General features: G+C 43.4%; 2 protein-coding genes, 1 long non-coding RNA gene and 2 pseudogenes across 3 annotated transcripts; 2 read left to right on the top strand and 3 right to left on the bottom strand.

Annotated features, from left to right (window-relative positions):
- Nucleotides 1–794: 794 nt before the first annotated feature.
- LOC125396223 (large ribosomal subunit protein eL8-like) lies at nucleotides 795–4,831 on the bottom strand (annotated as a pseudogene).
- A 7,450-nt stretch (nucleotides 4,832–12,281) lies between these two features.
- On the bottom strand, nucleotides 12,282–12,854 carry LOC148121093 (small ribosomal subunit protein uS17 pseudogene; annotated as a pseudogene).
- Nucleotides 12,855–90,951: 78,097 nt separating this feature from the next.
- On the top strand, nucleotides 90,952–500,500 carry Fras1 (Fraser extracellular matrix complex subunit 1). Its single transcript, XM_087908851.1, has 74 exons — nucleotides 90,952–91,625; nucleotides 101,696–101,727; nucleotides 247,511–247,618; nucleotides 255,738–255,830; nucleotides 263,504–263,663; nucleotides 266,302–266,435; nucleotides 273,701–273,784; nucleotides 275,498–275,599; nucleotides 275,898–276,089; nucleotides 280,585–280,674; nucleotides 283,164–283,199; nucleotides 284,577–284,724; nucleotides 286,504–286,647; nucleotides 287,836–287,970; nucleotides 300,791–300,934; nucleotides 308,204–308,344; nucleotides 310,151–310,291; nucleotides 311,878–312,054; nucleotides 324,728–324,868; nucleotides 328,491–328,634; nucleotides 350,443–350,595; nucleotides 351,163–351,309; nucleotides 358,524–358,670; nucleotides 360,767–360,907; nucleotides 361,539–361,679; nucleotides 363,171–363,311; nucleotides 366,182–366,452; nucleotides 370,259–370,343; nucleotides 373,102–373,428; nucleotides 383,571–383,724; nucleotides 388,903–389,090; nucleotides 392,822–392,938; nucleotides 399,570–399,684; nucleotides 401,467–401,604; nucleotides 403,823–403,855; nucleotides 406,737–406,868; nucleotides 407,913–408,038; nucleotides 410,299–410,546; nucleotides 415,757–415,905; nucleotides 416,097–416,259; nucleotides 417,806–417,941; nucleotides 422,873–423,063; nucleotides 424,042–424,195; nucleotides 425,271–425,534; nucleotides 427,707–427,895; nucleotides 431,904–432,023; nucleotides 432,261–432,440; nucleotides 442,958–443,082; nucleotides 443,337–443,477; nucleotides 444,768–444,995; nucleotides 447,639–447,752; nucleotides 449,667–449,817; nucleotides 450,779–450,938; nucleotides 452,802–452,970; nucleotides 454,981–455,227; nucleotides 456,458–456,802; nucleotides 458,544–458,704; nucleotides 459,798–459,945; nucleotides 464,743–464,948; nucleotides 467,582–467,738; nucleotides 470,113–470,313; nucleotides 472,366–472,553; nucleotides 473,593–473,868; nucleotides 476,526–476,758; nucleotides 478,652–478,812; nucleotides 482,308–482,522; nucleotides 484,768–484,918; nucleotides 485,944–486,051; nucleotides 486,945–487,104; nucleotides 487,936–488,052; nucleotides 492,428–492,594; nucleotides 493,835–494,040; nucleotides 495,788–495,934; nucleotides 496,947–500,500. Exons 1-74 carry the CDS (start codon nucleotides 91,553–91,555, stop codon nucleotides 497,538–497,540), a joined length of 12,045 nt encoding a protein of 4,014 aa, XP_087764977.1. The 5' UTR covers nucleotides 90,952–91,552; the 3' UTR covers nucleotides 497,541–500,500.
- Nucleotides 315,682–318,731, bottom strand: LOC125395014 (uncharacterized). Its single transcript, XR_007230410.3, has 3 exons — nucleotides 318,618–318,731; nucleotides 317,245–317,574; nucleotides 315,682–315,871 (listed from the first exon to the last, which is right to left on the bottom strand). It is a non-coding gene; the product is annotated as an uncharacterized LOC125395014 (long non-coding RNA).
- Nucleotides 500,501–510,586: 10,086 nt separating the features above from the next.
- On the top strand, nucleotides 510,587–566,503 carry Anxa3 (annexin A3). Its single transcript, XM_048426209.3, has 13 exons — nucleotides 510,587–510,728; nucleotides 514,090–514,141; nucleotides 532,742–532,829; nucleotides 535,699–535,793; nucleotides 539,065–539,178; nucleotides 545,465–545,555; nucleotides 550,590–550,669; nucleotides 554,176–554,232; nucleotides 554,576–554,669; nucleotides 556,323–556,418; nucleotides 559,322–559,380; nucleotides 561,744–561,866; nucleotides 566,139–566,503. The coding sequence occupies exons 2-13, from the start codon at nucleotides 514,127–514,129 to the stop codon at nucleotides 566,196–566,198; spliced, it is 972 nt and encodes a 323-aa protein (XP_048282166.3). The 5' UTR covers nucleotides 510,587–510,728; nucleotides 514,090–514,126; the 3' UTR covers nucleotides 566,199–566,503.
- Nucleotides 566,504–576,716: the final 10,213 nt, after the last annotated feature.

Here is a 576,716-nt window from a genome sequence, read left to right as displayed (position 1 = left end):
ATGATGGTCACATAAAATGCTGATTGTTATTTCAATTTTCATGTATTTGTGGACAAGTATGTGGAGCTTTCCATGAGCTGCTGAGAAGAATGCGTATTCTTTTATGTTTGGGTTAAAGTTCTATAAATATCAGGTAGCCCCAGCGTTTCTCTGTTTAATTTTTGTTAAACAGATGACCTGACTACTGGAAAGTGGAATATTGAAGCCATCCACTATCACAGTGTGAGGGTCATTATGTGCTTTTAGACATAGTAATGTTGCTTTTTTGAAGCTGGGTGTCCTTGTGTTTGGTGCATCAACATTTAGATTTGCAATGTCCTCTTGGTGGATTTTTCCATGTATGAATATATAGTGTCCTTCTCTATCTCTTCAGATTGTTTTTGGTTTGAAGTCTATTTTGTCAGATATTAAAATGGTTACACTGGCTTGTTTCTTGGGTCCATTTGCTTGGAATATCTTTTTCCATCCTTTTACCTTGAGATGATGTCTATCCTTTGTGTTAAAGTGTGTTTTTTGGATACAGCAGGAATATGGATCCTGTTTTTGTATCCATTCTGTTAGTCTATGTCTTTTTTGTTGAGAAATTGGGACAATTGATATTCAGAGTTATTAATGAGCACTGTTGGTTGATGTTATTTTGTTATTTTTGTGTAAGCTCCCCTCCCATTTTGATTGTTTGGTCTGGTATTATTTATTCTTTGTGTTTTCTTGGGTCTTCAAGTAGAAGTTTTTCTTTCTTTTTTTTTTTGGAAGGTTTGTAATTATATTTATGTACAGGAAACTCAACAGTACATTTAACCCCGTTTAGTGGCGAGTTCTTTGGCCTTTGCCTTTTCCAGCTTGGCAATTTGAGCCACAGATTTAGGACCCAGGACGTTGCCTCCCTAGTGGAGGCTTATCTGTCGTTGTAATTGGTCCTAATAGTTTCCACCAGCTTAGCCAGAGCACTCTTGTCTTCCGAGTTAACCTGCATGAAGGCAACAATGGTGCACGTCTTCCTATGGACCAGCCACCCCAGCCTGGCCTTTCCCTTGATGATGCAGTAGGGGACCCCCATCTTCTGACATAAGGCAGGCAGGAAGACCACCAGCTCAACGGGGTCTATGTCGTGGGCAATCACCACCAGCTGAGCCTTCTTGTTCTCTACCATAGTGGTGACTGTATTGACGCCCGCTCTAAGGACAGGTGGTCTCTTAGTTGGGACATCCCCTTTGCCAGCAGCTTTCTTCTCAGCACGGGCCAGCAGCCTTTGCTTCTTCTCCTGCTGTGTCTCTGGGCTGTACTTGTGTGCAAGTTTAAGCAACTGGGTAGCCGTTTGCCGGTCCAGGGCCTGGGTGAACTGGTTAATGGCAGGAGGTACTTTGAGGCGCTTATAGAGGATGGTCCTCTGCCGCTGCAGCCGAATGTCGCGGGGCCATTTGACGAAGCGTGTGAGATCTCTTTCGGGCTGGATGTCCTGCCTGATGCTGAAGTTCTTAGGCCTTTTCTTAAACAAAGGATTCACCATCTTCTTTGCCTCCTGTTTCTTCCCAGCAGCGGATGCTGTGGCCACCTTTTCCCCCTTGGCCTTCTTTCCCTTGGGTATCTTGCTTGGTTGGAGGAGAGAGCAGAAGTTTTTCTTTTAGCACCTTCTGTAGAGTTAGATTTGTAGACAGATACTTCATAAATTTGGTTTTATCATGGAATGACTTTCTTTCTCCATCTATTATGATTACAAGTTGATGGGGAATCTCAGCCAATCACATTCTGCTTAAGGTGTGTCCCCTTCAGACTACACAAAACAAATAAAATCGAAGTGCCTTGCAACTTCCTCTTTTGTGGTTCCTGGCTCGTTTGGTATTCGTGGGATCTCTGGTCTTGTAAGTTTTTTCCCTTTTATTAAAAGCTAAATCTTTTGTATTGAATTGGTCTGGTTAATTATCGATCGACCACGCCCTCCACAACAAGTTTTGCTAGATATAGTAGTCTGTGCTGGCTGGCATCTATGGTCTCGTTGAGTCTGTAGAATGATATCGTTCAGGTTCTTTTTGCTTTTAGAGTCTCCACTGAAAAATCAAATGTTATTATAAGAGACTTGCATCTATATGTTACTTAGTTTGTTGCCCTTGAGGCTTTTAAAAGTCTTTCTTTGCTCTGTATGTTTAGTGTTTTGATTATTATATTATCAGGAATTTCTTTTCCAGTCTACTCTATTTGATGTTCTGTATACTTCTTGTACCTGATAGGCACACCCTTCTTTAGTTAAGGAAATTTTCTTCTATGATTTTGTTGAAAATATTTTCTATGCCTTTGACCTGTGTTTCTTCTTCCTCTATTCCTACTAGTTGTAGATTTGTATTTCTTTTCATAGTACAAGATTTCCTAGTGTTATGTATCTTGGTCTTTTAGATTTAACATTTTCTTTGTCTAATGTATCATTCCTTCTGTCTTGACTTCAGTGTCTGAGATTTCTGAGATTCTTTCTGTCTTCTCTTGTATTCTGTTGGTGAGGTTTTTGTTAAAGTTCCTAAAACTTTCCAGTTTTCCCTCAGTCTAGGTTTTCTCTATTGATTCTATTTCTATTTTTATATCTTGAAACAGTTTTCTTCATTTTATTGTTTGTGTTTTCATAGATTTCATTAATGAATTTATTCATATCCTTAATAAGTCCTTGATCATATTCATAATAGCTTTTTTGAGGTCCTTATCTTGTGCTCCAGCTACAGCATTTCTCAGTCAGTGTCTGTTGTTCCAGGGTTCCTGGACTCTAGGGAAGACATTTTCCTGGCTGTTATTGATCGTGTTTTTAGGCTGTTGTCTAGGCATTTGGGTTTTGGATGATTGTAATTCTTAGTGTTAGTATCTGATATAGTTTTATCAGGTGGGTTTTCCATTCCTTGGTTTTTACTTCCCTCTCTAGATTTTATGAGCATGTGGTGGCTCTGGGTTGCCTTGTAGGGGTGCTTCTAAGTCCCTGCTATATATGACCATTGAGGGTCTGGGTAGAATTTGTTTCTAGATATTGAGAGCTGGTCCACTAGAATTGGGATGAACTAGAAGGGCAGAGGATGAGAGGGTTCACAGGAGAGGTGGATCTTCCAGAGGGATCTGATTCTCTGGTGACCATGACCAGCAAGTTTCCAGTAAGAGAGTGTCTCCAGTGTTAGAAATAAAACAAAGGTATGGGATGAGAAAGAAAGGCTACAGGAAAAGATTTGTTTAATCCATAGGAGTGGGGACAGAAAGGGAAGAGGGGTGCAGCAGGTGGTTGGCCACAAAGCCAGGTATAAGAATGCGGGATTGGAGCTGGAGGGTGGGAAGGAGAGTAAAGATCAATTACCTGATTCACTGACCACTATGGCCAGCTGGTTTCCAGGGAGACACTTCCTTGGGTGATGTAGGTGAGACAAGGGGATGGGATGAGGAAGCAAGGCTGTAGGATTTGCTTAATTCCCTGAGAGTGCTTTGTTGACAATTTAAATGGAATTGTTTCTCAATTTAATTTTTTATTTGTCCATTAATAGTGTATAGAACTGTAGTTGACTGAACCAGATTATATATCTTTAATAGTTGTGTGTGTGTTCTTTAGCATTTGCCATATACAAAGTTACATAAACTCTAATAGGTCATTTTACTTATTCCTTTGTAAACTGTATGTCTTTTTGAATTGTCTTTAAAATATTTTAAAAATTTATTTTTGAGATAATAATAGAGCTACATCATTTTCCCTTTCCTTCCTTCAGACCCTGCCATAAATCCCTCCCTGTTCTCTTTCAAATTCATGTTCTCTTTTCTTGGTAATTGTTGTTACATGCTACTCTCCTGAACACCTCCTCTCTGAGTACTAGCTTTCAGGCACCAGAAGGTAAATACAAGCTTCCAAAGATGGGAAGCAACTGGTAATCCTGCACAATTATGAGCCTATGAGCCACAGCAACAACCAGCATGGTATGACAGCCCTAAGGGTGCAGTAGTGGAATACAAAACTTGGTTTGCTAAGGATGTATGCACATATGTTTGTTGAGAAGCGATTTTGACTTTTTAAGAAATGCTCATTCTGCACCTCTGGAGATGGTATGGACTTTATTATTTATTCTATTGACATGAAATACATTCATTAATTATTAGATGTTAAATCAACCTTGTATTTCTAGGATAACTTCTACATAGTTACATTGTATAACCCTTTTTATGCACGGGCTAATTCAGTTTGTTAATATTTTGTTGAGGATATAATTTTTATTTTTAACATATTTTTTGGTGAAATTTTGGGGTTTGGCAATACTGATGCCATAGGCTGGATTAGGGAACTTGACCCTATTTTAGAAGAGCTCACAAATAATTACTATTAATTCCTTCTAAAAGGTTTTGGTAAAATTTTGTAGGAAAACAATTTGGGCTTTAGCTCCTTTTCTGGGTAGTTTTTGATTATTCAGTGTGCTTTAGTAGTCTGTGTGTAATGGAAGAACTCATTAATTTTCTATTTTCATTCATATCAAAGTGTTTTCCAATTTCCCTTTTGTTTTTTTGTTCCATTATTTATCTAACAACCCATCATTTAATTTGTGTTAAAATTTGAAATTTAAGCTAATGGGATTATAATTCACTTAACTGTGGCAGCTGGAGAATATACCTTGTATAATTTCAGTCCTTTCAAATTATTTGTTTAAGGTTGGGCAACCACAGGGTCTGTCCTAATGAATGTCCCATGTAGAATGTGTGTTCTGCAGTTGGTGGCCAGAGTATTAGAGGTTTGTTCTAGCTGTCCAAGTATGTCATCCTTTCATCAGGTAACATAAGAAAATATATTGTTAATCTATCAATGAAATAATTATTACTCCCCTTACCCCATAGTTCTCCTTAATTTTTTAAAAAATATTTATTTATTTTATTTATTTATTATGTATACAATATTCTGCCTGCATGTATGCACGAAGGCCAGAAGAGGGCACCAGACCTCATTACAGATGGTTGTGAGCCACCATGTGGTTGCTGGGAATTGAACTCAGGACCTTTGGAAGAGCAGGCAGTGCTCTTAACCTCTGAGCCATCTCTCCAGCCCTCCTTAATTTTTTTTTATTGAGAGGATTTACATAGTGTTGTGCCTTTTAGGAATACATATACAAGTTGTACAAATTCTTGTGTTCTTCGAGGGGACACGTTTTCTTTCTTTGGCCCTGGGCTTCAAACCCAGGAATTCATATACATGAAATACACCCTGCACACTGAGGTGCAAATGCACTCCCATGAACTCTTTTTTCTTATAAAATTAATGATTTGGGCCTGTCAAGATCATTCATAAGGAAAGGATGCTTCCCACCAAGTCTGAGGACTTGAATCCACTAAACCTTGTTATGGAATACTTAACTATATAAAGATGCCTTACTTTTGTTTATGCTGTGGAATACTACTTTAACTGTGCAAAGTTGTGTTACATTTGTTTCTGCTGCTGCCTTTGTTAACAATGTAAAGATGTGTTTCATTTGTTTAATTATGTAAAGATGTGTTACATTTGTTTCACCTTGCCTGCCTAAGGCACCTGATTGGTCTAAAAAAGAGCTGAATGGCCAATAGCTAAGCAGAGAAAGAGATACGAGAGGATGGTGGGCAGAGAGAATAAATAGGAGAAGAAATCTAGGCTGGAGAAGAGAGAAAAGAAGAACTAAGAGAATGAGGGAGAAAGAGAGGAGCATGCCACAGTGCCAGAAGTCAGACAACCGCTAGCCAGACATGGAGATAGCAGGAAAGTAAGATATACAGAGAGAGAGAGAGAGAGAGAGAGAGAGAGAGAGAGAGAGAGAGAGAGAGGAAAGAGAAAGGTAAAAAGCCCCAAGGCACAATGTATATAAAGAGAAACAGATTAAAATAAGAGCTAAGATAAGTCCAAGCATTCATAACCAATAAGAAGTCTCCCTGTTGTGATCTGGAAACAGTTGGTGGCACCAAAGAAAAAGCCTGCTATAGAACTTGTATGGTAGAAGGAGAGAACCAGCTTCTGTAATTTGCCCATGGCCCTCTGATTTACACACACACACACACACACACACACACGCACATACACACACACACACACATACACACATGCAAAAAAATTAAAAACGAAAATTGAAAAGGATCCTAGGGGAAAGAGTTAGACAGCAAATTAGATAATGAATTAAAGTGTTTGAAAGCTAACCCCTTAAGAACCCATTACATATTTTTCTAACATGTTTAAATTCATATTTCTACTTCATTTCCTCTTGCCATGTGAATACAATTTTTTCCTCCTTAGTTCTCTCTCTCTCTCTCTCTCTCTCTCTCTCTCTCTCTCTGTCTTTCTCTCTCTCTGTGTTTGCATGGATATGGGTGCACATATGTGTATGAACATACATACACATATTTGAATGTGCGTGTGGTGGCCAGAGGTCGATGGTAAGTGTCTTCTTTCATTCTCCACTTCGTTCACGGAGGCAGGGACTCTGGCTGAACACGCAGCTTCCTGACTGCATTAGTCCAGCTGGTCAATGTGTGTATGGATCCTGGTTCCACCTCCTGAGTGCTGGGATTATGGGTGAGCCACCACATCCACGTGGCTTCTGTGTGAGTACTGGACATCTGAACTCTGGTTGTCATGCTAGTGTGGCAACTGATCTATCCACTGAACCACCTTCCCAGTCCTAATTTCTTCAACGATTAATTTCTTCTCCCATTAATTTTTCAGGTTTTAAAGAGCTATCGATTAGGAATATCTGGCCTTTGAAATTCTAGCTGTCAGCCACATCAGACAAAAATAGCATATTTACCAACACTGTTTTAAATTCTAAAACACAGTTTTCTCTTTCTTTATGCTGATTTGAAAAGAAAAGCTTTGACTTTAACTCTTGGGTTTTTCCCTCAATATTGTCTGCAAGGTAGAAAGCAATTCTGCGTAGACTTAAAGCCATTAATCAACCATTAAAAGTAGATGAATTAGCTTCTGAATGAATGTATGAATTCATTCAGAATTTTAAAAAATAACAAATGATAGCTTTTATTATGTTTTTATAACTTCAAAAAAGAATCTATTTTCAATGAGAAAACTAATCATTTAACAGATGTGTATTGCTTTGGGAAAGCAATGTTTACATATATCATAGTCATAACCTTCAATATTCTTTTTTAATTTAAATTTATTTATTTAGTTTTCAAAATAATATTTTCTCATTTCACATACCAATCCCTCCCCTCCTCCCACACTCTCCAACTTCCTCCCACCACACCCCCCATCTACTCCTTAGAGAGGATAAGACTTCCCATGCATGGGGAGTCAACAAAGTCTGGCACATCACTTTGAGGCACGACCAAGCCCCCCCCCCCCCCCCCCCCCCCCATCTAGGCTGAGCAAAGTATCCCTCCAAAGGCCAAAAAGCCAGTACAAGCACTAGGGACAAATCCCATCAACTGTTGGAGCCCTAGATAGGCATGGGACTTCATGCCCACCTTCCCTCTCCATGCTGGGACTTAGCAGGCCTTAGTTCACGCAGTCTAGTTTATGCTGTCCTAACCGCTGAGAATTCCCATGTGCGACCGCCCTGCTGTGTTCGGGAAACATGGCTTCCTCGCAGTTACCCAAGACTGGCCTCCCAGTCTTTCTGCCGTCCCTTTACTACAATCCCTGAAGCTTGGGAGGAGGGGGCGCCATATAGATGTCCCCATCTAGGGCCATCAGCTCCCGTTTTGTTTTTCTCATCTGAAGTTCTTCTAATTTTGTCGATTTTATTATTGTTTGTGTTTATTCATGTGTTCATTTGTTTAACATGCATTTCACATGTTTAACTACCGTGTGTTTATGGCTCTAGTTGGGGGTATGAACCTGGGAGAGTGAGGCCTAAAACTGAGGTGAACGAAAGCCTCATGCAATAGACAACTTTATTCAGAGCATGAGACAATTTATACTTTGGGGATTAAGAAGAGCCACCTGAGTAAACTATACTGTCACAAGACAAGCCATACATGCCAAAAACATATTTTTCCATAGAGGCATATTAACAAATGACAATAGCCATCTGTAATGAGTAATCTGAATTTAGCGCATTCCTATCTGCTACACCTGGAAAGAACACGAAAATACATTCCGAGGACATTCTGTATTTTGAAGAAACTGAAGTCACAAGACTCTTGTTTTGGAATTTTCTCACACAACTCCATCCTGTATATGTTCCAACATCCATGTATATTTTTAGCGCTATATATCTATCACCCAGTGCCACCCTGGCATATCGTATGAGCCCTCAGATGGTCAAATAAATATCAAAAGATTAACCTCTAAATCTGGTCTTAATGCAAATCACTTACATTCTGTCTTGGTTGGCTGCCTTGGTCGAGGTAATAATGACATCTTGCTTATATCCATTGAGTCTCTGTAGTATTCAAAGCACTTCCACAGGGCTCATTGAAGGACTACTGTGGTCCAGCGACTCCCCCAAGTATTAAAGACATATCTGTGAAGCCCAAAGATAAAAGCCACTACTTCTAATCTTTCTCCTTCTGCCCCAGAAGATGAGGCTCTCTTGTGGGTAAGCAGCAAGGACCTGGCCTTGGCTTCAGCAAGTATCAGGTCAACAGAAGCAGCTCAAGGCCAGCACCTCCCTGGAACTCAACTGTGGGAGTTGAACATCCCGGGGCTGCTGTCAAAATGGGAAAGCTATCATAATTTTGTTGCTCTTGACTGAAATCTGAAATTCCAAGTCTTGCTTATAAGGAACCAGAGAAACAGTCCAGTTGAAGCACGCAGTCTATATTGTTCAGAAGAGAGCTCTGCCTAAGTCAACTCCCAGAAGCCTGGGAAAGCTACCCTGGGGACTCTGTCCTGAGAGAGATGGTGGACAGGAGCATCGGCTGAGCGTGGATGACAGCAACTCTGGACAAAGCCCAGCCCAGCACAGTGGAGCCCAGGATCAGACCTTCTCAAACTGTCTCTAGGAAGCTCATGTACAAAAATGCTCATTTTTGAATTCCCAGGATTTCAGTTTAATTAAAAATGACTGAAGAATAATTCATAGCTTTAGAAAGCTCCCTGCTCTCATGGAGATGATATTGTGTGACTAGTGTTGCTTTTCTTTTCACAACATCTCTCCGTTGAGCTGAGAAATGTTTTTATTTATTTACTAACAGAACTGGAATGAGTTAGGTGTCTGTTCGAGCTAAACTAGTCAATGAGACGCAGCACCAGATGCATCACGCTCCCCTTGACCTTCCTGCTTCCACAGGTTCCTCTCTATTAGGTCACAGGTTTGTAAAGAATTATAAGGTCTATTTTATTTAATGTCTATAAAATAAATGGCATCAATACAAATTGATGGCATGTTTCTGATTTTAAGATCATACCACTTTAAGATACCTTAAATTAAAAGAAGGGGAAACAACACTAAGTTCGAATTGCTTTGTTTAGATCGGGCTTGCCATTTATTTAACACCTGGCTTACAGGTAATCCTGTAGGTGTTGGGCTTCCTGTTGCTAAATGTTCAAACACTGTACATTAGCATGGAACTCCAGACAGTACCTACCCCAGATAACATATTAGTTGCTAAGTAAGGGAAATTCTTCTGCCATCTGCTGCCTCTTGCACGGTGTGTTATCACCCGGCTCATTTTCTAAGTCAACACACCAAAGTAAATTATGGTGTTTTGCACATTTTTCAACTGAATAAGCGTTTTATAGGGGAAAACCTCCTTTGTGCCAGTTCTCAATTTAATGGGTGCCTTAGAAGACATTTTTCCTTTGAACTTCGTTTCTGTGAGATAACCCTTTATTAGCTCAAATTACCTAACATTCAAATGTAGATTTTTGTCTTTGTTATGTATGTATAGATCTTCTTCACTGCTGATAGTAAGCCACTTCTCAAAAAAAATCAGGTATTTTTATTAGTCTAAGTATGCCAGCTTCTAGAACAAATTGAAATGATCAAAAATATGCTTAGTCTTGCATAGAATAAGCCAGATATGGAAAATATATCTACTTGACAGAAATGACAAAGTAATTTCTTTATAAATCTGCCGTACCAGCCAGGCATTTGATATAAATCTACTTGACCTTTTGTCCCACTACAGAATTGTATTATGGTTTGAATGTAAAGTTTCTGCTGAAGGTTCAGGTGTGGAAGGCTTGGTACCCAAAGCAACACTGTTTAGAAGTGGTGCTCAGAGAAGTGATTGGATCATGAGGGGTACACCTTCATCAATGGATGAGTCTACCCACAAGTTCATATTTTCATGGCATGGTTGGGAGTAGCACGCAGATGGTTGGTTGTTTTTTCTTTTTTAGCTCTTTTTACTCTTTGGGGGGCTATCACTCAGCTCCCAAATAAATCACACAGAGTCTTATTCTTTCTTATAAATGCCTAGCCTTAGCTTGACTTTTTTCTTGCCAGCTTTTCTTAAATTATCCCATCTACTTTTGCCTCTAGACTTTTATCTTTCTCTATTTCAGTATATCTTTCTTTCCTTCTTACTCTGTGGCTTGCTGTGCAGCTGGGTGGCTGGCCCTGAGGTCCTACTTCTTTACTTGCTCTTTGACCTTTCCCCAAATTTCTCCTCCTATTTATTCTCTCTGCCTGCCAGCCCCGCCTATCCTTTCTTCTGCCTTGTTATTGGCCATTCAGCTCTTTATCAGACCGTCAGGTGTTTCAGACAGGCAAAGTAAGACAGCTTCATGGATTTAAACAAATGCAACATAAAAGAATACGACACATCTTTGCATCATTACACAAATGTTCCACAGCATAAACAAATATAACACATCTTCAAATAGTATTTCACAACAGTGGTAAGACTAGGAGAGGGCATGTAGCTGAAGAACGTAGATCGCTAGGGGTGTACTATTGGTCATTATGTCCTGTTCCCTGATTCTTCCCCCTCTTGTTTCTGCTTCCTGAAGGTGATGAGCTGGGTGGTTCTATTCCACCATGCCTTCTCTGCCATGACTAGTCACTGTACCATGGGCCCGAGTGACCATGGACTGAGACTTCTCAAACCATGAGCCCAAAGTATCTTTCCCCTTTCAATCGTTTATTTCAGGAACTCTGTCATAGCGGTTCTCTTAGTTTTTTCCCATTGCTGCCATAAAAAAGTACCGAGCAATGAGCTGGAGAGATGGCTGAGCCATTAAGAGCTCCTATTGTTCTCGAGAAGGACTTAGGTTCAATTCCCAACACACACATCATGGCCCACCCACTCACCATAGTGGTCGGTGACTCCAGCACCAGGGGATGCAATGCCCTCTTCTGACCTCTGTGGACACCAGGTATGCACACGGTGTACAGTCATACATGCAACTAAAACACTCATACACATAGAAATGAAATAAATCTAACAAAACGAAGCTAAAAACAAAAGACCTAGCAAGGACTGACAAGTTGGCCCAGCTACGAAAGACACTTGCCGCTGACTCTGATGGCTTGGGCTTGACCCCCCTAGGACTCATGGGTGGAAAGAGAACTCTCGCCTGAGAGTTGCCCTTGGGCCACCACGTGTACTCCACGGCATTCCTTCAACCCCCACCCTGAGTGACGACAGACATGTAAAGAACAGCAGAAGGGACTTGACGGAGCAAGGATTGATTTGGGTTCCAGGTTGAGGAACCTCGCCCCGTCAAGGCAAGGAAGCCAAGGCATAAGGAAAAGAAGTTGCTGAGCACATTTTGTTCATAGTTAGGGAGAACAAGGAACGCGGAATCCTCAGCTAGTGTTCCCCTTTCTATGCAGTCCAGAGTTTCGGCCCACGTCTAGGGTGTGTCTTCTCACCTCAGCTAACCTAATCAAGACAATTCCTCACAGGCGAGCTCAGAGCTTTGCCTCCTATGTGATCCTGGAACTTGCCAAACTGACCACTACCATTAGGCATCCTGACAATAAAAGATCGGCAAAGACCGATGGGATTAACATGTACAAGCATTTCTTAGAGTGTGTCTACTCAAGTGTTTAATTGGCATGTGTCCGTACAGGACCGTGTATGTGCAGCACACACACGCGTGGAGCCAGAGGATGACCTTTGGTGCTGTCACTGGGGATCCGTTGACTATGTTTTCTGAGAAACAGTCTTTCACTGGCCTACACCTTACCAAAACAGACTAGGCTGGCTGGCCAGGGAGTCCAGGGACCCCCATGTCTCTGACTCTGTAGTTCTGGTTGAACAAATAGTAGGGACCTATCATGTCAGATACTCCTAGACGTCAGTATGGAAACAGTCATGGGTAGATAATATAGACATCGGGACTAGCTTCACAGAAGGTTGAGCAAGCGTGAATATTAATTTGCCAGATCAAAAGGAATTCTTTTTTTTTTTATAGCCAGAAAATAACTTTATTTGTTCTAGGGAGCTGGTCAAAGTGCTCTCAGAACTTCTGAAACTGTTTCTTGGTGCCAACTGCCTTAGTGACTTTGAGCACATTGAAGCGCACCGTCTTGCTCAGGGGCCTGCACTCTCCCACAGTGACAATGTCACCGATCTGTACATCCCTGAAACAGGGGGACAGGTGCACAGACATGTTCTTGTGACGCTTCTCAAAGCGATTGTACTTTCGGATGTAATGAAGATAGTCCCGGCGGATGACAACGGTCCTCTGCATCTTCATCTTGGTCACGACACCGGACAGGATCCGACCTCGGATGGAGACGTTGCCAGTGAACGGGCATTTCTTGTCAATGTAGGTGCCCTCGATGGCCTCCTTGGGCGTCTTGAAGCCTAGACCGATGTTTTTGTAGTACCGAGGGAGTTTTTCCTTGCCAGTTTCTCCAAGCAGAACACGCTTCTTGTTTTGGAAGAGTGTGGGCTGCTTTTGGTAAGCACGTTCGGTCTGAATGTCCGCCATCTTCCCGGCAGCCTGAGGAAAAGAGAGGTGGGCTGACTCCCGGGTTTCCTTCTTCCCAGAAGGAATTCTTCCTTCCTGCTAAAGGGAATGGCAGACATGCAGTTGCCCAAAGAGAAGAGATGGACGTCTTTTCAAGAACTACACAGTCCAAAGGTCTGAGGCTATAATATATCCTATATAGTGGGAGAGGTAGGAGATAGAGGTGAGACTCACTGTACAGGCAAAGAGAGACCAGACTGGGACTGACCCAGGGATGTCCACATTACCTTTTGTACAGGGATGGAGGGCTTGAGCAAGGGACTGAGGGGGGCATTCTTTTTTTTTGTCATGCTGGGGTTTACACCTGTGGCTTCACACAGGCCAGGCTAGCTCTACTACTGTCTAGTCTCCTACTAGAATTACCATTTATGGGTTTAGTTATAAAACTTTAATGCAGACTCCCTTATTTGTTTGATTCCGTTATAAGGCATTAAACCGAGCAAGGTAGCAGTTAGGAATGCCCTACTCAGCTCCAAGGGAAACCAAAAAAGAAATCTTTACTGTATATTTGGTGTGGGAGATCCTTCTGTCTATGTGTTGCTTTTATTGGTTAATGAATAAAGAACTGCTTTGAGTCTATGGCAGGGAAACAGAACTAGGCAGGGAAAGCTAGGCTGTATGCTAGGAGAAAGAAAGGTAGAGTGAGGGAGAAGCCATGGAGCCGCCACCAGAGACAAAAGCTGGGAACATTACCTGGTAAACTACTGCCACATGGCAATACACAGATTAATAGAGATGGGTTAAATTAGTATGTAAGAGTTAGCCAATGAGAAACTAGAGCTAATGGGCCAAGCAGTGATTTAAATAATATGGTTTCTGTGCGATTATTTTGGGTCTAAGATAGCCAGGTGTTCAGGAAGAACAAGTGGCCTCCTACAACATATACCGAAGCACAATTAATAAAAACTCAGAGAGAAAAATTGTGGTTCAACTTGAAGACCCGAAAAGGAAAGCAGCCAGCCACTGGCTCTTACTTCTGCTCAGTCCGAAATGGCCATCCTGCCTCCAGGATTCTCAGAATGAAACTGTGTCTGAGAGCTGTCTCCTCCCATTTTATAATTCTCTCTAGGGCTGGGATTAAAGGTGTGCAACACTGGGATTAAAGTCATGTACTGCCCAGTTTCTATGACAAACTAGTGAGGCTACTGGTGTTAAAGGTGTGTGTTACCACTGCCTGGTCAGTAAGGCTGACCAGTGGGGCTGTTTCACTCTCTGATCTTCAGGCAAACTTTATTTATTAAAATACAACCGAAATGCCACTACAGTATAGAAGCCACCGAAGGGGCCCATAATGTGAACCACTGTTCAGTTGGGGAAAGCTGAAGTTTCCCTAAGTGGTTATTTAGAAATCTTTCTCTATGCCCTCCCCAACCCTGATTTGGGGAGTGTTTTATCTTTGTGTGTTTTCCCACATTCTAAACTACATGACAGCAAAGATTTATTATAAAGTCAGAGTTCAACAATGCCAGAGAAAGCAAATGAAGTGGGATCTGGAGGCACAGGTACAGACAATGTGGAGGTGAGAGTTTTGCGTTCTTGGGTGGATCTCCCATCACCACGCAGTGAATGGCTCCCGGGGCTAGAGATGAGCCCTAGAGTCACGATTGCCAGTGTTCCTGGCAATCAGCCAGTAAGCCACATGATTCACTCTTTGATTAAGCACTGTAAGAACCATTTTCATGAAGGAGTCAAAGGTCCGCTTAAAAATGAACATCTCATCCTGGCGCAGCGAGAGCTGTTTCGAATGGCTAGGTGATTCCAAATTGCTGAGCTCATTTCTTCAACTGCTGGTGGCATTGGAAAGATGATGAGTGAAAATTGATCTACCATTAAAAGTAGATGACGCAGCCGGAGCGGAAGGCTTCTCAATGGTGGGAGCGCGGCTGGATGTGCGTCGGCCTCAGATGCCAGCCTTGGCAGCAGTCAGGGACGAGTGCGATGTGATGTCTATCGATCCTGTGAGCATCTCTATTCAATGAACATGACTCATTCCTTAACACTTACTTCCTGATAAATAGAATCAAAGTCGGAATGGTGGGCTCTGTAAAGGGCCAGTGTCTCTAGCTTCAGGATTTGTTTCTCATCAGTAGATTTGCTTCAGCTGTTATACAGCAGCTGGGCGAAAGTTATAGCGCGAGCCCGTTTGGCCGCAGAGACATCCATTCACGTTCCTAAAGCTGCAGTGGGCCCCAGACTGTCTGGACCCCCTATGAAAATAGAAGACAAACAGCTTGCGAATGAGTAGTGTTTAGACACTTACATTTTTGGAAGACACAAGCTTATGGATATTTAACTCCGGCAATATCTAATTAGCTTTCTTCAGGTAAAAACGAGTTGGAAGGAGCATGCCAATTACCGTTTCTAAGCATCATACCATTGCATACTTCAGCACTGTCTCCTAGCAAACCCTTTTGTCAGAACTACCACTGAATTCATGTTGGATGCTTGCCCTTCCCGCGTGGCTGCTGTTTTACAGGCCCAGGTGGAAGCAGTAAATAGCAAACAGGGAAGTGTCCAGCAACCCCAGGAAAAAAGAGAGGGAGGAAAATTGTCTAAACAACCCTCCAGCCCTTCAGCCCATCACCGAATTGCCCAGTGTTGGTTGTTTCCCTAAGGCAGCTACAGTGGTAAACAGAGCTGCTCATTTAAATCTGTCTTTCTTGGATCAGCATCATGTGTGATGTAACATTCTCCTATTATGCAAACAAAGACAGTGATTTTAATTACGTGGAAATTGCCGCTCACTGTGAGGTTTTACAAAGAGTAATCATTTCACTGGGAAGGGATGTAAAGAGGACGAACTCATCTTCACAAGCTTTGGACTGGGTACACATGTGTCTGATCACCGGCGTTCAAAAGAGAGGAGGAATCTGTGCGTTCGATTTCCGTTCACATAATTTTCCCAGAGAAGAGATTACGTCATCATTTGCAGCGATTGCTTCCCAGTCGCTGGCTCCAAGGCTTGCGAGCTCACTCCCCCACTGATTACTGACTTTGCTGCACTCTAAGTGTGCTGGGACAGCAGCCTTTGCTTCTCTGGGTGGGCTGCCTTCCCTCCAGGTCGGAACATCTGTCTTTACTCCCTTTGCAAATCAGTACAGCACAGTTCATAGGAAGCATTCAAATAAAAGCTAAAGATAATGAATTGCGCACAGATGACTTCCGGCAAAGGAAGTAGTCTGTCTGCTTTGACATCACCGGTGTTTTGACTTGCATCATAGGTATACGCCCAGGAGCATTGTGCAATGGTAGGAGAATAATCACACGAGGTGGTTATCATAGACAATTCAAAGAAAAAAAAATCCTCTTCTGGTTCTGCCTGTGATGTGTCTGCATAAAATCTCGCTCTGTTTTGCTGACGGCGCGTGTACCTGAGCTATCTGCTGCCACCCCAGTTCTGCGATCTATATAGCACTAATGCTTTACAGATTGCTAATGTCCATTCAATAGCTGCTCTTCAGAGTTAGTATAACCTTAAAATTTAACTAGGAATCAGAGCAAAGGTCAATGACCCCTCACTGCCTGGGCCGAGGTGGGTTGAAATGATTACATTTTTGCGACGTCTGTTGCTCGTTTTCAAGGAGAACTAGAAGCCGTAATCGTGTGAGGCCAGGTGCGCTTCTCCATCTGCCGCCCCTGATAGCTAGAGCTACTTTATCCACACTGATTAGCATCCTCTAGCAGGGGCAGGTCTCGTTAGAACTTACCTGAAACGGTTGAAGGCCTGGCTGAAGAGTTTCTAGAACCCACCTCAGCTTGACTTCCGCCCTCTGTCAGGGAACCGTGAGTGCCTTGACAATCGTCTTGTAGCTCTCTACTCCTTCTGGGATCTGAATTTTTCATTTAGAGTCTTATCCCACCTTTAATGTATTTTTATCCTTTGAGTCAGTAAGCCCACCTTCAAAAATTTAACAAAATGAAGTTTCCAGAGATATATTCAGTTACCTGTGTGTGAATCACTTATTATAGCCTGATTGCAATACCATAAACCTGGGCGTGGCCAATAGTCTTACAGAAGATGGGTAAATAACGACACAACTACAGTGGAATCTTTTGCAATCACATTTATTTAATCAGATTAGGAAATACACATGTATTATGTGTAATATAAGGTTATAAGATTTTATATATGTAATATAAGGTTAAAAGTAGAATAAAATGTTTATGAGCTTTTTAATTTTGTAAACTATGCTTAGAAAATGTGTTTATGTTTAGTTGGTGGGTCATAGATGCCTACACATACACATCCTATTTAAACCTATCTACATTTTCCGGATGTCTACAATTAGATGAAGAGTCAAATAACAACCATAAATTAACTCAACTGCTTTTTCTAACAGACAATCAAAAGACAGAGATTCCCATGCAGAAAACCGTGGGAACACCCTTATGAGGAAGGGAACGTTCGTGTGAGAGGCTCAGCAAATGTCAACGCACCAGTTGTGGATAAAAGGAGTGCCCACAGATTGGAGCCATCTTGGCCCCGAGAAAGGAGTGATAATTCCATGTCAAGTCAAGCAGATACAGAGCTCAGTACTGAGCAAAAACAACAGGGTACCAATTCATCATCCTCATCTCCCCCCCCCCCCCCGCCTCCCCTCCCCTCACTGAGACAAGGTTTCCCTGTGTAGCTTTGGCTGTCCTGGAACTTGCTTTGTAGACCAAGCTGGTCTCGAACTCACAGAGATCCACCAGCCTCCGCCTTTCATCTTCAATGTTGTAAGGAGTCGGTGTGCTTGATTCTGACCACTGGAGCAGAGGAGACAGGAAGAGAGCTGCTTGGTCAGCAGGTGGAGCCAACTGATAGAGGGAGGGAATGGAAGCTGGGATGGAAGTGCAGCTCTGGAGGCATGGAGCCTGCTGCAGATGGTGAGGGAGGGGAAGCAAACCAGCAGACAGAGGAAGGATAAAGTTTACTTTAGGAACACTCACAACAATGAGAAATGTAGGTATGAGTACTACTCGAAACTCAAGCCCAGAAACCAATCATATGTATTTATTTATTTTGTGTGATTGTCTATGTATATGTACACGTGTCTGAGTGAAGACCAAAGAACAATGTGGGGTGCCCCCACCTCAAAAGCCCTTGTTTGTTGAGGTAGGGTCTCCTGTTGGCCTGGAGCTTGGCTTTTCGGCTAGCCAGAAGCCTGAGAGACCCTGCTATCTGTGCCTCCCTGGCGCTGGCATTGTAGGCGTGGGCTGCTTGCCTTGCTTTCTCCTGCAGGTGCTAGAGACGTGATGCAGGTTCTTACACTTGTATGGTTAGTACTTTACCAACTAAGCCATCCCTCTAGCCCCCAGAGGAACTTTAAAAGCTAAGTCCAGGGGCTGGAGAGATGACTCAGAGGTTAAGAACACTGACTGCCTTTGAGGACCCAGGTTTGATTCCCAGCACCAAATAGCAGCTCACAACTGTCTGTAATGCCAAGATCACACATACACACATACATGCAGGCAAAACACCAATGCACATATAATTAAAAAAAACAAATATAGTATTTTTAAAAAGCGAATTCCAATTGGTTCTGCTTGGTAATTCTCCAGCGGCAACTCATTTCACATAGTGTAAAAGCTGTAGTCATGAAATCTAACTTTGAAAGTTGTGCCCATGAAAATTGGCTACAGGTACCATTTTGTTCTTGGATCCTATAAAAATGACACTGTCCCTGACACTTCTGGCCACACTGCTTCCCTAGGGCTTCCAAGAGCTCTGACAACAAACCTGGAATCTTGGGACAGACAGCAGACTTCATCCAGAGGTGGCCTTGATAAACAGCTGCAGTTGGATCTCACTCTAAGGAACGCGGAATGCCGTAAACCCAGGACTTGGGTCTGGCAAGTGTCCTCGCGTCAAAAATCTGTTTCAAATGAAGAACACCATCAATGTGATTGGCTGCTTTCATCAGGTTATGTAATGATACCGTGTCGGAGACTTCGCCACCTGCATTTACTTACCCTCTTAAGATCCGAAAAAACACTACGGCCATGCTTGCTGCTAATTAATTGGTTAAGTCTGTACCTGAGAAACATCCGCTGTGCAAGAGTAGAGTGAGGAGAAGCTTGTGGGAGACAAGAAATGAAGAAGGCTGATTCTCAGGTGATGTCAGAGGGTGGTCCCTGGGAAGCCCCAGGAACCTGTCAACATGGTTTTGTGGCTGAACTCCAACTGTGATGCTGTGAAAATCTCACGAGGAGGCACAAAGCCCAGAGCACACACCGTACAGACTATGTGATCAGGAGCCTGTGTCTAAATCTACCTCAACCTTCATGAGGTCAGAGTCTGAGTCAGCGGGAAAGTTGAGAATAGAACTCTGGCACCTGAGAGAGCTGAGAATAGAGGCCCTGCACCTGCTCGCCTTTGACCTACTTGCTAAACCACCCGGAACAAGGTGCATGCAGGCAAAGTGTGTTTAATTTTAGTGACGTGAAACCAGAGGTTTCATCTTTGTCACCTAAACAGTGACAGTCACGTGAAACGCCTATTCCTTTTCCTTCTTAGGAAAGGGACATGTTCAAATAATAAAGGATTTAAAGATACTTTCATAGATGCAGAAGGCTCTTTTAAAGCAGACATTTTTGCCTCATTTAGATGGAAATGAACGTGAACAGGCTGGATTAGAAACTGTCTCATGCATTTTCAGACACAGCCTCCACTGCTCCCTAAACCAACCCAAAGAAAAACAGCAGTAAGAATGTGTGCTTAGAGTGCATCAAAAACACACATCACGGAAACCACACTACGAATAACGTTCTGGTTCCACCTGCTTGTTGTTCTCAGCCTTAACTCTGATAAGTAAAACAGATTAAGGAGATAAAATGAAGAGTAGGCATAGAGCCTGGCGTGGGGTTGTCCTAAGCCAGTGGCTCTCAACCTTTCTAATGCTGCAACCCTTTAATACAGCTCCTTATGCTGTGCTGAGCCCAACCATAAAATTATATTTGTTGCTACTTCATAATTGCAATTTTGCTATTGTTGTAAATAATAATGTAAATATTTGATATGCAGGATATCTGATATATCACCCCAAAGGTTGTGATTCACAGGTTGAGAACCACGACTCTAAGTTCCTTCTATCCAGGCAGACTAATAGTTTTCTGTATCTGCAATCTGTTACTAAATAGCTACTTCAGCTGGACATGACAAAGAATAGGGACTTTTGTGGGAGCAACTGCCGTTTCACTGTCCTGTATGTCAGCTACTGGACAATTCTGCTTTTTGCATTTAAGTGCAAATTAGCTCAAATACATTTCCGTTGAGTTGCTCACACCAGCTATATTCCTAATGTTCAGTATCTATGCATGGATCCGACAAAACCCAAGTTGAGCCTTTCCATCATCTGGACAGTACTGTCAGGTCCTAAGAAATTCAGGGTGTGGTGATCAGCCCCCATCCTGTTCCAGACAAGTTTGCCTTTTACCATGTAGCAAGGGCCTGGGTAGTCCATGTTCTGACAGAAGAGTTTCATTCAATACTGGTGTCACTCATCCAACAAGGATTTGTTGAGCAGCTACTACATTTCCTGGCTTTTTCAGGTGAGTTTAACATTTCAAAGAAGACCCTGAGACGGAAGCCCAAAAGATTAGGGCGCTGTTTGAGCTGAGGTGGTCTTTATGCATATATAAAAGTTGCATTGCTTTTATCTCAGCCGTCATACGCTCACCACTTTGCTTCTGCTTTCATACATCCGGGTGCTTTCTGCTACAGAGAGTTGCTGGATTCTCGGCAACCGGGTATCTTGCAGTTGGCTTTTTTCCGAGACTAACCATAGATAGTGCCAGTTCCCTCAGGTAAGGGAGCAGTCTCAGAAGACTTCTGTTCCCTTGCAATCACCAGGCCAGGTTGTCATTTGTGCTTCTGAGCAACTGGCCATCTATAATTCAGCTTCTGCCACCCTCCTCCTTGGGGCTGTCATTGACTAGACTGGCTCTGATGACTTCTAACAGTTCACTTGCTGGATGGCTTGCTGTACACAGTAGTCTAGGAATCCCGGGCTGAGGGGTTGCATGTGGCGAGGGCCAGGATGGCCAGTGAGCTCTCACACCCTCTCTGTTGTGCCCACCTCCCCCGGAGCTGTCAGACTCTGTGGGATTTAACCCATATTTTATGAAGACTGACCACATAGGCACAATGGATTGTTAATTCAATCTCCAAAGGGTGAGAGGTGAGGATAATGTCCCAGACTTCTAGTCTTGGTCTTTCTGGTGACCATCCTCTGTTGTGGGAGGTCCTTCTTTCTCTGTGTTGCTTTTATTGGTTAATGAATAAAGAAAACTGTCTTGGCCTGTAGCATGAGAGGAGGGAGGAGGAGTCAGAGAGACACCATGGAGCCGCTACTGAAGATAGACATGCTGAAACTTTGCTGGTAGGCCACAACCTTGTGGTGGTGCACAGATTACTAGAAATGGGTTAAATTAAGATGTAAGAGTTAGCCAATAAGAAGTTAGAGCTAATGGGCCAAGCAGTGATTTAAATAATATGGTTTCTGTGTGATTATTTCGGCTCTAAGCTAGCCGGGCAGCCGAGAAGAACAAGCGGTCTTCTCCAACAATCCTCTACTGAGGGGGCCACCAAGAGTCATTTCACTGGAACAAAAAACATTCCTGTCACCCAGGGCATTCCAAGAGATCAAGAGCTTTTTTGTGTGATTTTTGTTTTGTTTTGCTTAGGAACCAGGGTCAAAGATCAAATAGCACAACAAAATATACTCTAATCTTTGTGCATTTCAAAGAGTTCTAAAGGTTTTAGGAGTGGGTTGGGAGCCAGAAGCAAAGACCAAACCTATTATTTTCTTTTACGTTACACTGTGACCATCACTAGTGGTTAGAAATGAGTTTAGGGGATGTCACCAGGGCACCTAAAGTGCCTTACGTAGGCACTCTGTAATTACGGCTCTTTTGCTTTTACATTCACTGTTATGATTTGAAATATGCTTAGCATCCAATAGTCATCTGGTCAGAGCTTTCACTGGAAGGTGGTCCAAATGATAGCGCTAATAAAATGGGCCTAAATTCAGTGTGTTTGGAATAGCAATTAGACATGCTAAAATAAGGCCGAATACCTTCACATTGTGCTAGTCCTTCTGGAGAAAGCATGCTAGGAAATAAGAAATAATCTTGAGAAACTGTAAAGCAGACGTTAAAATAAAATGAGGCAATAACGGCAATAGATTTGTGTATTGAAGGAATTCATCTCTCCCTCGTTCCCATTTATTCCTGTGGGAAAATGACTATGGAGTTATGCCAGGCTTCAGGATGACGGCTCTCACATGAGGTGGCTCTGCATAACTTTCTCCAAATGTACTTAGAGGGAAAAGCCCATTTTCACCCAAAACTCCCACAGTTTGGCCCCAGGGCGCTCTGCACAGTTCAGTTCCAGCCCAGCTCACAGAAATAAGGTCCATGATGGCTTCTCTCGCAGCATCCATTTCACCCTGACTCTAGGTAGGAACTCTGTGGATGAAGGGATCATTTACTTTTCACCTCCTCAGGAAGCAGATTCTCATTAGTGTAGACTTCCTCATGTTATTGAACCAGGCATGGATTGTTTATTCCAGCCGGAAATAAGCATTGCCTGTGATCTCTTTGGCCAGAGTAAGCTTAATTTTTATTTTATTTTTTTTTTAAAGAAATGGGCAAGTCTAGTCAGTGTAAAACTGGATTTGGTTTTATAGTTGAAAGAAAGAGAAGACCATCTTGCCCCTGATGTAAATGAGAATACATTTAGTCTTTCTACTTTGCTACTCTAAGAAGAGTTGGCCAGGGGCTGGAGAGATGGCTCAGAGGTTAAGAACACTGGCTGCTCTTCCAGAGGTCATGAGTTCAATTCCCAGCAACCACATGGTGTGTCACAACCCTCTGTAATGAGATCTGGCGCCCTCTTCTGGCATGTGGGCATACATGGAGGCAGACTATTGTATACATAATAAATAAATCTTTTCTTTTTTTAAAGAATTGGCCAATACAAGAAACACTGAAGAAATTGGGATGAAACAAAGCAAAACAAACAACAGAGGACTGGAGAAATGGCTCAGAGGTTAAGAGGCACTGACTGTTCTTCAAGAGAACTTGGGTTCGATTCCCAACACCCACATGGCAACTCATAACCATCTGTAACTTCAGTTTCAGGGAATCTGGTGCCCTTTCCTGGTTCTGTGGACACTACACATGCATGTGGTGCACATACATGCAGGCAAAATAACCAGATGCATAGAACAGTAATAATTTAATAGAGGCAAAGGCCCTGGTTATCTTACAAACCTTTGAGTCAACTCTCTATGAAGTTTTCCCTCTGGCCTTCCTAGTAATGCGAGTCACCGAATCCCCTCTTTCTCTGAGCCCAGTTCAGGTTAAATCCTGTAGATGCTGCAGAAAACCTTGTAGCTGATATATTAACAGATGCTGAGAAATAAATGCCCGCTTCCTTTTCCCTCCATCAGTGCTGTCTTTAAAGTGATCAAGACTTAATCCAGGGCATTCGTGATCGATCTTGGTGACAGAAAACCAGCCTCATGCATGTGAGGTCCTGGATCATTCAGCCCCCTGCAAGATGAGAATGGGTTGGGTGGTGGTGTTAAAATGCAGAGTCAATACATGAAGCCAATAGAATATTGTGCTTTTCTCATGACCAATAGTGAGTGTTATTTATTTCCATTCAGTTTTTTTTAAAAAAAAATAACCCTATTATTTTATTATCAGTACCCAGTCACTGGCAACTCACTTCTAAATTGATTCACATTGCATATAAAGTGAAGCACCACTCTGCCCAGTTTAATTACTAAGTTCTGATTGCTCACATAAATCAAAAGCTCTCTACACACGGCAGGGTGGGCACTGCTGACCTCAGATTGGTGGACACACTTGCAGTCCCACTGGTAACCAGTGATGTGCACGTGAAGAGCTTCTGATTGCAATAATGTTCTCAAGCAGGGCGGAGATGTTGCAGAGTCTCATAGTTTACAAAGTCCATCCTTGCTCCCATTTGTCCCAGATATATATATCAACAAGGTCTAGCTCAACAGAACCTGCAAGTCTTCTCTCGATAGAAGAGGCAGAAAGTATGACCTAATTCATATTTATAGCTGACACAAAAGCATTCATAGAAACGAAATGTGTATCAGTTTGAACTCTTTCTGTTGTCAGTGGTGGAATATATAATTCATTTTTTTTTAAACCAGAGATGGGGAATTCCTTGCTCATGAAGGAAACTCTAGAAACTTCTTTTGGAGTAGGTTTTGTAGCCCAAGCAGTGCTGGCAGAACTGAGAAACCCTCTGTACTCAGCTCCTCTCCAAGGAGAGGGCTCTATCCTGAGACTCTACAAGCTGTTCTATGGGCAGCTACAGCATCCCACAGGAGTCCAACTAAAGGGGGTTCAGATCCCAGCATCACTGGTGTTGATCACCTGAGCCAGCCATTGTGACCAAGGGACAGAATGAACAGGTTGGCTTGGACTAGGTATGTACCTCAACCCTTGCGTTCAGCGGTAGAGCCAGCTCAATGGGACGTATCCATGCTCATAGAAGGTAAAGGTGATCCTAAATATGTAGGTGTCGTAATCCCCATTTCAGAAAAGAGTGGTGGAGAGTAGGGAGTGAGAAGTCATGATGCACGATGAAGAGAGGCCATCTTCCATTCTTGTTCCTGACTCAGTCTGCGGGGTCTACCACACTCTTCACATGCTCTACTTGTTAACATCCAGTTTCTTACAGTTGCCAAGCTTGCCCTTCAGTGCGATTTCTTTGTCCTTCTTCTATCCCCACACATATTCCTTTCGTAAGCTCTGTTCCTGTCAGGCCAAGTTCATGTTTGCCAGCTTGTCAGCCGTCTCCTCTTGCTCATTCTTTCTTTTCTGTCTTCCTCCTTCTTTCCATTTCATTGGCCTTACAGTATAATTTATGTAAACCAGCAATGGCTAGGCAAAACAGAAATATTAGAAATATTCTATGGAAAAGATTCTGAGGCATCTGGTTAACTAATTTTAATTCGCTAGAAAACAGCCAGCCTAGAAACTCACAAATTTTGAAAATAGAAAAGAAGTGAGCTAAGGAGAGCAAGGAGAGAGCCTGGGACAGCCGGCGTGAAGAGAAGGCTTGCCTTTTCAGAACATGGGGGATCGGTTTGGATATATTTGGAAGTCTTAGGCTGCTTCTGAATGACCTGCCTTTGACCAGTGTCCTGAAAACGGGGTGAGTTCAGTTTTGAAGTTGGGGATGGGAATGTAAGGACATTTTTGGAATATTAAATTTGCCAAGTATGAAATTTGTCAAGCTTGTGATTTGGCTTTTAATCAAATGGCTTAAAAATAAAGGACGCTTTAAATAAAAGAGCAAAATAAATCACTCACAGAAAGTGCCATATCAGTCCCTGTCCAGGAGCCCAGCTCCACAACCAGAACACTCACTGATTCCCGTTAGAGCTAACGTGGGGCTGCGCTTCTTCTCCTTGGCTACCAGGAGCCTCCTTTCTCATTTGTGAAAAAATAGACTTCCTCTTTTTTTTTTTTTTGCCAAGAAAGAACATTTTTTTCCCTTTTTATTCTTCCCTCCTTCCTTCCCTTTCATTTGAAAGGTAAATGTTACATGGGATAAACTCATTCAGCCCAGGGAAGAAGCTGAAACTCTATGAGGTAACTGGGACATGTTAAGAAAAGCGTTGAACCTGGATTTTAAATTTAGGCCGGCCATTGCCTATGACTTTAATCTTTCCTAGCACAATTTTCTGAAGAAACTAGAGAAGGGTCAAAGGGACGGAGTGATCAGAGCCTTCCCAAGCCTTTGTAGCTGCTCTCCACAGCTCCAGCCATTCTGTGGACATGGGTGCTTCTCCAAACTTACAAACACGTTGACTTACAGGACCTTAACTTCCAAAAAAGTTTGCTAAATCAAGAATTATTTGTTCTAAAATATTTGATAGGATCAGAATGGAACTTGTTTATGGCAGCCAGTGTTTCGTTATTCCAATGTCCCAGTGATAAACAGCGAGCTCCGAGAACTGCGTGTAGACCGAAGACGGCAAAGATCAGGAATCCTCACAGATCCAAGTCCAGATCTAGCTGGGAAATGTCCGAAAGCTGTGCCTTCCGGCCTCCTTAGTCCGGAGACAGATGACGGAGTGTGATGGACTCGGGAGGAGAAAGCGTTCCATGTGCCAAGTTGGGATGTTTTACATTCCAGCCCCCTTTTAAGAACTGCCTTTTTATTTTAAAGAGAGACAGGCCTCTTCTGGCTTTCTTTTCTTTTCATAGTTTTCCCTCATCTCCTATTTATGAAGTTTTACATATCATACAATGGAATTTGCTTGAAAGAATATGCTATTTGACAAAACTCTTATTCTCCCAAAGATAATATTTTTAACCTTGTCAATCTTTCTCCTTTTGTCCCCCTTGTACATGGGCTCAAACCCAGATCCTTGGCTGTGCTGTGCAGTACACTGTTTCCCCAGCCCAGCCCTCATCATATTTAATATCTATACTGAGGCGCTCCTAAGAGTAGAGAGACTATTACCAGAAAGGTCCTCTGTCAAAACAGCCAGAACCTTCTATTGGTTAGCCCAGATGTAAAGCAATACAAGGAAAACGGAGTGTGTCCCCCACGACTTCATTTCTTTCTGGGTGAATGTGTCCTTGTGTCCAGCATCCTACTGCTGCTGCCATTCTCCAAGGACATCAAATTCCAGCATTTTCTGTCTCCAATGTGGCTGCCCACAGAAGCTCTCCAGTTATCTTCTAGGCCTTCAGTCTCCATTGGGGCTCCTAAGGAATGCAGCGTGGTGGGCTGAGTGGCTAAAAGGTTCTTGGCTTCTCCAGCATGTGGTTAGCCACTGTTGGACAACCCAGCTCATATGTGTAAGCCACATACAGATAGATAGAATCACAGTTGAACTATGGAGGCCCAAAAATGTGAGCCTATTTCTACCTTGACCAAATGTCAGAGAGTTGGAACTTACTTCTGTTCCTTCAAGGCTATTGTGTTTCTACCTCAAACAAAGGTCCCACCTAGATGTTGAACAAAGAGTTCTGTTCATCTCAAAAATATTGTCAACAGGTGTGGCTAATGGCCAGACCTTGTATTTCAGGAATAGAGAAGTAGATCTGTTCCTACCTCAAACAAAAGTCTAAGAATCCAACTAAGAATCCAGTTCCTTTATGGAATCCTTTTTGGATTCCACCCAGGGAGTGGTTTGCCTATAGAGTGTTTTGGTCTAGGGTGTGAACATGACTTGTTTTGTTCTAGCAACAGAATGTTTAACTATGAATGTAGCCTGAAACCTTCAACTGGTCTGTTCATTTCCTTGTATCATGTTAATACAGTCTTTTATCTTACTCCTACCTTTTGTAGTCAGGGGTATTTTAAGCAATTGGAAATTAAACATGGGCAAATTTCAGTGCTCACTGGAATGCCCTCCCAATACTAACCTATATATGTTTCTCCATTTTATTATTTTCTTTCATGTCTTCATATTCTTTACTAATATTTTCTAAATCCTCATGCCTCTACCCTGGCAAGAAGTGTTTTTGTCGAGGCTGGTTCCCAACATTGAACTACCAAGTTTGTATGTGTGAGTCACATAAAGTAGCTAGAATCATGGTTGAACTACCAACTCATATGTGCAAGCCACTTGAATAAATCCCTTTATAATTTACGTATTTCATCAGGTTTTGTTCCTGTAGAGAATCCTGCCTCACACAACATGTTCCCTTCTCTTGGCTACAAAGCTAGAGGAATTGATGGTCCACAGGCTCAACCATTTAGGGAATTGCCATCTGTTTTTTGAAGTGGTCTACCTTTTTATATTCTCACCAGTATCTGAGTGCTCCAATTTCTCTATCCTTGCCAAAATTGTTTGTTTTTATTATTGAAATCATAGTCATCTTAGTAGGTGGTAAGTGGTATCTCATAAGGGTTTTGATGTATATATTTTACATAAGTTGGTTGGAATGATTTCTACAGAGTTTTATGTTGTACTTTACAATTTAAAGAGTCACAGTTATAATTACAGAACACTTTTGAAGCAGTATCTTTCTGTTCTTATTCTGATGTAGGCACCTGAAAGGGATAGTTGATTATATTATCTTCTTCAAAATCATTTGAAAACAGAAAGTCTTACACTAAGGTAGGAATAAACCCAAGACTTGCCAGGAAAGTCGGAAGTCTGGAAGCTTTACTGTGCCTTCTATGACTTCTTCTCTTTCCAATTACCTTGATGCATTATCTTTCTAGGATTTATATTGTCTGACTATTCTTTAAATAAAAGCAGTACAGTCTGCCCATTTTTCTCTCAATTATTTATCCCACTTACCCATGTAGAATGTTTATCTGAGTAATATAGGCACATGACTAGGAGTAATATTTCCTTCCCCTTCCCATCTCTTCCTTTCATGGGATCAACCACGCCTAAAGCTTTCCTGGCATTACTTTCACTCTGTCATTGTCTCACTTGTCACTTTAAGGCATTAACTAAAGTTTCTCCTATAGTAAGTGAGACGTGGGATGCTCACTGACACCATCTACCACTTGCTAACAAATTTTTTTCCTTCCTTCCTCCCTCCCTTCCTTCCTTCCTTCCTTCCTTTCTTTTTTTTGACAGGATTTCTCTGTATAGCAGCTTTAGTGGTCCTGGAACTCTAGCTCTTGTAGACACGGTTGGCCTCAAACTCACAGAGATTTACCTACTGTTGGCAGAGGTTTCTGTCCCGCCAGGTCCTGAAGCCATTAAATCCCAAAGAAATACACAAAGGTCTACATTAATTATAAACTGGTTGACCTATTAGCTCAGGCTTCTTATTAACTCATAACTTATGTTAGCCCATAATTCTTGTCTCTGTTAACCACATGCCTTGGTACCTTTTATCAGTGAAGTTATCTCATCCTGCTTGCTCTGTGTCTGGCTTCCTCTGTGCCCACTTCAAACTGACTCTTCCTCTTCCCAGAATTCTCCTGTTCTGGTTGTCCCACCTCTACTTCCTGCCTGGCTACTGGCCAATCAGCATTTTATTAAATTAATACAAGTGACAGGATACAAGACCATTGTCTCACAGCAACCTACCTCTGCCTCCTGAGTGCTGGGATTAAAGGCGTGTACCACCTCCACCTGGCTACTTTGCTAATACATTTAAAAGCCATTATTACACCTTTAGTTTTTGTTTTATTAACCAGAGACATCATTGTTGATTATCCATCTTATATGGTGAGAATATTAATGCCTCCATTTTTCTATTACGTCCACTCCATTCCTTTCTGTTTAAAAAATTCCTGATACCTACAGTTTTGCATTTGCATTGTCAAGATTGGTAACATTTATGGTCTATTCTATAACCGAAATACAAACTTTCATGTATTGTCTAAAGATTGCATTTAACACTAGAAAAGCAGTAAGTATGTTAATATTTTAACTTCATAAAAATTAAAATGACTATTCTGGCCAATTCACAAATGAGGAGACATTGCTTTCATGTTTCTCTTCATTTATATCATCTTTATTTTCTCTCATCTATGTTTTATGGTGTTTGATGTAGAGATTTTTGCCTCCTTAAATTTATTCCCAGTATTTTTGTACCTATTGTAAATGGAATTTTTTCTTGATTTTTTTATATGGAGATTAATTACTATTAGCAAAAAATATTAGCAGTTTTTGTGCATAAACTTAATGAATTTGTTTATTTTGATGTGTGTGTGTGTGTGTGTTTGTTTTGGTACAATGCACTCTTTAATATTTTCTTTCCTTTTGCTTTTTTGAGACAGGGTCTCACTATTTAATTCTGGATGGACTAGAATTTACTATGTAACCAGGCTGGCCTCAAATTCACGAAGATCTCTCTGTCTCTGTCTCTTGAGTGCTGGGATTAAACTTGTATGTTACCACATCTGGCCCAGTTTTCTATATTATGATCAATGCATCTTTAGACGACAATGGTTTGATTTCCTGCTTCTCCATTTGGATGTCTCTTCTTTGTCTTGTGTAGTTCCTTTAGGCAGAATTTACAGTACTGCTGTAAGCAGAAATGTTGAAAGTAGTCATCCTTTACTAGTTCCAAATCTTAGGGGAAAATAATTCATCTTTTCTCCCTCCAGTATGGGGTTAAACAGTGTGTGTCAGCTTGAAAGAAAATGGCACTGTTAGGAGACGTGGTCTTGTTGGAGGAAGTGTGTCACTGTGGAGGCAGGCTTTGAGGTCTCATATGCTCAAGCAGTACCCAGTGTGCAGTTTACTTCCTGTTGCCTACACAAGATATAGAACTCTCAGTTCCTTTTCCAGCACCATATCTGCCTTCATGTCACCATGTCCCACCATGATGATAATGGACTAAACCTCTGAACTGTAAGTCACTCAGTTAAGTGATTTTCCTTTAAGAATTGCCCTGGTCATGGTGTTTCTTCAGAGCAATAGAAACCCCAACACACTGTGGGGTTGTTAGATATAGCCATTGCTGCATGTAACATGGTCTTCAGCACAACGCCACTAGAATGACCCCGTAATCTCTGCTTTCGTAATCCTGGGGTTTCTCTAGCCTATTGCTTGCTCCTGACTTTCCACACTCCCTTGGAAATCCAGTTCTAACAGCCTATAAATGACTCTCTTTTCTTGTACATCAAAGACCGCTTTAGCACCCATTTTCTGTATTTGTTCTTTTCCTTATTGCTGTGACAGCATACTTGATGCAATGGCTGGTAGAAAGAAGGGTTTATTCTACATCATGTTTTGGGGGACACAGACTGTCATAGGGAGAAGACAGAGTTGGGAACACTTCATGCCTGAAACAATAGGAACATGGTTGGTTGGTTGCATGGTGGTGGGAGTACAGAAACAGAGAGTTTTGACCAGAGTCTTTGTACAGCCATACAGCTGCTTCTACCAGCTGGGCCGCATGTCCAGAAGGCTTCAAAAGATTCTCAGTCAGCACCACTAGTCAAGAACCAACTGTTCAAACATGTGAGCCTGCATGGGACATTTTACATTGAAATCATAGCCTATACGGTAAGGAATTAGAGCTATCATGTGTGTGGAAAAACATTGTTTTAAACAAGCTGTGAGTTAGCTGACATAGCTATGGAAAATAATCTGGGGAGTCTTCAGAAAATTAGAAGTAGAACTCTTGGGGATGGAGATCTATCCATGAGGCCCTGGTTCAACCCCTAACAGCTATGCATCTGAAGGAAATGAAAGGCCCATGCAGAAGAGACACACATCAACCCCCACACTTACTCCATTACTTTCACAAATTGAGTCAGCCTAAATGCCCATCATGGCTAAAAATGGCTAAAAAACATAAACACATACTATTCAGCCGTGGAATTCTGTCCTTTGCAACATGGACCCTTAAAAAATCATTATAGTATATAAATTAAGCCAGGCACAGAAAGACAAATAACCCATGTTCTCACTAACATGTAACCTAAAAACACTAACTTCGTGGAATTAGAATGTTAGTTACTTTTCTGTTGCTGTGATGAAACGCCAAGACCATGGCAACTTGAGGAAGGAAGGGTTACCTGAGCTTATGAGTGCATCATAGTAGGAAGTATGGCAGCAAACTCACACCTTCTACTGCAAGCATGAAGGGGAGAGTGCAGACTGAACTGGGAGGAGAGGTCTCTACCCCTCAAAGCCCCTACTTCTCCCGGCAAACCAGCAAAGCTGCACCACCTAAGCCTCCCAAATAGAGCCACCAGCCCAGGAGCCAAGTGTTCAAATGCCAGAGACTCTGGGGGAAATTTCTCATTCAAACAACACAATTAGTGAGTTTATAATAGTTATTACCAAAGACCATGGGAAGAAGTCGGGGGCAGATGGGGACTCAGATTGTCTAATAGGTACAAAATTACAATTAAATGTTAGATTAGCTTTTGATGTTCTATTACTCTGTAGGGTGACTATAGTTAACAGAAATACAGTGTATGTTTCAAAATACTTAAACAAAGAAAATTGAACAAATCAAACATATTTAAGAAAAATGACTGAAAGAGTTTTTAAATGTTTCTGCTACAAAGAAATGATGAATGTATGGAGTGAAGGACATGTTGGTTATCCTGTTTTAATCATTACACAGTATGTACATTTATTGCATCATACTTCACAAGCATGTACATTTACATTTTGCTAAATAAAATGAAACAAAACAGAGGGCTGTGGGGTGACTCAGTGAGTAAGGTCCTCGCTGTGCAACCATGAGGACCCGAGTTCCAGCCCCCAGTGTCCATATAACAGCTTTAAGTCTATAACCCCAGCATTAGGGTGGTGCAGACAGGCGTATCCTGAGGGCTTCCTTGAAACCTTGTCTCAAAAGCAAGGTAGTGATGAAGAAGACAGTGGACATTGACTGTTGGCTTCTACAAGTGTATACGCAGGTGGGCACAGTTGCACACCTCCACACACACATTTGTACACCCATATACACATTTGCAAACCTCACATACATGCTCACATATCTTACATACATGCTCACGTGTGCATACACTGACACACACATAGACACAAACACCCAATGCAAAGAATTCTTTAAGAGAGCCGGGGAGATGGGCTCTCCTGAACCCACAGTTCTGTCCTCTGTTAGCAAAGCTGCAGCTCAGCGCCACTGTTCATCCTTGTTTGCTCTGTTCTCTTTGCTCCTCCTGCACTTTCCAGACCATTTGTTTCCTTGGTTGTCTTCCCTGCTTGTCCCCAGTTCTTACAGGCATGCACATACTCTCTTGCCATTCTAGATGGAGGCTTCTTCCTTCATCATAGACAGCAAGAAGGCATGAACATGGGAGTGAGGGTGATCATTCTGACTAGGTACCTCATCTCTGGCCCCTGGGTGCTGGACTCTTTTGCCTCTGAAATCATGAGAAATAGTCTGATGCTCCCCCTCTCAGAACTATGAGGAATAGCCTGATGTTCCCCCTCTCAGAACTATGAGGAATAGCCTGATGCTACCTCTCTCTGATTTGTCACAGCAATCTGACCTCTCAAATAAATCAAGCTCTCTGTCAAAATCTCTCCCCTGCTCAGGTCCTGGCCACTCTGTCACGAACTCAGCTTCCTTCGGTGTCTGATTTTGCTCATGTGTGATCCGTTATCAAGAGTCAGCTGCTCAGCGTTGCCATTGTTCTTGGTACAGAGCAGTTCTTTGATGTATGTGAAACAGATCTGGGCATCACTCTCCAGGATTTAGGATTGCTGGTTTTTCTTACAATAAACTGTAATCCAAATAGTAAATACATTGTTTCCCTTATTTTCTTGAAGGGTTGACAGTGGTAAAGAAATTAGCCCTGGGCCTGGGTTGGGAGTGTGAGCATGAGGAGGGAAGCAGAGGGCCCAGCTGTAACTTGGTCAAGAGTGGTATCTAGAAGGTCACTAAGGAAGACATGATGGTGTTCTCTATCTCCATAAGAGGTGCTCAAGAAGAAATGGTTTGAGCTGAATACGAGAAGTTTCCAGAAAGTCTAGAGGACTCTTTTGGGTGAAAAAGACTTGCTATGGGCAATCACAGTCTCTCCTATGGGCAATCACAGTCTCTCCTATGGGCAATCACAGTCTCCTATGGGCAATCACAGTCTCTACTATGCCTCTGTATTGTGGAAAATAGGAGAGGAACTCATGTTGTCTTCTGCTAGTATTTAAATGTGACCCAGTTCGGACCAATGCCTTACAGTGTGGTGCTTGATTACTATGTTGACTTCAGGGGGCTAAGGGATGCCTAGAGAACTTGCATGTAAGACATTATTTCTGGATATCCCAGAAAGAGTTAGCATTTGGAACAGTGAGCGGTAAAGAAGATCATTCTTGCCCATGAGTGAGCACCATCCTATCTACTGAGGGCCTGAAGAGAACACAAAGCTGGGATGATTGCTACAAGACTTGGGGTGGGTCACAGCCTGTTCCCCAAGCCAGGTTCAGTTACTGACTCCAATTAGGAGAGTCAAAATAGCGGAAAGAAGAAACTGGAGATTTATTCACTGTAACCACTTTGGAAAGAGGGACAAAAAACCCAGAGACTCCCCTGAGTTTGTCTTGGGGCCCTGAAATGCCAAGATAAAGAGGGAAGACCTGGGATATCTGTGCACATCTCTCAGTTCAGGGGAAGGTGTGGTGCCCCTGCCCTAATCTGTACTTATCCAGGCTTCAATCTCATTCTGTAAGGGGCTTCGACAAGTTGCGAGAACTGTGTAAAACCTCTCTGGGGGAGAAAAGGTCCCCTCTGGATGGTGCCTTTTCCTGCTCCCATCATGAGATTCTGGGAAAAAATTCTCACGGCAGGTGTATTGTGTCAATAGTCGAATAGTCAGATAGAGAGACACAAATGTCGCTGTAGACTGGGTTCATTTCAACCAGGCTGGTTATACGGCAGCACATTTACCTTGTCCTTTGAGCTGTAATATCCATCTTCCTTTGGACCACACCAACTGTCTTGGTTCTCCAGCTTGTGGACAGATGATGATAGGGTTTCTTGGCTTCCATAATTGTGCGAACCAATTGTTATGCTAAATCTCATCTACTATACTCACAATATTCTGTTTTTCATGAAGAACACTAATATACAGAGTCGGTAGAGTGTACTTCACATATACAAGGCTCAGCTGTGTGTTTTTACCCATTCTTGTTGAGTTTATTGTCCATTTGACCTTTCCCTATCTGTTCATCTCAGTGAATTGAAGGTATATACTTACTTTATCAAAGACACAAAACCAATAGTAACAAAAATAGAAAGGAGAAGGGGAGAATGATTTGATCCTTCTTGCCACATTTATGAAGAAAATCCCAGTTGCAGCAGGTCCCGATTACAGCACAGAGCCTTAATTACACCCTAGGTGAAATCGCAGCAACTAAAGCACATTTCCAGAGTTGCAGCTAGCTAGAGAGGGTGCTGATAGGAAGGAATTCTGAAGTTCTTTCAAGCCCTTGAACCTCTTCTTCTTCCTTAGTAGTGTTTATTCTGGGGACGACCAAGTAGGAATCTTCTAGCATTGCTGGCTGGCATTCTACTGCCTATCATTGGCTCTGCCATTTCCACTCCCTTCCTCCCTACTCCAGAACTCATATTAGCCAGAGTTATTGAAAATTTCGTCTCAGAGGCAACAGAGGCCACCAAGCAAGTCTTGCTCACGATTCTTTTCTCATGCCCTTTTCTGTCCATATGACCATCGTCTTCCCCTGAGAATAGACAGAGCCTCTGGCCGCACAACTCACTATAAAATATTGCTTCACATTGCCACAGGAATACACCGCTCCTGGTTACAAAATGCTACAGTTATGTTCTGCATCATAAACCCTTAGGTTACTCCGCAACTCAAAACAGACAAAGCTGGCAGGCTCCTATGCACGCTAAAGAGGTCATTCTGATTACATTTGTATGGTGTTTCAAGCAGCTCTGCTTTACAAATTAGCCTTTCCCCTTTATAGGGCGACTTTATGAGATTCTCGGTATTATTATCTCCGCTAGCCTCAGCAAGAGCGGCTTTCCAATCTTTGGACAGTAAGAGAAAGATGAAGTGACCCTGCACAGGCACAGTCTAAAGTGCCATAGCTGCATTTTGGAAAAAGGAAAGGAGGCTAGAAAGTTTATTGATTGAGACTCAACATAGCAAAGATTAAAACCGATAATAAAGCTACAGTCAGTTAGCAAGTACAGAGTACAGCAGAAACAGAAACTCACAGGACAGGAAGAGGATCCAGCATCTATAAAATTTTCATGGCTGATGCTGGAAGACACGACAAACCAATTAGAGAGGTTAAGATTGCCCGCTAAATGGTCTGGAGAGATGTGGTAAGAGAAAATTATTCAATTTAGACTTCCAGCTTATGATATGATATCCCAAAGGACTATAAACTTTAACAAATAAAGGGAGTCTGTAATTGACCAGTCTCTGGAAGAGAGTGTGTCTCCTTGGCATCAGAGTAGAGATGAAATGGAAAAGCTCTCCATTGCCATCTGCTTAAGCAGCAGTGTAGACCCTCAGGACATGAAAAACCAGCTAAGCCCAGTGGGCTAACGCCGTTCCTATACAAACAGCTGATACAAATGGACAAGGAAACCACTAATACCCCTGCAGGAAAATGCTTAGAGAACATGAGTTCTCAAGGGAGTCTATTTCAGACACTAAGGAAAACATGAAATAAATGTTCAACCTCATCTCCACGCAAAGAGCCATAATTAAAATGATGTAACAACATCCCCCCCATGTCAAATCAGCAAAATCTTTGTGTCGATTACATCTTTCTGAAAGGTAGGAAGAATACTAAGATTTATTTGGTATTTGGGTCCATGAAAGATAAAGGAGAGATGAAGCACTTTCCGTCAAGGATAGAGATAGGTTATAGATGTCCTATCATACATCATGGTCGTTTATCAAGAAAAATCGGTGGACAGTGCTAATAACATTCACATATGTCCCAGTTAATTGTCACGATAATCCTGTATAATATACATTGAAAACAAATTTATTTATATACACAGCATAATTTATTGATTCTTTTTGTTTGTTTGGTTTTGGTTTTTTGAGATAGCTTTTCACTATGTAACAGCCCTGAATATCCTGGAACAAGCTGTGTAGACCAGGTTGACCTCTAACTCACAGAGATTCACCTACCTCTGCCTCCCAAGTGCTGGGATTAAAGACATGCACCACCACCGCCCAGCAATTTATGGATTTTTATATTGGAGAGATGGAAACCAAGGCACAGAAAAGACAAAGTATCTGCAGCAAAGTGGAACTTGAACCCACGGGCTGCTCCAGGGCATAAAACCTTAAATCTTATATTATGTTACTTCTGAAGTTTGATGTTGAATATGAAGCAACTTAAGCAATATTTTCATGATGTTGGAAAGCTCTTATGAAATAGAATCGGAAATGACTGAATTTAAAATTGTCTATTTGTTGACATTTGGGGGGAGGGGCTAGAGAGATGGCTCAGCAGTTAAGAACATTGATTGTGTTTCCGGAAGACCAGGGTTTGGTTCCTAGTACTTACGTGGAGGCTTACAATCATTAGTAACTTCAGTTGCTGAGGATGGACACCGAATTCTGGCCCAGTGGTTAAGAGCAGTTGCTGCTCATGTAGAAGACCTGGATTTGGGTTCCTAGCACCCACATCAGACAGTTCACAACCACCTCTAACTCCAGTTTCAGAGGATGCAGGGCCCTTTTCTGGCCTCTGTGGGCACCTGCACACATGTGGTGCACATATACATACTCAGTCACACAAACATAAAATAAATAATTTTTGAAAAGAAATAAAATTCTCAAAATTTAAAAATAATCTGTCTATGTGAAAGAAGTCTCACCTATGCATTATATATGTGCATGCATGCAATGTAATTACATATAAAATACTAGAAGAAAGCAGACTAAATCATTGGTGGTAGCTATAGTGTGAGAGGTGAGATGTAGGGAAAACACCTCACCCTGGCCTTTTCTGGGTTTGGCTCTCAAACCCTATTTCCTGGATCCCCTCTCCCATGTTGAGCAAACCAGAATGATTAATCACACCAAGCAGTTTTTCCTTTCATTTTTTCAATAATATGAATCAAACCTAGAGCCTTGCGCTTGTGAGGCAAAGAAAGTGCGTCACCTCTACCCCACTTAGGTTGATGTGTGCTCCTAAGCAGATGGTGTGTATGTGTGGGGGGTGAACTTGGAGCATCATACATGGTAAGCAAGTGCTCTACCACTGAGCTATATCACCAGGCTCCAATTTTATTCTTACGTAGCTTAACTTCTTCTCCAAATGATCATTGCTGTGGAACAATGGTCTGTACTCTGTCAATTGTATTTTAATAAAATGCTGATTGGCCAGTGGCCAGGTAGGAAGTATAGGCAGAGCAACCAGGCAGGAAGTATAGGCAGAGCCACGAGAACAGGAGAATTCTGGGAAGAGGAAAGACTGAGTCTGCAGTTGACACCCAGACACAGAGGAAGCCAGACACAGAGCAAGTAAGATGTGAATGCCTTGCTGAAAAAGGTACCAAGCCATGTGTCTAACATTGACAAGAACAATGGGCTAAAATAAGATGTAAGAATTAGTTAATAAGAAAAACCTGATCTACTAGGCCAACCAGTTTATAATTAATGTAGGCCTCTGTGTCTTTCTTTGGGACTGAATGATTGGAGGACTAGGTGGGACAGAAACCTCAGTCAACAGAACATGGATTAATTGTTAATAATTCAGAGGAAACAACCCACATACCTAAAACATGGATGGGGAGAAGGCTTTGTTGGTGGTATGCCTGCCCCACAAGCATGAATGCCTGAGTTGGAGCTCCAGACCTGACATTAAAATGGGGGGATAGGGGAATGGAGAAGCTGGGATAGCAGCTTCTTAGACCCATCATTCTGGTGCCGGGGAAACAGAGCAGCCAAACCAAATCAGGGAACTCCAGGGTCTGTGAGAGACCCTGTCTAGATGATCATAGTGAAGCTGAGAAAAACACCCGATGTTGACATCAACCTCTTGCTTCTATATGCACATGCACCCACACACAAACGTGTGCACACACTCCCACAAATAAAGGTTAAAATTAAAAAACCCTCAAATAGCAAACAAGCTTTTGGAAGAAGGAAGCAGATTTACTGCATTTCGGAAGAAGAGAGTTGTGGAATAAAAGATGACGTCTATACAGTGATCCAGATCAAAGGAAGTGAGCAGGAGGCAGGACATTTTCCCATTTCTTTTTTATTCAACCCAATAACATGCAAATATGAACTTATTTAATCCTCATAGAAATGGCCCTGGAGACACAGAAATGGAGAAGGTGACGACTGACTTGCTCTCAGGAACTTGCACTCTAATAGATTTAGACAGTCAATAAACATCTTAAAACACCTACACGTCGTGATGAATGCTCTGCATGAGAGAACTGGGGTGATAAGATAGAAAACAATGCGACAAGGATGCTCTAGAGAGCAGGGTTAGGGGAAGCCTATGTGGAGCGCTGTCATTGCATGTGGACTTATAAACGCTACTGATGCAAGCATAAAGCCCTGCCATGGGGTACAGAAAACAGTCCCAGGACCCCATGTCTTCCCCGACCTGGAATGAAGACACGGATCTCTGGAGATTGAATTCCTTTGCACTGTGCTCGCTACTCAAATGAATTATAACTAGAAGATTATGTCCACATTATTGCAGCCTGTAAGAAACTGGACAGGGTTGCAGAAATAGAACTTTTTAATGAGAGATTTTGCATATTTGCTAGCAGATCCTTTTCTTTAATATATTCTGAAGATTTTACACCTTCAATCTAATCATCACCAAAATAGAGGTGTTTAAAATCTAGACTGTTGGGTTTTTATTAGAAGGGTTTCATTTTAGCATCATGCTGTCTAAGAGCCACATATGTCTTGAATTAATAAACAACCTAAGAGATTTTTGAACTCCATCGAGTAATTGTCTATGCCCACATCTGGGCTGTAGGGGCTGGAGAGATTGCTTAGATGCTAGCACACTTGCTGATCTTGCCAAGGACCCTGGTTTAATCCCCAGCATTCACACAAGGGCTTACAACTGAATACCTAAAGATACTCAGAAACTATCTCCAACTCCAGGAGATCTGATACACTTTTCTGACCTCTATGGGTGCCATGTGTGCGTGTGGTGCACATTCATACATGCAGGCAAAACATTCGTGCATGTAATTTAAAAATAAACAAATCTTTATTTTTAAAAGGTACAGTGCCTCAGCCAAAATCAATAGAATGTTGCTGACGCCCCCCCCCCCCCGGGGGGCACATCAGTAGCGCCACCACCTATACCTTCCTTACACCTTGATAGTCTGTCTGGTAAATATGTTAATAAGGGCTAATGGGATCACAGGTCCTTGTCTCCTCATCAAAGTAGGATGGTAATTAGCAAAAGGAATTATTCAATAAAGCAAAGAAGGGTTGACCTGGTTCTGGGAGGGAATTGGTAGGGACATTTTCTTGGGTCTTGTTTTCCAGCTAGAAGAGATCAATGTATTCCCAAGGTCTTCCAGGTGAAAATGTGGGCCATGTGTCGGGATAGGGTAGTTGAGGTCGCTGGGGTATGGGACTCGTCCTAAGAAGAAGGAATATCCCATTTGTATCTGTGGCTTCCACATGTACTGATTCAACCAACAGGTTAAATATTTTAAAATTACTTAAATTGCACAATATAATAACCTCTTGCATCGCATTTACTTTACATTATGCATTTTAAGGAAAGGTGGCTGAAAAGATTTAGCGTAGGAAGGGCACCGAGGAGGGATGACTACATAGTGGGCTAGAACCGGATCGGAGCAGTCATGTCTAGGGTTCTAGAGCTCAGTAGAGCAACTGCGGTTGCCATAATGAACAGCTTCATTTCAAAAACAGCTCATAGGAAGGATTCACAACTTATCCAAAACAAAGAAATGGCAACTGTCTGACTAACAAATATGCCTGTTACCTTGATCTAGTTATCGAATATGTATATGGATTGAAATGCTATAATGGGTCTCATGAACAAATGTTGATTAAAAATAAAAGTATATTTTAAAAGTCTTTGGGAAGACTTGAGGAGGCTGCAGCCAAGCGCTCCTTTCTGTGTTGGAGGGTGAGGTACCTTTGCCTGTGAAGGCTGGGGCTTTACTGGCACCCGTCCGCATGAACGGAATGACGACTGCGGTTTCACCCTTCCACGCTTTTCCTTGTTCCTGCCCTTTCCCTTCTGAAAATCTCTTTAGGGAAAAAAAAATGTTATAGATGCTTATTAAGCAATTTTTAGGCTGCTTGTGAATTTGGACTTTAAGACAGGAAATAAGCAGTAAAAGAGGTTTTGTTTTTTGTTTTGTTTTTTTTTTCTCAGAAAAATTTTCTGTGCCAAAGCTGCTACTTGGGGTGGCCGCTCGGATGGGTATCGGTGTCTGCGGGTAGACTTATCGTAACTCAGAACACTGAGCTTTTCTTTAAAAAATAATTCCTCGGCTGAGATGAATAATTGAAAATGCGGAGCCATTAGGACTTCAAAGATTAATTTCTCTGTTAATGGCACAAGGTGATAGAGAGAAACAATCAAGCTACAGAAACGTAATCAAGCCGACCCAACTGGGGCAATTCACTTGATATTCAAAGTCGCTGCGCCAAAACTTTGATCCCTTTTAGCTTTGTTGGAGGGAGTTTTAGGTTATTTAAAACTACAGGAATCTCGCAGCTCCAACTCCGAACTATGTTCTGATCTATAGCTTTACCCTAATCCCTGCAGGTAATAAGATACAAAGTGCTATTTCTGGACACCGCTAGCTGCATCTACTTAAGGACCAGCGTTGGATATTCCCAGAAGGCCATGGGTATATTTTTAATGTGCTTACTTGATAGCCACAAGTCCATTCGGTTATATTAAACTTGGAGGCAGACTATCTTCCTTTACTAAAAGAGAACAAAGACGCAACACAAAGTCTCAGCAAAGATGAGGTCCCAAATAAATAAGGCAGAGCCCTTGCCGGTCCTCATTTGATAGCAGTTAGGGGAGAAGCGGATTAAACTAAAATGCCACTTTTGGGTATAATTCTGGCAGGAACAGACACTGTTCTAGGTTCACAGTTAAAATACAGAGCTCAGCCGAATTGTGTTTTCTTTGCCAGTGGAATTTTCATACCATTAAAGTGTTTTTGGATTTTTGGTTTTGTTTGGTTTCACGTAGGCTAGGTTGGCCTTGAATCTGCTGTGTAGCCAAGGATATCTCAAACTGCTCATTCTACCTCTGCCTCCCAGCTGGGGTTGTAGGTATGAAGAAGCATGCCAGGTATTACTGTATGAGTTTAATTTATAAAACATCTGCATTAACACTCATCGGGATTATTCCGTCATTGTGAGAGTTTTGTGCAGGGTCTGTAGATGGGGTCATTGCTGCTTTTTTCAATAGTTGTTCATAAAACCATGACTTACATATTTTAGAGAGTTAAATAACTTCCTGCAGATATTCAGTTCCCACTCTGTTTGGGCAATATTTTGTGTTTTGTTTTGTTTTATCAGGGAGCTCGAGACAGAATCTCTCTGTATAGCTCTGGATGTCCTGGAACTCGCTCTGTAGACCAGGCTGCACTCGAACTCACAGAGATCTGCCTGTCCCTGCCTCCCAAGTGCTTGTATTAAAGGCGTGCATCACCACTGCTGTTTGGAACATTGTTTTAGCCTCACTTATATTAGTATTCCTTCCCCTTGACTCTGAAAATAGGAATTATCTTTCAACCTTAACACCTGAGAAAACAGTTTAAGTAATTCAGTCATAATTTACCTATGTCTCAGTAGTAGAGTCAAATTCTAGGAGAAGCTTCCTTGACCCGTAATCCCACCACTAAGACAGTCATACTTACCCAGTTTGTACACTGCCTTAGCTGGACATTGATGGACAAGGTCATGCACCTTGTTAATGTAACTCCAAAGCAAATTTCCTGCAGGTCTTTTTCAGTATTTACCAAATATTCGTTATTTTTATTATAGATTTTTTTGTTTTTTATTATGTGAGTGCGTGTGCACACATGTGTGTATGTGTGTGTGTGTGTGTGTGTGTGTGTGTGTGTGTGTGTGTGCATGTACACGCAAATGGCCACAAATTCCAGGTGTTTGTCAGGTGATGTGGACCTTTCCCGAGAGCAACAAGCGCTGGTAATCATGGTACCATCTCTTCAGTCCACTACTGAATATTCTCTAGTCCTCCAGGTATAAAGGAAAAGAAAAAGCACAAGAAGGACCTTACAGGTCCTTACCTATCAGAGAAAACACCACACACCATACCTTTGACCTTACAACGCCAGCTCCGAGGCCCTACATGTTGACCATCTTATCAACCCAGCAAGTCGCGTTGCCGTTACCATCTGTTCTAAAGTAGGTGATTTAATCAATGTCCTTCATCCCTTCATTATGGGAATAGGCTTAGACCTCTGGTCTCAGACATCTGAGTCCTGTACTTACTTGTGCGATACTCAGTAATGCTTTAAGGGAGTTCTCTCAAGTGTTAGACACTGTAATACACTGTAATTAGTAAATGTCCTAAGTAATTTTAAGTAAAATAAACAAGAGAATTAATGTTTCCAACAAAATTGCTTTTATAAAAATGGAGAAAGTTTATGAATTTTAAGATATTTGTACTGATTTTTCATCACATAGAGAATGTGTATTGTATATTGTATGTGTAAGTATGTGTCCAGCACAACATACATGTGGAGGCCAGAGGAGGATACCTGGTGCTTTTCTCCACTGCTTCCCACTTTCTTCCCTTGAAATCAGGTTTCTCATTGAACCTAAAACTTGACACTTAGGCTGCAAAATCCCTAGGATCTTCCCAGTTCTGACCTATAATTCTGGGGTTGCAGGGCCATGCAATCATGCCCAGCTTCTCACAAGGGTAGTGAGGATTTGAACTCAATTCCTTATTCATGGACAGCAAGCAGTGAGCCATCTCTCGCACAATCCTTGGTTTCCTCTAAATGCTGACTACTTTCTGCTCTTTGCCTTCAACTGTGCCTTCTTTCATATGAGAAACATGTGTGAGGGGCTGGAGAGATGGCTCATCCAGCAGTGTTGACCACACAAGCATGAGGACCCGAGTTCGGCTCACTAGCACCCACAGAAAAACCGTGCGTCAGTATGGGTCTGTAACCACAGTGCTGTGGGGGCAGAGAGAGGCAGATCCCTAGAGTTCATTGGCTGGCCAGCTGGGCCAAATCAGAAACTCCAGGTTCTGCCTCAAACATAGTGTACAGTGCAATCAAGGAGAATACCTGAAATGGAGCTCTGGCCTACACACACACACACACACACACACACACACACACACACACACACACACGAGAGGGAGAGAGAGAACACACACACAGAACTTTCTCTCTCTCTATCACACAAACACACATTCTACACACATATACATTCATACACACCCACTCACACACGAAGGTGTGAATCATAACCAATATCTAGTAAACTAAACACTGTTGGCTGTAGACTGGACTATGTTATCTGTTTCTTGTTTTTTGGATGATGACCCATCTTGGTCTTTTACAAACAATCTAGAGACATCCTACAGTTTAAAGACCCTGGCATGAGCCTGTCTAGAGAAGAGCACGCCAGTTCCTGCTGAGAGCATGGCTTGAACACATGGTTGTTCCCACATTGCAAGGGTGAGGCAGGTCACCACCAGTTACCAGCTCCGCAATGCTGAGCAGGCTGTTTTCCCTCCCTAAGTCTCAGTTTCCTCACTATATAAATAGAGCAATAATAATAGCACCCAGCTCATAGCATTGTTGCGACAATTGCCCAAGATAAAACAGAAGTGTTTAGCACAGCGACTGGCGTGCAAGCCATGCTCAATGTTATTTGATACCATCTGTAATTCTAAAAATGTTCTTTCTCCACCCTAACTCATAAAGTCTAGTTAGATAGTAACCAAACAAAATCAGGGACTGTATCTTTGCTTTCATGGCGAGCTAAGTAAAACTGGGACCTAGGACTATAAATGGATGTGTAACTCTTGATTTATTTTATTTGCAATACCATGTAATTATAAGGGGAGGAGGGAGAAGACAGTCAATAAGTAATTCTGGTAACCTTAATAAAGTATTTATTCTTTTCCATATGACCTTGTAAAGCAGTGAGTGCCACTTTTATATCTTGTTAACAGGGACATTACCTCCAAGATGTTCAAGAAATTGCATGAGGGACTCCTTTAGCAATTGCCTGCCTGTTGTTGATGTTTAGAAACCAATTATTAACCAAACAGAAGGCAGTACATTTTCAATTCTTGTGAAACTTTTCTCCTTAGTGTGACTTGAAAATGGCTTAAGCGATCTACATTGAGAGTTAAGGAAAAACATATGCCTGTGAGCATGTCTGCCTATGCTAACACTCCAAAAAGGAACTGTACATGCACGGTGGGAGGCACCAGGACAAGGGCAAGGCCCTCCTTCTGAGGGAGCTGTTTGGGAAGTTGTTACTTGTGGGACGCTGCAACATTCAATCGCATTCCAAGTCCCAGCTTCTGAGTGGGCCATGAGCGTAGCGTGTCTGATCATGTTCTACATATCTTCTTACCCTGCCTCCTTCCTTCCTTTTTCCTACCAGTGCTGTGATCAAACCCAGTTAAGTAAGAGCTCTACAATCACCAGCCTTATCCAAGGAATTCTTGAGAATCTCATAGATGTATAAAATGTGTCTCAGTAATACCTATTCTGCACCCACCCCTCCAATTCCTTCTGCCTCTTTCTTTTATTTACTTATTTATTTCCCTTTTAGCCCCTTCTTCTTTAAATAACCCAGAGTCCAATTACTGCTGTCCATATGTGCACTGGTGTATGGGATCTTCAACGGGGCAGTTGAACACCCCCTTAAAGGAAAGGGGTTTTCCTCCCCCAGGAGCCACCGGCTGTGAGTAGCTCCTCAGCTAGGGTGAGGCTTCAGGAGTCCCTCCCAATTCTGTGCTGGAAATTTTTTTTGAAATTTTTTTCATACAATGTATTTTGATCTTATTTTTCTACTTCAGCTCATCCTGGATCCTCCCTAACTCCCAACCCACCCAACTCAATATTCTTTCTCTCTCTCTTTCAAAACAAAATAATCAAAAAGCAAAATAACAATGAAACAAAAAGAAAAACAATAATAGCAACCCCCTACACAAAAACAAAAATCATAATAAGCAAAAGACTAACACACACACACACACACACACACACACACACACACACACACACACATCAACCAAACCACAAAAACTTTGTAAATATACCAGAGTTAATTTTGTATTGGTCAACTACTCCTAGGCATGGGGCCTGCCCTAGAGCCTGGTTGATACCCAGGTTTTTCCATTGGAGAAAACGGATTTTTCTTTTGCTAGTTATCAGTTGCAGATGGTTTCTTGGTTAGGGGTGGGACCCTTGGTTCTCTACCTTCTCTCAGTGCTGGGATGCATCTGGCTGGATCCTAGAAAGGTCTCGTGTGTGTTACCATGGTCTCTGAGCTCATGTTATGCTGGAATTTTAAAGGGTTTAACCTCCTTGGGATATTATTTAAAAAAAAACAAAACAAAACCACAGCTCCCATGCTATGTGCATGCAGTGTGCAGTAGCTGGGTCATATCTAGTAGTCAGAATCTCATATCTCCTCTCCCATCTGCCAATCTTGCATTCTTTCTGCCCCTTCTACCATGTTCTCCCCTGAGCCTTGGGAATTCAGGTATTTCTTTTTTGACTCAGAGTCAAATCCCTGCCGTAGAGGAACAGCGAGGATTTTTGGTCTCACGTAAATGGTTATTTTCATAGCGTGCCCAACATATTTTCTGCGTTCTGCATGATTGCCCACTTTCATTTTGTTTTGTTTTGTTTATTTAGTTTTGTCTTTTCTGAAATAGGGTCTCACTGGGTATTCCCGGCTGACCTCAAACTGTGACGATCTTTCAGCCTCAGGCTCCCATGCACTGGGAATACAGTTGTGAGTTATCCCTCTTGGCTCCCCAATTTCTTTTGTGCTTTCTTTGCCATCTGGCAGAATTGTTTTGTACTATCTGTGCTTATTTTTCTATCCAGCAGGGGGAGTACTATGATTTAGCTGCTATCAGATTTTGATTGATTTATGAAACAGTAAAAAAAAAAAGAAGTTTTAGCATTAATAAAAAAAAACTTTTCAAAAAATGAAGAGTGTTAGAGAAGTATTTATTTTTGAAGCACAGTCTCTCTGTGTGCTCCACCTTGGCCTTCAGGTCACAATCCTCAAACTTCAGTCCCTATGTATAGAGTTTGCATGTGTGCCACCATGACTGGCTGGCAGTTGTCCTGAATCTTATTAAGCAAACAAATGAGAAGAATTGTTATATGCATATAACATATACATATATTATTTTCTCCAAAGATGCATCCTGTTCCTCCACTCCTCCCAGCTGTCCTCCACCTCCTCTTGCCCCTGATCCACTTCCCCTCCGTCTCCCATCAGAAAAGAGCAGACCTCCAAGAGACAACAGCCAAACAGGACAAAGCAAAAATACAATAAGACAAGTCAAAATCCCTCACAGCAAAGCTGAACAAGATAGCCCAATAGAAGGCAAAGAGTCCCAAGCACAGGCAGAGTCAGAGACAAACCCACTCCCACAGTTAGAAGTTCTACAAAAACACCAAGCTAACAGCCACAACATATATGCAGAGAACCTGGTTTAGACCCATGCAGGCTCCATTGTTGCTGCTTTAGTCTCTGCGGAGCCCATGTGAGCCCTGCTTAGTTGATTCAGGCGACTGTGTTCTCCTGGTGCCCTCCATTCCCTCTGATTCCTTCAAAGAATGATTTTTTTTAAATGCCATTTCTGAGGGCGGTGGTGCTTTAATCCTAGCATTCAGGAGGCAGAGGCAGGAGGATCTTTGTGAGTTTGAGGCCAGGTTGGTTATAAGAGCTAGTTTCAGGACAGCCAGCGTTGTTACATAGAAAATCCATGTCTCAGGAAAAAAATGTCATTTCTGATAAAAGAGTCAACACAAAGTAAAATAAGTGTGCTAACAAAACAAAAACAAATTAAGGTGGAAAAATGTGGTCCTAATCGTACTGAGCAGTTACTGGATAATTTGAGGTAAATTACTGAACCTTTGTAGCCCACAATATCCTTGTGAGTAAAATTAAGGGACTGTGATAGATATTCTGAAAGGTCTCTCATGACTCTAGGTTGATACTCTTAAGATTAACAAAGCCGACCTCCCTTGTGGCCAATTTCTGAAGAGGCGATCATGAAACTATCATTGTGATTCAATGCTATAGTATTAAAAATGGTCTAATTCTACCCAGAGGATTTTAAGATGAGGAGAAGTGAGATAAGCGGAGGTATTTCAGGACGGAAAAAGGCAATAGTGGGTTTGAAATGAGAATAAAATCCAGATGAGTCACCAAAGTACCCGGCAAACAGGACAAAATAAAAACTACAGAATAAACATTAAAAATACAAAATCCAAAGAACCGGTAGCAAACTTAGAGAATTTATTATATAAAATTTAATACCAGAAGCTTTTCTCTGTAGTACATCATGCAGACTTCTATTTCTGGACTTGAGGGAATAATGGAGAGCCATGCATTCCCACTTAAACCACTGAAACTCTCAACAAATTCACAGGAGTGTAGTCAGACATTGTACAACAGTGTATAGCCGAGAGAAGGAACCAGACAAATGGGACCTATAATCACCAGAAATTTCTACTTGGGAACCACTGGTAGAGTTTGCTATAGACCTGGAGAATGCAGAGAGAGCTCTGATCTGAATCCAAGAGTTGGAGGCAACTGAGGTGTCTGGAATTTGTAGTACAACAGTAGGCAAATGAGAGCTACTTAACCAAAATCGCTACCAATGTGAATAGACTCTTCTTGAGTTAGCTGATGAATAGTCAATTATATGTTAATGAGCGATGCCTCCTTGAGGGCAGATGAAGAACTAGAAGGATGTGGTAAACACCAGGACATCCACTTTAACATCAACTTGGGAGGAAATGGAATTCACATTATCTGAATGAAGAAGCCTTGATGCCTGGATATGTGATGATACATGTATATAATCCCAGAACTTGAGAGGCTGATACAGGAGAGTCACAAGTTTGAGGCCAGTCTGGGCTACACCGTATATCAGTTATTATTCTCATTGTTGTGACAGAATATCTGAGCCAATGCAAGTTAAGGATCAGGGGTATTTTGGCTTACAGTTCAGAAGAACGCAGTCTATCATTGCCAGGGAAGGCAAGAAGGTGGGAGCAGCTTGGTCTTTGGTGCCAAAAATGAAGCATATAATCAAGGGGAAATGTCAGGCTCAGGCCATGGTTTTCTTTTTCTCTTTTTATTCAGTATAGTAACCCACCCCATGGCATGTACTTTCTTCTATCCTCTGTGAAACCTCTCTGGAAATGTCTTCAAAGATATACCTATTTCCATCCATTTGCATGCAAAATTCAAGATGTCATTTTTTTAACTGCTGAGTAGTACTCTAATGCATATATATTCCACACTTGTTTTCAAGTGCTCCAAATCCAGTCAAAATGAATTCCATTTAGGATGAAATAAAATGTGGCCCATGTTGTAAAGACAAGTTAGTCAGAAGAAACAAACTATAAAATGATAAAGACAATGGAATTTCTAGACAGAAGTCATAACACAAAATAGTATCAATATATTCAAAAGTCTGAAGGCAAATATGAACACAATGAAGAAGGAAATAGAATGTATGTTTTAAAAGCTCAGTCAGAAACCAGAAGTTGGAAAATTAAAAATACACAGCTGGGACTAATAGCAGTTTAGAAACTTGCATAAGCAGTTGGGGAAAATGGACTTCTAACAGCAGGTGACACTCCAAATAAAACACCAAGAATAGAAAAAGATGACAAAACAGGACAGGTCCTCACTGTGAAAGAAAACCACTAGTGTCAGTGTATATATAATTTTATCCCCAGAAGTAGAAAAAGAAAACAAAATCCAAAGAAGAACGTTCAGGCATCTCCCAAAGAAACCTATATACCCAATTAAAACAAACAAACAAACAAAAAAAGCAAAGAGCCCCTATGGCTTAAAAAAGTAGACAGTTAAAGCTATATTTCTAAATAAATGATAATATGAACTCTTACAAATGTCCAGAGCAGAACAGTGGTTTATATGTGAGGAAAAGACAGCATACAGAGGTCTTGTTAAAGGCAAAACAACTCATAAATTTTCAAAAATTATTATTATATGTCACTGCTTCACAGACTCATGGAACTCCATGAAACTCAAACAGGAGCTTTGTTTTGTTTATTTGGTTTTTTCATATAATAGGCTGTCTACTGAAACCAATGGCATAAAATAAAAATGTTAAAAGCAGAAAATATTGATGATGGCAGCCAGCTTCCCCACGTGGACAGTGGAAACCGGAAGTCCATTACACATCCAGGGTGTTCTGAAAAGCTATAAAGGAAAAATGAAGTACTGAGTTTGGGAATGCACTGAATTCACATAGTTTAGAAAAACAAGACCTCCTCTCCCACAAATATACACCTGTAAGAAAACAAGCAAATGGAACTGGTGTGGTTGCATGGAAAAGCAATGTCATAAATCCCCACATACAAGAAAACTAAACCTGTACAGGAACTTCCATCTACAGGAAGGAATGAAAACACTGAGCATGGTGGGGAAACACCTGTGAAAACACTCCTTCAGAGAGTATCCTGTTTAGGCCACTTAGGACTAGAGAGATGGCTCAGCAAACTGCTCGCTGTCCAAGCTTAAGGTCTGGGATTCCATCTCCAGTATCCACATAGCTGGGCAAGTTGGCAAGCACTGGTCATCCCAGACCTGGGCACAAAAGCAGCAGATTCTCAGAGCCCACTTGCCAGCTGGTGTGGCTGAATAGGTGAGGTCCAAGTTTGGTTAGGAGCCATATCTCAAAAAAATTAGGTTAAGGGACTGGAGAGATAAATCAGTGACTAAGAGCTTTGCTTGCTCTTGCGAAAGACCTGGATTCATTTCCTAGCATCAACATTGTGGCTCACAAGCATCTGTAACTCCAATTCCAGGGCCCTCTTCTGGTCTCTGAGAGTATCAGGCACACATGTGATGCACAAACATATGTGTAAGCAAAACAAATATACCATATAGATTGGTAAATAGAGATAGATGGTAGATAGATAGAGATAGATGATACATAGAGATAGATGATACATAGGTACATAGATGTATACATAGATACAGAGATAGATAGACGATAGAGAGAGATGATAGGTAGGTAGGTAGGTAGATAGATAGGTAGATAGATGATACATAGATACATAGATAGATGTATACATAGATACAGAGATAGATAGACAGTTAGAGATAGATAGATAGATAGACAGAAAGATAGATAGATAGATAGATAGATAGATAGATAGATAGATGATAAATAGATAGGTAGGTAGATGATGATGATGATGATAGATAGATAGATAGATCGATCGATAGATAGATAGATAGATAGAAGATAGGTAGGTAGGTATGTAGATGATAGATAGATATGATAGATAGATAGATAGATAGATAGATAGATAGATAGATAGATGTTTACTTGGTTAAAAGAGCTTTCACATTTGTAAGATTTCAGAGTGTGGGGAAGGAGAGAAGACTGGATTGAAGTCAATTTTCTTGGTTCTCACTTCTTATATTGCTACTGCTCAAACAGCTTAGATCTGAGATGATCCGCTGAACTACACACTTGCTCTTTGGTCTAAAGAAGTATAGAGAATAAAACCAAGAAGGCATTTTGCAAAACTATTGTCTGCAAGATATGGACTAGTAGTATTTAAAAGTATCAATACTGGACCAAGCAGGATATATACAAACACATATATACATACACGTATGCATGCATGCATTATATATATCCATACACATATATAAATATTATGTAACAAATACAATGAAAGAAAATAAGGCTATCAGTATGGGGGCAGATGAGGGGTGTGAGGAAGAACAGCTAGAGGACCTGGAGGGAGAGAAGGGAGGAAGGAAGTGATGTAATTCCACTTCAATTAAAATATTTTTAAAAATTATGTGAAGAGCAACTGAGGAAGATATAAAAATGATATTTGATCTCTGTACACACAGGGAAATGACTATATACATCTAATTTTTTGTTTGTTTTTGTTTTCTGAGACAAGGTTTCTCTGTGTAATAGTTCTGGCTGTCATAGAACTCACTTTGTAGACTAGGCTGTCCTTTTAACTCATGAAGTTCCTCCTGCTTCTGCCTCCTGAGTGTTGAGCCACCTCTGCCTGGCTATACATAATTTTTAAAAGGGTTTTTTCTCTTTCTTTTGCCAGTATGAATATCTATGAACCATGGGCACACAGTGTCTGCAGAGGCTGTAAGAGGACATCAGATCCTATAGTCACCTATGGACTTTTTATTAATTATGAAAGCTTCGCTTTAGCTTGTTTCCAACTAGCTCTTAAAACTTAAATTGACCCATTTATATTAATCCACATACTGCCACATGGCTCATTACCTCTCCTCAGAACCATACATTTGACTTCCTCCATGTCTGGCTGAATCTTTCTGCACCTCTGATGAAGTCTGGATTAACCTCTCCTGTCTAGCTATTGGCCATTCAGTTCTTTATTAAACCAGTCAGAAGGAGTCTTAGGCAGGTGAGGTAAAGCAGAGACACATCTTCACACAGTGTACAAAAAGATTATCCCGACAAGATCCCCTGGAGGTGGAGTTACAGACAGCTGTGAGTTGCCTTTCAGGTGCAAGGAATCGAACCCAGGTCCTCAGCTAGAGCAGCCAGTGCTCGTAACTGCTGAGCCATCTCTCCAACCCAGCGTCTTAAACATTAACCACTTTTAGTTTTTGAATAAATATCTTATTGAAATATTTTGACATCAAGATTATCCACTATTTTTAATATAAATTCCTCATGATTTAAGATTTTTTTGTTTCTCACCTAAATACTATCTCCTTCCTCACATACTAAGTTATGTTTAAATATTCCATCAAAATCCTCCTTTCTATAGCTGATGTCACTCATTGGACACAGACTTGTCTATCGTGTAAGACCCTGGGTTTGAGCCCATGTCCTGAAAAGGAACAACAACAAAACCAACCAAATAAACATGCTTTCTCCCCACAAAGAACTATATAAATATCATCAAAATTGTTTTTTCTACAATTTTTTTAGGAAACAGGAAAGAAGATTATCAATAACACTTAACCTCACGCTGTAGTCACACTGCTCTGTTTGAGAGAATGTGCTGCATAGATACGGAGTAGCAAACTCCCCAGAGACTAGATGTGGCTTCACAGATTTCTTCAAAAGGTAGCATTTACCAAATAGCTATCATGTTGGTGCATGCCGTAATACACCATTTCCTGATAATTTGACACTTGCTCTTGTTATTCTATTCATTTTGAGTGCTTAACAAATAAAAATACTTAATTTGGCATGACTTGGTTTTATGTTAGAATTCCTTTTCTGTTCATGCGTAATAGCAATCATTCTGAGATATTTTTGCCTTTATTGTAATCTACATGTACAATGATGCCCATGTGCCATCAACATTTTGCACATGATCATGTTTTGGGAGCTCTGAAACAGATGCACATTGCAGTAGGTTACAATCTTTTCGTAGCTGAAACCAAGAGGCTAGCTGGAAAGGCTCATTTTCAGTTTACTTCCAATTATGTTTCCTTGATACCTCTGGAAAGTTGAGACCTGCATGACACAGATGATAAACCTACTTTAAACTTAGCTCACTGAGTATTTTCCTGTCAATTTTTTGCTTTTTGAGACAGGCTCTCCCCATGTTGAGCTGGCATGCCTGGAATTTACTATGTAGACCAGGCTAACCTCAAACTTGGAACACTTCCTCCAACCCTGGTTTCCAGGTAGTGTACCACAATGCCTAACATGTTCACCCCCACCCCCACCATCTGTATTACATGCAGATGGAGCACTCACTTGGTATTGGTCTGTTATAGTTACGTTAGGTCAATTTATGTAAGAAGGAACCAACAGCAACAAAACCACAGACATTCATGTGTTAAAACCACGGGAGAACCGAGGATGAAATTGGTTCTTCTATATTTCATTCTATTCTCTCAATAATCTAATCACTGTCCAATATATAGTCTTTACATTTTGACTTTGTGAGTTTTGTTTGCTTTCGAAAGGGGAAATGCCAGACAGCATAGCCGAGTGGTAACAAGTAGGAGAAATCCAGTGTGAGTTTTTTGACTCTGCTTCTCTCTCTCCATCTCTGCACCAAGAACCAAATCTTTCCATTATAATAGAGTTGGTCAACTAGGTTAAGGTTGACTTAAACAAGTACTATGCCATTTCTAATGTTTTCTTTACCACTTCGGGGTCTGCTAGTTCTTGTTTATTTCCGTATCAAGCTTCCTAAGTTCTGCTAAACTTTCTTAATTATTTAACCCTTCATCCTTGTAGGAATATCTTAGGTGCTTGCCCAAAGCCATTTTGTACACAGTCAATGGTTGTCTTTGCTAGGATGTCTGTTGCTGTGAAGAGACATCATGACCACAGAAACTCTTACCAAGGAAAGCATTTTGATTGGGGTGACTTACAGTTTCAGAGGTTTAGTCTGTTATCAACACGGTGGGGCATGGTGACAGGCAGACAGGCATGGTTTTGGAGAAGAAGCTGAGACTTCTACAGGAAGTGAACTGAGACAATGAACGTGGCTTGAGCACATATGAGACCTCAAAGTCTGCCTGCACAGTGACACACTTCCACCAACAAGTCCATACCTCCTCCAACAAGGCCACACCTCGTAATAGTGCCACTCCCTGTGAGTTCGTGGGGGCAATTACATTCAGACTACCACAATGATCATTACTAGACTTACCACACGTCCTTCCTTCCATCATCACAGCCTCCCTGCTTCAGAGACTGACCACCTCCCTCCTCATCATCCCCCTTGCTATGTTTGCACTTCCTTTGCTTCTGGAGAAATGTCATTTTCACCTGCCCATATTTTCGCCAGCCTCAGCGGGACAAGCTGCTGATGGCAGACTCTATCAAACTCGCGGGTTGTTAAACAAGAGTGGGGCACTGTGTTTGGACGGGAACTGCCTGAAGATAAGATAAGATATTGTAGTTATTTCACTATTATTTTTGTAGAGCCGGGAATTAAGCCTAAGACCTTGAACACTTTCAGGAGGTGCTCTGTCATTGAAATGCATCCCAAGCCCATGTCATTTCACTGTGAAGAGGATGTATGCCACCATTTGTGAGCTGTGTCTGAAGTTCTCTGTATGGTGTCGCTTTTACATCTGAGTCGGCCCTGTCTTCACAGCACTGTTGTGCTGTGTCTAAACCACACCGGTGCTCTGAATGCAAGAGGTGAGCACAAATCCTAATGCTGCTGAAGGTTCCCATGGTGAGAACATGCCTCCTTTCATGATCAAGTCTCCTATTTCATTTCTCTGTAGTGATCCTCTGTAACATGAGGGGCTGGCTTGTTGGGGTTTCTGTCCCGCCCAGTACCCCACAGCCGGCAAGCACAAAGAAAATCACTCACAAGACTCCATAAGATTATAAACTGATTAGCCCATTAGGTCAGGCTTCTTGTTAACTCTTATAACTTATGTTACCCCATTATCCTTATCTACATTAGCCACATGGCTCCGTTCCTTTCTCAGCTGGGCAAGTTACATGCTGCCTCTTCGGTGGTCTGTGCAGGAGTGATGGAGGGAGCTTCCTGCTTCCCAGAATACTCCCAGTCTCTTTGCTCCACCCCTACTTCCTGTCTGGCTTTCCCGCCTATACTGCCTGCCTGGCCAATCAGCGTTTTATTAAAATATTATTGGCAGAATACAGACAATTCTCCCACACCAGTCCTCCTCATTACATACAATATTTCCAAGGCCCTCGGGAGATCCCTGAAAACACCAGCAATACTCCATCCAGATACATATCACATTATTTTGGTATATGCATAGATACAGTAAAATGTATTTCATGACTCTAATCTGTTACTTTTCCTAAACAGTAAGAGATTACTGACTGTAATAAAGCAAAACAATTATAAGAATATGCTGTAATAGAAATTAGGTGACTCTCTCTATATATAATTGCAACCAGGGAAGTGAAATTATGGATATTACATTTATTAATATGTGTGACTTGTAAAGCAAGTCTTTAAGGCTCACAGAATCAATCTGGGTTCATATTTATTTATTCAGAATGTTAATTTTACTCAGAGTCAAATTTTTAGAGTGAATTTTAAGAGAGTTTGTAAGGAAGAGTTGAGCGTACAGGTTTATGTGGATTGATACTGGTCCTGAACCTTTCCCTCATACTTAGATTAGATATAAAAATATGAAATAATTATTTTTGGATTGAATCTCAATGTTCAATAAACTGTCTGTCTACCTACTTACTGTTTACCTGGCACCTGTTTGTAAGGTGTAAGCACTCCTCACAGTATTAGCTAAAAGCCATGTGACTGAAGATAAAGAGAGAGACATAAACCTCATGAATTCTTCTGTTTGTACGTCTTCTCTGTACGCTTATACAACTTATACATGGCTCTTCAGTCAGGTCCTATTTTCACTTTTAATTTTACCCAACTAATAAATGTTTTTAGATTCGTTTTATTGTTTATTCATATGGACATGTATGTGTGTTTGTGTGCCTGTGTACGCACATGCATCTTTGTGGCTGAGGAGGCCAGAAGAGGGCGTTGGGTCCTCTGCAGCTGGAGTTACAGGCAATTGTAATTTGGCCAACATGTATCCTGGGAACTGAATTCAGGTCTGCAAGAGCAGCAAACTCTCTTAACACTGAGCTATCTCTCTAGTTCCAAATTCCTTATTTGTGAGCAATAGCATGAATTTAATTAGTTTCAAATTCCATTTTAATGATTATGATGAGCACACATTTTAGGTGCACATATCTTAATAAATAAATACAATATCTTCCTCTTTTCACTTGGGTCAGTCTTATCTAACAGAATTATAATGAAGTCACCCAAAACCACATGGTTTGTTCTATTTTTTGAGTATTTACACTTCTTTTTTCCTTTAAGCATTTGATGTTATGTTGCTTGACCAGCTCAAAGCTGGATAGATATGTCTTTCATAGTAATGTTTATCAGCATAAATTATTCCTTTTGTCGGGCTAACATTTTGTCCTTTAAATATTGTGTTATTACCACTCCAAACAAGGAATTTCCTTGCTCTGTCTATTTATTATTTATTTTTTATTGCGTACTTTTTGGGGTCGTTTCATACTAGCTATAACTCATATGTAGAATACAGCCAAATGCCATTTCTTAAAAAGAAACGCTGTCTATTTGTACCTATTGTGATTTTTTTTCACTGTTAGGAATCAAACCTAAGGCTTTAATTAATGTCTTGACTTTATTCTGACCATTTCCTTCTGTGCTTTCTATACACTTAATCTTGGCAAAGAAGGGATTGTGCCTTATATGTGTCCATTTATTTGTTTCTGTTACCTTTTCTAATATTTGCTGATTTTATTTTTTTGTCTTTTGCTGTTAGTGACTTAGTCCCATTCGTGGTAGTCTGGGATACTTACATATTTTGGTTTCTTGACCTGATTGCTTTCCTCCTTTCCTTCCTTCTTTCCTCCCTCCCTTTCTCCCTCACTCTCCTCCTTCCCTCCCACCCTTCCTCTTTTCCTCCCTCTCCTCCCCTCCTCCCCTCCCCTCCTCCTTTCCTCTCTCCCTTCCTTCCTTCTTTTCTATATTTGTATTTAGCAAACTTCTTTTCTTATTCCATGTGTGGTTTGCACAGTGCCCAGCCCACATATCTACCATGAAAGAAATAGACAGGTTGGTCAGATCAAGCTCGCTGCTCAGAGCACTCAACTGTCTGATCAAGAAGGGTGACTGAGGGGGAGCTGGTTCCTGACCAGGCTCTTCTGTCCTGTCAGAGTGGCCATGACTTCCTCCAGTATGACATCATCCTCATAGTGTGCTGACTCTCCTAAACTCAGCTGTTTCCCTGGAACAAGTTTATTTTAGCTTTTATTTTAACATTTATTTTTGTCAGATACCAATTGTTCATCTTTATGGGACACAGTCTGTGATTTTTTGTTACTCTGTGCATTATATAATGAGCTATTAATCATATAATGATATTTAGGTTATCATTCATCTCAAACATTTATCAGTTCCTTAGTTTTAATTACATTGTAAGTTTTTTATGTTGTACTTATTTTATTTCCTTGATTCTCTAGCCTTATTCATATTAGCATTTCTTTACATTTCTCATTAGCGAGTTTACTGATTTTTTCTCGATGCTTTGGATAATCAATAGGAATGTAACTTGGAGATTTTGAAAAAGATTGAATAAGAAGTAAAATTTCTGCATATTCAGTTGAATAAAAATACCTTAACTTATATTATAGTTTGATGAATATATGTATTTGTATGAAATTTGTGTGGAATTTTAGGTTCAAAATCACTTTCCTTTATAAGTTTGGAGAAAATAATTCATTGCCTTTCTGCAGTGAAGATGGAAAATCTAAATCTGAGATGTGATTATTTGGAATCTTTAAAAGAGTAAATTTCTAAAGCTGTAAATCCTTATCAGAACGTTCTTTTTAAAACTCATTTTATCTTAATTTGTTATTATTGTTATTTTGTGTGTGCTAATCCATGAATTAGCCACAACAGGTATGTAGAGGTCAGAGGTCAGCTTTCTACGGTAGCTCCCAGGGACCACACTAGGTTGCCATGCTTGTATCAGGTTGCAAGCACCTTTACCCTCTGAGCTATTTGCTGACTCATTTCCAGAATATTCTTAACTATATTTTCTGTCACTAATTTTGCTTAGAACAGCATTTAAAGATTCTGTGATTTCTTGGCCTGAAGAAACGTCTTTGTTGTTTTTTTCCCTTTTATTATTTTATAAATTAAAGTCATTCAAGTGACACATGAATTCATTCTCTAACTGTTCAGTACAGTAGCACACAGAGTTGGCGTGTCTGGAGTCACTTGCGGTCCTTGGGTGTATTATGTACAAAAGAGGCCGTGGGGAACACAGGTGTGCCCCTTGAGGAGTGTATACACGTAAGTCTAGGAGTTCCCTAGAGAATCACGTTCCTCGGGGGCAACCCAGGACCCTTCACCCGCCAAGGCTTCAGAGAGCATGCGGGGTCAGGTGAGAGATTACCAACTGTACAGAAGAATGTAGCGGTGCCTCTATTGCACAAGGCAGGATGGGAGGCAGTGGGGGCTGTTACAGGCTGATAGGTACCCAGGAGCAGAGGCCAGGTGGCAGCACTTAACTTCTAGAAGCCAGGTGGATGCAATTATTGTAACGAGCGATGAGTCTGGAATGACAGCCAAGGGGACTTGACCTGAAGAGGGTTATCTAGATGGCTAATTGAGCAGGTGACCCCAGGGGCAAAACAGCTGAAAGCAGACATGGGAACTACTCAGTTTGTGCAGTCTTAGCAAATTGACAATGAGTGGCCAGAAGGCTGTGAGCAAACACTGTAACGAAAGGCAAAAATCCTTCGTCCAATCCAGCTCAAACCAGCTTGTGGACTTGCATCACACGGGCCTGAGATGAGGCTGGACCTACAGGAAGATGGCCTCTGCCTCTTCGTGACATTGACTATGTCAGTAACCCTCCCCACCCTTCTTGGAAAGGATTCCAGGTATTCGAGAGGCCAACTCTTGGAAAAGAGGGGTTCCTGTGTGCAGAGTGACAGTCCTGAGCCATAACTGTGCTCTATTACAGTCTGAGTCTTCGTCCGTTCCTGCTGTACTAGCAAAATACTACAAACTGGGTTGTTTATCTATATAAACTATGAGAATTTATTTATCATAGTTGTGGCAGCTGGGAATTCCAAGACTAATATGACAACAGATTTGGGATTTGGTGAAATCCGCTGTCTGTTCTGGAGATGGTGCTGTCTGCCTGTATTCCTGTAGCAGAGGGGACAAACGGAGGCCTGCTGTGGCTTCACCTGGCATAAAGGCTGAAAGGGCAAAGGTGATCCAGGTGCTCTCTTCAACCTCCTTTACAAGGTTGCTGATCCCATTCATGAGGGCTCTGACCACGGGACTTAATCAGCTTTAAAGACCTTTCCTCTTATCTACCATCTATCTATCTGTCTGTCGGTCTATTTATCTATCTATCTATCTGTCTATCTATCTATCTATATCTGTAATCTATTGATTATCTGTCTTGTATGTGTACTCATATGCATGTTGTATGTGCACACATGTGTGGTTATGGATGTGTTCCTCAGATACTATTCACATTTTTGTGTGTTTTTGCTTTTAATAAGACATGATTTCCTGTAGGTGGAAGCTGCTTGTTCGTTCCCAGCTGCCCAGACCACGAAGTAGTCACTCAAAAACTATATTGTTTGCAATACTGTCTGGCCAATAGCTTAAATGTATTTCTGGCTAACTCTTATTTCCTAAACTAATGCATTTTTTGTTTATCTGTGTATTGCCACATGGCTGTGGCTTACTGGCAAGGTTCCAGCTGGCAGTTTATGTCTTTCCCCTCTGGTGGCTACATGGCATCTCACTGACTCCACCTTCTTTCTCCCAGCATTCAGTTTAGTTTTCCCTGCCTAGCTCTACTCTGCCCTATCATAGGCCAATGAACTTCTGTATTCATTAACCAATAAAAGCGACACATATACAAAAGGACTTCCTACACCAATTTCCCATTGTAAATTCACCAAATAGTCTATTCACCAAATAGTCAGAGCTACATGGCATTGAGCCTCAGGGAATCTACCTACTTGGCATCTCCCGCACCGGGGTCATAAAATACACCACCACAATCAGCTTTCTTTTCTTATTTTTTTAAAAAAGATTTCTTTATTATGTATACAGTATTCTGCCTACATGTATGCTATGCCTGCATGCCAGAAGAGGGTACCAGATCTCATTATAAATGGTTGTGAGTTTTCAGTGGTTGCTGGGAATTAAACTCAGGTCCTCTGGAAGAGCAGCCAGTGTTCTTAACCATTGAGCCATGGCTCCAGTCCACTTTCACCCTCAGATTTTGTTTCTTCACATGGGTTCTGAGCATAGAACTGAGCTCCTAGACTTTGTAAAGAAAATACTGAATCTCTCCTAGCCTTCACCCTTCTGTTGTATAATAGACTTTCCTGGAGAGAAGCAACACACACCCACACAACATACAACACACAGAGCACACACCCACACAGCACACACCCAGCGCACGCACACCACACACACACACACAGCACACACACACACGCACCACACACATACCACACACACCACACAGCGCACACCCACCCACACAGCACACACACCACACCGTACACACACCACACAGAACACACACAATACACCACCACCACACAGCATACACATACACCACACAAACACACCACACACACACACAGACCACATACACCCTATGCCCCCCCCAGCACTAGTCACCCCAGAAAGAGAACATAAGAAAGAAAGTAACAATCATACCAATGTTCAACTTGGTGAACCAATGGGTTTTTATTGGGGTCACTAACAGAATCTGGATGAGGGGTTACTTAAAAGGAGCAGGGATGATTCAGGAGCAGTGGGATGACCAAGAGTCCACCTGCACACGGATGACAACTCAAGAAAGCCTCGCTCCAGAGCTCTCTGCACAGCCTACAGGCAGCTCCTCAGCTCACAGTTCCCGAGTTCTCTCGGCAGAGCCCCGCCCCCAGCAGATAGTACTCCTTTTTGGTACTGCTGGGTATTACTGGGAAGGGTCCTGAGAAACTTCCAAGTTTTTGTTCTCCCGGTCTCATTCCATTCTGTTTCCCTCCAAAGGCTCTAGAACCTTTCCTTCCTCCTGGAGGGAAGGTTTTAATTCAGAGGAATCTGCCAGGCACCTTCCTCTTAATACAATCACACTGGTGATTAAGTTTCAGGGTATAAATTTGGGAGGTCACATTCAGACTGTAGGAGCTTGTTAATCTTAAACTTTAATTTTTAAAACATAAAATCTTAAATAAGTTAAGAAAACTTTAAAATGCAGAGTTGAGTGGCTGAGGTTGGTGGTTCAGACCTGTAGCCTCAACACTTGGAAGGTGGGGTCAGACGGATCAGTTGAAGGTTAATCTCAGCTACATTCCAAGTTTGAGGCTAGCCTGGACTACTCATGGCCTCATCCCAAAACAAAACAAAAACAAAAACAAAACAAAACAAAAGATTAGTTTGGATTGGGTCCAGGGTCGAAGGATTCTCCAAAAGAAGAAAATCAGTGTGTTAGCCTTGGACAGTATCAGGAGACTTGACCAACTCATGCTGGCTTCTAGGACAGAAGCAGACAATGAACCAAAAAAAAATGTGGGCAGTGTCAAGTAGCTAGAGAAGGCAAGGAGATGGGTCCTTCCCAGAAACACTGACCTTGCTCTTGGCCAGGTGAAGTCTGTTTTAGATGGCAACTTCTGGACTATAAAATGACATGTTTGTGCTATGGATGCCACCAAGTTTCCGTGAATTTGTTATAGAAGCAGTAGGAAGTACAATAATCCTCATCCACTTAATTTGCAAATCTGACCACCAAAGTAACCAGATGGCTCCTAGAGGGTCCAATAGACTCAGGCAAACCCCACCAGATAAGAGCCCCTGCTGCAGTTTACCGAGCCAAATGTGGTATCGCTGGCAAATTAGCATGGTCTCACAATGTGGAACTTGTCACTGTCTTGCTAAACCTATTCTCTGTTATTCCAACTGTAGAAAAGCAAGGATCTGAGAACTTTCATGTGGAATATGAAAATATGTTTACAGTTTTTACCTAGGGGTACTTAAAATCTATTGGGTTCTTTTATAGTATGATATATCATAATATGGTGAAGGAGACAGGATTGTGCGGCTATCCTCCAGAATAATGCAGTGACTTACCACGTGAAAAATACTACCCACCGATGAGTGACAGGAGTGAGCATACAAGGGACCTTGACAAAGAATCCACGTGCCTGACGGCCAAAGACAAACCTCAACCAATCTCAATGGTCTAGTATGTTGGAAACAATTTTCAGATACTCAACAGTCAGGATGTGCAAAAATATCCCTTCAAAATAAAAAAAAAACAAACTACGGAGTCTTCCACCTTTCATCGTGGGGAAGGAGATTCAATATCTGGGGTACAGGGGATCGCATATTCCATACCTGGGAAAGCTACTCTTCAAACTGCCATCATTGCGTAGGTCCCTGCTGCAGTGGGAGCATCTCTGTTGCTAAGGCTGAGTGATCTGGCACGTCCCTGTGCCAGAGTGGGGGAAATAGAGGCTGAGTGTGGCTTCTGGCAAACCCCTTGTGGTGGAATAAATTCTGGGTAAGTATGGAGAGTGGAATTTGTAGGTCATATGTTAAGTAAAAACTTGTAAAACATTTTCAAAGAGGTGGAAGGGCTTGTGGCTCTAATCAGTACTGTGTGCGGATTCTGGAGGCTCCACATTCTCTTTGGCAATTGGCATGTCCAGGCTTTATTTTGAGCAGTTCTAGTCAGTGCATATTATATTTTGTTATAGCTTATCATGTATTTTCTCAGTGATGAATATTGTTAAATACCTATTTATGAAATTATAAGTCAAATAATCTTTAAAGTATCCATTCTAATATTTTGTTCATTTTAAAATTATGTCTATTTTTCATTGTTTAGTTATAAGATTTCTTCATATATTCTAGATATCACTTCTTTTTTTGGTTGTTCTTTTTTGTTGTTTTGTTTTGTTTTTTGAGACGAGGTTTCTCTGTAGCTTTTGGAACCTATCCTGGAACTTGCTCTGTAGACCAGGCTGGCCTTGAACTCACAGAGATCTGCCTGCCTCTGCCTCCTGTAAGCATTTTCCCAATCTGTAATTTTATTTTTATAAACAACTTCTTTCAAAAGGTATATTGTGAATCCTGCTCAACTTTAAAATGGCTCATGGGGTCTGGAGAGGTTGCTAAATGGTTAAGGAGCACTGGCTGTTCTTCCCGAAGACCTGGGTTCAATCCCCAGCATCCACATGATGACTCACAACCAGCTGTAACGCAGTTTTAGGAGACTCAATGCCCTTTTGAACCCTCTGCCAGCACCAGGCTCTCACAGTGTGCCAACATACATGCAAGCAAAAAGTCCACACATAGAAAGTAAACTAAACTAAAAATTGAAATAACTTGTGCCTTTTGTGATTTAGCTGAAAACTGCCTAGCTTAATATCACAAAATTTTAATATGCCGCATTTAGAATGTTATGACACTTTTAATATTGTATCTATGATTTATTTCTAGATAATTTCTGCATCTGGTATGAAGTGAGGATCAAGAGTTGTTATTTTTACATTCAGATATCTATGTGTTCAACCAATAGTTGTTTCAAAGATTATCATTTCTGCTGCAGGAGTACCTTCTGCTCCTTCAGCCAATAGTCGCTGAAGTACGAGCCCACAGTGCTGCGGGGCGCCTTCCACTCCGTCAGCCAATAGCCACTGAAATACCAGCCCACTGGGGTGTGGTATATTTCTCTTTAAAAAAGAGCGGCAAGCCTCGGCTTGGCCTCTTGGTTCTGGCGCTTGGTTCTGGCTCCTGCTCCAGCGACTAGGCTCCTTTCCTGATGGTTTGTGTGTATGTAAGTTTTACCCCCCAACATAAATACCCCCTTTAAAACCTAACTGGTGTGGGATTGATTGGCCATTACATTTCACCTTAATTTCGGAAGATAAGCAATTGGCCATATTTCTGTCTGTTTTCTGAACTCTGCCACTCCAGAGGTTTGTATATCTTTCCCTACCCAAATATCAGTATCTTGATGGCAAAGTGATTATAAGGCTTGAAGCCAGGTAGTATTGTGAGCCCTCAAACATTCTTTTTCAAAAACATTTTGCTTTGCTAGTGTCTCTGTATTATTACATAGATTTTATAAACTTCTACTTCTGGCAAAGATGAACTAACAGGGACCTGATTTACCCTCATACCCAAAAACATCTAGAAAATTGAATAAAATATATGAAACTATAGTTTTTAGACATTGGATGCAAGGCAATCCAATCGGTCATCGGTGAGAGATAAGACATAAATGAGATAAGCTATTTAGTTGCACATTTTCTTGCCTGGAAGGAATTTCCAGGCCACAGAACAGGGAAAGAGCACTCAGCAGCAGCTAACATCTCCCTGCTGTGACAGAAAGACTGGAGAATCTTGAGAGGACAATCAAGACAGTTCCTGGAGCAGCCTACTAAGGAGGAGAGAGCTGTCACGGAAGTTCTATGGCTCTGCAGAGGGTCCTACTGCAAGCTCTCTCTCTCTCTCCCCACCTCTTTCTCTCTCTTTCTTTGTATGTAGAGTTGTGTCTATGACTATAGAGAGAAAGAATCCCACCTAAATACAGTAGAGGAAAAAGCTTTATGTTTTTATCATTGAGAGTAAAAAGCCTCATAGTTCATGGAGCACTGGGTAGCAAACCCAAAAGGATGTTGGAATCAGACATGGATAAAGATTGTTTGAATTCCTACCTACTGGAGTATCAAAGCAAGCCTGGAATCAACCTGTTTCCAATAACTAAACTGCATTAAAGAACACAGCCCCAAAACTCTCTTCAAAAAACACAAGACTATCTAGCACTGAACAAGGAAGATTTCACAGTTTCGTGCCTTCTCCTCTGACAACAAGCACATGGCTTGAGGGGCTGGATGCTAGCCCAAGGCCATGGCCACCCCAACCCTGAGGACTTCTAAGTGTTACTTTATGTGATAAAAGGGACGCTGCAGATGTGATGGCTAAAAGAGCATGAGGTGAAGAGACTGTCCTTGATTATTCAAGTGGGCTCCAGCTGTAATTACATGTTTCCTGAGAAGAAAGAGGAGCGATGTGTGATTACAAAACAGAAGGCCACGGGGCTCTCAAGCAGGATGCTGTGCTGCTGGCTTTGAAGGAAGTTGGAGGCCAGGAGCTCAGGAATGCGCAGCACACTATTCTAGAATGGGGGGGGGCAGTGATCCTCCTCTGAGCCCACAGAATGAGCACAGCTGTGAGGACCCTTTGCTTTCAGGCCAGTGAACTGGACTTAGGATTATCAACCTCTAGGACCAGAAGACAATAAATCTATGTTATTTACACTGCCAAGTGGTAGTTATTGGAGTCCCTGTAGGGAATTAATAAGAATTCCAATACCCAGAGTGGGAGGATGCTTAATAAGCACCTAAAATTGTAGGTGCTGTTTTGGGTCAGGTTGGAAGGGTCAGACTGGAAGAAGGTAGAGCTGCAGGAGGAAAGGCACGGGTTACCTTTCAACAGATTCTTGGGAGAAGTGAGGATGTTCCGTGCTCTCCAAGGGAGAACTCAGGAGGCCAGAAACACATTTTCAAAAACTAGAATGTAAGAAAGATTGTTATGGTTCATCCCCACAGAGGTGCACTTAGAGTTCATGGGAGACACAGAGAGGCAGGGTGCCCTAGGCACCCTCCTTTAGTGGCTAGCAAGGGCTTGTCTCAGGACTCTGAGAGGCAGGAGGCTACAGGGTGTGACAGAGACTGCCTGCTGGATCAGGCAGGGTGGGGCAAGCCTGAAGTTCCGGAGTATTCACTGGATGGCGCGTGTGTCCCAGTCAGTGTGGTGGGGACTTTGGCACAAGTCCTGACTTAGAAGAGAACACAAATTTCCTTGTGATCTGAGATTTTAAAAACCACTGTCTTGGGCCAAATCCGTCAGCTAGCTGTTTTTACTGTGTACTGGCATCCCGTTCTTCAGAACTGTATAGTAAAACTGCGCTGTTTTCAGCCTCTTGAATGTGTTATTATCTTATTCCCAGCAGGAGGAAAAAGAATCCTCATTGTACAGTGGCAGGCATTTACCTAAATTGTGTCTGGAAGTTGTGTGGAAAAGTGTTTATAAGTAATGTATTTGGTCCTCTAGCTGAGCAGATTTCAAAGAAAATGTATCGAAGGTACAGCATTGCTTCTTCTTGGTGATCATAGTCAAATGAGAAATGGAGAGAGAGAAATTAAGGGAAGAACTTTTAAGAAAAATGTAGTGAGGTCTATTGATTTGGAACAATTTTTATCTTAAATTGCAAAACATGGTACGATTCAGACCTTACTGCTAAGAAATCATGTCATGTTCAGACTATGACTGGACAGCCTTTGTTGAAAAAACCGAGAGACAATCTCTGTCTCTCTGACTCTGTCTTTGTTTCTGTCTCTCTCACACACAGAGAGACATACACAGAGGCATAGACACACATACACAGACACACACAGACACACACACACACACACACACACACACACACACACACACACACACACGTACGCATGTACGCATGCATGCATGCACCTTGCTATGTAACCCAGGCTGGCCTCCAGCTCATGATCCTCCTGCCCCAGCCTTTCCAGGGCTTGGCTTACAGTATGTGCGAGCACAGCATGGTATAGTGAGGTCTCTTTGGGGAAATGACGTACATTAGATTGGAGTGCATAGGCACCCTTAACTCTCCAGCAGAAGACAGAAAGCACTTTCTTTTTTCTTTGTGTGGTGCTGGGTAGAGCACGGCATTCACCATTTTATTTCCCTTCCTCCTTTCCCTTCTCTCCATTCCTTTTATTTATTTATTTTGCTTTATTATGATTCTGATTATTATTTGGAGACAGGATCTCACTATGTAGCTCTGAACATCCTGAAACTTACTATGTAGAGCAGGCTGGCCTTGAACTCACAGAGATCCACCTGCCTCTACCTCCCATGAACTGATATTAAAGACATGCACCAAGCCCATTCCTTTTATTCTTAATCCTCTTCTTCGACCATAATTTCTGGGGTTGTCTTTTTTCAGATTATAATTCTAAATTATCATTTATTATCAAGTTCTCTTTTTATAAGTTTTACTTCAAAATTATGTTGGAGTTTGATTTTAACAAACACTTTTTGTTTTAAAAAAAACTAGCGCTTGCCTTTGTCATCCTTACTTTTCTGTGTGCACAAGCTTTACTGGCCTGAGATACTTGTTCTGAGTTACTTCTCTCTTTGCTACTTGACCTTTTCAGCAATAGCCTATGTCAGTTATATACCATGTGATTGTGTGTATTTTTGTTTGCCCTTTCACAGATATGGCTCTAGGCTGGTAAAGAATTCTTGACTGTTATTCTGAGTCTTTGGAAAGCATGTAAACATATTTTCCATTTTATTCCCAGTGTTTTTTATTTCCACTCCCTCTGCCTGCACAGTATTTTCCTTTTATTTCCATGTGAGAAACTCAATGTGACTTTCTTTTATATGCTAAGCTCCCCTGTCCACACATTAATGCCCAGAAGAATGTGATTTTGCTAATAATTTTATTCAATTTTGTAAAAACGTGTATCATTTTAGAAAGTAATTATGCCTAGCATATTTATTCGACTCTCTCATTTATTAAACCTCTCATTTGTATGTTTTCTTTTTAGCAATTTTAGTCTTCTTTTTTGTTTGTCCCCACCCCCACCCCTGAAGCAGAAGAACAAGCCCAGGGTCTTGGGTTTGCTAGGCAAGCGCCCTACCTCTGAGCTGAATCCCCAGTTCTGCATAATGATTCTATGTCTTTAAACTTGTGGCTTTTGACTTTCACTTGAGGGGGTTTCTATATTCTACATTTTGAATTTTGTTTGCGGGAGTACCCCTGCTATTTAGACATTTCCATAATGAAGTTAGAACTTTTTTCAAATAAATAATTTTGTTTTTTCTGATCTTTTATTTACCAATATTTTCTTGTATGCCATTGATTTCCATATATTTAAAAATTATCTGTGTTAAGAGATGGCCATTCTGGTTTTTGCATTGGTTTTCCTTGTTCAAATATTTAATTCATTTAAAAAAATAATAGCTTGAGACCCCTTTTTGCTCTTCAACACGCAATACTGGTATGTCCAGCGGGCTGACGGATCTTCCGGGTGGTGATAGATAGGCAGGTTCTTCTGAGAAAGCCTCACGATGGTGGAGGTAGAGCATTTGCCAGCGCTGGGAACAGCCTTCAGGTCCAAACAGCCTGCTGTTGTTCTAGCTGATGCAAAACCAATGCACGTCACTTCCGCTTCCGCTATGGCGCTTCACCTTCTCCTTTCTGACTGCTCTTGATCTTTTCAGCTTTGTAAATGATCAGAAACTACCCAAACCAGGCTAAGCAAACTGTCTCCCTCAGATGCCAAATCTGAAATAGGCTATACCATCTTTATTCTCCTTTCAAACTTTTCCACATTCGCTGTTTGCCCTACAGAATCAGCTGAAAAACCAAGCGGCTGTGAGCTCAGCGCCACCTTCCCAGCCGGCAACACTAGCTGTCTCTGTGTTCTTCCCTCATGAGAACTCTGGGTGCAGACGCTGGCCTCTAGTGGTTCTGAGTCGTGAAAATGTCCTCAGTTTTATCTCCAGGCTACTGCATGGTCTCCAGCTATTTATGTTTTATAAATTTAGAGCTTCTATTCCTTTTTTGGGGGGCAAGCGTATCTTTATTTTCTAAAAGGTTCTTTATGTGTCTGGTTGCTTTTTGTTCCCCCTCCAAAATCATAGTAGCTAGCTTGCTTTACAGATATGCTGCCCATTCAAAAAAAGAAAAAAAAAAAAACCTCTGAGGATAAAAGTTCAACTTAAAAAAAAATTCTTGTTTCTTCTATGAAGACTTTTTTTTTAAACTTCAAGATCCCGTATGCCATTTGATTATTTTTGCATTTTTTCAAGCTGTGTTCCTTTTTTCAAATGTTTCTATTCATGTTTAAGAAAGGACTACGCTGGCCAGTGTGGCAGCTGCTATGCATGTCTGCACAGCTGTGACCTCAGGGCATCGTTTGTGTGTGTGTGTGTGTGTGTGTGTGTGTGTGTGTGTGTGTGTGTGTGTGTTTGGGGATGCCGAGGTGAGCTAAGTGGAATTATCTAGGTAAACACACAAAGGCAGGGCAGGCAGAAAAGCTGCTGACCCCCTGCTGACCAAGGTAGAGAGTTATCTTTGGGGTTCTGTTTAAAATTCTATTTTTAATCGTTATAATAGAACCACACATATTTACAGAGTATATTTTAATATGTCTGTCCATGTGTGGTACTAAGTCAGGCTTACTATTATTTTCATCAGTGTAAACATTTACATTTTTGGGTATTAAGATTATTCTTTTACTTTGAAATATATAATAAATTACCGTTATGTAGGTGTATCACACCCCTCTTCTACAGAGCATTGGAATTCACATCTCTTCTCTAAAATGCAATTTTGTACCTGTAAACCAACCTCTCTCTCTCTCTGATACCTTTCAAACCCTGCAAAGAACCCCAGGTGACCACTGTTGTATTCTACAAACTTCAAGATCACCTCTTTTTTAGTTAGTTTTGGCTATAGTGTGTGTGTGTGTGTGTGTGTGTGTGTGTGTGTGTGTGTGTGTGTGTGCATACACACAGCACGTGCACACTTATGTGGTAAGGAACGTGGAGGTCAGAGGACAGCTGTTATTACTCCTAAGGTGCTGCCATTTTTGATTTTTTTTTTTTTGGTTTTTGTTTTTTTTGTGGTAGAGTCTCTTGCTGATACCTGAGCTTACTGATTAGGCTAGGCTGGCTGGCCTATGGACTCTAGGGATTCGCCTGTCTTCACCTCCACAGTGCTGGATTTAGCAGTGTGTTCCACTGCGCCAAGCTTTATATGTGGGTGGTGGGGATTGAACTCAGGACCTTATGCATGGCGACACCTTGTCAACTGAGCCATCTCTGCAGCCCTTTAGTTAGCAGGCTGAATACCCTAAGTGCAGCTAATTAAGATGTCTGTTGCTCAGGGTTATTTTATCTTGTTTTCATATGAGGCAGGTAGGCAATTAGGGAATCCCCACTCTTTCTTATACTGGAAATAAAAAGACCCGAGGCTGTTGATGGTGATTACGAAAAGTAGCATTGCGTATTACAAACAAGTCCCAATTCAATTCAAACTTTAACTTAAGTATTTTAGTAACCTCAAACTGTCAGATGATTATAAGCTCAGATGTCAATGGAAATAACTGCCTTTCTTCTTTAAATAAAGAAATATAGTTAAACCACAGTCTCCATTTTTCTACATTATTCCAGTGGAGAACAGAGTGGCCATGCTGAAGTCTAGAGATCCATAAGCTTTGTCCTTTCCTTAGGTGCCCGTGGAATTAATTACACAGTCTTAGCGCTCTTTGCTTTTCTTATTGGGGTGGGATCTTTCTCTATTGAAAAGTCTTTATGTAAACCAAAATGGTACTTCACGTTTTATGAGCAGCTTTGGCCCGGCTTTATTGAAACTGAACTTCCCAAGCTTCTGCCATAGCTGCTCTAGCTCTGATTCAAACCCAGGCTGGCTGTGCTGGTGAGAAGCACACCAGCAGATGTTGAGGGAGGATGTTGAGTTGACCAGAGGGTGCCGGCTTCGGAGGCAAACATCTTTCCATCTCTAAAGCACCAAACTTTCCAATTTTGTATATTTTATGGTGCTAAAAGGTGGACAGGGACACACGTCGTGCCTCCTCTTTGCCATTGTTCCTGCCTTCCTTTTGTCTTCTGCCCACAGGGGAAACAATTTCTCAACTCTATAACCTCCTAAAAATGACAGCAGGCTTAGGGCCGTCTGTCTGCCAGGAGAGTCCCAGGAGGAGCTGAAGCCGGTGTTTTCCCTGTCATTTCAGAGTCCACAGTTCTTTAAGATTGACTGACTCTAGAGGGTCTGAAGCCAGACTCACTGCAACTAGGCTGTTACTAGACATTCATAGAATGAGAGAGAAAATAGAGAAATTAGAGGCCGGTGTACAGAAACATACCAGACACACTCTGACCGTGGATGAGTTCTCATTCTGTCTATGTGCTTCCTGAAAGTCCCTAAAGCAAATGGAACAACTAAGGGCTACTAAATCTTCTTGCATTGATGGAAACAGGAGATCATTTGTCTGTCTTTCTATTTTTCATTCATAGGTAGAGAAAATACCTCCACCATCATCATCAGTTTTGATTTATCTGAAGAGCTGGCTGAAATAGACCTCTGGGAGCATTTACATATCCAATTACAACAGGGTGATTATTTATATCCTTAAGACTGCCTTGCACAGGAAACTGCCTGACCGAGCTGAAATTTTGTAATAATGCTACAGTTGTGAAAGTGCTCTCAATGTTTAAAAAGATTTTCATGTCCATTTTCTTAAATTGAGTCTCACTAGAACCCAGTTTGATAAGTGAGTCTCAAATATTATTATCTCCCCTTTACAGACAACAATTTAGAGGCTCTATTAATGACTTATCTGAAGTCAGTTAACCAGCTAGCCCTAGAACTTAAATTGCATTCTGGGTGTTTCTCCCTAGACTCCTAAGATAATGCTGCCTTTCTTCCTCTATTTGTGGAGATTGATATCAGTGAATCACAGTGAAAATAATCTCCAAGTCTGTAGTTTGCTTATGAGAGGGTGGAAGCTTTTACTTTTGGGCACGTCTGCTCTGAGGTACTTAGGACGCCTTTGTGATGGAAGATGGAGACCCAAGCTACACTGGGACAGTTACATTCCCTACAGTCGATTCCCAGTTGTATTTCCTTGGAAAGAATACCTTGTTAAAAAAAAAAAAAAGTGGGAGGAACACGCTTTACAGTCCACTGACTTTTCCATTATAGACAATTTATTTTGTAGCTCTCTCATGTGAAGTTCTTATTTTCTTGAAGGTATGTGATTCAAAATCTTCTTGTCTGTTCACTGTGGTTGTCTATCAATACCCATTAATCTCAATACCTTTTCTTTCTAATGGTCAGATTGTTCTGGTGCCTTCTCCAGGAAGCCGAGTCTTTCAGGGAACCTTGATTTGCGTTTTTGCTATTCTGGTGTTATTTATTAGTATCAGGATTTTTTGCTCTTAAAAGTGTCTTGAGTCGGGCAATAAATTAATCAACCTAATTTGTGGGGATGTTAACTCTATTCACTCTTGGAATACGACACATCATAAAGGTCAAGTCCTAGCTAATTTGGTGAAATTGAAAATTCTGTCAGCTGTGTCGGTTCGGGAATGTGTAGGGAGTCAGTTTGGTATAATGAAACAGAAGACAAAGTTTGCTGTAGGCTCACAAATTTCCTCCTAGACCTGGATTAGACCTTGTTGACTTGACCTGTGGGAGGCTATTTTGAATGTAAAAGTAAGACCCAAGCAGAAGGTAAAGGAGACAGGAGGAAAGCATGGTTTGTCAGAATGGGCTCGGTTCTGTGGAAGTAGCAAGCTTCCCATACTAAGGGAAACAAAGCTTGTCTTTCACGCTGACTCATTCTTGAGTGTTGGCGTGGGGCTTTGCTCCATGTTGCTGGTGGAAACTGGCTCGTTGAAGATTGGCCATTTTGGAACGCTATCACTCCTTTATCTGTGTGGTGGTAGAGCTTTGTGGCAGGGCACCAGCTTTGTCATTTTAATTGACTTTATTATTATCATTATCGCCAGTCTGAGGGTGGTGCTTGTTTCCTAAGATTTCTTTGGTTATTTTAATATAGGGGTGAGCTTGCATGTAGTAAAGTTAAAATTTATCTTTTTTTTTTTTTTTTTTTTTTTGAGACAGCTCCCTCTTGTCTTCTTAAGTAGCTGTGTTTCTCACCTCTTGCTTTGAGAGGCTGGGACGTGAGTGGAATCAGGGTGTATAGGCTTCTGAGTCTGGCTTCTTCACTTAGTGCATTGCACTTGCTGTTCATTGACGCCATAATGTGTGCCGGTGGTTAGGTTCGTTTACTAATAAGTCAGTTTGTCTATTTTGCTTTGTTTTTTGAGACAGAGCTTCTTTGTGTTTCTTTGGCTGTCCTAGAATTTGCTTTGTAGACCAGACTCAGAGATCTGTCTCTCTCTGCCTCCTGAGTGGCAGGACCAAAAGCATGCATCATCATGCCCAGGTAAGTCAGAGTCTTAAATGGACATTTAACTGTCTTAAATGGACAGTTCATTTCCTTTCTAGTTGAGGGATTTATGTTGTTTACTAGTTTTGGTGACTAAGAAAACCAGTTTAAACAGTCATCTATAGAATTTTGTATGAATATAACAGACTTTAATTTCTCTTGGGTAAATATTTAGGAGTAAGGCAGCTAAGTCATCTGGTAAGTTTATGTTTGACTTCATAAGAAACTATTAAACTGTCTTCCAAATTGGCTCTCATTTTCCATGAACAAACCAGTATTTATGGGAGCTTAAGTTGTTTCATCTCCTTGCCAATGTTTGATATTATCGGTTTATTTTTTAAAAAACTACTTCATAGGTCTATAGTGAACACATTAACCTAGGTTTCTAGTAACTGCCTTTTTATTAAAAACAAAACAAAACAAAGAAAAATGGGCAAATGAAGGTATTTTATTTTGGAGACAGGTTCTTACTATAGAACCTATACTGTCCTCAGACTCCTGACTTCCTACCTTTGCCTCCTGAGTGGGGTATTATTTACAGGTATGTACCATCACACCCAATTAATATCAATGTTAATGACACAATGTGCTTAAAACAACCCAAAATGTTATGATTTTGATATGCAATTTCCTTTTACCAAGTGCTTGGGGCATAACTCTATTTTATCGGTTTGCGCTTCTCAGTGTGAACAAAACTCCTTTTAAGACTCAGGAGCCATTTGTGAACACGGCTGTTGTCCTGGATGCTGTGGGGGATAGATTTTATCACGAGGCTCAATCCATTTGTGGGTGACCTGGTAAAAATGTAATATCCCAAGTGTCCATAAAATGATGGTGAGCACTGTCCTGTCTTCTGGAAGCAGAGTATAGCAAATAACCGTCATTAAGCTGCGAAGGCGAGCAAACCCTGAATAACTTCTAATATACAAGCTTCTACCTTCCATAGACAGAAATTAAATGTATAAAGCAAGTTGAACTGGCTCCTTTGTTGTTTGAAAAAAATCTCTGTGATACCATTTTTCATAGTAAAAGTAAATATGTGTTCAGTATAGAAGAATAAAAACCCGGGTAAGCTCGAGAGAGGAATGAAAATTCATCTGGAATCTCAGAAATAATATTTTGATGTATTATTTTCAAAGATGTTTGTAGTGGGGAGCTGCGGGCAGGCCTGCTTTTCATCCCAACCGGCTCCCGCATGGCTAGCTTAGCCCCAGAAATAACAACACACAAATTGTATTCATTCAAACACTGCCTGACCCATTATCTCTAGAGAGTTAGTTACTGGCTAACTCTCACATCTTGATTAACCCATTTCTAATAATTTGAGTTACCAGAAAAGATTCAGCATGTCTGACCTGGTGGCTGGCTCCATGGCGTCTGCCTCATTGCCCTCTTCCCAGCATTCTGTTCTATTTACTCTGCCTACCTAATTTTCTGTCCTCTCAAAGGGCCAAGGCAGTCTCTTTATTAACCAATGAAAATAACAGACAGAAGGCCCACCTACATCATTTCCCCTTTTTCTATTTAAACAAAAAAGATTTCACTTTAACATAGTAAAATTACATACAACAAAACAGTTATCGAGTAAGAATTACAGCTAAAATATTTATATCTATTTTATCTTTATCATAATAATGGAAAACTATAACTAACCATTCTTCAACTCCATCAAAGACTCCAGAAGGATATACTATTACCTAAGTAAACAAGAAGCAAGCAACTTCCAAAACTCTAGAAATGACAGAGACATCTTGCTGCCTGGACAGTCACCCAAAGTTCTTTTGTAATGTTGGGGCATCCATCTTCAGCCTACAGGCCCATAGTATCCAGAGACATTTCCATGAAGTAGGAAATTTCAAAGGCAGTTCAGTCACTATCTGCTGTGTCCTGCAAAATGTCTCGCAGACTTTTTCATGAATCAAGAACACAGAAAGATCATCTCACCTTTAGGCAAGTTCAGCAGTCCTCTCTCTGCAGGTTCTCTGTGTCCAGTTTATACAACAGTCCAGGCAAGAGCAGTTTCTTGCCCAAAATGGCTAACCAACTCCATAAGGAGCCTCTTCGATGCCCATCTTCCTCTTAAAGGAGATTGGTGCTGCCAGGAGCAGACATGTCTCATTGTCATGAAAAGCTCTAAGTTATTAAAACATTAAATGCCATGTTCTGTAGTCTTTGAAAGACATGAAGAATGCCTATCTGAAATATATCTACGCACATCTAGAAAATCATACTAACATTACTATAAGCTTGACTATTATCGATGATTATCCTTTAACAACCTATATTTCTTAATTATACATTACATTTTTAAATGAACTACACAATCACAATACCTTAATCAAGATCAGAAATATATATACATATAACAAAATTGACCTTAAAATCCATACCAATGTAAATTATTCATATCTATATCATATCCCCCTTTAAATGTAAAAGAACATTTATAAGCAATATTTGGGAATATGGACATAGTTGTTTCTCTCCAAACTTCTTCCTGCTGTATAGGGGTGCTGTTAATCACGCCCCTTTCATGGTATAAACTGTGTGTTAGAGTCATCTCAGACGGCAGTTGAGCAAAGTAATTTCTTGAGGGTATTCATAGCAACCTTTCAGGAGGATGGGGTCTATCATACCATATTGGGATAGAAGCAATCCACAGGGTCTCATCCTCTGTGAAAACAAAAGAAGAACTTTTCCAAAGCATCATAACCTTAGATCCAAATTTTGAAGTCAAGGTATTTTCAAAATATCTATCTTGGATTAGTTCAGCAGCATTTATAAACAAATATCTTTTAGTAGCTGTTGCTCCTTCCTCAGCATTCAAACAATTCAAAGAGAGCATAATAGCATACAGTATCAAGATTCTCTGTGTATTTTCCATCTTTATGTGGCTTTATTTTAACCTCTATTTCTTATATTTTTACTTTTACTTTTTGAGACAAATTCTCTATATATCTTTGTCCTGGAATAACTCTGTAGACCAGGCTGTCCTTGAACTCACAGAGATCTAGCTGTCTCTGCCTCCCCAGTGCTGGGATTAAAGGTGTGTGCTACAATACCTTGAACTCAAAGAAATCTGTCTGTCTCTGCCTCCCAGGCATTGGGATTGAAAGTGTGTGCTACCACACCTTGAAGTCACAGAGGTCAATCTACTTCTGCCCCTTGAAGTCACAGAGGTCAACCTACCTCTGCCTCCCAGGCATTTGGATTAAAGGTGTGTACTACCACACCCAATTACTCTCTTTCTTTCTTTTTACTGTTAAGAACTTTAACTTTTAGCCTGCATAATTTTTAATACACTGTAAACCATTTAGAGGTTTTCTTTGTCTTTGAATCTCTTTTTACTGTATCTCTCTCTTTTTCTGACCACATGAGTCTAAAACCGTGGCTTTGACGGCTGGATCCAGCCCATTCCTTAGCTTTCCAGCCTCATGACAGAGTTACAGCTGGGGCCATTTTTATTGCCACAACTCTGTGGTGTTTCAAGGTCCCTGCCAGCAAGCAAGCCGCAGCATTCTGCTTACAGACCACATTCAAATCCTCCATAGTCGAACTGCCTGCTTGAAAGAGGCAGAGTTTGCCCTGGCAGGATGGTCCAGAAAGCCAGCATTTTAAAACGGCACAGCTTTTTTCCTGCTATGGCTGAAAACCTGAAAAGCATGCATTCAGCTTTTCATCAACACCGTTTAAGTGTTTCGTGGCAGTACCTCTTAAAGAACTGCAGGGTTTTGCAGCTAAAGCTGAGTCAGGAAGCCTCTCTTAGATGAGAACGCTTGCTTGCCTCTAGCAAGCAGAGCAGACCCGAGAGATTGCTGCCACCAAGAAAACATGTTAACATGCTTTACTCTATTCTTTCCCAAACTTTCTCAAGCTTTCTGTGGATTCAGTTATCCACGTGGGCGCCATCTGTAGAAGGAGCGGCGGGCAGGCCTGCTTTTCATCTCACCCGACTCCTGCACGGCTATCTTAGCCCCAGAAATAACAACACACAAATTGTATTCATTCAAACACTGCCTGACCCATTATCTCTAGAGAGTTAGTTACTGGCTAACTCTCACATCTTGATTAACCCATTTCTAATAATTTGAGTAGCACCACAAGGTGGTGGCTTACCAGAAAAGATTCAGCATGTCTGACCTGGTGGCTGGCTCCATGGCGTCTGCCTCATTGCCCTCTTCCCAGCATTCTGTTCTATTTACTCTGCCTACCTAATTTTCTGTCCTCTCAAAGGGCCAAGGCAGTCTCTTTATTAATCAATGAAAATAACACAGACAGAAGGCCCACCTACATCAGATGTTTGTATGGATTTGTGCTTGCATGTGTGTGTAAGAGTATATGCATATGAACAAAATGCAGGAACTTCTGCGTACTGAATTGTGTGCCTCCAATACAAAACATGCTTAAGATGCCGATTTTAATTATTGTATAATACAAATTGAATATCCCTTATATGCAATTCTTAGGCTCAGAAATGTTGGGGAGTTCAGATTTTATATTTGAAAATTTTTGCATGTTTGAATATATGTAATGTGATATCTTGGGTTAAGACTGAAGTCTAAACACAAAATTCATTTCTTTTGTACACACTTTATAATTTTAACCTGAAGATCATTTTAGCTTTGTGGTATGCTTGCAGCCACAAACAAAATGAATATAAGGTGTAGCACTAATAATAAAAACCCAGAGACAGATAATGGGCTTCAAGCTGAAGATCAGAAAATCAAACAAGCCAGGCCACTGGAGAGTTCTTACCTCTACCAAGGCTTAGACAAAGAGGTAATCCTGTCCTTAGAATAACTGTAGACTGCAATGTTCTCCATCACACCTCAGACTACAGACTGAGCTTCTGTTGCCTCCTGTCTTACATTGCTCTGTAGTGCTGGGATTAAAGGCACCACCACTGGCTGGCCTCTATGGCTGACTAGTGTGGCTGCTGGGATTAAAGGTGTGTGCCACCACTGCCTGGTTTGTATGTCTGACAAGTATGGCTAGCTTTACACTCTGATCTTCAGGCAAACCTTGTTAAAACACACATAAAATATCACTATATTTCCCCCTTTTGTCTAAAATAAAAAAGAATGCTATAATCAATATAAGAAAAATTATATACAAAAAGTATATACCATGTATACAGGTAATAAGTACATCACCAATGTCTAGTCCATTTGCATTTGTCAAATTCAGAGAAAATATACCATTATCTATCCTATCTCGGTGAGCCCAAAGTCTTGTACTTAATTTACTATCTATCATAACTTTCATTGCCATCCAAGACTATCTTTTGATATCTCTCAGCCTTATACACTTTATACCTCTTCAGTGAATTTCTTTTCTGAGGTTTTATAAACAAGGAAAACTATAACTATTTAGTCTTCAAATACCTCAGAGACCTAAGAAAGAAATAATATTAACTGAGTAAGCAGGAAGAACAAGCAAGAGACTTCCAAAATATGTGAAAAATGACAGAACCAGCGGGTTGCTTGGACAGCCACTCAAAGTTCCTTAGTGTTGAGGCATCCATCATCAGCCTAAAGGCCTAGACTATTTGACAGACTTTTCTATGAAGCAGGCTTTTTGAAGGACTGTCTAACCTTGTCTTGACAAGGTTTAGCAGACACTTTCTTTTGTGTCCTGCTTGTCCGATTAGGACAGCATACTGTCAGCAGTCGAGGCAGGGGAATTTTCTTGTCCAGTGACTCAATTTTGCCACAAAGAAAGTAAACATCATGTGGAGTTTTTTCGATGCCATTATCTTTTCTGAAGTAGATTGGTGCTTCCACGAGTCCACATGTCTCATTGCCATAAAAAGAACATATTACTAAAACATCTTAAGTGTTATATTCTGTAGATCTCTGAAGTGTTTGAAGATGACCTATCTAAAATATATCTTTGCTTGACCTAGAAAGCATACCTAATGTGACTATAAGTTCAATTATAATAGGTGACTAATTACTAACCTGCATTTCCTTATTATCCTAAACAGTTGGAAATAATAACTCTCAAGAACTAGAAATTTGCATTATATTGTTAAATGAGCTGTATAAATACAATACCTTGAACAAGATTAGAAACGTATATAAAGTATATTTTAACATAGTTAATTTCACAAATATCAAATCCAGTGTAAAATACTTAAAACTAGTAGTTGCTTTTTAAAGTAGGTTCAATAATCTATCTTTTTATGTTATCATATCTATAGCCTCCATTTTTTTTAGAGTAGATTCCATAACCTACTCTTTTATCTTATCACATTTGTATCCTTTTTTTCTTTTCAAATCTCCTTTGTTCACCTTTCCTACTGACAGTAACCAATAACAATTTACAACAAATCCCTCTAAACAATGGCAAATATCCATAACCCATTGCATGGCAAAATACTGCCCACTGCACCCCTTGGGAATGTGGGCATCCTGTTCTTAAATCTACTTCCTGCTTTCTGGGGGAAATGGCATCTTTAAGAGATCCTGAAAAGAAAACTTTGGGCTAAATATCAAGCTTCTCATTTGTTGTTTAATCTCAACATAATGGAAAAATGCAGGGCTTATTTCCAGTCCTGGCTAGAGTAATCTGTTGGGTTGGATCATTTCAGTTAGCCACCTTGAAATTGTTCTGAGTAGTTTGTAATCCAAAGCTGGTGTTATTCAGCTTAGTGGTATTATTATAGTCCTGAAGGAATTGTCTTTATAGGGCCCCATTGTAGTGATATTTCGTTTGTATTTTAATAAATAAAGTGTGACTAAAGTTCAGAGAGTTAAACTGCTACACTGATCAGCCTTACAGACCAGGCAGTGGTGACACACACCTTTAATCCCAGGAATCACACTACTTTGCTATAGAAACCGTGCAATATTGGTGCATGCCTTTGATCCCTGCCCTAAGAGAAATATAAGATGGGAGGAGACATCTCTCAGACGCAGTCTCATCCTGAGATTCCTGAAGGCAAGATCGCTATTTTGGACTGAGGTAGAGGTAAGAACCAGAGGCTAGCTATTTTGCTTCTCTCACCTTCAGGTTAAATGCCAATTTCTGTCTCTGGGTTTTTATTAATCATGCTATACCCCATCATCCTTTTGGAGACTTCAAAAGTCATTAGGTATACTCATGGTTCACTGTAGAAAACTGATAGAAACTCAAACCCGAAATCATGTACAGGAAGGTAGATTAAATCTTTTTCTAGAATTTGTTAGTACTCTATATGACCATTAATATCCTGACAAAAAGTTTAAAATATATATTAGATTATATTTAAAAGATTATTATACATATTAATCTTATAAATTCTGAGATGATATTTATGCCTTAAGAAAAGCTGTTATAAAGTCAATATAAAAGAAAAGATTTTGAGATTATTGGCAATGAAACAGTCCTTAAATATTTGTTTTTCTTCTGTCTGATATCAACTGCTCTTCCAACATGAGTCAGATGTTTTAGATTTTACTTTAGTAAGCATGTTTGGGTTTAGAGAAGGAGAAGGTCACACTCTAACTCCAAAGCCAGCTTTAATCTTTAGCTGGGTTGGGATTTTTACAAAAAGACCATTTGTATTATATGTCTGTAGGGAATAGCGGAAACAAACATTTGGGAAAATTTATGAAATTTTATCTGGTTGAAAATGTGATATACCAATAGGCCAATTTACTTTTTTTCTTGAGATATTTTTTCTTAATGATTTGTCCTTTTTCTTTAGATGTCTCTTTTGTCCAGTGGTCTTGGATTCCTTAGCCAGATGCCTTTATTCTCCTGAAAAGACAGAAACAAAACTCTTCCCCAATCCTAATTTTAGGGAGTTCTCTTTTGACAAGTTATATCTGATCAAATGAAAAACATTTGTTAGTAGTTTAGATTAAATGGCCATAATGTTTGATGAACTATCATCTCTTCTAATTAAGAGGTGTCTCTTGTTTAAATTGAATCTTTATCAATTTTGATGGTATCCATAGCTTTTCTTCTCCTGTAGAAACAAAAGCAAAACCCCTTCCCTAAAGTCACACATGTCATGTTTTCTATTCTGAGGTCAGTACATCTTTAAAGTATACTAACTGATTTAATTCTGTAGTTTTTTCCCTACTATTCAGTGTTTCTCTGCAGCTGTTGTTCCTTTCTCATTAGCATTTAGAAAATTCAAAGTTAATAAAGCATTTTGTAATCTACTTCTGGGTGTATTTATCATCCCTTTCTGTTTATTTAACATATCCTTTAGAGTTCAATTTGATCTTTCTATAACTGCCTGTCCTGTAGGATTGAGTGTTATACCTATAATATGCTTTATATTATGATAAGCAAAGCCTGTTTCCTTTTCTTAGAGATATATGTTGGAACATTATCTGTTTTTATTTGTGCAGGTATACCCATGATGGCCATAACTTCTAGCAAATGTGTGATTACCCAATCAGCCTTTCTAAACACAAAGTTGTTGCCCATTGAAAACTTGAATAGGTATCAGTGATAAGGTGTACATATTGTATTCTCCAAACTCTACAAAATGGAACACATCCATCTGCCAGATTTTATTCCTTTGAATACCCTTTAGGTTATTTGCTACAGGTAGTGCTGTTTGGTTTTATAAAGAACAGGTAAAACATTTCCTTATAATTTCCTTGGCTTGTTGCCACATGATGGAAAAAAACTTTTCTTAACCTTTTCAATTGACGTGATGTTTATTATATTCTGGGACCTCCATCACATTTTCAATCAATAACTGATCAATTTCTGCATTACCTTATGATAGAGGACCTGGAAGATCCATATGGGATCAGATGTATATTATGTATATAGGATTATTCCTATTCCTGATTATATCTTGTAACTGAATGAATAATGAAGTCAATTCTGTATCATCTGGTATAAATTCAGCAGTTTAATATGCAAAACAACTCTTTCTGCACATGGTGAATCAGTAACTATGTTGAGAGATTCCTTAAAATCTTTTGGAGAGAATCATGAGGGCTTTTTTCCACTTTACTTAAATTTTCTTATTTGTAACCTGCCTTTCCCAATTTATTTGCATCAGTATAGGATGTAGTGACTCCAGTTTTTGGTGTGTCCCATACAATGTGAGAAAGAATCCAGTTAGTTTTCTTTATAAGGTGAATTTCTTGTTTTGGGGATATTTGTTGTTAATCTTTCCCAAAAAAAAATCACTACAGGCTTTTTGAGAGATTTTACTTTCTGTCCATAATTTGTCAGTTTCATCATTAGTGAATGGTACTACAATTTTTGCTTTGTTTATTCCTACTGAATAACAAAGTCTCAATTTTCCTTTTAGAGTTAACTCAGAGAATTTTCCACATAAGTTTTTAGCTTTTTACTTGGTTTATATAATAAAAAGATACATTCTAAGACAAAATCTTCCTTCTGCATTAAAATTCCTATAGGGGAATGCATGGATGGTAATATGACCAGAATACTGTCAAAATTTGGATCTATATGATCCACATGTGCCTTCTGTAATTTCTCTTCAATCAAAGCCAATTCTATTTCAGTTATAGTAGGTAATTTCCTGGACCACTTAAGTCCTTGTCACCATCTATGGTTTTGTTTAAATTAATTGGTTCACCAGGTTTTATCCCAATAGTGGGCCATAGATGAGAAATATCTCCTAGCAATCTTTGAAAGACATTAAGAGTCTGCCCTTGATCTTTCCTAATTTGCACTTTTTGGGGACTAATTTTTTGTAAACCTGTTTTATATCCTATATAATTAATAAAAACTCCTCTTTGTATTTTTTTCAGGAGCAATTTGTAATCCCCAGCAAGAAAACATTTTCTTTACTTCTTCAAACATACTATCTATATTTGAATCAGCTAATAAGATGTCATCCATGTAGTGGTAAACTATAGATTGAGGATATTGCTAACATATTATTTCCAATGACTAACAAACTATTGGCACAGGGTAAGGCTATTTAACATCCCTTGTGGGAGAATCTTCCATTGATATCTTTTAGCCGGCTGAGAATTAATATAAATAGCATTGTGAGGCAAATTTTTCTGTCTTTTTCTTGTAAACAAAACACAATAGTGAAGACACAATCTTTTAGATCAATAACTATAAGAGACAATTCTTTAGGCAATAGAGAAGACATATTGTAGAGATCCCATTGGCTGAATCACCTTTTAATAGCTCTTAAATCTCTTACCATTCTCTACTTTCCAGATTTATTTTTAACAATGAATGCAGGAGAATTCCAATGGCTGATTGATTCTTCAACTTTCTGAGCATTTTTTTGCTCCTGTAAGAGCTGTTCTAAAGCCTGTAGCTTCTCTGTTGTTAAAAACAATTGCCCAACCCACACACATTTGTCTGTCAAACATTTTAAAGGCACAGCTGCTGATGCCTTTGGAAGACGAGCAGCTCCTGGGCCCTGTTCTTGTACAAACTATGTGGTCGGTGATTGTTTTTTATGATACCTTCTATTAATTTTCCCAGAAACATGTTAATTTATGGGTTGTTTCTAAGATTGGGGGAGATGTTAACCTGAATATTCTATTGCTGTAACAAATCACATTTCCACAAATTCATTGCTAAGTTAACCACATATGGTTTAAATATTTTCTCTGTCCTTCTAGACCTATACATTCAACCCATCTTGCACTCTGTTTTAACTGAGATAAAGTTACAATCCCTAAAAGCTGAACATTTGCCTCCTGAAAATTCCAATTTGGATGCCAAGATTCTGGTGAAATTATTGTTACATCCACACATGTGTCTACCAGACCTTCAATGACAATGTCATTTATTCGCATTCTTTGTTCATTTACAGAAATTTGCCAAAATACTTGCTTTATGGTTTCTCCTGAAATTTTTGTTCTCTCTTCTACAGATGTTCTTTTATCCAGAGCAATGTGGTTTCTTGCAATAGGCATTAGGTTCTTTAATTGCTCTGGGAAGGAGTTTCCTGTATGATGGCTGGAAATGACTGAACTGGATTTGGCACAGGGGCCTGTGAGAGGCCTCTGCAGGAGTTTTCCAATGGTAAAGGGTTACCTTAAATAGCTCTTGTTGATCTACATTCACTAGTCCAATACCCGCCTTTGACACACCTTCTGCGTAATCCAGAGGGCAGGGTATTCTGAATGGATTATTTTTAGAAAAAAAAAATTGTTTCTAGGAATACTCTGTTTTCAATCCCTTTTAAGGTGACCTTTTTGATACAATTTTAACACTTGACATTTTGATTTTTCCTCAAACTTCTGGAAGTTACTTCTCCTATCCAAGCATCATTGTGGTCATGAGATTCAATATTGATTGTATCTCGGATTCATTCCTCCAATGTGCTGCTGACCTTGTCTTTAAAAGTCTAATTATCCTTTTGCATTGAGGATTAGCATTTTCAAAAGCCACAGATTCAATTATTATATATCTAGCTTCTGAATTTGTTATCATTCTGTTTACTGCCATAGTCAATCTTCGTATGAAATCCGTGAAAACTTCCTTTGGGTCCTCTATAACTTTTGTAAATAATTCAATTTTCTTTTCAACTTTTTCAGTTATGTCCCAAGCACTTAAAGCAGCTGTGTGGCATAGATCCAGGGTGTGATCATCATATAAAGATTGCCTTTCTAAGGTAGCATTGTCTCATTCTTCAAGAAGTTGATCTTGGGAGATTTCCATACCTCCAGCTTTACTATGTTGTTCAATAGTCTTAGCCACTTCTCTGAACCAGGTACTCCAAGGTAATTGTGGGCCAGGCTCTAAAACAGCTTTAACCAAGTCTCTCCAGTCTTTAGGGATAATTCTATTACAAACTGACGGCAAGTTTAGCATTTGCTTCACAAAAGGTGAATGCGTGCCATATGGGACTATGGCTTCCTTGAATCTCCTTAAAGCTAACATTGGCTCAGGAGTGCAACTAGCTCCTACAGAGCCTCTATCTTTGGCAATTCCTGCAAGGTTATTGGATATATTAAGGCTGGTTGTTTAAACCTTAGGCTGTGCTTCTCTAACCTTATAATGCAATGCTGAAAGTGGTTCTCCATTAAATTCCTCTGTCTGGATCTGAAGAACTCTATGATCTGTTTTATTAAGTTCTTCTAAGGCCTGTATCTTGGCAGTAAAACCAAACAATGTTTTAAGAGATAACCCAAGAATTATCAAAATGATAATTAATAGTACGCCAATCCTGGTAAAGTTGACTATCCCTTCATTTAGTTGCTATGTTTTAAAATCATGCATTACATAATCATGCAGACTCAACTTTTCTATTGTAATCGTGTTTCTCATTTTTTTTAACACGGGAAAAACTCTCCCTGTTAACTTATTCCTCACTTAAAGAATTCCCAATTTTCTCACCAAATCTGTCACCAATGATGAGGAAGATGTGAGGCTGATTGCTGCTGTGTAGAGCAGTAAAAGCCTCACTGGGTTTGAAGGCAGCTACCTAGGTTGGCAGCAGTCCAGGAAGGAGGTTAAGGGAGAGCTGGCCAGGAGAGAAAAAAAAAAAGAAAGAAAAACCTAGCCAGTAGGGCAGTGGCTCTGGCTTATCCCAGTGGCTGCAAAGCCACAGAGAAATGCCTTATTCAGATTTTTACACCAAACATTGGGTGCCAGATGTAGTATTAATAAAGCTTCAGAGACAGAGAGTGGGGTTCAAGCTGAAGATTAGAAAAGCAAAGCAGCCAAGCCACTGGCCAGTTCTTACCTCTGCGAAGGCTCAGACAAACAAAGGGGCGATCTTGTCCTTAGCGTGATTGTGGACGGCAGTCAGATATGGAATTTTCACATGGGATATCATATTATAACATATAGGTTTTATATTTGGGAACATTTCATATTTGGGGTTTTACATCAGGGAGCTTTGTGCCTTCATCTGGAGGTCTCACAATTTGCTCAACCCGTTCTATATTACAGGCCATTGAGAATAATTCTCTGTCTAACTTGGGATGGGGCAGGTGTAGTGTCTATTTTTGAATAGGGTCCTTTCATGGCCCTAGAACAGAGTGTTTGAAAATCCTGTTGCATTAGTTTTCTGTCTCTGGGGGTCAGGGCAGGGGGGCTGAGGAAATCAACTTCAATGATGACAGGTTGATTTTGACTTCTGATTTCTGAGGTGTCGGTTCTTGGTTGCGTGGCTGCATTGTTTGGGGCCTGTGCTGAGGTAGGGCACCAGGCAGGGAGCACCTCTTGGAGGAAAGTTATTGAGGTCACAGCAGCCAGGAAGCACAGAGTGAAAGGATGGGCTTGGACCTCAGAAAACCCTTCAAGGACACGAACCGAGAACCTAACTTGCTCCAGTTAGGAGCAAACTTCAGCTCTCAGGGTTCTATCATGTCCCAACAGCACCATCAGACCAGGCCATCCCCTGGGGAATGTTCAAGAACTTATCACAGTGTATTGCCTCTGACAAAGGCTCATTCCATCTCCAATGCGTGGGTATGGTGGTACATGCTTGTGATCCCACTACCAGGGAGGAAGAAGCAGACGGACCATGAGTCTCACACCTTCCCGGCACACACTGTTAACCTTTATCTCAGAAGACAAATAAAGGAGAGGGAAAAAAAAGCTCTCAACCAACCCCAAAGGATCCTTACAGTTTTACTAGTTAACAACATCCCTCAAATGTCCAAGTTCAATGTCTGCTCTGAAACTTGAGGCAAATTCCTTGCTGTAAAAATAAAACACTCGGATACAATAAACACCACAAGGTGAACATTTCCATTCCAAGGGAGAGGAATAGGGGCTGTAAAGGAAGAACCAGACCAGAGCCAGATAAGAGCCACGCAGGGCAACCATTCAGTCCTTTCTTGGCTGTTCTGTACTGGTGACACAGGTTGGACACAGGAGGCGCTGTGCCCATAGTCACGCTCTATATTTTCCTCTCCTGCTGTGTTCTTTCTCCCCGTTTCTTGCTATATCTGTTCTTTTCTGAGGTCTTGCAGTGGAAACAGCCACAAATGGGAATATTCAGCTCAGCAAAGGAACTAAGCAGTTAGTAAAGGGAAACCTGAATTTCCTGTAGAGCTGTAGGTCATTTTGTCTTATTTCCATGACTGTCACGCATTCGTAACCAACAAGTGTTAGGCCGTGGCTATTCAGCGTATTCTAGGTGGAAGAAGGGGGTACCCAGGTATCTAGAGAAGAAAAGAAGACATCTGAAAAACCAGGACAGAAATATGTCATAGGAAAGGACGGCTTTGTTATAAAAACCCAAAGCCAGTGTAACCCACACAAGAAAGAAACTGATGAGCTGTGTTAAGATGTTCTTGTGCTTTCCTGTTATTGGCTGTGGCCATTTGGCCTTTTCAGCGACCTCCAGTGCCTGGCTTTCTGCTGCGGTAGGCACAGAAGGTGTATTAAAAATGTTTCACAACTGCTAAGGCAGGAAATTCAACCAATGAGAAGCGAACCTTGCTCAAGACAATTGCTACGGTCTAAACACATGCAAGAATTGGGTAGCTACCTGGAGCGAGGGAAATAAAACAGAGAAATGCATTTTAAACCTTGGAGGGTTTGCCTGCTTTATCCCAGTGAAATCGTCCTAGGTTTGAAGCCTTTTTTCTTGGTTTTAACCTTGCGTGCATTTCGAATGATACTGATAAGGAAATGTATTTCCCACAAAGCCGGGAATTGCCTCTTCCTTTCTCTAAAGCAGTATCTGAAGTCCTAGAGAATGATTAATATACTGACTGTATGAGAAATGCAAGATTTCTACATAGAAATAAAGAGAAGGAAGTAGAAGCAGACCACTCAGAAGAAAGAGATCCAGAAAGATAAGCAAAGGTGCCCACCAACCCCAGAGCAAAGGAATACAGATTCGTAAAACACTTGTCCCAGGAGGAAATCTCATGTTCTCCCTGAGCACTTTCCACTTTATTTTCTCATCGAACCTGAAACTTACCAGTTTGGTTAGAATGGCCTGGGCCAGAAGACCCTAGGGAAATTCTCGTCTCTACCTCTCCAGTAGTAGGCTCAGAGCCTCCCCCATCCCTGGTTTTTAGTGTGGATGCTGGGAATTTAAACTCAGGACTTATGTTTCCACAGCAGGTACCTTACTGACTAAAACACCTCTCCAGCCCCTGAACTCTAAAGGATACAAAGCAGAGTAAATACTGTCACTTCCTGCAGCTGACAAATTGGGACAAAGGCACTAAAATTGCAAAACCTCCCAAAGCAGGACAAGACCCGAGGAGAGACTTCCAGAAGAGAGAGGGGAGGAGGGTGTTTGTGTAGAAGGAAGCTAGCGGGAGGGGGGATGGAGATGAAGGGGTCAGTGAAGCAGAGTCTGGAAGCAGAAGAACAGTAGAAGACAAAGAGTTGACTCTGTGACAAGGGTCAGCCAAGCCCTTGTGACAGCAGAGAAGGTCCTGCTTTAGTGTTGCTGACAGTGTTAAGGGAAGCTAAGCTAGGTAAGAGCAGGGGCTCTGTTAGAAGCAGTACAGAGAGAACATAACTTCCCACGTTCCCCTATGTATCCTTGGCCTAGTCTCTCCGGTAGCTGGTAGGTGGGTGAGGGCAAGCAGCTCATTCTTGGACGACAAGAGGAACAGTGGTAGTGCTTCCTTTGTCTCCCCTGTACAGTAGTGAGTTTTATATAAGCCATGCTGGTCTGGTGACAGGAAGGAGTCCCTAATGTCCAGGGCACAATGTGCAGAGTCCACCCGTGTCCAGGGGTCAAGATAGACAGACAAATTGTGTTAAGATTCTGACTCTTCGAAGCAGGTAGGGTTGTTTGCTCTAGAGTGTTGTCCTAATTAACTGCCTGACTGGGGCCATCAGTCACGGCACCTGTCAATAAGAAGAACAACGGTACCCATCTCCCAGGGTCACAAGCAGATTACATAGCCAAGTGTCCCTCCCGAGACACAAAGTACTCAGGGTGTATTATCTACCAGTTGAGCTGCGTCAAGACTCAGTAGATGTGAGGACAGGACTCATCTAAGAAGATACTGTGGGCCATAGTACCAAACGTTATGTGCCGTGGGCATAGGAAGAAAGAGCACTGAGGATATAGATTCATCTGTAGCAGAGACTGTAGTGACCTTGGAGTGGGCCCCCTGGGACTGTTTGCTACTTGGGTAGAGAGAAGCCCACAGGAGCTGGTGAAGGGTTGGAGAGAAGCGGGATGTGTGATAAATACAGCACATGTCCTATCTGACTGTAGGACTCGGGAATGCTATGCTCCTGCTTCGTCCTTCACCTCTTTTTCTGAAAAAAAAAAAAAAAAGATTGTCTTCATTTAGTAGGTATAAGAGATGTTTTGAGACCCTTTTGAGTGCCATAATTGGTACTTCCCACTGTCCTGAGGAAAATATCCCTTTTCTAAATGAAAAGAGGGAGGAGGGAAGGAGCTCAGATCCCACCCGAGCCGTGGCTGCACGCTGAGGGCCATGACTACTGTCTTAATTTAGTCTGTTCTCCCCAAACATGTTTACAGAGCCCCTGTATGCGCTTCAGATATTAAAAAACGCCACTGTCCCCAGGCCCACACAGCTCAGGAGAGCGCCGAGGGAGAGCTGGACAATTCCTAAGTCCTCTGAATACTCAACAGTCACACCTAGGTTATCTCATGGCTTCTCACTCTGTGGCTAAGTGGTGACAGTCCCAGGACCCTCTGGTTCCATTTCATTCGGTTACTCTAAAAAGCCAGGAGTTCAGGTAGTATCAGTGTGCTCTAGAACACGGGCCTGCCCTATGGTGGTCAGGAGTGTCCACCACAAACTGCACGAAGGATAACACACGGATCCCTGTGTGACTTCAAGTTTCTTTCCGGACGGTCTAGCCATCACAGCTCTGCCAAGATAACCCCGGCATCTTTTCTGCCAGGCTATTGGAACTCAGCCTGCATCTCACCCATGCAGTCATCCCCAGCTCAAAATGATTAAACCTGGACCAGCTATTTTTATTTAGTCCTCCAAAAATAGCTATCACTCAGTCCTGGCTGGAAGTCACCCCCCCCCCCCCCCCCCCCCCGCCGCTGCTCTTCAAGTGTGCCTACCAGAGGCTTTTGCCCTGACTTTGGCTTCCCAATCTTTGGTATTTGGGGGCTCAGCTGGAACCACCCAGGCTCTGCGATGTTTTCAGACTGAGCCTTTTAGCGAGCTCTAAAGGTGCATTCACTGTGGAATTCTCAACCTAGAACACACGTGCCCAAAGACTTCTGAGGGCCCTAAAGCGAGACCACCAGGTCTGCCTCCTGCTCCGCGTTCAGCAGGAGCGGGCGAACTGAGAGGTGGAGCGGTAGCAGTTAGGACTTGGGTGGGAGCACCCTGTCCCTATCAGGCTTCTTCTGGCGGGAGGGGAGCGGACTTGGCTTGAGGACCCTCCAACAGAGTCTGAATGGAGACCTCACCTCCTATTTCCACCCGGCCCTCCGGTGTGACCACTTTTGATCCCGCCCCAGACAAAGCCAATCTAACTCCTGCCGGATGAATAAGGGGTATCAGGTTGCTCTCTCGGCTTCCCCCACCCCCTCACCGCGGCTCCCCTTCCCCACGTGACTCTCTGGAATCTTTGCCAAAGCTCGGAATCTCTGAGTCCATTTTCACGCCCAGCAAAGGAAAGAGGAAGGAGGCGAGAGAGGCGGAGGAAGGCAGAGCGTGTGTGCTTTAAATGCTGGGATCCACTCGGGGACTTATTCTGTGCGTTTCCAGGTCCCTCAGCCGAAGAGCATTGAGTTCGGGGTCTTCTCCAGCCTCTCTTTCCTGGGTGCATCCACAATTATGGCTCCACCTTCACTTGGGTAATCGCACCTCCGCCCAGCAGCGCAGCTCGGGGTTGCACGGTGCGGAGGTGGGCGTCGGTGTGGAGTAAGCCGCGCCCCTCTGCCCTCCTCCTCCCGGCGAGGGGCGGAGGAGAGAAAGTGGCAGCAGCGCCCCCCACGCCTTCTCTGTGGAGCTCTGGCCTGCAGCAGTCCGGCGGCGCGGTGCAGCTGCAGCGCCCGGGAGTCCCGGAGCTCCCGCAGGGCCGCACAAAGTTTGCAGCCAGCGGCCCTGCGCGGTCCAGCTCCCTGCGCGCTGCAGTGGCCCAGCCCCGCGTGTTCGCGGCGACCCCCTCGGACGACAGCTCGCCCACAGACGGGGGGCGTGCCGAGAGAACTTTGAAAAGCTGCTGAGGAGGAACCTGCGCCTTCCCCTCGCCTGTCGGGAACCTCTGGAGGACCGGGTCTAGCCCGAGGGAATGCTGCGAGATCCCAGCAGCCGCTGACCCGCAACTTTCCAGCTAGACTTGGCGGCGGGCTGAGCTTTGCCTCATTCCTGCAGCCGCAGCTCCCGTAGGTGACTGAACTGCTTGCTGGGGAGGCGGGTGAGCCTCGGGGCTGAGTGTTGCTCACGGCGGCATCCTTCTCGGGGCCACCTCCCCTCCACCTCCTCCAGCTCAGCTCTCGGCGGAGCAGCCCGCGTTTCCCGTGTCTGCGCGTCCCGGCTCCCGGCGCCGCAGCCTGGGGTTTGGCCGAGAGCAGGTTCTTGGATGCTGAAGGCTGGACTCCTCCTGCAAGAGTGCCGCGGCGGCGATGAGTGTCCTCAAAACGTGGCTCGGGGTGGCCCTAGCGCTGGCGGAATTTGCAGTATTGCCTCATTGCGAAGGTAAGGTAAAAAGCGCGGCGGGAGTGTGTGTTCCTTCGTGCAGTTTAAAACACGCAGCAGCCTTTCTAGTGTTGTGGGTTGGGTGGAAGTTTTCTGATTTGGGGCGAGAGATGGACATTGAGTGGGTTTTCCTCCTGAAATCTCCATTGCTGGTTTCTCTTGAGGTCAAATCACAGCCTGTTACGGCCTCCTCTCTGCTTTTTGGGAGTGGGTGGGGGTCCTCTTGATGTGATATTTCTGAAAGTGGATCTTCTTTCCACTTCTACCCTAACCCCTGAAGGAGAAGCAACTACACGGAGCCTAGGTGAGAAGTGAGCAGTTGCTCACTCCTGTGAAATCCTCAACCCAAACTCCATCGTTCTTTTTGCCCTCCTCACTCAATAAGTCTCTCCACTTAAAGACCACTTAGGATTTTCCAAGTAGTGGGTTAGAGTATTTTGTCTGGAGACGATTCAGTTGTTCTGAAATAAATCTTCCCCAGCACCGAGAGCACGAGGTTGCCTGCTTCTCCAGGAAAAAAAAAATAGTGGTTGATAAGAGTACAGGCTCTTCTTTTCTTCCTGGGTTCTCATTGGGGGGCTTCAACCCACTTCCCCAAGACTACGGTAGTGTATGCAATCTCGGATTAGATAATAAATCGGTTAGTAAATCAAGATTTGGGGTGGGTGGGTGACATGCTGAGTCTGGCTCCGCTGCTCCCCCCCCAACACTCCCCCCCCCCCGCCCCTCAGGCGCGTGGCGAGCTCTCACCTGCTCAGAGCGGCGGAGACTGTGTCAGGGTTAGCACTTATGAAGGGGGAAGGGAGTGGCGGGGCTGGGAGGGGGGACGATTTTCATCCACGGCTGGACTCTCCGTTTCCTCTCCCGGCTCCATTCATTATTCATCCAGCTACAGGAAGAGTTCACCTGCCCAGTTGCAAATCATATAGGCGGTGTTGTGCACGTGGTGGGGAGTGGGGACGGCTGGAGGTCGCGGGAGGACAAAACCTCAGGTGGGCTTCCAGCCTCCAAAGCAGTGGCGCCTCTCGGCTAGCCTTGGGAATTCACGCGCAGACTGTCCCCACAGGTTAAGGCGCCCCCTTCTCACATGGTCGTGGAAATTATATCAAAAGGGTACTATTCCCAGGAAAAGCACGCCTGGGGGCTGTACAGCCCTTTTTAAACTGGGAGCAACCTGTTTTTTGTTGTTGTTGTTTTTTAAAGAATTGTGTATATACATGTGTATGCATACTTATAAAAAAACTTGGAAAATTTAATTATAGTAATTAACCAAATGGGAGAGTCCGCCAAGGTTCCCCAAACTTCAACTTAGGACTTAGAAAAATTACAGTTTCACTTGGTGGCAGTTTCTTATTTAAAAATTATATCTCAACAACACAGAAAACATGCTATCACTCCTGGATTGCTCACCAGGGGGCAGTTGGAACAATGCTGTTTCTCGGAAGCAAATCTCTTGAAATGACAAAAGCCATTATTATTAAGAGGCTGTGGGGTATGCTCTTTGGAGGATTGGTAGATGTAGCTGGCAAAGTTTATGAACTGCCAAGTTGAATGTGTGTGTGTGTCTGTGTGTCTGTGTGTGTGTGTGTGTGTGTGTGTTAGTCCTCCAAGGATTCTAGGGGAACTTTGCATCTGATTTCTTAACCCACCTTCAGAACATTCTGCCAGAGCTCACAAACTAGATCCTAGATTGCAAGATGTCTGCGAGTTCTCAGTCAACCCATGCTTAGCTCAGATGAGTGAACACAGACATCTTCAGCACATTATTTCCTTGCACTATGCTAAGTATTTTACACACTTTAGCTCATATAATTTGATCATTTGTGTGATAAGGGTTTCACACTCACAAATCAGCAGTTGTCTTGGTAAGGCCTTTGTGTTGGGCCGGTTAAAGCTTTCTTTTTCTTTAAAACTAAGAGACTGCCTCCAGGCACCTTTAATCCCTGCACTCCAGAGGCAGAGGCAGGTGGATCCCCATGAGTTCCAGACCAGCCTGGTCTTCAAAGCAAGTTCCTGGGCAGCCAGGACTACACAGAGAAACGTTGTCTTGAAAAACCAAAACCAACCAACCAAAAACAAAAAACCAAACCAAACCAAACAAACAAAACCCAAATCAACCCAACCCAACCCCAACCCCAACCAAAAAAACCTAAGACGCTGAAATGGCAAGCATTTGTCCTCAGAGATTTCCTCAAGTGATAATTGTGATATTGACCCAGGGGACGATTTTTAAAAACAGGCATCTATTAGCCGGGCGGTGACGAAGCATGCCTTTAATCCAGCACTCGGGATGCAGAGGCAGGCAGATCTCTGTGAGTTCGAGGCCAGCCTGGTCTACAAGCGCTAGTTCTAGGACAGACTCCAAAGCTACAGAGAAACCCTGTCTCGGAAAAAAAAAAAACAAAAACAAACCAACAAAACAAAACCAGGCATCTACATATGCCTTGCTGGATGGGCCATATAGTCACAAATCAACCTGCCCACTCATGGAAGAATCTATTGTTTACTTCTCAGCCAGCAACAGAGAATGCTTGTGTGGTCCAGTTAATTCTTCCCACAGTTGTGGTTGTCATGGCGAGTCCTCCTCACCGGCCTGTGATCTTAGGGCAGCTCCAGGGATTCCTGAGCCTCCAGCTTGACGCAGTGAGTTCCCAAGCTCCAGTCAGAAGAGGGATTGCCAAATAACATTCTTTTCAATTAACTTAAATAGATCAGCCTCCATGATTAAGTGACTGACCTTGAATGAACTCCTTAACTAAATGAGGAAGGTACTCTGCGGCGGTAGCTTTAAATATGTTTTCTAATTATAAATAAAGAGATCAAGGGTCAGGGCTATAGGTCAGTGATAGAGCTTTTGCTCAAGGCCCTGGTTCAATACCCAACATGACAATAACACAAAAAAGAGGGTTTTCTGAGATTTTCAGTTTCTAAATTTTTATCTTAAGTATCAAGAGAAAGATGGATTTTTATAACCGAGTTGTTGGCAGTGTTATTGTACATGGCCTCAAGATTGCTAAACTGATAAACTATGATTTGAAGGATTAATAAAACCAAGAAGTCACAGGCGGCTTCGAACGTGGCTGCTTCCCGAATCAAAGAAACTGCAGCATCATTTTCTGGAGACTCATCCTGAGTTGTGCTCCCATACGGAAATTATGAGAGTTTAAACTAGATAAACAGTTGGCATTTAATTGGGAAATACTGTTGGAGACCTGGCCTCTAGTTCGTGTCCCAATACCAGGCCCCACCCGGTGACTTTAGCTAATCCCCCAAGCTCCCTAGTAACAGATTACATTGTAAAGGACCATATGATTGAGATTTTGTCTTATTTACAGGTAGATCAGCAGTTTTGATTCTGTGTTTGGTCAGAAAGTTCCTTTGATGAGGCATTTGGTGCTTAAGACTTAGTACTGGAGACGGACTGTGCTGGCTTCTTCACTGACACAAACAGCCTCCCTCCGTCTTTCATTCTGCAAACCTTTGTGGAGAGCTTTTATGTCCTCTTAGGTTTGGTGGGAGTTGGAAATTCTGACATCACAGGGAACCAGCCAAATAGCCCTTGTATGTAGAACGTACCTTCCAAGAAGTTTACATATCCTTCAGTTTATAATATTGGTAAAATAGCAGTAGTGCTCTGAGCACGTGTGGCCCTTCTCGGCTTTCTCAGGACTGAGGTTTTACAGGCTCTAGGTGATTGATACTGACTCTAACTCTGCAGCCTCTGGTTTTCATCACTACCTGTGAGTAGATATAGGTATATGATGTATTACCGTAGGTTCTTGTTTCTAATATATTGCATTTCCATTCCCCTGTGGGATTAGATTTTGAGTGTCACCTTCCCCATAGACATTCTGGAGTGGGGACACAGCCATCTAGATTCACTGTTATGGACTTGGGTGGCAACCTCACTCAATTTTACTCAGGCACAAGTAGTCATAAAACACTCTCCCCCACAAGGCTCAGAAGAGGGGAGAGACCACCACACGGCAGAGCTGTGGTCTTGTGCCAAATCGTCTCGTAGTCCAGAGGCAGTTGGCCTATTTCTGTTTTAGTGCTCTATTAATTGATCTGAATCCTAGCTGAGAGCAATCAGGGCATGAGTCATCCTGCCAGTCCAGAAATGATTCTATTTTAACTATTCCACCGCGTGCCCAGCCATATGCCAAATTATAGCACAACACCAAGCATGAACATTTAAATGCCAACTTGTGGCTGCTTGATCCTAACGAGTCATCTTTTTGTGATACCCTAGCGTGCTGGCCCATTTTACGTCAACTTGAAACAAATCTAGAATTATCTGAAAGGAGGGAACCCCAACTGAGAAAATGCCTCCATAAGATCTGGCAGTAAGTCATTTTCTCAATTAGCAATCAGTGAAGGAGGGCCCAGCCCATTGTGGGTGGTGCCACCTCTGGGCTAGCGGTACTGGGTTCAATAAGAAAACAGGTTGAGCAAGCCATGAAGAGTAAGTCAGTAAGCAGCACCCTCCATGGCCTCTGCATCAGCTCCTGCCTCCAGGCTCCTGCCCTGTTTTGAGTTCCTGTCCTGGCTTCCCTCAGTGATGGACTGTTTTCTGGCAGTGTAAGCCAAGTAAACCCTTTCCTCCTAAAGCTGCTTTGGTTGTGGTGTTTCCTCACAGCAAGAGTCACCCTGACTAGGGCATCCTGCTCTCCTAATCTCTCATCTTAATGGCTCTACGTGCCTCGGTGTCTTTTGACCTGTGTGTCTGTGTTGTGTGGCAGATCTTTCCCAGAAGACACAACCAGACACTCTACTGCTGCTTACTCCAAACAGGGAGTCCATGACAGATCAAAACGGGACACCACTGAAGTGTAACTTTGTAGCGTTTTATTGGGGTTTGTTGCAGGAAGATAGGTGAGGGGTTACTTACAGGAGGAAGTGACTCAAGGACAGCTGCGTGACCAAAGCCCACCTGGGTGACAGCTCACAAAGCTGGGAACCTGGCACACACTGCACTGTCTGCAAGCAGCTCAACAGGTTGCCAAGTGTCCTTTCCAGGTGGCTCAGTTGAGTCCTTTTTAGGCAAATTCAGCAGGTTTTTGCTTCTTTTAGGCAGTTTTTGCCTCTGCTTCTCTCAGGCTCCTTGGTGGGTCTCAGCTTCTCCTTTATAACTTGGTTTCTCTGGAAACGATTCAGAAGTCTTTACTCTTTATACACTAGTGGGAAGAATGGGACCTAGTGAATCCGTCAGCTTCAGGGACTTCCTGAACCTATGTTGAGTTTACTTCCGGTCTTAAGAAGTGTCCCTTGCAGTATTTTACTTCTTCTTGGGCCATTCTGATGTTTCACCTTCCTCTAAGAATCCCGTCTAAGAATTTCCCTACAAGTTGCAAAGTCTTCATCAAGGATGAAACTGGTACACAAAGTCTGACACGCTTTTGGTTTTACTTAATTGACTTAGTTACCAGCCGCTATCTTTGTGGCTGATAGGTTTTAGATGAAAGCATCTTAAAATTTTTTTATCTCAAAATCTCCCTAACAATATTAAGTTAAATTATTATACATTATAATTTCCAAGAGACTCTGCTTTTCTTGTGCCAGGAGATGCACCCAGCACCCACTGCCAGAAAACATTCCAGCCTCATCTGGTGGTGGGTGTGCAGCCTGCCACAGTGTAGGAGAAATACGCTTGCTCTGGATGGCCTCGTCTGGCTTTGGGAGATGATGAACGTTTGATGGCACTGGGCATCACACTGTAATGTTTTATTTTCTCCGGAGAGTAGAAATGAGGTTTTGGGAAGTGTGTTAATGGAGACTCATGCAGGCGGCTGCCTTCCGGGTAGCACTGTTCGTTTTAGGGAAGCCTCGGAGGGCAAAGCTAATTTCTGTTGGAATTGCACATTGTGGAGTAACCCACATTGAGTTGCTTCGTTTTCTAATGATAGAATTTATCAGCTACATATTGTTTGACTTGGGTCTGTCCCAGATGTTTGGCTTGAACAAGTCTAAATGTAGGGCCATTCTCAAGGCTGCTGAGTGTTTTCCTGTTGCGGTGAGTCTATAGGGTCCATCCTGACTATCGGAAATGGGCTTTGTAATGGATCTTTGCTTAGTTCTCACGGTGCTGGATTTCTTTACAAGCCTTGGAAAGAAGCTGATTTTGCAAGACAACATGACGGAGATCAGAACTAACATTGCAGTCACATATCGTGTAAAGATGTGTTGGTCACTGGGGGCCAGCGTGTGCACTGGCTCTGGAGGTTATGCCGCCGAGGCGTGACTTGTGCTTTAGTCTGCGTCAGTACCCTCTGTGATGTCCACATGACAATGACACTACCTAGTGATGCACTTCTTGGAAAGTTGCCTTATATGACTGTATGGGAGAATGGTTTATTCTAAAGGGTAAATAGTGTCTCTCCCCCCCCAACTTGAAATTTATAAGATAATCTTAAAGGTTACATACAGTTGGAAACATCGTAATGCACATGATAAGTGCATATAATTTTGTCTGTCAAGTAGTCAAAGAAAACCTGGATATGTCACAGATATTTAATTGTTTAACCATTAAGAGATTAATAGTCTGAAAAAAATGATTCAATTTTGTTAAATTGTACCTAAGTGGTGATTATCTCCATTATAATTTTAAAAACATCATTGTGCATTTTGAGCATCAGACATAAGTAAATGTGTGTTTAAATAACTTCGGAAGTGATGGTAGGCATGAAAAGGAAAGGGGTCATTTGGGAAGAAAATGGGACCAGTGGGAGGAGGGAGGGCGGGAGCGGGTAGTAGGAGCGACTAGGATCAAGGCATGGAATGCGCACACGTAGAAATACCATCGTGAAGCCATTCTTGTGAATCCTGAATATGGTGCTGATAAAATTTTAAAAGTGTATTGTTAGCCAGGTGGTGGTGGTGCACGCCTTTAATCCCAGCACTCGAGAGGCAGAGGCAGGTGGATCTCTGTGAGTTCTAGGCCATCGTGGTCTACAAGAGCTGGTTCCAGGACAGGCTCCAAAGCTACAGAGAGACCTTGTCTCACACTCCCCTCCCCACATGCATTGTTTGTTAGGGAAACAGCTCAGTTGGTAAAGTGTTTGTGGTGCCAACATGAGGACCTGAGTTCAATACCCAGGGCCCATGTTTGCAATCCCAGTGCTATGGAGGTGGAGTTAGTCACCCAGCCATGCCTGCTTGCAAGTCCCTGTCAGTGAGAGACCCTGTTTTAAAACACATGATAGAAAGCATCCACCTAATGACAACTGCACCTGAGGGTGACCTGTGACCTCCACATGCACACATGTGCACCGCATTGCACACACTTACATATACACACACAAACACAAATGATTCAAAAACTGAATTGTTGAGCTATATATTTCTTCCAGATACACATGATTGTTTAATATTTATACATACATATATCTCTGTTCTTATAACATATTATAGATTGAAATACTATCTTCAGGACAAAATTTCTTAGAAATAGGTCAGTTAAGATGAATTTTCCCTCAAGGTTTTATCTCAAGTTTTTCTTATTTGAATGTCAAGGATATAAAAGTCATCTCAGCAAATATACCTATAGAGATCTTTCTTCCAAACCCAAGTGTAAACAGTCAGCTCATTTCCTTTAAAGATTGTTAGTTCCGTGATTGTCAGGAAAGGCAGGCCAGCTCTCTACTGAGAAGTTAGCCTTCTTAGGATCTATGGGGATGTGTCCTGTAGTAAACCTGTCCATCCCTCCTTGGAAACTGACCATGCCCTGTTACGGTGTGCCTCTACCATATTGAGTCTGTATGTGTTTCCTCTGTGTTGTATCTGTGCTTTCACCGTGTAGTGTCTGCACGTGTTTCCATCATGTGTGTCTGCATGTGCTTCCATCATGTGTGTCTGCACGTGTTTCCACCATGTGTGTCTGCACGTGTTTCCACCATGTGTGTCTGCACGTGTTTCCACCATGTGTGTCTGCATGTGTTTCCACCATGTGTGTCTGCACGTGTTTCTACTATGTGTGTCTGCACGTGTTTCCACCATGTGTGTCTGCACGTGCTTCCATCATGTGTGTCTGCACGTGCTTCCATCATGTGTGTCTGCACGTGCTTCCACCATGTGTGTCTGCACGTGTTTCCACCGTGTGTGTCTGCACGTGTTTCTACCGTGTGTGTCTGCGTGTGCTTCCACCGTGTTGTGTCTGCGCGTGTTTCTACCATGTGTGTCTGCACGTGTTTCCACCATGTTGTGTCTGCACGTGTTTCCACCGTGTGTGTCTGCACGTGTTTCCACTGTGTGTGTCTACACATGTTTCCACCATGTTGTGTCTGCACATACTTCTACTGTGTTTCTACTGTGTGTGTCTGCGCATGTTTCCACCGCGTGTGTCTGCACATGTTTCCACTGCGTGTGTCTGCACATGTTTCCACTGCGTGTGTCTGCACGTGTTTCTACTGTGTTCTGTCTGCACTCTTGTTCTCTGTTTTCTGCCTCAGTTGCTGTGAGGCTAGCTGGGAGTGTGCTGCACGCTGCTCGCAGGTTAAAGGACGCCTGTTGTGTTGTTCAGAAATCACCGGAGAATGTGTGAAAATTAGGATTGTGATTTCATATTGTCCTAAAACATAGACTCATTTTCTGTTGTGCTAGCTGTTCAGAATGTGAGCACCCTGAATCCAGTTCTCCCCTCTTCTGCGTTTAGAACAGATTATCTTTTTCTTCTTTCATTTGGTATCTAATGACTGGAAAATACAAAGATGTATCGGTTCATAAGCGCCCATCAAGGAAAAACAAGAACGAGAAGAGTTTGAGAGGTCAGGGGCTCAGTAGGAGAGTGCTTTGCAAATAGCTTCCATCTGTGCTGCCCTACACCGTGGCTTAACCTCCCCACTCAAGAACATGCTGTATGAAAGGCGTGAAATAGGTGTTTTTGTGTTTATATAGTCACCCAGCGAATGCCTATTATGTGGACAGGTGGGAATGAAGTTCAAAGACATAGAAGCAGCTCCTTTCCTGAGCGCGTGTGCTGAGGTGGTGAGGCAGAGGCACCATCTCTGTCGCGTTGACGGGTGGATATGGTCAGAGGCCTACAATCCCAGCTCTCCAGAAGCTGAGGCCAATGTGGGCTACATAGGGAAATCTTGTCTCAAAACAAACAAACCTAAAGCAATCAAGCAGACAGTAGCAACAAAGACAAATAGGATGCCCCAGGAAAGAATCAAGAATGGATTTGCACAAAATAGTTCGGGCACGAAGGGCTATGAGTTCAAAGGAGAAGGATGGGACCCAGTACACGAACCCCCAAGAGACCAAACGCATCACCAAAGGAACTGAAACTGAAAGAAACCTTGAGATGTGAAAATTACTATGGAATAAATTGGCTCCTTGAGTTGATCTGGAGAATTTATGTAGCAAAGAATGAAAAAATGGCTTAGATAGATAAATTCAGAGTGGATTATGGGAGCTTTTGTGGCAGAGCACATAGATAATAACATTGTATTTATACTGTGCCACTATACGTGCATTTATTTTTATTAAAATATAGTCATAACTTCCCTCCATTCCCTTTTCTTCCTCTACCAGTTCTCTGCACTCCCTCAAATTCCTGGTCTCTTCTTTACTAATTATTGTTTTACACACACACACACACACACACACACACATACTCACACACAAGCTACATCATCATTGATGCATGCATGAACATAATTTCAGGATTGACCATTTGGTATTGGATAACCAACTTCTCCCTCCCCGAGGGAAGACTACCTCTCCTACTCTGAGCATCCCTTTGATGCCTACAGCCTTTGTCAAACCCGTGTTGGGATGTCTATTGATGTGTTCCTTGTTCAGATCTTTAGGCAGTCATATTGTTGAGGTTTAAAGACATTTCTTTGAAAATCCAAATAATATGCTTTAATTGTGCACTTTGTCACATGTCTGCAAGAGTCGTTGATCTGATGGAAGGGGTTATTTTCCCACGGTAAGAATGTTCGAGCCTTTAAAACAAAGTCCTTAGCTAGGTCTGATAGTGGTGGAGCTAAGAAGTAAGCATGCCGGGTACTGACTATTGGTTTGTTACGCATTGTTTTGTAATTCTTGTTTTTTTTTTCCTCCCCCAGGTGCTTGCCTCTATCAGGGTTCCTTGCTTGCGGTAGGTCATTCTTAAATCTATTTCATTTGGATTAAGAGAGCAGCTTAACTGAGATGACAGAGTGAGGGAGGGGATTATGTCACTGTAAAATATGCTTATTTTCTTCTCCATGGGTTAAGGATTCCTCCTCAACTGGTACCCGTACCATCGCGCTCAATTACTTAATAACCCCTCGAGAGTGAATTAGTTCCATTTGTATACTCAAGTACTGAATGAGAAGTTTGCCCCCAACCCATCTGCATTCCATGGGTGTCCTTTGTGTTCTTGCAGTCAGGGATAATTGGGTCCCATCCTCTCGTCACATGCAAACCGGGGTGTGATGTGTTTATATTCCTGTTACATTTGCCTCCTGCTTTGATCCCTTCTTTAAAGATGCTCTTATTCAATTCAGTACAGCAGAAGAGATTCTCGATGATTTCTCTGAGTGATAAGCTTAAGTTTTTGGTAAACAACAAACAAATTAGCATTTTTATCTCTGACCCTATGCCACGCTGGGTAGGCAGAATTGATTTTGAATTTAATGTCAGAATGACTTGGGGGAAAAGCTGATGCAAGTCTCGTGCGTTCCTTTTCATTAATAATGTACTGTGGTGCATAACAGTGTGTTAAAGCCTTATTGAAAAGACTGTCTACACTCCATCAACTCTAATAAATGGTATGACAAGCCATTCTTCACCGCTTTTTCAGTTGGGGCTTAACACATGCTGCAGTAAAGCAGACTCTGAGGGTTGGGAGGGATGTGCTCATTTCGTCCCAGTCTGCTATTGATACGTGGTGTGATTTTACTTTGTCATCTTCCATTATCCTTGTGCTGAAATAGATGTGGAGTAGCCGAAGTCTTCAGGAGTTTAGATAACTATAGATATTTGAAGTAATATTAGTAATATTTTCCAATCCGGTCTTTATTTGTTATAGTTGTTGTTCTGCAGATACACACACACACACACACACACACACACACACACACACACACACACATCCCTCTTGATAGTTTTCTATTAAAGAACTGGAAAAAACTATTTTTTTCCTCTTTCTCATTCCATGCCCTAAAAACAGAATTTTCTTTCTGTTTCTTCTTTAATACATTTTAGAAATCATTCTGAAATCAAAGTCTGTCATCAGTTTTGGGGAGTAATGGCATATAGTTTAGACAAGTCAATCAACTATATTAATACAATTCATACTTTTTCAATATATTTTCATAGCTATTGATTTATCTGGTACTGAGGCCAGTGTAGTAGGCAGGTCGTGTACCCCCATCCCCCACCCTTTACAGGGTCTTATTATATTATGGAGCCTACTGTGGCATTGAATCCATGTTCTTGACTGTTGGGAGTTATTCACCAAGCCCAGAAGCCCTCTTTTTCTAGTGGAGAATTGAAGAAGAGAGAGGGAGATGAAGAGACTGACTGGAGGTCTTTGGCCATTGAGGAGTGGGCGACATTAATCAACTTGTCTGCTTTCTCCTTTTTACTGCTATCTGGAGATGTATCTAGACCATCTCCCCCACTCACCTTGGTTGCTGTGTGTACTTTAATAAAAAGAAAAAAATGTCATAAGATAATTCAAGGGGTCAGTTCTAACCAGTTTAAAAAAGAAACCCCAGTTGCCTTGAGTGGATAACCTTGATTCCCGTCTGTCCATGCCCTGTGGGTCATGCCTAGTAGAGTGGCTTCCTGTTTCATCTAACTCACTCAGAGCGCCCTCCAGACACCATCTTTGCTCCAAGACATCGCTATCTTTGTTCCTCACCCTCCTCCAGCCCAAAGTACTTGAAGTACTTAGTATTGTATTTATGCAGTTCAGGCGCAGATGTTACTTACCACAACAAAGACTATTTGCTTACCCAATGGTGACAATGAACCTGCTGGGTTAGGTCTTGGTGAATATCAATGAACAAATGAATCTCCACCATCTTGAAGTTCAAATCATACGTCAGATATGCTTTCAAGAACTGGAAGAAGTCACAAAAATAACGAAGTGTAGAATGGGAAGATAGGAACGACTCAGCTGGGGCTTATCACTTTAACTAGGATGAAAAGGTGACCTTTGCAGCAGCAAGACCTGGAGAAGGCTCTTCTAGGACTGAACCTGTAGACATCAAGGAGGACATGTTTGAGGGGTGAAAGGTGAATGTCAAGTGTGAGTCAGAATTCCCTTGGCCATTTGTTGGGTACCTGGAGGTCAAACAACTGATGCAGATACCCAAGGAAGGAAGCAGCTGGAGAGGAAGCCAGGAGGGTGGGCAGGGGACGGAGTGTTCAGCCTGGGCCTGGATTTTGCTTATCCTTTAAGCAGAGGTGGGTGAACCATTAGAAGAGCAAGGGAAGAGAAATGACAAAGCCTGACTTATCGCTTAATTAAACTGTTGGACTAGGAATGGAAAAGGAAATAGCACTCTTGTTTCTAGGGAAACAGTGTTGAATACTTTAAAAAGACTGTAGAGGTGAGTCACTAAGAGTTGCTGTCAAATCAGGTGTGGGAGCAGCAGACACAAAAGACTGAAGAAAGCTGAAAATCTATAGACTCTGCATTTTGATTTATCTGTAACCACCTTTTGTTTTAATGATATTAAAATTAATAGTAGCTTCTGGAATGTACTTCAGAGGTTGGTTATTTGTCTGGAATGCACTAGGTCCTGGGTTTGATCTCCAACATCATGGAAGGAGTTTGGGGGTTGGGAAGCAAAGAAGGAAGGGAAGAGATAATGTGGCGGAGGGGCGGAGAAATGTCAGATAATCTACTGTGGTAGTAGTTAATTACATGCTTTGTTATGAGTCCCTCTTCATATGACCTAATGAAGACAGACGTGGCTCTTCCGCCAATGAGATTCCAGAACGAATATTCATGAATATATTTTGAATTTCAAGAATCCAAGAACAGTGCGCTAGTGTAGCCGTGTCGTATACAATTCTAGGAATCCCTAGTTCAACAGCTCTTCACTGCTGTGGGTGAGAAGGCTCGTCTTGTAAAGCACACCCCACTCCAGAGCTAGTCCTGCGTGGGGCGGCTTAGCACCATCTTAGAATTCTACCCACAAGCTCCTTGTTTCAGAGCTAGAAATGACGTCAGAGACCCGGATGTCTGAGGTTCTTGCTTTATACCCGAGGAAAATAGAACAGGAATATAAAGTTCTTGTGTTTCATTCAGTTGTCAAGGGGACAACCAGAAGGAGGCCTGGACAGCTTAAAAAAGGGCAAGTGTCAGCTTTCGCAAAAGACCTCCATACAACGGAGCTGGAGAGGTAGCTCAGTGCTTAAGAACATGGACTGCCCTTCCAGAGGACTGGGTTTGTTTCCTGGCGACCACACAATGGCTTACAACTGTCTGTAACTCCAGTTCTAGTGGATCCAGTGACTGTTCTGGCCTCTGAAGGAATTCTATACATGTGATAAACAGGCTACATGCAGGCCAAACACTCATATATATATAAAATAAATAAAGTTTTAAAAAATAACTTTATTTAATAAGACATCAAGTACTTGGCAACATGAGTTTTAGGCAGTTTTTAGTGGCTAGTTGTTGCCCCAACTGTGTCTTGTGAAGTCACCTCTCACTGATAGCCCCTTTGGCTCTCCTCACTGCTTAAGAGGTTGCCAAAGAGCAGAACACTCATGGCCCTGGTGTGGAGCGCTGACCTGGTGTAGATCCTTCCTCCTCTGCTGCAGAGCGGCTCTGTGACCTTGGGCACAGCTAGCAACTCTGTTGCCTGCTGTGTGAAATAGGGACAAATGAGGCCCCTCCAGAAGAATTTTTAATAGAAGAATAAAGACAGTGTGTGTGTGTGTGTGTGCGGCTTTGTGCTAACACAATACCCAAGACATGCTTTTTTGCCATTGCAAAATTCCCTTTCTTAATAAAGAAGAGAAGAGAAAAGGATGGTGGTGAGCGAGCATTTGCTGGTATTGAAAAACTTCTAGCAACTCAAGAAATAAGTGTTGGTTTTGTAGCCAAGGAAGCTGAGGTTCAGAAAGTATCCGTCGCTTGCCCTGAGTCTCACGGTCTGTAAGTGCCAGAGGAAAGAGAGGTCAACAAACCTGGTTCTGACTCTAAACCATCTCGTCCGCATTCTGCTTCTCCAGCCAAGCTTGCCTCTGAGCATGCTTAGCTTATCTTCTACCCCCAGTCCTGCCTTCCCAGCCCCCTCCCTGTGGCACCTGCCATGCAGTTGTCTCTGCCAGTCTTCATCCCTGACTGCTGGAGAAGCCAGCTGTCCCTGGCTAACCTCCTCCCATTTGACTGCCGCTGTCCCATGCTAGTGCATGTACACTAACTTTGTGACGTGATGCTAAAGGCGTTTAGGGACTCAGTGCATCTTAATAGACGTACTATACTGTTTTGAAGTATTGTGTGTGTGTGTGTTTGCGCGTGTGTGTATTTACTCAATCTGGGTTGTGTCCAACTTCTGGAAACCAACCACGCGGCCTTGCAGTGGCATTCGAGGATGGCTTGGTCCCGAGCCACATGGAAGGCATCTCTCAGATGTATTGAGTTCAGCTGTTCCCTTTCTTTCTTTGATTCTCTCTCCTCTATTTTTATATTCTTTCATTTGTCAAGTCAGAGATTGCCAGAAGGGAGAAGAAGGAACACCAGAGGAAACAGTGAACCCTGTGTTTGGGTCTGTTTTATGTCCCACCCTCTACTCTCCTACATTTTCAGATCCAGACTTCCGTCAAGGTCAGACCCTGTAGGAAAGGGTTCACTAGAGGGAAGCAGTTATGACACATCGTCACTGCATGCAGAAGAAGAGGAGTTTCCCATTTTAGTGTTTATGCGTCTTTATCTTCTGCCCTTTCTCGAGTAAACTGAATACCAAGAATTTAACTGTCCCAGGTTTTGCGTCACTGCCTTCGAACCCCTCTCCTTTGTGAATTCTGGGGATGGGTGGTCTGATGGCTACTCCAGCCATTTCACTCTGTAAAGCGAATCTGAACTGCGTCTGTCACAGAGTTGCAGGCAAGGCGAAAGGTTAACATGACTGCTCAGCCCAAGAAAGCTTGTTGGGATAATATGTCTCAGCCATCGCCGTAAAACAGTTCTGATTCGCAGAGGTGAGCAACACTGCTCTTCTTCCCCAGAGCAGATGTGCCAAATGTTGAGATCCTCTTCAGGCAGCTGCTGCCAAAGTGAATCATAAACCATCAACTTTTGACAAATTTGAAGAAAGATATTGAGGACAATAAAAGCATGACATGTTTGCTACATCTGATAAAATACGGTACAAAGACCTGAGTTTTGGAGATAGAACTGTAGATGGAGACTTCGCTTACGTTTCCCAGCTGCCCAGACCCAAGTAATCACACAGAAACTATATTAGTTACAACACTGTTTGGTCAATGACTCAGGCATGTTTCTAGCTAGCTCTCACATCTTGAATTAACCATTTCTATTAATCTGTGTATTGCCGCGAGGCTGTGACTTACCACAAAGTTTCCGGATCCTTCTTGTTCAGCAGCTGCATGGCATCTGTCTCCTTTGGCAGCTACATGGCGTCTCTCTGACTCTGCCTACTCTCTCTCTCTATATCTCTTACAGCCTGGCTATATTCTGCTCTTCTGTAGGCCAAAGCAGATTTGTTTATTAACCAATAAAAGCAACACATATACAGAAGGACATCCCATACCATTGGACCTTGGGACTATAGCATACACGCTGAATGACCTCAGATATGACTGTCTATTGTGCCTCAGCTTTGCCATATGTAAGGGGTGACCCACCTCATGGATTAATAGGAAGTCAGCCGAGTGAGTGCCTGCGGTAGAACCTCAGACTGCCCCGACAAAGAGCAGCTGTTGGCATCTTCCGGATGGCGGCAGGGTCTGGAATGGATGTGACTTAGCGATAGGGGCCGGCGGCTCTTGGCTCAGGTCCTTTCGCTAGAGGAGCAGCTGTGGAGCCTGGAGTGAGCTGTCGGGAGGACACCAAGCCTCAGTTTCTGAATTTGTGGTTGAGAGTTAGAGAGACTCTCCAAGATAATGCAGGGTTGAACTGATGGGGGCGTCCTTGGCTGTAGCCTCCACTGAGGAACCTCAGAGCCACACGTGGTTACTGAGTAGACACCATGTGGCTAGCAAACCCCAGAAACTGAGGTATAAGTTTTGATTTTTCTTTTCTTTTCTTTTTTTTTTTTTGAGGCAGGCCTTTTCTGTATAGCCCTGGCTGTCTTGGAACTTGTTTGTAGACCAGGCTGGCCTCGATCTTACTGACATCCGTCTGCCTTTACCTTCTGACTGCTGATTGATTTTAATAAAAGGTTTATTTTAAATTTTTATTACATTCTTATTTGTTTATCTGTTTGCTTTGCATGTGTGTGTGTGTGTACGTAGGTACATGTACACTTGTGTACTTGTGTGAGTTCTCGAGCACATACCATGTATGTAGAAGTCAAAGTACAACAAAGACCTCCCATATAAGTATTTGGAATTAAACTCAGGTGGTCAGGCTTAGTGGCAAGTGTTTTTAGCTACTGAGCCATCCCACTGGCCCAGAAGTTTAAATTTAAGTAGCCACTGTGCTAGTGGCTATTGACTATATATTAGACAGATCACATTTATTTATTTGTTTGTTTACTTTTGAGACAGGCTCTCTCTTTATAGCCCGGCTGGCCTGGAACTTGCTGTGAAAACTCAGCTGCCCTCAAACTATAACTCAGCAGAGATCTGCTGGCCTCTGCCTCTGAGTTCTGGGATTAAGATAACGCACAGCCCACCCGGCTAGAGCGGCTTTACAGACGTAAAGTTCTCAGTGTACTCTGGAGTACTTAAAGTTAGCAGGTGGTTTCATGGGTGGGTGTGGCCCAGGGGAGATGGTAATGTTCTGTAGCCCTTGTAGGAACTGAAAGCAAGGTGGTAAGAGGTCTGCTGTAAGGCCCTTGCTTGCTGTTTTCATATATTTTGAGCAGTTTTGAGGCTACCTCTATTGTCCTTCTCTGCTCCTGCTGTGCAGTAGATCTGAGCCATCCCCTGCATCTGTGTCGTGCACATTTCCTGAACACTTCTACATCTGTTTGGTCAAAGTCTAGTCTACCCGTGGGAGTGTTTTCCATTGAACATAGCGAAGAAGAATCTTCTGAACGAAAGACATTTCGTTCCGCTCTGGAGGCCCAAGCGAACCTACGAGAGACAGCGTTCTTGGGGGCTGCAGTCTTTCTTGAGATGTTCTCTGAAGCACAGCTTGCTTTTATTTGGAACTGTAGCAGTGGAGGTGACCCTGCAGGCTTGAAGTTCCCCATTTCATCTGTGTTGGTATTCATCAACATGCTCAGAGATTCTCTCAAGAAGAGAAATGAAGAAAGCTACAGGACTTCCCCTAGCCAGTGCTCCAAGTTCCTCTAACCAGAGAAATCTTGCTTTGTGGCTGCAGCTAAGACATCTCGGGCTCTGCGACATGGGGGTGAGTATGTGGCTTCCTAGGATTTATTCAGAAAGGAAACAAGTTAGCCAAGTTAGCCATTCCTCAGATCCTTAATTTCCTGTAAGTATGTTAGATAATTTGTTAGATAATTTCCCAATACTTTTCTGCTGGGTATTATAGGATATCTTTTTTTTCCCCACAAGTTAAGGTCATCTGGGAAGAGAAACCTCATTTTAGAAAGTGCCATCATCAGATTGACCCGTGGACAAGTCTGTGGAGCATTTTCTTGCCAAGCCTACTATGGGCAATGAAATCCCTGGGCAGATGGTCTTGGGCTGTGTCAAAAACCAAGCTGAGTGAAGCCATGGGGAACAAAGTAGTAAGTGTATCCTCTGTAGTCTTCTGCCTCCAGATTCTGCCTTCCTTGGGTTCCTGCCTTGGCTTTCCTCAATGATGAACTGTGCTCAGAATAGATTAAACCCTTTCCTTCCTAAGTTGCATTGGTCATGGTGTTTACCACAGCAATAAAAAGCAAACTAAGACACCCTTTCCTATTTATTTTTTAATACAGAGCACTATGCTCTGAAGCCGGGAGGCTGGTCTTTATTAAGATGCATCTGTTTTATGACAGAAATTGAATTCCTCTGCGATGCAATATCACTGTGCTAGGTCCTGACGTATATGTAAGGACTGGTTAGCTTCCGGATTCTTGTTGGGGGTATTTGGGTTGAGACTAGACAAAATCAGGACTGAGGAGGGGATCTCTTTTAGCTGATTTCCAAAGGCTGCTCTGGGTTTTCATTGTGCAGACTGAAGGTTAGAGCTGTGTTTTTCCTACTAAGGATTAGAGGGTGAGAAAGCACCTGACCTAAACATGCAATATATGCAAAATCGCAATATCTATCATCTGTCTGTCTATCTATCTATCTATCTATCTATCTATCTATCTATCTATCGTCTATCTATCTATCTATCTATCTATCTATCTATCTATCTATCTATCATCTACCTACCTACCTACCTACCTACCTACCTACCTACCTATCTGTATTTTGAGATAGGGTCTCAGTATGTAGCCCTGGATAGCCTGGAACTCACATAGATTCTCCTGGCTCATTCCAAGTGTTGAGATTAGAGGCATGCACCACCGTGCTAGCTGGTATGCAATTCTCCTAAGAGAATGTACTGCTGAGTTTGTACCCTTGAGAGCCAGATGGTGAGGAGTGGCCAGTCAGTGCTGCAGATGATGCTCTGTTCTTGCTGGGGCTTTGCATGTTATACATCTTCATCAGAGGCACTAGCTTCTTATTTGGGAATTGATATCTTCTCAGAATAATTGTGTGTGAGAGGAATAATACAAGAAATTCTGTACTTTTATTGACGAATAATCCATATGCATTTTCATTCTTACTCATATTCTTGTTGGAGGAGCAGATGTTTTAAATTAACAAACACATTTCTTATGCTTTGTTTGGAATGTAGAGGACGCAACTGAGTTTGGCAACCATATTTATTTGCTCCAACTGTGTTATGTGTAATCATATATCTCAATTTTTCTGGCTAGTCCATACGTGCCCACCACCCATTTTTCTTTATTTTTCGATGTTTGTGCCATTTTTCTCCTCAAAATGGCAGTCTAGTAGTTTGTTTTATTTCGTCTACATTTCTTTGTATGACTGTAAAATATTTACATATGCATGTTTATTTTATACATGGTATGTTTATGCGTGCATATGTATATATATATATATATATATATATATATATATATATATATGGATAATCCCTAGAAGAGAACTGCCAGTCATCTGTGACAACTTGGGATACTATTTTATTATAGTTTATTTGCTCTTTCAAGCCTTTTGCTTATTAAGGAAAAGCTACTATGTAAATATCAAATGACAGTTGAGTTTAACAAGTGAGCTTCTATTTTCTTGGGATTTGAATTGCAAATGTCTAAAGAAAAGTTGTCTTGAAATTTTTGAATGGAAAGAGTTTTGTTTCTGTGACAGGAGGGAGATTTATATATGACATTGGCACAAAATAACTGAAAAAAAAGTCCTTGAGCAGTTCCGTGTGAAGTAAGTGCTTAGCTTCTCGTGCCCCCGCTATGTTCTTTCAGCGATGAGGCTTTCGGCTGCTGGTATTCCTAAGCTGGAGTGAAGGAAGAAGGAAAAGACCCCTCAAGTAAGAAACAGCTTATTGTTAGTGTCCAGAAAACCCTTGTGTGTGGGTGCTTCCCCAACAGCTTTTGCGATTGGCGATTAAGTAACTTTAATGCTCTCCCTCTCCTCCGAAGGGAAATTGCATGGGCAGGAGAGGATTCATGGGCAGGAGAGGGTTGCGTGGAAGGGCAGATTTCATTGTTCTTTGTTTGTCACGCTCTTCACATGATCTGCACATAGAGAACATGAGAGAATTATTAACAGAAATATAATATTCTTCGGTATGCTTCCAGGGTCAACTCCTTGGAGGGACCTTTGCTTAAAGGATGAAAAATCAGGGCTAGAAGGAACTTGACGGAAGCGCTAAGCAGGAACCTGTAGTTATGCTTGCTGAGGGTATAGATGGTAGTGGAGCCGTGCCACAGTTCAAAGCTGTCAACTTCCTTGCGGTGGCCTTTGTGACTGGACCTAGGAAGACTATATACCACATGAATTAAACCGTTATATGTACCAACAGACTCTGGGCCAACTACCCAACATCTCCTTTCTCTCTCTTCTGCTCACGCAACTCTGATTTTTAAAAACCCAATCCCTTCACTCCTTTGCTTGTTTGTATTCTAGTTGTGTATTTCCTTGCCAGGGATTAGTTAAAAGCCTGTGTGTGAATGTCTGACTGAGTTGTGGCCAATGAGATGTACAAAGAGGTCAGCTAAGACTGTTGGGTGTTGAGAAAGAGACCCATACATAGGTTCCCGTTTCCTAGGTCTGAACAGATTGAGAAATAAAATAAAGAGTAAATGCAGAAATCAAAATATTACCCTAAGGGCTTGGGGCAGTGGTAGACGCCTTGCCTAGCACGAACAAATTCCTGGGTTCGAATCCCAAACACTGCTATTAAATAAACATTGCCATTTATTTTTAACTAATATATCTCAGCTGCAGCGTAGAGCTTTAGTTCTCTTAGCCAGACACAGGCATTCATAGGGGAGCTCTGATGGGAATTTTTCCTTGTAGAAGGACCGTGTGGACGAGAATCACTGTTTGGAGAAGCAAGAAAAAGATTTTGGTTGATAGATTTGCCTTCTGGGACAGCAAGCAGGGCAGTGAGGGCAGTGAACACAGTGAACAGTGATGTTGCTGAACACATCAAGGTTTTTTTGTTTTTTCATGGACCTGTTAGATAAATCATGCTATCTTCCTCTGAAGGTAAGAAAGGCCAGGATCTACATTTTCTTCCCTGGGGGAGGGGGGAGAAAAATCCTCAAGAGTAGGAAAGCATAAATGTTTACTGATGGGAAGTTTTGAAGGTTGGATTTTGAATGTTGGCACGTGAAGACGTGATCTCCAGAGCTGCTGCTTCCCTTTTATAACTGAGCTACCACCCAAAGCTTGGTGGAAGAGAATAGGGAAGAGCTTGGTTTCTCTAAGAGATTGGATATGAATCTGAAAACTTAACTAGCATAGGGGCATACTTTCCTGGGTCATTCTTGGATGGGTGGATAAGTTCTCTCATTGTTTGAGCTAATACAAATTGACTTTTCTGTTTCTTCAGTTCTTGAACCAATACCCTGGAATCAGATAGTGGATGTAGTCTACATTTGGAATAAGTGTCAGTAAATAACAATATAATATCATGTTTAAGATGGGGAGTGTGAGCTTTTCTCTACTATTTGACCTTGGACCTTTGACTGTGGATCTATAGTACAGAGCTGTTGCAAAGATAAATGAGATAACGCTTGAAAGTACCTGGGATATAGTCAGTACATGCTAGCTCCTAAACATACTAGTCTTAGGAGAAAACCACTTTTGATGTTGATCTTGAAATGTCGGCCTTTGTTGACTTGGAAGAGGTGGGGGGGTCTCCTAAGACAGAGGATCAGCGTGAGTGCTCACCGAGGTGACTGAGGGAGTCAGTTTGATTGTAGTGTGAGAAGGAATGGATAAAACACCGAGAAGGGGCCTTTAAACTCCAGCTCACGTAGGCTTGGAATAAGGCATTTGAAGTGGAATTATGAATTCAGACTCTGTCTGACAAACTGATGAGATGCATTGCCCGCTGCTGTGTTCATTCTCTCTCATTTCCACCTGTGACCAGATGTTGTCGCTCCGTAGAGCGTTGGAGAGTGTGTAGATGGCTCTGTGTAGCTAATCAGCACCATGTCCAAGTGAGATCGATGTGCAACATTGGTCAGTGCTGCTAAGGCCACTGTCAGCTCATCACAAGTAGGCTCCCCTGCTAATGGGCACTGCTGCCCTCTGTAGTTTTGCTGTCTATCATGATGTCCCTTAATAAAGGGGCCTTATAACCATTTTCATTCTTCTTTAATCTAGTTTCATTTCTCATTTCTTTTTCACAATTGGCAAAGATTAAATTATGTTCTGGACAGTATTAAGATAAAGTACATGTTGTTTTATTCAAATTTCTTATGAAATTAGATGGCTGATTCCATTCTATGAACTACCCCAGAGACTAAGGAGTGTGGTTTTTCTCTCATCCTGGACAGCTGAAATAAGTGTGCAATGGTAGCTTCTAGAATTTTCTCCAATTTTTCAAATCCTACTAAATGTTTTTTTCTTAGATGAAAGATCAGGTATCATCAGAAGCTTTAGGGATAGGAGGACCACTTGAAAAATGTGTCCTGCTGGAAAAGATTCTTAATAGCCTGGGGACCTGGGAGAATTTCAAGGAGATTTCATAGGCAGAGACAGCGCAAGTGCATATGAAAAGGAGGGACGCATACTAAATGGCCATTTTGGCAGCCACTTTAAAAGAATCAAACACTCTATTGAAGAAAAGACATCTTTTCTTAGTTCTTACTTGGGTTCATTGATGATTCTGGAGAAAAAAAATCAATAATTCCATTCAAGATATAAATATAAGCTATAAGGAAAGAAGTAGTGTAAGCACCTAAGCCTGGGTATTCCTAAGAGATGTCCCATACATTTGTACAGGCGTCAGAATATGGGAGACTGTCTTTGAGATCGGGATTTTCTTTTGTATTGTTAGTGTATTACTGTTAAAGAAAATAAAACTTAGATTATTAATAACGGCTTTGTTTGCTGTCATTGAGGGCGGCTTTGGCCTTCTGACCCTCTATTGCCTCCGAGACCTCCCAAGTGCTAAGACATAGGCATGGACTATCATGTTCATTTCTTTGTGTGCTTCTGATGGAACTCAGACTTTCTACACGCTAGTGAAACACTCCACCGACCATATTCCTGGTTAACCTTAATAATAGTGTTCTTTAAAAACTAAACCACAGAGGCCAGGGAGATGCTCAGTGGATAAGAGTTCTTGCAGAGGACCTAAGTCCAGTTTACAGCATCCACATTTGACAGCTCACAACCATCTGGTACCTGCATGCACATGGTATGCATAAAAGCATTACACACAAGTAAAAAAATAACTAAATTTTATAAAAGACCCAAACCATAAAATCCAGAGTACCAACTTTGAGAGATGAAAGTTTCTTGACTGTTTTTGTAAGTGGAGTAGTCTCTTGTATTATTTATTATATTAAAGTAATGCAGGCTTTTCCTAAAAGAATGTACACTACACTGAAGAAAAGGAAAATCCCATTAATCTCAGTGATTTCACAAATAAAAGTAATTGTTATTGAATATTAGATGACAATATTTTAGAACCTTTTCTTTGAATATGTGTGCTTTGTATACTAAACAAAAAATAAGGATCATAATACATGTACTTTTCGTGCCTGCTTTTAGATTTAATGTGATATAATGGATTTCTTTTTAAAGACGTGCCTCTTTTTTTAGTATGTGTTTATTTGTACTGTGATCTTTCATCGATAGGCTGTAAGATACCAGTTTTCATTGACTGGTATCATAGTAGCCCATTGATTTAGGATTGTAAGTAACTCATGATAAAGGCTCTTAATGCTTCCTTATTATTGTTTGAGTCTGCATTCCTTAGGGATGTGACATTTGAGGCACGTGGAATATGTTTTTGAAAAGCACATCTGTGTACACATTTAATACATAATTGTCAGCTTACCCTTTAGGAAGACCTGATGATTCTCATTGCCACTGATTTCTGTATCCTTTAATGTAAAGATAAAACCAACATTCAGTTTTAGAATAATTGACTTTAAAGGGTGGAATATAAGATAATATTGACAAATTAGTCAACATTTAAAAATATCAAACAGTACAAAACTAAATAAGACCAAGAGAGTTCAAGTTTCTGAAAGATGTAGTCTTACAAAGAATCACATAGTACCTAGAATTCATGCAACTATTTAAGAACATCAAACTTTAGAAACTAAACTGAGAATAGAGGGTGCACACCAGTGAAAACACTGGTAACTAAGGGCCAGGTTTGATGGCACATGCCTAGAATCCCAGTACTCAGGAGACTGAAGCAGGAAGATTGTGAGTTCTAGGCCAGTGTGTGGTACAGAGTACATTCTGAAAAAATAAGCCATTATCATTCTTGTTAATGATTAAATTAAAACTAAACTCACGATGAGATATTACCTTACACCTATTAGAAAACAGTTCAGTGATCAAACTCAGTTTGGCTGTGACTCCTAAGAATTTGCTCGAAGGAATTAAGAACAGTTATGTGTAAAGAAGTTCTTTTGGTATTAATTACATTATAAAGTAAGGAGTATCCAAATAGAAGGGTAGTTAAGTAAATCAATATGTTAGCTTGAAACAGGAGATTATGCAGTTGTTAAAACGATAGCTGTAGACAGCATGTGGTCATTCAGACACATTTATGTTAAATAAGAGTGCTGGGTTCACATTTTGTGATTAAACCTTTAGAAAAAAAAAGTCTTTTCTATGATTTGAGGTTGCCGGGGGGAGAAACAAGATTGGTCAACAGGACAGAGAAGAGCTACAAGTAGTGAATGGAGCCAGTGATAAGAGGAGGCAAGGAGATAGTGGATGAAGTCTAGAAAGGGGCAGGATGGGCAGGAAGGGGTCAGCCCCCTAGTTACAGAGAACACATAGGCAAGGGGCTCTCTTCAAAGGAGCCGAGCATGAGAAAGAGTATGAAAATTAAATCATTAAGATTTTTAGCATAAGTAATGGGTCCTCAACCCAAAGGCTGTGATCCATTGCTCCCTTAGCCTGAAGTCCAAGGATATGGAGTCAGTGGCAGAGATAGCTGTATCTGTGTATTGATATGGTGTCTCTCATGACTGTATGCTTTATTTGGGTTGGCATCGTTTGTAGACAACTTTTTTATGATAGGTTTGTTTTACATACCTTAGGTAGCTTTTATTTCCAATTAAGAGAGGGCTCTTTTTTGTGGGGGGGATGGCATCTCCAGAAACAGCTCCAGGGGAAGTTTTGGTTGCTGTGGCTTCCGTCAAAGATCTCATCCCAGCTGTAATGGTCCCCTGTGGCGAAGGAGAAACCTCGTGACCGATCCCATCACCAAGTGGAAGCGGGGGGGGGGGGGGGGGGGGGGGGGGGGGGGGGGGGGGGGGGGGGGGGAGTGCTCTGAAAATGAAAGCAGCCTGGCCAAAGAGAAAGGAGCAGATGTTCTCTTCAAGGACAAACAGACATTTGGAAGCCACTTGGTTTGTTTACTGAGCCTTAAGTGAAATCTGCCATCTGCCTGATTAGCCTCCTCACTGTTGGTGAAGCCACTGGAACCCAGTCTCCTGTCATCCCTCTCGGCCGGAAGCTGGGCCTTGCCCTTTCGACTTTGGACTTCAGACTCTTCTGTGGAATGGCTCTACCAGCCTGCGACCAAGGACGTCTGTTTCTTTCGCTGCACTGGGTCATAGTTCAGATGTTCCCGCTTCAGCTCTACCCCCGCGATTAGGGTCCGTGTTCACTTGTTTTCTTCTGAAAACCTGAAAGATGTTATTGGATATATTTCTCCCTACAATAAACCTTCCCTTATCTGAAAAGAGAACGTCTGGGCCTATTGATGAATTGGGGCCCCTGACATCTTCCCTGGTGGGGCAGTGAAGTAAATGGGTGGCAGGTGAGATGTTAATACGTTTTGAAATGGGATGCTTTATTGCTTTGCGATATGCTCGTGTGGAGCATTTCTCAGGCACTTAGTTCTTTGTTTCATTTATTTTCCTTTGATAAATGACCAGCAGAAAGGGAAGGGAGTCTATAATGGAGTCGGAAAACGTGTTGACGGGAATGATAAGTTCAGAGTGATGGCCTAGGCTTTTCTGCTGGTCCTCCGAAATGAGCGGAAGTCTTGATGCGGTTTTCGTGGCAAAACCTTGCCCCATGGTGAGGGTACAGAGGAGTAACTTAAACCCTTGCACTTGGCATGTAGGAGCTGTGGAGAATTGGCTGAAGGACCTCCCATCAGTTCCAGCCTTGCTGCAGTACAGCCCCACCTCTTCTCCTGTGACACTGGGTGTAGGTTAAGTCTCTCCATCCCCCATTGCTAATGAACACCCATCAGTGCCTGTAAACGTCCCTCCTACCACTGTACTGAAAGTCTTGTTTGGGACGTTTTATATATACTTCTTTCTCTTTGTTGAGAATTGTTTTTAAGAGCGAGCAAAACCAAGACTCCGTTTCTTTGGCTTTAGCAGATAGAATGTCAGCATCTCCAATTTGAGATGTGAACAAGTAGCCTGCGCTGGTTAGTTTTTGACAATCTAGAACTACCTGGAACAACAGTCTCAGTGAGCAATAGTCTGGGGTGTGCTGCCCTGAGGGTTGGCCCATGAGGGATTTTCTAAACTGAGCTGTGGTGGGAAGACCCACTCCCGACGTGGGAAGCACCATGTTATGGACCAGACCCTAGACTGGATGAAAAGGGGAGCACTCCCTGAACACGGGCAAGCATACATGCACGCTCTCTGCTCTTGACTGGATCCCTTCTCTCTCTGCTTATAGCTATAGGAGCTTCAAGTTTCATGAGATGACCTGACCCGACCCTAGAACTGTGAGCTACAGTTAACCATTTCCTGCCCAAGTTGCTTTGATGAAAATGTTTTATCAGTCACAGAAATGAGGGCCTCACCTTCCACTGTGATGTGGATATTCCTGGGAGAGGCATTCTCTAGGTTATGCTAGTCCATGTGGCCCAGAGAGTTCATACCCCCCCCCAACCCCACACAAGGGGAGCTGATGGCTCAGACTGTAGAGCACTTGCCACAGAAATCTGAAGACCTCAGTCTGATGTTCAGAACCTACGTTAAAAAGCTGGGTGTGGTGGCATGTGCTTGAAATCCCTGTGCTGGGGAGGTAGAGACTGGCAGATTCCTGGGCCTTCCTGGACAGCCAGCCTAGCTTATTTGGTAAGCCATGTCTCAAGCCAACAACAACACACCTGAGGAACTACATACGCATCCGGAAACACATGAAGCCCCCCACATGGCTTCTCCTATCTCCACAAAAGTTGCAAAGAAAATGGGAGTGAATGAATCTGTATACATCAGGCAAGGCGTGGGTGGAGCTTGGTCAAGCAAGAATGTCTTGGTGTCCTGGGTAAAAGGCCCATGCAGCTTCTGTCAGTGTTAGCTAAACTGTGAACATAGAGAAATAGGAGGCTTTTATGGGAACTATATATTATATTCCCTGGGGTAGGCAGGGAATAGGGTGCTAGGAAACAGAAGTAAAGAGCGTTTGTGGCTCCTGCCATCGCGTGTTTGTGTAGGAGCTGAGGAGGTGTGACCTAGTGGGCTGCGCCATGTCTTGCTTTAGTGCACCTTAAAGATGTTGCAGGTCGATGTGGGGAGCAGCTGGAACGGCTTCAGTGTTAGCACAGAAGTCCCTGCGTACTTCTGCCCCCTTTCTCTTGAGCACAGGCCTGGCTGTGTTACCCTGGCTGACCTCTAGTTTGTAGACTCTGGAGATTCTTCTGCCTGGACCTCTCAGGTAGCTGGGGCTACAGGCATCCACCCCCATGTATGGCTCTGCTTTTAAAAAGGCTTCTTTGAACTCAGTATTTTCCAGTGTCTATTTCTGCTTCAGCTTTTACCCACATGTCTCCGTCCTAATGCCTCAGTTTTTACTCAGACGAAAAAATATATGGAAGAACATGAATTAGATGGAAGTTGCTTTCATTATTAGCCACCTTGCTTTCTTTTCTTTCTTTTTTTTACTGTATTCTGACTATGATTTGTGTGTGTTAGTGTGTGTGTGTATGTTTGTGTATGTGTGTGTATGTGCATGTATGTGTGTGTATGTGTGTGTTTGTGTGTGTATGTGTGTATGTGTGTGTATGTTTATGTATGTGTGTGTGTATGTGTGTGTATATGTGTGTGTACGTAATGCTTCTACCATTGGTTCTGTCTTAGATTTTGCTGCCTTCTGGATGTCAGAGTGGGCCCAAGCCTCAGTAATAGGTGTGATATTATGTGCAGCTTACCCCGTGCAAATGCAGATATCTCACCTTTCGTTAGCTCAGCTCTCGGGCAATCTCCCCTGTTTGGAATACAGCTAAGAAACAGGAACTAACAACAAAAGACGTGTGAAAGAGCCAAAATAGATACGGCATTGTCTATGCCTAGAAGGGCTGATTGATTTATTCCCCTGGGGCCTCTGGCTGTCAGTGTACCTGGGCTGGAGGAAAGGACTGCCTCATTGCAGGCTCAGCAGTATTGAGCTTCCTGGAGGCTGGGGCTCTCTGCCAGGACTTGGGAAGTGTGGAATGTATAGCTGGGAACTTCAGCCAAAGATTTGGGGCTCTTGTTTCGTTGTAATTATACACTCAAAAATCACTTTTATCTGCCGTAAAAAAGTGCATCTTTCCCTGGTGGAATGGGGCATTACAGTAAGACACATTCCATTGTCGGGGGTCCCTGGGCATCTGGCCCGGGGCTGCTTTAGGAAGCACCAATGAAATAATTTTGTCCGCTCGGTTTGCCTTCATGTGAGCACGTGCTTGGGAGTGCACACATGTCCTGCACAAGCAGGTACCTGTCAGCATTCTGCAGGTGCATGCTGGGTGCATCAATTCTGGCTCAGAAATACTTTCTCGTCTGACATTGCTTTATAGTTGGGGAATATTTATTTTACCTCTAAATCTTTCATTTGTGTGGCACGATGTTTTTTCGTTCCTTTAAATCCTTCCTTGTTCCAGTACCTTTTAAATCTGTCCTGGGACTTTGGTTGGGTCTGAACCTGGTCTGTGCAGACATGGAAATGGGATCTCCTATGCTAACCCCCGCCCTGATTCATGTATTGGAGAAATGCATCTTTCTGATACTGGTAGCATCATAGTAAATACCGGATCCGGGTGTAAATCCATACCCTGGTTTGATTGAGATGTGTGGTCCCCCTGGGAAAGAGCTTCGACCCTGAGAACAATTGTCACTCAGGTATTTAGTGTCGTCATGTGCTGTGATGATGGGGTGACGTGAGACTGACTGCAGGCAGGAAGGCTGTACCGCCTGTGAGCGAGGATACTGGCGTGGTGTTGGGCGTGACCAGTTCCTTCCAATAGAACTTGATGCAATAATCAAACATCCTGTGTCTGTGCTGGCCGCCACTCAACACGTGTGGCTAGGAAGCACTTGGAATGTGCCTAGTGCCAAAGAGGAAGTGCATGGTTTATTTATTTTGGATGAAGTAGAAATGGCCAGCTTTCGCCGGGAGCTTCCGTGTGGACAGTTTTTACATCGACTTATTCTCAAAGATGTGATGTGCACAGAAAGCGTCCACTCTAGGTATTTTTGACGAGCATGTGAATGACCCCTACTCAGGCTCTGTGGGAATTTACAATGGAATGGTTGAAGACTGGGAGCCACAGGGTCAGGAGACGCCCGGAGTGCCAGGCTTCATAGCTACCTCAGCTTCGTGGGCAGAGGATGACGGACAGACACTTTGATCTAAGAGACCTCAGTTCTCTTCCCCTCCCCCCCTCTTTAAAAGTGCCCATTTTCTTTCAAGGACCTTTTCTTGTAGGCGTATCTTTTAAGAGATGTGGGCCTCTTCCTTAGGCTCAGAGATGAATTTTCTTTGGTTTAAGTCGGAGCTCTCCTGAGTCAAGGAGGTTATCTTGTTTTCAATCCCCCTACCCCATTTTCACTATTACAACCTTAAAAAAAAAACTCAAACAATACCACAAACTAAAGCTCCTTCGTGGTTTTGAAAGCCATATACCCCTCCTTCTACCTTAAAAATACTGTGTCAATGCTGGATATAGTGACACACTTTTAATCCTTGAGAGTCAAAGGCAGGCAGGTCTCTCCTCATTCCAGGTCATCCAGGACTATATAGAGAGACCTTGTCTCAAACAGCAACAGCAACAACAAGAAGATCAATGAAACACCCCACCAGACAAACAAATTGGCCTGCTAAGACGTGCCCACTGGTGCAATAGTGGCACGAGCACCATGGGACTATCCAACCACTTTCTGATTGGATTTAAGTCCTCATCCACAAGATGGAGCACATACTGAACACCATTACTGTGCGTGAATCTATGGCCAGACAGCTTCTAGGCCCGACGGGAGAACCCAATACTATCATACTCTAAACAGATGTGGTATTAAACTGACTCCTAATGACTTATTGTTTTAGTTGTAGATCAATGCATCTGTCAGCCTTCATCTGAGAAGCTTATATTTGTAGCAGTGCTTAGCACATAGACCACAATTGACAAAGGTACAAAGAATAAGACCGAAGAATGCTCATCTCTGAAGGGAATCAATCGCTCTCCCCACCTCCCGCTCTCCCCATTCATCCCCCACCCTAAGGCTCATTGATGAAGATGGGGTGGAGAGTATCAGAGTCAGAGGTGATGGGTGTCTACAGGGAAACATCTAGATACAGCAGGGCAGCTCCAATATGAATTCACAGTGTTTGTACCAGCAAGCACAAAACCCAGGTAGGTCTGGACCAAACTCCAGCTTGGAGAGGGAAGGTTGATACATGATCCTACCTCTATGGAGGGATTGTCAATTGTTAGCTATTGGAAAAAAGGGTTCATTTGATAAAAATTAAAAATAAACCCAAATGAGGAAACAAACAAAATAAAAAATCAACAGCAACAAGATATCCTATCAACAGTTTTTGTAAAGGCCTGGGGTCCCCCCCCCCCCCATACATGTGCATGCATGAATGCAGAGACTACCCAGGTTACAATGCATATAATGGCTTGATTATGAGAAACTCTGGAGTATTAGGAAGGAAATGTTAAACCTCTCTTTATAAAGTGCATTCGACAGAATCTGAAGACTGTAGCAATTGGATCCTGCTAGCATCCACAATCAACCATTCAAACTCATCCCTAACTATAGGAAACATATTTTTCATGAAACTTTCATCTCTGGTGCGCAGAACTTATCCAGATGTGATTTATTTTTGTGACTGTTAAGTCTTTTATTGATCACCTTCTGATACTTCTCTGCAACAAAGTAAGTCTATAAATATAAAGCAAAAACATTTGTAATGTTTCTTGTGAACATAAGGCTTCACGCGTTAAGTGATTTCTCTTGGATTGAATTATCACGGTTGAGCAAAACAACATAAATATATTAAAGTTTTTGATAAATACATGTTAGATATTCGAAACCACAGCTCTGTTGGAACTGCATCTCTTAATGAGATCGATGGGACTTTCTCTTCTTCAATTAGTCCATGCAGGATTATAGTGTTTCTTGCTAGAGGAGACAGGACTCGGCATCAATTTCATTCCTATTTTTCACTAGTCTGAATGTAAACATTGTAAAATTTGTCCACCTTATAAGTAACTGGGAAAGAAAAAGAGTATGTTCTGGTCTTTTCAGACATCTTTTGAATTATAAGCCAAAAATCAATGATGATGGGTGATTAAAAATGATCTTTAATAATCAACTGAAAGATTGATCTAGGTCTTTCTTCAGTTTTGTTAAAGAGCAAAGCATTGGCTATCATCTGATTTGCAGAAGGATTGGTTATGAGTTATTAGAGTAATTTTCTTTCTTAATACACTGATATTTCAAAATGTCCTTGCATTTGACATCCCAGAATACTGTATTATATTAAGGTTCAGGGGAGATGTGACGAATGTTTTCCTCTGTAGTGGAAGGTAGTGAGCAAACCTGCCTAGTCTTAGGAAAGAACAAATAGAGCCATGGGGTGTGGAAAGTGCTTTAGATCATGTATTCTCTTTAATCATTCATTCATTCTCTCTGTGTCCTTCGGGAGATGTCAGGGCCCCCGGGCAAGAAGTCCCCCAGCACTCGTAGTTTGATGTCAGGTTCTGTGGTTTCCCTCAGAATGCTGATTGGTCGAATCGTGGCATGCACTATAGGTCCTAACAAGAACCACGAGGGCTTCTGGAACATCTTTTCTTGTGCTTCAAAAGGGACCCAGGGAAGTGTTCATCTCTTGTTCCTCTGGCTCGGATGAGGTGGTGGTGTGGTAGAACAGCAGGGATGCGTGGAGCCTTGAGTGACCTGGCTTAAGACGCAATGCTGTCCTCGGCAGGTCAGGATAGAAAGGAAGGACAGAGAGAAAGTGTTTCCCCTCCCCACTTCTTTCTGTGGCACAGGGGTGGTTGCAGGGCTTTGGACATGCTTGGCAGGTGCTCTACCACCGACCCTTACCTCACAACCCCAGAATTAGAGTTTTAAGTGGTGGTGTTCTCTAAACTGACCAGAGTAGTCCCAATTCAATTGAAATTTAAAGCTGGCTCTGGAGTTGGAGTGTGGCGCTCTCCTTCTCTAGACCCAAGTGTGCTTTGTTAGAGCAAAATACAAGGCCTTTGTCTCATGTCAGAAGAGTCATCTGGTATGGGACAGAAGAAAACCAATATTAAGGGACTATTTTATTGTCACTAATCTCATAATTCATTGGTTTTATTTTGGCTCTTTAAGATGTTTCTAAAGGTCTAAATATTATCTCAAAATTTATAAGATTACACAGGTGGTTAGGAATTAAGCTTATGTACCCAAGAAGTATTTAATAGATTATGGTCCTACAACCTCACCAAGATCGGCTGCATATGACATTTAAAATGTTTAAGTTTTCTGTAGTGAACTATGACAACTCCTAACAGTGACCTTTGAGGTCTCCAAAAGGATGTTTGGGCCTCAGGACAATACATTCGCCTGGATTGTGAAGCTCCACCAAGTTGGCAAACACCACCCAAGGATCAGCTTTGGACTGCAGACTGCTCAGGACGAGTTCAAAGCAGTTAGCTAAGATGCTCCAGCCTCATAGACTACTCCAGCCAGGCCTTCAGATAAGCCCTGCACTTTCCGATCACCCTGAGACTGGACAACATTTAGCTCTCCCAGGACTTGAAAAAAAATCTCAGTTTGTTTTAGGGTCCCATAAAGGTGCCATCTCTCCCAGACAGCAGGAAGTAATTTTAAGAACATGATGCCCACATTCCCAAGAGGTGGGCTGGTGACTTTTGTTTGTCCAATAGATGTTTGTCATTGTTCAAGGGGAATTGATTACAAATTGCTACTGGTTATGGTCAGGGAGGAAACTAAGCAAAAGAGATTAGATTCAGGAATTGCATTCTGAAAAGAAAAAGGGGAGATATAGAAATGATTGGATGAAAAGATAGATTATTAAATTTGCTTTCAAACTAAAAAAGCAACTACCAATCTGAAATAGTTTACATTGGTATGAATTTTTGTATATTGATACAAATTTAGGTTTATTTTTATACTATATTTATGTTTCTCTTCTTATTTAAGGTATTGTACCTATGCGCTCATTTAAAAAATGTTAAGTTCTAGTCCTTGAAAGCTATTAAGTGTAATAAAGAAAGACAGATTAATAGTTAGTCATCTATAACAAACTTAATGCAGAACTAGCCACGCTAGTTAGCTATAGAGGCCAGGCAGTGCTGTCACACACCTTTAATCCCAGCACTCAGGAGACAGAGGCAGACTGAATCAATCTGAAAGAGAAACAGAGCCAAGCGGTGGTGGCTCATACTTTTAATCCCAGCACTAGAGAGACGAAGGAGGAAAGTGATATGGCTGGGCAGAGAGAGGAATATAAAGTGGGAGGAGACAGGAGCTCAGATTCAGGCTGAGGTTTCATAGATGATGGCATTCAGTCTGAAGACTTGTGGAGAGAGGATGCCCCATTCAGTCTGAGGATTTCTTTTCTTTTCTTTTTTTTTTAAAATATTTATTTATTTATTTATTTATTTATTATGTATACAATATTCTGTCTGTGTGTATTCCTGCAGGCCAGAAGAGGGCACCAGACCTAATTATGGATGGTTGTGAGCCACCATGTGGTTGCCGGAAATTGAACTCAGGACCTTTGGAAGAGCAGACAATGCTCTTAACCGCTGAGCCATCTCTCCAGCCCCAGTCTGAGGATTTCTATAGATAAGAACTAGTGACTGACTGCTCTGCTTCTCTGAGCTTTTAACTTTCACCCCCTAATATCTAACTTCTGGTTTTTATTATTAAGACCAATTAGAATTCACACCACACTTGTAGTTATGTTAGTTATATTTCCAAGGTCAAATAGATATATTGATAGATGGTCTTCAAACACTTCAGAGACCTACAGAATATGGTGTTTAAAATGTTTTAATAATATAAGACTTTTCATGACAATGAGACGTGTCTGCTTCTGACAACACTAACTTACTTCAAAAGAAGATAATGGTCATTAAAGAACATCCACATAAAGTTTGCTTACATTTGTGGCCAAAGTTAGTCGCTGGGCAAAGAAACTGCCCTTGCTTTGACTGCTGACAGTATGCTGTCCAAATTGGACAAGCAGGTCACAAAAGGAGGAAACTGCTGAACTTTTGACAAGACAAGGTAGTAGAACAATTCTTCAAAATTCACAGAAAAGTTTGTCAGATATTTTAGGTATATAGGTCAATGGTGCCTGACCCAACGTTACAGAGACAGCTTGGGTGACTGTCCTGGTAGCCAGATATCTTTGTCGTTCTTAGTTTTGGAAGTTGCTTGCTCTGCATTTCCTGTTTAACCACGTAAAATTATATCCTTCTTAGGTCTCTGATGGGGCTGAAGATTAGATAGTTATAGTTACAGTTTTCCATAGTTTTGATAGAAAATAAATCAGGTGAAAACTTTGAACCCACCCGAGATAGGATAGATAGCGGAGCATTTTCTTTGAACTTGCTGAACACTAATGGATTGCACTTAGAGAAGGTGTTTCTTGATAATTGTTCTTATCACATATCGTTTTACTATGTTAGGGTTAAAACCCTTCCCATTTTAGACAAAAAAGGGAAGATGTTGCGGGAGATTTGTTTGTGCTGCCGTTGCTACACTACCAGTGGAACTGGACCTTGGTTCCAAGGGCAGACTCTGCACTAAGCTGGTCAGAGTGGACCATAGAGTTTTCTGGTTGCCTGAGAGGAAGCTAGAGAAACACACAGGAGGAAGGAGGAGAGGCCTAAAGAGATACATGGGCCTTTTTGAGTGGGGAAAGATGAAGAGAGTGGGTGTTTGTTTCTCTGTGGCGCCCTGGATCTGTTAAGTTTATTTTCCTAATATTTAACTCCTAAGTTTTACTTTTTAATAAAACTCTAAAAAAGTCACAATTGACAAGTTGTTTATATAAATACACAATTTCATAGTGGTTCCTAAAACATAAGTGTTCTAGTTTTTTTTTTTCACATCCTTTCAATTTGGTTCTTTTCCTGTTGACTGTAGCCATCTTAGAAGGCCTAACATAGAATCACATTCTTTGCATTTCACTTTGTATTTCACTGAAGTATAGTGATATTGTTGTTTTCTGTATTTAATTGGTCATCCGTATAATTTGTTTGGATATTGCACTCTATAGACATACTTCTTTAAGGGGCTGTGGAACATATGCTGTGCTTTCAGAGAACACAAGTTTGATTGACAACATCCGAATTAAGTATCTCATAGTTGCCTATAATTCCAGCTCCTGCGTTATCTAGTACCTCTGGTTTCTGAGGACACTGGCATTCAGGTCTGTGACCACAAGTGCACTCATAATTAAAAATCATTTTGAAAAATGAAAGATGTGTTCTACCAACTGTCCTAGCCTGGGATTTTAATAATCTTTGTGGTTGTTGTAAATTTTAGAAATTGATTGAAAACATATACAAAGAAAGAAGATGAATAATAAACCTCTATGTGTTTATAAACTATTTTGAGTAATTAATAACTCATAGCCACATTTGCCTCACCTCCCTTGATTTTGTTCACTTCTCCAATGACAATACCATGATTATACATGTACACTGGGTTCCTACATGTGTGTGGATAAAACTGAATGCCAAATTTACCCATGACTCCTGGCATGTACACTGGGTTCCCACATGTGTGTGAGAATTTTGGGTTGATAAAATTGAATGCCAAATTTACCCATGACTCCTGGCATGTGCTCTGGGTTCCTCCATGTGTGTGAGAGTTTCAGGTGGATAAAACTGAACGCTAGTTTCACCCATGACTCCTGGCGGCAGAACTGGAAGTGCTTTCAACCATCTTTGGTCTATAGAGTGTCCTCGGCCTGAAGAAAGAGTCAAAATTTAGTGCTTCAAGCAGCCACTTGAAATGATACTGTGTGTGTAATCGCACAATATGTGGTCATTGTGAATTGTCAATATGAATTTGATATGTATGTTGATAGGGATGTTGTCAGTGTGAATTTGGTATGTATGTTGATAGGTATGTTGTTTGTGTGACTTAGATATGTTTGTTGTCAGTGTGAATCTGATAAACAAGGAGTGTATCTTAACATGGTTTCATCTGGGTCCGTATTGGGGCTCAGAAACGGGAGCCCCATGAATGGCACCTGTCGTGCCATGGACTGTGAATGGAAGGACACTGGGTGGGTGGGGACTTCAGTAAAGATGCTTGCTGACCTGCTTCTGCTCTTTCCTCCAGCAGCAACCCCTCCCACTCCAGGGCAAGACATAGAAAACAAGAATTCCAGTTACCTCATGTAGGTTGCAGAAGCCTTGGTCTCCAAAACCAGTCACAAGATCTTGAACCGCTTTCCCAGTCCTGTGTTGTCTGATGATAGATCTCAAGACCCTCATTCCATGAGGCCATGCAACATACTCTATACTGTTGCCATGGAGGAAGGAGGGGATGCTATGCCGAGAGGGCAAGAAGAATCTGGAGGGACAGGCTCTGCTGGATTTCTCTCCTTTATCTGGTACATTAGCTCATACTTTTTCTATCCAGTCTCGTTTCTTTATGGCTGATCATTCTTGGCACCACAACGTATAAATGGGCAGTTTTCCTCCTTTCTTCAGTTCTATATTCTGAAGGCTCTGGAATGCAATGAAATATTCTGTTTATTAAATAGATATATTTCTCTCGCTACTTTGTCTGTGGTTACAGGGCTGGTAGTTGGGTTGTGAACGGACTCACTGCACTGAAGTTTAAGAACCATTTACATCTCCTGTTGGAGCCGTCTGTTCATGCGTCTGCCTCGTCTCCGTTTCTTAGCAAAGTCTGAATCACTTTGACTTGACTGTCTTAGTTCCCTCTGATGACATCTTGGTCAACAGGTTGAAAGCCCCGACTCACAGGCTCTTAAGCAATCGGCAGGAGCATTGCCAGTCAATCATAGGAGGTGGGCAGCCAGGGAGAACAGAAGTGGAGGTATCAGCTTTGGACATTTGCAAGATCTGCCCCTGTGTCCCTGTCCTGCTTCTGGGAGTCTCTCCCCACAGAAGGGCAAGGGACTCACTTGGGAAGAGGTGGTGGAGGCTGGGGCAGTTGGTTGTGTGTGCTTGCTGGGTGACACTATTAGCAAACACACATGGAGGTAGAGTCCAGATGACTTCCGTGTGCTTGGATTGATTGTGATTTCTGTGTTTTGATGACTTTTCGTTTTTTCTTTTCCCAGATTCCAAGTTCTTCTCTCTATCTGGCATTTTAAACTTCAAGTAATCCTAGGCACGCATCCTGTCTCCCTGAAAAACATGTAATGCCAAAACCCTTCATTGTCTAGACTTCTAGATAGAAAGGACTAGAAAGAAATAGGAGGAAATAGCTTTTCGAAATAGTTCTTTAAACTTTGCTTTTCAGTTCGCCATCAGTGAAGTTGGAGATTTATGGCAGCTGTCAGCGAAGACCCAAGTGTACAGACTTGTGTCTAGACTCTCCAGGAATCTACTGGCGTTGAAGTTGCTTCTTTGCTGTTTGAGTTTTGTGAGTGTACACTATCTGGATGACTCCAGCAAAGCCCCAAGTAGTGCATTTATGATCATACAAGGGGCACGGGCCATTAAGTTTCAAATGGGAAGGATGCTGTTTTACTTAGATAAGGGACAGATTACATGCATTGAATACAGTTCCTTTTACTGAACTGATCTGGCCATGTGGGAAGTTGCAAACACCTCTGGGCTTCAGAGCCAATGGGTTAAGATGCCTAGGAAGATAAAAATTACTTGAAATAACACTAAGGTCTAAAGCTCTTCCATCTCCCATTGAAAAATTTCCTATTTATTTTTAAAACCTGCTATATAAATTTTGATGGTAGACAGATTCAGTTAACTAAAAAACGGGGAGCTGTAGACCAGAAAGGCCTTTCTAAACTTTCTAAACTTTTAAGCTCCATCTTTGCATTTGCCACTTGCTGTTTCCATGACCTCCAAATTATTAATTCTTCTTTGCTCAAGATCATCAAAGATTAGTGAGTCTGCACTGCCCGGAAAATGCATCTGTGTCTCCCGAGATGACTTTCTTCTTGTCATTAGGAGAACAAATACCCCAGGGATTGCTTTCTGGCGCACAACCCTAACAACCTAGGCAAGGCCTTTCCCCTTCTGTGATTTACAGGCTGCTGTTGTAGTGAACGGTCTCCACTATCCTTCTCGGCATTGACTGAGCAGAATTTTCAAATGTAAAAGTTCCGAAAGGAGCGTAATTCTGGAGCTGCAGCGCTGCAATTATGTGTGGCATGAAGGATAAATTTGTAGTTTATAAATCAGCGACATTAATATTCAACAGCAGCTCAATTCTCAGTAAAACCTGAAGTAACTACATTGTTAAAAATAATTGAATTTGGGTTTAGAAGGAATTTCAGCAGTTGGGGAGGCTTTCGGTATCTGGGATTGAAATTTGTGCTTACGTGAGGTAAATTTCATTGTGCTTTGAGACAATGGCATACATTAAAATCAGTGCAGATTAATTTTCCTCCTTCCTGTGACCTCCACGCCCGCATCTAGTCTGTCATAACTGCTTGTTTAACTTTCCACATCTTTATGAATCTCTCTTGGTATTCCTACCACCGTCTTTTGATTTTTTAGCTCAATTTCTAGAGTGGCCACAAACACATTCCCTTTATTTAGTCTCATGCCCCTCAATTCCATGTTACTTGGTATCAAGTGCAGTTGGGATAGTGGATGAATGTCACATTGTTTCTCTGTGTACAATTTCCCCATGCCTTCTTTCTGTCCACACAAGTGCACTCACCACGCTCAGAAGGTCAAGGATTGCTCTGGTGCATAATGAACGGGCCCAACACTTTTCTTCACTCCTGAAGAAAGCTGAACGTTTTCATGGACTTAGGTCATTGCTGCTTTTCAAAAGGCATTCCTTCTAGATGATTCTTGGTGTCTATCTGTGTAAGTGTAGGCAGGTGTACATGTGTGTGGGTGCCCATGCATGTGTGTACACATGCATATGACAGCCAGAGGACAAATTCAGGTGTCCTTTTTTGGATGTCTGCATATGCTCTGTTTTTTGAGAGAGGGTCTCTTAGTGGTATGGACCTCACTGATTAGGTTAGGCTGGCTATGCAGATGTGTATACATATATGTTGTATATGTACACATGCATGTATACACACATATGCATATGTATGTGTATATTTGTATATAGCACACACACATAGAGGGGGTTAAATGTACATGACGCATATGAATGTGTACGCATGTACCTGTGAGTGCACAACAGTATACCTTTCTGTGTCTTCATCATCTCTCTTCACCTTAGGTTTTGAGTCTGAGTCTCTCACTGAACTTGGAGTTGACTGATTTGGCTTGACTGCTGGCCAGGCAGCCCCAGGAATCCTCCTGTCTCCATATGCTCCCTAGCACTGGGACTACGGGCAAGCTCGGCTGTGCCCAGCTCTTTCCACGGCTTCTGGAGACCTGAACTCAGGTGTTCATGCTCGCTTGGCAGGCACTGTATCATCCAAGCTCCAAATGCAGGTTTTAAAAATAGAAATTGCTTCAGTTTTAAGGGCCCGAAAATGATGTGGCTTGAAAGCAAGAACTTCTCAGGTTGGTATTATTTCTGGAGTTTTTGGGTCTTGGCCTGGAGCTCACCAATTAATCTATTCTAGCTGAGCAGTGAGCCCAGGCATCCTCCTCAGCCTCTTCCCTGTGCTGGAATTACAAGTGCAGGGCATTTTCACTGCCAGGGTTTGAACTCCGTTCTACTGTGCCATTCCTGGGAACTGAGCCATTCCTGGGAACAGGGGAAGTTCATGTAGACCTTAGTTCAAAACTCACTCTGCTTCTTTCTTCTTTTTACACGCACTGGGTAAGCGGCGTGCCGTCCCAGTTCTCATTCTGGGTTCTTGTGATGATGGGAGGGATGTGGGAGGGGCTTCCTGCATGGGAGAGGCTGTTCTTGGAGCCCATCAGTGGTCCTGGGAAGTGAGTTCTGTGGTAGAGATCCTCACAGGGTATATCGTTTCTTGGAGTTAAGTTTGACGCTTTTACCACTCCCAGAGGCAGGGACAGAACACAGGTTTCGGGACAGGTACTTCCTGCAGATCTCCCAAAGGCAGCAGAGAGCCTTCATCGACAGCTCCGGTGACCTGTGGCAGAGCAGGAGCTGCTCACGGTTTATTCTGAGTGATGGGTTGACGGGGAGAAAGCCCAGTGGGTTTTGCCTTTTCTTTTCTCATTCAGTTGTCGCTGCTGATCGCGAGAGGCAGGTATGACTTTCAATCACCGTCACCTCTTGTTTGAAAAGATCAGTTCACCCTGGGAAAATTCTGTGGCCAGGCCTGTGGTTACATTCCTGTCTTGATTCAAGAGCAGCCACAGGGAAGGAACCTCTACCTCACTGAGATCATTAACTATGCATAGAAGTGCTTTCAGATAGGATAAAGGTATCTCTAAGGAAAAATACAAGTACCTGCATAAAAATGCCTGTGCAGGAGCCATGAAAAAATAAACACTGCAGTTATGGAGGGGAGCGCCAAGTGTAAGCGAAGAGAGTCTCTTTCTACAGCTGTTACGGCTGACACTGCGTTCATAGAGACAAAACAGCATTCATACCTCTACGACAACTGATTATATTTAATATTGACTCCCCCAAAGTCCTTATTAATATTTCAAAAGGGTAGGAGATTAAGCGACTAGGATCAGAATTATTTTTATCTGAACAAGAATAACAGGTATTTAAAATCTGAGCTGCCAGATCTGCTATATGTGGCCAGCTGCTCTCCAAGTTTTTATTTGTACATATATTATTTTTCCTAAGGAACCATCTGCTCTAAGTGGAGGTTCTTATTAACTTTTCTAGGAGCAAAAGAAATTAGCATCTGAGGACACAAAGCCAAGCGGATTGTACAAGAACACAGTTATGAAGATAAAATTAAAAAATCCTCTGACGCCCCATGGACCAATTTGAAAGTGTTCTATTTAGAGGGGTTCTGTTGACAAAGCATACATTTTCAGTTGTTTCTGTTACGGTTACTACAAGCAACAATTTCCGAATTATGTTTTAATAGATGCCACATTATGTTACAGCTAATGAGAGTGAGCTCTGGGTTGCAGTGCATGTGTTTAAGGAACCAACATCCCTGCCCTGCTCACATCTCCCAGGTCCTGATGGACCCTGGAGTATCACAGCAGGCTACCCTGAATACACTGTGAAGTTAGACATATACTGTCAGTTTGAAAGCGGTAGGTCAAATCATTTATGATGTTCCAAATGGCTTTTTTTTAAAGTGTAAAGCTGGAATTAGGAAGGATGTATTATTCTATCTGTACGTTATCTGTGCATTTCCAACAAATTCTAGGTCACACAGGATGGGAATTTGTATAAATTTTTAAAAATGGAAAAGTTGGAACATGCTCTAATTTAAATATTTAGATTTTTTTCTTGAGGCAAACTGAGTTAAAACCATGTGCAACATTCTTCTTCACTCTCTACATTGCATTAAATATATCTTTCAATCTTTATTTTTAAATTGTTTTTTTTTGACTTTTGTCTATAATAGAATCTTAATAGTATAGTGTGTTCTAATAAACACTATGTCAGAGAAACCTCCCCTTTTTTCTCCCCCCACCCCGTATGTGTATGTAAAGTTTGCTAAGTTTAGAATTGATCTTGTGTTAAGAAAAAAAAATATGATTGGATCATTATGAAGTGCGTACTTAACCGACCAAACCCGATCATTGTTAGAAACTTCAACAGCATCTGTTTCTAGACTGAGAAAAACATCATAGGAAATTGGACACAGGACCAGCTCCTAGTAGCTTTTCCTGGAGCTGGGTGGTCTGGATTCAGATCTTGGCTCTTCTGCTGAGCAGCTTATAAATCCGGGACAAGTCCTAGAATGGACATGCCTTTTCTCACCTGTAAAGTGGGCACTAATAATACCTGTGAGGTCATTGTTGGACATCCAATGAGTTGATATCTTTACTTACAGTGTTTGCTACAGAATAAGCAGCTAACAGGTTATTCTGCAGTCTCTTTGGAGTTACTATGAAGATTGGAAAGAAGGGAGACTGATGTAAAAGATAATATGTTCTAGATAATTTATTCCCTAATTCTTTTGGAAGCCATCAGTTAGTACTTAAATCTTAATGTCCATTTATGAGTCTACATTGATGTTAGAATATCAGTGAGAATATAGAAAGTTATTAACCTTAATCTTTTTCATGTTTTCAAATTAAATACTTTTATTCTGATCAAATACTGTTTCTGAGAATTTTCTACTAGTTCTGGAAGAGCATACTGAACAGTATTTTTGTGTTGTATTTACTTTTGTTTAAAAAGTTTGCTTTCCATTTGTTAGTGACAGTAATTAAATATCCCAGGCAACACAGCTGTTCTTTTGGTTTATTCATTTTTTTTTTACATTTTATTTTCAATTAAAATGTAATCACATCATTTCTCTCTCCCCTCATTCCCTCAACTGAGAAGGGCTTACCAGTCTGCGTTGGTGCTGGTTCATATCTGGTAGGAGCCATGAGTAGTTGACAACGGTGCTTGGGCCAGTTGCTACTGAAGCAAACAGGTGACCACTGAGGATCCCAGTGGGGAAGCAATTGTGGCTGATGAGGTGGATACACGAGAGGCCGGTTTATTGCTGGTTCATTATGAAAGCATTTCACCAGTACTGGTCAAAAGAGGTTCCTGACAGCGCCCCTGGAGACTGGAGGGGGCTCTTAGTGATCGTTTGAGGTTAGAGGAATGATGACTTCCTCTAAGCCTCAGTTTTCTGCTTATTAAAGTACACACCATGAGAGGCCCGCTTGCGGACGGGTGGCAATGACTTTCCCCGGGTTTCTTTGCCAGGCCAAGAGTCACACCTGGCTTGGCCTGACAGCTGCTTTCCTCTGCAGCCTTTACAAACTTTCAAGTGCCGGGGAAAGTTGATTGCTACAGTCTAGCATTTCAGACACTAAGTGTAGGCAGTAAAAAGAACATATGAATTAACATAATGCCTCATTTATTGTATGGTTTTGTAATTTGTATCTTATTTTGTAGCAAGGTCCTATGCTTCCATTGTGTTTTTCCTTGAAAGATAGAGCAATTTTTTTATAATCAAGAACACTTAAGAAAAAAAGGAGAAATAACCAAGAATTGTAAAGAAGCTACAGAGAGATTTCTAGTTAATAAACTTGAAAGCACCCAGTATGACTGTGGCCATACTTAGTTAGTTGTCCTACTGAGGACATTGTCCTCTCTGAGGGCAGAGCATCTTGTGAACTTTCTAGTTGTCCTATGAAACTGGTTTGATTAAAGCTATGGTTTAGATTTGCCTGGTCTTGCTTTTAGTTAAACATCTTCCGATGGGTCAGTGAAGCAAGGAAGCATGAAGCACGCACTCTGGTTGGAGTTCAGCAGGAATAAACACCCGTGACCATCCTTACCACCTCCCGAGGACTTACCGCTTTACTGTGGAACAGTTTTAGCCACCACAGTCAGAAAGTAATACAGTGTCAGCAAATAAAGAATACTTAAAGGCTTCTTGTTGCTCAGAGGCAGCTTTATTCTGAATCTTAAAATGCTGAAACTTGCCCCAGAGGAGAGACTTGGTGTCCAAGCTGTTAGACCTTGCTTGGTTAGGTTTCATTCAAGCAATGAAAGCCACACTACAAGGAAGAAGAGATTACTTCTAGATGGCCTATAATATTCATGGTGATAAATGAATATTCTTAGTTGTTTACTTGGTAGTTGGAGCATGCCTCCCTCCCATGAAATAGTTTGTAAGTAGTAGTGGGATCTATTTCATGCTTGGTCAGCTCTCACTATTATGTTATTTGGTTCCAATCTTGATAGTAGAAGGTTGTTGCAGACTGAATTTTATTCTTCCCAAGTTCACATAGAAAAGCCCCAACCCTGGGACCTCAGAATGGGGTCGTATGGGGACAAGCATTTTAAAGATACATTAATGTAAAACAAGGGCAGGTGGGTGAACCCTAATCCAAGATGACTGTTGGCTTCCTTAGAAGAGGAGGTTAAGACAGTAACATGAAAAGGGAAGACCACATGGCAATATTAGAAGGTAAGCATCCTCCATACACCAAAGAAAGGTCACCTCAGGGGAAACGAACCCTGAGACACATTTACTGTGGATGTTCAGCCTTCAGAATCTCCAAGGTAGCTTCCCTTGGTTTAAGCCATTCGGTGTGTGGCTCACAGTAAGGCAGTTCTGGTGAACAGGAACTAGGGTTGTAGTGTAGACAGTTGCCGTGGCTCTCTTTGCCCCACTCCAGGCTGAAGTGAGGTCTCAGGAAAGGCTGGGGTGCATATAAATGGGTCCAAGTCTTCTAGGCCATCAAGATAGGACATTCAGATCTTCCTCGAACTTAGTTGTTCAAGATGGTCTGCCATCCTCATTTTCCCAAGAGAGCTGCTCTTAACTCTTGTTAAACAGTATAGAAGTGGGACTTGCCTTCTTGCTGCCCTGGGCTCTGCTGTAGCTCTCTGGAACTGACTGGGTGTGGCTGGGTTTAGATATATTTTTTTCCCAGAGTGCTCTCTGTTGTGCACGCTCCAGATAAAGCCAGGGACTGGGTCGTTTGGTGACTCTGGCTTCTGTTTCCTGCAGGGATCTTCATGAATGTCTGGACTCAGGGGTCGAATCGAATGAAGCAATGTGCTTTCAAGCCAGAAACATTGAGTCTGCTTTTAGCCATTACTTCAGAAAATGCTCTCCTTTAAAAGCCAGAGTGTCCCCTAAAGATTGACTCCTGTGGAGCTTTAGACAGCGAGGGAGAGGAGGGGGACGCTAACACCGAGAAGGCCTGTTTTTAAGGCTCGCGGCTGTGTGAAGCAGGAACAGCGGAGCTGGGAGAGTTTGCTGTGGAGAGCAATCAGTTCTGCTTTCATTCTTGTTTCCCCTCCTTCCGATCCAGCGTCTACAGGTGTAAGAAAAAAAAAAAAGAACAAGACGATGAAAGCTACTTGCTTTAATTTAAAAAGACTCCAGTGGCATTGCCAGTCTCGCTGTCCTCTTTGGGGATGCTGAGGAGGCTGCAGGGTAATGGTGTGTGTGTGTGTGGGGGGGGAGGGACGGGATGGCCTCTAGGTCTTGGGTTCATTTGTAAGCTGAGTGCGGCCTCTGTCTAGTATGTGATGACATGCTCGCGTTGTCTTTGAAACGGAGGCTGTGAAATGTGAGGCAGGAACATTTGGGACGCTTCTTCACCGACTCTTCCAGATAGGAATAATGGCTGAGCTGGGAGGCATGCTGGTCTCCCTGCTGCCTCTTGTTCAGTCAGCACACTTGGTTCACTCACAGCTTTCATCATAGTCCTGTGAGAAGAGTCTTGCTGCAGGCCGCACAACCACCACAGTGGCTCTTCAGGCACAGCGAGTTGTCGCCCTGACTGAGTGGAAGAGACCAAAGGAAAGGAGTTCTGGTGGGCACAGTTTGTGTAGAAATGAGGGGAAAACCGCTTATTCTCACGCTGACCTGGCCTTGAATTCATCGTGTGTCCCTCTTCCGCGGTGGTGACAATGACGATCTGAGAGGTTGCTGGGCTGCTTGAGGAACCAGAAAAGCAATGTTTTCCCAGGGAATGCCCTGGAGGGAAGACAGCCTTCCTAGAAGGAACCTGGAGTCGGGTGGGGTGAGGAGAGCAGGTCTGCTTAGGAGCGCGTCTGTAGGGAGGTGCTGCCCCATCTGCAGGCTCAGGTGCTGCTATCTCTCCTACTGACACGATTGTCGTGGAAACCAAACAAGAAATAGAGCAGAGATCTTAAGATTAAAACACAGCAAAACCTACAAGTCCAGTGCTTTTCTTTTTAATGGTTACTTTTTAGTCAGGGTCTCAAAAAAGTTCCAGGCAGGCCTAAAATTTGCTATGTAGACCAGGTTAGTCTTGAACTCAGAGAGATACCCTTGCCTCTGTCTCCTGTGTGCCTGGTAGTTTTCACTTAATTTCATGTATCTCCTCCCCACCTCAAATGAGGTTAAGGAACCAAATAGTTTCTCTATTCATTTCGGAGTGACCAGCCAGTCCAGCATGTCATGCTGTCCTTTCTGGACTTTGAGGCACTCCAAGGATTTGTCAGATGTTTTGTTAGAAATGTGGTTCTTTGTTTTCAATGACCAGAGAGCAGGCCTGGGCTATAAAATTTCAGGCATACGCTGTTATAGCCCACTTCCTCCAGGGAGACTGTAACCTTAGGGGTTCCACAGCCTCGCAAACAGTGCTATCAGCTGGAACCAAGTCCTCAAACACATGAGCCTATGTGGGGGCAGGGGTTCACACTGAAATCACAATGCTTCTGTGTGCACACATATCAATTATATAGCTAATATTCATATTGAAGTATGGATTGTTATCCCTGTTGTTCAGTCAAGGATAATAAGGCTAAGTCAATTTCTTGAGGATCATGTAGAGAGGGAAAGAGAGAGAGAGAGGGAGGGAGGGAGAGAGAGAGAGAGAGAGAGAGAGAGAGAGAGAATACAGGCACTCCCACTATCTCCACCTGTCTAGAGAATCCTGGAGTGCTCAGCCTGGCTGCTGGCAGCCATTTAACCCGTAGAAGCACCCCCTTTGTTTTTAGAGATAGCCAACTTGATCTGGCTTTTATGGAGACTTTAGCATAGACTCAGTTATGTAAGGTCTGCCTTCTGTGGATATGGTAGTTGACTCAACAAGTGTGACTCAGTTTACCATAGAGAAGCAATGAAGCTCTCCTCCGTGCTGTGAGCTGGAGACATGTCTAAGATTAGTACTGCCCCTTCAGGCCCTCTCCTGCTTCCGTAGCCCATTCGCGCGGCCCATTTGTACGTTTCTTTAGCTTCTCACCTATGATCACTAAACCATACAGTGTTTGGCATCTTCCCTCCTCCGCCTCTTGCTTTCTACATCCTTCCAGTGAAGAGAGTACGATGCTAAACTTTTTCCCTTTGGTCCACGCATTTGTTGGTGAATTTTCTTGTCACCTAAGATGGAGAACAATTTCATATAAGAAAATTCTTAAAGACATGAGACCTTTGAGGCTAATGATCATGATTCCCATGATGGTGTAAGTGCTAGTAGCATCTGTTTGAGCCAGGCTGCGCCCTGGAACATATTTTCACAGTTGTTATCGAAGGAAGGAGTTGAGGGGAGGAAGGATGGTGCCCTGGTGGTCTGCAGGCTTGGGAGAACACTGGCATTCTTGAGTAAGAAGCAAGCAGAGTGAATGTTTGATCAGGAGCCTGGCGCACAGAGCTGAGGGGCGGGGCTCTTTGTTCTGCTGGTGTCTGGTGTCCTTTGTCCTGCAAATGCTCACTGAGACTTCAGAGAGTAGATTGCAGCAGGCCCTCAGTCATCTTAAGTGGCAGTTTGTGTCTGAGTACTATTTTCTAATTTGAGTGACACACTTCTAGAATGTTCTAACCAATTGGGCTTTCTTGATCAAGGTTGAATTGGTGATTTTGTTTTTTCAGAAGGAAAATTGAACGCATGTCTTCTGCACTCTAAAGTGTTGTATTGTTGTCCCTCGAGGACACAGAGTCTCAGGACAGAAGCTGTTTCCAAAGAACCAGCAGAAACTGCAGGGGAAACAAGAGCCCAGCATGGCCTGGAGCCCCAAACCTCACCTAAGTCCTTGAAAACTCAATTAGTGAAGTGCTTGCCCAGAATCTGTCAGACAGGTTGTAACCGGAGACTGCTAATGGCTCAATTCTTTAGTTATCAAAATGTCACTTCATATTAAATGAATGAACTCCAAGTACCCATATGCTAATTGGATTTATTCCGTCCATGTTGGCTGTGATCAGGATCACACCGAGTATGCACTTTACTGAATGACTCTACAGATTTCTCTGCTTTTCTCCCAGTTAAGGACGGCATTGAAACCACTCTTTGTAGAGCAGCGAAACTTGTCGCTGCAGAGGACAGTTGGAAGGGAGCTGCCAAGTTGAAGAGCGTGTCTGAGCCACCTGTGTAAAGTGGGGAGGGTTACCACGAACTTCATTACATCCAGACTGAAGCTGCTGAATAGGTTTATCTCTGTCAGATGTAGCTAAATTGGCTGCGGTACAAATGAGTTCCCCGATCTCGGTTTTGAGGCTGAGGAAGGCTGGTGAAGCAGCTTCATCTAATGCAGAGACACGATCAGAAAGTTGGTCTCTGAGGAGTGCTCCTCTCTTCTGAACTGGTTGAAAGCACAGCTCCTCATTTGATGGCTGTTTCCAGAACTCTAAAACCCTTTGGAAGGGTGGGGGGTGTGGCTTTCCCTTTCACCTCTGGGATGGACCAGTATCCCTGTTCACTGGGAGCAGAAAGGGAGACCAAGGAAGCAGATTCTTAAGAGCCAAGGAACTGTTCTCTCCGCCTTCCCACTCAGACACAGAAAGGGCTCAGGAGATGCTTGGCCTGCAGGCAGCTTTAGAGGAGTCGTAAAGCAAACCCCAGAACCCAGCTTCCAAACCATGAAGGTCTTGTTCTTAGATTTATGATATTGTCCCTGGTATCCATTACCTGGAGGATACCCTTTTGTTATTTGAAAAAAATATTTTTTTGTGGAACAATTTTAATTGTTAAAACATTTGTTATTCTTAGATGAAAAATTCAGCTTTTTAATATTTATAAAATTTGTTTTATAAGCTTTTGTACATGCGTATATTGCGATGCGTGTATTGAACATATTCCCTTCACACCGCCCTTTTCCCTCCCCTCTAAGTACCTTTCCCCTCAGACAGTTTTCTTCTACTGTTACGTCATATCCTATAAACTTGCATGATTTTATGTTTCTCTATAAAATCTAGGAGCCACAAGTGAGAGATACACCTGGAGTTTCCAAAGCCAAAGTGGTTCGATTTTTCTCTTGCCTTCTGAGGAACCCTTGATGGGCTTTCCAAGTCTTTACAAATATTTTGAGACAGCAGTTTCTTAAGCTTACTGTGTAGCCAAGGACGTCCTTGAGCTTCTGTCCCTCCTGCCTCTGCCTCCTGAGTACAGGATGACAATGTTGAGCCTGGAAACTCAGCTGGATGCACTGCTGGGGATGGGACCCAGGGGTCTGTGCACATCCAGCGAGCACGGAGCTCCACCCCAGTCCTCTTTTTTTGTTTCTTTTTCTTCTTCCAGACAGAGTTTCTCTATGTAGCTCTGGCTGTCCTGGAAGTCACTCTGTAGAACAGGCTGGCCTCGAACTCACAGAGATCCACCTGCCTCTGCCTCTCATGTAAAAGAGACCACAAAAAAATTAGTCATCCCCTTCTTCTGTGCGAGGACGCACTGAAGTGCTGTCTCTGAGAAAGCAGACGTCGCCTGGTGCCATGAGTTTCCAGCTGCCCAGCAGCTAGAACTCTGAGCAGTGAACTTCTGCTTTGCGTAAGCTACCCTGTTTAAGCTATTTTGACATAACGTCTTCACCTTGGCTTTGCAGATCAGGAGAGGGGGTGGAACTAAGCTCTATGCATCAGGCCATAGCCAGCTAGGACCGTTGTCCTGGAGCCAGCCTCATGGACCAGTTAGAACAGAGGTCCCACCTTTGGAGGTCCCACCCCTGCCAACTCAGAGCTCACTTGGCTCAGTGTGCTCAGAGAGCACCCCGTGTTTCACCAAGGAGCTGGGACTGCACTCTCTTGTATATTTTACCACAGCATATTCCAGGCTTGCTGGTGGCAGCCTTGACGTTATGTCCAAAGCTAAAGTAAGATGTTTAATCTGAACAGAAAGTCTAATTTCTAATGAATCCACTAATTTCACATGAACCGGGTTACCACCAGACTCCTTAGAGGTCGCTTATCCAGTTTCGTGTTAATATATTTGCTGCACACTGCACAGACATTCCTAAGAACATCTTATAGGAGTCTGTTCAAGGTGCCAGGTAATGAGAAACTAGGCATTGAGGCATGGCAGAGGTGGGGCGGAGGGGGAGGTGAAGCACAGAGGGGGATGTGGGGCTTTTCTTCCTTTGAACTCCTGGGCACGGACAAAGGCGATCTTATCTCTTTAAGACCTTCACCATCATCTTCAGTTATTCCAAGAAATGGTTCTGGTGAGAGAGCGGGATTTAGCGACTCTCCAAATGCACTTTTTGGCTGACTTTCATGTTTGCTTTCATTTCATTCATTTCAGAGAGAAGTATATATTCATTTCTTCATTCAATTAATTCAGCAGAAATTTAATGCACAGACAGTTGGTCTTCCATGGTGGATGCTGTGTGTGGGGGGGGGCAAAGATGAAAGACCAAACACTGTCTCCAGGAGTGTACCATCAACCGGAGGACCTCTTTACTGAATGGAGAGAACAATGGATCGCTTCATGATCCATTAAAATATTAGCCTCATCAAAAACCTTGCTTTTCAGGCTCTGCAACATTCTAAAAATTTAGAATTATGGCATGTTTTATATTTGTCATAGTTTTGTAATGAAATTTGTCTAATCCTGCTCTTTGGACAAGGTGTTTGGCCTAATCTTTCTTACTGGCTTTCTCCAGTGGGCTGTTTTAGTAATTTAATTGGATCACATTCATTTATTTTCTCAGCAGTGGGTTGGTCCAGATTATCTCGCTTGTCTCCCACTTGCCCACCCTGGCACCAGGTAGCTTTCTGTAGGCCGCTCTCACTGGTCTGAAAGAATCCTAACCACAAGGTAAGCTTGCCTTGCATAGCCCTCCGAGTAATAACTAATGGAAATGCCTGCCTTTCTTATCTGCTCTGGACTGTCGGCTTCCCCTGATGTGTTACATTTCTATAGAGTTACATGAGGGTCACTCACAGTCCTCATTTTGGGGAAGACAACAAGATTGCTGTGGTTGAGAGTCGTTCTTTTGGTCAAGTCGGATATTCTAGATGCACTGATGCAGTCTGTCTTAGTACACGTAAAGGCAGCTTCCCAGCTCCATAGTTTATTTTTTATTTTTAAACTTGTTTCTTCTCTCATGTATTACATCTTGACCACAGTTTCTGCTCCTTTTACTCCTCTCAGCCCCTCTCCCCACCTCCTCTCTCCCTCAGCTCCCTCAGATTCCTCTTCAGCTTCCCTTAAAGAAATAAAAAACAGCAGGTTTCCCAGGGATAGCCATCAAATATGACCTAAGAAGATGCAATATGACTGGGCACAATCTCTCATATCATGGCTGGATGTAGTAACCCAATAGTAGGAACAGAATCCCAAGTACAGGCAAGCAAAAGAGTCTTTACTTGCCCTTCTCAGAGGATCAGAGGGACATGTAAGGAAATACAACTTGAGAAGGACTCCTAGGTACCGCTAAAGACAGCGGAAATTCAGGTGTATGTGTTTGACTGTAGACGGTGAGGGAGACTCATGGCTAGCACTTGACACTACAGAAGGGGAAACTCAGTGTTTGGAAATAGACTAAACTAGGAAGCATGATGGGGCATGAATCAATAAATATACTGTGAAGTGCAAGGTTAGCTCTTTCCCTCTTGGCAGTCATGTAAGGCATGAATAGTTCATTAAGAAAGAATCTGAGCGCAGTGGACGACAGGGGAGCAGGAGGATAGGCAGGCTGGGGTTGCTACTTGCCTTCCCGGTAGCTTTGCTTCTGAATGATGATATGAATTAGTCAAGCTTTTAAGGAGGTTATTCTTAGAAAGTGTAAGCTTTTATAATACCCAACACGTGATAAGAATGAAGTTTTGAACTGTTGGAGATCCCAATTGCTTAACTTTGCCAGCAATTTCTTTCTAATTCCCTATAATGAACAGACTGACCTTTCTAGTGGATTTTTTTTTTTTGTTTTGTTGTGTTGTTTTAAAACTAAATTTTAGCTGAACTAAGCGTTCTGCAAACCAGGAAGGAAACATGTCTAATTGTATGTGGTCAGCATATTTTGTTTTCAGTTACAATTATGACATCTCTGTACAGCCCTTGCTATCACAACCTTGCGGAGATAGGGTACTCTGCAAAGAAAGCAAGTTTCCCGCACAGGTCTGGAGATTCAAGAGCATCATACTAGTGTCTGTCCCTGGTGACAGTCTAGTAGTCTCATGGCTTCCTTACAACATGGAGACACAACACTGGAGGTGGATGTCACTTGATGGTAGGAAACCAGAGGGCCTGGCCTGTTCCTCCCACCTTTCCCCTGCTTTGAAAAAACAACTTATAGTTGTAGAAGCTAACCACGGTCCTGCGAGAACTGCATTATTCCCTTCTTTTGAATTAAATTATTATTCTAACGTGTCCGAGGTGACGTGGGTGTGCTCATGCCGTGGTGTGTATGTGGAAATCAGAAAATAACTTTGTGGAGTTGGTTCTCTTCTCCCACCTTTGTATGGGTTCCAGGGCTTGAACTCAGGTCGTGAGGATTTTGCAGCAAACACTCTGCCTGGCCTGCTCTATAGTAATCCCTTCCAAGGAATGTTCCTCGTCATCTAACCAGTGACCTCCAGGCACCTCCTCACTGAGGACTTAACTTCCAGGACACGGGGCTTGTGGGACATGATGGAGCCATAGCCAGGCTCTGGCAAACAGAATTTTAAAATTAAATGCCAGAATGAAACTTAATGCTTTGTAAGCTCATTGGAAAAATAACATTTTTAAAACAGGCGTGGAAAGCCAGCTCTCTCCCTCCCCGTTCAAGAATCTGACTTTTAATATTATTTTTAAAGGATCTGCCGCCAGTTCGTTTGCTGATTCACAGAGGTGGAGAGCACTGATAATTAGTTCATTTTACAGTGTTTCTTGAAGTCTTTTACTTATTGGTGGGATTTGAAAACACTAATATGCTATCCAGATGGTTAGGGTTCAACTCATTAATATTTTGTACTGCAGAAATGGCTTGTGCAATACTTAGATGAATAAATTACTAAGTGCCAGGCATGGTGGCACACAACTTTAATGCCAAACACTTGGCATTGGGAGGCATTGGGAGGCATTGGGAGGCATTGGGAGGCAGAGGCAGTTGAATCTCTGTGTGCTTGAGGTCAGTATACCGGTCTATGTAGTGAGTTTCAGGTCAGTCTACATAGTGAGACTCTGCCTCAAAACAACCCTTCCCCCCAAGTTGCCCTTACCAAATACATACTACGACATGGCAAAACCAAAATAACCAAATGGCTACACTCAATAGCTTTTTTTTTTTTTGTTTGTTTGTTTGTTTGTTTTTTTAACTTTGATTCTGATTTGCTGGGCTGGGGTTTGACCGAATGCTCTCCCACTGAAATACACCTCCAGCCCTTTTTATTCCATTTTCAATAGGTTCTCACCGAGTTGTGTTATGAAGGTAAGGTGACATTTTTGTAAAGTAGTACTTCTTAAACCTGACTTTGTATTATAGTCAGAGACGTTTTTAAAAATTTCAGAAAATCCTATTCTGAGGATTTTAAAACCTCAAGCATGGCGGAGCCCCAGCTCTCCTCAGCCTTTAATGAGTTCCCTAGCTGGTTCTGATCCTTGGCATGGGCCATGTGTGGGAAACTTGAGAGTGTCTTGTTAAACCAGCACACGGCTGGAGGAGTATTTGGTGGCTGTGGTAGACACTCTAGGAGCCATTAATACGTGGAAAATAGAAGAAGCCTGTCACTGGTCTGTTCTTCCAACTTTTCCACTCAAATAAAAACAATGTTAAAGTACACCCCCCATCCCTGGCCGTCCCTTTGCTTAAGTCAGATATTTTTTTCTCTCCCAGTGAAGGCACAAACATATCTTATGGGTTGTAAGAACTCTATTCCAGATTGCCCATTAAGCCCAGTTCCCGGGCTTCTCAACTGAACTGAAATCTTGCATGGAGGTCGGAAAGCAGGTTTGGTATGAAGCGGTGTTGCAGGTGAAGAGGATGAACGAGGCTACGGTGCTCCTGGTCTGCTGGTGACTCTTGTTGCTTTGCAGAAACCGAAGCTCCACCCGCTGAGTCCAAACACAGACCAAGGAAGAGAGCAATGGAGGAAGCTAGGGATCTTTAGACATCATCACCCACGTGGGCCTCAGCACTTCGGTTCTGGGGTGCCAGGTACTGAGAGTGCAATCAGCATTGTCTCAGTATTCTGTTAGAGTGGCCCCAGGGGGTGCCTGATATGCCGTTCTCCTTGGAGCAATTGGCCACAGATGAAAATTTTGACGTAATTTGGTAGGATAGGAAGAGGCCAGGTTAGAATTCTTCTTCAAAGATTTACAAGACAATTCAGGGGGACAGGAGATTTTTATACAAACCGTCAGCCTAAAGTCTGCCCCGGGATCCATGGAGATACAGGGAGAGAACTGACTCCACAAAGTTATTCTATGACCTTCATATGAGTGCACATATACCATGGCACACACACATGGGTGCACACACATGTACTTATAATAATAAATGGTAGTAAGATAAAAAACTAAAAAAAAAATTCTTATTTAAAGTAGTCAGCTAAAATAAGACAGGTTATTTGGACAGCTCTAAATGGCACCTGGCTAGTTGTGTATGCCTAGTCCTGTCCAGTGTTTAAAGTTTTTATGAAGAACTTTATGTGTATGAAGTTCACTTATCTCGGGTGTCTTGCAGTGCAGAGGGAGCCCTGATGAGGGTACGGTGCTTTGGCAGAGAGCTGGACTGCATTCCTTCCCTTCGGGGAGTGTATGGAGCCTTAGTCCACAAGGAATGTAATCAAGCATACTCTACCTCCTGTGCCTCTTGGCACACCCTGGGAAGGCACTTGATACAGTTCAGGAATGAGGGAGCCCGGCCTTGGGGCTTTCCCCTTGCTGGGTAAAGGCTGGGGTTATCAGTCTCTCTGCTCCCCTTCAGATTTATTATACAAACAAAAGCTCCCCTGGCTGTGTTAGAACTGTATCAGATTGGCCTGTGTGTGGTGCAGAGAGTTGCTGTGTTCACATGGTGGATTTTATTTTGAGTAGTCACTGACTGGTAATTGTGATGCGAATAGCTTTTATTAGATAAACCTCAGGCTGGTGCAAAAGTCGAGATGGTGCAGGGGCCTAGGCTGTTCTCTACCTTAGGCTGTTCACTGTAGATACAGAAGATCTCTGTCTTTGTGTATCAGCTCTCAGGCGTGCAACAGGTGTGTGTGTGTGTGTGTGTGTGTGTGTGTGTGAGAGAGAGAGAGAGAGAGAGAGATAAGAATCAGTTGACATTTCTTCTAGTTTCTTACTTTTTTTTTGTTCTTGCTTTGACCAAATACCTGCTAAGGACACAGAAAACAGGAAGGAAGGAGGTAGTAGTGTATCACAGCGGGGAAGGCACAGCATAAGCCCTAGTCATGACGTGGGGCGTTGGGTCACTCTGTGCCTGCAGTCTGAGAACGAAGAGAGATGAATGCTGGCGTTCAGCCTGCTTTCTGAAGGTGAATCCTCCCTGCTCGGCTAAACCTTCCTAGCAACACCCTCAAAGACACACTCAGAAGTGTGTTTCCATGGTGATTCTAAATCTAGTCAGGCTGACAGTAAAGATTAACCACTGCAATATACCATGTATTGGAAATTATTGATTTTTGTCTATCTGCTGCACCAACCCCTTCCCTCTCAAATCTCTTCGTACTCCTCTGCTTTGTTTTTGAATCTAGCACATTACAAAAGTTTGGGACATGTACAAAATCTATACTTCATATATATATATATATATATATATATATATATATATATATATGTTTTGATAAACAGTTTTAACTTATGTTGTCTAGGCTGGCCCTGGGCTCTCTACGTAACCAACTACCTTCAAACTTCTGATCCTTTCAAATGCTAGGATTTTATCTATGTACTCCATGTTTGGTGACAATTTATATATCACTTTATCCTATTACAGGGTTAATATTAGGTCACAGGCAATGGATAAGAGGGAAATGGGTGAATGTTCTCAATACCGAGTGCAGCTTACCACCTTTGTGTGCACAATGCTACATCTAGAATATATTTTATCTTAGTCAAAGCCTTTGTTCCAATTAGAAGTATGTTAATGAAACCTTGAAGTTATAGGCAGAGGATAATTAAAAGTTACTCAGAGAGAAACCCAACCGTTCATTTGTTCGCTAATTTAAAAACTGTTTGTGCGCGGGCACCAGGATACAATGAAATCGGTATGTGCAATCCCGTGTTCACAGAAACACGAGCCTTAATGATTGAGAGCGGTTTAAAAAACAGTTATTACAGAGAACACGCAAAGGATGTGCTAGAGGTTTGGGCAGAGAACTGTGTTGGGAGGCTGTCTTAGTTAGGGTTTCCATTGCTGTGAGGAGACACCATGACCACGGCAACTCTTGTAAAGAAAAACTTTTAATTGGGTGTCTTACAGTTCAGAGGTTCGGTCCATTGTCATCATGGTGGGACACGCAGTATGCAGAGAGACATGGTGCTGGACCGTTAGCTGAGAGTGCAGCATCTTGCACAGGCAACAGGAAGTGAACTGAGACACTGGGTGGTATCTTGAGCATCTATGAGACCGCAAAGTCCACTTCCACAGTGACACACTTCCTCCAACAAGACCACGCCTACTCCAACAAGGTCACATCTCCTAATAGTGCCACTTCCTTTGGGGGCCATTTTTTTTCACAGCACCACAAAGGCTTTGGTGGTATGGAGAGAAGAATGAAGAGCGTATCGGAGGACCTGCAAGGGGTCGGGATGGTCCCAGGGTATGTTGGGTGGAGATGAGGTTAGATGGATAACCCTGGGCTGGCCAAGCAGACTGGGAAGCTCTTTAATCCGGTAGGAATTGTTACAGGAGCTTCATCTGGAGAGAGATGTGTTTGGATGGCGGTTTTATAAAGAGGTTGATGCTTTGGCCCTGACCTGGAGGACAGATTGGATGATGGTGCCTCTCATCAGGGCCACAGCACTGCACAGCAGGGGGTAGGGGTTCAGAGTCATTTAGGGAGTGTGATCATAAGGGCAAAGGAATTGAGGTGGACTTCAGGGGTAAAGGAATCATCCCGTGGGTTTGTCTACGTCTATGGCTTTAATGGTGCTGAACAGACTCAGCACTGCATATTTGCTAGGGATAATAGTGTCTATGGAGCCTAGGCAAGTCGAATGCGTACAAATTTTTGGATCCTACCATTCCCAGAATTAATTAATTAATCAATTAAGCAATTAATTATTTTCTCCCTCCCTTCCCTTGCTCCTTCCCTCCTTTCACCTTCCTTCCCTCTTTCCTCTCTCTCCATCCTTCCCTTTCTCCCTGTCTTTTCTGTTCCTACTTCCCTTTTCTCTCTCTTCTTCCCTCTTCCCTTCACTCCCTTTTTAACCACTACATTTTTTTTTTTTTTGACAGTGCTGGGTGGAACCTGGGATTTCGCCATGATAGGCCAGCTGCTACCACAGGGCTCCCCTAGCAGTCCATAACCATTTTGATTGAAACTTTAGCTTTTCCATGTCAAAAGGTTGAATGGCGGGAATTGTATGCGAGTCTCAGTGCCTTTTCTTCTCCACATTGCAGCATTTACTAGGTCCTGTGTACGCTGGCATTTTTGCCCACTGTGGTCCAGGCAATAGGTAAATGGTACCGCCATATCTTATCTTCAGGAAGCATCCAGCAATGGGTGCTTGCTAGTGACTTGGGTATTACTAGCTAGACAAATCCAGTTTCAAGCTCAGATCATTTTCTGACTTTTTTGAGGTATTAACACATATGCCAGAATTTTTATTTTTCTTAAAAAGAAGAAAATCTTGCAACTTGTTGTATTTGATATGCGTTCTCTGTACCGTAGGTGAAAACACCTCCGACTCCTGTGGAGCAATTCTTTTTGGCATTAGAATTTGGATTCTGACATTTATATATGTATGTGTGCGTCTATCAGGCTTAGGTCTGAATACGGCGATCTAAGTTTGTAGGAACCGTCTTGAATACCTTTAAGAAAGATGAGCGAAACTTGTTTGATTGGTTTTTCCTTTCAGCATAGCTTCCTTGAAGCTTCCCTGTTTCACCCAGACTCAATATTTTTTTACTTCTCTCTCCCATTCCCACCCAAACCTGTAGGGCTACATTATTTCTTTTGATAGTAAGTAAAGAGTGCATTAACAATGTCACGATTATAGAGGAATTATGGAATCTACTGGGAGAAAATGACTCTTGTGTTAAAAATATCTCCACAATAAAAGCAGAATAGGCGGCTGCCCAGACTGCTCAATGTTCCTAAAACCCAAGCGTGTGCCACTTGGAGACAATGATGCGTTAGTTAGTGTTCGAGGACCGTGTGTCGCTGCAGCCTCATGGGGCTGGAATCTTTTGCAGTGTCAAGAACCGCAGAACCTTTGAACGTTGTGTCAAGGTGGCCTAATGGTGTTCTAGAATGAGTGGTGGCGTTGACTCGAGGAGGGAGAAAAAAGAAGCCAGTTGTTAATTACTTACTGAGGCATGCATCCTACCTGAGTGCGGAAATCTGAAATTATTTTGTCAGCATTAAGTTGAGTTTTAAATCAAAGACTATGTAATCACGCCAGCATGGAATTAAGTCGTTGCTGATAAGTAGGTACCTGGGACCAGTTCCATGGGGATAGTTTATTTTACTAAATGAACCCACTAAATGGGCTGTTACAGCTCCTCATTATTTCATTGTGATGCCATCCCTGGGCTCTAAATGTTGAAGGGATCTCCTGCTCTCTCTTATGCTTCCTTCCAGCTGCAAGGCTGGAGCCCCATGAGGGCTGGCTTGGTACTTGGTAATTGGCCCCTTATCTCCCAGTACAGAGGCTGTCCCTCCCCTGATGAGGACACAGCCCTCGTAGTGGCCAAGAATGACCTCGACTTTTGGCTTGTCTGGAATAACAATTCCTTTCTTACTTTAATTGAGAATTACTGTCTGTGAAAGATAGCAGGTCTTTGCAAGCTGGTGGCATTGCATGTCCTTTGTTAGAACAAACTAACAAAAGTTGGGTTGGTAGATGGCCCAGTGGGTAAGACCCTCGCTGTGTGTGAAGACCATAGTTCTCACCCTCAGAACTTGTGTTATAACTGGGCAGGTAACCCACCTGTGTTGCCAGCACTCAGGAGGCTGAGGCTAAGGAGTCCTAAGATGCTTCATGTCTACCTCTGACCTCCACACTCACACAAACATGTGAACATCTCCCCACACACGCGCGCGCGCGCACACACACACACACACACACACACACACACCACAGCATGTCATTGCCTGGGGGACCAGCCTCCAGCAGTGCAGGGCTCAAAAGGAATCCACAGAGTCAGAGCATACTATAACCTTTTTTATCTGAGGGGTTTAGGCAAAAGACACTCACACACTCTCTTGATGGTTTCCTTCGGATCTTTTCTTTATTATTGTTTTGTATTTGCTGTTCTTTATTTTCTTGGTGATTTCCTTTTCTCATTCTTGATGTTCCTTCTGACACTTTCTAACTCTGTCTTTTATCTTTATTCTTTCTTATTGCTAATTCTTGATGTTTTTCTTCTCCTGTTATCCTTTTTCTTGATGTTTTCCTTCTAACTCATGTTAACTCTGTTTTTCTTTCCCTTCCAGCTTATATACCCGAGCAAAATCTTTCAGGCAATACAAAAATTGCAATGTGGTTACATTCTGTTTTTCAGGTGAATGATTACAATGAACACAAGTTTAAAAAACAACATGTTTTCCATATTCCTCACACGATTAAATATTTTACATATTATAGGTGAAAAACAAATTATCCCAAGAACCTCCAAGCAACTTGTTATAGATTAACAGAGTGTAAGTGAGCAAGTGCTTTTCACTTTATTACCTATCTCAAAAGGTAATCTTATAAGAAATCTTAAGGAAATCACAAACCTAAACTTTTATACATGAAAAGGAATAAGTCATCTCTTTTTAAATCTTTAGGGTGCAAACCCACTTATCAATGGTTTTTTATATCAGGAGATTGAGGGCAGAAATGGGCACAAGGAATTAATTATCATCTTTGATCATCAACGAATCATTGTAAGAAAGACACATCAGCCAATGATAATTGGGCTGCTTTGTTCTTGTTCCCCGACTTAAAGAGTTCCTCATTTAACTCTGTGCCTCTCTAAACTTTTTAGATTATCTTCTTGGGGTTTTCACCTCAAAGCCATTTAACAAAAACATCTGAGTCCAACTTTAAGTTATTTTCAAAGTTTGTTTCAGTTATGATGCACCCCAAAACCTGTGAATACATTTCCCAACATTAAGGTTAAAAGAATTTAGTCTAGCGGGGCTACCATGACCCAATTATTTTTCTTATTCAGTAAGCTAAGCCACAGTCTGTATGATTCCTCGATATAAACTCACGTGTTTCAGCTGTGTGACACTCCTTGTTTTATTTTTTAATCATTAAAACTCTATTTAAGCTAACATTATTATTATTGTCAGTTAGACAGTACAGCTTAGGAAAAATTATTATCTTCATAACAATCCACAGGTAAAAATGCCCAGTAGAGCAGGATGTTTCCATGAGATAGACTCACAGGCAGTGGGGATCTTCCGACACCCATTCACACCATGCCAGATACCAGAGAAAGATGGCAGCATATATGTGAAGGCACAGCAGAAGCAAAAGACATTCTGGACTCTGTGCTCCCAGGGCCTTTCTGATTCCAGATTCACCCATCAGGGATTTTCCTCCTGGTGGGCTGACACTGAACTTCAGTTGCCATCTGCTGCTCCTCTGACGTGGCCACCAGCTTCATCATGCATGCAATAAGCATGCACTCCATAAACATGAACATGCAAAAGTAAGGTTAAGAGCTTCCATCAAGAAACGGACAAGAAGTGCCTCTCATCTGCAGTCTTAGCAGTAGAGGTCGTCTGATGGTTCCTTTCATTGTTGACTTCAGAGGACTTTGGGTCTCCATGGAAACACCCTGGTGGATATGTCTCCAAGGGTATGTTCGGATTGTTTTAATGGGGGAAGGAAGACCCAACCTTGAATGTGGGTGACACCATTTATGGGCTGTGTACAAAAGAGAACGGGAGTTGGATACCAGTATCTGTCACGGGTTTCTCTCTGACTGTGGCTACGGTATGACCGGTTGCCTTGTTTCTCTCCCTTGACTTCCCTGCCTTGAACTGTGCACTAGAGTAAACCCCCTCTTCCCTTCAGTTACTTTCTCAGGTACCCTGTCATAGCAGTGAGAAAAGTAGCCGATACAGGGGGATTCGGAGCTTTAATGTGTCAGTGCGGCACGTACAGAGCCCTCACTAACGGTCTTGGGATGTACCAAAGAATGACAGTGCTATAAATATTACAGAATTGCAGATGAGCTTCCCTGGCTGAGAGACAGGAGATGTGTACCAAGCAGTGGCAGGGCACTTTGCCTGGGACAGAAGGAGAAGGGCCCTTTCCAGGGATGAAGAAAGAGTAATGGCCTTAGGGTGAGATTAATAGGGTGCTCACACAAATTGGGAAGATTTGTAGAAAAGTTGTGGAATGTAGAAAGAACCCCTGCGGGTTTGGAGTAGCACACGGGGTTGTGGGGAAGGACAATGGAGGCTAGTACACAATGAATGGGCCTGCTGGATGCATGGCTGTAGGTCTGGGTTTGGGATTCTGCCGGTGCTACACCCTGCCTTGTGCTCTCTAACTCCTTCATTTCTGATTCTCCAGTCTGGTTTCATGCATCAGCCACATCATTGAAGCTGGGCATGCAACCAGCTTCTTTGTTTTCTGAGCCTTGGAATGATTCTGCATGTTTGTGATCCTTGAACTTTAGGGGTAGAGGCAGGAGGATATCAAGTTTGAGAACAATCTAAACCACAGAGTAAGACCCTTTTCTCAAAACAAACATAAAAGCAATGGAAACCCACACTTCTTTTACCTTTGGATAGGCAGGCAGCCCTCTCTTTTACCTTGTGTATCTTTGCAGATAGAGGGGGGAGAACAGGGCTAGAAGGATTAGAGGCTTGGAATGAGGAGCCACCTCGAGCAGATGCCAGGCGAGTCCTGTCCTGTACAACAGCCAAGAGACTGGAATTTTGGGCTGATCCAGATAGCGAGTGACTTGCAGGAGCTGTTTGCAAGATACCTGGGCAAGACAGTTATTGGTGCCGGTGGCAGGAATGTCATTGAAGTAGCTAGCATTCCATGGGTTCTATGAGTCCTGAGGAGAGATGACAGCAACAGATAGACCGAGAGGCCGAGGGAGAGCAGAGGAGGCGTCAGGCTGCCAAAATGGGAGGAAGTATATTGGGAGCCTTAGACTCATTTTCTGCTTTTGTAGACTACCCATTCAGTTTTTTCTTCTTTAATGTTGCTGAGAATGAAACCCAGGACATACTAGGCAGAGCTCCCTGTTACAGAGCTGCATTTCAGTTCTGTCTGCTCTTACTCTGTCCCAATTCCACTAATGGTCTTGAAAGCACAGGACTCATACTTATTGCAGAAGATTGGACAGGAGGCCCTGAAAGATTGTTATGGAGGCCCAAGATTTCATTTCAGTCCAAAGGGGAAGGAAAGAACAAAGGCAAGGGCAGATTTAAGCAGACCTTGTGACGAATGATGACAACCACAGTCGGTCTTTAGACTTTTTTTTTTTTTTTGCCAACTTTGCAAGTACATTTTCATTATCAGATCTGGGAGATTTGGAACTGTGCTGGTGGGAGAGTAAGGCATTCATTGCATGCCGATGCAAATATTTATTAGCTTTTTTGCATTTCATTTTATTAGTGAAATATTTTAATAAATCCTTTTTCAGAAATAATTAACTTTATGTCAAGCTTCTGCTGTGGTTTTTCATACAGGAGGACTATGTGACCTTCATGCAGGAGGACCACACGACTTCCATACAAGAGGACCGCACAGCCTCCATTGAGGAGGACTGCATGGCCTCCATACAGGAGGGCTATATAGCCATTCCTACTTTTCCTTGCAGAAGCTGTCTTGGTAGGTGAAGGAGCTTGCAGATGGATGTTCTCCCCTCTCTCTGGGCTGGAGGCTTCAGGAATAGCTTCACTCTGTCTCCTAGAGTGTTTCGTTTCGGTCGTAGCTCTTTGTGGTGGGTGATGACTAGTGAGAAGTGTTTTTTGCTTTTGTTCTTTTATCCCTGCTACTCAATCATTTACAGTTAACTTCCTGACGCTTGCCCCTCCTTCTCATCAATGGTATAACACTGTGCCTCCTAAGAGTCTGAATCTTTCTCCTATCAAATCGCTCCTTTCATGGTTCACAACTCTACACTCTAAAAGTGGTTCTGAGACACGCTTCCAGTGCTCTGGAGTCATGTTCGCTCTTAACATCCCATATGTGATACTTGGTGTTTGGTTTGCATTATGTTTCCCACTGTTATGCTGATACCATCTTGGTGTAGACAGCTGACCTCATGTTCACGCTGCACTTCGGCCTCCAGGAGCTGGAATTGCAGGAGGGTGCTACCACTCTCTGCTCCCTCATTTAACGTTTTGTTGGGTGTAACATGAGGGCCGGCTTGTTGGGGTTTGAGGGCCGGCTTGTTGGGGTTTCTGTCCCGCCTGGAACCCCACAGCTGGCAAGTCCCAAAGAAAATCACACAGAGTCTACATTAGGTTATAAACTGATTGGCCCATTAGCTCAGTCTTCTTATTAACTAATTCTTACATCTTATGGTAACCCATAATTCTTGTCTGTGTTAGCTATGTGGCTCAGTACCTTTTCCAGCGGGGCAGGTTGCATCTTGCTTTTCTGTGGTCTGGGCAGGAATAGAGGAATGGGCTTCCTCCTTCCTAGCTTTCTCCTGTTCTCATTGCCCCACCTCTACTTCCTGTCTGGTTGACCCGCCTATACTTCCTGCCTGGTCAATCAGCGTTTTATTTTACATGATTGACAGAATACAGGTTATTCTCCCGCACCAGTTGGGGGGTTGAATACTGAAGATTGAGCTCAGAATACTATACATGTTAAGGCCATACTCTGCCACTGACATACACTTCGGGCTTTCTAATAGTCTTAGTTTTATTTTTTACTGACTTTTTGCGTGTGTGTATTCACTTGCGCATTCCTAAGCATTTGCTGCCCATGCCGGAGCACACATGTGATGGTCACGAGACAGCCTTTTGAGAGCTGGGGTGGGTCTTTTCCTGTCACATTGTTTTGAGGCAGGGTTTTGCACTTTGGACTGCAGGTTGACTGGCCAAGGAGCTTTCGGCTGAATTTCCTGTCTCTACGTTCAGTTTCCACATGAGGGCTGGAGTTCCAAATGGATGCCATTGCATCCTGTCTTTTATGTGGGTCTCGGGGCTCGAACACAGCCATTAGATTTGCATGACAGATTCCTTTAGCCATTGGGCTTTCTCCCTGGTCCTTTATTTATTTTAAAACAACCCTGTGTGGTAGGTGTAGCAAGAATTTTTTTTTTTATTTCAATGTGGAACTTGAGATTTAAAAGTTAAGCCTTTAGTGACTGCCATTTAGCTGAGCCATGTGGGTGAGGTTTAGAGTACAGGACAATGCTCCTTTTCAGTCTGGACAACCTCAGGGCACAGCTGAGAGTTAGCAGGGGTCTGAGGTTTGCAATCCCTGTAGCACCTGAGATGCAGCTGGCCTGACCTTATTGGGGACACACAGTAGCAAGCCCTATGGTTAAAGAAAAGGAGCCAACAACCACCCCACCTTGACATTTTATATAAACCGCGACCTTCTCTTGCTGACGCCCGTTAAAAGCAGTGGTTATTCCCTGATCTCTTTCTGTGATAGTCAATTTTTGTCTTTTATTCTTGGCTCTTTCCTTTTCCTTTTTCCTGTACATCTCTCTTAGGTTTCTCCTTTTCTGGCTCCTGTGTTCTTTTCAAAATGCTCCAGTGCATCTCCCTGGGAAGAGTTTCAGGTGTGTGCTTGAATTATTTATTGCACTGCCCTGCTTTTAGCAGTGGCTTCCCCATGAGGGTGTCATCCACAATTAAAACCAGTCACAACAGTTACTAACTGATCTGAGCAGAAAGCTTACAAACATTTTGGATATTTCTTTCAAAATGCAAGATCCCCCCGCCCCTGTTTTTTCAAGACAGGGTTTCTCTGTGTAACAACAGCCCTGGCTGACTTGGAACTTACTCTCTAGGCCAGGCTGGCCTTGAACTCACAAAGATCCATTGCCTCTGCCTCTTGAGTTCTGGCATTAAAGAGATGAGCCACCATTGCCTGACTTCAAAGTGCAAGATATTTATGTAAACATAGATATCCATGTGGGTGTACCTCTTTCAGGACCCCAGGCCACCCAAAATAATTTTTGTCATGAGCCACAGAAAAACTGTTGGTTTTATTGATTTACTTATAATTTTTGGTATGCTGGAGGAGGGAGAGATGACTCAGTGGACAGAGTATCTGCTGGGCAAGCATTAGGACTTGAGTTTGGATCCCCAGCACCCCTGGAAATCTAATTACAGTGGCATGCTCCTGTAATCTTAGCAGTGGGATGGTGGAGAGGAGAGAGGGGTGCATCCTTGGAGCTCACTGGTCAGCCATTAACCCAAATTAGTGAGCTGCTGGTTCAGTAAGAGACCCTGCCTCAAAAAATAGAGGAACCCAATAGAGGAAGACACTCATGCCAGCCTATGACCGCTGTGACTCACATACACTGCCTGCACGGACACACACAACTTGTATGTGTGCATGTGTGTGCATGTGTGTGTTCATTTTGTAGGCATATGTGGTTGGGAGGTCATACACTCTACAACTCCAGAGTACCACTTAATATTTTGTCCATCTGTATGGGGCAGTCTGTATACTCTGTGCTAATGATACACAGTTGATTCTCATGTGCAGTAGCAAATAATTATCAGACACTGAACTGATGTTATCAGGAGAAATGCAGTCTTGGACCTGTGTTTCTTCCTGGCCTGGGGTGGCCTCTGATCTCATACTTGTAGCTGATCAATACCCAGCCTCGTTTTACGTATTTTTCCTAAAAACACCTTGTTTGCTATTCGTTGCTATTCATTATCACTGAATGTATGGCCGACAGCACACTCCAGTTCATGCCTGAATGAAGCTGTCTAACACGCGTGCTTTCTCTAGAAGACACACACGGCCTCTTGTCCTTGGGAGCACGAAACAGCTCTTCACTGCTGTGTCTGGGCTGGGACCACTTCAGAGTGAAGTCATCAACAACAACAGCCACAAAAGAGGAGAATGTGACATCCCAAAGACTGCAAACAAGTCACATGCATCCAGCACACGGGCTGAAACAAGAAACCAGCGTGTTACCTGGTTTGACTTCCGTTTGGGAACATATGTGAATTTGGGAGACTCAGTTTTCCCTGTTTTTCCGTATAAGCACGCCAATGTCACAGAAAGGGTTATAAGTATTGAGTTTAGTCTCCAAGTACATTTTAGTTTATAGGTGAATCCATAAATATGGAATCAATGAGTAATGAGGATCGGCTGTCCTTTTTTAAGATGAGAACTGGGTGTACCCAGAGGCGGTGTGGGCTGAGACTTAGTGGAATAAGATTGTAGTGCTCCAGAGCCGGCAGTCCCTTGATGTTGAGTCAATTCCTCTCATCACTCCGACTCTGCTGAGGAAGAAAGGGATGCCATGGCTTGGTGACGGCCACGAGGAGTTAGTGGCAGCAGGCAGCTAGAACTGGGAAGCGGTCGGACACTGTCCTGCCCTCTCTGTGTGTCACTGGGAGAATTGACACAGGACCAGCTGGAACTGTTGCACTGAATTCACTAGCTACCCTTGGCAGGATTTCTTACCCTGTCTGCCCAACTCCTGAACCAGGAAGCTTTCTTTGTGTCTGACAGGAAGCCTTTGGTCTTCTTATGGTGCTGGGATCAAATGCAAGGCCTGGGGCTTACTAGTCCAGAGGAATTGCTTTTTGCTTTTCTCTTGGATGCCAGCTCTGGGCGGGTTACTGGCATATGGAGTGACAGACCTCCACAGGGACGGTCACCGAGGCCTGGGTGCCAGTGTACACAGGTGGAACAGGCTTCTGAGCCAGAACAGAGAAGCGGTCATGGAAGCCCTCTTCACAGTTCGGTCTCGAAGCTTCTCATGTCAGCCACCTATATGGAAATTTTTGGGCCCAAAAGGGCTCGACTGTGCTGATGTGGCTTTTATCATTCTATGATTCATTGTCTCCTCCTCATGACAGTCTAATGCCACCTCTTACCTGGCAGAAGTAGTGTCCAGTGGCTCTCTATAGGGTCTGCTGTTTACAGGGGGTCATATTGAATCAATTCTTACTTATCAAATGTTAGGTGAGATACCCTCTTTAATTATATATTGATATCTATATGTGCACATTAGTAATTGCATAGGTATGTATTTCTTTTAAACATAAAGAAAAGGTATTTGACTGTATAGCTTTTCTTGTTGGAGAGTATAGATTTTTTTAATTGCTGATTGTTTCCGCTGATGGCCAATACTGTTTCTCCTCCTCTTGACTCTTCATCCCCAAGTAGTGCAAATGTCCTCTCTTAGACATGGCGGTGACTGTAAAGCGGGCTGCAGGCGCTGTCTGAGGAATCTGGACTGTGCCCCAGGGAGTTGCTTTATGATTGGCATAGGTCATCCTGGCCTTGATGGATGTCTACACTCTCACATTGTTCATGAGATTAGCATAAGTACCCGGATGCGGGGTGTGTGTGTGTGTGTGTGTGTGTGTGTGTGTGTGAGATGTGTGTAGTAGTTACTAGAGGTTACTTTGTGGTTCGTGGGTCTGGGTACTAATGTTGTCTTGCTGCCACCTTGGGCACACCTGAGGCTTCCCATTCCAGTGGAGCAGGTATTAGAAAATAAACCTCAGTTGGTGGTTTAGAGAGTTAATACTGACAATAGAATCAAGTGCCCAGTGGCAGTGCTTGGTATAAGCAGAAGGTCTGTGAGTGTTTTTATTGGTAGTGTAGCCAGTGGCTAGTAGGCTCCTGATGTCATCGGTAACACATATGATTCGAGCAAGGTGGTGCTCTTTAAGGCAGGACCCTCCAGGCTTGCCCTGGCCAATTACCACCACTCCTTCCTTCTACGGGTGTTGTCAGATGGCCTGGCCACTTCACCTCCAGGGTCACTGGAGGTGCTGACGTCACAGTGCTGTTCCCTAACCTACATAGTCTCGTCCTGGGCAGCAACAGTGGTCATCACATCCAGTGAGCACCACTCTGGTTGGACTTTTTATTTCGCCCACATGGAGAGCTTAGCTGAAAAAAATAACTGCCACAGGGAGCAGTTGAGGTCCAGGGCCCAGAACTGTGAACTGCGTCTAAAGGGCTCCCTGCCGGTATCTGGTGAGGATGTGGTCAGAGGATCAGAGAGAACTAACCCGGGGTCAGCAATAGCACAGATAAGCCAGACTTTCATCCAGGATGTGTACAGAGGAATATCCAGTGGGTGAGGCAATGCCTTTGGACCAAATAATCTTTTATAGTCTGCTTTCATAATCAGGATTGATTTGTTTCTGCCTGGATAAAAAGATCACAGTTGTTATGTAATAATTCCCTGTGGCCTGCCACCCCGATCTCCTGGATGAATGACTTAATCTCTCTGAGCCTCGATTGCTCTTCTTATAAAGGGAGAATATTTTTGGTCCTCATTTCCTAGGGCCATTCCGAGGCTTAAATGAGATAGCTATGGGAAAATGAATGCATGTATGATGATGTTCGTTCACAACTTAGCACAGTGCCTACCTAGTATCGCAGTAAACATGTGACGGTTGTTAGTTGTTATTTAAGCTGCCATTGCCCTGTAGTTGTAATGCAGTTGTTGGCAGGAGAAGGCCTCCTTTGCCTTAAGTAAGCACCAAATGCTGAGGCTCTCTCCACTCCTGATTCCTGTGGTTTTTAAGCGCTCGCACATGTGCACGTGTGTGCATGTAGGCCTGTGCATGTATGTGCCGTAGACTGATCATGTTTGGCAGGGCTTGCAGAAAGTTCCAACTGAGAAAAGTTCTCCAGCGTTCTTTGGAGGTAAGTGCCCATCTACGTTCTAAGACAAAGTGCTGCCTTGCATGTGTTGCCACGGTGATGGCAGAAGGCAGCAGGCAGGCCTTGGTCCCTTGGACTGGGGATGTGATGCAATGACAAGCAAATGCAGGGACTTCTAGAAAGAACTTGGGTCACAGCCAAAAATGGAATTGCTGTTGCTTGGACAGGGAAATCCGAAGGTGCATATGATACGATCGATTTTTAAAGGATTTCTCCTGTTTGTGTTTGGACTTCCCCTCCTACAGGTTATGATTTTTAAAAGGCCCATTTAGGTGTACAAAAGCAATTGCGACCTGTGACAACCTTAATTTGATTTTGCCCTTTAGCTTCTGCTTTCACTGGTTTACCCTTTTCTGTCTAATAACATTGCTTTGGATTCTGAAATACCAAAGTCTGTTCCACAGTGGGGTGCTGTGTTGGCGGAGAAGACTCTGGGGTGTGGAATCGTGAGCGGGTGCTGAGCCCTGAGTGCTTCATTAGCATAAATGAAACAATTCTTTCTAGTTTCGAAGAGGTCTGTGAACATCCTTCGCACTTGCATAACAAAATATCTAAGAGGAGGTTGAATTATGGTAACCTATATCTTCGCCCTTGTGCCTGCTTTACCGAGTTGACAGCAGGTATTTAAAGCACATGGGGCACTGGCTGAGATTTGTTATTTGGAGATATTAGATGATATATATCCATAGCTATAGCTGTCTGTCTATCTATCACCTATCTGTCTGTCTGTCTGTCTATCTATCTATCATCTATCTGTCTATCTACCTATCTATCTCTATCTATCTATCTATCTATCTATCTATCTATCTATCTATCTATCTATCTATCTATCTATCTATCTATCTATGGTTTTTCATACAGGTTTGGGTTTTCATGCAGGATCTCTATGTGTAGCCCTGATAGTACTGGAACTTGCTTTGTAGATCAGGCTGTCCTTGAACGCAAGGAAATCTGTTGGACTTAAAGGTAGATGCCATCACCCGTGGTTTGCATATGACCTACAGCCCCTTTGATTCATTGATTTGGTGTTTTTTTTTTAATTGTCAACAAAACCTCAGCAGAGTTGAGCTTTTTGTATAACTCTTCTCCAGTTTTATTTTTACCTTTTGTCCCCTGAAACTGCAAACCGATATAAGAGAACGGTTTAATGACTCCCAATGTATTAATGCTATCCATTAATTCATAGCCTGTTTATTTAATCTCTATCTTACCCACTTCTTCTTACCTTATATTAAAGTATTTTCAAGTAAATTATGATGACATAGCATACATTATCAGTAGATATTTTAATGTACTCATATAGATGGTTATTTAAAAATCTAGCCAAGATGATGCTCTCATAACAATTCCTTAATAACCTTAGATATTTATTATGCTAAAATTTTTAATTGTGGTTTTTTTTTAAGGATCTGTTACAGGTCCAGCTATTCTGATTGTGCTATTCTATGTCATTTATCTCTTTAATGAAAGTTCTATTTTCATTTAATTGTGTGTTTCCCATGCCCTCTGTGAGAACTGGGCTACATTCCTAACCTCTTCAGCCACGTTTTCACACAGAGTTCCACTTTCCTCCTTTGTAAGTTTATAATGTTGAGCTAGATTGTCTTAAAGGTCACTTTTGGTGGTCAAGTTTTGGAGAGAGATGGGTAGGGAAAGAAACATTTTGACCTTTTTCTGTGAGAAAGAAAGTATTTTTTTTTGTTGGTTTTTAGAATGGACAAAACTTAGAGCTGGAGATTAAATGTTGGGTGATGGGTTGGGAGGTCCTTTTAGAGATGATTTTAGAGAAAATTGTACTCTCAGAGAAGTTGGAGTTGGACTTTTAACCTATTGATCACATAAGCTATTCTTGTTACCTTTGTGGAGTGAGTGTGGTCCGGTGATGAAATGAAGTGAGTTCTGGAGGGGAAAAAAACCCACTTTTATTTCAAATTTCAGTTAGAAACCAACGAAGAAATTAGATTGCTATTTTAGATCAACTCTCCCATTAAAAAAATTTGAAAAGCTGGAGAGATGGTACAGTGGTCGTTAACAGTGCTTGCTGTTCTTCCACAGGATGTGAGCACAGTTCCCAGGACGCTCACTGGATGACTATCTACCTACAACTCCAGATCCAGGGGATCCAATGCCTCTTCTGATCTCCAAGGGCATCCATACACACGAAGCATGTGTACATGTATGTGCACACACACAATTAAAAATAAAATGAATATTAAAAAGCAGCTTCAGTTTAAAGACATGTATGGCCTGTTAAGAGAAGTTAGAGACCCAAGATGTAGGAGAGAAAGGACCCAAAATCAGTAGTTGGGAGAAGAACCAAGCACACACACACACACACACATTTTCCTCCCCTTTGGAGGGCAATTTAAAAATGACATTGATGTGCAGAAGACTTAGCAGTATACCTTTTGGCTCAGTTTAGTGGTGAGTGCTTTGGCCTTTGCCTTTTCCAACTTGGCAGTGTGAACCACAGATTTTGGATCCAGGACTGTACCTCTCCAGGGGCTAGCAGATCTCATCATATCTGTTACTGTACATGGTCCTGTCGGCCTCCCCTGAGTTCACTAGAGAGCCTTTGTCTTCCAGATTAACCTGCTTGAGGGTAATCATGGTGCATGTTTTTCTGTGGACATCTTGATGATGTAGTGGCGACCTCCATCTTGGCCTTCTTGATGATGTAGTAGGGACCTCCATCTTGCCACACAGGGCAGGCAGGAAACCCACCAGCTTGATAAGGTCTCCATTATGTATCATCAGCACAAGCTGAGCCTTGTTCTCTACCAAGGTAGTGACCGTGTTGACCCTGGCTAGAAAGACAGGGGTCTCTTAGTATGGACGGCCCCTTCTGCCATCAGCTTTTCTTCTCAGCATGGGCCAGCAGTATTGCCTTCTTTTGCTTTGCCTCTCACTTGTGGGTAAGTCTAAGCGGCTGCTTGGTGGCTTGGTGGTCCATGGCCTAGGTGAACTTGTTAGTAATGGAAGAAGGTACTTTGGGCTCTTTTTTGGGGGGATAATCCTTTGCTACAGCAGCAGAATGTGGTGGGGTCTGTTTCTGGTTGCATGGTCTGTCCAGGGCCACAGTGCTCAAGCTTTTTCTCAAGCAGAGGATTTGCCGCCATTTTGACCCTCTCTTTGCTCACACAGCAGGGCCTGGGCCACTCTCCTCCTCTTGTCCTGCTTTCCTTCTGCAGTCTAGACCAGCTGTGTGGGGGAGGGGAGAGGCCAGTACAGAGCTTTAGGATAGCGGAGGTCAGTGGAATGGGATCGATCCTTCCTGGAAAGAAGACAAGTAAAATGCCCCAGATTTCAATGTGAGAACCTGCAGGGCTGTCCTTTTAGATGTAAGAGTGAGCAGAGAAGGGATTTGTTCCTCAAAAACTGAGCTGAATCTCAGTCTGGTCAGGAGTGGTTCTCAACCTGTGGGTCATGATACCCCTGGGGCTTATATATCAAATATCCTACATTACAGTTCATAACAGTAGCAAGACTACAGTTATGAAGTAGCAGAGAAATAACTTCATGGTTGTGGCCAACCCTACACCAGGAGGAACTGTAGGAAAGGGTCACAGCATTAGGGAGGTTGAGAATCACAGGTCTAGAGGGATTAGGACTGTCCACTGGAAGCAGAGTTACTTTTCTCTGGGGAAGATGACACCATCCAGGATGCTGTCGGGTTAAATAACTCAGGTACCTTCTTAAAATTTCCTGTACTTCAGCAAAAATAGCCAGGCACCATGAGAGGACAGTATATGTATGTGAAAAACAAATGGAAAAATACGGTAGAAGACCCAGCGGGCTTACAGATAACAAAACCAATCATCAACTGTACTTTTATAATTATTAAAATTAGTATATTTTTATTGCTACATTTTATTTTATGCTTTTCTCATTGCTCTAACAAAATATCATCGAGAAACTGCTCCAGGAAGGAGGAAGGATTCACGTCGCCTCATTGTTGGAGAGGATAGCAGTCAGGGGTTTTAGGTAGCTGGTCATGCTTATTGTATCTGCAGACGCAAAGTAGAGCCGAGTGCTTGCGCTCTGACCAGCTTTTCTCTGTGTTGTTTTGTCTAGCACTCCAGCCCATAGGTTGATGCTGCACACGTTCAAGCTGGGTTTCCTTCCTCAGTGAATCCTGTCGGAAACACTCTTCACAGATACTTCCAGAGGTGTGCATGTCTCCTGGGTAAACCTGAGTCCATTCAGGTTGACAATAAAGATTAACCGTTACGACAGTGAAACATTTAGAAAAGCAGAAATTGAGATGACTGGAAATGAAAAACTCAATGAAATGATCTAACTGGGCAAAAAAGCAGCTAAAGTTAAAGATTCAGTGAAGAGTTTTATGGTAGATTTAACACATCTGAAGAGAAAAGTCATGAACTTTCTCTTTCTCCCAGTCAGTATGTTTATAAAAAGAACTTTAAATTATGGAATATTAAATACTAAAGAGTGCAGAGAATAGCAGAGTAGGCCTCTGTGTTCCCACGGGCTAGTGTCAATAACTTCTAAGCCGTGGTTGAACTGTCTTTGTCCACATGCGCCACCTCCCGCTGAGCTCTGACGCCACCATCACAAGCCACATCCTCTCGTCTCTAATTTGTACAGTGTTGTCGTCACAATATTTGTTGATTTCCAGTGTTGACTTTATTATTGTGAGCATGTGAATGTTGAACAGGGGTTTGTTGATTTATTGTGTAACTTTTTTTGGACTTAATAATTCTATCCTGATTGTTTAACTTCCTACATTTATTATGCTATAATTTATTCCTCATCCTCTGACCAAATTCTTATGTTGATATCAGTATGGTTCCAAACCTCAGATGTTCTCATGGTCCTATTTTTCTCTAATTGTTCTGTGAGATCCCCCAACCCCCAGTGTCTCAGTTTTTTTTTCTTTTCTGGGACTGTAAGATAACTGTTTTCCACGGCTCTTTCCTCATGTGCCCTCCTGCACTGAATGCCAAGTGTGGGATCTGTGACTTTCCACTTTCCTAGTGCACTTACCAAGCTCAGAAGAGCCACTACTTTCATGTGTCTTGGAGGGAAGGTGAGTTAGTTAGACTTTATGCTCACCAACCATCTTGGTCTACCTTTAGTCTTAATTAATAGGAAGGATATGAAGGCTGATTTAGCCTTCCAGGTTATGATTTCTGTGAAGCCGTTGAAGATTTTTCCATTGTGTTCTTCCTCCCACTGTTAGTCGGAGGGAGTATACTATTGTGATTAACAATTTAAAACCTTCTGGAATATTCAGGACTTTTATCTTTAGTTCTCTGAAATTTCGTAATGTTATACTGTGGTGTATTTTTATCTACCATGCAAAGAACATTAGAGCCTCTCAGTTGTCCCCTTCAGTCTGGAAATATGTTACAACTGTGATCTGTCTCTTCCCTCCATCTTCTTTGGTCCACTCTTCAGGAGGAAAATCTATCTTGGCTTCTTTTTCTTCCTCGTCTTCCCTCTCGTGCGGCATTGTTGATTCCTTTGAATCAAAATTAGAATAAGACATGCTTTTTAATGGTTTAAACAGTTCATGGATTTGTAAAATTCTGACCTCAATTTTAGGGAAAGAAAGGCCTTATGAACTGATAAAATAGTTTTGCGTGGACAGTGGATGAACAGGTATAGAGTAGGACTTGAGTATGAATTGTTTTGTCAATGCATGAAGGTAAATCAAACGACTTCGGGGGACAGCGCAATGGCTCAGTGGGTAGAGGCACTTGCATGTTAGTCTGCTAGCCTGTGTTCAGCTCCTGGAACTCACAGTGGAAGGAAGGTAAGAGCAGGAATTCCCAAAGGTTGTCTCCTGACCTACACACAGATGCACATACACACAGACGCAGAAACACCCAACACACACACACACACACACACACACACACACACACACCATGGCATGTGCACACCTACATTTGCACACAAAACAGTAATAAATAAAATATATAGAAATTGCCTTCATTATCACGTAAACTTGGTTTTAATTCTGACTTTGACATCTCTGGTCTCTAAGGGAAAATCTTATGTCCTCTGCAAGTCTCTGTTTCTCCAACTATAAAGTGGACACAACAATCACATTCATCAGATACTATTTTAAATATGATAGCATGTGTCTATAGCCTTTGACCTTGAAGTTGGCCTAGATGAAGAGACCATCTAACTGACAAGAAATTGCTTAGGGGAAATGGAATGTCAAAACAATTCTTGAAGTCTTACCCTGGTTCTGCCTCTTCCTGTCTCTGTGATGTTTAAGATACTTTTCTTCAGGTTTGGCTTTCTTTAAGTTTAAAACTGAGATACCATCTCTCTCTTGGGTACCTGCTGTAAGCACTGTGCTCCACAGGATGCTATGAGCAGCTCCTCCCTCTGTAAGCGTTTGGCTAAGTGTAATTAAGATGAAGGAATACTGCAGCTCATCAGTCACTGGACCTTTTCTTCTTCCCAGCCTGCACCTTATGGTACTTTTCTGGGCTGGCCTTTTCTTGACAGCTTCTATCTAATTGCCTATCGTGATAATTTCCATGTGCTCATGGAGTGAAGTCTGGAGGTGACCTTGGAAGAATTAAGAATTAGAATGAGCTGCCTTGTCTAAAACACCATATAAAGAAAATGTTGCTTCATTCCAAATCCCAAGATATCCTCTCCTGCCAGACAGGATAGCGGGTAAAAACTTAGCTATTGGGGAATATTTGGTTTATTTCTTTATAACAGCATAGAAATTACTTCTTTTTTACATTGGTGAGCAATATGGTGATGGAGCCTCACATGCTTTTGGAACTGAAAGTAGCTTAGGGACTATGTGATTAAATTTTTTTAATTTTATTGATGAAGAAATTAAGCTAGAGAAAGGCTGATACTTGTCCAAGACACAGCTGTGAACTAGTGAAGCCAAAGAGAATAGCTGTGTCTCTTAAATTTCAACTGAAGCACTACTGTGTTGAGATATATGCATGTGTATGTGTAGATATGTGTATGTACTGCCAGTGACAAATCAGACTAGATCAATAGAATCCATCCAAAGGGCTTTCTAAACAAGTTATCTGAATTATGCAAGAAAATTAAAAAAAAAATCATCAGTGCGTTGGGATTTGGTAAGCATTTTTGAGTTTCTAAATTAACACCCTAATTTTCATATGCTACAGGGCTATTAATTATGTATTTCTTTTTAATTATTTAACTCAAAATGTATCTAAAGCATCATTTTCTCCCATTTTGAGAATTTCGGTGCTCACCGCTGTTAGTTTATAGAACATGGTCACTGTAGATATTCAGTAGCTTGCCCAGTTAACTGACCTCTTTTGGCAGGTACCTTCTTCAGGAGACTCCACCCACTTCCCGAAATTCGTTGTTACAAATCATTGTGACTGTGAATGAAAACACAGGGTTTTGTAAAGTCCTGTGAAATTCAAGGAAGCCACACACTGGTAAATCCAGGAGACATTCCTCTGATTGGCTGCAGAAGGCCCCAGCTCCTCACCCCCCCCTTTTTTATTTTGAAATAATAGGTTTGAGGAATAGTTTTCTTTTAAAAACTCGCAGTCCAAGAAAGCAATCCATACTCTTTGGTGGTGGGGCATTTTTCAGTATTATGCACTTCCTTATGTGCTGAATCAAAGTCCAGATTTGGAATTCCATTGCTTTCTTTGTGCGCTAGCATCCTGCAGAAGTTTGGTAACTGCTTGATCCTGGAAGTGGCAGAATTGGGGCAGTGCCCACAGAGCAGAAGGTCTCACAGTGAGCACTATGCTTTAACTAATTGGCCCAAGGGCCCCAGCATCCTTAGCTGCAGATGTGCAGGGATGTGCAAGGAGAGTTTGAGACTTTGAGTTTGTGCTTGCTTCTTCTCCATTTAGGTTGTTTCCGAGGTGTTTGCATTTCTTTGTCCTCTATAACCCCATGTGCTGCTACCAGAGTGCAGAAGTCCAGCGGTGAAGGATGAACAGAACCTTCTAAACAGCTCCTTCCACACCCTTTCTTCTCTCCCTTTAGAGGGAAGCCAGCCCAGGTCTCCCTCTAGGTTGTGTCTATGTACAGACGTACATTTTGCTCCTTGAGTAGGAACATGATATAGAAACAGCTGTGAGATTTGACGTTTCATGTAATATTTCTTATCATGACATATAGCTAATTCATTTTTTACAGATGTCTAGGTGTTCCATCTTAGAGACGGGTGTCTCATTTTTATTCGGTTTCCTTACACATTTTCCTCTCTTCCTCAGGCAGCATCTTTGCTGAAAGGCATCTCCGTACGCACTGCCTAGAGAGCTGCTTTTTCTAACCTAGGAAGGGCTATAGCTAACTGTCACTACCTGCTTCTCCCTGTATCCTCTCAGCATATGAGAGGTGGTGTGTGTTTGCCAAAGTCAGAGCTGCCGTGGAGGCTCCAGGAAGCAGTGGAGCGTGGCCAAATGAGTGGGTGGTTGGGTACTGTCAGTGGCGAACCCTTAGACTCGACATAATGAAGCAGAAAATCAAGAGGCTTCACTGTCAGAATTTTCAAGGTCAGTGCTGCTGCTGCTCACTTGCTTTTCAAGTCAGGTTAGCACAGGCCCTCCTCCTAGCAGCCTCGTGTGCCTTCCTGGGCAGGAGGAAGGTCCCAGAGCTTCTCCAGCCCATCTCGGAAAGAGGGCACACACTCCCAAAGGAAACTGAAATGGCAGCTTTCGCTTGCCCTCAAGGAAGCGGGCTAAACTTTAGGTAAGTAGTTTTCAAGCTTCTCATAGAAGAGGGACTTGTTTTTCAAAAGAACTGCCTCTATTGTCTCAAGTACGGTGAAGGGAGAAAGCCACAAGGGAGCTTAGGTTTCTGGGGTGTTGGGATCTGGCTGGTTTTTCTCAACAATTCTAGCGGTTTAGCATCCTCTAAGAACACAGACTTGAGAGATAGTTGACTAGATGGCATTTCTTTTCAACCAAAGCATGTGCCTTTAGAATTGAGGTTCCCTGAAGAGCCCCTGTTTTACACATAACCTCAAACAGGAAACGCCTTCCTCCTGGGCCCCCCTTTTTTAAATGGGCTTGCTTTTGCTTTGTTAAGTGGAAGGGTCTTTCTGTTGGCTGAAGATAAGGTGTATCATTTCAGTTAACTTTTAGCTACTAAAGGAAAAGTTAAAAGCATTTGGACTGGAGAAACTAGCTTGTAAGGGCAGCCAACATTTCTAGAAATTCCAAAGCCCGTGAGATTGATTGCTTTAGTGTTTGCTACAGCCAAATGATTAACCGGAGCCCTTCGATGCGGCCTCTGAGGAGTGATTTATGTTCTGAGTCCTGGGAGGATGTTTGCATATAACCAGAAGGTTTTTTTGAGGCCCTTTAAACTTTGTTTATCTTGGTGATAGTCACTAAGTCCATCATTTTTCTTTCTTTTTGTATTCCGCCAGAGGCCCAAGCCAGCCTCTTTATATTTATGGGGTTCGGCGGATCAAGGCTTTCTAGGGAGTCCTACTGAGTCTGTGGCACAGACGTGTGCTTCAGGTCTTCCCAAGATTTTTTTTTGCCACCACCAGTGAGGGAGTAGATTTTATGATTAATCAGTAAGAACTAAAGAAAGGTAGTTCTTACAAACATATATATCCTGTATATTTGGGATTTTATATATCATAATTATTTGAGATTTCAAAATAAAATATATGCTGATCAAAACTGGGATTGGTCTTTATGGAGTTTTCTTTCTCATATTTCTCCTACATTGAAATAGGATGTTTCGTTTAATTAATTAATTAATTAATTAATTTATTTTTTACACACTAATCCCAGTTCCCACTCCCTCCCCTCATCCCATTCCCTCCACCTCCCTTCCCCCTTAAAGAAAATCTCGATGAGGACTAGGCAGGGTGGCACAAACCTTTAATCTCAGCTCATAGGAGGCAGAGTTAGGTGGATCTCTGTGAGGTTAAGGCCAGCCTGGGCTACATAGTGAGATCTTGCCTTAAAAAAAAAAAAGCAAAACAGCAATAACAAAAGTCAAAGAACCAACCAAACAGCCAAACAAAAGCAGCGAATGCTTAGTGAGCACCCACCGTGTCCCACTGGGATTGCAGGTCACTGAGATCCAAAAGGCAACAGCCTGGGCCCAGGGCCTGCCTTCAGTGGAGCCCCATCCCTGTCTTTAAGTAACTAGCTCTAAAGACCTTTGCTGAGAAGACCTTTGCCCCACTCTTCCCCAAAGGCATTGTTGGAGAGAGTCAGTATGCTGCAGGGGGCAGAATCTGTCGTGTTGGTGGAGCTCCTATTTTCTGTGTCTTCAGAGCAGGGCTAACGGGAGATGAAGAACACAGTCCTGTTCTGGGCACAGTGGCAAAGGTTCTTCAAACATGCTGCCACTCACAGGCAGGCACAGGAAGAAGATGATATCTTTAAAACATATGTCCCCTTAGGTGTAGTGTAGACCTTAAAAGCAATATTCCATGGTAATTCTCTGACAACAAGCACCAAAATATCTAAGACCCGCCTGTGTGGAGATGCTGTTCTTGCTGACCAGAGAGGTGATTTTCCAAACCTTTCTCCTCTCCTCCCCCCTCCCTTCCCCTCCCCTCCCCTCCCCTCCCCTCCCCTCCCCTCCCCTCCCCTCCCCTCCCCTCCTGTCTTCTTTTCTTTCTTCCGGTTTCCTATCAGGAGTACAAAGGCTGAGCAGCTGACCTGTACCTTCAGGAATTCTTACCTGTTGTTTGAATGATGTGTTGAATTTAAGGCTAGTGAACACCTTCGTTCACTTGGGCAATACATATTTTCATCTTTGGGTGGACGAATGGAATCGCACTTGGTCAATACTGCTCTGAAAAGGACCAATTCTAAGCTTCAGCTCGGATGCTCAGTCCATCTGTTCTGCCACACCACCATAAAATCTGTTGCTCCATGCAATGTCTTGGGATTGATGCCTTTTCTGGTGAATCTATGTATGTTTGGAGAACTGTCTTTTGCATAGCCTTTTGCAGGATGAGGTGTGTCTGAAGGCAGTTTTGTCCAGCTCCCAGGAAGACCATGATGTAAACAGGGGACTGAACTATATGGAATCAGGTAGTTTCTTGTCTTCGTACCTTTGTGAAAGGTTACTTAGCCCAGACACCCAGGGAGAATAACGCATCTGACAGTTTAAAATAGGGCTCATGTTTATTTCAGAAATGATCTTTTAAGTCATGTCCTGTATTTCCTCCAAGATGAAAGCAAGCATTTTGAGTTTAAGAAGTGCCCCTGCCAAGCTTGTGACATGCACCTTTAATCCCAGGAGAGGTAGAGGCAGGGAAATTTAATTTTGAGGCTAGCCTGGTCTACATAGAGTTCTAGATCAGCCAGTGCTACGTAGTGAGGCCTCGTCTCTCTAAACCAAACCAACAACAACCAAAAACAAAACACCCGTATTTTGCACATTTTGTCTTTTTATTTTTTTTAAGTATAAACATTTTTTCAAATAGGTCCACAGCCAGCAACTCTCAGAGAATGCCTGATTCTGTTTTGGTGAGTCTGTAGGTTAATTATGTAGGCATTTATGATGGTCTCTCTGTGTGTGGAAGGGCAGTGGGTATGTAGATATGCTCTGCTTCTTGGCTTGGATTTAAACCAGGTTCTTGGCGGTTCTGTTCCTGGTATGATAGAACTGTCAATTGATGAACATTTCTCCAGGAAACTGATCTCATCACCTGTAGCCATGCTCCGTCTACCCTCCAGGCCCGCGCTCTTCACTGCCTAGATAGGGACCAGTTCTCTCCACTGCCTTCAGTCAACGTCATGAGCTTGAACTTTCATCACTGCTTGCCGGTCGTGACTGTAGTTTATTGCTCCACGCTTTCCATCCGTGTTGCACTTCCCTTCATATTCATCCAGGCTCCTCTACACTGAGTCTCCATACCCGGAGACTGGTTATGTCCCTAGATGGTTTTCGTCGTTGTTTTGTTTTACTAGCTTGCAGAGCCTTCTGGTGCTATTCTGGCCTACGGTCAGCTCCTCCACCTGCACGCCGTGGTCGGGAATGCTCAGGGACACTCTTCAGCTGTGAGTTCTATGCAGGCACATCTCTCTTGGAATCTGCCTTCCAGAATGGGACAGAAGTTAGTTAGGGTTGTGTAAGCTTTTCCAGGACTGAATTATGTTCAGCCTCTGAACCTTGCCAAGCTTGAGCTTGTTAGCAAGTCAAGCTGTATGTATGGCCTTTTGTATAATCCCACAAATGATTGCTTGGTAGATTCAGCAATGTTTGTCAGGACATTTTGAGACTTTCCTCTTATTAGTAACTCAACTCTCTCTCTCTCTCTCTCTCTCTCTCCACACACACACACACACACACACACACACACACACACACACACACACGTATGTGTATATATATCTCATTTAGCACTCGGAGAGTGTTAAAGACTGCATGTTTCATAAGGTTGTCCTCTCTCTCATCTGATATGCGGAGGTGTTATTAATTTCTAAAATGACAGTGGGGGAAGCAGAGCAATTGTCAAGATTCTCCCATACTGAGTTCTCCCCAGTTTTTCTTGCCTTTCTGTTGTCTTGAGTAGAGGCCACTTAAAACAACTTTCATTGTGACATCACTTTTAGCATGTACGCAGTTACATCTAACCAAAGTTTATGAGCCTCATGTTATTTTGGGACCTCTCTTGCCCAACTTCATCAAATGTTTTACTTTAGAAATCTTTTACAATTCTTCAGATTATTTTGTTGAGTTCAAAAAAGTTATAGTGTATTAAATTAGGATCGTTGATATTATTCCTTGTGATTTTTCTTCTTCATAGCTGCTTGTAATTTATGAGTTATTTTTTCTTCTTTCTGTTTCATAAGTCTAAGAGATTACATAAATACACATACAGCTAATACATGACATGGCCTTCCTTCTCAGAATGGCTCCACTCACCGTGGGGTTGGTGTTTTGAGCTGTGTTTTATGGAAACACATAGTATTTCACCCAGGCTCTCCTTTGTCTTCTCATATTCTTGTGATGAGTGGCATGTACGTTAGACGTATTTGTAGAGACTGGAGTTATAACTCAGAGGTTAAGCACTGGCTACTCTTCTAGCATGCCTGGGCAGGAGTCCTAGCACCCACAGTCACAACTGTCTGTGACTCAGGTTCTAGGGGCCCAACACCCCAACATCCTCTTCTTGGCTTTACATTTTGTATGCACTAGATACCCAGTAATATGTGTAGGCAAAAACACTAATAAACATAAAAACCAACCAAACAAATCTGGATAATAAAAGAAGTGACTGTATTAACTTTGTGTAAAGTAGTGGAGACTGTGTATTCAAATAGCTTGATTTAGATAATTTTGGTCTTCATCTAAACACATGTATCTTTTTTTTTCAGCAAAAGATTTTATAAAAAAGATCTTAAAAGGAGAAAGTAAAATTATATGGAGCTATCCGGTACTCCCACTCAGCTGTGGAGTGTACCAACACCTGCCTATCTGGATGCCCTTTCTCCAGTATTGTGCTTGCTTTGTACCTTTTAAGTTCCAAAGACATTTGCCCGACATTAGGAAGATCAGAAAGTATTAAAAATTTTAGCTCAATTTAATTGCATTTATGTAATTATTCTCATAAATACTTGAAATGATTCTTCGTGGTATTATTTAAAAACACATACAAAACTAGGGAAATCCATTTTTAATCTCTGTAAAGTGAAACAAAAATAAGCAAATTGGAAACCTTAGCAGATGGGTAATTAAAAGCAAACAAAGCTAAGTTGCCTGAGAACTGGCATGCCGGTCCAGGCTCCTGAGAGTGTGGATTCTATGTGGAACCATTACCTGAGCGCTGGTGTGCACGGTCCAGGCTCCTGAGAGTGTGTGTTCTGTTTGGAGATGAAATGTCCTTGAACATTGGATGATTGGCTTGACCCCAGCACTTCTCCCTTCTGAGGTCCAGTGTGCTTCCTTCACCATTTTCCTGGTCCACGAGGAAGAGAGGGAGTAAGGTTAGACATTGTGAAGATACGGTGTTAGGTCTGTTCAATGCATCACTTCTCTCCTGGCTTTGTCAGATATTAAGCTTGAATGTTGTTGCTTTAAGCTACAAGGTCTTTGAGACTATGGTGCCTTTCTATTTTTAGTGTGGTAGTTTGAAAGAAAGTGGTTACCATAGTGAGCGGCACTATTAGGAGGTTTGGCCTTGTTGGAGGAAGTTTGTCATGGTGGGCAGCGGTTTTGGGGTCTCCTATGCTCAAGCTACACCCAGCATGATGCATACTTCTGTTCTCTGAAGATCAGGATGTAGTACTCTGAGCTCCTTCTCCAGCACCATGTCTGCCTTCACACCATCATGCCCCACCATGGAGGTATTGAACTGAACCTTTCAAACTCTAAGCTACCCCCCAATTAATTGTTTTTTTTTTTTTTTTAAGTGACCACAGTCTCTCTTCGCAGCAATAGAAACCCTAAGACACCTAACACTCAGGATAGACTAGTTTCTGGTAGGTTCTCGGTGGCTAAGGCAGAGCCTGTACAAGGCAAGGTGACTTTGGTTAAGAACCCACATGTGGACTGCTTAATTTCAAAGTAAACAAATACAATCTAAACAAAAACATGTTTGGCATGTGTTTAATACGAGAAAAGTACTGTTTCTGGGCATGGTGGCACAAGCCTTTAATCCCAGCACTTGGCAGACAGAGGGAGGTGAGATTTTGATGATGTAGGAAGGTCTTCTGTCTATTTGTTACTTTCATTGGTCAAATAAAGAAACTGCCTTGGCCTTTTGATAGGCCAGCCCTTAGGTGGGTGGAGTAGACAGAACAGAATTCTGGGAGAAAGAAAGCAGAGTCAGGCAGATGCCATGATTCTCCTGCCCGAGACGAACGTAGGTTAGAATCTTGCTGGTAAGTCACAGTCTCGTGGTGCTACACAGGTTATTAAAAATGGGTTAATCAAGATGTGAGAGTTAGCCAATAAGAGGTTAGAACTAATGGGCCAGGCAGTGTTTAAATGAATACAGTTTGTGTGTTGTTATTTTGGGGTATAAGCTAGCTAGCCAGGTGGCTGGGAGCTGGACTGCAGGAAGTGGCCTGCCGTTCCATTAACATTTTGAGTTTGAGACCAGCCCATTCTATAGAGCAAGTTTCAGAGCATCCAGGACTACATAAAAAACAAAAACCAAAACCAAAAAAAAAAAAAACAAAAAAAACAAAAAAAAACTACTGTTATAGTTTTGGAAACAAACTGAAGGAGAAAATTAACTTAATTTTCCTCCCAAGTACATTTGCAAAGAGTAAAGTAAACAGTGCTATTTGTAATGAAAAGCAAGTAAGCAAAGAAAATCTAAGACAGGGTGAGATCATAGCAAGAAAGTCAAGTTATTTCTCAAAATGATTATTTCTGGTATGACCTTCTCTTCAGCTAACTGATGAGACAATCAGTTGCTTCCTCTAGTACAGAAGCACACAGCCTTCCAGGGCTTATTTATAACCTTCCTGTGAAGAACCAGCAGTGAAGAAGAAAGCTTAATTATGCTTTTTCCACCCAGTGCTTCTATGTGGCCAGGATGAATGTTATTCCACTTGTATAACGGTATCTTTCACATCTTAGCCAACATACCTGGCTTAAGTACCCTGCCCTACGGGAAGTCAATTTGGTCGTTTCTTGTGTAGGGTGAAACCTATGACCTCTTGCAGAGTTGGTCAGTGGACCATCAATGGAATCTCTGATAGCTCATTTTGCATCAGAGAGATGCATTATGTTTCCAAAACTGTGATCTAGGAGAATTGCCAAGCAGCTAGAGTTAACAAAAAACGGAGTACACAAAATGCAGCAAACAACATAATTCTTTCATGTGGCCACCTCTCCCTTTGGGCTCTTCAGGGCAACTGCTGGCTGACTACTTCTGAAATAGGGTCCATGAATGAGTTCCTTTGCCTTAGGTTGTTTGTTAGCTCTTGGAATCTTGGTCAAAGCTTGATATCAAGTCGCTGGCCACACACAACCCTTCAAAGCATGGGTGTGCACAATGGAATTGAGAAACTCTAGAAAGTGACTAAAAGGATTTTCAGGTTGACATTTGTAAGCTTCCCGCACACAAAGCATTTGCCGATGCTCTGTGCCCCTCGCAGAAAAGACCTCGGTGAATCCTCGTGCTCCAGAGCGGTGTCTGCCTCTTTGACAGAATCTGTAGCAGTGGTGGAAAACTCTTCATGGATTGTCTTTAGTAGAACTTGGTGTCCCTTTTCTTTACTCTGTCTCTTAGAGTGAGCACAGTTTCCCCTGACCAGCACAAATAATGGCGCCTACATAGACAATGAAGGTCATTTTTCTTTTATATTGCTGTGAGAGCTTGAATTTGAGTTGTGTGTTAGCATTCCCAAAGAAGCAATTGTTTTGGTTTTTTTATTACCGAAACGAGACACTGTCCCCAGGTAGCGTTGGTAGTCTACAAACTGCCCTTTGTGTCACTGAGGCCTTTGCGATGATTGAATTGAGTTGACTGATTCTAAGTGTTGCGTTGTTAGTGCAAAGTGTCCAAGAATCACTTTGTGGACCTGGAGAAATTATGGTTTAATCTCAGTTGTTTGCCCATCATGTTGCTGCTGTGGTGACTGTCCCATGGCATTGACTCTAGGGGGAAAAGCTGCTGCTGGGGTCAACAATGCAATGTCCATCTCTTTCCTGCTGCATTTCCCCTCTGCTGCTGCTGCCCTTGGCTGAGGGGCTGCATGCGTCCATGTCTGACCTCTGTGTCTCAGCAGCTCCTTTTCACCTAATCTTTGCAATCTTCTCATCAGCTGTATGCTGAAGAAGCAGTCAATGAGTTAAGTGCCAGTAACTATGTCAGAATCTCCTTTACACTTTGAAATTATAGCACGTTATGATTTTAGGTTTGTGCCATGAATAAACCCAAGGCAGATGGGTCTTTTGATTTTATTTCTTTGTAGCAAAAGTACGTTTGGTTTACAGTATTGATTCATATGTGGACTCCTTTCCCAGAGTTAAGTTCATCCTTGGCACCTCATGTCCAATTAACTATGCCACTATTGCTTTAGCCTTTAAAGATCTTACTAGGCGATAAAGGCCCGGTTGATACAGAATCTAAATTATGATCCCTACTCTGGCCATGGTGATGAAGAGTCGTTTGATATTTACTGGAAGAGTTCTGTTGTAACCATTCATGAGAGAGCAACTGAAGCTCCAACACTGAGGATAGGCCTTCTCAGTCAAATATCAGCAGAGCAGGGGTGTGGCACCATGCACAATGCTAGTGTTTGGGGGCAAAGCAGACTGAGATGTGGGCACTCACCGTTTCTTCATCCTTGCACTCCCTGAAGAAAGCACAATATCACCTATCAGGTTCTTCGTCAGAAAGCTGCCAAGTTAGCAAAGCAAAGCTCTTCCTCTGATGCTATATTTCAGAGGAGAGTGAGGTACATATCGTTGTTGAGTGGATAAAGGAGGTGGAGAGAGGGGCATGCCCAACGAAAGCAGTTAGACAAGTGTGGGTGGAGGTTTGCGGAGCAGGATGTGAGTAGCTCCACTATATTGCACAGGACTTGAGGATATTATAAGATGGGCTTTTGGTTAATGGACTCTCTACTGGGATGCTTCTGTGTAGTCATAGAAGTGGTGGGAGAAAGAGAAATTCTTATTTGGGCTGGAACATTTTATCGTGACTTTGTTTCAGACTGTGTGAATCAGAACTCAGAAATCCGTAGCAGTGATTAGCAGTCTGGAAGTTGGGTATGATTTACCTTTAAAAATAATTTGGAGCTAGTTTCATAATTCTTCATAGGGTATTATTGCTCTCATTCATAATCATTGAGGATGTTTTTCTCTCATGGGAGAGAGTCTCTATATTATGAATAATTTTCACTTCATCTTATCTATCCCATAGCTCAGAATAGGTGCCTGTCAGTATTAATCAGTGTGGCAATTACCACTTATTAATTGTGCCTGTGATTTGTGCTTTTATAGTTTTTAATTTACCCCAACCAAATTTTTCATAAGCAAGAAAGCAAGTGTAGACAAATGAAGCCGATGTAATGTCTCTATGTATACTGAATATAACAGACAACGTGCTTTAAGTGGTTCTCAGTGTACAGTTCCAGGGGTCATAAGCCAGAGGACTGCCAGTCACAAGTGTCACCAACAGTCTGCAGACATTTGTCCTCCAAAGTGTTCACAAACAATTGTCTCTTGCCTGCATGCCAGCTATGGAGACTTGACGGAAAAATCTGACTGCCTGGCTTACTCTGAACACTTGGAAGGCTTGGGGCATCAGTTCCACAGCCCACGACAGCTGATGTTCTCTGATGTGCTTCTCAGTTTTGCTCATTAGAGGAGCAGGCTCTTCCACACAGCTGTTCCGCACGCACTGGAAGCTTGCTTTCTGTTTGTGTTGGGGCTGCTGTTTCCAACGAGGTAGACAACGTGATGGACCCTGTTATTATTCGTGTTATATATCCGCATGCTCTGTACACGGTAATGTAAAATATGAGATGCATTGCTTTTAATTTGAATATTTCCTTTCATTTCTGAGGTATCTTGACATCTTCCTATGGAATGCACTGTTATTATATTTGCCCCTTACTGCCTTCTTTCCCTCCGAACCCCTCTTCCTTCCCACCTATACCATCAGAGATCATGACGACCCCTCCTGTAGCAACCATTAACAGCCAACGGTCCCTCAGGAAGGGCTGGGCCTCATGGACTTCTCCTCTATCAGGGTGGAAGGTTGGAAGGCCCAATCTTGGGCAGGCATGCAAGCTGCTGTGATCATGGGTACACTGGTCATGCCATAGCTAAATGGCAGTGTTTCATGACACCCTTTCCCATCGTCTAGACTCTGAGATATTTCCATTCTTCTTTTGTGGTAGAGATGTTGAATCTAAGTCTTATGTTTTTTTTTTTTAAGTCTTAAAAATTGTCTGACAAGAAAGGGAAAGAAATAGGATGGTTTAATTAGAAGTAGTTTTTCTTTTTGATAAATGTTTATCTTTCCAGGCTCCTAGCTACCATCTGTGTTGCTAAGGTGAGCGGAGACTCATGTCTCGTCTCTGGTGGTTTCCCCTGTGTGCACAGAACATAGACACTCGGCAAAGGCTGCTTTGATGGGAATACTGACTGCCACATGCAGTAGTGGTAGACACGTCCGAGCTTCTCCACGCCTTAATTCTGATCTTCTCATCAATGATATAGTGATCGTTATAGCAACCACCTTGGAAGATTGTATTGATAATAAAATGGGATAATCTAGATAGGGCGGTTGGCTCAGAATGAATTGTAAAAAACAAACTAGCTATTCTTCCTTTGTAAACAGTTTGACGTGTTATCTCATTTTAGTGCAAATTAAATTCTTTTTCACAGTGCCAGGGATGAAACTCAGGGTCCCACACATGCGAAGAAACAACTCTGTTATTGAGGTGCTACTCAGATACTGGGACCTGGTGTCCCTAACAACTTAGGCTCAACCTAGAATATCTTGGCTTTTGTCAGGGTGGTTATGGGGTTACAACTTTAGTGGGAGGGGCCCTTCTTAACAGTTTCTAAGGAAGGGACACTGAGGCCTTTTCTGATGCCCAGATAGCAGGAAAAAGAGTTGCTGGATATGTGTGCAAGTGTTAGTGTGTGTGTGGTGTCTTGCAATGTAGGGACAGAACATGTGACCTTGAAGATGGGGCAGTGGAGAGGAGAGGTTTTGCTGTGAGTGTGTAGAGAGACTGCGGGTCTCTGGGATGGGCTCCGGCCCCGTCAGCAGCCGGCTTGCAGCACTCTGCCTCAGCAGGTGCTTTCACCACCAGCCTAGAGCCTAACATTTCATTGTGGGTCTTCAGCCCGTCTCCGGTAGACAAAGGAAGTTCTCTCTGCAGATACGAGTACGGCGGTGGTGAGTGAGCCCTGTGGCAGAGGGCTGTCTTCAAGGAGTGCTTCTTTCAGAAGTGAGTTTAATGAAGACAGATGCAAGCTTCCAATTCCTAATTCCATGACATCTTGGAATGGAATTCCAAGTAACCAGCTCTAGAGCTGTGGCCAAAAGGCACACAAAGCACTGATTGATTAATATAAGAATGTACTTTGTCTTTGATATGTGCCGTGTTTTATAATTTGAGCATTCTTTTTTTAAAGTTTTTTTTTTTTTCTGATGGGGAGTGTTGATGTTGACTTGTTTGGAAGACAGAAATGCAAGTTTACTCCTATGCCTTAAAACAATTCCATAAGCAAATGCCTTTGACCATCGTCCACTAGATGAAGCATTAAGTTGGGAAGATGTTTTCGACAAAGATCATGTCCTTTCATCTTCCTGTTTATTTTTTCCAGAAAAAAAAAATGTTTCCAAGTGGAAAGGCATAGAACTGATGTCACGAGAACTATGTCTTGGATTTGAATTCCAGTTTCTTGAATACAAGGGATCCCATATTGCTGAGCAACCTCTGTCCATGTGAGGAAGTAGGAGGCGGCTCGGTGTTGTAAATGAAGATGGAGGGTGGTGTGCCACATGCCAGGAAAATGTCCTTTTAAATGATTGCAGAAACACAAATCTATCTCAGCTCTCGACTTTTCCATGTGGACAATCTTGTAAATTGTGCCTGGCTGCAATTGTTATTGCTGTTGCATTCATCCCCTCCCTGTCACTGCCAGCTAGGTGAGTGCTTTTCATCCATCTGATCGCTATAGAAACCCAAGTTATTTCTCCCGAGGCTAGAAGTGGTCTCAGGGCCCGCTTCATCCCGAAGTGCCCAGCAGTCTTTTCTGAAAAGAAGGGCTGTTGTTAGTCACGGTTTCAGGGCCCTGTTGTGTTGGTGCAAGCTGGCCTGAACTGACGACAGTAGTGTGTGATCACCAAAGGAAGGGACCTCAGAGGAGCGGGTACCCAGACTGTTTCAATTCCTAAGTGATAGTTTGTCTAATGACTCTTTCCTCTCCTCCAGCCTGTCCCAGAAGGGCTGTTCTGTCAACTGTGATTAAATGAGAAGCAACAGGCAAATGACAGACAGTTGTCACCACCTCTGCATGGCTCCAGAAAAACAAATGCAAATCACAGCTGACAGAGAGACTTTGAAGCCGCTGTTCTTTTAGTTGAGGCTGTTAGAAAATGCCTCATATGAGAGGAAGTACTGTATGCCATGATTTTCTTATTCGGTCTTTATTTACCCTTTTTTTTGAGTAAACTTTCTTACACAGACCAGAGACATAGAAAATACCTCATATTAGAGAAAGTAGTGCATGCCATAATTTTCTCATTTGATCTTTATTTACCCCTTTTTTTGAGTAAACTTTCTTACACAGACCAGAGACATATACTTTCTTTTCTTACATTGGAAAAGTCTATACAGTATTTATCACTATTTTTTAAAAAAACCTGCTTTAATTAAGTTTTAGGGTCAAAGATTTCAGATATTCCTGGGGCCAGTTAATTGAGTTAGCTAATTATTGTAAAAGTTGGTAGGATTTATAATGGTTTTGTTATCAAGGGTCATAATTTAGAAATTGGTTTCTTCGTCCATTGGTAGGCACTTATGAAGAACTGTTTGGCATAATTCTTTACCTTGCCACACAAAGAGAACATTTCAAATTACCAACGTTAGGTTTCCAGTCTGACCCACAAATCTTTGCAATCTGTAATGGGATGGCTTATTCTTATAAAATTCTATAATTATAATAAGGCTGTAACGTTTTCTTTCTTTGGAAAGACTAATTCCAAGTCGTGATACCACGTGCAGCTTCCTACACAGCTCCAGTACTGACAGAAAGAACGATGCTTTTCCCTTTGTGTGTGAACTGCGAGGAGAGGCTTGCTGCTTTCCCACCAATCAGAGCAGATGCGGCCGTTCTAATTCCTTTTCCTCTTGCTTGTGGTGACATGAGAGGGCTTGTGGGGGATCTCATCTGACAGAGATGACATCGGGAATCAGCTTGTGATGGCTGGTGTCCCGTGTCACCATCTCTGCACTGGTCACCTGGCTAGGACAGAAATTGGGTTCCAGCAGGCGAAGACAAATGGAGGTTCCTGCGCTGGACAGAGGGCTGCGAAGACAGTCAGTTAGAGACCCTGAGTCAGCTGACCCATGGCTGGATGGTAAACAGCATGATAACAGTGTTAGGCAGAGGTGGTAGGAAGACCAAAACCCCTAAGAGATGGCTAACTAAAAAGTGGTAAACATACACCCTTGTGCTATTACAGGCTTTACTCAGAGAGACTGCGACTTCCCCACTTTGTGTAGGTTAGCTTGTCTCACAGATGGCTTTTAGTATGTTGAGGAACAGTTCTTAATTTATTCAGAGTTTTATTATATGGAGATGTTTATTATAGAAATAGCAGAAATTTTAAAAAGAAAAAACTTCTGCTTGTAAACTCGTACCCACATTTGGAGTTTATTTTTTTCCATATCTATTTTATATTCCTTTGTATTGCCTATCACTTAACATCTTAACTTAGCTATTTTTTGTTTTATTATTTATTGTATACATATTTACATTTAGGTGTGTGGGTGTGGTGTGGGTGTGTGCATGTGTGTATGTTCACACGTGTGTGAAGGTGCATGTGTGTATGTGGGTGTCTGCATGTGGAGGCCTGAAGTTGACCTCAGTCATTCCTTCTTTAGGTAGGGTCTCTTGATGAACCAGAAAGTCCCTGTTGGCTAACCAATGTTCTTCAGTGAATCTGTTGTCCCCATGGGCCTGATACTTGCAGAATGAACCTCCCTGTGTCTGCAAGTCAGAACCTGCCATTTCTTCAGGGAGACCCTATCCCGTGCTACCGTCTCGCCCACAAGAATGACGCTGGACACTTAGGATCCTTCTGCAGAAAAGCTTTAATGTGTCTTGAGAGAGAGAGCATAAGCTTACATGGCGGAGACCCAGAATGAGGGGAACCCAGCCCTTATAAAGGAAACAGTCCTTGCTTCTGACGTGTCACTCTTGGATTGGTCCGCTGCCCATTATCCCAGATGATGCCTGGGACACAGGCAGGGACGCAGCAGTAGTAAGTTACCAAGCACATGCGCTGGGATTAAAGGCGTGTGCTACAACACCTTGAACCTACAGAGATCTGCCTGTCTCTGCCTCCCAGGCATTGGGACCAAAGGCGTGTACTACCACACCTTGAGGTCACAGAGGTCAATCTCTACCTTTGTCCCTTGAAGCAATGGAGAATGTGGTTGCGGCCCTCCACAAGACCCAACTTCTATGTGGGTGCTGGGATCCAAACTCTGGCCTTCACATTTGAGTGGCAAGGACTTTGTGTTCTGAACTGTAGCCACAGTACAGATACAAATGGTTTAGATCCTTGTGTCCAGCTGAGGCAGTCAGAATTCTGTGACTGATTTAAGCATAAATGGCACAGTTGTTTTTATTCTAAAATGCTTTATAATAATTTCCTCATCCCCTTTATCGTCTTTTGTGTACACGTGTGTGTGTGTGTGCTTGTTTACGTGTGTCTGTGTGTATGTGTGTAGCATGTTTAAAAAGTAGCATGACCTTTCTGCCTTCATCCGTGAAAACTGTGTTTGTGAGTGTGTGTGTGTGTGTGTGTGTGTGTTTAAAAATTAGCATCGCCTTTCTGCCTTTATCCATGTAAACTCTGTGTGTGTGTGTGTGTGTGTGTGTGTGTGTGTATGGAGGGTGTTTAAAAAGTAAAATCGCCTTTCTGCCCTCATCTGTGTACAACCAGTCAAAGGTCCTTCCCAAAACTTATGCTCTCTTCAATCGATTCTTAAAACTTTCTGGAAGATCAGACAGACTCTGCTTAGGATTCGGTCATCTATTATTTCATTCTTGTTCAAGTCTAGGCTGTGGGAATGTGTAATCATTAAAAAACGTCAGGTTTTCTGCCCTTCTCGCCTTTAGTTCTTTAAGTCAGAATACAAATTAAAAAGACAAATTCTAGGACAGTTCTCTTGATGCCCTAAAAATTCATGAGCATTAATCATGTTGGACTCCTTCCCCTGCTCCCCTCCCTTCCCCTTTCTCATTTACATCTGGGCAACAGTTAGTCTTCTGAGCTAAAAGACGGTAAAGGTGAAGGGTGGTTTTTCTCTGACGAGGCAATCGTCTGTAACTTTCCTCATTGCCCCAGTGTGCAGTGAGCAGTGTTCCTCCTCGTAGGACTGTATGATGGTGGGTGTGCTGCTGTCTCATTTAGGAAAACGTTCTAGCAATCCTGCGCTCAGCATCCATCAGTGGCTAACTTTTACTGTACCTGTGTGTTTATGTTTACTCAAGAAACCCAAATATCTTGCTGGTGAAATAAGATGATTTAGTGTAGATAGCATATCAAATAGATAGGTTAGAAAACTCTAAGTCCAAATCTATTTTTTATTGGTACTGACTTTTATTTATTTATCTATTTATTTTTACTGTTGAAGCCTTCTGTTTACTCATCTGCCAATGACTAACTATGGTGGACAGCAGTTAAATTTCTCACTGTGAGGTAATTATTGTGTAACAGACCATACCAAGTACTAGCACACAGATCTAATAAGCATTTGTGATCTCCAGGAGGCATCTATGGGTCATCTGGGTCCTTTACCTGATGTGGGTCAGGCCTTTCTGGTTGTGATTGGCTGTGCTTTGTCTCCTGCAGTCAGCTAATGGGATGTCTAGGGCTCGCTGCTGCACATGATCTCACACTCTCGGCTAGCAGATGGCTTGTTACTGATGGAATAAGGTAACATGGTGCATTTCTTTCTGTTCAGCAGGGTCACTCGGGCTCATCCCCATGGCCCTTACACACGTGTCAAAGAGAAAGCAGATATACAGAGGACCTCTCAAAGTCTGCCAGTACCACCACATTCTGTTGGCTGAAAAAAAAAATCTCCAGGCTAGATCAGACTCAAAAGATGCAGAAATTGACTTCAAATCTAACAGCAAGATGTAGAGACTCTGAAGGGTGTGACTGTGAACCATTTTGCAGTCAACTTACTGTTGACTCTTTTGGATTTTAACTTTTCTTTCAATCTGAGATCCTGACTGGTTCTCTGAATATCTACCATGGAATTTGGTATGGAAAGAAACACAAATGAGAAATATAACTTGTGATTATATTGAAGACACTTTACCTAGTAGAAAACCATTTTTGTTTTTCAAACAAACACAAGATAACAGTACCCCCAAAGAGTTAGAAATGTTATTAAATAGATAAGCCTCATCTGTTAAAAAATTGAAAATATTTCAGAGTAATTTCTTTTGGGGAAGTTGGAGACTTTGAGTTACAGTATAGAGAGAAGTAAGCATGGACGGGAATTTTCTGCTTAACCTCGAAGGCTTTGTTGTCAGTGTGGAGATCAACACTAACCAGGCACTTTTTTCTTTCTAAATCTCTACTATTTATATACAGAAAGAGGGTAAAAGTTATTTTTATTAAGAAAGGGAAAGAAGCAATTTGCTGTTAAATAATTAATCTTAAAACTTAACTTTGGCTGGGCGTTGAGATACGTGTCTGAAATCGTAACATTCTGGTATCAGAGGCAAGAGCATCACTGCAAATTTGAGGCTACCTTAGTGTATATAGTGCGATCCTAGTCGTCTAGGGCCATATACCATGAACTAACCTTAAAAGAAAAACAAAACCAACCAGCCAACAACCTAAACAAACAAATGAAAACCTTTTCATTTTGCTTAAGGGAGCAGCTTTATCTTGGATATGGACTCTCCATTAATTAAATTAGTCTCACAAGAATGCTTTAATTTTTCAAGAGCTTCTGCATATTTCAGGCAAATATTCCTTTGAATAAACAGGATTATTTTCAGCCACCAGAAAAGACGCCTTAGCTGTTCATCGAATGCTATTTCCCTGTTTTAGTTTCTAGCTTTTCTTGCAGCTCAAGGTGATATGTGAGTTCCCTGTAATGGGGTGTGAGTGTTTCCTAGCGCATTGGGTTGGCCATAGTGGGACTTTGGAAGCACCTGCATTCTTAAGTGAGTGCCCGCAATAGACCCTCTGTCATATAGAACATCTGCCCTTGAACGTTAACCAAATGAGACATATCCCCTTACATGGGAAATCTGCGTGTTTCACAAGTAAACATTGCCCTAACGAATGTAGCAAACAGCACATTAGCTTGAAAAATCAAGGCAGGAAAGTCTAATTGCTTTCCTAGGTTGTTGTCTCTGTCCACTACCGTGCGAAGTTGGCTGTCTCTCGTGTGTGAAAGGCTAAGCTCACTGCTGATATTTCTGCTTCAGAGCGCTCAGGATTTGCTAGGAAAAACAGACTTCTAAGCAGATGACTGTTCCACAGTGTACAAAGTTAAGGAAAGTACCACAGAAAACTCATTATGCAGGAATTCAAACAAGATAAAATTCTTTTTCTATGGCAGTTCAGAGGTAGCTAGGCAATTTAGAAGTGAGCCAAGCAGCTGGCTCTCTGAAGATGGTTTAATAGCGTGGATAAGTGGTTGGTATCGAAAACTGCTATTATAGATCACATTAATTGGCAGTACTCTGTACTAGGCTCAGTCTCTATCTTTAACTTTAGTAACTACATTTACAAAATACACATAGTATTTTTCAAGATAAAGAAACTGAGGCATACATTAGGTAAGCAACATCGGTTCCCGTAACTAGGATATGACTCACCTGGGCTTTGAGACCAGATAACCAGAGTCTAGGTTGCTACCTGCCTAGACCAGTAGGTTGATTATATACTTGACTTTGTTGACCAGAACAGACACTGGCTTACAGATCTTGGTGGATCTAAACATTTGATGTTTAGAGTGTGTTTTTTCAGCTCATAGGCTGAGGTGGTGACCTTGCACTCTGACTGATACTTTGTATGCTTCTTATACCATTGTATGGTACTGTAATATCAGTGGTCAGTCAAAGAGTTCTCTGGCATCTTGTGAATTTCTGTGATCACTGAAAGGTGGGACCAGTCCAAGAGACTGAGAGATGGGCTGGCATGATGACTCGATGAGTGGGATGCTTATTACCATGACAACCTAAGTGTCTGCGTCATGATCTCCAGGCCTCCCATGAGAAGCTACGTGTAGTGGCACACATCTGTAATTCTAACACCAAGTTACCTGGGGATGGAGTCATGGATCCCTGGAGCTTGCTATCCACCTAGTCTTGCAAAATCACTGAGCTCCAGTTTCAGTAGGAGACCCTTTCTTAAAAAGGAAGGTAGAAACTGGCAGTGGTGGTGCATGCCTTTAATCCCAGCACTCGGGAGACAGAGGCAGGTGGATCTCTGTGAGTTCGAGGCCAACACACACTCACTTACAACACGTGTCAGAGGTAACAACTGCCATGTGTTTTCTTCCCAAGATGATTTTGATGAGTTTTCAAGTATTTAGAACGTGTAGTATTGACCCTTGTCTGTACTAATGGCTTCCTTGCCCAGTGACCTTCTACTGAAGATAGACACAGTAATGCCCTGTGTAAAGTCTGTGCCTTTGGACCTCTTCCATCAGAAGCACAGGCCTTGTTCTCTGCATCTACCCTGTGTGCTTCCTCAGACAGAATCTTTAAATTCCTCTCTCTCTCCAGTGCTCGAGAGGGTGGGTTTCCCAGAGAGGGCCACCAATGTTTTGACACTGAGTTCGTTTTGCTTTTCTCCTCTGTAGTGTTCACACAGTGTGATTTGCTTTAGTAAACCCTAATCTAATCTAAACTTCACATTTCTCTCCTTCTTGTTGGGCTCAATTGGGATGTGGGCAGTGCCATTTTCATTACTGTCAGCTAGATTTCTATTTCATTTTTCTTGGTGTTGGACCCTTTGTCTGAGCCTTAGAACATATGGAGTTTCTAGTGGAGATAATTTTAGTTTTCCTTAAAATATTGTGATGGCGGCTCCACTTTTCCCCTTTGCCTGTTCTTAATTTTCTGTTACAGAGAAAGGTGGCTGTTAGATCCTGCATACCCACCCCATCAGCCGCCTGCTGTATACCTCTGACTTTTGAGTCAGGAAGTTAAGCACTGAAATATTCGTGGAAATCCTTTCTCCCTGGGGCCATTTCGTCTGGCTAATTCTGCACACTGTTGACTCCATGAGGAGGTGCTGAGTGTATACTCTCTGGCACAAAAGAATAAAAGCAGGAAGCGGGCAGTGTCTGCTTACTGACGTTGGCAGCTCTTCAGTGGGAAATTTAGATGTAAATTATAATCCACGTCGGATCTGCTGCATGCACTACAAGAAGGGGCTTGGAAGTGCAGTGAGGCTGACAAGGGAGAATTGTAAATCACAGGCTGCCCCTTTGTTCCTTGAACACAATCACCTCGAGCCTTCAAGGATGAATTCAGCAAATTATTTTCAATCATCACACATTCATTATATTTGTCCAATGATGTTTCTGAGGTCAGATGGTGAACGAAGAGCCAGAGGTTTTCATTTCCATGACGGGGTCTACTTTTCTCTAGCCCTGCTGTCTTTGGAAAGCTATTCTGCCTCTGTTCTCTGTGACAACGCCAGTTAGGGCTCCTGGAAGTCTTGAGTTGGTGCAGGGGATGGACACCGTTCATGTCCTAGGACAGCGCTTGCATCTTGACTCTCCCATTTATCCAGTGAAGCCCTCATGATTTACTTAATCTCTTGACTTCTGATGTTGCGTCCGAAGTGTGGACAGGGCCCTGTGCCGTACAGGGCTGTTCCAGGATTAAATAACATGGCGAGTGGATGAAGTCCTATATGGTTGTGCATTGCTGACATGAGCACAGCTTTGTCAAGGACTCTCATGCATCAGGCACATAGAGATGGCAAAACTGTGCCCGAACGAGGCTCAGAGGGATAGCAAAGCCTTCCTTTAGTTCAAGTTTAAGTGCTTATTAATGATTGATCAGCAAGTGCAAACAATTGATCAGGGTGTACAAACCCCAGCAACTGTTGCTCCCTCCTCTGGGATCACTGCCTCCTGAGCTTGCTCCCCTACAGAGACCGCCCACTGACCTTCTCCTCCTGATGCACATAATAGCTTTTCTGCATTGCAGACTAAGTGCCATCCGTTGGAGTGGATCCACCCCACCCCATCTGAGCTTTTCTCTGTGTGTCTGTTGTTTCCAAGTGTCTGCTATTTCTTCATTCCCTCATTGACCCCAGTCAGATTTCTGGAAGCAAGTCCTGCAGCAGGATTTGGCAAAACAAGGCAGTATCTGGACATCATTAAGGCCATGTCTAGAACATAATAGCTGCCCATTAAATTTTTGTTATGACTGTATGCATGTTACCTGTAAATCGAGCCTCAGGACTGGATGATGATGGCAAAATACCTCAAAAGCACAAAGATGTGCTTTTGTGAAAAGATTGATTAATGACACCATTTCATTAATTATATATATTAAATTACCATTGAAGCATTTTTCTTCTTACTATTATTTCCATGAATCAACGTCAGCAATTCTGGGCCCCACCTGAATTGATAGTGTGTGTGGCATAGTTGGAAGAGTGAGCTTCAGAGGTGGAGCAGTATCTGGCTTTGCATTCTGGCCCTGCCATTTATTAGTCTTGACCTTGGAAAGATTTAGTTTACTTATTCCTAGGCTAAGAGGAGACGGTAATGTTAATGTAAGTAAAACTCATTACTTACCCCTAAAGTGGAGGCAAGAGATGACAAAATGCTTCTGTATACTTTTTAAGGTGCTCTCAAATGTCATCTTGAACTCCCACAATCTCCCAACAAGGTCTCCTGTTTCTCTAAGCATTCCCCTGTGCCCCCCCCCCCCATGTTTAGTTCAGTTGGTATTCATGTGTTTATCTGTTTGTTTGTGTGCCAGGTCTCTCTTTCCAGTGGCTTGGTGTTTGCTTTATTCTCCGGCATGCTGTTGGTGCTCAATAAATCTTGGCTAAATGACCAGATGAGAGATGGGACAGCAAGACGGGATGGCAGCCAGCAGCGCTGGCTCTGCTCCGGACACCCGTTTCATTTATTTGTTGCTTCATTTCATATTGCTTTTTTCACATCACCTGTTGTCTTGTTAATTAACTCTTGTAAAATGGCTAATTATTTTCATATCCTTTCCAATAGGTAGTGAGGCCCTTAAGTGCCCATGCCATAGATGAGAGCTCACAGATTGTACAGTGCTTTGCGTAGTAATTATTTGTTGAATAAATGAACCAGGAAAAGAAGAAGATTCTTTCTGGGGGTTTCACTAAAGATTATAACTTTGGGAACATGTCACGAGGTCAGAATGTATTTAGGATGGCCTCTTTGTTGTTTCTGTCTAGTTCTATCTATTCTACTGATTACAATGTTATCGTGATCATTGACATGTAAAAGACGAGATCAAGGGACAGACAGATGGCTCAGTAAATAAAGATGTTTGCTGCTAAGCCTGGTGACCTGGAGTTTGACCCCCCAGGACATGCCTGCTGGAAGGAGAGAACTGACTCTCTCAAGTTATCCTCTAACCTCCACTAGAACACCATGGGCAGATTTGCACATGCGTGCGTGCACACAATACACCAAACAAACAAGTGTAATAATTTTTTTTTTTTAAAAGAAGGATGAAGCCAGATTGACCCTCTGTCCTTGTCATTCCTTGTGTACTTCTCTCAGTGGCCCATTGTGGTCCCACTCTGTACATACTTCATCCAATTATGAAGTAGCTGTGCATCTCAATTCCTTTCTCAGGTCCCTGTCTTTGGGAACTGCCCTTCACCTTCCTTTTGGATTTCAGTATCGTGGTCCCTTTCTCTCTGTTAGTTCTCTCTTCTGTTTTTAACACTGTCTTTACTTTCCCGGTCTGTACCGTTAGCTTCACTCAGGTTCACAATGGATCAGCTCTTTTGGGTTTACACTCTCTTTATGGATAGCTTGAATCTACTTGGTGCTGTTTCTGCCATGTTTTAGAATTTTGAAAGTCATGGCCTTCAACCTCAGCTGGACTTCACTGCTGGGACCAATTTTTTTATTGATTCTTAAAATATTCCCTATACAATTCTGCTTTCCTGACCACTCCTTCCAGGGAGACTAAGTAGTTTAAGGTATTTTTTCCCCTGTGGCCACAGAGCTTACGATTGTCATAGTGAGGGTTTGAACTCAGAGACTCTGGCTCTCGTGCCATCCACACTTCATTACTGTCTCTTGTGTTTTGTATGTGACCACCACAAACACGTGGGATGTCATTTTGATGATGTTTTCTCTTCCTACTAAGAAAGTTGCTGTGATGTTTGATAAAATATGAAACCTGGTCATTATGGTTTGGGTAAGAAACATTCTCTCAAAAGCCTCGGTCTCAGATGACAGTGCCATCTATCAGGGTTCTGGTAACTCCAGTAGGCACCAGCTGCCTTGGCTTCCTTCAGTGATGAACTACAATGTGGAAGTTTAAGCCCAATAAACCCTTTCCTCCCCAACTTGCTTTTTGGTCACAGTGATTCATTGCAACAGTAGAATGACTAAGACACCATCTAACTGGAAGAAGTCAGAGAATTTTGGTCTTGATCTCTTGGTGTTTTGTCAACTGTTTCCTGTCTATCAGGAAGTGAAGAATAGCCTTTACCGTGCCTACTGTCACTGTGATGCTCAGCCCACGTGCATGTGACCAAGTGCCACAGACTAAGCCTGGAGCTAGACTAAAACTCACCTGGTTATTTCTGTCAGAATACATCTGACAAGAGGGGGTGGTGGTGTTGAAGAATAGCTTCAGGTGAAGGCCTGTATGCATAGTGTAATGTTTTTATCAGATGTGTCTATTTGATCTTCTGCCATATTTTCTTTTCTTGAGACCATTGCTGTTCACGAACTGTTTTTTTTTTATTATTATTGCCTGGTTGGAAAACAAAAAGTTAATATGTAGCCATGAAACTGTCCCCTGCAGTCCTCCACAGAGGAACTCTCCAGCGCATCTGGGCAGCCCCTATGTTTGTCCTGCCCCTTCCTTCTTTAGAGACTTCTAATGGCACCCTGTTTCCTGTCAGATTGAATAACGACTCTTCCACCTGGCCTCAGTGTCCTCCACCCTGTCTCTTTATCTGCATTTCTCCTGTGAAGTTTGCCATGCTTTCTTATGCCCACTCCTCTTCTCATTTTACTTCCCAGGCCTATAATAGCCTTGGTTCATTTTTCCCAGGTGAAGCCCACTGAGTCTTAATTCTTTTTTTTAATTAATTAATTTATTTGTTTATAAAAATTTCCACTTCCTCCCTTCCTCCCCATACCTTCCCATTCCCCCCACTCTCTCTCCTTCCCCCCCACCTCTACTCCTCCCTCTCCAGTCCTAAGAGCAGTCAGGGTTTCCGGCCCTGTGGAAAGTTCAAGTTCCTCCCCTCTCCCTCCAGGTCTAGGAAGGTGGGCATCCAAATAGACTAGGATCCCAGAAAGCCAGTACATGCAGACAAAACAAGACCCAGTGCCATTGTCAATGGCTTCTCAGTCAGCCTCCATGTCAGTCACATTTAGAGACTCCAGGCTCCTCCCGTAGCCTTTGCTGGCCTTGACTCCTGGCTTGCTCTGTAGGTGTCCTCTTCTCTTCTAGCCTCCTGTCTCCCATTGTGTTTCCCTCCTCCCTGTGAGTCTCTTCTCTGCCTCTTTGTCTACATGGTGGAGTTTGACTTCCACACATTTCTTGACCTTCTAGCTGCTGTTGCCATAACTGGGCTTATTGCATCAACAATTGTAAACGTCTTACACTGAGTAAATGGTTTTAATCAAATAGAATCACCCAAGATAAGCTTTTATAGCCAGTACATGTTATTTACAACACAGAGGAAAAAAGGCACTTTAGAAACATTTTCAGTAGATCTGATATAAACACTGTTCTTGCTTAACCAAATAATTTAATTATGAAAACAACACATCCTTCACAATTTCTAATTAATTCATTGATAGCACTTTCTCTGACCTAGTTATAGCTGTTAAAAGGAAAACAAGTGTAAATGCTTTGGAAATTTGGCTATATTTAGCTTGGGAGATAAACTGAATTTTGAGAACACAACTTTACTGAGGTATATCAATGGGTTAGGATCCAAAGAAAATGACTTAGCTCCACTCTGACATTGAAAGTCCAATTTAAAAAAATAGAATCTTTTTCTTCTTTTTCTTTAGTTAAAGGATGCATGTAGTTTTAAGTTGGGTTGTTTTTTATTGTTTTAAATAGTGTTTTGGTAATGCTTTACTTCTCTTTTTAAAGGCAATCTCCACGGAAATCTTCCCATCTTCCCATTCATTTTCTCTCTCATCGTCTCCCATCTCCAAGAGGCTGTGCATCTTTAAACAGGAAGGAACTTGCAACTAAAACTGTACAGCAAAATATCTCTTGAAATTATTTAGTAAGGACATGTAGTTGTCATTTGTTTGTTTATTTTTAATTATTTTTTAGAAGAGTCCAGTATATAGCTCAAGTTGACAGCAGACTTGTTGTCCTCCTGCCTCTGCTCTAAGCATTGAAACTGTTGGCAGTGTTAAGAATCGTTTGACCCAGTCTACTTCCTTTTTATTCAACACGTGTCTTCGTATAAAGTACATAAAGTTAGAGCTGTGTTTATTGATTAGTGATGGGAACAGATCCTAATAGCGAGAGCTGTTAGCTTTCCCAAGCCGTTCTCATTTTGTACTGAGTACCTATTGAAAATGTTATTTTGGAGAACCATCTTGGGCAGAAGTGACAGGCTGACTGAAGCAATAAAAACAGTTCTATTTGTGCTGTACTGTTTCTGCATGTGCTAATAATTCTTACTAATGTTGCTGGCTGGCGACTATGCCTTCTCGGCTTTCACTGTACAGATGGTATGGCTGGGCTCTACGTGACTAACTCTTGATCACCATGTCCTTTAGTGTCTCCAGTGGCCCCAGTGTTTCACAGAGCAGGCAATTACATCTGTGAGATCAGCATAGCAGCTTCTTCTATATTTTTAGGACCAGTCTCTGGTGCTTAGCTTCTCTGAGCGAGCTTTGTGTTTTCCAGGACCTCCCTGTAAACTGAATTTTCCTTCATTTACTGTTTCAATTTAGAAATGTGTTGGTTCACATTCTCAACTACAGGAAATCACTGTCCACTCAGGTCACATAAATTGCCTTACTGTTTATTTAGGGCCTTCACACATACTTATATCAATGCTTCTTTCCCACATTTGGTGTGATTTTTGGGTCTCGCTTAATGAAGACTTAAATACCACTTGAATATACAAGAGGATTATGTATGTAAGCCGAATATAATGATGTGGCAGCAGTATGGGTGGCAGTACTTCTTGCCAAAGATGGTAGAATGTGCTACGGTCCCATGCCATCCCTACCCCATGCCACAAGATTCTCTGTGTTCTGATAGGGTGACTATCTATCCTGGATAGAGCCAATATAGAAGGGAGGGAAAGAGAAGGAGTTTTCTCACCTAGCCGTCTCACAAATGCTGAGGATACCAGTTGTCTCGCTATCCACATAAGCCAAGTGCTTGGCTGAGTACTCCTGGTCTTCTTCATGTAGCCTGGAGTATCATTTGTCTTGAAGATAACATGGCAGGATCATAAATCTTTAACTAGACTCCTTTAAGTCCAGTAGGATGGAAAGCTGCATTGGGTCAGGCATTTCAGGCAAGAGGAGAAGTCTAAATTGTGAGCCGTTTGCTTGAAGTAAGACTACCTGGGCAGGGATTGTTGGGATGGATGCTTTTGATCGGAAGCAAAACACAAACCCTAAATGTAAATCACTGATTCTTCCCTTGTACCTTCAAAATAATGCATCATGTTCATGCGCAGGCTGCGATATTACTGAGGCAGAAAGGCATTACTATATGTAGTAATGTGCTGTGAAGATTTCATTATTGCCTCTCAGCAGGCTTGGGTTTAGGCAGAATGATGAAGTAGGGGAAGTGAGCCTTGGTTACCCACTCCTTCCTGCAGCACAGCCGCTTCTCCCTGCGGGCTCCATCTTCACAGTGTCCGGAGACTTAGCTCTTTATCACATCAATTGGGGGCTATCTGTGTGGTTGTTGGGACATGATGGTAGGGTCTCCCTTTGATCATTTTATTACTTAATACTCATGACTCTTTTTAGTGACTGCTTGATCTGTCCCTGCCTTTGGGTGTGTGTTCTACACATACTCCCTTCTTATGAACACACACACACACTCCTCCATTGCCCTGGCCATGAGTTCCACCCTCTGTGTTCTTCCCTCTTTGCTGTCACACTTTCCTCCTCCCTCATTTGATGCGTACCCTTGAACAAATTAGCTACACAGGTGCTAGCATCCCGTAACTTACAGCTGTTAGAGTCTTTAAGAAGACAGGGAAGTTGAACAATCTAGCCATGGTAACACTCAGTCCTACCTCCGCGAAATTCCTACCACATTTATCCCTGACCACAGCTTCTCAATGGGGTGGATGATGGTCTCGAGTTTATGAATGAGAAGGCTGAAGGGGGAGAGAATGAGTAAACGTCTCTAAGGTCGTTGGCCAGTAGTTGCTAGAACTGGGGTTTGAGCCTGGAGCAGGCTGTGCCCTTCTCTACTCTCTGCTTTCATGGAGAGGGACCAAAGAGGACAGAAAAGGGATGGAAGGAGAGAGGGATGAGGTGGCTGACGTGGAGGGGTGAGGCCTTTTCTTTAGCCTTCATTTTGTCTGACTTCTGCATGGTGAGCTCAGGAAGTCACGTTGGTCTTGGTTGTGCATCGCAGAGGACGTTTAGGATAACGAGGTGATGGTAGATTGGTTACTGGATGCATCAAACTAGGAAGCAGGTCTCTGTAACGTAAAGCCTAGCTGGTTAAATCCTAAGATGGATGTATCTTTGTATTGGGCAGAAAGTAGTGCTGTTACCACATCTTTTTCATGCCATGTACACTTCACTAGATGAAATATGGATTTCCTTCCCATTTAAACAAACAAACAAACAAACGCTTTTATCTCTCGGTTCACTTAAAGGTTAAACTTATTTTCTTTGGAGTTGAGTGTATTCTCTCAGCTTTCTGATTGCACTTCACATTCTTTCTACTTTAGACCAGCTTATTGGAGAGACTCCCAGGAGGCTCTCGGGATGTCAGCTTCTCCGGCTGGGTGACCTGTCAGGGATGGACACACTCCCCTGCCACTGGATGTGCTCTTCAGAATGCTGGCCTTGACTGTGTGTGTCAGGCTGTCACTGTCAGGACTCTGGCACAAAACTCCTAAATTGGCGAACTTGAGGGAGTTTAGCAAAGAAATTCTTTCAAACGTGATCTTGAAGTATTCTGTAGGGAAATGGCCAGAATGGTGCATTTCCCTAGTGCTAGTGACTGTGGAGAGCCAATACTGACCTTTCATCTGAAAGGACAAGGGGCGGGGGTAATGATCCAAACCTGGTGGTTGAGAGGTTTGCTCTGTTGGAGCTGTGACCTCCTGGGCAGAACTTAGTGCATGGCAGAGAGGGAGCAAGTGGGTAAGCCAGGCTCACTGACTGCCCTCCCTCTCATCTGCACTTTTCTCTTTTGGCTCAGACCTCCTGCTTGGCTGCTCATAAGGTCCACATGGGACAGTGATGAATGGGGGAGCAAGGCTCTCTCACTCACTTGCTGCAGCCACACCCCTGCCAGATGCTAGACGGTTGTCTCTTGGCGACTGTCATTTTCCAAATCAATAGCATTGAGACTTCAGCCACTCAGACATCAGTGAGTTGAATGTCAAGTGCTGTATTGACTCTCGGGAGGATTTTTATGTTGACTTTGACCAGATTAAAAACTCTGACTTGGTTTTATGTAATTTTAGAAATAAAGGGGTTCTCCTCACCCCCTGGTACCTTACTGTTATTTGTGAAACTACTTTTTAAATATCATACCAATTATTATAAAAATTGGCAGTGTCAGTTAAAGTACTGAGAACTGAGACATCTACAGTGTTACAGAATCCTGAACCCGGAAGGAGTTTCCATTCTGTCCCATGCTCTCTTCTCTCCTCCTCTCCGTCTCCTTTCCCTCTTTCCTTCCCCACTCCCACCACCGTGTGTGTGTATGTGTGTGCATGTGTGTGTACGTGTGCATATGTGTATGTGCGTGTGTGTGTGCGTGCATGTGTGTGTGTGTGTGTGTGTCTATTTTCCTTTGAAGAGTGGGGAGTCTCTTTCTAAAGTCCTAGCAGAAATCACCAGAAGGAAGATTTGCTTCTCAGCCTACCCCCTTTCCCTTCGGGTGTAATTGTTGGAAAGAAATTCTTTACATGGGATAGATTTCAACTTGCCGTGGTTTTAACAGTTGCTCCAATTCTCCTCTCAAATGCTACACATCTTAAACTTCATCTTCTTCATGGGAAGACGTGTAAGGAAAGCCATCCCTTCACGTGACAGCGCCTCATTTCTGGACTGAACATTGCCACTTTCTCCCCCATCCTCAAATGGTAAAGTTAATTTCAAGAATCATTTGCTGTGCCCTCAACTGTAGGAAGAGAACTTGGTCCTTTCCAGGAGGGCACACCTGCAGTTTACGGCATGTCGGGGAGAGAAATGTAAATACCATAGTACAAGTGAGAAGGCTGTATGTTGAGTAGATGTTTAACTTACATACTTAAGGCCTCATACAAATCACATCTGGAAATGTTGAATAGGAGAAGGACAAGGAAAGGACGCTGGGGAACCAATAGTGAACCTTCCCCAGGTGGAGCCTGACTCATCAGTTAGCCCATATCAGTGAGTATAGTTGTTCAACCTGTTCTTTGTTCTGGCTAACTTGCCATCACATCAGCACTTCAGGAAGGACCTTTGCGGAAGCCAACCTCCATTATGTCTAGTCCAACAGATATCATTCTGATGTGGGATGTCCTTCTGTATATGTGTTGCTTTTCTTAGATAGTGAATAAAGCGCTTTTGGCCAATGACTTAGCAGAGTAAAGCCAGGTGGGAAATCTGAACAGAGATAGAGAGAGAGAGAGAGAGTAGGTGGAGTCAGAGAGATGCTATGTAGCTACCGAAGGATAAAGATGCCGAACCCTGGAACCTTAGGTAAGCCACAGCCTTGTGGTGATACATGGATGAATAGAAATGGATTAATTTAAGATGTAAGAGTTAGTTAATAAGAAGCCTGAGCTAATAGGTCAAACAGTGTTGTAATTAATATAGTTTCTGTGTGATTATTTGGGTCTGGGTGGCTGGGAAATGAATGAAAAATCTCTGGTTACACCATTCATGCACCACACACCTCTAGTGAAGGTGAATCACTGTGCCAACGCATGGGACTGGCAGGGTTAAAGTGATGTGATTTTTTCTTTTTTAAATATGAAACCACCCTCTTTGAGACAGAGTCTTGCCTTGTAGCACCGATTGGCTTCAATGTCTGCTGCAGAGTCCCCTTGAAATAAGCTACTGCTTGCCTTTCAAGATATTTTTCAGGACTTGACTATTCCCATCTATCAAATGCACCAATGTCACTGAAGTCCTGAAGCAGGAAGAAACAGGGAGAAAGGTGAAGTGATCATGTTTCATTCCAAGTCTTGTTCTGGTGTTCCACTTAAGTTCACAACAAAGGCAAACTTCTTGAGAAGGTTGCTTGGAACCAGGAAACTGAACCAAGCTGGGGAAGTACTGTTGTCCTCGCTGGCACTGAGTTATCAGTTCAGGCCTCTTAGGATTATTTATTTACATTCTTTCCATCTCTCAACCTTAGGGGCTTTTTTTGATGTCTGATTCTGCACAGAGGAGCACCTGTGGTGTCCTCTTCCTTTTACTGCCCAATGCCAGCAAGTAGGGAGGTGGGTTATCCTGAGACAGACATTTCTTACAGTCTCCTCAGGCTCTGGATGAAAGAAAATGGAATTCCCCTGGATGAGTGGGAAGCATTTCATTAATAACTTGAGTTGCAGAAAACTCTCTGTAAAGGAGAGCTTTGAAGAACCATCCTTTCCCCCACCTCAGAATAATATACTTTGAATCATATCTCTGTAACCTTTGAATGTGTTGTGTATTCAACATTCCAAAGACGGTAAATGAAGGAGAGATTGCAGATGGCCATTTAGCCTGAATAATTTATCTCAGGGAGTTTACTTTCATCTGGAGGCAGAATTGAAGATTAATGCTATCTAGACACTTGTTGTATGTCTTTAGGTCTAACTGGCGGTCACTGTGAGACAAATGGACATAGCTGTCATTTTTGACGGCTCTGTAAATAGTAGCAAACCCATGGACATGCAGTGAGCGAGGCAGCTAGTGGAGGGTACCGTGACCCTCAGCAGGATCCATGGATAGATGTGACTGCAAAGGTCTGAGTAAAGAATACCTCAGTATAGATGAAGTTTGCTCCCTGACTCCTACTGACATCATTCTGTTTATATTAAACTATTCAGCCAACCAACAGGTATCAAACCCTTACTATGTAAACACTCAGCCTGTAGAAATAGAAATTATTTCTACCATCTGTAGTGTTTCTACTTTGGTGGAAGAGGCACAAAGTTAAACATGTGTCCACTTAACTGCTAATTGAGCGCATACAACTCCCTGGCACTGGACATGTTGGGTTGTTTGAACGGATGAGATCTTCAGTCTTGTGAGGCACTCAGAGAGTTAATGATCATACAAATCAAATAACCTATGAATTATATGAGCAAGAAATTCTGTATAACAGGACCCCGGCTAGTTGTGAGACTAGAAGGGCAGAGTCACCGTGCTCAACGTCTTTTTTTTTAGTTATTCCATGGAATAATTGCTGATGTAGAAACACACACAGCCATACATGTTGAGGAGAGCTTTGCTCAGCTGAGGTGGGTTATAGAAGGGCCTTTGGGAGAGGCAGTGTACAGATCTTGGGAGACAAATAAGCAGTGGGCGTGTAGGTCTCCAGCCTTCTCCTCAGGGTGGGTGTTCATTCCATTCAGCAAAGCAGATTGCAGGAGAATAGTATTTGAGAGAGTGACAGGGAGTTTGATCTGCCTCACTCTGAGTCTGAGATACTTCCTGCTATTTGGTTAAGATTGATGGAAGGTAGAGAGACACCTGGATCTGGAGTCTAGCATGAAGATCACTTAGAATTCCTCGGCAATACTTAGAGATGAAAACAGAAGGGGAAGGAGGGAAGTGGGAACAGAGCTGGAAATAGAGATAGGAGCAGCAGCCAGAGAAGTAGACAAGTGTGGCAGAATGATGATGTCACAGGAGACACCCAGGTGTGGTTGGGTCAGTCATGTCCAGTTGTAGATGAGTCAAGCTGACTGGGTTCACTGGGAGCTGGGTTTGGGTTTGGCACAGTTGTCTGCATCACCAGCAGGTGCAGTGTCAAGAACCAACAAGAGAGAGGGTGGATGAAAATGCAGACATTCTGCAGAAATAATAATCGCCATCTCTCAAGGTTTTGTCTTAACACACTCAACCAAAGCAAGCAATCAGCCAATCAACCAACCAACCATACACCTAATAAACCTGCTAGTCAACCCAACCAACCAACCAACCAACCAACCAACCAACCAACCAACCAACCAACCACCAACCAACCAAACAGGAAAAGCTTTAAGCTACAAAACAGAGCTATTATTATAGAATATGACTAATCACTGGCAAGGAAGCAAGGGGCGTATTAATTTCCACAGAGGGTTGTTTGATCATCCTTGAAGTCACATTACCTATACAAATAAGTGGTCACTGTGCTTAGAAAAATTACTCCATTATTTCTTTGCTGACATTTGACTTTGCCTTGTGTTGGATTCAATATAATAGTCTTGCCTTCCTCTGATGTTGAGTGATCCCTTTGGGAATTGGTGTGAGTGTGTATCTTCTCCTAGTTGGATTATAAGAAGCATAAATTTGACCTTGGTTTTGGACATGGGGTATCAGAAGGCATTATTTATTATTTGTTTCTGTACCCCTTTCCTTTTTAAAAAGATTCTCCTTACGGCTTTATTTTAAATTTTTATCACATTTTTCCACAGCTCTAAAAGGTGGCCACTGTGTTGTAGGTACTTCTAATGCACTAATTATCTAATTAATTAATTAATTTATTAATTGAAAGATCCAACATCATCAACAGAAACCTGAAGATGGCCAGAGTACAGGGTATCAGGTGGAGAGGGAGATCAGCATCGACTTAGTGATATTATGATCTAGGATGACTCTTGCTAATCAAACTTCTTGCAGTGACAGGATGTGGAAGTCAAGTGAGGATATCTTAGAAATGCAGAGTTCACTCCCCAGAACCCTTTCTCAAGTCAGCCTCACATGGAATTTGAGTCACAGCGGAGTTTGAGGAGCATTTCTCTAGGTGCTTTTTAAAATCATCATATTTACTCCTCAGTCACCAAGCTCTGTGGGGCACATGGAAGTCTTCTGTGTCAGTTGGTACTCTCAGGAGAAAGAGACCCAGGAGGACTTACCTTTATGATTTTTTCCATCAGAATTGACTTATCAAAATGTGTGATTCAGTAAGCAAGACCCTACCTGTAGGACAGTACTCAGTAAGGTATGTTGGTAGATAGCCTGGAACCCCTGAGCATGAGCCAAAGTTATTTTCCAGAAATAGGGATGAAGAACAATTTTGGGCCCAGATACTCGTTGCAGTCTTGTGTGACTGGAAGAGCCCAGTTCTTTTTAAGTACTCACTTGATTAGATTAGGCATGGGAAGATGGAATCAACTGATTAGGGCCTGCAGTACACATCCAAACTCCTCGCAGAGCAGCACCTAGATTCCTCCTTGATTAAATAACAAGGAAAGGTTTATGCATGCTTCCTATGACTCTCTCCTCTATCCTGTAGCCCCGCCAAGTTGGCATGAAAATTGCATCTTCATTTCTCAGCAAACAGAAGCCAGGTAATTTATCTTGGTTAATAACAGCTGGAGAATGGTACCCTGACATTCCATCTAGAACTGTGTCACCTTGGGTCTCTGGAAAGAAGAACAGTCTTCACAATGCGTTGATGAGTTCAGGCAGGTCAGTGCGGCGGTGACTCGTGGCTCTTGTGTCTTGTGTAGGAGCGTTACACAATGAGGGCACAGGTAAAGGGAAGCCCGGGTCAGTGGCCTGACGTGGTTTACAGCAGGTAGCTGTCTTGTTGGCTTGAGCTTTGTTAAAGGAAACTTGATTTATCATGATTATTGCTTTGCAGAATCTAGATGGAATGTGTTTGTGCTGGGCTTTATAGATTGAGTTAGTTGCTGGCCTTTCTAATCCAGTGGCAGATGGTGTTTGATGCCTTATGTGCATGGTGCTTTTTTGTTTGTTTGTTTTTCCCTGTTTCCTTTAGAGATCTTTTAAAGGGACAGGTGAGTGTGTGCTTTCCTAATCCAGAAAAGTTATTTGCTTGTCTTCGTTGTTGGAATGCATGTAATAACAAGATGCAACTGGGCACCTGTATCTCATACAATTTTAATATAAGAACATATGTTATTTTGGTAAGGATGTAAACATTTCTGCACCTGATGCAGATCAAGGCAACAAAAATCTTTTTGAAGCTTAGTGTAATTTGCCTAATTCTCCAGAGTTATCAAACCTTATCTTCTTATTCCATCTCCACTGTTCTGTCCTGATGAGTCATGTTTCAATCAAGGTTTAATTTCTTTTTAGAATGTTTGGTGGTTGCTTTTTGGGTTCCCCTGATTACTGTCCTCTCCTCTAAACCTGCAGCTTATCATTGCTGTCACAGGCTTCATGGCTCCCAGAAGGACTCAGCCCCGACGCTGAGCATCCTACAGTTGTCGTGGGAAAGGGGATGTGTGTAAGGTGTCTGACTCTTTCATAACATCAGAAAGGTGGGAATTCCAAAGTAAATAGGTTAGGAAAATGATGTGCAATGGCTCAGCTTATAGAAGATCCCTATTTGCTTTTCCCTTCCTCCCAAACAGCATTGATGAATGGCTTTATTTACTTATTGAGGTCTATCTGAAGCCGCTGTTGGGCAGGCTGTTCAGGGAATTAAGATCTTATGCATACTTTCCTTTTTCCTCCTAGAACTGTGAAGCCCTGAGCCTGGCCTGAGGATATTAAACGGTGATCAGTTATCAGCAGTTTCTGTTATAAATGCCATCTGTCCCAGGCGTCACACGCCTTTAATGGCTTTCTTACAGAAGCTCTCTATTCATCATAAAGCTTGTCACTTGTGAACTAGGTGGAAGGAAGTCTATAGTAATTTGAAGCTGGCATGCTAAACTTTTGTCACATAGGGCTTAATAACATTTGCGAGGTCAGGACAGGCTTGAGTTCTTTCCCTGTCTCTGTAAAAATAGTTTTCTTTTTAAACAAACAAATTGTGTGTTATCCAGAGCCTGTCAGCTAGACCACAGCCGAGATCTGCAAAGGGACACAAATCTCTGCACAGATCATGTTGTAGCCTTGTTCTTTGGTGATTTCCCCGCAGACAGCATCACATTTGTGTTCTGATTAATTACTTTTCTGTTCCAACTCAATATATAAATAGCAAGAGGACCATTTTTTTGGTGGCAGTTTCCCAAGGGTAAATGCCCTGAATATATCACGCATTATTTCCTGTCTTTCTGCTCATTTTTTCATTTTCTTACTCTATGATACTAAGATGTGTCTAAATTCTTTTGTGATTTTTGTATATTTTATGTCAATTTGTATTATGCTAACATAGATTCTTAGTTTCTCCAAATCAGGCAGCCTAAAGTCTTCTCATCTGATTTATTTTCCTTTTTCTAGCACACAAAATATATATATTTGAGCAGCTGAGCACACACAAGGAGAGTGTCCTCAGCTCTGTGTATAAGAAGTGGGAGGAAGACAGAGTCTCCCTCCTCCCTGGTGTTTGGAGGCCCAGGCAGAGCTGAGAAGCTTCATGAATTCTCTTTGCGACTCTGCTTCTAGAAACAAATCCTGTAACAGGGTGATGCCTTCGAAAGCACGGTCACAGACTAATGTGAGATGGCTGGGCCTGCCGCTGTCTTGGTTACCTGGGTACCCAGAAGGATGGTGTGAGCCTCATACCTGTTCCTCTCAGTGGGAGGGATGGTGATTCATAGGCCTCATTTATAGCAGTGAGGAGGTCATCAGGCCGAGCACCAAACTGGCTCACTGCTGGTCTTGTTGGAAAGAATTACTCAATCAAACTTTGCCCTGATAGTTTGCAGCCCCAGATGTCCCTCCGCCTGCTGGGTTTTCTTTATTTAGTTGCCTGGTTATTTACTATTATTACCATTTGCTAGCATGTACTGTTGTAAAGACAGGTTCTTTCCCTCTCTCTCCTCCATCCTCCCCCCCCCCCCCCCGTTCCTCTTCCTTTCCTCCTCCTCTTTCTTCCTTCTGTACAAGATAGTTTTCAACACAGAGTACTGGCTTAATAAGTGTTAATTGAATGGTTGAAGAAGGAGTTCTCATTTTATTATGCCTTTGGCTGATAGCCTCAGGAGATGCTGCGTGCTCAGCTGGATCCCTTAAAATTTGTATTTTGAAGAACCAGCTTTCTGTGGGACTATATTAGAGGAGGAAGAACTCGGAGATCAAGTTTCTGCTCTCTGTCTCTTGTTCTTTGTGTCTTTGCCTCACTCTCTGTCTGTGTCTGACTGTTCTCTCTCTCTCTCTCTCTCTCTCTCTCTCTCTCTCTATATATATATATATATATATATATATATATATATATATATATGCATCTCCAATAAAAATTTTTGTAAGCACACATTGAGAGGGAAGTCAGACCCATACCATAGTCTGGGTCTTTGACATCTTCTCTTCTAAAATTGTGGTGAATCCATTTCTGTTGTTCGCGTCACTCAATCTGTGATACATAATTATGCTAGGCAGCACAGATTAAGGCAAAGCTTGAGCCATGGTGACAATGTCGTAGGCATTTTTTCTTTCCATTTTTCCTTTTCGACAGGGCCTGGCTATGTGACCCAGACTGTCCTGGAACTTCCACCCTCCTCCTGCCTCAGCCTCCACAGTGCTGAGATCACAGTCCTGGACCACCATTATCTGACTGCTTTTGTCATCCTTAACATGTTTGAATCTTACCACATATAATTTGGGTTTAATTTCCTTAAATGTTCTACATTTTTGCCTCATTAGTTCTTGTCTACTAATTTTGTCTGCCCTGTCATCTTCTTTTGAGAGCTGACATTTTATTACTCATAGGAGTTAGCTCTGTCTGATAAATTTGAAAATTCATAAATACTTTAAAATGTTAAAGTAACATTAAAGAACATTGAAAGATTTTCCACTATCAGGCCTTGGAGGGTGTGTTTGCATCATTTTTATATAGAAATGTGCTCATTTATTCTCACTAATCTCTAATCTGATCTAATCTAATCTAATCTAATCAGTTCTTTCCTTACAAAGATCATGTCTCATTAATTGTGGTATCTTTAGCATCTACTGCAATGGAGTGTCTACTGTGGAATTCAGTATCAACTCAAAAATTTACTGAAGAAATAATGAATGCTTTCTGGATCCATGATGATTTCCCGCCTCCCCCACCCCCCAGTTTTTAATGTAAAAACTTAGAAGTCATTAGATAGTTTAAGTGAGCTAAGGATTTCTAGAATAGTCAGCATTTCCTCTTGGTTATTTTGCATGGTTCTCCTTGATCAAGATGTTCAAAATGAAAGCTTAGAGCTAAATTGATATGATCTCTCTTCCTTTCTGAATTGGTTTTTACAGCTTTATCTTAATGGCTTCTGTAGACAGATATTCACCACCATTATTGAGAACGACTTGTTTTGCTTTCATTCCAGATTTTAGTATTTCCCTAGCTCTCAGAAATGCTGTATGTTGGGGTGGGGGCGGGGTGTATGTGAAGAAGTCAGGGTAATGGTTTCCTTATCACAGAGGAGGCTGCACACAAGTCATTTGAGCTTGAATGATAATTTTTATCTCTCTGTAGTGTATAAATAACAAATGACAAGATTGCATATGTGTCGATGCTTATGGACCTTCTGAAACAGAACTTGGGAGTTATCAAAAACTGGTTCTGGTGTAGAGAAGTCTGAGGAACAGAACAGGGCCAACGAAAAATTGAAACAAAGAGCATTGATATCTGTGTGAGAGTCCAGGACTCGCATGTGTCAGGTACTTAAAATGACGCTTCAGTGAAGACTACAAAAATTTCTCTTATCCCCTTTTTTCTCCAGACAACTCATTGAGTTTACCTCAGTACCATACCTTTTGCCTAGCTGACTTATTACTATTACGTATGCCCATTTTCCCTTTTTAAGTCCTGGGTTTGCAGTCTGAGTCCTACATTTGACACATGGGTGACCTTGGGCAAGTACCTGAATCTTTCTGTGCCCCAAGGCAACAAAAACACACTGGGAAATTGTGTTTAAGAGTTATCCTGCACATTGAATGAGCTATATATGTGTAGGGCTGTCATACAGTCAGACCTCTGAGCTGTTACACTGTAGACTGTCATACAGCCAGACCTCTGAACTGTTACACTGTAGACTGTCATACAGTCAGACCTCTGAGCTGTTACACTGTAGACTGTCATACAGTCAGACCTCTGAGCTCTTACACTGTAGACTGTCATACAGTCAGACCTCTGAGCTGTTACACTCTAGGCTGTCATACAGTCAGACCTCTGAGCTGTTACAATGTAGACTCATACAGTCAGACCTCTGAGCTGTTACACTGTAGGCTGTCATACAGTCAGACCTCTGAGCTGTTACACTGTAGGCTGTCATACAGTCAGACCTCCGAGCTCTTACATTGTAGGCTGTCATACAGTCAGACCTCCGAGCTCTTACATTGTAGGCCTGTCCAGATTGTCTTACAGTCAGACCTCCATAGTTTACTGCTTTTACTCTCATCCTCACCCACATAATTTTCCTTTCTATGAAGAAGCCATTGCTTTGATTAATAGGTGATAATTTTTTTCTAGTGATAAAGATTAATATTGTAAAAAAAATTAAAGTGTGAAGCATCAGAAAGCAAGCAGTTTGCTGGAGAGATAATGTAGCTTATTTCTGGAGCATAAAGACGGGATAATAACAATATAGACCAAAAGCTGAAAGAGAAACCTTTTAGGGTGGGACTGAGTATCAGGTGATGTTGCTGTCTCTAGTGCATCCCCACAGGTCACCTCGAATTGCAGCACTTTCCACTGGGGACAGTGAGAGGGTGACTATCCCATGGGTGCTCAGACTCGCTTGACATTTTCACCTTGGCCATAGTTCAGTCTTATTTTACTTCTCCATTTCAGGACCTGACAGGAGCTAGCATGGCAGTAGGCAAGTCCAGACCACCACAACAGGGTTGTTTATATTCCCATTACTTTACCACCCTACCACCTCACCACCCCATCATCCCATCACCCCCACCCCACAACCCTACCACACCATCACCCCAGTACCCCAGCACTCAAGCACCCCACTGCCCCACTACCCCAGCACCCCACCTCCCCAATACCTCAGCACCCCAGCACCTCACCAACTCAGAACCCCACTACTCCAGCACCTCACTGCCCCAGCACCCCAGTACCTCACCAACTCAACACCCACTACCCCTGTATCCCAGAACCCCACCTCCCCAATACCTCAGTACCCCAACACCCCGCCGCCCCACCGCCCTAGCAGCCCAGCACTTCACCACCCCAGCTGTAACTGCAGCATCCTGTACATGGACAATCCGGACACACTCCTCCTCCTCTTAGAGTCCTAAAGCTAGCAGCCCTTGGTGACTGTGATCTTTGCAACACACCCTGAGGTTGGCTTATTCTGCAGTTTGATCTCATCTTTTCCCTCCAGAGCACTTATTCATGCTGTCTACCATGTCCTTTCAAATGAGTGATCTGATTTTACGTCCTTGACCTGCTCTCAGCTTCTGATTTGGGAGGAACAAAACAGAAAGGAAAATGAAAAAAAGTGCATAGACACCCAGGAGGTTGGCCTGCGTTTGGGATGCTGTGGCTGTTCTCGGTGGCACATAGCTGCTGCCAAGACACCTTAGAAATCTTATAAATGTCTTAACTTGTTTCAACTGCATTAAAACTTTTTGAGGGCAGGGCAATTGAAACCTGTGTTTTGTGCTCTCCAATTCCTATCACTTGGGAGTGGGCACACTTGTTGATGGATTGGCTCTCTAGTTGAATCTCACATGTCCTCTTGGGGCTGTCAGTCAGAGTAATCTGGTTTTCACAGTGAGGAGCCCATGGCAAATGACAAATGAGTTCTATTAGTTTGGGGATTTTAGTTTTTAAGAGGGCTGGCTCAGGTGATCTTTGTAGCTGAAGAACCACTGGTTTCTGTAAGTAATATATCCTTCCACGGACTGTCACGTCTGAGGTCTGCCCTCTTAGCTTGATAACCGATTATGTAACGGTAAAGTTTCTTGGCTTTCTGTTTTTGATCTGTTCTTATGATAAAGAAATTAGTTCCTTAGGGAGGACACGCCAGCCAATCTGTAGACAACCATTTGTCTACAGATCGTGGAAGTATTTTTTTCCACACAGTGACTGAACAAATCAGTAAAAAATGGTCAAAATAAAGTAGCATCCATCAATGTTTTGAAACATTTAGTATTTTGAAATGTCAATTTATCTCTCTTGACTTTAACTCATTTCTTTATAGGAGAAATGTGGGAAGAACTGTGGGTAGCTAAAGTTTTCAGACTTCTGCCTCCTAGATACATGTTCTGGCGTTGACTCTCTGTCTCTGTCTCTGTGGCTCCATAACATGCAGGCAGCTGCAAGAAACACTCCCACCTGAGCTTAGATACCTATTCAGTGTGAAGAAACTGGAACCAGGCCTTGCCTTCCGACTAGAGGGATTCGGGTTCCCCTGGAGCAGTGAAATGGGACTGTCAACAGGATTCTAGTCCCTGCCAGAACCTTCTTTTTGCTTTGGGTTGTTAGTTCTGTAAATAGATATAAACTTAACCCAATATGAAAAGAACTGTTTCCTGACACAGCAAGCGTTCAGCCGCGAATAGTTCCCTCCAGGCTCCTGGGAAGCCTGAGTCTGTGCCTGCTATTTCTGGGCTGGCAAATAGGCCACACCTCCGTCGACTGTTCCTGCTGGCACATTCCCCTGGAGCAGCCCTGATGATTATGAATTCTGGGCAGGTTGGAGTAGAGAAAAGATATACTTCAGCTGAAAGAAAATAGAGAGCAACTGCTAACACATACCTCCAGCCTATCTTTCAACGTCGCCCCTATGTTATTTTGAAGCTGGTAAAAGGATTGCAGCAGTACTGATGGGATCCTTCCATGCAAGAAAGTAGCAGACCCATGGTTCCCCCAGCCCCATGAATCACGGTTTTTTTTTTTGTTGTTTTTTTTTTTCTTTTGGTTCAGATAAAGTGGTTGCCAAAGACTTAGTGAAGCCTCGGTTTGATGAAGCACCTTCCCGCAAATTGCCATTTCTAATTACTCCGTGCATCTACCTCCATAGGTCTCAGCACTCAGAGGAGCCATCCTTCAAGGGGAGAGGACTCCTCTTCTGCAGAAAGTGATGAGAACATTGTCACTCGGAAGTTTCTGACCTGCCCTGAGTTTATGTTTGTCTTGATTGGCTTCAGGTCTGGAAGGGGAAGTGAAAATCTTTTTTTTTTTTTCTTCATTCCCAATGTTTCTGTTTTCATCCATACCCTCCTCTCAAACAGAACGAGTTCTCAGCAGGGACTTGAGCTTGTCCTTAACTTCTCCTAATCCCAGATGATTCTTACTGCAGCTGTACAGAGGGCCTGTGTCACGACTTTTATTATTTACCTCCGCGTGGGGGTCACAAACCATGTTTTATCCATTCTGGTGTTGCTGGGAAAAGCTGTGTTTTTATAAAATAGACAAATACTGTTGCATGAATGAAATGTTTATTTCATTCGACAATATCGAAATACTGGTGTTACTTTATTAGGTATCAATGCCCACAGCATGAAGAGTTTAGAAAGAACTCTAGACCTGAGGCCAACTTTTTTTTCCCCCGCGGGTTGGGACTGTTGGCTGGCTTGGGATTGGAATCCCTCTGAGTTATCTTTTCTATCCTTTTGGTGTTTTGACTGGAGAACTGGAGAACTGCTCTTTAAAGGCCTGTTGTCAAATAAATTCTAATAACATCGTAAGGTTCCCAGCTATCATCCTGTGTGTGATACACATAAAGTCTGAAGTTAAGACCTGGCCAATTGCTTTTGAAAATTTCTGAAATGACTAACCGAATCACATTAACCTCACAGACCAGTGTCTATCAACAAAGGCAGCATTTAAGGTTTTACTGGTGAGAAACAAAGGAGACATCTAAAGAAGGACAGCATTGAGGGTGTTACTAAAAGCTGTCGGAGGTTTCTTCCGGAGGGTCAAGTTTGAGTTGGGAGAGAAAACAAAGAAGGAAAGAAAGAACCATTTGGGGAATAACACATTCCTTGCTGCCCCCTGTAATAGGTCCAATAATACTTCACACCAATGGGTCTCAAGTAGGGACTTTACCCTTTCCAATGCCCTCTTCCTACTTCTGAGAATCTGGGCAATATCTGGAAATAGTTTTGATCACTACAATTGGGGCGTTGCTAGAATCACCTAATGGGTAAGCTACGGATGCTGCTGCTGCCGCCAAATGCATGACGTCACATAGAATAGCCCCCACCTCAAAGGTACTCACTGTAAAATGTCAGTAGTGTTCTGGTAGAGAAACCTCGTAAATTAAGTATTATGTTTACAGACGGGAGAACAGAGATTCAGTGTTTCTGGCTTGGGCTTTTGAACTTAGATATTCTGATTTAGGTGTAACGGTGTCTCTATCACACCAGCTTGCTCGTGGATCAGGGAATATTAAACCTGAACCGTGACTTTGGTAACATGTACCTCTTCAACACACCCAGCAGCTAATGGGTCACTGACGATCAAATATGAATTTGGATGAGTAATTGGGGAGAGAGCTTTCTAGTTCTACTTCAAGGTTTTGTCTGGTTTGGAACACAAGGTGTTCATATTTCATCCAGCACTCAACACCCCCGAGCTGCCCTGAGAACATAGATCAGGTGAGGGTGTTAGCAGGTTACCCCGTGATGAGTTCCTTGTTCCTGGGGCTGAGGTCTAGGCACCGGCCTGTTTCTGATCTGCTGTGCGTTGCTCACCCTGTACTGCTACTCTGTCTCCCCGTGGGTAATGACGGGTGAGACATATCCAGGTACGCATGTTCATGCTGGCACTTGTGACCAGATGTGTTGGAGAAAGCCATTTTCTTCCTTCACTCAGGGTACCCTTTCTTCGTATTGTTAGTGCTGTCTGGAATGTCTGTACTGAAGTCTTCTAAATCTGACTTAAATTATTAAAACTTTCTTTGGTGGTAAACCAGTTTCATTTATTTTTGTGCCATCTAAGAGTTTTATCAATGCTGTTCCAAGGCATATGGCAGAACTGTGTAAAGTCAGGTGGGCCTTAAGAACTGGGACCTAAAGTGGACTTAGAGACAGGTAACATCTAGTTAGATGTGAACTTCATACCACAAAAGAGACCTTGAAGATGTGCTGACATTAACAATCTTGAAAGAGGAGCAAGAAACCTGGGCTGTCCCAGTGGGTCCACTCACAAGATCCTTTAAATAGGAAGGCTTGTAATCGTCAACTTTCCAGTGTGTGAACCCTATCAACTATAGTAGTGACTGGCCTGGCAGCACCTGGCCCCTGGTTCATTAGTGGCAAGAATATCATGGGAGTAGCCAAGTACTTTTAGTTGTATTTAAGGCCTGATTCACACACTGAAACCCATGCCTGTCACCATCATTAGGGCCAAGAACTGTGGCTAGACAAGTCATAGGTTCTAGGGGACAATCTGCTACTATTATTCTGATAAGTGGGCATAGTATCAAACTGACTACAAATGGCTTTCCTGTTTTACCCATAGGTATAACCTTGGCATAATAATAATATTAGTATACACACTGTGTATCACTCAACTGTCATCCAAGAGATTTATTTTTGTAGTGAGCGGTGATGAACACAGAAGCTCACAATTGATCGAGATTCAGAGAATAGAACTGCACACAATCCTTCCACCCTAGACTGGAGATCTCCACATGCCCCTCCCCCAAAGGCTGAGGGATCAGCGTGGAAGACAGGGCAGAACTGGAGGAGCCAGAGGCAGAGAGTGGGTAGAGGTCGCCTACCAGCAGGGAATTGTTCATGTAGCTCATAGTAGCAGTGCTAACCCTTCCAAGCCCTGTATAAGCTCGACCCCCACAAAACCCCACCACAGAGAAGGGAGGTGGGTATGAAGTCCCGGCCCTAGCTGAGAGGCTATTGGCAGATAATGGCAGGGGGGAGTCAGTTTTTTGTTAAGGATGTGGACCCTGGCAGGTGACTAGTAGAAAGCCACACATCAAAGGGCACATGGGCAGCACAAATTGCATGTTATAGGTTTGCTTTTTTTTTTTTTTTTGGATCCAGAATTGGGTGGGCAGGGAAGGGGTGAATCTGAGAAGAGGGAGGGGAGGGAGGAAAGACGTTCAAAATACATTATGTGATATTGTTGATGAACCAACGAAAAACAAGAAAACCTTCTGATAAAGATGTGGTGACAGAAACTGCAGCTGACATAATGTCTATCAAAGATGGAGCGAGGGCTGTAGGTCAAGGAGCAGGCAGGCAGCCCCTGGATGCTGAGAGAAGGAAACACATTCTTGCTTGAGAGCTTTAATAAAGCACCAACTAGCCAAGACCTTGAGACTTCACCGCAGGGAAATGTCAGGATTCTGACTTCTGTAACTGCAATAACATTTCTTAGAGGTGTTTAAAGCCACTAAGTTTCTGACAACTTATGATAACAGTGAAAGGACACTAATGGATGACTGTGTTAGCAACCCTCAAGTGTAGCAAATACGTGAGGTAGCCATCTTATAAAGAGAGAATCGGGATTCTCTCCCACCCCAGTCACCGTGGCTGTCATCAGGAAAACACGTGCTGGAGAGGGTATGTGGAGCAAGAGACACTCTTACTGCTCATGGGAATTTAAGTATGTGTGGCAATTGTGGACATCAGCACAGCCATTCTTCAAACAATTGAAAATAGAGCTGCCATATGACCCAGTGGAACTACATGCGAGTGCACACCTGAAGGACTTTGCATACCCATGGTTATTGTTGCATGCTACATAAAAGCCAGGAAATAGAGCCAGCCTAGATGTCCATCAATTGATAAAGAAAATGTAACATATATGACAATTTATGCAGCCATTAAGAAAGATAGAATCATGACATCAGAATGTAAATGGATGGCACTGAAAATCATTGTGGTAAGCCAGATAAGGTGGGGTCACAAAGACAAATGCAATCTCTATTTAAAATCATGTGTGCATGTGTGTGTGTGTGTGTGCGTGTGTGTGTGTGTGTTTGAGTGTGCATGTATGTGAGTGTGTATGTGTATGTTTATAGGTCATGAAACTAGGATGGGACAATGAGAGGAGGAAAAAGACATTAAGGGAGGCGAGAAATACAGGGGCCGATGGGATACATGTCAACAGAAGGGCAAACTAATTGATGGACTAAAGAGAACTAACTAGTTGGCATGGAGAGGAAGCATAGTGGACGGCAGAGCAGGAGGAAAATGAACGAGACAAGTGTTTGAAGAGGCCATGATGAGGCCCATTATTTGGTAACCTATCAAACAAAACAGATATAGGAAGTCCTTCCGCCTATGTGTTGCTTTTATTGGTTAATAAATAAAGAAATTGCCTTGGCCTGCGATAGGGCAGAATAGAGCTAGGTGGGAAAACTAAACTGAATGCTGGGAGAATGAAGGCGGAGTCAAGAGATGCCATGTAGCTGCTAGAGGAGAAAGACACAAGCTGTTCGCTGGAACCTTGCTGGTAGGCCTTGAACCTCGTAGTAAAATATAAAATAATAGAAATGGGTTAACCAAAGATATAAATGCTCTCTAGCAATACACTTAAGTGATTGGTCAAGCAGTGATTTAAATAATATAGTTTCTGTGTGAATATTTCCTTCTCTGGGCAGCCTGGAATGAACAAGCAGTCTCCAACACAAACCCACAATAAAAAAGTGAGAAGTTTCAGTTTTCTTCAAGGCTCTGGAGGTGTCAGTCACTGGCTGGAGAAGCCTTGATTGGGAGTCAGAGGGGAGCCGAGAATCATGGAAGGGGTATATGGTGGAGCCAGCTCTTCCCTCATGGCATCTGCATAGTCAGGAGAGAGATGGGAAGAAGCGAGCGTCCCTGTTCACAGTTCTCGGGCATCCCTAAAGACTAGACCACTCACCATAAGGTTGCATCTCCTAAGAGCACAGTGGACTGGGAACCACACCCTTTAACGGGTACTTAAACAAAGCACAGCAGTGTCAAAGGGTATTTTTATGACATTGCTGTGATATTATTTCCATTATATACCATATTATATTTGTATTAATAAACCTTTGTGTGGATATTCCCTTGCATTTAACGTCTTCTTTATTTTGTGACTTAATGAATTTAAGCATGCTTAGAGGAATGACCAGAGACAATCATGAAATGACACCATTCAAGACCGTCTAGGGAAGATTTGACTGTCCTGGTCTACTTATAAGGTACTGAACCCTTCTCTTCTGGTAGAATGGTAGAAACCGAGTTGCGTTTCCACTGACCAGTAGTTTCTTGGGAATTCCCATTTCCTTAGTTAGTGTAAAAGCTTCCACTCTGAAAGGTGCCACCATGTTGATTGTGATGGTGTGGAAATTTGTGGACATCTTGAGCTACACCCACCTACAGCTCCAATAGAGTTAGGAGTAGAGATGTGACTGTAGAGAAATCTATGGCAGTTGGAATAAGCAAGTTTAAAAGGTACCAAATATACAGTGTCTATTCAAGGACTACAAAGTTGTATTCAGAGGTTTTAGGCCTTCATTGAGAAAAAAGAGGATTGCTTTTTGGCTCACCCAGCACGCCTTGCCATTCAGCTCTTGTGTGTCTGAGAATGAAATGGAATGTCATAAGCTACCCCAGTGAAAAGTGTTTCTTTCCTTTCGTTGCTTCTTTGGAGACTAATCTAGGGCACATAGGAATGCAGCTGAACTCAGGCTTGATTATAATACTCTCAAACTTGAGAGTAATTGGGACCCCTGCTTTCTTTTAAACTCTAGTCTCAGATAAAGTGAGGTTAGCATGGAATATTTACAGCCACAATTAGAAGAAAGCTTTTAGAACAGAGTTTTGATTTCTCTCCCATTTAGATAGGGAAAATGTGATATAATTTAAGCTGCATATTTCAGAAATATTGTAGAAATACTGGTTTAAAGTGTTTTATGTTCATAAAGGAGAGAAGGAAGATAAAGTAATGTTTGATCCTTGCTTCTGGCAGTTTTTATAATCCTCTCAACAATCTTATGAAGCAAATAATGTTATTTTATTTTACTTGTCAGAAACTATAGATTAATGAGCTAAAGTGATTAGCAGAATTACTGTGAACAATCAGAGAAGAGTTCCGGTCCCTGAGACTCTAAATCGATGGTTGTCAACCTGTGGGTCACAACCCCTGGGGTTTAATGGCCGTTTCACAGGGGTTGCCTAAGAAATAGGTATTTATATTGCAATTCCTAACAGTATCAAAATTATAATTATGAAGTAACACCAGAATAATTTTGATACAACATGAGGAACTTTTACTAAAGAGTCCCTGTAACATGAAGGGGCCTGCTTGTTGGGGTTTATGTCTTGCCCAGTTCCCCACAACCAGCAAGCCCCAAAGAAAATCACACAGAGAGCTCCATAAGTTATAAAACTGATTGGTCCATTGGCTCAGGCTACTTATTAGCTCTTGTAGCTTATATTAACCCATTATTCTTATCTATGTTAGCCACATGGCTTGGTACCTTTCTTAGAGGGCAACTCACATCTTGCTTCTTTGGTGATCTGGGCAGAACTGAGGAGGGAGCTTCCTGCTTCCCAGAATACTCCTGTTCTCTTTACTCCACTTCTACTTCCTGTCTGGTTGAACCACCTATACTTACTGCCTGGCCAATCAGCATTTATTTAAAACATGATTGGCAGAATACAATTCTCCCGCACCAAGTCTCCACATTAGAAAGGTTGAGAATCATTGCTGTAAGTTAAGTTAAGATCAGGCCTTACTGCTTCTTCCAACCCGATGCCCTTTTACCGTCTGTGATCTGTGCAGGGTGTGTGAATGCCCCAGGTACGTGTAATCAGCCTTCCCGACTGATGCCTCTCGTATAGTGAAAGCACACCCACATCGGTAATGATTTTTATTTGTAGCACTATCTTTAAGAAAATTATATGCTTACATTGAACTTCTCTGCATTAGAGCTTGCTATAGAATAATCCATACTTATTATAAGAGGCCTTCAATGCATTCAAGGGTCTAAAGTGTGGGTTCAAACAATGTTCTAATATTGTAGAACTTTTAAGGACATGTGATGCTCTGTTTCAGACCTGTGACCTGAGAGGAATAAACTGTAATTTGCAGGCCATTAGTCATACACTACCTCTGGCACTGCCTACAGTTTGTTCACTTCAAGGCTTACACTTTACTCTGAAATCAAAGAGATGACTCAGTGGGTAAAAGCCTGGCAACCCAAGTATGATCCTCCAAACCCGTGTTCAAAGACAGATGTGGTAACCTGTGTCTGTAATCCCAGCTCTCTTAGTACACAGAAATATGGAGACAGGAGAATAACCTAGAAGTTCACGGGTGAACTAGCCTGGTTTCTGCAGTGCTCCACACAAAGACTGTGTCAGTAAGGTGGTGGGTTCACGGCCTCTCCTGAAAGCTGTCCTGGTCTCCACACACATTCTGTTGTCAGTGTACACACACACACACACACACACACACACACACACACACACACCACCTATCATATGCATTCAAATAACCAGCACAGACCACAGAGGTAGAAAAAGAGTGCCAGGTTAGAAGTGATGAGGCTTTATCTTCTCAATTTAGAGTCTTGTGGTGTAGGAGTTACTTCTGTTTGTGTGTTGTTTTCATTGGTTAATGAATAAAGAAACTGCCTTGGCCTGTTGATAGGGCAGAACTTAGGTAGGTGGAGAAGATAGAACTGAATGCTGGGAGGACAAAGGGCAGAGTGAGAGAAGCCATGGTTCCTCCATCAGAGATGGACACCAGTTAGAATCTCTGGTAAGCCACTGCCACGTGGCGATACATAGATTAATAGAAATGGGCTAAATCAAGATGTAAGAGTTAAACAGAGTTAGTCAATAAGAAGTTAGAGCTAATGAGTCAGGTAGTATTTAAATTAATACAGTTTCTGTATGGTTATTTCGGGTCTAAGCTAGCTGGGTAGCCAGGACAAACAAGGGACCCTCTTCTACTACAGTCTTGTGATCTGAATTCTTCTCCAGTTACTCACTATAACCCCCTCCCCGCCACACACCCCTTAAAATACTTATCTGCAGTTTTTTCATCTTCAATGTAGTTTTGGTTACCTCAATTTCTACCTATGTTACTCATGGACAAATTATGAGGTGGTCCCATGTTAATGGTTTTGTTGATCACACATCTGGGTTTTTATTTGTAATTCCAAGAACTAAGTATGTATTTAAGTCTCTTGGACCAGAGTCCCAATGGAAGGAGCTGCCTGAACACATCAGTAGATGCCTTAAAGTGACTTCAAGACTCTTTGTGAATAAGAAACTTTTTTTCTATACTTGGCTCTAGAGCAGTTCCCAGGTGTCCATGGGGATGTCCCCAGCTAGGACCCTGGGCAGTGCAGGAGAGGGTGCCTGAGCTGGCCTTGTCCTGTAGTCAGATTGAGGACTATCTTGAACATCACCACAGAACCTTTGTCCGGCGATGAATGGAGATAGAGACAGAGACCCACATTGGAGCACTAGACTGAGCTCCCAAGGTCCAGTTGAAGAGAAGGAGGGAGAATATGAGCAAGGAAGTCAGGACCAAGAGGGGTTGGTCCACCCACTGAGACAGTGTGCCTGATCTAATGGGAGCTCACCAAATCCAGCTGGATTGGGACTCAACGAGCATGTGATCAAACTGGGCCCTCTGAATGTGGCTGACAATTGGGGCTGACTGAGAAGCCAATGATAATGACACTGGGATTTGTCTCTACTTCATGTACTGGCTTTTTGGGATCCTAGTCTATTTGGATGCACACCTTCCTAAGCCTGGATGGAGAGGGGAGGGCCTTGGACTTCCCACAGGGCAGGGTACCCTGCCCTCTCTTAGGACTTGAGGGGGAGGGAAGAGGGTGAGTCTGGGAGTGGGAGAGAAATGGGAGGAGGGGAGGAAGTGGAAATTTTGAATGGTATTACTTATAAAGCAATAAAAAAGAAAATAAACTATCTTTTTTCATTATGCGTACCAATCCAAGTTCCCATTCCCTCCGCTTCTTCTATTCCTTCCTCTGATCCTCCTATGCCACTCCTCACCCACTTCTCAGAGAGGGTAAGGCACATTGCTTTGGGAAAAGCAAATGCTACTATAATGTAGTCTGAGCAAAGTATCCATCCAAAGAGATTGGGTTCCCCCAAAGCCAGTACAATCAGTAGGGATAAATCCAGGTGCCACTGCCAATGGCCCCGCAGTTTGCCCCAGCCATACTACTGTTAACCACATTCAGAGGGACTAGTTTGGTCCTATGCTTGTTCCTTCTGAGTCCCACTGGAGTTGGTGAGCTCCCATTAGCTCAAGTGAACTGTTTCTGTGGGTGTCCCCATCATGGTCTTGACCTCTTTGCTCATATTCTCCCTCCTCCTACTCTTTGCTGGACTTTGGCAGTTCAGCCCAATGTTCCACTGCAGGTCTCTGCCTCTGTTTCCATCAGTTGCTGGATGAAGTTTCTATGATGACTTTTAAGGTATTCATCAATCTGACTACAGAGCAAAGCCAGTTTGGGCCCCCTCTCCTCTATTGTTTAGCTGGGGTCATCCTTGTGGATTCCTGGGAGTTTCTCTAGTGTCAGGTTTCTTGCTAGTCCTATAATGTCTTCTTCAATAAAAATATCTCTTTCCTTGCTTTCATCTTATCTCCATCTTTGCTATCCCATTCCCTCAAGTTCTCCTCTCCCCTCTCCCCTCTCCTTCTCCTCCCCTCTTCCCCTTCTGCCCTCTTTTCTCCCCCCACCTCATGCTTCCAATTTTGTCAGGCAATCTTGTCTATTTCCCCCTTTCAGGTGAATCTATATATGTTTCTCTTAGGGTTCACCTCGTTATTCAACTTCTCTAAGGTGATGGAGTATAGGCATGTTTTCCTTTGCTTTACAGCTAGTATCCACTTAGGAGTGAGTACATACCGTATTCATCGGAGAAAGGAACTTCTGACCCACAGAAGCCCATTGGAACTTGCTTTCCAAAATTTATCTTAGGTAATACCCACCTTCTCAAGTGGTTCGTGGTTTGCCTCTTCAAACTTTGGTCTTCAAGAAACTTGTCTGTAAAAAATTTTCTGTAAGGGACAAGTTCACTCTTACTTCAGCCTTGCCATGAGCGACTCAGCTTGTTCCCCCCTTACCCCAGTGCTGCTCCCTTCTGAAGAAGGTAGGTGATCGCCTGCCCATCATTGTTATGTGTCCCCTTTGCCTGTTTAAGAGTGGGGCCCTTGAAACCAAACTATGCAGAAAACAAAATGTTTTGACTCTTTCTTATGCTTGCCTCTCTGAACCTGTTACTTATGCTGTTCTACAAGGTGGAAGACTGGTGTGTTTCTTAGCCTCTTTCCCTCCGGCTTACTGTTAGCTGTAAACAGTGGGAAATGCTGGCAGGAGATCAGAGAGCTGAGGGAGCAGAATACTTGTCCTCCCAGATCTCACCTGTGAGGTTCCTCTGCTGGGCTGGGTCCCTCTTCTTCCTAAAGGCACAACTCTTCTGTGTTCTGGGGACCATGCTCCCTCATGTCCTTTTCCTGTCTAGTGGTGTTAATGGCACCTTCTCTTTGCCTGGGGCTCTCTTTTCACCGCCCACATGTTCGTCAATGGTCTCTGCTTACATTTTCCTCAATTTCTTTATTATGGCAAGCCATCTGTTTTCTGTCTGGACAGGAACCTTGGCTTCTTCCTCTTTGGGCCATCCTCACTCTGTTGCTCATGGGTACGGGCTTCTATTTTCTCTTCTTATAATAGCATCAAAATCACCTTGCCTCCCTCCCAGTTTCCACTGTCTGTCATTACAAATTTCAACTTAGTGGGAATTATCTCTGAAAGGGGTATTAGACACTATCCAGGATAGCATGTGATGTGGCCCATTTGGTATTGTTTTTATTATCTGTCTATCTATCTATCTATCTATCTATCTATCTATCTATCTATCTATCTATCTATCATCTATCTGTCTGTATATCTCTATCTGTCTATCTATGTATCTGTCTGTCTATAGTGGAGAATATGAATTGAGAAGAAATTTATCTTGTCTGAAGTTCAGCATAAACCTAACCAAGTGGCTAATCAATTCTCATTGCTTCCGTATAATACAGAACCAGGTGATAAATGTTCCCAAAAAGAGAAGTTTCCAAAATAAAGTACAAAGGATGTTATCTCCTGAAATTGAAATCAGTAAGATCTAACATCAAATTAAGGGAATTATCACTGTGCAGAAATAATACATCCTGAGAGAAAAAATTGGTTTTGGAAAGTGAATTGCTGCAAAGCGAAACATGCTTTAACGTCTTTGGGAAGCTGGGAGTTTACCAAGATGCTGAGATGGATTTAATCCAGAGGGTTTAGCAGCACAAAGGAATGCATCATCACAGGGGAAGGATTATTTTTTTGGAGAAGAGAAAAACCATGTAAGATTTATTTATACATCTCTGATGCTGATTAATTAACTCAAATGTCATCCTACTCAACCAACCTAAATATTCTGTTCTGACTGAATCACAGGCATATCCCTCTCATGACACCAAGTCTGTTCAATTCAACACATGCTGAGCTGAAAATGATGTCATTACAGACCCTAGCTGAGAAAGTAAACAATGATAGAGACCCGCGGAACAGGACACATTGTAGTGTGACAACACTAGGCTTCCCTGGTTTGCGCGCACATAGACTCTTTCGATGGAAACTAGACCAAAGGGAATTGCAGAGTGGTTAGATTCAGTGTGGTCGCCTCTGGAATGGTTCAAGAGAATGCCCAGAGGAACCACGTGATTCAACTACTGGGTGATACTATTCCATAAGAGAGATGTGCCTTCCCAGGGCTAGCACACAGCATATACCCAGTAGTGTAATGGATTCAATAGACACTTTATGCAAACCTTGTAAGTGCTAGGGACTGGCCTTGGAGATACAGGAATCACTAAGTATGAGTCTTTAACTCCCAGGACCATATATCCTAGGGCATACCTAAAAGAATAGAGCAGTAGCTGAAGCAGAGGCTCAGTCCGGGGGCAGAAGTGGAAGCGGTGGGCACCGGGGCGTTAATGTGGGCTGGAGATGGCAAGAAAAGACCTATTAAGACCTGGAAGCCGGTGGAGCTGGGTAAAAAGATAATTAGAGTGAACAGGGTCCAAAACTGAATTCAAGTCCATGACCACCACTTGGTTATCGTCCTTGTGGTTTGTGTATTTCCATGGACAGGAGGACAAGAAGCTTATCCTGTTAGTATGTTGAAACTGATCTTTCAAAGTAACTGGTCTTATAAGGAAGGGTTGATTCTCAGTGAGTCAGTGAGAGGGCTGAGTTCCTTTATATTCTTGTCTCGTGACCTCCTCTCAGCAAGTCGGCCAATTCGACTGAAGCCCATGTTGTCTAGAACAGGTCACCAAGTCTGACCCCTTGGCTTCCTGTGACTCTTTTCCAGGCCTCTGCTAGTCTACCTGTCTCTAGCTCAGTATGTCTTTTGCAACACATTGCTGTTCTACTGGCCATGAGCTCCTGACTCCCTAGTCCCTATGACTCCATTGGATTTAATCTATATTCTCGCTTCCAAGACTTAGTCTAGGCATTGACACTTCCTAGGAGTCTCGTCCCTCTCCGCACTCTGTCTGTCTTTTCCGTCTTCCCTCCCTTCCTCTCCCCCTCTCTTTCTCTCCAGTGCTGTTGATGGAACTCAGGGCCTTGTATGTGCCAGGCAAGTGCCCTACCACTGAGCACCAGCCACAGTCATAACCCAGAGTGCTTTTCTGCTCTTGAGAAACGGTTCCCACTCCAAGTGCCTCAGTTAGAGCACTGAAAAATCCTGTGTGTAAACTAGCCAAGTGATAAGCTTTGTAGCTAACTGTTCTGTTTCTCCAGCGGGCTTCATCGATCTAGATCTAGATCGCTTTGGAGCATAGCAGCAAATGCCAGGCTTTGAAGGCAGTAAGTAGATCTAGCACACCTTGGGGGAAGATGCTAGGACTTGTAAGAAACAATCTTATTTTAGAGTTTTTCTGACCTTTATTGGGCCTGTCTGCCTTTTCCTTTGTGTTCCCCTGTAGCAAACTCTCCCTATCTCAGGGGCGCTTGTGTATGCTCAGAAATTGGGGCTATTGATGTGGTTCATGGGCCATTATTAAGCCCTTACCTCTCAGAAGAGTGATTCCATTTTGGGAAATCGGTTTGCTTAGTGTGGCAGCCTGCGCGACAGAGAGAAGGGAAGTGAATCCCTGTGTCCACTGCCATCTTGTCACGGAGCAAGGGCATCATGGTTGTCAGATCTCTTGGCAAAAATCAATGGCAGTTAACTGATAAAATCAGAGGGTCTGTTAGGTGGCAGTGCCTCAAGAGAAGCAGAGAGCTGCTTCATTCCGAGGTGTGTGGTGTGGATGGAGCCTTTAGGCAGCCAATGCCTGCCTACTGAGGCTTCAAACACTCAGGGCAGTCCTCACTGAGATTGACATATTCTCATAGTGTGTATAGTAGTGGACATTGTGGGCACTCTAAGGTAGGATGGCCATTGGTAGCAAAAGAGAGGCAGCTCGGTGTTCAGGTGTCTAAAATTACACTGAGAGATTTCATCCCATAATTACCTGACACTACTCATTGATGTTTATGGCGACTGGAATGGAAGTTTCCAGAAATTGTAGGTTGTTGATGGGTAGGACATAGAGGATCTTCTGGTGTGCAGGAAGGGTAGTGTGTGGAAAAACGTGTGCTGGTCTTTTATACACAGCTGTTTGTTGTGTAAAAAACACCATCGAACCATAAGCTGAAGACAAATATACTTCATGTCCCTTGTGCGTGAATGCCACCATTCAGCAAACTTTAAAAACGAAGTCACTTTGGAAGAGCCATGAAGACAGGGAGTCGATTCTAACACTCAAAATAGCTCTGTGACTTAAAGGCCACCTTCAAGTGTGCCTGCTTGTCAGGCGTCCATATGGTGTGTGTAAAACAGTGAACTGCAGAATGTGAGGTTCCCTTTCCTCTTCCTTCCGGGTTCTCCCCACCCTTCCCACTCACTCTGCACAGAGTCTCCAGGGTTGACTCTCTTCATTGAACTGTCTCTTGTACTGACATAAAGTACAATCTGTCCCCACTTTCATATCCACAAAGTTGACCAGGGAGAGATTAAAAGTCGTTATAGAGAGTGTGCCTAGACTGGGTACAGTCAAGTTTTTGTCCTTGTCATTTTCTGAAAAATATGGAATTGCATCTAGTCACATTGCTGTAGGTGTCCTACATAATTTAGAGTTCATTTAAATAATGTGTGCAGGAATGGGTAGGTGATACTGTGCCATTTTATGTCGGGAATCTGGAGCACATGTATTTGGTGTTTGGGGGCTAGAGTAGAACCTGTCCGCCGTGGATCCCCCAAGACACCTATTTGATTTGGAAATTGTCATAAAATATGTACATGGTTTGCCTCTTTGACTACTGTGGAACGTCCATTTTGGTAGCATTGATTGTATTCACAGTGCTATATGACCAGAACCACTATTGGTTTCCCAAACATGAATAAAATCCCTCTAAATAAAATCTTTATGAGAACAATAACTCCCCACTCTTACCTCCATTGGCCCCTGCTGACCTCTCCGCTATGTTCTCTCTCTGAATTTGCCTGTACTGGATAGTTCACAGAAATGAAATCACACAATATTTGCTGTCCTTTGTCAGGCTGATGCCATTGGCATAATGTCCTCAAGGTTTATCCACATTGCTGCATACATCAACATCACTCCTTTTAATGACTGGCTAATTTTCTGCTCTGCATAGTCATCTACTACATTTTGCTTATCCATCTATCTGGTAAAAACATGAGGTCAATTTTTTGTCAACCTGACACACACTAGAGTCAGTTGGGAAGAGGGAAGCTCAGTTGAGGAATTGGCTCCATCCGAGGGTATTGTGGGCTTATCTCTGGGAGCATTTCCTTGAGTACTTACTGAGGGCCCAATTTACTGTGGGCAATGCCACCACTACGCATGACATCCTGGATTGTATAAGAAAGCTGATCAAGCCATGGAGGGCAAGCCAGTGAGCACCGTTCCTCTATGGTCTCTGCTACAGTGCCTTCTTCAGGGTCCTGCTTGAGGTCCTGCCTTGAGGTCTTCTTGGGCTTCCCTTTGTGATGCACTGCTATATCCTGGAAGCTAAAATAAATCTTTTTTCCCGACGTTATTTCTGATCAGCATATGTCATGGTAGCAGAGAAGCTACTGGAACAGGTTATGTACACATTTGGGCTATTATGAATAAGTTTGCAATGGATATTAACTAAGTAAAGCCTTTCAAAATTATGTGAAAATTGAAAACTGTTAACCATGGCGAATTATCTGATCTTTAAGCCTTAACTAACTGTTACCTCCTCTGTGGAGCCTCTTGGGTTGCCTCTCTGTACCTAGTGAATTGTCTTCTTCCTTCTTGAGTACCCCCGGTACTGCCTCTTGTCCGGACCAAGGGAGATCAGGTCAAGGCAGCTGGAGAAAGGGCAAGGCTGGTAAATGAAAAAAGTAAGTATAAGTAGATGATCTTGATAGAAGAGTTGACGGTCTGTCTTAAGGGAAGCAGAGAATTAGAGTGTAAATGTGTTGAGACACGGAAACAAAATGACCATTTCTTCCTTGGATGTGGTGCTGGGCAGACATAATAGCTTTTATGAGTCCATGCCCAGTGAGTTTTCCTGCCAATATATTTAGTCCTTGCTTGCATGTCCCCCACTGTAGCATGTTCAATACATAAAGTCAAGGCTGTGATGTCTAACTTAGAATTTTTAGCACTGAGGTCGGCACGTGACAGGTACTTGAATTAGTTGCAATAGATCTGCTTGCTCTGACAGAGCAAAGATAGTGACTTACTGCCTAAGACTGGGTTCCCAAGAAAGAGGCTTTGGGTGCATGTCAGTGTGCAGAGGGGGTGCTTTATTGATTCTTGGGGAGAACACGGCAAGTTATGCACAGCACAGTAACAGCAGTCTCAGGAGATCCCATGGAGTTCTGGATCCGTATGCTCATTTAGAGTTGGCTGTGCATATCAGCAAAGGACCAGGACTTTGTTCCTCTCTGAGAATCAATAACTGGGCGCAAGTTAATTCCCAGAAGGGGAAATGATGTTGTCGAAGAAACTTGTCTTCAGAAAAGGCCAGCATTCCTGGCAGTTAAAAAGTCAGAAAAGAATTGCTTTCATCCTACATAGAGAGAGTTGAGGGTCCTACCGTGCCAAGAGTGTGATGCCAGTTTTGAAGAACCAAGGTCCTTGCTTGCTGCTGTCCCTCAGGCATTACATGGTCAAGAAAGCTTATTACATCTGCGTGCCAAAAGAAAGGAAAGACCTTGGCATGTTTTTCTTTTTCCTGTTTTACAGTTGGCAAAGCCTCACGGGTCCCTTCTATTGATTTGTTATTGGTTCAAATAGCCAGGGACACATGTTTTTTTTTTTTTTTTTTTTTTTTTTTTGTCAGTGAGGTTGGGATCTTAGTTCTTTTTGGTTTGTCCCTATAAAGTATTCTGAGAGGAAAGAAAAATAGGAAGAGTGGTTCTTGGCACTTTTTCATGTACTACTGTTCAGGTTTTCTAGAATAAGTTCATTGAACTTTTGTAACCAAGATAAATATCATTAAAAGATACAGACTATAGATAATATAAATAATGGAAGGAAATGAACTTTCAACCTTCTTTTTGGCTTTTGTATCAAATATGTAAACCCCAGAGAAGAAAAAATAGGTAGACACACACTTAGTAAATATTCTTCTTGACCTAGGGAAATTTTGCCCCTAGTTTTGGTCAGTTTTTACAGGTCATTGTTCCTGTCCCTAGTTCATTTTTTTTTTTCATTTTTCTAAGATAGGGTTTCTCTGTAACTTTGGAGCCTGTCTTAGAACTAGCTCTTATAGACCAGGTTGTCCTCGAACTCACAGAGTTTCGCCTGCCTTTGCCTCCCGAGTGCTGGGATTAAAGGCATGAGCCACCACTCCCTGGCCCTAGTTCAAAATTTAGTCTCACTTTGTAGGTGCTTTTTCAGGTAGGAGACCCTTTTATGAATAGTTCTTAAGAGTCCCCATGGGTTTTACCCAGACCGGAACCTAACAATAAATATTGTCAGAAAAATCATTGGCTTTGAGGAGTAGTCAGGATTGAGTCTGTTTTCTGCTGTGTTTTCCTTTGTAGACAAGATTAATTTAGTTGAAAAAGCAGAGGAATGCAAGGCTAAAGATATTTTCTTTATTAAATTTAGCTCTCTTTCCTCACCTGTTCACTGTGCTCTTAGATTTGTTTAGGCAAAGACACTGTCACATTCTATTGGTAATAAATCTTGCTTAATTTTATGGTCTCTTGATAGGTTCGGAGTAATCTAAATTCTGTGACTGTCTCGAAGTCATCCACAAGCCTGTCATAAATTGTTTTGCTACATGGACAAATTTTAAATCACTGATTGTTTATTATAGAAAATTTCAAGCACCCACAAAACCGAGAGAATAATATAATGAACCTCATGTACCCTTCAACTTACTTCAGACATTATTAACGTTTGCCAGTCTCCTTTCATCTAACCCCCTCCTCCCACTTCCTTCTGGTGCTGAGGACCAAACTCAAAGCCTTAGTGCCTATCAGACCAATGCTGTACTACCACCAGTACGTATCTCTGCTAACTCCATCCTCCCCACTAAAACTGCTGGACAACCTGGAAGTGAATCCGTCTTCGTACACGTCCCTCCACACACACTAATAAAAATAGTGCCCCTTGTGGGTACCTCACAAGGACCTCTGGTGGAAAAAAATGGGTTTGATTTTACAGCAGGAAATTTCGTTGAGCCAATAGGTTGCTTGTGCCAAGAGCAATTATTTTTTCCATTCACAACCTTGGAAGCAATCTTATACTGTATGCTAGTGCTGACTCTATTTTAATCCATCTGCCCTCACCCAGCAGACATTGCTAGCCCTCGAATGAACTGAGAAGCCTTTGCCATGGAATTAGGGGACGAAGACTTTCCTCCTGGCCATTATGACATACAGTCATAGCCATGTTCCTTAAGATTGGTGATGGTGTGACAAGTGTGTCCCCTCTCCCATTTTCCAAGCAGTGAATTGAAGTTCGCAGTGCCTTTCTGAATGCTAAACCTCCAGGGATAGGCAACAGAGGTCTGGGATGCTCCTTGTCACTGTCTTAGCTGGGCTTAATTTTAAATTTTACCCTGGTCTCTATATTTGAAAGTTTTCCTTGGATAGCAATATGTATAACATCGTATTAATTTTTCTTAATCATGAATTTTCGTCTTGCAGACCGACATTCCACATCCACTGAATGATTCCCCCCCTCCAAAGCCTGGAAGCCCCCTTCCTTTTTACCCCCCTGTTCTTTATGGTATTTCATATAAGTGGAATTCCACAATATTCGACTTTTTGTGAACAGCTTATTTTAGTGATTTTTATACTCTCAAGATCTTTCAATACTATGACGTATGTCGGAGTTTCTTTCCGCTGTAAGGCAGTGATGCTGTTCCATTGTTGGTACAGACCCAGTTCGTTTGCCTGTTATCAGTGGCACGTGGGTTGCTCACACAGTTTGAGTGTGGGGGATAATGCTGCTATGAACATGGGTGTGTGTAAAATGTTTCTTTTTAGGTGAGCCCCTTTACTTTGTCTGGAATTTGGTTGCTTTAAGTTCCCCCTCACTTCATCCCTCCTAGCCTAGGACCTACAATAGCACATCATCACTGATGTCTTAGGTTTTCCTTTTCTTGCCCTGCTATGAGACTTGCCGTCACTATGACTACCTAAGACACAGTGTGTGCTCGGCAGGTACTTATTAAGCAAGTGGATGATTAAATGTCGTAAAATTAAGTTGAAGGGAATAAAACGTGGTTCTTTTCCCTAAAATCCTTGACATTCCAGAATATATTCCCATCTTTGGAGGTATCTATTGCGTCATCACACTGAGGTTAATAAAAACCCGACTCATTAAGGGTTTGCCGTGGGAACAACCCACACATACAGAGGAGACACCATGCTCATTCTGCACTGTCTCTCCGCTGTCCTGGGGCTTCCCTCGTGCTAAGTGAGAGCCAGAGCAAGAGCGTGAGCGTGCTCTCTCCTGCAGCTTATCAGTGGACACATAGCACCTCAGACCATGACCGGAGGCCCGGTTCCCCAAAAGCTAATTGGCTGATTGGATTCTCACAGACACCTGGTTCACGTCCCTACAAAAGTTAACAACAGATTGAAGTAGCTGTCCTTCTCTGTATGTGTAGTCAGCATGCAGAAGGGCAGCCTATCCCTCATTACCTGCATTCTTCTCCAAGGTTTGAACATAGTAGTATCCTTAATATATGCTCACAGTTTATCACCAGATGGGTGAATAGATGGATACATAAGGGAACAATTTTACAAATGAGCCAACAAATGTGCACTTTGGTGAATGATACAGCTCTTGAAAGCCTTCACTGAGACAGGAAAGAGAAGTTGATGAAAAGGGAGAGGAATGTAGATCATTCTCTCATTGACCAAATAGGTCTGGTTGTGGACGCTGCAGCTCATCAATAGGCATAGCAGGCCTGGTTCCTGATCTGTGGATTTTCCTATTGGGGCAATCAGACATAAGCAGTTGCTTTTTGTGACATGAAGGCAACCTGGAAGCCATAATGGTGATGATAGGAGCCTATGTCTAGCAGGGAAGTTGGAAGACACAGAAGAGAGAATGAAATCATAGGCACAAGAGGACCGAGTCTGATGAATACGGAAACTGTATCAGAGCAAGGAAATAGCTGTGGCCAGGGGAGACCAGTCATGGTGGGAGCTAATGGAAGTCCATTGTGGCTGGATGTGATGGAGAAAGCATTCAGCCTGGGGCTGGAACAGTGGTCGTGGGCATGGGAGACCTAGAGGAAGACTTTCAACCTTTCAGATCATCAAAAATTCATTGCCATTCAACACAATGTATTCAGGGTTCTTCAGAGAAACCGAGCCTGCGGGGTAAAAGAGTTATGGTGGAATTCTCAAGGGCGGGGCAGGATGGATGTCCTATTCTATGAAGGGGGCTGGGAGGATAGAGATAGGCTGAGGGGAAGTGAGAAAGAATCGGAGTTACTTTCAGAAGAGGGCTCCCCGGAGAGCAGCCGCTGAATATACGCCCAGGAGGCAGTGGGGGCAAGGGGCCAGGGTCACCTGAGAGACATGGTGACGAGAGGGTCTTTTCTTCATCATCGCCCTCGCCTTGCCTGCCTGCGCTCTGTTTGTTACCTCTGTAGACGGTTTCTCGGTGTCTTCAGAATCTATTGCCACTGTCAACACAGTCATTTTCTTGAGGAATTTTACCAGGTTCTGTGTCAGGTGATCAGCCCCAGTTCAGGAGACAAAAGCTGTTGTCAGCCGCTGTCTCCCTTCAGGAGTGAACCAAAGCAGTTGTGTACAAATACATATTTTGCTGGAGGAAATGTCATGACTCTGTCCATTGTGGGCGCTCTCCTGTTGATGTCTGAAAAACTTTATACTGGAGATACAGGAACAAGGGGGCGGTTACAGAAGGGTGGTTTTTGTTTTTGTCTATAGTTCATGGCATTGCTCCAAGTCCTACTTTTCTTCACAGAAGAATTTATAGTCATATGTGCTCTTTTCTAAGATGTATTCTTTTAGATGAGTAGCTGACATTTTCGCAGACATTGTGTTGTTCTTGATGTGACTGTTGTACTATGAAGTCAGAGTGGCCGGAACCAGAAGTGACTCACCTCCAAGTGAGTGTGAGCATTGTAGCTCTGATTCAGGGTGACAGGAACTGGAAGTGACTCACCTCCAAGTGAGTGTGAGCATTGCAGCACTGATTCAGGGTGGCAGGAACCAGAAGTGACTCACCTCCACACGAGTGTGAGCATTGCAGCACTGAGCCAGGGTGGCAGGAACGAGAAGTGACTCACCTCCACACGAGTGTGAGCATTGCAGCACTGAGCCAGGGTGGCAGGAACGAGAAGTGACTCACCTCCACACGAGTGTGAGCATTGCAGCACTAAGTCAGGGTGGCAGGAACCAGAAGTGACTCACCTCCACACGAGTGTGAGCATTGCACCACTAAGTCAGGGTGGCAGGAACCAGAAGTGACTCACCTCCACACGAGTGTGAGCATTGCAGCACTAAGTCAGGGTGGCAGGAACCAGAAGTGACTCACCTCCACACGAGTGTGAGCATTGCAGCACTGAGCCAGGGTGGCAGGAACCAGAAGTGACTCACCTCCAGGTGAGTGTTGTCTGCTGTATGGCGCCTGGCTGACCTCGCTCTTAGAATGAGTCTAAGTGCTGGTCTGCCCTGACGGTATAGAATTGCTAAGCCGCTGTCATTTAGTCGTGCTGTTGAAATTACAGTTAGCTGAGGATTTGTCAAACCAGCCTTCCATGAGATTTTGAAGCCAGTGGTGATGTTGCACCTCTCCAAGCCCAGAGTCACTCATTTGTGTGTGTGTGGGAAGTGATAGGATTGGGTATCTTTGGAGGACCAATGAGAAGGTGATAGAGGTTTCCTGGCTCAAAATATTCTGAACTGTGTCTTCTCTCTATGAAATTTTCAACATGCAAATGATGAAAATTCCATAGAAATGATTGTTCAAATAAACTCTGTATCTGCCCTTTCGATTCACAGAAATGTGAATTTAGAATTGTACCGTGCATTACTCTCATCTGTTCAGAAGAAGCACCGTGTTTTGGGTTCCTTTTCCTAACTGTGGGCTTTGTGTCCAGATAGAATTCAGGAGGATCTTATAATTACATTCCTTTGCCGAGTTTCCCCTTTGACACTCTGAAGATGATTTTACTTTTCCCTGTGCTTTAAACATCAGTTAACACATCCACTACGTCCACGCCTAGTTACACATCTGTTATCTCTGTAAATTGCGCACTTGCCCCAGAATGAAGTTCTCTCTCATTTAAGGCCATTTCTTTCTATTAGTAAATGAATTCGACTTGAAACTCTGCAAGTATGTTTTACTTCACACCAGAGATCCATTATTTTAGAAAATCAAAACATTAGACTTTAAAAAAAAAGAAAAAGAAATCATCTGGAATGAATAATGAGAATATAATCAGAGGCAATATATCTTCCTGCTCCCTTTCTTTTCAACGTAGCAACAGCTTGTCATAGGTGACGCTGATGTCAGCAGAGGAGGCTCTCCTAAAGTGAGTGGGGGAGTCTCAGGGGTAAGGTACTCGCTGTGCAAGCAGGAAGGCCCGAGCGAGGGTCTCGGGAACCAGCGTACAGCCGGATGTCACAGCTCCAATCCCAGCTTTCCTGTGCCGAGATGGAAGCTTGTGGTCCAGATGCTCATCCATGCAGCAGTGAACAAGATCCTGTTGCAACTAGGATGGAAGGCAAGGACCGACATCCTAGGCTGTCCTCTGGCCTCCTCTTGAGCTCTGTGGCATGTATACATACAGAGAGACACAGACATGCCAAAGGGAGGGAGGGAGAGAGAGGCTGAGAGAAACACACAGAGGGACACACAGTTACACACAGAGACAGACGTATGAACACAGACAGACAGACCTACAAACATAGAGACACACAGATTTAATTAAAAAGAAAACAAAGCAAGAAAAAAAATTCATAAGACCAGCCTGCTGGTTAAATTGATTAGGCATCTAAATCACAAGCTGGAGTCACATGATATCTGTGTGTCACTTGCTTTGTCTTGGAGGAGCCATCATCTTTGAGCGGGCTGACCCTCCTCTGGGGCTTGCTTGAGGTGTCAGGTTTGAGTCATTGCCTTGCTATCACCAACTTGGTGTTTAGCATTTTGTTGAGCCTGTTTTTGCCGCCCGTCCATTGACAGTAAATTTCACCATTGATCTTTGCATTGGCAAAAGTTCAGCCCTTTTGTTTCCTCTGCAGAAAACGAATTGCTTTGCTGTGTGATAGGCAGGTAGCCACTCGCTAAGACTTTCCTTTTTGGTCTGGAATCAGGTAATGGTGGCCCATCATTCTTGCTGACAGTGGGGATGACAGTTGGCTTGTCCCAGATCTTTTAGAACATCTCAAGGACAGGAAGAGTGGCTGCAATTTTATCAGCAGGCAAGAGCTGGGGGCAGGAGCAGTGTGGATGAGAATAGATAATTAATTCCTGAAGCTCCTGTCCTGTTATCGACAAGTCAATAACAGGGGGCCTTTCCTGCCTTTTCTTATCCCTTTGGAGTGCCACAATGGCATTTTGTTTCCTTTTTTTTTTTTTTTTGGTAGATTTACAGATTCTCATTCTTTTCGATGCAGAATGGCTTTGTGAGTCAAATTCAGGGTTCAGGAGCTGAAGGTGGGTTTTATATTTTTAGATGACTAGAGAATAGGAGCAGATGGTTTCATGACACATGAAAACGGTATGTCAGTGCTCGAGTAAAGGTTGATTGGAGCACAGACGTGCGGATTTATTTACATGCTCCTTGCGGCTTTTTCTCTGCAATCTTGACAAAGTTAGCGTTGAAGTTGAGTGTTTGCAGCAGATCGAGCAAATGACCCACCAAGTCTGGTTGAGGCATGTTAGGTAGTTAAATAAAAATGTTGTCTACCACATGTTAAGCCAGGATCTTGTTCTTACCTGTACTGGTAATTTTTCTGTGCTTTGGAAATATGTATATCATATATGCATGTTTTTCAGAACCAAATGAAAATTCTTAAGCACATTTCTCATTTTTTTTTAAATTGTGGAATTGTATTATATTGAAAAAAACAATGAAAGCGATAGGATATTAGAGTCAGTTCAGACAGGAAATTCTCTAGGCTGTGAGGTCAGTATGCCTGTCGACTTTTATCAGCACCACCCTAGTCACGTTCTTAGGAGTTCTTCTTCCCTTGTTATTGTGGACATTGCAAAATTAAAAGCACTCGCATCTCTGCCCTCCCCTCCCCTCTTCTGAAATAAATCAACATATTTATTATAAAAATTATATAGGAATGAGTATCTATTTTAGCTAAAATTCAGAATGTAGATTTTATTACAGAGGTTAGGAATGTTTTCTCATTGTCCTGAAGACTGAGGCCAGGACTTCATGCATGCATGTGCTGTCTTCGGTAGTCTCCGCGATTCTTTACCACTCTTTCAAGATGTCTTTGCTTGCTGTCAGTATGTACACAAAGCTCACCTCATGATAAACAACTCCTGGACTGATTAATTGATAGTTGAAGTAAAATTACCTGAGGATTTTTTTTGAATATGCATTAGAAACTTTGAAAATTTGCATATGTTACAGGTAAGTAAGGTGCCATTCACGAGTTATCCGTTAGCTCCGAAGTAAACTTTGGTATGTCTTGGGAGGGATCCTCACTTCCCCGGTGCTCTTTTGCTGTGGTCTGTTTGTTTCTGATAAACGTTCATTCTTGCCCAGCCTCACTCTAGTTCTTCCACTGCCCACTCTCTCCTCACCTGGAGAGTAGTGGCTCTGCCTTGCTAAGTTTTCCAGGTGTGTTGAGCAGTGCTGTGCCTGGGAATAACATTCTTCAGAGAGCTGTGATGTGAGCCACCAGGACAAACCCTGCTTTGCAAATGAAGGCTTCCTCCTTCCTACACTTGACAGTCAGTTTTAACAGAAGGTCCACGAAAACGATTTAGTTCATATTAATGGTCAATCATAGAACCCAGGGATAAAGACCGGACTGGTATATTTTTGATGAGGTCCAGGAAACAAATTATTATATATGCTTTGTCTTTGATGCATTCTGTAAGGGTCCTGGCCGTCTTTGGCTCATCCACAGTACGGCCATATAGAATTTCCCGACTAGAGAGTGGCTGTGATTATTCTTCTGTACGTTCTGAAAGAAAGGGGAGGAGAGGGGCAAAGACATGGAACCTTGCCATGGTTCAGTGTGGCCTCTCCACAGCCCTGAGACATTGGTTCGATTTGCTCAACTTTGGGAGAATAATTAGAATTTTCAGGCCAGAACTAGTGAGGACTTTAGTGGAGTCCACTAGACCACTCTTGAAGAAGTCACCTGGGATTGTGGCCCCAGTCAAAGGACCCTCATGGTTGCGTCATTCCAAGTTCCCATGTTCCTGCTGACGACTGGACAGTCTTCATTCATTTCCCTTGCGTGTGGTTCATGTCACAGGTGCTGTGAGCTCCTCTGCAAACTCGTTGTCTCCCTTTTTAAAAAGCCTAACAAGTCCTCAGCACTCCGGGACTTCGCGCAGACTAACTTGTCTGTGAGTGTTGACTGCAGGGCAGTGTGGGAGAGGCTGCCGATCTCGAGGGAGTGTTTCCTTTCACATGTGTACGCTGCGCGAAGTTAATAAGTCCCAGCTAGACGCTGCAGTGAGCAAGTCCAGGGGCAGCAATTTAATTCTCTTGCCATTAGCAGCACAAACAGTAGGTGGGATGGGCGTTAAGCTTAAATATCTCATCGCACCAGTTACAGCTTCCGTGCCACCTGTGGGGTTTCTGCTGCCTGCCCTTCTGCTGCCCTGGGCTCCCTAATTTGATTTTCAGTGCCTCTCATCTCATCATTGTTCAGAAGGCACAGCTCTGTAAACCACACCGAGATATTTCTATTTCCTCTGTATTTCGTTTCATTCATCCGATTGCCTGGTGCTGTCCGCTAATTGGAGTAGAAATGTAAAATGAAAGCCGCGTTATTCAGCTGCCAAGTCTGCTCTCTCGGCAGGGAGTGGATGGTGCCAGTAATTGTACCAGAGGTGCACTTGCTCTGGGTTCGAGCTCTGAATTTAACAGCAGAGGCCTGAGAGGGTCTTCCTCAGAGACACTGGATACTCGCTTCACTTCAGTGGTTCCCAGCAAACAGGGAGGCTCACAGCAAACTCAGTCATGCATCGTTGTGTTGTTGGAGAATAACCAGCGTGCATTTTGCTGACTGAGGGAGTGGATGGCTTGGTTTGAGTACTTAGTCAATATGTCATTCTCATGAGAACTGGCAGTTAATCTCCTCTTGGTATAGAACAGGGGTTGGAGGCAGTGGGGGTGGGGGTGGGGTACAGGACCCACAGTCCTGGAAGTGGAGATGCTAAGCTCACATAGCAACTCTGGGCTGTGCCAGGGTACTCTTGAGAACAGTCCTGACAGAGAACAGAAGCCTGTTTTGTAGACTAGCTCTTCATGAGGGAGGGTGACTTGTCTGGCAAGAGCTGAGTAACTTAATGGAAAACAGAGGAGAGTCAGTAGAGATGATTAGTTGCTCATTAAAGTTGATTGTCTGTTTTTGGCCCTTACAGCCATCCTTCTCTTCTTTCCAGCTTTAATTACGAATCAACTGACAGTAGTAACAATACTCAGAGGTGAACCACGGCAGGTCAGTGGGTGGGAACCCGTACTATGGGCACTTGTATCCTTCCACGTGGGTGAGTGAGCCCAGGGTGGACGCTTCACCGTCAGAGTCCTCAACAGCACAGCTCACATTTGTGTTAATGAACGTGACTGTGAATGCACACCCAGGGAGGAACCGGTGTGGGGCTGCACATGCTTCATGAAGGGTGTACGGCCCTCTGAGAGGCAGGTCATGACGAGTGAGCAGCGCACATGGAATGTGCAGACAGATGTAAGGATGGCCTGGAGGGGCCTCGGCTCTGCCTGGGAGCGCTGGGCATTATGCCAAGAGGTCTCAGTGTGTTAATCTAATACATCTAATTTGCCTTTCCCCGGTAAATTCCAATACATAGAACTGTGTTGTTAGACATAGTCTGAATCCCATCAGATGTTTGCTGTGCTTTGTTTTGTATAGTCATTACCCATTAGAGTTATACATGTATATAACTTGCATTTATCTGAACTTCTTATTTAACTATTTCCATCTAGGTCAGTGGTTCTCCACCTTCCTAGTACTATGACTCTTTAATACAGTTCCTCATGTTGTGGTGACCTCCAACCATAAACTTACTTTAGTTACTACTTCATAATGATAATTTTGCTATTGTTATGAATTGTAATATAAATATCTTTTTACAGGATATCTGATGTGTGACTCCCCCAAAGGAGTCATGACCCACATATTGAGAACTACTGAAGAATTTCCATTAGTGCTTTTTTTTTTCCAGTTTGGGGTTCTTGGCATCAAATTTTCATAGGTTTTGTTTATTATCTAAAATGTCTTTATTCCACAGTCCTTTGAAGTATATTTTCATTGGGTATAAAATTTTACCTTGAGTCTGATGAGACTGCTCAGTGGATACAGGTGCCGTCTTTCATATCTGGTTGAGCTGAGTTTGATCTTTGGGACCAAGAAAATAGATTCCCCCAAATTGTCCTTTGACATGTGTATTTGGGCACATGCATGTCCATACATGTAAATTCACACACACACACACACAAAACAAATAAATATGAAGAAGTAAAATTATGTTTCCGATTGGTTTTACTTATTGAAGGTTTATTTTACTAATTTCACCATTTTTTGAAGTTTGTTTTCATTTTTTGGGGGGGTGATAATTCCCTTGCCCTTTAAAACTTTTAATATTGTTTTCTTTGCTCTTGGATTTTAGAGTGATCTTATTCTGATATAATGCAAAGTGTTATCTTCTTTCTGTTTGGTAGCCATATCATATCATATCATTTTTATTTATTTATGTGTTTGTTTGTTTGTTTATTTATTTTGCATTCATGGCTTTCAGTTTTAGAAAATTCTTGGTCCTATTTCCACAAGTTTTTCTCTTCATGTTCTGTTTTCTTGACTTCCAAGGTGGATAGCCCATGTGGTAAACTTCGTAAGATGTTCCATGAGGGTCTGATGCTCCTTCCTTTTCCTGCCCTTTTTGTTCTTTGTGTGTCAGTTTGGATATTTTCTACTGATTTCTGTTTTCTTTCATCTTTAGTGATAACTAGGATTCCACTAAACAAAATTTTTCATTTGTTTTGAATATTTATATTCTAGAAATGCCATTTAGTTGTGTCTATAGGAGGTTGGAGAGATGGCTCGCGGTTAAGAACACATACTGCTCTTGCAGAGGTCAGTTCCCAGCACCCTTGTCAGGTGGTTTAGAAGCACCTGGAACTCCATCTCTAAGGGATTCTATGCTTTTTCTTGATTTTATATACACCCTCATTCACATGTGCACACACACACTTACACACACACCTTACAAATAAAATAAAAAATTGTCCATTTGAAAGGTATAAATTCTAGTTACCTAATGAAATAGTAGACATAAAATGTGTATCTATCATCTTTAATTATTTCACAAATTTTCTAACAGAATAGGATACAATTTTTTTCCTGACTAGATGAGAACTACATTCTGGCTAATTTGGTTTATTACTATTTGATAACTAACTTGTGTTTGTGTTTATGTTTAAAAATGAATTAGGGTATGTAGTCATATAATTGTGTGGTGACTTTCACTGACATAAATATGTTGTGGGACATTTGAAAGTCATGTGTTAGGGGGACATTTTTCTTTGGGAATGAATGTTTTGCTTTTTATATCACATTTAGAATTTGTCATCCGTGTTGTTTGAATATCATCTTTACCACACTGTTCAGCAGCCAAACAGATTTTCAAGTATCCCAGGGCAGCATAGCCCCTGTTCAGGAGTCTTGATTTATGTGGAGATAAGAGTGGGTTATTGTGAGGAAGCCTCGGATGCATTTGGTTGTAGATAGACAGACTAATTGGTCACTTGTGGCCTGGCCAAACATGAATGTAGATACAAACTCAATGATGGTCAGGCTAGCTGGTGCTGCTGCAGTGGGCTAGCCAGAGGAAAAGCCAGCTGTTGAGGATACACAGAAATGTTTCAGACAATGTCAGAGATGTGGCGTGCTGGAACACAGCAGCATCAGCTTGGCATTCCGTCAGAGTAGGAGGGGCTCCTCCACAGCAAAGGTCTTAACTGAGTCTTAGGTTTAGAAGGTGAGATCTCAAATGGTAAGGACTGAAAATGGCTAGGGCACCAGCATGGTTCCTGAAGGCCAATTATGGGAATGAAAGGCTGTTGCCTGTAGGTGTGGCTTTTCGGCAACTCCATCATAAAGTAGCCCTTCTTTATTCTTAGGAACATCCACCCATCCATCCTTCAATCCACCCGTGAACTCATTCAGAAACATTAAGTTCCTGCTGTGTTTTATCCCTGTGGGAATACAAAGATGCCTGAATAAAAAGAAATTGTCCTTACTCTTGGGAAGGGAGAGGGACAACTGAAAACCTAATTATAAAATGAATGATAAGAATCTAGTAGAGAAGGAAGACAAAAAAAATCAAATAATTTTAATATGGAAGATAATGGCATAGCTGTAGTTTAATTTCATTTGCAAACATTTTGAACGTTTAATTCCCCTCCCTCCCCACGCTTGCCTTAGGAATATGGAATGACTTCTGTGGGAGCTGAATTGATAGAGAGGAAGAAGTAATTACAAGCTGAAGCTGTAGCAATCTCCCAGCATCTGGATTGAAGTGGAAATCAGGGGCTGCCTTTCTAGTCATAATGGAAATTTTACTGTGGTTAGCGTCTCTGGAAATTTACGAAAGTTAGTTTGTCATTGGAGGGCTCTCTGATCAGACTTTCCCTGTAATAAGATTGTGCTACAACAAACAGGAAGCTTGATCCAAGGAGCGTAGGAGCTGTGGATGCAAGCCTGGTTTCAGTTGCTTTGAGAATTTAGAAGGAGGACATATTATTTGGATTTTTAATTTTATTCTGTATTTTAAAGATACCCTACTTTTTTCAGGCTGTTCTTCTCCAGAAGCAGTTTTGACAGAACTTAAAATTAGAATATCATTTAAACACTGAGGCCACAAGAAAATCTCGTCCTCTTATATTGGGCACCGGAAATGCCAGGGGAGAGGTTCTACAGTCCTAAGCACTAAACCCTCCCTCTGCCATTAAAAGAAAAACACCATGATCAAGTGATTGTGGTCGTGGCATGTGAGTTATGCCACAGCTCATGCTGGTTTTGTGGGCAAACTGCTCTGCCAACAACATCAGCTCCTTTCATCCTCTCTATGAGTGAACCTTGGCTTTACAGCCTGGGAAACAACTGACCCAGAAAAAGGTGGACTTGTCCAAAGTCCTTGAGCTGGGAAATTGTTGAATGGGCTTTTGAACCCGATGTTCCCCACACTGCTATTGGTCACTGCTACTTGAGCCAGGGTGATTTGTAGAGAGAGCCCTGTATACAGGGATGTGGGCTGGGAACACAATCTTAGCATCTCTGGGGTCCAGTGGGCACAGTGATTGCTCCCGTGCAAGTAACTAACTTCCCTTAGAAGCAGGACTCACACTCTCTGAGCCTCAGTGACCTGTTCTCAAAAAGAAGTTGATGGTTAAACAAAATCACTGTGTGATGAGGTTTTAAAAATAAATACAATATCTGGGACTACTCAGAGGATGATCTCTTCCTTCATTTTTGTCCTTGGCCAAATAGAATTGGCAAGAGCTGGTTTAGTTCTTTGGAAGAGGAAGGCACTTTGCTAGCATGGTAGAGGCAGAAGCAGGGGCAAGGGCAGGAGGGCATCTACTTCGTTAAGGAGGCAGGAAAAAGCAGTATTTAATGTCTGGAGTCTGTGTGGAAGTTAGGCTAGCATGGTTCACTTAAACATCATAGTCCCTTTATCCTTTCTAAAAACACTGCCCTAGGGAACCCCCCTTGTTGATCTTCACAAGTCAGCGAGTGGTACCCAAAGAGTAATTTATGATGCTTTAGTGCATTGTTACTGGATAAGAGGGGGGAAGGATGGCTTGAGCTCAGATCTAGCCTGCAAGCAATTGCTGCCTCCTGTCCACAGCTGATCCCTTCATTTGTAAATCCAGGATCATGATGCCTTGCTTCCAGCATTCCACAAGGAGTAGGAGATTGTGGGAGGCCTGGGACTTAGTGACTCTTAGAGTGAGCTTGCCCTCTGTCCTTGTCCAATCCCTGCCTCCACCCTTGGTCCAGTGCTGTTCCAAGCCATCCCTGTAGGAACATGATGTTAACTGGCAAGGCTCTTCAGGGCCTCTTGAATGACTGTATTTCAGTTACACACAGCAATCTTTTCATCCGTGTTTCTTGTTGTTGTTTCTGAATCCTGGCTCAGTCTTGCAGCAAATAGCTTTGATTTTGTCATTCTAAGACATCTGGTGCTAGGCCTCTCATTCCAGATTGCAGAAGTAAGGCTGCTTGGGTCCTGGGTGTGAAAAACAGGTCTGGTTTGGAGCAAACCTCGGAAATAGGTTTCCAACAAGAAGTGGTTCGCCATTTTGTTTTCTGTAGTATTAACTTGTATTCATTCCTCTCATATGGAGAATCTAATGGCTTTTCTTGACAATAACTGCCCTCTTCTCCTTTCTCTTTGGGGCCGAGTGAGGAGCTTTCCATGAACTTTAAAATGAAACCGAATGAAAAAGTCATTGTTTATCTAAGCTGTCTGTGGAAGGGCACTTGGGAGAAGAATTGAACTCTAAAATAACCTTATGAAAGTTATTGATTTGTTTCTTTATGGTTCCCTGACAAACAAGGACCATTATTTCTCTGTCCAAACTGGAGCTGGGTCAAAGAACTCTTTTTTATGGATTGTCTTTCCTGGAAACCAGACTTGCCAAGGAAATGAACTTCTGGAAGTGAAGATGTGAACCCAAGTTGAATGCAGCCTTTCTTCCATTGCTTTGAGGGACACGTAGGGAGTACAGTTAATTTTTAAACTTGTACTGAGTACAACAAGGTTTGTAGCTAGCGTTAGGAGAGTTAGATGAATTGCCCACTGTTGTGTATTTGTTAAGGGATTCTATCTAAGTGCCACTACTCCCAGTTCAACTGCACATTCAGGGGTCTACTTGGGCCTAGGATTGGTAGCAAGAAAAGAATACATGCATGCACATCTATGTGTGTGCGCGTGCGCACACTCACACTCACACACACACACACACACACACACACACACACGCTTTTCCACCTTATATTTTAGAAGTAGCTTTGCATGAACGATCCCATAAATTATGTAATTTATTTTTGAAGGAATAGAAAATACAAATAAAATAAAGACACAAAAGAAGAAAAATCACTGAGCCCCACACCCACACATTTTTTTCCATGCTTGTAAATCCATTTTCCTGCAAAACAATCACATTCTACATACTGTTTTGTTACTTGAAAGCACAGATTTTAGAGAGCGCTTTATATGCTTTTTTGTTTTATTTTAAAAATGAGATGAATTAATCGGTCATTATAGTGGGGTTATTATACTATTCCGATGAGGGAAAATTTATGTTGACAGCTGATATATTGATCTTTAGACTGCTTTAAATAATTCACCTTCACAAACTTGAGTACTAATGAGGGATATATTCATTATTTATATTTTGCACTACTCAAATGTTCAGTACTTAACCAGATTAATGAATTATGTGTGATTCCCACCACCCCCCACCAAGGGCCAAGGAGCAGTCCAGCTTAGGGTTTTGCGTGTGCTAAGCAAGTGCTGGTTCCCTAGCTCAGAGCAATATGGCTGTAAACTATGTGGTGATAGAGATACGTGATTCACCTATTAGTAAAAACACTGACACTCTTCGAGCACATATCTTCTGCTGCTTTTTAGGTTTGTCATAATATAGTTCTCTAGTCTGTAATCTAGTGAAAAGCTGAAGACCGCTTCTCTTGTGGAACGTGTCAGATTTGAAGAGAGGATTATAAAGTGATGTCATTGTAGTAGTAACGTGGAAAAATCTGTAAAAGTTTCTTTACAATGTTATTTCTTTGAGTTTTATGGCTTTATCCAAAGTTGGAAGCTGCTGAGGGCTTCCTGCACCCCTACCTTCATAAAGCAATTTTATGGGACCATAGAAATTGATTCGTAAAGTTTTAGACCTGAAAAATACATGGCTATCTATCTTGGCCTTGGGAAAGGCTTATTTTATTTAAAATTGCCCATATATTATTTCCGTCCATGAGGACATTAATACAAGGAAGTATTTTGACAGGTCCAGTGCTTAGATGAAGAAATGGTTTCTTTTAGCACAGTCAGATACCAGCGACGTGACAGTCAACGCTGTCGGGTTTAGGAGGGCCCTCAGTTAAATGTTGTTTCCGGAGCTCGCCCAACCCAAGCAGAACATCTGAATTCAGGTGGATAATCTCATAAGGACACACAGTCACTTAGACTTATTTACTGCTTCACCCGATGTCCACGAACTGCGCTATGTGGAAGGGGCCTGCAAAGAAAAAGCTGATAATGGGGTCTGGTTTTGGGAAGACTGTATTCTGCTGGGCAGTAAGGTTATGGGCGTCAGGGAAGTTTTCTTGCTCCAGAGGAATCTCACCTTTGAATTTGTGTAAGGAAAAGTTATGGTTTTGTGAACGAATGTGAAGTCTTAGTGTATTCTAGAAGGGCCTGTTTAGGGTCAGGCAGCTAACTCCTGTGACGTGGGTATTGTGGATGGTTAGCAAGCTGGAGTCACTGTGAAAATGGCTGAGCATGGAGAAGAAAGAGCTTGGAGTCTGTTGTAGAATGTTACCTCTCCAGGAATGAAGACAGACGCCTGCTTCCCCTTCACTCAGCACGACGCGGCTCACACTGGTATGGCCTTTCACAGGCTGAGTTAAAGGAAGATGGGCTCAGGCTAGCATCCAGAGCTTTCCACTCACCTAGGTCCTCTCAGAAACCTCTCTAAGGGCAATAGAAACTACTCAAAAATTGGACATCTTTTAGTGATCTCTGGGCAGTGGTAAATGTAGAAATACGAACCCTGGATGCATTGCCCTAACGTGAAGGAACAAAAAAACATTTTCCAGCATGTTCTCTATTGCACTTGGGGATGCAGTTGTGAGGATGGGGCAGATTTTGTCGTCTTCTGTCTGTGTCTGCAGTAGCTCACTCCTTTTTCAGACATTCTCCTTGGGGGTCCCCGAAACATGGTCTACATGCTCTAACATTTGAGAGCAGTACACACTGAAGTGCATAGGGGCAGGGACTGCAACTGCTGAGAGAATATTTTCTGTGCTTAACTTGATAGCCTTGTGAACATGCCTCATATTTGTCCAGTATCTGCCAGTAAAGAACATTCCTAAAAGAAGGCGTCGAAAGCAACAAAACTTCACCTTTTTGGCTTTCCCCAGGGTAGAACACACTGGTTGGTTGTCCAATGCCAAAATGGCCAGCCCTGAAAACATACATACTAGCAACATTATACAAATTGAGCAGGTTGTTATATTTAGGAATATATATGTATGTATATATTTATATGCATACAATAAGAATGAAAGAAGAGACTGTAAATGTAAAAGAGAGTAGGAGGGCGTGGATGGAGGAAAGGAAGGGTGAAATATTGTAATTGTATTATAATCTTACTAATGAAAAACAAACCAACCCCCGCTGAAAACCAATAGATGTCTGGGAGTTTGCTTTCACCATCTACCTAAGCACCTCTCAGTTCAGAAAGAGCCGTGGCTAATGTACAGTGTAACATTTGGAGCCCCACCCAAATATTGGTGACACTGTATTATATTCTTGGTTCTCGAAACAAATAAGCAAACTAATAGGAACCACCAATAAAGGCAACAGCAAAACCCTTCCACCTCCAGACTCATGCCTGCCTCCTACGTTCTTCATTGTCTGAATGCTAGGGTACCAGTCACGTACTAGTTTTAGATTTAGCTCTTACTGTGTAGAACAGAGATGAGGAGATGGAAAAGCCCAGCCTTTGCTGGTGAGACCACACTCTTTCTGGGAAAATGAACCTCTCAGAGATAGGTGCTGAGTGCTACAACACACTAGAAAGGGCTCAGAGAGAAGAGATTAATAGTCTCTTGGTAAATAGCAAATATGGTTCATGCATCATCTCCTGAGGTCCTTGCGGCAACTTTATTTATTGTGTTTTTGCAGCTCTGATTTGAAGATGAGGAACCTGGGACTTAGGCACTTCTCTGGAGAACAGATGCACAGTTAACAAGGGGTGACATTAGCTTTGAACAGAAGCAGCTGTTTCAGAGCCAAGTGCCCATGTTACCAAAGAAGTATGAGAAGTTGGACAAGTGGATCGATGTCCCTTAACTATCTCCTCATGTGTAAATAAAAGAAGATTGATGGTGATAGTTCTGGCTTCATAGACTGGGGGCTGACTAGGCACAGTGCTTGGACTCTGAATTACTTCCTGTAGCCTTCCAGGACTAAGTCACCTGTTAGGGGAAACCAACCACAACTTCCCTGCCCCACGGGATTAGTAGTTCCTCCCCTCCTTCCCTCTGTTTCTCCTCTCTCCATTTGGAGATAGGGTCTGACTCTGTCACCCAGGCTGTGATCCTTCTGCGTCCATATTTAAAGTGCTAGGATTACAGACATGTGCCATCATGCCCAGAATCTACACATATGTATACACAAATGTGCGTGTGTGTATGTATGCATGCATGTGTGTGTATATGTATATGTGTGTTATATATACATATATGTATTAAATTATGCATAATTAATTTAATAATAAATTATGTATAATTCATGTATTAAAATTATATATAATTTTATTTATGTATATATAATTTGTATTTGGGACTTTGATTTGCTAGAGACAATGTCTCATGTAGCTCAGGATAGCCTCGAATCTTCTACACAGCTGAGGCTGGCCATGAACTTATTTTCCTTCTATCTTTATTTCCCAAGTGCCAGAATTGCAGGTCTGTGTCTCTGTGTCTGATGTGCAGTTTGTTATAATTTTGGTTGTGAGCCTAACCTTTAATGGCTGAGTCATCTCTGCAGCCCTGGTTTGTATTTCTTAAATGACTGTGGAGAGGCCCTCATCTATAAAGCCTAGTCCCTAACCTCAGAGATTATGTGTTTAGACTTGAACCGAAAGTGCTTGCCTGGGGGATATTGTGCTTATCCAGTACAAATCCGCACATGTTGCTTTATTAGTCATGATTTTCTAGGAGAACTAAATTAATGGTGAACGGAATTAAGGGGAGATTGCTGTATTCTAAGGGATCGGTCTGTGCAATTGATGTGAGTACCAGGGTTAGTAATCTGTAAGGCAGGTCACCTGACTGGAAACTCTCAATTTCTGTGCTTAGAGACTTGAGGCCAAACTTGAGACCAAATTACCCACTTCCCAGGAATCTTCAGGTTTATAACTAAGGCTAACCACTAGTTGGAACCCATTGATGTGGCAGAAGGTTGTCTCTTGCTTCAAGGCCAGCTGATGGCATACATCAGTTTCATCTGCAGAAGGCAGGTGCTGCTCCTCTGTCTGGCTAGTAGTAAATTAGAAACATAAATTGAAAATGTCATTAATAAGGTAAGTCCCTGAACATCATGGCCACCTAGTTGTTGGCCCTTGTGATGACGTTCGACTGAGAACTCTGGTCTTCTGCCACTACCTAGCATCTCCAGAGGTCACCATGCTGTACCTTTCTATCTCAGGAAAAGATCAAAATCCAAAACTGTAGAGGTGATCGCTAATGAACAAGTATATCTTTTGTACTACCCCCCAGTAAATAAGAATATAAATATGTGGTCATCTGTACCTTCATAGTAACACAAATTAGCATTTGGTCAAAGAGGAGCGGACTGTAGCCTAGCCACAATGAGACATAGACTTTACCGTCCACCATCAACTCAGTTCATCCAAAAACTTAATCTAAGTAATATGGGAATTCCAGTGGCTCTCGAGGGGTTAGAAATGGCTCTTAATATACTGACTAGTACTTCCATGGGTTGGCAGAGGAAAATATGGCTGAGAAAGTTTATGAAGGAAGGAAGAAAGCCTTTCCCAAGCAACTCATGAACTAATGTCTAGTCCTTTAAGCATCTCTAGCATGACAGGCTAAGGGAAATTCATGCTTTAAGGGGCCTATAGTCTGGTCTCGCAAGGCAATCACGAGCTTGAATCAATGCTCTAAATTGTATTTGTGTTCACAGACACAGCGGGGTCAAAGACCAGTTGAGTAGCTGTACCCTAGTAGGGGCCACAGTCAAAAAGGATTCATTCTGAGGTGGAGACTGGCTTCAGGAGCTTGCTTTGGAGAAGTCAGAGCAGATCAGCAACTACAGGAATGTGAGACCAGGTCAGGGGAAGCCAGCCGCTCAGCCTGGGTCACTGAGCCTCAGCCTGCCCTTGGAGATAGGGAAAGGCCATGGAGTGTCTGCATTTTGTTCTATTGGAACTAAAGATGCACCCCAGAGTAGTTTCGAAACAGAGACTCACCCAGTGTTCTTAAAGCAGGTTAGTGTTTCAACTGCAGTTGAAGAGGCGGGGCAGGGATGTGTGTTGGGAGCCCTTGTCATTTGCATTTCTCATTGCTTCCATCCAGAGCTATCAGAGCCACCTCTCAACAGCCAGATAGAGATTTCTTCTGCATCTCTGAGAGACCTGGGCCAAAAGTGACTTTCAAATGAGTCCACTTGAAGTAAGGATCTAGCATGATGGAAGACAGGGAACTATAAAGATATTTCTGAGACTTTTAACTAAGCCAAGATACACTTCTATTCATGATCACTCTATTCTTCTTTCCAAATTGTTGAATAGCAGCACTTGATCATCATTTTCTATTTCTCTAATTCCCTTCTATTCCTGATTAAAGGAATGGTGAGATCCTTATGGATGCCATCCATACTTAGGCGTCAGGAGTGCCCCGTGTTCCAGCACACAACCGTCCAATGCATGTGTTGGTGGATCTCTCTTTAAACATTGTGCCTTCCCTCGCATCCCCCTCGTCACTGATAAACATTGAATACGGACAAGCAGAGGGCTAGTAAGTGGAGTTAGCCATGCTTTTAGTAGTTAGTGGGAAACCCCGCTTTTTGGATGGCGGCTATCGCTCTAAAGTGTCATTCTCTGTTCGGCCGGCTCCGGTGGTTTCTGCTAGTTAGCAGCATATAAAGAAACTTCAAGTCTGTCAGCCGCGTGTCCTCCTGAGGTTTCAGGCCAATCGATAGTTTTTACTCTGGGTATCGACAGCTCTCTGCTGAATGCCCTTGTCTTTGACTACGTGGGCTGACTGTTGTGAAATGGATTACATGCTTTTATTGCCACTTGGGGTTTAATCAGTGCCCTGCATGTCCTGTGCGTGTCGTACCCATGACTTTCTTTTGCCTTTTTAAACACCCGGGACGTGGGGTTCTTGATGGTGCTGCTTCTGAGAGTTGCAGACCTTCACTGATCAGTTTTTAATTCAGAGCTTCTGCTTCTTTGCAGGATGCGACAATTTGGAAGCCTGATTCATGCCAGAACTGTCGTTGCCATGGTGATATTGTGATCTGCAAACCTGTTGTTTGCAAAAACCCTCGGTGTGCCTTTGCGAAGGTATGGTTCCCTAATTGTAGCCTAGACTTACTGGTAAAGTCAGCAAATGATCAAGTTTCTAAACCTTTTTGGTTATGTTTTTGCATCGATTCCAGTCTCTAATTGGAAGCTAAAGGAAACAAGGTAGAGAATTTTAGTTTTCCTCGGTAAGAATATCTTCATTTTCATCTATTGACCATTTATTCCTGGTAAAGCACTTGGTTAAAGGTTTTTAAAATGTCACTTCCTTTAGTATGATGGAAGATTAGTGTCTTCTCCCACTTTACGGTGAGAAAGGTAAAGCCTGGGGACATTAAGCAGTTAGCCATGACTATACAATTCATAAACTGCAGCTCAGGAATTTTACCTGGTTCTGACAGCTGCCGGAACCGTTGGCAGCAGTCGCCATATCTCCGTGCCGTTGACTGGATTTCTAGAGATGTGTTTGCAGAAAGAGCTTGGCTCTGGCGACACCTTGCTACACTGCTGGACCCATGGGAAGCAGGAGAGCCCCAACTCCGGCATCTCCCTTATCCCCTTTTCTCTCTTCTGCCCAATATAGTGTATACCTATTTTGTTGGGAAGCTGTTTTTCTGGCTGCTGACTCTTTTCGAGTCAATCTATTTTTTAAAAGCTTAACTTCTAAAAGCAAAAATTGGAACTCTAAAGAAAAGAACAATTATTTTCTTTGAAAAGCATTCTGTCAGTCTCACAAGCGCAGTTGGGTTTTCTAGACTACTCCCTTCCCCCAACAATTAATCTTGACTCTTTCTGCCTCTAATGGCAATAAAGTTCTCTTTTTCTCCCTAAGATCAGAATGAAAATGTGCTTTATACATAATTAGGCTTCCTATTGCTGTGGTTAAATAGAATGATCAAAAGTGCTTGGGGAGGAAAGGGTTTATTTGGCTTACATATGTCAGTTTACAGTCCACTGACTGAAGTCAGGGCAGGAACCTGGAGGCAGGACCTGAAGCAGAGGCCATGGAGAACCGCTGCTTACTGATTTGCCCTCCATGGTTTGTTTGCCTTCTTTCTTATGCCCCAGAACTACCTGTCCAGGAATGAAACCACCCACAGTGGGCTGGGCCTCCGACACCAACCATTAATCAAATTAATTAGCCCACAGACTCGCCTGCAGGCCAATCTTATGAAGGTATTTTCTCAGTTAAGATTCCCTCTTTCCAGGTGTCTCTAGGTTTGTGTCAAATTGAAAAAATAAAGAAAAACAACCAACAAAGACATCTTTTCATTTCTGCGTGTTTTGTTTCTGAGAAGCCAGGAGTGCATAGATGTCTAAGTTTGCTAATATTATATTATATACTATGGATCCCTCTATCATATGGAACAAATATTTCTGAGAAGTCAGCGTTTATAAAGGCCATAGAGACACTCCTTTTCCTACTTAACAGTAATATTTATATTATTATAGAAGAAACCCTGAATTTAATGTTAGAGAGTCTGGATTGTCCTGTTGAAACCTAAATTCAGTTTTTAATATTTTTTTGCTGTCATATATTAATAGTGAAAAGTAATGGAGTTAATTATGGTATTTCCTATAAAATTGAAGAAGCTCTTTGCCAGCTATTTCTCTGCTTGGGAAATGATAACCAGAATAAATGTAGAACTAGAAAAATGTAATGGCCAAAGAACAATCAAGAAATGGAAAATGGAATAAGCAGAGACCTCAAAGTGAGTGCAGAGGGCCAATAAATGCATGAAAAAGTCATCCGAAGAATGCAGACCTAAAGCCCTTTATACCAGGGGGTCAGTGAACTAAATTCAGCTGTATCTTATTTTGTATTAATTAAAAATATTTTGGGCTGGAGAGAACTCGGTCAGTAAAGTGTTTTCCTCACAAGCTTGAGGTTCCAGATTCCAAGTTAAATAAACAACAAAACCCACAACTGGGCATAGTGGTGTGAGCGTACAGTCCCAGTGCTCGGGCGGAGACAGGCTGCCTGTCTTCGCACTTGAGAGGCCAAGGTGAGGGGAATCCAAACTCAGCCCCTCTGCTTAATCTTTTTAGCTTCTCTTGATCACTAGGCTTCACTTATTAATATAAGTGAATGTCACTGCCTGGATATTTTCTAAATAAAGGAGCACGCACACAAAAAACCCAATGAAACAGACAAAATAAAACCCAACCAACAAAGCAAAGAACAGTGGAATGCAAAGGCCCTATGATAGAATTTTCTTTCTTTCTTTCTTTCTTTCTTTCTTTCTTTCTTTCTTTCTTTCTTTCTTTCTTCCTTCCTTCCTTCCTTCCTTCCTTCCTTCCTTCCTTCCTTCCTTTCTCTTCTATACACACATACATACACAATATATATATAGAAATATATAAAACAAAATAATTATTTTACATCTTTTAAATGACTAAAATACCAAGACCCTAATTTAGAAAAATTGTGTGAAATCTGTGTTCTGTGTCCATAAATAAAGCTTTATTGAGACACAGGAGCCTCCCCTGTTTTTGTGCTGTCTTTAGTGGCTTTAGTACTTTCATGGTAGCTGTAGCTCTGATGTGCAATGCATGTGGCCTCTAAATGCTAATGTTGAGTCTCTGGCTTTTTACGGTTTCTGATTCCTGTTCCTACTTTTTTTCAACTCTGGAAACTTCTCCCGATTCCTCAGGCCATATAACTTAAATCACCCCGAATTCATCATTTGCTCCCACATCTCACACCCAGCAAACTCCCCAGCTCTTCCTTTCCAACCCGTGCATCCTAGGTGTGCTTTCTCTGCTCGCACACAGGACAGGCCTTTCCCTGGCTTCCCCAGCACCCTTGTAACTGGTTTGACTGATTCTGAAACCCCCCTTTTCATAGCAGCAGTCACACAGTAGCCAGAATGATGCTGTGAAAGTTGAAGCCTGCTCATGTTGCTTTCCTCTTTAAATCCCTCCAGTGGCTCCCCTTCCTGATTAGAATAACTACTCACAATGTACTTCATACTGCCATTGTAGACCTTTAATTAATCTTCTGTTAGCCTTTCTCTTGTTCACTCTGCTTTAGATATGACCCTCAGTGCTGCTCCCTGGATAAACACACACACACATACATACATACACACACACACACACACACACACACACACACGTTTGTATATGTTCATCCTCTCCCCTCTCCACACACACCTGAGAAAGAAACTCTTAGTGGGAACAGCGAAATCCCCACAGCAAAAGCATGTATGATGCATGGATACCTTGTGTGTATGTGTGAGCATACATAATGTATCATGGATATCGTATGTGTGTATATATGTGTTAGCATACATAATGCATGTCTATGCATTAATTCACGGCTTAATCCTTCACTTTCTTTAAGTCTTGTCTGAATGCTATTCTGTTAAAAATTTCAACTCTCCACCACCTAGCACACATTTCAACTTATTCTTCCATATATCCTCTCTTTTTATTGACACTAATTACTATATAACACACTATATATATATTATCAATTTCTTACTGCCTCTTTTAGTCACTCCATTTCCTTAATGTCTGCAATCATACTTGACCCACAGTAGGTACTCAGTCAATACTTTTGAATGATGTATAGGAGCATGAATGAAAGATGAGGCTAGAGAATAGTCCTACATTATAGAGGAGTTTGAACCTGTACGAGGTAGCTTAGAGCTTAAGTTTTAAGATGATGTAGTCTAGTGGCATTGTCATGCATGAACGAAATATCCAAGTTTCCTTTTAGAAGGACTTCTCTGTTTTTTCGGGGTTAATATATAGCATTATAAGCGAGGATGTGAATCCAGAGGCAATGAGAGCAACCCAGGGGACAGAGCAAATACATAGACAACAGCATTGGTAGTGTAGGGATCAAGAGGAAATGTCGAGTTAAATGCACACCTAGGGAAGTCAGCAGAACTCGATGAAGGTTTAAAGATGAGAGTGCTTTGTAGAGAAGAACGGAGAAGGGTCCAGAGCATGAAGCTGGAGTGGGGTGGAGGCAGGAAAATCATCCCTTTCTCTAGGAATGGACAAAAGAGCCAGGGATGGGTACAATGCAGTTAAGTGTGAGGGCAAGAAGGGGGCAAGGTGGTGACGCATCGCAGCGATGAGCACCTGACGCAGGTGACGCAAAGGAGTCGCTGTTTTAGTGGTGGCAGTCCATCATAGCACAGCGCCTTTGAAGCAGCTCGCCTCATGGGAGCCAAGGAGCAAAGCGAGAGACTCTGCTTTCACTTATGAGATTTGCCCTTTTTTTCTCTCCTATCCTCTATCCAGGGCCCCAGCTTATAGGAGGGTGTGGCTCTCAGGGAGGGGCTCCTAAGCCTGTCCTCTGTGGCAATGCCCTCAGGGAAGCATTTCATCTATTTCCTAAGTGCTGCTCAATGCAAGCAAGTGGGCAGTGACTCCCAGCTGCCGCAGACTGTGTGAGAGTAGAGAATATCAGGAAAAGGGAGTGACCGAGCGAGCATTAGTCGTGATGCTGAGCACCTTCAGGAGCAGGGAGCCACCAACTAGTGGGAGTTCCATCTTGCCTAGTGATATTGTTCCCATGGCAGTTCAAGCCACTCCTGTAAAAGAGGCACAATGCATCCTGGACTGGGATTTGGCTCTGCTAACGAAAGAAAGCAGCAAAGAGATGGGAAGTGACGGGTATTGGGGCAAACGGGGCCAACTTGACACTGAACATATGCCAAGGAAAGATGTGTTCAAGGCTCCCTTTGAAGTGAAGGTGAGGGCTTGCTGAACCTTGGGAACCTTGCTTGCAGAGGTGAAGGTTTCAGGTCTGCAGCGGGTTAGAGTATGGGAAGATGGCAAGCTTAACTATGGCCCCCAGGCTCTCAGGAGTTGAGAGAAGGATTTATTGAATTGAGATCATTAAGAATGTACGAGGGTAGAGTGTAGATCTCGCTGCTTTCACGTTAAAGTTGTTCAGGATGATGCTTAGAACAGAGGCAGAACTTAGATCGGATGCCGTGGCTTCTGTGAGTCTGAGAGAATGATCAGCAAAGGTATTTATCTGGTAAAACTGTAGCTGTTAATTATGTAAACACAACTAATATGTATAACTATTATTGCTCGTACAAATCGTCTATATGCTTGGTAGGATAGCTCCCTTTTGTCCATTGTTTTCATTTCTTTATCATGGTCTAAAAATATTAACTGGAAAATTCTAGACATAAATAATCCACATTTGTTCAATTATGGGACATGGGATCTGTAAGATGACTAAGGTCACTTGCTGCTAAGTCTGGCAATCTGAATTTTATCCCTGGAACCCATAGGGTGGAAGGAGAGAGCAACACTTGGAAGTTGTCTCTTGCCTCCATGTGCATTTCTTGGCATGCATCCATCCTTCCAGATACATCATTAGACAAACAAATGCAACAAAATTTTTTATAGAATTGTATGACATCAAGTACAGAAATCTTTTGCTGCTTGTCTTAGGGTTCTATTGCTATGAAGAGACAACTTATAAAGGAAATCATGTAATTGTGGTGGCTCATTCACAGTTCATAGATGTAATCCACCATTCTCATGATGGGAAGCAAGGCAGCATGCAGGCAGACACAATACTGGGAGTCTTTACCTCTTGATCCGAAGGCAAGAGAGATACAGAAGGGAGTGGTCTGTAACACTGGGCAGTATCTTGAGCATATAAGAGACCTCAAAACCCGTCTCCACAGTGACACACTTCCTCCAACAAACGCACCTCCTAATAATGCCACACCCTTTGGGGGCCATTTTCTTTCAAACCACCACTCTGGTCCACTCCATCCTGTTCAGCTGTCCCTTGATCCAACGCAGCCAGACTGTATATGCATCCCCTCACTAGCCAATAGTGGTTATCTCTGTATGACAGTGTTTTCATTCAGCCAAGTCTTATTTCACTTCATGATTCCTCAAAGCGTAAGTACAGAGATTGTGACAGTTCATTTTCACTGAAGGGAGACTCTAAAGTGCTCCCCCTAAATAAATCGGTAAAGTTGTCAACTTATTGTAGAAGAAAAGCTGTGTTTAGGCTACCAAGATCTGTAATATATTCTGTGTTTGTTATAGCATATTCTTATAAATTTTTGAGACTTGTATTATTGGCTATTATTTTTAATCTTACTGTTTTTAGTTTACAAATTAAATTTTACTGTAGGTATTTATGGATGGGGAAAAAACACAGTACATATAAGGTTTAGGGTGTCTGAAGTTCAAGCATCTGTCGGAGGCCCTAGGATACACTGCCCATAGAAATGAGAGCATTGAGTAGATGTTAGCTATAATCATTAAGTTGTATTCATTATTATTATTAGTTGACTCTTCCAGAACCTAAACAAATCATTTTGCTGACTTCTCTGTAATACTATTCAATACTATAGTGTAAAGCTTGGAGAGAGAATAGGCCAGTGTGCTATGTGTATGGTGCTGTGTGTATGCTGCAGCCATTCCAAATCACATGAACAGGTGGCAAGAATCTCCTTGTCTTGTTTTCCAGGTAATTGCATGCAGCAGTCTTGGCTCCTCCTTAGCTCGGGTCTATAGTATTCCCCAAGACATTCAGTAGATTGACCCAAGCGAGGACCTAAATTCTTCCTCCTCAACTGTCACTCACAAATAAAGAATATTATACTTGAAGATGCTTTTTTGAATGCTGAATCTGAAAGTTACTTTGTTTTAGAGAAGGTGGAAAAGTAATCTGGGGGCATGACGTACCCCTTGGAATTTTCCCTTCCACCTGCCTTTCTCTCTTGCTCTTTGATTCTTTGTTGTTAAGCAATTGGATTATGTCATTTTCTATCTGTATGAAATGCTTAGGGGAAATTATGCTAATGTAGTTTCCATTGCTATCTTGGCAGAGGTTAAAGTGTAGTTTCCTTTTTAAGGTTCAGAGGACACCCTTCTGAAACAGTCATTATTGTTGCATAGCATGGGGAAGTTCATAAAATCTCGTATAAATTTTGTTCTTTATCAATCAAGTGAAGATAACTTGATGATTGCTGTTATGGATGGATTTCTGTAGTATGTTTACAGCTTTAAAGTACTCCTCCTTTCTCACTGACTCTTTCAGATGTAGTTAGATGAACTGAGGAGTCTCTTGTTTTGTTCTGAGTAGATGCGGTGCAGCCCTTCATGCTGCGGGTGGTCATGTCTTCCTGGCTAACACAGATCTCCAGCCACTGGGGTCAGATCACTCACTGCCCGTTGTTTCACATCTCTGAACTGTGGGAAAGACCTGATAGGTGGAGCATTAGTTCCTAGAAATAACCTCTTTGTTTTCCTTGTGTCCACATCTTTTTGTCTGCGTGTGTGGTGCTGGGGATAGAACTTAGGACCACACACGGACTGCAAGTGCCTCCCCACAGAGCTCCGTTCTTAGCCTCTGATTTTGTGATATCTCTTAAGCAGATTCTTCATGGTGGCAGATACATTTTATTATTATTATTATTATTCATGAGAGGCAGATCCTGAGCCGCTGCCGCCTTCTTCTTCTTCTTCTTCTTCTTCTTCTTCTTCTTCTTCTTCTTCTTCTTCTTCTTCTTCTTCTTCTTCTTCTTCTTCTTCTTCTTCTTCTTCTTCTTTTTTAAATGATATCACAAGGTGAATTGTAGAAACCTCAAGAACAGCCATTTATTGGCACCCAGGAATCTTACTTACTTGACATTCCTTGGCATGTCAAGCAGTGTCCCCACCACAGAACGACTTCCTGTCAAAACTTTGTCCATCAACCTCTGTCCTTCTTCTTTGCTGCCAGAAGTGAACCAAAATCCTGAGAAGCTCGACTCCCCATTTCCCGCTCCTGCGCTAAGCCTTGTTCTTCACTCTGAGCGGTTTCCTACTCCAGGGCCCTCTTCTCTTCTAACAGAAGCGAGCAGAGTAGTTAGAGAGATAAGGCCTTTCCCACTCCATCCGCTGCTTTCCTTGTGTGAAGGATTTCTACTGAAAATAATTCGCCACTCCATTACATTTACATATGAAAAGGCCTAGAGGATTGTTGTTTTTCCCTCCAAAGAAATTACTTTCCAAAAAGTCCCTCTTGACAGAGACTCCTTTGTGTTGGTGTGTTTACTTTTCGCTGTCTGTCATTGTTACCTGCGGAAATGCAGGAGGTTTAGGCAATCTCAGATACTTAGGGTCTGGTGAATGAGGGTTTGGGGTTGCATTTCATACTGAACTGCTTTCCAATATCCAGGGAGAAGTGCTGCAGATTGGCCCCAACCAGTGCTGCCCGCAGTGTGCACCGAGGACTCCTGGCTCTTGTCACCACGAGGGAAAAATCCATGAGGTAAGCATTCTGTGTTATAAGGCCCAAGGTGCACTTGTGGGTTGCAGACATAAGAAAGCCTGATGTTAAATCTCAGATGCTAACAGATGAGTTTTTCACTTGTTTGTGTAGTCTGACTACAGAGCCAGGTGTAGGAGGCTCATTTGGCTTTCTGTGAGTGCTGAGGGTTTTTGTTGTTTGTTTGTTTTTGGTTTTGTTTTTTGAACAAGATGAAAAGTTTCCTATTTACCCCATAAGCTCTACATAAATATCTGTACACTGAATTTGTGTCTGCGTAAAGAGCAGACTAAGAATGTTGGTGTTGAAGGGCTCGCAGTCTTGAATAATAACAGCATCACCCCCTTTTGTAGATTACATATAGATTTTTGTTTGAGAATTGTCTATAATCCTGAGCTGGTGAGTAGGGCACATGTGACTACTCTCATGCTAAAGCTGGAAAAAGATGAAGTTGCAAATACCTTGAACCATTTGTCAATGTCCAGTTGCCTGTTAGGAAATGATGCAATCCAGGTGAGAGTTTGTTATTTTGACTCGTAGTTCAGGGATGAGTCCCTTAAGATATAGTTTTTCAGTCTCAGGACCAGCAACCTTTGGGTTTTGTTTTGGGGTCATCCTAGGAACTAGAGGGAGACCAGTTTTCCCCTGGCTTTTCTCACTAGATGTGAGGAGCAGCCCTCAGTCATGACAACGAGGAAGGTCTGTAGCATGCCAGACTTTCCGTAGATTGTTACCCTTCCCTTGCCTCCATCAAGAGCCAGAGTCCTGAGGATCGAGCCCAAAGATTACTTTTTTTCCTCCTTAGATCACATTTCCTAAATCCTACAGGCTTAGTTGTAGATATTAAATATTAATATAAATGCAACATTGTGAGATTTATAGTAGAAATCTTGAAACTATTTCCTTTCTATTCTTGCTAAATCGTTACCCTGTTGTATCAGGGAAAGCTGAGCTCAGTGAAGAGAGAGAGGCTCTTTGCTTTAATGCTCATTTTCCACCTGATACAGTATGTTCCTGGAGTTAGCATCTCTGCCTATTCAGGAGAGAGCGTGGGTTAGCAGGATTTGATAAACCCACTCTCAGGTGCTATTCAGTGTATGTACCCAAAACTCCGTGAGTACAATGCTCATGTCCCCATGGACTGGGTCAGCTTACTCAGCCCACTGTCTCCCAGGAACAGGAGGAAATGTCTCTTTCCGTTCCACACAATGTCTAGAGGAGAGACACCCAAGCAGGATCTACGCTGGGAATGTCGTGATCCCAGCTGTCAATATGTGTTGCCTGAGCCGGTTTGTTCTATAGGGTGGTGTCACCTTGAACTGCCACATATGATCCCTGTGACGTAGAGGTGTTACAGGGCTGGCTGGTGATGGGATTCAGTGCCAGTTCATCATGTTGATCACGGGTGTGTTGTTCAAGTCGACTGAAATCTTTGCTGAATGCGTGATGTTCAGGAGATACTAGAAATCAAAATACAATCAGGATCTGGTCTGGGAGGGAGAAAACCAGACACATCAAAAAGACTTGGTACCCGAGATAGGTACGTAGAGATATTAAAAGTGATTTAAGAGCACCCTTGCCAGGGCTATCCTTACAATTCAGCGTGGGTCTTTTAATGGACACCATCTGTTTACTTATATTACGTTTATACACATTATAATCTTGTAATCTTCAAGTCACCTGAGATCACCAAGAGTAGTTTGGATATCTTCGTAGTCATCTTTGCTTGTTAAACTAACCTAGAGCGTGGCCCTGACTTCTTCAAAACAGATGCTCAGCGAATATAAAAGAGTCAAAACCTCGGGCTGATATTCAGTCTTTTCTCTATCCTCTTCAGTGTCTTCGTGCCAGGGTAGTCGTCGTGGGTGGCTAGACATTTCTGAGGCCACAGGCCTGTTGTGGGTTAATTATAAATCCCCCGTGCCTCTTAATTTTGCCTTTTCCTCTGCCTCCCTTGGAGCTCACTCTTGCTGTAATAATGCTAAAAGCGCTAGACTAGATAGAAACAGGCCAGCGTGCATGGTTTCCTGTGTGTACTTTCAAAATTCATCCCCTCGGAAAATGTTATCATTATATTTCTGGTACTTGATGTAGCTGCAAAAAAGGGCTGAATTTTGAGAACCGTGGCTTTGCAGGGAAATCTTTTATGTTGTACTTCTCCAAACAGACTGGAGAGTGGTTCTTTTTAAAGTTATGATAAAATCAAACTTTTGTCACAAGTTACAATGATTATGATCTTTGTTTTCCCATCCTTGCCTGCCCCATCCCCACCTCAGTGACCTCCAGATTCTCTTCCAAATCCCGTATTTCTGATTTGCCTGAGCAGGTTAACACACTCATGTGCTTTTGTGTGGGTCTGGCTTAGGATTTTCCCCTGACTTTCAGCCCCCCACGCCCACCTTTCTCTTCCCTTTCAGCCTATATAGAAAGCCATTTTCCGAGTGCCTTGCCCGACCCCTGAACACCAGTAAGCCTCTCTTTGGCTGCTGGGTTGCCTCACATAGGGCCGGTTATGGCAGCTTTCCTGGCAGCTGTAAATGAACCTGCTGTTTTAAGACTGCGCTGTGGTGTTCCGAAGTAGAAGCTTGGACCTGGGAGGGAGATTTGGTAGAGGCTTTAGGGTAGCCTGAGCATGGCAGGAGGGGATAGCTGAAGTGATGCTGTCTCCACTGACTGTGGTTCAAGCTCAGGGATGCTAACAGAAGGCTAAGTTCAGGGCGACATGATAGGTACCCCTCGAGTGGAAAGCTAAGCCTCAAGAAAGGATGCCTCTGCTGGCAGAGGAGTCAGCATCATATTCAGCTCTGAACCCAGCAAGCTGCGGTAAGCCTGAAGCCTTTGCCTTGAGTGAGGAAAACACTGGAGCCTTTGGGCTGCCTCCAGGTTTCTTAGGAGTGCTGTGGCACTTGATAAAAAACTGGGGAAGGCAGTTTTATCTCTAACCTTACCAATGGGGTCCCTACACAGTCTCTGTGGGATCTTGCCAACCTTGCCAACCAGTCAGGGCACAAGGCTTAAGTGTGTTTTTCGGAAGAGGTGTTTAAATGATTATTTTCTTGTCCCAGTGTGGTTGGCTCAGGAAGAGGTGCCCCCCCCCGTTGTCCCTTTCTCTCTTCCCCACACATTTAATCCCAACACACGATAGCCTAAGTCACCAAAGACAGAAGGTGTCAGGAGGCGAGGACTTGTGTGAATCCCAGTGAGGAAAGAGGAGTAAGGAGCCTGGACCCTGATATTCCTTTTCAAGAGGGCAAGGGAAAGCTGAATTATGTATGTGAGAGAAGAAATTCATATTGAATTCAGCTCTGTTCTGCTCAGAGTAGAGGATGTAATTATAAAATACACAGAAAACTCTGAGATATTTAGTATTGTGAATTTATAACCTTATTTTAAAAAAGCAAATTAGGTAAAAAAAAATACTTTTTTTTCTTCTGTCAGCAAGTGAGGCAGACACTTTAGGACCATATCTATTCTTTGAACTTAGGTCAGTATTCACTAATTTGTTACTTGACTACACGGAAGAATATATTCAAGATGTCGCCTGTAGGATTTGCTTTTCCCGACAATCTCCTGTTTTCAAAGGGTGTTAATGAGGTTAAGATGGCACAGCCAGAGCTGGCCCTTGTGGAGGCATTGCTTGATGTGTCTATTACTCCTTGATTTTATGTGGCTCTCTTTGCTGCCACAGTGTTTATTAAAAGTAATGCATTTGTAAATGGGTATGGAGAACCCTGTGAAATTATTTATATAGATATAAATAACATTTGGCAGGTGCTGGACCCCTTGATCTCTAGGCAGAATGCTTTGCATACATTATCAATCCTCAAACGCTCTGGGGAAGGACAAAACACTCGTTATGGGTAGAGGCAGAAGACAAAGATGGAGGAGGACATGATTGGCTCATCCTCCCAGGAGATGAGGGAGTAATTCTCTTCCCTTGCCCTGTGCACTTTGGATCACCCACAGGAGCCAGCTGTGTGGCTCTGACATGAAACGATGTTGCCTCCCTCCTGAATGGCCTTTGGTATTCCTATAACTCAAGGTTTTGTGAAGGGAGAAGCCACTGCTTCATCCCGTGTCTCCTGAGTGAGATGCTAGATTCGCATGATCCCAGAGCCCGAAGGTACCTAAGAGCCCTGCTAACACAGCCCTTTCATTTTTCAAATGAGAAACCTTGGTGATTGACAGGCTGTTATTACAGTTAATTTCTGTGGCCTGTGTCTGAAAGGTGGTATGATTAGAGATGTTTTAGAAACAACTCAGGGATTGTTTTTTTGTAGTAGCAAAAAGCAAGGTCTTGTTTTAGTAACTGAACTGTCTAGACACTTAGAAATAGGACGTGGTTTCTATGGCTATGTGACCCTGTGTGTGCCCAATCTCATCTAATCTCAGAAACAAAGCAAGGCTGGACTTGGTGAGAAGAGGCACGGGAGCAGTGGCTCCCTTTTCATAAGATGACCTTGCTCACCTGAAGTTGTTTTCTTCAATTGGATTTAATATTAAGTGATTTATTAGCTTTTTAAATAGTAATTTGCTTTGTTATGATAAAAATTACAGTATCCTATTGGTGAAAAATTGGATAATAGAAAAATGCACAAGGAAAAATAAAATCTATAAGTAACTCCCATGTTCTGAAACCACTGTTTTCAGTCTCGTGACTGCTGTTTCGTGTTGCCAGCAGGGGAAATGGCAGATGAGGCAGATAGGCAGGTAGGTAGATAGATGGGTAGATCGCTAATACACAGATGAGGCAGATAGGCAGGTAGGTAGATAGATGGGTAGATCGCTAATACACAGATGAGGCAGATAGGCAGGTAGGTAGATAGATGGGTAGATCGCTAATACACAGATGAGGCAGATAGGCAGGTAGGTAGATAGATGGGTAGATCGCTAATACACAGATGAGGCAGATAGGCAGGTAGGTAGATAGATGGGTAGATCGCTAATACACAGATGTGTTCTCACACAGGTGGAAACCATGTCTAATGCATGGCTTATATCCGACCTTTACAGAATAATGCTATAGCTAGTTTCCTGTCATACTCTTGGAGAATGTTATTCTCTGCTAGTAGCCGTTTGGATGGCTTCCCAGTTTCCACTGAAAGGAGTTTCCACTTTCACTACAGAGAGCCAAGTGCAATCCTTAAACTGGAACCTTTGGCATGCCATTGATCACTTTCTTCAGGTCATTTCTTAAAAGTTAAATTAACAGGAAAAAGCTCTTAACAACAAAAAAACAATACCCACCAAACAACCAAGCAAAAACAAACGCAGAAGAAATTCTTGAACTCATGGGTGAAGGGCCAGGGAGGACTAAACATCTTTCTATATTTTTAAAATCTTTAAAATGTTTAGCTGATAAGCAAAACTTGACTGTATCCAGGTGTTGAGTGTGATGATTTGGTGTGCATCTACCCTGTGAAGTGATGTCACATGAAGTTAATTAGAATAGCCATCACCATGCATGCTGCACGTTAGATCCGGGAATCATCTTCCCTCACAAGAAAAGGGTGTCTTTTCTGCAGTATTTACCAGCTCTAATGTGGATGCTGTTGAGCACATCTGTATCCAATGCAAGGTCCCTTTGCCTGCCCACATGAACCCTAATTGCCCCTTCAACATGGTACCTTCTGAACCTTTTGAAGCTTCTCGTGAAGGACATCCTGTTACATTGTCTCATTTTCCCAGAAAAGTAAGCAAGATTGATGTAACTTGATTCCCAAAATAAAAATGCCTGAACTGAGCCCTGGAAGTATGCAGGCCACTGCTGGAAATGCTCGGCTCTGCCACAGCACATGTGTATAACTGCTCTCTTGCCTTCCCTGGGTGTCTATCTGGAGGAGAGAGTAGTCTGATTGATAGTGGGCTGAGTTCCAGATCCCTGGATTACAATGGCTACCTGATACTGTGGTTGTTACAGTTCTGGCCCAGCCTTTTTCTAATTCCTAAACATTAGACTCGGCCAGCTTGCAGAGCGAAGAATACCTGACTTGTTTGGGTAAGATAAACCTCCTTTGTGTCAAATGAAAAACTGAGTTGGACACCAGTGTGAAAAAGCCAAAGAATTGCCTGTTACAACTCTAGGTGTAATCCCTAGGTTATGTTTCGGGGACTGATTGCCTAGAACGTGTGGTACTTTGATAAAAATCCATATATGATATGGGATGAAGCTCATCCATCATAGCTAGCTTTTAAAGAGGCCATTGGAACAGGTTCCAGGATTGAGGAAGCTTCATCAAACTAAATTTGCTATGTATCTTGGGAAGTGCACCATCAACCCATCCTGCACCAGAGACTGGATGCTGAGGTAGCTGTTCTTCTAATCAGGCAGCACACACATTGGTGCTGACAAACTGGCTCATTTGCCCTCACATCTGAGAATGACTAATTTAGATACATTGGGTACTGGCTAAATCATGTAACTGCTTTAAACCTGGAGAACATGGTAACTAAGCATTCTAGAAATATTCTGTATATGTGGATGGGTACCCTCACTGGAACCATTTGTTGCTCTCTAGTTTCTGGGGAAACTGGATAGAGTAGGGGCCTTCTTTTGACCCTTCTACATACTTCTAGGATTGGGAGATCAGTGGGGGTGTGCATGTGTTACTATGGAGAGAGAGAGAGAGAGAGAGAGAGAGAGAGAGAGAGAGAGAGAGAGAGAGTATAAGTCTGAATAGGAATATGTGGACTAATAAGGCTTGAAAGTCAAAGAAGAAATCAGATTAGAATGAGATCTATCGAAAGTAATAGAATCTAGGGGCCAGGAGTGAAGCTCAGTAGTAGTTGAGTGTGTGCTTAGCAGTTCAAAGATCTTGGGTTCAGTTCCCAGCACCTTTCAAATGAAAAACTAGCTTGACAGACAAAGTGTGGTGGCACACACCTGTGTCCCATGCTGATTGGGAGGCTGATGCAAGAGGATTACTTAAACCAAGGAGTTTGAGGCCCGCAGAAACAGCACTGCGAGCATTTGTCTCGAAATAGATGATAGAGCAATTACGAAAATCCCCCAAAATACGTTTATATACATTTTCCTTTGGGATTCACCATTTCTTCAAATGATGGATGTGATGGTATTGATAGTTTAGAATTAAGCAAGAGGCGGGTCTCTGGGCATGACCGTGGAGTATTTCCTTGATCGCACTGATGGAGGTGGGAAGCCACATCCATTGTGAAATCGCTCCCTGGATGGGATGCTGGACCACACAGGTGGAGAAGGGCTGAGCCAAGGCCTTCATTCATCTCCGTGCTCCCTGATTATGCATTTGATGGAACCAAATGCTTCGAGGTCCTGCCGTCTTACTTCCTTGCCGTGAATCTGAACCTTGACCTGTGAACTGGAATAAACCCTCGCTTCCTCAAGTTGCTTTGTTCAGATATTTTATTTCAGCAACAGGGAAAGAAACTTGAGATAACAGGATTGGTGTTGTCTTTTTCCTTTTGCATCTTTCTGAAATTTCCAAATACAAAAATCTTGGAGGCAATACAAAGAAAACCCATCTTTAAATTGGTCTCCAGTAGAGAGCACTGCAGTGTCTGGTCAACCTTGCCGGGCTGGTCCAGTCATTTCCCGCCTTTCCCAATCTTCACCCTCAGGCTGCACAAGGGTTGTGTCTGTCTGGTTGGCAGGAGTCTGGGGTCTACAGCTAACGTTCTCTTTCCCATTTGCCTTGCAGCATGGCACAGAGTGGGCCTCGGCCCCATGCACTGTGTGCTCCTGCACTCATGGAGAGATGAGGTGCTCCCACCAACCATGCTCTCCGCTATCGTGTGGACCGCAGGAGCTGGAATTCCTCGCCGAAGGAGCCTGCTGCCCCATCTGTGTGGGGGCAGGAAGTGAGTATCAGCTGGTGGGGAGGGGCCTCTCCATCTTTGAGGTTACAGATGACATCCTTACTCTTGTCTTTCTTGTTTGGTGTGGTTCGGAGATTCTGAATTCCCTTCCTCTTTGAGCCAAGGTGGTGAGGCCTTGAATTTGGTTGTGAGTGATGCCTCATAGAATGGGATTGGCACAGATCTTTAGGCTTCATTGTAACTGTGGAATTCTGCTGGTCTCTTATTTGCACATTGTAAATAGAGCCTCTACTTTCATTCCAGGGCCGCCCAGACCTAACTAATCTCACAGAAACTATATTAATTGCAACACTGTTTGGTCAATGGCTCTATCATATTTCTAGCTAGCTCTCATATCTTAAATTAACCCATTTATTTTTTTATTTTTTATTTTTGAAAAAGAAAACAAATTATCTTTTTTCATTATGCATACCAATCCAAGTTCCCACTCCTCCCACTTGTCCCCCGACGCCACCCCCATCCACTCCTCAGAGAGGGTAAGGCACCTTGCTTTGGGGAGGGTCCAAGGCCTGCCCTACTCTATCTAGGCCGAGCAAAGTAGTCATCCAAAGAGAATGGGTTCCCAAAAATCTAGTACACACAGTAGGAAGAAATCCTGGTGCCACTGCCAGTGGCCCCTCAGTCTGCCCCAGCCATACAACTGTCACCCACATTCAGAGGGACTAGTTTGGTCCTATGCTTGTTCCTTTCCAGTCCAGCTGGAGCTGGTGAGCTCCCATTAGCTCAGGTAAACTGTTTCGGTGGGTGTCCCCATCATGGTCTTGACCTCTTTGCTCATATTTTCATTCTTCTCACTCTTCAACTGCACTCTGGGAGCTCAGTCCAGTGGTCTGATGCCAGTTTCTATTAATCTATGTGTTGCCATGAGGCTGTGGCTTACCGGTAAGGTTCTGACATCTTTCTCCTTTGGCAGCTACATGGTGCCTCCCTGACTCCATCCTCTTTTCTCTTCTATTTGTGCTTGGGTTTCCCGCCTTTCTATATTCTGCCCTGCCATAGGCCAAAGCAGCTTCTTTATTAATCAATGGCAATAAATCAAATTCACAGCATACAGAGGGGAATCCCACCTCAGCATATTGTACCTTGATCAACTGCATCTCTCTATTTTCTTCCAAAGGAGCAGAGAAATAGTCCTTTTAGTGAACTTCATGAGGCCCAGGTCATTTCTCCTTCACTCTTGATTGACCGAAGGCCCAGACCTGTTCTCCATGAAGTATTGCTACTTTTGGTTCTGTCAACTGGTCTTTGATGCCATATCTTTCTCTATGACAAGAACAAAGTGGGGGAGGGGCTCCCTTCATCATGTTTCCTACAACCTCGCTGAACAGATTACTCCTGCTACAAACTAAGGCACCCCGCTTTCTCTCAGCAAGCTGGGGGCGCGCTTCCAGACCTATCCTTTGAACCCATGCTTTCTCCATGTATCCGTTTCATTATATTTTAGAGACGCTTGTCCTCTTGCACTTTCATATGTATTTGTGTGGACTTTATTATGAGTAGGAATTAGAGCATCAGTTCATCATGCTCTCTGCTGACATGTAATGATTAGAAAATGATTAAGATGCTTCTTTCATTCCGTATTGGTTGAGAGTCATGCTCTATTCTTGTCTTTTCCCTTTATATATATATCCCATGTTTCTTCCAGTCCCTGGTTATTCTACCTCTGAGGCCTTTGTTATAGATAGCTATACCAGATATTTGAGGCATGTCCAGGAAAGCATGGGTGTGGGAAGTCTACCTGTGCGGTTTCAGGACTCACCCATCAGATAGCATGAGGACTGTCAGTGGCTTTGAGTAAAATAAGCCCGAATGTGAAAACACATGAGTAGCCGAGTGTGGGTGGCACAGAACTGTGATGCCTCGTTTTCTGGGGTTCACTCTTAAATCTTAGGAGCATTTTTCATTGGTTCTCTATGAGAAAGACATACTTAAGCCATTTTTTCCTCTAGAGATTAGAGATCCATTCAGGAACAGTTACTTAATGGGTTAAAATGCAACATTTCCTGCTCAAAGAGTAAAGGGAGCTTTTACTTTGCCTCTGCTGTCTCTCTGTATGTAGAAATTCTGTATTTCCCATCTGCTTCCATGAGTCTGCGAACACTCAAGGGTGAGAGAAGATACCCCCCTCCCCAGCACCCTGCACCTCCTCTGGAACATGGTACAGAGGACACATGAACAAATGCTTCCTCTTGAAACCGAGTTTTCTAACCAGGTGAAAGGGACTGATGTATCTTTGTTTCGACTTCCCACCCAGCTTCACTCTCCTAAGCCATTGGTCAAAACAACTTTATTCATCAACCAGTAAAAGCAACACACATACAGAAGGACATCCCTTATCACATTGAGTTGGTGAGTTTGGTTTGAGACAGTGTAGGAGAAGGAAGCTTCTGGAACGTGAGCAGAGGAGGACAGTCAACTGGGTGCTTTCTCTGCCCCTCTTAGCTAGCAGGCTTTCACCTCAGCATCTGGCTCCAGGGTCTTTATTGATACAATCCAATGATTGAAATTTTGTCAAAAACACCACCACCCATACAGTGGCGCTGGGCCCAGTGCACTCTGCGATCAGCTTTGAGACCAGCACATGGATACTCACCCTAGCCCTGTGCCTTTGTCCTTCCAGAACCCTGTTCCTACGATGGCCACATATATCAGGACAGAGAGGAGTGGCGACTGAGCCGCTGTGCCAAGTGTGTATGCAGGAGTGGGCTCACCCAGTGCTTCACGGCTCAGTGCCAACCTCTTTCTTGTGACCAGGTAAGGAGGGACTCTCAGAGCTGACTTCTCACAGGGAGCTGCCTGCCAAAGAGTTTGAAGAGTTGGTTTTGTTTGTTTGTTTGTTAGTTTGTTTGTTTTAAGATCCTGTTAGACACCCATCCAGGGAAGCGATGGAACCCAGAAGCCAGGACTGTTCCATTTGTCTTTTGAAGGCAACCTCTAAGATGGTTTCCCCACCTCTTAGAAGCTATGAATAGGTCTGATTATCAGCCATTTAGTCAAATTGCTACACAATGAAACTGAACCTGAGGGCTACACATAAGGAAGCCTCCAGCTTGAAATGCAGATGTTCTAAAAAAATTAAGGCTAAACATCTGGAAAGCTGGATAAAAAGATGAAGTTTGTTACTTTTCTCCCATGTTTAGGTGTAGTTTGCTTTTAAAAAGACCTAGGCATGCCTTTGAACATGATTATCCAGATGTACACCATTTAATTCTTATAGGATAGTGACTTAAGTGCCCAAAGTGTTTTCTCAGGGGGTGTTCATGATGGAGGTATCATCTTCATTTAGTGTTGATCCAATTTTGAAAGCATTATGCTGTTCACACGAATCTAGAGAGGAGACTCGTTGTCAATATATGTGGTGCAGGCGGTGTTTTCTAGTTTTCTCTTCTCCCAGGGGCTCCTGAGGACATGCCAGGAAAGTTGACATACAACTATGAGAGGAGTTTGGCCTCCAGTGGAAAAATAGTTCATTTTTTGATCCACAGGAATGCTGGAAACCAAGATTTAGTTGCTTCAGAGTAGCACTTTGTGTCAAATAAAACAAAATCAATAATGTGGCATATTGTGACAATTGGGCAATACTTTAAAGGCAGACGAAAGGCAATTAGCCATGAAATGCTAAGTGCCAAATCTAGGGAAATGTATCTAATTGAAAGACTGGATTCTAGTACCTCTATTATGTCAAATTCTATGCCCTTGCCCCAGCTTTCAATTCATCAACAAATCTTGTTCTAGTTTCTGATCACATGTTGGACAGGGCTGTCATGTAGGGCAGGACATGTTAACATGTGTCATAGTTTATTCTTCCTGTATAGTGAGGGCATGGAGGGAGGGGGGAAGGGGGGGTCTGTTGAGAATCTTCTGCTTTAAATTGTAAAATGACCATATATTGTATGCAAGGGCCAGACATTGAAATAATTGAAAGTACTATTTCTCATGTTGAAAAGAGTAACTATGTACTCTTTCTTCATTTATAGTATCCATTCATTGTTCATAGCAGTGTATATAATCAGTGTAAAAGGTGACATTCAGTGTGATACCTCAGGACTAACTGATACATGAGTGACCTCAGTCACTTCTGTATTCTTAAGTCATTTTTTTCCGTCCATCCATTTGTCCATCCATCTGTCCATCATCTGTTCATCCATCCATCCATCCATCATCCATCCATCATCCATCCCCTAGATCACTTAGAACCACTTAATACTAATTTAATACCTCTGTGAAATGTTAATTCCTACAATGACATAGAGAAGTCCTGCAGACTTGGTGCTGTTGATATAGCACCTAATCCCACCTGCACCCTCAGAACTGCCAATACTGCCACCCCCAATTACAGCAACACACTTCTCAGGTGTTGAATATGTGCCAGTTCTTTACTTCAAGGGCTTTGTAATTCTTGCAACAGTCCCATGAAGTAGGAACAATTACTACCCTCTTCATTTTGTATCCAGAAAAACAGAGGCTCGGGGAGAGTGAGTAACTTGCCTTGGGTACAATAGCCAGCTCTTCATGCCTCAAGCAGTTCTGTTTCACTAACTCAAGAGATCACTCCCAGCACATATTTACTTCACGGCAGCAAGAGCTGCAAACATAACAATCAAGTGTGGTTGTAACATGAGGGGTCTGCATGTTGGGGTTCCCTCCTGGTACCCCATAGCCAACAAGCCCCAAAGAAAATCACACAGAGGACTCCATAAGATTATAAACTGATTGGCCCATTAGCTCAGGCTTCTTGTTAACTCTTGTAGCTTATATTAACCCATTGTTCTTATCTACGTTAGCCACATGGCTCAGTACCTTTCTCAGCTGGGCAGATTACATCTTGCTTCTCCTTGGTCTGGGCAGGAATGCGGAGGGAGCTTCCTGCTTCCCAGAATACTCCTGTTCTCATTGTCCCACCTCTACTTCCTGTCTGGTTGACCCTCCTGTCTGGTTGATTCCTGCCTGGCCAATCAGCATTTATTTAAAACATGATTGACAGAATACAGACAATTCTCCCACACCATGTGGTTGAGCATAGCTTATATGCATTTGTTTATTGAATGTAAGGGGAAAATGTAAGTTTGTCACTAGAAACGCGTTTTCCAAAGTTGAGCTCTGGAACGTTTCTAACACGTTTAAGGATTTCCATGACTTATGAAATTCACTTGTTCATTTGTTTGCTTTTGTTTTAATTATAGCAGGAGTTTTTTTCACTAATTAAGGAAAGCTTGGGAAGGGCAGAAAGCAGAACAAAAGCAATCCCTGATGCTCGATTTCTCTCTTTGACAATTTATCCCAGTCCTGATAGACAATCGAGATTCATGCTTTTTTGGATGCTGATGATCACATTCTAAAAGTTGGTGATTATCCACAGAAAAGGAGAAGTTGTATTCCCTTGATGAAATAATGAATTCAAATGGAACCTTCTCCTCTCCCCTTTTGTCCAGACACCCTGTCAGCGGAACCACATCCCCGTCACCTTTATTGTCACTCACTAAAGTGATCTCTGCGGTTCGACGAGACACGATCCTGATGATGTGTAGTTGGTTACTGTGCTGCAGGGCATCTATCTATGCCAGGCCCTCAAGTACCTGAGGCCAGTGCCCCATTCCTGAGCTACATCCTCCACCCACCAGCAGGCTTGTTTTGGTTTGAATACCACAAATTTCTCATACTATTGATTAACCTGAGCCATTGACACTTCATCTTTAGGTATCTTTACCAAGAGATTATTTGTATGATCTCCCAGCTTTCACACACTTGAGAAACATTTTTTTTGCTTCCTGTCTACATCAAAGACAGTGTAGAGTCTGAACCTAGTGGGCTGCAGACTCATTTCCACTGGATTTTGGGTTCCAGTGTCACAGAGAAGTCAGAGGCCTCAGATTTGGCCCTTGTTGCATACGGCCTTTCCCTGCACTCTGTCCTTATTCCGAGTGGCCGCCTGTAACCACCTTCTGGTCTCAGGTTTGGGGCTTTGTTTGAGAAAAGGATTTAGTGGAGGCGTCCCTTACTTCAATACCCCTCCCTGGAGGACCAAGGCATTTTTTTTCTTTAGTTCTCCTGTAAGGTGCCTCATTTCTAGCCTGTAATTTACAACTAAAATTGCAATGATGTATTCTTCTAGGATGTTTTAAAACCTTGTAATTCAAACATCTCCTGGGACGTTTCTAGGTGAAATACTGTTTGGAAAAACCCATTTCCCATATATGAGAGCTGTCTGCCAAAGATACAAGGCCCTGGGCCACTCAAACTAGGGAGACAGATTCATGATCATACAGAGTAGAGTTCGCTGAGGACTTAGAGACAGATTGTATCTTGAATTTTAGCAGGATGGGTGGGTTCCTACTTGCTGAGGCAGGAGGAGGTCATCCACTTGTGAGCCTAAATGAGTGTGGGCCATACCAGGATGTACGTAGCCTTTCTCAAAATCCAACAATGTATCAGAGGTCAGCACACGTGCTTGGGGAATCGGATGATGATCTCTGATGGTGTCTGAGATGCATGCCAAGTTCATCTGGTAAACAGGCTGGAGGAATAACCAGTATGGCTATGACTCTTGTCAAGCTGAAGCTTTCCATGTAGCTTTCCTTGCATCTTGCCTTCAGTATAGAGCCTTTTCCTACTGTGTTCCAGGGTTTTGATGTTCTTTTCACGTTTGGTTTTAGGGAACCACTTTTGTTCCAATTTTTGTTTCTCTAGAAATATCTCTGACTCTTTCCTTGCTCTGCTCTTTCTCAGCCATTTTCTCATTTGTTACTCAGTCTCTCTCTTTAGCTCTAAAGAGATCTTCTTGTTTTTATATTTGCTGTTTCCAGAACTGCAGATGCAGAGATGGGAGGAAAACAGAAGCAAAGACCTTGTTTGTTGTCCCATTTGTTGCTTTTAGATCATGCTCTCTCTTCCTGCACAGCCGCCCCACCCACTCCCCTTTCCATTCACTCTCGTCAGACCCTACCGTAAGAGGCTGGCATATTCCAGTCAGAGAGGTCATCTTAGTATACACAGGTTCAATTCCCAGCACTAGAAAAAATTAAGTGAAAGAAAAGACCCAAAGAGAAAAGAGAAATCGTAGATGTGTGTTTCTTTGGGTCTTTACCCCTTAATGCGTATTGCTGAGTCAATTAAAACAATACATTTTCATGCTCCGCTTTGGTTGTTTTATAGCTTTCAGTAAACAGCCTTGAAGTCAAAGTGAATAGGAGATGTTTCATTTCCTTATGATTTATATTCTTTGGGGTTTTCTCCCCACAACCGGTTTTTCTTTCTTGATCAGGAGAAATTTTTCTTCATTTCCTGCCCTCATGCTGCAGTGACAGCGGCCTTTCCCTCACTTGGTCCTTTGGGTGTGTGGCCAGGTGCTCGGGTGCTCAGGTGCCCAGGGGGCTGGGATCCACTTTCACTTGGTGTAGCCGTGCTGTGTGCTGAGTGAGATAAGATCTTTCCCATTTCCGCTGCCTGATCCGCTCACCTCCTGAACACAAGAAACAAACCGTCATCTCCGGTGTCCACTGCCTTCCCCAGGGCCTTTTCCGTTCCTTTGACATTTAGCCACCCAGGTTCTTAATCACTTTTTGTGACCCCTTGACACCCCTTCCTATAATGTTGATATTATGGGCTCTGACTAGATGTAGAAAGATATGAAGGGCTGAGAGCCTGTGGCTGGCACTCTGCCTGCCTCGTTTGGCAGTCAGTGAGGACTGAGCTCTGATCAGGAAAGCCTGGCTTTGGGGAGGGGATGATGGCTCTCATTTGTGCTTTTTCTGAAGCAGCAAGAGAAGGCCACACAGTGTCTTACAGTTGGTGGACTTCCTAGCAATGACAGGAAGATGACTTTCAGTTCTACTTTATTTGTGGTGACATCTCTCTGGTATCCTCCTGTGTACTCTGATAGAAAAGTGTTTTGTCCAGACTCTCCCATGGTGCCCTGGAAACTTCATTATCATAAGAGTCTTTATTTAAGGGCAGCCATAATTCGATATAGCCTTCCTGGTAACTCTGCCTTCCCAAATGTAATCACATTCACTATATTTTATAGTACTGAATCTTTGCAGTTATGGAGGATATCATATTATCCAGGGCATCTATCTTTCTACAAAGTGCAAGATTGAGTAGTTTCAGCTTTGTGTGCAATACGGTTAAAGTAACTGTTTAAGCTCTGCCATTGTAACATAAAGATGATAGATAACATATAGGTATATGGGTGCGTGGTGATAATCCAATAAAGCTTTATTTATAAAAATGGGTGGTAAGATGGACATGGTTCACAGTCCAGACTTTACTGGTCCAAGTTCAGCCTTGTATTTGAAAAGAGTATCTGAAAGCCAGAAAAATATATGTTAAAGTCTTTGTAGTGGTTATGTTTGGCCCGTGTTTTAAGAAAGACTGACACAGGGATTGGGGCGGTGCTTCAGTGGTTAGAGCACTTCCTGTTTGTAAAAGCCTAGAATCTGAGTATGGGTTTCAGCACCCCTAGCTCCAGAGGATCAGAATCCTAATGCTGGCCTCTGTGGATAACCACACACACATGTGCACGCATATGTAGACACATATGCATGAACAATAAAATAAACATTTTCAGAAGACTTAACACTGAGTCTACTTAGGACAGACAATGAGCAAGGCTTAGTTCATCTCTTTACTGCAGCGAAGTTACTGTATTGTGCGACTCAATGTATCCACTACTTTACTTCATCAGCCAAAATTTCCTCGAAGAACTCTGAAATCAAGACGTGCTCAGTTTTCTCTTTCCTTATCTCATTTTCACGCATTCTGTTGGCCGTCCATGATCATAATACTTTACGTATAGACTAATAAAATATCTCCACAAGGAAAAGAGCTGCTGTTTTAATTCCAGTGGTTTAAACATTTGCAATAGACCTAACAGGTAGTGATGCAGAAACTTGAATGGCAACATGTAACTGTGTTAAATGATTGTGGAGGTGTATTCCTGGAACTTTCGATGAGAAGTTGACATCATAGGACCCCCATCTCTTCTGTCCTAGCTGCTGTTCTTGTTCTTCCAGAAAGAGTACCAAAGTAACTATGGTAGTAAAACCTTCTATACTATCTCCTTGTAAGACAAAGTGGAGGCACTGTTCTGGAAGGTTCTGTCTTCTGTGTAGTATTTATCACTTCTTAGTCTTGACAACTTAGGTTGTTCTCATTCTTCTTCATCTTTTAATCGATCCTCTCTCCTGCTATTGAAGAAGGCTGTGGGGATCCGCGGGAAGCTGACTCTGTGTCAGTTATGAGGATGCGTTTGCTGTGACAACAGGGATAAGTACCTGACTCTTCTGGGGTAGTGGTTATCGTAGAGCTGAAGACGGAGAGAAAGGGCACTGGGGATGGTTCTTCAGCACAGCATCTCTGTCATATTTCTCTACGCTGTCTATTCTAAGATTTTTAAAGGGTGATTGACTCTTGCTTGTGTTAAGAACATCCCCAACACACCTGCATAAACTTATGGATTCACCCCAATGCCCCTAGATAAAAGTATGGATTAATATCAAGGTGCAGAAGAAGAGTGAAACAGCTGATTAAGAAAGGGGCTGCCTTTGCCTTTGGGTTTAGATGCGAGTCAGGTGTACATATCTTCTTAAGTGTTAATGTGGTTGGGGCTGTAAAGTTTCGTTCAACCATTTACCATGAGTAGTCAGCCATATAACCTTATGCGAATTATACAGTTTGTCTATTGGTAGTCTTCTCACTTAAGGCTGGAATAAGACCATCTACCTCATACAGGAATTAGGATATGCCTGGTGAAGACTATTATTGTTTTATTTTTATAGTTATTTTTGCTTTGATAGGTGTTAGTAAAAGGTGGGGCAAGTGCACTCTTCCTAATATTCAGACTGACCTTGGAAAGACTAATGTTTGCTGGAGCCCTGGGTTACAGATGAATGCTGGATGGCAGGAACTGCTGTCCCATGTGTTTTCACATGTGACTGAGATGACTATGAAGTAGATTTTTCCTATGGATGTGAATTCACTAATCCTTTCTTTTGGTGGATTGTCCCTCGTCCGGTGTCAAGGATGAAGTCGTCGTCCGAGTCCCTGGAAAATGCTGTCCTCAGTGCTCAGCACGAACCTGTTCTGCAGCTGGCCAAGTGTACGAGGTAACCTCCATGTACCCCGCATGGGTGTGTTGACATATGTTCTCACACTTCTGCCCCATGCCTTCCAACCGCAGAAACTCCCAACCCTCCTTTCTGACTCATTGCCAGGATTAGTTACTCAGTACATAAATGGCTTTTATGAAAATGGCCCTTATGAAAAAAATTAAGCTGAAAAGGATTATAAATATGAAAGAATGTGCTGACAAGCAGAATCCAGTTCGTGAACCTTGGGAAAGCTTACTGTTCACACGCATGCTGAAAAGAAGAGGGGGCTATCTTTGGTCGCCGACCGTTTATGCTGTTTCAAGCCTCTGGAGATGTTTGTCTCTTTGGTTGGATTTTATACACTGATATCCAATGACACCTATGCCCATATAGGAAGAAACACGGGGATGGCAGAGTAGACAGGTCGATTCATTGAGAGATTAAAGGTTGAGAAAACTTCAAGTTGAGTGTTGCTATTGAAGCAGTCTAGACAACCAGGCCTAACCTGTAGTAGGTATAGAATAAATCAGCAAATGGAGGGAATGGATAAATGTTCTCTTCGGAGTGCTCAGGTGCACCAAAGTCACATTGTTCTGAAGCAGAACACGGAGGCAAAATAAAGTCAGCTTATTTTCTTGCTTGTTCGCTGCTCTAAGGAAAGTAAATAGAAATTGGGATTGTGGCAATAAGGGGAATCTGGAATGAGAGTCCCACTAATTCTAGATGGTTCTCTTGAGATCAGAATGAAATAACTAGTTGGAAAAGGACTTCAAATTAAGGTTTGTTTTTAGTGTGTATGTCTGTGTCTGTGTTTCCGTGTGTGTCCTCAGACGTGTGCATACCTCAAGGTTTGAAGTACTGAAGAGGACATTGGATACCTGTAAGTGGAGTTATAGGCAGTTGTGATCCACCATGTATGTGCTGGGAACCAAACTGGGGTCCGCTGTAAAAGCAGCCAGTGCTTCGAGTCACCCAGCCTTCTCTCCAGCAGTGGGGAACACCTTGTGTGTGCTGTGTGTATACTGTTTGGCACAGTGGTCTCATTTGGTATTTTCATTGAGCAGGTTTGTGCAAGGTTAAGTTTCTTTAAGAGATGACTTTTTGAAATTGTTTCATTTGTTTGGTTGCAAGTCTCAGAAATACCCCAGCAAAAGTAGCTAAAATGATAACATTGTAGACAACAAGATGTACCAACAGGGAGGGATCTTCAGGGTTGATCAGTTCAGGTCTCTGTGTTGTCCCCGTGTGAATATTTCCCTTAATCATGTCTTCTTGTTGTCCCCTGGATGACCTTTTATTGCCAGGAAGTCAATGCTCACACATGCACTGCTACTGCTTGGTGAAAGAAATACTTTGGTGGAGAATAATTTCTTTGACCTTTAATATTTGAGCAAATCTAGGACTCCTATACCCTAACTGCAAGGGAAGCTGAGAAAATAAACTTTTATCAGAGACTCCTGGCGAGGAAGACCTAAGGAATAAGCAATAGGGTCTTCCTAAGTCCTCCAAGTGCTGGATACAGTGACCCTCAGCAGAGTATATCCATGTAATCCAAATGCAAATTTATTTGAATATTCATTGACTTTTCTCTTACAAGCTACTTCTTCCTAAGTAATCTCAGGAATATATTATAGGTGACTACATTAAAAAATGTAATGGAAAAGTATGTTGAGCTTCTGTTTGACACATGTGGCATTTGACTTGCCATTCTCCCTTTTCCTTTCTCAGCACGGTGAACAGTGGAAAGAAGACGCCTGTACCCTGTGCGTGTGTGACCAGGGAGAGGTCAGGTGTCACAAACAGGCCTGCCCTCCGCTGAAATGTGAAAAGGTATTTGAAAGCGTGTGGCTTGCTCGTCTAAGCTTAATTCTGGACCATTTTAGAAAGGCATTTCTTAGTGTACTGTGTCCTTTGATAGAATCAAAAGATTAAAGAATGTGGAATGTTATACAAAGATATAAAGGGCCTGCCTCCTGACAGGAGAGCTGAGGTGGAGAATCCTTCCCCCAGGCCAGAAGGGTTTGTGTTACACAAGGCCACTGTCCTGTGTCTCTCTTTCACCTGATGACTGGAAGTTCCATTGTCTCCGAGGGACTGTCCCTTCCCTCACTGTTCTGTGTCTCCCTAGGGTCAAAGCAGAGCCCGGCCTCACGGGCACTGCTGTGAAGAATGTGTGTCTCCTGCCAGAAGCTGCTCAGCTGATGGGATCCTGCGGTACCCCGATGAAATGTGGAAAGGCTCGGCCTGTGAGTTCTGCGTGTGTGACCAGGGCCAAGTGACCTGCCAGATGGGAGAGTGTGCCAAGGTGGTCTGTGGCCTGGTAAGATGTGAAGGCATTTCTGTTTGCGCGGTGGCAGCTCCTTCCAGCAGATGGTGGGTGTTCCTTCTTTCCTGGCAGCAGAGGCGATGCCAGGCTGATGGCTCACACTTCCAGGGGCCTCGAAGCACAGAGATGCTGGGGGCGGGGAGTGAATGTCACTGACGGTTCTGACCAGCTTGGAGCAGTTCCTGGAGCTTTTGGCTATCAGCGCATCTGGTCAGATTAGAAGAGCTGAGCCAGGGGCGTAAAGGGAAGGACATGATGTGGGACATTAGCTGTCATTAGGTGCAGCTGGACCTCACCATTAGTGGACTGCCGTGTTTGGTCTGCAGGTGTCCCTGGAGCAGAGCTCTTTCTGCAAGCCCAGTGGCTGCGTTTAGTAGAAAACACCCATGAGCCCTCCTATGGACTGGGAAATAAATTAAATGTTTTTTCTTCCTTCCTTCCTTCCTTCCTTCCTTCCTTCCTTCCTTCCTTCCTTCCTTCCTCCCTCCCTCCCTCCCTCCCTCCCTCCCTCCCTCTCTCTCTCTCTCTCTCTCTCTCTCTCTCTCCCCTTCCCTCCCTCTCTCCCTCCCTCCCCTCCTCTCCTCCTCCTCTTCTTCCTCTCTCTCTGTCTCTCTGTCTGTCTCTGTCTCTCTCTCTCTCTCTCTGTGTCTCTCTGTGTCTCTCTCTCTCTTTTAAGAAAGGAACAAGGGGGAGCTCATAAACAATGAACTCTACTGACCTCTGTTGACTTTGCTATCTACAGAATTTCTAGCCACTTTTCACATAGCAAGCCCTTTCTTGACTTCAGATGTATATTTTAGGGAAGTTACCTCCCCCCCCCCATTTGAACTCAATTGTTACCCATGGCTTTAAAACAGAAGATGCTTTTAAAGTTCTCTCCTCCTCTTGCCACTCCCATCCGCCCCTCCAGTTTCCCTCAGGGTTGTGAACTTGAGGCTCTTACAGAGATCTGAAGCATGGCTGTCAGTGAAGGCATTTTTTCCTCTGGTTCCTCTCCTTCACTTCTCAGCTCCTCCCAGCACTGGGCCTACAGAGAGCAAGCTTCCTAACAAGGCTGTCATTTACAGCTTGTTTTTTGACTTTGCCTCCTGAATCTAGATCTTGGCCAAGCTGATGCATACTTGGGCAGAGAGGGGCTCGCCTTCTCATAGATGTATTCACCCCCACACACCTTTTCATTTTTTTTTCCTGATGTGAGGGGAGTCAGAATTCTTGGAAAGCGTTGAGAAGAGGCTCAGTGAGGGCTTTCTCCCTCCTCTGCCATCTTCCCTCTGCATCTGAGGATGCTGGATTATTCTTCAAGATTTAGTTTGCTGACTATTCCAGGGTTTTTGAAAAATGTGGAGAGGTGGCCCTGGTAGGCTGGGTTTCTCAGACACCACGTGTTAGTCCCCCTCACAGACAGGAGCATAGCTCACTTCCCCTCTGGTAGCACCCGTCCATGTGTCTGCTGGCCCACTTGGGGTAGGGCGATACCTTATTGAGGGGGCATAAGCTAGGCTCTCCTTGGGCCTTTGAGGGAAGCGAGGAGTGGCTGTTGGAGTTGAGAGCGCCTGACTTCTCCAGTCATTTTCTCATCCTCTGTTTGCCTTGGCCTCATGGATTGAGAACTTGAAGCCTCCAGTCTTTAGTCTCTTCCAGAGTGTCCATGCACCCCGAGCTTATGTACATTAGTATATTCTAAGCTGGAAACACTGCTAGTAGTAAAATTTTAACCAAAATAGAATCTTAGGAAGAAAAAAAAATACTCCCAGACCTTTTTCAGACACCATAATTCTGAAATTAGCTTTGGTTAATGGTCTCGTTAAGGCCTGGTTATCCTAATAGCTTCTTAATTTCTGCTTTGCTTGTATCACTGGTGATAAAAAGATGAAAAAGGCATGCCATGACCTTGAGAGTTCCTGGGATTTGTGGGAAAGTCAGACATATAAGCAGAAATGATTCTACACGGAGGTCTGCAGAGCACCGAGGATTATGGAAATTGAATTAAATGCCGTCCCTGCACCTGAGGGAAATGCCTGTGAGGGAGCCAGCACCGCTGGTACTTTCGTCAATCCTGCCCTGCGCTCTGCTCCCCTCTCAGATATATCAAGGTCATTTGACTTCTAATCTTGGAGACCAAGGTGCACTGGATGCTAGTCACACATCTTCACGAAGCTGCAGAGACGTCAGTTCCTACTGGTGACAATCACACAGGCTCCCTACTGTCACTTATTACCAGATCCATTAGCAGCGATGTTCTGAGTTGCCTTGACATCAACGCGCAGTTTTTCTTTGTTTAAAAAGGAAGAAATGGCATGTTCTTTGTCTCTGATGTTATTCAGTAAAGTCCCTAGACACTGCAACGTAAATTGATCAGTGGTAGACTAGCACGGTATGATTAATTTCGTATTTCAAGATATTATAGTGTCTTTGAACAAATTCAGATGAAGATATTACATTATTTTTTTCTTTTTAAAAGAACCTATGGTATACAAGTGAAAGATGCTGTGTGGGGAGGAACAGGGCTTGTAGCACAACGCACTGAAGAGGGAAGGTGTGCACAACTTGGGGGGGGGGGGACTTTCCTTTCCTCCCCTCGGAGGCCATCCTGGTCTAATGGGCATTAGGTTGACTTCCAGGGTCACCCTTCTATTGGGCGTAGGTATTCAGTGAAGGCGGTATAACAGATCTGATAGTGAGAGCCCGCTTCAAAATGAAGTGAATGAGTTTGTTTCACAATTCAGTTCTGTTCAAAGCAGAAGTCAAGCGCTAGTTGGCAGGTTCCTCACAGCAGTAGACTGAAGTGTTTGGGGACAGCCGGGCTTCTATAAATAGTAAGTCTGTTTAGACCATCCTACGTCACCCAAACTGAATCCTTGTTCCCCAGGAGCAGGCCTTTTTGGTATTTACTGCTGTGCAAAGGCTCAGAAAGGCTGCCTACTTCTCTATATGGGCTGTGGGAGCTCCCAAGCTCTGCCATGCCTTTTCTTTTTAATAGAAGTACATACTCTGTCTTGCTTCAAAATATTGTTTTAAGCAACTTAGATTACACACATATAAACCCTCTTATATGCTTTGAAAGTAAATTTCAATCTGATTCTCCGTGATGCCATCACTGCAGCTGATTCTTTGTGTGTCTGGAAAACAATTTATATGTAAATACGCCCGATCCCAATGGCACCCACTGCTCTGTTGGCCTCTGACTAGTGTGAATTTTGATGGACAGCGATCCATACAGCTCCCTTCTTTTTCCAATAACTTCTAGGAATTGTAAAACGCTATAACCATTCTTACAATTTTGTGTTTGTTTTATGTTTGCCTGCATTAAAAAGGAAGCTTATATTCCTTTGAGAAGACCTTGCAGATTCTAGAAGAGAGCCTAAAAATCCATTCTTAATGCTGCAACTCAACCCAAAAACAACTAATGCTTTTACATTGTGTTTTTCTTTAGTAGAGCCTTTTAAACATAAACTATCCTTGTTTAATGTGAGTATTTAGTGTTACAGTACCTTTTCTATTTAATATGATTTCTATACTTTGAGATATAATATAGAGCCCCAAGCTGAATATTAAATATTTAAAGAAACATTACCATTCAACAGAAACTAAATGAGTCTTTAGAAAGTCGACACTGCTTTGACGAACACTTCAGCCTGCTGGTGTTAGGTGTTATTGTTTACATAGACAAAATTTCAAACGAAATTTGTAATTTAGTAGCCTATTCCCTGGAACGTGGGGTTGCAGTGCAATTTAAACTTTCTAATCTACAGAATCGAGAATTATTTAGATTATTTTAAAGCATCAAGCATTCATTATTTGGTAATAAAAATAAGTTGAAATTATTAAAGTGGGAAGATCCTGTAAGCAAACATCCATCTTCGGAATGTGGCATTTCCCTTTCTCCTCCGATAATTAAAAAGAAAATTAGCTGTAAGTGGGCTAACACTAAGAGTTTCAGAATGATGAATAAAACTTTCTTTTCTGCTACTTAATTTATGCCGGAGCCTGCATCTGTGCATAAAAGGACCCATCTGATTTGGTATTCAAATACTGGCTTGATTTGCATGCTGCTGTTGACACTAAGGTTGGGAGTTCTCACCATATAGATCTGAGATAGCAGGCTCCTTCTGACAGTCCTCTTTGCTGTGCTCTGACGCTGCCTTGACTGCTCTCCTTACTCATGTGAGCTCCCGGTCCTGGGTAGGTCAGTAATTATGGCGTGGGAGAACAGAACACACGCCCATATCATCAGAACGAGGGAGAACAAGCCCTTGGAGAGTGTGCACTAGGCTGCGAGGAGTTGTCCCAGAGGAAGCTAACTGGAGTGGGTGTAGGGGGTGGGAGGCGATGGGGTTGTGGTGGGGGACACACCCAAGTAAGCGGTGGACTGAAGCTGGGAGTACGTGGAGCTTCTCATTCCAGTCAGGAACCCAGCTGCTTCTCAATTTAGCCCTGCTACCTGGAGATGTTAATTTGATGTGTACTGCTGCAACTCTTATTCCTACAGGGTGAAGAATTAGTTCACTTAGAAGGAAAGTGCTGCCCAGAATGTGTTTCAAGGAAGGGTTATTGTGTTTATGAACAGAAGGCAGAAATTGTGAGTATCGGGTTAATAACAAAAGACTATTAAAATTAATAGATCAAAATTAACTTAATAAGGAGATCTTTATTACCTCCCAGTTTTTTGGATCTATTCATTTGTTCAGCAAACTATAATATATATATATATATATATATATTTACCAAGAATGTGCTGGGCACTGGGGATAGGAGACTGAAAGCAGCCGATGGATGGCATCTGTTCTCATGGTTGAAGGTACTTTCTAATGTAAGAAAACATACAGACAGACAGACACACACACATACACACACACAAAGTAGCAGGGTGCTTATGAACACTTCAGTTCCTGAGCTGTGGTGAACAATGGTTTCTTCTCCCGAAGATGAGTGGGAAGGTCTTTTGTGCCAAGAAATCTAATCAGGGTGGGATGGAGGTGAGAGAAAGAGTCACGTGGCTATCTGGGGACAGACCAGCAGGAGAGACCACAAACGCAAAGGCACAGAGACAGGTACCTGTTTGGCATGTTAGGAGATTGCAGGACTGGTTAAGGCTAGAAGGAAGCGCATGGGAGAGGAGCTAAGAGCCGAGGGCTAGCAGGAGTCTAGAAGGCTCTGTACTTCAAGACAGATGGGAGGTGCCTGAGAGCTTGGAGCCCTGCAATCATGATCTAACTTCAAAAGGATCAGACTGCCAGTGTTGGGAGATGTTTTTAATTGTCCAGATCAGCAGTTCTCAACCTGTGGGTCATGATCCCTTTTATAGCAGTAGCTTATCAGGAATCTTGGACATCTGATAGTTACATTATGATTCATAACAGTGAAATGATACACTTGCAAAATTACAGTTATGAATTAGCAACAAAATAATTTGTGATTGGGGTCAGGACAACATGAGGAACTGCATTAAAGGGTCACAGCGTTAGGAAGGCTGAGAACATCTGCTCTCAATGAAGGTTGCCAGTGGCTTGGTTTAAGGATGTACTAAATAACGGCCAGTCCCTAAATTCACTCTTCAGATAGAAATGGCAGCATTTGGTGAAAGCAAGATGGTTCGGTGGGTAAATGGGTTTGGTGCGTAAGCCTGACAACCTGAGTCAGGTTCCTGAACTGACGCCCAAAGTTGTCCACAGACCTGCACATGAACACTGTGCTGTACACACACACACTCACACACACACACACACACACCAACACTCCCCAAGTGTACATAAAAGTAAAAGACATGGCAGGATTTTTGATGGGCTGAATGTGGGGTGAAACTCCGCTTGCTAAAGATTTATTTCTTTGGCAAAGAAAGAGATTACCTTGATCCTTTCCAATTTGCCTGACATTCACACGTGCGTGCACAGACATGTGGGACCAGAAGTCAGTCTCGGGTGTCGTTCCTCAGATGACACGCACCTTGGGTTTCTCACCATCTGGAGTTCACCATTGGCTAGGCTGGCCAATGAGCCCCAGGAATCTGCTTGTCTCTGTCTACAAAGTACTAGGATTGTAAGCCTGTGATCCACCCAGCTTCTTCACGTGGGTGCTGGGGTTCAAACTCAGGGCCTCATGCTTATGTGGGAAACACTTTGCCATTTGAATCATCTCTCCAGCCTGGCCCTGGTTTTAAGGCTCATATTTTTCATATGGCTCTTGGGATGTTGACAGATTTGTTGTGTTTTTAAACATATATTCGTTGATCATCAACACATTGGCCTCAGTGGCCAATCGTAGGCTTGTAAGAATTGGGAGTCATTGCTCCGGCTGGCAAACTGACAGCTCTCAATTGCATCCGTCAACGTACCAATGCTTCTGTATATTCTCAGAGGTGACAGTGTAAGGTCAGCAAGGCAGGCTGTAAGTTCAGATGCCTCCTATGCCACACACTGTGATCTTCAGCAGAATCCCTTACCCTCCTTATATAGTGAGGATAAAAATGACACTCCCCTCCTGGCCTATTCAGACATAGGTGCAAAGCCCTGGGAGCAGCCGGCTGCTTATCTTTAGTTGAAAACATTGATAATTTTAGAATGTTGTCATCACTTGTCTCATGGGGATATTTATTTATCCTTATTATTCTAAGAATTTAGAAACTTAATTCTTCTCTATAAATGTTGAATTTGTATTTCTTTTCATAATATCAGTCCGTCCACCTCATTTTTGAAAGTAATTTAAACCGAATGGAACTAAAGAAAACTAAGTGTTAGAAATAAAAATGAATCTCCATAGTAGTCCCGGTACCATAAAAATTCAAGCGTTTCACTTTACAAGTTCAGAGTTCTTCACCTCGAATCCCTGTATGCAGAGGGGAATTGAACCCGTGTGCTCCTGTATATGAATAAGAACAGCCAATATGTCAGCCTACTGTCCTCACCCAAGTTGGGATGCTTTCCAAGCTTTCTGTGTAGACAGATTTTATTTCTATTCATACGAAGTGAATAAAGTTGCATGCTGCTTGGTGGCAATGGATGGCTCCTAATGGAAAAATTGTCCTAATGATGTTTCCAATGGGATCATAAATACATTTTTCTCTCTTTCTAGATGTCTTCAAATGCAAGTGAAGTTAAGCATATTCCAGTAAGTATGGATTTTTAATTTGTGCATGAATCCTTACAGAATTGTTTTAAGTAAGGACTTGCATGAATTTACCATGGGGGACTTGATGTCTTAGCAATTTCCTTAGCTATGTTTGTTGATATGATGGTTGGAAACTAACAGTGTTAACAAAAACTGAGAACTCTATACACTAAGTTTGGCTCTTTTCTTTTGCTTATTTGTCTGTAATCGATAATTACGTTTCACTAACCACGGGCACCTACACATATCTTTCCCCTTCTTCTGGTGATTTTCTCCAGCATAGACAAGATAGGTTGTTCTCTGAGGGAACTCTGTGAATGGTCTTGTCTTGAAAGAAGAGCTTCTTGAGATGGTGAAGGGTTCATTCCCCAAGCAACCGGGCTTTCCTTCTCCGGTTTGTTAGCTCTGCAGTGCTGTGTGTCTCAAAGGCAAAGTGTCTGTTTATTCCTGCCAGCAAGCTTCTCATCTTCAGTGTTAGTGGATAAGTGTCTGTGGACCCAAGCCGACTGTGACCGCTTCCTTCTCATGACTGTGCGCTTCATTTGTCTGACATTTTTCCATTCGCTTTGATAAATGCCATCAAGTTCATGGCTAGTGATAGCTTAGTTAGCTCAGCAAGCATTTTATCAAGACTTTTATTTTACAATCTACTCTCCTATTTTCTCATCTTTCCTCTCTGATCAATGCAGGGCAGCCTGCGAAGGGGCCTTGGTCTCGTTCCAATTTTCAGGGTCAGTGGATTGTCAAGAAAATCGCTTCTAGCCTCAGAATAGATCCTCTGTCAGACTATTCGTGCATATCACCATAATTTGCTTGGCTAGAAGGGATATTTTAAGTAGAGAGATCTCCTGGCTCATTTGTAACCCACAAAAATGGACGTGAGGAAGCTTTGATTTTTGAGAATACAATGACTTTCTTGTTGTTCCGACTGTAGTAACCGTAAGGAAATGCAGGGTTTGAACCAAGCTTCTCACTCTTATTATAGAGATTGTGTTTAATGGAGCCACTCACCACTAGGTGCATCAGGCAATGGTAATGCCCCCTGGTGGGTTTTGTTTAGGCTTCGGGGCTGAAATGTGTTGAAAAACACATCTTAAATTCTTCTTACATATTCTGCTTGCCCAAAGGTACCTCACAGTTTATCTCCCGAGTGTACTTAAAATCTTCCCATTGACACGCACATTAAAAGAAACCAATTAAAAACAAAGAAGGAGAAGCATTGTGTTTGTTAAATGCCTTCTTGTCTGATGGCATGGTTGGGAGGGCAGGGTGCTGATGGCGTGCCTCTACTGGCCCCTGTGGAAGCTTGTTGTTCTGCCTCAGGAGTTTCTCTCTTGAATCTCTGCACCCTGTCACTATCTCCACTGTCCCCCACAGGACGGGGAGAAGTGGGAAGAAGGCCCTTGCAAGGTCTGTGAATGCCAGCAGGCTCAGGTCACGTGCTATGAGCCATCCTGCCCGCCATGTCCAGTGGCCACCCTAGCCCTGGTAGTGAAGGGACAGTGCTGTCCAGACTGCACACCAGGTAGGTCATGTCCCATTTATTCCCACCGAGGTGATTTTTTTCCTGTCAAGAAAATTCAGATATATTCTTGGTTTTCTTCCCATTTCTTTTTACTTGCTCAGGTTTTGGAGTTTGTTGTTTTCTTATTTTTTTTTTTGGACAAATTACTCTTATTATTAATCTTTACAGAATTCATCTGGTTGGAACCATATAACTTTGGCCCTCCCAATGTCTTAGTTTTTTTTTTTAATTATTAAAGGTGCCTTATTTATCTTGAAGAAACTTTTGTACTAGTCCAGGCCTATCTGCCTTCTGCTGCTGAAAAGATAAGAATAGTTCTACAAAATTTGCCAGAGATGTTTTCTTTCTTATTTATTTTTTGTGGTGAACTGTGAAACAGATGTCTCCTTTTGCTGTTCTCAAATGAGGTTTTAAAGTTTCAAGACTCATTAATTTCTTCCAGAAGAAAATTTTATCTACATGTCTTGGAGTTGTGCTGTCTAGTCACCTGGGATTGAATTAGTTCCGGTTAGTCTTCGTTGGCAGACGCCACGACGGCCCAAGCTCAGCACTGAGTCTCCCCTTGAACAGCCCCTTCTCAGAGACGAGTGGCTTTCTGCCCATTTGTATATCCTAATTAATTGTTTCCTTCTGTGAGCTACAGGTTCCCACGCTGGCGTCTGCTCTCACCAGCACCTTGTTTTGGCTAATCAGAGTTGCACTGGAGACTGTATCCAGGGGAAAGGAGCGGAACTTTATATTTAATTATGGTACCTTTGCCAAAGTGGCTCCCGGGGCTTTGCAAAACAAATATTTAGCATGCCATGTGTGATAACACTCACAGAAATCAGGGTCTTGAAAACTTTAAACCCCCAAACAGCCCTGTGTTGACCATTCCCCCTGAGGTGGATGCCACTCCCAATGAGTGTGAACAAGATTCAAGATTTTGAAGAAAAGGAGGAAAACTGACAATGTTTGCTAAAGATATGAACTACTTTTAGGACTTACGGGCTATATGCCTGAAGTTGCCATGCATACCAGGCTTCGGAAGAGCCGCTTTGATGCTGTGGTGACTGAATCCCCTAACTAGGAGGCAGTTCTATTATTCTCTAGAGTCAGTGCAGCAGCAGAACATGAAGGAGCTCGTTCCTTCTACACAGTTGACTGGAGACTCTAGAAGATAATGATGGTGTTTCAGCGTAGATCATAGAGTCTCGCGTTAATATGTGTTCTTGCTCTGTGGGATCATCTGGGTGACTATCCAGGCAGCAAGATGTCTCTATCATTTCTAGGTCTTAGGAAGTTGCTTACAATGCACTTCCTATTTACTAAGGTAATATTATATCCTTCTGGAGTCTTTGATGGAGTTGAAGACAAATAGTTATAGTTTTTCTTAGTTATGATAAAACATAAATTGGATATGAAACTTTAAACTCACAAAGTTAAATCAATGATAGACTATTTTCTTTAATTTTTACCAGACATAAATAGCCTAAATATTGCAACGATAATTTTTACTTGATACCTGTTTTGTTGTATATAATTTTGCTATGTTAAAGTTAAAACCTTCCTTTTTATTTAGACACAAAAGCAGACATGACGTGGGATTCCCCTCTGAATGCTGTGAATATGTTTTATTACCATTGACCAAGAAAGAATCTTATTTGGCCTATGACAAATTTGGCCGGGATCTATTGTTCTCTGTCTTGCCTATTCCATATAATGTTCCCATCCTGTGGACTCTTCAAGAGACTGTGGTCTTTTTTTTTACTGAATTCTCTCCTTTTTTCTTGGTTTTAGTTCATTGCCACTCGGACTGCTTGACCTGCTCTCGCTCTCCAGACCACTGTGACCTCTGCCAGGATCCCACAAAGCTGCTGCAGAACGGACGATGTGTGCACAGCTGCGGGCTGGGCTTTTATCAAGCAGGCGGTGTCTGTCTAGGTATGGCAACTCAGAGGGAGGGTTATATAGGGTTAAAGAGATTGACAGTGGGGTTTATTCTGCAGCTGAGTCACGGTATTGTTACAGAAGGGGCCACAATGCTGGGAAATAGCCATCTATAAGTTACGACAAGCTATAGGTGCCTTGGCCTCATTACCTTCAAATTTCTTTCTTGTGACATTTTATAGATGCTCCAATATTTCATGGAAGGTGGGTGACAGGGGTGTCAGATTGCTAATGGTCAAAGCTGATTTCTTTCATTTGGAAGATTTAAAAGATGGTAACATCCAGATGCTTGCTGTCATTTACTAAAATGCTCAGTTAATCCAAAGTGGAGGTTTTCGAATTGATGTTGATCTTCAAGGTCATTTACTAGAAGTTCCCAATTCTGCCTTCAAGGATCCAGTGGGCCAGACAGAATTTGTTGTCTTGTTCCGTGTCACAGAGATAACTACTAATGGAGCTTATTTAGAAATTATCAGAGGATTCAGAATGAGTTCAGCTGCACTACAAAATTTTTGTACATCTGAGAAACATCTTACCTAGGAAAGCTCAGCTTGGCTGAGGTCAGATCCTATGGTCACCTTTACCTCTGATTTGTGAAGTTAGAAACCCATTTACTAGTCTATGCCCTGGCTGTGAATATTTAATTTCCTGGTTCCCTCAGAAGGTAGTGGCAAGGATTAAGCATGTGAGCATTGTTAAGTGTGTTGTAGAGTGTCTAGGAGACAGGTGATTCTTATTAAGGATTAGCTACTTTCATCACTATTATTTTAATTATTTTCTTTTTCTTTCTTGAGTTATAGTCTTCATTCTTTTTGAAGGGTGTTTAGGGACATTCTTAGAAAACAAGTTGGATAATAAAGGTATTAAGGAGTAATAGATAAGTAGAAAAGACCAAGGCTTTTGAGCCAGACTGTCTGTTTTCAAATGCAGTATCAAAAAGTGTCTGGTGGCTTTGGGCAGGTTATTCAATCTCTGGAACTGGTCTCCCATATGTAAAATCGGGATTAATCATGCCTACTCCGTAGGGTTGGTGTGCAGATTAAAGCATCTGTATCTACAAAACCATTGCACAGGGCCTGACATGAGCTATTTAGTCTAAAGAATTGTTTATGACCCAGAGCTTCAGGATTGGGGTCTAACCTCCGGTCTTGTTTTTTTCTTCTCCACCTTGTCTGGGGGAAGCCTGCCAGCCCCAGTGCTCCGCATGCACCAGTGGACTGGAGTGTTCATCTTGCCTGCCTCCTCTGCTGATGCAGCAGGGACAGTGTGTGTCTACCTGTGGGGACGGCTTCTACCAAGACCACCACTCCTGTGCAGGTAAACACTGGCTGGGCTACAGAGAGCTGCCACAGCCCCAGCCTGTATAAACTGGAGGCTGCCAGCAGCTGTGGTCAAGTTACTCGAATAGGACGTGTGCTTTGGTTCATCTACAGTTTGTCCCCTGCCTTAATTAGGGTTTTCTATTGATGTAATAAACCACCACAACCCAAAGCAACTTGTGGGAGAGGAGTATTCACTTCACCTTACACTTTGTCCTTACAGTCCATCATGACAGGAATTCAAGGTAGGAACCTGGAGACAGGAACTGAATGAAGCCAAAGCCATGGAGGCGTGCTGCTTGCTAACTTGCTCTTTATAGTTTGCTCAGCCTGCTTTCTTATACAGGGACATAGAAGACCCCGAACACAGTGGTCAGGGCCTTCCTACATCAACCATTGATCTAGATAATACTCTCAGAGGCTTGCTCATTGACCAATCTTATAGGGATTTTTTTTTCAATAGAGGCACGCTTTTCCTAAATGGCTCTAGCCTTGCCATATTCTGCCCTGCCATAGGCCAAAACAGCTTCTTTATTAACCAGTGGTGATAAAACATAAATCTGACCAGGACATTCCCCCAGGCACTCATATGGCGCAAGTTTGTTTCTTTATGGAGTCATGCCCATGTAGTAAACTTTAAGAGCTGGTGCCGGGAGCGGGGAATGTTTTAGTTAGCTGGAAACACATGAATGTATTGTTGCCGGCTCTACAGAGTTCTAGGTTTTGTGAGACTAGAATAGTAGTCATGCAGGCTGTTTGAACTGAGGCCACTCTTTGCTCACCCTCTTCTGTGTGCAGCTGATTTCTTTAAGATACAGTTCAAATACTTAATACTGGAATCTCTTCCAGAGGGAAGAGTAGTCACACTATAATTTGATTTGTTTATGCTTAACCAATTTTTGGATAATGATTGGAATCATAAATGTAAGTTAAAATGTGCCATTTTTTATGTTAATTTTGGGTTGTTTACTCATTTATTTTTGAGACAAGATCTCACTCTTTAGCCGCAGCTGGCCCTGTAGTTTCTGTCTGCCTGCCTCAGCCTCCCGAGTGCTGATAATATATGTGTGGACCACTACACTTGTTTCTAAACCTCTTTTAAATGCAGAAGTGGGAGAAGAGGGTAGTTGAGAAAGAAGTGCAGAGATCAGAGAATGAAGTTCATCTTTGGAAGGAAATACGTCTATGTACTTTGACCCCAAAGCTAGGTGTGTGGTATCAGGTTAATATGAAAGGTGGGGTGGAGAAAGGAGACTGTGATTGCTGCCCTCTGCAGCTCCAGGGGCAAGGGGTGAATATGTGATGAACATTGGAAGATAGGCCACTCTGTGACACAGCTGGAATCTTCCGTCTGGTCTCCATGCCCTTGGTTAGCATGGAGAAGAGCTAAGAAGAATAAATACATGTCGTTCATCAGTTACGTGGGATGAAGTAGCTCCCATGCCTTGTGCAGGTGCTATGCGGAAGTGGCTGCTGGGAAGATTCCAAATCCATGGAACTGAGGAAATGGTTTAAATGAAAGGCTAGAACTATCCATACCCATGGTGATATGAGAGCCGAAGGCTCGTTCAGTAACCAACCAATCATATTGTGGAATATGGAGTACGGGGTAGCTTCAGTCTAGTCTAAGGGCTCTTTTTGTGGTCCAAGTTGCATGCCTTCTCCATCTTTGTTTCTTCAGCATGAAGGGCTACCACATTTGTTGAGCAAGTGTTAAATAAAATGTTCTTGAAATGGACAGTTCTTGAAGGACCAGTGTTTTCATAAATGTCTTAACCATAAAAGATAGGGAAACAAAACCAAGCAGAAACCAAAAATCAAAGCCTCTTGTGTTTACATCTCATCGTGTTCTGTTTACCTGATGTCTTAGAACAAGCTCAAAGTGGGCAGTGAAAGCAGCCTTACAAGCATCTAATGATTGTGCAATTTAGGGAAACAGTTGAAATTTCAGTTAGATGAAATTATCGAATAGATTCCCTTTCTTTCTCCTGTTAACATCAAAGAGACCTCCTGCTAACATATCTATGGCACATGTCCTCTAGAAGAAAGTTAAGGTCCTACCTCACCTCCTAACACACACACACATAAATAAACATACATACAAACTTATACACACATTCATTCACACAAGCATACGTACAAACAGACACACACACTCATTTACAAATACATACATGTAAACATACACACACACAAACACTCATTCACACATGCATGCATACAAATAAACATACACACGCACACACATACATACAAACACACACACACACGCCACTTACGTGTTTTTCCCTTCTTCTCTTTGGTCATTTCCCCCATCTCGCTAACTGTTTTAATTGGTGGCACTCATACTGGTTTAGGGCATTTTGAAGTAGGTAATGTTTCATTTGATTACTGGTTTACATAACTGCCTGCTTCACATTCCATCCACAAATCCCCGTGCAAACGCCTGTGGTAGAAAGTTGCTGGGAAAATTTGTTTGTGCTCCCTCCAGGGAATTAAACCAATTTGCTTTAGTTCAGGCTGGTTGCATTTTTATGCATAAAATAAGAAGGAGAAAAAAGGCAAAGCAAGAGGAAAGGAAGAGGAGGAGGGTGTGATCTTAGAAACTAAAGTGAGATTTGTGACCAGTTGCCATGTACTGTCTTGGCATTGAGACTATGTAAACGCGTTTCACCAAAAGCGCTCTCTCTCTCTCTCTCCCTCCCTCTCCCTCACCCTCTCCCTCTCCTGCAATACTTACATTTGTGCCATTTGTGTTGACTTTTCACCATTGACCCTGGAAGTCTGTCAGCCAGATCAGGTTCTTCCAATATGTGCTAAACTTTTCTTAAAGATGCCTGCCATTTTACAGCGGCAGGGCTTCCTGAATTGATGTCTCTTGGCAGAGTCATTTATGCTATAACTGGGATAATTCTCCACTTTATTGACCCATCAAAACCAAGAGAAAGTGAGCATTCCGCCAAGGAAACTAATTAACAGAAATCTCCTGATTAATATTCATGCTCACTGTGTTAGATATAGGCAGAGTAAAAAATATGGGACAAAGCCAAGTAGCAAGTTAACATTTCTCTTCAGAAACAAGACCGTGAACAGGTACATGAAACAGCAAAGGAAGACCCTGAGTCCTGCCAGAGAATCTCTTCCACAGGGCTTTTTCTCCTTTTTTCATCATTTTTCCTTCCTCGGGAGGTTGGAGATATGTAGCCATATACCTTGTGCCTTTTAAACATCTGAACATATATCAGTATTGTTACATTTCAGATTGGATTAAGCTAAATAACGCTATAATTATGGATGACAGCCTGTGAAGTCTCCATTTCATTTCCTTGCTTTCTTTGGGTTTGAGGTTTGACTGACATTGACATGCTATGCCAAAGCTCAGCACTGCCCAGTTTGTATGGCAACCTAGAAAATTGAAAACCAGGGATGTGTTGTTTGTCTCTTTTATCCACCAGATAGGACCGTGGTGGAATCACCCTGTCACTGCCAATTCTTGCGTTTAGTAAGAACACTTAGGTTCCTATGTTAACCTTCATACATCCTTCGCCACCAGCTAGATCTGTGTCAGCGTGGCCTCTTGCTCATTTCATCCCACCCTTATTGATTCCATATACCTAGGTCCCAGGACTGGATTTTTTTCTACTTCTCCTGTTCTGACCCATTTTCGGGGGTCAAAAGTCTATCTGCTAGTCACTTGCAGCCAGGTGTCAAGCCTCCCCATGTGTGGGTGCTTTCCCTCTGCTGAATGCCTTGCCCCTCCCTGCTTGCCTTTATTGCTTTGGATTTCTTGTGTTCTCACTATCAGCACATGGTTGCCTTGCCTTATCTTGAAATCATGGTATTAAATCTAAGTCTGGATCCAGGACTCCCAAGGGCCTGAGAACACACCTCCTTGCTTTTCCTACCTCTGTCTAGTCACCTTTGTTTTATCCTGGTGAGACCACTGAAGGATCCACACAAAAATAATAAAAAGAAGCCAAAGATACCCTACAAAAAAGAAAGGTAAAGAGATTAATATCACGGTTTCAGTAACTTTTCTACGGCTATGACAAAACACTGTGACCGTGGCCATTCATAACCTGTTTTATTGGAGTCATGGTTTCAGCGGGCTCGAGTTCCTAGTGCTGGAGCGGAGGCATGGTGGCAGGTGCCTGGAGCGGCAGCTGAGAGCTTACATCTCCATCCATACGCAGGAACCAGAGTAAGAACACTGCAAATGGCTTTGGAAACCCCAAAGCCAGCCCTTACTGACACACCTCCTCTAAGGCCACGTCTCCAAATCCTTCCCAACAGCTTCACCAGCTGAGGACCAAGTATTGAAGCATGATCTTGTGGGGTCCATGCTCCTTCAGAGGACCACCATCACTACTTGTGATTAGGTTCACACATGTGAGCCTTTGAGGAGGGTTGAGTAGGATTTTGCCCATTTTTTAAAGATAGATGTGTCAGTGTTTCTCTTGTTTGCTTGGGGAAGGTCTGAAGCTGATGTCACGGGGCCAAGGCTACCTTTGCTCGCAGGTCTAGAGTTGCAAGGAGTGAAGGACACTGTATAAACTTCAGGTCTGGAGCCAAAGACCTGGGTTTTCGTTTTTATCTCTGTCATGTGCATGTGTCTGAGCCCCATGCTTCAACAGACTATGGGTACCAACGAGACAGAGGTGTTTATCCCATCCTTGTTGTTAATATTAAAAGACCGAGTTCATGTGACTTAGTTAGAAAATGGAGCCGGGTGCCTTGCAAGTCCTTCCTGATGCTTGGGGAGGCTTTGGTGTCAGCTTCCTATTGCCTTTCTCCCCTGTCTGTTATCTTTCTTGTCACTCTATTTGAACCCCCACTCTAGATTCCTAGACTGTGAGGTAAATAACCCAGTCATTGTCTATCGTGAGCTGGCAATCAAGGTGGACTAGCTGTTACTTATAGAGATAGCCAAAACCAAAATAACAACAATCAGAACTGAAACAGCAAATGTCTGCAAAGTGCATTCTATGTGAACGTTCTTATGCACAGAAACCCAAGGAATCAAGCAGCCGGACATTTTATAGGATTGTAAGTGAAGAGATTATTTTAACCTCCATTTACCACTTCCTGCTATATGGCTGTGGGCAAGTCATTTAACCTTTCAGAGGCTCATTCTCCTCAACTGTGTAATGAGAAGAGTATTATGGACTTCAAACAATTATGAGGAGGACTAGAAGAGAATTTTGAAAAGTATCAATCTATTTTGCCTGGCACGGAGTATGTGCATGATAAAAGGCAGCTACAGACATGATTGAAGTCACTCTTTTATTTTTCAACCTGGGGAGAGGAACACCAAATGGCTTGCATGAAGAAACAAGCCGATTTTGACATTAACGTCTGGTTAAAAATAAAATACACTTCTAGCTGACAGATGAGTAAACAAAATACAGAGATCGCATTTCATGTCTCCCAAGTTAAAATTCTCTTCTCATTTGCCTCAAGTGTTTGGACTAAATGATGAGATGCTGAAATTACTTGAATTTCAGTCAAAATTAGTGTATCTTTAGAGAAAATGTTTATGATGAGGAGCTCCAAATTTTACATATATAATAAGAGGTTGGACTGGCTAAGATTTTAAAGATAAGGTTTGAGCAGAGGAACTTCTAAAATTTGTTACTTGTCGGAGGGTGTGGTTGGTTAGCACACCTCGTCATTGGCATTGGGGGAGTGGAGCTGATTCCTTGGAGCATGGTTCACTGTGATAAGGACTTAATGGGTCATGGCTTGTGCTTGTGACTGTGACTAATGGTAGTCTTATGGTGTCCCAAAGTGGACTTATCCACAAGGAGGGTATGAATGCTCAACAAGACAGGCACCCTCCTGGCTGCTCCTAACTAGGGTAGCCATCATCCGGCTCATGTCCCCCACAGCCCATGTAATACGCCCCAGAAGCAGAGTGCCCATGCCAGTTCTGCTACTCAGGCGCGTGGTGAGTCTGGAGGCCAGCGGTCCTGCCATGCCAGCTCTCCTCATCTTGTTCAGCTTCGTGAATCCTCTGCATTGTCCTGCCCTTTGTTTTCCTTCTGTAGTTGTGATCACTTATGTAGCTGCTGTCTCTGAAAGGGGAATTTCGCTTCAAGTGCCATTCCTGGCCCTCCCTTCCGCTCATGCAGCGAATGCCCGTCCAGCCTCTCCTGTGTACCCGGCTTCTTACCAGACACCCCGGGAACAGTGAACTGGACAGACAACTTTCCTGCCGTTAGGGGCGTTTCTTCTCAATGGGAGAGACAGTCCCCTATGCAGATAAATAAGGTCCCTTTGGTTGTTGTCTTTATAATTCTGTGAATGTATGTCCATTAGTGTCTTGAGGCTAGTTTTCAAAACATGTTACCGAAGTAGGGCTACATCTCATCTTTATGAATTTCACATAGTATATTATACTTGCAAAAAATTCTGGGATACTTTCTGATAGAAGGAAAGTGTGATGTGCCATTGCATGGGAGGGAAGCACAGGAATGTTCAGGCATGCCTCGACAGTGGCCTGCGGGTGACCTGCTTTCCTTTTAGCTTCTGACATTTACCCCTTGTCAGCAATTCTTGGCTAGGTGTAGCCTCAGGAAAATTACACAATCTCTGGTTTTTTCCCTTCCCTCTTTTCTTTTTATGTCTCTTGCCTGTAAGGTAGCAGGGTGCTTACTGTTTCGGGATAATGGGTAGAGTGCAGGGACTGTTTTAAGACTCATCAAAGGGAGGGGAGGCCAACAGCATGGCCTTTGTACAATGTACATTTCTTGGGTAAACTAGTTGTAGGGCAGCAGGCAGCAGTGACTTTCCAGGCCCCCTTTTCTTTGGGCATGTCTGTATAGGAGAAGCACAGGAAGGGGAAGGTACCTGATGATGGAGAAAGTACTTGGTGATGGAGATGGTACCTGGTGGTGATGGAGAAGGTACCTGGTGATGATAGAGAAGGTACCTGGTGATGGAGATGGTACCTGGTGGTGATGGAGAAGGTACTTGGTGATGATGGAGAAGGTACCTGGTGATGGAGATGGTACCTGGTGATGGTGAAGGTACCTGGAGGTGATGGAGAAGGTACTTGGTGATGATGGAGAAGGTACCTAGTGATGGAGATGGTACCTGGTGGTAAAGAAGGTACCTGGTGATGATGGGACGATATCTGGTGATAGAAAAGGTACCTGGTGATGGAGAAGGGACCTGGTGATACAGAGGGTAGCTGGTGATGGAGAAGATATCTGGTGATAGAAAAGGTACTTGGTGATGGGGAAGGGACCTAGTGATGGAGAAGATACCTGGTGATACTTTGCCTGGAAACACTGCTGTAGCCAGAGACTATGTGGCATCTGTCTGCACTTCTTAGGTGACACGGAGTAGACAAATATTTCACAGACCAGAGGAAGCCCAGTACAGATGAGAGAGTCTGTCTTGCAGACAGATCTCATTCTTTCTTACGCATCTGAACCCCCAAATATTTCAGTGACATCTGCTGGCCTCCTGCCCAGTTCTTGTCATTCTGTTATTTTAGCTCGACTGCATAGCATCCACTCTTTCTCTTTCACACTTTTCCTTCTGACACTGTCCCTTCTCTGCCTTCCCTGTTGCCCACAGACCTCACATTAGCTCCCCTCGGAGGCCTGAGCATCTGTACTGATACCCCAGGAAATCTGAAAACATGCCCAGTCAAAGACTTAGCTTGGCTCTGTGGTCCCTCCTTTGGCTTTCCGTGTCTGTAAACAAATAGGCAGCATCGAAGAACTCAGGTGCGCCACGAACAGGAGCTGGGGCGGGGGGGGGGGGGCAGGTTGGAACGTATGCTCAGAATTGCTGTTACCCCTGATCTCGGTGGATGCATGCTGAGAATGGAGCGAGGGACCAGGGACTGAAATGGATGCTCAACAGAGGTCTATACAGCCGCGGAACTGGGCTTAGTGGTCACTGTGTTTGCCAGCAACTCGTGTTGAAGACCTAGGAATGCAGCCGTAGGGCTGGAGACAGAACATTCCCAGGGCGGACTGGTGCGATGGTTTAGTCAGTGAACGTGCATGTCACACAGCCTGACGGTCTGAGGTCTACCCCTGGAACTCACACACCCTACACAGAGCTGTCCCCTGACTTCCACAGGCACACTGTAGCATGGGCTCTCCCCAGCTGCTCTCATTACCGCTAGTACTACTTACAGAGTAGCATGTCCATGGGCAGCTGGACGACCGTCCTTACTTTCTGATTTATGAACCAATGGAAAGCCAGCCTCTTGTAAACATCTCTTTTCATGTTTACCTCTCGAAGCCTCTATCCATGGGGAAATCCTTTCTTGGGTCCACACTTTGTCTACAGAGACACTGTTACCCAACACCAGTAAATCTTTCAGCTGTATTCCAGGCATGGTTAAAAGATTAACTAGCTATTTACCTATTATGTGCCCGGGGAAAGCAGATTATAGCCTCTTTCCTTTAGTAATTTTTTTCCCTTAAGTACCAATAACTCCATGTTTATTCCACAGAAATAATTTGATAAAGGCAATAAAATGTAAGGTAAAATAAAAAGTCAACAAAAGACCCTAGCTCAAACTCCCTCAGGTCACTTCTGTTAGTATTTTGATGTCTGCCTTCCTAATTTATGAATTCATTTATGTGTGTATGTGAGGATGCATATACACACTCCTTTTTTCCAAACTAAAATCACTTGATACATGCCGCTGCCTTGCCTCTTTTCCCATGTTGTTTCTTATCTCCTGCAACTCGTGGTTTTAAAGCTATTGTATGATTTTCTTTCTCTAACTATGCAGTCATTCATTGAGCCAACCTTCTGCTGTTGGATATTTGTTCTTCATTAGCCATTATCATAAAAAACAATGATATAAACATCTTCAGTAGAAATCGTCGTGAGTCATCAATCACATTCACAAACAGCCCATTGCTGGGCTTGGATGCGTGTGTTCATGGCTAAGCTTTGGATGCACACTGACATGACTTGTGGAAGGCGGTGTTGGTGTTCACTCTTGCAGAAATGCATGGGTGTGCCTCCTTGCCGTGCCTGTGTTCACATGGGACATCCAAGTGTGACTCAACAAAAACTGTTGGGTTTTTGTTTTGTTTTTTACTTATTTCCGGATCACGAGAAGCCACACAGGCTGAGTGAGTCAGGCTTGGACTTTGCGGCTCGTTCCTACCCCTGGCCTCTGTCAGGCTTTTCTCTTGTTTCTTTCTCATTCTGAGTGTCACTCCGTCTGTCACTCCGTCTGTCCCCTTTGGTGTTGCACCTTACTTCTGCCCCTTCTCACCCATCTTCTTACAAGCGGCTATGCTATTTTTTCTGTGTGTTTACATGCATGTTTGTGTGTGTTCGGTTGTATGTTCATTTGTGTAAACAAGCATGTGGAGACCAGTAGACAACCTTGGTTATTATCCTCGGGGACACTATCCGTGTCCTTTGAGACAGATCTCTCATTGACCTGGAGCTCATCAAATTGGTTAGATTGTCTGGCCAGAGGCTGAGGGATCCTGCTGTCTTTGCCTCCAGCTCTGGGATTACAAGTACACCCACCAGGTCTGCCATTTTTGACATCTATTCTGGGGATCAAGCTCAGACCCTCATGATGGCAAGGCAAGAACTTCGCTGACTGAGCCATTTCCCAGCCCCAGTGTAACTACTGTAATATAGCTTGTTGCACGTTTTGGAATATGTATGTTTGATTGTTCTTGTACATAGTACGGTTCAGAAAATTTCTGGGTGGATTCTTCCTTCCTCCCCTTATTTCCTCAGTAAGCAACATATCTAAGATATGTGTTGCTATGTGTAAATCCAATCCATCCTGCCTCGTTATGGCTTATCTGTTTGGTTTGCATATCTTTGGATTATTTGGTTATTTGTGAGGTTATAGAGTATGCCATCATTTTTTTATGAACCATATCACATATTTGTGCATTTTCAAAACCCCTGAAGATCAGACATTTTCATTTGGGGGTTTGGAGTCCTTGGTTGGCAAAGGGAAGCAGGCAGAAGCCTAGCCTGCTAAGGAACGTAAAATTGGAGTTGAAGGATCAGATATGATGATTTCTCAGATGTCCCTTTAAAGCCTGTGTGATGTTGAGCGTCTGGGCAATGAGGTTGGCCTCTTGTGGGGCTGTGGACCTTCTGGATGTCCAAGCATCACCGTGCTATTGCTAGTGGCTTCCCAAAGAGCTTTCGTTGCTTGGTGCATATTGTAAGGAAAGTGTGACGCATGAAATATCTGGGAAGGAGTGGATCCCCATTGTACAGCCACTGACATTCACCTCAAGGCTCCGTTTCTCTCCTCCCTTCAAACTGAGTCTACCTTTCCAGGAGTCTGCCCCGTCTTTGGTGCACTTCAATTTTCTCCCTTGAAAATTGCTTTGCCTTTGGCAAGAGGGGAGACACAATGTTCCAGGTCTCCCTGCAGCCACTCGTGGGATCACATTCAGTAGTTTGCTTCTCTGAACTTGTCTCATTGTGTCCCTGAGAATCAGTCACAACAAGCATTATTCTCATCATATGGGACAGAAAATCAAGGGACCATGAACTTGACTTTAAAGTAGAAACCTATTTTCATGCAGTAAGAGCCTCATGCAGGGCTGGGATGTAGCTCAGCTGATAACGTGCTTTCCCAGCATGAATGAGGCCCTGAGGACTTCTAGTCCCGTATAAATGAATTGTGGTAGTGCTTGACATCTGTAGGCCACGAACTTGGGAGACAGAATCGAGAATCAGACGCTCAAGGTCATCCTCAGCTGCATAGGCTGCTTACATCCACTCTGAGCTATAGATATGTCTCGAAAGAAGAGATAGAAGGAAAGTTAGCGAAAAGAGGACATCTTGTTTATATATAATCACTGAGGAGTGGGGGGGGGTGGCTTAGTGGGTGAGGATTGCTTATTGTATAAACACGAGGATTGGAGTTTAAATTCCTAGCATCCATGTACGAGGCCAGGCATGGCTCTGCATGGGCCTGTAACTCCAGAGCTGTCGAGAAAACAGGAGGATTGCTGGGATTTCCTAGTCATTAACCTAGCTCCAAATTCAGTGAGGGACCCAGTATTAAACTGATAAGGTAGAGTGATAGAACAGGATACGCAGTGTCCTCCCCTGGTCTTCGTGAGGATGCACCCCCCGACAACACACACACATACTAGCTCCTGACAATAATCCTCGGCAAGCACTTCCCAGTCTTCGTGAGATGGAGCAAAAGGTAGCCTTGTCCTAAAATGGATGCAAGACAGTACAGAAGAGCTCTTTGGTGTTTGGCACTCCTGCTGTGACTGAGGTCACCTCACTTACCTGTATGACCTCACCCACTTTCTCCATGGCAACCATAAGAGGCTCGAAACTTTAAATTAGATCCTGCATCACTTTTGCACGATCTCTTTCGTGACCTCAAGGTACAATTAGGATAAAAATCCCACTCTGTCCAATGATGTCCAAGGCCGAGAGTTGTACTGCCGTGCTCTATAGAGGCCCAGCAGCTCCAAACACAAGGGCTGTCCCAGTTCCCCACACCCAATCTCCACCTCCAAAAGATGTGGCTTGGGCTGTTCTCTGGTGCTCCGCATAGCTAGTTACTCCTCTTCCACTCCACTGAAGTTGGTCCCACCACCCCCAACACTGTTACTCTGCCGCAGTCTTCCTGGCAGTTAACACAATTCCTAGTTATCTTTGAATCCACCAGAGAGAAAAATTGTCTGAAATTAAGACTTTCTTGTGCAATTTAGAACTGAGAGAGGGGGATTGGATTCCAAAGTTTGCAATGTAGGTGTCTTTTCTTCTGCTCCCAAACAAATACTTAATTAAATTGCTAAGGTATGATTACCCAATCACTTGTAGGCAGCAAATGCATTCATTTTCTCCGCCAATTTGGTTGATCAGAATCAATGCCTCTGGAAGATAGATTGTTCTCCGTTGTGAGGAAAATGCTTTAAAATTAAGATGTGTTAACCAAATTACAGCAAGGTTCTCAAAACAGGCAACTAGCCAATGTCAGGACGTTCCATTGTTAATTGTAAGCCTGTCTTTGCAGAAGTGCTAATGTAAAGGAGAGACACAAATAACTATAAACCATCAAATGCTGGAAGAGAAAGAAAAAAATGAAATATTAAGAGGACAACTCCAGGCTAGGAATAGCCTTGCACTTAGGCCCAGAAAGAAGAAGAGTGAAGGCCTTGGGAGTCCTGGGGATATGTGTTTGGAGAAGTGTTGTGGGGAGAAGAGACTAGATATGGAAGGGAAGACGGAGGAGTGTTGGGGAGGGATGGGGAGAAGGAAGGAGGACAAGAAGGAGAAAGATCAGATAGTACTAGGTCTCTCTATGGTCCACTGGCCAATGACATTCCTCCTTAGCTCATCCTTAAGAAGCTGGCAAAGGTGGGCGGGGATTCCTGTGCCTGTGTACTCTGTAGTGTGGTTATGGATGGCAGGACAAGGGGATGAAGGCCATGGCATTTCATTAGACAGCCCGTCTTTGCCCAGAAAAATCACGATTCCTTCCTGCGACTCCCATTCCTCTAAAGCCATCAATTTCCTGTTCCAGATCCCTTAGCCATAACTTACTACAGCTGTGCTTCTGACCCTCAGAGATAGTCTTGTGTTCTCTTTCTCTTCTCTCCCTCCCTCCCTCCTCCTCCCCCCTCTCCCTCCTTCTTTTTTCCGCCCACTCTCTCTATCTGGGTGGCACCATGGTGTACATTTCTCTTAAGATCAATTCTGTGTAGCATTTCAGGAGACAGGGGGAGCCAACCTATATCTTTCTGTAAATTCTAAACCTTGGGATGCAAACGGTGGATAGTCTCTTCTGTGACAGGCTGGTCACTGACTTTGGTGCTTGTCTGCAGTCTGTCACAAGTCCTGTGCAGCTTGCTGGGGTCCCACGGAGAAACACTGTGTGGCCTGCCGAGACCCGCTGCGCGTGCTGAGAGACGGCAGCTGTGAGAGCACCTGTGGGGACGGCTTCTACAACAAGCAGGGGACCTGTCTAGGTAAGTGCCAGGCTGGCATGCCAGAGCAGCAGCTCCTTGGTTTGTCAACATCCCTTATACTCAAATCATATCATTGATAATGAATATATCTTTTGCTCAATGAATATGTGCATGCCTGCTGACTTCACTTTCCCTTGTCATTTGTTTTTTTTTTTTTTTAACAAATAGGACCTCCTTTAACTACACTGATGACTTCTTAGACTTGAGGTATTCATTCTATCCTGCCCCAGGCACCTGCTTAAGACTCACAACTATGTGGAGAGAGAAATGGTGTTCCCATTGGGACATTTCCATAAATCTCAAACATGATTCATACCAGGTCTCTTCTCTAATATAAGTGAAGCAGAGACCCATGCCAGCATGGGCAGACCCGCCTTTGTTTTGGGATCACTGACTTAAAGTTGATTGATCGCCGTCTAATAGTCTTCCCAGTCATGTGATGGTAGCCCGCCCAGTACATCCCTTGTGTGCCAGGCATGGAGACCAGGCACCAAGAGCTGTGGAAGTGTGGCAGAAGCACAGATTCAGGCACACCTCACCCCATCAGCCTGCCAGTTTCCTACTGGTAAGATGGGGATAAATCTAACTCCCGCGGTAGACAGAATAACGACCCCAAAGTTGTCATGGTTTCAGACTAAGAACCTGTGAGCTCATCACTGAGTGGGTAGCTGGACCTTTGCAGGGATGAATAAGAGAAGCATCTAGAGATGGGGACAATGTCCTGGAGCATCAGGTGTATCTGTGTGATAACGAGGTGGCAGGGCAGAGTTGGAAAATACATAAGGATGGATGCAGAGAACAGAGTGATAGAAGGGAGAAGAAAGGATCTCCTAGCACGAGCATGCCGGATAAGGGAAAAGTGAAGGGAGTGAACTCTCTGGGGTTCTAAGAAATGCAGTTGAGAACACCTTGATTTTTAGAACTTCTAACCTCTTATACTGTAAGACAGTAGATTTGTGTTGTTTCATACCAAAGCACTGATTCACACCCAGCTAGGAAGGCACACAATAACTGCCATCAGGGCTCAATGTTTCATTGCACCGGTGACTTCACTAGATAGAGACCAGCATCCTCATGGTTCCGATGAAGAAGCAAAGAGAGGAAGAAATAAACATGCCCTGGGTCTCATAGCTAAAGGGAGTCACAATAAGAGTTGGGTGTAGCTCTTCAGGTTGCGTTGGAAAATGGGACCACTCCTAAAGTCAGGTGACATAACGTCAAGGCTCCAGTGCTCTTGTGAAAATGTAACCTGCAGTTTTCCTTACTCAAGGTCCCCAAGTTCAGCGCCATTAGCATCACCTGCTGCAAAGCTTGTGGTGTGGGCAGAAATGACCGATCACTGTTGGGCTGACACCAGCCATGGTCTATCTTTGTGCCTAGAAGCATTCAGACGTTCTTCAAAATTCAAACTTCATGCAGATGTGGTACCTGCCTTCCCCCAAGTGCTCAGAAGGCTTTTTTGTTGGTTTGTTTTCATTTAACTTAATATAACTTTTGGTTTTTAAAGACAGAATCTTGAAATGTCACTGGCTGACACGTAGCCTATTCTGTAGATCAGGCTGTCTTTTGAAATTGCAGCAATCCTGAAGGTCAGTCCTGTGTAGCAAGCATTAGCCACCACACTGGCCTCTGATTTTAATTCTTCCAGTCTACAAGGATCACAGGCTTCCTACACTGAGCCCCTGAGCCAGAGTTAATGCCCATTCTTCATATCCCAGATTTGCTCCATCTCCTCCTTTTACACACATGCCACAAGCAGAAGACACCATCTAGTCTCTGTAGCAGAACATTGGCCCTGCTCCTCTGTCAATGGGGACTTAACGTGTCAGTGCCTTTAGGCCTTGGGATTATCATGCATTTGACATCTGTCCACCTTTAGAGAATACACTGGGCTTAATTGAACAGGAAAGTGATAATGACAGAAAGATTAACATGCCAAGGCCAGTGGCAGCCTGGCCTCTCTCTCTGCCCTCACATGGAGTAACACCAGATGAAAGCTTGCCCTCCAGGAGAGCTGGGGGACCCCCCCCCCCCAAGCCTAAGCAAACAGCTGCCAGGGCCCTCTCTCTTCCCTATACAAGTGGAGTCATTAGACTCCGAAAGCATTGCTGCTCTTGTCCAGTGAACAGGAGAACAACTCAGAACGACTAGGGGCTACACACTCTTAGTGATTGGCAGGAACCTATCATAGCCAGCAGTCTTCAGTAGGTACAATAGTCATTCAACTCAGCTCAAACCTTTCATCCACATTCACGACACCGCTACCTACTGATTTTAACGATGCCCCTAGAGTTGGCTAGTTTATCTGAAGACAAAAGACTGAAGAGAGAAACAAAAGAGCGTCAAGAGAAGGAGGGGAAGGGGATGGAGGCAGAGGTGGACGAGGTAGTATATATTACAGTGATCTACAGAATGGGCTACACGTCAACCAATGACATTTTGAGACTCTGTCTTTAAAAACCAAAAGTTATATTAAGTTAAATGAAAACAAACCAACAAAAAAACCTTCTGAGCACTTGGGGGAAGGCAGTACTACATCTGCATGAAGTTTGAATTTTGAAGAATGTCTGAATGCTTCTAGGCACAAAGATAGACCACGGCTGGTGTTTGCCCAACAGTGATCGGTCATTTCTGCCCACACCACATGCTTTGCAGCAGGTGATGCTAATGGCACTGAACTTGGAAACCTTGAGTAAGGAAAACTGCAGGTTACATTTTCAAAACAGCATTGGAGCCTTGACGCTTATGTCAAATTTAGGAATGGTCCCATTTTCCAAAGCAACAAAGAACCAACTGATGGGTATCTGAATGTGAATTAAGACTTTAGATGCCAATAATGGTGGTTTATTTCCATTTCAGATTAGTGATGTTGAAGATAGGGACTGGCTACTTTGGTTTAAGTATTGGCAACTAGGTGGTCCGTGTCTGTTGATATCATAAAGCCAGGTGTTGTGGAGCATCCAGTGTAGCCTGTTATAAGCCACAGCATGTTTCAACTGAAGGAGCCGTCTATTGCCATGCCAGTCTGAGGCCCATGTCTTGGACTTTACGAGTATTAAATATAAAGAGTGGGACACTTCCACCAATCTTTCTGGTACTCAGACTCTTTCTTATGAAGGACTGGTATAACCCTAGCTAACTAATATAATAAATAGGTCAATCCACAGGTTTCTGATAGTCACTCCCTTGTCCTCCTCCTCCTCCTTCTTCTCTCTCTCTCTCTCTCTCTCTCTCTCTCTCCCTCTCTCTCTCCCCCTCTCCCTCCGTCCCTCCCTTCACCCTCTCCTTGTCCCCCTCTTTTCTTTCCTCACCCATGTAACTACTTGAATTCCTAATATTTAATTTAATTTTTCACTCTATGCATGTGAGTGTTAGGTCTGCCTGTATGTGTGTGCATCACCTATGCACCTGGTACTCATGGAGATCAGAAAAGGGCACTGGATCCCTAGGAGCTGGAGCTAAGGCTGGGAGCCCAACCAAGGTCCTCTGAAAGAGTTGCAAATGCTCTTAACTCCTGACCCATCTCTCCACCCCCTAGAGCTTTTTAAAGTTGCTGCTGTTCTTAGGAGCTTTTCGAAACAGGGTTTTTTACTTTGTGTGCACACATATTTTACTCCACAGTCCTGCCCCTTGGTGAGCTTATCTGGACTGCTCCATGGGACTTGGGCCAGGAGCAGCATTGCTGGTTTATTGATTCTGCCTGGGGCTTTATCTGATAAACCAGTGCCAGGCTGCTCTCCTTTAGCTGTGCAATCTCCATTCCCAAGGATTGTGGTTCTGTCATCTGCAAGTGGTGCCCTCACTGGGTTCTACCCACCTCCTGAGTTTTCCTGGTTACTAGGCATAAAGGGACAATGACTTTCCTCTGTATAAATCTTCTTTTTAATTTTTTTACCCATTTTGCTTTCTTTGTAGTTCCTTATATATTTTATTTCTTTCACTGTTCTGTTCTGTTTAGCCTTTCTGGGAAGCGGGGGGTGCTGGGGATTGAAGCTAAGGCCTTGAGCATGCTCAACAAGCATTACCACTCTGCTACTTCTTGACCATCTCATTTTAAATATGTACCTATCTCCCATTCTCTTTTCTTTTAACTTTGAACATATGATGTCCTTTATTAAGCAATTTTCCCATTATTTCTATTGATTTAACTTTTTTACAATTTCAGACATGTGTAAAACACATTGTCACAGTAACAATTAATTCATCTTTGTTATTACTCTCTGCTTAAGAGCTTTGCTGCTGAATTTTTAAGAAGATATGTCACCAATCACAAACTAATGGCTCTGCATTTTCTTCTGTTAATTTAGCAATGTAAATTTAAGCTTCTGACCCCTTGAGATCTCATTTATGTTTGTGGCTTGTGAAGTCACACAGTTTGGTTTTTCTCAATTTTGCTGTCCAGTTATCCCAACATGACTAGTAGCTCAGTCTTGCCCTTCCTTTTGATGTCTATTGTATACTAAAGATCCACATGTGCATTCCTTCGTGCCACCGACTCTACACTCCGCATCTCTGCCCTGGTGTCAACTTCACACTCTTTGATTGGCTGACTTCTACTGCCTGGTAGTTCATCATAAAGTTGATTGGGGAGCCCCCTCCCCCAACTCCTTTCGAAATTAACTTAGACATTAGACTACATGTATCAAATTATTAAAAAAAATTCAACTAGAATTCTTATTGCTATTATACTGAAGTTACAGGCTGATTTAGAATGAAAAGACATCTTGCAAATGCTTAGATTTAAATTTCTGTTTTCCTTTAAGGATTCATTTAGCACTGTCTTAAAATGTTTGATACATAATGTTGTTATTATTAGTCAATTCTTAATTTTGATAATTTTCTTCAGATCTTCATTTTAGGAAATTTTATTTAGCTTCTAGAAAATATGATTCTGTTATGATAATTGTTCTAGAACTGGGGATTTCATGAGTTTTATGGGGATTGAGAGTGGAGGAGGCTTTTCAGACTCCGGTTTGGTTTTATGTGTGTTGAGGGTGATGCTCTTATTCTTTGAGGCCATTGCCATGGCCCATTCTTGATTTCTCTTGCTCCTTTGGGTCTAGGCAGATGGGCAGCTCTCCACCCCAGTAGGTAGAATATAAAGCCTGATGACCTAGAACCTTTTGTCTTACATCCTTGAAATGCTTTAGGGTGGAGCTGTCCTAAGGAAGCGGACCACATAAGTCCCAACAGTTCTTGGTTCCTGGATGCTGATTCTCCTTAGTCTGACGAAGAGCTGTGTCTATCTACAGGCAGTGAGCCCAGGCTGGGGAGCCGTTCAAAACAGCATCTCCTTGACCTCCGTCCTCTGCTCTACAGGCCCAAGCTCTGAGCCCCTTTCCAGACCAGGCTATGCACCCACACCTTTGAATGTGTACTCCCTCATTGTATCTAGAGATTCTTTTATCAAGCATTCAAACTTCTCTTTCAAGAACGTCTTTCTGGGTCTATACCTGCAGCTTCCACCCCTTTTCATTATTGCTCTCCCTGTCCCTTTCATTCACAGCCCTGGGCCTGTAGCAGACAATTCATCATCATGGTCTTCAATTCCGGTCCCTGGAGCCCACTGGAATATGTGGCAGAGGTCACCTAGAGCCCAATTTTCAAGTGTAGTAGAACCTTTGAAGACCTTGGTTGTCCTCTCTGTTAGCAATAGTCTTTTGAGCCCTTTTCCTCTTAGGTTCCTTTGTTTGTTTGCTTGTTTGCCATTGAACCATTTATTTTTGGTCACTTTGATTGTATTTTATTTTGCCTTTTTTGTTTGTTTGCTTGCTTGCTACACTGTCCACAGATCCTTTCCTTGTTCTGTGCTATCCTGCATGATGTTCTTAAATAAATTAACTCAGTTCTGGTTTTTAAAAACTAGTTTTATATAATGAGCAATGAGTTGCTCTTTTGAGTACCAGAACTACAAACCAAGCTGGACCACATACATCCCAAACTACACTCATAACTCCCTCCTCCGCATCACCCTCTTTGCATTCTTTGATGGCTGAGGGGCATCCCTCTGTCACCCAAGATAGACTCTTGGAACTCATGTGAGACACTTTCTTTTTCACTTTTCTCAAATCTGTCCCCTCGTGCATAAACTTGATAAAACCCCTAGTCATCTTACTCCAAGGGCATGGCCATGATCTTCCAAGTGCACCCCCAATTCTTTTCACCCCTTCAAACTGGTTTTCAAACTGAAGCCAAAGGATCTTTCTTATCTCTAAGTGTGGTCATCTTTCCACTGTGCTTCAAACTGCAAGGCCTCTCAGTACCTATCATAGGATAAGGCTAAGGAGTGCCCAGCTGAATTCGAATTTCAGGCAACTCTCAGGTAGCCGTGCCTTCTGGAGCTAAGAATCTAAGCATTAGTGTGGCTACAGGCTCTCTCTATCTAGGGCTGCCCTATGTCATGGGATTGCTGCTTCCTGGTCAGCACATCATTCCATGTCTTGTACTGGGACTGCTGTCTCAGTTTAGCAGATATTCCTGTCAGTCCTACCTGGTCTGACTAAATTTCCAAGACAAGGTTGGTTGATGGGTAGTTTCTTCTGAAGGTTCCTTCTGGACTTCTCTTCCCTCCTCTCTCACACACTTTTTGAATGGTATGCTTGATAACTGTATTTACTTTCCTTAGATTATACTAATCATTTGGACTAGAGCCCGAGTTAATTTAATTTCTGTATCTCTACCACCTAGTATAACACCCCATGCAGGCCCATGTCATTGTTCTGTGGGTAGATCATACATGTGTTCTATGCGTGCATACATGTGTAGGTCTTGGAAGACTGTAAAAAATTCAACAATTTCAGTATGTTTTTACTTAGCACGGTCTGAGTGGCATTCTGAATTGCTGAAGTATTACTTTAAGTAGGTGAAATTGAGGTTATTTGGTCCTTAGTTACACAAAATCTACTTTTTAAATTCATTATAAGCTTAAACTTAACTGGAAGTTGGTATTTTTATCTGCTAAGTCTGTCAGTCCTGCTTCTCAAGCCATTTCAGCTTTAAATCCCATATGGAATTGGATGCGCTGGCAGCTATGGCTTGGAGTATTTGTGGCACTTTGTTTAGTGACTAATTCCTCCTTTATCCTTCTACCGTGAAAAGGAAAGCACAGAGCCCTTTACCGTTTGGAATCAAGGGCACAGAGCTCTTCTGAGCAGCCAGGGAATGAGACTGAGAGACACTGGTGCCAATTTGGGGCGTTGTGAAGAGAGAGGGTCACTGCTGTGTTGTTCACTGTCACTCCCCCTCTGGTGGCTTTTTTCTTTCCATTAGCTTGTGACCAATTCTGTAAGAGCTGTGGCCCCAGTAGTCCCAGATGTCTTACCTGCACTGAGAAGACAATGTTGTATGACGGGAAATGCATTTCTGAGTGCCCTGATGGATACTATGCTGATGCCACCGGAAGATGCAAAGGTAGGAGGTGGGACATCACCACCATCATCATCACCGCCTCCTTCATTGTATTGAATGCATATTTGTCAGCGTTTGGTGCTACCTGCTCCTCACTGGTGATGGGTATATACAGGGAACGGGTTACGTTAAAGGGACAGCTTTCTCATAATAGAAACTATGTGTCTGGTATGGGAGAGGGGAGTATGGGAACAAGAGATATGAGTGGATTCCATAGGATGGGGTAAGTACGTGGAAGCCGTGTGCCTGTCAGTCATCTCCAGAGATCGTTTGCTCTGTTTGAAATATCCAGAAGATCTTTAAGATGCCCCACTCATGTGCTTGGGAACCATTGTTGTTCTGTGTCAGCAGTGGCAAAACCATCTCCTCCTGGCATTTATAAACCCATGCCAGCAGTGACAGAGCACAGCAACAATGCAGTAAAGAAGGACACTGAGTTTGATAGCCAATAAAGTCCACCTCCGCTAAAAATGTATTTAATGTGCAGTTTGTACAATGGTTCTTTTGTGTTGATAACCTCATGAGTCACTGCCTTCCGAGACTCTCTCGACTTCAGTTTACAGAGACTTGACCTTGGTCTTTTCCTCATAGGCACCAATGGATAAATTCTGCCCCACACAACTTGGTCGTCCTTCCGCTCTGAACTTACACTAAGTCAGTACTTCACTTCTGCCTCGTTGTCTTTTAGAGCAGGGCATTTGAGCTCGGCCATTGGCTTCTCCTGGTCACACTCCCTTTGTCTGCCAACCTCTTAATGTACCAAAGTTCATCACTTTTCCTCAGCCCCCAAAGTTCTCGTCCCATCCCCCAACTCCCCCTGCCCGACTCCTGACCATTATCCTCCAGAACTTTTTGCCTGTGTCTTGCTGCTGTCCTGAGAGGTTTTGAAGGCTCAGTCTGGGTCAAAGCAGTGTGTGTGTCGGGGGTCCCTAACATTGTCATACATACTAGTCAGACTCTTTTCTGCAATAATGTAACTCTTAGAAGCATAGATTGCCAAAGTTGGAGCTATGTTCAGTCACCATCTAACCAACCCTCTGGACCAGGACTGAACTAGACTTGGCCGAGAGGAATGCCAGGCCATGAACTGTCGCCTTTTCTTATTGTTCAGACAAGGAGGCTTAGATACCCACAACAACATCCCAGCATTGCTCCGAATGAGCTCTGTGATCTCGGGTTGAGAGAGAGAGAGAGAGAGAGAGAGAGAGAGAGAGAGAGAGAGAGAGAGAGAGAGAGCGAGCGCACATGATGTGTGTGGAGCTCAGAGGTTAGCCTCAGCTTTTCAGGAACTATATACGTTGATTTTTGATCCAAGTCACTGGCCTGAGGATTTGCTCACCCATTTGGCTCTGCTGCCTAGTGAGCACCAGCAATCTGCTCTCTCTTGTCCACTTCTCCACACTAGAGCCACAAATTGCATCGCCACACCCACTTCACCTTCTTTCCTTGGTTCTCTGGACCTGATGCTTGCACAGCACGTGTTTTACTAGCTGGGCTATCTTCCTAGTCATTGAGTGAAACGTTAACCTCCCAAGACCTCTGTTTCCCTAACCATCAAATGTGGTTCGCAATGGCTGCTTCTAAATGTTGCTCTAGGACTAAGAAGGGCCATGGCGTATAAAGCACTTACTGCGAGCAGAGGGAGCTGACAAACAGGTAGAATATGAAGAAAGGATCGGTGTGGGGTGACGGGGACAGTGGCTATCTGCCAACATGTTTCCTCTTGGGTGTGGTTTATCACCGGGGAGGAAAACCATCCAGGGATTGTCCCTGCGGTGCCTGCAGCCTGCTGTGCTCCTCTCTCCACAGTTTGTCACGACTCGTGTGCCAGGTGCTCTGGACCTGCAGCTTCTCACTGTGTTGCCTGCATCCGTCCCCATGTTCTCCTTCAAGGTCATTGCCTGCCAAGCTGTGGAGAGGGCTTCTATCCCAACCACGGGGTCTGTGAAGGTACGGTTGGTATCACTATTATTCCTGCCCAGTCACAAGAACGTAGGTTGACTCCCCACTCCCAAATATTACCTTCCTGTACAACCTTTCCTCTCGTGTATCTTAAACGGCTACGAACACATCAGAGCCTGTGCCATTTCTCTCTGTTGTCACTTGGTCCCACAGCCCAAAATTCAACCGCTTGCTGATCAAAAATATAAAGGAGAAATTTCAGAAATCTTCCCAAAGCAAAGTTTCAACCCACTCCATGTACATGATATGTGTGGATGTCGTGTTAAGTACTTACTGAATCTGAGATCAGATTTATATGTGGACAGCTGTAGGCTATATGCAAATGCCAGGCCAATTTATAAAGGAGATTTTGATACCTGTGGAAATCCCAGAATCCAGTCCTCTGGAGGACATGGTGGCTAACCTGCATCTGCTGTCTTCTTTCTTTTTATCGTAATAGTTTTATAAAGAGATGATAATCTGAAACACAAACAGACATACACCAAGTCCATTCCAAAGTTCATGCATTTTTTTTGGCCATCCTTGCAGGGCATGTTATTTCTGTTAGCATGCATTGATTTTCTTCTTACTTCCCCCTTTTTATGCTTTCCTGGTATTGCTAATGTTTATAGACTTCATTTGCTTTTCCCCCAAGAACTTTTCGCTAATGATAGTGCGAGCCAACTGAGAGTCACTAGCGGTGCCTCTGGCTGAGCAAAATAGAAAATCTTAAATTGCTGTATGCCAAAAGGCTCTGGGCTCCTGGGGAGAGCGGCAGCATTTGAGCCGTGTGAACACAGAACATTGGGGGTGAGCCTTTAATTAAAAAATTTGTATTTGTTTGCACCTTAGAAAAGTGAAAATTGCAGAAGGAAAAATGATACCAAACTTCATTAAGTAACTGTTTGAAAGAAAGCATTTAGAGAATCTTTTAAAGGAACAGTGAGTTAATTATATCAATACTTGGGCACGAGAAAGTTTGCATACAGTATTGCCTTTGATTTTAAAGACTCCCGGCTTTGATTTTTAAGACTCCCCAGGGAAACAAAGCCCTGTTATAGACTGGGAAGTTTCGCTCACGCTCAAGGAGGCCCCTCCTTGCTTAGGAAGTCAGCTTTCTCCCCAGTAAATCCCAAGAAGACTCTGTTGCCTGGGCCTCTCCGTAGTGCATGATGGATGAGCGTAATGGTCAGTCACATAACGACCAGTTCTGCAAGGGGTAGAGTAACGGCCTTCGTACAAATGCGTCTGAAAATCTTCAATAAAAACCGAGGGCATGATGTTAAATGGTCGTTCAGTGAATGTGCTCCTCTGGAGAGCCAAGCAAATATTGTCCAGTTTGCTGGGTTTTATTGTCATCCTGCCTGACAGCCCTTCTAGGGGCTGAGAGATGAGACTCATTTTCCTATCCTCACTTTCCCTCTCACAGCAGTATCCCTAGCTCTGTGCTTTGTGTGGAACTCTAGAAGAATCCTCTTCTGCAAGGATATACCTCCTGAACTTGCTAAGTGGTTTTGACCTCAGGAGGGACCGACAGTGATTGAAACCCATACTTGGTCTTTAAGTTGCTTTCTGCCTGTTTTTCCAATTTGCAGCCTGCCATGCCTCCTGCCACACTTGTGTGGGCCCCGAGCCCTCTCACTGTATGGAGTGTAAGAAGCCAGAGGCAGGACTACGGGTGGAGCCGCACTCCGGGGCAAACGTCCCTTACGGCGAGTGTGTGCCCCAGTGTGGAACCCACTTCTACTTGGAGAGCAATGGACGGTGTGAAGGTAAGCTTGGTTGACAGACATAAGGGCTAGATGGCTTACCATTTAAAGATCCTACGAAGTGGACCTGCAGCCAGGGAGATCTTGGACTTCCTGTGAACAGGCTTCTAGATGTTTGTGGTGAATCAGGAGGCCCGCATGCAAGAGTGACCGTTCTCATCTCCTCTGCCCTGTGAATCATGGATGATCTTAAGAGCCCTAAGTCCCGCTCTCAGAAGACCCTGCAGGAAATTCCTTCAGAGCCCTGTGTAGCTAGCTAAGGAAGACTCCACTCTCATTTATTAGTGTTTTTGCTTTTTTTAATTGGAACTCAAATCGAAATTTTTCTCTTTAGGGCAAAATTCAAATGGAAGTTGAGATTTTGAGGTTGTTCATTTTGCCACCTTGTCATATTATCCACAGAGGGTTGATGGCATCCTAAACACCAGCTCAGTAGCCAGGTCACCAGTGAGAGAGTCAGACGGTGAAAGGCATGGCTTCCAGAGGTTGAGGGGTGGGGGCTTCTTTTCCAATATGGCAAGAAGCTGCTGTGTCTTTATAGGAATTGCTTGCTTTGTGCGACTGAAAATGGTAATCCACAGCGTCTTGTAGTTAGTCTTGTAAAGGATGTTTCGGTGTCAGGAAGAATAGAAACATGGCTTCCTTCTGCCCTAAACACCATAGCTTTTAGCATTTTGCCGTGGTACGCTGAGTCTTTTGTTCTTTTGTCGGCTTTAAGGGTTTCATTGTCACTGTAAGCACGCTTCAGAGTTGGCCTTGTTCCCACCAACTTACATTGGTTTCAGCATCAGATTTGAATGAATGCTCAAAGAAAATCATGGATTGAAAGTTAGGGTGAATATTTCAGGCGTCTAAATCCACAAACTTCTGGCTGTGCCTGATATCCAGACCCTTGATCTCTCTGAGCTCTGCGTTCACAGCATTAGAATTCTAATTCCACAAAGCCAGTGTGCCAGGTTGGAAGAAGTTCTGGAATGTATAGTTCCTGAAAAATTTGAAGTTCCCTTGCTGAATTGTTCATGTACTCGGGTGTTCAGATCCATTACATTACAGGTTTGAGCTCTTGCTTCTGGGAAGATGCAGAGTTTAGAGGTTTACATGGGGCCCAGAAACTTCTCCGTTCTTCATAAGTCCTGATGTCTATCCAGGGTGTGCGTGTGTGTGTGTGTGTGTGTGTGTGTGTGTGTGTGTGTGTGTGTGTATTACATGCATTGCCCAAGCTCTGTAGTCTCCAAAATCTATTGCTCCATTTCCATAACCACTTGTGGAATACAGGAATCATTGCCGATATAGTGAGTCCTGATGCCATCCCAGGACATATGTAACACAGCCTTCTTCATGTGACTTGGTTCCTTCTAGGTCCTATGATGGAGAGTGATGTGTCCACTTTATTAGGGACCAACTGACCTTAGGGTTGGGGTGAAGGAACACTCTGTTCTCATGTTCAGTGATTTTAGGTTCACTGCATGAACTTCTATTGAGCAGCACTATTCCTCAGGGCACCTGAACAAGCATCTACTCTGCCCAGATTGGAAACTGACAATAAAAACCAAAGGAAAGACATCACCAAAGTCCTGCTTGTTGAACCAGCGCATTGTTTTTAGGTTACTTGCAGGAGTATGGGTGAAGGGCTAGGGATTACTCAAAGGCAGCTGCATCACCAAAAGCACCTCCACCCCTCTCCTAGCATGGGTGATGAACAGAACCCTGGAGTTCATTGCAATACTTGTAAGCAGCTTCACAAGCTGGAGAGACTGCCTTTCCTAGACAGTTTCTGCTTTGTTCGTGCAGCTCAGATGGCCTACTCCTTTCCAGGCAACTCAGGTGATCTCAGACTACCTATCAGCAGTTCTTACTGCTTCCAGAAGTATAGAGAAGGAGGGACCTAATGCATGTGGTCAGTTTCAGGAACTTCCTGAAGCTTCTGAGTGTTTGCTTTCTGAGGTTGCAAGGAGCCTCCCTTTAGAACAATGGCTTTTAATGCTCCTCAATACTGTGGCCCTTTAGCTCAGTTTCTCATGTTGTGGTGACCCTCAACCACAAAATTATTTTCATTGCTACTTCATAGCTGTAATTTTGCTACTGTTATGAATCATAATGTAAATATTGGTGTTTTTCCAATGTCTTAGGTGATCCCTGTGAAAGGGTTGTTCAACCCCCAAAGGGTTGGAGGCCCACAGGTTAAGAACTATTTCTTTGGAACAATGTGAGTGCCAATGGACTTCCCTAGTGTAGGGAGTGTTCTCCCTTTATGACATCCTGAGTGTTACCTAGCTGCTTTCCAAGATAGAGCATAGCAACTCAGAGGAAATTGCTTTGCAAAAGCTTCCTTATGGTTCTTGTTTTGTAGGAAACTCCCAGCACCCTAAGAAACATTAAGTATAATGCATAGCCTTTCTTGATGGGAAAGTGCAGAAAGAAAACAGAAGGAAACAGTAGAAACAGAAAAACATGTCTTCCTTCTTTCCTCTTCCTCCTTCTCCCTTCTCCTCTCTCTCTTCTCCTTCTCTCCCCGCCATCTTTACAGAAAGGTTTTGTGATGTGTTGGGATCTGAGAAACTGGTCTGTGTGGTTCCACATGTCCAGCTGTGGACCCTGTGTGCTGAGATCTGCATGGAAAAGGAACAGACCTCCGTGAACACAGGTCTTTCCCAGTGCAGATGCTGTGATAGGTTCTTGGTTTTCCTGGGGGTTGTGTAGATGCTGGACCGGCCCAGTTCACCCTGCCAAGAGACTTTGATTTTTTTCCTCATGGGTCCCATGATCCCAGGAGAAACTAGGACAGGAAGAAAAGTCTAGTCTGTGCACAATTATCACCTCATAGTTTTGAGCATTCTTATTGAAAATAAAATGCAGAATTTGGAGTGAGTTCAAAAGGCAAAGCAAAATGATCAACATTTTTGAGAATTAGAATTTTAAGCAAACAAAAATTATGTTTAGTGCTGTTATTTGGCTGGGAAAACAATAATTGCACCATTAGAAATTGCTTTTCTTCATCATCCTAACACTAGCATTTGGGGGCAGGTGAGAGAGCTGTTTGCTAGGAGAAGAAACCAAGGCTTAGGGAAGTTCCAGGTTGTGACTTACCCCAAATCACACTGACTGCATGGAGTGTGGGTGGGTGGAGCCTGAGTCAGGGGACTCCAGTGTCTGTACTTTAACCACTGGGCCACCTATCTTATTTGATGTGTGCAATTTCTGTCTTCCCTTTCTACACAGCACAGGGTAACGTAGCACACTGATGTAGAAGTTGGGTATTCTTCCCTTTGAAAAGGCATCCTTGGCAAAGAAAAGTGTCCCAGGACCCCTGTTATATATGCATCTTTTAGAAAAGATTAGACTCCAATTCCTCTGAGATGGCTTAATTGTGGTCAGATATAGAAAGACTGCCGTGACCTCTTGAGTCTCTGGTAGCCCATGATTGTGTGCTTGTTAACGTAATAAGATTAGGTATCCTGCACACGCTGTCTGCTCACATTATGATCAAATCCCTGTGCAGTCTCCACCAGGTAGGCTGCTGTGCTCAATTTGTACGTGACAAGAATGTGGCAGAAAGAGGTTAATGGAGTTGCCCAGGATTCCGCCGGGAAACCGAGTGCGACTACCCATTGTTTCCAGCCCTACCTGGGTACCAAGTGAGCTGACAGGTGTGTGTCCTGTCTCTCATCCTGCAACTTTGCAAACCTTCCCACGATCTGCTCCATTTTCATTGTTGCCGAAGCAGTGTCTATAAAATCCAGCCTGGGAGTTCTGTGAGGTTGGATGGGTCTCTACTTCCCACAGCTTCTCAGGTAGGGCACCTTCACTCACGAGTGCTTTTCTATAAAGAAGAGAAAAACACCTAGTTTCTGGAACTCTCTCTCCTTCTTTTCTTGGAGACTGCAGCATGGGGTAATCAGTTAATGAAAGAGGGAAACAGAGGCATTATACAAAGAAGGAATTTACTCAGAGGCTTCTGATGTGTTGGGAGTTATCACAAAAATTAGTACAAGATGAAGCAACCTGGCTCAATATCCTTGAATAGAATCCTAGTCTGTTTTTGAGTAGATGATTGTGTGTGTGTGTGTGTGTGTGTGTGTGTGTGTGTGTGTGTGTGTGAATTAACAAACACTGAACAAAGAAAACCCACCTTCCCAGAAACACTCTTCGCTAATTTATTCCTTACAGCAGTGTTGACTGAGTGTCTGTCCCTTTTGGGTGCCATACAGTTCTAAACTCGAGAGATGTCCTTGCCAATGAGTCAAGTCAAACTTCCTATTTTGTGCAAAGCCTTCTCCCAAGAGAAACATTGAATGAATTAATTAATGGATGGATGGATGGATGGATGGATGGATGGATGGATGGATGAACGGCAATAATAGCTGATTCTGTTGTATACTTTTGGATGGTTATCCATGCTATCAGGTTCTTGGCAAGACCGTGGTTGAGAAATGCACTCAGGTGGCTCAGCAGCAGAAGGTTTCTGAAGAGATGGAACTAACTGTTCCTGTGTGCTTCCCCTGTAATTTTGACTGATGCTGAACAGAAGATGGACTGATCAGAAGAGAGAACTTTCAATAGTGCTCCCCAGTGTAGATAGAAAGGCTGCTACAAAAGAGAGTCTGTTGGTGTGGGATTCCCCTCTGGATGCTATGATTATCATTGATTAATAATAATAATTTTAAAAAACTACTTTGGGCTATAGCAGGGCAGAACAGAGCTAGGCAGAGGGAAAGCTAAACTGAATTCTGGGAGAAAGAAGGCGGAGTCAGGAGACGCCATGTACCCACCAGAGGGGAAAGACATGAACTGCCAGCTGGAACCTTGCTGGTAGGCCACAAATCTCATAGTAAAATATAAAATAATGGAAATGGGTTAATTCTAGATGTAAGAGCTAGCTAACAATACGCTTAAGCTATTGGCCAAACAGTATTGCAAATAATATAGTTTCTGTGTGGTTATTTCGGGAGTCTGGGTGACTGGAAAACAAGTGAACTCCAACAGTGGTCTGTTACTAATTGTGAAAGATGTTTTGGAAGCATTTGTAGTGGTCAACCAAAATTGTGCATTTGAACTAAATAGCACCATTTAGGATTAGTGAAAAGAAGGGTCCAGAGTTATCTCACATGTTCAACTGAGTGTCCGCCAGTACTGCCAGAATGAAGTTTTTTAAGAAAGAAAGTGGGTAATAGAAAAAAAAAAATCCATACTCACCCTCCCCAAGAAAACTAAACAATTTCACATCTGAAACATCACTGAAGCATCTCAACTTTGGTATCCTTCTTTCCCTCTGGTTTCCCAGGTCTCAGTTAGTTAGTCCTTGATGCCATGGAGTCTTGGAAGGAACCAACTAAGCGTTAAGCAGTGGTGTTCAATGAGTTCCCGTAGAAGATGTAGTTTCTTAGAAAGAAGTCCTTTTCTTCCAACAGTGCGAATCTCTTGCTCTTTGTGCTTCAGTAGGGCCGTAGGGTTTAAGGCCAGGTCATCCGACTAGCAATGCAGCACAGCCACCGTTGAACAGCGCGCTCCTGGTGATGAGACGGGCTGTGAATATGGCACAGGTGATTAGATTAGCCGTGTAATTGCCCAATTCCATGGCAGACTAACAATGCATTCTTTCAGTTTCCGCATGTTGCCCCAGGAGGATTAAAGTTGACACTGTTTTTGAAGAAATTACCAATTTTATTTTTACAGTGGAACTTTGTTTTTATACTGTTAGACAACTTGTCTCCAAGGAGATACATTCTCCAGGGTGCTTAGATTGTGAGTGCCCCTGTCCCCTCCTTACACTAGCTGAAGGCTATCTATGTTCACGCTGGTGATGGGATTTTCAGCCTCTTCAGTCTAGTGAGCCTTCTTTTTTAGTACCTAACTTAGCCCAGCTTCTTCGACGAAGTCCTACCTACTGCAGTGAAAAACTGCAGATGACTGAGTTTGGTCTCGTCTTATTTCTTAAAGATAAATTCCCTCGTTGTTTTGGTTATTAATTAACTTGCTTTAGATGAACAGGATGAAATACAGCATTTCGTGTGTGTTTTGATCTATTTTGTTGTTGCTAGGACTCACCAAGGGCCTCTAGGCGGAGTTTTAATTAAAGAAATAGATGGGCAGGAATCTGCCTGCACCACTCGCGAATCTGTGCCTGTTTATGAAGTTGGAATCCCTTTCCAGTAATTGAATAAAACGTATGGAATCTATATTAAACAATTATCTTTAATATGGTCCCCAAGGTGCTGACAGAGCTACACAGATTCTTGCCTTCTGATAAGATTCTGTCCTGCTCACTTCCCCCTTCTCCCTTTTAGAGCCTGCCTGTGCCAGGCTTTAGAAGAGAAAGATGAAAGATAGAGACCTTGCCCTAAGGCAAACCTACTCCAACAGGAGAAACTGATGTCTGAGCAAGTAATTAAAAGCACGTGGTGTGTGCTGAAGTCCAAGAAGGCACAAGGTGAAGCAGTGGCTTGAAAGACTTCGGCTCTTCCAGAGAGATGGTTGTGAGGACAGATAAAAGACAACTCTGAAGGATTAGTGGGTTCATCAGGAGGTGGGAAAGGCATTTGAGGGTAAAGGAACAGCGAGTGGCAAACCTGGGGTTTCTAGAGGATCCAGTAAGTCCTAGATTTCTACTGTGAAGGACCAAAGAGGGAACCCACAAGAATGATGCTGGTGAGGAGCAGTGGGGATGTCACTGCACAGTGCTCTGTGACCTCACTGCACGGTGCTCTGTGAATCACTGCAAAATGCTCTCTAACCTCACTGCACAGTGCTCTGTGACCTCACCACACAGTGCTCTGTGACCTCACTGCACAGTGCTCTGTGACCTCACTACTCAGTACCCTGTGACCTCACTGCACAGTGCTCTGTGACCTCACTACTCAGTACCCTGTGACCTCACTGCACAGTGCTCTACACTTACCAAAGAGACTGGAGCTAGCACTATTGTTGGCCAGACCTAGTGTATGGGAAATAACATGCTCACTTTTCACTTTATATTTTTCTACTCTCTTTGTGGCAGATTAATAGGGAATAACGAGGGGTTGACTGTAAGCCTGGGCCACTGGTCCTTGTTATGCATGATCTCGAAGGGCCTCACTAAAGGGTTCTGGGAATGGAAGTTCAGGCAGACTTGAAGAGTTGTAGGAAGTAAAGGCATCAGAAGTAGAAGTCTGGGGTCTTTTGTGTTCACATGTGAAAGCTGGAACGTGGTGGGCCGTGGTGACATGTATACTATGGCAGACTTCAGGCAGGGGAGTCACATGGGAGTGGCAGTGAGTAAGGAAGGGAGTTCCTGGAACCTGCCGTGATTGACAGTAAAAATAACTGACGTGTGTAAGAAAATACTGCATGTTCTATCTCATAAGGAAACGTGGGGGGACACACACGTATGTGTGCTTGTGTGTGTGGGTGTGCATGTGTGTGTCTGTGAGTACAGGCGTGAGAAGCTCCGGGAGGACTATCGATGGAGGAAGGGAGTCCTGTAAGAGGGGAGGGGTGATGGGATGGCTAGTGGAAGGTGAAGCTGAATGAGTAAAATAGAGTGATATATATGTATAAAATGCTGTGGTAAAACCCATTATTTTGAATACCCGCCAAATTTTCTTAAAAGAGAAAAGGAAGCGCATTAAGGCTGAGAAAAGTCATTTTTAAAGAAAGCAGTGGGCAAGGAGTATTTGGAAAGGAGGGATGTGAGATCCCCAGGAAAGGCCATGTGAGGATCCCCCGGAGGCAGTGGATTTATTGGAGTCCACGAAGGCCAGCTCTGTCCTCATAAATTCTAGACTCAGCAGCCCAGAGGTCAGGAAAGCTGTGTGCAGGTCTAGCAGAATGAGAGGAGCGAGGAGTGAGGGCAGAGGGTGGAATGTGGGGGCAGTTCTAATGTTTATGCAGAAAACCAAGAAAAAGGCCAAAGAATTGATCAGGGAGAATGAGAAACCGAATGTGATGTCAGCATCCCATCCACCTGTCCGCCCTTTACACACCTCCGACCCACCCACTTAGTCCGTGGAGTGTCGCTAATGGGATGTAGAACATGCTAAGGACAGGGTCCAGGACAGATATACAGGAATTGGAGGTGAAAGAGATTGATTGACCTTTACCCTTGAAAAGGGTCCTCTGTAGTTGGGGCAGGGTGGGGAACAAATGGAAGATGATAAATCCTATTAAATGTGGCTGGGGTTGAGATAAAGGAAAATAAAATTGATCTGAACTAAACTCCCATTTTCATTCTGCTTTGGTGTTCCTATGGTATATCCTAGAGGATTTTGAAATCTACATCATATTTTTGACAAATGTTTACTCAATATTTGCTTTTGACATGGACAGCCAGGAGTTCTTACATTATGTGAAAGCCAGGATGCAGGACTACTTTTTTGTAACATTAAAAAGTAGCTATATCCATATCCAGAGAGAGCGCGTCTAAATTATATATCTCTATTGGGTCCCTCGCCTTGGAGATTGGGAAACCTTGCAGAAGAGAGGGAGGAAAATCATAGGAGTCAGAGCAGATGGAGAACACGGCCCTCTGAATCAACTAAGCAGGGCTCATATGGGCTCACAGAGACTGAGGCAGTAAGCACAGGGCCTGCGTGGGTCTGCAGCATGTCCCCTGCATACATGTAATGTGTGTTAGCTTGGTGAGACTCCTAACTGTGGGAGCAGGTGTGTTTCTGACTCTCTTGCCTGCTCTTGGGACTCTTTTCTTTTCCGTTGGGCTGCCTTTTCCCACATCTCCGTGAGAGCTTTTGCCCCATCTTTAGAACTTGTCTTGTCTTATTTTCTTGCTGTCTCTTGGAGGCCTGCTCTTTTCTGATGGGAGATGTAGTGGGGCATGAACCTAGGGGAGAGGAAATGGTGTGGGGAGGGGCGGGGCTGGAAGGAGTGGAACTGTGGTCTTGATGTACTGTGTGGGAGAAGAATCTGTTTTCAATTGTAAAAAGCAAAGTTAATTAATTGATTAAAAACTAAAACTAAAGAAAAGGAAAAGTCATATCGATATGAAAGCAAGGCAGAAAGCAGGATCAGCGGGAACTGCTGTGTTCTCCATGGCTCCGGGGTAACCATGAAGCTGACTGGCTTTTACAGCCAGCCTAGGACTCCTTTAGCACTGGGCCTTTCAGGGTTTATGCTGTTCATTTATACCTTCTTAAAAATATACTTAGTCAGCAACTGGAAAGCGGGTCTCTAAAAATGTGGTATTAGCGAAGGAATTATTCATAGAACTCTCAAATGCCTCCAGATTGGCCCAGCGATTGGTAAGTCTTCCTTGAAGAAACGGAGACTTTGAACAGAATTTCTGCAAGGAAATAGCTTCCACAGAATGATCGCTCCTAATAAAAGTCACTGGAGGAAGGGAGACATTTCCCAAACCAGCACAGAATTGAAGTTTCCTGAGATTGTTTTTAAAGATCTGAACGCTTTTACTAATATAAAGAATTTTAGAGATGGAGACTCAGGGCATCTACAGGCAATGCTTGCCTCCTTCCTGTAACCTGGTGGGCTGTTCGTACTCAGGAGCTGACTTTATGAAACCTATTGGGTAACAAAGGGTCCTTCTTTCGAACGTCTCAGCCTGCCAGCCTTCCATCTTTCTCATCCTCATTTCTTTGCTGTTTTGTATGAAATAATAACCTCCACTCACAGTAAGCCAGACTGCCACATTGACTTTGTGACCAAATCGAATCAAATAACTCAGGTTTATGCTCATAATGCTTTAACTTACTTTGCCTCGGCTTTCAATTCCACAGTTATACATTCTGATTCCTATTTATTAAGGCTGTGTAAGAGGAAGACCTGGGGATTCTAATGGTCTTAAAAAATGTAATGTAAGCATATCAGTGCTATCACAGGCGTATTTATTTAGGCCTGTGGGAAACCCTGATGGTTCAGATTGCTTCCCCAAGTCATCCTGGGGAAAGAAAATCCTTTGTGTTGACAATATGATTTAACTGGGTGTTTAAAATCATTGTCACCTGATGTTCCAATATTCTGTGTTTCATTTTGTGCTTAGAGATGTGTGTGTGTGTGTGTGTGTGTGTGTGTGTGTGTGTGTGTGGATATGTACACACCACATACTCATGTTGGGGGTGTACACCTATGTTTGAATATCCTAGATATCAGAGGAGGACATTGACCATCATGGACACTCTTTGCTTTCTGATTTGAGACAGGATCTCTTACTGAGCCTGGAGCTAGCCCAGTGACTGCCCAGCCCAGTGTTCTTCTTGTTTCTGGTCCCTACAGCACCTGAGTTATAGGTGTGTAGGGATCATGGCCATCCTTTAACGGTTTGCTGGGGATTTGAACTCAAGTTCTCATGTTTGGCCAGCAAGTTGCTTTTACCTGTTGAGCCATCATACCAATCCCAAGATGCCTCCTTTTGTTTGCTTAAACTTTAGTTTGCTAACTCTCCGCCCCTTTTCTGAGAATTTTGAAAATACTTTGGAATAAATTTCTGCCGTCTATGCTACTATACTAGAGCCATTGACAAAGCAGTGGGAAGATCATATTTATCAAACCAGGACATGGCCCGGTGAGACTGGACACTGGCCATGGCTCGGTGCAGGGGCCTGGGACCTATGGTGCAGATGATTATCTAACCTTAGGTGCTGGGTGGTAGGTGAGACAAGAGGCTAGGGTGGAGATCGACAGCCAGACATCCGCCAATGAGAGAGTAGTCTGATACTTTAACAGTATCCTGCAGGACCTGGCTAGCTCACCAAATAGCAGCATCTTGTCCTGCAGAGATTATTTGTGACATTATTTTAGGGGTTGATAGAATCAGACATCTTGATGGTGTAGAATTACCATGGTTCTGCCAAGTTTGCAGGACCTGTGAATCTTCTGGGTGTTTGACCGAGGAGGCAAGAGAGACAGAGATGAGCGTTTCTATCGTCTGGAGAGTCTTGTCCATTTGACTGTGGTCATCTGAACGGGCAGGATCCTCATCTGGGCCCTTTGCAGCACAAATGTGAATCAATGGAAGAGCTGTAGAAGAGGTGTTGGAGGCTTGGGCTTTGGTTAGTTGGTATATGAAATATATACCCCCAAGCTAATCGCTTACAGTCTTCAGAAATATAGCCCCCCCCCCAGGGGGGTAGTTTCTGCAGGGTAAGCATTTTCCCAGCTGTCAGAGGATCAGAGGTAGAGAAAATAAAAACACATAATTAATGCTCAGCAGCAGTGGAAGACACTGTGCCGTCTAAGGAGCTCTCCCCGCAGGCTTTTACTCAGGTGTGGCTGGGATCACGACTTAACAGTACAGAAGCTAATTGCAGGATGAGTCAGTATGAAGCATTGAGTTCATTTAGGAAGAGATAGTACATGTTTAGATTTTGGCATGGGTGGAGAGAGGGAGGGAGAGGGACGGAGTCAGGGAGGGAAGAAGAGGCATCCAAGTTTTATAACTAGCTCTATATATGATTATGTAGCTTTTGAAGTTACTTCTTTCAAAGGGGATAATTTACAACCAGGTTCAAAGATTAAGCAGAGTCTAAACCGTAAGTAAAAATGAGTATGAGCTGGTTTCCTTTTGCAAATGGAATTCCAGTGTGGTTTGCTGGGCGCATTGTTCAGGCTTAGGGATGAGAGAGGAATGAAGGAAAGGTTCTATCCGAAGGTCCCCCGTGCTGCAGCCTTCCACGTGGTTTCTCTGCCTCTCTGACTTTGACTGAGACATCTCTCAGAACAGGGATCCCTGTCTCTCTACAGGCAACTTTCACAGTGATGGTTTTTCTCCTCTCTCTTTTTTCCAAGCCGGTTTTCAAAAAGCAAATTAGTGGTTCATCCCTAAGGTTCTCTGTCTGTGGGTGTGGCCCTGTGAAACCTCCCCCGTCTGTGTTCGCGTGTCTATTGGCGCTGTCCTAGCTAAGGTCTTGTTTAGGGGGTCATGTTGTTGCGGTCTCACCTGTGAAGCTTCCCTGTCGTTTCTAGGAGTCACAATCTCTCAGCAGATTTCCGGATCCTCTGGCTCTTCAAAACTTCCTGTCCCTTTTCTGAAAGGTTCCCTGAGCCTTTGTTGCCAGAGCTGTGTTGTAGATGTAGCCACTGGGACTGAGTACCCCTTGAACAGGTTTTCTCTGCACTTTTGACCAGTGTGGTTTTCTGAATTGACCACCATTCGTTGCAACGAGAAGCTTCTTTGATGAGGATTGAGAGCTACGCTTCTCTGGGGGGCACTAGGATAAAGCTTTAGAGTGCAGTTGAGTCTTGTGTTGGTGTAGTAGTAACGTGGCAGCAGTAGGTCCTCCTCGAACATTCTCGACCTCACCAACGCTGGGAGGTTTCCAATGCAAGGCAGGGTTTCCCTCTGCTGAGTGAGTGAAGTCCGAGCGGCCAGCTGTTGGCTGCCATAAAGATGAGAGCGCCATTTTCACACACTCGGGGACATCCTGTCATGTTGGCCATTGTTGTCATTCATAGTCATCATTGCTCGGTAGGACTACTGATGCTCCCCTCCCTTCAGAGCTGCATAGCACCTTCTAGAATTATGAAAGCTTTCAGTGACCCTTCAAGGGCTGGAGAGTGCCAGCTGAGGCGTTCTTTCTGCTTGACTTTGTAGAATAATACCTTTAGAGAAAAGGTATTATCAGTGTATCCTGGTATTGGGAAATCCAAGTGAATGAGCAGAATGAACTCCAGCAAGGCAGCTGCTGTCCTCCTGTGGAATTGTCCTGATCACCTCCTCTGCTCTTCTTCTCAGCTTGCCACCCATCCTGCCTCATGTGTGCAGGGAAGACCCCTCACAGCTGCACGGTCTGTGGATCTGCCCGTGTGCTACTAGCTGGGCAGTGCCTCTCCCAGTGTCCAGAGACCCACTTCAACCTGGAAGGGACCTGTACAGGTGAGTGTGTGCCCTGCTGAGGCAGGGGCAGGGGCAGGGGCAGGGGCAGGGGCAGGGGCAGGGGCAGGATTCCTGTTCTCGTGTTTGCTCTTCCTAGTGCAACAAGACGTTTGCTTAAAGATTTTATCCTAGCAGTGATGTGACTGGGCTCAAACATCCTATTTTTACACTCAACAGTAGAAAGGTATCGTGTGACAAGAACAAGGGGAATTAACCTTCCCATGAGGAAGCATAATTAGTAAGAAAATTATAAGCAGCTTTGCCTTATAGACTATAATACTTAAACACACTCACTCTATGCCGGTTTCTCTTCTCTGAGAGACTATCAATCACATCAAGAGAACTTCTCTCATAAAGTGAATAAAACATTTATGTTGTATAAGAGTCAGAATTTAACTCAACATAACTCTTCATTTCTATGGCTCTATTTAAAGTTTAAGGCTACTTTTTGTAGTTATCTCAGGAGTCCGTGCTGAGTGTACCAGATTTGAAAGTTCAGAATGCGAAAGAAGGTGGGGCTTTGAGTGTAGAAATCCCACAACTTCAAAACAGGAACTGCTAACCTGATGATATGCTCCATGGGCTATCTTTTCTCTCTGGTGTCCAGTAAGTGAGGACAAATTAGAGTTGTATCTTTTCATATTGTTTCCAAACCCCCATATTATGAAAAATTATCATGAGCACTGTGTGTATTTACACAATTCTTTGCCATTCTGTTCTGCGTACTCTGCTGTTTTTAAATCCCCATTACTTTTCATCAGAAGGGCAGAAAGAATTTGAGATGTGGGCTTGAAACAGACTCACTCAGGAGCCCCTTTGCTTTCTCTCAGTGAGTCTCTGCTCTGCTTACCACTTGCCACCCAAAACTAATGGCTTAAAACCACTCAGTTAGCGGCCTGTAAACATCAGGTTATTATCTTTTGCAGCCCCTGGGATCCATAGGCTCAGCTTGGATTCTCTCCCTTGGGATTGTTTAGGCAGATCTAGATATATCAGTGAGTTAGATAGGTCAAGAATCCTTCCTGCCCCCATTTTATGAGGCCAGTTCTTGTGCCTCGTTGAACTTCCTCACAATCGGACAGTCTCAGTTGGCAGCCTACCTCCAAGTCAGCTGTCTCTACTTGAAGAGAATATTTCAAGAAACCTAAATAGAAGCTACTGGCTTCTTGGGACCTAACCTTGGGGTTCTCATTGCCCCTTCTCTGTTGTTTGAAGCAGGGAAGCTTAGAATTTGAGGGGTGAGATTGGAGAAGGAGAATGGCTCAGTGGTGGTGACTTTGGGAGCTTTGGAGGTGTGTTAGAGAGGGCTAGGAAGGAAGTAGAGTTAAGGACAGCTTCCAGACTTGTTTCCCTTGGAGGCTTCAGAAAAAAAGAAAAGCGAAATAAGGTTTTTATTTCCTTCTTTGGCGTTGTCTTTTCAATTTAAGAGTACCTCTACAGTCTATAACAGAGATTTCTGAAATTACAGGTTCAGGTTAGTAAGGCATTTTATTGGAATTGGCAAAATAGTAAAACTTAAGCACCCTAGGGTGGTGCTGTTTATTCTTATACCTGCAGGGTGGAAAAGATAAACATATTCTCTCAGGAGTCTATTTTGCTTCCAAAAATAGACATTTTAGGCTAGTTGATAGGCAAAAAAAAAAAAAAGCTTGCTGTAATGAAATCATTGCCTATATATTTCTGGAGTCAGAAAATGTATAGTAAACTTATGAAATATTTTAACTTATTTTGTCTTATGTGTATGAGTGTTTTGCCTGCATCTATATCTGTGTACCAAGTGTTCGCCTAGTGCCCAGGAGAGGGCATCAGATCCCCTGGAACTGGAATTACAGACAGCAGTAAACTGTCATGTGGGTGCTAGAAATCAAACTCAGGGCCTCTGAAAGAGAACCCAGTGCTCTTATCCACTGAGCCATCGCTCCACCCCCATTAAATATTAAAACAAAAAAACAAATAAATAAATAATGGACACATATTAGATTCTTCTGGACTAAACTCCGAAGAGCAAATATAGAGTCGATTTAAATATAGATGACTGGATATTGATATCAGTGTGATTTTTATCCTGCGGTTTTCTTCTTTCCCTCAAATACCTTTTTAATCTCTGGGCCCTGGGCAGCTTTACTTGAATGCGCCCATCAGCTCTGCAGGGTAACTGCCTGCTTTGTCCTTAGCTGTGCCTTTGAAGAAATCCTCTAGCTGGAGAAGCTTTTATCCAGGCCCCCGCGGTGCCTATGTGTAAACTATGTGAAGGAGAGCCTCCTCCATTGCTCCACTTCTTCCCTGTCAGTAGATGGATGGTCTCCCCAGAAGCAGGGCACACAGGTCACTGCAGACATTCTAGGAAGGCGGAAGACCCGGGTGGTAGAATTATCCTTGGAATGCCAGCATCTTCTGGACGCTTCTCAGAGTCTCAGGAATGCAGACTGATCTATCCCTTCTAACCAACACTTTGTTTTCTTGTCCCCACTCCCTTTTTAAAAAGTATCTTACCTCCTCCTGGCCCCTTGCCCGAAGGGAGGGGCGTTTGATTTGAGTTGGAGCCTCTGTCTGCTCTTCACCAGCCCTGTTCCAGGAGGGAGCGCATTGGTGTCAGCAAGCTCTTCTAGCCCCTGCCCTCCGCCCCCACCCCTTGGCAGCAGACAGCCTTAGATCTCTTCTTCCTGGCTAGGAACACATAGATCTCCTGCCACCCGCCTTGGCAGTCTGGACCGGTTGCAGCCATGACCTGCCTGGCTTCTCCACTGTCTGTGTCTTTATTGCCTACTCCTTCCGGAGGCTCACCTGGAGTCTTACACTGCTGTGCCTCTTGTTAATTTGGTGGTTTTCTGAGGAAGATATACTTTGCCATAATTTTGTCTAAGGCTTTGAACTTCAGATTCAGCTCATGATAACCTCCAGAAGGAAGATCGTTTTTCTGTTCTTTGTATTTAACTAAGTATTATTGATTAAACTGATAAAAAAGATCCAGGATGAGGCCTGAAGATAGAGCCTGGCTAGTAACTCACTCTGACGGGAAGACTCAGTGCCATGTGCGTGTCTGGTCCTCTGCTTGCTGCCAGGAATTTCTGAAAAGCAAAACTCCCTCTTCTTTTTTCTCCTTTGTATGTGTGTGTGTGCTTGTGTCTGTTTGCATCTGTGTGTTTATCTGTGTCTGTCTTTCTCTGTTTCTTTCTGTGTGTGTCTCTCTGTCTCTGTCTCTCTATTTCTCTGGCTCTGTCTGTCTTTTTGTGTGTGTATCTATCTCTGTATATGTGTCTATGTGTGTGTCTGTCTGTCTACTCCCTCCCTCCCCCACTGGTATTTTGAAGTAGAAGATGTTTGCTAAGCCTAGGTTTGCATTTCCTAGTCACATATATGGGGATGCCCCTTTGGAATGGGTGACTGATGATTCAAATTTTTATAGCTCTAGAAACTTGTTATGTTTGTGGGCAATATTCTCTTTCAATATTTCAATATTCCAGAAATGGCAGTTGTTGGGTCAAGTCTAGGCATATTCCAGGCATGCTCAGGAGTCTTCAGCAGATGACTGGAGTTAGAGATTTGCAGGGTACATGAAGTAACTCATGCGTTTGCTTCATGAACTGCTGATTCTGGTCCTGGCTTTTACCTCTCTCCCCAGAGTGCCACCCATCCTGCAGGCAGTGCCATGGGCCCCTGGAATCGGACTGTGTCTCCTGTCACCCCCACCTCACTCTCACCAGTGGGCACTGTAAGACCAGCTGCAAGGAAGAGCAGTTCCTGAACTTGGTTGGGTACTGTGCTGGTGAGTGATGCCTCTCTGGGGTCCTGGGGAATTGTGGGGTGGCTGCTAGGGGCTTTATACCAGGCAAAAGGGTGTTGGTACCGGTCCATCTGGTCGAGACTAGAAGCACTTTTTTCCAGTCAATACTTGTCTCTTTCCAGGAACTGACTCCACTCTATTTCCGCACGCTTTTGATGAATGGGGATTCAAATGTAACCGTTTCATTTGTTCGCTTTTCTTTCTTATTTGTCTTTTTTCGAATTAGGGTCTCATTTAGCCCGGCGTATTAGTTACTTTTCTTATTGTTGTCATCAAATGCCAGAGTGACTTGAAAAAGACAGAGTATTTGGGCTCACAGTTTGCGGTCACAGCCCATCATGGATGGGATGGAATGGTGCAGCAGCTTGTGATAACCGATCCCATTTCATCCGCAGTGAGGGAGCAGAGAGGGATGGATGTCAGCGCTTCCCTTGCTTTCTCCTCCTGTTTCCATTCCAGACTCCAAACCCATGGAACCGTGCCCCCACATTCATTCAGGGTGCATCTTCTTTCCTTCCTCCCTCCCACCCTGTTTCCATGGTGATTCAGTCAAGTTGGTAGTAAAGACTAATCTTCACACACAGTCTGGGATCAACTTGCCATATAACTGAGGGTGGCCTTGATCTCCTGATCCTCCTGCCCCACCTCCCACATGTGAGGATTACAGATGTGCAACACCACATTTAGCTTCAGATAGACATTTAGTAATGGTCTTCTAAGTCCTGAAAGAAAATTAGAGTCTCATATTAATGGGAAATGAAGTGATGGTTATAGTACTTTTATATGCATTTAAGGTACCAAAAATGTATTTTCAAAATATTTGTTCTAAACATATTTTCCCCATGTTTACATTACCTGCTTTTTGGTGGCACAGAAATTTAGGGAGGTTCAGCCAAAAGTAGACCAGTTTCAGCTAGGTGGTGGTGGCACACACCTTTATTCCCAGCACTCAGGGGGCAGAGGCAGACAGATCTCTGTGGGTTCAAAATCAGCCTGGTCTACAGAGGGAGTTCCACAACAGCTAGGGCTGTTGTACAGAGAAACCCTGACTCAAAAAAGCTGAGAGAGAGAGAGAACTAAAAAAAAGTAGACCAGTTTCCTCAGGAAATCAATTTTTCCTTCCTCATTTTAGAATCCAAAGGAAGGGGGAGAGAAGGAAGGGAGGGAAAGAGAGAGGGAAGAAGGACTTGAAGTTTCAATAACATTGGAACCGTACAACACCTGCGACCACTCACCTAGACATTCACAGAACAACATCAAAATATCTGTTTTTGAATCTGCTAATAGATAGATTCTCGGACTACAAGGAGAAAAAGTATGTTAATGACCTAGAAAGAGTAGAGGTTGTTGTATCTTCCACTTTCCTCTATGAATTGCACAGCTGTTTGCCTACAGCAGTGACTACCTTACTTAGAGAAGCTGGGCTGGGAGGCACACTGGTGGCATATATGTGTGAGCGATGAACAAGTAGGATCTGGTAGGAAATTAACCCAGCTTTGTGGCTTCTTCTGGGGCAGGAAGGAACTCTGGCCCAATGTCCAGCAGGCAAGATCATGCTGAGACAGCACCAATAATTGTCATCTTGTTTAGTTGGCGGACATAGTACATCATTGTCAATGTTTTCAATGTGACTGGTTGGTACCAGTGTCTTGCCAGAGAGAGGCATGGCTTCTTTTGCACATGACCTTAAGACTAGATATTGGTCACTAGGTTCTATCATCTAACAAAAATGAAAAGTGTCGAATGCAGTACAGCATTGGGACTGTGATAAATCTCAAGCAAAATCTGAGTCACAGAGACTGAGTGAACCTTTAGAGAACTCAGCTGAAGTCCGGCATCCAGGTTTGAGTCTAGTCAGAGGCTGACTGGAGTATAGCGCAGTGATAAAGCTCTCATCTAGCATGCACAAGACACTGTGTTCTGTCGGAAACAACAGACAAACACAAACTCTACCAGATGCCGGATGGAGTGTATTTCTGGTGCTGCCAGTTGAAGCGCTGTCTTGTAAGGGAGACAGACATTCATGTCTCCTCCCAAGGGAATGTCTGACGATGGCAGGTGTTGACAGTTACAGCTCGAACATCTGGGTTCATTGCTTAGCCTTACTTTAAGGTATATAAGCTGCTGCCACAAAAACTTAGAGAGATCCCCAACATGTGTTAGTCAACTTCATGTAACTACTGTGTAACTATTTCAGTAACATACCAGATGCAACTAACTTATAAAAAGAAATGTTTCTGTCATCCTAAATGCCCCTCCCTGAAGAATGGATAAGGAAAATGTGGTACATTTACACGATGGAGTACTACACAGTGAAAAAAAATAATGACATCTTGAAATTTGCAGGCAGATGGATGGATCTAGAAAACACCATATTGAGTGAGATAACACAGACCCAGAAAGACAAATATCATATGTACTCGCTCATAAGTGGCTTTTAGAATAAAGCAAAGAAAACCGGCCTAAAATTCACAATCCCAGAGAACCTAGACAACAATGGGACCCTAAGAGAGACATACATGGATCTAATCTACATGGGAATTAGAAAAAGACAAGATCTCCTGAGTAAATTGGGAGCATGGGAGCCATGGGAGAGGGTTGAAGGGGAGGGGAGAGGAAGGAAAGGAAGCAGAGAACATTGTAGAGCTCAATAAAGTCAATTAAAAAAAAAGAAATGTTTCCTTTAGCTTAGAATTTCAAAGGTTCAAGCCCTTGTCATTAGCTTTACCTCAGTTTGGGAGGGGCCTTTTCTCTTTGCTGTGTCTTATCATGGAAGAAGCATACCTATATGAAAGGCCTATGTTATAGAACAGGAAGTCAAAAGCCGAGCCTAGAGTCTTACAGTCCCCCATAAAGGCATGCCACCAGTGACCCAATAATAAACCCAATTTGCTAGACAGCCTTGCAAAACTTCTCTTACCTACTTCAGCAGTATTGTTACCCAGGGACTGAACCTTGAGGTCCCAAACCTCGCTGACAGTGGGTAGTGAAAGTGTATTAGATATAGGCTGAGTTGCTCTTATGAGGAAGCGGAGAAACATTTCAGGCTACTGAAGGGGATGAACAGCTGACAAATTGTACAAATAGGTTTGTACTGAAATATCTGCAGGTCCTAAAGACTGTAGGAGTTCAGTGTGGGTGGGAGGGGGAAGAACAAGACACAGAAGGCTTCACAGAGCCGCTGAAACCTGGTTTGCTTCCTGCAGATCAGCAGGGGTTGGATTAGACAGAGCGGGGACATGTGGTTCTACTGGGAGGCAGACCTGGGAAGTAGCCAGTATGGGTCCTATGTGGCCTGTGAGTCATCCAGTACCGGTGATGACCATGGCCGGCACTGAAGAACATGATGGAAACAGGTTGAGAAATTTATGTGGAAATCAAAAAATAGAGAGCTTGAAGTTTCTGGCAAAAGTTGAGGCTGAATCTTGAGCAGTGGGAAAGTTTTAGGGAGGGCTGTGCCTTGACTAAGGGTGTGCTATGTGAAGGACAGGCTAGAGCCGGGAGGAGTGACTTACGGGATAGTATTTGTGGTAGAGTGTGAACTGTCCCTTTCATGGTCAATTTTCTATTCCAGTCTGTTCTGCATGTGGACCCTAAAACTTTTATGCTATGACATATTTTATAAATAAATGCTTATATAAGGAGATTGGAAAGGTTTAATAGTTAATGAGCTCTGTTCTCTCCAATGTCCAGAGCACTGTTTGGTGGTAAATTAGGTGATAAGGAGCTGCATGAATTTTTTTAAGGCTAATAGGGATGCTGAGAATAGAGAATCATAGTAGTGGACTCAATGGCTTTAGAATCCCGAGTCTCAGAAGAACACGCCCCATGACAATGGGCTGGAGAGAAGCCCTGACTGCCCGTGAACATTTGGGTGTGTTCTTGATTTTAAGTGCAGTAATCACCCAGTGCTCAGAAATATTTTGTTGCATAGAGATTGCTATAAGTGTATTTCAATTATGAAATCATAAAATAAGTGTTGATGTAGCGGTTTACTTTGTCAGCGTGTGACTTTCTAATTCATCAAGTGTTTAGTAAACTCATGTTCCTTGTCAGGCTGGCTCTGTGCAGACTCTGGGGATAGAGATGAAGATGTGTTACTTGTACTTCACTAAGATGTACCTTAGTGAAGGATGGCACATTTGTTTGTCAAGACTACCATAATACCAGAGACTGGGAGAATTTAACAACAAAAAATGGATTTTCTCACTGCTCTGGAGGATGCAAGTCCAAGGCTAGGGTACCCATGGGTTGGGTTTCCTAGAGGTCTCTCCTTGCTGTAGGATGTCTGCCTTTGTAAGACCATTTTCTTTAGGGGATAGGTCTGTAGTCCAAGTTGACTTAGAAATCATGATAGGTTCCCTCCCTCTATTTATCCCCCAAGGGCTGGGATTTTAAGCATGGCCCCCCAATTTTGTTTTCTTTTAGCAGGAAGTGTCATGGTTGCCTTTCTGTGAAGAGAAAGATTACAGAAGATGGCTTGGAAGATGTTGAGGGCAGAAGGACCTGTATTAGCTAATTCCAGGAACCCAGATGAGCTTTCAAAACAAGAAGGGACTTGACCTCCCTGGATGTTAATGATCCATTAGATTTTTGCTATTCGCCAGCAAAAATGATCCAAGAGGGGCAATTTCATGTGGTTTAGTTTAATAGAGCAACAGAAATAGTTGCTCTCTTGCCTTAGTGGTGAGGGAGCGGGAGAGTCACATAGTGTTCAGGTTTCAAGTCATGGAAATTCAAAGGGAGGACAGGAACGAGTGTAACAGACATTCAGGTTTCCATTTGGACAAGTTGAACTTGGGGTGACAGTTGGACATCAGGGGTACTGTCCCAGAAGAGGTTGAAGGGATACATAAATAACTACAGCTCAGTTCCTGCTTACTGCTACCCTGAACTGAAGGTCCTAGAATTTTATTTTTATATTGCAATGTTGCTTTACTTCATATCAAGTGTTAGGGAATTTATCACATGACTTTGATCTGAAGGAAGAAAGGTGAGGAACTGTGTGGTGACAGACCAAACAGGCTGACACACACCTCTACTATGCAGTGTCCTTGCAAGTGTCCTTGGGCCACAGAGAGTACCCCTTCAGTCCTCTCTGTGGTATGTGAGCACCTTTCAGGGGGTTATCATTACTCCTGGGATTTATTCCCTATCTTAGCTGTAACTGTGATCATCACCCAAGACCTCTTAATTGCACTTAGCTATTCAAAAAGAGAATTCCACTTAATCTATCACCCGGACAAGAGTAAACACATCCTGGGAACAGGTCCAATCACCTTTGCGTGTTCTCACATATGGAGATGTCATAGGTGGGGCGGAGGCGTCTCCTCCAAGTCTGTCAAAGCAAATAGATAGTTGGAAGATTTAGGTCAGGGCTGCAGGTTTGCAGCAAAGACAAATGAAGTGGGATGAGACACAGGGCTGCATCAGCCTCTTACAGATATGGTCAAGCGCTTTGGAAAGGCAGGCGTTTTCTTTAGAGTTTTTTCTTCCCCCACTGCACATCTCAACATTATCTCGAATTTCCAAAGCCTGCAGTGCCTTCTCCATTTGTCTTTCTCAGCTGAAAGCTTTCTCCCATTCACAGAAGAGGGCGAAATGAAAAAGAAAGCACAGATAAGGCCCTAAAGGGGAAATGTCCAAGAGTAGAGGCATTATAGAAAACTATGCCCTGGGCTTGGTGAGTGCCTAATGGGCTGGCCAGGCTTCTCAGATCTTTCTGGAAGAGATGAGAGTCCTGAGGGTGAGTTGCTGGGGTGAGTAGCTGGTTCACTGGAGTGGCAGAATTCTAGAGAGTTTAAACTTGACTCTTACCTGTGTGGTGATGTTTTAAATGCTGGGTGACATCCCCCAGTCTGTGTAAGAGCATAAACAAAAGGGGGAAAGTATCAAAGAAATGCTGGTCTGGGCAGTTTTATATTGAATAAAGTTTATTTCTAAAGATAGTTATTGCTGTTAAATGCAACAAAGGCTTTTGACCAAAAACTTGGAAAATGAAATACAGTTCTTAATTTTTTTAGCCTGGCGTTTTGGTTAAGCTAAGCTGAGCAACTTTCAACATCGCCGGAGCTTTCTAGCCTTACAGATGTAAATCACTGTGGTAACAGGGCTAGGTGACTGTTCCCAGTCATGTGCCTGAATATCCAGCCCCTCTCCTGTTAGAGCATCTCAGAGCTTGCCAGTGGATTCCAGACTCTCTTTGGGGAAATGCTCAACTAACAGCTCGTGTTAATATTTTAAGTAATTCATTGGCAATTACTAAAATAAATTGAGACTATTAACCTGTACAACCTAGATTGTATTAACTGCAACTTAGATTGTAGATTGGCTCCCTCTCCCGTCCCCTCCCCTTCCTCCCTTCTGCCTCCTTCCTCACTCTCTTCTTCCTTTCCTCTCTTCCTTCCTTCTCTTCTTTCTCTGTTATTAGACAGTGGAATCACCCCAACAGATAGACCTGTCACTATTTCCTTTCTGGTTTTTGTTCGTTTGTTTTTTGAGACAGTATAGACCTAGCTGTCTTGGAACTAGCTCTCTAGACCAGGCTGACTCACAGAGATCCACCTGCTTCTGCCTCCTGAGTACTGGGATTAAAGGCATGCACCACTACCGCCCAGTTACCCTTTTCTTTTTAAAGAGTATGGCTGTTAAAATTTTTTCTTGCAAATCATTAAGACAACATCCTCTCAACCGTTTTTGAGTCATTACTATGGTTTTCTCCATTCATTGCTAACATTTCTGAAAGTAGGGCCTGCGTTCTTTGGTGATAGTGTAGTCATGTCCAGATTAGCAGAGCCCAGATCTGCATCCTAGTAGATGTTGATCCAGCTGCAGCAGCAAGTACTGGTGGGGTCCGAGTGGAACACCAGAGCACCTGAGCAGGAGCCCTGCAGGACCCCGTGCTCCCACACTCAGACACGTGGAACACATGAGCCCCTGGGCAGGAGCTCTACAGGACCCCGTGCTCCCACACAAAGACACATGGAACACAGGAGCTCCTAGGCAGGAGACCTGTAGGACCCCGTGCTCCCACACACAGACAAGTGGAACACACGAGCCCCTGGGCAGGAGCCCTGCAGGACCCCGTGCTCCCACACTCAGACACATGGAACACATGAGCCCCTGGGCAGGAGCCCTGCAGGACCCTGTGCTCCCACACACAGACACGCGGAACACAGGAGCTCCCAGACAGGCGCCCTGCAGGACCCAGTGTCCCACACTCAAAGAAGGGGTTGGTACCTAGTTCACAGGAAGGTGAGCTGGAGCCACCAATACAATGATAAAAGGGGAAGAAAGAGCATAGACTTTAAATGTGTAGTGTTTTGGTGTTTGTACCTTGTTCTGATCATCAAAGTCCTTCCAATGATCCCTCAGCATCTAACTCAGAGTCGTCCTTCCAGAACCAGCTACCCCTGGGCATCTTCCATGTTGTAATGTCTCTGTATGACAATTGTCTCATCCATTTGACACTGACTAACTCAGGTTCTCTGCAGGTGATCTGCATGGGTGTCTAATAATAGGTGATGCTCCTGGGGATGGTGCGAGAAGTGCTGGGTTGATGGCTTCTGATGTAGTTTTGCCATTTCTCATTCACGTGATCTTCAAGGGAGGTGGTAATGCAATCCGTGTTTTACGTATAAACAAACTAGAGTGCAAGAGAGTTAAATAATTGGCTCAAACAGAAATGATAGAACCAAGAGCTGAATCTGGAGACTGGGATTTCATAATTCACTTTGTCATTGTTGAACCCTATGGTGCTGAGAATGACTGAGCACATGTATTAGGGACTGAGAAACAGGTATTCTTGTTGTTGTTTGCTTGCTTGCTTTGTGTGTGTGTGTGTGTGTGTGTGTGTGTATAGTGTTTGAGTATTGCAGTACAAATGCACATGTGTGTGATTGTGTATAGAGGCTAGAGGATAACCTGAGGTGTCTTCTTCAAGAATGACATCCTTATCCACAGAGCATCTCATTGGCCAGAAACTCATCAATTATGGTAGAATGGCTGAAGACTGAGTTCAAGGGTTCCTCCTGTCTTGACCTCTCCAACACAGATTACAAGTGCATACTATATCATGCCTGGTTTTTAACATGGGTCCCAGGGATTGAACTGAGATCCTCATGTGTGTGAAAAATATGTATCTCTGACTGAGCATCTCCCCAGCTCCATATCAGAAGTTTAGTGCATCTACACACGTGTAGTGTTTGTCTGCATGAGTGTTCATGTGTGCACGTGTGTATTCTCATGCACATGAGCATGTGCAGGCCAGAGATTGATGTCAGGTGTCACCCTCAATCCCTCTGTACCTCACTTCTGATACAGAGCCTCTTTCTGGCCATGAACTCCCTGGTTCCGCTAGACGGGCTGGTCACTTGATTCCAGATTCTCCCGTCTCCCTTCCCAGCAGTTGGATTGTGTGCGCATGCCCCCATGTACGGCATTTTCTGTGGGCTCTGACAATGCAAGTTCTCTTGCTTGTATGGCACCACTTTCCAGCCTGAGCCACGGCCCAGCTTCTGGCTAGAGGAGGGGAAGATGGATTGACCGGGATGGCTGTGATGACCAGGGAGCTTAGAGAGGCATTCTTTAAAAACTGGCAAGGTAAGCCCCACTCCTGTGAATGCTGACAAAGCTGATTGGCTGCCCTGGCTGCCCCGCCTACGCAGATGCCCCTGCTCTATAGTGTTCCAGCGAACTGAATAAATGGAAGAGAAAAATACTCACCCATGCTAAATTTTAATAATCTATATCAATCAACATTTACTTAAATCTTTCAAAAATGTATAGGTACTTTAATTTTTTTTAATAGTGGTAGCCAACAGGTACATTTTTTTTCTCTTGGTTGCACATACATTTGTGTGTGTTGACACTATTAGAAAAGTCTGCATAAATTGCCACTTTTAATCATTAAGCAGCATTCAGTGATGTTGGCTATTTTCCTGTTGTGATGGCTGTTGACAAGCAGGAGAGATTAGCTAGCAGGTGAAATATGACTCGCAAGGCTACAACTGTGGCTAACTATGCTTTTGTTGTTAGTAGCAGCAATGGCATGTTTATGGATTTACAATTTTCTAAGTACTTTATCTTCTCATTGGATCAACCTTTAAAACCTTTCTGCAGAGTTGTAATTACTAGAACATTCCACCATGTGGATCACTGTCTGTTTGACAGCACATAGCTTGTGCTTCGGGAGTGCTGGGGACTCGGCTCGTAGGCTCTGATCCCATCCCTTCCTGTTCTATGCTAATTTGATGGAGGAGCTTTTCTCTTAGAGTGATCCATATTCTGGTTTTTATCTCATCTTCTTCGCCCTCCTCTTCGTTTCATCTGGCCCTGCTCTCCTATCTCTGTATACTTTCAATTTCCTTGTGCCTTCTATTTTTTTTAACACTTGCTCCTTTATTTCCCTTATCTCCTTCTTTTGTAATATACTTTCCTTTCTTGTTTCTCATCATGTCACCCCATCTCCTATTGCTTGAACTATGAATTGCATAGCCAATCTCTTCCTGGAACTTTCCGTGATTGTCTCCTCCTTATTCTCTCAATTTGTGTTTTTATTTAAGAGACCACAGGGTCTGCGAAGGGATGATTGAACACTTCAAGGCATTTCTTTTGTTTGAGCCTTTTCAAAAGAAAAAAAAAAGATATGATATATGCTTGAATTGAGGACAACCTAAATTAAAATAAGGAAGAAAAAGAGCTTGTATTTTGACCTTTGCGTGACTTCCTACACAGCACCCTACCCAGCTGTTCTAAGGACAGATGACCTTAACACGTCAATCACAGACTTTCATTGTGGCCACTGTTGCTGCTGCTCAGGAAGGACAGGCCCAAAAGCAGGCAGAGCTTTTGTAGCAGAATTTAGATGTGGATACCTCTTCAGTACTAAAGGCAATAGTGTCCTATGACTACACATACCTGATTTTCCCAAGCACTTGTAAATCTCTTCAGCTGACTTGCAGTGAACAAAAATACTGACTTTGTTTTAAGCCTGTCTTCAGCATGAACATTGGTTCTGATTGGGCCTGCTACATAAAAAGGTTTCAAATTACTGTACACCTGCTCATCACGAAAGTCGTTGCATGGGTTGGTCCCTTGGATCCAAGGGTTGGGCCTGTAGTTACCGGTGCCTGCATTTTGCAAGCCAAGAAACTGGAATGAGAGGAGTGAATCCATTTGCCCAGTTACACAGCTGGCAGCCAGTGCAACCATGCTTTGCACCCAAGTAGCTCTGCTTCTGAGGGCCCATGCATGCCCTTACCACACAACCTACTCTGCACTTCTGGGCAGTCACCTAATTTAGACGTTCTGATGACCTCGCCCACACAGCCTTCCCACACCCCTGTACCCCTTCCTCCACTCAAACCTCAGTTGGCATTACCACTTGGTTACAATTCAGTGTTCTCTTTTTGTTTGAAGGAATAACAGTGTCAAATAAAACACAAACAAACCTCATATTTTCTCTCAAATATCTCCGTATTTCTGTTCTTTTATTTCCCTTCTGTCTTCCATCCCTTCTTGAGCTGACACCTCCAGCCAGGTGTTTCCTCTTCCCTTTTCACACAGCTCCTTCGGAGCTCCCTTGAACCACTCTTCCCCCCACCCACTTCATTGTTTAGGAAATTCTCATCCTCCACAGTGTTCTTCTTCCAGCCTAGGGTCCTGTTCCAAGTGCATCGACTCTCACTCCCCTCTACCCAGAGGAACTCCAGACTGAAAAAGCTCCAAGGAAACCCCAAACTTTATGCCACGCCCACAAAGCTGTTTTCTTTCTTCTCTTTTGTTTATCCATGACTCTTTTGGGGCCAACACAGTTCAGACCCATTGAGTGACTCCCATTTGCTAATCATTCTAGCTGTGTGATCATTGGCTGTGCTTCCTTCTTTCTCCTCCTATTGCAAAACCCCAAGCTTAGGTCTCGCAGGTGATAGCTTCACACACCCCTATAGTGTCTGTCCTGCTAAATTCTCCTACCTCTTCCCAAGATGAGGGCCAACCTTTAAAGATGAGCTGTGGCTTATAAATTAATAGAACCAAGATGTTGCAACGGTTCCCTTGCCTCCCCTTATAAAATAATAGAAGACCAAGATGTTGTGGTGGTTTCCATTGCCTCCTCTAATAAAATAATAGAAGACCAAGATGTAGTGATGGTTCCCATTGTCTCCCACATTAATGCCCTTATCCTGATTTCCAGGGCCCTGTTCTCCTTTAATCCCTGTGTGAACATTGAAACTCTGTCCTTACTAGTTCTTCCCTCCATTCTGCAGCGCTCTGCTCCTTTGTGCTTGTCCTCGCTTGCGTTTTCTCTCCTTGACAGGGACGCCTTCATTTGCAAGCATCAGCTAGGCGCCCAGGTTGTGTGCCGTGTGTATAAAAGATGCCCCGGGCCTCCTCTCACCCTTTCTGGATGAAACAAAACAAGCCTCGTTTCTGTCAAATGTCTCTGAATCTTACACGTCCCTCCTCGTGCCTCTGGCTCTCTTGTTATCCTGTCAGGAGCATCTCCAGGGAAGGTTCCACTCCTGCTTCCTGTCGCACCGTCCAGGTGGCCGCACAGCCAGCCTGACTTGCCGTAAGCACTAATTGAAAAGAGTCACTCTCTGTTTGGAACTAAACCAAGTGCAGCACAAGTTGGATGCAAGGTGCCAAGACATACGAGCACAGGCGGAATTCTTGTCACTTGTCTGCAGCCAGAGCTGCCCCCAGACTGAGAGCTTTGACATTGCCAGTCCCTGCATCCAGCTGCCTCAGTCTTTGCATTGCTCCCGTGGCCTCTATTGGAGCCTTTTCGGTAGAAGGTTTGTCAGCACTGGGCAGAAACCACTGTCCTGCCAGACTGAGGTCAGTCTGGTGTGTCTGTGTGCAGGGGAGGGGTTGTTTGGCCAGTTTAAGAGTAAAGCAGTAGCCAACGGCACTGGGTAGAGATGTTTTATTTGCTTGCTTGGTCCATTGGTTTTGCTTTGTTTGTTTTATGGCTATTGTACTAATTTCGACTCTGAAGGACATAAAGGACCTGATTTTTAAGCACTTTTGGGTGGGCTGAGCCCAACGTAGTAATTAAAACGGGAAAGGAATAGGTTGCTTCTTTCTCTTCTGCCATTCATAGTTTTGTAATTTCTTTTTGTGTTTATCTCACAAATGGAACTCTCGTCAGCTCTTAACAATGGGATCAGAATTCAAATCCTACAGTCTTTGTGTTATGCACCTATACAATGAATTTGTCATCTTCAACTGTCCCCGCCCCGTTCTTCTCAAGTCTGCTTTCACGTTCATGGCTCCTTTATAATGTGTAGCCCAGTGAGTGTAGTTAGCTCCATCCTGAGCATGGGTAGATTATAGAGATTAAAGATGTCTGTCAGTGACGACGCCACTGAAGAAATGGCTCCTCCTCCCCCGACATCTTTATGTGCCAGTTATCCTTCAGGAAGGGGTGTGGTCTCACGGATAATGAGACCCCCACGTGCATGATGAAATGTTCAGGGGCCCACTCTTGGGCTGAATTTGCACAGATTTCATGAGAGCAGCTGCGTCCTCTCCAGAAGATGTCTTTTTGTTGCGTGCCTTCCCATCCTCTGGCTCACACAGTCTTCTACTTCTCCCGTGGTGTTCAATGAGTATCGGAAGGTGTGATAAAGCTCTTCCATTTAGGCCAAGCACTCCACCATCATGTAGCCTCAGCACTTTCAGTTATGAGTTTCTGTGTTACCTCCATTTTCTACGGTAGAAGCATCTCTGATTGGGTACCTCACTAGTCTATGGATTTAACGCTGCTATTCAGAAGACAGCTGAATAGCAAGATCATTTGGCAAAATAGTCCTCGTAGGCTCTCTACTACGGCCTGTGACCTACCCCGCCATAGGCTCATGACCAGGTCTACAGGCCTGAATCCTATACAATGGCCTGGAGGTTTTGCTTGACATCATCTCTCTTTTACCTGGTGGAGAACAGTTACAAGTGTTGATTATTCTAAGTACTTCCAAATGCACTTAATGGAGTTGCATTAAGAACCTAATCAACCCTATAAGATACTATTAAAAATCTCCCTGTATGTCTAAATTTGTCTTTATAGACCATTATTTAGCAGCTAAAGAGTCACTGCCCCATGAAATCAACATGCAGACCATAGCTTTAATGGCACACATTGACTTGAATATCTTCAAGCTTTCTTGACTTTGTTCCCAAGATGAGGCATAAGTCATGTCACCGGTGTGTGCTGCCATCCATCATGATCACAGAAAATCCTCCCTGATCCTCGAAGCAGAGCCTCTGATATGGAGAAAGCATCACACAGCGATGACCACATGCAATTTCCTCACAGCTGCGGGGTGACATATTAGACGATGTTGCGACTGCTGAGTTGAAGTATTAATTCTTGATTTGTTTAAATTTTGAGCCTGTCTCCGTGCTGTGTCTTTTTCAAAAACAAATAGAATCTTCTAGGGCTTAAAACAAGAAATGTATTTATTTTTATCTGGAGCGAGTTCTCTGTCTCCAGACTTCCCTGTAATATGCTCATTAATTTGCTTGCTCTGAGCGTGAATTCACTGTTTATTAACAAGGTGGCACGTATACAAACAACTGGAAGCCCATCTGCCTGCTCCCCCACCACACACGCGCTCATTATACGCCAGTAATCTGAAACGGGCTGAGCATGAAAGTATGCCGAGTCTCACTTTTCTCCTTGTCACACTTAATGAATGTTATAGTTAAAGACCCTCCACTGTAATTGCAATGGTGACAAGAAGATTTTACTCACTGAGTGGCAGTGGGAGGGATTTGAAAGGCAGCTTCCTGCAGTAGGCACTGTTTAAGCCATCAGTGTGTGCACACATTACCTAGGCATATCTGAGGTCAACCTCCTATTTTTTGATTCACAGCTAGGCAGGAAGATGAGCTAGCTGTGAATGCCTTCCTGCACAGATGGGCTTTAGGATGGGAGGTTAATCCTTACCAAGGCTGGTAGATTGGTAGATTTTCCAATCTACCAATGCAGGTTTGTATTTTAGCGACTGCAGCACCAGTGAAGATGGAGTCACAGCTGTAGAAGCTTCCTTTGGGGTGTCCTGAGGAACTGCTTCAGATATGTCAAGAGCATGGGCCAAAAGGAGAATGGGGAACATCGCAGGGGGATTTGTCCTGGGCTTTGCTGGTCTCTCTGAGGACACCACCATTTTTGACTGGCTGTACTCCTACAGCCGGGGTGTCCAGTGACAGCAGGATTACTGTGTGTGGCATGGTTACCACCTACCAAGAAGAATCAAATCTCCTCCAAATCCAATCAGTTCTTATAAAGTACGGGATTGGCGGCAGGAAGTGACTGATGTCACAGCAGTTCACAGGACACACAGTCATCTCCTGCCGTGCCTGGAGATGCTACTCACGCCACATTTAAATTCATTTAGATTGTATAATGGACAAATTTGGCTGGCCCTAGGGACATTTCTCTCCTCATTAGCTCAGATTGTAACTGACAAGGTAGTTGTGTATTCATTCTCTCTCTCTCTCTCTCTCTCTCTCTCTCTCTCCACACACACACATACACATATGCACACACACACACATATACACACACACAGAGCCAAGTACCATCCTTTTCATCCTATGTCAAAGTGGATTTTTAAGAACTAGTGGGTACACTCCTGAATAACCTTTTTCTCCACACTTTCCTGATACTCTTATTTTTTTTTATTATATTTACTTACATACTTATTTTACACAGGCTTTGGTGGTGTTGAGCCCGCAACACAAGCAGGTCTAAGTCATGTGGAGGTTTGGGGCTTTCCAGGCTTCTTGGGATCAATCCCTGATCTCCTTGCTATGAATGGCAGAGCACACAGAGTAATGGAGCTTGTAAAAGACAAAACCACTGAAGGCACTTTCTTCAGGAATGTCCTGGGGACAGAGGCTTCTAGTATATCCAGAATCAAGAACATCTCAATGGCCTTACTCGTAGGTGCACACAGGGTACAGTTTGCGTGGTTAATTGGCAGCGTATGGCCGTGACCTTTATTGACACAGCTGTTAGCTCTTCTTTTAGCCATCTTGGAGTGAAGACATGAAAGAGGATCATATTTATTGATGTATGTGTGTGTACACGTACATGCGTGCACAGGCACATGTGTGTCACAACATGCATATTGAGGCCAGGAAACAATTTGTGGATCTCAGTTCTCTGCTTCCCCCAGGTAGGTCCCAGGACTTGTACTCACGTGGTTAGATCAGTGGCTAGTACCTCCATCCACCGAGCCATCACCCTGACCTGCCCAACACTACTTTCCAATAATCTTTTTTCTTCGTACAGAAACTACATCAGGGTTCCCTGCTGCTGCTGCTATTGAATTAACCCACAGTGACCTAGGTGTGGTTGTGAGGGACTGACATTTGTCAAAAGGTCATTTCCAGTCATGCATTAGGCGTGATCTTCAGTCCCAAGGTACCCTCAACACTGCCATGTGCTTGTGTTGAGTATGTTAAGCCTGCTTGTTTAAATGCACATCTGATCCTTCTGTGGAATGTTGTAGCAGAGGAGGGCTTCTGCATAGGGACAAGAAAGGATCAGAGGGAGACCAGAAAAATTCAGCAGGGACCTTACCCTCTCTCTCAGCAAAGGTTTCACATTGAGAGCAGCAGGATGTCAGAATTTTTTTTGTTGTTGCTGTTGTTGGTCTTGGTTTTTTGTTGTTTGTTTATTTTGTTGTTTTTCCAGATAGAGTTTCTTTGTGTAACAGTCCTGCAGAATTTTCTAGCCATACCTCACATGGCTCCTTTGTGTGTCCTTTGTTTGAGACAGGACCTCTCTGTGCAGCCTAGGTTGGCCTTGAATTTGTGGTAATCTTTTCTTTTCCCCAACCTCCAGGATGCCGGAATTATAAATCTGCACCACTTCTCCCAGCTTTGGGCACGTAGTCAAACCAGTCATAGCGAAATTCATTGATGGAGACATCCTGTTTTGTTCCACTACTGGTTTTGCTCTAAGTGATCCTTCTTCTTGAAACCCTTCCCATCCCCTATCACCGCTGCCCAGTTCTCTTGTCTTTGCAGGTAGCTTGGTTTCCTATCCCCTTACCCCCCTTTCCCAAAAGTGTCCTTGCCTTTGAACCAGTTTGGCTCCTGGTACCCAGTGCCGAGGCCCTGACCTCATCCCTGTACTTTGTGCGTCTTCTATCACAGCTATTGCTCCACGCTCAGTCTCTGCCTGCTCTCCAGCTGCTCAGTCGGCCGTCTCCATCACCCAGCATCCCAGAACGCTATAGACATAGCCCTCTTGAAGGTGAGAGGTAGAACCCGGTTCTGCTCAGCATCTAACCTGCTCCCTGGGAGGGGAATCTGGTTCAAAGTGGAGGGCCTTGCTGCTCTTTCCTTTCCACTGAGGATGCTTCTCTAGGCTAGAGTAGGAAGTTGGAAAGGATACGGACCATACTGATGGAGGAAAGCCTGGGTTTGTTTATTCAAATGCACATTCGGGGCTGGGTTGTTGGTGTTTTCCCCCGTTTTTATCTTTTACCTATGCCTTGGGATTATAAATTTGATGTCTTTGCAGGTGAGGTTTGGATGACCTCCCAGGGAGAGCTCGTGACACTATGCTGCCTATTCGGTGAGAGGTGGCTACAAACAGAAAGGAACTCAGGGATTGGTTTTACACATTATTGCTTTCTCGTACACATTAACTGCTTGGACAGAATCATATCTCAGGGTCATTTAACCCACCGTGCCAAAAATCTCTATGAATCCTATAGTCACCTAAGTATTTCTACTGTTTGAAAAGTATTTTTTCAAATGCTCAAGCTTCACCTACAGTCCTAAAACAATAAGGTAAAATATGGTAAGATGACTTTTCGCTAACCTGCTTAATCAAGGTTGTTCTATTTAAATGTGTATTTATATGTGTACATACGTATATGTTCATTTATATGTATATATTCATTTAAATATACATTTAATATACATTATACTTACTTATATATATTCATAGTGTCATAACTTATGACACAGTAGACTGAGATGTTTCTTAGAAACACAAAATGATAGGAACATTCTAGAAAGAAATTTCTAATGCCTATTACGAGTTGTGCATTGTTTTTCACGCCCATCGTGGTAAATGCCTGCGTCCATCTGGATCTGGCCTGTGTGAGCCAGTCCTTACCTAAGCACTCCATCTCGGTTTTCTCATTTACCAAGGGGACAGGATGGTGTGATGCAGTCTGTCTCTCAGAAGAGATTTGCATGGTGGCCATTGAGACAATACTGGCCGCAAATACAAGCTCGTATGGTATTATTAGTTACGCCCTTTTAATGCTGTCCTTTGAAAATGATCAGGAATGCAGATAAAGATGTATGCGCAAAGCTTTCTATTGTGGCCTTAAGTAGAAGCGTGGAGACAGTTGTGCACACTGTAATAAAATGACCTTTTCTCTTTGTTGACTTGAAGCCGTGATATCATGTAGTCCTTAAAAACAGTGTTGACAAGACGTCCCTAATGGCATGTGGAAATAATGGTGGGATGGGGCTGAAAGTGCAGTGTGTCCACATTTCATCTATAATCTCGTCTGTGTAAAAATCTACATGGGCAAGTTTGTGGAGAAAAAGCACAAAAGAAAATAAAATGTCAACGGTAGTAGCTCTGAACTCTGAAAATCATTCCTAAGGTAACTTGCTTTTTGTTTATACTTTGAAAATTTATTTTTCGTATTTTATTCTATAGCTAGCTTTGCTGTCAGAGAAATAAAATCATTGAATATATCTTGAACACTGCATAGCCCCTCTTCTATGTAGATCACTACAGCTCTCGGGCTGGAGTCTTAAGCCAACTTGCAGGTGATGCCAAGTGGGACTGGCCACTTGTATCCTGACGTCCTGAGCTGCGTGTCTGCCCTACGGGACAATACCTCTCTGAGTGTAAGTCAGAACTTTCATGCTGATCCTCGGGCTCTAGTTGATCTGGCTTCTGGCTTCTCGTATCATCCGTCATTGAGGTCTCCCAAGGAATTTTTTTCCAAAAAGATTTTGATTCCAAGCTTCTGAGGAAAAAAAAAAAAAGCTGTTTCCTTGATTTTAGAAATGTATTTTTCTTTCTTCCCTTAGTTTAATAAAAATCAGTCAACCAACCGTGATTCACACCGGGATCCCACGGCATATCTCTTTAAGTGGCATTGTGCTGGGGCCGGTGTATGTATGGCGGGAGTGCGAAGGGATTAATGCAGGAACTCCCCGAGACTGCTGTTTCGGAGTGAATTTATTCATAGGACTGGGTATTCAATGTGACCCCTTGAACAACAGAATAAATATAGGCTGTGAACAAAAGGAGAAAGTCCAGCCTTGCAACCAAAGTCGCTGCGCTCGTCGGGGGAAGGCAGAGCTGTAATCTAACTTGGATGAATGTGACACTGTGGGCAACTCATGGTTGACTTTTATATTTTCAGATGTCATTTATTGATTCCTCCTTTGCCTCTGGGTATCCACTCGATCACGCCATGTGATATGCCATGGGGTTGATGGATGCCTTCTTACGGCTGCTTTAACAGGGAGCTATGGAAGGCAGCCGGGGTCCTGAGTAATTGCAGTCTGCACTCTTGAGCCCTTCTGCGCTGCCTTCTGGGATCTGAGTGCGCACATCCCGCCACGTTGGCTTTGAGGTTTCCACAGACGTGGTTGGGAGGGCAGAATCCATGGGAGGGTGTGTTGGGTCCTTTTCTCTTTGCTGTGATCAGACACCCTGAAGAAGCAACTTGAGGAAAGACACGTTTGTTTTGCCTTTTAGCTTTTGAGAACACTCGGAACAGAGAAAGGTATGGTAGGGAAAGCTCTACGGAGAAGATAGGACGGCAGAAATGTGAGGTGCGAAGACAAGGAAAGATGAATGTTGTCAACTTTCGCCTTTTGATTCAGTTTCTGGCCCCAGCCTGTGAGCGTGGTGCCGCTCACATTCAAGATGATTCTTCCCTCTGCACTTATAGCTTTCTTTCTGCATTTAAACAACCCCAGACCAGTGGTCCTCAACCTTTGGGAGGGGCCAAACAGGAAAATGCAAATGTCTACATTATAATTCATAACAGCAGCAAAATTGCAGTTATGAAGTAGCAGCAAAGATAATCTTTTGGTAGGAGTCACCGCGACTTGAGGAACTGTGTTAGAGGGTCACGGCATTAGGAAGGCTGAGAACCATTGCCCTAGACAGTCCCGGAAGTGTGGCTCTAAGTCTCAAGAGGATGGCCAAGGCTAGCCATCATGGGGGCTGCGATGAAGTCTAGTATGCCTGTCAACTGGAGCCATAGAAAGAGGACCCAACCAATGCCGGGATGGGATAAACTAAGCCAGGAGGGGAGAAAGCCCGGCCAGGAGAAAGGCTGGTCCGAGCATCACGCGTTGCGGTATTTCTGATAGGATAAAGAGGAATCCAGTCAGTGTTGTCATTTGGAGTCCACCAGAGACCTTTTCAAGACACATAGTTGTGGAGGCTGAAACGGGACATACCTAGGTAGGTGTTCGGAAGGGAAGGAAGCTGGGTGATGAGAAGCAAGGGAAGAGAGAGAGGGTTTTATTTGTCCACAGTTTTAGGGGATATTTCGCATTATGGTGGGGAAAGTTGTATTAGGTGGTAGGAGAGAGTAGTGGCTTGCTCTTGTTTGGTAACCAAGAGGCGGATAAAATTAACCCAGAAGCCAGGCTGAACTGTAACCTCAGGACCTACTCCTCCCAAACCCAGCAAACCACTGCCTTCAGCTATGTCTTCCTTCCTGAAGACCACTTGGTGGGCGTGGCCTCTTGGGAGGAGTAGGGGGTCTGGGGAGGGCTGCTGAGAGAACAGAAAGGATGGCTCACAGCCCTGCCACAGCTGGATAATGTACTAGATACACATCTTGTTCTTCATGCAAACAGCTTGCAGAGCTCCCCGGGATGAGACGAATCAATATATACTGATTTACCCTCCCCTCAGACTGCTCCAGAGACCTGCTGACTGTGTCCTCAGAGTGTCACCGTGATGATTATTGTCCTTCTTGTCTCTGGCTGAGAAAACTTCAGTCAGCTGCAGCTGTTCTGTAGCCCAACCGAACATCTGCAAATCTTGTCCACGTGTGCCCAAACCCAGAGTGCTCTGCCTACACTTAACTGGAGGAGGATGAGCTCATGGCACCCCAGCTACTGGCCCCTTAGGAGGTAGTGAGTGTTTCCTGGGCTTCTATCCTCACAGGACGCTGCCTTCTTCGCTCGTATTTTCTGAAGCACTTCAACTCCTTAAGGCACACCTCCAAAGTTGTGCTTCTACCCTCCGAGGGCAGCACAGGGTAGGAACAAAGTGCTTGGCATCATGCAGGTCATACACAGTCATGGGAGGCAGGGAACAGCCTCCTTCTCATATTTCCCTTAGTGCGGTCGCTATTTCCTTGGTGATGGCCTGAAGGGCCGTAGTAAGAATTCATTTGGCTCTTATGGCACCACATATTGTCTCTAATGCCGGCCAAAGGCTGCCTGCTATTTGAAACTCACGCTCAGAAAAGGTCAGGGTCCTCGGTTTTGTGTGATGGAAGAGTGGACGTTTTTGAACAGGATCCTTTGACTGAACGTTTTGGGCAGCAGTTGCGGGTCTCTAAGGTAATGGTCTCACACTGATTGGAGTGCCGGCGTGGGAATGAGATGTGCTTCCTGTACTAAGAATATCTGTAGATGATTAACAGTTTAATCAATAGTTAACATTTCCCCAAAAGCGCAGGAGTCAGATCTCTGTTAGGGATCACGGATGCCATCTGTGTTGTTGACATGGGCTTTTTAAAGAGCAAACGTGGCCCAATCACTGTCATGACCTGTAATGCCAAGAGCTGAAACAAGACATCTGAGCCCTGGTAGGGTAGAAACAGGTGTAGACGCGTGCTCAGAGTCTCCTGGGGGAAACTTGGAAAGGGCCCAAAGCCAGAGCCCTTCCTGCCTGTCCTACACCTGAACTCTTCTCATTTTGGCCGTGATTGGAATCCCTGGGTGTCTTCTGCCGTAGCGATGGAGGATTATGAATGGGACTTTGAGGGTAATTACCACTTGAAGGCAGAGCCGAGGACGTGCTCACCCACAGTGGCAGCCGAACCCAATTGAGCTCTGTATTAAAGGATGACTATTATATGAGTGAGAACAAGAGTGTGCCGGCTGCACAAGATAATTTGTTTTATGGCTTTAATCACCGCTGCTATGACAGAGCTGCTGAGAACCATCTATCAGGTTCGGAAAATGATTTTTCCACTCACGGCCCTTCATTATAATCCTATCCTCACTTAAAGACTAAAGTGTTCAAGCAACTCAATCCAATTATCTGCTAACCCCACTCTCCCCATGCCAAAGGCTGGACCCAGAGCTCTGGCTCTGGAGGCCACGCGGAGGACTCCTGTGGCCGGCTCGGAGCCTGCGCTGCAACAGGACTCATAGCCTTGAGGGTTCTTGCTCCTGGGCTGGGGCAAGAAGTTACAAGTAGCGATCACGCTGTTTCTACTGGACTGACGGTTCTCTCCACCTCGTCAAGTACCTGTCACACAAAGCCCTACTACTTGAAGGTCGTTCAGTTGGAAAGAAATGAAAACTCAATTGCTGTGCTAGGCCTAGCATTTGCTAAAAACCATTTACTAAAAACCTCAAGCCCGTGATTTGTACAAGTCCTCAGCTTCTTACTAAGGTGAGGCCTCGGGGCTCCTCTCTAGATGGCTGAGCTGCGCTGAGGCTGCGGCAATTGAAGCCCCTCTGCCCTGTGGGGTACTGATTAGATCTTGGCGCTTGAGCCTCAGTACTTGTTTCCCTCCTCTTCCCTCCCCAGACTGCCACCCTCTGTGCCAGCACTGTGTGGCTAACCTCCACGACACCGGTAGTGTCTGCCTAAAGTGCCAGCATGCCCGCCACCTGCTGCTCGGGGATCACTGTGTGGCTGACTGCCCCCCTGGACACTATGCAGAGAGAGGCGCTTGTAAAAGTGAGTAAGTGCCGGACGGGGTGGGGGTGGGGCAGGGGCAGGGCGGTGATGATGTACTATTGGTCAGAGAAGGCTTTGGTGTCTCCAAGAGAAAGGAGGCTGGCGGCATTGTGCAGAGCAGCAGCCTGCCCAACCTGGCCCCATCTGAAGTGTTCATTTCCACATGTTGCTTTGGGGGTGCCTTCCTTGCTTTCCTACTGCTGGACAGAAAGGAGCTTATTTTGTCTCCCAGTTGGAGAGTGCAGCCCTTTGTGGCAGGAAAATGGGGGGCCTCAGTGTAAGACAACTGGTTCCCCTGCATCCCCAGTTGGGAAGTAGAGAGGAATGAGTGTTGGGGCTCAGTTTACATTTTCCTCTGTAATCCAGGGCCTCAGCCCACACAACGGTGCTGCCTCCATTTAGACTGCACCGTCCGTCTCAGTTAACCTCAGCTGGAAGCTCTGCCACAAACATACGTGGAGCTTTGTCTCCTCACGAGTCTAGGTCACGGCAAGTTGACCACACTGAGCATCAGAAGGAGAGCATCCGGGTTCATAGTTTTTAGTTGTTTCTCTTTTCTCTCCGTAGGATGCCATTCTTCCTGCAGAAGCTGTCAGAACGGAGGACCGTTCTCCTGCTCCTCCTGTGACGCCGGTCTGGTTCTGACCCACATTGGTACCTGCAGCGTCACCTGCTTCCCTGGGTATTACCTGGATGATAACCAGGCTTGCCAGCGTAAGTGTGCTGAGCTGTCTCCCCACTGCCTCGCTGGGCCTTTGGAAGGAATGCGAAGTTCTTGCTTCCACCTTTTCCTCCTGTAGCCTTTGTTTTATCTAAGAAAGGACGCTAGTCTTTAAAGGCAATATGGATACCATTAGCAGACTGTGGCTTAGCTATCAGCCCAGTGGAAGGTGCCCGCCTTTCTAAGTGGTAGCTGTGTGACCTTGGGTGAGTCATTTAGTGTCTTGTTTTCGGTTACCTCATACAAAACAGAAGTGTCAGTTGATTTCATCTTTATGGTTATCGAACAATCCAGCCCTTTGATCCTGAGCAGAGAAGAGAGCCTATACTGGTCCACGGTCAGTGGGCTAGGCGCGTCTGTGGATTTATCTTCTACTTTTATCTACTGATACTGGCAACATGCAAGGTATGACGTGTAAAACATTTCCGCTTCCTCCCACAATGCTAGTTTTTCCTTTTTTATACAAGAGTTACATGTATAGATGTCATCTCAAACAAGTATGGGTATAATTAATTACGTTGAATCAGACGTAAAACATTTGGCTATATTAGAGAACTGATCTGGAGAACAATTAGGACATTCTTCCCAGATGAAGGAACACATGAAGGCTGAGGCTCCTCATGTTATTCAGTCCCTCAAGAGACTGTCATAATGGGACCACCCCAGCAGTGGCAAGCACCCGCTGTTCTTGCTGAGGACCTGAGTTGGATTGCCAACATACAACCGTCACTTCACATACAGATAAGATATCCCGCACGGGCACTGCACATATGTAGTACTCATACATATATGTAAGAAAGCACTCTATAAATACAAGTAAATAAATCCTTAAACATTTGTTATATCTTTGAAAATCACCATGAACAAATACAGCGGTGATATTTCAATTTTGTGATGTAGGAATTCTCATGTTGAAGGCATTATAGATTAGTGGCTTTGGGGAGTCTCTAGAATTGGGGGGAGTCTAGAAGGCTAAGCGCTAATGCCACTTACCAACATTATGCCCTTAAGGAAACCACCTTTGACCTTGGGTCTTTCTCTAAAGGGGGAATGTCTTGGTTACAATTCTTGTTGCTGTGGTAAAAATACCCTGATGAAGGCAACGTAAGGGAGCAAGGGTTTATTTAGGCCTATCGTTCCAGAGGGATGCAGTGCACTGTGAGAGAGAGGATCTGTAGCCAGCAGCCAAGTCATCATGACAGGAACAGAAGGCTGGTTGGAGGCATTGCATTCACAAACAAAAAAGGAAGCAGAGAGGGTACTAGAAGTGGGGCTGGACTGCGAGGCCTCAAGGGTCACCCTTAGTGATCCACTTTTTCCAGTGAGACTCTACTTCTTGAAGGTTCTGCAGCCTTCCCAAACAATGCCAGCTGGGTAGCAAATGTCCAAACATGTAAGCCTCTGGAAGTCATGTGTAAATCAAACTGCAGCGGGGGGTGAGGTACTTATAACAGTAGCTCCATCCTGAACAATAGCACTTAACATAGACCCTAGTTGAGAGTATGATTTCTTCCCCCACAGATTAGCAATTGTTATCGAGCCCATTCAGTGAAAGGTACTTTTGTAGCTACAGACAGGAAGAATGGTGATGCCCCTAGTTCACAGACTTACGTATAAGCATTTGTATTTGTAGGGTGCTATATAAAACCCAGAATTTTGCATCATCTTTTGAAAAGACAGGAACTTCTTTTGTACCAACGGGAAGATTTCCTCACATTGTAATGAAGACTCGGCTTGGAATACATCAGCTGTCTGCCAGGACTTGGCACATTCTATACCGCAGCAGTGGCAGGAATGAAATACTTGCATTTCTATTTAAGAGAGTGTTTGTTGGTGGAGAAATAGTGACTTAGATTCACAGCCTCAGAATCACAGAAATCGGAACTCAAAGAAATAAATGTTATCCCTTGTATAATGTACAGGGGACAAAAGCACATCACATTGTAACACTTCCTGGGGACGGAAGTGGATATGGGGTCTCTTGGAGCATTTCCATTTAATTCAGACTCTCCTCGCTCTCATACTTAAGATTCATTTTTTTTTTTCTGTAATGGACTAAAATAAGCCCCTGAATTGGACTGAGTTTCTGTTGTGTGGAGCAAACAGAAAAGCATCGGCAATGCCCCTTTGTAGGGCTCATCATTACAGGCAATTATAACATGCCAAAACTGGGTGGTAATGGGGTTTTGAGGAATTGTAACCAGCATTATGGAAGCAGCACTAACTGTTGCTAAAGAAAGTCAGGACTGTGGAACTCACAAGAGTCTGTTTTCAGAGCTATTTAAGAACTGTACTCTATTATCCCTGGACTTTCAGAATAACCAGATGAGGTAGGAGGGCTGAAGAGTTGGCTCAGTGGTTAAGGGCACTACCTGCTCTTCCAAAGGTTCTGAGTTCAATTCCCAGCAACCACATGGTGGCTCACAGTAATGAGATCTGGTGCCCTCTTGAGGAAGAGACCTCGTCAGTCATCCTCATCAACTTAGACCATGAACCCCAATATGGACAAGTTCAACAGAACCGTCATATATGGGCTGCCCACACATGCTCCAGCATTGCCAGAGCATCAATTTCAATTCATTCAGATGAGGTAGGAACTCTGACTGTGTTTTGGAGTTTAGGAAGCGCTCCAGAGTGCCTGGGCCAGCCTTGAACCCAGAACAGGGATGGATAAAGGGAAAAATTCAGCTTCCCTGTAGGGAGGGCTGATTGACCTGTTTTTTGCTGACTGGCTATAGAATTTCTCTATGAAACAATAAAGAACAAGCCCCCTCCATCGTTCCCATATCTGCCTTCCAGAGTTTATGATTAACTCATTTCCCTCCTGGACTTTGTTCAGGGCAGAGCTGGATCCAGCGGAGTGTTAAAGCAGAAGCGGTGGGCGTTTTTCAGACCTATGTTGGGTTGCATATTAAGAGAGACTGTGAACTCCACATACTGTGAAGTCCCTCACTCACTGATGAAGGACACTGTTAATATATCTCTGTTAGAGATCTCTCTGTTACCATTCTCCGGGAACTGCCTGTTTCTGTTAGTGAGGTCCTGCTGACGTGACTGCATTAGAATGCACCTTTATGTAGGCTGGATGTATGATGTAGACAGCACCAGCCACGGGCGTCCGGCAGGCGAGGGAAGCCGAGGACCAAAGAGCTGTGGCATGCGAGGGACTACGATGTGAAGGACAAGTGCAGTCATTTGCTGATTGCCTAAAAAGGAAGGAGAGGGAGCAGCTGAAGACAGGGATGGTGGCCTGCTGCTCCGCCATGTGTCACTGCTGCCTCCCCCTGCACACTCCAGAAAGTCGCGCAGAACTGCTAAGTGCTTACCGTAATCCTACTTCTTTGGCCACTAGAGGGGCAGGATTGTACATTGAGGTCCCCCTTAATAGAAAGATTAAGGAACATGGACACAGAGGGAAGTAAGCCACACCCAATCCTCCAATGGCAGGACAGGGAAGTGGCCTGTAAACCCAGGTAGAGGATTGGCACTTGGATCTCATTGTCGAGAAGGGGGTGGGGGGCAAAGAATAAATAGGTGCGTAAAGGCTTCTCAGCTTAAGCTTATGCGTGTCAGCATCTTTAGTAGCCATGTTATAGTTCTGAATGATATTAAGCCTTTGGTTGTAGGACTAAATGGCCCAGGTGGTTTGCCTGTAGGACTAAATGGCCACTCTTCCCCATCCTGTGTGCATTCACTTGCTTTAAAAGCATAAATGTGTAACTTTTTATGCCTTTTTTTAGTTTATTTTTTAAGATTATCAGATAATTGTATAATTTCTCTCTTCCCAAGTGAGGAAACCTCCTTCCAAACCATTGCACAGACACCCACACCCCTTGCTCTCTTTTGAATTCATGGCTTCCTTGTTCACCGCTTGTTGACATGTTGTAGATGTTGTATGCAGGTGATTCCAGATTTTGTCAAGTTGACCATTAACACTGACTTCAACGTCTCACTGATCACAGTGCCCTCATGTAGTGGCATTTCAACTGCATTTTAATAAATACAGCCTGCCTGACTATCTCTGAGTAAAATAGCTCCACTGTCAGCCTTACAGACCAGGTCATGGTAACTGACACACATCTTTAATCCCAGTAGCCACACTAGTTGCTGTAGAAACCAGACAGTGCATGCCTTTAATCACAGTGGTGCACGCCTTTAATCCCAGTCCGAGAGAGGATTATAAAACGGTAGGAAACAGCTCTCAACACACTGTCTCATTCTAAGATCCCTGGAGGCAGGATCGCCATTTCAGACTGATGTCAAGGTAAGAGCCAGTAGCTGACTGTTTTTCTTTGAGATCTTCAGGTTGGCTTTATTTATTAAAATACATTTGAAATGTCACTACATCCCCATGGTCCCTTCTTGCTGTGGTGTATGTCAGACCCTCACTTCTGACCATATATCACAACAATCAATGAAAAAATTAACTCTTTACACCTTCTGGTGAGATTCAAGTACATATGTATATATACACACATATATATTCCTGAAAACATACGGTCTTCTCTGTCTATATAACGTTACTTACATATGTGATCTTTCTTAAGTTCTGTTTATTTCACTTGGTTACTTCAGGTTTATTTCCTCCAGTTTAAAGAAAATTCTTATTGCCCTAATTGTAAGACATAGCTGGACACATTTCCCATATATGTATAAATGTGGCATATTAAAATATCATGAGCCGTTAGTTTCTTTGAAGTCATTGTTAAGAATACAGATCAAATAAAACCATATGCCTTTTTCACCTAATTATCCTACTAGGGATTCTTACTTTTACCAAATTCAAAAATATACCAATGAGTTTAGAATACACAGCTCAACTTTCTTCAAAGGTATCTACAGCTTTTTGGCTCTGTTTTATCTGTGTGCAGAGTTTGTGTCTGCCTGTGTGTTTGTATGTGCACTGTTTTATCTGTGTGCAGAGTTTGTGTCTGCCTGTGTGTTTGTATGTGCACTTGCATGTGCAGGAGTGTGTACGGATGTGCCCGTGGAAGCCGGAGATCAATGCTGGAGATCTCAGTCATTTTCCATCTTATTTATTGAGATAGAATTTCTCATTGACCCTGGAGCCTGTGAGCTTTGGCCTCCTCCTGCCTGTGCCTCCAGGCACTGGGGTTACAAATAGACCCTGAGAAGCCTGGATTTCACATCTAGGTTTGGGATTTCATCCCCGGGCAGCTGCATTTTCCTCCTGAGCCGTCTCTCCAGACTCTCCCCAACGTCACTGTGGCCTTCTTCATTTCTTGGCCATTTTTATTAAACACTTTGCTGAAATCAAAATCTGTTCCTAGAAATTCTAGCCATAAAAAATGTTGTCCATATAAACTTACAACCAACAAAACCTTCTTTTCTAATTATTCTAAACTATCTATTTGAGAATTCAATCTAAAATTTTCTTAGCACCCCAAATTACAAATTTATATTCAAATGAATGTCTTATGACAGTAGCTCTCCCTGTCGGTGGAATACGAGTATTTGGTTCCTTTTATTTTGTGGGAAAGTAATTTCCCTGAATTGTGTTGCATTCTTAGGTATGGTATAGACCTCAAGTTTACAGTAGGTCACTCTATGCTCACTCCTCTTTCCCTCTGAAATATGCTTTGGGTAAATTTTAGAATCAGGCAGAGGTGTTGGTGTGGGTGTGTTTGTGTGTGGGTTCATGTGTGCATATTAAATTAAAATATGTGGCTTCTTTCATTTATGTAACAAGTATTTATTAAGTATGTCTCATATGGTAGCGAACCAATTTGATGATAAGTAATATTTAAAGGAATAAAGCAAAGCTGGTTTTCGCTTTTGTGAATCCCATAGCTTAAATGACAGAGATGTCAGAGAAACAATCTCTTGGATAAACGCTATTACATACAGTAGGAAAGAAAGCTAAGGCTGTTAGAAAACTGCACCTGGAAAGTGCTCTAGAATGAGGATTCCAGAAAAGCTTTCTGGAGGCAAGACACCAGCATGGATCAGAGTTAAAAACGAGAGAGTTGTTAGTTATATAAAGAAGATGAAAAGAAGGTAGATTTGTAGAAATGCAGACCAGAAACTTTTTAGGATGTAAGAAAAAAATCAGGAAAATATGAGTGAAAACATCACTCATGAGGACCAGCAGAGTGGGTCAGACTAGATATGGGAAAAGCAGGGGGACTGTATGAGAGTCCTCCAGCAGGGAGGATTGTGTGAGAGTGCTCCAGCAGGGAGGATTGTATGAGAGTGCTCCAGCAGGGAGGATTGTGTGAGAGTGCTCCAGCAAGGGGGACCGTATGAGAATCCTCCAGCAGGGGGGACTGTGTGAGAATGCTCCAGCAGGGAGGACTGCGTGAGAATGCTCCAGCAGGGAGGACTACGTGAGAGTGCTCCAGTAAGGAGGATGTATGAGAGTGCTCCATCAGGGAGGATTATATAAGAGTGCTCCAGCAGGGAGGATTATATAAAAGTGCTCCAGCAGGGAGGACTGTATGAGAGTACTCAGGCAGTGGGGACAGTAATAACCTCGTTTCATCTGCACTTGTGGACATGTGAAAAGAAAAGTTTCTAATGTTTTGTTGGTGTGTTTGAACACCTAGGATTTGGTCAGTGAGTATTTAGATGTGGATGGACAAAGGAAAGAATCAGGATAGGCACTATGGTTTCTTTCCATCATGGATAGCTGAGTAGAAGGAGCAATGGTAGCTGTTAAACTGGAGAGATGAAAATGGACCAGTTTGGGGCACACTCCAATGCGTCAATTATGTGCCAGGCTGCTGAGAGTTATAACTGGGTACGCCAATAAACCAGGTCACGTCTAAGTCCAATGTCTTAAAATACAGGATTTCACAATCTCCACAATAAAGTTGTCACCTAAAAATAATGTGTATCTATAACACAAATGACAGGAGAGGGGTTGATTTCCTAAGTAATGTTCAAATAAAGTCATCGGTCTTAGAGTCAGTATGAATCCTGTTGCTAAATCACAGAACAATTTGGATATGGGATTCCTGTCCTTGGATTTATATTCATCTCTAGGAAAATGTACTATCTTCTTCTATTTTGGAAAATAAAGCCAATATTTTCAGTTTCTGTTGCTCACAGAGAAAGGTTATGGGCCATAATTAAAGGGCAGGCTGGAGTGGGGCTTCGCTCTGCAGCAGCATCTGTCTAGCTTTGCCCAGGGCCTCCGTACCTGTGGTTGTAATCATCTGGTCATTTCCCTTTCCTGTCCACTCAGCATGCAACACGCATTGCAGAAGCTGTGATTCACAGGGCAGCTGCACCTCCTGTCGAGATCCAAGCAAGGTCCTGCTCTTTGGGGAATGCCAGTACGAGAGCTGCGCCCCCCAGTACTACCTCGACATCTCCACCAAGACGTGCAGAGGTAAAGCTTTTCCTGGGATGTGTGAGGATTCTTTTGTTCTGGGATATTCCTTTACTCCAGACACCCACTCCCCATCTTAGGCAAACACTTCCATCAGGTGTTTTCCACTTTCTGTAAGGATAACAACAATGAGAACGCATTCATCCATTAGGCAAATTGTTTGAGTTCCTTCAAATTGCCCACGCTCAAATGGGTGAGAGCACCAAGTATCTTCTCCTTGTTCACCAGTAGCTGGAATTCTTGTGGCAGGGTTAAGCCTTGGAAAAGTGGGGGTTGTCTGTTTTCCTTGTCTCTTCTTAGGCTAGCTTCTCTCGGTGTTTCCTTCTAACCCTCTGTTTCTGGCAGAGAAGGCCCAGCTCTGAAACAGAGGCCAAATGCCTGACAAATAAATTCGGCCTCTGCACAGTTTCCATTCTAAGAAATTGAACTTGGTTGTCAGCTTAGGTAGTCTTCCGTGTTCACAACCGCAGGGGCTTTTCTGGTCTTTTGTTTCTAACCAGGGCCTGTCAGTTTGTGGTGAACAACAAGATTCTTTCAGATCCTTCCATGTTGCAAATGATTTCATAACTGTGCTGATTTTCAAGGCTCTGTTTTTAGTCATTTTCCCTCAGGACTGATTCAACCAAATGAATGAAGGAGATTAATTTTATAAACCTTCGGAGCACATGTACCATCTTGCGCATGTACCTGCCACCTAAGGACTTAGAAGTGCAGCGTGAAGGAATAGAGAAATGTGTCCTTGCAGCTTCCTAGCTGGGTAGAAAAATGGGCTTGAGGGAGCCTTGAGTAAAAACATGTTCTCCAGGAAAACCAGTTCCTTCACAAACCCCTGTTGAGCTGTTAACATGTACCGGGCATTGTACTTGCTTAGTTATTATGACTGAAGCCAGGAAGCCCCGATCCTAAGAGCAAGCTGGATCACCGAGTTCCACCTCCGGCCTCTGTTCTAATTGTTTACATCTGTTGCTTCATTTTGTCTCTCCAGTGGCCTTAGTAAATACGTATAAACTAGTGTGTGTTTAATTCAGGCGCCAAAGGATTAAGGAAGGTAGTCAGGAAAATGCAGAGAAAACCCAACAAAATGATGGTTTAATAAACTTGCCCTATTTCAAAACTCACGTACTTCCCCAGACTGTTCCCTCCCATCGCCCGGGTAGGAAAGACCAGCAAGAGCATTGCCTCTCGAACATGAGCTTTCTTATTGCACCAGTGTTTCCTGGAACATCAAACATATCAACCACAAACACGATTGTGATTCTAACAAGATCACCCAGAAGAACAGCAAGATCCTTCTCTCTGCCCCAGCCCCCAAGGCTCCCAACTCAATAGGCCTGAGGCTGAGCCTGATGTATATTTCTGACAGTCTCCCTGGACCACTGAGGTTCACATCCTAGACTGACCTTATTGAGGTACAAGCGTTTTGATGCCAGGGTCCACGTGTCTCACTCTTATGTTCTCCAGACGCAGTGAACTGTTGCTTCTTGAACAGAGGAGCATTCAAACAACTTGCTTCTACCCTAAATGAGGTCTTCCATTGTCCAGTAATCCCCTTCTTTCTTGAGCGTTCTATATACATCGTTTATTCTTTCTGCCATGCTGTCCCCTTCAGGTTTTAAATAGGAAGGGCCATGAATCTGGTGTCAATGGTGGTGACCGCATTCTTAGTTATGTCTCTGATATCTCTTTAGCTTGTGAGCCCTGAGTATTTAGAGGTCAGGATTCGGGGTAGGGGGGCAGCCTTGCTCCCCAGGATAGGTTTGGCATGAAGAACTGGGGCAGCATGAGGCCGATGTACTCAGGTGCCCCTGGAATGAGGCCAAGATGATCTGACTCTTCAGCAGCAGCCCCGCTGACAGGGAGGCTCTGCACAGGCGTGGACCACTCCTTGTACATGCCTGTGTTTGACATAATTAGGAAACGCTAAACCTCAGAGACACCTTTAAACACCTACAAGCCGGGGCTTCGTTACAGCTCGCTTATCTGACATCTCTGGTGTTGTCCTCACTTTCCCTCTCCCAGACACAGACTGTGGCCTCCTACGTGGGCTGCTGGGACTAGCGAAAAGGACGCTGATCTAATGTAGACTTTCTTTCCAGAGTGTGACTGGAGTTGCAATGCTTGCAGTGGGCCTCTTCGGACAGACTGCCTGCAGTGCATGGATGGCTATGTTCTCCAGGACGGTGTGTGCATGGGGCAGTGCTCACCAGGGCACTACCAGGACTCAGGCTTCTGTAAGCGTAAGTATCTGTCTATGATCTCTAAAGAGTCTGTGGCAAATTTGTTTGGCTTTTCTGCTGGACCTGGTTTCCTTCCGCAGGGCTATCTTTGTTGTCAGCAATGAGTCCATTCTCCTTTGCCCACACCCTAGCAGACATATGCAAAAATCTGATGTCAGTATGACAGCCATGGAGTTACATGCCCACACAAACATATTCGTGTCAACTGTTAATTTTAATTTCCTTAAACATTTAACAATCCTGTTCTTTAGATAGAACCCTTTGTGTCCCTAGGAATTTCAACCAATGGAAAGACTAATAAATAATTATAATAAAAATAAATATTGGCCAATCATTTTAGTGTTCGTCTAGCATTTTCTACTGTGGGATCCAAACTTTCTGGGAAGAGTTGGGGACAGTAGTTTCACTTCTGTTACATAGGAAGAACATGGAGTTTTGTAGAGGTAGAGCGGCTAGCCCCAAGTCCGCGTCCGATAGCTACAGCAGTCTCAACCAGGCCCAGGGTCCCTAGTTCCTCCTGGGGTGCTTTGCCTGGTGTACAGGTCCTGCTGCTACCTGACCCTTCCCATAAGTGCCCAGAGCCCCCTTGGAAACTACATGGATTCCTGCTGACTTAACTTCTACCTTTCAGGGTGCAACAGCCACTGTCTCCAGTGCCAGGGTCCCCATGAGTGCACACGCTGCGCAGAGCCATTTCTCCTCTTCCAAGCCCAGTGCACCCAAGAATGTGGGAACGGCTACTTTGCAGATCATGCGAAGCACAAATGCACAGGTACCTTGAGTCTTTGCTGAGTGCGTTGGGAAGAACTCAGGGCAGCCAGTGCGTCACATGCTCTCGCTCTCTCCAGTAGCCAGGAGCCTCTCACACAGGTGCAGAATAGCAGTCAGGGAGCCTGGTCTAAGTAATTGATAGCTTCCCATGTATGTCTGCCAGGTGCTGGTTAAACAGGATAATACAGGAGTACAGGCCAATAATTCTCTTGCAGGAATCAATACTGTTCCTGAAGGTCTTTGTGGAAATGAAGCCAACATTTTATGGAACGCAAAGCTTTATATTGAATGGCTGTGTGGTATCCATTAAGAGTGGATCAGCCATATTGATACGGGCATAGAATTTTCAGCATGCAGACTAAATCATTCATGACCCCAATATTGATGCTATAGCCTTGAAGAATAGGATTTGGATGATAATTTAGTGAGAAATACTGGAGCTTTTAGTAGTAAACTGAAGCTAAACCCAAAGTCTTAACATCCAAGAAGAAAATTCCCATTAGCATTCATTTCTATTGAAACCTGTTGCCCAGTGCCCCTACAAGAAAGAATATTTGACATTTAATAATAATGTCATTAAGAAGCACAGATAACTTGAGTCTTTGCTGAATGCTTTGGACTCATTGAGTTTTATGTTTCTCTGCATTTTCTTCATCTGTAATATCTCCTTATTTAATGTTCCCAATGACTTGATGAAATACGATAGACTGAAAGAATCCTGTTTTACAAGCATGAAAACAAGAGACTTTGAAGTGTTAAGGCAGTGTATTAAACCCTAGATTTCTGATACCAGTCCAGGACTCTTTACATGGTCCTACATAGCTTCACCATTATAAATCCCAACTAAGGAGACAGGACAATTAAGCATGAAGCTCTCTGTCTTCTCAGAGGTTATTAACTTGATCCAAAGCAGAAGTCCTATGGGTCTTTCGAGAGCTAGCTCTCCAGATGTGGTTAATACTACTGTCACTATTCCCGCTCTCAGGCGACAGTCATATTGTAGTAGAACAGTTGAACCCTCCTGGTATGCCTGACATTGTAAAATCAGATTGTAATGCTTGTACTCCTCCCAACTGTTGTCTATACTAGGTTCCATTTCTACCCTCATTGTTAAAACAAGAACCTTGCCTCCCAGACTGTAAAAGACCCTTGTCCAGGGTCCTAGCTGGTAAGAGGTAGGGGAGGAATAATAGCCCCAGCAGAGCTGATGCCCTTAGTCTCTCTAAACACCGCCTCTTACGAGTCAGTAAGCCTTTTAGAACATCCATCTGTATGCCGTGTTCTTTAGATGACATTGCATAAATTGAGTTGTAGACCTCAGGATTCCGCTTCCTCCGGAGGGGAGATCAGCTCCCTATGAATATCAGCAGGAAAACTGCATTCTCTTTTGTTGCAATGAGGGGGCCATTTATTTGTTGCAGTCCCTTTATTTCCCTGTGTGGTTCAGGGGACGTGGCTTGGCTGTGCCTTACTTGTGTCTTCTCTTTGGCAGCCTGCCCTCACGGCTGTTTGCAGTGCAGCCACCAAGACCGGTGTCACTTATGTGGCCATGGCTTCTTTCTGAAGAGTGGTCTCTGCATGTCCACCTGTGTCCCCGGTTTCTCTGGCCACTCGTCCAATGAAACTTGTGCTGGTAAGTCCATCTCTGCTGGACTTAACGTCTGGTGATGTGAGCAGTCATTTCTCTGTGCAAATGATGGGTCTCCAGATGCGGTTGACACCTGTCATGTGAAACTCAAGATTCCTGCAGGGCAGAAACCCCTGGTGCTACATAAGGCACGATTTGTAGAACATAGGCAATTAGGAAAACCTAACTCTTAATTTCTTTGATCTTGGAATGAAAAAGAAGGGAACTGCACCTTAAAAGTCTTAACAATCAGAGAAGGAATTTGGTATAGACTCAGGTGTGTTTCTGAATTGCAGCCATACTTTAGGAAAATCAGGTATAGACTGCATATCTAATGCATTGTTTGTGTTCGTGTAAACTTGTTTAGCTAATTCTGCCGAGGTACAGTGGTGCATCTTTCATGCACACGGTGGAAAGAAGTTCTAAATGAATCGTGGAGGAGGAGACTGTTCCATTAACTGCAGGTGTTTGAAGTCAATCGATCGGAAGGGGCTCTGTTAGGAGGAATCTCTCCCAACACAGAACAGACATCTCTCTTTAAAAAGCAAAGAGAAATAAATTTAAATTCAGCCCAATTGTGAACCTTGTAAGTTTTTTAGGCATATAAAGCTTGAGAGTTCTACCAGCGCCTAGAGTTCCCTCAGGTTAATTAATCAATAACATGAGGGATCTTTTTGTTTTGTTTTGACAGTGTTGGGGATTGAACCTGGGGCCTCATGCATACTAGGCTAGTTTTCTACCTTTGAGCTGTGACCCCAGCACTGGCACAGGGCATTTTTGTGACAGCCAAACATGTAGTCTATCTCCATATTTTTGATTTCTAAAAATATTAGACCTTTTTAAAAAGAAAAATGACCTATCTCTGGCCTCCTTTATTGGAATTTTCCTGGGAACCAGAGGCGCTTGTGAGGTAGCTTAAGACCCTTGGGATACCATCCACGTCAGCTTGTGAGGATGGATTTCACTTTCATTAGAATAATTTTCTGTAGCAATCACTCCCGTGAACCTTGACATTCTCACATTGTCCTCTGTGACCTAGTTGTTGAAGGGAACGCTGCCAGCTAGAGACCTTGACAAAATACCTTGCAGTAGGAAAGATCAATTCTACATCCTTGTTGAGGATCCTAATTCATCAGATGTTCCGTGTGGACAGACAATCAGAATCTTACGGCACTGTGTGCGTTCTGCCCAGGAATTCCGACTCTGAGCCGTTCCTCTGCGGATTCGCAGCAGCTCTTCTAGGAAAGGCGTCAGACACCTGCCCCGCTTTCTCTTGCTGGATCCGGTGTGACAAGGGTGTCAGGGAAAGTCTGTGGCTTTCCAACCTGCCAGTCCATTAGCATTGCCTAGAGAGTCTATAAAATTAATGAGATCCATCTCAGAACATCTAATTCAGAAGCTTCCGCAGTTCAGCCCAAGTGTCATCATTTTTATAAAATATCCCTATGTGTGTCCTTGTTTGAGTTACTAAGATATAACAAAATATATATACACAAAAAAATATATAAAAGATATATACACAAAAAAATCTATCCTTTAAATTATATTGCCTAGTGATTTTCTTTAGTATATTCACAAAGTTGTGTGACAGTCATTAATATCTAATTCCAGAACATTTTCATCAGCCTAAAAGAGAGCTTCATAACCCTTCACAGTCTCAGTTCATTTCCTGTCTCTCCAGCCACTGCTGATCTCTAATTTACCTTCTGTCTTTGCAGATTCGCCTACACTAGACATCTCCCATCAATAGAATCACACAGCACATACATAGCTTTTCCTGTCTGGCTTCCACATCTGGCCGAACGTCGAAGTGTACCCATGTTACAGCCTGCATCAGTATAGCATTCCATTCCATTTTTATGGCTACTATAACTATGTTTTATGGATATACCACATTCTTTTGATCTATTTACTTCTTCACCTCTGTCTCTGTTTGTTGTTAGTACTGAATATTGAACCCATACTTGGTAGGCAGGCACTATTACTGAGCCATAGATCTAGCCTTTGTTTATCTTTTTATCAATTGTTTCTTCAATTTGCCTATTTTGAGCAGTGTTGCTATGAACATCCACAGGCAAATCTTTGTGTAGGCATATTGTTATAGTTCTCCATGGCATCTACTTGTAGTGCTGTTGGGGCACATGGTCACTATGTTTTATTTGAGGAACTGACTATATTTATAAATGATTGCACTACTTCCCATACTTCCTAACAATGCGTGAGGATTCTAATTTCTTCATGTCTTGCCAAGTTATTATTATCTATCCTAAGAGAGGGAAAGTGCCATATACTTGAGGTTTTGATTTTTATTTTGGTAACTAGTGTTGGATGCCTGCTTGCATGATTGTTGGCCTTTGTGTGCAGATCTTCAGAGAAAAGCTTATTCAATTTCTTATGCATTTTTAGTTTGTCCATCATTGTTGAGATATTAAAGCCTGTTATATGTTCTAGATATAAGTCTGGTTTTTCCCCCGATTGAGGATTTGCATTTTCTCTCATTCTAGGGGTTGTCTTTTATATTGGTGTTCTTAAGTACAAATGTTTTACATTTAATGATTCCAATTAATTTGTTATTTTTTCTTTCATATCATATACAGTTTTGCCGTACCCAAGCAATGATTGCTAGCTTATTTTTTTAAATTTATTTCTATGCTGTCTTCCAACAGTTCACCATCTAACCCTTCTGTCTCAGCTCTAGTATCCTCATGTGCATCCAGATGAGACTCTTCGGGGTAGGAGGATGCTGGAGTTGTAGAATAGCCTACATCTCTCCTGTGTGCATCTGAATTAGCACTGAAGTCCCATTTACAATAAATACTTGGAATCCAATTAGTGACGATGACAGGTCTGACTTTTGGGTTCATACATTTTCCTAGACGAAATGCACACTCCAAGTCTGCACGTGAATGGCACCTTGACCCTTGGTATCGGTTCAATGAAGCCCCTGGACTTTTCTCTCCTGAACGTCCAACACCAGGACGGGAGAGTGGAGGATCTGTTGTTCCACGTTGTCAGCACGCCCACCAATGGTCAGCTGCTGCTCTCGAGAAATGGCAAAGAGGTCCAGCTGGAAAAGGCCGGCCACTTTAGCTGGGAAGACGTCAATGCAAAGGAAGTACGCTTTGTCCATAGCAGAGAGAAGCTCAGGTGAGCCAGCCAGTCCTGTTCTGCGCCTGTTGTCTCCTTCCATCCTTTCTCAGCCCGCCCACCCCCACCCTCCTTAATAACCACCCCTTCCCACCGGGAAAGATCGATACTCCACAAATGCTTCCAGCTGCCTGTCAACCTTCCCCCGTAATTGCTTCGAGAGTACGCTTCTGTTTGAGGCATTTTCATTTTATCACATAATTATGGGTAATTCTCTGGTGTGACAGGAAAATTCTGAGTATAATTACCCAGGTTTTTGGCCCCATGGAAAGAAAACTTGTTACATCGCCAGATGCTGGAGTTGCTTCCTCCACACGAGGGCAATGCTAGGAAGTCATGGGCAGGCAAAGAATGGAAGACTGGCTTGTCAAAGTGCCCTTTGACCCCTGGAATTTGGGGAGAAAACTTGTAGTCACACTTGACTTTTTATTATCCTCTTTATGGAATTAATTGTGGCTAATTTCGAAGCGTGATCCAGTTTTCCCCTGGTGCTGCACACATTTCTGGCTGTCTTCCCTACCCCGACTGACACTTGCTTCTGGAATGCAATCGAACATTAACAAGAACCCAAGCCAATATAGCATTATAATTAACAAAGTAAATCTACTAAGCAGAAAGCACAGAATGCGCCCCCAATGATTAGCCTCTTGTGTTCTCTGTCACCCTGCTCTGCTTCACTAGCCCAGATAACTCACCATAGACTGTGAGTGAACAAGGTATTGAAGCCCATGAAGCAGGGATAGGACATGTCTGAATATTTCCTGCTGCCAAAACTAAATATGGGTGTTTCTCTTTTGACTTTGATTGATTAGTTGGTGGAGATTTAGGCTAAAAGTTATCTAAGAAGAATGATGGAAGTTTTTCTATCATCATTCAGAGTTGATGATTTCAGTAATCTGCGCAGATTGTATCACAGGAGCAAGAACAACTAACATTTATTGAGCTCATTTGGAGCCAAGAATTATGTTAGGCATTCCATGTGAGCTGTGTAAATTATGTTCCCATTCTATAGCCTGGAGAACATGAATAACAAGTCCAGAGCTGGTCCTCCAAGCCGACACTCTCCATGCCTTTAGCTATGGCGATTTCTACCTCCCTACTATTCTAGTGATAACAGACTTGCTCTAGTCCTTGAAGGATGGGGTTAGTGCACAGCAAGCACACACTGCTGTGCAGTATTGTGCCATCTAGTCATTTCCCAAGTCCATCTCCGCCACCTATGCTTATATTGGTTGAAAGCATAAGCATAGTTTTTAAGTATCTGCGTCTCTCTGCACACACACCTTCACTCACTCACACCCCCCACCCCTCACACACACACATATGCACACACGTATGAACACACACATATCGCATTCACAGAGCTACCACAAACTCTGAGTCTGGGCCCATTTGCCTTAAAGTCATTTGTGGAAAAATGCAAAGTTCCCTAGACAACCAAAGTTAAGCTTCTTGTCTATTTAATTTTCTCCACACCTCACCCAATTTCTTGCAGAATTAGTTCTGCACCCTTAAATGGGATAAACCCAGCAATTTAGGATTTTTTTTTGCAGTACTCTTTCCTGAGATGAATATCCATTTAAATGTTGCATTTTCTTTATCTAAAAAATCAATCAAGATGACAAAAGATAATAAAATGAAATGGGAGAGATGCATAAAGCATAAAATCATCTGTCTCTCAATGAAGCAAAAAGAGCCACTCTGACATACACGTGTATGTTTCTTTGTCTTCATGAAAGCACTGGCCATGATTCAGATAAGAACTCTTGAGAACTGAGTCCCTTTGGACTTAGAATCCCCTTGTGTCTTAAGAGCCAGTCTGAAGGTGTAGCCAGAGCAACGGTGAGGAGCGGAGACACTGAGCTCTCCTAGTGCCCCCAGTGCCTGCGTAGTTCATTGTCCTCCCTTGTTCATGCTGCTCATTCGATTCGTCACATCCTCCTGAAGCTTCGAGGTGGGAGTGTGGAGCAGCAGGACGGAAAATAAATGGGAGGAATAACTTGCAAAAAGAGCAGGAAGGTCTCCAATGCCTGGTACACACAACTAGAATCCCTAGTCAGTGAAATTCTGTTTAAAGGTGTTCTGTTCCATGAGCGTATACAATGTGTATACAGTGTACACAATGTTGCTAAAAACAGTTCCATCAAGTCTACTATGGTCTCCTTTAAAAAAAAGATTAGTCACTCCTTTCATCCCAGTCTCTGGCAACTGTGACCTGGTTTTTCCCTCATAGTTTTACCCTTTTTAAAATGTTATGTGACTAGGAAACACATGTACGTTTTGTTTCTGCAATTGCTTTCTGGATCCACTCACATATTTCAGGTATGATTAGTTGGTTCCAAGAATCTTTTTAAGAACCTTTAAAAATGAACCCCAACACTGACCAAAATCTTTAATCTCCTATAATGTGTTGACCACATATTTTTACCAGTCGGCAGTGAGCTGTGCTTGGCTTGTCAATGAAGACAAACAACTCTGCCTTCCTTCCTAACAGGGCCTGAAGCTATTAGACATCTGGGTTAGGAAGTCAACCCATAGCAGACTGAGGCTTCATTGGGTCTTTTTGATTACAAGTAGTAGAAATCAATTTTGACTAAGCAAAATAAATAATAAGACTGCCCTAACATTGCAGAGGCTGCTCATACCTCAACAGCATTAAGAGAAATTGCTCCAAGGTAAGTTCAGGAGCTAGAACTAGAAAATGGAAGTAGGACTCAGCTCATGTCCCATGTCTGCTCACGGGTGTCATCTGCTTCTTTCCTACTGATGGGCTTCTTCCATCTTCTCCTCAACGTACTAGTTGATGGCGACCCATGGTCAAATGGTCAGGCTACCTCTTGGCTAACAGACCACTCCCAGGTTTTCAGAGCTGACCCAGGCATCCCTTCTTAGCTGTGTCCACAGTAAACGGGTTTAAGGAGCGGATAGGAAGCTAGAAATGGCATTATACAGCCCAGTACCTCAAACATTGTTGGGGCCCAGTTATAGGAATTTGGAAGAAGTGTGGATCACTGTGCTAAAGGTGTCCTTGAAAGCTGGTGAATAAGATTCCTTTCCATTCTTCATTTTAACCATTGTCTAACCTCTTTAACCACCACCAACTAATCTAGTCCAGCAAGTAGTTTTTTCTGGTGTGTGTGTGTGTGTGTGTGTGTGTGTGTGTTTTAAAGACAGGGTTTCTCTGTGTGGTCCTGGGTGTTCTGGAACTAGATGTCTGTCATTGAATTCAGAGATCCAGCTGCCTCATTAATATTAGTAGGATTAAAGGCATTCTTCAACATGCCCGGCTTCAGTTATGTTATTTTTATGTTACAATGAGATCTTAGAACACAGAGTAATTTCAGAAGTGTGTTATTGTGTGTGCATGTGGGTAGGTTGCGAGTATGAATGGTTTCAGGGACATATGTGTCACAGCACACGTGTGGAGGTCACAGTGTCACAGCACACATGTGGAGGCACAGTGTCACAGCACACGTGTGAAGGTCACAGTGTCACAGCACATGTGTGGAGGTCAAGGGATGACTTTCAAGTCAATTGTCCTTCTGCCGTGAGACTTGAGGAGCTGAGGGTATCAGGCTTGCATAACAAATGCTTTATCCACTGAGCCACCCAGCAAGACCCACGAGGAAGACTTTTAACCAGTTTTATCTTTGGTACTTTCTATTTACAGTGCGGATATGGTATTGCTATAACCATTTGGTTTAAATCGTTGTAGGAGTACAGCCTGAAGACATTTTAATCCTTTTCTTTCTAAAAACTAATGTCGTGATCACGTTCTCTCCTTTCTCCCTTGGGGCCTCCCTCAGGAAAGGCTACTTCTCCTTGAAAATTAGCGACCAGCAATTCTTCTCTGAGCCACAGCTGATCAACATACACGCCTTTTCAACTCAGGTAATAAAAATGCCCAGCAACGCATCAGGTGACGTGGCCGCTGGCCCTCAAGAACAGCTCCAGAGTTCCTGAACCTTTAGCAAAAAGAGTGAGCTGAGGTGATGTTCTCATAGCTTTACTGTGAAATGACATTTGGTTTACTTTTAGTTCTTTGGATGGTAGTACCGACAGTAGTGATTTCTTCTCGCGCATCTCTGCCCTGTGGGAATTTCACGTGGTTCTGGGTCAAACTTCTGGCCAACCCTGTGAGGTCGTGTCAGTTTACAGATGCGAAAACTGAAGAACTGGAAATCTGCTACATGTTCCGGAGTGACCTAGTTAATAAAAGTCACGTCTGTGTCTGGAGAGTTGGCCTCACAGTCTGTGTTCTAGACGGTGGCCTGTTGGCACCGTGATGAACTGGACTTGAAGCTGCATCTGCAGAATAACTTAAAACTGCCCCAGTTGTTAATGGTTGCCTTGTTCTTAGGTCGTTTATTTTCTCTCCACAGCCCCTCTCATGGGGGTAATAGTTACCGTGCTTAGAGCATCCTGTTAGGAATCTACTTAAATGAAGTATCATTGTGGTCAAGAGCAGAGACCCAGGAAATCGTTGAAGAGACAAGGAGAGTCAAGAAAATGGCCCTAGGTGTTCATGTCTCCATACTGCCTTGAGATGCTGTATTCCAGATCAATAATCTATATAGAGGGAGTGAATAGGTGAAATATACAAATAGAATAAACACACATACCACGCACACAGACACAGAAACACACACACGCACTCATAGCTGTAGAATTCTGACTTAGATGCTGTGATTAGTCTGATGGATACACTGGTTTTACATATTTATCTCTGTCCACTGAACAACAAGATGGTGAAATATCTTCAGAAGCCAGATACCAAATACCAAGACCTCATATCTTGAGTCCTGAAGCTGACCATAGACTGTAACAGCAGAAGCTTAAGGCAGAAGTGACTGCCGAGTGATAGTGATACCTGCCTCAGCTCCTCTTAATGACACGGCCACATCAGAGGTGCTGTCCTAGGGGAGATTAGAAACTGGGCCTAAAGTCAGTGCGCAAAGCTAACACATGTAACTCTGTAAACATGGGCCAGTCTTGAGGCTCAATGCCTTAGATGTTCTTTAGTTCTTAAACTCAGATGTCTTGATTTTGCTTTTTGTACCCGGCTAATGCAGCCTGACCAATGAAAGATCTAAGGTAGATATTGACTGACAGCCTTCTGCTCTGAGACGCTGTGTTCCCACAGCTTCCTGGGCTTTGTTTGAACAAATAACAATGGCATGTTTCAGCTTTATTTATTATACAATGCACTTTTATCAATTTAACATTTTGAGGATGGACTTTTAGAAGGAAGTTTAACTTTTTTTCGTTATTTTAAGTATGTATAGTATTTTGTTGTCCCCTTGACCCTGGGGTCTTCTCGTGTAACTTGATTTGGTATGTTATTTTTGTAGGTTTTTTTTTTAAAATATCATCCTTGACCTCTCTTCTTTATTTCTCTGCACAGACTCACACATAGTGTGAGAGTTCTCTCTCACCTGGGAATACTGAGTAGCTGCGCCATATGTGACTATTATAGTGATGGAATAGTTACATATGTTGATGATGGATGATTGTGACTTCCAGGAGACCAGGAGAGGGGCGCTTGTGTGGTTTTAAAAGCCATTTGGGTTAAAGAGGATGTGTGTTGAGGAAAATCCTACACAGTTCTACTTAAAACATAAAAACTAACATAACATATCATTTGCCTTGACTTCTGGCCTGGTCTGTCTCCCTCTCTCTCTCTCTCTCTCTCTCTCTCTCTCTCTTTTCCCTTTCTCCTTCCCTCCATGTGTGTGTAGGGGAGGACTAGGGTGGGGGTGTATTTTTCTGTGGTTCATTAATTTTTATCTTTGTGAAGGAACATATATCTTCTTTCTAAGGTAACAGGAGCAACCAGACAATTCTTAGGAGAACATACTAACCTTTGTTGTGTTAGCAGAATCAAATGAACTGGGCAGGTGGTTGTCTTACCAGGCCATAGTCTTGGATCTTTTTTTTTTTTTTTTTTTTTTTTTTTTGGTTTTTCGAGACAGTGTTTCTCTGTAGCTTTGGTGCCTGTCCTGGAACTAGCTCTCGTAGACCAGGCTGGCCTCGAACTCACAAAGATCCGCCCGCCTCTGCCTCCCGAGTGCTGGGATTAAAGGCGTGCGCCACTACCGCCCGGCTAGTCTTGGATCTTATATGACTTTATAAGCTGAATTGGGGTGGGGCTCTGCCAAGATTGTGGATAGAAGTGGGAAAATGTTGCTTACCAAGAAGGCCTAGCAGTAGCATGGATTCAGAGAGCTGAGTTATGTCACTATGGCAACTTGTTACTGTGTGGCCTAGAGTGTTCTCTCCCAAACACAAGGCTCAGAATTACATATCTATTGGATCTGATTTTGTTTCCTGACACTGAGCTGTGTTCTTGTGCTAATGCAGAGGATGTGGTTCAGTCCAAGATGGCCAAGAAATTAGAAACCCAGAAACAAATAGCACTTGTATCAGTACTGTGGTTTTGAAGTGACTTGAGAAACCTCTAGAATCCAGAGGCATGGAATAACCCCTATCATTATGGCCCACCATATCTCCGACAAATAACTTTTTCATGGAATAGGTTGGCACTTTCATGCTTTTCGTAAAGCCGTTCAGTCGGGTTAGGCACACCGCTCTCTTGTCCTGCATCAACCTACTAAATGGCTCTTCTTCCTGCTTTCCTCCAACTCCGCAGGCCCCTTATGTGCTGAGAAACGAGGTTCTCCACATCAGCAAAGGCGAGCAGGCAGCCATCACCACCCAGCTGCTTGACATCCGAGATGATGACAACCCACAGGATGTGGTCGTGAATGTGCTTGATCCTCCACTTCATGGCCAATTGCTCCAGACACTTCCAGCCCCTGCGGCCCCGATCTATCAGTTCCATCTGGATGAACTCTCCAGGGGTCTCCTCCTCTATGCTCACGATGGCTCAGACGGCACATCTGATGTTGTAGTCTTGCAGGCCAATGATGGACACTCCTTCCAAAATATACTGTTCCGTGTGAAGAATGTGCCCAAGGTTGGTGTCACCCCTAGGGTTAGTTTCCTTGGGTCTACCTATAAAGGTTGACTCTTGGAACTATTTTGGCAGTACTCATAAAGCTAGGTTATGATGAAGTACTCATTTGTTTGATCCAGCAGTCTATTATATAGGTGGTTATTAAGTATCTCAGACATGAGGTCAGACTAGTTTAATAGGTCCACTGTTGATCGGAGAAGATTCTCCATTGACCTGCAGCCACAGAACTATGGTATCACTCTCCTTTTGTCTCTTGCTTGGCCATGATCGTCAGGATCAAGGCATGTCTGTTTCTGTGTGTTCTTCCACGGCCCATGTAGTAAGAAGCTCACTGTCTTGGCTATCAGGAATAATGAAAAGGAGTAAGTTCAGACATTCTATTAGTCAAGCTGAAGGAAGGTGAAAGAATGTGAAGAAGCTGTCAGAAGCCACAGGGGTTGTCCTGAGCAACAGGGACATGCTTCCCATTCTGAGTTACCGGCATGCCACCTGTGTATGATCTTGCCATGTCCATGAGCTCCTGTGGTATTAGCTGCTTCACATATACTACATGTTGTTCATTTAGTCATCTTACTTCTTTTATGATGGTCTCATTCTAGCAATAATACTCGTAAAACCATGGGCTTCATGCAGAATTCCCCCTTACTGAATTGTTACGTAAATACATAGCCATTCTGTGTAGTTTTGTCCATGTCCTGCACAGGGTGTTCTTGGACACTGCAGATGGGGTGTTTATCCCTCCTCAGGAGATGCCGAGCTCACCTACTCAGGAGCAAACACTCCTGCCTGTGTTTCTCAAAACTTATTCAGTGGAGGGCCTTTCCGTAGTCTCATTACAAGTGGCTCTTTCCCATCGTAGTACCTTTAGAAACTTGGAGTAGTTTTCGATTTTCATTCTAAATATCACCACCCATGGAGATAGTAGTAATGACTAGATAAAGGAAGATTTTCTTAGGACAGTTTAAAAATGCTTACCGTTTTCTCACCAATGATCAGTCAAGGCAGGTGATGTCATCCTAAGACGGGCAATGTCTGAGTCTCATATGTGTGCTAACTTGTTGCTGCTGAAAGCAGTGGTGGAGGCTTTAGAGAGGAGATGGAGGAGGAGAGAGATGAAGTTTGGGGAGTCTGATGGTGTAGCAGAGCTTGCAGGTGGCCACCTTGTAACTAATCTTAATTATCACCTTCTCATGGTCACTTGTGGAAGTGAGGTTTGGTTCTTGTAGTGTGAATTCTAATTGTTCTTAATAATAAAAACCCAGGGGGGCTGAAGAGGTGGCTCAGAGGTTAAGAGCACTGACTGCTCTTCCAGAGGTCCTGAGTTCAATTCCCAGCAACCACATGATGGCTCACAGCCATCTGTAATGAGATCTGATGCCCTCTACTGGCCTGTAGGATATATGTAGGAACAATACTATATACATAATAAATAAATAATTTTTTAATAATAATAATAATAATAACAACCCAGAGTCAGATATTTAGGGAGTGAAAGCTGAAAGCTCAGAGAAGCAGAGCACCCAGCCACTAGTTCTTAGCTCTGTGAAATCCTCAGACGGAATGGGATTCTCGTCTCTACAAGAGACTGGATGCTATCTCAGAGACCTCAGACTGAACTGTGAGCTCCTATCTCCTCTCGCCACCTGGCCATATTACTCCCTGTCTTCACCTCTCTAGTGTGGGGATTCAAGGCATGTGATCCCAAGTGCTGGGATCAAAGGTATGAGCTGTTTCTCTTTTAGACTGATTCAATCTCTTATAGCCCAGGGTGGACTTGAACTTGCAGAGATCCACCTGCACCTGCCTCTGCTTCTGCCTCTGCCTCACAGTTGCTGGGATTAACGATGTGTGCCACCATTGCTTGGCCTCTATGGCTAACTAGTGTGGCTAGCTAGCTCAGCACTCTGATCTTCAAGGCAAGCTTTTTGTCTTATAGCACAAACAAAACAGTACAAATAAAACATCACTATAGATTTTAGTGAGATGGAATCTCACTGGAGATGGATAGAGATAGATACAGAAGGTTTTCTTTGCTTCCCTCCTGGGTTCCTGCTCCACAGTTGTAAAAGGAGCAGTGGGCTGCTTTTCGTCCCGTCTGGCTCCTGGCTGCCTGGCTAGCTTTTCCCAAAATAATTACATGGAAACTGTATTCACTTAAACACTGCCTGGCCTGTTAGTTCTAGCCTCTTATTGACTAATTCTCACATCTTGATTAACCCATTTCTAATAATCTGTGTAGCACCACGAGGTGGTGGCTTACCAGGAAAGATTCAGCATGTCTGACCTGGCAGCTGGCTCCATGGCGTCTGCCTGACTCTGCTTCTTTCTCCCAGCATTCTGTTCTGTCTACTCTGCCTATCTAAGCTCCTGTCCTATCAAAAGCCAAGGCAGTTTCTTTATTAACCAATGAAAGTAACACATAGACAGATGACCCTCCTACATCCTACAGTGGGTTTCAGTGCAGCCCTTACTGGCGACTCTCCTATCATGGTTTCAATCTGTGTTTGGAGCTCAGCCCCACTAACTGCACAATTTTGTACAAGACGGTGTAGGATGAAAGGGCATTTCTAGGGTTTTCCCTGCTCTGACTACCAAAACAAAGCCAAGAAAAATAGAATTTAATTCGTAAGGGGATAGGGGACACAGGGCACAGATTTTGAATTACTTGCAAGCCCCACACTTTGTGAGCCCTGTAGTGCATTTCTGGGTCTGCAGCTGATTCCTGGAAAGTGAGCTCAAGTGTTTCCCTTTGTCCCTCCACCTTCCCATCCCAGCCTCTCCTAGAGTACTGTTGTTCGAACCAGGCAGTGACGTGCAACCATGCATCAGAACTGTGGCCCCAATGGCCTGGGCCTCAGCATCGTCAGGGTGCTAATAATAAATTTGGCCATATCCATGATTATAGTATGTAAGTATCTATTGCTTTTCCTTTTAGGAATTAAAATGTTTCCTTTCACCTTTTCTCTGGGTCTTTTTATCTTGCCCTACTGGAAGGCTGGAGTGTTGGTTGTATGGCCTCGCTGTTTCTAAAGGAAATTACAGCATGAGTAGAAAGGCTTTTTGTTTGTTTCTAAACATTTACTAGACACTACAACTTGGTGTGAATTATCCCTCGAATCTTCCCATTCATTCTGTAGTGTCTGTACAATGATCTCGGATTTACCGAAGGAGGACACTAAAGCAAAAAGAGATCTAGAAATAATCATTTTCACAAAGGTTTTCATCACCGGAGCTGAGATTTTGTTTCCAGTGTGCCTGCCTCCCACACTCAGCCAGCATGCTCTCTCACTCTGGCCTCTAGCTTGATACTTTAGGCATATGGAGTCTCATTCCCTTGATGGATAAAATGAAGACAAAAATCTATTCTTGGTGTCCTCTTCAAGCAAGCTGGGCCCCATACCTTCTGGAATCTTCCCTGTGGATTCACCACAGCTTTTTACTGGAGAGGCTATTTATAGTCATAGGTCCGCTGGGCCCAGGAAATAAAACGCGTATGTTTCGGTGTCTGGTGGATGTGTAGTCAGATGTGTGCTAAGAATGATTTTTGAGGATGGGTCTGGGAATTCCTTCCCTGAGGCTGCCTATGTGTTAATTCTGGAGACAAGCCAGTTGCTGGCTGGTATTGAGTTGGTGGTTTTAATGAACTAGGTGAAGATGTTGTCAATCCTTATGAGTAGGTACACAAGTGAACCCCTATCTTGTTCAATGGAGAGTTAGCCTGTTTTCCTAGTCCTTCTCTGACGAACGGATAGAAGGAAGCTTTGTAAGAGAAGTATTGATTTAGTTTTACTCTCCGAGCAGGGCACATTTTGTGTTTTTGTTGGACGGGTGGTTGTAATGGTGTAATGGCTTAAGCAAGACTCCTGGCTGCATCTCTGTCTTCTAGATGTCTGTGCCAGGTACAAAATGCTCAGGGCCCCTCTGCTGCTGCTGCTGTGGCTCTTCTGGGTGACGCAACGGAACTGTGAGTTCAGTCCTGTCTTTCGAGTTGTCTCCTACTTCACCCTATCTCGGCCTGGCAGCAAATAAACCTAACTGCCCCTTCCAGGAGGATGCTGAGCTACTGTGGAGAAATAGAATTGGGAATGGTGTCAAAACATGTTTTACTGGGGCAGGAGGCAGAAGGGGGGAAAAGATTAAAAAGTAATAAAGAATGTTCTGTTGAACAGGTTTCATTAATTGGATTAATTAGGTAACTCTCCAAATCCAAACCTGCTAGAGATAAATGCGTCTGAGGGAGTTCCACATCTTCTGAGGGTTATAGTGTGGGCAGGGGACTCAACTCTGTGGACAATAGCCCTTCTGCTGGGTTTTCAAAGTATTATTTGCCTTCCCGTTAATTACAGTGCTTCTGAAACCCGTGCCTTCTGTCCACTTTGGAAACCAGTTTGATAATCTTACTGAGCTCCTTTATTGTTTGAGCATCTCTTTTCTACAACTAGCTAATGCTTTAATATTAAAAATCTCCCAAATGCCATAGTTAGACCTGGCTGGATACCTGTCTCTGAGGACCCTTTCTGTTGTGGCATTGCCTGTATGTAATTGAAAATGCCTGTTGTATTTCCTTCAAATTCACACATGCCTCTCACTGGTGCTTTTATGGGGACACAGTTAGAGGCAATTATTTGGGTGAATTTCAAAGGTCAGTGGTGTAAAAATATTTGATATGTGAGTAAGCACAACTGAATCCCTTCGGAATATCAGTTTTCCTTTGGATGTGGGGGGGGGGCGCTCCTTAACTTGTTCAATGCATTGTCTCATAAGGCACCCACTGTGAAAATTTTGACTGGCTTAAATGTTGGATTCTACACAAAGCAAAGACTGCACGATCCTGCCTTGGAAGAGCAAACCTCTGAACTCTTGCTGACAAACGCGAAGCCATGCCTATTAGCCTCCCTTTTCTCCTGCTGGCCCACTTCACCCTGAGCCCTCCACAACTCCTGTTTCTTCCCTTCAGTCAATAATGCCCAGCACCAGTAAAATGTTAAACTTGTGGTATAAATGAGCTCCTATTTTTACAGAATAAGTGAAGAAGATAAAGAAAAAAAAAGAGCATCTAACTAGACATTTGCTAAACAGTAGAGTTTTGAAAACTTTAATCTGGAATATTTGGGCCCAGAATTGGGCTATGGTATCATTCGAGTTAAAGTTCCATTATTTATAGCTCAAGTTTCATTCATGTGGGGAGGGAATTGTATTTTGTTTTAAAGGATAGAGGCTTCTGCTTTTACTACAGTTCACAACGTTAATATTTTTACTCGTAATACAATACGTAATGGCTATATTTTATTACCAGCATTTTTATGCCTATTGTTCTATGAAATGAATTAGAAGAGCTATTTAATTTAAAGCACTGTTTTAACCATGTCCTCAATTTTACTCATTGGGATTTCATTGCCTGCTAATGTACTCTGAGGGATACATAAAACATCAGAGGGAAGGATTGTTCAACTAGTAAAATAACTAATTTATTGTGCTGATGGGGATATGCAGTGGAGAAAAAGCTAAAAGGAGAAAAGTCAATTCCAAAATGTTAACAGTGAGGGAGGAATTACGGTAAGAGTTGGCTTTTGTGCGCATCAGCTTTAGAAAAGATGATATGTGATTTTCTATCCATCTCTTCTTGAATATTCCGCTCCTCTTCAAAACAGTCAAAACAACCATTATCAAGATGAATGGGAATATTAGTATTTCTTTTTCAAAACAATGAGTAAAAATTAAGAGCCCTATATATTTAATATTTATAACATGACACATTTGGAGCTATGAGCGGGGAAACCATCACTGCTTCAGAGTCATGGGCACCATCACTTTCCAAGGTCTCCTGCAGATCTCGTTACCTTTATAGCTTATCCTTCTGGATCTGTCATCTTAGCAACAGTAAGCAACCCATGCAGCATCGGTAACCATGGGCTGCACTCTGTAGGTTTCCACGCAGCATTGGTAACCATGGGCTGCGCTGTGTAGGTTTTCACGCAGCATCGGTAACCATGGCACTGTGTAGGTTTTCAGAACTGACTTACCTTGTGCAACTGAAGTTTCACACCCTGTGGCCACTAACTTCCATTTTTCCATGTTTCCTGCCTCCTGTCTAGTCCCGTTCTGCTTTCCTTGGGAATCTGACTGTTTTCAGTTCCCCAGGTGAGAGACCACACAGCTTTTGTCTTCTTCCTGAGTCCTGCTTATTTCTTTTAGCTAATGTCCTCCACATTGCCACCCCTCCTTTTTATAATGGCTGAATAATATCATATCTCTTCTTCTTTTTGATATGATGTTGAGGGTTCTGGGTCCCTTGATTCTTATGTCTTTGTCTTTTCTATACCTACTGCAGATTTACAATGAAGCTTGCATAAAGTCTTGAAGTTATAATAGTGCATTTTAAGCTGATACGTTGTTTTCGATCACACACTGCTCTCTACGTGTATATGTCCCTGACGCCTGATACTTCGCTGTTAGTATCACAGTTTATGGTTTTGTATATCATCTGTCCTACTAACAAATTCCTACAGTTATAATTGTCTTTATTGCTTTTGCCTTTTAAAATCTTATTCCAGTCTTTCTAAGGAATAAAAACCCTATATAAGTGTGTAAATGCATGCACACGCTTACATACAGAGTATTCTGTAGGGAATAATGGTACAGAAAATACAGGCTGTGCCTGTTTAGAAGAGACAATGGTTATCCTGAATGTGTCCAAACTGCTGTTGGCTGAGTCCATGTATGTAGAGCTTGTAGGAGCAATCAACTCTACTTTGCTCTGCAGGTGAATTCTCACACTGTTAACTGACATCTCTTCATGTCAACTTGAAGAACTCCAGCCTTTCTTGTCAGACAGGCCCAGCAATACTAGCCTCGGTTTGTCCAGAAAGCCTCTCTTTCATCTATGCATGATAGCTTCGCCAGTGAAGGGTTTTAGATCACTGTTTTATCTTCACTGCTTTAGTTGTGCAATCCCTGTTTTTGAGCGTACAGGGTCTGTGCTAAGGAATCCAGCGCTCATCGTGTGGGGTTCCGGCAGAATTCTCTATCTGTTAACTTTTGGAAATGTGATCACCATGTGACTTCTTCTGCAGGTTTCATTTGCTTTTCGTTCTCTGAACGTCAGTGATTTGGGCAAACATTCCCGCCTCAGATTGGAAAGTTTTCCGCCGTTGTTTCTGTACCCAAGGGTTTGTTCTTTATTCTTCTGCTCTGTTTATTCCTTGGCCTGGGTGGTTTCAGATGATCTGTTTGCAGCTCAAGGATTTTCTCTCTCCTTGGGGCTTTCTATGGGAGCTCTCTTGAGTTATTAATTTCATACATTGTATTATTTAGCTCAAATTTCTCTTAATTTTTTTTATGGTTGCTGGCTTTGGTGGGCTTTCATTGTGTGTGTATTTTGCTCCTGATTTCATTGCGTTTAGTTTGCTGTCTGTGTCCACCTGTTACCTGTGCTTCCTTGATAGTTTTGTCTTGAGTTCTTTGTCATGCAGTTCATTGACCTCTATATTGTTACAAAAAGCTTTGTTTTTTTTTTCCTTTCAGTGATAATGCATTTTTTTTTCAGTTATCTTCTCTGTATTCCTTGAAATCTTGCATTGCTGATTGTATGTGACCAAATAGTCATCTCTACTAGCCTTTATTGTTTGGCTTTCTGAGGAAAAGGTTTTCGGCACTCAGTTCCAGCTAAAGATTTTAAACTTCTTTCAAAATGATGTCTCTGCACAGTGCGTTTATTCTAGCTCTTTTGATCTCTCTTCTGGGAAGGTTTGAGGATTTTCAGCCTTCTCTCAAAACTGCAGAGCCAGGCTTTGTGCTAAAACCCACCATTCAACCTATGACAGTGCACTAATGTATTTAATACACCCTATTGACTATGTGCTATCTGTAGAGATTCAGATGCACTGTCTATGGGACATGGAGCTTTGGCTGTGAAAGGGACTGGGACTGGGACCTTCTATTCTGCAGTCTTGTTGATGTCAAGATTTATACGTCTTATTCCTAGAAGTTGTTTGTTTCTTCTTAACTAATGAAAAGAATAATTAAAAAACAGAGGCATTACATTTTCAGGAGAAACGTGAAGAATATTGCAGTCTATCCTGGGTTGGACTTCTCATGAATTGGCATGCCTACCTCTTCCGTGCCATTTAAACAGGGAATATTCAGTCTTACGCAATAGTGTAGTGTGGGGCCTGATTTTGGTATGGTTTTGTTGGTGTCATTATTGTTTTGATTTTTAGCATCCTAATAGGTTTCAGGGTGCTACTCGAAGAGCACACTCTTCTGAGCGTTGACTTGCAAGCTGCACTGTCTCCTAAATGGTGGCAGTGTTCCCAGGAGCCACAGAATTGCAATGATAAAGTGTGCTAGCATTGAAGACACAGCAGAGATCACTCTGGGAAGGTGTGCCAGGACACAGTGCCTGCTGGCTTGGGTATGAAAGCTGCATTGCCTGATTCGTCTGATAATGTGCTCATTGGTGCCTAATCGAGCTCTCCAACAAAAGTCAAAGTTGACTAAACTGCATCTGTTAAAAAGAGGCCTAACAATTAGAAGCCCCAGGCCCACACGTATCATGATATCTGAAGCTGTTGCAGAGATTTATAAGCAATGTCTTAGACACATTTTTCATGTTTCTGTAGATGTTATGCTATAACCATTCTTAAAGGGGAACGTTCTCTGGAATTTTGCCACTGAACATCAGCCAAAGTAGGAAGGACCCTTTTCCTGTTCTCCTAGATAGCCTTTGACTCCGTCTTGGGGGATGTGGGCATGGTAGAAAGAGCCTCTGGAGGTGAACTATACAAGTATAGGTAACTTCAGAACAATCACACCTCCCCTTCTGAAAAGTACCCTGCTGAGAGGGTGTGTGCTCTGTTGTTTAGTGGCACATTTGAAAGAAACGGTAATTTCAAAAGCCATCCCTTCCAAAACATCCAAATAAAAAATATTGGGTTCTCCAGTATGTGAAGTATGGAAAGAAACTGAGAAGAGAAAGCAGGCAGCCTCGCTCCTCTTCTTCTTGGGGAAATGTCAGAGGTGAGGCTTAGGAAGAGGGTGCACACCCTGTAACCAGGGCTGGCCGTGCTCTGTAATGGCACTGGCTTCGGGAAGTACAGCAGTTGCCTTCCCTGGGGTGCGAAGCCCTGCTTCCAGCAGGATTCTCCCAGCTATTGAGGCCTCACCTTAAAGCAGTCCCAAGGCCTTTGGACTCTGCGTCTTCCATGGGTTGTTACTCTTCCTCCCCTCCGCAGTTACCCCCTTGTAGGCCTCCATCTTCCTTTCCCCTGAGCTTTTGCACGAATGTGTGAAATATGTCTTATGACTGCCTTCATCCAGTGTCAGTTACTGCAGGTCACTGGCCTTGGACTCCATCTTGCTAACACAGACCTATCATCTCATATCATGCTCATTCCATTGTCCTTCCTGAACATTCCTGTTCCCTTCTGCATGTCTGGAAGTTAAATTGAGATTCCAGCATAGCTGCTGTTGCTTCTAGTCTTCTTAAGACCTGTTGCCTCTGATCCTACTTTTTCTAGCTGCCTCAGTTCTACTGGTACCAAACATTTGGATATTTTGTTTCATGTACAGCATATGTCTCCATCTTTGCCTTTGCTTAATAAGCTAACTCCTCTGCCTAGAATCTGCTGTATTCTTCTTATTAGAAAGCCACTGTTTTGGTTAGTCCAAACTGAAATGGTATTTCCTTCGGAAAGTCCTCCTGAAACGTCCATTCCCTCTTCCTGACACCCCTCCTCAAGCTTCTTACAGAGTGCTGATGTGAAGCATCTGATCCTTCCTGCCTCCCCCACCAGGCTCTGCAGTTGGGATGTACCTAGATACGTCACTCTAGAGAAGGAGCCGGCAGAGTATATGTGCTTAAGGAATCACTCATAGATAATATGCGGTGGGTAAGGACTGAACGACAGGCAGAAGGTAAAGGAAAGAAATGAAGATACGTGACAAGCAAAGACAGAGTATGAAGACATCTAAGTATACACAGACATGTGTACCCAGCTACACACAGTGTCGGCATGTGACCCACAGTGTAACTGTGCTGTTAGATGCTCCCTAGCAACAACAGGCCCCTGTGACTTACATTTTTGAGGAGCCAGTTTTTTGAGTATACCTGAACCCAGTGCTGTACCTTTGCTTCCTTCCAGAATGATGGAGTTCTGCGGCTTGTGACCAACTCTATGGTGTGGGTTCCCCAAGGGGGGATGCTGAAGATCACCAACCGAATCCTGCAGGCTCAAGCTCCCGGAGTCAGAGCCGAGGATATCGTCTACAAGATCATGCATGACCACCCGCAGTTTGGTAACGTGTTTCTTTAGTGTGGCTTCCTTTTGCATCAGGGGTTAGGACTCGGTGTTACACCATGCCATGCAGCAAGCTTCCTCATACTTCATGCACCTCACTGAGGGGCGAAGTTATCATGTAGGCTGGTACACTGTCCACTCTTGTGAGTACCTTATCAGCACATTGTATATAGTAGCTTGTTTTTATGTAATTTTATTTTATACATGACATTAGGACACAGCAGCTTTCTGACAGTCACCTAGCTAACACGTGTTGTGAGAATTTCAATGGCCAGGCTCTCAGATGCTATCTTTGTTCTCTAAGGCCCATCTTTAGACTCCCTATTTTTTATTTAAATTTTTTTCATTTGTTTATTTACTGTGCACATGCAAGGGCACGTGTGTGTCCACAAGAACACATATGTATCCATGCATACCTACAATATTGTTGTCTCTTTCTGCCATGTGAGTCCCAGGGTCAAACTTGAGTTGTCAAGCCCTCAGACTCAGTAGCAGGCTCCTTCTCCCACTGAGACATGTTACCAGCTCAGGCTCTTAATAAGGATGAAAAAGAAATCACACAGAAATATTCTTCAATATTCACCATTATTACTTTCCCAAGAAAGATAATGCCTAAGGTATTATTATTAGGTATTATTATTATTATTATTAGATATTAATACCTAAGGTATGATGGACATCATCTGGAAGTGCAGCTTAGCAAGAGTTCTACTGAGGTATGGTTCATAAGTGACTCCCCAAGAGTGAAGAGAAATATCTGAGTGCTGGCCACAGAAACAGCTATTGCTGTTGCTCAGAGGCCAGTGGAGAGTGCCTTGTGTCTGCCCATCACTCCCTCTTGAGCCTGGTGCTCACAGTTTTTGGTTAGACTGGCAGCCAGCGAGCCTCCAAGATCTTCCCACCTCCACCCCTGGGGTTACAGGTGTGCATGAGACCATGCCTAGCTTGTTAGCATGGGTGCTGGGATTTCAACTTGGGTCTTCATGCTTGGGCAGTCATCCACCTCCCCAGCCCTTGACTAATACTTTTGAAGAGAACTCTTCATATGTGTGTGTGAACTGTTGCTGGCTTTGGGTCCATTTGGTGGCTTCTCATTTGGGGGTTAGGGTTTGCTCTTTTGACTTTTGGTGTTTTGTATTGGGGATACATGATATTGCTGGTTGATTGTACTTACGTTAACTTTAATCACTTGATTAGGGTGACAGCTGCCAAATCCCCCACTGCGGTTGTTCTTCCCCTATCTGTTCTTCATAAATGCTTTGTTTCCAGTGTTCTTGCCCTGCTGAGTTTGAACTAGGTGACTTCTCAGTCCTTTTCATCTCTAAATGCCTCTGACTCTTGTGATATATTAAATCCCCTAACTTTATTATGACTATTAAAAGCCAGAAATTAAGAAACCACCCAGTATTTCATTAAATATTAAACAGAACAACACTGAATTAAGTGGTTTTTAAGCAGATGAAAGTTTGCCATTTCAGCTTAATAAATGCTTTATTGGGAGCCTTTTCTACTGTAACCCAATTTCTCTGTGTGTGTGTTTCTCCCTGTTAATAGTAATCAAATCATGTCACTATAGAGAACTTTCCAAGAGCAAAAAGAATGACTGGAGTTAGACACCTACATAAACACAAATCTACTCCCATCCCCCTGTCCCAGTGAGATGTGCCTGTGGCCCCCACTTCAAGCTTCTGGCTGCCCTGTGCTCTCACACCACTTTAGAACCTTCAATGTGGTTTTAAGCTTGGAAAACTGACATTGGGAATGGAGCTGAGCACAAATCCCTTATACAGTACAAGTGTAAAGAGCTTCAGTTCAGCCAGGCACGATGGTTACACCTCTAATTCCACCACTTGGAAAACTGAGGCAGGAGGAGTGCCACTAGTTTATGATCCAGGATAACTTGGCTTACACAGATGAGACAGGCACAAAACCAAACAAAAAACAAAAGAAAACAAAAAAACTAAATTCTACCACACTTCCAAACTCAACCAGCTGATTGACATTTATATCCTTTGTAGCAGTGAAAATAGTCTAGCAGTCTATCAAAGTACTTTAGACATCATTTGAGAGAGAATGTCACTTATTCTAAATCACTGGAACTCTAAATTATTTATCATACTGTAAGAAAGTTTAATAAAAAATGGCCTCCATCCCAACATAATTCATGGAGATTCAAATAAGATTTTAATTCTAATAGCATTAATTTTTCTCTTCAAAATTCTTCATTAAACATAGCCTTAAGTGCCCCATACATCCCAGACAGCAGCGACAACTAGTTTTCAAGTGTAGAGTTTTGCATTGGAAATGTGTCTTCCATTTTTGGTGCTATCGTGGTGACAGCAGTGGTTAGCAACCACACACGGTATTAGCTTCCCCTCTTCATGACTATGGCACCAAGGCCTCAAAATTTCCCCCTTTCATTTCAAGTTATTGTTCCCAAGACTCCCACATTCAGTGCATCCCGTGGCCAACTCTCCGTCCTCAATGCACCTGGCCTGTCCTTCTGTATGCGCCCATCAGTGGCAGCGCCCTGGCTACACATGGTCTTTCACTCAGTCTTCTCTTGCTCCCAGATCTGTGATTGGCAGCCTGCTTTGCTTATCTCCCCACTGTCTACTTGTTTCTTTGCAAATTGTATGTCTGTTACCTTAGTTCCGGTCTCGACCTCAACACAAGATTTTGTACTAACCTTCTAATTGCTTAAACTGTCTATATAAATGTTGACTATTATTGTCATTTTTGATAAAGTCTGGCCTCCTTAGTAGTATTTTCAAGTCTTATAGACCATCTGTATTCCTGCCACAGAATTCTGTGTCCCACATCCGTGCACACCAGTCACCTGCAGAGGTTCTCCAGTGGCTCCCTGCTGCTTCCAGTGCAGATCTGCAGCACTCGCAACAGGAGCTGCATCGGCTTATCTGTGGGTCCTCTCCTCTTAACGGCCTGTTGTAGCAGGTGGTACCCAATAGACACTCAAAGACTACTGCACTAAAATGGTTGGAGCTAGTCAACATCCTGCAATCCCTGTGAAGCTGGATCATATGGGAGTGATTTTTGTTGTTGTTGTTGAAAGTGTATTTCTTTCAATAGGCATGGTTAGGGAAGTTCTACTTGGCTCTTTTGTCACAAATCAGAGCAGCCAGGAAGTCTGCTGTTGAATGTTTTCTGTCCGCTCTTTTCGCTTTCATTGTGGCAGGTTCCTTTCAGAGCATTTTGTAACTGTACTGACACTCATGAACAGTGTCAGTCCTAGAAGCCATGTCTGCTCACAGTATCTTATGATGTGGGTTTTCACCGGGAGAGATCGTGACAGAATTGTTTATCTAGCAGGAGATGAACAGCAACACAGAGCCAGGGTGAATCCATCCTCTCAGGTGGTTCTGTGAACAAGAGTGGTGACGTTTTTCTCCTGTTTCAGTATTTTGTTACCACCCAGTGGGTTTTGCTCATCTTTAAGTTGAATTTAATGCATACAAATATTAGAATGGGTGTTTACTTTGAGATGGAAGACGGATTTCTCTGGAGTAATGAAAATATGCGACCAGTTCTGAAAAAAGAAATCTGCTGTCAGTTATTCAATATGCCTAGAGTATTAAGATTGGGCATCCGCCTACAAAACATTTTAAAAATAGAAAAATAGATTCTCTGTCCTTCTCTTTCTGTGTTCTCCCTCCCTGCCTCTGGTTCCCCCTCTCTCTTTCTTACACACACACACACACACACACACACACACACACACACACACACACACCTGCTATCCCACCTACTATCAAAATGGCCGAGTAGCTGTGGGAGACTTACTGCTAGATGCCAAACGCAGCCTGCTTTCAGAAGGGCATCCATTTTTCTGTGAGGTCTTCACTCTAGGGTATATTCCTGTGAAATTTTAATTGTTTCCATAACACTTCTGTATTTGTGATCTCACCAGAAGATGACAGTCGCTTCAGGTGAGGGAGAAGCTTTAAAAACAGGTGGGTGGTGTTTGGATTTAGATTTCCTTGCTGTGTTTCAAATAAAATGTGTTGAATGAAGGGGAAGAAAATGCTAAGACACACGCTGACACATGGACAGAAAACAGTAAGAGTTGGTGATAGAACTTCATGGCTAAGAATATGAACTTTCAGTTCAAATCCCTGCTTATCTGTTGGCCTCCAGCAGGTCTCAGAACTTCTCTAAGTCTAAAGACATCTATAAGGGAGATGACATCACTCACATGACACAGAGAAGTGCCCACGGGAGTAACCAGCTTTCTTTTAAGTCCCTTTAAAGTTTGTATCCAACAGGTTGAGCATTGTTTGGCCAAAATGTTAAGAACTACCAGAAGTATTTCAAATAGGAATTTTTAAAAATTATTTAGTATTTCAAATAAGTGATAAGAAATCTTGAAAATGAGACTGAAATCTAAGCACATGATCACTTACATGTCATATACATCTTCTACACAATAAAGCCTAAAAGTGACCTCCTACAGTCGAGTTCGTGGTCCTAGCATTGGTCTTTGACCTGCTGTGCGAGATCAATCCAGTATGGAACTTTCTACTATGATGTCATGTCGGCACCCCAAAAGGATGGGATCTTGGATCTTTTTGGATCGTGGGCTTTCAGATAAGAGATGTTCAATCTGAGTTGTTTTTACATTGCACACGAGCAGTGGAGCCCTAGGAGTGTGAGGAAGCTCGTGAGTCTGGGAGAGGCAGAACTGGGTTTATACTGCTGCACCAGGAATGTGCATGTGTGTCCTGTGTGTGTCCTGGCGTCAGCCAACGTTGTCTCCACTGGGCAGAGTCTTCTCAGGAATAACTTGCACTGAACTCTCTCCCTGCTATGTTTCCAGTCTACAACTGTTGTTTAAAATACACTTTGAGTTACATAGAAAGTTTCATATTGAAATAAATACATCCAGTGCCCAGTGTGTGTCTATTTATAGCACCCACTACAATTTGAGTCTTGTTATGTAATTTTAATAAATACTAGTCAACAACTTTATACATAGATTGCTGTTACATGGCTATTGGAGATGGGGAATTCTGTGTCTAAAGGGGAATTCAGTGATATTTATTGAGTTCTGTTAGTGGCCTTACCTTAGCTTTAGAGACACAGTTCTTCAGTTTGTAAGAAAGGAGATCTCCAACTGGCTTTTCCCGGAAATGTAATGGTATGGCCTGTTCTTCCCTAGGGGAGGTGGTCCTCCTGATGAATCTGCCTGCAGACAGCCCTGCCAGTCCTGCCGAGGAAGGGCAGCAGCTGCCTGATGGGAGGATGGCCACCCCCACGAGCACCTTCACACAGCAGGACATCGACGACGGTGTAGTGTGGTACAGACACTCGGGAGCCCCGGCCCAGAGTGACGCCTTCCGCTTCCAGGTACGCTCTGTCTACATCCTGGCCATCCGTTTTCACAGGCCACCTGGGCCGTTTTCTTCAGTTGCCTGTCTAGGACAGGGGGGCGTAAATAATAACATTAAGAGTTTTGTAAAATATGTCTATTCAGGTGAATAATAACAGGTGCTTCCTAGGGTTCTGCCATTATCGTTCATCGAAATTGGTGACAGGCTAGACCATCAGCAGAAATGCAAAAGAATAGGAAAGAACACAAGGTTGTGTTACTGGTGATTACAAATATGAGCAAAGTCATAACAAAAAGTAAACAAGACTGTTAAACCACTTGGCATAGTTTAAATGTTCTCAAATGAAATCAAAGTAGTGAACCATTAAGAACTGTTGAGGAGAAAATAACTTTTAATAACGTTTGAAGACTCAGGTGAAGGGTACAAAATTGTATTCAAAACATTGGTGGTACCTATTGAACAGGAAAAGACAAAAATAAGTGGACCAAATGTTTAACGTGGGGGCCTAGGAACCTGCATCGAAAGTAAAAAGGAGAATCTGATTAATTCTAAAACACTACAAGCGACAAATGAGAACAAAGGCTGAGTCTTTGTAAAGAACAGTCACATTACGCAAACCTACAGCTAGAAGGATTAGAAATAAAAATTAGACAGGAATACTTAGGAGTAAGGGACTGGGAGGCTAAACAGAACACAGCGTTTTATAAGACGTCGGGAAATACATTGGTTCATTGTGGTGCCCACAGCATGCCCTTCAAGTTCCAGGCTTTTCTCTCGTCTAAGAATGCACCCCACTTCTAATGCCTGGCATGTACGTTTTTGTTGCTTGATAAATCAGTGCTTTTCCAAAGAGCGGGTTGATAGAAATATGGAAACTATTAAAATGAGGTTCCGAAGCGAGCAAATGCTCTGTGCCCTTTGCTCGAGTTAACGTCTCAATTTCAGCACCCGGGACGGCAGCAGTCCTGAGAGAATGAGTCAGAATTGAGGCGAGGACCTCAATCAGAAGAAGTCACCTCGGCAAACTAGAGCCCACAGATCTGCCTTCCCTTTCTCAGGGGTCAAGACAGCATGCTGTCACTATGGAGTCTTTCCCTAGAAGGGAATTCTAAGCACCTGTTCAAAATGACATGAATTGCAATTTGGTTATGGAGTGAAATGAAATAATGAAAATTAAGTTAAGAGGTACTGATTTAGGGAGGAAAAAAAAAGACTCCCTGAAGTAGATATGCTGGTGCACACCTATGCTTCCAGAACTTCAAGGGCATCAGCTGCATAACAAGTTTGACCCTCCTGAGCTATTTGAGGCCCAGCCTCAAACTTAACAGATTTGCCCACTTACAAGATTTACAATGTAAGACTGAACATTATTACTTAGAAAGTCGGTCCCTGTAGAGTCGTCATGCTCCTTACATGAAACAGGATAGAGCTTCTGCTTCAAATAGCTTTAGAAGTATTTGTGATATTTTTTAAACATAGCCTCAAGAATGACAGAATATCATTTTGGGGACGTGGGTTTATACCACCCCACTTCTCCAACCTGTGCTGTGCTGGTTCAAAGAGCAGTAAGTACTTCCGGTTAAGAAGGACTTTAATTCTGCAGTAAGGAACTTGCGTTTTTAGAAGATGGTTTATGGACTCCCTCTGGAAGCATTCCGAGAGAGAGAGAGACAGAGACAGAGAGACAGAGAGAGACAGAGGATTTTTTGACAGGGTTTCTCTGGCTGTCCTGAAACTCATTTTGTAGACCAGGCTCACCTTGAACTCACAGAGATCCTCCTGCCTCTGCCTCCCAAGTGGTGGGATTCAAGGCGTGCACCACCACTGCCCGGCTGAGAGAGACTGATTTTTAAGCAGGGATCGCATATTTATTCTGAGCGTGAAGTGACTCTGAGATGAGGTTCTCCTGGACATAAAAGTGTCACTGTCTGTTTTTAAATTTTTATTACTTTGAAAGCATACTTCATATTTTGGTCTGAAAAGCACAGACACTTTATCCGTGTGCTAAAGTAAATGGTTAGTAACTTCCCCATCTATCATTTTAGTGTCCCTGAAAGATTTTAAACCAAAAGGAGGCTGTCATGATGTTGGTTTCTTTTCCCCTCCCTTTTTTCCCTTTTAAAGCAGGAAATGTAATATAATGAGCTGCATAGATCTAATTTCATTTTAATGCTGATGTGCTGTCATGAGCCATCAATGCAGCCCGTCTGTTACTTTGCATGTATGATTGGATTTATGTAAGCTGCATGGCATTTTTAATCACTAGACGGTCTAGCGAGAGGGCAAGAACATCCAGTCATTTTTATGTAAGAAAATAACTGTGTATTCAGATCCTGTTGACACAGAATCCGTGGATGTGGTTTGAAAAAGACCAACATTAAATTTCATGATATTTCACTGCCAGTGTATTTATGCGGAGGCCAGCCTGATTTACTTGCTCTATTAATATGTCCGTGTTTCACAGCCTGGTCAATGCTGGTTCTTTGCCTTCACGATAGAAGGAAATACCTCCCCTAACTTCTAATTTCTTAAGTCTACCAAGTGAGTCATCTTGCACATTGGCAAGCTTGTGAACCCAACTGACCCATTTGTTCTGACTTTGAGACATTGCTTTGTTGGTTTTTTTTTTTTTTAATTTTCAATTTCCTCTGTACAAAGGGGAATAATTGTATTGCTTTGTGGGGAACAGGGAAATTACCTTTGAAAAGAGACTAAGAGCTGAGCCCACACTAGATGATCAGCCAAGTGTAACTGGTCATTGATCATCACTTCCAGTGATGGTGTAGGATTGCCAGCTCCTGGGAGACATCCGAATATCCTGAAACTTCACTGTAGGCATCGGACGTAATCTAGATGAAAGCCCAGAAGATGGCTTTCCTGCTGGGTACAGTGTCCAGTATCCCGCCTTCTGTCATCAGGGACGTACAGCTACCTGCAGCCACACAAGGCTCAGCAGCTCTTGTGGCAGGAAGGACTGAGGAGACAGTGGAGACAAGATGGGCTGAGGGGAGCAGCACACAGCACTAAGAAGAAGCTCGAGAAACTGATGCAGAAAAGCATAGGGGTTGTTGGCCTGTTTCTTAGCACAATGTCTTGCCAGTTCGCTCTGGTTGGTCGCTAACTCACTGTCTTCCCACCCCAGCTGCCCTAGTGCTGGTATTGCAGGCTCGGGCCGCTGTCCCTGGCACGGGCTCAGGCCGCTGTCCTCAGCACAGGCATCTGACTAATGGCCCAGATGTCTGTATCTACGCCGAGTAAAGATGAGCAGAATGGAGTAAGAAAGTAACCGTGTTATAGATGCACTGTAAACACGTTCCATAGCCATAAACATGATCCACTCTCAATAATGGTCAATACCATAGCAGAGTACCGTAGGCTTAGGTTAAATGAAGAGAATTTCAAGTCCATGTGAGTTTATGTAAGAAGATTATGTAGAGATATCACAGAAAAAGATTAATCTGAAATGTTTCAATGTGTTAATCACTCTTTTTAGGTAGTGAAATTCTATATTTTCTTTCTGATTTATACTGTCATGGATTTTAAGAACTGCCTAAAATGGTTTTGCAGATTTTTTTTATAATCAGTAAATGATTAGGAATAAAATACAAAGAACAGAAAGAGAATTGTGATGTAGGCGCATATAGATTTCAAAGGCAGATGGTTTGGGGGTGGGGAGTCTAAATGCTCATGAACGTGTTCTGCTCAATAGAAGGGAAAAAACCTCACCGTGATGATTTTGTTTCTCAGGTGTCTAGTGCCACTGATGCCCAGGCCCACCTGGAAAATCACATGTTCAACATTGCAGTCTTACCTCAGGCACCTGAGGCACCTAAACTCTCCGTGGGGACATCTCTCCATATGACTGTGAGTTGAATGGGAGGGCTAATGCTTTCCTCTCGGACAAAGCACACCCGCTCTTACAGAAGCAAAGTGTGCCGATGCCTTGGTGTGGGATGCAGTAAATGTGTGGCCCAAAACTAGACCCTAAAGCCAACAAGAACAGCCCCGAAAGACATTCTCACTAGCTTGAAAAAGGACTTAAAGTCCCCTCAGAAAAAGAAGATATGTAGAATCTGTTCTTGGCCATCCAACCATTGCCCCTTGACTCTCTTCAGCACCCCATACATCTACAGTGTCTCTGCCTTGGCGCCTCTAGGGTAGAATTATTCTGCCATTTACAGCACCACGTAGCTGGAGCAGCTGCTCTTCACGTCGTAAAGCTCTACGAGAAGCTGACTTTCTAGTGTAAGAGCTTCCTGGAGTAGGTGGTGTCAATGCTGAGTCCAGGGCAGTAAGTAGCAACTAATTATCCAAGTAAAAATTAGAACAAGAAAGGACGGTAGAGTGGAGGAGAGTGACCAAGGGCTTTCAGAGAACATGGAGGACCCAGGGATGAGAAAGCTGATGATTGCTGAGACATAGCAGATAGTTCAATGACCTCGAGAAATGAGGAAAGCATGTTTGGGATGTGGAAATCATTATACCCAATCCCAGAAGGCCTTGTGGACTCTGTGGAAATGAATGCGGCCCATGGAAAGATCTAGCACTCATGTGCAGCCGTGGCCCATGGCATGCATGCAGTCGAGAATAGTTTTAAATACAGTCCAAACACAAAATCATAATGAAGGGGCTTTAGCCTGTTTGAGCATGGCTAACATGGCTCTGGCAGGCCTTTCCCTTCTCCCCTATCCCCACTGCCTTGCTAAAACTGTTAGATTATACTCCTAAGGCTAGCCACCAAGGTTTGTTCCCTTATTTAGCCACGTCCTCCTCCTGAGGCTGACTACCAAGGTTCAATTATCAAAGTATTGAAGTCTATCAATGAAAACCCCCTTTGACTCACCTAATAACATGCCCAATTATAATTAAACTCCTCGTCCTAATATGGGGTTTCCCCTTTTACCTTTATAAACTGCGATTTTCCTATGAGCCCCGTTTGTCTCCTCTCTATCCAGAGGTCCCTCCAGGACAAATCTCTCTGCCCACTCTCCCTGGTTCCCTTCCCCTTCTTTCTTTTCCTGCCTTCTGTCCCATATCCCTGTCTTCTGTCCCTTTGTGTTGAGTACTTGGTCTTGTGAGGGGGTGGGTCCTGCACTAATACCAATCTCTTTATACATAAACTATCCCAAACCACTCAGATTTTCTTTGCAGATTCTAATGGCTTGATCACATGACTCTCGAGCATGAATGTTATAAATACCAACATCATATTGCAATGGCAAAGGCTGGATGCGCCTGCAGGAAGACATCACCCGGATTGACCTATAAAGCTCAATAAAGACGAGTAGGAAGTACAGAGTGCACTGTAACCCTGTGCCTAGAGTAGAAGGAATGCCAGACTCTCTTTCAGACAGGGCAATGAGCATGCAAACCCCTGTAAATTCATTGTTATGGGTCCATGTGTTAGTTAGCACCCACATAATTACACTCCGGTGTAGGGCATCAGCCTTGGGCCACAACAAAGAGAGCAGCGATAGTTTCAGAAATTATGGGGCTGGAGAATGACAGAGACATAAAGGGTGAACATAGAAAGTTTTTAATGAATAGCTGGTATCGGCATTTCCAGCATAAACTGTAATTTAAAGAAATCATAATTCAGCAGCATTATAAAGTCTATAATTCATCATTCTGACTGGAGGAACTTGGATCAGAGTTTTCTCTAAACTGTAAAGAAAAATGTGCATACACATTTCTTGCCAAATGCAAAGCACTGTTATTTGGAGTTTAGAAGGGAAAGAAATGGGCCGGGAGCCATGGAGGTGGTGCCGTTCACCTTGCCGCGGTCTCCTAAAGAGGCTCCATCTTGCTTCAGCTTTAGTCTCTGGCTGCTCATTTGCAGATTAGGTCTGTCTGCTTGAACCTCAGATCTCTCCAAAGTCAGCTGACTGGAAAATGTGGTTTACATTGCTTAAAATATACAGGGTTGCTAGTCCTTCTGACGTTAATTGGGACTCTTACTGTAGGGCACACTTGTTACATGTGACAAAAAATGCAGCCTCCATTCAGCGGTTGGGACTCCTAGAAACACTGAGGCTTTGCATGTGTTTGGTAAATTGTAAAGATATGTGGTAAATACAGGCAAGATGCTTTGTGTATTCCAGACGAGTATTTCATAGATGAGTTTGAGAGGAGTCTGCCTCTCATTCCTACAGTTACTCATTCATTACTTCTTGCGAGCGCCCATGACAAGTGCTACAAAAGACACTGCAGATTCAGTGACCTTAAAAAAAAAAAAAAAACAGTTTCTAGTTCAGGGATTTTTGCATCGAGGAGGAGTCGGGCAAATAAATAAGCAGGGGAATCACACTACAATGAATGCCAGAGCAGAGCAGCCATTCGGGAGCAAGTAGGAGGGTGCCTTGTGCAGCGAAGCATGGGGGCATCGAGAGGAGCTGAGCTGTTGACTGTAATTATCTCTAGATCAGGGCTCTTAAGGTCTCAGATATCAGTATGTATGGGCATCACCTGGAGAGTTATTACAGTACACTGGAACTCGCTCCAAGTTCTCTAATGAAGTAAGTCTGGCTGTGGAGTCAAGAATCCATGTCTCTAGCAAGACCCAGGTGATTCTGTTTCCTGCTGTCCCCATCACTACACTCGAAGAACTACTGATCTGAACTCAAAGCGGGGAATTCATTCTGGACAACAGGAACGGCGGAGAAGAAAGGGTGGAGGCGAGACAAAGCATGGGCATTGAGGACACTGCAGGTAGTTCAGCTGGCAGGAGATGAAGTTGCTCGATGTAAAAGCAAGAGGGCACATCAGTCAGACTGCAGGGGACCTTAAGGATAAAAGGGGGTTCCATTTTGTTCCAAAAGACTGTTGGAGATTTACAGCAGAAAAGCCATGACCAGAATTTTAGCAATCAATTTGGGAAGACTATTGTAGCCACCGAGCATCTGCATGGGACCTTTGCAGAATAGAAATAGCCAACCAGGTTACAACAAAAACCCCACGGAGTGGGACTATGGCTTCCGAGTTAGGGACAACATGTAGAAAGACGTTTGCTCTTGAACATTCAGTGTGGCATTTCTCACAGGAGCCAAGAGATGAAAATAACCTAAATGTCTATTGATAGAAAAACAGATAAAGAAGATGTGTTTGTGGTGTATGTGTGTGCACTCAAACATGATACAGCCGTGTAATAGAAAGTAATCCCATCATAAGATACATGGGTTAACCTGGAGGACGTGCGAAGTGAAAGAAGCCAAGAACAAAAGAGACCAATAAGATCTGGCTCCGCTCGTACAGTGAGGTAGTCAGATCTTAGGAAAGGAAGGCCAGGCTGTGGTTCCCAGGGCTGAGAGGCGAGAAGAGGAAGGAATGAAGGAGAAACTGCCCAGTGGATAGAGAGTTTCAGTTGTTTAAGGGGACAGGATTCTAGGGTTATTTTTAATACAGCATGCATTATGGTTAGCCCTACTCTACACTTAGAAATGGTTGGGATTGTTAAAAAGCTAAAACACAGTTAGAGGTTGAGAGATTTAGAGGCACAGCCAACTAGAGCACAGAAAGACCCTGGCTCCTAAAGTGTAACTGCATCTTTCCCTGAGGTCAGGAACACGAGGAGGTATGGCGGCCTCGGGTTGGGATGAGTTTATAAAAGGTACAGTAGAGCCAAGGTCACTGTGAGAACTGTCCTTCTATACTGCATACCGGAGAGAGCCATGGCGGTGAGTCACAAGATCCAACATCTTCCAGGCACCCTGGCTGAAACCGCCAGTAGTCAAGCTGAGAGCAGTGTGTAGCCATTGCGAGTACCAGGGAAGGGCTGGCCCTGAGCAGAGCAGTGGCATCCGGGACAGGAGGGTTTGGATTCTGGATGTCGTCAGAGGCGATGTGAGCAAAAGGAAAGCTATTATTCTTAATCTTTGGCAGATGTTATAAAAAATGTCGCCTGTAATTATTTCCATGAAGTTTAATCTCCCACTTCTTAGTGTATTTAATTGATGGATATTGACTACTCCAAATAATTAAAATTGACTACTTTGATACATCACTGCTTCAATATTGCTTTACAAAATTAAGTCCTCCCATTTTCAACATAATATCTATTTTGATTAGTAAAGACGTTGAATCTTTAAATTCTAAAATAGGGTGTCTGTTGTCTTGGCTAAAGCTGTTTTCCTTTTTGGTAGTTCTATAATAATTATCTTCTTATCACTTTATATTGCTTAGCGGCATCTGAGTTTTCAGAAGTATTCTATAGCACTTTGAGAATATTTGATTGTAGTGGTTTTGACATTGGAAGGTGCCAAACCACGCTTGACAGGGTGTCGGAGCTGCACTTTTTGTCCATGTATCTGTACCCACAAGGATGGTCTGTAAACAGCTTTTATGGGACATATATTTTGAATTTGTTATTCTTACTTGTTTTATGTTAGCATAGCAGGGTGGGGGAGACCAGCTGCTGTTGGAAATTCTAATTTCCTTGCTCGTTACATTCCAGACTTGTGCAAGGGCCTGAAATACGACTCTACTTTAGGAGACTGTTCTAACCTGCAGGCGCTCCCTCTCCTGGAACAGCTATGCCTTTGGGACAATTACAGAGCAACTGAGGCCCTCATGTTTTTATGGTTAAAAATAAGAGCACCACACCCTCCTGTGAGCCCCACTTAATCCTCTTCTGCATGGGGGAATTCCAGACACGGGAGTGTCAAACTCTAACCTACCTTTAGGTCAATCAGGAGGAGCCTACAGCGGGCATATTACTTGGTGCGGTCTTAAAATCTCACCTGTGACCCAAGCCCAGACTCAGGTCACACTACGGTCCCTTTACTCCTTGATGCACTGTTTTTTTGTGACAGCTCTCCTCTATCCACCGCCATGCAGGGGCTGAGAGTCGGACTCCTGTCCTCTGGGCTTCCGAGTGTTGTCGCTGTTAGCAGGCGTGGATATGAGCCAGTAGATGGATGGTGCATGCTGCAGGCACACTGTCCAGTTAACATGGCTCCCCTTGCTTGTTGAGAGGTAGAAGAGAACAGTGCTATTTAGTTCCTCTGTACCGGACAATGGATATGAGATAATGGAGATGACCTTCGTGTGCTTTCATAAGCAGATGTTTCTGAGTGTGAGCAGCTGGCCACTTTTGGTGTGGGGGCTGGGCTCATCCTTTTCTTTTAACTTTCTTTTTATTTACTCTTTGTTCCTTTTACATCATGTATCCCAATCCCATTCATTTCCCCATCCTTTCATATCTACGCTCTGCCCTTGAAACCCCCCCCCACACACACACACCAAGTAAAATAAAATTTAAGTGCAAAAAAAAAAAAGGGAAAATCTCATCCTGGAAGCTGTGTGTGACATAGTGAGCCAACCCTTTCGTCTATATATCTTCACTTGCAAGTGTTCATTGAAAGAGTCATTCATTGCTCTGGTTCAAGGGCTTTATTTTCTGCTCCACGATTGATCCTGGGCCCTCACTGGGGCTCCTCCTGGTTATCCTGTTGTTGCCCTGTGTCATGGAGATCCTGAAACTTTGGGTCTATTGGACTGGCCTCTTCACTTGCTCCTGCAGGTCATAGATGGGGTGGATGTTAGGATGGACCAACTTACAACTCTGATTCTGAGCCTATGTAGTTGCAAGGTTGGCCAGACCTCCTGCTCTCCCCATCCTCACCACCAACATTGCTCCCTGCTAGTTCACCTTGCAGGAATAAGCTTTCATGCCCTCAGGGTTGGCTTGCCCACACCTACATCATCAGGACCAGCTCTACTGGGCTGTGAGGTGCAGTGACCTCTTCTTCTAAGTGCTGCAGCTGGTGAGGGGCAGGGACTACTCTCTAACTCTTAATGACCTCAGGGTCAACTCTCCTACCTGCCACAGGTGGCAAGGGGTGAGTGGGCGGCATCTCTCCGCTGCCCACACCACCATATGGCAGACGATGGGTGTAGCCAGATCTCCCACATTCTCAAGGCCTTCACCGGTGTTCCTGTCCATAGGGTCTGCTCTGCCATGCTGGCTGGCTGCACTCTCTTTAGCCCTATGAAGCCAGAATGCTGAGCTGTTTTCATTAGCAAGGCTTGGGGCACAGGAGTTCTCTGAAGAACTCATGGGGCTAAGACTTCAGCCTCTCAGCCTGGTTCTCTCGATGGCATGCCAGTCACCATGAGCCCACGGAGTTAGAGGAGCAGGGATGCAGTGAGCCAGCTGTGGCGAGAATTGCCAGCCCTGGCGCCTCATTCCCCAAAGTGTTCTATGGCAGGGCCCATCTAGGGAAACTGTAATCACCTTGAACACCAGCAGTATGCTCTGACATAAATCCAGGGACTGTAGAGGAGAAACCTGCTCCTCCTGAAAGGTTTCCAGCCTGGCCGCATTCATCCTGTGAGAGAGCAGATCCTTTCTTTAAACTTGGAGATGATATTGCCAAATAAGACTACTTTAAAAAGCCCAGAGCAAATTCGTTTTGTTTTCTTAAGATTTGGGTTTGCCTCTGGCTCTTGTTATCATCCTGCTCCTGTTTTCAGTTCTTGCTTCCTCCATCTCGTCCAGGCTCGGGAAGATGGCCTCACCCTCATTCAGCCTCACTCCCTGTCCTTCGTGAACTCGGAGAGTCCCGCCGGGAAGATTATATACAATATCACCGTACCTCTGCATCCAAATCAAGGTAAGCTTCACAGTGAAGGTGGTGAGAGACTAACTCTCTTGCCTTGTGGTCCTGGACCAATCCTGAAAACTCTGGGCTTCTGCCTGCTTCTTTACACGGTGATCCTTGCGGAGGGTTTGTGTAGGACCTGATATTCACACTCCATACTCATGGTATCTGGTTTAGAAGAGAGGAGAATTTGGGTGTATGTTGGCTTGGGCTCTTGACAGAGCTATACTGGAGACATGTCTCCTCCTATTCACTTGCACACACACAGATATTGTACACACAATACATACACAGAGACATTGTTTGGAAGGGCCTGAAGAAGTTCAGAGAGGCTAACAGCCAAAAGGAACTTGTGCTTTGGACTAGAGGGTCTCTTGGAATCTAAAGGCGACTGAGCCACACATTCTCAGCTGACAGACCAATCTTCCCATAGGAAGAAAAGGAAACCCGTACTACAGCCAGAGGCCAGATGGGGCCACTGCTCAGTTTCTAGCCTCTAGTTATCTTTGTGTGGGGTTCATCTAACAAGACTGTACCCATGAGAGGTCATACGAAGACCAGTTCCATAGAAGCAGCTCTGCCCTTGCCTCTGAGACTGCCTCTCAAGTAGGAAGTCTCTCTCATGACCACATCCCCAAGAAGAAAAATAGTGTAATAATGAAACTCTGTTGCCCTTTGATCAAAGCTAAGGAAATGAAAAGACACTAAGTTGTATCTAGAGGCTCTCTTCATGGTGTGGGCCTTCGGGCTGGTTTAGGTTGCTTCCTTCAGAATGCACCTATCTCAGGGGAGTTAGGGCAGCTCTGAGACCACGTGCCTCCCTCTAAAGACTTAATAAGACATGAGAGAGGAACACAGCACAAGTGCCATGCCTGCAAAGCCTCTGAACTGCAGCCATGAAAGCACTGATCGTAACCTGCGTAATTGTAAGCCTCGGTCTGTCCTCCAATAGTCAAGGGCCAGGCTTTTTTTGCTGGGATCATCACAGATATGAAGGAGTGTCTGAAATTAAAAGGACGCCTAGAAAAATATTCCTTTGGCACCTCAGAAGATCACTTTGGGCCCTTGCTTTGAAGACCTTTTGCCTTTGTATTGAAACTCAATTGGAAGTTTCCTAGTGACAGTAGTACTCCGTTCACGTATGGAAAAGCATGCGCATTGAATGACATCAGTGGCAGTGATTTGCTCCTTAGTTTATGTTTCCTGAATCCCAGGAAAGACTCTCTGTGTCTCTCTCTCTGTCTCTCTCTCTGTCTCTCTCTCTGTCTCTCTCTGTCTCTCTCTCTCGCATATATTTATCCTTTTATCTATCATCTATCTTTCTGTGTGTACAGGTTATGTGTGTGTGCTCAGATGTATGCAAATGTGCATGCACACGTAGCTGTGGAGGCCAGTGGTAAGCATCAGGAGTCCTCCTCACTTGCTGTCCACCTTCTTAGTGGAACACTGTTTCCATCCGACCCTGGAAATCACCTAGGCTGGCTGACTAGCAAGCCCCAAGGGTTCTCTCTATCTCTGTCTCCCTGACACTGGCCTTAAAGATGTGTGCTATCACCCGTGGGTGCTGGGGAGTCAAAGCTTTCATTGCAAATGCTCTACTGGCTGAACCGTCTGGCTCCAGACCTGTCCGTTTCTTGAGTAACTTGACAGCAGTAGTGCAGGAAGAACAGCTCAGCAGCCAGTGCTCCTGAATGATAAAGACTCCCGTTCACGGTCAAGGGGCGGGGTTGGTGGACCTGGCCGTCCTGTCACCCAGAAGTTGCTTTCTATACTCATGAGTCTCTTCCTCCCCAGGTATCATTGAGCACAGAGACCGACCTCACTCTCCCATCCAGTATTTCACTCAGGAAGATATTAACCAGGGCAAAATCATGTACCGTCCTCCCGCTGCGGCCCCCCACCTCCAGGAGATCATGGCCTACTCCTTTGTTGGTAATGCTTTTTTTTTTCTCTGTCTCGAGGCACCCAAGTCTTTCTTAATCTTCATGGCTGGTTCTTCTCTTTCAAAAACTTATATACAGTTTGCTGACACTCTTTTCTTCCTACTTAACATAACTTGGAGCCTATCAGCCTGTCTGTGACTTGGCTCATGTCTGTCTTCCTTCATTGCTAATTCCCACCGTAGGCACACTTTCAGCCAACTTTGATTTAGTGGCTCAGGTATGTCAGTTACTGGTTGAGGGGTTGGAGATACAGTAGAAAACAAAATGAGTCATTGACCCTGCTCTTGGACTGAGTAGGGGCTCTGTATAGAAACTACTAAGTAAATAATCACAATAGTGAATATTTAGTAGCAGATTTGAGATGAGGTGCTCTGGGAAAAAGAGGAAGTATTCAGCGATAAAATCAAACCCAAAACTGATCCAGACTGAGGAGTTAAGAGGTGGCTGTCCTGGTAGCTATTGGCAAACTGGGACAGGTAGTAGCTAAATGCATGAGGGGATGCTCAGAGAGGATTCTGGGAGGAAGACAGTGTGCCTCCCAAGAGGCAGAGGCCTTGGAGAAAAGAAAATGTAACATGCTAGGGATTGCAAAAGAGGCAATGATATTCCTGTGATGTCCAGAATGTAGCAGAGTAGGCGGGGATAGGCCTGATGGGAGAGTAAGGGCAGAGTTTACACTCCACAGGAGCTCCTAAAGAGCTGCGTGTTTAACCCAAGACCGCGAGGAATCCTGGGGAAGTCAAAGCTGAGGGGAATGTTTTTCATGAGGACTCTTTCTCTACAGTGACATGAGCAAACTTGAGAAGGGCAGCAGGCTAGGACGCTGGTCCCCTGCGGACTGCAGTTTCTCAGGGGAGATCCATGCATGCATGGAGAATGCGCTTGATCAAGGATGCTGAGTCTACTGTGGACTGCGGTTCCTCAGGGGAGATCCATGCGTGCATGGAGAATGCGGGTGATCTTCCAGCTTGACCTCCAGGATTTGACAGAAGATGGTTTAAAACGTTTTGTTTTAAAAGCTTGAGTAGAAAAGCAAACTGATGGAACTTTTGTTCGTTTATTAAAGCCAGTGCACAACCTTCCACTGCAGCAGACTAGCCTAACACTGCCCGCCATCCCTTCCTCCCTCCCTCCCTACCTCCACAGCAGCAGACTAGCCTTAATGCTGCCTTCCATCTCTTCCTCCCTTGACCCCATAGTTAGCGCAGCGAGGAAGTAGTAGTTGTGATTCCCCACTCCCAAGTTCTGTGCCTTGGGTGATTCTGAAAATCTTGGTGTGCGTTTATTATAATATTTAAACTATGTGTATTATGCAACTTTATATATAGATATTACATTTATATCATAAATTTATTCAAACAGAGCAGCTGGTTATTTCTCTTAGGAAACTGAATGTGTATTAAATAATTATAAAGTTTCTTTTTGATTACGGTAAGTAAACATAAACTGATATTTGTCATTATTTAGTATGAATTCAATTGTCCAGAAAATGATTAACTCCTCAATTAGATTGAAAATCCCTAAGGGCAGACAGAGGCCCGTTCTCTGAGGAGTCCCCTTGGTATCTAGTAACTGGTTAACTAATAGCCCAAGAAAGTGTGCATGGTTCTCTAGCCCCTACTCTATAAGACCTACTTTGCAGGAAGCTTGGGTAATACTGAGATTAGAGAAAAATAAACTCTGTCAGCTGTGCTTAGAGTAATTTCCAGGTCTGCTAGACTCGTCTTAGTTCCACGAGTTGCTTTGGAGGGAGTAGAGCCATGTCCTGTCTAACCCGTGGGATAAATGCCTCAAGATAAATCTCTCACAGCCACAGCGTGTAAATCAGTGTCCAGACGTCACTCAGTTCTACAGTAGAACTGATCCCCCCCACACACTGTCAATGTTATATACCGCCCACATTCACCAGTTTGTAGGGGTTCTGCACTGATAAAATAGGATCTGAATGATTGTGTTATAAGTCACCCTAACCTCCGTGGCACCAAATTATTCCAGTATGAGTGTCCTTTTTATACTTAAAATTAATGCCAGCATCATTAAGTCCAACATTCCATGATCAGAGGACCTCCTAACTGCTCCTGAAACCAGATCAATTTCGACTTAAACACTGTTTACTCCCTAATGGCTACTCTATATTTTGTGCCTTCCCTGCCTCTCTCTGATCCCAAAATGTTCAATACACTGATTTTCCTCTCTTGCTCTTTTAGGTCTCCCAGAATCAGTGAAATTTTACTTTACAGGTAAAGACTTTACTCTCAGTTTTATTGGAAACTGGAATATATTCTTCCCTTTCAATCCTGCCTGTTTGTTTCCTAGAAGTTATGTTATCTAACCTATTAAGAATGCCCAATATTAATGTTATTTGAGCTCTAGTGGAACTTGTCTATTTATTGAAAAGAGACAGTAGTAGTTAAGGTCCCACAAACTGGAGTTCAGTCACTCTGGAAAGGTTTCCTAATACTCTTGTACATGGAAATTTATCCACAATGGAGATCATCATCATGATGTGTGTTCAGCTCCCAGGACAGCTGGTATGTGAGCATCCATGTGTCACGCCCAGCTAACATGTAGTAGTTCTATGCAGTCTTGAATAGCGCCATGTATTAAATGCCTTGCCTTTGGAGAGAAAAGTCGTTGAACCCAGAGCATGAATGAAAATGCTTCTAGAAGCACTTCTTTTTCAAATCAATTTACAACACTTGTCATCTTAGAAGTTACCATGGTTGTTGTTTCTAGCATTTTAAGCTAACAATCCTGCAAGGCTCATGTACTCTGGGAAAGAGCAAAGTAGCGTTTAATTCAAGTTCCTTACCTGCAATATGGAATGGTTTTGTGTTCTGAAATCTAAGGGTACGGTAGGTCATGGAAGCAAAGAATGTACCATGCCCCATCCTTTTAACCAGAAGGCTTGAGAGTCAACAGTTAACTTGCCCAGGACCCAAAGTTAAATGGCCCTTGAGCTTTCATAAGGTTGAAAGAATGGGCCTTGGACTGACCTTAAACTATCTTGTTTTCAGCCCCAGGATTCCTGTCTTTTGGGGGAGTCTGTTTTTTGGAGAAATGCTTTTATAATCTAGTAGGAAGACAAGCTGCCTCTTTGAAAGGAGATTTGTGGCAGAATTTTGTACTGGAGAGATCATGAACTAAAGCAGTGACCAACTCCAAACCTTGACCTTAACCCAAAGAATGAGGGTGAACAGCTCATTGTGGTACATCTGCTCAGACCAGAAAGCTAGTCAGTGCTCCTGACGTGGCTGGCCTTATGATACGCACAGACCCTCTATAGAGAGTTCTAGGCAAGAAACACATGTCAGGCAAATGGGGCCCGCAGGAAGTGTTTAATCCAAATAAGCAGTGTGACTGTTTCTCAGAGAAATCAGAAATACTCCTTAAGAGAGGGAAGATGTGCAATTCTTAATATTTTTATTGGCAGTTTTTGCATTTGCTTTTGAAACACTGCAACCATGTGACATGATTTCTAATTACATAATATTCTCTGGTAGATAGCTTCCTGCCTCTAAAGAGGCAAGGATGTGTTTGGTCACAGTGAACAGCTGTGTGATTGGGCCAAACTCTTGTAGTGTTAGACTTTGCTGTCTTTCACTATGTAGGGTTGTTGAAATCTCCCTGAGCCTTTTCTCTTTCAAAGTAAAACCAATGGAAGTAATAGCAAATATAACTGTAGTTTCACAATTATTTCTCTCTCTCTCTCTCTCTCTCTCTCTCTCTCTCTCTCTCTCTCTCTTTAAAACATAAGATTTCTATTGTACACTCTAGGGACCTCAAGAGAGTACTGAGCCCACTGAAATTGGCAGAAGAGTGTATGTGTGTCCACAAGCCTTCAAAGTCAAGACTCACCCTGTCTCTATCTTTGGTCATCCAAAGAGAAGGAGATTAAACACACACAAAGAAACAGTGGCAGCAGTTTTGACACTTCACTAAAATGACCAGGGCTGCAAACCCTTCACTCTCATGTGAAGGGGCTGCTGAGACCTTCCTATGATAGACGTGAATGGTGTCTTGTCTTGTAAAGCCACAGTCATTTAGATCTGTCTCCGGGACAGGGCAGACCTAAAGCAACCCTAGTCATCATTCCTGAACCATGCTTTACATTGTTTAAGAGGTCAAATTCCTGCCAACGTGCTGCCTTGTCCGAAAGAAAGAGGAGAAAAAAAAAACAAAACAAATACACACACACAAAATCCGGTTTCCTGTAACCACACCACCTGCAAATAAAACAGCTAACAGTACCGTTTTCCCAGTAGCCACGGTGGAGAGCACACTGATTCTTCCTGTACCCAACACTCCTGGGTTTAGTAGGGGATGGAGGGAGTGAGGAAAACCCAGAAATGAAAGTTAAGGGTTAAACAGTTCCACTCTCATTTTCTATGGAAGACGAGGATCCTCTTGGAAGGAGTTAAGCCAGGGAAACAGGATAAGGTCACTGCTGCGCAGTGGTGTCTCCTATTTATGGTCATGGACATAGCAACGGGGTAAAAATGTATCTGCTTACTTGCATACAAATGCTGCGAGAGACAGTCACTTCCAAAAAAGAGTGCTTAAAAGAAAGTATTTTTTCTGGCGTAATGAAGGAATAAAGTAGTCAGAGAACCTTTCCATAAATAAGAGTCTCTGCCAGTACCACTGGGGAACTTTATCTCTAGCACTCGCGAGGCTGAGACCAGGAATTCAAGGTCATACCTGGCTGTAGAGTGTTTGGAGGCCACAGTGAGCTGTGTGAGATCCTGCAGGGCACTCTCTGTTGTGTGTTTTTCAAGTGCTTATTTATGCTATTTCCCACCAACGAGCCTCAAAAATCACCCTTTGAGAATACCTTCTCAAAATAACTTTGACAAAAACTTTTTATTTGAATAAATAAAAATGTATAACCTTTTAGGAAAAAAAAACTAGCTTTGCCTTTGTGAACTCCCATCCTTTGTCTTATCCATAGAAAATGCCTTGGTAGAATTGTTCATTATTTTTCCTTCTTCCTACTTTCAAGCATCTCAGCAAGTTGCTGTTTGTGGGAATAGGGTAAAGGTGACCAGACTGTACGTTGATTTACATTTGCACGTGTGTGCTCAGTCACGTGAGTGTATGTGTATGTCTTTACTTTGCCAGTTTCTGACGGACAGCACACGAGTCCAGAGACGGCCCTCACCATTCACTTACTTGGCTCTGATCGTCAACCGCCAGCATTTCAGATCAGGGCTCCACTGCTGGAGGTTAGCCCTGGAGGCCGTACCTCTCTAGGTAAGAACTAGGACCTGAGGGAAGCCCTGGAAATCAGACTGTGTTGCAGCAACTGTGGGAACTTCTTGACAGCTGCCCAGAGCAGTGACCTCCTCTTCCAGAAGTGTGTTCAAATCCACTGCATCCACCCTCGTGCCCATTCCTATGCAAATCAAAACAGTACTAAGAGCAGAGAGGAGGAAATAGACCCTTCAGAGCCCAGCCTTGTGTGGAATTCTACCCAGAATTTATTTCCCAGCCTCCTTGAGTTTGATTTGTTATCCTTGCTACATATATCTGTTGCTACATAACAGAGCTGAGAAGAGAGGGAGCAGGTTTCAGCGACTGCTTCTGGTTTCTGTTTAAAACTGACTGATCGCAGTGACCTTCAGAAGCTGGGAGGAGCTGCCTGTCCCTCTAGTGCATGGTTTTATTTATTCCTAAGTGCGCTTATTCTTTTACAGTTTGTTTATTCTTTTACCAAGGGCATTCTGTTAGTGCTTTGTATTATGTACACTCTGTGGAACCATGTGTGTTTTCTACACGTGGCTTGTGTCCTGAAGCTAATTATGCCATTTCTACAATTTGGCCAAAAGTTATTTGGAAGCACTCGTATAAACAAGCCATAGAGATAACGTGAAAGTCGCTGCTTTCTTGATGGTTTTCTTGATGGCTGGAGCAGCCATCACAAAACCAGCACTTTCAGTAGATTTAGGAAAATCAGAGAAGTCAGATGAAAAGTGAGACCAGTTCGTGGGCTATTTCCGAAAGACACTGTTTAGGACAGACCTACCGATGGCCATTTGTGCTTGCCTTCATTTGTACGGGAGAAAAGAATGTTCTGAATTCTGAGCTACCCACTTGGAAGGGAACTTTTGAAAGAACCTGCTTACAGCTGGTGGATTGGCCCTGCTCATCTTCACTTATCTTACGCTCACTGTAATTGCGCCCTGCTTTATGCTTGCCGAGCACTCGCCGCTGGCTCCGCAGCCTGCCCTCTGGTTTTAATCTACTGAGAGCATGCAGTTGTCGCTGTAGCCCGGCCTCTCTCTCTCCTTCCTGCAGGCCTGCAGTTGGTAGTGAGCGATGCTCGGGTGGTGCCAGAAGAGCTCTTCTTCCAGCTGCAGAAGCCTCCACAGCATGGCTCGCTCCTCAAGTCCACGGCAGAGTCCTCGGGGCCCATGGCTGCAGGTAGATGCTTTCTCTGTGTCTGTCTGGCTTGTGTGACTTAGAAATGAAGTGAAATGCCTGTCGGGGATAAAGTAGGAGGAAAGATATTCTTGACCTAAGTGTCCTCTGTCCCCATCTGCCCCAGCCCATTCTAAAATCCATGAAGCTCTTTTCCTCAGTCTGTCGGTGAGATGGGATGTTGAGCTTCCACTTCACGTGGTTTGTTCACAAAGGTTAATATGATCTCTTAATTTCATATGTGAAATTACGGTATTTGTCTTTACGATATTTGTCCAGGATTCTGGTAGTGTTAGCTTTGTGTTTCTTCATCCATTAGGAAAAGGATATACTTTAAATTGATATCTAAACTGTGTAACAGTGTAGCGGGGCAGTCAGCTTTCCTAAAATGGTGTTTATTGCGCTTTTTCGGGTTGTAAATGCTACACACTGGAGCCAAACAGTTGGCTCAGCAGTTAAGAGCACTTGTTGCTCTTTCAGAGCACCCGAGGTTCAGTTCCCAGCAGCCACATGGTGGCCCACAGCCTTCTCTAATTCCATCCCCCAAAGACCCAAAGCACTCTCTGACACTCCAGGCACCAGGCACACCCATGGTGCACATCCACATCCACAGGGAAAACATTCGTGCACCCAAAATAGATCTAAAATAATTTTAAGGACATATTGATCCTATAGGGAGTATAGAAAAGCACACACACACACACACACACACACACACACACGCACGCACGCACACACACACACACAACCCAAATCTGTGTTTTATTTAAATAGTGAGCACTTACATAACAAAGTGAGTATTCTCCCTTCTAAAGTGGTTGTCCAGGAATACCGTATCTCACTTCCATGATCTGTGTTTTTTCAAATCCTCGAGAAGCCTACTTTTCAGAGATTTGGTGATACGTACTTCAGAATTTCCCTGATGGGAAAATCTTTGTCCATTTAGTGCAGATTAGAACTTTAATGCAGATTAAAGTTTTAGAGAAAAATGAATAGGCCCGTAGGGGTCACAAAGGCAATTGTTTTAGGGCAGTGATGAAGGGAGCATCCTAAGGACAGGAGGTGCACACAGACGCCATTATTCTGTTCCCAGTGTCACTCAGCCTGCACTTGTGACTGACGGATGACATCAGGAGGCATTTGTAAAGAGTTAATATCGGTTTTTAGGTGCAGGATCTACCAATGTTTGTGAAGTCATGCCCTTAGGGCATAGAAGGTAAATATAGAGATCAAGGAAATCCCTCAGTCTCAGCACTAAATCCATTAGTCTCAGCTAATCATCGTCATAGCAAGGAACCTCCAAAAGATGCAGCTGGGATGAACACCCCAGAAAACGATTTCCTCGGCTGTGTTCTGTGTAATCACATGTTGTGTAATCACGACAGCCCATGACTAGAGACATGATTCATTAAAGAAAAAAAAAGTTCCATGGCTCAAAAACTTTGAGTAACTTTGATATTGTGGATTAAATTTTTTTAAAATTACAATCAAATTTACAATTTAAGATGTAAATTTGAAGTGCCTTTAATTCCATTTTGTACAAACCTCTGTGATCATCCCAAAACTTCCCATCCTATCTGTTTTATCTATGACCTGTTTTATCATTATTTATGATGATGTTATAGATTAGTTCCCTGAGCTAGGAAGCTTGCACTTTAAGCATCAAGGAACAACTCCCACCCCACACTAGTGTTCAAAATGAGGCCCTGGACATGCTAAACAACTGCCCAATCACTGAACTCTCAAGTGAATTTTCACATTTTAATTTTAAAACACTTAAATGCACAAATTAAATCAGTGCCTCTGGTGGCTCAAAGAGTGCTGTCTCTTTTCTTAAGTCTTCCAGCAATGTTCAGTGCCCCAGTTTGATTCAGAGGGCAGTCAACAAGACTATAAGCATGTTCTTTGTTATTCTAGAACTGGGAGTGATGACTGTTCTCCCAGAGCCCGATTTTAGCTCATAATGGTTTAGAGCCTTAAAAAACAAAATATACCAGGGCTACCCCCTAGAGGGATTAGCTACCTTGTTAAATAGCTCTCACCTTGAGAAGTGTGGAGGGACAAGCTAACCCACCATCTCTCTGGGGTGACATAGAGGGAATGCAATGTTAGGTAAGCGGTTGAACTAAGTAACTTCCGAGTCCCAGAGTATATGATTCGGCGTGCACTTTGAAATCGGGAGAACAGAGGGACTGACTGAATAGGAAGTGTGATTCCCAGAAGTCACTGGCTTTACACGTTGGCTTTGTTTTCTTCTTGGAAGGTGACACCTTCACATATGATGAAGTTGAGAGAAATGCCCTGCAGTACGTACATGATGGGTCCTCTGCTTGGGAGGACAGTATGGAGATCTCAGTCACGGACGGCCTGACTGTGACAACTTCAGAAGTAAAAGTGGAGGTGTCCCTGTCAGAGAACCGAGGGCCTCGGCTAGCCCCTGGTTCCTCCCTGAGCATGACTGTTGCCAGTCAACGGACGGCCATAATCACCAGGGCAAACCTTGCCTATGTGGTGAGTTCTGACATTCACTCTCTAGCTCTCTGTACTTCTGACTGGGCACCCAGGAAGCTGCACGTGGCTGGGTACTTGAGACAACAGACTCTTCTCTTAGCATCCCTGCTAAGAGTCGTACTTCACACCCTGGCCTCACCCAGCATCTCAGCAGTAGACAAGTGAATGCACATCTCTGATGGGGGCTGGGGAGATGGCTCAGTGGCTAATGCGCTTGCAGTACGAGTGTGAAGACTGGAGCTCAGATCTTCAAGACCCGTGTAAGAGCCATGTAGACCCAACAGCCAGCCTGGGGTCTCAGCATTCAGGAGAAAGAGGAGCTCCTAGATAAGCTGAGTCAGCATGGTTGGTCTAACAAGAGACCTTGCCTCAAATGATCAAGAAAGCCACCAGGCGTCGTATCTGATCTCCACATGTTTGTGTACATACACGTGAACATACATACACATGCATCTACACCGCAGACACACACAAAAATGAAGGAAAAACTTAGGATGAAAATACTTGTACTCCCAAGGGCTTGTGACCGTCAACATGCAACAACTCCTTGACATAAAAGCTTCAGGTTCGTTGTTTTCGGTGTGGAGGGCAAAAGGTCTACTGGAAATTTTGGGAAAAGAGCAGTTGTCTGGTTAACGATGAAGAAGTCATGGCTGGGCCTGACTTACTGAGAGAAAGCTTTCTTTAGCTTGCTCTTGTCCAGTCCAGACAGAGTACAAGCCCTGCCCTCCACCCTTTGGTGGTGCCTCTCTCTGTAGATTTCCTAGACCAGCCTATTGGCCTGAAAGCCACGCCCTGCCCTAAGAGAAGGAGAGCGGTTGAGGAGAAGGGGAGAACCAAGGACGCTGGGGATTTCCCCTGTGTCTGGCTCAAGTTTGATTAAGTGATCTTGGTAATTAAACTCATCTGCCTTCTTTGATTCTGCATCTGGGGCAAAGGATAATAAGGACAGTTAATTTTATTTTGCAGTTACATATGTTGTAAAGAGATGACTACTGTCTATATAAGCATAATGATGATTAGTTGTTATGCTTTGAAAGGAAGGATAATTATTTGAATGGTAATCATTCTTAGTATTGAATTCTTCCTTCACTGGCCTCAAAATTACAGTGAACAGCCTATCCCTACCCCTCATTTTTAAACACTGTATGGTTTCAGTTATCCTTTTTGCCGGGCAATGGTGGTACATGCTTTTAATCCCAGCGTTTAGGAGGCAGAGTCAGGCAGATCTTTTTGAGTTCAAGGCCAACCAGGTCTACAATGTGATCTCCATGTCAGCCACTACTACACAGAGAAACCTGTCTTGAGAAACGAAACACAACATAAAAAGAGTTGTCCTTTTCTGAGCTGAAGAATCTCACTGTAAGGTTCAATTCCGAACAGTAGGCCTTGGATGAGGTCCTGCAGACTGTTTCCTCCTTTAAATCGTCTTTTCCTAAAGGATGTGAAACTGAGCACCACTTGATTCCCCTTGAGGGTGCGCTATGGTTTCAGCAAAGTTCCGACGGTGTTTAATTGGCCGATTATTTTTCATCCTATGTTATGGTTCCTTGATCCTGGGAAAGTCATGAATTTGTAAAAATGTATGAATTCGGATTTAATCGATAGATCACCAGTCTTGAAAAATGTTTGACAGACCAAAATAGCTCTCCAGGAGCAGCGCCTGCCCATTAACCACACATTACGAGCTGTACATGAGAATGTGAGCTCTTTGGCAACTGAACGTATATTTTCAAAAATTGATTGAATGTGAATTTACCCACCAGAGCAAAAAGATTTCAGGGAACTCTTCTAGGCTGCTAAAAGTACAGGCACTGGTAGGCTACATACAACTATTCCCTGGGTTGTACAGTATGAAAAAAAAGTCCTGAAATACTGAAGATTTTGGTAATGGAAAAGCTATTTAGAATGGTGGTCATAAGTGGACAGAGTACAGAGAGAAGAACAGCCGAGTCTCCTCATTGTTAGAGTGTGGGCACCAGGAAGAAGATGAGAGGGTGGTGGAATATGCCAAGGCAAAAGTGGGACCCGGCCATGGTTCCTCTATAAGGCGACTTTATTGTTCAATCTTAGACAAGGTCGCAGACTAGCTATATAACCAAGGATGAGCTTGAACATCTGATCATTTCCTGCTTCGACTTTCCAAGTGCTGGGGTTACCACATTGTCTGTATCCACAGCTGTAGGCACTACGGGGGATCAGGACTTCATACATGCTAGTCAAACACTCCGCCAAATAAAACACACACACACACACACACGAGTTTCCTTAGTGTGTATGGGTTCTGGAGTTTGAACTGATGTTTTAATTCCATCTTGCCTCTTTAAATAGAGTGGCCATTGGCAAGTTGTTTAAAAACTTTTGCCTCACTTTCTTGTTGGTAATATGAAAACTGCAATATTAAATATTGCTGTAATATTAAAATGCGGATAGCATTTCTATATACCGTCCAAAACAGAAAAAATTCAAAATAGGATATGTTAATCTTATTACATACCATGTAGCTGGGAATCAATTTTAACAAAATACATGTAACTTCCAGGGAAAATAGAAGTAATAACCAGCAATGTAGAAAACCCAAATGAATTACCTGAAAAAGAAATAAAAGAAGAGGAGGAAACAGGGAGAGAGGGGGAGTCAATCATGGTGGTCCACACTTCTGATCTCAGCACTTAGAATTCTCAAAAGGAGAAAAGGAGGCTCTCACATTTGAAGTCAGCCTGCACTACATTTTTTTTTAAAAAAAGGTGTCTCCAAAATATAAAAAGAAAGAAATTTAAAGAAATCTCCAAACACCTAGACTATTTGATTTGGTAATATTCAAACCATATTTAAACATTGAAATTGGGAATGGTGGTGCACACCTTTGTTCCCAGCCCTTGCAAGGCATAGACAGAGTTTGAGGCTAGCCTGGTCTGCAGAGCATGTTACAAGATAGCTAGGACTACACAGACAAACCCTGTCTTGAAAAACCAAATTAATAGTAATAAAGAAAGACAAAAACAAAATTAAGAGTGACTCAAGGGTCCAAGGGCAGGATAAAAGAAGTATTGTAAGTTAATTGTTGTGTGTGTGTGTGTGTGTGTGTGTGTGTGTGTGTGTTCCTGTGTGTTTGTGTGCATGTGTAGATCTGTGTGAGCATGTGGGTTTCTCTCTTTTTATTTGAGACAGTGTCTGTCACTCACCTAGGACTCTCCGAGTCGACTAGGCTGACTGGCCAGTGAGCCTCAGGTCTCTGCCTGCACACCTCTTCAGCACTGAGATTACAAGCATGTGCCACCAAATCTGGCTTTCTCTAATGTAGGTTCCAGGGATCAAACTCAGGAGGTCACAAAGCAAGCACTTTCCCGACTAAACTATCTTCCCAACCCTTGAATTAATTGTTATCTAATTTTCATGGATACATATGAGCTAAATAATTATTTATATTCACTATGGCTACATATCACGTGTCAATTTTTTTAGAATGAATAAGAAGAATAAAATAAAAATACAAATTCATCCAGAGAGAACATGAAGGTCATTGGACAGGGAAATTACATGAGAAGAGGATCTGTTTTCTTAGGCATTTTGATGAACGCACTCTCTCTTGGCTGGCCCTAATATGGTGATTTTTTTTTTTAAAAAAATTATGACAAGGTATTTTCAGAAGAAGAAAACAATAACTGATTTCTCACGTTTGAAACTCAGAAAGTTTTTTTTAATATTTATTTATTATGTATACAATATTCTGTCTGTGTGTGTGCCTGCAGGCCAGAAGAGGGCACCAGACCCCATTACAGATGGTTGTGAGCCACCATGTGGTTGCTGGGAATTGAACTCAGGACCTTTGGAAGAGCAGGCAGTGCTCTTAACCGCTGAGCCATCTCTCCAGCCCCTGAAACTGAGAAAGTTTTTGAGAATTGGAGTATAATAAGATAATGCCTGGCCCAGAGTAAGCATCTCTTTGCCGGATTTGCCAGTGTTTGAGACAGATGCTTTTTATTCCCGCTAAGAATCAGGTACCCTATCCTTGTCATTCTCACATCTCAGAAGAGGGCACCAGAAAATTCTCCGTAGTCCTTTGAAGGTCTGTCTCAGTGAGAACTCACAGGAATAGTAGGCCGTAACTTTTTGGAATCCAGTATTTTCTATTTGACCCCCCACATGGAGAAAGGAGAAAACAGTAAGATTATACATTTAGAAGAAGTTTTCTGAAGTCTACCTGCCTCTCTATGCTCCTGTTCCCTTCTGGGCCAGTGTCAGGTGAGCTGAGGCAATTCTGAGATCTTGCACTGTGGGTTCTAACTGCTCATTGAAAGAAAGCTGGCCCGCCTTGTATTTGTTCTCATTTCCTTTCCATCCCCACTAGCTGCACGGCGTAGCCAGGAAAACTTGCATTTGACAGTAAAATGGATCATGCCGTGTTTGTTTTCATTGTTGCTGCCGTGGACCAGAGTGCCCCCATTTTCATTTAACTCCTCTAAAAGGCAGATGGACCACGGAGACTCCAAAATGGCATCGCTTGCCTTCTAGACATTTTCAAAAATTATTCTTGAAGAAAGAGGAAATTGTTAATGAAGATATTCTATTGTTGCCCGTGCAGACAAACAGAAAGCTGATCTTGTTTCTCAATAAGCCATCGAGGAGAAGAAAATGTTCTCTATTAAGATTAAGTGGCCTAGGAAGCGAGGAGCCATTAATTCAGTTCTCGTTGAAGGAAATTCACAAGACCTCCTAAATTCTTTTGTTAATCCAAGTTTTTGTCACATTGATATTACTTGAAGTGAATCATTGGCTAAGCAGATTCTGTTTCATAGAGTTTTGTCATTGTAGAGTGTCTTATATACAATAACAGAATTTTGGATATTTCTAAAATGCCAAGTGTTCTTAGAAACTGCAGGGGAAGCCTTCTCCTGTGTTTATAGAATGACGAGTTAGAGCTGGCCATCTTCTCATCTGTACTGTGTACATGTAATAAAAATGAACCTCACAGAAGCAATAGACCATCTTTTGTTTCACTCCCTATACCATAAGCACATTCTGCACTGTTACCTTGAGTTATCCTTCCAAGAAGACATTATACCAGAGGCCTTTGAAGACGGATAAATACTGAGCTTTCATGGAGTTGGGAGAGGTCTTATGACAGGGGGCCGCTGCCTTTAGCATAGGAGACAGTAAGCCCCTGTGGGTCTCTGCATTCATGTCCTGACTCATGTTTGCCTGATTAGGACGATTCTTCCCCTGACGCAGAGATCTGGATTCAGCTAAGTTCTCTGCCCATATACGGCGTGCTCTTAAAGACTTCGGGACCTGATGTGGAGGAGCTCTCAGAAGATTCCAATTTCACCATGGAGGACATCAACAGCAAGAACATTAGGTACATCAGCGCTGCAGATTCTTTGAAAGGGTTTTTAAGCAGTGTAGGTAGCAGCTGCCTGTAACTCCTTCAAAGAATGCCTTGTTCCCGATCTTGTTTTTTATTTTGTTTTGTTTTGTTTTGTTTTATGTTACAATCCTTTCACTCCACTTGTCAGGGTGGCTCAACCTGTATTCTCCCGTGTCCTACAGATACTCAGCTGTGTTCGAGACGGAAGAGCATGTGGTTATGGATGGCTTCCACTTCTCTGTGTCAGACATGGACGACAACCGTGTGGACAACCAGGTCTTTACCATCACGGTCACTCCTGCCAAGAGTCCACCACACATCATTGCTTTTGCTGACCTTATCACGGTAAACAGTTCTCAGATCAATAGATACCCAGGGCTTGGGAGAGCTAGGATCCTTGGTGATGTAGCTAAAGGATTTCTGCCAAGATGAGCTGCCAAACTCTTCCCCCAAAGTATCTGGGGGATCTGCAGTGATAGCAGACCATCTGTGGCTGTCATTGTAAACTTATTGTAAAAGAAAAAAAATTATATGCAAAAGATCAAATTATTATATTCACATGAGTTAGTCAAAACATGCATACACATGTGCATGCTAGAGAGTATATTATATACATATATATATACACACACATATAGATATATAAAAACAATACTAGATATTGTTGGCAATGGGGATAAAACAGAAGTCGAATACACTTTTGAGGATCTTAGTTGGTCACAACTAAAACATGGAAAGCTGACCCCACATAAATCAAGCCAAGATTTATTATTATTAACAAGATTAAAAATCCTATGTGTGAGAGGCAATATAACACGTGTCTATCACTGACGTTTTCAGCCGAGGGCCTGTACTGGCTTTGTTAGGTACTAGCAGGCTGGCTTTGCAACAGGTACTTAATTCTTTCTAGCCTCCGTTTCTTCCTTAAATACTACAGTGTCTACTACATAAAGGATTTCTCTGGTGATTAAATAAAATAGCCGGCATCTCTCCTAGCACAGTACCTGGTGCACAGCAGGGGAGTCCTGAACACTCATTCATTTTCTTCCCCTGCCTCACATATGAACTATCATGCCCCAAGCCTAGGCATTTCCTGCTTCTAGCAAGGACTTTAATATTCATGAAACTCAGAATCATTTGTAGACAGTTGTGATATCATCCTTATTTTTTCTTTTCTACAACTTGGGGAAGTAACTTGGGCCACCTCAATCCGAGAGTCCCATTTTTGTAATTTATGAAGCAGCCTACATCCAGCCAAGAGTTCAGAGTAAAATGCCTTGACCATTTGCATCAGGTCAGCAAAAAGCATCAGGGCCAAACTGTAGCGTTCGGGCACAGAACCGGGCCCCAGAAGAAAAGGTTAGTTCCAGCAAGTGCTTGCACCTATGCTGATTTATTTCCTTCTTTGATGTTAAGGTCTGCGTTGACTTTCAGGTGTAGCTAGTCTTTATTCCTACATCCCAATAAATATACAATATGAAGGAATAAATGGGATTTTTCTTCTGGGTGGTAACACCTGTAGGACAGTCAACCTCGGGAATGTGAAGGAGGCTCTATCTATCACTCTCCAGTTATGCTCTGTAGAATTCTGATGCCCCAGGAAGGCGGCTCTCCTGCCCGGAAGCTTGTTGAGATGGTTAGTTAGAACCGGTCAGAACTGCCTTATCACCAGAGCCATCACCAAATGAAGTGCCATTTTGAGAAGAGACACAGCGCCGAGGTATCCGAGTGCATCTTGAGGAGGGGCTGAAAGCTTTGCCTGGCTTTGGCAGCAGGCTTGTTCCTCACTTGCAGAGATCCGCCTCCCACCGAAGTGGACCTGGTGCTAGCTGGTCACCACAGGCCACCCCTGTCCCTGCAGCCCTCCACCCTCCTTTCCTGTCTTCCTCAGGTCGATGAGGGCGGTAGAGCACCACTCTCCCTCCACCATTTCTTCGCCACTGATGACCACGACAACCTTCATGGTGATGCTGTCATTAAACTAAGTGCCCTGCCCAAGTACGGCTGCATTGAGAACACAGGAACAGGTAACCGTAGCGGCTTTGCTGGAGAATGATTGAAGGGCTGGAAACAGGGGGTGGGAGATATTCTAATTAAACCTGGACATGGGGAATTAAAATGTGAAAGACCCATTTCAAGAAAATGGAAGAAAAGACTTCTTTTATTAGAAAAAGAAAAAGGTTACTTTGCATATTCTGTATGCTTTGCATTTTGTGCAACAAAGATACATTAATAAAAAAACAGATAACCCTGTCCACCTTCTTATTGACTTGTATCCTACCAGAGAGAAAGGACTGAGTGGGGAGATAGCATGCTAGAAGGCTCATAAATGTAGGAGAAACTGAAGAGTAAAGGTATTTGGAGTGTGAGCTATGTGGCTGAGGGGCTCACAAGTTGTGTTCAGAATTAGGGGTCAAGATAATAAAGATCCCTGTTCTCTTCCGCAGTTCCGATGAACTACAGCTTGCGTCTGCTCCTTCTATGGAGGTGACAGAAATGGAAACGCATGCTGTCTATCTTTGACACCCACTTCCCCATCCTCCCTCCCTTCTCCCATCTGCCCTAGACCCGCTGCAGGTTATCACACAAGGAGAGGCAAAGGCATGTGCCGTCCACAGGCCCCCTGAGACCCACTGTGACTGGCAGCCGAGACAGCTCCTGCCAGTGTCTGAGCTGCTGCGTCTGCAGCGAGAGTCCCAAGTGAACAGGTGCCAGCGCTAGACTCTAATTGGCAGGCAGCTAGCAGCTTCTACAGTCCGACCATTGACTGCAGGTGTCAGTGGCCAGCGTGGTGCCTGCCACTTAGCCTGGTAAACCGGAAGCTCATTTAGAATGGTCATGTTTTCCCATCAAAAGTCTTGGATCTTTTCTCTCTCTGGTCTTTCCATATGTGCGTGCAGATTTGCTTATTGCCTAACTAAGCTCCTTTCGACAAGTGTTTGTGCTCGAGACAATGTTAACATGAGTGACATTGACCCTGCCTGGAGTAGGGGACAGCTAGCCCCATGAATGCGATGATAAATGACACGAATAGGAACCAGGTGCTGAGGGTAGAGAACAAAGCAATTGCTTCTGCATGGGAAGGCGGAGAAGCCCCAGGGTCAAGAGGTCGTCATGGGCTGAGACAAGCGTGTGGGTGAGGTGGGCGATCATGAAAGGCTTTGCCCTCACCACCTTTCCTCTCCATGTGGGATTCCCCGGAAGCCCTTGTAGCACAATTTGACATTTAACTGAAGCACACCAGGTAGCAGATAGCCACACTGGGGTCTAGAAGTCACAGTTCTGGCAAGTCTCAACCACTCGAGAAAGTGATTCTCAAAGTTTTGTGTATGTTATTATTATCTGAATGGACTGTGAAAACACGGTCTCTCGGGCAGAGCCCCAGAATTCCTGTTGAAGAGGTTGGTGTAACCCATAAACTAACATCTTTTGTCACCCCCATGTGTGGCAGACATGGCTGCTGGTCCTAGCGCTTGTTCGTCCCGGCCCAGGCTAGCTTAGACTTGAAATAATCACACAGAAACTGTATTAATTAAATCACTGTTTGGCCCATTAGCTCTAGTTTCCTATTGGCTAACTCTTATACTAATTTAACCCATTTCTATTAATCTGTGTATTGCCATGTGGCAGTGCTTACCAGGTAAAATTCCCAGCGTCTGTCTCCAGCAGATCCATGGCATCTCTCTGACTCTACCTCCTTTCTCCCAGCAAGTCTTTTAGTTTTCCCTGCCTACCTAAGATCTTCCCTATCAACAGGCCAAGGCAGTTTCTTTATTCATTAACCAATTAAAGCAGCACATGGACAGAAGAACCTCCCACACCATTTTCCCTTTTCTGTTTAAACAAAAAGGAAGGCTTTAACTTTAACATAGTAAAATTACATATAACAAAATAGGTATCAAGCAAGAATTACAGTTACAATATTTATATTTAATTTATCTTTTATCATAGCTAAGGAAAACTTTATCTATTCTTCAACTCCATCAAAGACTCCAGAAGGATATAATATTACCTAAGTAAACAGGAAATGCATTGTAAGCAACTTTAAAAATTCTAGAATTGATAGAGACATCTCGCTGCCTGGACAGGCACCCAGAGTTCTTCTGTGCTGTTGGGGCATTCATCTTCAATCTACTAGAATTGCTAAGAGACTCTTTGTCCTCTAGTGGCATGGGTATGAACCTAAGGGGAGGCAAGATACTCAAGGGCACAAAATAGTTGCCCAGTTTACATCAACCAAAGATGCTGCCCTTTCCTCCGTGGAGGAAGCCCAGTAAGCACAGTTTTGAACTGTTTTGTTTCCTGAAGAAACCAGATACCTAAATGTAATTCCAGCCCACTGGTACATATTTTTAAGTCTGGTGAAAGCAGCTTTTACTTTTTTACTAAGCAGGAGGGAAGACAGAGGGACGGCAGTGTTGGGAGTGAAAGCTAATGGCATAAAATCTAAATTCTTTCAGGACTGGCCTGATCAGGGCAAGACCCCCTGAGTCACTCTGGGGACATCTGTCTTCTAGTGCTGAGGAAAGCAGGTGTCCAAGATGACAGGCACACTCACCAGGGGCTGTTTAATTTGTACCTAGGACATTCTGCTGAGGAAGGCAGGGAACACACATCAATGATGTACAGTAAAAATAGAAAGTGCAGCTTTCAAACTTGGAACGACTGGTGCTTACAACTTCGTGTCTGGTTCCCTTGATGGCCAACTAACACTCCAACAATTTTAAAACAAGACTTATTTTATTCTGTATATTTCAAGGTTATCATTTACTGAGGTTTTCCTTGACCCAGATAACAAAGCCACACTTCCCAGTTTCTAAGGATCAATGAGCAGAGAAAGTAAAATTTGGAGGCATTCTCAGCAGTTGGTTCTGGAAACCCTAATCTCATGTCGCAGGGATTAATGAGTCACTGGCTGCCTGGGTCTCTCTCAGCTTCAATTTTCTTTCTTTTCTTTCAAACAAGTTGTGAAAAACAAACCAACAAAAGACATTTCAGCCCTTGTCTGTGCATCGGGTACCAACAGATGGCACCGTCTAGAGTCGGGAAGTTAATGGCCTTTTTAGAATCTGGTGTTTGGAAAGTATCATAGAGGAGGGAGAGGAAGCCTTTTTTGTTTCCCTCTGAAACACCTCTACTTTGGAAATGTGTCTGTGTGGTTTCTTTGTCTCCACTCTAGAAGACTATGGTAGCAAGTTAAAAACCAATCAATTAGAAGAACCTGGCTAGAACCAAATACAGGCCAAGCCTGTTCATCATTTGAACATTGCTTACTCTTCCTCTTGGCCTTTTGTAGCCTTTGTTTTTAGGTGAGAAGCGGGAGCAGGAAACAGCAAAGCCCAGAACTTTGAAAAGTGCCGCATGAGGGTCTCACTTCCCAAATGTACCCGTTGATCAACTTTCAGTTACTGTGACACACACCCGCAATAAGTCAGCTTCTAGAGACAGGTTTGCTTTACTCCTGAGGTCAAGGGTAGCAGTCCATCATCAGCTGGACCCTCGCTGTGATGATTCACCTTGACTAAAATGGCATAGTAGAACAAAACTCTTTTCTTAAGCCCAGGATGTAAAAGAAGAGAAAGAATTGAATTAATGGATGGTCCTAGCACCCCCCTCAAGGACCTCTAGTGAGTCTAAGACCTCCCACTTAATTCTGTAACCTGAAGGTTTTGCACCACAGACTGGAGACTAACACATGGTCTTTGGGGCAACGCACCCAAACTATAGCAGCACTTTCTCCCTGAAAAGGACCTGAATACTTTCATGTCTGAAGGTTCCTGAGTGTCATGGCATCTGCATGATCTCTGGGCAGTCAGTAGCTCTGGCATACTATCCTGTGAGCTGGGTTCCTACTGATGTATAGCTTCCTCCAAGAAACTGGGAGATCGCCCCTGGAACGAGGGAAAGAGTGTTGTTGACGTCATAGCTGCTCTACCCTTCACCTCGGCAGCAGTGGCTTCCTTCGCAAGTCCACAGGGCTGCGTCTGTCAGCATCCCAGCTGCCACTCTAAGAGAAAGAAAGGTTACAAGGGTTAGGGGGACTCACATTCTCACTGGTTTGTCCCCTGGTACATCGCCCCTTACTCAGGCAGTAACCCTGATTAAATGAGGTCTCTCTCCCTCAATCGCTCTTTAAAAACAAAACCAACAACCACAAAAAAAAAACCTACATGAAAGTAGGGGGACACTTGAAAAGAAGGAATTAGGTGGGAAGGGGAAGGATGGGAGGGATAATGGGAGAACTTTGATCCAAGATTATACATACATGCATATATATATATATATACATGATTATATATACACACATTATATTATACATGCATAGATGTATACATATACACATATTTGATTACCTGTGTATGCAAATATTATTTCTATATTATACATGCATGCATTACATATATACAGATATATACATACATAAATATACACATGAAATTGTTAAATAAAAGCTTAAAACAAGAAACTTGAAAGTCAAGTGGAAATGCGCTGGAGGAGAGGTTCTAAATAGAATGGGCCATAGTCAACTTTCCTTATATAGAGAAATTGTTGACACTTGAAAGATAAACCAGACAGAGTGGTTTTGAAGCTGCTGAAGTTTACATTAGAACACTGGCTATCGTCTTGCTGTCTACTCTCCCCAATGTGTGATATAAATGATTAGAAAGAAAGCAGATTCCATGCTATGTAAACGTTAAACAACGGAGTGGTTTCAGGTGCGTCATCTCACCTGATTCCCTGTAGAGACAGCAAGACTGGTACTATCTGTTCACAGGTCGACGATGGTCCTGGAAACACTACCCAACCTAAGCCTTCCAGGTTCTGGGCTTCAGCTCTGTCCTATCTCTGCCCAGTCATTCTTTTATCCCATGTTAATAACGACGTCTTCTTTTCTAAATCAGCCCAGCGTTGGGGTACTCATCAGCTGAGGAAAATATTTTCTCTTGATGTTATGTAGGGGATCGCTTTGGTCCAGGAGCTACCAGTGCTCCAGAGGCATCGTTCCCTATTCAGGATGTCCTGGAAAACTACATCTACTACTTCCAGAGTGTTCATGAAAGCATTGAGCCGACCCATGATGTGTTTAGCTTTTATGTGAGCGATGGAAGCAGTCGTTCTGAGATTCACAGCATCAATATTACCATTGAGGTAAGGATTTTAGCCATTGGAGATGAAGCCTTCAGCCTTACACTGGCCCACTCTGAAAAGAGCTGTCCTTAAACCATGTGATGTCCTAGTCTTAAACAAGCTGCCCTACATGGACTCATAAGCTAAGGGTTGGATGTGACCTTCAATTTCAAATAACAGTTTTAACACATAACCCTGACCCTCTGGAAATGTGTGAAATCATAGTTGGCATTTGGGGAAGGTCAGGGTTGGAAATCTGGATTTCTATTTCAGTAGAACATGTATTTGTTCTGGGTAAAGCAGTTTGGAGGAATCAGAGAAGCCATGCCACTCCCACATAAGACGAAAATGAACATATGCCCATTTTCTCTGATATTATCACGTGTGGGTCTGCGTACATCCTTGCCTTTCTTAAAAATTCATTTATTCACTTAACAATAACACCAAAGAAATGTGATCCCCAATCCTGCACCTATTTTCATTTGAGAAACTATTATGATAGTCTTGCTTTATGATATCAAAGAGAGGGAGAAAAAGATAAAAATCTCAGAATGGATGAACGCCCTCTGCCTTGGGAAAATAAAATGTGTGGAACTTCCAAAAACCATAAGGTCCAGGATGGGAGCAGGACTGGGAGGCAGCACAGGAAACTTTGCCAGTGTTGTGACATTCTCTAGCTATGACGGTATGTGTAAAATAACCTTTGCTCCTCAAATATACGTTTATTTCTAAATCATACGTCCTTCATTAAAGTCTAGAAAAACATGGCCCCCTGTACCCCTGGAAAACATCTTAGAAACGGTTTGTAGAATCCCCATCAGGCTTCTGCGTCTGACTTTTTATTTTTAACTAATATTTTGACAAGGCAGTAAGCACAGTGAACATAAATGCTGTGTGGCTAATGAGAGCGGTTGCAGTCATGACGTAGTCTCCTGAGGCGTGTTTCCTCCTTCGTAAGCTAACATCTGTGTGAGACCCAGTCTTTTCTCCTTTAACCAGAGGAAGAATGATGAGCCTCCCAGGATGACCCTTTGGCCCCTCAGAGTGCGGCTGAGCTCAGGAGTGGTGATAAGCAATTCTTCCTTGAGCCTACAAGACCTGGACACCCCAGATAACGAGCTGATTTTTGTACTGATGAAAAGACCTGACCACGGTAAGACACAAGCCACAGTGGAAGGCGGCTGCTTAATGGAGGTGCCTGACGGGTGGTGAGCACCAGCTTGCAGATTGCTTCCTTACTCCTTTTCCTTCCTTCCTACAGCCCAATCTTTGCATCCAAATATAATCAGATTCACAGCTAGCCAAGAGCCTTTGGAGTTATGGTAGATGCTGTTTTAAAAGCCTGCACACCAAGTAATTGGCATCTCTGAGATTTCACTTCAGCTCTTTCCTTGCTTTCCTTGATAATCTCAAGCAAAACTGGGTTCAGTGTTTGCATCTTACAGGGTGGATATTGTCATTTGCTAACCAAGGCCCGTCTATGTGGTAGAAGTCTTTTACGAACCTATTCAATTTGCAAGAGGAGCAGTCTTTAACTCAAAGCAAATGTCGGAACTACTGTGGGGATCCTCCACCCCCTCCTCTAAATGCCACACCCAGGCATTACCTAAAGCTCCGGAGCCACACTGTGTACCAATCACTGTTAACACAGGTTGGCCTTTCAAAGACTGAACTGCTGCTGTTGTGCAGGGTTGGTAATGGAAGAGACCACTGGCCACTGCATTTTTAGCTTGCCTTCATTCACTTCCACTTTCTTTGATGAAGCATTCTGAACTGTACCCTTGGGGTGTGTGACCCCTTAAAAAAATGAACCTCAATATGAGCATGCTTACTGTCTTCCTAAATAAAAAGGGGTTCAAAGCATACGCCGTCGGTCTGCATCCTGTAGGCAAAGGACAGAGTGGATTGCTCTATTCACTCTGCAGAAGGGAAAATAAAGTTCAGATCATGAAGTGAGTTTGAATCCAGGAAGGGAGATCTGATTTCTAAGCCACTATATTATGACTTACCTGTTTCTCCTTAGAAGAGTTTTAACAACAAGAGTGGGACTTCGTCTTTTTTAATTTATAGACAAGACCACAGGACAAAACCTAGTGTTGGCACCAAGAGTCTCTGAGATAGTTGATGTTCTATGTAGGCTCATGCTAGTTGACAAAATTGGTGTATGTTTTGATGACTCAAATATCTAAAACCATTGGGTTTTTTTTGTTCCTCTCTTGCTTCTGCAGGTCACCTACTCCGGAGGCCCACTGCTTCTGACCCCCTAGAGAATGGGACCATTCTAGACCAAGGCTCCTCTTTCACCTATGAGGATGTCCTGGCTGGGCTGGTCGGGTACTTACCTGGTGACAATGATATGGCAGTAGATGAGTTTCGATTCTCTCTCACTGATGGTCTCCATGTAGACGCGGGGAGGATGGAGATCTACATAGAACTGCCTACAGGCGACACGCCCCACTTGGCAATAAACCGAGGACTTCAGCTCTCAGCAGGTGTGTTAGTCTAACTTTTTGTCACGTGGCACACTTCTCCAAGAAGCATTGTAACAGGAAGCGTATTTCTCTGGACTCATGGTTCACGGGCTTTAGTTCCTCGTTGACTGCCTCCGGTGTTTTCTGTGCTAAGGAAAAACACCATGACAAAGCAGGCATAGTAGATCAGAGCAGCTTGCCTTATATGACAAGCAGCAAGTAGAGATGGACTGGGGACCAGAGCAATATCTACCAATATCCAAGGTCATACCCCAATGACCTACTTCCCCAGCTGGACCCTACTAAGCACCTAACTAAGGTGCAAAGGTTCTTAGCACCTTCCAAAAAATGGCATCAGCTAAGAACCAAGCCTTCAACACATGAGGCCTTGAGAACAATCCATATTCAAACCATAGCAGTTTCGGCAGGAGCAGAAAGTACCCTCATTTTTCCATACTTATTTATTCTTAGCCCTTGTAGAGTGTACCTTCTTCCATGCTGGTGTTGTGGGTGAATCTTAGGGGAGCTAGTCAACATTTGAGAAAAAGTAGAGTTTGGGGAAATTGCTGTTTACGAACACTGAGTTGTGAATAAGAAACACAAGCCAACGAAATTCCCTGGACAAGATTCCTCTGTCTGAATTTGAGAACATTTTGCACAGTGTTTACCATGTTTTCAGTATCATAAGGTGCAGCTTAGACCCAGGCCTCCTGTAGCAGAGCCTCTGTCCAGCCAGCATCATGGGAGCTAACAACAAAAGAATTCTGGCCAGACTTCCAAGATATTTAACTTTTTAAGAAAATTAAAAAGGCATGGGAGAGCAGTTGGGAGGCTACCAGGAATCAAAAGATTATGCAAATACTTGCAAATTACTCTAGCTTCCAATTGTCTTACTTTTGCCATGTTTACCAGCATTAAAAGAGCAATGGCGTGCGTTAGTCTTGAACTTCCTGTACAGCAAGCAATGAACAGGGACTGGACCTTGGACTCGAGTCTCAGTGCCCCAGGGTTCAAAATTTTATCTAGTTCTAGTTTCTTATATAATTTGTATTGAAAAGTAAATACATGGTATAAATAAAAATTGCAATTTTGAGAATTTCCAAAGCTTCTAGAATTTCACTACTTCCAAGCAGAGTGGTCTGATACTGTTTTATGGACTCTAGGAGAAGACGTGGTTTTTTTCCCCCATCGAAGAAAAAGTACTGAATTGCTTAGAGTGTGGCAAGCAGCAGGGAAATCAGGGAGTCCAAACCACTTCCCTCTGTCCTCCCATACTTAAGTGGTGTTACCGAGGGACCACAGGGGTGAGGTCACCACAGGGGTGAGGTCACCACAGGGGTGAGGTCACCACAGGGGTGAGGTCACCACAGGGGTGAGGTCACCACAGGGGTGAGGTCACATGTACTAGGATACACGACACAAGAGGAACAGTGACACTGGGGATGTTCCATATTCTAGAAAACTCTGAGCAAGTCTGATCTTTGTCCCAAGGAATTCATCGCCTCCTCATCCGTCAAGGTTACTTACTAAGAGGCGCTCTGGGTTGAGCGCTAAAGGCATTCTTGCCCGAAGGTAGTCTGCCACCCTGAATGCCAAACCATGTGGCATGGACGATGGGTGTTTACTTTATTAGTGTTGGCAGTTTGTGAGGTGAGAAAGTAGCAGGGCAGAAAGCCAAGGGCAGGGCTCTGAGAAGCATTTTATGGTCAGTGTCTTGGCCCTGTCTCCAGTCTCTACACAGCTCCTCAACCTGACCCTTGAGCTTGGTTTACCTTCTGACTTAAAAGACACCGATTTTAACTGTTTCATCCAAGGTGACAATGAGATATGTTCATGAGCTTATGTACAACTGTTGGGTTTTTTTTTTCTGATTTGGTTATACTAAAGACACCCCAGAAATTGAATCAAAGCAGATTCTAGATCTAGAAGTTATTTGCGTCACAGAAGTGGGTCTTACCAGGTTCTAACTGGCAGGCTACTACCAGGATGAGCACTGGAGAGAGTCAAAGTGGACACAAGCAAAGGGCATAGCTCTCAATGATTTTATTTAGGGAAATTAGTTTATTCAACTGGAAATGGAGACAGGCAAATGCCTGGTATATGGGCCTGAGTGTGATAAAAAAAAAAAATCATTCGGCATCCCATTTGAAGGCAATGGTGGGGAATGACCTTCTCTCTCCCATTCTTTCCCAGGGTCTGTAGCACGCATCACAGAGCGGGACTTGAAAGCCACAGACGCTGACTCAGATGACGGCCAGGTTATATACATCATGAAGGAAGACCCTGGTGCAGGGCGCCTGCAGATGGCGAAGCCTGAACACCCGGAGCAAATCTCTGTCAGAGGCCCCATCCGTAGCTTCACCCAGGCAGACGTTAACCAAGGTCAGCCTATTGCCCCTGCCTTTCCAGGTTCCCTGTGTCCTGTCTGATATAATAAAGGGGGGTTAAGTGCCTGGCAGGTTATGGCAGGAACCCATGCATTCTTTGATTTTGATACTAGCTGAGTTATAGCTTCACTGCTTCATTTTTTTTTCTTGGTCTCGCTTTTCTTTTATTTAAAAAGAGAGAGAGAGAGAGAGAGAGAGAGAGAGAGAGAGAGAGAGAGAGAGAGAGAGAGTTATTTTTTTCTAGGCAAAAAAATGTATTTTCTGAGAAATTTGAGGCTATAATAGAGGGAAAAGATATCATTTTGTCTTGCTGTGTTGCTAAAAAGTATGTGTGCAAGAGAAAAAGAGAAAAGAAGCGAGTCGAGATGGATTATGGTGAAAATTATGTCTTTCTTAGGTGAGCAATTTATATCTCTTCCTGGCTCCCCAAAGAGCACAAGTTAATGAACTAAGCGAAATGGAAGGGCATAAATTGGAGCTGCCTGGGGGAGATTACACGGCTCATCCCTCCTTCAGGAAATGCTGATGTAATGCAAAGGCCTCAGTGTTAAATGCTACACAGTTACTGTGCAGTGCTCTCTGGGCTAGAGAAGGAAAAAGAGACCAAAGCCATGTGGCCCCATGCAATTCCTTTTAGAGGTAGAAATATGCCCCCCACATACACACAAGGAGCAGGACTATGGGCTCTGTCAGTGTACTGATGCCTAAACCTGAGAGCAGCTGGATGTTCACTGGGTTTGTGGGGGTCATTGAAGAGGTGCAGTGAACAACAGCATAATAGTAGTTATTTAATTACTGCCTTCCTCTGTGTCTCCTTTTGAAGACTGAGACCAAGCAGCTCTTCCAAGGGTCTGGTTCTGTTTACACTGATTTGGGTCCATGCAAATGATTCAAGCTGACAGAATGGGATGTACCATCCTCTTCCTTTGGAACCTTTCTGACTTCTTTGTGAAGATTGTGTGCCAACTTATCTATCTGTTGAATGTAGCCTGCAGCACGATTAGTAAAAACTCAGAGACAGATATTGAGGTTTAGCCTAAAGATCAGAAAATCAAAGTAGCCAGCCACTGGCTCTTACCTCGACCTCAGTCCAGAAATGGTGCTCCTGCCTCCAGGAAACCTCAGGATGAGACTGTGTGCTGTCTCCTCCTGTCTCATATTCCTCTATAGAGCGGGAATAAAGGTGTGTACCACTGGGATTAAAGACACGCACTGCCCGGTTTCTATGGCAGCTAGAGTGGCTACTGGGATTAAAGGTGTGTGTTACCACTTCGTGGTCTGTAAGACTGACCAGTGAGGCTGTTTGACTCTCAGACCTTCAAGCAAGCTTTATTTATTAAAATACAAATAAAATGCTACTACATTTCCCCTTTTTGTCTAAAATAAAAAGAAGGCTATTACTAATATAAGAAAACCCATGTACAATAAGTACAATAACTACACACAATATATACAGTCACTAAATATATCAAGAATGTCTAGTCCATTTGCATTTGACAAGTTCAGAGAAAATACTCCATATTTATCCTATCATGGTGATCCAGAGTCTTGTACCTAATTTACTTTCTTTCAAAGCTTGTTTTCTGCATCAGGTAAACAAGGAAAACTCTAATGATTTAGTCTTCAACTCCCTCAGAGACCCAAGAAGGAAATAATAGTAACTGAGTAAGCAGAAAGATGCAAGCAAGCAACTTCTAGAAAAATGAGAGTAATGACAGAAACAGCTGACTGCCTGGGCAGTCACCCAGAGTTCCTCTACAATGTTGGGGCATCCATCCTTGGCCTACAGGCCTAGAATTTCAGACAGACTTTTCTGTGAAGCAGGATATTCTGAAGGGCTGTCCCTCCTTATCTTAACAGTGTTTGGCAGTCACTTTCTTTTGTGTCTTGCTTATCTAATTCGGGCAGTATATAGTCAGCAGTTGAGGCAGGGTCATTTTCTTACCCAGTAACTTACTTTTGCCACAAAGAAAGTAAACTCCATGTGGAGTTTCTTTGATGCCCATTATCTTCTCTGAAGGAGATTGGTGCTGCCAGGAGCAGATATGTCTCATTGTCATAAAAATGAAGAAGAACCTGGGTTATTAAAACATCCTAATGCCATATTCTATAGATATCTAAAATGTTTGAAGATGACCTATCTATCTAAAATGTATCTTTGTTTGACCTTGAAAACATACCTAATGTGACTTGAAGCTTGATTATACTAGGTAATTAACTACTAATCTACATTGCCTTTTTATCCTAAACAGTTGGTAATAATAATTTTCAAGGACTAGAAATTTGCATTAAATTGTTAAATGAACTGTATACATATAATACTTTGAACAAGTTTAGAATATATGTACAGTATATTTTAGCAAAATTAATCTCAAATTTGTATCAATATATAAAATTTGTATACAGTATACAAAAGTCCAATTCAATGTAAAACATTTAAAACTAATAGTTGCTTTTTAAAAGTAGATTCAATAATCTTCCTTTTTTATTTTACCATATCTATAGCCTCCCTTTTATTTCTTTCTAAATAAAGAGTAGATTTATTGAATCTACTCTTTTATCCTTCCATAACTGTATCCCCCATTTTTCTCTTTTCAATACAAGAACCTTGAATCTAATTTTCTTTGTTTATTTTTTTCTGACCATTACCAATAATAATTTGTTACTAACACATTAAACAAAGACAAACATTCATAATCCATTTGGGGGGAATGTGAGTATAGTTTTCTAGGGCACTTCCTGCTGATTGGGGGGTCATGATAATCTTATGGGGAAACAAAGAAAGGAATATAAGATGGGAGAAGAGAGCTCTCGGGCTCAGTCTCAATCTGAGATTACTGGAGGCAGGATCACCATTTCCTGACTATGGAAAGGTAAGAGCCACTGACTTGCTGTTTTGCCTTCCTGACCTTCAGGTTGAACCCCAATATCTGTTTCTGGGTTTTTATAAATCGTGCTACATAGCATCCAGATTCTCTGTGTATTTTCCATCTTTACATGGAAGCTAAGCTGGGATGGATGGGATCTGGGAGAACTAGTTTTTCTCCCAAACCCGGGTGGCCAGGTTTGATTTCAGCTCTGGCCTGTACCAGTGACTCAAAAGCCTCAGGCAAATGACTTTTTAGTGAATTTGTACCCCAAAAGTTGGCTGCCAAATGAAGCATGATTAGTAAAAAGTCAGAGACAGAAATTGGGGGATCAATCTGAAGATCAGAAAAGCAAAACAGCCAGTCACTGGCTCTTACCTCTCCTTAGTCAGGAAATGGTGATCCTGCCTCCAGAAATCTCAGAATGAGACTGAGCTGAGAGCTGTGTCCTCCCATCTTAGATTCCTCTCTAGTGCTGGGATTAAAGGCGTGTACTGCCCAATTTCTATGGCTACTAGTGTAGCTACTGGGATTAAAGGTGTGTGTCACCACTGCCTGGTTAGACTGACCAATGGGGCTGTTTTACTCTCTGATCTTCAGGCAAGCTTTATTTATTAAAATACAAATGAAATACCACTACAGTAACTGGTGGTCTTCGGTGTACTGGGCCGTGGGGAGGGAAAGGTTCCTGAGAGGCAGACCTCAGGCCTGTACTCTCTTGCCTTGTGATGTGGGCACATTGGAGGATCTCTCCAAACGACGTGAGTGTGGTCAGTGCATGTTGTACACATGTGCAATTTCACCCATCTAGTCATTCTGGTTGTTTATGTAGCTGTGAGACCATCTTGGAACCTAAGCTAGGTCTGAAATGTCACTTGGAGGAAATTTGTTATGAGGAGGTTTTAGGATATGAGGAAGTCGGTGGTAGGAGAGGAAGAGAAGAAATGAAAACTTTAGATTTAAAATGGTACCAAGTGGGGAAGGTGGAAACCGAGTCCTTGGTGTGAACACCACCTGAAGTTCCACCTCTCACTTCAGAAATAAGTAGCAAACAGAACTAATAACGAATCTTGGGGTTTTTTGTTGTTGTTGTTGTTGTTTGTTTGATTTTTGTTTTTCTGCCCTCCTTTTTATAGGACACATAGAATACAGCCATGGACCAGGAGAACATGGTGGAAGCTTTACTTTTAAATTTGATGTGGTTGATGGAGAAGGCAATAAGTTGGCTGACCAATCATTCGCCATCAACATTTTAGGTAAGGGGTGTCAGGTTTTCCAGGAGAAAACCCAGCAGCTCTGTCGTCTGCGCTGTGTTCACTTTGGTGCTCGAGCCTCCTCCCTTCCATACACGCGGTGAAGGTGAAAATTCAGGACTGTCCCCTTGCTGAAGCTCTAAGGATTCTGCTGAGCCTACCTCCTGGGCACCAGACCTGGAGCTGAAGAAAGGGGGCTGCAAACCTCCCATGATGAACCATTGTTTCTGGTATTTTCAGAAGCCAAATCCCCACCGGTCATCATAACTAATAAAGGGTTGGTTTTGGATGAGAACTCAACGAAGAAAATCAGTACTGCGCAGCTCTCGGCTACGGACCAGGATAGCGGGCCTGCAGAACTGATCTACAGAATCACCGCTCAACCCCAGCTAGGCCACCTGGAGCATGTGGCATCACCAGGTATGTGGGCATCTCTTGCTCCATCCTGCAGACTCAGTGAGTGCTGGGGACTGCAGCATTCTGTGCATATACACCCACAGTCTGTCTTAATTATCTTTATTTTCTACCTCACTAATTTTCACCATTATATGTTGGTACATTGTATTTAGTATACATTAAACACTTTATAATAGTTGGTAAAACTAAATTAGAAAAAAATGACAATTCAGAGTAAGGAAATAGCTTCTTGGAGGTGGGTATGACCTTAATATGAGTAAAACCCTGGATGTGACCCTTAGAACCACAAAAAAGTCATTATTTCAAATAAACACTCTTATCTCCATAACTAGATAGTCAAAATCTTCAGATCAAACTGTACCCCTCTGGTCTTTTACATTAACTTAGCTGCAATGCACAGTATAATGTCCTGTGCTTAAATATTGACCTCAACTGGTAGTGTAACTCAGTGGTATGGTGTGTCTTTAGCATACACGAGGCCTTGGGCTCAGTCCCCAGCACTGGGGGAAGAAAGACTGAATTTAACAGAGGACAAAGGAGAATGTGTACCAGGTAGAGGGAAAAGAGAAGACCTCCCTTGGCCCCACCTGGTGGTAGAGAAGGTGCCCAATGCATGTGGAAGGGGGGTCCGGAAAGGAATGAGCAGATTGGCAAATTAAAGCAGTCAGCCTTCCTTTTGTCCCAGAGTTCCTGCGGGAAATATGCAGATTAGCACCCTCTATACCTTGGCTGCCTGAGATAGTTAATAACTAATTCATACACTAATTGCTTCTGCCAGAATTCTGTCAGGTTGCTGATTGTATCTGTGCAAAGATGAAAGGGCAGGCTCTTGGCGGGTGGTGTTGGGCGGCGGCAAGTGAACAGATTAAAAAAGCCCCCCAGCTTATGCAAGGCCTTGCCAGTTGCCCACCTACTGGTCAGTCCCAGCCCTTGTTCTCCTCTGACCCCAGGCTGGTTCACAGTCCTATGGGGTGGGACTGCATGCGATTTCTCTTTTCTCTTCAATTCTGCTAAGACCAAGCTGTACCTGTTTCAAGAAATACCATGCTCTTGCCTCTTCCAGGGATGGTACCCCCCCCTCAAGGCAGAAAGATTTTCATTTTACCTAGGATGTTGCTTTATCCACTCTTTCCGAACAGATTTAACTTCCTGATGCATGTCATCTTCCATCCCACCAGCATTTCTTAACCCACCCTTTTTCAGTCACAGAAAGTGGTTGATGGGAATGTCAAGTCCCATGTTCTCATCTCCCCCACCCCCACCCCCATCCTCATAGCTGAGGTTCCCTCCTCATTTTCACAAAAGGCAGGGGTTTCTCCACCCCTCCCTTGCTCTAAACTAAGACTGAGTCCCCCTTCATGCATTTAACCAGGATCCTCTTCCGCTGGTCTCCCTCCCCCTCCCCCCCGTTATAACATCATGTATTGATTCCTTTTGAAAGCCCACAAGGAAGGAGCTTGGAAGGAGCACATGTAGATTATCTCGTCTTCTCCCAACACAGTTAGCTATGACTTACACCAGAGCATTTGTCCCTGGTAGGCCTGAGTCTACCAGGATTTGGAGTTGGGACAGAGCCAATTCTTCCTGAGGGCAGAGCAACTTGTAAGTGCATTTAGATGTGCCTCTTTACTGTAAGCACTGAGGCCTCCTAGACCAAGCACTGGCCTCTAGTGTGTGCTAGCCCCTCTTACTTGCTTGTACAGAGTGGACTTATGGCCAGACAGCCATGAGATTTGATGTCAGCTGCTCAGAACTGATTGTGATGCTAACAGAGTCAAAAGAGTTCTGTGAAACCTCTTGTTTTCCCCTCCATGAACTGTGCGGAAGGTGGGCATGAACCTCCCACTGCTGAGAGGCAAGGCTGGGTGGAGACAAATGGAGCATCTCCCTGGGCACCCAGTTGCTTACATTTTCCCTCAGGGAGGAATACCATCAGAATATAGCTCTCTCCAGCATGGCAAGACCCAGGGACCAAGAGCTTGTCACTTCTAAGGTGTTAGTAGTCACACTACAAATACTGGGAGGGGTAGTGGTAGCTAAATAGACCTTTAGAGGACAGAGATGGAGGGCCATATTATGTTTCACAATGAAATGGCTCTTTCCTGAACCAAATAATTACTATGCCTAAAACTCCTATATCGCTATTAACGAGGAACTCTGACAATCAAACCAAAATCTGTATCCTTGTCTTGATTTTAATTTTCTTCCCCCTAGAGTGTCAATACATAGAGTGATAGCATTGAGGCTCTAGCAGGCAACAGAACATACAGCTCTTGACCCCTTAATGATTTCTCTTCCCTCCAAGGACCTCAGGAAGTGTGGAGTAGCTGCTGTTCCTAGCATACTTAAGGAATCCTGTTGGATTCCTCTCGCAGGTACAACACACCATCCTCAAAGTTGAAGTGAAGTATTGCTTTCTTAAGTTCCTCAAAGCCTATGAGACCCAGTGACTGGCCCTCTGCTGATGGGTCACCAGTACTTATGTCAATATGCAAGGTTGTCCCAGTGGCCTTGTTTCCTGCCAGAGCCACTAGGTGCCCAACCTGAGAATCGGATGACCTTTCTGGGTGATGGCATCTCCTTTAGTAAGGGTGGAGTTTGACTTCTGATCCACAGGAGTACTGCCAGGGAACCCCAAAGGCAGGTCTCTCCATCTGCAAGCACCAAAGCGTCTTGATTCTGTTTGAGGCATTGACTAAGGAGATGTGCTGGTCACAGAGTCTAGGTCCACTTAGCCTCTGTGAATGGTACAGTACAGGAGGAGGCTCATTTTCCAAGCCTTCTAAAGATGTGCATTTTCCACCATTCTGAGAGCTGCATGCCTAGCTTAAGAGATCTCCCTGCTCTCAAAGCTTAAGTCAAGCAACTGAATAGTTAGTTCTACCCTCATGTATTTGCTAATCACTTGACGCCTGTTGTTCATTACCAAGCACACTATTGTCCTTTCAGGCTGAAGCATTATTTGGTGCAGGGTGGATCATATGTGGCTGTTGTGAGCCTCACGGAAAGGTCCTGCGCTAAAAGCTAATTTACCATAGTGTTGCCATAACGTGCTGCTTTTTGACCCGCCCTTGCTTCCAAGACCTCCCTTCTCAGAGGCACTTCAGTCAACCCCCCCTCCAAAAAAAACATGGCTACCTTTCGAACATAGATCTCTTCCCTTTGTTACCATGCTAAGTTCTTGGCTTTTTAAATTCCCTTCTGAGCATGCTCATGGAAGCAGCATTTTGCCTAGAGAGGATCTCCCCAGCCAGGTTTCAGAATGGATGGAGCACATTGTGAGAGTCTAGCTGTCTTATACAGGTAACTCTGGGCACGAGAGTGGGGGTAGAGAAGATAACAGAGTGAGGACCTCAGAGCAGGCTCAGATGCTCTGTCTCAGGTCAGGGTGGCCCCTAGGCTAAAACAACAGCTGGGTAGATTAAGCCTAGTTATATGTGCATGTATGATCAGACCACTCAGGTTTCTCATGCCTCAATACTTTACAGCTTGGACAGAATCTGTTCGTCTGTGCTCTCTCTTATGTAGTCAGACCACAGTGAGGGAGCCTGTCGCATAGTGCTCAACTAACCGTCAGCAGTGCTGCTCTGGGCAGGGCAGGAAGTACCGTTGGAAGTACTGCTTTTACTTATCATATAGAAATAGTTGTCTCGCTGGTATGCTTGCTCCATTTCTCTTATTGGTGTAGGAAGGTCTTCTTTCTATGTGTTGCTTTCATTGGTTGAATAAAGAAAACTGCCTTGGCCTTTTGATAGGGCAGCTCTTAGGTGGGCAGAATAGACAGAACAGAATGCTGGGAAGAAGGGAAGTGTGGCAGATGCCATGCTTCTCCTGCCCGAGATGGACGCTGGTTAGACTCATGCCGGTAAGCCACAATCAAGTGGCGATACACATTAATGTGATGGGTTAATCAAGATGTGAGAGTTAGCCAATAAGAGGCTAGAGCTAATGGGCCAGGTAGTGATTTAATTAATACAATTTCCATGTGATTATTTCGGGTATAAGCTAGCTGGGTGGCCGGGACGACAAACAGCCCACCAGCCCACATGTAAGCCAGCCTGGTGGCAGGATGTAGCCCGCTCCTCCTACTACATCTTATTAAGAACATTGCATAATTCATGTGGCTTCAAACATGGCCACCACTTCACAGGGCAGACAAAATCAAGTCGATGATCTCACCGTCCACCATTTTTGTTGATTCCTCTGACATGGCTAGACCATTCCAGTTTCAGACATGTCAAAGAGTAGAAGAAGATATACTAGAGCTCCATATTCTAATGACTTCCTCCACCTTATGCAGCTCCTAAGAATGGAAAGGAGACATTAAACATTAGAGACTTTGTGATTTTCTTTCTACTTTTCAATTACATCAGCTGTTCACTGCCCTGAGTGAATGCTACCGCCCTGAGGATGTGTTTTTTTAAAAAAAGGATATCCAGCCCCTACCTGGACCCAGGGCTCTCGGGAATAGAGGTCAAATATGAGTGTTCTTTCAGAGCAGCTTGTGGGGCTGGGGAGATAACTTGGTAAAGTGCTTGTCACTCAGCAGGAGGGCCTGAATTCAGATCCTCAATACCCACATGAAAGCTAGTCACAGTAGGCATATCAGTAAAGTTAGCACCAAGAAGGCAGCAACAATTCTTGGGACTTGGTGTTTAACCAGTCAAACCAATGGGTGAACCTCAGCTTCATGGGGAGACCCTGCTTCAAAAAATAAAGAGAACCCAGAGAAATGACTCAACAATTAAAAGGACTTGCTGCTGCTACAGAGAACCCACGGGTTTGATTTCCAGCACTAACTAATGGCAGCTAACAACCATTTGTAACTTCAGTCCAGAGGGTCTGATGCCCTCTTTTGGCCTCTGGAGGCACTGCACACACATGGTACGCAGACATACATACAGGCAAAACATCCATATACATAAAGTAACAATCAATAATTCTTTGAAAATTGATAAGAATAACTGAGGAAGATATGTCACGTTAACCTCTATGACCCACACACATCTGTACACACACACACACACACACACACACACACACACAAGGAAAACTTCCTTCCTCCCTTAAACCAGTATTCATTGAACAGCTTTGACAAAAATAAATGAATGTCCTAAACTTAGAGACATATATGCCCAGATGTGTTTCAGCAGAAGCCAGAGGGTGTCCAGAGGACGGAGAATTCTCAGCAAGACTGAGGTTGTTGGAGAGCAACTCCTTGGAAGTGATGTTCACCAACACAGGGCTCTTTATTCCAGTCTCTGTGTTGTGACATGATATACCGCCACACTCATTCTTAGCCTGAGCCTGATACACTGACACACTCATTCTTAGCCTGAACCTGATACACCAACACACTCATTCTTAGTCTGAGCCTGATACACTCATTCTTAGCCTGAGCTCTCCTAGCAAAGAGGCTCCTTGGTGTGTCAAGGTTATTGGTGTCACAGACTGGGTAGTCTAAACAATGGAAGCTTCTGTTCCCAGATTTGGAGGCCAGAAGTTCAAAGTGCATTGTAGGTAGGCTAGGGTACTTTGTTGTGAGTCTCTCCTTGTCATGTAAATGACTGTCTTCATTCCACATGCTGGCACACACACCCTCAACCCCAGGATCAGTCTACCCGACTTGCCTTTCTTCTGACTCTAGCCACACTGAGTTGGTGCCCACCATAACAGCCTCTTGCTCTCCATCTCACATATGTGGACCCTGTTTCCAGAGACGATTACTTCGCAGTACGAAAAGTTGAAATTTCTTCGTGTGATTTAAAATGAGGGCAAACACAGTTGTGGCCCCAGCAAGATGCTGTGGAGTAACTCAGAATCCTGGAAGTAGAGAGGTTCCCACCCCCCCCCCCATCACCACCAGCCCAGTTGCAGGGGACACAGCATGACAGGACCCCCTACTGTTTGCTGTACTGACTGTGGGCAGCAGCATCACCCAACATCCCTTTAAGAAGGCAATTTTTTTGAAGAGGCTTTTGTCCACCTATTTTCCTGACCTGGACCAGGCTTTCTCTAATGTGTGGGCCTTCCAGGAGAATTGGAAAAACTGACAGGGTTAATATGGGTCTCTTGTCATGCTGCCAGATACATAGTTTAACCAGCAGACTGGTGACTCAAAACACCTTCAATGGGATTAAAAGCCTTCAAGTATTTCAAACAACAGCTACCCGCTGTGACAGCCAGGAGGGGACTGTGCTCTCAGAAAAACCTTCTTGCTGACAAGAGAGTAACTGGCCTTGTCCAACACCCAATTAAAAACGGCTAAACTTCTAAAAAGGAAAGGTGTACGGAGACTGTGAATCTATTCAGTAGAACCTGCTAGATGTAAGTGGTAGTGGCAGAACGAGTCGTGTTCACCAGACACTGGGTGGCTGTGGCTTACCAGGTCCTATTCTAGGTGCATACTATGAAGAAATACGTGTGTGCGCATGTACGTACGCACATGCACACAAATCCATGTCTTCTTGAAGTTCTTGGTTTTCTGGAAGGTAAGCATGTGTATCATTTAAATAATATTTAACTCCATCAAGCCAGCAGTTCAGAAAAGAGTGAGACTATGATCCATGAAATATTAATTTGAAGGACAATTAAAATATATTATCAAGGTTCTATTTCAGTGGTAGACATATGAATCACATGTGTGTCCTACTCTCCTGTGTCTTTTTATATGCTCTTTAGTATACTACTATTTTCCTGAAAATTTTATGCATAAAGGTGAAACCCAAGATGTCCAGGTGACTCTTAACTGTAAGAACTAAGAGACCTCAGCTTTAGAACAGAATTTTCTTGGATTCCAGCCCCCGCACTGCCCTCTACCAAGCTTGTGACTTTGGACAGATGACACAGCTTCTTAATCACATAAGAATTTTATTACTACATCACGATTTATTTTAAATGGAGGTATTATGCCCACCCTGACCTCTCAGAGCTATTTCCAGGTAAAATTCCATGTCACTAAGGAAGTCAGAAATAGTTTTCTGCTTATAGAAGATACTTGATTTTTCCTTAGTTCAACTGGGAAAGCTGGGCAAAGATCAGACTCTCCAACTCTGCTTGAAAGAGTGAGAAGATGCTCTGTTGCTTTGGAGGGCTTGTTTGTGGTAATTTCCTAAATAAATGTATTCTAGAATAAATAAATCTTTACTGCCAGATATTTATCCAAGCAGAATGAAAACTGGTGTCCATACACAATCAAGAACACAAATATTCACAGTAGACTTATTTGTAATAGCCCTAAGCTAGAAGTAAACCAAACACTCATCAATAAGTGCATACATAATCAAATGATAATATATTCATTTGGTGGAATAAGAAGAATGACTATTTTGAGGGGGTAGCATTGGTACATGTTTGTGTGGATATGGGCATGTGTGAGTGGAGGCTAGAAGCTGACATCCAGCATCTTCCTCAATCACTTTCCACCTTGTTTTTGAGATAAGGGCTCTTATTAAACCGAAGTTCCTCAGTTCAGCTAGACCGGCTGGCCAGTGGGTGTCAGGACTCTACCTGTCTTCAGTCCCCAACCTTTCAGCTCTGGGGTTCTTGATGTGTGTCACTATACCCGGTTTTTATATCCTAAAGAGACAGACTTAGTTCCTCATGCTTGTACAACAGAAATTTTACCAGCAGGGCCATGTTCACAGCCCAGAACTAAACTATCAATGCATAGTAAACTTCAAAATAACTAGGCTAAATGAAAGAAGCCAGGTACAAAAGATTACACACTATATGTTTATAAAAGGAGAGAGCACCAGCCGACGTGGCGTAGCAGGAACCGGTTATGGTTTCTTTGAGATGAGGATGGAGTAGAGATGGAAGGGTAGAAGGATTATGGGATGTCAGTGTGAATCCTTTTGGAGTGATGGACATGTTCACGACTTTGACTGAGGTAGTCCCACTGGAAGCTTACATGCAATTCATTGTGTGCCAGTTCTAACAATAAGATGTTAACATTACTCAAAGGTTAACTCAATAAAACTGTTTCAAAAGAGACATGGTAAAGAGGTTCAATCCCAAAGCCCACAGCCTAAGTCCCAATAAGAATTAATTATAATCTTAATCAGCCATCATCAGGCTGTGGTTCACAAAGGGATCAGGCAGTTGGGTAGTCAGCTGCCTGAGAGTCTAAATGTTTATTTTTACGTGGACTGTGAAGATAGATCCGCAGCAGAGAGAAGAGACTTAAATTCCTCAGCATAGTCCATCTGCAGTTTGAAAATCATGTCTGTATTTATGCCTGTGGGGTATGTACTCTTGCTCCTGGGTGTGCACCTGTATTCTTGCACCTGTGTGCAGGGCCAGAGCTCAGGTGTCTTCCTTGATCGCTCTCCACCGTATTTTTGAGGCAGGGTCTTTCACTGAACCTTGAGCTCATGGATTCAGCTAGGTGAGCTAGTCAATGAGCATCAGTGTCTCCACGACTCTCTGCTCTAGGTATAGATGTGTGCCACCATGCCAGTCTCAGACACGAGTGATGGGCATCCAAACTCAAGTTCTCATATTTGTACAGCCAGTGTGCTAAACTACTGAGTTATCTCTCCAATGCCTGAAGTTATTAAATTTTTAAAGAATGGCATGAGTTTTCTGTCCAGCCATACAACAAAGCTGCAAAACCAGGGCTGCATTTCTTCCCTGTCAAGAACAGATGTAGCAAGTGCAGGAAAATAAAATGCCTCATCAGAAAATGAATGCCCCAGTCGTCAGAAGGCCCTTGCATCTAGGTGATGAATTTCAGATGATAGAGACACAAATGGAAGTCCTGTGGGTTGATTTCTTTTCTTAAAGGCAAACCTGGGATACTGACATCACACTTCAATAGATAGCAGTCTAAGCGGAATCTATTGTAACATGAGGGCCGGCTTGTTGGGGTTTCCATCCCGCCAAGTACCCCAACAGCTGGCAAGCAACAAAGAAAATCACACACAAGACTTCATAAGGTTATAAACTGATTGGCTCATTAGGTCAGGCTTCTTGTTAACTCTTATAACTTATATTAACCCATTATTCTCATCTATGTTAGCCATAATGGCTCCGTACCTTTTTCAGCTGGGCAGGTTACATGCTGTCTCTTCGGTGGCTGAGGAAGTTTCCTCCTCTCTAGCCTTCTCCTATTCTCATTGCCTGCCTCCACTTCCTGTCTGGTTGACCCACCTATACTTCCTGCCTGGCCAATCAGCGTTTTATTAAAATACATGATTGACAGAATACAGATAATTCTCCCGCACCAATCTATTGTAAAATAAAGCTGGTTTTACCAGGGTTAAGAGTGAAAAATAATAGTTCCTAGGAAGTGGCAAAGGAATGTCAAGGCCAGAATAACAGATTAAATTAACTAGATCAGAAAGGCGGAACTATATCTCCGGCTCTCATTTCAGCTTTCTTATGGTGTAGGGGCTCAAACATAGGGCCTTAGGTGTGCTAGGTTAGTACTCTACCAACTGAGCTACACGCCCACCTTAAGTTCAACGTTTTGTTTTGTTTTCTCTTGTATACATACCTGGTATGTATTCTAGAATGTTCCACTGCTAGAGACTTATCCAAGCAGAATGAAAATTCATATCTGTATATAGTCAAGAACACAGATATTCACAGTAGCCTTATTAGTAATAGCTCCAAACTGGCTGGCCTGAAACTCACTCCCTTGCTGAGGATGACCTTGAACTCCTGATCTTTCATCTACCTCCTAAGATCTGTTTCAGCCCAGTATGTTTTAGTCTTGATCGATGTTTGAATATAAATCCCTGTAGGTCTAAGATACAAAGAAGGATTTTTGACTGTTTTTGCTGAATTTGGGGGAGTTAAAAACAGATTTGTTTTAATCTATGTTTGAGGAATAACACCACTATTTAAAATTGCTTAAATTTTGAAATGATGATTTCTTTTTCTGTGTCACATCATCATTAAAGAACACTGTTTCCTAGGTCATGTTCAGTTGACACAGGATGTTTGTTCAAACCCCAGAGTTCAGCAGTAAATCTCATTACTACCTGCCTGCCTAAAATAGCATGAGATGCTAGGCTCATATACCTGAAGTTGAAAGGGACCTTGAAAAATACTGGGACGGTTCACCAGTCCCACAGACAGACTGTGTGTAGATGAATATCTTAACTGCAGTGGTCAAAGGTAACTCATCACACAACATCAAGAGTTAGAGCAAAGTTTCAGAAAGGATTGTGAAGGAATGGGGGAATGTAAAACTTAAGAGAATAGAGTTGGGACAGTAATGACTCCAAAGCCTTTCAGAGATTTTAGCTGCATCCAAGAAAGGAAAAGAGCACTTATCGAGTACCTCCCGTTGTCGTGGCAAACAAAAACCTGGGTAATCAAGTTAGCATATACGGCCAAAGAACATATGTTGTTATAGAAAAATAGTCTACAAACTACACAAGGTATTCAAGGACAGGGCATGAATGCTGTGTGTACAATACATGTGATTCTGCAGAAGAATCTAGCATCTCCCTGCCTGGAGGGATGGCTCGTGTCTTGATATTCCTGTTTCTCTCTTCTCCTCTCATTAGGCATCCAGATTAGTTCCTTTACTCAAGCAGACCTGACTTCAGGAAGTGTTCAGTATGTCCATTCTAGTGAGACTGGGAAGCACTCAGATGCCTTCAGCTTCGTGCTGTCTGATGGCGTGCATGAGGTAAGAGTCCCTGCCATCCATCCTCAAGTGGGTTTTGATCCCTGATCTTCTTCATTGAGAGGAATGGGCAGACAGACTGGAGACACGAGATCGTCGTAATCCTCCGTTCTCAGCCACAGCACAGGAGCAGCCTCTGACAGCCATGGGCTTGACCCCCGGAGGGTTCATGTCAGGGTCCTCTGGAGTCAGCCGGGCCAAGGGCTGAGGAGGGTGGTACTGGGGACGAGCGCCACACTCACCTGTTACTGTTTTAGGTGATGCAGACCTTCCACATCACTATCCACCCTGTGGATGAGTCACTGCCCCTTGTGCAGAACCAGGGCATGCGTGTGCAGGAGGGCGTGAGGAAGACCATCACAGAGTTTGAGCTGAAGGCAGTGGATGCGGACACAGAGGTGAGAGGCTTTCCTGCTCTCTCGGGCTGAGCAGAAGTAGGGTTGGGAGCAGGTGTTGCTTTGAGGAGCACCCTAAGAGTTGTGCTCAGTGGTGAGGGGAGTGCAAGCCCCACTCCCCCAAGTGGTAAAAGCAGAAGACACTTTGGCCTTCTGGGAAAAATCAATTAGAAACCAAATTGCTTTTCAGTCCAATTCGTTCTCACCTCAGCTTGCACACAGCCACCTTCTACATGCTGATTTTATTATGTTTCCTAGAGAATAAGGGGGTGACACTTTACCTAAAATATGTACTGTCTTTCGGTGGATGGACACTTCATGCCCCTCTGTACCTCTCTTCTATTTTACCTCTTGCACCCAGACTTTTTTTCATGGTTACTGGTCATTATAATTTGAGCAAACTCCAAGAAGAGACTTTGTCCAGAAAAAAAAAAAATGGAATATTTGGGTGGGGGGAGCTCTCCTTTCAAGATGTTGCCCTGGTCAAGCATTTAGCATGTGGACTTGATTAGGCTGACATGAAGCTCACCGCTGACTTATAGGTCCATTTGTCCCCTTCTCTCTGCCTAGGCTTCACTGCACAACTGTGCTTTCTTTGAATGTGCATTGCCTACTAGGCTGTAGACTCCACTCTATGTGCTAAAAGCACAGCTGTGAAGAAAACAAAATATTCCACAAATTTACAACCTTTCTGATTGAAGGAAGAAAGGCAGGAGGAAGGCAGGCAGGGAGGGAGAAAGGAAGGAAAAAGTGTAGAAAGAAAGGGATGGAGGGAGGAAGACAGGGACCAATCAGACATGGTCAGCGTTAAGTGAGATCATGATTGGTGGGCGCACTATTTTAGGCGAAGTAATCAGGGAACATCTTTAAGGAGATGCCCTCTGAACCAAGACATCCGTGGAAGAGCAAACTGTGCAGTTACCAGGGAGAATCCACTCTCCAGGCAGAGGACACAGTGCAGAAGGAGCCTCAGGCTCCAGTGCTTTTAGATCCTGAAGCCAGGAGACTGGAATCTAGTGACCAAGGGGCAAAGGGAATAGACAGCCCAAGTCTTCCTCCTAGTCCAGCCTGCGCCTTGAGGCCTGAGAACAGCAAATGTACACACTCTGCACTTTGACGAAGACTCTAAGATGGAAGCCCAGTTGTAGGAGAGAAGGTGGTATCTCTCACTACCTTCCTTGTATCTATAAAGAAAATGCAGGCTGTATTTGATGGCTTTAGGTGGTTCCCTTTACCAGCTTCCAGCCGCCACTCACTCTATGAACTTGCCTCTTGCTTCTCTCCTTTGGGCAGGCTGAGTCTATCACCTTCACCATCGTGCAACCCCCACGCCATGGCACCATTGAGAGAGCTGCCAGGGGGCACCGTTTCCTCCTCACCTCCTCCTTCACTATGGAAGACATCTACCAGAACCGTGTCAGCTACAGCCATGATGGCAGCAACTCCCTCAAAGACCGATTTACCTTCACTGTGTCTGATGGGACCAACCCCTTCTTTATCATTGAGGAAGGAGGGAAAGAGGTGAGGGTCAGTGGTGGAGGGAGAGGCCCAGCAGAGCCTGTCAGAGACTGTGTGGGAATTGTTCCATGTAGCACAACGCTTAGTTCTTACTCCATTAATGTTAAGTGTGTTGGTCCCGTACAAGTACTTTTCCTTAAATCTTTATTTTTCATCTATAAAATGGGCATAGTGATTGCTAGTTTTGGATGCTTTATCTAAACCCCAAAAGAGACAATCCTGGTGGAGTGTTTGACACTGTGGGCAACTAATGAGCCCCCAGCATGACACGGTGATTATTAATATTACTCTTTATTTTTTATTCTTTTCTTCCATCTGGTATTTCTATAGCATCACATAGCTCTATAGTCTCTTTCTCTTTTTGGAATAAGACTCCTCATTCCAACCAGAGTCACTCAGTCTTGGGGATTTAGAGTGGTTTTGTGTACAGGAGACACAGAAATTTTGAATCCTGGCTCTGCCACTTATTAGCCAAGTGGGTGTCTTTGTAAGTCATGTTCCTTTTGAAAACCTCGGTTTCCCAATCTGTAAAATGGAGGAGGTACCTCTCCTCTTTGTGTACATTCGGGCCCTGCTCCGTGGCAGGCCCACAGAAACATCAGAGAGGCACCAGCCTCTATATTCTATAATAAGGGGCCTTACTGCTTATGTCAAGCAACTTCCAAGCCTTAGTTTCTTCAAGATTGAGGAGGAAGAAGCTGGGGAGATGGTTCAGATATTCTCTATGTGGTTGTGGTTGTGAGAATTTGCATTTAATCTCCAGAACTCATGTAAAGAGATGGGCATGGTGGCATGTGCCTATAATCCCAGAACTAGGGAGGTCAACAAAGACAGGTCATCCCTGGAGCCAATGTAATTAGCAATCCCCAAGTTCCAGGGAGAAGCCCTGGCCTTAAAACCATGAGGTGTTTAGCTACCAAAAAGCAACACTTGATATTGATTCTTGAGTTCTACATGTGCGTGCTTGTGCATACACATATACACATGTGCACATACATACACACATACACACAAATGACCTGTGTTCAGACTCCTTATCTTCTGCAAAACTACACTATTCCATAAACTCCCCCTGAAATAACTGCACCCTACACAACTGTGTCTGGTTCCACAGAAGCAGTGTTGGTGAGCAGTGTGCCCACAACCTGTTGTACCCCCAGGACAGTCCTACAGTGTTGGTGGATGATTATATTCCTGGAAGGGAGATCTTCTTGTGTCCTTCAGAGACACAGAATATCACCCTCTGCTGGTCATCACAGCCGTAGGTGACTCTAGGGATTCCTCTGCCTTGTCTGCATCTGTCCTGTCTGTTCCATGGCAGGCTATCACTTTGTCCTTTCTCTTGCTGGAACTGCTCCTGGTTAGCTTGATTTTCAAAGGAGAAAAATACATTAAGACATATCAGCAATAACTACCCTCTTAAACACCTGAGTGTCAGAGCAAGCCTTCTGTGGGACCACATCATCCTAAAAAATTGAAATTGTGTAAACTGTAGATTGAAAAGCTAGTATCTCACTGCCCTGCATTGCAACTGGTACCCACTCAGGGCCTGTGAGCGTGGGATAGGACTATAGCATGTGTACTGTCTGTAGATAGGTCTCTCTCTGTGGGTGGAATTACAATGTGAATTCCCTTTCACCATTTGTTCCCATAAAAGCTTTTATTCTTGATTCCTTCTGCCTCTTACCCACAGAGGGAGCACTGTCCTTAAATCAACCCAGAACAAAAACAGAAAGAAAAGGAAAAGAAAAGCTCTCTGGGCTTGGAAGCTTTCCTCCCTCTCTGAGCTGATCCCACCTGGAGGCTTCAGCATCAACATTTAATGATGCTATTTCCAGACTCTCATGAAAACTTTAACGCAAGAAATTGAGAGAAAAAAGTATCTGTGTATTATTTCATCCTAGGAAAGGTTCTTTTAAAAAATTATTTTTTAAGTTAGTGTACCAAGTAATGAGTTTCTACAGCATTTTCATATGTGTGTGTCATTCTGCTTTCTTCTGTTTCATACACCTCACTGTCCTGCCCGGCTTCCCTTCTTGGCGGTCCTCTTCTTCTTCCCTGATTTTGTGTGTGTGACTTGTATTCCATTATCCCCTCTTTTTTCCCCACTCCCTTTACACCTGCTCCTCTCATGGTCCCCTTTCTACGTCCATGCCATTGTACACAGTAAAATATAGAACCTTACATCAGAGAAGACACAGTATTTATCATTCACTATAAATCTAGCGTCATGACATCCCCTGAAGAAGACATAAATGGACCCAGCCGCCACGGCACATACTTAGAGTCCTAGCTAATCAGGAGCTTGAGGCAGGAGGATTTCTTGAGCTCAAGCCCAGCCTAAGCAATGCTGGATAACCCCATATTAACACACACACAGACACACAGACACACAGACACACACACACGAAAACTAACTTCTGCAGCCTTGACACCCTTGAGGTTAAGCGGAGACACCCTGGCTTTTTGTTTCCGGGTCCCTGCTGGACTCTCCTTGTCAATCATCCCCCTCCCGGAGGCCTCACATCAGTTGTGATAAGAGGTGAAAGCTAGTTTCACAGCCTGTGCAGGGATTCCAGCGGCTTAGGGACAGGGTTTGGGAAACTCCAGTGTTGGTAAGGAGTGTTTTTCTGGCTTCCCCTATAGATTATGACCGCAGCACCTCAGCAGTTCCACGTGGACATCCTCCCGGTGGACGATGGCACCCCTAGGATTGTCACCAACCTGGGTCTGCAGTGGCTGGAGTATATGGATGGCAAGGTGAGTCCTATCCATATACCACTGCTCAGGGCTTGTTGCGGGCCAAGTCAACATAAGGCTGCTTAGGAAGAGAATAGCAGCTCACCCACCAGCCTGGCTCTCCTAAGGCGGGCGAACCCAAAAGCGTGGTTAAGATACTTCACTGATTAAATTAGTGGGCTCAGTTAGCTCGTTACAGTTTAATATAACCCTACAACCCTACAAAAAAAATCTCCCCAGAATAGCAGGTCAAATAAAAGAAGCATGTGATGGCCAAGTTTCGGGCCAGGACTGTACCTGACGCCTTGGAGCTTCAGGGTCCTCGCTGGGATGGAGCTACCCACCGCGGAGTGTCTGCTGTTGAATACACAGCCAGATTTCACCAGAAAGTCCAGGGTGAGGGACACAGAAACTGAATGTGTCACTTCCTCTCCCATTCTGTTGGCAGGAAGTTGGTCAGTTGAGCACAGATCTTTCACGGGAGGATGGGAAATCGTGTCTCGAGCTGGGCAGGCAGGCACTCTGCTAAAACTGTTTACTTCTAGGAGGGGAGAATGGACTCTAAGGAACATTAAATGCTTGCCCTAGATAGAAAGGAGCAGATATCTTTGTCAGCAATTGTCCTCAGAGGAGTCCTCCTTCGGAGACCTCCATCTCCCAGTTCCCAGCAGGCCCTTCTAAGGTACATCTCGTCATCTGGAAGTGTTAGCAACTCAGCACTAACTCCGCATCAGCATCAGCACCAGCACAAGCACATCTCTTCCCCTTTCAGAGCTTTGATTGGTGATGTTCATCTTATGCCATGCCTCTTTCATCCTCATGGATTGAGGATGGGATGTGAGGGTGCTTAGCTATCGAACTGTTGGGTTTCTTAAAATGAATACAGTAGTGTTGAATAAATGACTCTGTCAAGAAAGAGCGTGAGGATGTTAGCTCAGATTCCCAGCTCCCAGGTGAAAACCGGGCACACTGGGGCATGTGTATAACTTCAGTGCCGGAGGCACAGAGGCAGGCGGATCTCTGGGGCTCAACGGAAAGCCATCCTAGTCTAGCTGGTCCAGGTTCAGGAAGAGACTGTTCCACGAACCAAGGTGGAGAACAATAAAGGAAGACACCTCACATGGACCTCTGGCCTCCACATGCATACATGTGTGCACGCACATGTGCATGCATGCACACACACACATACACACCTGTGTAAATTCTTCTTACACACTAACTTTTTCTCACTATTCAACTAGAGTTGGGTCTACTTCCCATCCCTCCTCTACTCCGATAGCAGTTATTAACGTTTCCAGTGGCCAGGTACAGTAGCACATTGCTGTAATCTGAGTACTTGGGAGGCCTATCTAGGATTCCAGTTAGAGGACAGTCTACAGTCCATGATGATACCCTGTGTGACTAAATAAATGTATAGTGAAGTCACCGAAGATGAAATCCAAAAGTTAATGCCCTGCCCTTATCTGTTTAAATCCACTAACATATAGTATTGCTTGCCACTCTTTCTTTCCATGGTCTTCAGATCTCACCCTGTGTTGACTGGGTAATTGGGTAAAGAAATTAAGCTTAGCTAGTATATTTGAGCAGTATCAGAGGACAGTATATTTATCCTAATCAACCTCAGGATTTTCAGTGATTCTCCTAAGGTATAAGGCTTAGCCATTATATCATTCCTCCCAGGTTCCAATCCTCTTTCAAAGCCAAACTGAAATCTCCTGCTTATTTCCACAAGACTTGCCCCATTGACCTCGCTCAGGAGCCTTTCTTTGTGAAAACTTCCAGAGCGGAGGCTGGCATAGTTTCCATCCTAACAGTTTTCTGTGCAGTAAATGCGCTCAGTAAATCACTGTGGAACCGAATTAAATCTGAGTCAAAGGGTCTTGCTCCAGCTTAATTCCCACCTCAGAAATTAAATTTAATGGGTTTCTATTCCAGGCAACCAACCTGATCACCAAAAAGGAACTGCTGACCATGGACCCGGATACAGAGGACGCGCAGCTTGTCTATGAGATCACCATGGGCCCCATGCACGGCTACGTGGAGAACAAGCTGCAGCCAGGCCGAGCCGCAGCCACCTTCACCCAGGGTGGGTTCTTAGGAGCCTGGAGAGGGGCCATGCTCAAATGCTGCTCTCACAGTCACTTCCAGCTACTTTTGCAAACGGACCATCTAGTGTCTAACCACCCCCTTGCACATTTTGCTCTTCCCGGGTTATTTCCTGTCACTCTGAACGAGAGAGCTTCATCTTCACCATGCCCCCTGCCCGCAGGTTTCTAGGTGTTCTGGAAATGACATGTGGAACTGCTCGGTTTCCTTATAAGACAAACAACAAACGGACTGCCAGCCCGAAAGATTTGTGATCTAAGAAGTTTATTGTTTTATTCTCTAAGGACGATGGCATTTACTTTTAAACATCTTCCGCCAAGAAGTTAAAGTCTGCTTTATAACTGTGTTGCTCAACAGAAATAGTTTCCTTTTGGAATAACATAAAGCAGGTCGTTCTGTAGTTCTGTATAAGGTCATCCCTGCTCCTCTTCGGGGACGGCTGTGATTAGGCACTCACGGCAGGTGACACTGTTCTTTAAGGTTCATGCTCTGTGTTCCCTCCCCAGCCCATTCTCAGTCATGCAGAGCTGTGCCTTGTGTGTGAGCTGCTGCTGTCAGCCAGGCTTTGCCTATCAGCACACACCTTCTGCACAGAGGGTGGGGTCAAAGGCTTGTCTCTGTCAGCTTTCAGATTTGCCCTTCAACACCCCGCAGACACTCTCTCAGGTGCTTTCTGTCCAGACCCCAAGATTCTCCTTTTCTATGAGCATAAAGGGGCTCTCTGTAAGATAGGTATTTGGACATGAAACTGTAAGATTTTGCTTTAAAAGTAGGACAAATCTTTTGGTTTTAAGACTACTATACTTTCTAGAGTTTTGAAAATCAGTCCCTCTAGCCCATTAGGACTAGACTTTATATGTTAGCCTGGGACCTATGAGTGTGTCTTTATACTTCCACATTATCTCACTGTGGATTCTAGGACTTTTTTTTTTTTCTCGCAGAGGATGTGAACTTGGGGGTGATTCGTTATGTGTTGCATGAGGAGAAAATCCAGAAAGTCATGGACAGTTTTCAGTTTCTGGTGAAAGACAGTAAACCCAATGTGGTCAGCGACAATATCTTCCATATCCAGTGGTCTGTCATCAGCTTCAAATATACCAGGTACAGTGTTTATTGTGCACTGTGTAGTGAGAAATAAATCAAGCAAGTAGAAGAAATTAGGGTGAAACACTATAAAAAGCAGGTCCATTATGTTTGATGGTGGTGGTGGTGGAGGTGGTGGTGTTGGTAGATGGTGGTTGTGAAGCTAGTGATAACAATCATTAAAATAATTGCTTGAAATTTTTACTGGATGATATAATGTGCATAACAGGTACGGTGCTATGTTCTCAACATAATTCATCCTATTTGCTTACAGCGTGCAATTCTGAGATTCTCTTCCTGTCCCCACATAACAGCAGCAGAAGCAGGAAAAGGCTAAATTCCTCACCCTTAGCAATGTAGCTCGCAAGCAGTAAGACAAGATCTTAAACCCAATAATCTTTTAAAAAGTAATTCATTTATTTTTATCTTAAGAGCATTGATTGGTGTTTTGCCTGCATGTGTGTCTGTGTGAGAGTGTTCCCTTGGAACCAGAGTTCTGGAATTACAGACAGTTGTAAGGTGCCATGTGGGTGCTGGGAATTAAACCCAGGTCCTCTGAAAGAGCAGCCAGTGTTTTAACCACGGAGCTATCTCTCCAACCCTAAGCCCAGTAATCTTCACTATCTTCTTTCAATGTTTCTTTTGAACTCTTTTGTTTTTATCTTCAAGTTATAGAAGATAATCCAATAGAATTTGGAGAAGAAACAGAAAATAAACCTTCAGGTCGTGTTTTTCCAAGGTTTCTCTGAACTTCATAGAACTGTCCATCACATATGTAGATTGAGATGCTTGCCTCATCCAGTTATAGAGGAAATTCAGAAGCTGTCATTTGATAATAGTGATGGACAGACATCGTGCTGCTTTTCTAAGTTAAACTAGGGTTCTTATTCTAGAGTAAACAATTTTTAATTAGCATTTCAGAGAGGACTATTCTAAGATATAAATTTCTTGACAGCTAAGACAATTAAACTTGCTTCTCAGAGGCTGAGACATAACTTCTCCACTCTTGAACATACTCAGAATAATTAAAATCAGTTGTAAAATATGTCATATTTTGAGATTTGTCTTTAATTACCTCTTGATTGTATCACCTCTAAAATTAAACAAGTTGAGTAAATGACATCTTCTTTTGTTAGCAAGTCTCTAACTCTAATGGACTGAGCTGCCCTGGGAACTGACAGTGTGGGCCCCTCTCTCAAAGGCATTTTCCCTAAAACATCCAATGAGACACACAACAGACTGAATGGCTGTCCTCAGTGATGAAATTCGAAGCCTAGTTCACTGCTGTCTCCTCTGGCTTTTCCAAACCTACTCACTGTGAATTAAGATCTTGAGAACTAGCTCTTGACACATCCAGTACAAATCCCCGTGTTAGGCTGAGAGCCCACCCTGTCCAGGCTCGCACATCATAGAACTCTGTCTAGAAATCTTTGAGCTCTCTAGACACCATGCCAGCTCAATTGCAGGCATCCTTCAGATCCGGCTCAGTGGGCCCCTGCTGAAACTGTCCCTAGCAACCGTCCACACAACTTCACCCTTTAAGAACCCCCTGGCCTTCTCTGATTACTCTGCCCACTTGGGAGAGGTTCTTTGTCGCCTTCCCAGACTCTGAGTTCTGAAGTTTGTAGCTCCTGTTATAATGCTCTGGATGACTCTATTTTCCTCCACAGTGAGTAGGTGTCATTCTTTAACCCCAGTATCCTTGTTCATAGGGGCTGTGACTGTCCCTGGTAAGCATCTTCTATTAATTTATGTAACTTTTGAAAGCACTAAACTGCCTGTCCTCCGAAACGCCTGAGTCCTGGGACCAAATAGCACAGTGAGTGGTCTCTTTATAGCCCCAAGACAGATTTCTGGAGCGTGACTTTTATGTGTCCGTAGCTATAACGTCAGTGAGAAGGCCGGGTCTGTCAGTGTCACGGTGCAGAGGACTGGGAACCTGAACCAGTATGCCATCGTCCTGTGTCGCACCGAACAAGGCACAGCCAGCTCCAGCTCCAGGGTCAGTTCTCATCCCGGACAGCAGGACTACATGGAGTATGCTGGTCAGGTAGGTGTGGAGAGGACCACTCATTCCTTGGCATGGTTGCAGGTTACGGTGGTGCCCTCTCCTTCTTACCCACCTCTCTTCCCATCCACATTCTCCTGAAGAAATCCGCTCATACACCTGTCCCATAGAACTTTGTTCTTCAGTCTGGCTGCTCTCCCCTGAAGTATCTGCCAGGGCTTACATCGTCATCTGGCTACTAGGTGCTTACGTTTTACCTCACAGCAAGATCTCATCAAGGTATTACGTCCCCCTCAGCTCTTGGTGCCCTCCCTTCTCTTCCTGGAGGTATGGGAGGGAGTCATAAACAAACCACTTAGCGAGTTCTCGCTATAGAATAGGTGAGAGGTGATGGGATGGGGAGCTTCAAATAGTAAAATTGACAGGACTGAGCGGTGGACTACTGAGAGGGTCAGAGGTCAGCATGGGTGATGCTGCCCTGGCTATGAGAGGATGGTCAGGAAGAGCAAGTCTGACAACGTTTCGTGCTGGGATTTTTGTCTTAGGCATGTTGAGTATCAGTTGCCTTGAGCTTGGGCTACAGACAAATTCCCAAGTCATCTCTTTTACCTTGAGGGTGGTGGTGAGAAAGAAAAGGAAGATGAGGAACAAGGAGGTTGGGTAGGGGAAGAAGTCAATGGTGAGTGCACACAGCACGAATGAGGGCTGGGCATGGAGTGAGCTCCTTTTCACCTACAGGAACAGTGCTCGTACTTCATGGGTATTTATTCCGCTTTTTACAAGTCAACGTGATTTGACTTGTGATATTAGGAGTTAAATATCTGTAAAACAAAGTGGACTATGTCCTTTCTCGACGTTCAGGCATCGGCTAGACTAAGTGAAAGCCTTTTATGGCAATGAGGGTGTAGGAAAGACCAGAGAGGGTAAGGAGTCTTCAGCAGAGGGATGCCACATTTTTCAAGAAGAGACAAAGGTCTGTGAGTGTGTTCCAGGTCTTAAACAGAAATCTAATGAGTGTTTTTGTTTTCTTGAGGGCATTTTGAAACACAGAATAGCGAGAACTCAGTTTGATCAGTTGTTTAGGTATGCACTAATGATTTTGATGAATTTAAATTGGATTTTTTCAGATTTGGGTGCCCTTAGAGACTTTTGACTAATTCTTGCACTGCTTCTTATTTTAACTGCCTCAGTTTACACAAACAACTCTGTTCTGTTTAAAGAGTTTATCCTTGTTTTATTTATTTTCCCTCTGTTTTGTTTCTCTCTCTCTTCTACTCCCTTGTCTTTCTCATTCATTCATACATTCCATTTTTTTTTAGATAAGGGTGTAATGTTACATTTACAACTATGTGCATGCAAAATAAGTTCTCTGTGTTGTACTTGCTAAATTCACTCATAGGCCTAGTCCATTTTAGGTCAAAGGATTAGCCTGCTGTGTTAAGTGACATTTTATGGACTCAAACTCAATGATTCAGTGCAACAAAACTCTCTTGTTAATTTTTAATTATATGCATACTATAATCAAGGCAGTGTGATATATTTGTGTAGTGCTTTAATATATCTTAACACTTTGTCATATAGTTTTCTTTTGCCTTCATAATAATAGTGTAGGAGAAATTGCATTATAAACTAAGTACCTGATGTTCATAAACTGACATAATTTTATCCCGGGGGAGGGGGGCAATCAGCCCCTGAAGCTCCACCTTCTTACTCTGAAAGTGGAGCTCTTTCTGCTTAAGCTTGGCCTGATTAGAGAGAGCACTGAGCAGCCACATGGTAATTGTTAATAAAGAGAACACAAATAGCTGTCACCCACTTCTCTGGTCATCTGTGGTAAGATAGCTCTTTGCCCTCCATGTTCCACAATAAACTAGCCCCAGTTGCGCAGAACAGGAGAGGTGACGAATAATGTGGGAAGGACATAGAACAACCCCAAAGTACCATGCAGTTCTTTGCCAGATCAAGTTGGATGCTCTTTTCTCACAATCCCCCCGCCCCCGCCGGAACTGAACCAGGGAAGCACGGTCAACCTCCTTTTGTTTCCTGTGGCAGGTGCAGTTCGATGAACGAGAGGACACCAAGTCCTGCACCCTCGTCATCAATGATGATGACGTGTTTGAGAACTTGGAGAGTTTCACTGTGGAGCTCAGCATGCCAGCCTATGCCCTGCTAGGCGAGTTCACCCAGGCGACGGTCATTATCAATGACACGGAGGATGAGCCCACCCTAGAGTTTGATAAGAAGACCTACCGGGTCAACGAGAGCGCTGGGTTTCTTTTTGCGCCGATTGAGAGAAAAGGTCTGTTGTTGCCACAGGTGACTAGGAGCTACGATAATAACCAATGTCTGTTGAGCTCTTCTGTGCAGGTCTCACATCAACGTGTGTGTATTTTTTCCTATATGAGCCCACTGACCCCCAGAACAGCTGCAATGTTGAGTCCGCCTGTGTTGCGCATTACCAGAAGGCCTCCCTTCTCAGGGCATGTAGTTAGAACTCCATTTGTTCTTGAAGGCCATGACAAGACAAGTTAGAGTTCACCTTGCATTATTCATTAACTTGGTCTTTTTAATCAATCATCCATTCCATAAAAGATTTATCAACTGTGGTCAAGGAGAGAGGTTATATTTGTGTAAATCTCAGGTTTTGGAAGGCAGAAAATAGACTCAACAAATTCCCTACCTGGATGTTAAGTATAATGTTCAGGTGAAAAATATACTCCCTTTGGGAAATAAAGGGCAATTTCGTAAGGCCGGGCATTCCAAACAGAGATTTTATGGGATTGTGATTGTGCAGTCTTGACGCTTTAAAACACACAGGCATGAATTCCCCTTTCAAGACCAGGTGAATGCAAATGACGAGGTCGGGTTTCAGTATCGAATCTGCTGACTGGGGGTTAGTGAGATAAACACCGTGGGTAGCACAAAACCTTAGCAAACGCTGCTTGGAAGACAGGCGAGCCCCACTGATTGCTCTGGGCCACCACGCCAGGCCTGCGGCAGGCTGCCATCAAGGGATGTGACAGCACTAATGAGCAAGGCCGTTTATATCTTTATATTCTTTTATATTGTTTTGTATTGCTTCGTCTTTTCTTTTTTTCAAACAAGTTTGTTTCTCTCGGGGAATTAAAGTGCAGAGGTTTCTCCAGAGAGGCAGTGAACTGTTCTCAACTCCCTTCCTTCAGGCCACAATTACTTTGCTACTTAAAGTACCAAATCTGCCTCTTGTCCTTCCACCCGCTGTGGTCTTAGATGGTGGGCAATGAGTCTTGTGAATTAACAGAGCACAAAATTTACAGAATAGGAAATCCATTCCCAGTTATTTGGGGAAGTATCTGGGGTATATTAAATCCTCAAGCGGTTTATACCACAGGCTTAATAGAAACTGCAGTGCAGGAAGGTTGCCTGTCAGATTTGAGCAGAAATAGTGATGGAATGTGTCAGAGGGAAAAGCTCATTAAGTTGCTAGAAATGTTCAAATGTGAGAAGCACTCACTCCCATGCTCCGACTCTCTCACCATGTGTGCTGCAGGAGACTCGAGCAGCATTGTGTCTGCCGTTTGCTACACGGTCCCCAAATCGGCTATGGGAAGTAGTCTCTACGCTCTGGAATCAGGTTCCGATTTTAAGTCCAGAGGGCGGTCTGCCGAGAGTCGTGTGATATTCGGACCCGGGGTCACCATGTCCACGTGTGATGTCATGATCATTGATGACAGCGAGTATGAAGAGGAAGAGGAGTTTGAGATCGCCCTGGCTGATGCTTCTGACAATGCCCGCATTGGAAGGCTGGCAGTGGCCAAGGTGCTCATTAGTGGGCCCAATGATGCCTCAACTGTCTCCCTGGGCAACACGGCTTTCACGATCAGTGAGGATGCAGGTAATTGGGAGGCCCTCTGGGTTTCTAGGAACCATCTCCTGATCCTTCTTGCCAGTCCAGGTTCCTGTTTAACAAGGTCCTAAAGACGTGGAGAATGCCATTTCTTAGGGACACTATTGTTAGTTTTGAACATCAGGCTATCGAGACCAGCAATGGAAGATAGTGAAAATAGAGAGTTCTTCCCACTCCGCTTGCTCTTTTGGTTAATGGCAGAGAAGTGACTGGCATGAAGCTTCATGGTCTGGTCTGACTTTGTGGCCCAGAGGGACAATATGGCCCTAATTATTCTGGCTTGTGAAGTGGAACAATGTGAATCACTGAGGATATAGATAGTTATTTAGTGTACTATCAACTGCCGAAACAAGCTTCCAAGTTCCAGTGTCTTAACACATGGATCATTATCATTTATATGTCAGCACAAAGGAAGCTGCTGGTAAGTTTCTTCTATACACTGTCTTAGAGCCCAGGCCCTTTCCTTCTTGTGGCTTTTAAGGGTCTCATAGTCTATCACATGCCACTAGCAGAGAGAGACAGCAATTGTATTGAAAATCAAAGCCTTCTAACTCTTTAAAGGGATTCTGTGCTATGTTGGGAACTGACACTTCTAAAGATTTAGTGTGTGTGTCTGTGTTTATGTATGTTTGCACGCACATGCTTGCATGTACATAATGCATGCACAGGTTTGCAGGTCCCTTGGAGCCCAGGGATAACATCAGATCCTCTACGCAAGCAGCAAGCTCGCTTAACTACCCAGCCATCTTTCCAGCACCCGGACTAATATTTTTTAACACACACTGAATGCCAAGCATGATGTCATGAGAGCTCTGTGCATTCTTACTCCACCTTCAGCGGATCAGGTAGCATTGCATGGAAAAGCAGATTGAGGCCCAGAAAAGTCAAATAGTTTACTAAACTAGAGACTGGAGAGAGGACTCAGTGCTTCAGAACACTTATTGCTCTTTCTGAGAACCTGGGTTTGGGTCCCAGCACCCACATGGAAGCTCTAGTTCCAGGGGATCCAGTACCCTTTTCTGGTCTCCATGGATACCAAATACACACATACATGTAGACAAAATGTTCATACAGTTAAAACAAAAGCAAGTAGATAAGTTTCTAAAAATTTTTCATATAAAAAAGATATGTAAATTATATTGAGAAAATGTTGTTTGATGGGGTTCTCAATCTCTATGGTTATGAGAATTAAATATCTTTAGGGTACTGCACATATGGTGAATGCAAAAGATGAGGCTTGTTTCTCAGATAATAAACCTATTGGTTTGAGTAATGATGTGTGCACTGCTGGATAAACAAGAAAATCAACCCAGTTAAAACATTTCATTAAGAGCATGCAGCCCCAGGTCCCCTGAGCTCCTTACTGACTTTTCTAGCTGAGGCTCTATCTTAGGGTTTTTTTCTCCTCAGATAGGCTTGGATTTTGGGTGGCAGGTCACGCCTCAGGTGAATGGGACACCTGCTCTTTCAGGGAACCATTTTTTCAGTGCCATCCCCACACACACTTGAGACCCTCCTGTGAGTCTCCTCTTAACCTTGGGGTCAAGGAAAGGGAGCTATGATGCCTCCTCAGCCCTGCTCAGGGGGCAGAGGAGCATCGCTAAGGTCGCTTTAGACAGCCTGGGTGGGAAAGCCGCCGCTGTGGTGCTGAGAGATGAGAGTCCCGAGATGCCCTCTGATCTTTTGGTTCACGGTTGGACATTAACAAACCGCTATTACCTTAACCCAGGCACAGTGAAGATTCCAGTCATCCGCCATGGCACTGACCTTTCCACCTTCACATCTGTCTGGTGTGCAACACGACCCTCAGACCCAGCTTCTGCCACTCCAGGAGTTGACTATGTCCCTAGCTCAAGGAAGGTGGAGTTTGGGCCAGGTGTCACTGAGCAGGTGAGCCCACAGCAGCCAAAGCACCTCAGAGTCAAGAGTCTCATTGTCACTAGTGTATTTTATTTCCTTCTTCCCTTCCTCCCTCCTTCCCTCCCTCCCTTTCTTTCTTCCCTTCCTTCCTTGAAAATAGATTCTTCCCTCATACACTATATCCTGACCACAGTTGCCTTCTGTCCACTCTTCCCAGCTCACCCTCCCCACCTTCCTTCTCCCCGAGATCCACTCCCCCTCTGTCTCCCATCAGAAAAGAGCAGGCCTCCAAGAGACAGCAACCAAACACAATGAAACAAAATACAGTAAGGCAAGGCAAAAGCCCTCACACCGAAGCTGGACAAGGTATTACAAGGAAGAGAGTTCCAGGAGCAGGCAAGAGCCAGAAGCGCACTCGCTCCCACTGCTAGGAGTCCCACAGAAACACCAAGCTGGCAGCCACAACACACACGCAGAGGATGTGGTGCAGGCCCTGCAGACCCTTGCGTGTCCCTTGGGTCTCCGTGAGCCCACAAGAGCCTGCTTAGTTGATTCAGTTGCCGTGTGTTCCTGGTGCCCTCCATCCCTCTGACTCCTAAAATCCCCCATCTTCCATGGGATTCCTTGAGCTCCAATGGGAGAAGCTCAATGAAGACCTCTACTTTAGACTCTTTCTGCAGAATGTCACTAGTGCAGTTTCTGCCTGTTTTCTGAGTCGCTTCAATATATTAAAATATTACATTTTAGTTCTTACTTTCTTTGGAAATAGAGACAAACAGAAGCCGGCAAGGTGGTCCTCACCATCTTAAAGCTTATGACCTGAGTTTGATCCTTGGTACCCACATGGTAGAAGGAAAAACCATCACCTACACATTGTCCTCTGATCTTTACACTCATACCATGGCTCATGCGCGTGCGCACACACACACACTTTGCACAAATTCATTAAAGAATCTTCTTTAGCACCGAATATCCAACAATGCAAGCTTTATTGACATTGTGAGAATATGATAATGAGATTGTCATTATGAATTTAAGTAAAACTAAGCTTGCTTTACAACAATGAAGATGCCAGTGCTAGGTGTTGAGCCTTCTGTGACGTTTGCTTTGCTCTCCCCTGTAGTACTGCACCTTGACTATCTTGGATGACACACAATACCCAGTGATTGAAGGACTGGAGACTTTTGTGGTTTTCCTCAGCTCAGCACAAGGAGCAGAACTGACCAAACCCTTTCAGGCTGTCATTGCAATTAATGACACATTCCAAGACGGTAAGAGATTGGGAATACCTGCTGCTGGTTTAAAGCATATTTCTATATTTTCCTAATTTCCATGCACGTTACATTGTATCTCATCTATACTTTCACGCATGAAATCTGTATGTATACATATCCATGTACAAATGCATACATGTGTGCTTGCATAGACATGAAGGGGACAGCCACTCATGTTGCCAGTACTCTAGCGGGTTCGGAGAGATGCATAAGCATTAGGCCTTATCTTCAAGAAGCTTCTGTCTGATGTAGCAGGTTTTACAGAGGTGTGTCGGTTCTGATAGGACTTTAGCCATGGTTGATAAAGGAAAGCCTGTTATAAATAGAGAGGTAAGTAGAGACAAGGGTGAAATATTCCAAGACGCAGACTTGGGGAAGTGGGATGCTGAGTTCTGATCTGAACAGGACAGCAGGTGAGTAGAGGCGTGAACGGGAAGTTGCAGTGAGTCAGGTCCTGTGGGGCCAAAGGACTTTGCGATGGAAGCAATGTGTGGTCATGAGCAGAAGTGGTGCAAGGTGTTTTAGGAACCTAATCTTGGCAGTAGTGAAAATTGTATGCACAAGTGGACAGAAGCAGTGTATGACCAAGATCCAGCCACCACTGAAGACACGGTGTACGTAAGTGAGGGTGAACACAATAGAAGCAGTAAAGGACCAAACCCAGTCACCACTGAAGACATGACGTGCGTGAGAGGGTGAACATGAAAGCTGCTTCTCAGTGTGGGAAGTTAGCATTTTCAGAACATCCCAGAACATTCAGGGATCCATAGGTGGGTCCAGAGATTGGAGACCAAGCCAGTTTCCAAGTGAGGCAAGAGGACTCTCAGCAGCAGCCCCAGTGGCTGATGACAGAGTCAGGGTTGAAAAAAATCCCCTAAAGTAGAAAGAGACAAGCCAAATGATAATGTTTAATGTTTTTATTCATCCTTAAATAGTCATGTATGTAGGAGCAAAAACTGCAAATGGCAAAAGACACACTATGAAAAGTTAATCTTCCTCATACTTCACTTCTCAATTATCCATGCTCCACCCCCCAAAGACAATCATTTGGTGTGCATTGTTCATGAGAAATGTGTGTGTTTATGTGTGTGTGTGTATTTGCATAAATATGTGTCTACATATATATGTAGCAAATCATTACGGTATAACTTACATAAATTACAAAGTGTGCACTAGGAGAGTGGAAGAGCCCTACAAGCTCTGAAAGCAGACAGTGGTACACAGTCACCATGGTAAAAATGTTGAGCAGTCCCCACCCCCTGCAGGGTTCACTCATTCCCTTTTGTAGGCAGTCTCTCCCCTAACTGGAGCCCTAGCAACCATGGATCTGCTTCCTGTCCCTGAAGTTTTGCTTTTCCCAGAATGTCATATAGATAAATTCTGTAATCCAGCACACAGTAGATTTTATTGCATGTTCATTTATTCTTGGCATGTCTATAATTTATCATATGAACCAGTCAGACTCCAGTAACACATACAATCTTCATTGCACTCTGAGGAACACAGAAAAGGTTTTCAATTTTTCTCATTATTTTATTGGTAGGTGTTGGAGTTACAATCTTATGAATTTGATTTTAAAATGTTTCTGCTTTATTAGGAAGGCTACCACATGTATTTTATATCAAGAATTTACCCCAGAAAAGAAACCCGCAAGCATACTTTAGTGATTTGTTGTAGCCAACAGTATTTTCTTAGGTTGGTCACCTCTCTTCCTTGTGGTCACTGGTTGTTGTTGAGATTATTCGTTGCACACACTTTTGGGTACAGAGGTTTTGCGCACACTGTGTCTGACCTTCACAGTAGCCATTCAAGCTGTGACACTGAGATCTGATAGTGTGTGGAAGATCATGTGAAGAGATGACAGAGACAGAGGCAGATGTCAGATCTGAGCCTGTTCCGTCTTCTGGTTCCATGTCCTGCCTTGCTGTCTTTCCCCATGCAGTTTTAGCTGGCCTCTCCCCTCTCGGTGGCAATGTCTGCTCACTTGAGAACCATATAAAATCAGCCTTTGCCTGCCAGAGGCAACCGCTCACCTTTCTGATGTGATTGCTCACATTTCTGATGCAATCTCGGGTACTTTTCTCTTTTTCTGCTGGCTAAATTTAGGACCCTAAATAATCTAAAGTTTTCTTGGTTTTATTTACCTTGTCTGAAATTAGATTCTAATGTGCATATGAGTATTACTGGCAGAAGAGAAAGATCTTGTAGCCTCTGTACCCTGTGCATACAGCTGAGTAGTCCTTACTCATTAACTCCAAAGAATCAGAGATGGGATTGCTGTTAACTCTCCATTTTAACCATTGCCTGTAAAGAGGCCACCACATACCAGGCATTGTTATCACATTCACTTTGTCAATGACCAAAAAGATGAGCACAATAATAGTGTCGATGGAACATTCTGTGTGCCTGAATATGGTGCTCAGTGTTGTATCAGTAATAGAGAACAGAGTCCTGTGTTTTATTCTCGGATCTAAGACTTATGCAAATAAATATGTTAGTCATGTACAACCAATGTGCTAAGAGAGCTGCTCAGTGATACATGTGTTATATCCATTGCAAGTCCATGTGCTTTGGAGAATACTCTCTTTTTGCATCTATGCACCCCATCAGAAAAAAAGAAAGGGCCCCTGCAATCCTGGAAAATCCATCCCCCTGGTCACTGCTGCCTCTTTCTAGGTCTGCACTGCCCTGAAAAACAGTTGACAGATGGCATCAATATGTATGAGAGTCCTAAACACGAAGCATGTCCTACACCTGCCATCACCACACAGCGTGTTCTACTGTCTTACATTGTCTCTTGCCAACCTCCTGGTGACTGGGACTTTCCGAAAGACAAGGAGGTGTTTATTCACTTTTTTTTCTGTGCAGACAAAAGTGTCCATGTCTCTAACCTCCAGCATACAGGGGTAGAAGTGGCAGTGAGTATCTGGTCACAGACGGAGAGAGAAGAGTGTTTACAGCTCTGGAAGAGTCTGGGGCTGATTAGTGCATGAGAAAATATTACCACTTCAGCCCTTAGCTTTCTCCTCTGGCATGAGGCATGCCAGGCCAGTCTGAAGCTTTTGACACATGCCAAGAGCAACACAGCCTTCCTCTTGTTTTGTTCTCCCCATGGCAACACACCTCTGTTGGGGTCAAACACCTTGCACTGGGCGACAGGCCCCTACATAGTTAAGATGTGGTCACTAATTTTCACATAGGAGTAGTGTCATTTGGGGAGGAGTCTTCTGTCTTTTTGTGAGGTCGTCATTGATACCAGCAGGCTCAGTTCTGATACTAGGATGGGTTTGTCTTTCCTACATTCAACCCCTCTAAGCTAGAGTCAATTGAAGGCAAACAGACCTTCCTAGGCACGCGCTTGCAGAGAGGTGAGCTGCTCCCAGCCCCTCTTTCTTAGGTTTGGGAGGGCACGTGCAGAAGGCAGCCAAGAGAGTGAGGGGAGTGTTGGGGATGCTTTCCTACAGCTCTGAACACAAAATTCATCTCAGGAGGCTTTGACATCTGACTCCTGGCACTGTTCATGGAGAAACTGATAACCCACAGTCAACCACGCTGGGCTTGGGGCAATGTCTCAATGTTGAGCATCACCATGGTCGCTGGGGCAGCAGAGAGGGAAAGAATTCCCTGGATGAAGAAGCATGAATCTGGTGGCACGTGCAAATCTAAATATGTTCAACCTACCATATTTGGTTGACTCCTGTGGACCCTGAGTGTCATGTCTGTGTTATCTTTTGAAAGCCAGTCCTCTCAGCTTTCTTTGAGAGGCTCATATTTTTGCTTTGCAAGTTTAAAACCCCAACATTCAGCAAGTCTATGTAATTTGCCTTGTCATGCAGCCAGTATGGAAGATCAAGCCTGTTCCTCTAATTCCTCTGTTTCCAGCCACTGTTCTTTGGGCTCCTTTCTAAAGTCAAAAAGATCAGCAGGTTTCAGGGAGCAGCTAACTCGGAGCTAACTCCATAGCTCTAGTCACAAGTCAGTTACAACCTGTGAAATTCAACACACATACACACGCATTCATGCACACACACACACACACACACACACACATATAATAAGATTATCAGGTTTCAGAGAGCAGCTAACTCCATAGCTCTAGTCACAACTCAGTTACAACCTATGAAATTCAGTACACGGACACATGCCTGTACATACATACACACACACACACTATATATATATATATATATATATATATATATATATATATATATATATACATACACTATATATATATATATATTGTGTATGTATATAGTTTGGTCCAAATAAGTTGGACCCCATATGGAATTTCTTTGTAGTATTTATTTACTGTTGTTACTAACTTAGGAGAAAAATCTAGATCGCTGATTTAACTTTTAGGTAACATCTGGCAACAGCAACAACAAAACAAAGAAAACTCGAAGTCCCTTAAATGGATTGAGCCTATTTTGTTATTTGTTTTGTTTTGTTTTTCATTATTAGCATCTTTACTCTTCCCTAGTGTCTCCCTGACCCCAGGACCTGTATGAGGGGCCTTAAATTGTCACCAACCTTGGTTTTTTTCTTGTATCCTTAGGAGGAAGTGGGAAAAGTGACATATTCAAATCATTGTCGTATTGGTTTTGTGTGTGTTACCTGTTTGTATTGGAGTGAGAGCAACAGCCATGCTTGAGGTTCCTTTAGCACTGTGCTCTGCCATGCTGGGTTGGCCGTTAGCAGAGCGCCACTGTGGCCGTCACTGGAGCACCACTGTGTTTGCTGAGCATTCTGTCTCCCACTGACGAGGCCCCCGTCTCCCCATCCCTTGCCCAGTTCCCAGCATGCAGTTTGCCAAGGATTTGCTTCTGGTGAAGGAGAAGGAGGGTGTCCTGCACGTTCCTGTCGTCCGGAGTGGGGACCTGAGCTATGAGTCATCCGTGAGGTGCTACACTCAGAGCCGCTCAGCTCGGGTCATGGAGGACTTTGAGGAGAGAAGGGATGCAGACTCTTCCCGGATTACATTCCTGAAAGGGGAGAAGGTAAGTGAGCGCATGGTGCCTAACAGTGATGTTCTCTCCTTGTAGCCTTGATCTGTCCATGAAGTAAATTAGATATGACCTAGCTCTTATAGTTCTTTACAAATCGACAAAATTACTAATGATGCCTTCTATTCCACTTGGCTATCTTTTTTTGTCTTTGGTTACAGCCAAACACATACATCATTGGTTACATACATCTGGGAAGCTTAGATGGAACCCAGTAGAATCAAATATAGACCTCTTAGTCTGACACTGTAATAGAGAAACCTCACCCAATGTCCCAACAGCAAAAGGGAGTTCTCTGTTGTCCAGGTCTTTGTCCCAGGGCAAAGAGATCCCAACACAGGAGCAAAGAGGCCTGCACTGCACAGCCTCAAGTGTTGTCTTGACAGTGGACATAGTAACTACTCATCCTTTTCAGTTAAGCTAAAGCAACTCTCAAGGGAGAAACTCATTGTCTCCCATATATAACCGCCTCTGAATCTCATTGTAATCCTAGAGGTGTGACTGAAAGAACTGCACTATTTTCAAGTCTCAGTTTCCATGGCAGAGTCAGGTGTGTGTACCCTTTATTATTCAAGGTACGTAATCCTCATTCTATGTAATGCTTCTCCCATGGTTTTTTCTGAGTTTCTTATTTTCTTCCTCATCTCTTGTGTTTGATCGTTTGATCTGTATCTTCTATCTGATTTCTTTTCTCTCGAAGTATTTTTGTTTTGTTCTGTTATGGGTCAGTTGTTAAAAGTACTTGCTACTCTTCCCGGAGACCTGAATATAGTTCCTCACACCCATGTCAGGGAGTCACAACTGACCTTAACTCCACCCTCGAGGGACCTAACTCCCTCTTCTAGCCTCTCTGGATTCACACACACACACACACACACACACACACATACACACACACACACACTTAAATATAATTTCAAGAAATCTTTTTAAGCGTTCTTTGTTTTTCCTACATGATCTATTATTTATAAAATGTTATTCTCTATTTAGTCTTCTGCTGGTTTTGCAGCATTACGTCTCACGTTCTGCCTGTGTCTTTTAGATCCATATCTAATCTGGCGCTTCTGTCTGTTGTGTAATGTTTCATGTTATGTACCTGCTCCATTTCACTCATGAAGCTCGGGAATAGTAGGGAGCCTCAGTGGTCACACCAAACAGCTTCATAGCTCATGTCAGCACAAGTCATGTTTTAGTGTCCGTCCTGACAGGTGTGCGTTTCCACTCCCACCTGAGTGAGAATTTCTTTAGAGATTTATCTTCGGGGATGGTAGGATGTGCATATACTACATAATGTTCCTAGCTGAACAGAAGTGCCCCATTTTGATTTAATCAAATATATCAAAGTCTTGTTAATCCAGTGACCCTTAGCCTGAGAAGATGTCACCTGCGGCAGAGTTCTTCCTACTGTCCTCATCTTCACTACAAAAAGGAAATACAAAGCCACAAAGAGTCATGACTCAGAGGCTGGTGCCAGGTTTGGGAATTTGTTAGTGGCCAGTTTGAACATTAGTGTAGGGGCGTGGTCAAACACTGCCGATGCATTCTTGAACTCTGAGTCTGCGCGTCTGCATTGGTTTTCTGCCTACCCCAAGAAATAGCTTTTCATTTAATAGAAGAGATTGAATAGAGCGCACGCTACCCACTCTACAATCCGTGATAATTCCTCGGTACACTCAGATTGAAAAGTCACTACTGAATTCATATATTCTATAATGAATTCTTCTGTAGGAAAGATATTGTAGGGAAGAGTCCATTCTTGAGGAACGTGAAACAATGTTGAGAAGCCACATACATATGTTCGCGGGGAAGTCTTACATTTAGCATGATTTGAGAAGTATGATTTAGAACTCCTTCCTGCCCACACACAGCCTGTGAAAGACAGCTGGGTAGTAAATTTAAAATAGTCAGGCAACAATATCCCACAGCCCATCACATGAATCTGTTGCTGAGGCTGCTATATGTTTAAAAAAATATGATTTGGATTTTTTTTTCTCAGAATCATGGTCCTCAGTGGAGAATATTCAGTTTGAGAAATACTCGGTTTCCCCCTCCACCAAGAACTTGGGTACTGTTCCCAGGTTTCCATCCTCTAGTGCTCAAACAAGATGCTATTTGGTAGAAAATGTAAAAATTTCTACAGCATTTCAAGTTGTGGTTAGCTTAAGATTCTGTCTTTCTGAATTCCTTAAGAAGTTATTCCATTTTCACAAGGGAAAGGGAGTTTATTCAACCCCCAGGACGAAGAGCCTTATGCTGGTTCCCATCATTAGACTTTCACCCTTTATAACGTGTTCAGAAGTCTTCATTTGCCCAGACACCATGTGGGAAAGCACACCAGTATTTGCAGGTGTGTTCTGGTGGGCTGTTATTGTATTGGCTTGGTTTTCATAAATTAATCGCCAAGATTTCAAGTGATCTGGAATGTCTTTATAATGCAGGCCTTACTATATAGGTACATCCTACTCAGGTGCAAACCGCTAGGTTTAAAAATTTGTTTTATACATGAAACTATTGAGATGCTTTTGAGTCTGTGTCAATTCTCTCAACAAGAGAGGAAAGTGTCATCCATGAAAGCCACATATCACGGGTCTCCTCCTACAAGACTATGTCTTGTGTGTTGGTCGTAGGTGAAGAACTGCACTGTCTACATCCACGATGACTCCATGTTTGAGCCTGAGGAACAGTTCAGGGTCCATCTTGGCCATCCTCTCGGAAACCACTGGAGTGGAGCCAGAGTCGGGAAGATCAGCGTGGCCACTGTCACCATATCCAATGACGAAGATGGTAACAGCAGAGAATGCCTGTTAGCCCTCTGAGGTTGCTAGGACTTGAACTGAGGGCTTATGGATAATGTTAGTGTTTTGAAAGGGAAAGAGCTAGGAAAGTGCCTACGGACAGCGACCTCTGATTATTTTTATCGAATGCTTGTAGCAAAGAGTCACCTTCTGTGGGGCCCCTAGAAGTACACAGGAACCCTTAATCTCTTCATTCCCTACATTGTCAAAGATAGAGAACAGGTATGGTTCAAAGCTAGAACCGGGATCTTAAACCGGAAAATAAAAACCGTGTAAGTTGCTCCAGGTCTGGAAGGGGACTGGAAATACAAGCAGTCATCATTGAGAACTGATCCGGAATGGTGCTGTCTTCCTGGTAAAGTCTGGTTTCCGACTGACTCCTCACACTGACAGAAACAAACAACCTTAAATTCTAACATCAAGTGACCAGCAGAGTGACCAGACGCCCAAGGAAAACAGCACCTGTTTTTTAATGAAAACATGATTACTTTTATGAAAATAGATTATTTTAACAGGCAAATACGTAATACAAACCCCGTTTTTTGCTTAACGTTTATTGGACTTGTTAAGCATGTTGTGTTACCTTGCTTCCCTTCGCTCTGGCAATGACCCCTGAAGTAGATGTGAAAAAGCAGAGCCTACACAGAGCATTTGATTTGCATCTTAGGTACAAGCTCTAAGCTGCAACACTGGATGAGAACCTTTATTTTTGCTGGGTTCTAGGATCTTCATTCTTACCTTCTCTGAGAGTAGTGAACCTCCTAGGGCCCTAACGAAAAGTCAGGAGCCATCTGGGACATCAATAAGGAAAGCTGGCCTCGGAGCTGGGAAGATAGTTCATGTGGTAAAGTGCTTGGCCCTTGAGCATAAGGGTCAAAACATGAATTCAATACCCAACATCCACATGAAAAGCCAGACCTATTTATACTTCCACTGCTGGGAAGTGAAAGCAGGATAAGCCCTGGGGTTTTTAGCGTTCCTTGCCTAGTTGGTAAGCCCCAGATCCCAGTGAGAGATCCTGCCCCAGAAAAAAAGTAGATGGCTATTGAATAACATCACCTGAGTTGACATCTTGCCTCTATATGCACACACACACACACACAGACACACACACACACACACACACACACACACACACAGACACACACACACACACACACGGAGAGTGCCTTGTAGTTGAATTAGTCCTTTATACAAACCTAGGTTCAACCCCCAAGGTGAACCTTTCTCAGTCCCGAAGAAAACACAATGGTCAAGACTCAGCAAGACTGAGGCTGGAAGGTCCTCAGCGGGTAAGAGCAATGGCTGCTCTTGCAGACAGCTGGCGTTCAGTTGCCAGCAGCCACTTTAAGCAGCTCACAGCTGCCTATAATTCCAGCCACAAGGGACCCGATGCTTGTTTCTGACCCCCCTGGGCATCTGCACAGTATATACATATACATGAATACAGATGAAAGAAAAGGATTCAAAAGGTAACATATTCAGCCTGTTCAGCAGTGTTCCAATGTTTCAAAGACCTTCTCACCTAAAACTATAAAGTCACCATGAAACTTTCTGGAAAACAGAAAAAACAGAGATGAGAAACTTCTAAAATAGTCTGTAATGTGCTAAGATGATTATAAAATTAAAAACTGCTCTCAATTTTCCCATCATTTTATCTTCTTTTCTGGCACCATTTTAGCCTTCCTTTCGTCGTGAAATTTGAATTCATGGGATAAAAATGAATATTATTATTAATCATTTTCCAGCAACAATAGTGTCTCAGACATTGTGTCAAGAAAGCTTGTGCTCCTAAGCCAACTATACTGACTGAAATAAATATTGAAATCTTAGGAAAAGCTAGCATAGGGAAGGTCAAAACTCTGAGACAGCAGCCTGAAGGCCCAGAAGTTAAACATGGAGTTAGTTCACTTAAGGAATATCTAAATGAGATACCTTATAAACCATAAAAACTTGTAGCTTATAACTAAAAAGTTTATGTATGTAATCAATCAATAGATATTTATTGAGTACCTATGCCTCAGTCACTTGATGGATTGTGAAAATTTTAATTTTAAAAGCTTTAGTTTAAAAACATTCTTTGAACTATAATGTCACAGTGGAAACTTGGCTATCAAACATTTTAAAGTCTTAACTTTGTTTTTGGTTTTAATCAGAATCATGTGAGAAATAATGCCTACAGAAGCCCAGATGAGTTCCTCTGTCTTGAATGTTACTGAGGGGTAAATGCTGGTGAATTTTATGACTGCTAGCCACTGGGCTGTGGTACTGTGAACAGCTGGTCCCTAGAACCTAGTTCCTTGGGAGTGTGATCCTTTGAGCTATTCTAACTTGCTCTTATTCTCCTGCCCACATTTCCTTAGCCCCTACCATTGAATTTGAAGAAGCTGCTTACCAAGTCCGGGAACCTGCAGGGCCAGATGCCATTGCAGTTCTGAGCATCAAGGTCATCCGCAGAGGTGATCAAAACAGGACTTCGAAGATTCGCTGTAGCACCCGCGACGGCTCTGCCCAGTCTGGTGTGGATTATCACCCCAAGAGCCGAGTCTTGAAATTCAGTCCTGGTAAGTGAGGGCCAATTTCAGTCTTAGGGTTTTCTTTTTTCTTGTTTTTATATTAGCATTTACTGGTTATACATAATAATAGATTTTATTATGCTATTTTTATACCTGTATATAATGCATATTGATCATATCCACCCCTCCCCACATAGTCCTTTCTTGTCCCTCCCATTCCCACCAGTTCAGTTTATAGGGATCTTTTTGTTTTTTGTTGTTTTTTGTTTGCTTACTTTTTGTTTTGTTTTTTGAGAGACAGGATTTGTCTGTGTAACCCTGGCTGTCCTGGAACTTGCTCTGTAGACCACATTAACCTCAAACTTAAAGACTTCCGCCTGTCTCCGCCTTCCAAGTGCTGGCATTAAAGGCATGCGCCACTACTACCAGCTGGGGTTTTCATAGTGGAGAGGAAAATGTTATATTTGAATACAGGATTAGGATAAGATACTGAATTAGAATGTACTAGCTTCAATAGAATAAAGCATTTACTAAATATATATTTGAGTTTGCAGGTAAAAAATTAGCTAGTTATGAAAAAAAGTACCCAATCATAAAACACACTGGGCATTTGGGTTTATTTGAAAGGATTTTTTGTTAGCTTTTTGTTTAGTTGGGTGAAGTAGCACTCAATTTTAAATACAGATATATACACACATATCATCTGATATATGGTGGAAATGCTGTTCTGACCCCTTTAGGGCTTACCAAAGTCTGAAAGACATAATAACAGTGTGCAAATGGTTTTACATCTACTGGGAAATAGGATAGCCTGTCACAAGTTTCCAAAAATACTTTACCCTAGGGACAAAAATGGTGATAGGTCTGGGAAGGGGGAACCACAAGAATCCAGTCATGACCATTTGACCCTCTGATGCATTGATTTGGTAGAGGAAATGGATGGTGATTCCTAAAGCTCAGAGACCTCGCTGGAGCTTTATGGGGCTTTCTGCTGTCTTACTCAGGGCTACTATCACTATGATGAAACACCATGACCTAAAGCAAGCTGGGGAGTGGAGGGTTTACTTGGTTTTCACTTCCGCATCATAGTCCATCACTGAAGGAAGTCAGGGCTGTACCTCAAGCAGGGCAGGAAGCTAGAGGCAGGAGCTGATGCAGAGGCCATGGAGGGGTGCTGCTTACTGGCTTGCTTCCTGCGGCTTGCACAGCCTACTTCTAGAACCCAGGACCACCAGCCCAAGAATGGTCCCATCCACATTCAATGATCCTACCATGTCAATCACTAAGAAAATACACTACACAGACTTACCTGCAGTCAGATCTTATGGAATAATCTTCTCAACTGAGGCTTTCTCCTCTACAGTGATTTTAGCTTGTGTCCAGTTGACATAAAACTAGGCAGCCCAGCTTCCATCTTTTGTGTGTCCAGCTGGTGTTTGCTGGAACAGTAGCCAGCCTTCCACATCTGCACTGTTGCTCCTTATTCTTTATTTTTGCTGCCTAAGAACCTGAAGGGAGAACGAGTCAGAAGCAGCATAGACCAGATGCGAGAGGGAGTGGAGGAAAGGTCCTTCATGCCCTGCACTTCACAAGAGATACCGTGCACTTCGGAAGCCATCACCTGCCTCCTTCCGGCATCTGGTCCTCTGTGTTACTATCTTTGCAAAGCCTGGCCTGGTAGGCAGCCTGTGGGCCTTTGCTTCGGAGGGCCTCTGTGCACGCGCCTTCACAGTCACGTTAGAGCTCATGTGTAAGTGTAAAAGGGAAAGAAAAATTAAGCAAAAAGAAAAGAGTAACCAGGATGAAGTGTACTTTGGATCATAGATTTTTATTACAGCCTGCCTGTGTCAGGCAGGGGCCATTAATCCTTATGTGGTGTTGAATAGTAAATCTGCAGAGCTGAGTCTCTACCACAGGTAGAATTTGGTTTATAAAACAGCCTCCACTTGAGATGGATCTGCGTGATTAGCAGACATTGCATCTGTGAGAGGCCCCTGCAAGGACAGGGCATATTTTAATATGATGTTTGAGGCATGCCAGCTTGCACTCTCTTGAGTGCATGCCTTTACCTTTGCTCCTTTTGTTCTGTCCTTGGTAAAGGTGTGGATCATATCTTCTTCAAAGTCGAGATCCTGTCCAACGAAGATCGAGAATGGCATGAATCCTTTTCTCTAGTCCTTGGCCCAGATGATCCCGTGGAAGCAGTGCTTGGGGACATGACCACTACGACTGTGACGATTCTAGACCAAGAGGCGGCAGGGAGTCTCATATTGCCAGCACCACCCATTGTGAGTTGCTTGCTCCAAAGGATGGCTGGTTTTGTGTCTCAGTGGCCTGAGGCTGAGAACAGGGGAGAAGATAGATCCAGTGTGTGCTTCTTTGCTTTTGACACTGTGCCAAGAGCATCTCTCTGCCCACTTCCTCCCCTCCCCCGCCCACAGAGAATGGCGGACCATGTCAGGAGACATTTCTGCTGGGTACATCTCTCACACAGGGTCCTATGACCATCTAGTGGGTAGAACCCACAGATTCTACAAAGAACCCTTCAGTGCACAGCATGGCCCCCAACAACAAAAAAGCAGTTATTTAGTGCAAATACTAATAGTGTGGAGGGTGGAGGAGCCCATTCCTGATTGGATAAAAGTAGAAAGTGCACTTCGGTTATCTTCTCATTGCTTTGGTGGGAAGAGTAAGAAAGCAATGCTACTACACGTGTCTATCATCCCCCATACTTAGCACACAGAATTCCATACATGTGGAGATGTGGTACCATGTTTCTCAGTTTGGGCAGAATTGAATGACTGCCACTAAGAAGAAAATGCCCAAGGGTCACCAGTGGACCCTGAATCCATGAGTCAAGTAATCAGAACTACTCTTCCAAATTCGCCTAACTCATCTCTTACCTATTAGAAGAGATGGTCATTTCGAAATTTATCTCTTATTTGACTATGAAACAAATACGCTACCTTCGTTATTTTTTTTTTTTTCTGTCTTGGACAAGCATGCCTCTCTGCACCATTAACAGTTTAATGCAACTCCAAATTAGCAGCTGCATTCCAACGCATGAAAGAATTAAAGTATTTTTTTCTCATAAGAGATAAGACTCTGGTTTCGGAATGCAGCTGATATGTTAGGAAGGCTTCTGGGGGTGGGGGAGTCTCCTCCACATACAGTGCCTTCACCTTTGCCTGGCAAGGAACTACCGTTTCCTGTTGTGGCTTACAGAATCCCTAGGAGTGAAGAGGTTGTGTGGTCTCTGAAGGCCACCATAGTTCCCTGATCCTTGTGTTCCTCAACCCAACCTGAAGCTCCACTGCTTTCTCCTAGGTCGTCACCCTTGCTGACTATGATCATGTGGAAGAGGTTTCAAAGGAAGGAGTTAAGAAAGCCCCGTCTCCTGGCTACCCGCTGGTCTGTGTCACTCCTTGTGACCCCCACTTCCCTAGGTATGCCATCATGAAGGATCGCTGCAGCGAGGCTGGCATCAATCAAACATCTGTGCAGTTCAGCTGGGAAGTGGCAGCGCCCACGGATGGCAACGGGGCTCGGTCTCCCTTTGAGACCATCACTGATAACACACCGTTCACCAGCGTCAACCACAAGGTAAGGCAGGCCGAACCCAAATCAGGAAAGAAAGAGTTGGTGTTGCTCTTGTCAAATCCCATGAGTCCCGTGTGTGGCATTGGGAGTAAAACAAATAATCAGGTCTAGGCTTAGATGCCAAAGTAAAGAGGTACAATCGAAAGAGAGCTAAGCCAGTCGTCTACTGGCCTGTTTACAAATCCCAGGTCTGCCCACCTTTCAGCCACTTAATATAAAGTTGTCCTTTGACCTGTCTTAGCCTTCTGATCTGTAGAATATTTCCTATGCTTGGCCACTTGACAAGATCACTGACCAGTGTGGCTTATAAAAGAGCGAGCTAGTCCAAGATTCCAGGTGGGTGCCATTAAGTGATTCCTTTTTATGTTAGTTTTAATCATTCAGTAAGTATTTGGATGTAAACTTCTTGGGTATTCAGATTTCTCCCACATTTACAAAGCCCTGTGGGAGGACAGGAAAAAAGCTCCTAGGTGGGGCACACCTACACCCCACCCACCGCACACCAGAAAGCAGTCACTCCTCTGTTTGCCCAGACTTGGGAAGATGTGTCCCACAGCAGATTTCCTCAGCCACCAGGGATATGGCTTTTGTGCGTTTGTTTTTAAGACAGTCAAGACTCGGTCTCAGTGCAGACTCTAGCTGACTGACACATAGCAAAATGTCTATGCATTTTCACTGACACTCCTTTCCTGACTACTTTTGGGCCTCTGAGATTATTCTCAGTCTGTATTTCTTGAAGACCAGGGTCAACAGAACAGGGCCACTCACAGCCATTGTCATCAGCTCAACTTACAAAGACTGGGAATTCTGTTCTTTTGCAATACAGCACAAATTTAAATTGCCTTCTGCGTTATTAAAATTTTAAGGGCTTAAGAAATGCTTATGAGATAGAGCTCTTGTTATACACACACGAGAACCCGGGTTTGAATCCCTAGAACCCACGTAAAACTGGGCATGGCGACCAGCACGTCATTTCAGTGACCCTGTAGTGAAGTGGGCGGTGGAAACAGGGATATCCCTGGAAACTAATTAGCCTGGAGCATCCAGAACAGTGACAAACAACAGAGGTCCTGCCGTAAACAAGGTAGCAGACAAGGACAGAGAATCCAAGGTATCAGTATGATACAGAGAGAGAGAGAGAGAGAGAGAGAGAGAGAGAGAGAAAGAGAGAAAGAGAGAGAGAGAACCCTTTAAAGTAAGACTTAACATCTTATTATAAGTATCTAATTCTGTTTCAAACAGAACCCTGTATTTGAGCCAAAAGTACGTGTTTTTCCAGGTACTAAATTTATAACATCGTGGCTCTAACTTCTCTCCTGCATTGAACTGGTGACTAATACTCTTTACCCAGTTCCCTTTACTTTATGTCCATTTCTTCAGTTGTTTATTTAATACCATTGTGTTTATGCATTTTTGTAACATGCCTGACATCCCTCCTAGACTAAGTCCATGTATAAATAAATGAAGAGATGGCAGCTAATTTAAAAAGTTTAATGGGAAAATTTTCTTTAATTTTTAATGGACTTCAATGAAAATTGTTTCCACGGGAGGAATTTAACATTTATGTGCTTGCTTTGTGGGAGGTCTAAGACACAGAGAACTACTCATTTGTCTTCCTGACCTGTACTTCCTATGTGTGCACACATAACCTGGCAAGTCCAGGTGACAGGGACCTACGTTGCCTCTCAACTGCCCTTGCTCCTCTTGCTTCTCCATTTCTAGAAATGGGAAGGAATCCAGAGAGAGACTTTCAAAGGCCAAGAGGCATTGGAGGCCAAGTTGTCAGCCTCAAGCTTTTATGGTGCCATGACCTCTGCTACATTATGGGGGGTGTTGGGAAACTCTCTGCCTCTGTTGCTCAGGAAGGGCTGTATGACACATAGAAGTCAGGATGCTACACCAGATTTTTGCAAAAAGATGAAGCTTTTTTAAGTATCCAACTGACAGGGATCAGAAACTAACCTCTCTGGTCGGCCTCCCTGATCAGCCAGTAGCAGGAGAACTTCTAGGAATTGGGGAGGAGAGAGGCTGCTGCTGTCAGGGTGACAAGAAGGGAACACACGTTCCCTGGGGAAACAAGCTACATTCTGTGCCCAAGGTTTTGAGTTTGGGATGTCATTGGCCAGATATCTTAGCCTCTTCCATTCACTCTTGAAAGGCTGATTCTGAGGGGAGACTTTTTCCTGGAAGACAAAGAAATGTATCCCATGTGTCCAGGGTTTAACCTCACTGCAGCATATTCTCAGCGGCGGCAGCCTGGAGGCCAGCGAGTCTTGCTGGAAAATGTGAGAAGCAGTTGTGTTGCCCTGATGCTGAACTTCTGGTCTAAGGAGAACAACAGATACAGTTACTGTAGACTGTCTTTGGATGCTTGTTCCATGTTTACTTGCTCATCTTCTGTCTCATCCTCTTACACTACAAGTATTTACTTCTCTGACCATAGTGCTTGGTTCATGATGGATATCATTGGCACTACATAATAAATGGACAGATGGACGTATCAGTGGGTTGATGCATACATGCATGGATAGATGGGTGGATGGATGGATGGATGGATGGATGGCCTCCGTAGCTAACTCTGTAACAGTGTTTCCTGTATCATACCCATCATTTACAGTGCTTATGCAGTATATTCATGTCTGTGGTACTTTGTCTCATAGGTCCTAGACAGCATTTACTTCAGCCGGAGGTTCCATGTGCGTTGTGTGGCAAAGGCCGTGGACAAAGTGGGCCATGTAGGGACCCCCTTGAGGAGCAATGTTGTTACCATTGGAACAGACAGTGCTATCTGCCACACCCCAGTGGTAGCTGGGACAGCTCGAGGCTTCCAGGCACAGTCCTTCATTGCCACCTTGAAATACCTGGACGTCAAACACAAAGAACATCCAAACAGGTCAGGCAACATCTTCCCCCTCCCACTTTGTGCCCGCACCCCTGCACCCCCATGAGTGGATTGCAAGTATCCATGTGTGTTTTCCATCTCAGATCAGTGAGATCAGTGAGAGACACTTCTGCAAATCTCAATCGTGGTAATTAGAGCTCCAGACGAAAGGCTTTCTTGGAAGGCCCCTCGAGGTCTGGCCGCTTGCCTGTCTTCCTAGCCTCCTTTGTCTCACCTTGTGCGTTGCACCTGCCCCGCCAGCCACCTGCAGAGAATCACGCTACCTCCCAAGGGCTTCAAAGGCTTTGGTGTTACTTGCTTTAGAGCCCCAACCCCAGCTCTCCCACCCCCTCCGCTTGCCTTAATTAAGTCTTCTTGTGCTATACTGTGGAACACCCGACGTCTCTTCTAGGAACACTTTTAATGTTTCCTCCAACCCTCTGATGCCCATCTCTGCTACTTTCAGTGTGTTATCATCATTCTTGGCATCCATGTGGTGTGATAGATGGTGAAAACCTTAAGGGGAGGGACCGCGATGCTCTATTTTGTATCTCTTCCATCTAGTTCAGTGCCTCTGGTCCCCAAGACACACTTGCTGAATATCTGCTGACCTAATGAGTAATAACCTGGTCAAAGCTGCAAGTTACTAGACTTCTTTTTTTCCTTTGCCCCCACGATTTTAATGGGAGACGGATACTTTCATTTGTTGCATAGCAGGAGAAGTCCTCCATGTCATACATATTCATTAAACTTCATGGAATTTAAGCATCGACCTTTATGAACAACTGAGTGGGGCCGAGTGCATGCAAATCCCTCGCCTTTTCAAACGGAGTAGGATTTATTTCTGCTAGGGAACAGTAGCAGAAGGATGCAGGCAGCACCGACCCTCTCCTAGGTGAAGAGCCACGCTCCTTACGTCTCATGTCTGAATTCCTCTAAAAAAAACCGAGCTCGCAGACAGGCTTTAGAAACTCACAGCCCACACTCAATAAGCTTCGTGAAAATTTAAACTTGTGCAATGAAAACAAATGCAGCCCATAAGTACAGCTCTGCTTGCGTCCCAGGGTAACCGGTATTTATTAAGTCCATGTTTTATTTTGAATTGTATTCTACATGCACTGCAGAGACAAAGGCAATGAAGGAAATGGTCCTTGTCCTCGGAGTGGGGAGGCGAGATAAGCAGTCTGTAAACATACAAGAGAATAGCAGCCAGTGTAAATGAGTTACACACAGCCTGGGACAAAGGCTTTCCAGCGCTGAGGAGTAGAGATGGAGCCAAAGGCTGCTGCACACGGAGGATGGTCCGAGTGGAATGCAAGGGGCTGGGGGGTAGGGCTTTAGATCAAGAAAGACACTGTGGTTAGTAGGATGTGGCTGGGTGAAAAAATTGACCTTAAATTTTAAGAATTCAACCATTTTATTATTCATTACTATTATTAAAATAAATGCCTAAAAACATAAACACAGGCCGGGGAAATGGCTCAATGGCTAAAGGCACCTGGCAGGCACACAGTATGAGGGATGGAGTTCAGATTTCTAGAACCCATGTGAAATCAGCTGAGCAGTTGTTGAAGCCACTTGTAACCCTAGCACTCAGGAGTCAGAGACTGGGGTTCACCAGGGCAACGTGGCTAGCCAAGACTGCTAGACCAGTGAGCTCCAGGCTCAGCAAGAGACCCCGCCTTGATGCTGAGTGAGATCCAAGGGGTTGTCTGACGTCAGCTTCCAGCTTCCTCAAGAGCACATGAAGGCACAGAGTGCATGTGTACCTACACACATGCAAACATGCACACATGGAAAACTTCAAGGGGAGAAAAACTGCTAGATTCTCCAGTGCCGACAAAGCCGTGTGTCCAGTCGGCTGCTCCGGCCCGCAGCAGGACACGCTTGTCTTCTCCCTTCCAGAATCCACATTTCCGTGCAGATCCCCCACCAGGACGGAATGCTGCCCCTCATCTCCACCATGCCGCTGCACAATCTGCATTTCCTGCTGTCTGAGTCCATCTACAGACACCAGCATGTCTGCTCCAATCTAGTCACGGCCCGTGACCTGCGGGGACTCTCTGGTGAGCTTGCTCCTGTGCACTGGAGGCGGGGCTCCGTCGGGAGGCGGGGCTCCGTGGGGAGGAACAGACTTTGTGTGGTTTTGTTTTCATCGTTTCTATTTCTTTTTTTGTTGATTTTTTTTAAATTGAGCTCTATATTTTTCTCTGCTCCCCTCCCTACCTATCTCCTCCCCCCTTCAACCCTCCCCCAAGGTCCCCATGCTCCCAATTTACTCAGGAGATCTTGTCTTTTTCTACTTCCTGTGTAGATTAGATCTATGTAAGTCTCTCTTAGTTCTTAAGAGAACTTTTTAAGTTCTCTGGAATTGTGGTTTATAGGCTGGTTTTCTTTGTAGGCTTTATGTTTAAAAACCACCTATGAGTGAGTATATGTGATAATTGTCTTTCTGTGTCTGGGTTACCTCACTCAAAATAATAGCTCCATCCATTTTCCTGCAAAATTCAAGGTGTCCTTATTTTTTTTTTCTGCTGTGTAGTACTCCATTGTGTAAATGTACCACATTTTTCTTATCCATTCTTCGGTCGAGGAGCATTTAGGTTGTTTCCAAGTCCTGGCTATGACAAACAAAGCTGCTGTGAACATAGTTGAACACATGTCCTTGTGGCACGATTGAGCATCCTTTGGATATATACCCCAAAGTGGTATTACTTGGTCTTGAGGAAGGTTGTTTCCTAATTTTCTGAGAAATCGCCACACTGACATCCAACTCATCGGTTAAAGAAAACATTAAATCTGACAAAAGCTTTTTGTGGTTTCTAACCCCCAACTCTGTATCAATTTTTCCTTCTTTGAAAGCATCCAAACACAGGGGCCTCAACTGAAGTAAGCAGGCGAAGGAGGGCTCTCAGTTGCAATTGACTTAGATTTCAAGCCTGTTCCGAGCCATTACTGAGAGCTGAACAAAAGGGGTTTGACCTCTCTCAGCCACTGTGTTCTTATCTGTCTATGACACACAAACAACTCTTCTACCAGTCAAATGGGGAGGATCCAATGTGTTGTTACATTTAAAACGCCTCCATGGTAAATATGAGTTACTTCTCCATGCATGGAGACCGTTCTTAGTTCCGGGATCCCGTGACAACAACACCTTTAGAAAGCACAGCGTTAGATGCTGAAGGAAGGATACTCTAGAAGCAGGAGCCGAGATAAAGTGTAGGGAACATAGTTTTCCTTAGAGATCAGCATCTACTCAGAGGTAAGGGGGAGAAGCAGGATTGGGCAGAGAGAAACGCCCAGCAGCGCTGCAACCTAGCGAAGAGAGAAAGGCTGAGGAAAAGGCTGGGTAGCCCACCTCCCCCTGTCACCGGGTGGGCCGTTCTTGGCAAGAGCTTGACCTTGGCTGGGCACTCCACAGCAGATGAGGGCCTGACGCAGCCAAGAGCTAATGGCACACATCATGTCTTGGTTCACCACAGCAGACACTGCACTGTACAAAAAGTCCTGTCTGTTTCCATTTGCCTTGGCCAATGCCCATGAAATGCGTGCCCACCCACTGCCCCCTGCCCCCACCGCTTCAACTGATGAATCATTCAACAGTGGTTTGGAAGACAGAAATGCATTCATCTGCTCTTTCATATTCATTAGGTCCCGTTCTTGGTCATGGTGGTCTTTGTACAGTAGAATCAGTTGAGCCCAAATTATTCTTAAACCATTGAACTACACATGAAAGGTGAATTGGTCCAAATACATAGGCAATGAAGGAAACCACCGTGATTAAAAATTGAAAATCTTACCTCTCCCCTCTTAAGGATATTTAAATTCATCACAGGTCAATTGAGTCCCTGACAGGACAAAGGGCTAGTTGCTGGTGGCAGACATTCTGGATGCATTAGCTCTTTTAAATACAATGGCCACTTTTAGTAGTCTAAGAGTTATATTCTGAGGCCAGCAGGATGCTCAGGGGGTGTAGGTACTTGCCTCGAGGCTCCAGGTCCACCGTGGTAGACAGAGAGAACTGACTCCCACAACTTGCCGTCTTACCTCATGCCATAGTCTTACACACATACACACACACACACACACACACACACACACACACACACACACACACACACAAATAAAAACCATGAGACAGTTCATTGTATTTCAAATGTTCTAAAACTGTGCAAACATTCACCTGTCCTGTGTACTTCACAGCAGCTCACAGGCTTGGCAGCGTTTGATCTGGTAATTCTGACCCGTAGCAGGTGAGGCTGAGTCAGGCATCATTAGCAAGCTATTTACTAATTAAGGCAGGTTTATCCCCCTCAAGAGTTCAGGGACTACTGGAGGAAGGGTGAGAAGGAAGTCAGATCTTGGTTTGACGGCTTTTCATAAGGCTGTTTATCAAATTGGCCTTAAAAATAGTTATTCGCGACTGTGGTCCATAGAGCAGGTCAGTTTCACCTAGACCAGTGGTGAGTCACAGGCGCTGGGGAAACACTTGGAAAATTGCTTTATTCATCCATGATGTCATGTTGTCTTCATCCTTTCTCCTGGGTACCTGAGTTTCTTCGAGGGGTAGTGCCCCATTTAATACCAGACAACAGGCAGCTCAGTGCACTCTTTTTCCCACCCCTCCTCATGGGGGGAGGCGTGCTATATCATATGTGTAAGTTCATCTGCATGTGTGTGTTTGTACGCATGTGTAGGCTGAAGCTCCATTAAAGGTGTCTTCCTTAGTCATTCTCCCCTTTACTTGTTAAGACAGAATCCGTTCAGTAAGCCTTGGAGCTCTCTGGTTGGCCACTGAGTTCCAGGGCCCCATGTGTCTCCATGCCCCAGCACTGGAACTACACACACGTGTGTCTCCATGCCCCAGCACTGGATCTACACACATGTGTTTCCATGCTCCAGCACTGGGACTACACACACATGTGTCTCCATGCTCCAGCACTGGATCTACACACATGTTTCCATACTCCAGCACTGGGACTACACACACATGTGTCTCCATGCTCCAGCACTGGATCTACACATATGTGTTTCCATGCTCCAGCACTAGGACTATACACATGTGTCTCCATGCCCCAGCACTAGAACTGCACACACATGTGTCTCCATGCCCCAGCACTAGAACTACACACACATGTGTCTCCATGCCCCAGCACTGGATCTACACACATGTGTCTCCATGCCCCAGCACTGGAATTATACATACACGTGTCTCCATGCCCCAGCACTGGATCTACACACATGTGTTTCCATGCTCCAGCACTGGGACTACACACACACACACATGCCTCCATACCTGGCTTTTTTCTGCGGGTGCTGGGGTTCCCTGATCAGGACCTCATGCGTATTCTGTGAGGAGCAGTCTGCCTGCTGAGCCATGTCCTCAGCCCCCAGCAGGTAGCTCACCCATTTACGAGCTCTCCTTTCAACCTCACTGCACACTGGGATTCCAAGGGAGACCCAGCCATAGTCTGAGATGAACAGCTCAGCAATCTCCCCTTCACCCAGCTCCTGGCAGGCTCTGACCACGTCACTGACCCTTGTTCTCTCCTCCCCTGCAGAGGCAGGGTTCCTGGATGATGCAGTTTTCCACAGCACGGCCCTGGGCCCTGGCTATGACCGCCCCTTCCAGTTTGACCCAAGCGTCCGGGAGCCTAAGACCATCCAGCTGTACAGACACTTGAACCTGAAAAGCTGCGTGTGGACCTTCGATGCGTTCTATGACATGACCGAGCTGATCGATGTGTGCGGGGGATCCGTGACTGCCGACTTCCAGGTGGGTACCCTGGTCCATGCGTTCTATGACATGACCGAGCTGGTCGATGTGTGTGGGGGCTCCGTGACTGCCGACTTCCAGGTGAGTTCCCTGGGCTATTGTGCTTGGGTGCCGTGCCAACTCTGTTCAGCTAGCACATAACATTCCAAACTGGGCTAGCCAGGTAGGGAAGATATTCTGTATAAGTTCTTTCTCTGGGTCTTGGCGGTATTGTGGTAAAATAGCCCCGCAGTCTTCTAAATCAAGTTAAAGTATGAAAATTACTGTGGCAAGCCTTCTGTACAAAAGTCGCATGCATGCTTCTTTAGATGTCTGTGTGGCTCTTTTCTCGGTGTATCCTTTGGAATATAGAGAAGATTTACATTTGATACTGGGGTTGTTCATGTGAGTGTACTCTCTTCCCCGCTTGCAATGAATTAGAATAGCGGGTGGACAATTCTAGATTCCAGAACGCTGGGAAGAGGCCGTTGGTTCTAGCGCTTTCACTCCATGCTTCGCCCAAATTCACAACCTGATACATGCACACACATGGGCAGTGGTTTAGCAAACCACTGGACAGTCGTGATGACAGCAGTTCTTCTAGGGAGAAGCCAGAGACGTTAGACAGTTCTGTGAGAGCGACAGTGGGGCCAAGCTAGCTCATGGGGAAATTCATTCTCAAGGCCCATCCCAGTTCTGAGAATTTATCTCAGGGAGACAAAACTTGTTATCTGTTTGTTTTCTGTTCCAAAAACAAGTTTAACCTCATTATATGAGAGAATCTCTAGAGAGAGTGTAATCGTTTGGGGAGTATCTCTCAAATGTGGTCTCTTTGTGCTGGGGTCTCTGGTTTTGTGTGCAGCACTGCCCTCTACTGGATGAAACTTCCAGGCGGCCTGTGTTTGTTTCTGTTTCTGCAGATGCCTGGCCTTCATAGTGGCAGGGTGTGAACAGTCACAAACCTTATTATTTCTCTCCTCGAAAATTAATGTTCTCTGCTCTCCATAATTTTTCTTCAGTTGCGGAGCTGGGTATTTTTGTTCATAACAGCCTTTAAAAAGTCCCAAAGGCAAGAACCGTTTATGTCCACTTTTAAAATTTAAGACAGAAAAAATAATCCCAAGTATTTTATTGTTGTTTGTTTCTTTAAAAATAATAGAAATTGCTCATTGTAATTAAAGAAACACCAGAGAAACAGGAAATAAAGTCTTATTCAGTGTATCTCAACTAGTACGGAGACAACCTCCCTGAGTCCACATTAAATGTTGGCTCATGCTCTCTGCATAACACAAAGCAGGTATGCATGAAATATTTGTCAGAGAACGTTCTTAAAGATTAGCAAGAAACATCATCTAGGATAAAGGAAACCAGTGAGAACGGAGGGGAAAACACATCCATCAAGATCTCATAGTAGTTGCCCAATAACACAATAGAATTGTTCCAAACTTATTAACTTAGCTTTTTCTGATAGAAGAAATACATATTTATGGAGAAAAATATGAATTTTTAAATAAATTCTCCCATCCACACTTGTACATCTGCTACCGTTTTGTTATTTTCCCATCTAAGTTTTATTCATGGCCGAGTAAAACGTACGTTAGTGCACCCAAGTAATGACAGTAAGGGAGCCCCCTTAGAGAGTGGTGTTCCCTTGGATGGTGATCTTGTCAGTCATATCTCCACAATACTGTCTGTGTCAAGGAATGGTGGGAGGGAGCCCCTGCAGCCCTGAGCTGTTGGTGAGCTTCCTAGATGTCACAGTGTGGCCTTTGTTCCTGGCATGTGAATGCGATGCTCGCAAAGACACCCTAAGCTAGGGGTGTGTTCATACCAGAGGACAGGACTTGGGTGCCCTGCCGATCACTATTGCTCAGCGTCTCCTAGGGGTCTCGGGTCAAGCATGCTGACGGAAGGGTACAAGTCAGTGGGCTCATCCCTTGGCCTGTGAGGCTTCACGTTTCCAGAGAATGCCTCTAGAAACTGAGGATCTGAAGCGAAGATGTTTCTTAACTCTTTCAAAATGTTTGTGTCCAAGTGCATCTCCTCACAAAAGCCCTTGAAGGTCACCTCTTCTGAAGAGTCTCTTGGCCATCATGTACCCTCTTTATGTTTCAAGAAGAACTGCAGGTGCAGGCATTTGATGAGGAATTACTGTGTGAGCCAGTGACCAAGGGAGTGGGTGAACACTGAGCCAAGAGGCCATGTCGTCTGCCCTTTCCTCCCAGGAAAGACGCAAGCCTGTCTCTTACACACGTTTCCTCTGCAGGTGCGGGATTCAGCACAGTCATTCCTAACAGTGCACGTGCCTCTCTATGTGTCCTACATCTATGTGACAGCGCCCAGGGGCTGGGCCTCCCTGGAGCACCACACGGAGATGGAATTCTCTTTCTTCTATGACACGGTTCTCTGGAGGACAGGTATGCCCAGGGATGTCTTAGCTGCTCTACCTCACATTGGATCGTGACTAACTCAGCAATGAATTCTAACAGTAGCTACGTTTCCATGGCCTCCTAGAGAAACAGAAAGGCTGACCAGGATCTAGAGAGTATGCTGATCTGTTACCCTTCTGTTTGATTCTTTCCCCTTTCCAATGTCCTGTGCTCAGCATGACCCCAAGGCCACTGCCCCTTACTTCCACTGCTCCCGTCCTCACCCCTCCCTTTCTAGGGGCGACAGCCTCCATCTGTGGGAGAGATGCTGAAGAACTTCAGGAGCCTTTTTTAGAGAGGCCTCATCTCAGCTGAAGACGCAGCCTTTCTTCTGTTGAATGACTTGAGCTCAAATCATGTTTGTTTTATATTCTCTAAGGGAAAAGAGCTTGACATTCTCCTATCTGAACCAAATCAATGCTTGGGCCTTTGGCTCTTGTCCTTTTTGTGTGTGTGGGGGGGGGGGAGTTCATAACTTTTATTTTTCTCCTCCTTTAATTATATTTTATTTTTGGTCATTCTGAACCCATTGGGCATCATGTCTGTAACTGCCTCTACTTACTGTGTGTCAAGCCACAGTTGACTTTCTTCTACAAGGTTCCCTGTCCTCTCCATGGTTTGAGTATAAAATGTAGATAACAGAATTCGGGACTCCTCTAGGTCCTAAAAGTAAAAGAAAATACAGCATGGAGGCTCTATGGTGCCAGGAGTTCCATCCCACTGTTTTTTCTAAAGCGAATTAACCTGCATCTGGGATAAGTGATAGCCACACAGATAAAGCGCTCCTACAGGGACAGTTGATCTGGGAAAAACAGAACTATGAATGAGCTGTGTATTATTTCCATTGGCACTCATGTCTGTTGTCAACGGAATGAATAACTTTTCTCTAAATTACATTCCCATAAATACTTGGATCCTCTCAGAGATGTCTCCGGGACAGTGTCTAAGCAGGTCACTATCTGGGAGGTCCTCTCCACGCCCTGACTTTGTTTTGTGTGTGGTTATTTGTCCAGGCATCCAGACAGACAGTGTGCTCTCGGCGCGACTTCAGATCATAAGAATCTACATCAGAGAGGATGGCCGTCTCGTCATTGAGTTCAAGACCCATGCCAAATTCAGGGGTAATTTTTGCATGGTTTTTTCCTACTTCTTTATTGAAAAATACTTTAAACATTCAGAAAAGTCAAAGATAAGAACCGTGAAGAAAAAGTAAATAACTGTTAGCATTTTACCGTCCATGTACAAACATACACACACTCTTTTGGGTAATCTCATTTGAAAGGAAATTTCCATCTTCATGTACATTACCCCCAACCCTTCAGTAGACCTCATCTATGAATAAGGAAATCATGGTACCATTCCAGACATAGTGCACCTGACACACATCAGTAGTCCCGTGCAAACAGCCTCTCACCTTGCAGATGCCTTTTCTACTTGTTTTGTGTTTCTTTACGTTTACTTCATATCTATGCTCATAAAGGAAAGTAGATTCAGTCAAACTCCAGGTTACATTTTGGTTGTTTCTTTCCATCCAGAGCTGTCACTCTCCCTTGAATCACTGAAGCTTAAGGGCCATGATGTCTTCCTAAAATCGCCTTTATATTCTTAGCGACATCTGCACTTGTCCTCTTCTACCAACCCTTGAATAGATATGAACATGACTATATCCAACATTGCTAGTTCCATCTATAAAACACTAAGACCTCAAAATGTGTTTGTTGAGATTCAGAGCTGAGTATATTCAGCGTTCATTGTTCTATAAATATCAATAAAATTGCATATGAGCTCAACACGCTTCCCCTTGTGCTTACACATATATCATGGGACCCTCATTGCCACTGTGAGTAGGGTGGTGGGCTGGAATAAGACACTATGCTATCTCAGCCATTGCCAGATGTATCCTCAAGGGCGTATCTCCCTCAGCACCCTTAGTTCTTTGCTAGAAAAGCAGAAGTCAGGTCCTTAGGCAAACACAGTAAACTCACGAATCACAGTGTATTTCCCTCCAAAACAGGACAGTTCGTGATGGAGCATCACACTCTCCCAGATGTGAAGTCTTTCATATTGACTCCAGACCACCTAGGAGGAATTGAGTTTGACCTGCAACTCTTATGGAGTGCTCAGACGTTTGATTCCCCACATCAACTCTGGAGAGCCACAAGCTCTTACAACAGGTAAATACTACGATGGAAGCTTCTGGGGCTTGATCTGAGAAGTTCTCGACTTTATTCAAGAGCTTGAAACATCAACAGTTGAGGCTTATTCCGGATGTTTCTGAGTGTTCTCCTGCCTTCCATTTAACCTGCCAGGGCTGGGGCTGCTACTAATAACAAGTCAGTGATGGCCGCAAGGGCCTCTGGAGAATTTTGTGTCTCGCGATAAGCACACGAATTCCCACTGAGTGGCCCCCAGTGAGAATCCATAGTTTTGTGTTCTTCAACTCTGAAAAGGAAGGAGGTCGTGGAGTCTGGGAAGGGGATCCTGAAATGGAGATCTAGTCAAGTGAAGGTGGAGTGGAGGTGGGCATTGCAAGGACACTGTTTTTCTGTTCTGCTCTGCAGAGATGCTCTGTCTCCATGTTATTAGCCTCCTTTTCCGCAACATCACTTGACACAGTCACATTTTAACAGACAGAAACTCTTGCCTTTAAGAATATGTTAGCAGGTTGTCAGTCAACAAAGAAACACTAGCCAAATTGGCCAGGCAGATTTCCTGAACTCTCTGTTCGCCATCCCCTGAACCTTCTGGATTTTTATTAGCAGTGTGCCTTTTGTAGCTTTCCTCATAGGAAGGGCTGGAGTAAATGAAAATGCTTTGTTTTCTTAACACCTTGGGATAATACTCTGAAGCTGGCATAATCAGAGATGAGTCCCTGAAAGTGGCTCTTACAGAGTTGTCGGGGCAGAAATGTCTCCTGAACCCTGCTCAATGAAGCCGTGTCTTTCTGGGAGCTAAGTTACCATCGGGTGTTACCTGTGGCACCAATCTGCTCTGCCTGTTTCCAGGAAGGACTACTCTGGGGAATACACCATCTACCTGATCCCTTGCACCGTGCAGCCCACACAGCCATGGGTGGACCCAGGAGAGAAGCCTTTGGCCTGCACTGCACATGCCCCAGAGAGGTAGGCCAATATCGGTGCTTCCCGCCAATTCCATTTCTTTACTTAAGAATTCTGCTCGTTAACACGTTTGTAATTCTCAGATGCAGACCCACACTGTTTCCACAATCATTCACAGAGGTCCAAAACCGAACAGGCACAGCCCCAGCTAGAGTCCGACAGGAGAGTCCTCTGCCTTCTGATATCAGCTCGCTGAGTACAGGGATCCCTCATCGTCTGTTGGATGCTGTGTGCTTTCATTTGTGTACATTTCATTGGTGACCTTTCTGTTTTGAGTGACTCCTAAGCATAGAACTGAAGCGTTTTCTATTGTTCCTAAGCACATACAAGCTGTCATGTGCCCTATGGAGTATTAGATAAACTCCATTCTGGCATGCATTATTGTGTTGGTGGCTGTGAATCTGATGATAATGAATGAACAGTGTGTATTAAATAAAGGGGTCTTTAAGCAGGAACACACATAAGGAAAGGCTGGTGGAATGCTGTACCCAGACATCCTCAGAAACCTAGCTCCATATCTCCTGGGAGCAGTGTTCCACACTCACTAACTCAATGTTCATAGAGAATTCATACACACAAACTATGGAGAAGAATATGAACCAACTATTTGGAGCTGGAGCAGCGGCTCAGCAGTTAAGAGCACTGGCTGCTCTTCTAGGGAACCCCAGCACCAACATGGTGGCTAACAGTCATCTGTAATTCCAGTTTCAGGGGCTTTAGCACCCTCATCTGGACACCAGGGGCACCAGGCACACTGTGGTTGCACTGACATCCATTTAAGCAAACAAATACATAATAAATTAACAAAATATTTTAAAAGAACCAGCTTGTACCTACCTCGGGCCTCAGCCCACACTGGGCTTGCCTCATTCCTTCATTCCCTGTGAGGATTCACTCAGGTCTTATCAAGTGTTTTTCATGGTCTGAACACTAAGGTTATAAAATTACATTACAACAGTGTATTAAAGACCACCCAGGTCTCAAATACCTTATAGTTTAGTGCCACCTGTCTGAGAACATAGAACCACCTAGAAAATATTGAGAGAAGATGCTAAAGACAGCATTGACACCAAGAGAGAACTACTTGAGGCGTCACTTTCTTGTTGAAAGATTGAGAGTCGGCTGCTAGATTTGATAATGCCGGGTTCGCTAGTACACAGACTGGTGAGACACACAAGATGCTAACTTTGGGGGATGGGGTGAATTCAAGAGAGGTCAGCAGGCAGGAGCAATAGGCATAAGGGGTTTCTCTGGAAAGCATGTTGGGGAAATGGTACAGCAACTGATGATAGATGAGAAGCTCTATTTTTTTAAAGAGCTTTTACTAGGTTGTGGTTTAAGGTAGAGAACACTTCCAAATGTTTGCGTGCTGCTGTGAAAGGGAGAGCTAACGGTGCATGGGATGAAGCCAAGTCCTTGAGGCTCCCTTTACTACTAAAGGGGCAGCCATTGGACATGAAGGAAGGGACAAGCTTTAGCTTGGAGCCAAGACAGTCAGCTCATCCACTAAATAAGTCAGGCAAGCAGAGCCTATTGGTTCCAGAGAAGTGAACTGGGTGATTAAACCTGGCAAGATAGGCATCTGACTGAATCCAGCCTTGGCCTGAAGCAAGAGGAACACGGAGGTCTGAGGGAAAGGAGGAAGTGAGCAGACAGACTTGGCAAACAGGATAAATTGTCTTTAAATTGTTGTGTTATTGATGGTCAACAAACTCCTGATGCACATGTACACATTTAATACATATTGATCCTTGTGTATCCTTGTGAGACATCACAGTGATCAAGACAACACACAGCCATTTCCTCCAGAAGTCTCTTCACACCTCTTTGTAGCTCCCCATGTCCCCCCTTCTCCAAGTGTCCCCTCATCTGCTGTCTGTCACCAGGAGGAGAGTGAGTTTTCTAGAACCATATGTGTTATCATCCAACCACAGTTATTTTTCTGTGGCTCATTTTACTTGGCGTGACTGTTTGATGTTCTGTGTTACTGTGTAAGCAGTTTCTGCCATTGCTGAGTTTGTATTGCCTGTTATGGAAATAGCAGTCCATCATTATGTGGGCACTTGGGCTCTTTCCAGCTTGGATCTATTTTCAATAGATCTGTCCTGCGTATGTATGTGCAGTCCTTATGTGAATACATGTTTCCTGTTTTCTTGGGATGGCTGGGTCATATGGTAGGTGTAGATTTAACTTAAAAAGTTGGCGGGCTAATTTCCCAAGTGTTTATGAATAAGTAAGTATGTGTGGCTGTCTCCACCATGGCTGTGTAAAGTATTCCAGGTCCTTTGCATTCTGGGAAGAGTGTCCAGGAAGGTCCTGTTGGCGGGTGGAAGGATTAATGGTGTGACAAAAGAAGAGAGGAGCTGAAAAGATGGGAGACTCTGGGGTACTTGTCCATAGTAGCAATAAGAAAGTAAGTAGCATAACTGCTGTTGGGTGGAGAAAAAGCCCTTGGCAAGAAAGGAGGTGAAGATTTAGATGGTCTCTGGATGCCGAACCACCGTAATTAATGGCAGGAGTAATGTTTGAAAGTAACCCAGTCAGCCACTTAGAGGTCACATGGTGACCAGGCAAATCCCTGAGGTTTTGGTAAAGACCTCCCATGCAGGACAGAGTGCTCCCAAGTTTCCCACTCTCGGCTTGTTGTCCGTTGTGGGTCTCTGTGTTAATTCCCGTCTACTGCCAGGAGCAACATCTCTGATGTGGGTTGAGCAATGGCACTGATTTTCAGGGATAGCAACATGTTATGGGGCATCATGTTATTGTTGAGTACCGTTAGCAGGGATAATATTGGGTTTTCCCTACGTCCATGGCCTATGTAGTCTCGTGTTTTCAGCCATTTTAACAGTTTCGTATATGGGTATGGCAGAGCATCTAAGTATTCACCAAAAGAGTTCAGGACTCGGGGTGTGTGAATCTCAGAAAAGTCTAGCTGGGGCACCGTGGTAATCAAAGAGCCACATTAGGGCACGGGCAGAATGGAATTCAGGAAGAACAAAGGCCCCAGTGTGCCACAGAGAGGCGGGAGGGATAGTGTCAGGAAAGCCATGAAGAACAGAGGGCGAGTCATGTTTGGACATGTTAAGGAATTTGTTCAGCATTAAAAGTTTTCATTTTTGACTGTGTCAGCTTCTCAGAGGACACATGTGTGAGAAGCATATGTTTGGCACCTGTCTTAAATAGAACAGTACCAGTGCTTAGCAATTTTTATTTGTGGTAGTTCGTGTGGAGGTGTTTTCTTCTGCTCAACCTTTAAGACAGAGCCTTGCTTGCTGTCATTCAGGCTGTATTTGAACTCTCTGTGTAATTGAGAAATGAGTCCATTCTCTGATTTAGCCTGCAAGTTCTGGGAGCCAGCAAGTCTAGCAAATCAGTGAGCTCCAGGTTCTCTAGAGCCTTGTCTCAGAAAATACGATGGAAAGGGACTGAGGGGAAGAACCAACAAGACCAGAACTCTGGCCACCACATGAGCATATATAGACACATGTCCCCATACATACATGCATACAACACACATATCACACACACACACACACACACACACACACACAGACACACACCCCTTTGAGGGGAAAATGTGCAGCTGGTACCAAAGAGTTCTAAAGACTAAGTTATCCTGTTCCTAGAAAGAGACTGGGGCTAGGGATGTGGTTCGGTTGATAGGGTGTTGGAGTGATGTCAGTACTGCAGAAGCTAACTGTGGGTGGGGTGCATGCCTGTTATCCTAGGGCTAGGGATGAAAGAAGAAGAAAAGGCTGAAGCTGCCTTAAACTACAGAGACCCTGTTGTTTTCATCCAAATCTAAACGTTGTTTTTAACTAAATCTCAATCATTTGATTTTACCAATAAAGACTGAGAAGCTAGATGCTGGGGTGAAAACCTGCTAGCTCAGAGAGGCGGAGAAAGCAGCCAGCTGATCTTTGTCAACATCCCAGAAAGAAACTACACATGTCATTTCAAACCTAAAGGCCACCAAACTCAATGTCTCTTCATTTTACTTCCTGTGTATCTCTTTATCTGTCTTTCTGACTCCCGCTTATGTTCTGTGGTTACTTCTTGCCAGCTGGTCATTGCTCACCTCTTGGCCTATGGAATGCTGTTTTTATTTAATCCTTTTTACAAGAAGCACAAAACTCTTGGATTAAAGGTGTGTGCTAGGACTGAGCCCCACTACACATAGGTTTTTCCCACGGTGTGATCAAATATCCTATAAGGCCCTTTCTCAAGAAATAAAAACAAATAAAAGACATATTATCCTCATGAATACATTCAGTAATTGGTCTGCACCCACGGTGAAGCTGCGTACCCTGTCAGAAGGGCGGCCAAGAGGACAGCTCAGATGCCCATGTGAAGCTGGCTCTCATCTCTCCCCACCTAGGTTCCTGATCCCCATCGCGTTCCAGCAGACCAACCGTCCCGTGCCCGTCGTGTATTCGCTCAACACTGAGTTCCAGCTCTGCAATAACGAGAAGGTGTTCCTGATGGACCCCAACACGTCTGACTTGTCACTGGCGGAAATGGATTACAAAGGAGCCTTTTCCAAAGGTGAGGCCCTTCCTCAAGCTGCAGGAAGTGGCTCTGCCTAGAGAAGGGACTCTCTTCCTATGTGTCAGTCAGTAAACTCTGCAGGGAACATCTCCCAGGCTCCCACTCCAGGGCAGCCAAGGTAGAAGTAAGGGACTGACTCCCATTCTCCCACCAACTTAGAAATACATGCTTAGTCTCAGTGCTGTAGCGATTGGCACTGGGGGAAGGCATTGTTCTGGGTAGGAAGAGGATTGGCATTTCCAATCTAATTCTAACATGATGTTTAACTTGGCCAAGTTATCTCAGCTCTGAATTCCCTGGAGAGATTGCAGGAGTATTCCTGTTGACTCCCAATACACTGTCAATGCTGTGGGCCTTCCTAGCATAGATTACTTAAGAGAACAATGACTGAGTCTATCTTTTGAATTCTTGGAAGAATTAAATAAATGAAGAAAGAACTTGAGACCATCTTGAATGCTGTTTAAAAAAAAATAACAGTTCCCATATTAGGATTCCTGCCAACTCAGTCTTCCGGTTTTTGTATGGACTTTGTGTACCTAGAATAGCCTGTCATGTCTCCCTCCCTAAAATATTCTGAGGAATGCCTGTTCATGCTTTAGGAGACAGCTCAAAGATCACCTCTCCTTAAACCCCTCCACACCTCTCCCGGAACAGACTCCAGCCTGGCTTCATTTAACATAAAGCTTTTCCTCAGTTGTAGCAGGTGATGTACAGCATTCGTTGTACACGCTCTTCAAGTGAGCTGTCAAGCCAAAGTCCCCTTGCTTTGCATCTCTCTGAATCCTCCTGCCTTCACTTCCTGCACTCCTGGCGACTTTTAGCAACTCCGCCCCTCAGTGCCTCAGTTTCCTCAGCTAGAGGCTGTCAGCACGCCCATGAGTTTTACTGCCTGAGAAAAATTTAGTCCAGCAAATACTGAATTTGATGAATGTTATCAGTCAAAGTGGTTAAACTCTTTGCTCTCACTTCTGCCCTCTCGTTTGGATCTCACTCACCTCTGTATCCCGTGTGCGCAGCTGAGTGGTTGGTAATATAACAAATGCTCTAGTAATCTTAATGAATTAGAGGAGCGGCAAACGGTAAGTGTGTATTTCCGGGACTCTTGGAATCAGAGCCCTGCATAGAAGATGCACTTTGGATTCTGAAGACGTATGGCAAATCCTCTCTGTCCTTGACACTTCTTTCTCTTTAACTTCGGAGTCTAATCTGCTTGGTGTCTTTCTTTCTGTCTTTGCAGGGCAGATCCTCTATGGCCGAGTCCTTTGGAACCCAGAACAAAGCCTTCACTCTGCTTACAAGCTGCAGCTGGAGAAAGTCTATCTCTGCACCGGCAAGGACGGCTACGTGCCTTTCTTTGATCCTACGGGGACAATCTACAATGAAGGGCCACAGTACGGATGCATTCAGCCAAACAAACACCTGAAGCACAGATTCCTCCTGCTGGTAGGCTCTCCGTCACTGTTAATGCCAAGGAGCCATAGTGAGCCGATGTCTCGGCTGTGCATTCCCATTGGAGCACAGCGTTTTCTCTGTATTTCTTTTTATTGTTTTTTCTCTCTGATCAGTCACCTAGCACATAACCAATTTACTGGCTATGGTGGGTTGCATGACATTCCAGGAAGAGGAAAGTCTAAGCCAGTGTTTCTTCAAGTCTGGTTCAAAGGCCGAGTGGCCCTCACACTCCTTTTAAGAGTCTGCAAGGTGGAAATTGCCCTCCTCGTATTACAATGGTGCCACCTTTGCACGCTTGTGTCCTCACCAGAAGGTGTATTAATATGAGTTCAGAGTTCATGTTGTACTTCAGGATTGGAGCGATGGTTCAGTGGTTAAGTACATGTACTAGTCTAGCAGAGGACCCAGTTTGATTATCAGGACCCACATCAGGAAGCTCACAACCCCCAGGGGATCTAATGCCTCTTCTGGCAAATGTCCTCTCCTCAAGCATTTACATGCGTGTGTACATACATACCCACTCACCACACACACACACACACACATACACACACACACACATACACACACACACACACACACACACACACATGCATACTAACTAACTACAAGAAAAAGGCAGAGGAGGTTTTGAAGGCTATCCAGGGAATAGAGAGCTGATTCAGTTAGTAAAGTGCTGTCCATGCCTGTATGAGGTCCTAAGTTTGATTCTCAGAGCACACAGGAGTGGTCACTATCATACCAGCACATAGAAGACAACTACAGGAGGATCCCTGTAGCTCACTAGCCAGCCAATCTAACCAGTCACTGAGATCCAATTTCAGTGAAAAACCCATCTCAAAAATAAGGTGAGGAAGTGATATACCCCATATCAATGTCAGGCACAAGTACACACTCCAAAACAAGCTTGTCTCTGCCACTCAAAATTCATCTGTCTGTCGGTCTGTCTACCAGTCTTCTCAATTACCTGAAAAATGTCATCAATGGAAACATCCTTTTCCTGCTGATAGCTGTGTTTGAAGCTAGATTTTCTTCATATATCAGCTAAGATAGTTTATCACAACTGACTGAATACAAAAGCAGTTGTGAATCACAAAAAAACAAAACAAACAAACCAAAAAAAAAAAAAAAAAACGGAGTCTCTTTCGGAACAAAGATGAATGTGGGCATACTTCACTAAAAAACAAATCCTACTGAGGTTAGCATATAATGAACTTTTCATTGTAAATTTAAAATGAATTAATACAAGAGTGTTTTCTTTAATTGTTCAGGTTTAATTTTTAATATAGTAAATATTGATAGAAGAAAATCACATAAATAAAAGTTCTTTGAGGCCTTTGCTTCTAATAATGGAAAGAGTCCTGAAGCCAAGTAGTTTGAGAACTGCTGGTCTGCTGAGCATGTCCAGCTTTAGACATGAAAAATGGATTCACGTACAAGACTCTTGTCAATGGCTTCACAGATGACTAACAATAGCAAAACAACCAAAAAGAAAAATAGTTTGTAATTTTGTGTTGATCGACATTCATAGTTGTCCTTGGTCACACATGGCCTCTGAGACACAGGTTAAATAGAGCTTATCAGAATCTCCCCTTAGTAGTGTCCAGAGGCAGCACCTACTTGAGGGAAAACTGTCCACAGCACACTCTTCTCACCCAGCCCAGAGAAGCAGGGAGAACAGCCTCCCCTTCTTAGTATTCCCGTTCACACGCCCTGCCTCTTCCTCTTTCCATCCTAGGACCGCAGCCAGCCGGAGGTCACTGACAAGTACTTCCACGATGTGCCTTTTGAGGCCCACTTTGCTTCTGAGTTACCCGAGTTCCATGTGGTCAGTAGCATGCCAGGTGTGGATGGATTCACCCTCAAAGTGGACGCCCTCTATAAGGTGACCGCCAGTTTCTTTTGATAACCCTCTTGCTGTGAGGCCTTTTTCCTTGTAATGAAACCTATCATTCACTCCCAGGTTTTCCAGGACCAAAGCAAGGATAAAATCCTTTGATTTGCATTTGAGCATCTGTCATTGTCCATCAGTATACGGGCTGCTCTGATTCTTCCTGAGTTCTTTTGAATTTCTAGCTTTGGGGCAGTCATGTGAACCAGTGGGTTTCACAGGCCTTTGGAAAACACCGAACAAAGTCACAGTGTCCAAGTTAGAGGGACACAAGTGACTAGTACCACATAGGAAAGAAACACCTAAACAACAAACAAGACCTTCCAAGATCAGATTTTCCACTTTTTTTTCTTTTCTGTCTCCAAGTGGTTATCCATGACCTTGGGTTTCAGAGTTTCTGGGCTGCTTTTTTGAAGTTATTTCAAAGCCATGAAGTGTTCCCAGGCAAATAGCTGAGGAGGAAATAAAGTTCTCGATGGTCCTCCTCTGAGGGGGGATCTAGAAAGTATTCGAGTTATGCAATTTTTGTCACAAAGCTGTGTATTATGTTTAGAATTGTTTGGTGAAAATTTGTTGACTGACTTCATTTTAACTGAAGTTCATCAATAAATAGTAGGCTAGCATGAGGAGCAGTTGAAGGGCCCAGAGAATGAATGTGGTAGTTAATATAATTATTGTAGTGCTATTTCACTGCTATTAATAAGGACCAATAAGCATTCATTTAGCTAAAGAGACCGGGACAAATACATTCTTGGGTTATTCCACATGGGTAGGGACATTGAAAAGAATCTGTATAACTACCCTAAGATCGCCCTGAAATAAATAAATAATCTGAAATAAAACAGAATCCCCAATGCTCGATTTAGTTCTCTGTATCTTGGAACATAGAGCATCCCTTAACTGAGACCTTTTTTCTGCCCAGCCCTGTCACAGCGGGTGCCTTCACTTCCTCCCTTCTGAATGCTCCCAGATAACACGCTAGCCTCCCTGCCTCTCTCCTCTGCAGGTGGAAGCAGGGCACCAGTGGTATCTCCAGGTGATCTATGTCATTGGCCCCGACAGCATCTCGAGGCCCCGGGTCCAGCGCTCACTCACAGCCTCCCTGAGACGCCACCGAAGAGACCTGGTGGACCCCCGTGGCTGGTTGTCTCTTGATGACTCCCTCATCTATGACAATGAAGGAGACCAAGTCAAGAACGGCACCAACATGAAGTCCCTGAATCTAGAGATGCAGGAGCCCGTCATAGCTGCCTCCCTGTCCCAAACTGGAGCATCGATTGGCAGTGCCCTGGCTGCTATTATGCTCCTCCTCCTGCTGTTGCTGGTGGCCTGTTTCATCACCAGAAAATGCCAGACACAGAAGAAGAAACAGCCCCCAGAGGACACTCTGGAGGAATACCCCCTGAATACCAAGGTGGACGTAGCCAAGAGAAGTGCGGACAAGGTGGAGAAAAATGTCAACAGACAGTACTGCACCGTGCGCAACGTCAACATCCTGAGTGACAGGGAGGGCTCGTATACATTCACAGGTGCTAAAGTGAAAAGAATGAATCTGGAAGTCAGAGTCCACAACAATTTACAAGACGGAACAGAAGTTTAACGGGAAGACCCATGTATAACTTTTTTTCTAAACTCATTTTGATAAAACAGGGAGAAATACTGGTATTTTTATAATCCTTCAGATTTAAAAAAAAAAAGGGAAAGTTAGCTTTGAGTGGTGAACAGCACACATCGCATGCCTAGAACTCACAACTGAGCTACCTCATGAAATAGAACCACCGAGACCCCCAGAGTAGCGAAGTAGAGCTAGCTACGCCCACAGGTCCCTGTAGCTGTCTCAATGGCTGCACAGCGTCACACTGTAAGGCTGGGCACAGAAGTGCTTTAGGATTAGGACAGACACTGGACTCTTAGCTTTACTGGTCAAATTGAGAGCACTGGGCACAGTGTGGGTAGCAGATATCTGAGCGTACAGAGCCTTTGGTTTCCTCCTGCACCTCCAGCTTCCTACTGTGTGGGCTTTTCTGGACTTCTAGGCAGCAGAGTGCAGCCTGCTTAATTAGAATCCATTAAGAATTCTAATCGGCACCAGTCAGACATTTGGGCATTGTTTCCACTTGATGTCCTATGCATCCTGCCCTCGAAATACACTTGGCTTCTCTAGAGGTCTTTTAGAACGGGGGATCTCAACATGCTTTAGACTGCAGTGCATGTCTGTGCATACTTAAAATCGGGGAGGGCTCAAGTCAGGGCCCTGAAGAGTGCTGCAAAATACCACAGTCTTGGCAAGACAGAGATGCTTTTCAAAACCAGCCACATTTCCCCTGCTTCCCCAGACCTTCTGTGGCGCAGCAATGCAACAGGAACCCATGTGCTTTGGGTGTTTAGTTTTGTGAGTGTTTCTGAAAAGTAAGTAAATTATTTGAATAAGCAAATTCACTAGAAGCTGGAGTGAAACCAGAGTTTATAGATACACATGGGGCCTATATTTGCTGTGTGTCACACGGCGCATAGAGGCACTGTCCCTGGCACAATAGTTCTGGGACTACTCTCTGGGGGTTCTTTTCCGGTAGCTCAGGCGCTTAATTTCCCCGTATCAGTCCATGACACGGCCACAAACCTGTGGCTTTTACATAGCATAGTGTTCAAACACCAACTTGAATATTCTGTGTGTGGTCTGCACACAACTTGCCTTTTTTTTTTCCTTTTCATTTCTACCTTACTGGCCAAACATTAGGCGTGCACATTGTGTTTTCAACCAGAGGCCCAGTCCCGTGAGCCAGCAGTGAGTGCTGTTCGGGCGCATGGCACATCCTATCACTGAGCAAATATCATAGCGTCTGCATTGTGTGGTATTTGTATGGAAACGACCCAAAGTCTTTGAGAACATTCCAGACTCCTCCCAACATCTAGAAAGAGGGAGCCATGAGAAATGGACCGACCACTCTGCAGCCCCCAAGCTTGAGCACAGAGCCTGGGCAAGCCACACCTCCTCAGTTTTCAGCAGTGCCTTGCCTGTTACCAGCATGCCTGGGATGTTTGCTGAGTGGGGCGAATGGATGGTGTGACGGGTGAGTGACAGCGAGTAGATGCAGGACGGAGATGAGCAAGTCTGCTGGCAGTGTGACAGGGCATGTAGAAGTTCTCTCTGTTGTACTTGGATGGGGAAATAGTCCTCCAACGGGGAGAGTGGTTGGGGGGGCACATTTTTAGGTGGGCATGACTGGTGGTGGTTCCGAGGAGGCCGGAATAAAAAAGACTGCAGTCATGTGTGAGCGGTGTGCTGGCATCTAGAACAGATTAGGGGGAAAGCCGATTTCACGTTCTGAGGGTAGTGCGGTGTGTTCAGGAGAGTGTGTGTTAGACTGAGCCTGGACGCTCCTGGCTGCTCAGGTGCTGCTGCAAACCAGCTTCCATAATTCAGGGCGGAAATTCTGGAATAGCCTCAAGAATCTGGAATTGATACCCATCTCATGTGGCAAAGCTAATGAGCCAGGAACTAAATCTCCAGGACAACCCAGAGGGCTCGAGCAAGGACAGGAAGCCGGTCATCTGTAGAGCAGCTTCCCATCAGCACTTGGCCCCTTACTGCTCACACCTCCCAGTGGCAGGATGTTCACACATTAGAGAAGCCAATTCCCATGGGCTCCTGTGTGCTGCTCACACACACCTTTCCTCACAGCCAATGGGACGTGGATGAGTGAGGAGGTGACAGAAAGAGCCCAGTGGGGGAAGGGGGACTAACCCAGAAGCCTTCAGGTACAGCGGAGAGTGACAGAGACAGCCTGTGCATGCCCACAGGATGTGGGCGTGGTTAACTCTCCAAGGAAAAGTTCCTGAGATTGCCCTGCCTCCCTGCCTCACCACTCCAGACATTTATTAGGAGCCAGCTCTTCTCAAGTGGATGCCCACATTTTACACAGGGAGCGTTGAGAGGTGCGAGGCTGAGATTTGTCCTGTGGATGTCGAACTGTTCATTTCATTTGTGTTTTCTATTTCCTCTTTGGGGTTGGATAGTTTGATGACTACTGCGGATTCTATTTCAGTGAAAGCTCCGCTTTCCACGTTTCTTACTTATTCACGAATGCCTTGTGTGTGCTTTACTAACCTTTTATATCGTACCTTCAGGTGGGAAGGCACGGAAAAACTCTCAGCAAGATTGCTTCTTGCTGTCAGATGCTGGCTGGGAAGGTCAAGAGAAACAATTGTCAGCACCGTTTTTCTGCCTTGCCTGCCCCCTTATTGTACCAGGGTCTTCTGAAAGCTCCTGCAGGTTCCTCCCTTTGGATAGGAAATTGTGTAGGGAAGCATTTGCACAGTCTTAAAAATCACTCCCAGTCTCCTATAGGTATTTGTTACCCCTGGTTAGTTCTCACCTGCTCAGACTGAGGAAAATGTTTGTGGTGCTGTCAACCTGAGTTCTTGACCCTCAAGTGATTTTTTTTTAATTTCCAGTATAAATTTCTGTGTTATGAATTTCTGATTTCTCCAATAGCATATGCCACTATATAAATTTGTATCAATAATAAATGGCAACCTGGTTGTCTGTTGTTTGCTTTACTCTGTTATTTCTCCATTATTCATCTCGTTAGTATAGACTGCACTGAGCTGGCACAACATTCTGCAACTCGAGGCTTTTTTTTTTTTTAAGAGCAAAACTAAACTAGTATTGAATCTGAAACATATTGACCTTGCTAAGAGCAAGATGCTGAATAAATTCATGTTCTCGGATCTAGCTTTGCTTTTGCAACCAGAACAAAGAGAAATAACTTAATTTCCATACGAATCCAGTAGGGTGAATGTTGTCACTGAATCTTCTCAAGATCTCTGATATAGTGTGAGGATGGCTGTGCCCTTTTTGTTGCATAAGCAAAGGCTTGCTGAGTGCCCCAAATACCCGGGAGATGGGCGAATCTTCAAACAAGAGTTTATTGGCTTGTGAAGGACACAATGGCAGAGACAGAATGGAACTGAGCCCAAGCAATTTTGGCATTCTGCAAGCCTGCGCATTTGTGTGTCTTTACCCTCTGATAATCTGAAAAACTGCCAAGGACAGCAACCAGCATGGCTCTGTTGGCACATTTGCAAACTCAGCAAGACCTGAAAGCTCAGCACACTTTCATAAAACCCAGGGAAGGGATGCCATATCCAAGCCCTTAAGTTATCAATGACCCCGGGGCCTAACGATCTTCATATCCTCACAGCGTCCCATTGTCACCCTTTGCCCAGCAGCAAACTCAGCTCTAGGGTGCATGTCTGTGGAGCATATAGAGGAACAGGTCCCGAAACCAGTTTCTAAACTCTTGTGATTGGCTACAAAAATGCTCCCGAGACCTGCAATTTCATCACCATAATGTTTAGGAATTGTGAGTGACAGAATATTTATTTCCATTTAGAATTTAAAATGGTTTATATGACTTTTCAGTGGAAAACTGAGTAAGAAAATAATATCTAGACTATCTTACTATGTTCAGACACATGAGACTGAGGGCTTTATAGGTCATGAGAAGTCCATGATATAGTTTAGTATGTCTCCACTTAATTTCAGGATACCAGAGCATCTTTTATAGCTGCTTCCCCAAAATGAGCTGGAGAGAGCTCTTACAAGAGCTTATCAGAATAGTGCCTGGAGTAAATAGCCCGGTCACAGTCTAGGGACAAGGTCAAATGATGTTTTGAGTATGTCTGGAAAACAACCAAGTACCACGAACCTGTCAGGATTTCCACCTCAACCTCATAACAACTCTGAGGCCGGTGTCCTAGACAATTGCCTTTGAAAATTTTAAATGGACACCAGAATCTCAAAGCTTTAACAAGGAGAAGAGTTGCTTAAATTGGCCTCAGGTTCTTATCACCGGATTGGATGCTTGTATTGAAAGAGTCCCATCGCTTGGCTAATATCATATGACAACCATGCTGCAAGCTCTTCCTTAAAAGGTGGCAGAAGTTTCATCCTTAGGTTCGTTTTGGCTTAAAGCTATCAGGTTCTAGAACTAGTTAACAAGTGATAAGAGTTTATTAGGATCCAACTTCTGGGACAATTTCCAAAAGTTGTTCAAAACCAGAACCAAGATATTCCCTTAAACATCCCACTGAGAAATGTTTTAGAAGTGAAGCAATGCTTGCAATCAACAGCTCCAGGAAACCGACAGACATCAGTGTTCTGGTTTCTTCAGCTGCGACTGGACACTGAAGCGAGAGAAGCTTCCAGTGGTCAGGCCCTGCCTTGTGATCTCAGGCACAGGCCCTGTTGGACGGTCTCTCTTCTACGGTTTCTGTTCTTTCAAGTTCCGAATAATCCCTTCCCTCTCTTGCCCGCATGGAGACAGCAGTGATTTCATACTCCTCCCAGTTCTCAAGAACTTCATGATGCCGGGAGGGAGGGGCATGGTAACACCGCCCATACTTCTGTAAACACTCTGTATTAAGCTCTTCCATTCAACCCCTCTGGGTATACCACATCTCTTCTACTTGAACTCATGTAGTCTTTAAACTCTAAGTTCTTCGGCTGCAGTTTGTTTTAAACACAGAGTGCAAACACTTGAGCTCAAACCAAGTATCTCTTTGAAATTTGCCTTTCCAATTAGCATTTAACCACTGACTCATAGAGCCAGTGGAAGTCTTCCATGCAGCATGTATAGGCTTTTGTTAGTATCTGCCCCAACATACCATCATCATTTTTCTAAATGCAGAGCTGGAGAGAAGTGAATAAGAGCACAGTTTCATACCATATTTTCAGCACACAAGTGCAAGAGGCATGAGTAGCCTCCAGAGCCCTGTAACACTAGCAAGCGGTTTCTTTTGAATACCTTCCTATTTCCAGTGCTGGGGTGCTGTGAGACAATGGTCTCTACCCTGTCACTTGTATTTTAGATAAACACTGATTGGCCTAGTAGCTCAGGCTTCTTATTAACTCTTATAACTTATATTAGCCCATAATTCTTGTCAGTGTTTGCCTCGTGGCTTGGTACCTTTTTTGGTGAGGCAGTCACATCTTGCTTGCTCCGTGTCTGGCTTCCTCTGTCTCTGACTGGAACTTCCCTCTTCCCAGAATTCCCGTTGCCCCGCCTTTTCTTCCTGCCTGGTCACCTCACCTATACTTCCTGCCTGGATACTGGCCAATCAGCATTTATTTAAAATACAAGTGACAGGGTACAGACCATTGTCCCGCAGCACTGGGGATTGAACCAAGGTCTCCCCTGTGCACAGGCAAGTGGTGCAGTCCCATCACTACTTCGAATGTGTGTTCCCTTTGTTTTTAACTTACTGCACTCACTTGTTACCTATTCAGGTTTTACTTATATTTTAAAGTATTTTATTAATTCCTCGAGAATGGCATACATTGTGTTTTGTTCATATACACCCGCTCTTCCCCAACTCCTTAGAGACCCATCACCCCCAATTCTTTACCATCCAACTTTGTGCTGTTTTTGTTCTTTTATACCCATCAAGTCCAATTTGTTCTGCTTCTATACTCTCAAGTATGTGGCCATCCAATGGAGTTTGGGGCCACAGTCTTTAAGAAAACTCATTCTCCCTTCCTGTGGAAGTTTAAATAGATTTGGCCCCCATAGATGCATGTGTTTGAATGCTTGGCCCATAGGGAGTGACACTATTAGGAGGTGTGGCCTTGTTGGAGGAGGTGTGTCACTGTGGAGACAGGCTTTGGGGTCGTATATGCTCAAGCCATGCCCTGTGTGACAGTTCACTTCCTGTTACCTGTGGGTCAAGATGAGAACTCTCAGCTACCTGTCTACATCTGCCTGCATGTTACCATGCTTCCTGCCGTGATAGTGGGCTAAACCTCTGAACTGTAAGCCAGCTCCATTTAGATATTTTTCAACAGCTATAAATTACCAATAGCTCCTTGGCGAGACGTGAAACTCTTGCCTACCTTCCCTCTCTATGCTGGAATTTTGTCTTGAGCTTACACGGGTCTCGTGTGTGCTGTCATAAGTGTCATTTGTACAACTGCCTTGTTGTGTCCAGAAAACACTTTCATTGTTCCCATCCACCAACTCTGACTTTTACACTCTTTTGCTCCTTCTTGGGCAATGACCCCTGAGCCTTGTGGGAAAAGGGTATGGTACAGATGCCCCACTTAGGGCTGAATACTCCTCAACCTCTTATTATCTGCATCTTTATCAGCTGTGGGTCTTTGTGCTCATCAGCATCCCCTGCAAAAAGAAGTTTCTCTAATGAGGTTGAGAAATGCGCTAGTCTGTGTGAAGGCTTGAGAACGGCCCACCTGGGCTCATTTGTTTGAATGTTTGGTCCCCAATTGGTGGAATCGTTTCAGAAGGATTAAGTGATATGACCTGTTGGAGAAGGTGTACGACTTGGAGAAGGCTTTGAAGTTTCAAAAGACTCATTCCCAGTGTCTGTCTCTGCCTCATGGTTGTGTCTCAAGATGCGAGCTCTCAGTTACTGCTCCAGCACCATGCTTGCCTGTCTGATTCCATGCTCCCCACCATGATGGGCTTGGACTCTAACCTTTTCTTTTAATGGTCTTTTGAGACAAGGTTTCTCTGTAGCTTTGGAGCCTGTCTTGGAACTAGCTCTTGTAGACCATGCTGGCCTTGAACTCATAGAGATCTGCCTGCCTCTGCCTCCTGAGTACTGGGATTAAAGGCGTGTGCCTCCACTGCCCAGCTGAGTCTAACCTTCTGAAACTATAAATCCCAAACAAACTCTTCTCTAAGTTGCTTTGATCATGGTGTCTTAGTGCAGAGATAGAAATCTAACTAAAATAGGTATAACAATAAATCAGCAGGAATTGGTTTAATACTGTGTCTCTTTAGCAGACAGAGTACTAGGTCCCCTCCTAAGTCCTATGACCTGTTGAATCACACAGTTTGGGCCCTGACAACATGGGGTCCATCTTTGGAGCAGGTCTCAAATTTGACACTCATGCCATTAGTACACTAGTGGGAGCATTCGGTCGGGCTGGCTTTTTATCGTGGCACACAGGGTTCAGATTGACGTGAGGGGGGGTGGCTAACACTGAAAACCTCATTTAAAAAGTCACACGAAAGCCTATTAATAGCTGTGTTTGCAGCTAGTGCTGCACTGGCACCGCAAAAGAGAAGAGCTGCTACCGCAGAAGCTGCCTTGAATACAGAACCATGCATATGTTTGAGTGGAGTTCCCCAGATAAGAAGAAGACAATGTCCCTGTTAGATGCTACGGACTAACAAATTAAAAAAAAAAATCTGTGCTCAGTTACATCTTTTGAAATAGTTGGCCAGTGAGGTCCCAAATATTATAGGCTATTTGCCTTTGTTCTTGGTCACCCTCCAGAACCTCAAAGTAAAACCCTATTGCTGAAGACAATAGGCATGAACCATAGAACATGGAAAGTACGTTGTACTGACCTGGAAACTTCATCCCTAATGGCTAGCTTTCATGGTACTGGGAGGCACTATGCATGCTACCAGAGAAGAAAAGGAATCATTAATCTTGTATTTTTGAAATGGAGTTTCCCTGTGTAGGTCAGATTGGTCTCAAACTTTTAGGCTCAAACCGCCCTCCTTCCTTAGCCTCCCTTGTATATGAGACTACAAACACATACCATAGCACCAGGCTTCAACTTAATTTATTTTTAATAACTTCTTGTTGCAGGGAGGGGCTGCTTGTTTGTCCTGGCCACCTAGCTAGCTTAGCCTCAAAATAACCACACAGAAATTGTATTAATTAAATCACTACTTGGCCCATTAGTTCTAGCCTCTTATTGGCTGACTCTCACATCTTGATTTAGCCCATTTCTATTCATCTGGCATGAATAGAAACCATGTGGCAGTGGTTTACCGGGAAAGAGTCTAACCAGAGTCCGTCTCAGGTGGAGGATCCATGGCGTCTCTGACTCTGCCCTTCTTCCTCCTAGCATTCAGTTCTGTTTTCCATGCCTACCTAAGTTCTGCCCTATCAAAAGGCCAAGGAAGTTTCTTTATTCATTAACCAATGAAAGCAACACATAAACAGAAGGAACTCCTACACTACTTCTGTGTTTAACAATTAACTATGACATCCCTGAAAACTCAGCCATTGATTTTATAAGACTTCTGACATACAATATCACAGAGTAAGTATTCTCAATCCAAAAGGGAGGAGTAGGGCTATAGTAAGGAAGACTCAGACCAAAGCAGGAGAGAACCCAGCATGGCAAATATTGAGCAAATCCTCCAACTCCAGGTCTGACATTTGGGGACCATGGTGGAAGTACCGGCACCTCTCCAGCCGTACCGCCTGGAGCACACATTGCCTTTCTCTCGGGCCAGCCCTACTCTGTTTCTGGAGCTTTACTCAGTGGATGTACCCCGATTCTACACCAACAACATCCTAGGGTCTGCACTGCAGCTCAAGCTTCTCCTATGCAGCTTCCCCCGGAGGCCTTTCAGGAGTTTTTCAGGACTCTGAGCTCATTACACATCACTTGACCTCAGGAACTCCCTAGAGTCATGGCATAAGACTTGTATGACCCCCTCAACCTTGCATATTTCACGCCTGCAAAACTATTATGTCCTGGGTAACACTGATAAATTCTGCTGCCAGGTCAAGATAGAGTCCTGGGAAAAATACTTCCTTATGCCATTGTTTTTTTTGTTTGTTTGTTTTTTTAGCAGGGTTTAGGCTGCATATTGGATGTATACGAAATTCAATTCATAAGCTTTCAGGGATGTCATAGTTGGTAGAAAAAAACAGCAGTTATTAAAAAAAATAAATTAAATTGAAGCCCGGCACAGCGGTATAGTGTGTGTTTCGGCTCTCCCTCATGGTAGACCTGGCTGAGCAGAGTGTCCAGTACACTGAATGTTAACCTGGATAAAACTTCCCCCACTAAACAAATTAGCCTGTTATTAATGCAGCCTTTCTCAAGTCCTTAGGACACAGGCCGGGCCAAATGTAGCCAGGTTCTTTGCCAGAATGTCCCATGAATGTTTCCTCGCCCAGTACCTTGTAGAGTCCTTGGTCCCCTCTGAGGCCTCGTGAGCAGCACTCTACCCTCCTCATTTCTCTCATCGTTGCTGTCTGAATCCCCACCCATCACAGTGCTCCAGTGAATTCTCCTCACACCACTCAGAGACTTGCAAACTTCCCAAGCCACTCCAGCAAAACACTTGCGAAAGTCTAAGAACCACACGGCCAGGTTTGTCTCAGCAGCAGCACTACCCTTAGTTCCAATTTTCTGTATCAGTTACTTTTCTCATTGTTGAGATAATCAGAAAGCACCTTAAGGAAGGTAGGGTTGATCTGGGCTCTGTCACATCTGCAGTCAGGAAGCCGAAGACAAAGAATGATGGTTCTAGGCTTGCTTCTCCCTTGGCTCATGGAATGGTGCTGATCTACATTTAAGGAGTTGTCGTAGTTAGCGTTTCTATTGCTGTGAAGAGACACCAAGACCACTGCAACTCTTGTAAACAAAAACATTTGACCGAGGCACTCGCTTACAGTTTTAGAGGTTCAGTCCATTATCGTCGGGATGGTGAATGTGGTGGCACATAGGCAGATTTAGTGTTGGAGCCGACAGTCCTACATTTTGACTCAAAGGCAACAGGAAGTTGACTGAGTGTCACACTGAGGGAAGCCTGAGGAAAGGAGACCTCAACATCTGCCCCCACAGTGACACACTTCCTCCAGCAAGGCCACACCTTTTAATAATGCCACTCCCAAGGGCCATTTTCTTTCAAACCACCACAAGGTGGATCGTTACACATAATTAGCCTAATCTAGATATTCTTTCAAAGCTATGCCTAGAGGTTTATTTCTTAGGTAATTAATGGATCTAGGGCCAGTCAAGTTGACATTTTAACTGTCATAGGTGCGGTGGCAGAAGTGTTAGTTGTGGAGTTTTCCCAGGTGTCCCGTTTCTGCACACACAAAACTCCCATTGTCAGCGTACCCCACCAAAGTGGCAAATTTCACATCAGCATTAGCATATTTTACCTAGAATCCATAGTTTTGTTAAGGTTTACTCTTGACACCATATAGTCTGTGTTGTGGCAAGAGTATAATGTCATTTATCAATCATTAGAATGTCATACTGTGTGATTTTACTGCCCTGACATGCCCTGGGCGCCACCTGTTTACACTTCCTTCTCCACACTCTTGACCGCTGTGGATCTTTGCACTGTCTGCACAGTTTTGTCTCTTCCAGAGTGTCACGGGGGGATGGACCCTGTAAAGTGCATTCAAGGTGTCTCCATGGCTTGACTGCTTATCTGTTTTTAGCCTTGAGTAGAATTCCAGTATATGATGTGCCACCGTCCACCGTTCATCCACCTCCTGAGGGGCCTCGTGGATGTTTTCATGTTTCAACAGTTATAAAGAAAACTGCAAACATCCATGTGTAGTTTTTAGTGAGTCCATAGATTCCACATTATTGGGACAAACTCCAGGAAGTGCAATTCCTAGATTATATAATTAGAGTATATTTACCTTTGTAAGAAGAATCACCTAAATCATCTTCCACATGACTGGACCACTTTTTATTCTTACCAGCAATCTGTCCCATGTGGTCAAGTGTGTTGTTAATAACTCTATGACCCTGGCCATTTGTTTCAAGTTTTCAAACCTGACAACAGGACCACCCACAGGGATCAGTGGGTAAAGGTACCCGTCACTAAGCCTACCGTCTGAGCTTACATGTCATTACACACACACACCCCATCTAAGCTCATGTGCCATTGCACACATGGAAGCATACATGCACACACAGCATTTGAGCTCACATGCCATTGCACACACTCAAGCATGCACATACACATGCACATACACACCATTTGAGAATACATACTATTGCACACACATATACGCATACTCACAGATATGCACGCATAGGCCCACACATAAATAAATGTAAAAATAAAAATTAAGAGTTCATAAATAGTATTATAGAGCACTACTACATCAATATTTGGAACTATATTATGTCTAAGATTACATATGAGAACTGACTATAACTATGCTCCGTTGTGATTCCTGATTCAACCCTGCACAGAGGTAGAGTAACATCGGGGCTGGATTTACTGTCCACTAACGTGGTTCGGGGGTAAATTTCTGTCTCACTCAACTCGTCTACGCTTGTTTCCTCTTCCATACATTCTTTATGTTTTGTTTGTTGCTGTTGGTGGCAGTGGTGTTACCGTTGCTGACAGCGGTCGTGGTGTGTGCATGTATGTGTGTGCTATGTTTGTTGTGTGTCTGAGCATGCAGACACCAGAGCAGTATGTCTTTCGACGTTGCTTTTTGTCTTATTCCCTCAGCACAGTCTCCCTCAGAACCAGAAGTTTAGCATTTTAGGTAGGCCAACTGGCTGGCCAGCTCCCAGAATCTTCACAAAACACAAAACCAAACTTTAAGTGGGTGCTGGGTATTCAAACTCAGGACCTTGGGCTTGTATTGCAAACTTTTTTTTTTTAACCCCAAGTCATTTCCCTAGGACCCTCTTCTGCAAACTCTATTGAAAGTAGGTAAAAGAATGAATGTAATTCCTTATCTTCAAAGTCGATAACCGGCAGTTTTCCCTTCTACCTTCTCCCACACACACAGTTGCTCCTGACTTCCCAGTGTTAAGTGCGTGGTTTAGGGCAAGGGTTCTCAACCTGTGGGCTGAGACTTCCCATGGGAATCAAACACCCTTTCACAGGGGTTACCTAAGACCATCGGAAAACACACATTTTTACGATTCATAACGTTAGCAAAATTACAGTTAGGAAGTAGCAACGAAAATAATCTTATGGTTGGGGGTCATCACGACATGAGGAGTTGTATTAAAGGGCTACAGCGTTAGGAAGGTTGAGAAGCACTGCTTTAGGGTTTCTATTGCGGGGATGAAGTACCAAAACCAAAAACAACTTGAGGGGTCTATTTCAGTGAACACTTGCACAGCACACTCCATACCCCGAAGGGAAGGAAGCCAGAGGGCGGGAACCTTGAAGCAGGAACTAGTGGCGAGTCCAGGAAGGAACGCTGATTCCTGTCTTGCCTGCCAGGACTTCTCAGTCTTACAAGCATCCAGGAGCACCAGCCTAGAGGTAGCACCACCCACAATGGACTGGACCCTCCCACCTCAGTCACTGATTAAGAAAAAGGCTTGCCTACAGCCCCATCTTATGGAGATTCCCTCCTCCCAGATGACTGTGGCTTGTGTCGAGTTGATAAGATTGACCATTATATTGGAATTTTAATTTTTATTTCCCTTGACTTAGTGAGGTTTCCAACGCCTTTAGAATACCACGGTGCCTCCCCAGCTCTGATCCTCCCCCGGGAGTCAACAGGCCTACCGTGGGGACTCCCCAGATTCCTGCGCTCCAACCTAGCTCCTAGCTCCGCTGTTCTTTCAGTGTGACTTGACCTCCTTGCCCTTTTAGTTCCTTACATGTAAAATGGGGATTAGAGTATAAAAACAGTCTCTACCTTGTAGCATGGCTATTATGCAGGATTTAGAACGGTGCCTGCCCCGAAGTACCCGCTAGGTAAGTGTTACTTATAGTACCTGTGAGGTACTCCAAATTCACGATGTCTAGAAACAAGCCAAACACTGAAGAAATAGATGGGGGGTGGGGGCAGAGGAAAGGTTTGAGTACAGGGGATAGGGTGGCTGGGTCAAGGCACAGCTCCCAGTGACTCTTTCTGGCGGGGCCTGGGCGGTCACTGGGTGGAGGCAGGAGGAGGGGTTGAGGAAGGGCGCAGTCGCGGTCTGGTCGTCGTCCAGACCAGCCCGGAGCGACAGCCGATCGCACACCTTCCCGCAGCTTCTCCCTCGGGTTCGCGGCCGCTGCACCTAGGGGTAAGTTTCCCACGCCCGCCTTGCTGCGCCCACAGGGCAGCAAATCCCAGTCTCTTCCGTCCGCGACGTCCGCGAGCGCAGCTAAATCCCCGCACTGTTCCCTCCCTGTCTCTCCCCCAACCAAGCCCACTTCCCTTCCCCTTCGGTCGGAATGGAGGAGACTGAACCGGGGCAGCAATGCTGGAGGAAGTTACTAAACTCAGGGTCTTGGCGACCCGAGCTCACATCCAGGGGATCCAGAAATGCCGGGCCTTTCATTCCTAAAGGTCTTGGAAACATTTGAAAGAAGGGGAAGGGGAGGGTCTCGGAGCCTCTGCTCGGCGTTCTGTGTTGTTGAGAACTTTATCCCCACCCTTCCTATGAGCTCATTTTCCCCCTCACATGTGCAGTTTATATTACTTTTATATTTTTAGAGGTAGGAGAAAGGTGAATTAGGGTATCGGACATGGAGAGTTGGGGAAATTCGGTTTTCTCTGAAAAGAAACTGTTTTCTGAGTGTACAGCATTCTTCCTCTAGACATGAATCACTCCCCTGGCGCTTGACTCAGCAGGTGAGGCATCCAGGTAGATTACAAATGACCATATATAGAAGTTCTGGGTCCCTGGAGCCCCTCTGCTGATAAAAAGTTGAGCAAGGGACAAAATTCTTCTCCAGGAGGCGTGTTCAAGAGAAGGGTTTCTGTCCCGGAAGAAACTTCAGCTTCTACTCCTCACAAATATCATAAGAAATAGACTAAAAGGCTATTCTGTGAAGAATTGTTATTGGCTTTCCTGAAGGTGGAAGTTTTCAGATTGCCCAGAAAGGTAATTTTAAACTGTAAGGAAAGTTAGACCCCTGTTTGTGTTGAGAAATCTGTAGACCTAAGAGCAGGAGGAAGTATGAGGAAATTATGTAGCCACGATTCGCTTTCAGGAAGGATGTGTTTAAAGTTCTCTTGTTAGATCATTTGGCCTCCACTGTGGAGTAATTCTTTACTTTTTAAACGCTTAGAGAGTGGTTTAGTAATACTTCTTAGTAATTTACAGATTATATTGGATCAATAAGCACTCGGCATCAGTTAGGGCAGAGACTGCAGGGCATGGGATTACCGTCCATTTCTTTGGAATCTGGGTGCCTGGGCTCAGTAGGACCCACCCAACAGCTGTGTGGCGGGAATTTTGTCAGAACTGTCTGTACCCCAGCGTCTTCCTAGGCAAAGCAGAGATGTTCCTAATAGTAATGCCTCCCTAACTCACTTGGATATGCTGAGGCTTACGTTTAAATCACTGAATGCATTTTCCCCCATATACACCAGGGGATAAACATCACACAAATCTAGCTTTGTGGATCACATTCCAATATTTTTCCTATTACCTGGCACATAGTAAAACAAAAATGCTGGCTGGCTTCATAATGTATCTTTTTTCAGTACCAGCATCAATCTTCTTGTCTCTCTGTTTTACAGATGAGGAAATTCTGACTCAAACTATGTTCACTTTAAGAAATGTGTTAGTTTCTTCTCAGTGTGACAAAAATACCCAAAAAGAAACAATTTAACTGGAGGAAAGGTGTCTTTTAGCTCATGGTTTTAGAAGTTTTAGTTCAGTTCTGGTTATCTGGCTCCATTGCTCTTAGATGAGTTAGGACAAACTGGCAACAGGGGTCAGTGGTAGAGGAGGAGGCCCACCTTGTGGCAGCCAAAAAGCAGAGAGCAGGAGAAGGTGGAACCAGGGGCAAAGAGACCTGTAAGGCACACTGTCATGGACCACCTCTCTTAGGGAGTCTTACCCTTTAAGTTTCCATCATTTCCCAGATGCCCATTAAATTATGAAATCAACAATGGGTTGGTCTGCTGCCAAGGTTAGAGGGACCAATCATGATCCAGATGCTCATGAAACTTCCCATCTCTGAACATTGTTGCGTTCAAAACCAAAATAGAAATTCCTGTTCTATATGACAACAAGAAGTAATCTTCTATTATACCCACTGCATACTATATGGAGGGGGGTCTAATCAGAGAGCTGACTGCTTAAGGTAGAGAGAACGGGCAAAATCAGGGGCTATTTCCAGGAGCTATTAATATGATTTCCTGTTGAACTTTGCCCTTAAGCTGCCATTGAATTTTTAGAATATTTTGTTGCCAGGATGGGTGGGAGCAGGTCGTATTTCTAAATCAATCCTGGAGACACACCAGAAGGCCTGAGTAATGTCTACTATGGCTAGTGTGCCTGGGTCCAAGGAAGAGGCCTTTTTCACATCTGTGCCTACTTGGGACTCGCCTGACTTCCTCAAAGACAGGAGATGGATATTTTTAGAAGGCTGCATAGGCTTGGACTTTGGAAAATGTTCAGACCAGTTGGGATTATCTTTGTTTGGGATGAGAAACAACTTCCTGAGTGTTTGTTTATTCTTTTCTTTTTCCTTGCTGTGATATCGCTCTGTCCAGGTTAAAAGAAATCAGGAATAGACACATTTCTCCTGGTTTTACTGCTATCATTTTGAGATGTGATGTCCTTGTGTAGATCAGGTGACCAGGTGACCCTTCTGTCCCAGCTTCTCCTAAGCTCAGACTACAGACATGGATACTGCTCTGACAACTAGGTTTAAGTAAGTAAAAATAGGCTCCAGAAAGTATTCCTAGATTATGTGGAAGTGGAGAGCTACATTTTTCTTGTCTTAGAGCCCTCAAAGGTCCAGGTCCAACCCATCCCCCTTGTGATGCTGTGAGGCCAAGGGAATGGGTGGTGAGAGAAAGACACCAGACCTTCTCCCTTTGACCACACTACTGAAATGGTGGTCTTCAAAGACTTAAAATTTCCCTAGAAGTTTCATGCTGGGGGAAGGAAGGGGAAGTCAGACAACTTGTCTCCCAGGAAGAGATTTTACAAAGTTTTGACAACTTATGGGACAAACTGGAGCCACAACAGTAATGACAGGCCCCTGCCTTGATCAGATAGCGCTGCTTGACTGAGCATGTCTCCTGCCCACTCCCCATGTCAGTTGTCTGAGGGCAAACATGGGGGTTCATGCCTCCTGTCCACTCCCATGTCAGTAGTCTGAGGGCAAACATGGGGGTTCATGCCCTCTTTGTTTTTCTTCCAAATAGGCCACTCTGAGTAAATCTACTTTCTATACTTTTCATTATTACTTGTCTGTTTCTAATTGGTATACTGAGGACAGGTGGCCAGACCTGAGGGACTCTTGCCAATACTTTGAATTTGGGGAGTGCCTAGTTAAATGCTTGCCCAGGGAGTGGGCTTCCTGAGCTCAGATTCACACCCTCTTCCAGAGAAGTTTCTCATTAACTGCTGACATCTGCTTTCTGGATTTTAAGTCTGGAAATGTTGTTCTGCGTCACAGTACAGTTTGCTTCTTTTATAGGTTCCTGTGATTTCGGCTTGACCACAGGTGGACTATTATGGCATCTATCTGGGTGAGTGAAAAGAGCTAAGCCTCCACAACACAGTAACTTACGTGAGTCACAGAAAATCAGACTACCCGGAAGAACAGTTGAAAGTTGATTAACTGTAATATCTATGACCAAAAGCTACAGAATATCTAAAAATAATAAATCATAAAAGAGTATATTATAAGCCAGTATGGTAGCATATATCTGCAATTCTAGAACTCAGAAAGTTACGACAGGGGGATGTCAAGTTTGAGAATGGACTGAGATATTTAGGGAGAATTTATCTAAAAAGGACTAGTAGCGAATGATGTATTAGAGGGGCTGGAGTCATGTTTCAATAGCACACTTGCATGCAGAGAACCAAGTTTCAGTTCCCAGAATCCACATCAGGCTGCGTCCAATCACCTGTAGCTTCGGCCTCATGGGATCCAATACCCCAGCCTCTGAGGACACCTGTGCTTATGTGCATACAACCCCTCCACACACACCCCTCTGTATGCATGGACACACACACACACACACACACAAGTTAGGAGTTTTTAAAGGTATTATAGAGTCCCGTACTTGGCAAAGAGGCCTTAACGGAGAATAAATTTAGTGCCTAACTTGGCATACATGAGGATAAAGATGACATTTACTACCAGACAAGGGAAGGTAGTTTCTTCCAATAGTAAAATTAGGGAAACTTCCAGCTCCTTGGGGGAAAAGTAAATCTATACTCCATCTCTTTTCATATGTTAAAATAAAATTTAGATGCGTAAAATATAGAAATGAGCTGGTTAGTAAAGTATTTGTGCTGGCAAGCCCCAGGTCCTGTGAGAAACCCTGTCTCAAAAAATAAGGGGAGTAGCTCCTTAGGAATGACAGCAGATGCTCTGTGGCCTCTGTATGTACCTGCACACACATGTACCTACCCAGCCCTGCGCATGTACTCACACCTGCACACATGTGCGCACACACACACTAAACAAACAAACAAATACATGCATATAAACAAAGACAATAAGATTCAAGTGAATCTTCTAGAATTAATTTGGGATGGGGAAAGCAATTGCAACCAGAAGCCTAAAGCAAAAGTCTAAAAAACATTTATCTGTTTATGTATAAATTTGTAATTGTGGCAGCAGCATAGTAGAGCCAGAAGAAAACCTCCAGGAGAGACATTTGCAGAACATCAGGCAGGTTATTTATTTATGTGACACACAAATGACTTGAATAAAGCCATTCTAAAGAATGAGCTCAGGGGGAAACTGTATACACAAAGTAGCAGTTGAAAAGAATTACAAGTCTCCAGTACACATGTATACAGAACCTTGCAGAACTGAAGAACCACTTAGCATAACAAGGAACTATTTTCTACTTAAGAACTAGGTAACTGGGGAAAAAAAATAGATGACAAAGTTGTGTACTCAACAGGAACTCTCAGAATGTTCTTAGGAGTCTGTGTCACACTTTTGGATAGTGTTTGAGTCAATATCTGTCCTTCCTAAATGTTAGTGTCCTTGTCCCAGTAATTCGACTTCTCATTATATATCATAAATGTGAATAAGGTTGAAAAATGTGGGCAAAAGCTTATTTGTCTGTATTATTGAAAATATGTAGACAGTGTAAACGAACATCCAATAGGTACAATTTTTAATTTGCAGACATTTTAAATGCAATCATTCAAAAGGGATGTGGAGGAAATATTAAGCTCTATGGAATGACATTAGTAGCTGGACCAAAAATGTGTTACTCGATGAAAAATTCAAGTTACAGGAGTAGTAGATACAGTGGCTCTGTAGTAGATACAGTACAAAAGAAAGGACATGACAGAGATCCACACGGACAGAGCTGCTGACAACTCCCTGGGTGGCATCTGGGGCAGCTGGTTCGTTCCATTGTGCCCCCACTCTACTCTTGTACCTTTAAGCCACGAACACACATTTTTATGAGTATGTGAAGTTGAAAGAAAAGCATGCAGAGGTATGGCATGCTCTTGGCAGGGCCAGTGCAGGGGCAAATGTGCTGTGTCCTGGCCAAGAAGCTAGCCTTACCCATCCTATCCCTGAAAACCCTTCTGACTTTATGCATCTCTAACAAAGCCAGGGTCAGGTGAGAAGAGGCTTCTCAAAAATGCTCACCCTGGTCCACTAGGAAATTGACACAGAGCTGGCTGACACATTCAATGCGCTGAGAGAGATTTTGGTTGAGTGTGAGATATGAGGCATTTCGAGAGACTGTGTCGTCAGTCCTACAAGTGACTATAAGCTGAGACTGTGAACCACATAGCTGGCGATGTCCCTCCGTGGTAGAGCGTTCACATAGCACACACTAAGATTCTAGGTTCCAACCTCGGGATTGCATAAAAAATGCGGGATGTTTGCTGCATGTGGTCACACCAAACTTATAATCTCAGCACTTGGGAGGTTGGTCAGGAGTTCAAGGTCATTCTCTGCTGCACAGAAAGTTCAAGACATATCAGCGAATCAATCCCACACCAGTTATGTTTTAAGGGGTTATTTATTTTGGGGGTAAAACTTACATACACCATAAACCGTCAGGAAGGGAGCCTAGTCGCTGGAGCAGGAGTCGGGAGCAGGAACCGGGACCAAGCATCGGAACCAAGTGCCGGAACCAAGAGGGCCTGATCCGGATCTGCTTCTCTTTTTAAAAGAGAAATATACCACACCCCAGTGGGCTGGTATTTCAGCAGCTATTGGCTGACGGAGCGGAAGTCGCTCCCCGCTGCACTGTGGGCTGCTATTTCAGCGACTATTGGTTGAGGCAGCGGAAGTTACTCCCACAACAAAGACAGCGTGGGGTTCTTCAGTGCCACTTCCATCAGACAGACAGACAGACAGACACACACACACCTACCTGCCAAATCTTTTTCATTAACCTCACAGTTCTATCGGCAATATGAGCTGACTTTAATGGTGGTTCATTTTTCAATAGCTAAGAGGTAAAAGCATCCCCCTCTCAATGAGCGGGGAGAGGATATACAATGTGTTCTATAGGCAGAGTAGAGAGAGCGTTAGCCAGCCCTGAAATGGAAGGGATCTTAAAAGGGGCCGAAGCGTGAGCATGCTCAGCTAGTAAAATAAGGCAGTCATGAAAAGATAAACATTGTATAATTCCTCTTATGTACGGTATCTAAAGAAATACACAGAGAACTGTGGTTGCCAGGAGCACGGGAGGGCAAGAGGACATTATTGTTAAGCCAGTATAGAATTTGTGTTCTGCAAAATCTGGACTTGCTTCAGAACACTATGAATATGAATATTCTCACTACTACTGAACCATGTATTTTAGAAGGGTTAAAATTTACCAAAAGTTCATATTTACCGGTATAATATTATATTACAGGAATAATATTCTTATGTGCATGTTTTCACATGTATGCACATGTATGTAAGTGCTTGTGAACATGTGACCATGTATGTAAAGACTGTAATCGAGTGTAGAGTAAAGAAACCATGGATATGGCCACTCTATGATTAGGAGGAAGGTTTTTTTGTTGTTGTTGTTTTGTTTTCTTTTTTTTTAATTGATTTTATTGAGCTTTACATTTTTCTCTGCTCCCCTCCTTTTCTCTCCCCTCCCCTTCAACCCTCTCCCATGGTCCCCATGCACCCAATTTACTCAGAAGATCTTGTCTTTTTCTAATTCCCATATAAATTAGATCCATGCATGTCTCTCTTAGCATCCTCATTGTTGTCTGGGATTGTGATTTGTAGGTTGGTTTTCTTTGCTTTATGTTAAAAGTCACTTATGCGTGAGTACATATGATAATTGTCTTTCTGGGTCTGGGTTACCTCACTCAGTATGATGTTATTTAGGTTCATCCATTTGCCTGCAAGTTTCAAGATGTCATTAATTTTTTCTACTGTGCAGTACTCCATTGTGTAAATGTATTGCATTTTTCTTATTCATTCTTCAGTCAAGTGGCATTTAGATTGTTTCCAGGTTCTGGCTATGACAAACAGTGCTGCTTTGAACATAGTTGAGCACATGTCCTTGTGGTACTATTGAGCATCCTTTGTGTATATACCCAAAAGTGGTATTGCTGGGTCTTGAGGAAGGTTGTTTCCTAATTTTCTAAGAAATTGCCGTACTGATATCCAAAGGGCCATACCAGCTTGCATTCCCACCAGCAATGCAGGAGTGTTCCCTTTACCCCACATCCTCTCCAGCATAAGTTGTCATCAGTGTTTTTGATCTTGGCCATTCTTACAGGTGTAAGATGGAATCTCGGAGTTGTTTTGATTTACATTTTTCTGATGACTAAGGATGTTGAACATTTCCTTAAGTGTCTTTCAGTCATTTTAGATTCCTCTGCTGAGAGTTCTCTGTTTAGGTGTGTACTCCATTTTTTTTATTGGATTGTTTGTTCTTTTGGTGATCAATTTCTTGAGTTCTTTGTATATTTTGGAGGTCAGCCCTCTGTTTGATGTGGGGTTAGTGAAGATCTTTTCCCATTCTGTAGGCTTCCCTTTTGTATTTGTATTGTTGACCGTGTCCTTTGCGTGTGTGTGCATGTGAGAGAGAGTGCATGGGCACACACACATACTTCTACTTTTAAAGTAAAGTTTGTTACCTGTTGCTGCCTGTTGTGTCTGGGATTTCTCCCTGTCTTTTAAATTCTCTCATCTGTGGAGAACACGATCGAGACTTCTAAACAGACAAGATTGTTCACTCTCTCCATATCTATTCAATAGAGTTCTACAACAAAAGGAGATCAAGGGGATACAAATTGGAAAAGAAGAAGTCAAACTCTCACTATTTGCCGATGATATGATAGTTTACATAAGCAAGCCCAAAAATTCTACCAAGGAACTTCTACAACTCATAAACACTTTCAGTAATGTAGCAGGATACAAGATTAACTAAAAAAAAAAAATTTAGTAGCCCTCCTTTACACAGATGATAAATGGGCTGAGAAAGAAATCAGAGAAACATCACCCTTCACAATAGCCACAAATAGCATAAAATATCTCGGAGTAACTCTAACCAAACAAGTGGAAGACCTGTATGACAAGAACTTTAAATCTCTGAAGAAAGAAATTGAAGAAGACACCAGAAAGTGGAAAGATCTCCCATGCTCTTGGGTAGGCAGAATCAACATAGTAAAAATGGCGACCTTACCGAAAGCAATCTACAGATTCAATGCAATGCATACTAGAGCTGAGGATCGGAACCCAGGCCTTCGTGCTCACAAAGCAAGCACTTCACTGACTAAGCTACCTCCCAGCCCTCTGGGTTTATAGTCTTTCCAGAAAGTTCTGTTATGACATAGATTTGCACCCTACTCACATATGGACCAGCCCTGTGGCACTGGGTTGCTGCAAGGAAAAAATAATCTTTATTGCATGGTTGATTGACAAGGACCCTGGGAGCTAAGCACAGAGCTGCCTCCACTTCGCTGTCGCAGGGGGCCTCTTAGGAAGGAGAGGGAGGCAACTGCTCTGCAGTTGGATGGTGCAGCAGGGAGTCATGTGCGGCACAAGCAGAAATGGGCATCACACCGCTTCCTGAGTCACTGTTCTCTAGGGGAGTTGTCCTGTGCTGTGCTGGGAGCTTGGGGATTTTGAGCTTGTGACGTCAAAAGGTCATTGGCTGGACAACCTCGCTTCTGCACATACCATTTTTATAAAGCTCGTTCCAAGCTGTTCTCGAGAGGATTCCGGATGCATTACGTGAAAGACAACTTAAGAACTTTGTTATTTACAGAGTCTGTGTCCAAGGCTGCAGCTGTGTTCATTCTCAGTGGGATTTCTTTTCCTCCTGGCACACAAAAGTAAATACCCACCCAAGTACAAATGTGATCGGTCCCACAATTCCTGCACACTCCTAGGTCAGTTTGAGGTTACTGGTGTCTGGTTAGTTTATTGTAATTAGCTCAGGATTAAAAGAGAAACTTAGGAAGGTATGGGAAAGGCAAGGAGCCTCCCATTCTGGTTGGAGTCTTCGCCAGCCCAAAGTCACAAATTCCAGCACAATTGATGATGTTTGCTGTGAAGGTTGCCTATACTGAGACACCTTCCTTTTTCCGGGAGCTATTTTAAATAAGAATGTTGAAATAACAGTGAGCTATGCTTTTAAGAACTAAGTATATGCCCTTCGAGTCTTTCCTAGATGAGAACTCAGTTTTCTGGGAATCTCAAAAACAAGACTGTGTACTTGGTTTGCAGTAGAAAGTCCTTACCTTACGTACGCAGCCTGTATGACTCATGGTTTATCTCATTGGCTGAAATCCTATTTAATAGCTCGGTTACCAGAAAGAAAAGAATGATCAACTCTTGAGATGCAAAGACTGTCCATGTAAAAGACCCCTTCACATTTGAATATGAGCTATTCTTTTTAAACACACCTTTTCCTCCTTAACGCCCATGTTTAAGCCAGGTTTCATGCCAGCTCATCGCCAAATTCTGTTCTGAGGTGCAGTCAGGAGTCCAGCTTCACCTGAGGTCTCTGGAAAGAACTCCTTAGCTCGTGTCTCTGGGTCCTGCCCTTATGGCCTCAAGCAGAAGAAGGTCAAAGAAGAAGTTCTCAGGCACTTTTTGGTACATTCCTCTGAGAAAGGAATGACTGGTTTCTCCGCTCTCTAGCGAAAGGTGCTGAAACTCTGCCACTGTTTTGGATAAATATTCTGTCTCTGTGGCCTCCGTACGTCTTCTGTGCTGAAGTTTTAAGTCTTTGCTTATGCTCGCTCTGACCCCTGTCTAAGGGCCTGATATCTTATCGGTTTGTACTTCTGGACCTCAGAGTTCCTTGTTGTATGTTGCTTCAAAAGTAGAACAGCTTATAACATAACATTTTAAAAATAACTATTTTGTTTTCGTTTGTGTATACGTGCCCGTGTCTCTGTGTGTATGTACACACATGTGTGCAGGTACCTAGGGAAGCCACAGATATTTGATCACCTGAAGCTGGGATTACAGATGGTTGTGGGTGCAAGGAACCATGGAGCCATCTCTTCAGCTCCAGTGTTGTAACTTCCTGCAGTAACAGGGCCTGGGAGATGGCTCCGTGGCTAAGTACACTGGCTGCTCTTCTAGAGGACCTGGATTCAATTCCCGGCACCCACATGGTGGGTCCTAACTGCCTCCAGTGCATTTTTCTGGCTCTGCAGGCTCCAGACATGCTCATGGTGCACAGACATGTATGCAGGTGAAACACCCACGCACGTAAAATAAAAAACAGCTATTTAAAAAGACATAGTGTGTGTGTGCCCCTCCCCCACTGGAGCGGAGCTTACTGCCCTGCTTGCATGTTAGCGTCTCCACAGACAGGGAAGCTCCCCTGAGCCTCAGTGGTCAGACTTTTAACTGGGCATAACTGATTAAATTATTAACTTGTTATTATAGTATTGCATTTAATATCTAGAGTCCTTTCTTTCCCAAGAGGTGGAACTGACTCCAATTCCAGCCCTCTAAATTAAGTTACATAGTCTTTCTGGTGGCCTACTCCCATCCTGCCATTGTCAAAGGACCAATGATGAGTCACCCAGGTCTCAGAGCAAAGGCATTCCTGCCACCCAGGAAATTCCAGGGGTTTTGAAACTCTTTGTCAAGTACCGGGACAAAGCCAAACTTATCCTCACTAACCCACCGTTGCAACTCGCGTCGGAGCTCTGAGTTTCCAAAACCACATCTGCTTTTCTTCCTTTCGTGAAATTATACTGGTACTGACACCAATGGCACCATCACAATGCTGATTAGAAGCTTTGATTGTGCAGTATATCTTGGATTAAATATTGTACAGTATATCTTTAATCAAGAGGGAAATGGGAAATAGGTGGATGTAATGAAGATTGGCAAAATGAAACATTCTGGAACACGGGATTCACGTAGAAGAAATGGAAATCTTCTTTGGTGCTGGAGATGTTTGTAGCTCAGTGATAAGAGTATTTGCTTGCCATTGTGTGTGTGTGTGTGTGTGTGTGTGTGTGTGTAGGGGGGATCTATAAGGCTGCAAACATTGAGGAATGCTACAGGCAGCAATCTGCAGAGAGGTCAAACTCACCCATGATCGTGTGTTCCTGGGGACAAGCAGAGTGCAGCTGCCCTTCCCCACCTAACTGTTCCCTTCCTTGCTGGGGACTTAGTTGATACAGTTTGACAGATGAGGACACCTGATCTCACGTTCCATGGTTCGCCCACAGGAAGGCTACCAGTGCCACGATCACCAGAAAGGTGCGGTGTGCTAAGATGAGAGTTTGTGGATGGTGACGGTGCTTTTGTGAGTAAGGGAATTTTGGAAGTGGTTTTAGCTCTGTAGAGGGAAGGCTGAGACCTTTAAGAAGAGGGAATAGCATAGGGAGCCAGAATGGAGCCCTGCAGATGGAGAGAAAGACCAGACCCAAAGAAGAGCTTCATTGGACAACATAGCTGCAAAGAGCATGAAGGAGTCCTGAAGGGAACGTGGTGTGGGAGAGAAGCTCGGAACTCCATACCACTTCTATCATCAAAGTCTTCTTGGGCTTGGGTCACAGCCACAAGGAGGGGAGAGATGGCAAGGCCACAGCAGGTGGAGAAGTAGAGGCTGCAGGAGGGTGTGGCCTGATTTGTGAACGAGAGGGACAGCCGGAGGGCCTGTGATCTAACGGTGCTCACGGTCTTTCTGGCATTTAGATGCGGTTGGGGTGGCATTTGAAGGGTTCAGAGAGCCGGGTTCCCCATTCCTCACTTGGGTGGAGACAACGCACCACTTTTTCTTTTCTGGTGTGTTTGCTATTCCTGACCTGCAGATTCACACCTGGGGTGGGAGATATGCCGGCATCCAAGAGTGGGTGCTGCACCTGCATCCAAGAGTGTGGTGTGCTGCATCTGCAACCAATAGTGCAGTGTGCTGTGCTCCTCCTCTGGCCTCCCTCTCTGGAATGGAATATCTGGTTTTGAAACTTGAGTGTCCCAAGTCAAGTGGGGGCCTCTTCTGTGGTGATGGTAACTTCCTGTCTGGTGTGTCTGTGTTAACCCTTCTTTTTTAGGTAAATATTAGCACTTAGACCATTGGGCCTCTGCAGGGAATTGTTAGAAAACTAGTTAGACCCGAATTTCATTTCTTTCTTTTTTTTTAAGGTTGGTGTTTGGGTAAACAAAACAAAATCCTGCTTTTCAGTCTGAGGGAGAAAGGAGGTCTCTGGGAATGACTGAAATGAGCACTTAAGAGCTGTTCCTCACACTCCCTGATTCAAGTCCAGGCATGGTGGAGAGTCCCTCTGTGACAATTAATCAAGATAAAACTGCAATTTGAGTGACCTATGGACCACCCGTGGTTAAACCTGGTAAATCAGAGGCAAAGGGGGAAGAATTAAATTCTATTAGCTTCCAGGACTGTCCACTGTCCACATAAGAAGATGTGACTTCATGCTACTGAAAGCCTATTACTGAGTAGATGCAGAATAGGGCCGGGGGTAGGGGGTGTTGAAGTCCTATGTATGTATTAATGCATTATATATTATTACATACCTATTACAATAGTAAGATTAATACCTGATTCTCACGTGAGGTAGAAGAGGGTAAGTCTGAAGGGCAGAAGGTTCTCAAGTCTGCCCCATCTGTTATCAGATCTTGGCTCCTTTCATTTTCCTCTCTCTGCATGATGATTAAGGGCCTCACCTGAACACTGGAGACTTGTTGAAATCATGTTGACAGTTGCTTTGGACAGGGTTGGAAAAGATGAAGCCTGCCTCTGTAGAATTTTGGCATCATTTGATAATTCTCAAAAGAAGCAAGGTCTAAGAAAGAAGACAAAAATATGTTTTATTGCATTTTGTGTGTATGTGAGTGTGTCTGTCTGTCTGTCTCTTTCTCTCTCTGTCTATCTATCAAGGCAAGTGTAAACGTCAGAGGACAACTTGCACGAACCGCTTCTCTCCTTCCGCATGTGGGTCCACAGGATCTAACTCAGGTGGTGAAGCTTGACCAGAATCAAGCTCTGATGATGATGTCAGAGAAAGAGACTGAAACAGCGTGGAGCCTGCGTTCTATTAAGGGAGACCAGCAGTAGACAGAGATCACATGCATAGTCTAGGAAGTCCATTGTCAGCGTCAGAGGAAAGCAAACATGGACATCAGAAGGGTGGTCTATGCTACTCTCTGCTCGGGTAGGTGAGCAGACGGTGACCAGGATGGAGGAGAGGGTAGGAAAGGGTCCCAGGGAAGACCCAGGCCGAGGAACCGCAGAGTGAAGCTCTACAGCCATACACAACCAAGAAACTTTCCACCAAGTGAGAAGGGGGACAAGACCAGGAGACTTGAGGAGGTGTCATAGTTACTTCTTGTGTGTGATGCTTCAGAACCGCCCCCCCCCCCCCCCAGGGACACACAAAGTCCCATAGTCTCCTGTCTTCTTAAGAACTGTTCATGGAGTGTTCTCCTCCGCACAAACATCACATTAATCCTCTCTCTCTCCTTCCCCCACCCCATGGTGTGTGTGTGTGTGTGTGTGTGTGTGTGTGCATGTGTACATATGTGTGTGCTGACACTTCAGATTGAACCCAGCCAGAGTCTCATACATGCTAGATAAGGCTCTTCCACTAGGTTAACAAGTACTCTTAAATTTCTAACAATTTATTAGGATCTTCACTTCCCAAACAAATTCATAAACAAGCCACAAAATGGAATATTTTACTGTGTCCATGTGGACATCAATGGCTTTGGCCATTCTTTCTCAAGAGACATTCTTCCCAGAATGTCCTAAATAGTCAGTGTACCTGGGTTCATTTACTTGTGGTTAGGTTCCCAACCCCATAGCTGACATGGATAGAGAGAGACGTCATCCCTACAATCTACAAATCCCGTAGAGTCAGGGCTGTGGTCTAAAGCCCTCATCCCCAGGGTGATGCACTGGGTCTTCTATGAGTGACTATGGGGTGAAAAAAGGGTCCTCATGACGGGAGCTTTTAAAGGGGGCCGAGAACAGTGTGTCAGTGTCTTCTGCCATATGAAGCTACGATGGGAAGGCGTCTCCTGTGCGGCAGAGTGTGGACTCTCACCAGAAAGCCTGTCTTAGGTACAGTTCCTATTGCTCTGATAAGACACCTGGATGAGAATTAACCTGAGGAGGAAGGGATGTATTTCATTTTACGTTTCTAGGTACCTGTACATCCCTTGAGTGACATCAGGGCAGAAACTCAAGTAAGACAAGAACCTGGAGGCAGGAACTGAAACAGAGCCATGAAGGGGTGCTGCTTACTAGATTGCCAAGCCTGCCTTCTGACGGCACTTGGGACTGCCATCTCAGAGGTGGCTCTGCTCAGAGTGAGCCAAGCCTTCCCACACCAGCCACCCATCAGAAAAATGCCACCACAGGCTCACCCACAGGCCAGTATGGCAGAAGGCGTTTTCTCAGTTGAGGATCCCGCTCCCAAAATGACATTTGGGTCAAACTGACATGAAACTGTCTGTCCAGCACAGAGGCTAAGGAAGGCAGTGGCTGGAGGGTCTTCATCAAAGGAGACATATACTTCTGAGGAGTCAGGCCTTCTTCATATCAAAATCCATGTTTCATAGAAAACATGATTCAAATATGTGTTTGTCCCCCTCTTCCTGGGTCTCTGAGCCCTGTTCATTTTTCTGCTCCTGTCCGTGTGTCTGAGCCCTCACAGTCCAGTGTTCAGGTTCTGAAACGCCCTGCTTCGTGGGCACCTGGGGAAATGGCTGTCTTCACAAGCGTAAGACTTGAAAGGATAAATGTTTCTCCCGTGAGTGAGCACAAAAATGAATTTAAACATCGTCTTCAGACCCCTTGGACACATTGCTGAGGAAGCCCTGATGTCAGCCATCCTTTTCTGGACATCCTTGAGGGCCACCAGTCCCACCTGCAGACAGAAGACGGTACTGCCTGTCTTCTGACTTCTGGCGTGAGGACACCTACTGCTGCAATGACGGCAGAGTCCTCTGTATGTCACACAGGACCAGAATCGTTACCAGTCCTTTTTCCCCCTGATATTTTACCTAATATATAGGCGTGTTCAGGCTGGTGTGCTAAAACATCACAGACTGGGTGGCTGCAGGCAAGAGAAGTACGTTGTCCCAATGCTGGAAGGGACAAGTCCAAAATCTAGGTGTCAGTATTGTAACTTTAAAAATACCGGCACCAAAAAGACGCCACGAGGCGGAGCTCAAGTGGAGGGGCTTTTTATTGGGGGAAAGAAATGGGAGAGAAGGGGAAGGGAGATTGGTCTCTGGGAACAGGAGCAGCAGAAGAGAAGGGAGAGAGAGACAGAGAGAGAAAGAGAGATGGGAGCTGGGCAGGCCCTTTTAAAAGGAAACGCAGTGAATGTGCACAGGAGGCGCTCTTAGTGGCTCCAGCTGAGGACGTATACCCCAAGGGCAGGCCACTGCAGATGCCTGGTTGCTGACAAGGATAGCCATCTTCCTTCTGAATCTTGTAGGGGAGTCTGGCCTTGCCTCTCTAGCTTCCTGTGGTTTGCTGCTGTAAAGAAAGGATGGAGGTCCTCATAAATTAATGGTGGGGACTGCCCCCTGATTGGAAAGCCAAACTAACACGACGAAAGTAAAAGGAAGTTGCTGAACATGCTTGTGTCATACATTCAAGGGAGAAATCTAGAACAGCAGGCAAGCAGTTCTCAGAGGAGGCTCTGAATTTTAGCGCATCTAGCATCTTCAATGATGACTGCATCTTAAGAAAAGTGATAAGACAGGAAAAGAAAGGATTTGGGTCTCTGCAGACAATAGTTTGGGGGATAGAAGGCAATGTAGACAAAGTCTAGTGAGAGTTACTGGATTGCATAACTTCCCCAGGTCCCAGCTCCAGGCTGACAAGGATCTCAAACCGCTTGAATGATTAACCTTTGTTCTCCAGAGGAGAGCGCCAGGCAGGGCACCTTTGTCTTTGACATCAATGTCCTTTGGGACAACCAAGAAGCTGGGCTGAGAGCTCAGTTATATCCCATACTTCTTGTCCTCCGTTCCCCCATCCTTCCTCTTTGGGGGAGGCGTGGGTCTGGTCTCTCATATTGGCTAACTTTGGCTGTTCCTTGGTTGGGGCCTGTGTAGTCTCCGCTTTCATTTCTATGTCCCATTTCCCTTGAATTGCCTCGGTCTTTGCAGAACTGTCTTTGTACAGAACGCAGGTCACATTGGGTCAGAGGCTATGCCTCTGCGCTTTATCTCAACCACTGACATTTGCAGTGGCCTTGCATCCGATCACCGTTGCCTTCTTCGGACTGCTGGCTAGGTCTTTGGCATAGGGAGAGTGCAGTCCAAGTCACACAGCCTGCCTCGTGTGACTATATTTTATTTCAGGGCCCCTTCTAGGACACTTCCTTTGGTTTTTAAAGACTGTTTCTTACTTAAAGAATTGAATAAAAAGCCTTGTACTTTCCAGGTTTGAGCAACTATTTTCGCTGTCTGCTCCATTTCCCCTGTACCATAAAGCTTCATGACCCGGGACAGCATCTTGACATTGAGGGATCATTTCTCCCTGGCTCTTGGAGAGCCCTTGCTTCCTAGAGTTTTCTCTGAGGCTTAATATTTGGATCTGGGTGTTCTGGGTCTTTATGAAGCGATGTGCGGTATGCCTGTGCCTCACCTTTAGAATATGCTTGCAGTAGCCGCCATTTTTGTTCTGGAGCATTGGGCTCTAAATATGGTTTCTGTCAACAGAGTTGGCACCCTGTGTGTCTCCTTTGTTCATCCTTTGAATATAAAGGTTCAATTTATTGCAAGCCTGGTCTTATTCCCTGAAGAAACAGGTACAGCTGTGTCCAGCGAGACAAGGACAGATTGGCCTGCCAAGGTAACAGCAGACGATGCCCTGGGGGCAATCTGGCCACGTCAGTGGCTTCAGGGCACCATGCTCTGTGGCTAGTGAAAGGATAGTTTTAGATGATCAAGGAAAATTCTACTGTAACAAGGTAGATTCAAGGAGGTTTCTAGTCTAGTCTAGAAACTTGAAGAAAATAATGAGATGAACTATTATCTTGTTGTGTGAACTTGGGCAAGGGTCTTAGCGTCTCTTTCATCAGCCAGGCATAGGATTCAAGTGTCTGCTCTATATGTTTAGCATGGGGATTGGAAATGTCCCTAACACAGTTCTAGGCACATAGCAGCTAACTGCCCTTATTATAAAGAATTCCTAATATTTTCTCACTTCATTCTTTTCAATACTTTACTTCTCAGTGGATTTCAGCAACATTTTTATTTTGAGACCATCTGAAGGTCAAGTTTGAGAAAAGGGAAGAAACTAAATATGCACAAGAAAGTAGATGAAACTCTGATCAAGCCTGATTTTAAAAATGGCTTTAGCCAGGTGTTCATGGGATGCTCCACATTAGCACTGACCACGTGAGGTACTAGGAAAATGACGAAAATAAGAATCAGCAAAGCCAGCAATCCAAATAGCTTTGGCTGTAAACACCGACATTCCTAAAGCAGCACTTATTATTAAATTCCTCAGCTTCCACACCCATCCAGAACTCAAGACTCACTTGCTGGCTTAATTCTACTTTGCCAGGCAACTGAGAATGAAGCAGAATGTTGTTTATGCCACTTGATCATCCATTAAAATCACCAGGGGGCCTTGTTTAGTCAGATGCTGAATCCTAACCAAGTGTGGACTCTGGGAGAGTGTCTACATCTCTGTAAATTCCAGGAGACTACCATGGAATTGGTCCAGGAACCCACTTTGAGAACCACTGAGATCGTGTTCCCTAACCCCCAGCCCAAGCAAAGTGCTGTAGAACAGGGCATTTGGACGTGGCTTTAAATCCAGGCACCTACCTTAAGCAAACCGTCCCTGTGAGGCTGAGCACTTCCATGTACTGTTGTTTGTAATTTATGTGTAGGTGTGCGTGTATGAGCATGTGGGTATGTGACATGAGTGTAAGTGTCTGTGGAGGCCAGTGACATTGGGTCCTCTGGAACCAGAGTTACGGATGCTGATGAGCCACCTGATTTGTGCCCTGCAAACTGAACTTGGGTCCTCCGGAAGAGCAAATGCTCTTAACTGCTGACTTATCCCTCCAGCTTCTTCTGTGTTAAATGGAAATCATTATATATACCTTATTAAGGTCACTGAAGAAATTTAACATGTTTGTGAGGTCTTTTGTTCATTATCTGGCACGTACTAATAAACAATATGAGTCTGGTTATTTATCTTACAATGAGTTTTTAGAAATCATCTGAATTTATATGTGGCCTGGATAACTAATTCTTAACAAGTAAGTCCTACAATACTGCTCACTTAAGTGACTAAAACACTTTGCAATACTTCACTAGAATTTTACTTCAGAACTCCCGTGTTCTGGGATCAGGCTTCAGCTCAGTGGTGATGCACTTGGTTGTCATGTATGAGGCCCTGGGGTTTGATTCCTGCACAGCAAAATGAATAACTAAATAAAAATCAGATTTTCATGTTTTTTTTTTTTTTTTTTTTTTTTTTTAGTTTTTCAAGTTGACAGATGTGTATGTATGTTGGGGAGCGGGAGGGAGAAGGAGAGGAGTCCTTCATTATATAACTTGTTCCTCCCCCATCTGACTCTCACTAGAAAGAGAGTTGCATGACAAGTTAGGAATTTTATCCTCCTCTGTTTTGTAGAGGGCAGTGCAGAGGTCACAGCGAGGGTGTAAATTCCAAAAAGTCTTTGTAATACATGAATATTGGGGATCTGGCCATAATGTTGTCTTCTTGTATTCAGAAGTAGCCATGCTGAGTATCTTCATGGCATAGGATCACACAAATAGAACTTCATAAGCAAGTAAAACCAGCACCTGGTTCCTCAAAATAAAATTCAGTCTATCTAAAGTAAGTCTGGGGCATGGTCACATGCATTTCAAAATGTCACCGTAGAGGTACAGAGACATATTTCAGGAAAAGGATGCCAAGCACGATTTAGAACAGAAAAGACTCCTTGCAAACGCAGATCTCTGGCTTAACTAGATGAGCGGATGGAAGCGAATTCTGCAGTCTCCTTAAATCCTGGTGCTGTCTGTGCAGAGATGATCATGCTTAGCATGTGTAAAATGCCAAGCATTGGGCACCTAAGCAGTCCTTCCAGAACATCCAACATCGGAGGTGGGCGGATAAGGGGAGCACCGGAGCTCAGTGGTACGAGTGGACTTTAATGAAATGAAGCCAATTGGCTCTGCCAATTTATAAAGTTTATTAAGCATTGAGGGAAGAAAATTGTCTGAAGATCATGCTAAAGTGACTGATTAGACCACTTTTATTGTCTTCTCGTTGTGCACATTCTAACTTGTTAGTTCAATTTTTTTTATTGGGGGTACTTTAAACAATGTCTGACAACATTGCAACAAATTGTTCCTTCTGACATATTGAGTCAGCAGGCTCTCATTGCTACTGTGCTGGTACATTAATTCTCCCTTCACTTTAGTGTGACAAGATAATGTCCTTTCAGGAAAATATTAGACACTTTAAAAGAGGGGAAAAGTGACCATATTAGTTCATAACAACACAGTCAATAACATTCAGTAGAAGGCTAGAAAGCCCTGTTTTAAGAGAAAACATTAAATGTTACTTCTATTAGCAGAGATTTTTATTTAAAAGGTCAGAATATGCTATATAAGTACTTGTTAACTTTGAATTTTCTCAACACCCTTTGCCTGTCATCTTGTTTCTCCAGCATAAAATAAATAAAAGAATATTTTAAATAAAAGAATATAAAATAAAAGAATATTTATTTTATCCTTTTAGCAATATGCTCTTTCCCAGTTTACTGTCATGTTTCTAATTTATGTGCTTAAAGTCAGTAATGTGATTATTTTTTTAAAATAATTCTTCTATTGAGGGGCACCTAGTTGTTTCCAGGTTCTGGCTATTACAAATAGTGCAGCTATGAACATAGTTGAACAAATGCTTTTGTAGTATGATAGGGCATCTCTTGGGTATATTCCCAAGAGTGGAATTGCTGGGTCCTGAGAGAGGTTGACTCCCAGTTTCCTGAGAAACCGCCACACTGATTTCCACAGCGGCTGTACAAGATTGCATTCCCACCAACAATGGATGAGTGTTCCCCTCACTCCACATCCTCTCCAGCATAGGCTATCATTGGTGTTTTGAGTTTAACTATTCTGACAGGTGTAAGATGGTATCTCAAAGCGGTTTTGATTTGCATTTCCCTGATCGCTAAGGAGGTTGAGCATGTCCTTAAGTGTCTTCTGGCCATTCGAAGTTCATCTGTTGTGAATTCTCTGTTCAGTTCAGTACCCCATTTTTTTAATTGGGTTAATTTTAATTAGAGATTTAGTGTCTAGTTTCTTGAGTTCTTTGTATATTTTGGAGATCAGACCTTTGTCTGATGAGGGGTTGGTGAAGATCTTCTCCCAGTCAGAAGGTAGCCTTTTTGTCTTACTGACAGTGTCCTTTGCTTTACAGAAGCTTCTCAGTTTCAGCAGGTCCCATTTATTCAGCCATCAAACTCATGGAAGTTGAACTGTCAACTATTAAATCACCCCTGGGTCAAGGAAGAAATAAAGAAAGAAATTAAAGTCTTCCTTGAATTTAATAAAAATAAAGACACAACATACTCAAAACTATGGGACACTATGAAAGCAGTGCTAAGAGGAAAGTTCATAGCACTAAGTGCCCAATTAAAGAAAACGGAGAAAGCACACATTGGAGACTTAACAGCACACTTGAAAGCTTTAGAAAAAAAAGAAACTGATTCACCCAGGAGGAGTAGAAGACTGGAAATAATCAAACTGAGGGCTGAAATCAACAGAATAGAAACACAGAAAATAATTCTATGTTATTCTTGAAGCTCCAGGATATCAGTGGAATTCTCAGGAAAAACACAATCCATGGCTCGCAATCACACATCTGTTAAACAGTGCACAAGAGCCGACAATCTTAATAGCATTTTCACTTACTAATCCTTTAGAGTAGCATTCCCCAAGGACAGTGGTCAACATTAATTAAACCACTCCAGAACCTCCCAACCACATCTGCTTCTGTGCGAGGTGTGATGAGGCACATACTGAGAATTATCTCTGGGAAGTAACAGTGGATGAAGACAATGGAAGTGTTCTTCTTGTTTGTATACAGGTACCTTAAAGCCTGTACTCCACAGGGTCATGGGTGTTGAAACAACTTGTTGCCCTAGAGAAGCAATGTTTCATGTGTGTAGCTTGTTATACAAAAGAAAGCAGGTGCTTGGTGGCTGTGGGGGGTTCTTCCTACATGTAGTAGAAGCCATGTTGCCTGTGTGTCCTAGGGAGGGAAAACTGTTGCACTGTGCCAGGAACACAAGAAACCAGGCTGCCACAGACACACACTAGAGTTGGAGAGGTGACTCAGTAGTTAAGAGCGTCTGCTGCTCTTTCAGAGGACCAGAAGCTTCTGCCATGGATCTCTAACAGCTTCAAAGGCATTTGCTCCAGGTACTTAAATTTGCAAACACAAAACCGCTGGGATCTTCCCCGAGCTGTGCCATTGCAGTATCTCTGAGCACGCTACCTCTGGGCTGGGTTCAGGTTTCCTGTTGACAAAGAGCAACTATTTAGTCACACACTGGGCCTCTGGGGACAGTGGCATTTTAAAAAACATAAACACTTCTAGATAATTGCAATAATGACCTCTTGAGATAGACATTGAGTCGAGTATATTTAAATGTAATATAAGTAAAGGTTTTGAACTGGTGAACTTTCCCTCTAGGTTGGACCCCGAGGAACCATAAGAGATTATCCAGGCTTTAGCCCGGCAGTGGATGCTGAAGCTATCCGGAAAGCAATCAAAGGAATCGGTGAGTGAAGTTTTGTAAGCCCTTTGTCTTACAGTGTTGAAGCAAGCCAGGAAAGTTCCCGTCTAAGAAGCCAGTTGGCCCCATTTGAATCCTGAATGAGAGAATTTGTCAGCGGACATGTTAAAGTGCGCAGTGATGAGAGGATCATGGACAGCGAGTTTTAGTAAAGAAAGCATTTGTAACGTTGACATAATTAAAATCGAACACCACCCCAGTGCCTTCCAACAGTTATCACCGCCATAACCACAAATCACTACAGACACAGTCCCTGGCCATTCTTCCTAGGTTTTATTTTACCCCATTACCTAGAGAAAATCATCTTCCTAAATTAGACTTTCTGCTTGTGGGCCTTGGGTACCACAGCTCCGTACGTATGTACGTACCGTCTTTTATACTTCCCACCAGGCAAACTGGAGAAGTGAGCTATACATTCCGTTGCCATTTGGTTTTATCTCTTAACATAATGTTTTTGAGATTTATTCGTGTTGATATGTTTAGCTCTAAGTCATTAATTTTAACTGCATAGTAGTCTATTGTATATTATATCATAAACTGGGAATGTTGATGAAACATTCAAATTGCCTATAATTCTTTTCTATTACGGCATGAAAGTCCTTGGTGAGTGTCCCTGCTTTAACTCCATTGTGCGCATTGGCTAGTATTTCTCCAGGACATGACAAGAGTTGTGATTTCTGGGTGGAAATTACCAGAATACTCACTTTTAAATTATCTAGAATTATTGCCAATTTATTCTCCAAAATGGTTATAAAGATTACTCTTGGGGCTGGCGATGTAGGTTAGAAATAAAGTTTTGTTAGACAAACTCAATGTCCTGAGTTCGGTCCCCAAAAACCACAGTCGAAGGAAAGAACTGACTCCATAAAACTGACTAATCTCCATATGCAGGTTGTGGTGTCCCCCCCATTGTGCACTCAGTAATAATTAATAATAATAATAATAATACATAGAACGCTTTTCACAATGCATGAGACTTTCTCTTGATCCATGTTCCTGACTGTTTAGCATAGGCTGCACAAGTACCATGCCGTTTTCCCACAGAATTCTCCCTCCCCACTCTTTAGATACTGGTAAAGCCAAGCATCAATTTTTCTTTTTGTTTACTCTGTCGTGTATGACTCCTTCACATAGCCCTTTGGCATCGCACTGTCTTCTCCAGGGGTGCCAAGTATCATGCCACGTAGTGGCACCGTCTTCTCCAGGGGTGCCAAGAGAGGCTTTGTTGTTTAGTGGTCACTGGTTTCTGTATACAACCTTTTCTAAATAAAATCTCCAGCCATGTAATAACCAAAACCAAAACATTTTATCCAGTTTTATATTTTAGCAAAAATCAAGCTTAGTAATATTTTTCCTAGGATTCATGCCTACTGTACCTGACATTGACAAAAGAACAGAGTAAGAACAAGCCAGGGATGAAGTCTAGCGTGAGGACACGCTGTGATGTGGAGAGGCACAACTACGGGTGTCCAACTGGGCATCGGTATTGATTGATACTGTTGCAGGTCTAAGCTGGGTACCAGACTCACAGATCAAGTACACCGCAATCTGATTCTGTAGAAAAACACAAGGTCAAAGGCAAGCACACTGGGAGGCCAACAGGCAGCCAAGCACGCAGGTTCTTTCTCCTCTCCACAGCTATAGACTGTGTAGTACAGTCACAGGCTGGGTAGAGATGCTGTGTGGGTGTTACCTCAGCACAAAGAAACCTAGCCTCGAATCCCGGTTGATCTTCCCATCATTCTTGTCATGCACACCCAAGGCCTGCAGGCCCCTCAGCACTTCCCATCCCCGCACAGTCCTCCAGCCAATGATGTAGACGCGGATTCCCACAGGTGTCATAATACTTTACCGAAAATTAGTGACATTGAGGACATTCTTAGACAAGCTGGCCTCAGTTCTGGCCCCATCTTACCTTACAAACACATGCAGGTGAGCCAGATGTCATATAACTGTGGTAAACGACCTGTGATCAGTAAGATAGATTTTGGCTCGTGGTCTCCAGAGGGTTCAGTCTGTGGTACTTGCCTCAATTGATTCATTGATTCTGGGCCTGTGGTAAGACCATCATGTGGCAGACTACTTACCTCCTTACCTCAAGGACGACAAGAAGGGGGGGGGGGGAGGGAGAGAGAGAGAGAATAACCTTTAAAGGAATGTCCCTAACGACCTACATCTTCTTGGTCCCACCCCCTGAGATGTCTTATCATTTTTTGAAATGACAGCTGGAGACCAAGTATTCAACACAGGTGTGAAGGGAGCACATTTAATATGCAAATCACAGGAAAAATCCGTGTCTGGGATGAGAGATTGTTGCATTACTTAGAAGCCATATGACTTTGGCAAATGAAATAGGCTCTCTGAGGGTTAATGTCATCTTTAGGGTGGCTTTGTCTATCCATGGTATAGGGACCCTGTAACTCTCGCTATAACAAGGAGTAAAAAGGCTCCTTATAGATAGCAGGTTCTCAATAAATCTTTCAATCCTGTGTCTGTGCCCTTGAGAGGATAGAAGATCTGATGCCAGCTATGGAGTGAAAGCTGAAATTCCGTGCGAGTCACTCAGCCTTCTGAGGGTGAAGCAGGAGGTTCTTCGTGCTCCTCTCTGCATGCACAAGAGGACCAGACGAGCATTTTTATTTTCTCATCTCCCACATTGTCCAAATAGTTAACTTCTTTTCCAAAAACAAAACAACAACAAACAGACAAACAAAAACAAAACCCAGGCAAACACACAGATTCTAGCCCGGTAAGAAGCTGTAAACTGAAAATTAAAATGCCTTACTATGTGCATGTGGTTCAGTCAACTGGTACGGAGAACCCCTGGGTAATCAATGACTTTGGTCTCATTTAGGAACTGACGAGAAAACCCTCATCAGCATCCTGACAGAGCGGTCGAATGCACAGCGGCAGCTGATTGCCAAGGAGTATCAAGCGACGTATGAGCAGGTACGGCCCCGAAGAGACAGTCCCCTGTGTCTCGGGTCTTCCTCTGCGGGGCACTCGCGGATCTTTGGGTTTGGACTGAGTGTGGCAGAAGATGCCGTGTGCATCCACTCGGGAACCAGGACTCTCAGTCTTGGTTTGCATCTCACCATCGCCTTGGCTTTGGGGCTTCCGTGTCTTCACTGTGGAATGAAAAGTGTCGCCTTAGTGCAGTGGTTCTCAAACTGGGGTTGTGACCCCTTTAGGGTCAAATGAGCCTTTCCCAGGGGTCACATAGCAGATACCCTGCTCACAACTTATTTACATTGCAGTTGTGAGGTAGAAATGAAGATAATTGTAGGGTTGAGGATCACCAAACATGAGGAACTGTTTGGAAGAGTTGCAGAAATGGTTCCAAGCCATCGGTGAATCCCCTCCCTACAGGACACTTGTCCTAAAAAGGAGATTTAGTTTTTCTTGTTTTTTTTGAGACAGGGTCTCGTGTAGCACAGACCAACCTGGAACTTACAAGTAGATAGAGATTATCTTGAACTTCTGATCATCCATTGTTCAACTGTTAAGTGTTGGAATTATAGCCGGGAGTCACTAGGCCCGGTTATGTGATACCAGGGAATCAAACTCCTCTTTGTGAGTGCTAGACAAATACTCTACCACCTGAGACACGTCCCCAGCCTGAATAGAGACCTTCTGATGGCCCCACATCAGACTCGGGGTGGAGGGTGATTCCAGATGTTAGAGATCCTGTTAATCATCATACAGAATGGAGGACAGCCCTCCCACAAAGAGCTATCAGAACAGCTGTCTGGCAAAGACTGCCTTAGATAATCTTTAGTTTCTATTTTAATTTTAAAATAGTTACGTAAGCACAGGTTCAGTAAATTCAACAGATGGAAACCAACTAAGTAACCAAAAATAAATACCTAAGAACAAGACTGCCAGCTGGGATGTCTGGGATGCCTTTAATCCCAGAACTCAAGAGACAGAGGCAGTCAGATCTCTGTGAGTTCAAAGTCACCCTGGTCTACTCAGTGAATTCCAGTACAGGCCCCCAAAGAGATACAGAGGAACCCTGTCTCAGAAAGCAAAACAAAGCAAAAAGAACAAGACAGCCACACAATAGGTTTGTCATCTATTTGTTGAAGTAGTCTTGTCTCTATCGGAGACAAGCGAGTCACTGGTAGGAGAGGCAGTTCGTCCCTTCTCTTGTGGAGCTAGCATCCTATTGGAAACATAAGAAGTTAAGTCATTGGCAAGTGTGATAAAGACAAAAATGGGGTGGTGTGATGGAGGGTAACTGGTGACTGGCTCCCGTGACAGGGTGAGGAAGCAGTACCAGCAAGATGCTACTGCCTTGCTGGCCACGAGGCCAATCAGTGCCGTGTGTTTATAGATGTGTGTCATTGTGCCTGACTGTTTGTCTTTGTGGATTTTCAGATGGCATTTCACCTTGTTGCCAGTCTGGTCCAGCACTTGTATTAAAATAATCCTCCCACCTCAGCGTCTTTCCTACCCAGTGCTAAGACTACTGCATGCCACTCGGCTCCGTTTTATCTCTAAGAGTCGGTGCACAGTCTTGGTTTTATTCTACAATAGGGAGCCGTTGGAAGTATGTAAGCAAGGGAATAATATAATCCAATGTTTAGTCTTAAAAGATTATTTGGGGACCTGGAGATTTAGCTTAATGGCAGAATACTTGCCTGGCACTTCTGAGGCTCTATGTTGCATCCCCAGAATTACAAAGAAGATGGAAAGATTATTCGGGATGCTGTGGGTCATGGATTATGGAAAGGAAGGAGTACAAACACAGAGCAGTCAGGCTGTTAACTATCAGAGACATCACCCGAGAATGATCTCCAGTCCCCCCAGGCATTAAAACTCCTTTCTCAGACACCCTTTATCACACACTAATATACTATACAGTAAAACTGAATTTCATCTTGAATACTTTTATTTTCCTGTTAAGGTAACTATTTTAGGCATAAGCATCACTTCACGGCTATCTTTTAATGTCTAGCATTGATTAGGCACCCGTGATCATGTATTCAAATGAATGAATTGTCAAGCATCTGGGCAAAAACCCGTGACATATAGATCGGTGACCCAGATGGCTCATTGACCTTTCAGAGCGCTGTAAAATGTAAAGGAAGAATCAACAGAGGCAAAGGGCAATGGCCATTTCTCACTGGGTGATGGAATGAGAGTGTGTGGGGTAAGATTTCTTTGCCGTTAGGTTGGGGACAGATGATGTAAATATTCAGCATTTATTTATTTATTTATTTATCTATCTATTTATTTATTGCTTGTTTGTTTTTTGAGACAGGGTTTCTCTGTAGCTTTGGAGCCTGTCCTGGAACTAGCTCTTGTAGACCGGGCTGGCCTCAAACTCACAGAGATCCACCTACCTCTGCCTTCCCAGTGCTGGGATTAAATGTGTGCGTGCAGCCACCACCGCCTGGCTCAGAATTCAGCATTTGAAGAGGAAAAAAAACTCTGCTGCAGTTATAGCAGACCGGGTGGTCCTTGGCTCCATCTCACGACCCTGCTGTGTCTGTGGAGGGCGACTTTATCATCAGAACTGCTTGAGAGGCTGCTGGCTGCCAGGCCTGAAATCAAATTGTTCCATGTTACTCCTTTGAATATTGGAAATGGGAACCACGTCCCTGCCCTGGGGGTAGGGGGCAGACTCTTATGTACTATGTGGAGGCAGTGCCAAAGGACATCAGAGTCCTGCATGGGATGCCCCAGGATCCATTAAAGGAGACTGACCAGCCACTGTCCTCCCCTTTCTTTGTGGAGCCCAGTGGGGTCTCTAAGAAACAAGGTACTCAGGAACGGTTTACCAGAGAGAGCCCTCTCCCGGCCTCCCTTGCCCTCCTTTGGAGAGCACCAAGGACCTCGGAGATGCATTCATTCTATTTTCCTAGGTATCAGTTATTATTTTAATCATGCATGTGCGTGGCTTGGTGTGGTCGTTTGGTGCATGTGTACTATGTGTGATGTAGAGGAACAGCATTTTAATGTGCAGTCCCAAACTCCGGTGCATTTGCCAAACTTCCTTTGGGCATTGCAAATGTCTGTGTAAGGCGGAACATGGCGGAGACGTCATAAAATGAAGATTAGTGTCCTTGGAGATATTCTCAGCATTCCTGCTATTCCCTACGGAGGGGCATGCTTCCGCGTGATTTTTATACGTGCATTTCCCTTTCCCTAGGTGGCTTCTGAGAAAGAGAAAAGAACATATTTCATGATTTCCCCCTTGGGGTTTTTATTTTAGGAGCTGAAAGATGACTTGAAGGGCGACCTCTCTGGCCACTTCGAGCACGTCATGGTGGCTCTTGGGACTGCACCAGCCCTGTTCGATGCAAAGCAACTGAAGAAATCCATGAAGGTACAAGCTCCAAACAAACTGATGCTCCGTGGATTTTACTGACATAATGATTAGGGAACTCTTGAGACTTAGTGGGCTTGGATGCCATTTTTGATTGTGTTCTTTAAAGGATGGTAATTATAGGGAGCTCCGTGCAATCCAGAACCCAAATGTCCCTGGGCTGTGAGGACAGTTGCATTTCTTTTCTTTCTTTCTTCTTCTTCTTTTTTTTTAAAAAACAAAATACTCAGTCTCTTTTTTTTCTTTCATTGGACATAAATATCATCATTCACCCATCACTTAGGCCCTATGATTTGTATTGTTGTTAGCCCCTTGCTTTCCTTGACCCTTCAGAATTCCAGTCTTTCACCAAGTTCACATGAGCTCTGCTCTACAGTCTACTGTAACCGGCTGTCCCATCCAGGGCTTCCCCTCTGCTGTGGTCACCTGCCCCTCTTGGTTATACTATGTCAGTACCCTAAGAAGGTTCCTTCAGCCCCACTTCTGTCCATTTGAAACTATTCTCTATGGGACGGGCAAAATTGCTTTTATAAAGATGTTTTAAAGCGAGGCGATGTCATTCATCACCCTAAATCTCCAGTGAACACTTAAAACCCAGACTTCTTATTACGTTCATCACCCAAGCCTGCATCTTGTCTGTCTGCGATTCTTTTAAAAGCCCTGTCAGCCAGCATTCCCTGGAGAAATAGAGCCATTAGGCAGACATTTATATTAAGAAATTTACTGTAAGGCCCTGGGTATACCTTGTGAGTTTGGGTGTAAGGACTATACTCTGAAGAGCAGGTGGTCAGGGAAGGCCAGATACCTCAGCAGTCTCTGAAGCTGCTGCTTACAGGGACAGCCCCTACTTCAGGGAAGCCTTGGCTTGCCCTTAAGGGCCGTTAGCAGAATGAATCAGGCCCAGTCAGAACATAGAGTGTCTGAAGTGCATCCCACTTAAAATCAACTGATAATGGACTTTATTCATAAAATACCTCGACAGCAGCACACAGGTTAGCATCTGTCTGGATAACCAGGGACTGTAGCCTGATCAAGCCGCCACATAAAACTGACCACCACACTTCTCCTCTTCTCCCCGTTCTATGGAGCTTGCTTCGCTGGCTTTTTCTCTGCTTCTTGAGCATTGCCAGCATCCTTGCTTGGGAGTCTGTATCCGTGGTGTTCCCTCTGGATTCCTTCTCTGCAGATATGATTTACTTGATTTTATTGTTATTGTCTGTTGGGGGAGGCTGTTTGTTCATTCCCAGCTGCCCAGAAGAGAAATAACCACCCAGAAACTGTATTAATTAAATCACTGCTTGGCCTATTGCTTAAGCGCATTTCTGGCTTACTCTTATATCTTAAATTCACCCATTTCTGTCATTTTATATTTTACCATGAAGCTTGTGACCTGCCGGCAAGGTTCCAGCTCGCAGCTCACATCTTTCCCTTCTGGCGGCTATCTGGTATCCCCTGACTCTGCCTACTCTCTCTACTCTGTTAAGCCATTGGCCGAAAGCAGCTTCTTTATTAACCAATAAAAGCAACACACAGACAGAAGGACTTCTCACACTGTTTTCCTTGTTATGTTTAAATAAAAAGGAAGGTTTTAACTTTAACATAGTAAAATTATATATAACAAAACAGGTATCAAGCAAGAATTACAGTTACAATATTTATATCTACTTTATCTTTTATCATAACTAAGGAAGAATAAAACTATCTATTCTTCAACCCCATCAAAGACCCCAGAAGGATATAATATTACCTAAGTTAACAAGAAGTGCATTTTAAGCAGCTTCCAAAACTTTAGAATTGACAGAACATCTCACTGCCTGGACAGTCACCCAAAGTTCTTCTGTGTTGTTGGAGCATCCATCTTCAGCCTACAGGCCCATAGTGTCCAGCAGACTTTTTCATGGAGCGGGAAATTTCAAAAACAGTTCTACCTGTACCGGCAGTTTGTCAGTCACTTTCCTCTGTGTCCTGCAGAATCTCTGGCAGTTCTTTCATGAAGCAGGAGCCCCTAAGGACTGCCTCACCTTCTTCAGGCAGCATCAGCAGTCATTTAACTCTGGTCAAGCAGTCCAGGCAAGAGCAGCTTCTTGCCCAAATGGCTAACAAACTCCATAAGGAGCTTCTTTGATGCCCATCTTCCTCTTGAAGTAGCTGGTGCAGCCAAGAGCAGATGTGTGTCATTGTCATGAAAAGTCCTAAGTTATTAAAACATTTTAAATGCCATATTTTGAAGATCTTTGAAAGATTTGAAGAATACCTATCTAATTGAAATATATTTCTATATATCTATAAAACCTAACTAGCATGACTACAAGTTTGACTATTATAGATGATTATCTATTAACCTATATTTCTTAATTATACATTACATTTTAAGATGAGCTGCACAAACACAACACCTTAATCAAGAGCAGAAATATACATATAACAAAATTGGCCTAAAATTTATATCGATAGACCAAGATCCATACCAGTGCAAAGTATTCATATCTGTAGCATATCCCCCTTTAAATGTAAAAAAGCATTTATAAACAATACTTGGGAATATAGGTATAGTTCTCTCCAAACTGCTTCCTGCTTTTTGTTGGGCAAGGTAATTTTTTAGGGGATGTTTACAGCAACCTTTCAGTTGTTCTTGGTTCATCAAACCACATTAGTCTGGGTGGATTTCATAGGTTCTCATCCTCTGTGGAAACAAAATAAAGGAACCTCTTTCCAAAGCAACAAATCCTTAGACTCAAATTTTGAAATCAGGAAACCTGTAAAATATTTATGTTGGTTTAGCTTAGCAGTCCCCAGAATCAAATGTCTCTCTGCAGTCAAAAAATTTAAACAAAGCACAATAATATACATAATCCAAATTCTCTGTGTATATTCCATTTTTACGTGACTGATTTTTCTTATGCTATTATGACTGTCTGTACTCTTTTTAAATTATATTTACTGTCTCTTTACTCTTTTTCTTCTCTCTCCCAAGCCTATGTACATTTTTTTAAGCACACTGTGATCCATTTAGAGGTCTTTTCTATCTGGATTTGTCTTTATTGCATGCATAGTGCAATTATTTTCTGACCAGGAGGTTTTTTTCTTTTTTTTTTTTTTTTTTTTTTTTTTTTTGCTAAGCAGGCATGGCTATGACCAAGGCTGCTTTGCCTTTTGGCTCCACCCAGTCCAGCATGGGGGTGGTCTGTTCACTGTCTCTGTGAGCTGTGCACACCACCCCAGCTCCAGGTGCACTGAGTGTCTATGTTGTACCATTCAGCAGTTTGCAATACTCTGCTCGCGAACCCCATTCAAGGGCTTGGTCTCCTGAAAGAGCCAGAGTTCGTGCTGACAGCATGGACCAGGAAGCTGTCATTTTGAAATCGTATGATTTTTTTGTTTGTTTGTTTGCTTTTTTTCTGTTTTTGCTACCACTGAATCAGGAAGACCTCTTCTAAAGGAATCATGCCTCTGCTTGCTTCTCTGAAAAAAAAAAAAAGATGCGATTACCAATAAGCTGCATTAAACTCTGTTTTTTCATGTCTATAATTCCTTTTTTAAGCTTTCTCGGGTTTTTATGTGGATGTAGTTACCCACTTTGGTGTGCCAATTTGTAGGTGGAAGCCACTTGTTCATTCTCAGCTTCCCAGACCATGAAATAATCACTCAGAAACTATATTATTTGCAATACTGTTTGACCAATAGCTTAAGCATATTTTTGGCTAACTCTTACATCTTAAATGAACCCATATCTATTAATCTGTGTATCGCCATGTGGCCATGACTTACTGGCAAGGTTCTGCCTCCTGTGGGCAGCTACATGGCTTCTCCCTGACTCCACCTTCTTTCTCCTAGTGTTCAGTTTAATTTTCCTGCCTAGCTATATTCTACTAAGCCACTGGCCAAAACAGATTTATTCATTAACCAATAAAAGTGCCAGATATATAGAAGAACTTCCCACACCAATTTTCTTTTGTTTAACTTTCATTTGTGTTTACTTTATACTGAATTTGTTCCCACGCCAGACGTTTTGGGTTTTTTTTTTTTGTTCTGTTTTGCTTTTCTGGGATCCCCTTTTCTTCTGTGCAGGCTTCTCTTCTGGTGTGGAGCAGTTTGTTCATCTTTGATGAGGGTCCTCTCCGTGCAGGTAGCTCAGGTAACCTGATCCTATTAACTCAAAGAGTATGGGGAGCCTGGGTGGTTTAATCACCTGGCTATGCTGAATGACCGTAGAAGCGACACAATCTGAATCTCAGTGTATGCTCTGCACTTTCAAGTGTGTGTTGCGAACATTCAGCACCTCTTTTGGGCCATTGACCTTGTTCTCGTCCCGTTTCTTCCTGGGCACGCCTATCTCAAGTCCTATACTGTGTCAGTGGGATGGTTCCCTTTAAAAAAGGAAAACAGCAAAGCAAAGCAAAACAAGGTCTCCCTGCATGGCCCAGATGGCTTTTCACTCACACCTGCCTGCTTTGCCTTTCCAGCTATTGGAATTACAAACATCTAGCCACAACGCCTTCCATGTGACTTGTATAAAGTAATATTCTTCAGGTAGTTGGTAGGTAGTTGTGCACCCTGGTGGCGTAGGCAGTTTGGCAGGTAGGTTTTAAGATTTGAACCTCTCTTAATTTATATGATTCTGTGGGGTTTTCTGAAGTGAGTGAGCAGTGAACCATGTTTGTAGATTACCACAGGGCCCCTCAGAGAAAGAACCTTTTATTTCTCTTATTGCTGCCTAAAACGCTCTCTTCTTCTTTAAAGGAACATTTTTTTTGTCTTTTTTTCATATAACTAAGATGTGAGTCTTTATCATGTTAAGGTAACCTTACAAGCTATAGTCTCTATTTCATATTCTACATCAAAGTCTGAGATAAAGTAGATGGGAAATGGAGGGAAAGGGGTCTAGGTATGAACACAGTCCAGATACTGGCCTCCCATCCTCGAGAAGAGGCTCCTTGCTTTCTTCTGGAAGGCGTATGAGCATCTGAGAAGCAGGTGGCCGGCTGGAAGCCGGTGATGCAGATTTTCTGTGAGAAATGCCTGTGAAGGACAGAGAGAGACAGCAAGGAAAACAAGTGAGCCTTAAGGCTGCACTGAGGGTCTGACCCCTGCGGGAGAGCCCCAGCACACGCACATCTCTGAGAAAGTGCGGCAGGCAGCAGTGGTGTAGGAGAGGAGGTCCATGCTGAGCAGGAGCAGTCCAGCTCTGGTACCTCACTCACATCTGCTCGGTCAGTTACCAGGAGCAACAAGTCTTTGTCATGAACTCTAGAGCCAACCCAAAGGCGTGGCAGTAGGAGACCGGTAGCAAATAGCACCCATTGCAGCAGACAGTCCTGAAGTGAAACGTGAACATTGTCTGTCAAAGGCTTCCACGTGGGGAGAGCTTAGCATCTTTTGGCCAGATTCACTGACCTGTATTGGAAAATGCTCTCTTTGGTTAAAAGGAAATCAACAGTAAGGACTGTGGACTGTGAGTGGTGACAGTACCGTTATCAAAACCCTTTGGTCTTGGGCTCTCCCATCTTAGTCCCTGGATACGTCTTGGCTAAAGTTGGCAACTGTAGTCAACTACAAAAAAAAAAAAAAAAGGATACAGAAGGTTATAGATTCTCTGTAAGGGTGCTCCTAGTACTTGCCTACAGTTATTCTGTATATTTTACCTTAGTCAGAATTTCTTGTATGAATGATTTTGGTGGCAGGCACCCTGGCTAGAACTGGATTTGTTTGTAAATTTCACTGGCTTTATTTGATCAAATCCCACTGCAAACAACGTACAGTGTGTGTCAGTGACCTTGATATAAACAAGGCTTAGAGGTAACTGGGCTCCAAGCTAGCGAAGCCCATGACACATGTTTACTGAAGATCTGAAAACTTCTGTGGTTAGAAGGCTGGGACATGCTGACCAGCCCTGCCCAGAAATGTAAGGATGAAGGCGATCACAATTGCTGTGGAGCCTTTCCTATACAGAGAGCTACGTGAACTTAGTAGGCGGAACCTATTAGGCCATCCTGTCTGACTGTTAACGGCACAGGCGTTTTCCTCTATGTAGAATCATTTGACTTCCTTTCACACTGGAGTAGGGCACTTCCTCGAAACACTTGATGTCGGCTTACTCCAGATGAGTTTTTGTTTTAATTCTAAGATGCACGAAAAAGTCAGAAAACCACTGTAGAGCAATACGAGATCTTACATCAGTTTGCTCAGAGCTGCTCTTTCATCTGTACAAAATAAGATATTACAGCTGAAAAGCATGAAATTAAGTTTTTTAAGTGTTCTAAAATTTAGATTTTTTTTTCCTTGTTAGGGCACTGGGACTGATGAAGATGCCTTGATTGAAATCTTAACCACCAGGACAAGCAGGCAGATGAAGGAGATCACGCAGGCCTACTATACAGGTGAGCTTGTCGTCTTCTTGCCTTTACCAAGCCGATTGCACAGGTGTGAGCCACGTTGCTGCTCCTAGCATCCCGCCCATCACAGAGCATCTTGAGAAGGCCGGAGGTAGGGAAAGAGATGTGCATTCTGATATGGGCTGTGCATTTCCAGGGAAAGTTAGAATATGATCTCCTACATAACATCTTGCATGTATAATATAGCGGTATCGCTTCAGAGGACTCTGCCCTCAGCAACCACTTAATTGAGTCAATCATTTTCATCAATATCAGAGTCTCAAGTCATCGTATACTTCTCCTGTAAGTTGAAAACTGCTCAGGATCATGATTTTTGGTATGGGAAGTTTGGTAAGCCATTTACGGGACGTGCTGAGTATTTAGGTTCAATATAATTGACTGAAGTCCTAAAAGTCTGTCTAAAAATCAGGTCCTCATGCTGTAATTCTGCGTCTACTCAGAGGGAGTAAAAACCTCAGCCACCTACTTTCAACTCAGTCCCAAGCTCAGACGCTGCCAGGCCACACATGTCTCTAACCAGTGGCCTACACATCCAGGGTTCTCCCTGTCCATTCAGGTTCAGACGCTCACGAAAAGTCACCCTGAACTCCAGAAAGGGCCACCCTCTCAATGACAGTTGTGTTATGAAGGATGTGAATCATGGCCAGCCAAATGACAAGATACACATAGGGGTCTGAGAGGCCCCACTAGAAATCTTCTACTCTACCGGCACATTGACAAACAGTTACCACCCACGTGCTCACTTGAACATTGAGAGCCACTGGTTTTAATCAGTGTTTGTTACTCAAATGTGATTGGTTGAATCATTGTCCATGTGATTAAGCTCAGCCTATAGACTTTCCTTAGAGCTTGAGATGACTTTGAGTCACATGACTCAAAGCCTTTCTAATACTACTGCTTTCTATTCTTAGTTATCTTGTTAGTAAAACTCAGAAGAATAATGTGAATAAGAGACTCAATTACCAGAGGAAAGTGAAGATTTATCCTAAGAACCAAGGACCAAACAGCAACTCAATTACACAACAGGCCCATAGTGTTCTCTTAAGTACCATGATGGTGCCAAGCTTTCTAAACTTGTGTTTATAAGAGGTTCACTTTTGCTGTAAGAAAAGCCCACAGAAACAGGAATCCTGGACCTCAGATGAGGATTAGAAAGGTTATCTTGAGAAATTCTTATTAAATGATAGGTACCTAAATTATAGGTGACTAATTTGTTATTGTCATACTAATTAGAGTCCAGTCAGGAAAAAAAAAACCACAAACAACACTAGGTATTTTAACAGAGAGAGTTTATTAGAGATAATTGCATCCATACTTTTGGAAAACAGGAAAGAAAAAAAACAGAAATAGAAGACAGAGGGTAATATACCAAATACCTCCTGAGGTAAGGACTCCATGGCAAAGAAGTTGGGCTTAATTGAAATTGTAAATTTGGGAGGACAGTACCACCTATCTGGTGTTGGTACCCCAGGAACTCAGAAGACAAGCTTAAGGAAGAATTCAGATTTCTAGGAAGAGGACCCCACCTGTCTGAAGCTGGTGCCTCTGTGGTGTTGCACACAGTTTTCTGCAGAGGACATGGCTGCCTCTCAGGGAGGAACTAACAGCAAAGGCAGGTGGGCAACACACATTTCTTCCTCTCCCTGCCCACTGGTCTCCCTTCACTCCCAGCCATCAGGGGAACTTAAAAAGAAGCATGTGAATTTGAAGTAGATAAGAGAACTGGCTAATAATAGGCACAAGTGGGTACATAATTAGTGTTTATGGTGCTTAAGGTTTTGGCCTGGTAAGATGACTTCATTGGGTAAACACACATTCTTCCAAGCCTGGAAATGTAGTTTAAATTCCAGGGACTCACATGATAGGAGAGAACTTATTCCAAAAGTTGTCCTCTGCCATACATGGGCCATGGTGCATATATGTGCGTGCATATCACACACACACACACACACACACACACACACACACACACACACACACACGTCTAATAACGAGTATAAAGTTTTTATGGAGTCCTATAATGGAAAATGGGAAAAGTGACCCATGCATACAAATCTATCATAGGAGGTCATCAACTTAGCTTTCATAAAAGTAACAAGCTGTCTCATCAGCGAAATGACACAGTGGTCTAAATAAACAGCTAACAACTTTTCCCCAGTATTCTGAAGTTACTGGTGTGTGAAAGAACACAGATCAGGGATCCAGAACTCTTTTGTTCTTGTTCAAACTCCTTCCTAATGCAACACCATCTGCACTCTTACCCTGCTATCTTAGTTGGGACACCATGCCCACGGCAACTCTGATAAAGGAAAACATTTAATTGGGGTGATTCACATACAGCTCAGAGATTTAACCCATTATTGTCATGGTGGGAAGCAAGGCAGCGTGCAGGCAGACCTAGTGCTAGAGAGGTAGCTGAGAGGTCTCACATCTTCACTCACAGGCAACAGGAAGTGGTCTGTCTCACTGGATGTGGCTTGAGCATATAAGAGACTGCAAAGCCCGCCTCCACAATGACACACTTCCTCCGACAAGACCACATCTGCTCCAACAAGGCCACACCTCCTAGTAGTGCCACTTCCTCTGGGGGCCATTTTCCTTCAAACAACCGCAGCTGTTATGCCTCAGAATGCACTAGGCACTTTCAACTGTATTGGAATTGTTTTTGCATGTTTTTTAAATTTATTTTTTATCATAATTATTGGCACCTATTGGTTGTACATATTAACGAGTATCATTGGGACATTTCCATATATTTGCATGTTGAACAGTAACCATGTCCAACCTTTCTCCTTCTACTACCTTCATTTTCATTTTTTGTTTGTTTGTTGGGTCTTTTTTGTTTTGTTTTGTGTAGTGATATTTCATTTGTATTGTAATAAATAAAGCTTGCCTGAAGATCAGAGTAAAATAGCCCCACTGGTCAGCTTTACAGACCAGGCAGTGATGGCACACACCTTTAATCTCAGTAGCCAGACTAGTTTGCTGTAGAAACCGGTGGTAATGGTGAACACCTTTAATCCCAGCCCTTGAGAGGAATATAAGATGGGAGGAGACAGCTCTCATGCACAGTCTCATTCTAAGATTCCTGGAGGCAGGATCACCATTTCAGACTGAGGTAGAGGTAAGAGCCAGTGGCTGGCTGTTTTGCTTTTAAAACCTTCAGGTTGAACCCCAATTTCTGTCTCTGGGTTTTTATTAATTGTGCTATAGTTTTGTTTTTGGTTTTGATTTTTTTGCTGTTCTCAGAGACAAGGGGTTTCCGAATTGTATAGTCCTGACTGTTCTAGAACTAGCTCTATAGAGCAGGCTGGCCTCAAACTCACAGAGATTTACCTGACTCTGCCTCCTGCGTGCTAGGACTAAAAGCATTTGCTACCACTGCCTGACTTCATTTTCATCTTTTAATTGTCTAACTTTCTGCAAAATATGAGGTGAGGAAGGAAGCTGGGAGACTGCATGGTGTGAATATTAAGCCTTATCTAGATAATTCTAAAATTACAAATTACTCCTCCAAATTCTGAAACACACAAGCCTTGTTTTTTTGACTTATCTTTAGATTTAAATTTTTTTCTAAGTAGAATGTAGGGTGGGACAACAATATTATGACTGGTAGGCATATAGAATCACCATTTATATCTCTAATGGCTTGTGTTTGCATGAATGTCTTCAAAAATGGTAGATTTCATTAAAAAGAATAATCATTGATTGTAATGAGCAAATTTTTGCTATTAGACAATCCTACCACTTTCTGTATGTCGTCATTGATTGAAAGGTGATTTTTCACGTGAAAAGTTTATTTGGTGTTAGATGGGATCCATATTGCCTCCTGCTGTCATCTCCATCCAGTTATGTATTAGCAGCCAGGGAATCACTACTCCAGGGGCAGAGCAAACATTTTAAATTGTGGGTAGAGCAGGAAATGTTGCTCATTGGTAGTGCCGTTGCCTGACATGCACAAGACCCTGGGCTCAATGCCCAACAGTACAAAATAATTAAAATCAAATTCAAGGCTGGAGAAATGGCTCAGAGGTTAAGAGAATTTGCAGCTCTTACAAGGGATCCAGGTTCAGTTCCCAGCACCCACACGGTGGATCACAACAATGTAACTTTTGTTCCAGGGTGGAGCCTGATCCCTCTTCTGATTTCTGTGGGCACCTGGCACACTCAAAATGCACATACATGCATTCAGGAAAAACGCTTATACACATAAAAAATATATATAAATCTTTAAAAGTAAGACTAAAAGTTAAAGTGAACAGTTTACCTTACCATGAAAAGGGTCCGTAACTAGTGCTTGCTAAAATATATGAATAAAGCTGTCATTGGTTAGTCCAAAATAGTATTAGGGGATGGCTTTCTTAGTTTTTGAGCAACAATAAATAATATAATTTCTTAAGATGAAAGTTAGTGTGACTCACACATGATCAATGTTTAATCTAGGTAGAGGTGGGGAGATTGACAATTCTAGACTAGGATGAGAGCTTGTCAAAACTTTCAGAAACTGAAGCCCCACCTTTCTTATTGATGGAAAGCTGCCTATGCTTCGGGCCTCAATCCACATAATGGCACCCTTTGAATAGATTTCCCAGCAAAATCATTTATGCCTGCCTACATGTGATCACGAACTTAGTAAATGGGCTACACCCACCTCAGAGGGACACTGAGAACAAAGCCTCAGACTGTTTGAATCACCTCTACCAAAGGTTTCGTTCGTGTGGAAGAACGAAAAACCTGGAGGCCAATCGGCAGGTTCCTACCCTGTGTGTCATTTAGAGACACTGTCAGATGGACTGGACCACAGTTCCTCTCAGTGTTTGCCTCTCAGAGCACACAGCAGAAATAAATCACCGCCAGCGCAATGCCTGCACCACACACTCCCACACCAGCGGAGCACCAGGACGCCAAGCAGAAAGAATACTCGGCCACCGCGCTCCGCTGATACTTGGTCACCGCGCTCTAATGTGCAGTAGTCTTTTCTGTTTCTCATGACTAAATCTCATTCTCGTTTGTTTTCAGTGTATAAGAAGAGTCTCGGAGATGACATTAGTTCTGAAACATCTGGTGACTTCCGGAAAGCTCTGCTGACTCTGGCAGATGTAAGGCTTTACCTTTCATTATTTACCTTCCCCAATAAGCTGCAAGCTCAGAAATCGTTTTCAGGAAGTTAACAAAACCAAATATAGTAAGTTTTCCATTTTCCTGTGAAATGATTTGTTCATATAACATTTGCATTGCCAACATGAATAAAAGATTAACCAAGACCACAAAAGCTTATACGGTGACATAACCACAACAGAAGTCTCCTTTGGGTCAGATCTGTCTGGAGATTAGCAATGATTCCACTGAGATTCAGCATGCTGTCCCTATATGACACCCACAGAAACTCCTAATTGCTCATTTTCAGCATGTCTGCATCTTTAAAACATGTAGATTTCCCTCTGGATTCCAAAGAATACTTATTTTGTTTAAATTAAGTGTAAAGACATAGAAGAACTGTTCTCAGAGACAGTTAAACCCGGAAACAAAGTATCTGTTTTAGGGCTTTGTCTCTGTGACCTTGGAAAAGACATTCTGTGAGCAGAGGAGGCCTTTGGCTCACTTTACTTGAAAGGTTCATGATTTCAGTAGTAAAAACGGGACCTGCAGAGGCACTATCACAGGTAAGGGGACTTGCCGATGACTCTGGCAACCAGGATTCCATCCCTTGAACCCATGGAAACGTGGATAAAGAGAGAATTACCTCCATAGAGTCGTTCTCTGACCTCGTCACTTGCACTGCGCCCCCACCCCATGCACATAGTAATCAATAATCTATATATTTGAAAGATGCTAGAGTCAGGGCTGGAGAAATGGCTCAGCAGTTAAAGTACTAACTGTTCTTCAGAGGACCACGGTTAGAGTTTCAACAGTCACATGTGTTGGCTCACAATCACCTGTAATTCCAGTCGCAGGAATTCCAGTTCCCACTTCAGGCATGTATGTGTGGGTACAGGCATGCATATGGTGCTCAAACACACATGCAGGCTAGACACCCATACACATAAAAACCAAGGTGATAAAATCAAGGATGAGACATATTCCTGGGCTCGTGTAAGAGAGGACGTGATTAAAGCCCTGTCTCGCTGATTTCTGGCAGCTGATTTACACAGCGCCTGATGTGTGAGCAAGTCCCCAGGGGCTCAGCATGACGGCTGAAGCAGCACTTGCCAAAGTGAGGTATCACGCAGCTTGGAAATAATTCACCCTCATTATAGCTTGAGGTGCTTTAACTGCTGCAAACCTCGGGAAGGTTGAATCCACAGACCCGAATAGATGAAGGGCGGTGGCAGACAAGGTCTAGGCAGTACACAGCTCCGTGTGTGGTGTGAGCTCACCCGCAGTAAGCAGGAGCAAGCGCTCCAGGGCTGGTTTGACAGCAAACAGAACAGGACCCTCCCACCGCCTAATGGCTTTCTGTCCCTGCACAAGTCCCCTGAAGCTTTAAGGAATTTGTGTTCATGCCTGTGAAATTACACTTCAGGTAGCGTTAACCCCTTACGGAGTTCTGAAGGTTAACAGAGAGTAAGTGAGGTGCTGAGTGCAAAGAAAGGGATTAGCCTGTTGGGGTTTACTCAAATGGTCTGCGGATTTAAACAGATGTATGAGTGTACCGGCCATTGCAGTCTCCTGCAGAAAGGTTCTGTGCTTTAGGAAGTCCGTCTTCTGCCTGTTTCTGTCGCTGTTCTCCTCTCCACAGGAGCTACTCATCTTTTCTGCTCCTAGTTTGCCTCTTGAACGATGTCCAGTAGTTGACGTCACTCCTTATGAAGCCTTTTCAGAGCAGCTCCCAACACTTAGCAGTACGCTGGTCTACGTGGTTTAGAGACCCGTCTATGATAGCTGGGGTTTACTTATTTTGAATGAGTGAATTGCCCAAGCATATAGCAAACAAAAATAAAAGAATAAATCAAAAGTAGCAGCAGAAAGACAGAAAAACATCAAACTGGGCACTCGTCATCCGGCAGAAACCACTGAAACATCCCAAGTAAGAGAGTAACAAAAGGTAACCCTGTCAAATTGGTAATTGCAGAGATCCAGCAGAAGTCAAATGGGAAAAGCCAGTTGAAACAGTCAGCTCGAATTCTGGGATGAGAGTCCTGGGCCCCATTCCAAGCAAAAGAACAATCATCAGGCAGCAAATAGACTATTACCATCTAGCACAGTGCTTCTCAACCTGTGGATCGTGACCCCTTTGGGGTTGCATATCAGCTATTTCCATTACGGTTCATAACAGTAGCAAAATTACAGTTATGAAATAACAACAAAATAATTTTATGGCTGTGAGTCACTACATCGCGAGGAACTGTTGAGGGTTGCAGCATTAGGGAGGTTGAGAATCACTGAGCTAGCACAAACGGCTGGGGATGCCCTGCTCAGTCACGCTAAAAAAAAGTTCCTGGCAGGGCTGAGTGTTCTCCACTGTGAGCTTCAGCCTCCTCTTTCCCACTGTGGACATCATAATATTATGGGATAGACAATAGTCACCTTTGGATGGAGATAGCATACGTTTTAGTTATTCTCAAAAACAAGATGTTTTAGCGCCTTTAGTTGTTTGCTGGTTTCCCTTTCTGCCTTAAAGAGTCAGGAGGTCAGCCTGACCCAGGACAGGGGCATTTGGAGGACACTCGACATAAACATGCTTGGGCCTGAACATGGAGAATCAGTGTTGTTTCCAGAGCCAATTTCTCAGTGACCTCAAACAGCAAATGACAGTTTACCAGTATAATGGATATTGCATTTTTTTTTTTTACAACTGACCAGCTTGTGTCTAATTTTACCATATAGTACTTTGTTGTATGAACTACTTATCAGTTGAAAGGTGCTTGGTTGCTTCCAACTTCTGTCAATTATAAATAAAACTTCAGTTAAAAATTTATCTGCAAGCTTTTGTATGAACATGTGTCCAACTTGCTTAAATGAATGTCAAGGAGCACAATCGCTGGATCATACTGTAAGAATATACCCAGCAATGTCAGAAACTGCTGGATGGTCTCTCAAAGCGCTTGTGACACCTTACATCTCCACTAGCAACGAATGCAGAGCTCCTGTTGCTTCTGGTCTTCCCCAGCGTTTGGTGCTGTCGGTGTTTTGGAGTTTAACCATAATAGTAGATCCTGTGTTAGTCCCCAGGGACAGGATGAAAAGTAGCTTTCCACACACTTTCTTGCTATTTATACATTTTCTTTGATGAGACGTCCCCTTCGATCTTTTATTATCTTTTAAATTGGGTTGTTTATTATTTTCTGACTGGGCCTCTAAAGTTCTTTATATATTTTGAGTATTGGTCTTTTATCAGATATGTTTTGTAAATATTTTCTGTCCGTGCCTTCCTTCCTAACACCTTTGAGCTTCCAGAGGAGATGGAGGTCCTAGATTGTGTGCCTGCTACGCTGACTATCAGTGGCAGAGACAGATCTGCAGCCAAGGGTGCCCGATGCTTCTCTGCTACATAGTTCACAAGAAAAAAAAAAAATCTACCAAGATGAACTGCTGGTTTGAGTTCTATGTCCTTAAAGGATTGACCTTAGTTTGTTTTTGTTTTTAATCATCCCTGCTGATTTAGGGTAGAAGAGATGAAAGTCTGAAAGTGGATGAACATCTGGCCAAAAAAGATGCCCAGGTTAGTAATAACCAGGAGAATGTCTCTTTTACATACACTGTTGATGGCTTCTGCAAAAGAAGGCACTACCCAGGCCTGTCCTCTCCCGTCCTGTCTGAGTCAAAGCCTGGGGACAAGTGTCATCCACCCAGCCTCTGCCAGCCACTGTGCTGGTGACCATCCATCACTGCCACCACCACCACCACCAGGTCCTGCATTTGACCTTCAGATTTGAAGTCTGAATTCTAGGTGGTTTTATTGCTCTCTGAAGTCAAGTAAAATTCCCACTCTTCCCCTCCCATCCCCTTGAAGAGAGAAAGACCTGCATTTGTGATGACATGCTGGGTTTCTCCCATTTGTCCAGATCCTCTATAATGCCGGTGAGAACAAATGGGGCACGGATGAAGACAAATTCACCGAGATCCTGTGTCTACGGAGCTTCCCTCAGCTGAAACTAAGTATGACTCAAGTCTCTTGCTCTACGTTGCTTGTCCAGATGTCTTCGCAGTTTATGTAGAAATCCTCTTAGGAAACCAAATGGAAAAGTTGCGTTTTAACTCAAGGCAGCACCGACATTCTCTTTCATTTTTCCTTGAAGACTGAGTAGGCTGCCTACCCTGTGAGTAGCAAGTGATAGATGAGAATGGAGAAGAGAGAGGCAATCCTGCTGAGAGCAGCAGGCTGGTTGCTGTGGGGTGGAGGCGCTGGTTACCAAGCTCCTACCCTATCTCTACCAGCTCTGCCACCTTCTGAAAAAGTCAGGCATTGAAAGGGAGTTTTATTGGTTGAGTAATGGTGATGAGAGAGGGTTTGGTGGATGGATTAATGGTGATGACAGTGGCTTCTCTCTGATATGAATGGAAATCAGTGGGAGCGAGAACCAGCTCTTCTTCTCGGACCAGTGACTGGGTCCCACCTGCCCTCTCCTTCATGTGTCTCCCTGAGCTGTTCTAGAAGCACAGAGCTCCATTTAGTATGGCCATATTATGGCAATGGCTACCAGGCTTATAGAACAGCAGTGCAGGACTGACCTGATGCTGAACTGAAAAAATAGAAAGCTTTTGCTGCAACTTTTAATTCTGAAATTGTACTTCTTTAACTTCAACAGTGATTTTTGGAAAATAATGGTGCAATATTACTATGGTCTTGGTTTGAAAAACAGAGATAGAGTGACTCCTGTATCTCTTAGCAATTTCTTTTTTCAAAATGTATTGAATGACCCATGCCTTTAATCCTACCAGGCAGGATTTCTGCAAGTTCAAGGCCAGCTAGGGCTACATAAGTAAGATTTATGTAGACTTAAGTAAGAATCCCATCTCAAAACAAAACAAAACAAAAAACAAAAAGCATCAACAAAAACCTTCTTGGAAAGAATGTACTTGACTTATGAAATCTTGCTGTACACTCGATGACATATGTACAGGTTTTACTTAAAACAAATACTGACCAAGAAATTTGAATTGCTTCTGGTAGGTGGGAAGTGGACCATAGTGCCTTAGAGACTGATTTCCTCAGCCCAAGAAATCCATACCATCCCAGACAGGGCCAGAAGATGACTCCTCTGGTAAAAATGTTCGCCATCATGAAGGTGGCCCTTGACTTTGGTCCCTGGAACCTCTGTCACAGGAGGAGAAATCAACTCCTAAAAGTTGTCCTCTGACCTCCACACATGTGCATAGATGCGTGAGTGCATGTGTGTGCTCACACACACACACACACACACACACACACGCACACACACACACACACACACACACACACCATAAAATTAGTATTAAATGTTTTAAGAAATCTTCCTAATCAACGTTTTTCCTCATGTAAAGCACATCCGACCTCTGGCCACAGCATTGGTTTCCTGGGGGTGCTATAATTTTAAAACAGATAAGTTATTTCACAGAACATTTCAGACTATTTTAACTGCTTCAAGCTGGTGGGGATGGGAGACGGCTGAAGAGATGGCCTAAGGAGTTCAGCCTTCATCACGCTCAACTTTTAATGGCTGAGATTCTTGCTGGTTGATCTGCCACTGCATCTTGCCATTTTAAATGTAAGATATATTCATGTGTGGCCCTCTGGGATGCTTTAAATATTTTTATGGTGCTCCTTTTCAGCATTTGATGAGTACAGAAATATTAGCCAGAAGGACATCGAGGACAGCATTAAAGGAGAATTATCTGGGCATTTTGAAGATCTGCTGCTGGCCATAGGTAAGCCCTACAGTGCTAATATATGACATTGTTTCTCCTTCTTTGAAGTCAATGTCAAGGTGAGCTAATTTTAAGCATCCTGACTGATCCGTCTCTGTGCTTTACAATCCCCAACAGTCTATGGTAAAAACAGCTATCTCAACAAATATTGTTAAATAATGCATGGAAAAGTTATGTACTTGCTTCTTACCTTGTCTTTTAAATCTGTACTTGGCTTGTTATCCTGTCTAGATTATACTCTCTTGAAAGCTGAAAATTACATGCTACTGGCATTTTTATTGAGCCTTGTGGAAACTGAGCCCTAATCAATTTGGTATCCTACCGTATGTGGTTATGTCTGGAAGACGTCAGTTTCCTCCCAGACTGGAGACAAGGTCAGAGCTATAGATCTCTTCCTCTTTGGTTGAGGAATCAGGCTGAACCCATACCCATAAAGACACATTCACTAATGAGTGGTCGGAAATGCTACTGTATATGCAGTGAGGCCTCACAGCTTGTCCCCCCAGGCTCTAAGAGAGCGCCTCAAAAGAAGAGGTACCCAGGATTCTTCCTCCAGTTGCCAATTCTCACCTCTCAAGAGGGACTCCTAACAATGATGCTTGAAATTTTATTTTTAGGCGACTTCTGTGTACTGGATACCATGTTAAACTCCTCACCAATGTCAACTCCTTAAACCTTTGACAGTGCTTCAAGGCAGGTTCATCCCCTTGGTGACACATGACACTTGGCGGGGGTCAGATTTACTTTCTTGAACTGTGAGCAGTTAAGTTTGTGAGGTGAACGGATAAAAAAGATATGGCCTTCATTTTAATGCTTGCTCAAGATCTTGGCAAGCCAGAATTTAGGAGCTTTTGCCAAGTTACAGTCTGGCCAGGAAATAGGCAATTGTGAACTTTGGTGATGGTTATAATTGAAGTGGATCCTCCAGCTTCCCTTCTGATGATGTTGGGTGCTAAAGTAAGTTTCCTTATTGCTAAGTTACTGCCACTTCCCTTATTTTCAGATACAAAGAACAAATCTTACCCTTTAGAATATAAAGAAAAGGCAGGACAATGTCCAGAAGGCATGTATATGTCTAGCTGTGGAGAGATAGTTTCTCATGCCCAGACTGCGGAGTTCCCCAAAGCCTACCAAATCCATATGCAAAAGCAAAGAGCCTTTATTTAAGCTCCATCTTGGACCCTCTGTGTGTTTGACACAGGTTACGAGATTAGAGAGCCTTGAGCTCAGTTGTAGTGTTTTGTTTTTTTTTTTTTTTTTATCATGGTAGGGGTTATAATGAGGAGATTTCTGAGGTTCAGGATCCCTGATTGACTGACATTTATCTAGGGGTGTCTTGGTGAAAGGAGATAGATGGTTATGTGCTGGGCTAAGGAACATCTGGTGATCCTATCTCCCATGTTTGGAATGTTAGGTATTTCCTTTGGAATGTTAGGTATTTTCCCTTTGGATGCTGATTGGTCCACTGCTGGGTGGTGTCTGGGTGGTGCCCTCAGTTTGTGCTCTTTCCTGGAGTCACATGTTGCCGTAGGCCTGCTTTCTGACTAGTCTATTTACCCTGTCATGGCAGCAGTATAGTCAAGCTGCCCTGGGCCTTACAAGTTAAAAAGCTTAATAAGATCAAAGTAATGATAATGGTTTTGATCAAATTCTTAAAGCCTATTATTTGTTGAAGAACATTTAGGTAGGAGTAGTGCAATGGTTGGTCTCTTGGCAGACAACATCACAGCTAAAGTTTTCCTTAAATCACTATGGACACTGTGTTAGTTTTCTGTCACTGTGAAACAATGTCATCACCAAGGCGTCTTAGAGATGAGAGGAAGGATTTATGTGGGCTTATGGCTCTAGAGGGATAGGAGGCCACAAAGGAAGGGACAACATGGCAGCAGACTGCGGGCGCAGCAGACTGCGGGCACAGCAGCGGAAACAGGAAGTTCAGAGCTCACATCTTGAACTACATCCTGGAAGCAGAGAGACAGAACTGGGAATAATTTAACTCTTAAAGCCAATGATATAGTTTCTCTAGCAAGGCCACACCTCCTAAACCTCCCCAAACAGTGCCATCAGCCGGGAGTCAAGTGTTCAGATCTCAGAGACTGGAGGGCACTTACCGTCTATCATGTAAGCACTTTAAGGAAAATAAAGACTTTTTCTGAGCCCCAGGCTTTATTATAAAATCCGTTCACTCCCTTTGGTCAGATTCCTGCCTGGACAGAGTTAAGAGCCTGGAAACCACTGTGCTACATGAATAAGTTTGGCCTCTGTAGACTTTGCTCTCCCTGTGTTTTTACTTTATCTCAAGGAAGATTCATTTGCTTAAGTTTTTGTGAGTCTATTCTTTCTGGTTTGCTGTTTTGCTAGCCATTTTATAATAACTATTTGGAACACTGCAGCATATTTTTAGATGGTTTGTAGTTGTTCTAACACAGTCAGTTTCGCTAGCCTATCTCTCCTAGTCCATTCATTTTAAAGGAAAATCCTTCTGTGAGGGGACTGAGTTCTACATTGAAGCTCAGTGCCCTTTCTATGCAATGAGTTGTCTCTGGCCACATCTTCATAGTCATTAGGAGCCCAGGCTATCTATTGGTAGCCAGAGATGTTGAAACTGAGTTATGGTACCCCAGGAATTATCAGAATAAGATGAGGGGTGCAGTGTGTCTGAGATGTGGAGACGAGTCTGACAATGTGGGAGTGTCTTTTGCATATAATTTTATCTTCCCCGTGGCTGAAGATAATTCCCATCCTAAAGGTGTGCAAATATAACATTATGAGGCTTTGATATCCAGGATTAGCAGCTTTTCTCTCATTCTAAGTAAAAGTCAGTACTGAGATGGACTTGGTTTCTATTAAGTGAAACTAATCATTACTTTGTTGTTTTTTTTTTTTAATTTAACAATAAACAGTACATTGTACGAGGAACACCCCGGCCTTCTTAGCGGAAAGACTTCATCAGGCTTTGAAGGTTGGTCTGAAATTTTAGTATTGCCCTCATAGATAGCATTCCTCATGGAGGAAAAAAATACTGTTTAATATTGGTAGATTATCATATTTCTTTTCCATTTCAGTGAATTTCTTTTTGTAGCTAATTTTTCTACTAATTTGCCTCAAAGTATAATAATAAATTCACCAGTCAGGATGGAGGTAGCTTGTGAAGCGTTAGCTGAATCATTTCCCTCACTTCCTTTGTGTAGGAAGTAGAACTTGTGGAATGTAAACCTCAAACAGCCGCTGAGAGGCATGGCCTCTGCAGTGTTCTTACTCCCAGTGAACCCAGCTGAGTCAGCAACCTGAGCAGGATACAGATGACTCATGTTCTTTTCATGTCTTCATTCCCTACAACCTGGCTAAGCTCAGAGGAAATGCTTCCTCGGTCTTAGTGGACATTTCCCATGGCTGTAAAAATAACGTCCAACTGAACATCTCTTTCCCCTCGTCTCACTCTGCCCCCCGTCCTGGTTCCTATGTCCAGTGCTCATAGGCTGTACCTACCAGAACTGGCCTTGCTCAGCTCTGGAAATCGAACATGACCTTCCCCGCCTTGTTCCTTCTGCCTCGGCCACCTCCTACTTCTTGCTATTCCCTGGTCACCAAGGCTGTTTCTCCATTGGCGTCTCTGTATTTGTCTTTCCCATCTGTAGGGTTTCTCCACTTGAGATGTGGCTGGCTTTTCCTCGTCTTTTCAGATCTGAACTCAAATGTCTCCTTTGAAAGAACACCCCCCCCCATGATGTGGCCAACTGTTCTCTTTCCATCACTCCGCATTCTAGTTCCCTGGGCTTTGTTCCTCGTTCTTTTTAATATTTATTAAAATAATCAGATGATTTGCTATCTCCATCTAGTAGAAAATAAACTCCATGGGGGGACAGAATCCATTCACATCTGTGTGCATGGTGCAGAGGAGAATGCTTGGTATACAGTAGATGTCCAACTGGCACTTGTTGGATACATCAATCAACAGAGCCAGTATGCACCTAACAGCCTCCTTGAACTGGTTCATGCTCTTTCCCCATTGTCTGCCCACCTGCAAACATCCCTCATGTCTCCCTGTTTTCTCCAGCTCTGCCATGGCCATCTCTTTACTGCAGCGGTCACATCTGGGTGGGTCTCAGGGTCTCTCCTCTTAGGCCTATCCTCATTCCGGTTCTCCTTGTAATCTGCTTCATATTTCAAATGGACTGTCTTGAAAACAATCACAGATAAGATCTAATCTCAGCATTCTTAGTTTAAAATATTGCAATAGTTCTACCCACATGTGTGGGATACAGTTAGAATTTTATCTCATGGTTAACAAGGTCTAGATCTTCCAGACGCATCATTTGTCGCTGTTCATTATTTATATATCCTCAGATGTGGTGTTCTCTCTTATCCTAAACTTTCATGCTTTCATACACATGCACACACACACACACACACACACACACACACACACACACACACAAGGGGGGGGCCTTTTGCTAGAGCGATCCTTGCTTCCTACACAAATCTCCTCCTCCTTCCCTGATGCATACATACATGTATAGCATGCGTGCCTTGGCGCCTCTGTCGCAGCCTCTCCAGGGCTGGGATCACAGGTGTGCCTCACATGTCCAGCATACTCCCACCCGATTATTTTAGCCTCCAGCATGTATGTCACTTTCTAGAGCAGACCTTTCCTAATCTTTAGTCTTTCTCAGGCTCTGCTAAAACATACTTCTATCGAACCCAATAGCTCCCATCTGTCAGACTAATTTTAATTACTTTTTATTTAATAGTTTTCTTCGCTCATAGAGAATTTGGTACATGATTTGATGATATTCACCCTCTCACCCACAACTCTTCCAAAATCCACTCTTCTTCCCTTTGTACCAACTTTTAGTCATTTTTTCTTTCTTTCTTTTTCATTTTTTGATCAAGGCCAATTTGAGCTGCCCTAATATTCTTGCTTGTGTAGCCTTGCACTGGAGCGTGGGAGACTTAGCAGTGGCTACACGTTTAGAGAACACTGCCCCTTTCTTCTCCCAGCAGCTAACTTTTACCAATTGCTCCACAGCTAGAGCTGGAATTTTGTGCCTACCCTGCTGCATGCTGGGATTGGTACCAGACTAATTTTCAGTGCCTTGTTTTCTAGCCAGATCCTTCATAGCATCGAAGGCTCATTGGGGATTTCTTCTTTGTGTTCTTTGTACCACGGCTATGCTCATTACAGGGGCTCATCACACATTTCTCTAACATATGAGTGGAGGGGTTTAGAGCTAAGTGAAGGAAGAGGAGTTACTATGGTTAAGGATTTTATGCACGATGACTTGTCTCTCATAATGGAGTTTCTGCATGCTGTTGTGCTACCAGGGTGCTGGAACGGATGAGTTCACTCTAAACAGAATAATGGTTTCCAGATCCGAGACCGACCTTCTGGACATCCGACAGGAGTTCAAGAAGCATTATGGCTACTCTCTCTACTCAGCCATTCAGGTAAGTCTACTCTGGAAACAGCAAGCACAAGCTCCCTTCCTCTGCCCACCATCTTCCTCTCCCAGTCCTTCAAGCATAGCTAGATCTGATTAGATTCCTCTCTCTTTGTCCATGCATTTTCTGAGTTTAAAATAGTTGTGCTGAAACATCCGCTAAAGGAGGGACTGGGGACTGGAGAGATGGCTCAGTGGTTAAGAGCATTCGTTGCTCTTGCAGAGGACCTGGATTTAGTTCCTAGCACCCACATGGCAACCATCCACAGCTCCAGTTCAGAGGATCTGACAGCTTTTTCTGGCTTCTGTGGGCACTGCATGCCCAAAAGTCTATGATCATTAAGAGAATTAATCCAGACTTGTTTCCTGAATCAATATGGGCACTGAGATTAAGTGAGGCTATTTAAGCAACCCAGTCACCCAGTACCACATTGACTAGGTCAAAGATCGAGTCTGGGTTTGCCTCTACCCGGGCCCCACAGGCTACATGACTCTCTTACCTCTGAGTTTTTAGATACGCTACAAACTTTCTCAGGAAAATCAGCTTTTGAGAACCAGCACCCAGAGAGGCCAGGACAAATGGGATAGCAACCAGCAGCGGGTAGGAAGTGTTGAGAGTCCCAAGATGGATGCACAGCTACAGAATTATTTATATTGTGCACATCCTGATTCTTGGCAGGATCTACCCCGCCAGCCTCTGGGACTCTTAAAGCCTGTTCCCTGAGGAGTGTGATGCCCAGCATGACCACTGGGAAAGCCTGGCCTAGGCCACGTCTCTGTATCACATTGAGTAGTTGGATGCAGCCCTACCCATGACAGACACCCTTAACCAGGCACAGATGTTAACCTTGGTGTCTCTAAGCACCTTGGGAGCATTCTAGTCTCAGGGCTCACAAATGTTTTTTTTTTTTTAATAAATGAATAAATGTATTCACTTCAACCAGTCAGCTAGATCTGCTCACCACGTCCTTTGTGCTTTTCAAACCGGAGCCTTTGTTTCCATGCTAAACTTTGACAGAGAAGGATGCGTGGGTAAGTTGAAATCATAACTGAGCCCAAAGAGCCCCAGGGTCTCCCTGGGGCTTAGCAAGGGTTTCGTCAGCAGCCCACACTGGATTCCATTTGAATTGATCCTGACCCGTTACAATAGCTTCAGTCATCGTAGGAAGATTCAATAACGTTAACCGCATTGTGCTTGCTAACGCAGAAAAGCAGACTCATACGTTTTACAACAATTGTCAGTAACAAGGTTGACGCACCAGGGGGGCTTCTGCTTCACCCTCACCCGACCAGAAAATTTGATTTAGCTGTGGCTCTCTGTCCCCTCATGGTCTGGGTGATGGTGGCTCATTGTGTTAGGGGACATTTAAACTATTTGCAGTTTGGTAAAAAGAAAAACCCATCGCGAAGAGTCCAGTTTGTGCGGTGATATCCTACGGCTTCCTTTCTCTCTACCTCCTGTGCACACTGTCGGGTAATCTCGTCCACGTTTTCCGGAGCGGCCAGTGGGATCCTTAGAGACGGTTGTCTCTGAATCTCAGGAGGTAGAATTCCGTGGTGTGTGCATCCCAGCCTTGACTCTGTCATCCTCTGCTCGCTCTGGGTATTTATTTAACTGCTTGTTGACCCCTCTCATGGGTGAAGGCTGGTAAAGAGAAGGAAGGGAAGAGCATAGGTGGGAAAACCCACATCGTTTCCTGACAAGACGGTTCAGGTGTGATGACACATGCTAATGACACCTATAATTTGGGAGTGGCTGAGGCAGAAGGATTTCTGGTGTGAGGCCAGCCTATACTGCATAGTGAGGCTCTATCTAAAAAGAAGATATTAATGGAAAGTTATATGCAACTACATTTTTTTGTTAGATTCCCCTGGTCAGTAACAAAAAGTGCTCCATAAGGGCAATGCAGTGACTACCCTAAGTAATCTTATAGCCTATAATACAGACCCCATATGAAGGCTTGAAGTAGACATTAACATATGTGATAATTGAAACTACATAATCTAGCTAAGTCCTAGATATGCAGTATGGAGATACAGGAATGGACAGAAAAGACATTTTGGGGTTGGGAAGGAATATTTCTCAGAGCAATTGATCGTGAGTCTGCCTACCTGGTCAGCAACAGGAACTGGGTGCCTCCTCTGGAATTCTTCTGGTCAGCAGGCTTCTAAGATGCATCCTAGAAACAGATCCTTGGTAAGAGACAGAAGAAAAAGGAACCTTAAGTCAGTTGCTTAAATAGAAAAATCTGCTTTAGGAAATGCTCAAGCAGGAGTAAAATGAATTCCCCCAGAGTTCTGAAGTCGGAGAATCTGTGCTATGCTCATCTAATCACGGGGATCTAGTGAGTGAGTGCTATGTGCTAGACTCAGGGCTAACGTTACAAGAAGAAACATTTCTTTTTGTTCCTATGAGATTACAAATACATGTAAATATCACTACTTTAATGTGAGGACGAGAGACGTGGTGCTCAGAGATCATCTAACAGGAGGACCTGCATGACAGGAATCACTTCTGTGGGGAAATGTGATTCCGACCTGGAAAGTGACCGGGTGCTAGCAAGCAGAAGGTGTGCCTATGTGAGATTAGTTAAGCATTCTACGGGAATAACAACCAATGTAAAGATCTTGGTGCAGAAGAAACAACGAAAACAGGGTAGAAGGTCTAGGCCGTGCAGGAATTCTCTGGCATCATATATACAGTCTCGTCTGTAGCACACAGGGCTGTGAAGTCAATGCGAGTGTTGTGCAGGAGAGTTCCTTGGTCATTCAGAAGGTTCTGGTGACTGTGAAAAATGACCTAAACAGAGACTAGGAGAGATGTGCAGCAATGAGTGAGGTAGTTGCGACACAGCCACACTGGAGTTCACGTGAGCGGGGATGGTAGTCACGCAAACAAAGCCGAGAACAGAGGCTCAGCTGGGCTTGGTATGAGAAGTGAGGAGAGGGTCAAGGATGACTCACAGAATTCTCTCTCAGGAAAGAGCAAGAAGAGCCATTTCCTACAAGAGGGTCCGATCTTAGGGTAGCTTCCTTTGGGGTGGTGTGCGGAAGTTTCTGGTCTTGAATGTTTTGAGTTTGGGATGTGTTAGGAGTCAGTACTTGGAGAGGCCAGTGAAATTGTTGCTACTGCAAATATGTTATGAGAGTCAGTGTCCTGGGTACCTTCTGATGCTGCCTTAAATACCCCGAGGAAAATGGCTTCAGGAGTCAGGCTTAGTGGCACACACCTTTAACTCCGGCACTCAGAAGACAGAAGTGAGAAGATTTCTATGAATTTGAGGCAAGCCTCATCTACAGCGCACGTTCCGGGCCACCAAGGGCTACACAGTGAGACCTCTAAATAAATAAATAACCAAACGACCTAAGGGATAAAGAGTTCGCTTTTGGCTACAGTTCGAGAGAGAAAGAATCCATCAGGGCATGGAAGACAAGGCAGCAGGCAGTAGGAGGTTGGTAGCAGGAGCAGGAAGCTGGCTAATCATGGCCATCTATATTCAGAAGGAAGGAAGAGAACAGGAAGTGGGGCCATGCTGAAAGAACAAACAAACAAACCTAAAGCCCACCCCCCAGTATGAATCTGGTCAGTTTCAGGGACTTCCTGAAGCTATTTTGAGTTGTTTACCTTCCAGCTTAAGGAGCTTCCCTATGGGATGGAACGTTTTGAATCTCTAAGAACACTCACACAACAAGAATGAATGACCAGGCTCTCTGATTTGAGGGCAGCTTTCTTACACTCTGTATTTCTCATTTAATTACAATAAGAAATAGAGTTCATACTCCGCTGCATAGGGTTTGTATAAGGGTTGCCATAGTTAAAATAAGCTTTTCCTTTAAGCTTTTTATGTTGGGAATTCAACCCAGTGCCTTATGCCCATTAAGCACACTACGAACCATTGAGTAACACCTTCAGTTCTCCATGGTAAGTGTTTGAGTTGCAAATAGAAGTGCCAAATTAACATTCATTGTTACTAAACTGTAGTTTTTAGGTGTTTTGTTGGCACCTATTATGTAATATCATGTAATCGTTGAAACCTTGTTCCTTTCTTTTAAAGTCCTAGTTGAAGTTCAGGAGGATGTGAACATTATATATTGCAGAGAACGACGTAGGTAGGAGCAGAGCTGCCCTCACTATGAAAGAATGACATGTGCTGTGCCGAACAGGGGAGCTCGCCCGCCTCCTGGCCAAGGGAATGCCCTAGCACAGTGGGGTCTCATTCACCTCTAACTCCCCCATTATTTACTGCGTATTCTTCTCTGTTTGTCCTGTCCTTTGCAGTCAGATACTTCTGGAGACTACAGAGCCGTACTCCTGAAGATCTGTGGAGGAGACGACTGAAGAAGACGGTCTCCGAAGGCTACTGCCATGACCGTGGGCCTCCACAATGGCAAAGGCTCTGCCTACTACTTTTCTGCAACATTCCAGAGTGCAAGCAAAAGCAGGACTGCAGTCTGTCTGCCTGATAGGAATCATCACCATTGCAAGAGCAAAAGCAAACAGGATTTTATGTTAGAGCACCTCATTCATAATGTAGAGGGAAATTCAGCTTACATTTAAAGACCTACTAATGATTTTCTATTTTGCTTAGGAGGTTGGCATCGCTGTAGTCTGAAGTCATTAAACATAAATCAGGATTCTAAAAATGGTTGCCTTTGTTAAATATAATTTGTGCATTTGCTTTCAGCATCTATCAATACTGTGTGTTGCTTGGTGCCAACAAATATCTAAAGATATGCTTGTTGTAAATGCTGCTGCTCCTTCTATTTATCACTTTATCAGTGTGTTCTAAAACATAATAATGGAATGGCATGGTGGTGCATACCTACAATCCCATCACTTAGGAGGTGGAGGCAGGGGGATGAATAGTTTGGGATCATCTTTGTGAAGTTGCAGGAGATATAAAGAAGTCCATTAACAGCTTAGTGTGGTTGAGGCTCAGGGCTTAGGGGAAGAGAATGGTATCCTGTGGATTTTTGTCAGGGAAACAAAGTAATAATATTGGACTGGCTGTTGTCAGGAAAAACAGGATTGCTGGCAGATACTTCCAGCATTCCTTGGGAATCTGTGAAGTGGATTACTGTCTGCTAGCAAGAGCTACCACCCCATCTCCCCTTTCTCTGATGGTTGAGGCATCTGGCTCCAAGTACTACAGTGCATGCTCAGTGCCAGTGCTAATCTACGGGCTGCTTAGTTCTTACCAAACTGCTCCAGTTCACAGAATCCCCTCCTCTACCCTGCAGCTACTGCTTTTCTGTAGGACCCATGAGGTTTTCCTACTCCCATTCTTCTCTCTGCTCCAGAGAGGTAGCTCTGGCGTTTGACAGTCTGCCCCTCTCCTCTCTGCTCCAGAAACATTGTCGTGGCTGTTTCAGAATTTCCCAAAGGCCTCTGACTATTCTCTATCTTACATCTACAGTAAAATCCTTCCTCCTACCCATGCATCGGTCGGTTTTGTCAGCTTCTCTGTGTCTTCACTTAGACCTCCAGGTCTCAGCACCTGATGTAAGAGAGGGCACAGTAAAGAAATGACTGAAATAGCTACTTTGTGAATGGCAAGAAGGTTTTTATTATAAATAAGAGAGAGAAAACAGCCAGAAGCATTTGTATGGTCAAGAATTGAGAGAAAAAGAAGCAGACAGCCATGGTCAGGGCTAGAGAAATGGGCATGAAAAAATCATGTATAAGGAACACAGGTAGCCAAGGGGAGTGAACCCTGTGAGCCGCAGCAACCTGGGTGTTTAGGGTAGAGGGGGAGGTGAGAAGAGACAGGATGTGGGCTTTGAAATGCATAAGAGGTACATGTACCTGAATAAGGACCCAGGGACCTGGAGGTAGCATGGGCTTTGATGTATAACCACAGGTACATGCCAAGGAAAGTGGCCCTTTCTAGCAGGTCTCTGAGGAATACTTGGATCCTATATCCACAAGATTGTTTTATACTGAAGCAAAATATTTAAAAAGGTATTCACAGGGATGGAGAGATGGACTATCAGTTAAGTGTCCTCTTGCTCTTCCAGTGTACCTGAATACAGTTCCCGGCACCCATGTAAGGCAGCTCACCACCACCTGTAACCCCAGTTCCAGAAGGTTACAGACGGATTTACCTTCCAAGAGCACTTGAATTTATGTGAATATTGCCCCACACATACACATAATTAAAAATAGTAAAAATAGATCTTGAAGATTTTTTTTTTTAAAAAAAGGTATTCCATAGAACATAACCCTCAATAATTGTATTTTAAGTCATGGTCGGTGGTTCATGCCTGTACTTACAGCTACTAAATTTAACTAATATTCTTTTAATTAAATTTATTTCATATAATATATTTTAATCAGTTTTACTTCCCTCAATTCTTCCAGATGCTCTGTACTTCCCTACCCACCCAACTTCTCTCTCTCTTTTATAAAACAAATCAAAGCAAAGAACCCACAAAACACACACACACACACACACACACACACACGAAGATCAAAACAAGCAAGAAAAAAAAGTAAGAAAAAAAGTCAAAACAAAATGAAACAAAAAGATCGTAAAAAAAGAAAGGAAGAAACAAAGAAAAGAAAAAAAGAAAAGAAATCATTGTGTTAGTTGTGTATTGGCCGACTGCTCTTGGGCATGGGCACTGCCCTGAGGTGTGATTGACAGTGTGGCTCCACTGGAAAAAACCAATTCACCTTTTCCCAGAGGTATCACTTGCAAATAGCTTCTCGGTTAGGGGTGTGTTTTAGGATTTCTATTGCTGTGAAGAGACGCCATGACCTCAGAAACTCTTATAAAGGAAAACATTTAATTGAGGCTAGCTTATAGTTTCAGAGGTTTAGCCCATTATTGGCATGGTGGCATGCAGACAGACAAGATGCTGGAGAAGGAACTGAAAGTTTTACATCTTGATCCTCAGGCAGCAGAAGCAGCTGTGTACTGGGCGTATCTTGAACATACAGGAGACCCCAACACCTGCCCCCACAGTGACACACTTCCTCAATATATCAGTTAAAGAAATAGCAGCCTAGATGTCGTAGGGAGAGCCTTGGACCTTCTACAAAGCAAAGTGCCTTACTCTGCTTTAGGATTAGAGGGGGGTAGAATGGAAGGGTGTGTGGAGGGAATGGGAGGAGGAGAGGGAGTGGAAATTTGGATTGGTATTTTTTTAAAAAAATATAATAAAAAAGAAATAGGTAATAATGAAAAACCAAAAAGTGGGATTTATTCAATACAACATTCAAAAGAAGAACCAAGAAAGCTAGTCAGTGGCCCACACACACATCAATACCTAAGACACTAAGGCTGCAATAGAGGGAAATCGGTATGCATAATTAAGAGTCCTGGTCAAGGTATTGCCCCGGCCACCTTTGGCACACCGTCTAGGCTTTCGTCTGTCCTACAAGGGGGACTGACAAGTTGGCAGTCTCTTTTCTAGAGACAAGCTCCTTTTCTGGCTGATGGAACCTTTTCCTTCTCTCATCCTGACTGGGGAAATTACTTAGGAGTTCATTGTCTCCACGGTCTGATAGCCAAAGAAAAGGCAAAGTTGCCTCTCTGGAGAGTATCTTCCCACCTGCTAGGACACTTCCAAGATCTTACCTCCAAAAGAAAGAAGCTGCTGCTACCTGACTGTATACGTTATTACAGTTGTTAGTCAAGACGGGTGGTTTTCATTGCCTCCAGTTTCCACAAGGTGGCAGGTCAAGTTCAAAGCCAAACAGTTGGCTTTGTGTTCCAACGGCAAAACCTACTTGTGTTTCATGGAGGGGGCGTCAGGGCGCAGGCATCTTGCCATCACTGCAAACGCTTTCTCAAGGGACCATGTGAAACCAAAGGACATCTCTAGCGTTTTCTGGAGGGCTGCTTTTGTATGACGTATACACTAACCCTGACATGGATGGCCTTCACCAGTAAGTCAGCTCACTGAGCACTGTGCTTAGTCCCTGAAGACAGCGAAGGGGGAGCCTTGCAAGCTGGGAGGAGTCCTGGGCTTGTGACTGGTAAACTGAAGAAGCCAAGAGATTCCAGAGCAAGAATATGCTTGGTCTAGAGGTTGGGTGCAGCAAAAAACGGCAAATGAAGATACTGGATAGATGATTTTCAAAGAACCTACCTGTAAGGGCTTTTGAAAGAAATGTTCAGATAATACAATCTTGGCTTTTCTTCTGCATGTCCTCTGCCATCCATTTTCATGTCTTTGCATACCATTGATAACCTCCAATTTCTGCAATTATAATTTGTCTTGAATGCATTGGTTTTGGAATCAGATTGCCCTGGGCTCACATCTTGACTTTATACTTACTGTGTAGTAAATCAGCACATAATTCGCAAATACCCCTCCCTCTCTTTACTACCTGATACTTTAGCTAGGAATCATAGAACTTACCTCAACGACTTATGAATATTAAATGGCATGAAGAATATAAAGGACTTAGATCCATAAAAATTAGGTAGTGAGCTAGGGACATGCCTCGGTTGGTAAGTGCTTGTCTAGGATGCATAAGGCCCTGAGTGTAGTCCCCAGAACCACATAAATCAGTAAGTGCTCAATACACATCTGAAGAGAAAATAAATAAAATTAATCTTTGTCCTTTTTCCAGTTTGTCATTGGAAGTCTTTGGGGCAAATATTCCTTTGACAGTGAGTCAAATGTGTACAGCTTGGTGATCGCAGGCTCCGACAACAGGTCCGTGGTCCAGTCAAGAGGCACGGGCTTTGATTGTTGTAAATACGTGTGAAGTTTCAGTAAGTCAGTTTAGCGTGCTCAGCCTAGGGCCTGCACCCTGTAAAGTGCTCCATAAATGCTAGCCGCTGTTCTCTGGCTTTCTTTGGAAAACTTACAATGACTTGTACTCATTCAGCTGGGGGACGTGGGATGTTGTAAAGTTCCCTTGAGTTTGCAATTATGAGAGGAGATAAAGCTGACCTTGGCAAGTCCCTGCTTACCAAGCCGTGCTTTATGAAGCGTGGAAAGTACCCCAAATTTCTTTTCAAAACTACCCAATTAGTGAGTAGACTTAGCTCCTTCCACCCACTCTCTGGATATCCCCCCAGTCCCCGAGAACTAAGTGAGTGTTGGTCGCTTTGTACTTAAGCCATTTTGCTGGTCCTTTATTTTTCCAGTAAAGGTAAGTCTAGCTTGGTGGCAGCTTCTTCACCATGAGCAGCCCTGCACCCAGACCAGAGCTTTCATGTTCTTCGATCACCTTTGCAAAGTCAAAGAGAGGGAATTTCAGAGGTCAGTCACCCAATAGCACTTCTCTTGAATAACTGCTGAAGCACACTTGAAAATGACACCTCAACCCAAGCCACCCAAACAGTCAGTTCAGCTTCGTGTGTGTGTGTGTGTGTGTGTGTGTGTGTGTGTGTGTGTGTGTGTGTGTAGACCACGCAAAAAAACTGACTGTCAATAACTGTGTGTGCTTTGTTTGGGAAAAGCTCTATGAGGGAAACCAACAAATAAACGAGCAACAAAACCACAGTCCAAAGTGACTTTGCAGAGGACTGGTATTGCATTAAAACAACAGTCGTGACTTGCCAATTGACACTGACCCCCTGAGCTGGTGGTGGACAGAAAGCTGAAACTGACATTGAGCTTAGCCAGCTCCAGCATGAAGGAGCATGCCCCAGTGAGGAGGAGAAGACAGAGAACAAAGGGAGAGACACAATGAGCACCAATCAGCACCTCCCTTCAGAGTACCAGGCACACTGGTCTACCATGTCTACTTCAGAGAGCCTCCACAGACTTCTGGTGCGGAAACATCTACTTCTTTTGTGCTGTGTTATGTTAGAAAGCCAAGCCCACAAAAGGAAAGCCCAGATCACACATTGCAAATCCTATTTAAGCAGGTGTTGACTGACCTCATCATGGAAAATGGTGACTTTGATTATTCCCACTCTAAGCACACTGCCCCGGCCTTTTATTCTTTTGATACTTAGTGCATGGTACTGTTGCAATGTGCTAGGGCTTGGAGGGTGAATGCAGTCATGCGTTTCCTGGTTTCAAGGAGCTGTGGACAGAATGTTGTGTTAGAGGGAGTACCGTAAAGAAACTGGCGACAGACACTGGTGGTGTGACCTTTCCATCAGGGAGAAGGTTTTTTCTTTTCATTTTTATTGTGGGTGCGAAAGAGAAAAGATCCAGAACCGTCTGGAGAAATATTAAGGTCCAGAGCAGAGAGAAAAAGAAGTAGACTCGACATAGCCAGTAAGGCAGACATGGCCAGGGCTGGGAGAGGGGAGCATAGCAGGTGCAGAGAAAAAAAAAAAGACTGTTATAAAGAGAAAAAAACGTGTATCCTGGAAAGAGGGATCTGGAGAGGCTAGGTGGGCTTGGAAATGTATAACAAGTACTGGTGAATAGGAGCAGAGGGAATCAGGAGGGAAGCTGTGTGTCCAAGACACACAGGCACAGGTACCGTCAACAGAGAGTCACGAGCCCCTTCTGCCAGAGGTAAGGGAAATGACTCCTTTTGGTAGATAGGAACCAGGTTCACAAGTTCCTGGGGGTAATGCTGGCTTTTCACTAATCACCGGAAATCCTACAGTCCAGCTTGAGCTGGTTTCTGGATATTTGGACAGCCTGAGACCTAAGCAATGTCACCAGGGCATTAAGGCTACAAGCCTGTCTCCTGAAAGTCCTCACAAACGAAGCTTGGCCACCCACCCATCCACAGCATGCTGATTAAAAAGACAATTGTGAAATGTAGAGAGGAGAGACTCATTTGTGTAGTCACGTTGGGAAGGAAAAAAATATTCAGGTCCAGTGACTCCAAAGTCTGCCTTTGTGTCCCTGATAATGAGATTTCGGTTTAGAAAGAAGGCAAGAGGTTCGCACAGCTAATCACTCTTGGCCAAGGTGTGGTCACTGGCTCATCACTGTTTCAGCTCTAACCTGTCCTACAAGATGATCCCACACATTGTCAGACCCTGTGAAATTCTTCCCTAGGAGACAAGATCCTCCTTTGGAACCAGGTCTTCAGTCTCTCCCTTCTCTCGGCATGAGCCTGCTGGGGAAACTCTGCTCCCTGAGGGTCAGTGTTTCGATAGCTAATGACCAAGTTGGGGAGCACAAGTGTGGCTCTTTAGGGTACCTTCCCTCCTGCTGAGGAAGTTACGTGGAGAAGGGAGGAGATGATATTGGCTAATTAGCAAGGCAATTTGGTACTTATACGAACAGTGGGGGGAGGGAGTGGGAATCTGGGTTTGCTGTGTAACCTCCTTTGCACACTGTCTGAGAATTGTAGAACTAGGCATTAGGTGTCTGAAGACATGGCTGATTTTACACGCTCAAGGCAAGCACTCTGCCACTGAACGACAGCCTCAGTCCTCCCTTTGCCTTTTATTTTGAGACAAGATCTCATTAAATTGCCCAGACTGACCTTAAATTTCCTACGTAGCCTAGGCTGGCCTCAGTGTCTGATCCTCCTCCTTCAGTTCCTGTAACTCGTGTTGCGGCCTTGAACAACCAGACCTGATTCAATGAAGAATCTTCAGTGCAGATATGAAGACTAGAGGTAGCCTAATGCAGGCTCTATGCCAGCTATGGCATTGCTAGCAGTGTGGCCATGTGTGGTGGCAAATTATTTAAACCTTGTGTTCCTCCAGGTCCTGACCAGTGAAGTTTGAATTATAGTAAATAAACCAGTCTCCTAGTAAGTACTACGAAGACTGAGAGAACTGATGTAAGTACTCAGAACCACAGTAAAATGGGTGGGACTGGAAGATGCTATTAGAAACGCTGCGGACAGTTGTGCACCCCTAACATGGGCAGAGGTGAAGGGGGAGCTAGAGATGCACACACACTTATAAAAGACTACGGGAGAGGGGAGCTGACGGAATGACGGGGGAACAAGACTGGGAAGGCTAATAGGAAAGAAACATCAGTGGCAGCTGTTCCTCCCTGGGTCATGAGATTATACTTCATTCTTTTTCTTCTGCTCCTAGCTTCTGCATTTTAAACCACTTAAGGGATTCACTGTTTTATTTTTTTAAAAAGGAAAACCAAGACAGCTTTTTATCAGAAGGAGCCTGTCACCCAAGTGAAAGACTGGCTATGTCAAGGAAGGTGTCATTGGGGTGTCACCTTTGAACTGAATGTCAGGGAGACTGAATGACAGGGGTTTTGAAGACATAAAGATTAGTGGAGATGACAGCTAGCTCCCTAAACTGCCTCAATGATGAATTATTTGATTACATTGGAAAACCATACTTCAAGTTGCACGCAGGCCAAAAGGGCCGTTAATCTTCAGGAAGGAGGCCTTCCCTAGGGATGACCAGAGAACAAATCCCGAGCCTTGGCTTGTTTGGGCTTCTCATTTGCTCTGCCTTCAGAAATTGCATGATGGGGTCCTGTCTGTTGACGTCAGCTGGAGGTCAGCCTTCTTCTGGAGCCTGCGGAATGAAGAGGATCCTCTCGCTAGTGTGCGGGTACTGACAGTAGTAAGATCTGTGCAGAGCTCCAAGCACGGGTGGGAGTCCTTGGAGGATGTCGTGTGTACTCAGAGCTCTCACTACTTTCCAAGCGGGTTCCATCCCGGAACATTTCCGCTTTCGGGTTTCCCCACCTGAGAAGTCAGGATTCTAAAGTGCGGGTATGAGCACCCAACCCCCGGATTCCTGATAGTTATTTCAGACGTGTAGCTAACTCCCAGCTTAGCCTCATAGGAAAACTATATTACATGGAAATGTCAGGAGAGCCCAGCACGTTCACTGAGACACGTTTCCATGTCATGGACCCAGTGGCCGGGAGTACGGCCAATGCTTCCAAGGACTGGAGGCACAGCTCCATGCCACCTCGGCAGTCTGAGGGGTTCCCTTCCCGCTTAGGAGTTCCACTCAGGGAAAGGGCTAGCCTTGGCTTCATGTCAGGCAGAAAAGAGTTTCCAGATAAGCCAGTAACTGTTGTGGGAGTATCTTCCGCTGCCTCAGCCAATAGTCGCTAGATGTACCAGCCCACTGGGGCGTGGTATATTTCTCTTTTAAAAAGAGACACAGATCCGGATCAGGCCCTCTTGGTTCCGGTGCTTGGTCCCGGCTCCTGCTCCAGCGACTATTGGCTGAGGCAGCAGAAGATACTCCCACAACAAGTAACAGTATGAAGCAGTGCTGGAGTTTTTTTTTTTTTTTTAATGTTTTGTTTTGTTCACTTTGTTTGGTTTCTGCTGTCTGTCTGTATACCTGGCTGTCCTGGATCTCTCTTTGTAGATTTCTCTGTGTAGCCTTGGTTGTCCTGGAATTTACTCTGTAGAATAGGCTGGTCTTGAACTCATAGGGATCTGCCTGCCTCTGCCTCCCAAGTGCTGACCTCCAAGTGGGCAACCTTCACAGAAAATGCTGCCCATTATTCTGGGATCCTTAATATTCAGTTGACTTGAGGTTTCAACCACACTCAAGGATAAAGGACTCCTTTTTCTTCTCACGTCCCACATTTTTCTGTCCTGCCACATCCTCCTCTCTTTACCTTCTGTCTCCTCCTGAGTCCGGTTTTAGTTCCTGGGTGACTCCAGCTCTTGTCAACAGGATGAAGAAAATTGCTGCCCTCTTTGGTCTGTTTGCAGTTCATTCAGCTACAAGGCGTTCCCTAGCTACCAGACAACAAACTTTCTCACTCAATCTTCTTGCCTTCCTTCCTGTGTACTGAGTAACTAGTCTGGCTGGACCAGGTATTGCCAGAAACTTCTGGGAAGTCCAAAGTTTCCCAGATTCAGAACCCAACCCAAGAAAGCCCCCATGAAGACACACCACGAATTCTTCTGGGTTTGCCTCTGGACAGTGCTGCTGTCTGACTTTTCTTGGGATGTTCTGGACATCCTTGATATGATTGTCCTATCTTTCTTCAAGAAATGTCTCTCAGACCTTCCTTCCCTCTAGGGTGTACTCTGAGCTCAAACAACACCATTTTTCTGTGTAATGTTTGACAAGTCATTCAGCCTTACTGAGACATCATCTCCCCTCCCCAGTTCTAAGAAAGAAGAGAAAAAATGTAACTAATTCAGGAAAAAAATTCAATTTATAAAGATTACCTGGAAGGCTGAATTTCCAGGAAAGAGGGAATGTTTAGATAGTAGACAGAAAACATAAATTAATATAAAAGTAAGCGAGATGGCAAAATTAAAGCACCTAACACGAGACTTGAAACATGGTAATCACTGATTTAGGTACCACTCCTTCCCAGTCCCCCGTTCTCATTGGCCTTATAAAATACCAAAATGAGATCATATTGACCCAGAAAATTTGCTATTAGTTTCTTGGAAAACCATGAGAAGCCTCCAAATTCTACATAAGTCCCATGCAGTACTTTCATGTCGTAAGTTCAAGCATATTCTTAACTTCCTTGCGAAGAGGGAATTCCAGCTTCCCTTTAGATTTTGGCTTTGTGACTTCGCAGGCTCCTCTCAATGGACCGACCAAAAGATTCCACAGTCATTACCTTGCACCCTTTCAGGGTGTGTGTTTCGGGGTCATAGACACCACCGTTCTTACCGGGCACCAAGAGCAATCTGTCCATGTCATCTCGTTTAAACCTGACAGCCCCACAAGGAAGACAGTATTTTCATTTCACAGAAAATAAAATCTTGGAAAATCTAGGTTACATACCTGGGCAGTTTTAGAAGATTATGCAAACAGATTTCTATAGTTCTAAAAATCAATAAGCATTGAGAAGCTAGGCTGCTGAACAAAATCTTTGAGCATTTATTTCTTCTGAAAAAATAAGTAGTCTTACCCATTCAGGGCATCAATATTAACTGAAGAGCTACTATGTGCTAAGAATTACTTTTTATCATTTTTTTTGAGAATTTCATGCACTAGTATTGTATTTGCATCATTTCCATTCCTCTTCTCCTCAATCCAGCTCTTCTTGTGTACCCCAA

This window comes from Myodes glareolus, chromosome 8, assembly GCF_982192425.1.
Source record: "Myodes glareolus chromosome 8, mMyoGla1.1, whole genome shotgun sequence".
Classification (NCBI taxonomy): domain Eukaryota; kingdom Metazoa; phylum Chordata; class Mammalia; order Rodentia; family Cricetidae; genus Myodes; species Myodes glareolus.
This window is presented reverse-complemented; position numbering and strand designations above follow the sequence as displayed.

Bases quoted from the DNA above. Each gene is read 5' to 3' on its own strand.
- Anxa3 (XM_048426209.3), top strand. The intron at 532,830-535,698 runs GTGAGTGAAGTT...GGTCTCATTTAG, and splicing joins GAAAGCAATCAAAGGAATCG to GAACTGACGAGAAAACCCTC. The intron at 554,233-554,575 runs GTTAGTAATAAC...CCATTTGTCCAG, and splicing joins TGGCCAAAAAAGATGCCCAG to ATCCTCTATAATGCCGGTGA.
- Fras1 (XM_087908851.1), top strand. From the start codon at position 91,553: ATGAGTGTCCTCAAAACGTGGCTCGGGGTGGCCCTAGCGCTGGCGGAA. The intron at 275,600-275,897 runs GTATTTGAAAGC...GTGTCTCCCTAG, and splicing joins CTCCGCTGAAATGTGAAAAG to GGTCAAAGCAGAGCCCGGCC. The intron at 464,949-467,581 runs GTAAGTGAGCGC...TGTTGGTCGTAG, and splicing joins CATTCCTGAAAGGGGAGAAG to GTGAAGAACTGCACTGTCTA.